The sequence below is a fragment of the Heptranchias perlo genome, chromosome 25, assembly GCF_035084215.1.
Source record: "Heptranchias perlo isolate sHepPer1 chromosome 25, sHepPer1.hap1, whole genome shotgun sequence".
Classification (NCBI taxonomy): Eukaryota; Metazoa; Chordata; class Chondrichthyes; order Hexanchiformes; family Hexanchidae; genus Heptranchias; species Heptranchias perlo.
This window is the reverse complement of record NC_090349.1, coordinates 15,597,103-16,173,818: the sequence shown is the minus strand read 5'-3', so window position 1 is coordinate 16,173,818 and position 576,716 is coordinate 15,597,103. Positions and strand designations below refer to the sequence as shown.

The following is a 576,716-nucleotide window of genomic DNA, read 5'->3' as shown; positions in this document are numbered from 1 at the left end:
GCAAGTGGAGAGCATTCCATCACACTCCTGACTTGTGCCTTGTAGATGGTGGAAAGGCTTTGGGGAGTCAGGAGGTGAGTTACTCACCGCAGAATACCCAGCCTCTGACCTGCTCTTTTAGCCACAGTATTTATATGGCTGGTCCAGTTAAGTTTCTGGTCAATGGTGACCCCCAGGATGTTGATGGTGGGGGATTCGGTGATGGTAATGCCGTTGAATGTCAAGGGGAGGTGGTTAGACTCTGTCTTGTTGGAGATGGTCATTGCCTGGCACTTGTTTGGCACGAATGTTACTTGCCACTTATGAGCCCAAGCCTGGATGTTGTCCAGGTCTTGCTGCATGCGGGCTCGGACTGCTTCATTATTTGAGGGGTTGCGAATGGAACTGAACACTGTGCAATCATCAGCGAACATCCCCATTTCTGACCTTATGATGGAGGGAAGGTCATTGATGAAGCAGCTGAAGATGGTTGGGCCTAGGACACTGCCATGAGGAACTGCTGCAGCAATGCCCTGGGGCTGAGATGAACTGGGGCCTCCAACAACCATTATCATCTTCCTTTGTGCTAGGTATGACTCCAGCCACTGGAGAGTTTTCCCCCTGATTCCCATTGACTTCAATTTCGCTAGGGCTCCTCGGTGCCACACTCGGTCAAATGCTGCCTTGATGTCAAGGGAAGTCACTCTTACCTCACCTCTGGAATTCAGCTCTGTGGTCCATGTTTGGACCAAGGCTGTAATGAGGTCTGGAGCCGAGTGTCCTGGCGGAACCCAAACTGAGCATCGGTGAGCAGGTTATTGGTGAGTAAGTGCCGCTTGATAGCACTGTCAACGACACCTTCCATCACTTTGCTGATGATCGAGAGTAGACAGATGGGGCGGTAATTGGCTGGATTGGATTTGTCCTGCTTTTTGTGGACAGGACATAACTGGGAAATTTTCCACATTGTCGGGTAGATGCCAGTGTTGTAGCTGGACTGGAACAGCTTGGCTAGAGGCGCAGCTAGTTCTGGCGCATAAGTCTTCAGTACTACAGCCAGGATGTTGTCGGGGCCCATAGCCTTTGTTGTATCCAGTGCACTCAGCCGTTTCTTGATATCACGTGGAGTGAATCGAATTGGCTGAAGACTGGCTTCCGTGATGGTGGGGATATCAGGAGGAGGCCGAGATGGATCATCCACTCGGCACTTCTGGCTGAAGATGGTTGCAAACACTTCAGCCTTGTCTTTTGCACTCACGTGCTGGACTCCGCCATCATTGAGGATGGGGATGTTTGCAGAGCCTCCTCCTCCCGTTAGTTGTTTAATTGTCCACCACCATTCACGACTGGATGTGGCAGGACTGCAGAGCTTTGATCTGGTCCGTTGGTTGTGGAATCGCTTAGCTCTGTCTCTACCATGTTGCTTCCGCTGTTTAGCATGCATGTAGTCCTGAATTGTAGCTTCACCAGGTTGGCACCTCATTTTTAGGTACGCCTGGTGCTGCTCCTGGCATGCTCTTCTACACTCCTCATTGAACCAGGGTTGATCCCCTGGCTTGTTGATAATAGGTAGAGTGAGGAATATGCCGGGCCATGAGGTTACAGATTGTGCTGCAATACAATTCTCCTGCTGATGGCCCACAGCACGTCTTGGATGCCCAGTTTTGAGCTGCTGGATCTCCTCTGAATCTATCCCATTTAGCACAGTGGTATGTGCCACACAACACGTTGGATGGTGTCCTCAGTGCAAAGACAGGACTTAGTCTCCACGAGGACTGTGTGGTGATCACTCCTACCAATACTGTCATGGACAGATGCATTTGCGGCAGGTAGATTGGTGAGGACGAGGTCAAGTAAGTTTTTCCCTCATGTTGGTTTGCTCACCACCTGCCCCAGGCCCAGTCTAGCAGCTATGTCAGTAGTGGTGTTACCAGAGCCACTCTTGGTGATGGATATTGAGGTCCCCCACCCAGAGTACATTTTGTGCCCTTGCTACCCTCAGTGCTTCCTCCAAGTGGTGTTCAACATGGAGGAGGACTGATTCATCAGCTGAGGGAGGGCGGTAGGTGGTAATCAGCAGGAGGTTTCCTTGCCCATGTTTGACCTGATGCCATGAGATTTCACAGGGTCCAGAGTCAATGTTGAGGACTCCCAGGGCCACTCCCTCCTGACTGTATATCACTGTACCGCCACCTCTGGTGGGTCTGTCCTGCCGGTGGGACAGGACATACCCAGGGATGGTGATGGAAGAGTCTGGGACGGTTGGCTGAAAGGTATGATTCTGTGAGTATGGCTATGTCAGGCTGTTGCTTGACTAGTCTGTGGGACAGCTCTCCCAATTTTGGCACGAGTCCCCAGATGTTAGTGATGGAGGACTTTGCAGGATCGGCTGGGCTTGTTTTGCCTTTGTCGTGTCCGGTGCTTACTGGTCCGTCCAGTTTTATTCCTATTATGACTTTTTTTAAGCGAGATTTTACAACTGAGTGGCTTGCTCGGCTATTTCAGAGGACAATTAAGAATCAACCACATTGCTGTGGGTCTGGAGTCACATATTGGCCAGACCGGGTAAGGACGGCAGGTTTCCTTCCCTAAAGGACATTAGTGAACCAGATGGGTTTTTACAACAATCCGGTAGTTTCATGGCCACCATTACTGATACTAGTATTTTAATTCCAGATTTTTTATTTAATTAATTGAACTTAATTAATTGAATTTAAATTCCCCATCTGCCATGGCAGGATTTGAACTTATGACTCTGGATTATTAATCCGGGCCTATTGGATTACTAGTCCAGTAACATAACCACTATGCTACCGTGCCCTTTGATCACCTTGCATTCTTCTAAACTCTGGAGAATACAGGTCTAGTCTACTCAATCTTCTCATACGACAATCCCGCCAGCCCAGGAATCAGTCTGGTGAACCTTCGTTGCACTCCCTCTGTGGCAACTTTATCCTTTCTTAGGTAAGGAGAGCAAAATTGTACACAATACTCCAGGTGTGATCTCACCAAGACCCTATATAATTGCAGTAAGACATCTTTACTCCTGTACTCAAATCCTCCAGTAATAAAGGCCAACATACCATTGTGGACTTGTGTGGTTTGTTTGGTTCAATGCCGGACCATGAGGTGCATTTATCCCCCGACCACTTAAAGGCATCTTAGGGTTTGGATTTTTATTTTGGTGAATTTTTGTCTTCATCAGGGCAATGGATATTAGGACCAGGGAATTAAACACTTTTCCATTTCAGCCATAGTCAGCTTCAAGCACTTCCAGGTTAGGTATAAGACAAGCAGATATATCGTAAAGCTCCCTCTGCCCTGCTCCAACAACATGCCTTAGCCCCATCCTAGGGAGAAGGCCCCCACTGAATCAGTATGAGTTTCCATTCTGAGACAAAGGAATTGTCACTGTCATCAGGTATTCAGGCCTCAGTGATTTTATAGCAGTTATGCTGTCAGTATTTGTTATGCATCAATCTAAACAGAAAGGCAGAGATAAAGGAATTGCTGGTTTCCTGAATTGTTAGTAACATGATATAACCTCTTAATACCCCTTTGCCTTATGTTGTTGCCTCCAATGGCACTTCCATAGTATAAAGGGGGATGGAGTTCAGAACAGAGCATCACCTGGAGAGATAGTTTTGCTCCCTACCTCCTGAGGCCTCTCAGCCTACCTGTAGAAGCCAGCAATGCATACACTGGTGTCCTGTACGGACTTTACCCTAGCATGGCCAGAGTCTTAAAAAACAGGATCACAGTTTTAAACAACAATGATGTGGAGATGCCGGTGATGGACTGGGGTTAACAATTGTAAACAATTTTACAACACCAAGTTATAGTCCAACGATTTTATTTTTTAATCCCACAAGCTTTCGGGGGCTTTCCCCTTCCTCAGGTGGTGTGGAAAAGCTTGTGGGATTAAAAATAAAATCGTTGGACTATAACTTGGTGTTGTAAAATTGTTTACAATTAAACAACAATGCAATCAGTTTAAACAAGGTGAATTGGGAGCACCACAAACCAACACATGTTACCGATCTATTGCGAGTCGAGACAGTTCTGCGGTATAAAGGGGGTATAAGGGATTCTGCTGAAGAACAAATTATACGCATTATTAGATTAGTTTCCTTAATCAATGTTAATATGTTTTGCTTCAGTGCTATATGTAGCTTTGCAGTTGTAAAGACCAGTGCTCACGGCACTCCGAACCCTCTTAGATCTACTGATTTATTTGTTTTATTTCTTTCTTCCTTCAGTAATAATGTCTTGTCAGCTCTGGGAACCATTGATTTATTGCACAGCTGCGTTTCTGATGTTTATTAAAAAGGAACTTTTATTTTCCCTGTCTGCTGCAATAGATAATGAAGCAATAGCATGAGAGGTTTGTCCATGATGAATTTAACTAATCTGAAACCTGGTATGACCCTCTGCTCCCTGTTCTGATTTTGTTCTTTAACTTAATGCACTTGCTGACTTGTATTAAGATGGGTTTAGGGAAAAAGTCCAGCGTATTGATGTTTTTCCCCTCGAAAAGAGCATCGATGAGATAATATACTTGTTTTATTCTATTTCATTTTATCTTTCTAATTTTCTTCACGTTTTCTCATCTCCTCTCCTGAAGCTGGAAGCGTGAGGGAGCAGGAGCATCTGCTGATGGCGCTGGAGAAGCAGGAACCTGCTGGCTGGGGGGCCAGCTCACAACCTCCTCTAGCTGTAGAGTGCTGGGATTTGGAACTTGTGAGCCTTGAAACATAAAAGAATGTTGCTATCTGTGCACAAGCATTATCTGCAGTCAATTTGGGTTTGTCCAAAACACATTGCAGGTTCAGCAGTGCCTGTGGAGAACTCATGGCCTGCATCTGTGCGGTTCTGGACCACAGGTTCTTGGAGCTGCATTCTACCATGCAGCATGTTGAAACTCCAGGTGCTTCTGCACTGGAGCCTGATGCAATGAAGACCTTTTCACGGTGCGAGTAACTCTCATGAAAGCTCATTCTGCTGATATGGAAACCTAGCATCAAATGTACATGCTGGGGGAGTGGAGGGAGAGAGGCACTGTGCAGGGCTGCAGCCACATCCAGTCTATCCAGCCCCTTCTCAAATGACAGAAGATGTACAAAAAAGCGGGCATGAGCTCCATAGTTGGACCCCCATGGATGGCAAAGCTGCATAACATGCAGACAGTGATGAACTTGGGAACTTGGTGGGTTTGTTCACCCAGACATAGAATCATTGAATCATACAGCACAGAAGGAGGACGTTAGCGCATCGTGCTTGTGCTGGCTCTGTGAAAGAGCTATCCAATTAGTCCCACTCCCCTGCTTTTTCCCCATAGCTCTGCAAATTTTTCTTCTTCGAGTATATATCAAATTCCCTTTCGAAAGTTACTGTTGAATCTGCTTCCACCCCCTTTCAGACAGTGCATTCCAGATCATAACAACTCGCTGTGTAAAAAAATGTTTTCCTCATCTCCCCTCTGGTTCTTTTGCCAATTATCTTAAAGATGTGACCTCTGGTTATCAGCCCCCTTGCCAATGGAAACAGATTCTCCTTATTTACTCTATCAATACCCTTCATAATTTTGAACACATCTGAAACACTGCTTCACGATCTCTATAGTATGCTTAATCATGACCATGGGGGTGACTGAATGAGCCTCATTATAACTGCATTGACCTACTGTTCCTGGCTGTCACAAGGGTATCAGAGCTCCCAGTCTACCTCCTCCTTCAAATAATCCAGGCATAGGGACTTAACATAAAATCAAGGGATAGTGACTGTGGTCTGGGGTGCAATAATTTTGCTGCGTGATCCTGTGTTGATGGTCGCTGATAGTGTGCATATTGATGGAGTTTTTGAAGGCCATGAGGTGGTGTGTAAAAACCTGATTAGCCATACATGGGTGCCATCCACAGTGACCTAGGCTTCGGAGAATTCTGAAATTTGGAGATATGCAGTACCCTCTCATTCTGTTATCAGTTTTTCCTGGGGAAAATGATGAAGGCAGTTGACCTAGTGAACAGTGCATCAGTGAGCGGCTTGATGCATTCATGCACTGCAGACTGACAGATGCTCTCTGAGGTAGCTTGGAATGAGCCTGAGACATAAAAGTTCAGGGCTGGGGTGATGCGGACTGTCACTGCCAGTGCTCTCCCTGTGACAAAGGTTATCTACAGGTCAGATTCCAGCAGATAGCACAACTCCATTAGTGCCTCAATGATGAAGCAAAGGTAGTGGTCCTCAGAAATTCCCAGGTAGGTGTGCCTGGATCTACAGTCATGCCTGTATGGGTGTGGGGAGGTGTAAGTAGCCTGCCTCTGGTGCAAGCAAACTTGCCGAGTATCCTTCCTTTCAACCTCTTCCCTTTGCAGCCATAAAAAACTCAAATGCAGAAAAGTACTCACTCCAATACCAATTTTAAGAATTTAGGTTGCAGCATTGAAAATCTAGCGAGTCAGCATTAAGTACTCGTTTCCTCAACAGCCCAGGACGTCGTCTATTTAATATGGGTGAGTTGAGCAGATGGTGCTTTCCCTGTGAGGACATCAATGAACTGTGCCCATCCTCATTTTAATAGTCACTACAGATTATAATATTCAAATAAAGCTTTCACATAGAATGAAGATTCAGTACTACTCAATTAGGAGGAGGATCCAGCAATGTGGATCTCAATGGGGCCCCCGTTCACCTTCTACACTGGCACCAACCATTCCACTAACTGGAAAACTTGCCTTTCAAAATGATGATTTACAATGTATGTTGTGCAAAAACTGGCATTACCAATCCTTGCATCACATGTGAATCATATGAAAATTGCATGTGGTTTGTACAGAAGACAAACACCATTTTACCACAGATGTGTGTCATTTATAGAGCTGCTGTGTGAGTTGCTAGACAATTGGATGTTACCTCCTCCTTGTACCATCGTAGCTTGTCCTGCCCTCAAGTATTGAATTACCCAGTGTGTGCTATGCACGGATCAGGGATCAAAGTCTTGGATTCACTCCACCAATTCATTTCTATTATCTCCCATTGCTTGCAAATCTGAATAATGGTGTTTTCCTTTTGTCCATGAAACAATAATTATACATGGGCTCTGGTATGATGGGCCGAATGGCCTTTTCTTGCTCCAGATCGTCTTATGTTCTTTTATAGCATTTACGATTATGGAACAATTTAATAAAATATACTTCTCCTTTAATGTGTTAATTTCACCCAGATGCTGCTACTTTCCATAGTATTAACAAATTAATAAGCTATCGGGAACAGCTGCCCCTGAGGAAATTATTCACCAACTATGGCTCGCATCACACAATCAGACCTTGAGAAGGTGACTCCAATTTGATCAACAAAAGTTCATTTGAAAGGCCACCTAAACCTGAACACACTTATGCTCAGCATAGCCATAATTGGCCACTGAACAACCCACCCCCACCAAGAGAGGTTGTAAATGGTTTCCAGCACTCACATTGATCTTTCAATGATTGTTTTCTCTTTAGAAGCTAATTTGAACAGTGAATCCTGGTAAAGTACATCTTTGTTTAGCTTATTATTCCATTGTCCCACCATTTTCGTTTTCTTGCAACAACAAAGGAAGATATCAATCTTTGAGTCCCTTAGGTCAAGAAGTACTGTGGAGGAAAGGGAAATGCAACCATTGGCATCTCTCCACAAAGGCAGCTCAGATGTTTCATAATCACCCTGATGCGAGCCTGGGGTGCTGAATAATTTCCTCAGAGGCAGCTGTTTCCAATAGCTTATTAATTTGTTAATGCTATGGAAAATAACAGTATCTGATTGAAATTAAAACATTAAAGGAAAAGCATATTTTAAATTGTTCCATAATCTTAAATGCTACATAAGAACATAGGATGATCTGGAGCAAGAAAAGGCCATTCGGCCCATCATACCAGAGCCCATGTATAATTATTGATTGATGGACTAAGCTCCCACATAATCTGTTGATCCCCGTGCATTAGGACAAATTAATTTCCTTGCCATAACTCCCATGGAAAAGAAACCTAACAGGGTTTTTAATATCTTAATCCCCGTTCTCAAGAGATAATGAAGCCAACTTCCTCTAAAGCTACCACGTCACCCTGAATCAATTACCTTCTCTGGGAATTACCACCACGGGAAAAGTGGAAGTTAAGGAGAGTATTAGATTGAAAGAAGAGGCCTATAATGTTGCCAAGAAGAGTAATAAGCCTGGGGATTGGGAGAGTTTTGGAAACCAACAAAAGGAAGACCAAAAAATTGATAAAAAGGGAGAAAATAGAATATGAAAGTAATCTAGCAAGAAATATAAAAGTGTAAGAGCTTCTACAAATATGTAAAAAGGAAGAGAATAGCAAAAGTAAACATTGGTCCCTTAGAGGCTGAGACAGGAGAAATTATAATGGGGAATCAGGAAATGGCAGATGCGTTAAACAAATATTTTGTATCTGTCTTCACAGTGGAAGATACAAAAAGCATACCAAAAATAGTGGGGAACCAAGGGGTAAATGAGAGTGAGGAACTTAAAACAATTAATATCACTAGAGAAAAAGTACTGGACAAACTAATGGGACTAAAAGCCCCTTTGCATCCTCCTCACAACTCACATTCCTGCCTAGTTTTGTGTCATCAGCAAACTTGGAAATATTACATTTGGTCCCCTCATCCAAATCATTGATATAGATTGTGACTAGCTGGGGCCCAAGCACCGATCCCTTGCGGTACCCCACTAATCACAGTCTGCCAACCTGAAAAAGACCCGTTTATTCCTACTCTCTGTTTTCTGTCTGTTAACCAATTCTCAATCCATGCCAGTATATTACCCTCAATTCCATGTGCTCTAACTTTGTTCACCAACCTCCTGTGCAGGACCTTATCGAAAGCCTTCTGAAAATCCAAATAAACCACATCCACTGGTTCCCCCTTATCTATTCTACTAGTCACATCCTCAAAGAACTCCAATAGGTTTGTCAAACATGATTTCCCTTTCATAAATCCATGTTGACTCTGCCAAATCCTATTATTATTTTCTAAGTGTCCTGTTATCATAGCCTTTATAATAGATTCTAACATTTTGCCTACTACTGATGTCAGGCTAACAGGTCTGTAGTTCCCTGTTTTCTCTCTCCCTCCTTTCTTAAATAGTGGGGTTAAATTTACTACCCTCCAATCTGCAGGAACCATTCCAGAATCTAAAGAATTTTGGAAGATGAGTCACACCCTTGATGGAATATAATGTTACACCCTTGTTCAAAAAAGGTTGTAAGGATAAACCCAGCAACTATAGGCCAGTCAGTATATCCTCGATGGTGGGGAAACTTTTAGAAACGATAATCCGGGACAGAATTAACAGCCACTTGGATGAGCAGATTGATTAGGGAAAGCCAGCACAGATTTGTTAAAGGCAAATCGTGTTTAACTAACTTGATAGAGTTTTTTGATGAGGTAACAGAGAGGGTAGATGAGGGCAATGTAATTAATGTGGTGTACATGGACTTTCAAAAGGCGCTTGATAAAGTGCTGCATGATAGGTTTGTCATCAAGATTGCGGCCCATGGAATAAAGGGGGCAGCAGCAACATGGATACAGAATTGGCTAAGTGATAGGAAACAGAGAGTAGTGGTGAATGGTTGTGTTTCGGACTGGAGGGAGGTGTACAGTGGTGTTCCCCAGGGGTCGGTGCTGGGACGCTGCTTTTCTTGATATATATTAATGACTTTGGACTTGGGTGTACAGGGCACAATTTCAAAATTTGCAGATGACATAAAACTTGGAAGGGTAGTGAACAGTGAGGAGGATAGTGATAGACTTCAAGAGGATATAGACAGGTTGGTGGCAGATGAAATTTAACGCAGAAAAATGCGAAGTGATACATTTCAGAGGATGAATGAGGAGAGGCAATTTAAATTAGAGGGCACAATTCTAAAAGGGGTACAGGAACAGAGAGATCTGGGGGTATATGTGCACAAATCATAGAAGGTGGCAGGGCAGGTTGAGAAAGTGGTTAAAAAAGCATGCAAGATCCAGGGCTTTATAAATAGAAGCATAGAGTGCAAAATTAAGGAAGTCATGATGAACCTTTATAAAACACTGGTTCGGCCACAACTGGAGTATTGTGTCCAGTTTTGGGCACCGCACTTCAGGAAAGATGTGAAGGCCTTAAAGAGGGTGCAGAAAAGATTTACTGGAATGATTCCAGGGATGAGGGACTTTAGTTACGTGGATAGACTGGAGAAGCTGGGGTTGTTCTCCTTGGAACAGCGACAGTTGCGAAGAGATTTGAGGGAGGTATTCAAAATCATGAAGGGTCTAGATAGAGTAGATAGAGAGAAACTGTTCCCATTTGTGGATGGGTCAAGAACCAGGGGGCATAGATTTAAGGTGATTGGCAAAAGAACCAAAGGTGACATGAGGGAAAACTTTTTTACACAGCAAGTGGTTAGGATCTGGAATGCACTGCCTGAGGGGGTGGTGAAGGCAGATTCAATCATGGCCTTCAAAAGGGAACTGGATAAGTACTTGAAAGGAAAAAATTTGTAGGGCTATGGGGATAGGGCAGGTGAGTGGGACTAGCTGGATTGCTCTTGCATAGAGCCGGCGTGGGCCTGATGGGCTGAATGGCCTCCTTCCGTGCTGTAACCTTTCTATGATTCTATGATTCTAGGGTATTGGAGCATGGAATGCTTTGCCATGGGAATGATTGAGGCAGACATCATTGTAGCTTTTAATAGAAAATTGGATAAATATTTGAAGCAGAGGAAGGCACAAAGCTATGGGAAGACAGCTGAGTAGTAGAATTGGTTTTGGATTGTCCTGGCAAATAGTCAGCGTAGGCAGAATGGGCCAAATGGCCTCCTTCTTTGCTGTAAATGTTTATGGTTCTGTGACAGATTTGCACTACAATTTTACCTTTCCTGACAGTGTAGTTCAGACTGTTCTGCAAGTACTCATTAGTAGCTCAAAGAAGACGTTGATTCCTTGCTGGGGCACTGATCTCTCCGGTACTTAACCCAAGTGGCATTCTTCATTGACTAAGTGTCGGAAGGATATTGAAGGATTCTGGTCATTCAGTAACGTCAGAGAGTGTGATGGACTGGTTGTATGCTCTGCGCAGAAGCTTTTATCAAAAGGTCATGGGAAACCACTGAGACATCAAAGCAAAATCAGTAAAAAAAAAAGTGTTAGATTCAAAAACAAAGATACAAAGGGCCATACGGTTTAGCTGTGTACAACAAGTAAACTGAGTCAACAAACCCAAGGTTGTGGTGAAGTAATGTCTTTAAATCGACATCACTTGAATAGATTGGACAATACAGATTTTAATCGATCCCTTTCATCCTGAAACACTGATTATGAAGGAACGGAAGAGGATGAATCAGGCCAGCTCCCAAGACTGAGGATCTGATCAACCCGAGGTCTTAAGTGCCACTTTCCAAGTTAAGATGCCCCTCCCTCATCATTTGGGCTGTGGGAGCCATAACCCCCCCCCCCCCCCGCCCCCCCCCCCGCCCCGCCATATAGGACAAACCATATAAAGATGGCCACGGCCACGGAAGGACTGTTCACATCATGGTCTGTCAGACTGTTAATCAGCCTACGAATCCTTCCACTACTTCACGTTATTCTCCAAGGGAAGAGTGTGAAGGCAAGAAAACAACAACATGGAACAAAATCCTTGACAGCAGGCCATAGGCATGGATTGTGGAGTGGTTGTTTACTATTATGGAAATATATGAATAGCTTCTCTTTAAAACAGTGACATTAAACCAGCAGAGATCACTTCTGTACATAAAAGTAAAAACTGCTGTCGGCACACGTACCAAATTTCTCTCTCCACTATTTTAACAGATGTGTGAATCCAAAAAGAATGGGCTGGTGCCTCTGTTAAAATAAAGGGGAGAGGTATTTGGTGTGAGTGTATTCATTATTTACACAGTAACAGCTCTGACAGCAATTTCAATCCTTCAATCCTTTCAACTACTTTTCATGCCTTAAAAACAAATCAAAATGTTCCTCTTGAAATAAATAGAATTGAAAAGATGAAATAAAATGTTCCTGAGTCATCTCCTTTTTCACCATTAGTTTTTCTATCTGTCATCAAAAGACCAACAAAACTCTACAAAAACAGAAGGTTTGCCTTTCTTCGGACTCCACTCATTAATTATTTGCAGCAGGGAATCTTCCTTTCTATAAATTAAAATACATTGTGGATGAAAACAACCAGTTCACCTCTGATTCCCAGTCAAGCATGTTCCCAAATGATAGAGGGTTCTACATGAGATGCTACTTCATGAAACTATTCAAATTCAATGTAAAACCCATTGGGCCCCATATGACCAAGGCAAGGAACTCACCGCCCCCCACCCCCATATTTAGATTGTGTTAAACCGAGTTACCAACAAATACAATGGAAATTAATAGCCCAGTTCAGACACAGACCTGAAAATCTCAATTGGACAATATATTATTCATACATTAATCTAAAATAGATCAACTTGGGTCACTTTTGGTTAAGAATTTAGTTTGGTGATTTCTGCTACGTGTCACCCTCCATTGCAAATCTACTGGGGTTGGATTTTTGCAGGATTCCCTTGATTGTCTGCTGTAAATTGGGTGGAAGATCCTTGGAAATCCCAAGGAGATGGCATAGATAATGTTTACACTGTTTCTCCAGGGTTTCCGCGGATCTTCCGCCAAAGGTATGGCAGTCAATCAGGAGAAGCCCCAAGCAAAGGGGTGAATCCGCTAGCCCACATTCCGAGCCACTGGTAGGGAGCACAACACAGTCGCTCCAATTCTGCGACCCATGCTCCCTGCAAGCGTAGCTTCCTACTGAACACGCAGGATCATGGAATCATCCATTTAGAAAAGTCCTTCTATCTGGGACAATAGTGTTTTATTCTCAAATTTCTTCCTTCCTCTCCTGAAGGAGGTGACCATTGTTGGCGTAATATTCCATGGAGGCTGGAAGCTCTCTGGCACCTCTCCCAAGCAATCATTCTCTGTCAATGAGCCTAGATAGTGAATGAGGAACCTCACAGCTGGAGCTGGAATAATTCTTCCTTAACTGGATTTGCTGGATAGAGGTCAAAAGCAGGAGCCTAATGTTTTTTGTTTTCTAGTCTATGGACACTGAGGCCATCTGTAGTGCCCTTTCATTGCCCTGGCTAAAGTCATCTAACACAACACAGGCCAAGGACCTAACCTATGGCTTTCTTCCTCTGTATAACTCTGTACCACAATGTGCATTTACTCACCGATCAGTTGGAGCCCAGTGATGTTTTCATAGAATGATACAGCACAGAAGGAGGCCATTCGGCCCATCATGTCTGTGCCGGCTCTTTGAATGAGCTATCCAATTAGTACCATTCCCCTACCCTATCCCCACAGCCCTGCAAATTTTTCCCCTTCAAGTATTTATCCAATTCCCTTTTGAAAGTTACTACTGAATCTGCTTCCACCACCCTTTCAGGCAGTGCATTCCAGATCATAACAACTCGCTGCGTAAAAAAAATTCTCCTCATCTCGCTTCTGCCGTTTTTAAGAAATGTACTTTTAAAATTAATTTTACGATGCGTGAATCATTACAAGAAAACCAGTACTCGCTCACCGTAAAACATTGCTGATAAATGCATCCCTTAACTATTTGCAAATTAAACATTTTGCAGGGAATGATTGAGAACGATTAAAAATAACAAAGATTAAAATGGGCCCCGCAGAATGTCTTGGTTATGTTGAGGTTTTATTTGACATTCTCTTTTATTTCAATAATTATGTCTCTGCCCTTTACTGTTTCCAGATAGATTCCTGTAAATTTCCACTCTGCTATTATTGAAACAAAAAAGGATAAAGCTGACATCTCTTCAAAATTAAATACTGCCTTCTGAATTATTGCATGAAGTCTATTCCTGCCACCTAAAAATAGAATTGATTATATAATACAAATTTAGTCAAATTTAGTCTGAATTAATTATTTGAAAAAACACATTTAGCTGGTGATTACGCTCTTACTCAACTGATAACTTTGTAACTCACATGTGCTTCAACGACAGTGGTCGTTGAGAGTAATTAAGTTGATTTTCCAATGTTCCTTGCCTGTTGCACTAGTGCAGATCGTGATGAGGGGGCTTGGGAAATCAGACAGCTAGGCCTAAGACCACTTCTCGCCCAATTCCTTCTCCCCCATGGTTTTTCAGACAGCTGCATTGTTGACTCGAGCAGTTTCACACATTTCATGTGAGAGCCTTGTTAAGGAAACCTTACTGATTAGAAATATTTAAATTGGTGCTTGGCATAATTTTGTGTTTCTTCACTAGGATCATGCTGTTCGCCTTCTAAGCCCATTTTGAATGAGTTTGAGGGAAGTAATATATATGAAGAACCTCTTAAAGGAGTGCTCGCTTTTTATGCCCCCCCCCAAAAAAAAATGTTTTCAATGGTTGAATATTACATTCTTGGACTTTATTGTACTCAGGCTCAGCATCCTATAATAGGACCTTATGTCCCCTACAACCCGAAGTTTGCCTTTATCTGCGTAATATCCAGGTAAATAATAGTGAGACCCAAGGAGCGAACAGAGAACCTTAGACACTGTATGCTAGTTTCCTGGAATGTACTGCATGACACTACATGATTCCCCTCATTTTCACAGGGAAGCAGGGACTGCAAGAAAGCAGAGAAGTCAGTATGGAGGTTTTGATGGTGGAGAGACAGACATTAGTTTCAAGCCTATGGATTGCTGCAGTGGCCAGCTTACTGACACTTGAAAACAATGTACCTTTCTACCACTGATATTAAATTAAGAAATGTAAATCTACGTGAATATTAATGCTCTTTTTTAAAAAAAAACATTCAGAAAGTAAATGCACATGAGTATATGAGTTCCCCTTCACTGTGCCATAGGTTAGATGACAATTCCTAATAAATATTTCATGAAATAGACTGCTATACAGCAACCACTTGATAGGAAGCAACTCTCCAACATCGAGGAAATTAAGTAGCTTTCTGCAACCCAGATCTGAACTGCGAGCCTTCGTACCACCTTCCTTGTGACTTGGTCAAGACTGCAACGCATCAATCACTCACTGCTAGCAAAATTATCCTTATGTGCTCACACATATACACAACATTTTCTAAATGGGTTTTAATATTCAATTAAAGTATTAGTGTTCAAGGTCGAGTGATTTATTACTGCATTTGAAGACAACCCAGAGGCTGGGTTGTATTAATTGATATTTAATAAGGCATGTATTCCATTTAGCTGTAAAATTCACCCTCTCCATTCAACACTAATGGTCTGCACACTCAGCTGTCAAATATTTTGATTGAAATTTATGGTGACAATCTGGATCAGTAAGTACGAGTAAGTATAGTTGTCATTTTCATTCCCTGTTCTGATTACCTTAGAATTATTGATTTGGTTAAAGGAGCTGTACTTGAGCTGGCTATTAGGACTGACTATGACCAATACCTCTGTTTGCCAATACTACAGAACCAGATAAACAAGGTACATTCTCAAATCGCCTATCCGATTTCCAGTTGGCAAACGGCCCTCAACAGCACTAAACCCAGTATTGGCATCTGCCATCTTATTCCTGAAGATGCAACCAAAAGGAGTGAGAAAATGGAAGTCTCGACCTGGTGCCTCCTAGTATTTCTATTGAGGATTGGATGAGCGTTGTCAGCTCATTTGGGAGCATAAAAAGGAGAGGAATGATAAAAGAAATGGCCTTTACCAAAAGGGCTGGACTGCATCTGTCTCACCTTCTTCCAGTAGCGGATTGTCTGAAGTGTTTAAAGAGCATAAACTTCTATCTGAAAACTCCACTGTTAAAACATCTTAAGAATGCAGCTATTGAAAAGATCACAGTGGCCTCATTCACTGTCATGTTGTATAGTGTAGGGCAGGGGCTTCCAACCTTTTGAATCCTAGTGATGCAACCAGTGTGTGGGCTGCACCTGATTATGGGTGCATTAATACTCTAACTTTCATGTGGGTGTAAAACTGAACGCTCTGAACCCTAGTCAACAACTATAAAGAAAACCATGCCATTCATTGCAGAAAACATCAGTGTACAGCAATAGAAATAACAAGCTCGCAAATGCGAAAAATACCAAACTGTAGTGATAGTTGGTTAGAAACCGGAAGACCCTGGAGGCCCCCTGGGGTCTGCACGCAAATCCCTGGAGACCCCTGTACTAAAACGTATGGGATGAGATTCCCCTCCTGTTGGCGGGATATCTGTAGAACAGGACTTCCACCTGTCACTTTGACCTTGCTGTAATCCCGGCCCATTTTCCTGCATTGGGGCTCATTTGGCATGCAGGGCTGGCTCCCAACAGGATTCCCGCCACCAACAGGCAGCCCGTTACTGCCATGGAGTAAAATTCTATGACACAGCCATGCCAGCACCTGAAGAGATGGTGAGCATTTGTAGGGTCGGAACAGCCCTGAGCAGGAGAGATTTTCCTTTAGACCTCGGCTAAGGCCAAAAAAGTACATTTTCAGTGCCTACTTAGAGATAAAGGAAGCCACTAGTAGGCCCACTCCCTCCGTCTTGTGACTTAGAGTGCTTACTGCTGCTACCCCAGCAACCACTGACATTTTCTCCAAACGTGGTCAATGGGATCAGTGAAGACAGCGACAGTAAGCAGGGAAAAGGGGTGGCCATGGGTGGGAGAGAGGGGAAGGTGTGGCCAGTGGCCATTATAATGGGGGAGGAGGGGAGGAAAAGTGAGGTCAGACGGGAAAGTGGTGGTAGGCCTCATCATCCAATTGTCCTGCCTGATTTTGTAAAATCCAACCCATGGTGTACGATTCTTGAATACGAAAGCTAGGATAATGCCTATTATAGAAGTGGGGCTGATACTGGTGAACAGAAGATACTGGTGGGGTTTTCTGCTTGAGCACTCCTGGCATATGCTGGGACTGCATATTGGGAAATTCCACAGCCCCTGCCTGTAATTTTCTAATCATTAAAATTAATGGGCAGAATATCAAGGGCGGGGGTCTAATGGAATTTGCAAATAGGCTGAGGGGTGGAATTTCCAGTTTGGAGCAAGGCAAGCCCTCCACTTCAACCATGTGACAGTGTTGCAACATGTGCAGGGCATCAGTGATTGAACTCATGTGGCCATATATGCCCTCAACGCAACTCCATTCATGAATAGAAAGAGCAATCCCTCCATGAATGTGCAAGTGGTCTGTAACCATAGGAACAGTATCATGCACATCAATACTGGTTGCCTGGTAGTTCTCATGATACCTTTATCTTGCGGCTGTCAACGGTGCCATTGTTGCTTGAAGGGCTAAGAAAACAATTGGTTCATGGCTTATGACACCAATGGTTTACCAAGGATGACAACAACCACAACTTGCATTTATATAGCGCCTATAATGTAGTAAAATGTAGACAAGAGCTGAGGAGGAGCATAATGTGGTACAATAGAGTCACGTCTTCAGCATCTTCAAGCAGCAATTCCAATTTCACACAGATCAGGGGGAGTTTTGAAGTGAAGCCCAATTAAGATTGGCGTTACCTTCTGTATCCTGCATAAGTTTGCCCTGCAGAGGGGCCTAACCATAGAGCAATCAAGAGAAAACAGAGAGCAACAAACAGAAGAATATGAGACCAAGCACAAGACCAAAGTTACACAACCACCAGTTCAGTCTGCAAGGATTATCAGACAAGTTCTAATCGACCAAACCTTTAAGTACCTTTTACCTCCAATGAAGAGCAGTCATCTCCACATGTGTCCAATACACTTGGCAAATCAAGCATCATGTCCACTGAGCCCAGCTGTACATCAAGACCCAGGAATACCACATCATTTCTCCCCAACAACCTGAATCTAGCTCATACCAAAAGAATTGTTAGGACTCATTCCAGCATCAGCCAACCCAACTTTTATTAACATTTCCAGTTCAAGGTGAAGGATTTTGAACTTTTCAATATAGATTTTTAATACCAGTTTTAAGGAAACCAAAAGGATGGGCTAGAAACCCTGGATTGCTCAAAGAGCAGAACTTGGTTAAAAGTATGGCCCCGATATTACCAGGGAGGCGGGTTGGCAGCGGGGGGGCGACTGGGCGTGGGGAACCCACCCAGTAAAATCCGTCCGTTCCCCGTGCGATCGCGGGTCAATTGGAGCCACTTAACGTGGCTTCCGGGTTTCCCGTTGGAAACCTGCGCAGTGGGCGGACTGCGCACCCGCATCACAGGCTGTCAGCTGGAGGAGCCCGATTTAAAGGGGCAGTCCTCCAATGACTGATCCTGCAGCAAACAACGACACAGGACCATGGAGCAGCCCAGCAGAAAGGCTGCCCCCAGGTTTAATGATGCCTCACTCCAGGTCTTACTGGATGGGGTGAGGAGGAGGAGAGAGATCTTCTACCCGGCGGACAGGAGGAAACGGCCTGCCTCTGCCACCAAGAAGGCCTGGCTCGAGGTGGCAGAGGAGGTCAGCAGCAGCAGCAATGTCTCCCACACCTGGATACAGTGCAGGAAGTGCTTCAATGACCTAACTAGGTCAGCCAAAGTGGATACACTTACTCATTCTTCTACACTCCGTCTTCCACATCACTGCCCCCACCCCAAACTCTTTCTGCACTGCCAATACTACTCTATCACATCACTCCTCACACCCACTCAAACCTCATCCTCAACTTACCTGCACTTACTCACCTCCCCAGTACTCATCCCACCACTACCACTCAACCCAATCCTCATACAATGTCATGGCTCTGTCTCATACTCACCCTCTGATGCATCTCTTTCACGGTCAGCCTCATCCAAACCAATGCATTCAGCGGTTGGTCACGTCACCATCCCTCACTCACGCCTCTCTACTATCTCCTCTTATAGGAGAAGAGGGCCCAGAATGCACGGGAGTGGGCGAAGACCGGAGAGGGCCCGCAACATCAGGTCGTCTTCACGAACACGGAGCAGGAAATTCTTGAACTAACCTGCACCCTCGAGTGCCTGTCCGTCAGGGACGCCGAGACTGCCACCCGACAAACGGCTGGTGACAGAACTTTAACATTCAGCACTCACAATAGCAATTGATGTTAACATGGCCTGCTATCTTCAGCACCTCAACATCTGTCATCATGCTTAATATTGCCTTCTGTTCTCTTACAAGGCATTCAGCGACCGCTGTGATGGCGGAGGGCGATTCCTCAGAGGACCTGCTGGCCTCTGAGGGGGCACCGTCACATCTGAGCGAGCCATCCACTAACGCAGATACACACACCTTGGTGGGTCCCCGTCCTCAGTTAGTTGGGGTTGCACATGGTGAGTCACCACATACGTGAGCACGAGCAGACACTGGTGGCAGTGGCAGCTGTGGAGAGTCTGCGTCAGTGGGAGCACTCTTCTCCAGGCTCCGCTCAACTGGACACAGATGCTGAACCCTTGGGGTCATCCTTTAAAAGGAGAATGATCGAGGGGCAGCAGCACATTTGCGAGGTGCTGGAACAGGTGCCATGCGCACTCTCCACAATCGTGCAGAGGATGGAGGAGTCCAACTCCTGCATGAGTGGAATGGTGGCACAGGTACGGGAGGGAATCTCAGATACTTTCACAGGGACGTAAAGGCATCTCTGAGATAGTGTCGCGGAATGTCTGCGATGGAGTGAAGGCTAGCCTCCATCGAGCTTCAAGCACGGCTCAACAATTAGTCCATTGAGGCCCTGACAACGGCCATTCGGACTCAGGGTGAGCAACTTTCTGCCACCTTAAACAGGCAGGCAGATACACTAGCACTGGCCTTACAAGACTTCACACATGTCCTCCAAACTGTCATCCAGCAGAGTAGTAGGAGTGATGTGGGCCTGGCCCAGGAGAGGGATGATGGCGAAAGGGGACATGGAAGTGGGGTCGTCACTCAAAACGCTCCCACGTCTTACCCGTTGCCCCCCTCTCAACCAGTACCCGCAATGCTGCCTCCTCTCCAGGTGGTCGAGTCTGCTCCTGCACGGTTGCAGATGGAGCAGTCTTTGGAGGGGCCCTCACGGGCACCGAAACCCAGAGGGCGTCCGCGCAAAGCATCTAATCGGTCAGGGCATGAACAAGAGCAACCTGCCACTACCTCTGCTGCAGCCACAGGGGATGCACCACATAGGAGTACTCGTAAGCGTAAGGCAAAGGTTTTGTGAGCACAAAGGAGATGCACAAGGGTGTTTGACGCTTTGTCATGTTTTTTATTTATATTTCATTTTTGTTCAACTCACATTAAATATTATATTGTCATCATTACTGCCACGCCTTGGCCATTCTTGACTGGCTTGTGTAATAAGTCCCTTTCATGAGGTTCACTGTGAACACCCACACTTGATGCCACCTATTGGGTCACCCTACAGTGGGTGTATGTGTAGTTGCACGACTATTTTGTGCAGGTGCCTGTGGCGCAGCACTGTGTTGTGGAGCTCCACGTGGTGGAGATGGACAGCGTGCCAGGCGAGGCTGGTGATGTTGCTCGTCCTCAGATGAAGTGATGAATGCAGCCATGGCGCCCTCCATCCTGATGGTATGAGTTTGAGGGGGTCCGTAAAGTAGGTAAATGTGTTTGCACAGCAGACTTTAGGGTATAACTTAATAATTTCCGGTGGAAAGACAAAGGTGTTGCAGCCAAAACTTTGTCTGAAGTGACAGAGTGCCCTGCTGCAATAAATGAGGTTTCCCCCCAACTGTCAAAAAATCCTTTGCATCTCCCACTGGCTGCTGGCTGAAACACATCTACTCCAACAGGGAGTGTTTCCCAAAGCATGGGAAACATACTGAGGATCCTTCAAAATTGCGCCCCTGCCAAAATCTCCTGTCAATGAGGCCTGTCAAGTACCTGAACTAGCTATATAAGTATCTAAATTATCATCCCGTCGGCTTTAATTGCCGGTGGGAGTCCCGCATGCGGGAGCTGCGTGCGCACCTGAACGCGTCATTGGGGAACTCAGAAGTGAACGGGTTGGAGCCAGGCTCCGAACCTGCTCCGGGATTCCGCCATTTTAGGAGCCCCAAGCGCACCCGCTTGGCCATCCGAAAATCGGCCCCTATGGGCCCGATTTTACCAGGGGTGCGGGATCTCGGCGGGTAGGCCAGCGGGCGCGTTAAAAACGCGCCCGGTGAAATTAGTGGGTTGCCCGCGCGATCGTAGCAGGCAACACACTAATTGGATCCACTTACCTGCTCCTCCGGGTTCCCCGATGCTGATCTGCGCTTCGGGCGGCCTGCGCATGCGCAGTAAGATCTGTCAGCTTGAGGCGCTCTATTTAAAGGGGCAGTCCTCCACTGACAGATGCTGCCACAAACAGCAAAAATTACAGCATGGAGCAGCCCAGGTGGAAGGCTGCTCCCAGTTTAATGATGCCTCACCCCAGGTATCATTAGATGGGGTGAGGAGGAGGGGGAGGGCAGAGATCTTCCCCCCAGCGGGCGGGAGGAAGCGGCCCACCTCTGCCACCAAGAAGGCCTGGCTCGAGGTGGCAGAGGGGGTCACCTGCACCACCAACATATCGCCCACCTGCATACAGTGCAGGAGGCGCTCCAATGACCTCAGTAGGTCAGCCACAGTGAGAACACGTAGTCTTTCCCCTACACTCCGTCTGCCACATCACTGCCCCCAACCCACATCTCCTTCGGCACTGCCAACACTACTCTGTCACATGACCCCTCATACCCACTGAAACCTCATCCTCAACTTACCTGCACCTACTCACCTCGCAAGTACTCATCCCGCCACTAACACGCAACCCAATCCTCATACAATCAAATGGCTCTATCCCATACTCACCCTCTCGTGCATCTCTCTCACGGCCAGCCTCACTCAACCTGCCACCACCTGTGCTGCAACCACAGGGCATGCATCACATATGTGCAGTAGGCAGCGTAAGGCAAACGTGTCGTGAGCATGAAGGGGATGCACAAGGGTGTTTGAGGGATTGTCATGGTTCTTACTTCTATTGAATAAAAGAACAACTCACATCACACATTATATTGGCACCACTACTGCCATGTCTTCGCGAATCCTGTCCGGTTTGTGCAATAATGGCCGCTCCTGGGTATCCCTATGAGGACCCACCACTGATGCCACCCAGTGTGTCACTGCAGAGTGGGTGTAGGTGTATTTGCAGGGCTCTTCTGCGCAGACGACTGAGAGACATCGGGGATGTCCCCGGTTGCAGCCTGGAAGGCTGTGGAGCAGAAGTTCGGGAGGGCAGTGGTGACTTTGACAGCGACAGGTAGGAAGATGGTGCATGGGCCAGCCAGGAGCAGCTCGGCATGAAAGAGGCTGCAGATGTCCACGGCTACATGTCGAGTGACTCTGAGCCTCCGTGTGCACTGCTGCTCAGAGAGGTCCAGGAGGCTGAGCCTCGGTCTGTGGAACGTGTGGCGAGGGTAGTGCCTTCTGCGACGCATCTCTCTCTGCGGTAGCCCTCCCTCCTGCTGTACAGGTGGATGTGTCACAGCACTCTGTTGTGGAGCTCCACGTGTCAGAGGTGGACGGCGTGGATGGCGAGGCTGGTGAGGCTGGTGATGCCGTTCGCCCTCTGAGGAGGTCATGACTGCAGCTACGGCGGCCCCCATCCGCAAGATGTACATCTGAGGGGGACCGCAAGGTAGGTACATGTCTCCGGACCCCTGGGTAAGTGTGCAGGTTGGTGATTTTGACCGTCAGGAGGAGGGTGGTGGAGGCCAAACTTTGTCCCAAGTGACAGAGCGGCCTCCTGCAATGGCCGAGGGTCTCCCTCTCCCCCCCCCCCCACCTGTCAAATTGACCTTTGCAGCTGCCACAGGCTGACGGCTGCAGCACGTCCATTTCAACTGGGACTGTTTCCCCCAGTATGTGAAACAGTCCCATGTTTATCCAAAATCACACACAGTCCCTTAATCAGGTCAGTTAATGACCTGAACAACCAAAGTAAATACACTCAAGTGGCATCCCGTTGGCTTTAATTGCCTGCGGGATTCCCACCAGCGGGGGCTGCGCACGCACCCCCGCACGTCAGCGCGGAACCCGGACGTGGGCGGGATCGAGGCGCGATCCGGTCCCGCTCCGGGATTTCGGGATTTTCGGGCCCCCCCCGCCGAGAACGCACCCGGTAGCGGGTGCTAAAATCGGGCCCTATGTGTCTGTAGCCTTAGTTCAAGATATGCCTTATTTTCGAAGGACGAGAAGAGATAAGGAAGTCATGAAAAAGACAGCTGCCTAGCTAGGCCTTGAGAGACTGTGGGAAATTGTCATCATACTGCTTTTGCATCAGAGAGAGAGAGAATGCAAAATTACCAGAAGCTGTTTTTGTAGCAGCAAGAAGGGCACAAAGACAGCCATTTTAATGAGTTTGATGAGACAGTCCATGAGACAATCCAGGCCACAGTCCAGGACACAGACCAGAAGGATGTCAATGGAGAATTAACCCCTTAATCTCCTGAAGCAGAAGCCTTTGACCATTCTGAGCTTCAAGTGTTACTTCCAACTAAGGCTATAAGCACCTCTATCGATAAAACCTGTGTTTTAATGTTCATTAAACCAATAGTTAGAAAAGTGATAAACCTTGGTTGATTCTTACCTCTGATTATCCAAAAGAGTAAAGAGAGAAGTAAAAATACTCTACAATGGTGTAGCTGTGTTCAATGCCTTTGGCTCGTGCATCTCCTCAGTGAAGTATATGACGTGTGCCTTCTACTTCCGAACCATGTGCTTATTCTAAGTGTTTATCCAGTTGGAAGAGGAAGTGAGGTTGATGGCTGCTGGATGTTGGTGCGTGCTTCAAGGAATGGAGCAAGCCCAGTATCTCCTTTTGCTGGGGCAGAAGATGGCCTTAAAACTGCAGGCACCATGGTGAGTGAGGTAGCAGCTGCCTGGGCCTGCATGTTTGGCAAGACATCTGTAGTCATTTGAGTGTGGTAGTAGGAAGGCTCAAATGTGCCCGCATGAGAGTCACAACCATTATCCATGCCAGCTTCTGTAATTCTCCTGATGCTGAGCCTTTCATCAGCAAAGCTACAGATCAGTGCGAGAACACTGAATAGCAATGAGATTGTTAAAGCCCTGCCTGATAGCTATCTCAATCTGATTCCCCAGCACGATCAATCCAAACAAGGCAAACTGTTGCAGATTGGAGACCAATACTTAAATAACTCCAGTCATAGCATTCGTCGTGGGCTAACCCTGTGCATGAGGTCAACTAATAGGGACAAGAACATAAGAACATAAGAAATAGGAGCAGGAGTAGGCCACCCGGCCCCTCGAGCCTGCTTTGCCATTCAACAAGATCATGGCTAATCTTCTATCTCAGCGCCATTTTCCTGCAGCATCCCTATATCCCTTGATGCCTTTAATATCTAGAAATCTATCGATCTCTGTTTTGAGCGTTTTCAATGGACGGAAAATCATGGGCAATGCACCTGCAATTTTCCGATAAGTTGCCCATTAAGTGCAGGGTAGCACGCGGTCTTGGAAAATTTTGCACTTCTTTATTGTGATGGGCTATCTCTTCCTCTCGGGCTACTAGAGGAACATAGGAACAGGAGGCGGCCATTCAGCCCCTCGAGCCTGTTCCGCCATTCAGTTAGATCATGGCTGATCTGTATTTTAACTCCATCTACCCGCCTTGGTTACGTAACCTTTAATACCCTTGCCTAACAAAATTCTATCAACCTCAGTTTTAAAATTGACCCCCAGCCTCAACAGCTTACTGTGGGCGAGAGTTCCAGAATTCCACTACCCTTTATGTGAAGAAGTGCTTCCTGACATCACCCCTGAATGGCCTAGCTCTAATTTTAAGGTCATGCTCCCTTGTTCTGGACTCCCCCACCTGAGGAAGTAGCTTCTCTCGACCCTATCAAAGTAGCTTCTCTCTATGCTATCAAATCATTTAATCATCTTAAACACCTCAATTAGATCACCCCTAGATCTACCATACTCAAGTGAGTACAAGTCTAGTCCATGCAACCAGTCCTCGTAATTTAGCCCTTTTAGCCCCAGTATCATTCTGCTGAATCTGTGTTGCACCCTCTCCAAGGCCAATATATCCTTCCTGAATTGCGGCGCCCAGAACTGAACACAGTGGGGGTGATTTTAAACCCTAAGAACGGGTGGGTTGGGGGCGAGTGGGAGTTGAAAATAGTTGTTTTTTTGGGTCGGTCCGCAACATTTTCGGACTTTGCATTCCCAATGGGAAGCCTGTACTTTTACGCGACGACGTTAAACCAGGAAATAAAGCCGGGTTGCGGTTGCGACCCAAAAAACAACTATTTTCAGCTCTCACCCGTCCCCAACCCATCCCCAGTATCTCCAGATGCAATCTAACCAGAGCTTCATACAACAGTGGCATAACTTCCACCCTTTTGTATTCCAGCCCCCTTAATGAAAAAGGCTAATATTCCATGAGCCTTTTTCATTAATTTTTGTACCTGTCCACTCGTTTTTAGTGATTTCTGTACCTGGGCCCCTAAATCTCTCTGCTCTGTCACAGTTCCTAGCAGCTCACCATTTGGAAAATACTCTGATCTTTCTTTCTTAGGTCCAAAGTGGATGACCTCACACTTCATCACACTGAACTTCATCTGCCACAGTTTTGCCCCCTCATTTAATCTATCACTGTCCCTTTGCAACTTTCTGCTCCCATCTACACTACTTACTGTGCCACCTAACTTAGTGTCATCAGCAAACTTGGCTTTTTATTCCTTCATCTAAGTCATTGATAAATATAGTGAAATGCTGAGCCCCCTGGACAGATTCCTGGTGGATACCACTCGTCACATTCTGCCAATTTGAGTACATATCCATTATCCCTACTCTCTGTCTCCTCCCTCTTAACCAGTTCCCTACCCATGTCAATAGGTTGCCTCCAATTCCTTGTGCTTTCATTTTTGCTAACACTCTCTTGTATGGAACGTTATCGAATGCCTTCTAGAAGTCCATATAAATAACATCCATAGACACAATGAGGTTAGTTAGACATGACTTACCCTTTACAAATCCATGCAGGCTTTCACTGATCAGTTCATACTTGTCCAAGTGCTCAGTCACTCTGTCCCTAATGACAGATTCTAGTAGTTTCCCCACAACAGATGTTAGACTAATCAGAAGAATGACATAGTCTGCAATGCTTACAGTAAGTCATCATTTGAAACATTACCATTGTAGCTTTACCTTGCTAAAGAGAAACTTTAATAATTGTAGTGATACCTTTCAGATATTTTGTTAACAGATGGCAGTGTGAAAAAGCACACAGATGGACATGAAGGGGGTGATTTTAAACCCCAAGAACGGGTGGGTTGGGGGCGGGTGGGAGTTGAAAATAGTTTTTTTTTGGATTGCAAACTCAAAACTTTCGGACTTTGCATTCCCGGTGGGAAGCCTGTACTTTTACACGCCGATGTTAAACCCGGATATAAAGCTGGCTTGCGATCGCGACCCAAAAAACAACTATTTTCAACTCTCAGCTGCCCCCAACTCACCCGTTCTTGGGGTTTAAAATCACCCCTGAAGTGTCAGTCGTGTTGTTTGGTGCTATTTTACTCATCGTCACACATCTGCTGTAGTTGGTAACAAGTGATTTATTTCTTGATTATGCAGTTGTTGAATGTTTCAAGGTCAGAGTCAGCTCCATTTCTTATCATGAACATTTTACCCCCCTGAGAATAATGTTTTCAAATGAGGTACAAAGGAAATGCGTTTAGTACAAATGAGAACAAGTCTAATGACCAAATAATAGTTCTTTTCACTATGTTCCAAATAAAGGCCTGGAATTCACTGTAAAGGTGATATTGCCGACCAACACTGTAAGTTGGGCCTTTATTCTCCCAGATCCGCCAGTGGCGAATTTACACCAAGATTTGCTGGAGAACTGATTAGAATTCGCCACAACAAGCATAGCGACGAGTTAGAAGTGGCGCGGCCAATGGATAGTCCCAGTAATTGAATTATGGTTAAAGGATTTAATAGCAGGGTTATTTGAGAACTGCAAGTAAACACGAAAGTAACCTCAGATGTCTGGCAAAGAAAAATCTAGCAGCAAAAGGCTTGAAAAACATTAAAGGAGCCTTATCAATTATAAGCTTCCTTTCCTCTACTGGCGCATATGAATTATTTTGTGCAACAGAACATATAACACTACAAACTAATCAATACATTCCCCCTCCCCTCCACTCTAGTTAAGATTTCACTATGCTTGTTGGTTTCTGCAGGAATTTCAAGTATTTGATTTTTAAAATTTATATCTGGCAGAAAATTGCTAAAAGATGTAAACAGGAATAAATATTGAATTATCTAAGCTGACAAATCTACTCTGACATAATGTGAGCTATTTATATCTTTACAATGAAGATGTACAGTAAAAAATATAGTTTCAGACATGTAATTAGCAATGGTATAAAAGGTTGAAGCCTGGGCAGCAGAATTCATCCTTTCTTTCCCTCTATTTCTATCTCTTTATTTCTTGTGCTAAAATCGATCTGCTGCCACTTGTCCTGGCTTGCTGCCTTGGTTCATGTATCTTGTGAAGCTTGGATGGGATCATTTGTTTCCGTTCCTATAGTGTGTAGTTCTACTATAGAAATAACAGGTTGGAATAATTACGAATTATCCACGACATCCCCTTTAAACCCACAAAACTGACATCCCCTTTAAACCCATAATGTTAATGTATTGTTTACCCCACCAAGCATTGAATTAAAATATAGCCAAATTAATGAATTAAGAAGAAATGATTAAGGCTTGTTGGTGCATTAGAATCATAGAACCATAGAAAGGTTACAGCACAGAAGGAGGCCATTCAGCCCATTGAGTCTGCGCCGGCTCTATGCAAGAGCAATTCAGCTAGTCCTACTCCCCCATCCTATCCCCGTGGCCTTGCACATTTTTTCCGTTCAAGTACTTATCCAGTTCCTTTTTGAAGGCCATGATTGAATCTGCCTCCACCACCTCCTCAGGCAGTACATTCCAGATCCTAATCACTCGCCGTGTAAAAAAGTTTTTCCTCTTGTCACCTTTAATTCTTTTGCCAATCACCTTAAATCTATGCCCTCTGACCCTTCTGCCAATGGGAACAGTTTCTCTCTATCTACTCTGTCCAGACCCTTCATGATTTTGAATGCCTCTATCAAATCTTCTCGCAACTGTCGCTGTTTCAAGGAGAACAACCCCAGCTTCTCCAGTCTATCCACATAACTAAAGTCCCTCATCCCTGGAATCATTCTAGTAAATCTCTTCTGCACCCTCTCTAAGGCCTTCACATCTTTCCTAAAGTGCAGTGCCCAGAACTGGACACAATACTCCAGTTATGGCCAAACCAATGTTTTATAAAGGTTCATCATGTCTTCCATACTTTTGTACTCTATGCCTCTATTTATAAAGCCCAGGATCCCGTATGCTTTTTTAACCGCTTTCTCAACCTGCCCTGCCACCTTCAACGATTTGTGCCCAAATACCCCCAGATCTCTCTGTTCCTGTACCCCTTTTAGTGTGTGCCCTCTAGTTTATATTGCCTCTCCTCGTTCATCCTACCGAAATGTATCACTTTGCATTTTCCTGCGTTAAATTTCATCTGCCACGTGTCTGCCCATACCACCAGCCTGTCTATTTCCTCTTGAAGTCTATCACTATCCTCTTCACTGTTTACTACCCTTCCAAGTTTTGTGTCATCTGCAAATTTTGAAATTGTGCCCTGTACACCCAAGTCCAAATCATTACTATATATCAAGAAAAGCAGTGGTCCCAGCACTGATTCCGGGGAACACCACTGTTCACCTCCCTCCAGTCCGAAAAACAACCGTTAACCACCAATCTCTGTTTCCTGTCCCTTAGCCAATTCTGTATCCATGTTGCTATTGCCCCCTTTACTCCATGGGCCACAATCTTGATTATAAGCCTACCATGCGGCACTTTATCAAACGCCTTTTGAAAGTCCATATACACCACATCAACTGCATTGCCCTCATCTACCCTCTCTGTTACCTCATCAAAAAACTCTATCAGGTTAGTTAAACACAATTTGCCTTTAACAAATCCGTCTTGGCTTTCCCTAATCAATCCACATTCGTCCAGGTGACTGTTAATTTTGGCCTGGATTATCATTTCCAGAAGTTTCCCCACCACTGAGGTTAAACTGACTGGCCTATAGTTGCTGGGTTTATCCTTACACCCTTTTTTGAACAGGGGTGTAACATTTGCAATTCTCCAGTCCTCTGGCACCCATATCTATGGATGTTTGGAAGATTATGGCCAGTACCTCTGCAATTTCCACCCTTACTTCCCTCAGCAATCTAGGATGCATCCCATCCGGACTGGGTGACCTATCTATTTTAAGTACAGCTAGCCTTTCAAGTACCTCTTCTTTATCAATTTTTAGCCCATCCAGTATCTCAACTATATCTTCCTTTACTGAGACTCTGGCAGCATCTTCTTCCTTGGTAAAGACCATGCAAAGTATTCATTTAGTACCTCGGCCATCCCCTCTGCCTCCATGAGTGGATCTCCTTTATGGTCCTTAATCGGCCTCACCCCTCCTCTTACTACCATACGGCATTGCCTCTGGTCTCTGGATCAAACAGAATTGCACCTTCTGCAGTGTTTCCATGTTTTAATTATATTGGGCCAGATTTTGCTGAAAAAATAATGGGTCTGAACAGCGCTCGCCATTATTAATGCGCAAATCAGCCAGCAACTTGTAGTGAGGAAGAGATACTCCGTGAGTTGCGAATCGCCACAAGTTGCTGGCCGATTTGCGCCGCTCCGCCGTTAGGTTTGCGAAAACGGCATCTCGGGCTTAACCCCCCAGTCATTTTCATGAAGTTGCTGCATTTGCCCATTAATTGCCTATTAAACTCGCCACAGAATGTTAAGCCTAGTAATTAACAGCGTAAGTACCCTTTTAACAAGATGATAATTTTTAATGACTGCCAATCAACCTCTCTTGCCCAGAAAGTAAACAATTATAAGTGTGGAATCTTATTCTTTCAGGTTGTGAATTGTTTTAGGAGATTTTAAAAATGTCAAATTTAAATTTTTAATTTGTTTCCTTACTTTTCCTTTCTGTCTCTTTTCTCTCTTAATCCAATCTTTCTTTCCCTCGCTTTGTTTCTCTTTCTGTACCTGATTTGAGATTGAATTCACCCTCTTTAACTCACCCTCCTTCTCAGTCCTTCCTCTGTTTATTTCCCAATCCTTTAATCTCATTAGTTAAGGAGATACACTGTTTGTCCTGTTGTTCACCAAGGTCTCGGATGCCCCGTTGCCCTTGCTGCGCTGTTATCAGGCTCGCACTTCCAGCGACTGTGTGGGCAAAAAATTTAAAACCTAAATGTACAATTGTAAGTCTAACTAATGGGGCATGCTCCCCTGCAGAGAGACCCAGCTGCGCAGGGGGGCAAAAGAAATGCAGTTGTTATAGGGGATTCGATAGTCAGGAGGATAGCAGGCTTTCTGCAATTGCTGATGTGAGTCCCGCATGATGTGTTGCTTCCCTGGTGCCAGGGTAAAGGACAGAGAGGGTGCAGAACATTTTGAGGGGAGAAGTCGTGGTCCATGTGGGAACCAATGACAGAGGAAGAAAAAGTGTTGAGGTCCTACAGTCACTTTCAGGATCTAGGAAGGAAGTTAAAAAGCAAGACCTCAATGGTAGTGATCTCTAGATTACTCCCAGTAAGTAAGTACAGGTATAGTAAGATAAGACTTGGAAATATATCACTGTTCCTTCATCGTCGCTGGGTCAAAATCCTGGAACTCCCTACCTAACAGCATTGTGGGAGAACCTTCACCATACGGACTGCAACGGTTCAAGAAGGCGGCTCACCACCACCTTCTCAAGGGCAATTATGGATGGGCAATAAATGCTGGCCTTGCCAGCGACGCCCACATCCCATGAACGAATAAAAGAAAAGATAGGTTTATGCGTGGCTGGAGCAAGGAGGGTGGGCTTCAGACTTCTGGGGCATTGGGACCTGTTCTGGGGCAGGAGGGATCTGTTCAAGATGGACGGGTTGTACCTCAACAGAGCTGGGACCAATGTCCTTGTACGGAGGTTGACTAGTGCTATGGGGGACGGTTTAAACTAATTTAGCAGGGGGGTAGGCACCAGGATGAAACATGAGAGAGGAAAAACAAGGTTAACAGAGGATGGGGAGGACAAGTAGCACTAAAGTAAAGAATAGTTCAGAAATAGGAGGGATCAGACAGGGGACAAATGCGAGGCAGTCTAAGATGAGTTCAGAGTCCTTGCGCGTAAATGCACATAGTGTGGTAAATAAGGTTGGTGAGCTGCAGGCTCAAGTCACCACATTGGACTGTGATATAGTGGCAATAACAGAGACCTTGCTCAAAGCAGGGGAAGATTGGGTACTCGATATTCCTAGTTATAAGGTATTCAGGAAGGATAGGGAAGAAAAGAAAGGAGGGAGGATGGCAGTGTTGATCAAATAAACTATTATAGCACTGGAAAGTGATGCTGTAGTTGTGGGGTCAAAGCCAGAATCTATTTGGTTAGAACTAAGGAACAATAGAGGAGATATTACACTACTGGGTGTATACTATAGGCCACCAAATAGTGGGAAGGGGATAGAGGAGAAAATTTGCAAGCAAATTACAGAAAGATGCAAAAACTATAGAGCAGTGATAATGGGGGACTTCAATTATACCAATAAAGACTGGGACAGTAACAGTGTAAAGGGCAAAGAGAGGGCGTTCTTTGATGAAGTAATAGAAAGGGCTGATGAGGGTAATGCGGCTGATGTTGTGTATATGGACGTTCAAAAGGCATTTGATAAAGTACCACATAATAGACTTGTTAGCAAAATTAAAGCCCATGGGATTAAAGGGACAGTGGCAGTGTGGATACAGCTAGGGGACAGAAAGCAGAGAGTAGTAGTGAACAGTTATTTTTCAGATTGGAAGGAAGTATACAGTGATGTTCCCCAGGACTCAGTATTAGGACCACTGCTCTCTCTGATATATTTTAATGACCTGTACTTGGGTTTAGAGGGTATAATTTCAAATTTTGCAGATGACACGAAACTCGGAAATGTAGTAAACAATGTGGAGAATAGTAACAGACTTCAGGAGGACATAGACAGACTGGTTAAATGGGCAGACACATGGCAGATGAAAGTTAATGCAGAGAAGTGTGAAGTGATACATTTTGGTAGGAAGAATGAGGAGACGGAATATAAACTAAATGGTACAATTTCAAATGGGGGCAGGAACAGAGAGACCTGGGGGTGCACATACACAAATCTTTAAGTTGGCAGGACATGTTGAGAAGGCTGTTAAAAAGCAAATGGGATCCTGGGCTTTATTAATAGAGGCATAGAGTACAAAAGCAAGGAAGTTATGCTAAACCTTTATAAAACACTGGTTAAGGCCTCAGCTGGAGTCTTGTGTTCAATTCTGGGCACCGCACTTTAGGAAGGATGTCAAGCCTTAGAGAGGGTACAGAAGAGATTTACTAGAATGGTGCCAGGGATGAGGGACTTCAGTTATGAGGAGAGACTGGAGAAACTGGGGTTGTTCTCCTTAGAGTAGAGCAGGTTAAGGGGAGATTTAGTAGATGTGTTCAAGATCATGAAGCATTTTGATAGAGTAAATAAGGGGACTCTGTTTCCAGTGACAGAAAGGCCGGTAATCAGAGGACGCAAATTTAAGGTGATTTGCAAAAGAGCCAGAGGCAACATGAGGAAACATTTTTTACACAGCGAGTTGTAATAATCTGGAATGCACTGCCTGAAAGGGTGGTGGCCAGTTTCAGAAGGGTCTGTAACCAGAGGACACAGATTTAAGTTGATCGGCAAAAGAGCAGGGGAATGGGACTAATTGGATAGCTCTTTCAAAGAGCCAGCACAGGCACAAAGGGCCAAATGGCCTCCTCCTTCCTACTTTGATAGTATGATTAAAAAAAAGGAAAAATAATTGATTCATTAGTTGATTCTAGGATGTGTTTATATGTAAATATTTAACTGATGTTAATCAGTCCTAGTCATAACAGCAGTTTCCCCAGCTTTTAAAAAAAAATAACTTTATTGCTGATTTTGAAACAGTGGACTGGATAACTTGAATGGCACTAAATGGTTAATACACACAACTCTGAAGGACAGAAATTTAACTTTATTTCCAGAAGAAGCTCAAGGTATCATAAAGTACAGAATATAGAGCAGACAACAGTTCCATTCACATAGTGTTGGAATGGCCCACAGCTCTATACACACTTGAGGGACACGTTGAACAAACAGAATTACGAATAGAGAACATGAGGATACTTTGAAATGGGGCAAGGATTTCAATTTCACCTACAGCTCATACATAAACAATTTGAAACAGGGCCATGTCATAAATAACTTCATGTATGTTGTCAGGAGTGAAGACGGTTCTCGCTCAGCACGGGTGCATCTGCAGGTGCTGTATACTAAGAATTTCAAAAGGATATCAATGGGCTGGTTCAATGGCCATAGCAATCAAATAATTGCAGTGGCCTCAATACTATCTTTGAGAATTAAATCAGTCATATTAGCATGGTCTAACATGGCAAGGTCGAAAGTATGCAGACAAGTTCCCGTTCCTTTATAATTTCACCTACATATATGTGGAGATATAGTGATTCTTCGCCCACGGCGAAGAATCACTAAAGAGACTACACGATAACATCAACAAGTTCCATCCCACCATCAAGCTCACCATGGACTACTCCTCAGAATCAGTTTCTTTCTTGGACACACGAATCACCATCAAAGACGGGCACCTCAGCACCTCACTCGACCGCAAGCCCACGGACAACCTCACGATGCTCCACTTTTCCAGCTTCTACCCTAATCACGTCAAAGAGGCCATCCCCTATGGACAGGCCCTGCGAATACACAGGGTCTGCTCAGACGAGGAGGAACGTGATGGACACCTACAGACGCTGAAAGACGCCCTAGTAAGAACGGGATATGACGCTCGACTCATCGATCGACAGTTCCGACGGGCCACAGCAAAAAATTGCATAGACCTCCTCAGAAGACTAACACGGGACGCAACCAACAGAGTACCCTTCGTCGTCCAGTACTTCCCCGGAGGGGAGAAACTACGCCATGTTCTCCGCAGCCTTCAACATGTCATCAATGACGACGAACACCTCGCTATGGCCATCCCCACGCCTCCACTACTCGCCTTTAAACAGCCACCCAACCTCAAACAGACCATCGTTTGCAGCAAATTACCCAGCTTTCAGGAGAACAGCGTCCACGACACCACACAACCCTGCCACGGTAACCTCTGCAAGTCATGCCAGATCATCGACACAGATACCACCATCACACGAGAGGACACCACCCACCAGGTGCATGGTTCATACTCCTGTGACTCGGCCAACGTTGTCTACCTCATACGTTGCAGGAAAGGATGCCCCAGAGCATGGTACATTGGCGAGACCATGCAGACGCTGCGACAACAGATGAACGGACACCGCGCAACAATCGCCAGACAGGAGGGTTCCCTCCCAGTCGGGGAACACTTCAGCAGTCAAGGACATTCAGCCACCGACCTTCGGGTAAGCGTACTCCAAGGCGGCCTTCGAGACACACGACAACGCAAAATCGTTGAGCAGAAATTGATAGCCAAGTTCCGCACCCATGAGGATGGCCTCAACCGGGATCTTGGGTTCATGTCACGCTACACGTAACCCCACCAGCGAACAAAAGTTATCTGTTTTTAATATAACGGGTAATTTGCTGTCTTTCTCTTCCTTCCGGATGTTTCTATGTTTCTGCCTCTCTCTCTCTCTGTGTTTTTTGGTTGTTTGTATATTCGGTGGCCCTGTAGGTAACACCTCTCTGTCTGAACACTTTGATTGCCTTGGCAACGGGCAGTTGGAAAGACTATCTGTAATCACCAGGTATTGTTCTGTGATTTATAAATGCGAAAGGTTCGAGGATTTCTTGACATTCACCTGAGGAAGGAGGAAGCCTCCGAAAGCTTGTGATTTTCAAATAAAATTGTTGGACTGTAACTTGGTGTTGTAAAATTGTTTACACCTACATATAGAGTAAATAAGGTTTTTGTATGGGTTTTATTTTGATAAATTTTGCATCTACCTAAAAATAAAGCCCAGGTGAATATTTGTCCCATTCTTAACCTCCCTTCCATAGTTCAATGTTAATTTACTGCTTACAGTATTGAAAATTCAGAATATAGTCAGGAGGATGAATTATATTTATAGTGTGCTATTTCTATTTGCCTTTCCTATTTTCTGTTTCAGATAGAGACTTCACCCCACGCCTCTTCATCTGGTGGCATTTGATTGCCCACAACCTATGCTTTCACAAATGAATCCTTGTTCTCTTATCCCTGGACAGCTCACCATCCCTAGCTATAAGAAGCAGGAAGTAAACTATTTCTAGCCCCTCGCCAAAGCTGCTCTGAAACCAGCTGCCATTGGCGCAAATGTAGTCTGCCTGATTTCCTCTCCCTCTGCGGAAGTTGCTGTCTTCCATTCATGATGCACTGCAGCAACTCCCCAGAGCTTCTTCGGCAATACTTCCCAAACCCGTAGCCTCCACTGCCTAGAAGGACAAGGGCAGCAGGTGCATGGAAACACCATCAACTCCAAGTTCCCCTCCAAGTCACAGGCCATTCTGACTTGGACATATACCACTGCTCATTCATCGTCGCTGGGTCAAAATCCTGGAACTCCCTTCTAATTATGGGAGCATCTTTACCACACGAACTGCAGCTGTTTAAGAAGATAGCCCACCACCAGCTTCTCAAGGGCAACTAGGATGGGCAATAAATGCTGGCCTTGCCACTGACACCCACATCCTGAGACTGAATAAAAAGAACATTTTAAAAAGAACATCCTCCTCACAGCAGCACTACTGAGATTAGGAATTCAGAGTGTGAGGGAATTTGTATCCCACATTATGTGAAGCAGCACATTGGGGCACAAAGCACTACCCATATCCACCACTCACCTTCACCTAATTCTAAGTTGTGTAATGTGACATTTTCAACTATAACATTAAGGATTTTTTTGTCTAAGCCCAACTCACCAAACATCTGGGCTCATAGATGCAAATATTAATTTTGAGTCAGAGATGGGGGCTCACGATAATTAATGTAAACAAATTAACAGTAATGCAAATAATGGCACTAAAGAGTGACAAATCCCCAGGACCAGATGGTTTCCATCCCAGGGTTAAAGGAAGTAGGTGAGAACATTGCAGCAGCTCTAACTATAATCTTCCAAAGTTCTCTCGATTCAGGAACCGTTCCTTTAAATTAGAAAATTGCACATGTCACTCCGCTATTTAAGAAAGGTGAGAGAGGGAAACCAGGGAATTATAGACCAGTTAGCTTAACATCTGTTGTTGGGAAATGATTAGAATTAAGGATAGAATGACTGAACACATTAAAATTTTCAGCTGATCAGAGAGAGCCAGTATGGATTTGTAAAGGGTAGGTCATGCCTGATGAACCTGATTGAATTTTTTGAAGAGGTGACCAAAGTAGTAGACAGGGGAATGTCTATGGATCTTGTTTATATGGACTTTCAGAAGGCATTTGATAAAGTCCCTCATAAGAAACTGTTAGCTAAGGTTGAAGTTCAGGGAATTGAGGGCAAATTATTGACCTGCTTAGGAAATTGGCTGAGCGGCAGGAGACAGAGAGTAGGGATAATGGGCAGGTACTCAAATTGGCAGGACGTGACTACTGGTGTCCCACAGTGATCTGTGTTGGGGGGTCTCATCTATTCACTGTATTTTATTAACGACTTAGATGACAGGATAGAGAGCCACTTATCCAAGTTTGCCGATAACACAAAGATAGGCAGCATCGTAAGCAGTGTAGATGGAAGCATAAAATTACAGAGAGATTAAGTGACTGGGCAAAACTGTGGCAAATGGATTTTAATGTGGGCAAGTGTGAGGTTATCTAATTTGGACCTAAAAAGGATAGAGCAGAGTACTTTCTAAATGGTGAAAGGCTCGAAACAATGGAGGTCCAAAGAGATTTAGGGGTCCATGTATATACATAATTAACATGTTGTGGACAGGTACAGCAAATAATCAAAAAGCCTAATGGAATTCTGGCCTTTATATCTAGAGGAATAGAATACAAGGGGGTAGAAGTTATGCTACAGCTATATAAAGCCCTGGTTAGACCACACCTAGATTACTGTGTTCGGTTCTGGGCACCGCACCTTAGGAAGTATATATAATCCTTGGAGGGAGTGCAGTGTAGATTTACTAGAATGATACCTGGGCTCCAAGGGTTAAATTACGAGGAGAGATTACACAAACTAGGGTTGTATTCCCTGGAATTTAGAAGATTAAGGGGTGATTTGATCGAAGTTTTCAAGATATTAAGGGGAATTGATAGCGTAGATAGAGAGAAACTATTTCCACTGGTTGGGCAGTCTAGGACTAGGGGACATAGCCTAAAATTTAGAGCCAGGAGTTTCATGAGTGAAGTTAGGAAAAACTTCTACACGCAAAGGATGTTACAAGTTTGGAACCCTCTTCTGCAAAAGGCAGTTGATGCTAGCTCAATTGTTAATTTTAAATCTGAGATTGATAGATCTTGGTTAACCAAAGGTATTAAGGGATATGGGGCTAAGGCAGGTATAGGTCACAGATCAGTCATTGAATGGCGGAACAGGCTTGAGGGGCTACTCCTGTTCCTATGTTCCTACCAATTGCCATTTGCCTGATCCTTTGATTATAAGAATTTGAAAACTCAGATATAATAATGCAATGTGGCTGATACTAGTTTGAATAACCTCTTTTACTTCTGAAGGTAAAATGTGACACTGCCGAGCCTTTCCCATGTCACACTGTCACAGCTGCAGCTTTACCTCCCTCAAGGAACCATTATTATAGAGGATTAGCCCATTTACAGGAGGCATTGGTGGCCTTAACTGATGCCCTATTGATTGAACACACATTTCAATCATATGGACTTTGCTGCTGCTCTGTGACTTTCCTAATGTGAAAATGGAGCTCTCAGTACAAGTGACAACCTGATGATTTGTACCATATAACATATCTGAATGTGAGAACAGAAGAAAGTGCAGACAGTATGATAGAATACAATAAACCAGAAATGACAGACTAAACAATTTTCTCCACACAAACGTTATTTCCGACATCAGTATTGTATCATATCATGGAAAGATAGTAGGTACAGCACAGGAGGAGGACATTTGGCCCATTGTGCCTGTGTCAGCTCTTTGAAAGAGCTATCCAATTAGTTCCATTCCCCTGCTCTTTCTCCATAGCCCTTTAAGTTTATCCCTTCAAGTATTTATCCAATTCCCTTTTGAAAGTTGCTACTGAATCTGCTTCCACCACCCTTTCAAGCAATGCATTCCAGATCATTACAACTCGCTGTGTAAAAAATGCTTGCTCATGTTGCCTCTGGCTCTTTTGCCGATCACCTTAAATCTGCGTCCTCTGATTACCGGCCTTTCTGCCACTGGAAACAGATTCTTCTTATTTACTGTATCAAAACCGTTCATGCTTTTGAACACCTCCATCAAGGAGGTGCTGTAAGGAGAACAACCCCAGCTTTTCCAGTCTCTCCACATAACTGAAGTCCCTCATCCCTGGTACCATTCTAGTAAATCTCTGCTGCACCCTCTCTAAGGCCTTGATGTCTTTCCTAAAGTGTGATGCCCAGAAGTGATCACTTCACACTTCATTTTAAATTTCATCTGCCATGTGTCTGCCCATTTCACCAGTCTATGTCCTCCTTTCCACCATCTACAAGGCACAAGTCAGGAGTGCGATGGAATACTCTCCACTTGCCTGGATGAGTGCAGCTCCAACAACACTCAAGGAGCTCGACACCATCCAGGACAAAGCAGCCTGCTTGATTGGCACCCCATCCACCACCCTAAACATCCACTCCCTTCACCACCGGCGCACCGTGGCTGCAGTGTGTACCATCTACAGGATGCACTGCATCAACTCACCAAGGCTTCTTCGACAGCACCTCCCAAATCCGCGACCTCTACCACCTCGAAGGACAAGGGATCAACACCACCTGCACGTTCCCCTCCAAGTCACACACCATCCCAACTTGGAAATATATCGTCGCTGGGTCAAAACCTGGAACTCCCTTCCTAACAGCACTGTGGGAGAACCTTCACCACATGAACTGCAGTGGTTCAAGAAGGCAGCTCACCACCACCTTCCCAAGGGCAATTAGGGATGGGCAATAAATGCTGGCTTTGTCAGCGCCGCGCACATCCCATAAATGAATAAAAAAAGTCTGTTATTATCCTCCACATTATTTACTACATTTCTGAGTTTCGTGTCATCTGCCAACTTTGAAATTATACCCTTTATACCCAAGTCTAGGTCGTTAATATATATCAAAAAGAGAAGTGGTCCTAATACTGACCCCTGGCCACTCTATACTTCCCTCCAGTCAGAATAACAAACGTTCACCACTAATCTCTGCTTTCTGTCCCCTAGCCAATTTTGTATCCACGTTGCCACTGTCCCTTTAATCCCATGGGCTTTAATTTTGCTAAGAACTCTATTATGTGGTACTTTATTAAATGCCTTTTGAAAGTCCATATACACATTTAACCGCACTCCCCTCATCAACCCTCTCCATTACTTCATCAAAGAACTCAATCAAGCTCGTCAAACATGATTTTCCTTTAACTAATCCATGCTGACTTTAATTTATTAGAACATACTTTTCCAAGTGCCAATTAATTTTGTTCTGGATTATTATCTCTAAAATTTACCCCACCACCGACATTAGACTGATTGGCCTGTAATTGTCAGGTTTATCCCTCTCCCCTTTTTTGAACAGGGGTGTAACATTTGCAATCACCAGTCCACTGGCACCATCCCCATATCTAAGGAGGATTGGAAGCTTGTGGCCAGAGCCTCCGCTATTTCCCCCTTACTTCTCTCAGTAACCTAGGATACATCCCATCTGGATCAGGTGACTTTTCTACTTTGAGTACTGCCAATCTTTTAAGTACCTCCTCTTTATTTTTGTCCTATCCAATATCGCCACTACCTCCTCCTTTACTGCTACAATGGCAGCATCCTCTTCTCTAGTGAAGGCAGATGCAAAGTATTCATTTAGTGCCTCAGCCATGCCCCCTGCCTCCATAAGAAGATCTCCTTTTTTGTCCCTAATCAATCCCACCCTTCCTTTGACTACCCTTTCACTATTTATATGTTTATAAAAGACTTTTGGGTTCCCATTTATGTTAGATGATAATCTATTCTTATACTCTCTTTGTCCCTCTTATTCCCTTTTTTAGATCCCCTCTGGATTTTTATGTTCAGCCTGGTTCTCTACTGTATTATGAACTTCATATTTATCATAAACCTCCTTTTTCTGTTTCATTTCAATCTCTATATTTTTAGTCATCCAGGGAGCTCTAGCTTTGGATGCTCTTCCTTTCCCCCTCATAGGGATGTGTCTACTCTGTACCTGAACCAAATCCTCTTTGAAAGCCTCCCATTGTTAAATTACTGTTTTGCAGACCAATTTTTGATTCCAATCCACCTAGGCAAGATCCCTTTTTAACTCACTGAAATCTGATCCCTCCTATTTCTGAACTATTCTTTACTTTAGTGCTACTTGTTCCTCCCAGTCCTCTGTTAACCTTGTTTCTCCACTTTAATGTTTCATCCTGGTGCCCACCCCCTGTCAAATTAGTTCAAACCCTCCCCCACAGCACTAGTTAACCTCCCCCCAAGGACATTGGGCCCAGCTTTTTTGAGGCGCAACCCGTCCATCTTGAACAGATCCCTCCTCCCCCAGAACAGGTCCCAATGCCCCAGGAATCTGAAACCCACCCTCCTTGTTCCAGCATTAACCGATCTTATCCTACTGTTTCTATATTCACCAGCACTTGGAACTGGGAGTAATCCAGAGATCACTACCTTTGAGGTTCTGCTTTTTAACTTTCTCCCTAGCTCCTGAAACTGAAACTCGACCCTTTTCTTTCCCCACATGTGGTTTTCCAGGACACACAAAATAGTTGTTTTTTTGGGTCGCAACTGCAAAATTTTCAGACTTTGCATTCCCGTTGGGAAGTCTGTAGTTTTACGCGCCCAATTTAAACTCGGAAATAAAGCCGGGTTGCAGTTGCGACCCAAAAAAACAACTATTTTCAACTCCCACCCGCCCCCAACTCACCCGTTCTTGGGGGTTAAAATCACCCCTGAAGTGTTCTGGAGTTCCCACATGGCACATGATGTGCATACAACTGGTCCCAGCTGTCCTGCCATGTTAGCTATAGCCATTGAAACTGTTTGTTTAGCTTTAAGGCAATTTACTGTTTATCTAACACTAAAACGCTAACCACTAAAAAACACTAGCCAACCACTGAAGACACTAACCACTAAGGACAATAACCACTAAAAACACTAACCAATGAATTAAATACTGACTGATTCCCCTCAACGCTTCTCCTTGTCTTGTCACTTTTTGACTTTTTCTTGATTTCTGATTCCTTAATGCTGCGCTCAGTCTTAGTCTATAGTTCTTTGGTCTTAAATCACTTAGTACTTCCTTCCCCCTCTGCACCTAATCCCCACTCTCACCAAATTCCCAGTTGAAAGTCCTCACACTGTTAGCGTTTCACTCCGTCAGATGTTCACTCTGTGTCTATCCCAACCTCTGTGCTCAAGTTCAGTGCAAAGGAAATCTATAAAAGCACGTTGATAGGGTGGATAGAGAGAAACTATTTCCTCTGGTGGGGGAATCCAGAATACGGGGTCATAACCTTAAAATTAGAGCTAGGCCGTTCTGGGGTGATGTCAGGAAGCACTTCTTCACACAAAGGGTAGTGGAAATCTGGAACTCGCTCCCCCAAAAAACTGTTGAAGCTAGGGGTCAATTGAAAATTTCAAAACCAAAATTGATAGGTTTTTATTAGGCAAGGGTTATGGAACCAAAGTGGGTTGATGAATGGTGGAACAGGCTCGAGGGGCTGAATCCAAGTCATTCATAAATATAGTGAAAATCTGAGGCCCCAGTACTGATCCCTGAGGGGGCATCACTAGACACCCTGTCTATTTGAGTACACAGACATAGAATGCTTAATTGGGCCGTGTAGCGCCCGTTGTTTCGGTGCTACGCGGCGCCCCCAAGTGCCAAGCTGGCATCTTGGATGCGCACGCACGTTTCCAGCGTGACGTGCACCGGACGCCAACTTGGTATAGGAGTTAACGCAGGCGCAGATAGCGAACACTGGAAGCATGTAAAGTAAGGTGAAAATGGATACAGTGTGCAATGTTGATTTAAAGTGATAGACACCATTTTGGGACTTAACGCTCAACTCAATGCACAGCTTTAACCCCGACCATCTGAATTTGTCTTAGAGTGCCTGGAGGGCCCCCACTGGTGCTATTTAAAGGGACCATGCAGGATTTACAGGTCAGTGGCTGGATTATTGCTTCTGGCTGCCGAGACATTTGTAACTATTTTTGGAGGTCTCCTATTCTTCCAATTCCATGCACTCTCATTTTTGTTAACAGTCTCTTATGTGGAACCTTGTCGAATGCCTTCAGGAAGTCCATATAAATAACATCCATAGACACTCCCTCATCTACCACATTTGTTACCTTCTCAAAAAATTCAACTAGGTTCATTAGACATAACTTACCCTTCACAAATCCATGCTGGCTCTCTCTAATCAGCTCTTATTTGTCCAAATATTCAGTCTCTCTGTCCCTAATAACAGATTCAAGTATTTTGAACAGAAAAACAGATTTTGAACACCTCTATTAAATCTCCCCTTAACCTTCTCTGCTTGAAGGAGAACAATCCCAGCTTCTCTCTAGTCTCTCCACATAACTGAAGTCCCTCATTCCTGGTACCGCTCTAGTAAATCTCCTCTGCATCCTCTCCAAGCCCTTGACATTCTTCCTAATATAAGATATATTCCTGTCATTAGCCTGTCATTTGAATTGTTGACCAGAGGTCACCAGTTACGATTATTGGCTTAGTACAAAGAGGAGAAGAGTCAATTCTCTCTTAACTCTCAATTTGCTTTATTTGTGTCGTTAGATCATATACATATAGCTTATACGTCTGGTTAGATATAGACATGCAGTTTGCACCAGGTTATACAGTTTTATACCCAAACTAAGATCTAAATGCACACCCACTAGGTTTCTCTGACACTCCCTGAGTGGTCACAGAATATAAAGGATAATACCCGAAAAGGAGAGCTGACGCTGGCCAGGCGTTCCGTTCTCTCTCTCTCTCTCGACGCCGTCTCTACGTCCCTGACGTAGGTTCTTCCACTTCCGCGATAGTTGGTCTCCAGAGTCTTCGCTCTGGCTCCACACCCCAGATTCTTCATTCTTATTCTGAATCTTATCTCTTCAAGCTGTGCTGTCTCTCTCTCCCTTTGGTTTAGGCTTGCTCGCCTAGTCTGTGTCTTCTCCTCATTGGCTCTGTCCCAAGGACTTAGGTAGCATTACCTCATTACTCCTTTTCTAAATAAGGACTTGTGTCTTATCACATCTCCTTTGTCTTTCACAAAACTTAACTAATTCAAACCAGTTCCAGCCAGCTCAGGCCAGCGACTGAACTCAGGTTACTTCAGTTCAAAAGTTGCTTTTGCCTGTGTGTCAGCAGCTTGGAATCTCAGGTTACTTTAGCCCCTGGCCAACAGAATAAGCCCACCCAAATATTTCCCACCACATTTGGCCGATATGGATGCAGAAAATTTATCCCAACCTGTTCCAAAGAAGAGTATACACCCAAAACATTAACTCTTTTCTTTTTTTTTACAGACACTGACTGGCCTGCTGTGTATTTCCAGCATTTTCTATTTTCATTTCAGATTACCAACATTTGCAGTTTTTCTTAATATATCACTTCATAATTCATTCTTGCAACTTGTGTTTCTAAATTTTGGCGTTATATTAATCCTGTGTCAGTGCTGTTCTCACACTCTGCTACCAGCAAAACTATAATGATGCACACATGGGAAAGTGGCAATCTGCTTTCTCTTCACGTTGTATAAATCTCCCGCCTTTTACTAAAGATTTTTGTTCCTAATGTGGATTCACTTATCACTCACTACTTCAGCTGTTAAAGACACCCGACTGACTCAGCTCACAGACCAAAGGACCACCGATAGAACAGATACTCAACCCTCTTCACCCTGGAAAGTAATGCTCATTTCTATCACTGCACAGATGAAAATACTTCAGTACAGATTTGCTCATCTAAAATGTAATAAACGAATAACATTCCACTGGTAGAGCTGTTTATTATAAACAAGATTTGTTGCTCATGAGAACTCATGACGTTCAGGAAGCAAGCTGAGTAACACAGAGTTAGCGGTGCAATGTCCTTCACTTCTTGCTGACTTTGACGCAGCTCATCATGAATCACATCTCAGTTTTCAGGCAGTTGGATCAATCCTTGATGAATGCTCCTGGGTCAACTTTCTTTTTACACTTAATGCGGTGTATAATGATAAAAAGAAAACAAAACAAATGCTGGGAATCTGAAACAAAAACAGAAAATGAGTACTGATGACGGATTAAACCTTTTTACAGATGCTAACTGACCTGCTGTGTAATTCTGGCATGCCCCGTTTCTGTATCAGTGTTTAAGCATTCAATGCAGAATATCTCTGACTGCACAACATTAACAGATTGCAATTTAAGTGCTGCAAAGAGATAAGGGGGGGTTAAATTGGTTAACCTCCAAGAACGGTCATGGGCATCGCATTATGCGATTAACCAGCGCCCGGTCGACCCGTTGCAGGTAGGACAAGACATTTGTGCTACCACAGAGCTTACCTCATGCATGCGAAAAATCCAGGCCTTGTCACTCCAATTCCATGACATTCGCTCTTTCCACCAGCCCGAATCTCATAAAGGCAGGCTGTCTCTCTCACGGCCTGCCAAAATCTCTAAAAGGTAGCTGGCACCTGTTATTTGCTAAAAATAACAATCTGCTGTCTGCACCGAGTCTGAACGGAGATCAGACATCGCACACGTAATACAGGTCCCATCCCTATGTTTACACACTGATCAGTTGTGTTAAAACATTGAATAAAGGTTGCACACTACTAAATCCCACATCCTCCAATCTGCACGCCAGACCGCACCAACCTGCTGGTCTGAGTTGGTACCAGGCCTGTGACAGTGTGTGCACCAAGCTTCTCTGATGATGCACTAGGGGCTTTGATGCAAGAGGTGGACAGAAGGAGGGACATCCTACATCCAAAGTGGGGGGGGGAGGGTGGGGGGGTGGGGAAGAGGCCCTCCAGACATATGCTCAAAAGGCAGTAGGGGACGCATTCAATGTTAGGCGCATAGCACCACGAACATGGATGCAGCGCAGGACTGAGGTCAACTGCCAAGTGGCATCACCTACCAACTAGACTACTAGCCGCATCCAAAGTTCCAAGCTCTACACCCCCATCACCCACATACCAACAAACTCCTTCAATCAGTACTTAACTCTTCCAATCATATGCTTCCTCTCACCCTTACAGATTACCACTTTTGCAAGCCGGACACCCACAACTCACAGGCCACACACACTGACAATGTGGAAAATTGCCCAGATATGTCCTGTCCACAAAAAGCAGGACAAATCCAATCTGGCCAATTACCGCCCCATCTACTCTCAATTATCAGCAAAGTGATGGAAGGTGCCTTCGACAGTGCTATCAAGCGGCACTTACTCACCAATAACCTGCTCACCGATGCTCAGTTTGGGTTCCGCCAGGACCACTCAGCTCCAGAACTCATTACAGCCTTGGTCCAAACATGGACAAAAGAGCTGAATTCCAGAGGTGAGGTGAGAGTGACTGCCCTTGACATCAAGGCAGCATTTGACAGAGTGTGGCACCAAGGAGCCCTAGTAAAATTGAAGTTAATGGGAATCAGGGGGAAAACTCTCCAGTGGCTGGAGTCATACCTAGCACAAAGGAAGATGATAGTGGTTGTTGGAGGCCAATCATCTCAGCCCCAGGACATTGCTGCAGGAGTTCCTCAGGGCAGTGTCCTAGGCCCAACTATCTTCAGCTGCTTCATCAATGACCTTCCCTCTAATATAAAGTCAGAAATGGGGATGTTCGCTGATTATTGCACAGTGTTCAGTTCCATTCGCAACCCCTCAAATAATGAAGCAGTCCGAGCCCGCATGCAGCAAGACCTGGACAACATCCATTCTTGGGCTGATAAGTGGCAAGTAATATTCGCGCCAGACAAGTGCCAGGCAATGACCATCTCCAACAAGAGAGAGTCTAACCACCGCCCCTTGACATTCAACGGCATTACCATCACCGAATCCCCCACCATCAATATCCTGGGGGTCACCATTGACCAGAAACTTAACTGGACCAGCCATATAAATACTATGGTTACAAGAGCATGTCAGAGGCTGGGTATTCTGCGGTGAGTGACTCACCTCCTGACTCCCCAAAGCCTTTCCACCATCTACAAGGCACAAGTCGGGAGTGTGATGGAATACTTTCCACTTGCCAGGATGAGTGCAGCTCCAACAACACTCAAGAAGCTCGACACCATCCAGGACAAAGCAGCCTGCTTGATTGGCACCCCATCCACCACCCTAAACATTCACTCCCTTCACCACAGGCGCACCGTAGCTGCAGTGTGTACCATCCACAGGATGCACTGTAGTAACTCGCCAAGGCTTCTTCGACAGCACCTCTCAAACCCGTGACCTCTACCACCTAGAAGGACAAAGGCAGCAGGCATATGGGAACAACACCACCTGCACGTTCCCCTCCAAGTCACACACTATCCCGACTTGCAAATATATCGTCGTTCCGTCATCGTCGCTGGGTCAAAATCCTGGAACTCCCTACCTAACAGCACTGTGGGAGAACCTTCACCACACGGACTGCAGCGGTTCAAGAAGGCGGCTCACCACCACCTTCTCAAGGGCAATTCGGGATGGGCAATGAATGCTGGCCTCGCCAGCGACGCCCACATCCCATGAACGAATAAAAAAAAAACCATGACAAGCACATCACCCAGGCACACGTCCTGCTTTCTTGCAGAAGATGGTGGCAAATAACAGGAGGCAGCAAGTGGCAGTGGCATTTAGTCCCTCGAGCCTATTCCGCCATTCAATGAGATCATGGTTGATCTGTGACCTAACTCCATATACCCATCTTAGCCCCATATCCCTTAATACCCTTGGTTCACAAAAATCTATCAATCTTAGATTTAAAATTCACAATTGAGTGAGCATTTACTGCCAGTTGCAGAAAAGCATTCCAAACTTCTCCCACCCTTTGCATGTAGAAGCGTTTCCGAACTTCACTCCTGCACGTCCTGGCTCTAAATGTTAGGCTATGTCCCTTAGTCCTAGTACCCAAGTATATGAGACCTCCAAAAACAGGTACAAATGCATCAGCAACCAGAAGCAATAGTCCAGCAATTAACCTGTAAATCCTGCATGGTCCCTTTAAATAGCACCTCCAGGCCCTCTAAGACATGTTCAGATGGTCGTAGTTAAGACAGTGTGTTGAGTGGAGCATTAAGTCCCAAAATGGTGTCTATCACTTTAAATCAGCGTTGCACACTGATTGTATCCTTTTTCTTCTTACTTTACGAGCTGCCAGTGTTCGTTATTTGCACATTTGCCAAACCCTTTACCAAGATGGCGTCCGGCACACCCAAGACGCCATCTTGGATATTCGGGAGTCTGCGTAGTGCCGAAAGAATGGGCGGTAGATGGCCCAATTTCTGGCCCAAGCTTCCCACAATGCAGAACAAAAAATCTGTATGTAGCTCTCCGTGGTTCTGAAAATGGTCCAAGTTTTCATTTGTTTTCCAATCTATTAAGTGTAGGAACTGAGCACTGAGCTCTCACGTTCCCATGTGAGGGCCCAGTGCTATGCAATGAATTACAGCAACTCCCCTTGGCTGTCGAGGTGAAAGACAGTGACTCATTCTATCAAATGATGTGAAGGAGTTGAAAATGCTTGATAGTACAGGTGTGAACTCCCCCAGGATAGCAGTGCAAATAGCCACATGTTTTCTTTCCCTGAATTTACCGTAGCAGAATATTGGCAGAAAGAGAGTAATAATTAACAATACCCAGAATTTAATTAAGTTCAGATACAAAACAGCTTGATGTGATCATGGTCTGGCATCACTTTACATGGTCATTTAAGTAATTTTCTATCTCACCTTTCAGAATGAAGTCATGGATAAAAATTAGAGAATGGTTCTGCTGCTGCCTCCGTCTCACATCAATCAGAGCTGCTGAAGCATCTAGAATGAGATTTTCAGCTTGCATGTACGTAAATCATATGGAGGCCTGCACTTGACTGCATAATAGAAAACTGACTTAACAGATAACGCTTTCTCAGGAGTAAATGGTTAATTGAGTGACAAAGCATTACTAACCAAATGGTTTCTGATTTATTAATAATAACCATAAAAGATTATGGTGCTCTTAGAATTCCATTTGCTTGGAGTTCAAGTGAATTGATCTGTTCTTTAACATATGGAGGACTGGTGTTCACCACACTCAAGTGCAATTGAGAAGGCCATAAGGATATTGCAAAGTTTCCTTTCAATATTGTGTTAAAAAGTTAACCTAGAGGTTACTGTTGGTGATTTTAGCAGACAAACTCATTCATATGACATTACAGGCATAAAAGGGGTGTTTAAGTATCCAATATGGCAGGTGGTACGCACATGTCCGACCCATGCTGGAAGTGCACTGCCCACCATATTAGATCAGTAAGTGTCAAGGGCAGATGCCAGAATATTTAAAACGCTCATTAAAATATTTAAATAAGGATCCTACTATTGTTGTACGACTCTTTTCTGAAATTGGGCTGCCCCAGTGCTTGACTTGCCATGTGATAAACCTGCTCAGCATCTCATGGTACTAGTAGGCATCAAGGACTCTTCAGCAGCACTAGTTAAAGAACTCATCCATTATATACAGGTTAGTTGTTAGTTTGTCCTTTTCGGTTGCTGGTTAACTTTTGGGAGGTGTTTTGATTATTTTCTAACTTCTATAACTTAATTCTGATTTCTGAGAAGAAGTTTTTACTGGTGCTGCACTGCTTTTGGCTGCTTTCAAAACTGTTTCAGTGCAGTCATGGGTGTCCGAGTAGAACTGCCTTTGGATCTGGAGGATGAGGGCGAGCAGCAAGAGAGAGCAGGAGCAGCTGGAAAATGAGGGAGGAGGAGGGCACAATGCAGGAGGCCATACCCACAGTAGGTCTTCAGAGAGCACTTCACCTTATCCCATACCTGTTCAATTATGGGCTTGACAAAAGGTAGAAACCCAACTTACAAAAGGCTTTTGTGATTCCATTTCTAGATGTGAGCCCGTTTCTACTGAAGAAGACACTGATTCGATTTGCTCAGGGTAGTAATTTTTGGTTTTGGTGATCAATCCTTAGATCTATTTTTAACAGTAGCATGCTGCAAAATAAAAATTGATAAGCTTAGGAGCAAGCTTTTCTGTTTTGACAGTCCCCAAGACTCTTTTCTCTGCTGTTAATATGAGAGATGGAGAGAAGGACATTTTGTTGCAGTTTGTGTTATTTATAAATAATATCACATTAAAAATAGAATTTCAGTTCCTGCACAGTCACAATTTCCAGTACTCAGAACTTAATTCAACCCAACATCTAAATTGTGGACATTTCTGAATTTACTCTTCATCTAGTTTAATAATGTAACTTTATATACAACCATTGATTGCCGTAATGGTATGTGGAAGATGGTCAATAACAAGGAGGTCGATTGCATATTTGTATTCTTTTGTTAAGCAAAATAATCTTGTGCAGCATTCTTCAGGAGTCATGTAATGATTGGTGACTAATATTCAAACAAGCAGGGCTAAAGATCTCCCAGGGCATTGCTCACAGTGAATCAGAAGTTTTATAAGAACAGAGACGTTACACCAAGTAGTATTATCTGGGAACTGACTTAGCGACAACAACTTGCGTTTATATAGTGCCCTTCACGTAGAGAAATGTCCCAAAGCACTTTACAAAGGCATAAATAAATGTATGCCGAGGCAAAGAAGGAGATATTAAGAGGGGTGAGAATGGTGGGTTTAAAGGAGGGTCTTAAAAGAGGAAAGGGAGGTGGAGAAGCAGAGGCATTTAGGGAGGGAATTCCAGAGCATGGGGCTTAGGCAGCTGAAGGCACAGCTGCCAATGATGGAGAAAAGAGAAGGATATACAAGAGGCCAGAGTGGAGAAATGAGAGTCCATAGGGGATTGTAGATCTAGAGAGGGTTTAAATGAAAGGATCTCCCCTTGCCCCGTGAACTTTGACAAGGAGAGCAGCAGAGGTCTCAGGTTGGTGCATCTCAGCACCTGCCAGGATATGGTCCTCCCCACTATGGTTTTTCTGGGCTAAAAACTTTAATGAAAGTATTAAAAGACTCAAAAAGCAATGAAGTGGGTAAATTTAATCATGTTATTGTAAAATATGCATTTTTTGAATTTTAAATTTTGTTTAAAACTTTACTTTAGACATTAGGGCATAATTTCAACATGGCGGCGGGGACTCAATGGGGTGAATAGTCCTGTGGGAAACCTGGAAAAATTTTCTGTGCGTCAGCTCGAGTGATCACGACTAAATTGAAGGCCCTTGATGTAACTTTCGGGTTTCGTCTCTCCAAGCTGCGCAGCGGGTGTACTGCACACATGAATGACATGCTGTGAACTGGAGTATTTAAAGGGCCATTGCAACCATGGATTTTGAGGGAGAAAAGAGCTACTGGCTGGTGTGAGGGTCGGGAGGGAGATACTGTACCCAGCTGATTGGAGGAAGCGCCTTGTCTCTGCCACCAAGAAGGCGGGGCAGCAGGTGGCAGAGTGGCTGAGCAACAGGAGCACTGTGGCAAGGACGTGGGCACAATGCAGGGAGCGCTTTAATGACCTAACCAGGTCAGGAAAAGTGAGTACAGTTACTGATTCACCTACACCCTGTGGTGTATATTACCATCCCCCCCCCACTCTGTCCTGCCAAGCCTGCTCCATCACATCACTCCTCACACCCACTTAAGTCTCATTATTAACTTACCTTCACTTTCTGTGCACTTCCTCACCTCCCCATTTGTGAACCCACCACTCCCACTCACCCCAATCTTGATGCAATGTGATGAATCTGTCCAATACTCACACTCTGATGCATCACTTTCATGGGCAGCCTCACCCAAAGTAATCCATTGGGTGACCCCGTCACCTTCACTCACTCACACGTCTGTTCTTTCTCCCCTTGTAGCAGAAGAGAGCTCAAAATGCACAGGAGAGGAGTAGGACTGGAGGGGGTTGGGGGGTGTGGCCAGCACTAATAGTGCCCCTGACAGAGGCAGAGGAGGAGGCATTCGAGCTCAGCTGCACGGTTGAAGCCTAGCCATCGGAGGTGGTGAAACTGGCAACCGCAAACGGCTGGTGACAGAACTTAAACATCCTTCACACACATCATGGATTGATGTAATCAATGATTGACCTGTTGCACACCTCAGGATGCTCATCGCAAACTAACTTCTGCAATGATTGTTAATATTGTTTTATATTCTCTTCCAGAGCCTTCAACGATTGATGAGGAGGCAGGCACCTTGGAAGAAGGTGATTCCTCAGAGGAGCTCCATTCCTCTGGGGGCACACCGTCAAAACATATCCAGCAATACACTAGCGCAGATACTCGCACTTTGGTGGGTCCAGTTAGGCAGATAGTTGGATTGTCCCCTGCTGATTCACCCACTCACAAGTGTGCACGAGCAGACACTGGTGCAGGAGCAGTTGTGGAGAGTCCGCGTCGGTGGTGGGCACAATCCTCTCCAAGCTCTGCCCAGCTGAACCCCAGGGGCCATCATTGAGAATGAGAATGATAAAGGTACAGATGCACCTTTGCGAGCTACTGGAAAATGTGCCACGCACACTCTCCACAATGGCGGAGAGGATGGAGGAGTCCACCTCTAGCATTAGTGGAATAGTGGCACAGGTAATTGCGGGAATGTCTGCGATGAAGAGAATGGCAGTATCTGTTGAGCTTCAAGCACGGCTCACAAATGAGTCCATTCAGGCCATAACAACAGCCATGCGGACTCATGATGCCAACATGTCTGCCACCTTAAACAGGCAGACGTATACTTTAGCTGTGGCCTTTGAACGCGTCATAGATCTGCTTCAAGCTGCATGGGATGATGTGGTCCTGGCCCAGGAGAGGGATGATGGCGAAAGGGGACATAGAAGTAGGAACTCCACTCAAAGTGCTCCCGCGTCTCACCTGTTGCCCCCCCCAGCCCCCCCCCAAACTGGTATCCACAATGCTGCTTCCTCTCCTGATGGCTGAGTCTGCAGGTGGAGCAGTCTTTGGTGGGGCTCTCACGGGCTCCAAAATCCAGAGGTCGTAAGCCCAGAGCATCTCAGCAGTCAGGACAGGGACCTGAGCAACCTGTCACCACTTCTGTTGAAGCCACAGGGGATGCACCACGTAGAAGGGCTAGGAAGAGGAAGGCGAAGGGTATCTGACGCCATGTCCTGTTTTTCATTTATATTTGTCTTTTCTTACATGCTCATTAAATGTTCTAATTGTCACCTCCACTGCCACGTCTTGTCCATTCTTGAGTCCCTTTTGTGAAAGTGCTCTGTCATGTGCTTTATCATGAATGTCAAAACTTGATGCCAATCATTAGCCGCGTGTGCAATGGGTGTATGTGTGGTTGCAGGACTGTTTTGTGAGAACGGAGAAGTGGGGGGGGGGGGTGGTGGTTGTTCCAGGTGGTCTGAGTAGTTCACTATCTTCAGTTTGCAGATCTCCTTACGAGAACCAGTTAGATATGAGTGACTCCCTGGCATCACGAGCAACCATCTGTGCCGCTGCTCTGATGATGTTTTGCCCATCGTCCACCTGCTCCTCCTCCTGCTCCTCCTGAATGTAGACAGCAGATGAGGATGCTTCATAAGTGCATTCGAGCTCCTTCACCTGTAACCCTCTCTGTTGAGCGATGTTGTGCAGGACGCAATACACGACTATTATTCTGCACACCCTCGCCGGTAACTACTGAAGGGCTCCCCCAGATTGATCCAGGCACCTGAAGCGCATCTTGAGCATTCTTATAGTTTGTTCAATGACAGACCTGGTGGTGATGTGACTGTCGTTGTGCTGCTGCTGTGCCTCGTTGGTGGGGTTTCTCTCAGATGTTATGAACCACGTCTGCAGGGGGTTTGCCTTGTCTCGAAGGAGCCCTAAACTCTGTCTCGTGCATGGAAGAGGGCCAGGATGTTGGACTTGTGCAAAAATGAAGGAATCATGGCAGTTTCCAGGGAATCTGGCACACACCAGCAGAAACGTCCTCCGGTGGTCGCAAACCAGCTGCGCATTGATGGAGTGATATCCCTTTCGGTTGATGAACAGTCCTGGCTCATGTGGAGGTCCTCGGATTGCTACGTGTGTGCAAACAATTGTGCCCTGTACCCGTGGGAAGCCAGCCAGAGAGTGGAAACCCACTGCCCTCTCAGTCTGGCTGATGTCATTAATGGGGAAGTTGACGTAGTCGGATGCCCTGGCAAACAAGCTATCCGTGACCTGACATATCCTCATATGTGCAGACGACTGAGATACCCTGGAGATGTCACCGGTGGTGCCCTGGAAGGATCCAGAGGTGAAGAAATTGAGGGCAGTGGTTACTTTGAGTGGGACAGGCAATGCGTGATCACCAGGCCCAGCCAGGAGCAGCTCTGCATGAAGGAATGTGGAGATGTCTGCGAAGACCTGATGACTCAATCTAAGCCTGCATAGACACTGCTCCTCAGAGAAGTCCAGGAAGCTCAGCCTCTGCCTGTAGACCCTCTCACTTGGGTAGTGCCTCCTGCGGCTTCGGCCCATCCATTGGTCCCCTCTCTGCTCTTCTGCAGGTCTTTGTGGTGCACCTCTGTCGTGTGGAGCTGCAACTCCCAGTACTGCAAACCTTGCCTGCCACGGATGGTGATGTGCCTCCTCCTCAGATGTACTGTTGAATAAATCCATTGCGTAACCCCTCCCCCCGCCCCCATCCTGATGTTGTCAGTTTGAGGGGGTCCAAAAAGTAGGTAAATATGTCAGAACACAAGAATCCTGAGCTTGAACAAAGAAATCTGAGTCTAACCACAAAGAACTCCCAGCCAAAGGCTTGTCTGAGAGAACTGATTGCCCTGCTGCAAAAACTCACCTTTTATTCACATGTGTCAATCACTGGTTTAAAGGTCCAAATGAGGGTCGGCTGCAACTCACCTCTGTTTCCATGCCGTATTTCAGAGGCCACGGGAGACATGTTTAAAAGGTTTGTGTAACTCAACACGCAAAAAATGAATTGCATTAAGTGGTTTAAATACCTAAATTGGTCATTTTAATATTGTCCCGCCGGCTTTAAGTGCTGACGGGACTTCCGGGTGTCAGAAACGTGTGCGCACCCAAACGCATCTGGGTCAAACCCGGAAGTTGGTATGTTGGAGCCGGGATACGGTCCTGCTCCGAAAATGGAGTATTTTCACTGACCTCCAACGCACCTGTTCTTGGGGGTTAAAATTTACCCTCAGAACTTTCAGTTACTGAAAAGAAAAATGGCGATTGAAATTTTTTTCAGAAATATTTTGATTGATTTTGGGGGAAAGATAATACAGCACCACCTTGTGGTGTGACAGCCAACTGTTACATGTCAGTGTTTTCCTTTAACATTTAAATTTCTAATAGAGCACTGCCTAATGGCATGACTGGTAATGGTTACCCGTAAGTATAACAGCGATACAAAATTTTTAATACATACTAGTAAATTGTCAAGGTGTTGCCCACAGTTAGTAGATGAACAGAAGTTTTTTTAAATTACAAGATGGCAACAGAGTTGGAAGACCTCATAAACTGGCTTCAAAGAGCTACCTAGTGGTCAAAGCTTGTCTTTGTATCATGACAGTTGACATTGCCAAATTGAATGGGATATTTTGTAAAGCAATTTGCAATGCTAAATGTTGACAGAAAAGCATGTCATCAGGAAATAAGGTTTATGGTGCAGAACTGTGCACCCTATTGAAAACTTACAACCAAATAGATAGATATTCAAATAAAAGAAAACAAAGTGCAGTGATAATTACACTTTGTCGGTTTGGGAAATTGCAATGTTGCCAACACTTACGACACACACTTAAATTCAGTTATTTGCAGAAAGATTTTTCACAGCTCTCACTTTACACGGGAATTTAAATGTGTAAAAAGCTAAAAGTCTGTGAGTAAATCATAAGTGTTGACTTTGCTAAAAGTGGGTTGGCAAACTGTCCTTCCACTTCTGGGATTTACATTCAAGGCCTCTTTCATCCTCTGCTGAATGTAAGGCTCCTCAATGAAATCAGTGTGGGAAGCTTCAACCCAGTTCCTACTGGGCAAAGACCCACAGCAAAAAAAAACCAAACTATGTGTATCTTGGCACAGACTAGTGATCGTCCTCAGTTCCAGTGTGAGGGGGTGCTGGTGTGCAATCGATTCATGCAGGCTCCTGGCGTGGGGGCGGGGTGTCACCTTCTGAACTTGGGATTAAGGCATATTGGTGGGCCAGGGCACAAGGAGCATTACTCTGCATTTGGCTGTGCTACGCTTGACTTAGGAGTGCTTAGCACTGATATTGGGTACCCAAAATAGGTAAAGTAACCCATTTCTCATCATCGCCATCGTTTAGCTTGATAATCACAAAAAAATAAGAAAAGCCACAAAGAACTTAAATTCTGAAATAAAACTGAAAGTAACGTTACATGACCAGAGGGAGGCCAATATAGAATAAAACTTAAGAAATGGGCTATTAGTTCGATGACAAGACTCATGTCAAACATAGTCACTGAAATCACATTTGAGATATATAATTGACATTTTTTTCAGTTTCCATCTCAGCAATTACCTTTTTATCTTGCTTCCTTCTCTATGTTCATCATTGTACGAAAGCAAGTTCTTTCTTTCTTTGTATCACCAGCCACAGACACAATATTACTAATTTGGAGAATATTCTGAGCATTCTGCCCCTTACTCTTGTCATCTTTTTCCCTGTGAGGCTTCTCATCAGCACATAACCTTATCCTTCAACTGGGGTCTGGCGAATTATTCCAGACTGTGAAGTTGCTGATGACCAACACCAATTTCTCCTGCGAACAGCAAGAATGCTTGTAGCAGGATAGTACTATTCAACATTGTTACATGAAATCTTGGGTTCAAACCCCTTTTCAGGGTTGTCCTATCATGGTTGACTGTAGGGTGCAAAGCACCTTAGATATCTTGCTTAGAGTTGTCTGGCACAAAATGAGAACGCAGCACAGAGTTCAGTTAATCTGAGGGACAGAGGTTACACTGAAAGTAATTTGGTCTCTTACTGAAGAATAGAATCTTTCATGTAAGTTCAATGAAACTGAAATAAATGGAATTTGCAGGGAAAATCAACCAAAATTAGAGTACGGGTGAGGTGAAAGGTTGTAAAATCGAAGTGGCAGTTTATCACATGCCAGTTCCAACACATGGTGCACTGAACATAGAGAATAAAAACGCTGAAAAATATCCAAGAAACACAAATCCACTGCATGTCGAAGGCAAAATATGGGATTATTCCAAAAAATCCTCTAGAAATAGCAGGATTCCAGAGTAAATCATAAGTTTTGGAATATACAAGTTCATCAACCTGACGAGGAAGTGTAAAATAATTATGCTTTGTTTTTTTATTAAATATGCAGACTACCCTGCAAAATGAACTAATGCATGGAGCAAAATGCAGCAAGACGTAATTGCAAACTTTAAAAGAATCTAAACTTTGAGCAACAACCGTGCAACAAATATCTCCCTTTTAGAAAGCTACCTGAGCAAGCTCGGTCATAGTGGTGTGCTTATTTCCTATGGGTGGCTCAGCACCCAGGGTGAAGTCCTCAGAAGAAACATAAGATGTGGCCAGATATTATTTTGAATAAGGTTTTATTGCAGTACAACCTCCCCCACAGCCGTCTTTCAGATGAGACACTAAACCAAGTTTCCATCTGCCATCTCAAGTGGTTGTAAAAGATCACATGGCATTATTTCGAAGAAGAGCTGGGGAGTTCTCCCCAGTGTCCTGGCTGATGTTTATCTCTCAACCAAAACCTAAAAAAGACTATCTGGTCATTATCACATTGCTGTTTGTGGGACCTTGCTGTGTGCAAATCGGCTGCAACATTTCTTACATTACAACAGTGACTACAATTTTAAAAAAGTACTTCATTGGCTGTAAAGTGCTTTGGATCATCCTGAGGTCATGAAAGGTACTATATAAATGCAAGTCTTTCTTTCTCTTTCTTTCTAAGGTCTTTGTCAAAATGTGCGGCACGCCGTGCTGATTTCACAAGAGGTACTGGCCCCAGGAGCCAGCCAGCCCCAGTGAGCCAGCTTAGACTTTCTTTTTCTTGAACTCATACAAGGTGGTTGTCAGCCTTGGCTCAGTGGTAGCACTTTTGTTTTGGAAGTCATGAAGGTTGTGGCTTTGAGTCCCACTTCAGAGACTTGAGCACATAACTTAGATTGACAATTCAATACAATACTGAGGGAGTACAGTGCTGTCTTCAGATGAGATGTTAAACTATGTGCTGATTTCACAAGAGATTCAGGCCCCAGGGGTCTCCACTCCTGGTGTAGAGCCTTGCAAATATGACTCTCCAGGATTTCACTGTGCTTATGTTTGTGTGTGCTCTGAATTGACCATTGAAGTAACATGGCACAATTATGACTCAATGGTCAACATTATAACGCAGGCTAAAGCTAAATCAACTAATTCAAGACATGAAATTAAATAATTAAAAAATGATGTTCAATTTGCACTTATCCATTAAAGTTTTTTTATAAATATCAAAAAACACTTAATTTTTCCCGGTATTACAGTAATATTTATTTGACTATGTTCAAGCCTTAGTAAGTACAACTCTAGCTGAGAGATTAAGCTGACCATCAGCTGTTTAAAGGATGAAATAAGTCCTTGTATTTTGAATAGATTCTATTAATTCAAGGCTATGCACCTACATTATTGGAAATTAGCTTCCCACCTATTTTAATGGTAGGATTACCTTATAATGGATTGTTAATTGAGCCTCTCAATTGCTTCCTACAGACTTGTGACCATTTGCTGAGAAATTATTTTTATGCCTGATCTACATAGGAGCCCTGATTTTCAGAGGATTTTAACATCCATCAGATCTGACAACATACTTTGACTAATTACAATACTTTCCATCTTTGCATAAATAGCCTGCTGTTCCACACCCTCCAACCACCCAGCAATGTGCCTCAACTGAAAAGCCAGATAATTCAAGTAGGTATTTGACAGGCAACTACCTCACACACACGCAGAGTCTTTTTTAATATAATTTTGACATATCCACCAGCTAAATCCCACGTGGTTGAATCGCAGACAGGTCCAAAGCTGAGAGCTTCCCCCATAATATGAACGGAGCTGTTCTGCAACGGCAGGCTGCCCTTTGCCATCACTGACACGGAGTATGGCAGTGGAGTGGTTATGGCACTGGACCAGCAACCAAAAGGTTCCATCCCACCATGTCAAGTTGTGCAATTCATTTCAATAAATCTAGTAATCTGTGGATGAATACCAGGAAAAAACACAATGAAAGTTGACAGATCGTTGTAAAAAAACAAAGACTTGAAATTATATAACGTCTTGCACAAACTCAGGACGTCCTGAAGCTCTTTACAGCTAATTAAATACTTTTGAAATGTAGTCACTGTTGTAATGCAACTGGTTCGCTAATGTCCTTCATAAGAAGGAACCAGTTACCTTGTACCTGGTCTGGTCTAAACATGATGCCAATCCCATACTCTGTGGTTGACCCATAATGCCCTCTGAAGTGGCCTACCAAGCCACTCAGTTGTTCAAGAATGCTCACCACCTTCTCAAGACTGGGTAATTAAATGTAGTATTTTCACCACTGTTCACACCCTGATAACAAACAAGAAATCATTGGAAGGAAGGAGACCCACTATAGTGAGACATTATCATAGTAATAAATTTGATTTTTAAAAAATGAATGTTTTTGTAATTATATATATTCTTACATAAAAATGGGGAAGTACATTAAACAATTGCTTCTCCTATAATACTTTCTTACTTATTTATTTAAAGCCAAATCCAGAGTAGGAAGCATCGAATAAGCTACAAGTTATCCCACAACCCATTCCATAACATATTGAATGTTTTTTCAAGCAAATGATTTAAAGAAAATATGCTGAAGGTTTCCTTGCACAGAGTTTAGAGCCTAGAAATTACCAGTGGTGATTTTAGCAGATGAACAGTTAACACATTTGTAAGGCTTTTATCTGACCACTATTTTAACGTAGGTGTTAATACCAGCAATTGAATAGCAGACAAAGAAATGTCCAACAAGGGTATTAAGCATTCGCCTGCTAAAACCAGCAACACTATTTCTAGGCTTAATGCTTAGTGATAATTATATCACTGGTGTATGTTTCAAATGACCGCCAAAGGAATAAACTGAGCGAGCTAAGACATCCTTTTTCTTGAAATCATGCCATGTATTTGTCAGTCTTGGCTCAGTGGTAGCACTCTTGCCTTAGAGTCAGAAGCTTGTGGATTCAAGTCCCACTCCACAGATTTGAGCACATAATCTAGGCTGAAAATTCAGTGCAGTACTGTCAGAGTGGAGTGCTGCACTGTCAGAGGTGCTGACTTTGGATAAGACATTAAACTCTGTCTGCCCTCTCAGTTGGACATAAAGGATTTCATGATACTATTTGAAGAAGGGAAGGAGCTGGTGTCCTGGCTAATATTAATCCCTCAATCAATATCATTAAAACAGATTATCTCATTATTGTTTGTGGGACCTAGCTGTGTGCAAATTGGCTGCTGCGTTTCCTACATCACAACAGTAACTACACTTTAAAAAGTACTTATTTGGCTGTAAAGTGCTTTGGGTCGTCCATGAAAGGCACTATATAAATGCAAGTCTTTCTTTCTAAGGCCTTGTCAAAACAAATGGCATGCTATGCTGATTTCACAAGAAATTCTGGCCCGAGGAAGCTCCACTCCTGGTGCAGAGCCTTGCAAATATGACTCTCCAGGATTTCACTGTGCTGTGGATCATTAAAGTAACATAGCACAGTTAAGACTCAATGGTTAACAATATAATGCAGACTAAAGCTAAATCAACTAATTCAAGACATGCAATTGAATAATTAAGAAATGATGTTCCATTTGCACTTATCCACTAAAGTTCTTTTATAAATATTAAAAAACATTTAATTTTTCCCAGTATTACAGTAATATTTATTTGACAATGTTCAAGCCTTAGTAAGTACAACTCTAGCTGAGAGATCAAGCTGACCATCAGGTGTTCAAAGGATGAAATAAGTCCTTGAATTTTGAATAGATCCTATTAATTCAAGGCTATGCCCCTGTATTATTGGAAATTAGCTTCCCACCTATTTTAATGGTAGGATTACCTTATAATGGATTGTTAATTGAGCCTCTCAATTGCTTCCTGCGGACTTGTGACCATTTGCTGAGAAATTATTTTATGCCTGATCTACATAGGAGCCCTAATTTTCAGAGGATTTTAACATCCTTCAGATCTGACAACATACTTTGATTAATTACAGTCCTTTCCATCTTTGCATAAATAGCCTGCTGTTCCACACCCTCCAACCACCCAACCGCCTCAACGGAAAAGCCAGATAATTCAAATAGGTATTTGACAGGCAACTACCTCACACACATGCTCAGTCTTTTTTTGTATAATTTTGACATATCCACCAGCTAAATCCCACGTGGTTGAATCGCAGACAGGTCCAAAGCTGAGAGCTTCCCCCATCACTGACACGGGGTATGGCAGTGGAGTGGTTATGGCACTGGACTAGCAACCAAAAGGTTCCATCCCAACATGCCAAGTTGTGCAGTTCATTTCAATAAATCTAGTAATCTATGGGTGAATACCAGGAAAAAACTCTGTGAAAGCTGTCAGATCATTGTTAAAAAGAAGAAAGGCTTGCAATTATTTCACGCCTTGCATAACCTCAGGACGTCCCAAAGCGCTTTACAGCCAATTAAGTACTTCTGAAGTGCAGTCACTGTTGTAATGCACCATTGCATTACAACAGTGACTGCACTTCAGAAGTACTTAATTGGCTGTAAAGCGCTTTGGGACGTCCTGAGGTTATGCAAGGCGTGAAATAATTGCAAGCCTTTCTTGGCTTGGTTACCTTGAATTGGTTTATGAATTGGTTACCTTGCACCTGGTCTGGCCTAAACATGAGTCCAGTCCCATACTCTGTGGTTGACTCTTAATGTCCTTGTTCACAAAGGCCCGCCACCTACTCAAAGCTGGGTAATTAAATGTAGCCTCCCCACCACTGTCCACACCCTGATAACAAACAAACAAAATAAAATCACTGGATGGAAGGAGACCCACTATGGTGAGACTTTATCATTGTAATAAATTTGATTTTTAAAAAATGATGAATGTTTTTGGAATTATATATATTCTTATATAAACATGGGGAAGTACATTAAACAATTGCTTCTCCTATAATACTTTCCTACTTCTTTATTTAAAGCCAAATTCAGAGTAGGAAGCATTGAATAAGCTACAAGTTATCCCACAACCCATTCCATAACATATTGAATGTTTATCAAGCAAATGTTTTAAAGAAAATATGCTGAAGGTTTCCTTGTACAGAGCTTAGAGCCTAGAAATTACCAGTGGTGATTTTAGCAGATGAACAGTTAACACATTTGTAAGGCTTTTATCTGACCACTATTTTAATGCAAGTGTTAATACCAACACCAGAATAGCAGGTCACGAAATGTCCGACAAAGGCATTACGCATTTGCCTGCGAAAACCAGCAACACTTTTCTAGGCTTAATGCTTAGTGATAATTATGTCACTGGTGTATGTTCCAAATGATCTACAACGGAATAAACTGGGCCAGCTAAGACTTTCTTTTCCTTGAATGCATAGCATGTGGTTATCAGCCTTGGTTCAGTGGTAGCACTCTTGCTTTAGAGTTATGAAGGTTGTGAGTTCAAGTCCCACTCCAGAAGACTGATTTTAACCCCCAAGAACGGGTGGTTTGGGGGCAAGGGGGAGGATTAAAAAAGCAGCTTTTTGGCGCACGACCGCACCCCAGCGCAAACGCGCCCTCTTCTGGGTTTAACTCAGGTGGATTAGGATGCGTGTGCAACAGCAACCCAGAAGTCCCTTCCTCACTTTAAGCCAGCGGGCTGATATTTAAAGGGGCAATTCAGGTAGTTGAAACACTTTAGGTACTTAACTTTTTGTGGATTTTGCAACAGAATTAAATTTAACTTCTCCTGAACGTGTCTGCCGTGGCTTCTGGAACACGCCATATAAACGGTGGCGAGTTGCAGCCGAAGCTCATTTGGCCTTTTAAACCAGTGATTGACACATCTCAATAAAAGGTGAGGGATTGCAGCTGGGCACTCAGTTCTCTCAGATAAACCTTCGGCTGGGAGTTCTTTATGTTTAGACTGAGAATTCTTTGTTGAGACTGAGAATTCTTGTGTTCACACAAATTTACCTACATTTTGGAGCCCCTCAAACTGATAAGATCAGGATGGGAGGCGCAATGGATCTATTCCATGGTACATCTGAGGAGGAGGAAAATGAAGATGGGGAACCCATCACCAGAGCAGCGCACGCATTGCTGCCAGGGATGCCAGGGATGCCCTCATCTCTAACAGGTTCTCATATTGAGATCTGCAAATTGAAGACTTAGAAATACTCAGGTCACCAGGAACAACCACCAATAGCAACGGCCCCACCCCCATCCCACCCCCTCCCCCCATTCTCTTTGCATAAAACAGTCGTTCAACCATTCATATACCCATGGCACACGTGTCCAATGGGTGGCATCATGTCATAGCGATCATGGGCAAATTCACAAAAGGGACTTAGTAATGGCCAAGATGTGGCGGTGCTGGTACCATAACAAAAAAAATATATAAATTAAAAACATGCCAGCTCGTCAGACACCCTTGTGCATACGTTTGGTGAATTACAATTGCTTAGCCTTCCTCTTCCTACCGCTTCTACCTGTTACATCCCCTGTGGCCTCAGCAGAGTTAGCGGCAGGTTGCTCAGATCCCTGCCCAGACAGCTTAGATGCTCTCGGCCTATGACCTCTGAGTTTTCCAGCCCGTGAGGACTCTGCCAAAGACTGCTCCACCTGCACCTTTGGAAGGGCAGACTTGACCATTTGGAGAGGGGGCAGCATTGTGGGTACTGGTTGAGGACGGTGGGGGGGGCAAACGGGTGTGATGTGGGAGCACTTTGAGTGGAGTCTCCACTTCCATGTCCCCTTTCGTCATCATCCCTCTCCTGGGCCAGGGCCACATCACTCCCACCTCTCTGCTGGCCAGCAGGTTGGTGAACAGATGTGCCATTACATTATCTTTCTGTACCTCTTGGCACCTGCACAACTCTTCTATTTACTTTATCTAATTTGGGTTCTGCTGGCCAGCAGGCTGGTGAGCAGATGTGCCGCGTTATAAGTCCATGGCTAATGTATCTGTCTGCCTGTTTAAGGCAGCAGACATGTTGGCATCCAGAGTTTGCACGGGCGTTGTCATGGCCTGCAGGGACTCATTAGACAGCTGTGCTTGAAGCTCAATGGAGGCTACCATCCTCTCCATCGCAGACATTCTCGCACTTACCTGTGCCGCCAATCCACTAGCGATGGAGTTGGACCACTCCACCCTCTCCTTTATTGTGGAGCGTGTGCTTGCCACTTTTTCCAGTACCTCGCAAAGTTGCTCCTGTGCCTCTATTGTTCTTGTTCTTAGCGATGGCCCCTGGGGTTCAGCATCTATGTCCAGCTGAGCAGAACTAGAACTTGGAGAGGAGTGTGCCCCCCGACGTGGACTCTCCACAGATGCCCCTGCCACCAGTGTCTGCTCGTGCTCACTTGTGAGTGGTCAATCACCAGGTGACCCAACTAACTGTCTAACAGGGCCCACCGAAGTGCGAATATCAGCACTAGTGCATGGCTCTATGTCCTGTGACGGTGGACCCTCAGGAGGAATGAGCTCCTCTGAGGAATCGCTTTCTTCCATTTCTGCTGATTCCTCGTGAAGGCATGAAGACCCTGGAAGACAACAGAAAGCGATATTAATGATTCATCGCAAAAGTGACAATTTTTCCAATGACCATACTGAGGTCTGGCACAGTTACATCATTGATAAAATCAATTCATGTGTGTGAAAGATGTTAAAGTTCTGTCACCAGTCATCTGCAGGTTCCCAGTCTCTCCATCTCCGATGGATAGGCATGCGATGGTCCGACTTATCTCCATGGCCTTTTCCTCCGCATCTGTCATCCCCACTATGTGGTGGGCCACCCACATGTCTGCTCCTCTCCTTTGCATTTTGCACTGTCTTCTCCTAAAAGGGGAGAAAGAACAGACCTGTGAGAGACTGAAGGTGACATATTCACCCTATGAATGCATTGCTTTGGGTGAGGTTGGCCATGAAAGAGATGCATTGGAGGGTGACTATTGGACAGATACATCACATTGCATCAAGGTGGGTATGAGTGGCAGTGGTGGGTGAATAAATGGGCAGTTGAGGAAGTGCATAGAAAGTGAAGGATAGTTGCTGCTGCCAACACTTAAGTGGGTATGAGGAGTTATATGATGGGGGAGGCATGCCAACACAGGATGTGGGTGAATCAGCAACTGTACTCACTTTTCCTGACTTGGTTAGGTCATTAAAATGCTTCCTGCACTGAACCCAAGGCCTGGGCATTGTGCTCCTGCTGCCCACCTCTTCTGCCACCTCCAGCCAAACATTTTTGGTTACAGAGCCAGGTTTCTTCCTGATGTGGAGATGCCGGTGATTCCAATGGATGACAGGTTTCTTCCTGTCATCCATTGGAATCGTTACCTCCCACCTGGCTCTCACTGCAGCCAGCAGTATATCCAGGGAGGCATCATTAAATCTCGGGACAGCTTTTGCTTTCCTGGACTCTATTTCTCCTCTCTCCTGCAAAATCCATTCTTGGAGTGGTCCTTTAAATAGTGGGCTTTAAATCATATCATTTGGTGCGCAGTAGGCCTGCTGCACAGCTTGGAGACACCAAACCCGGAATCAAAGGCAACTGACTGCAATCGAGATACGATCACAGATTTAAACGTGCTCACTTTGCCTCCGGGTTCCCCACGTGCAAATCCACCCACCCGCTGACTTCCCACTAAAATCATGTCCCAGGGATTTGAGCACATAATCTAGGCTGACACTTCGGTGCAGTACTGAGGGAGTGCTGCACTCTCAGAAGTGCCGTCTACCGGATGACACGTTAAACTCCGACTGCCCTCTCAGGTGGACATAAAGGATCCCATGGCACTATTTGAAGAAGGGAATGGGAGTTCTCTCCAGTGTCCTGGTCAATATTAATCCCTCAACCATCATCACTAAAACGGATTGTTCGGTCATTATCACATTGCTGTTTGTGGGATCTTGCTGTGTGCAATTGGCTGCCATGTTTCCTACATTACATCAGTGACTACATTTCAAAATTACTTCATTGGCTGTTAAGCACTTTGGGACGTACTGAGACCGTGAAAGGTGTTATATAAATGCAAGCTCTTTTCTTCATTCTCTCTTTTTGGATGGGAGTTGGACTGTCTTTTACTGCAGGGTTATAGTGGCACTGCTAAAAGGAACAACCTGCCTCCCTCCAAATGTTTGTATATATTTCAGTGTCATTGTTTGTGTGACACAACCTAATAGTAGAAACCAGGAATATAAGAACTGTAATATTTTCTAAGGGTTAGAATGAGTGAATCCTTATTGTTGCATTTGTCTCTGATAATGACATCTTATGTTTTTTGAAATTATTCCAGGCTCACATTAGTAATATTACTAACAGGAGCTGTGGGACTATATCATCAAATAACTCTCCAGCCCCCTTATTCAGGCAACAGACAGCACTTATGACCTACATAAGTACAGGCTATCATATCAGGTTGTCATTTTAATACTGGTGAGCTCTTTCGGCAGAAAATTCAGATTTATTGTGCCCAGCACTGGCAGTAAGAGAATTATGAACTGGAATGTTTTATTACCCTGTCACCAAGCTGGAGTGATGAAGCCCTATTTGTCATTTCTACTTCAACCCCAAGTATTTTCATTGCATGACTGTACAGTGTATCTTGAAAACATATTGGGCTCGATTTTAGCGTCGGGTTTCCTGCGGGTTTCCAGCGGGGGGGCCCCGAAAATCCCGATATCCAGTCACGTGACCGGATCGCGCCGAGATCCCGGCCACTTCCGGGTGCCGCGCTGACGTGCGGGGCTGCGTGCGCAGGCCCCGCTGGTGGGAATCCCGCAGGCAATTAAAGCCAGCGGGGTTCCACTTGAGTGTACTTACCTTGCTTGTCGAGGTCATTAAATGAGCTGAAGCAGCTGTCAAAACAGGAAGTGTGGGATTTTAGCTTCAAGGCAGTGAGTTTCCCACACTGGGGGAAACAGTCTCCCTTCAACCGGTCGTGTTCCAGCCAGCAGCCTGTGGCAGCTGCCAAGGTGCACTCCACAGCGGGTGGGAGAGCCCTCACCCACGCAGGAGGCCACCGCGTCACGTAGGGCAACCCCTGCCCTCCACCACCCCCCGCCAAGCCAGAGGACAGACCGACGTGAAACCGCAGCCCCAGTGCGAGGAACCAACTACCTACCCTGCACAACCCCTCAGACCAACACCTGCCAGATGGGTGGTGCGTTGACATCCTCGGAGGACGAACAGCATGACCAGCCCCAGCAGCCTCGCAGTCCACGCCGTCCGCCTCGGAGACGTGGAGCCCCCCAACACGGTCCTGTGGCACACCCACCTGCACAGCAGGAGGGAGGGCAACCGCAGAGAGAGACGCGTCGCAGAGGGCACTACCCTCCGCACAGGGTCCACAGACCGAGGCGCAGCTCCCCGGACCTCTCCGAGCAGCAGTGCACACGGAGGCGCAGATTCACTCGACATGTAGTCGTGGACATCTGCAGCCTCTTTCATGCCAAGCTGCTCCTAGCTGGCCCCAGCACCATCTGCTTACCTGTCACTGCCAAAGTCACCACTGCCCTCCACAACTTCTCCTCCGCATCCTTCCAGGGTGCAGCCGGGTACACCGCCGATGTCTCTCAGTCGTCTGCGCGGAAGAGCCCTGCAAATACACCTGCACCTACTCTGCAGTAACACAATGGGTGGCATCAGTGGTGGGTCCTCATAGTGATACCCAGGAGCGGGCATTATTGGACACAACAGACAGGATTCGGGGAGACATGGCAGTGGTGGTGCCAATATAATGTGTGATGTTTGTTGCTCCGAAATTCAATATAGGTAACACCCATGACAAACCCTCAAACACCCTTGTGTATCCCCTTCATGCTCACGACACGTTTGCCTTCCGCTGCCTACTGCACATATGTGATGCATGCCCTGTGGCTGCAGCACAGGTGGTGGCAGGTTGAGTGAGGCTGGCCGTGAGGGAGATGCACGAGAGGGTGAGTATGGGATAGAGCCATGAGATTGTATGAGGATTGGGTTGCGTGTTAGTGGCGGGGTGAGTACTGGCGAGGTGAGTAGGTGGAGGTAAGATGAGGATGAGGTTTGAGTGGGTATGAGGGGTGATGTGACAGAGTAGTGTTGGCGGTGCCGAAGGAGATGTGGGGTGGGGGCAGTGTTGTGGCAGACGGAGTGTAGGGGAAAGACTACGTGTTCTCACTGTGGCTGACCTACTGAGGTCATTGGAGCGCCTCCTGCACTGTATGCAGGTGGGCGATATGTTGGTGGTGCAGGTGACCCCCTCTGCCACCTCGAGCCAGTCCTTCTTGGTGGCAGAGGCAGGCCGCTTCCTCCCGCCCGCCGGGTGGAAGATCTCTGTCCTCCCCCTCCTCCTCACCCCATCTGATGATACCTGGGGTGAGGCATCATTAAACTGGGAGCAGCCTTCCCCCTGGGCTGCTCCATGCTGTAATTTGTTCCATTGGTTGCAGCATCTGTCAGTGGAGGACTGCCCCTTTAAGTAGAGAGCCTCCAGCTGACAGATCACGCTCTCGAAACCCAACCCGCCGGAAACCCGCAGGCCGGCTAAAATCAGGCCCATTGGCTCAGAATTTGATGAACAAATAACGGCGTGTGAACGACGCACGCCATTATTAATGTGAAAATCGGCCAGCAAGTTATGGTGAGGAAGTAATACCCCATGAATTGCGAATCACCACAAGTTGCTGAAGTTTGCTTCGCGAAAACAGCATCTTGCCCGTAATCTCCTGTTTTCATGAAGTTGCTGCATTTGCACATTAATTGCCCATTAAACTCGACACAGAAAGTTAAGTCTAGTAATTAATAGAGGAAGTACCCTTTTAACGATGTGGTAATTGGTAATGATTGCCAATCAACCTCTCTTGCCCAGAAAGTGAACAATTAAAAGTGTGGAGTTTCATTCCTTCAGGCTGTGAATTGTTGTTTGAAATTTTGAAAATGTCAAATTTTAAATGTTTACACTTTTTTTCCTTACTTTCCCTTTCTGTCTCTTTTTTCTCTCTCTCTTAATCCAATCTTTCTTTTCCTCTCTTTGTTTCTCTTTCTGTACCTGATTTGACATCGAATTCACCCACTCTAATTCACTCTCCTACTCACTCCTTCCTCTGTTTATTTCTCAATCCTTTAATCTCATTAATTAAGGAGATACACTGTTTGTCCTGCTGGTCACCAAGGTCCCAGATGCCCTGTTGCCTTTGCTGCACTGTTATCAGCTCGCACTTCCAGCTACTGCATGAACAAGTCTAACTCACGGGGATCGCTGCGAGATATCTCGCTCCAGCAAAATCTGAGCCAATAGTCGGAGTAGGAAAGAGGGTTACATGTTTGCAAATGCCTTCTGATGATAGTGCTAATCTATGGATCAACTCTGTGAAAAATGTAGGTGAAGCTCTAAGTCCCATTGTGCAGGGCATTATCGAGGTCGGAGAGAAAGTGATCTAAATGAAGCTTGGATTCTTAAAGACTCTAGTTTGGATCCACAAAGTATTACTGAGGGACTTAAGGAAGTCTGCCATTTTGAGGTCCTCAGAATTGATCTTCAGTCTTACAACATTCCTACCCTACCCATTACATCTTTCTGGCACATGCTATTATTGCACACAAGTCAATCCTTCTCATTGTTCAGTCTGAATCACTCTGCCCTCTCACTTGATACCCACCATCCACTTCATACACTGCATTCCAAAAGTATCCAGCCTCTCTTTCTATGCCCTTGTCATGATGCTCATCATTAAAAGGTAAAAATAAGCTGATGTGTCGTCTTACTTCAAATGCAACGTTAGCATTGTAGTGTGATTTCTGACGGTCAGCTGTCTAATAAAGCTTGGATACTTATTCTCTTGGATACTTATTCTCTTTTCATTACATTGCCATCTTTTGCAGATTGCTCTACTGAAATGTATGCAATTAAGACCATTTCTGGATCAATTAGTAACAGTAGGAAGGTGAAACATGGTAAGAATAATTTTGTTTGAGAGCAGGTTTTATGCTGGATGCATCACTTGATTTCTTTCTGTTCCTCCAATCTACAATCCTCTCCTTCTGAGGGCACAGGCTGTAGCTGGTGTTTGGTTCTATGGCTCTCACCAAGTGCTCATTTTTCATGTCTGATCCGAGGAGGTGACAGTTGTTCAGTTGTGAGGGGGTATAGCAGTCGAGTCCAACTCTGTCTTTACTTCTCTCTCTCGCCAAGTCATTAGATGTATTCAAGAAGGAGATAGATATATTTCTTAATGCTAAAGGGATCAAGTGATATGGGGAAAAAGCGGGAACAGGGTACTGAGTTAGACGATCATTTTGAATGGCGGAGCAGGCCCGAAGGGCCGAATGGCCTACTCTTGCTCCTATTTTCTATGTTTCTATGTTTCTCGCACAAAACCACACACACACACAAGATTTCCAGTAACGGTAACTGTACATTGATCAGGGGCGAGAACCTTGATTGATTTTCCTTTAACTAGTTCGGTGTACTGAGGCCAATTTTGTCTCCCCCTACTGCCATCCTAGCTGAGATCAGTAAACTCAGCCCAGACTAGCGAACAAATCTGGGACCTCCAGAGTCAGTAGTGTACCAGGTGGTTTAGTTACCCACTAAGCCGTGGGGAGGCCCCATCAACATTTTCTGAGGAGCACTTGATTATGTTTGGTTGGTAACGATGCACTCTGATTACTGCCCAGTCAAATGCTAAATCTATCAGGCCAATCAAGAATTCAACTAATTTGGCCGAAAGATATTTAATAATTATTGTGCTATTCCTCTAATCCTCCATTGTTGACACATGTGCCGCAACTGAAGTAATTGGATGTTTTTATTATTTTTTTAAGAAAACATAATTTTAGTTAATCCAGTATGGTCTGATTTGTCATTGTAATATGTTAAGGTTAATCACAATTTTGTCTTCTCTGACACCACTAACTAGCATAAGCCAAATATAGAATGATTTGGTAGTTAATGTGGATTTTCACATTATATTGGTAAATATCCATGTTTTTATTCTGTCTAGTGCCACATATTTCTTTTGTTGCAGATGTGAACTAATTAAAAACAGTTTTCCGCTCTGCACCCAACACTAACGTTGTGTTTACGCTGCTGTTGGTTGTTGGTATATGTACCACTATCTCTTGACTTGCAAATAGAATTTCTTGCATCGATAATACAAAGTCCTTCAAAGTTATTTGCCTGGTTTTTCGTTCAGATTTAAAACCTGCTGTGCATCAAGAGATCTGTATTGCATCATTCAAAATCACAGCAGATGGCAGCAATTTAGTAGCACTTAGTAAATGAATTTAATGGGGGTAGAGATGAATGGGGACCGAAGCATCTAGATTCAAACTTGATTTTGTTTCAAGTAATGGATGGTACAAGTGCCTCGCAATGCCAAACTCCACCTATGTTGTCTTGACAACATGGTTCAACTATAACCTTTGAGGAATCTATGCCAAGGTGACTTTTCTTTTTACTCGTGAAGCAAGATTGAAAAATTAATATCAGTTATTGCTGACTGAGGAAATTATATTTGGACTCATGGTTGTGGAATCAGAATGCCAGTCCCAGAAGTGATAAGGATAATTCATGCTATCTGGCGTTGTCCAACACTGACAATCAGTAAAGATATGAATGCATGAATGTTATGCAGTTCTGTAGACTAATGTAACCCTTTCCCACTCATGGAGCACTTAATTTCCAGTGAAAATAGTGGAAAGGTTTAAGGGTTTGCAACAAAATTTATGAAGTTCATTCAATTCTACTAAAGCCATTAGTTAAACTCAAATCTGTAAGGATTCAGTGTATAACTTGGAAATGGATAAGGAACTGGCTGAAAGGTTAAAAAAAAATGTGTACTTGGTAAAGGAATTATGTAAGGGTGGGACGAAATACTGAGTGGGGTGCTCCAGGGCTCAATGTTGGGAACAGTGGAATTGGAGAAGACAGCTTAGAAGTTATAGTGAATTGGATAAAATATGCGGAGAGAAGGGCAAAATAATGGCAGATGAAATTTAAAGCACGTTAACAGTACTGCACGTAGGAAGGAAAAATAAGTGACACATTTACTCCATGAACGGTGTTGAATTAGCCAATAATGAAGCCGAAAGAGATCTAGGATTGTTAGCAGACTCAACATATCGAACTAACGCAGAGCATCAATCAACAAGGACAATAGAATCTACTCTTCCCTCTTCCCTTAACTATCTTATAAACCTCTATAAGATCACATCTCAGATACATCATTTCCAAGCAGAAAAACTTAAGTTTCTTTAGCTTTTTCTCATAATTCAGACTTTTGAACTGGGGATTAGCCTCCTGATTCTTCTCTGCACTGCCTCCATATCCAAAACAGTAGAATATAAGTCAGAGAAAGTCACAATCAAACTGTACCGTGCTCTATCAGACTGCACCTTGAGTCCTGTGTCCAGTTCTGATTGCTGAGAAACAATGGAGACATTCAAACACTTGGAGGCAGTCTGGAGAAGAATCAGGAGGCTAATCTCCAGTTCAAAAGTCTGAGTTATGAGAAAAAGCTAAAGACACATAAGGTTTTCTGCTCGGAAATGAGGAGTCTGAGATGTGATCTTATAGAGGTTTAAAAGATAGTTAAAGGAAGGGGGAAGAGTAGATCCAGAATATTACTGTAAAATAAATTGCAAGAGTAGGACGAGGGGACACAGAGTCAAACTAATAAAAGGTGAAAATTAGGACTGATTTCAGAAATTCTTCTTCACACAAAGAGTGATCAACGTATGCAATGGATTTCTAGATCGAGTAGTGCAGGAGAGAGCCCTGGAATCTTTTAAGAAACAACTGAATGCTGAAATGGAGGGTGTTTGGGATTTCTCTGGATGAATTAAGATGGGCTGAATGGCTTTCCTCATCCGTAGTTATCTTGTGAAGGCAAGAGCAGAATATCAATTTAGGAATAAAATGAATACCACTGTTACCGTTATTGTATTGCATACCCCAGTATTGAAACTGAAAAGAGTAAATCTGAAAACTAATACTATATCATTTCTTATGCAGCATAAGAGACGTTCTTTACAGTAAAGTTCAATGGATTGGAAGCAGATCTTTCATTCACTTAAAACTGAAGTACATGTATGCATTTCTGGTTGACTTATATAAAAGTCATTTACAATCTCAATCCTACATCAATTTCATTTTTATATTTAAAAAACAGGTCAAAGCGTGACAATCCTAATGTACTTTGTAACAAATGTGATGGCTTTAATCAAGTAAAAGGGAGCAATGTTAGGAAAAATAGCAGAGCGCAGCAATTTAGCTCCTGCTATAAAGTTCTATTGAATAAACTGCTCATGTGTATATTGACTGATAACCCTATTTACTGGGAAAATACAAAAACTTTAGTCTAACCAATTGTTACATCCAACAAGAAACATCAGTTTTAACTCAATATTAATAGGGAGGGTAAAGATAGAAGTGAATTGATAGAATATTAATATGTGTGGAATAATAAGATATTTTTGAGTTACAAGGCTATAACATAATAGAATTGTTTTATAAATGGTATTTGAATCCTGAGATTAGGTTGAAGTCTTTAACTCATTCCCCAGTATCTGACATTTTATATATATGTGTATCGAATCGGGCCAGGACCTACTCCGTTAATGGTAGGGCGTTGGGGAGAGTTATAGAACAAAGAGATCTAGGAGTACAGGTTCATAGCTCCTTGAAAGTGGAGTCACAGGTGGATAGGGTGGTGAAGAAGGCATTCAGCATGCTTGGTTTCATTGGTCAGAACATTGAATACAGGAGTTGGGATGTCTTATTGAAGTTGTACAAGACATTAGTAAGGCCACACTTGGAATACTGTGTACAGTTCTGGTCACCCTATTATAGAAAGGATATTATTAAACTAGAAAGAGTGCAGAAAAGATTTACTAGGATGCTACCGGGACTTGATGGTTTGACTTATAGGGAGAGGTTGGATAGACTGAGACTTTTTTCCCTGGAGAGTAGGAGGTTTAGGGGTGATCTTATAGAAGTCTATAAAATAATGAGGGGCATAGATAAGGTAGATAGTCAAAATCTTTTCCCAAAGGTAGGGGAGTCTATAACGAGGGGACATAGATTTAAGGTGAGAGGGGAGAGATACAAAAGGGTCCAGAGGGGCAATTTTTTCACTCAAAGGGTGGTGAGTGTCTGGAACGAGCTGCCAGAGGCAGTAGTAGAGGCGGGTACAATTTTGTCTTTTAAAAAGCATTTAGACAGTTACATGGGTAAGATGGGTATAGAGGGATATGGGCCAAGTGCAGGCAACTGGGACTAGCTTAGTGGTATAAACTGGGCGACATGGACATGTTGGGCCGAAGGGCCTGTTTCCATGTTGTAAACTTTTATGATTCTATGATTCTATGATTCTATCATCGGTGGTGCTGTGAACGGTGAGCTGTTTTATGAAACATGCATGCTACAATGCATTGACCTCATTTTAAGGTGGAGGTTTGTGTAATTGTGCCTGCCCCTTTTAAGGCCGCAATGCTGTAAATAGGCACAGCATTAGTTCAATTAGAAGGCAAATTGTTTCTCTGTAAACTGTCAGTTGTTTGTAAAACTCGAGCTGCTCCCAAAGGTCAGAAGAACCACCAGCATATGACTGGCCTTCTTCATTCTTTTTTTAAAGATACTTTTAACACTGTGACATGACATCCGATCCACGATGAAAACATTTCAAAGCCTTGTATACAAGTTGACCTCTTGTGGCATTGCTCATGTAAATTGTAGGATATACTCTCTGTCCTATCTGTCAGTGTTGGCTTCATGTTGCTGTTTTTCTCGCTGTCCTTCTCTCTGTGTCTGCCTCTCCGTCTCTTTCTCTCTCTCTCACTTTTTCTGCATCTCTATCATTAATTACAAAGTTTAAATAGTCTAAATACCAATCAGACACAGATAACTAGAGCCTTTCTATTTGCCTGAGAAACTTTCAAAATTTATCTAATTTGATTTGAAAGAAAAAAGAACTCAGATTATGATGACAAAAACTCTTTCTCTGTCTCTTTCTGTTTCTCTCAGCCTGGTATCCTTTCTGAAGTTTAGAGAATGTGAGCTTGAACAAAATTTACAGCAGGAGTGCAATCGATAACTCCCCCAGAAAAATGCTTCAATACTGTTCATCCAAAACAAAGCATAAATTTGTTTTGATCTTTGAGGGTGCAGGTCCAATTGTGAACTGGTTTGTTTGGTCTCACAGGTACCAGCCACCATTCTTCTACCAGGCCAGCAACATGGAAGGTCCAGGCCTGGGAGCCTCTTCCCCCGATCAAGCCCCCTCTCAGCATGGGATCATGTTTTGGATGGGTGGAGGATTTACCCTCACCAAGGCTCCATGGAAACTGCCAGGGAAGGCTGGGACCTGGCATGTCCGGGTACCGGGCTAATTGGTGGCCTTTCCACCACTCTCCCACTAGACTTAGGTGAGAGTGCGGTGGAAGAGCTGTGGATTTTTGGTCCCATTAATTCCAAACCCAGGCTTTTCGGCAGATTGAGGCCTACACCAAAAACATTAATGAAGGTATTAAAAGACAATTAAATGGGAGTTATTTAACCATATTATTATGATATATCTATGAAGAGGGCCCTCTGATCTATATACCTATCATTTTCTAATTAAGATTCCAGTCCAGGATGTCTGCAACCCCTTGTTAGCCCCAAAAACCACCTTCTAGTGAAAGTTCTATTTTCTCTATGCTCTGCTAGTGCTGGTGCAGGTGGCTTTGCCTCCATGCTGGTGCCTAACACAGGAGGAGTAGCTGTGCGAGGTGTGTGATGCTGTTATTCTCTTGGGTCCGGATGCTCCGGGTTGTTCCATGGAGAGAGCACAAGTGCCCCAGTATAATGATTGTAGATACTTGACCTGGACGTGCTTGATGCTGACAGTAGGTGTAAAGAGTTACAATAATTTACTTTGCAGCAACATCATCCTTCACAAAATTTTCAAAACATTTCAAGGGCAAAAACTGTAATTGGGACACGATTAAATTTACATGCACAAGCTCAGATATAATAATGTATCTACTGAGCTAATGTTATGGTATCCCATCACAGACACTGCAATGATACTGACATGATGTCACTACACAGGAGAGGGGTAAAATGCTGGGCAGGAAGATTACCAAATATAATTGAAAAGGAAGATTAAATCAAGCTGTTAAATCAGATAAACATCAAACAAACCCTGTATGAGTTATGATAATCAGTCATACATAATTAATTTTTCAAAATATGAAATTATAAAGTGCGCAATATTGAAAATAATGATTATAACAGTAATAAAGTAGAATTCATCAGATGTTGCTGGTTGCCCCAGGGATAGTTTTCACATCCATCGCTTGGGCGGTTAATTGGTGGAGCAGGTCACTTGCCCTCTAAAGAACCTGCCCAATTTTCACTTACACTGATTTCAATGGAAATGAAAATGAGGCAGATTATATAAGAGGTGGGCAATTTGCTCTGTCAGTTTACCGGCCAAGTGGAGAGTGTGAAATTTACTCCAGACCGTTGTCTGTTTAAAGTTTTAAAACTTCCATTTCATAATCACTGCTCAATCGTTCCGTGAACAAAAGCGTAAACATTCTTTAAATATTAAAACTGCTGAATTATTAACTTAAGTATATTTTTATAATGCCACCCATTGATTACTTTCCAAAATGTATTTTAGAAATATTCTTATATTTTGCTTTATTTTCAAGGGCCGTACTCTGTTGGGGTTTGTTAGCTGTCTGCTCTTTACCTATTAGGTTTTAGCTCTACTACCAGGTCAGAAGACCATGAAAAAAGACAATAAGTCAACCTACGTGGAGAGATATCTTGTTTAGCCTAACAGAGTAACTCCTAATACCTCTGCTTCAAAACAGAGAACAACCATTGCACCCACTACCATCTCTCCAATGTATGGAGACTAATTAGCAATCAGCAATAAAGGGTACGATTCCTCAACATTCCTCAAAAGAAGAAAGAGCTTGCATTTATATAGCACCTTTCACGACCTCGGGGCGTCTCAAAGCGCTTTACAGCCAATGAAGTACTTTTGGTCGCTGTTGTACTGTAGGAAAGTGGCATAACAACGGTGATTGCACTACAAAAGTAATTAATTGACTGTAAAGCGCTTTGGAACATCGTGAGGACATGAAAGATGCTATATAAATGCAAGTCTTTCCATAGCCAGGGTATCTAGAGAGAGGGAGTAAAAAAATAGCTGAATGCACTGACCAAATATTTCCCTTATCCTCTTGCTGCCATTCATATGACACATTAGGCAATAACATCTGTATGTATGACTCTGTGTTTGGACCTTTTCTTCTTGGGAAACGTCAGTCCAGACTGGAGTTTGAACTCATGTCTCTTGCTCGATGCTCTGGGTCTAACTGACTGCCTGTGAAAAATTAACTGCAACTGGCAGATCTGCAGTGGGATAGCATATGGTGAGTTTAGGGTAAGACTGTTGCATGGAGGAGGGAGATAGGTTGGGGTGTAGATATGGGGGAGGAGTCCATATCCCTACAGAAGTCATTTGGAACAAAGTTTGAAAAATATCTCCTCAGAGACACGGAAGGGAGTCTTAATTAATTTTTGTAAAATCAAATTGTCTTTCCTTACCTACTGCAGGTAGGTAACTAAATAAATTTGCCCCTCTCAAATACCACAGTTACATAGTTAAATAAAACCACTGCATGTCTTGCATGCCACTGCAAGGGGTGGGGTGGGCACTTTATGCAAGATACTAAATGGGCATTCTCTTCCTTCTTTACCAAGTACCAGTTACTAAAAGGTTCTGCTCAAATAAACTCCCTTGCAAATTTGAATAATGTTACTTTCAGTACTTGGTACCTATATTAATAGAATTTTTATTGTTTTCATTTATCTCGCTTTCACACACAAATAAATGGAATGGAGCTGCAATATATTAGAAAATGTACATTAAAATGAAACCATGCCAAATTTCAAAGCGTGAAGTTTTACTTGTCACACACATAATATGCAGTATTTTCTAAAAAAAATTCCCGAATATAGTAACACATCTTATTTTGCAGCAAAGTTAGCCTCAGAAAAAGATGAAACAAACAACAAAAAAAAAAAATCAAATTTGGGTTACTTTCTTATAAATACTTTCCCTGGTGGTTTCTTGCTCAGCAATAGCAGTGGGAAGAGAAGGCAGGCTTTACCATCAGCAAATTCTGGTATTCTCTGTGACTGGTCAGCCTTGCTGTCATTAAACAAAAAACCTGGGAATTGTGGGCATAGATGCACTTTGGAGTTGCAGCCGGTCACTTTTTTGGCTCTCTTCCACCGACAGTGAGAGATAGCTCTGGAAAACCTCGTTAACTCAAGCCTTGGGTTTCTCTGGGAGGAACAGCCCTCAAATGGACAACATTAATGGATTGTAAACAATTTTACAACACCAAGTTATAGTCCAGCAATTTTATTTTAAATTCACAAGCTTTCGGAGATTTTCTCCTTCCTCAGGCAAATGTTTCAAGAGCTCCTTGAAGCCTACGCATTTATACATATTGAACAATACATGGTGTTTACAGACTGCCCCTGCAACTGCCCGTTGCCAAGGCAATCACCGTGTTCAGACAGAGAGGTGTCACCTGCAGAACCCCCGAATACACATTCAACAAAAAAACAAACAGGGAAAAAAAACAGAGAAAAAAAAACACAGAGAGAGGCAGAAACATCCGGAAGGCAGAGAGAGCCAGCAAATGACCCATTATATTAAAAACAGATAACATTTGTTCGCTGGTGGGGTAACGTGTAGCGTGACATGAACCCAAGATCCCGGTTGAGGCCGTCCTCATGGGTGCGGAACTTGGCTATCAATTTCTGCTCGACGATTTTGCGTTGTCGTGTGTCTCGAAGGCCGCCTTGGAGTACGCTTACCCGAAGGTCGGTGGATGAATGTCCATGACTGCTGAAGTGTTCCCCGACTGGGAGGGAACCCTCCTGTTTGGCGATTGTTGCGCGGTGTCCGTTCATCCGTTGTCGCAGCGTCTGCATGGTCTCGCCAATGTACCATGCTCTGGGGCATCCTTTCCTGCAACGTATGAGGTAGACAACGTTGGCCGAGTCACAGGAGTATGAACCATGCACCTGGTGGGTGGTGTCATCTCGTGTGATGGTGGTATCTGTGTCGATGATCTGGCATGTCTTGCAGAGGTTACCGTGGCAGGGTTGTGTGGCGTCGTGGACGCTGTTCTCTTGAAAGCTAGGTAGTTTGCTGCGAACGATGGTCTGTTTGAGGTTGGGTGGCTGTTTAAAGGCGAGTAGTGGAGGTGTGGGGATGGCCATAGCGAGGTGTTTGTCCTCATTGATGACATGTTGAAGGCTGCGGAGAACATGGCGTAGTTTCTCCGCTCCGGGGAAGTACTGGACGACAAAGGGTACTCTGTTGGTTGCGTCCCGTGTTAGTCTCCTGAGGAGGTCTATGCGATTTTTTGCTGTGGCCCGTCGGAACTGTCGATCGATGAGTCGAGCGTCATATCCCGTTCTTACTAGGGCGTCTTTCAGCGTCTGTAGGTGTCCATCGCGTTCCTCCTCGTCTGAGCAGACCCTGTGTATTCGCAGGGCCTGTCCATAGGGGATGGCCTCTTTGACGTGGTTAGGGTGGAAGCTGGAAAAGTGGAGCATCGTGAGGTTGTCCGTGGGCTTGCGGTAGAGTGAGGTGCTGAGGTGCCCGTCTTTGATGGAGATTCGTGTGTCCAAGAAAGAAACTGATTCTGAGGAGTAGTCCATGGTGAGCTTGATGGTGGGATGGAACTTGTTGATGTTATCGTGTAGTCTCTTTAGTGATTCCTTGCCGTGGGTCCATAGAAAGAAAATGTCGTCGATGTATCTGGTGTATAGTGTTGGTTGGAGGTCTTGTGCAGTGAAGAAGTCCTGCTCGAACTTGTGCATGAAAATGTTGGCGTATTGGGGTGCGAATTTGGTCCCCATGGCTGTTCCGTGTGTTTGGGTAAAGAACTGGTTATCTTGGGTAAAGAACTGGTACAGCAGACTCCACAACATTAATGGAGGCATTTTAAAGGCAGAAAATGCGACTGCACATGTAATTTTAATATTCTTTCTTTGTAAATTTTTTTATTGTCTTTATTATGTTCTGCTCCTTACTTCCATTAACATTCTCAGTTGAGTAAGAGTCCAAGATGGTGGGCAAAATGATTTTCATAAAATATTTAGATTGATTTCATTGGCTCCCAATCCCTCTTTTTACTGGATGCTTTTGCTAACTGCTAACTGTTAGTTGGTCATTTCATATATTCTTAATAGTTTTTCATTGGAAAGTTTATACATCCATTCTGTCCATATATTCCCTACCCATTCGATTATGATTTACCACAGTTTTATAACAATGAAATTTGAGTCAATCAGGTGCAAGTGTGACAAAAAAAATTATGGGCGTCATTTTAGCACCTGCTATTGGGTGCGTTCCTGGCGGGGGGGCTCCGAAAATCGGAGAATCCCGGCGCGGGACTGGAGCCCGCCTCGAACCCGCGCACTTCCAGGTTCCCCGCTGACGCGCCGGCGTGCGCGCGCAGCCCCCGCTGGTGGGAATCCCGCAGGCAATTAAAGCCATCGGGGTTCCACTTGACAGTATTTATTTAGGTAGTTCAGGTCATTAACTGACCTGATTAAGGGATTATGTGAGGAGGGGTGGGATTTTAGAACAAACTGGGACTGTTTCCCACACTGGGGGAAACACTCCCAGTTCAAATGGACGTGTTGCAGCTGTCTGCCTGTGGCAGCTGCAAAGGTCCATTTGACAGGTGTTGGGGGGGAGACCCTCACCCATTGCAGGAGGCCACTCTGTCACTTGGGACAAAGTTTGGCCTCCACCACCCTCCTCCTGACAGTCAAAGTCACCAATCTGCACACTTACCCCGGGGTCCGGAGACATGTACCTACCTTGCGGACCTACTCAGATGTACATCTTGCGGATGGGGGCCGCAGTAGCTGCAGTCATGACCTCCTCGGAGGGCGAACAGCATCACCAGCCTCACTACGCCGTCCACCTCTGACACGTGGAGCTCCACAACACAGTGCTGTGACACATCCACCTGTACAGCAGGAGGGAGGGCTACCGCAGAGACAGATGCGTCGCAGAGGGCACTACCCTTGCCACAGGGTCCACAGACCGAGGCTCAGCCTCCTGGACCTCTCTGAGCAGCAGTGCACACGGAGGCTCAGAGTCACTCGACATGTAGTCGTGGACATCTGCAGCCTCTTTCATGCCGAGCTGCTCCTGGCTGGCCCGAGCACCATCTTCTTACCTGTCGCTGTCAAAGTCACCACTGCCCTCAACAACTTCTCCTCCGCATCCTTCCAGGGTGCAACCGGGGACATTGCCGATGTTTCTCAGTTGTCTGCGCAGAAGAGCCTTGCAAATACACCTACACACACTCTGCAGTGACACAATGGGTGGCATCAGTTGTGGGTCCTCATAGTGATCCTCAGGAGCGGGCATTATTGCACAAACCAGACAGGATTCGCGAAGACATGGCAGTAATGGTGCCAATATAATATGTGATGTGAGTTGTTCAGAATTTCAATATAAGTAACACCCATGACAAATCCTCAAACACCCTTGTGCATCCCCTTCATGCTCACGACACGTTTGCCTTACGCTGCCAACTGCACATATGTGATGCATGCCCTGTGGCTGCAGCACAGGTAGTGGCAGGTTGAGTGAGGCTGGCCGTGAAAGAGATGCATGAGAGGGTGAGTATGAGAGAGAGCCATGAGATTGTATGAGGATTGGGTTGAGTGGTAGTGGCGGGATGAGTACTGGCGAGGTGAGTAGGTGCAGGTAAGATGAGGATGAGGTTTGAGTGGGTGTGAGGAGTGATGTGATAGAGTAGTGTTGGCAGTGCTGAAGGAGATGTGGGGTGGGGGCGGTGATGTGGCAGACGGAGTGTAGGGGAATGAGTAAGTGTACTCACTTTGGCTGACCTACTGAGGTCATTGGAGCGCCTCCTGCACTGTATGCAGGTGGGCGATATGTTGGTTGCACTGGTGACCTCCTCTGCCACCTCGAGCCAGGCCTTCCTGGTGGCAGAGGCAGGCCGCTTCCTCCCGCCCGCCGGGAGGAAGATCTCTGTCCTCCCCCTCCTCCTCACCCCATGTATTGATACCTGGAATGAGGCATCATTAAACTGGGAGCAGCCTTCCCCCAGGGCTGCTCCATGCTGTACTTTTCGCTATTTGTTGCAGCATCTGTCAGTGGAGGACTGCCCCTTTAAATAGAGCGCCTCCAGCTCACAGACCTTACTGCGCATGCGCAGCCCGCCCGACGCGCAGCTCAGCAGTGGGGAACCCGGAGGAGCAGGTAAGTGGATCCAATTAGTGGATTGTCTGCGACGATCGCGCGGGAAGCTGACTAATTTCACCGGGTGCGTTACCCACGCGCCCGATAGCCCCCCCGCCGAGAACCCACAGCCCTGCTAACATCGGGCCCTATCGGAAAGTGTGATGTTTAAGTGTGACACCTGAAGTGTGTCAGACAAAATGTGCACTGGATGCAAGACTTTAAAATAAATATTTAATGGGCCATAATTGGAGAGAGAAAAAAAGTCAGAAAAGAAAAGTAAAAAAACATTTTAAATTGAAAATTTTACATTTTTAAAACCTTCAACAATTAAAACCTGAAGGAATGAGACTCCACACTTGTAATAGTGAAATTTTAGTGTCAGACAGGTTGACGGCAGTAATTAACACTTGTCACATTGTTAAAAGGGTACTTGGACTGAAATGGACAAGACTTAACTTTCTGTGGTGAGTTTGGTTCGTGTCTACCCCACAAATACAGCAACTTCACACCATTCAATGCATTTCAATGGTGAGGCTCACAACGAGATGCAGTTTTCGCAAAGCTAACAGTGGAGTGGCGCATCTCGAACAGCAACTTTTGGATTTCCGCTTTTAACCACGTATCTGCTCCTCGCCTGAAATTGCTGTAGCATTTGCGCATAAATAACAGTGAGTACCATTAGCCTCACCATTATTTTGACAAATTCTGGCCCAATATATACACACAGTTCACATTGTGATTTTCCCAAGATTTGCTCATGGTTAGTCAGGTAAAAACCTATTTCATAAGGGCAGGAACATTAGACCATGTAATGCACAATGTAGTATTCTGTTGTTAAAGAGAAACTGTCACTTTAAGAACACAAAGTCTAATTGCTATGAACATTGGATGTCGCTATTCAGAGTTTAATTGCCTTCAGACCTTGGATAAGTTTGTCTTTTTTTACATGTAATTGGTAAGGTCAATTAAGAGACTGTTGACATTCTGACTCTGGTATTTTCTGCTCCTGAAGAGTTTCTCTGCATATTACATCTGTATTTTTTTGTTTAACTGTAACTTTTGATGAAGTGTGATAGACAGAAAATGGAGAAATGTGACAGTAAAAAATTATGCACTAGACATATTGGCTCCGAAAATCTGCAGGGTATGATCCCATAGTTATGCCAGGATCGCACCCGCCAGAGTTTGCAGTGTCTGTGCGAGGGCACCTAACTTGCATGGGGTAGGTAAGTGCACTGCCATTGCCCAACTGCATCATTCAGCTGGAAAATCTAGCACCTGGCTGCTTTTGGGGGAGGGGCAGGGGCAGGGGCAGGGGCTGTTGCCCAGACCCTATAGTGCATCCTGGCCAAAATTTATCCCTCAACCAACACCTAAAACAGATGATCTGGTCATTTATTTCATTGCTGTTTGTTGGAGCTTGCTGTGCGCAAATTGGCTGCCATGTTTCCTACGACAGTCACTACACTTCAAAAGTATTTAATTGGTTGTAAAAAGCTTTGGGACATCCTGAGGTCATGAAAGGTGCTATATAAATGCAAGTCTCTCTTCCATCGGTTCCTTGCATAAAGGGGCTAATCTTGATTTTTTTTTTGTTAAATCTTGGCATTCTTCAGTGGTCTGGACCATCCCCCACCCTAGCCCGCAGTGGGGCCCAATACCACCCATCTCGATGCCAGTAAGCCTCAGCTCACTTGGTGTGCCAACCTCCAGTACTATGCCCGGGTCCCGAACGAGCAGGGGAAGTGGGACCTTCTGGTGATCTCCACCCCTAAACAACATTTGCCTTGTGAGGGATGGGAAGGGGAGCGACCTGCCCTTGCGAGGCAAGACAGGAAATCCTGGAAAGGCCAGAGATACAGCTCAACTGGGTCTCTGCTGTTTTCTGATAGGTTCTGCTGGACTCTGGCTGGAGTTCCAGTGGGAGTTCAGTGGGACCCCTGCAGATTTTTGGGCCCACTGTTTTTATTATATTGTACATATAAACTGAGATAATTTTTCTCCCTCAACAAACCAGCAGGGATCAGATACATTTCCCTTCCCTCTCCACAGTGCAAGAATTAGACAAATATGTCCTCCCTGGACTATCAATTAACATGTGCGATGCAAATCAAAATCAAGAAAGCTGTCAACAAACCTTCACTACCAACAGTAATTAAACAAAACAAGTCAGATATGTCAAAACAACATTCCCTGAGCACCCAGTGTACACATAAAAAGCATAGAAAGTATGGAATGAGTAAAGGCTATTTGGGTCTTTTTACAGACCAAGTACTGTACAATATATCCTATCATTGAGCCTACACCAACCATTCAATCCCTTGAGGGAATGTTCTGCAGAATTCGTCAAATGTTCTGATGAAAACATTCAAAACTACAACATGGAGGTTTAAAGGGGTCGACGCATCCAAATTCAAACTTTGAATAGGTTTGAAGAAAAGTTTGGCGAGCCTGAATAGCGCTGTTCGACTTTTTTTTATTTGGGGGATGTAGGAGAAGGAATTCCGTGCTCCCTAAAACAGGGAGTCAACAGGTGATGGTGGGGTAGGGGATGACCATGATAGAATATTCACAAATGGGCTGGGATTCTCCTCCGTGATCCTGCCTGATATAGGAGGGGGATAGTGGTGTATAATGAAGGAAAATGCCGGTGGTGGGGCCTACTGATGTCTCACAGCATGACCTGCATATCGCTTCACTTGCCCTCAATGGGTCTGCTGCTGGCCTCTCCTTCCCCACCCGCCATATGTAAATGGTGGTGGGGGGGAGGGGGTGATCGAGACTTGGGGTCCCAGCAGATTTCCCTCCCACCTGCTCGTGTTACTGTCGCTTCCCGGGTCACCATGGGGAAGGGGGGGATAGGCCTTGGAAAATGGTGCTAACAGCCCTAAGGTCTCCCTGTGGAAGGAGAGGGCCTTATAGTAGCCTCCTTTCCCTCTATTCCAGTCTTCACTTACCTTGCTTTGTTGGTCTTGGTCTCTGCCGAGGCCTACTGGGCTTCCAATCTTCAGGGCAGTTCTGCCCCTTTAACTGCCCGACCACCTCTTTCGGGCACTGGTGACTCCTTCTTGGCGACAGGAATTCCTCCAGGAACCCTTCTTGCATATCAGATGAACCCTGACCAAGGAAATCGTTAAATGTTTCATTTTTAAACTTAGTCTTTCTTCTAACCTCTCTTTATCAATTGAACCCCAGCATTTGACGCACCCCATTTACTCCTGGTAGGAATGTATTTATCCTGTACATAATTTGTCTAATATTTAAACACCTCCCATTGTTGGTCCTCTACTTGATCTGATGTTTTTTCCAACCACTCAATCTGAGCTAGGTTCCCTTAGTCCCACTGAAATTAGCTAATTTCCAGTCCAACACCTTTAACTTGGAACCAAACTTTTTTTTCTTTACCTATTTTCAGTATGAACCTAATTAGAGTCCAGTCACTATTTCCCAAGTGTTCTCCTACCTTCAGGTTTCTTATTTGTCTATCTTGTTACTCAAAATCAAGTCTAGCACTGCATCTTTCCTTGTTGGCCATGTAATATGTTGATTAAGAAATCAGTCCGGATGCATTCTAGAACCACCTCCCCATTTTGACCACACACTAATCCCAGTCTACCTCAGGATAGTTAAAGTGCCCCATTATTACAGCTGCGTTGCTACTGCAAACCTCTCTGAATTGCTGGGTGGATCAAATTTCCTTTTCATACTCAGACAAAATAAACAGAGTGCTAAACTATACTGACAAATCAGTAGAGTAATAGTGTCAGGCCAGCATTCTAAATTTGTAAGGTTAGGCGGCTGTTTGGCTATTGAGTTGAGTTCTGGTTATTGAGGCATAATAGAAACATTCAAGTTCTGGAAACAATGCAGAGAAGGGCCTTGAGGCTGATTTTATATAAACATATAGTAGTGAATTAGAAAAGGTTAATCTGGAACGCTGCATCAATTTAAACCATGACCGCTGGACAAGGGATTATGGAAATGCCTCAATAACCAGAACTCAACTCAGTAGCCAAACAGCAGCCTAACCTTACAAATTTAGAATGCTGGCCTGACACTATTACTCTACTGATTTGTGTCCTAGGCCCAACCATCTTCAGCTGCTTCATCAATGACCTTCCCTCCATCATAAGGTCAGAAATGGGGATGTTCACTGATGATTGCACAGTGTTCAGTTCCATTCGTAACCCCTCAAATAATGAAGCAGTCTGAGCCCGCATGCAGCAAGACCTGGTCAACTTCCAGGCTTGGGCTCATAAGTGGCAATTAACATTCGTGCCAGACAAGTGCCAGGCAATGACCATCTCCAACAAGAGAGAGTCTAACCACCTCCTCTTGACATTCAACGGCATTACCATCGCCGAATCCCTCACCATCAACATCCTAGGGGTCACCATTGACCAGAAACTTAACTGGACCAGCCATATAAATACCGTGGCTACAAGAGCAGGTCAGAGGCTGGGTATTCTGCGGCGAGTGACTCACGTCCTGACTCCCCAAAGTCTTTCCACTATCTACAAGGCACAAGTCAGGAGTGTGATGGAATACTCTCCACTTGCTTGGATGAGTGCAGCTTCAACAACACTCAAGAAGCTCGACAACATCCAGGACAAAGCAGCCCGCTTGATTCGCACCCTATCCACCACCCTAAACGTTTACTCCCTTCACCACCGGCGCACAGTAGCTGCAGTGTGTATCATCCACAGGATGCACTGCAGCAACTCGCCAAGGCTCCTTCGACAGCACCTCCCAAACCTGTGACCTCTACCACCTAGAAGGACGAGAGCAGCAGGTACATGGGAACAACACCACCTGCACATTCCCCTCTAAGTCACACACCATCCCGACTTGGAAATATATCGCCGTTCCTTCATCGTCGCTGGATCAAAATCCTGGAACTCCCTTCCTAACAGCACTGTGGGAGAACCTTTACCACACGGACTGCAACGGTTCAAGAAGGCAGCTCACCACCACTTTCTCAAGGGCAATTAGGGATGGGCAATAAATGCCGGCCTCGCCAGTGACGCCCACATCCCATGAACAAATAAAAAAAATACAAACTGTTAAAAGGAAAGTTGAGGACCAATATCAGGAAGGAATACCTATAATGATCCTTGAGGTCAAATAGTGAAGGCAAAAGCTCTGGAATGATTCAGGAGACATTTAGATGCTGTGATGAGAGAAATACAGGTTTCTATAGAAAGATGGGCTGATTGGCCTCCTCATCTGCACTTATCTTTGATGATCAGACAGCATACATTTCATGCTATGTAACTAAGCACCAATTCATGCCTCAAGTCAAACATGCACACATTTACAGTGGGAGAAAAAGGCAATATCTAACAAGTATATAATTGCATTAGTGTCATTGTTAACTGTGTTCTCTCAAAGTACTGTGCACCGGGTCAATCATTTCTGTTAGAGCATAATGGGATTGTTTGATCACACAGTAACTCCCCCTCCCTCACACCTCTCCCCACCTCCCCCCCCTCAACCCCACCCCACGAGGTCTCTTGTGACCAAAACCTACCCTTAGAAATAGGAAACAAATGATTTGTAAAAGCTTGCCATAGAACTCACGTGAACAAGTACAATCAATCTAGTGTAGAACACAAACGCATCTGACAGGATAAAAATAAGATGCGAAGATGTGTGTCGATTGATGTGGCATTTCTCGGCCTCCCTATGGTGCATTTCTTCCCATCTCCCTCTGCAGCACTAAACCACACGAGCTGAAGAATTTATTCAGTTCAGTGATTTCTGGCTGCTGTTTAGAAACTGTGGGCTCACTGAACTGCAATTTGATTTCTCCGACAATACCCCCCCAAAGCGTGTCAGCTAACATTATAACTCAGAGCAGCCCAGTAGCCTGAGCAGTTACCAGAACAGGCTTCCAAGTCAAACGGCCAATACTTTGAGTCCCAATCCCTTCCTGGCACTCGAATCAACTTTCCGTAACCGGAATAGGTTTAGATCGTTCTTCCTGTAGCCCCTAAGTGGAGCACCGTGCATGAGTAAGAAGTAAGAGAAGAAAGAACTTGCATTTATGTAGCACTTTATCACATCTCCCAGACATGTCCCAAAGTACTTCACATAGAATGAATTACTTCGAAGTGTGGTTAGTGTTGTTACGTAGGTGAACGCAGCAGACATTTTGCTCACAGCAAGGTCCCACAAACAGCAATTTGAGAAATGGCCAATTAATCTGGTTTTACTGGTATTGGCTGAGGGAGGAATGTTGGCCGGGACACCAGGAGAGTTCCCTGCTCTTCTTCCAAAAGTGCCATCAGGCCTTTAACAGTCACCTGAGCTGGAACAGAAGTTGGGTTGGGGGGAGGTGGGGGTTATTTTCTCATCAGAAAAACAGCACCTCTGACAGTGCAGCACTCCCACAGTACTGCACTGGAGTGTAAGCCTGGATTATGTGTCCAAGGAGTGGAGCTTGAACCCACCACTTTTTGGCAATAAAGCCTTGAGGTGACTTTAAAAAAAAAGCATATCGATTTTGTGCAATCGCAGCATAGCTCCCCTGCCTTTACCATACAGTAGTTGTGGTTTGTGAACCTGGATGCAGCATAGACTGACTCACCCTCCTGGGTTAAAGAGGTAAAATGCATCTTATCATAGAATCATAAAAAGGTTACAGCAGGGAAGGAGGCCATTCAGCCCATCAAGTCCGCGCCGACTCTATGCAAGAGCAATCCAGCTAGTCCCACTCCCCCGCCCTATCCCATAGCCCTGCACATTTTTTCCTTTCAAGTACTTATCCAGTTCCCTTTTGAAGGCCATGATTGAATCTGCCTCCACCACCCCCTCGGGCAGTGCATTCCAGATCCTAACCACTCACTGTGTGAAGAAGTTTTTCCTCATTTCACCTTTGGTTCTTTAGTCAATCACCTTAAATGTATGTCCTCTGGTTCTTGACCCTTCTGCCAATGGGAACAGTTCCTCTCTATCTACTCTGTCTAGACCCTTCATGATTTTGAATGCCTCTATCAAATCTCCTCGCAACCGTCTCTGTTCCAAGGAGAACAACCCCAGCTTCTCCAATGTATCCACGTAACTAAAGTCCCTCATCCCTGGAATCATTCTAGTAAATCTCTTCTGCACCCTCTCTAAGGCTTTCACACATTTCCTAAAGTGCAGGGCCCAGAACTGGACACAATACTCCAGTTGTGGTCAAACCAGTGTTTTATAGAGGTTCACCATGACTTCCATACTTTTATACCTCTATTTATAAAGCCCAGAATTCTGTATACTTTGTTAACCGATTTCTCAACCTGCCCTGCCACCTTCAACGATTTGTGCACATATTCCCCCAGATCTCTCTGTCCTTGTACCCCTTTTAGAGTTATGCCCTCTAGTTTATTTGCCTCTCCTTGTTCTTCCTACCAAAATGTATCACTTTGCATTTTTCTTTGTTAAATCTCATCTGCTACGTGTCCGTCCATTCCACCAGCCTGTCTATATCCTCTTGAAGTCTATCACTATCCTCCTCGCTGTTTACTCCCTTCCAAGTTTTGTGTCATCTGCAAATTTTGAAATTGTGCCCTGTACACCCAAGTCCAAGTCATTAATATAGATCAAGAAAAGCAGTAGTCTCTGCACTGACCCTTGGGGAACACCACTGCACACCTCCCACCAGTCCGAAAAATAACTGTTCACCACTACTCTCTGTTTCCTGTCACTTAGCCAATTCTGTATCCATGTTGCTACTGCCCGCTTTATTCCATGGGCCGCAATCTTGATGATAAGCCCACCATGCAGCACTTTTGAGAGTCCATATATACCACATCAACTGCATTGCTCTCATCTACCCTCTCTGTTACTTCATCAAAAAACTCTATCAGCTTAATTAAACATGATTTGCCTTTAACAAATCCCTGCTGGCTTTCCCTAATCAATCTACACTTGTCCAAGTGACTGTTAATTCTGTCCCGGATTATCGTTTCCAAAAGTTTTCCCACCATTGAGGTTAAACTGACTGGCCTATAGTTGTTGGGTTTATCCTTACACCCTTTTTTGAACAAGAGTGTAACATTTGCAATTCTCCAGTCCTCTGGCACCATCTACGGATGTTTGGAAGATTGTGGCCAATGCCTCTGCAATTTCCACCCTTACTTCCCTCATCAACCTAGGAAGCATCCCATCCGGACCGGGTGACTTATCTACTTTAAGTACAGCTAGCCTTTCAAGTGCCTCTTCTTTATCAATTTTTAGCCCATCCAGTATCTCAACTATATCTTCCTTTACTGAGACTCTGGCAGCATCTTCTTCCTTGGTAAAGACAGATACAAAGTACTGATTTAGTACCTTGGCCATCCCCTCTGCCTCTATGAGTGGATCTCCTTTATGGTCCCTAATTGGCCCCACCTCTCCTCGTACTACCCGTTTACTGTTTACATGCCTGTAGAAGACTTTTGGATTCCCTTTTATGTTGGCCGCCAGTCTATTCTCATAATCTCTCTTTGCCCCTCTTATTTCCTTTTTCACTTCCCCTCTGAACTTTCTATATTCTGCCTGGTTCTCACTTGTGTTAACAATCTGCCATCTGTCATGAGCCCCTTTTTTCTGTTTCATCTTGCTCACTATCTCTTTTGTCATTCTAGGAGCTCTGGCTTTAGCTGCCTCGAGGGAATGTGCCTAGACTGTACCCGACCCATCTCCTCCTTAAAGACTGCCCACAGTTCAATTACAGTTTTGTCTGCCAATCTTTGATTCCAATTTACCCGGGCCAGATCTGTTCTCATCCCATAGAAATTGGCCCTCCTCCAATTGAGTATTTTTACTTTAGAGTGGTCCGTGTTCTTTTCCATAGCTATTCTAAACCTTATGATACTATGATCGCTGCTCCCTAAATGCTCCTCCACTGGCACCTTATTCCCGAGAACCATGTCCAGCAATGCCTCCTTCCTCGTTCGGCCGGAAACGTACTAGTTAAGAAAGTTATCCTGAACACATTTCAAAAATTCCTCCCCCTCTGTGCCCCTTATGTTATTATTATCCCAGTCTATATTAGGATAGTTGAAGTCTCCCATTATCACTACTCTATAGCTTTTGCATCTCTCAGTAATTTCCCTGCTAATTCGCTCCTCTATATCCTTCCCACTCGTTGGTGGCTGATAGAATACACCCAGTAGTGTAATGGCACCTCTTTTATTTTTTAACTCTAACCAAATATATTCTGTCCTTGACCACTTCAGGACATCCTCCCTCTTCAGTACAGAAATATTCTCCTCAATCAATACTGCCACCCCCCTCCTTTCTTTCCTTCCCTATCTTTCCTGAACACCTTGTATCCAGGAATATTTAATACCCAATCTGAGAGAGAAATATGGGGAAAAAGGCAGAAAAGTTCATATTACATGAGTGGAAAATTGCCCAAGTATGTCCTGTCCACAAAAAGCAGGACAAATCTAATCCGGCCAATTACCGCCCCATCAGTCTACTCTCAATCATCAGCAAAGTGATGGAAGATTTCGTCGACAGTGCTATCAAGCAGCACTTACTCACCAATAACCTGCTCACTGATGCTCAGTTTAGGTTCCGCCAGGACCACTCGACTCCAGACCTCATTACAGCCTTGGTCCAAACATGGACAGAAGATCTGAATTCCAGAAGTGAGGTGAGAGTGACTGCCCTTGACATCAAGGCAGCATTTGACCAAGTGTGGCACCAAGGAGCCCTAGTAAAATTGAAGTCAATAGGAATCAGGGGGAAAACTCTCCAGTGGCTGGAGTCATACCTAACACAAAGGAAGATGGTAGTGGTTGTTGGAGGCCAATCATCTCGGCCCCAGGACATTGCTGCAGGAGTTCCTCAAGGCAGTGTCCTAGGCCCAGCCATCTTCAGCTGCTTCATCAATGACCTTCCCTCCATCATAAGGTCAGAAATGGGGATATTCGCTGATGATTGCACAGTGTTCATTCCCATTCGCAACCCCTCAGATAATGAAGCAGTCTGTGCCCGCGTGCAGCAAGACCTGGACAACATCCAGGCTTGGGCTGATAAGTGGCAAGTAACATTCATGCCAGACAAATGCCAGACAATGACCATCTCCAAAAAGAGAGAGTCTAACAATCTCCCCTTGACATTCAATGACATTACCATTGCCGAATCCCTCTCCATCAACATCCTGGGGGTCACCATTGACCAGAAACTTAACTGGACCAGCAACATAAATACTGGAGCTACAACAGGTCAGAGGCTGGGTATTCTGCAGGAGTGACTCACCTCCTGACTCCACAAAGCCTTTCCACCATCTACAGGGCACAAGTCAGGAGTGTGATGGAAAGCTCTCCACTTGCCTGGATGAGTGCAGCTCCAACAATACTCAAGAAGCTCAACACCATCCAGGACAAAGCAGCCCGCTTGATTGGTACCCCATCCACCACCCTAAACATTCACTTCCTTCACCACCAGCACACTGTGGCTGCAGTGTGTACCATCCTTAGGATGCACTGTAGTAACTCGCCAAGGCTTCTTCGACAGCACCTCCCAAACCTGTGACCTCTACCACCTAGAAGGACAAAGGCAGCAGGCACATGGGAACAACACCACCTGCACGTTCCCCTCCAAGTCACACACCATCCCGACTTGGAAATATATCGCCGTTCCTTCATCGTCGCTGGGTCAAAATCCTGGAACTCCCTACCTAACAGCACTGTGGGAGAACTTTCACCACATGGACTGCAGCGGTTCAAGAAGGCGGCTCACCACCACCTTCTCAAGGGCAATTCTGAACCGCTCCTGCCCTTACCCAATGTTCATACATTTTGTGTTCTTCAGCAGGAGCCAGTCTTTTTGATCAAGAATGGGGATCTTGAATTAATTTTGTTCCCTCTCTGTCGCCCAAGATGCTGAGGTTAATTGCTGTGCCCCAACTTTTGCCCTTGCTAAAGCCAGCTAACTCAGCACAAGCAAGGGATTTCTGATTGATTTGGCTTAGTGCAAGGATAGGGACAAACCTTTAGAATGATAAATTTCAAACTTAGGACAACGAGAAAGGAAATAACATAGGTTGGAATGCATTTCAAGGATTCGCATATTTTGAGGTATTGGACTCAAATTTAAAGACTCTTCAATTGAGGTCTTCCGGTCTATAATCTGGCAAAAGAGGACCCAGCTTTTAGGCCTCCAGGGACGGAAGCCCATGAAGGGCATGATCCAAGCCCATGGAAGAAGGTGGCCTTGACAGCAATCCCTGTATGGCTACTCAATACCTAAAGAAGTTCACTGACCTCCCAAGGGCAGCCAAGGTAACATGAAGCAGTTGTATCTTCACAAGATCGCAATAATTACTGTTGAGGAAGCCTTTGGGCTCATCATGATTCATCCATCCAGAGAGATCCTAATGTAACCCCATTGTAGCATCTAATTGTTCCTTCAACGATTCCAAGGTTTTTCCTTCCACTACCCGAACTGGAAGTTCATTCCACTTATTGATCATTGCTTGTGTGAAGAAGAATTTTATGATATCTGTCCTAAAAGTATTCTTCTCTAGTTTGAACCCATGTCCCCTAGTTCTACTTCCATCAGTTTAATGTAAAGTAATATTCTGGGTTACCTTTTTCTAACAATCCCTTAACAATCTTAAATACCTCTGTAAGATCACCTCTCAGTCACCTCCTTACCGGGCTGAAAAAACCAACATTTCTCCAGTCTTTTCTCATGACTCAGACCCCTGACACTGAGGCTTTTCTCTGCACAGCCTCCAGCGTTTCTGATAAAGGGTCATAAGATCTGAAACGTTAACCATTTTTCCTTTCTCCACTGATGCTGCCTGACCTACTGAGTGTTTCCAGCATTTTCTGTTTTTATGTCAGTGCTTGAATGTCTCTCATGCTCCTTGGTGACCAGAACTTGACATATTGGGGGGGAGTTTTATCCCCCCCATGATGGGCGGGAGAGGGGAGTAAAATTGTTAAAAGTATGAAAGCCGGCCTCAACTCAAATGCGCCGGTTTTACCGTGGTGGGTTAGGGGGGCGGCCGAGTAACCCGCTCTGGAGAGGCCGGTCTGTGATTTTAATATTTAAATGAGGCTGCATTCCTCAGATTTTGGCAGCCATTTAAATTTAATGGCTGCAAGCCGGGTTTCCCAGGGCTCGGGAAACTCGGCAGCTGAATGGAGGCAGGAGCTTCCAGATCCAGCAGGTAAGTGGTTTTCCAGCACTGCTTGTGGGCCAGGAAGAGCAGGAGTGGTTCTCCATGGCCCCCCAAGTGTATCTTCTGCAGCAATCTGTCAGTCCCAGCAATTGGCCAACCCTACCTACCTCCCACTCCCCCCGCAATCTCTATCTCTCCCCCTCCCCTGCAATCTTTGTCTCCCCCACTCCCCCGCAATCTCTATCTCCCCCACTCTCCCGCAATCTCTATCTCCCCCACTCCCCCACGATCTCTATCTCCCCCACTCCCCCGCGATCTCTATCTCCCCCACTCCCCCGCAATCTCTATCTCCCCCACTCCCCCGCAATCTCTATCTCCCCATCTCCCCCGCGATCTCTATCTCCCCCCTCCCCTGCGATCTCTGCCCCCGATCTTTATCCCCAATCCCCACCGCGATCTCTCCCTCTCTCCTTGCTGCCACACCCCTCCCATGACCCCCAATCCGATTACCGGGGACCGTCCCCAGCGTTCCCCGGCTGCTACCTTCTACGATTGGCTTTCCTGCCCGCCTGTGACCAGCCTCTCAGACTGGCCGGCTGCCAGGTGAGAAACGGAGTACAAAAATTCTAAAGAGCCGTTAAATTCAGCAGGACCTCCGCCTTCCCAGCATTTCCGCGTTGTACGGCCGCTGACACGTGGCCCCGCTCCCGCCCGCCTCCCTGTAAATATCAGGGCCATTGTTCAAGGTTCAGTCTGACTCGAGTACTATAAAGTTGGATTATTACCTTGCCTGACTCATATTCTATTATACTGGCTGTGTACTTCAACATCCTATTGGCTTTGCTGATTGCTGTTCCCCATTGGCTAGACAAGTTTAGCATCGGCTCTACAAAGTCTCTTTCAACTTCATCCTTAGCTATTTTAACACCATTCACAGAGTATGTATGTTGTCTTCCTATCTACATGTAGCCCTTCATAATTTCTCTGCGTTACCTTTCATCTGCCATTGTTTTAGAAGGTTTACTGTTGGAGATCTAGCACTAGAATTGTAATTTTTAAAATTGCTATACAAATTATATGCACCCAGGCCACAATCATCCTATGTGTTTCCAATGAGAATGTTTGAAGGTTACTAAGACTCATCGACCACCCAAGCACTGCACCAAATTTTCCACTCTTTCATTTCTTGATTTCCTGTCAGCTGTATGTTAACCCATCTAATTGAGCATAGGGATGTAATCATGCAAATGAATCAGCTTAATAGGAAAAGAACCATTTGACCTTTAAAGAGTCAGATTTTAAGTACACTACATTACATACTTAAGTCACTGTAGCTGCTTTATAAGGCTCCTCTGTGAGTGAAACACATTGATAATGAATTCCAATAGTTCTATAAATCACAGTATGTCAATGTGTGGCAGAAGTGATATTGATTTGTGACCAAACATTGCTGTTACTGTGGGAAGGCATTAACTTCAAATGGGCCGTCATAGCATTTCCCAATGTAGATGAATTCAACAACTTCAGTGCAACATCTTCAAGGTGTTAATTCTTAAAGCGCACCTACTTTCCGAATCTCCTGGTGAACATATTGGAGTTTCACGTATTGGCGTACTTCGAATGCTTTCAGCACCTTTTGATTACATTCCATAGTATTTACAGCATAGAAATAGGCCATTCGGCCCAACTGGTCTATGCTGGTGTTTATACTCCACTTGAGCCACCTTACTTCATCTCATTCTAATCAACATATTCTTCTATTCCTTTCTCCCTCATGTAAGCTTTCCCTTAAATGCATATATGCTATTCGCCTCAACCATTCCATGTGGTAGCAAGTTCCACTCGCTAACTGCTCTGAGTAAAGACATTTCACCTGAATTCCTTATTGGATTTATTTAGTGACTATCATATATTTATGGCCCCTAGTTTTGGACTCCCCCCACAAGTAGGAACTGTGATTAGGAAGAAGACAGCTTGCCATGGTTCCCATTGTTGGTTGCTATCCAGTGATACTGCTGCAAGTGGGAATCTGGATGGCGGTGAAGACAGAATTGAGCTCTCCTGTAATGTCCCCCTATGATGGATTAGACTGTCAACATGCATTGTCAAGGCTTATGTATGAATGGCAACCACTCAGAGTACTGGAGAATGAGTGGTACACATGGAATTGTATCCCAGTAAGGAAACAATGTGTCAGAGAGGAGGGGTGAGGAGAAAACTGATGGGAGAAAAATTGGCAAGGAAATAGATTGGTAAAGATATCTCACTGTACTCTTTAAATGGTTAACTACTGTGCCACATCCACCACTCACACGCACCACATAAACAGGAAATGGATGCACGCCCAATGCTTCCCCGTGAAGATGTGGAGATGCCGGTGATGGACTGGGGTTGACAATTGTAAACAATTTTACAACACCAAGTTATAGTCCAGCAATTTTATTTTAAATTCACAAGCTTTCGGAGACTTCCTCCTTCCTCAGGTAAAAGAGACACAGCCTGCTTCCAAACAGCTTAAAATGGCCGCACAAAGGGTCATCGACCTGAAACGTTATCTCTGTTTCTTTCTCCACAGATGCTGCCTGACTTGCTGTGTATTTCCAGCATTCTCTGTTTTTATTTAAAATGGTCGCAGCCTTCCTAATGTCTCAATTCATTGGTTAGTTTCTGTGAGCCAATTGACAAGTCCGTTAACTTATTGGCCCCTAGGTTTTTATTATAAGCTATAAATTACTTAGACTCTGCTCTCAGAATGATCCTGTAATGCTCGTGTGATTTAATGATATGCAACACGTTGAGTGATCTTAATTACAGGATTGCCCATGGACCAGTGCCAGCCAATTGCTATGCTTCAAAAGCAAAGCTAAAGTGCCTTATGCAACATCATTCATTTACTACAACAAAAACAGAAAATGCTGGAAACACTCGGCAGGTCAGTCAGCATCTTTGGAGAAAGAGTGGTCAAGTTAATGTGTTGGGTGTCTACCTTTTGAAGGAGGGCATGGGCCCCACACCTTAACTTGTCCGTTCTCTCCACGGATACTGACTGACCAGCTGTATGTTTTCAGCATTTTCTGTTTTTGTTTTAGATTTCCAGCATCTGCGGCACTTTTTATTTGCATCATTTATTTACTGTCTTTCTCACTCTTGGGGTAGACCTTGACTTTGTACAATAGTGTAAAACGGGTGACAGCGAGTCGGCAGCCTGATTTCCATCTCTCCCCTTTTTCATTTCCATTGAAGTTCAAAGGCTCTAGGCTGCCATCTCATCTGCCTGCAGAAATCTGCAATGTCAGGAAAGGGCTTAGTTACAAACGGGTGAGTTAAACACCCACCCCCCACCCCAGTCTTTTAATTGCCCACCCTGCCGGTTACCACTGGTCGAGTAGGGTTAAAGTTAACCCCACTATCCATGAGGCACTTTTACCACTGAGCCAAGTTGACACAGGAAAAAGAAAATTATTACAGTAGGCTGCTCCAAGGTCAAGTTGGGTCTGAATTAAACACCCTGTCATTTGAAAAAGTCAATGGAGAGATAAAAATCAATGTCCACTTGGAAGAAAAAACTCGAATGCTTCAGCAGATTCTCTCACAATGGCCGATTGTTGCATTTGTCCTACAAAAAAAAATTGCAAATGATTTTTTTTGCCCTGTGTAAAACAAATTATCCTCTAAATATTGAACTACAAGTCTAATTCTTAGAAGAGTACAGGTTCTTCATTTTATTGTATCACCTATCAAAGTGGAGCCTACCTCCCTCATTAACTATTTTGAAATTAGCCTTGAGCCACTGTTCTATTGACCAACTTATTGCATTCAGTATAACCAATAGCTCCTGCTGTAAAACCGCTTTTAATTGTCAATATATCTCAGAGTATATTCTGTGAGACCTGCTGGAGATATGAGGTCTCACATTTATGATAACATTTATTCCCAAGTCTGCCTTGGTGTATGAAATGTTTACATTAACCAGGCTACATCTTCCTGCTGATCTGCACACTTCAGCCAAGGAATATTTAACAATAGTGTGGAAATGCACAACATGAGTGTAAAAAATTGTCGACTGTATTAACCCGTTTACAGTAGTGTTGAAAGGAATTTCATATGAATGTGTTAACGGTCTGTACAGTAATATTTTAGACAATTCTAAACTTATTTTTCACTTTCCATTGAAAAAGTTAAATATAAGTAAAATGTATTTATCAAGTCCTGTGCTCATAGTTCAAGTGAATCCTAAATCCAGAAGCTTATTAACACAACAGTTCGAAGCCAAGAAGGGCCTTGTATTCCAATTGCGCCACGATCAATACTTCAAAAGGCAAATACTAGCTGAGTAGTTTCCTGACTGTATGAATGGGAAACAAAGTGCTTAAAATAAATACATACTGTATACATTATGTACTTATTTTAGGCACTTTGACAAATATCTTGGCAAATGACTGCTTTGCTTAGTGAAGTTTATAGATGTCAGTGGAATAAATATCTGAATTCTTACATGAAGGGAGTACAAAGAACTCTAAATATAGTTGCTTGGTTTATAGTCATTGTGAAAAATTGCTCACCAAAAAAAAATCTTCCTTGATTACAAACGCACCAAATGGTGATGTACGTCATATCAATGTGTATCATGGTGTGTGGAATTATTGGCACAGAATGATACGTGGTCCTTTTCCTCCCCTAAGGAAGAAAATCAATGGTTGAAGGGAAGCATTCCACTAGGCACCAAAAGTTTTAAAAAAATATAGAATTTAATTTTCAATGGTTCACACAATTTGTGAAGACAATGGTGTAAAACTGGCATTGCTGGATAGGCACCAGCTATAGAAACTGCCAAGCTTTTCTTTTCATTGAAATCAATCAGCCAAATTGCACATAGCTGGACCCCAAAAACAGCAAATCAAATGAATGAATGACTAGATAATGGGCACGATTTTAACTTTGAAGTCCGGGTCCATTGGCGGGGGGGGGGGGGATAAAAAATCAGGCATTTCCGGAGCTGAAAGGAATCCCAGCTCCAACCCGCCGAAAAACACGCACGACCCTGACCCATCTGGGTGCACGTGCGGTTCATGAATCCGGAAGTCCCGTCAGCAATTAAAGCCGGCAGGACGATATTTAAACCAGGAATTAAACTACTTAAATACTTGAAATCTTCATTAATGTAGTTAATCATGCTGGGAAGCGATTTCAATGCTGCCTCAACGTGTTTCCCCTTGCTGTGTGAAGCACACCATGGGAAACTAGGCAGGTTGCAGCTGGCAGCAAATTGGCCATCCCTGTTTGACAGATGGGGATAAAAGGTGAGTTATTGCAGCAGGGCACTCAATTCTCTCAGACAAACCTTTGGCTGGGAGTTCTTTGTGTTTGGACTGAAAACTCTTGGTTTCCACTCAGAATTGTTCTGTTTACACATATTTACCTAGTTTTTGGATCCTCTCAAACTGACAACATCAGGATGGGTGGGAGCAATGGCTGCATTCACCAGTACATCCGAGGAGGAGGAACATCACCATCCTCGCCAGGCATGGCATGCACTTCCGCCACCTGCAGCTCCACAACACAGAGCTGCGCCACAGGGACCTGCACAAGAGCAGAGAGGGGAACAACAGAGGGACCAATGTTGCAGGAGGCACTACCCTCGTGAGAGGGTCTATAAACCAAGACTAAGCTTCCTGGACCTCTCTGAGGAGGCTCAGAGTGCCAGGTGGTCGCAGACATCTGCAGCTCCTTCATGCCAAGTTGCTCCCAGCTGGGCCTGGTGGCATCGCATTGCCCATGGCAGTTAAAGTGACCACTGCCCTCAACTTCTTTGTCTCTGAATCATACCAGGGCGCCACTGGTGACATCGCCAGGGTCTCTCAGTCATCTACCTACAAATGCATAAGACAGGTCAACGCTGGATTGTTTCGCAGGGCATCCCATTACGTCAACATACCCATGGACAACCTCAGCCAGACGGAGAGGGCAGTGGGTTTCTACTCTGTGGCTGGCTTCCCACAGGTACAGGGTGCAATTGATTGCACACATATAGCAATCCGAGCATCTCCACACGAGCCAGGACTGTTTATCAACAGAAAGGGATATCACTCCATCAACGCTTAGCTCGTTTGTGACCACTGGAAAAGGTTACTTCACGTGTGTGCCAGGTTCATTCATTCTGAGGGAATCCAACAACCCGCCCTCTTCCACGCACCAAACAGCCTTAAGGGATGGCCCCTTGGAGACAAGGGCTCATGTGCACACATGGCTCATGACACCTGTGAGAAACCCCTTCAGCGAGGCACAGCATCAGATAAAACGACAGTCACATAGCCAACAGGTCTGTAATTGAACATGCGATAGGACTGCTGAAGATGCGATTTCAGTGCCTCGATCGGTCTGGGGGAGCGATTCAATATGCACCAGCGAGAATGGGTGGAATTATAGTCGTCTGTTGTATCCTGCACAACATGGTGCAACAGAGAGGGGTACCAATTGATGAGGCCCCATGCCCTCATCCAGCATCCACATCTGCCATGAATATTGAGGAGGAGGAGGAGGAGGAACCCATGGGCAGAGCAACGGCTAACCTGGCTGCTTGTGAGGGCAGGGAGTTACTAATATTTGAATGATTCTTATAAGGACATCTGCAAAATGAGGATAGTCCAGTCCTCGGACCACCTGGAAAGAGTAGTACCAACATTGCCCCCCCACCACCCCTCCCTGCACAAAACAGTCCTACAACTACACATACACCCACTGTAAAGTGACCCACTAGATGGCATCAAGTCTTACCGTTCTTGAAGCACATGAAAGGGCGCTATCACAAAAGGCAGTCAAGAATGGGCAAGATGTGGCAGTAGTGGTGAGAATGATAATATTTAATGTGAATTTAACAAAAACCAAATATAAATGAAAAACATGACAGTCTGTCAGACCCCCTTGTGCTTACCCTTGGTGATCACAAATCCATTGCCTTTCTCTTCCTACCGCTTCTACGTGGATAATCCCCTGTGGCTGCAGCAAAGGTAGCAGCAGGTTGCTCATGTTCATGCCCTAACTGTTGAGATGCTTTTGGCTGACGCCCTTTGGGTTTTGGAGCCCGTGAAAGCCCCGCCAAAGACTGCTCCACCTGCACCTGTGCAGGGGCAGACTCGGCCGCCTGGAAAGGAGGCAGCATTGCGGGTACTGGTTGAGAGGGGGGCAACGGATAAGACATTGGAGTGCTTTGAGTGGCGTCCCCACTTCCATGTCCCCTTTCGCCATCATCCCTCTCCTGGACCAGGCACACATCACTCCTAATACCCTGCTGGACAACAGTTTGGAGGACATGTGTGATGCTTTGGAAGCCCAGTTGTAAAGTTTCTGTCTGCCTGTTTAAGGGGGCAGAATGTTGTTCATCCTGAGTCCGAACGGCCTGAATGGAGTCATTTGTGAGGTGTGCTTGAAGCTCAATGGAGGATAGCCTTCTCTCCATCGCAGACATCCCCGCACTTACCTGCGCTACTATCTCAGACATTCCCGCATGTACCCATGCCACCAGTTTACTAATGCAGGAGGTGAACTCCTCCATCCTCACCATTATTGAGGAGAGTGCGCGTGGCACCTGTTCCAGTACCTCGCAAATGTGCTGCTGTCCCTCGATCATTCTCCTTTTAAAGGATAGCCGCCGGGGTTCAGCATCTGCGTCCATCTGAGCAGAGCCTGGAGAGGAGCGCGCCCACCGCACGGACTCCATAGCTGCCCCTGCCACCAGGGTCTGCTCGTGCTCACTTGGCACTGTGGTGACTTATCAGGTGCCAACCCAACTAACAGACTACTAGGACCCACCGAGGTGTGAGTATCTGCGCTGGTGGATGGCTCACTAAGATGTGATGGTGCAGCCTCAGAGTCCAGGAGCTCCTCTGAGGGATCGCCCTCTCCCGTCGCTTCATTCAATGAAAGGCCTGGAATAGAATAGAAAGCAATATTAAGCATCATCACAGATGTGTCATGTTGCGATGAGCATACTGAAGTGTTCAACATGCCAATCATTGTTAACATCAATTCATGTTGTGTGTGATGAATGTTAAAGTTGTGTCACCAGCCATCTGTGGGGTGCCAGTCTCGGCGTCCCCGACGGACAGGCACTCGAGGGTGTGACTGATCTGCAGGGCCTCCTCCTCTGCCCCTTTGAGGACCACTATTTGTTGTGGCCCCCCTCCAATCTTCGCCCTCTCCTGTGCATTTTGCGCTCTCTTCTCCTACAAGGGGAGAAAGAACAGAAGTGTGAGTGAGTGATGGTGAAGTGGTCAGCCGATGAATGCATTGCTTTGGGTGAGGCTGACCATGAAAGAGGTGCATCAGAGGGTGAGTATCAGACATCACATTGGATCAGGATTGGGGTGAGTGGTAGTGGTGGGGTCACAAATGGGGGGGTGAGGAAGTGCTCAGGAAGTGAAGGTAAGTTGATGATGAGCCTTAAGTGGGTGTGAGGAGTGAGGTGATGGAGTAGTCTTGACAGCGCAGAATGAGTTGGGGGGTCGGGGGGGGGAGGGGTGATGTGCACCATGGAATGCTGGAGAATCAGTAAGTGTGCTCACTTTTGCTGACCTTGTTAGGTCATTGAAATGCTTCCTGCACTGGATCCATGTGTGGGAGATGTTGCTCCTGCTGGTGACCTCCTCTGCCACCTTGAGCCAGGCCTTCTTGGTGGCAGAGGCAGGGTACTTCCTCCTGTCGGCTGGGTAAAATAGTTCCCTCCTCCTCCTCACCCCGGCCAGCAGCACCTCAAGTGAGGCATTGCTGAATCTTGGAACTGGCTTGCCCCTCTGCTGCTCCATTCTGCGTGCTTGATCCTTACTCCAGCAAAAGGTATTGGTGCAATGGCCCTTTAAATCCAGACAGTCCAGCTGACAGCAGGTCATGCGGGTGCACAGTCTGCCTGCTGCGCAGCTTTCGGATGGTAAACCCGGAAACAATGTTAAGGGCCATCAATTAAGTGGCGATCGCGTGGGGAACGGTAATGTTTTTTTATTCGGGTTACCTGCACACCCATTGACCCCCTCCCACCCACCGCTGTCATCCCACCGAAATAGTGCCCGATATGTTTTCTTTGGTGGTGTTGGTTCAGGAATAAATGTTGGCCAAACACTCTCTTATACTGCATTGAAGTGTCAGTTTAGATTATATGCTCAATGGTAGACTTTCAACTTACTGCCTGTGTGTAAAACTGGTGTGGATCAATCATCTGTTAGAAAAGCTGCCTGACTTTCCTTTCTGTGAGTGGTCATTTGGAAACCTACCCCTCAAATCCTGGACTGAGATCTTGAACTCACAACCTTCTAACTCAGAGGCAAGTGTGGAATCAGCCGAGCCAAACTGACACTTAAGGCAGTAGAATCTAAACATTGCTGCCGGTGATGTCATCAAACCAACACTTCATACTCTGGCACCAAATTTCTCTCTCCATTGTTTAAAGAGAAGCACCGCCCTGTTTATTTTAAATGGATAAAGTCCAATAATAGTGGAGAGAGTAATTTAATACAAATGTGTTTAGCATTCATATGATCGAACACTGGCAGTTCCTGTCAGTGATGTTATCACCAATCCCTTAATTCTAATCCAAAATAAAATGCAGAAAAAGTAATTTGTGCATTTTGTTTTTCAAAAAATAGAATGTGAAGTGTGGACTAATGGGATGAATCAGCTGTAATGATTATATCACGGTTGAATGGGGTGGTTATTTATTATAGTGGGAGGTGTCATTGTGTAATAGAAGGAGAATGGCTGTGTCTTATAGTAAAGGGAGAATGAATGTATAATAGTAGGTGGGTGTATGATGGTATAATACTGGCTGTCTAATAGTAGGTGGATAGCAGGACGTGTGTACTAGTGGGAGGAATGACAGTGTATAATAAAAGGGGAGAAGTTATGTACAGTAGCAGGTGGGGGAATGGCTGTGTTTAATGGGTGATTGGTTGTAAAGATTAGCAGGAATGGGCTGGGAATTGATGTAGATGATAGCAGTACAAGGGAACATCTGTGTGCAACATAGTCCCTGAAGTTCTCATCTCTTTGGATGGACATCCCTTTCTGGCACATCATTATCAAATAGAGAGGACCAGAACATGGCGGTGTTAGAAGTCCATTCAGTTCATTGCACGACCATCAGCCACGACACAATGGGAGGTCATTGAAGTGAAGAACATTTTTCAACTTCAGCGCAAAAGCATCCATTAATAGTATCTCACTAGTGCCAGCCCAATTATAGAATTCTGGTTAATGGGCTTTAAAGATGGCTAAGATCCATCTATAAGACCTAGGGTTATGTTAAGTACATATGAGTCCCATTAATCTGAAGGAATCCATACAATGTTTTTTAGCTTGCCTCAGTGTCTGACCAAAGTTAAGATGATGGATGTGTTGCCTTGGCTAAGTATCATTTCTGCTTTGACTATTAACCCTTGGAGTACATGTTGTAACTACACTTAATCCTCACTGGTCTCTTCATCCTCCTCCAGCATGCTAGCTCAGTACTGAGCATGAAACTCCCTGAGGCCAAGTCAAAATAACTTCAGCAAACTCATAATAGTAAGGGAGATTATAAGGCTTGTTGATAATGTTTCATTTCCAGAGATGTTACAGGAACAAGCTTTAGCACTGGTCAAATACAGCCAAGCCATAGTCAGATCTGGCTTCCTGCAGCCAACATAGTTAAAGCTCCTTAAATGTTTTTTTTAATATATAGTAGAACATGCCCTACAATTGGGCTCACTGCCTTTGAGATAGAGTGCAGAAAAATCTGGGTTCCCCCTCCTGAATGCTGTCCAGAGACCCCCTGCTGGAAAGAGTGAGAGAGTTGGGGGAGGGAACCCAGTGAGAACATTTGGCTATGATGCCCCAATGATTAATAGTCCACTAACATTCACTGTCTAGGATCACATATGAAGAACAGCCATTGGGTGAGGTATCCATGGAACTGTACCCCAGCACTGGCCTCTGTCTTCAGGAGAGGAGGGGAGAACATTTGAGGAGGAGAAATGATCATTGGGGCAGAAATTGCTTGCGAAAGAACAGTGAGCTCAACAGCGCAGTCAAACGCGGAAATCCGGAACTTGCTCCTACTGGTTCGCTGGCGATATGACAGCTTCGAATTAAAGGGCCATCGAAGGCTGCAATCAGAGAAATCATTGAAAAAGTGCAAACGTGCTTATCTGAAATTAATTAATATCGCCACAAAACAGGTATGTTTAAAAATATCAGGTCTAAATTAAGTTTTAACAGGGCGGTAAGTCTTAATTTTTAGTTGTTTGGCAGCCTTTAACTTTTAAAAATCTGGAATCTCATTTCTCCTTATTTTAATAGTTTGTCATTAAAAACATTTTTTTTAAATTAAGATTTTTTTTTACTTTTCCCTTCTCTCCCTTTTATTTAATTCAATTATTTCTCACCCTTTCTTTTTTCGCTGTCTATAACTGTTTTTACAATGATTTTAATGTTGTATGTAGTTCTCTTCCTTCGTGTGATTCATTACACAGTCTAACAGTCATGTAGAGAAACATCAGCAGGGATGAAAGTTCTATCTCTACACGACGCTACAACGAGTAAAGTGACAGCACAAGTATTGATTTTGTTGGGCAAAGCAAAATCAATAATTGCAAAAATCAGTAATCAGTAATCACAAAAATTAACTGTTAATACCCCACAGTTGTGGGCTTTAACTACATCCACCCACAATACTGACAAGTACTGACCACAGTACGTTGCTCCCTGTGAGTTATCCAGTCTTCCTCGCACTCAGTTTTTGAATGTGGTGTCTGGAAATTTCGAGCACATAAACCAAATAGCAGGGGGGAGATCTTGAGGCCTCCTGCCCTGCAGAAACGGGTCTCCAACACTGGGAAACTGGTGGCGTATACATACCACCCCGATCCTGTTGATGGTATGGCTGACAGCTGGGCAGTCTTGCTGGGAGTGCCTGCCTGAGTCAGGCAGTAGATCTTCTTAATACGAAAACCAGGGCCCTATAACTTACATATGGCGGCGGGGGGGGTGAAATTCCAAAAGTCTCATTTTTTAATGTAATAGCTAATTTCCCCTATTTATCTCTGTGCTTTATGATGTGGAGATGTCATTTATTGAGGTTAGTGGGGTTTTCAATGAATTGCCACCTGCAGGAAAAGAAACCTGAAAACTCAAACAATGATCCCGTCCCAGTTCACCCTTATCCTGCACCCAGCTCAGTTTTTGGGTCTGGTAGAAGATGATGACCTTACTTATGGAAATAATGAGCGATCATGAGAGATCCTCAGTATAATTGAGTAGTGTAGGTGCAGTGAACATTGTTGGGAAGAGTGGCATTAAATTAGTGTTTCAAAGATTACAGGAGTGACCAGAAGCAAGGGAGGGAAAGTAAAGAGTATTTTCTTTTGCAGTCAGTGTCACGTCTACAATCTGAGTATAAATAAACAGTTACCACCACAACTTTTTCACATTTTCGATGTACTTTCTTACAACATACTGAGGGAGTGCTGCACTGTCGGAGGTGCCGTCTTCCGGATGAGACGTTAAACCGAGGTTCCGTCTGCCCTCTCAGGTGGACGCAAAAGATTCCACGGCACTGTTTCGAAGAAGAGCAGGGTAGTTCTCCACGGTGTCCTGGCCAATATTTATCCCTCAACCAACATTACTAAAACAGGTTATCTGATCATTATCACATTGCCGTTTGTGGGACCTTGCTGTGCACAAATTAGCTGCCGCATTTCCTACTTTACAATAGTAACAATACTGCAAAGTACTTAATTGGCTGTAAAGCACTTTGGGACATCCTGAGGTCGTGAAAGACGCTATATTAATGCAAGTCTTTCTTTCTTGAACATTGGCTTCCAGTCCCTTGTATATGTGTAAGGTAATGGCTGATCAATACTGTGAACTTGATAGTAGGCAATTAGCTGTGTGATATGAAAGACAATTGTCATTTGCTTTATTGCTTTCTAACATAGTTTACTGGTTAGTGTCACAACCCAGTTCATGTCTAGTCACACTGAGCTTTCAATCACATCTTTAAATATATATGGAGATGGCTGAACCCAATAAAGTTGGGCTTTATGCCTCTTTCCCTTTAACAATCTTTCAGTGTTTTCCGTGGAATATTCTGTTTATTTATTTAAGCTTTATCATTTTATTGCACAAATAAAAACTCAATTTATAATTTAAAAATTCTGAAAGGGAAATGGGAAAAAGCAAAGTCCTCCAGTGCATAAACTAGTGAGTTGTCATGGCAACTGGTCAAATATCGGCAAGCTCTGAAAAGGAAAGATCAGAATGCAGCTCACAACAATCACGACACCATTATTGGCAATAAATTGCCTTGGTTGGTGGGTGGAGTGCTGCAATTGGCCTTGGTATTCCTCAAATAGAAGGGAAAAGAAATTAGCCCAGGTTTCTACTCTTATCCAGTGGAAAAATAAAGGTGAGTGAGAGAGAGAGAGAGAGAGAGAGAGAATAACATGATCAATTTTCATATGTGATGCCTCCACATCTTCAATAGTCTGCTGAAACTCCTTGTCCAGGCTTTTTTTAAATTTGTTTTTGGAATGTGGGCATCGCTGGCGAGGCCGGCATTTATTGCCCATCCCTAATTGCCCTTGAGAAGGTGGTGGTGAGCCGCCTTCTTGAACCGCTGCAGTCCGTGTGGTGAAGGTTCTCCCACAGTGCTGTAAGGTAGGGAGTTCCAGGACTTTGACCCAGCAATGACGAAGGAACGGCGATATATTTCCAAGTCGGGATGGTGTGTGACTTGGAGGAGAACGTACAGGTGGTGTTGCTCCCATGTGCCTGCTGCCCTTGTCCTTCTAGGTGGTAGAGGTCGCGGGTTTCGGAGGTGCTGTCGAAGAAGCCTTGGCGAGTTCACACATGAAGAATGGCCAGTTAGCCAAAGTACTGGAAGGCTGGTGGAACTTGGGGTTGCCAGCGCTCCCAGATTGCCTGAGGGTCTCCCAGAATGGGGCATCAATTTCCTGGGCACTGCTGCTAGCATCCCGGAAGAACTTTGCTCTTTAAATTTCTCGCCACAGCAGCAGCCCTCATCCTCGAGACATCACGGGCTGCCACCGCAGAGAAGCATCTGGCCCGGTGAAGTCAGCCCCCTTCCCCATCTCAGAGATTTGGCTCCTCGATTAGGGGTAACTGGAAATGGAACCAGCTGGTGGAGAAACAACTGAGTGTTGGAACACCAGGGGGGCGGGGGGGGGTGGAGGTGGTTGTGGGGAGGAAAGGAAGACAGAAGGACGGAGAGATGCTATGGTGAACAAGGACTAGACGGTAGGGGATTGGGGCGGGGAGAGAGTGACAGCAGACTGGGGGCTCAGTAGGAGAGAGGGAGTCAGGAATGAGGATCAGGGAGGTCAGGGCATGGGAGTTCGGGGTGGGGGAAGAGAGAGACTGGGTGTTAGGAGATTGGGGTTCAGGTGGGGGAGTGAGAGGGAGAACAGGGTGGGGGTGAGCATAGGCTCAGGGCCCAGCATTCCCTGCAGAGTCGGGAACAACAGCACCAACGTGATGTGGGAGCGGCGCTGAGAGGGGAGCTGCCAGTAATGGTGTGAGTGAACCCTGGGGACTTTATAGTGGGTAAAGAGTGAGAGATTGTTTCCACTGGCTGGGCAAATGGGGAACAAGGGGACAGAGACTGAGGATTCTCACTGAAAGAACTAAGGAGGAAGGGGCAGGAAGGTTTTTGAATTGAGGCTATTAGACCATGGGATGCTTCACCACAAGTAGCTATTGAAGCAGAGAACATAAGTTAATTTAAACGGGAATGGAACGAGTATTCAAAATGGAGGAATGTTAAAGGATCTAGGGGGAATGGAGTTACAGGAGAGAGTGCAGTGGCACTGCACCAGGGGACAAATGGCCTCCTTCTGTGCTGTAATTTCAATCTATGCATTTATCTAATGTCATTTATTGAGTCCGAGCCCAGTGAGTGATTTAGAATTGTTGGTGCTGAGCTAAGGACGATATTACTTGTGAGAAATGCCCCAAGCACCAAGCCAGCTGCCCTTTGTGCGATCTCTCGATTTGGTTTAGTTCGGTCTGTACCAGCCGGTTTTGACCTGTGAAGTCCAAGTACAGATCGGCTCTGATTGAGGCTCTGACTTCAGAGTTGTCACCTTCACACATAACCCGAGTCCAAACCAGAGTCTAAGGCGACAGGGAGAGTGATGTGCCCTGTTAAAAGTGGCATCGACCGGGGAGCCAGACCGCACCTTGTGTAATGCAGGGGGATTCTGGCTGTAGTTACAGTGTGAATATCAACGGGTTATAGGGTTACTATTAGTTACAGGTAGGATATCGGGGCGTCACACCTACTACTACCAGTTACATATAGACTATCAGTGAGTTATTGTATTACTGATGGTTATAAGGGGAATCTGAGTGTCATCAGTATTACTATTAGTGACTGGTACAATTTCAGTGAGTTAATATTAGTTATTCATAGAATTAAAGATCCCCCCACCTTCCGTCCACCCCTCCCCCCACCTTCTGTCCCCCCACCCCCACCATCCGTCCCTCCCACCCCTTCTGTTCCCCCTCCCCCACCTTCTGTCTCCACCCTCCCCCGCACCTTCCGCCCCTGCCACCCCACCCCCGCTCAAGAGCGGCCTCCTGGTTCTTGTCGCACATCAGCTGCTGGCATGAGAAAAAAACAAGCAAAAATGTTCAACTGCAGGGGACCCAACCTTTATAAGGTAAATGCAATAACATTTGCAGACGTCACGTGATCAGATGTCACATGATCAAGCCTCCAGGAGTACCTCCGACCAGAGCTGGCAACCCTAAGTGGAACTATAACCGTGAAAAAGTGACTACATGAGTAACATCCGTCCCCACGACCTCTACCACCAAGATGGACAAGAGCAGCAATCTCATGGGAACATCAACATCTTCAAGTCACATACCATCCCGACTTGGACACTGTTCTTTTGTTGTCACTGGGCCTCCTGATATAATACCATTGTGGGACCACAAGAACTGCAGCAGTGCAAGAATAAAACCCACCACCACCTTCTCAGGGAGAGTTGGGATGGGCAATAAGTATGGCCTTAGCAATGTCACCTGCATCCTGAAAGGAAAAGATTGGAAGAAATAGATTGCAAGTTTCAGATAGAAAAATGAAGGGTTTTATGGTACTATTTTTCTAAGCGTTTTAATATTTTTCTCCCTTTCTTTCTTGGTCTCTCCTCTAGCTGCACTCCATTCCTAGTGTGATTAACTTGGATTATACGCAGTTGCCCATATCCAGCCTTCAATGCTGGTCAATAGCAAATCATTGGGAGCTGCACAAAAGCAGCCTGGGGTGAGTTGTCCTTCAGTTTGGCCTCCTTGCCTTTTGTACACAGCACTGAGAGATCTTGGACTTTCGATACTTGTTTTAAAGACAACCAAAATAATGGACTTGGATGAAAACCTCTCTTTCTGAGTAAAGAACACAGCTGTCAGCTTGACCAGAGCCAGGATGCATATTATCCAGAATGCTTAGAGAGAGAAACATATGTGTTAGCCAGACAATTTTTTTTTTATTATTCGTTCATGGGATGTGGGTGTCGCTGGCAAAGCCAGCATTTATTGCCCATCCTTAATTGCCCTCGAGAAGGTGGTGGTGAGCCGCCTTCTTGAACCGCTGCAGTCCGTGTGGTGAAGGTTCTCCCACAGTGCTGTTAGGAAGGGAGTTCCAGGATTTTGACCCAGTGACAATGAAGGAATGGCGATATACTTCCAAGTCGGGATGGTGTGTGACTTGGAGGGGAACGTGCAGGTGGTGTTGTTCCCATGTGCCTGCTGCTCTTGTCTTTCTAGGTGGTAGAGGTCGCGGGTTTGGGAGGTGCTGTCGAAGAAGCCTTAGCGAGTTGATGCAGTGCATCTTGTGGATGGTACACACTGCAGCCACAGTGCGCCGGTGGTGAAGGGAGTGAATGTTTAGGGTGGTGAATGGGGTGCCAATCAAGCGGGCTGCTTTGTCCTGGATGGTGTCAAGCTTCTTGAGTGTTGTTGGAGCTGTACTCATCCAGGCAAGTGGAGAGTATTCCATCACACTCCTGACTTGTGCTTTGTAGATGGTGGAAAGGCTTTGGGAGTCAGGAGATGAGTCACTCGCCACAGAATACCCAGCCTCTGACCTGCTCTTGTAGCCACAGTATTTATGTGGCTGGTTCAGTTAAGTTTCTGGTCAATGGTGACCCCCAGGATGTTGATGTTGGGGGATTCGGCGATGGTAATGCCATTGAATGTCAAGGGGAGGTGGTTTGACTCTTGTTGGAGATGGTCATTGTCTGGCACTTGTCTGGCGCAAATGTTATTTGCCACTTATCAGCCAAGCCTGGATATTGTCCAGGTCTTGCTGCATGCGGTCATGGACTGCTTCATTTTCTGAGGGGTTGTGAATGGAACTGAACACTCTGCAATCATCAGTGAACATCCCTATTTCTGACCTTATGATGGAGGGAAGATCATTGATGAAGCAGCTGAAGATGGTTGGGCTTAGGACACAGCCCTGAGGAACTCCTGCAGCAATGTCCTGGGGCTGAGATGACTGGCCTCCAACAGCCACTACCATCTTCCTTTGTGCTAGGTATGACTCCAGCCATTGGAAAATTTTCCCCCCAATTCCCATTGACTTCAATTTTACTCGGGTTCCTTGGTGCCACACTTGGTCAAATGCTGCCTTGATGTCAAGGGCAGTCACTCTCACCTCACCTCTGGAATTCAGCTCTTTTGACCATGTTTGGACCAAGGCTGTAATGAGGTCTGGAACCGAGCTGAGCATCGGCGAGCAGGTTATTGGTAAGTGCCGCTTGATAACACTGTCAATGACAACTTCCATCATTTTGCTGATGATTGAGAGTAGACTGATGGGGCGGTAATTGGCCGGATTGGATTTGTCCTGCTTTTTGTGGACAGGACATACTTGGGCAATTTTCCACATTGTCGGGTAGATGCCAGTGTTGTAGCTGTACTGGAACAGTTTGGCTAGAGGTGCGGCTAGTTCTGGAGCACAAGTCTTCAGCACTACAGCCGGGATTTTGTCAGGGCCCATAGCCGTTGCTGTATCCAGTGCACTCATCCACTCGACACTTCTGGCTGAAGATGTTGTAAACTCTTCAGCCTTGTCTTTTGCACTCACATGCTGGACTCTGTAAACATCCCCATCATTGAGGATGGGGATGTTTACAGAGCCTCCTCCTCCCGTTTGTTGTTTAACTGTCCACCACCATTCACGACTGGATGTGGCAGGACTGCAGAGCTTTGATCTGATCCATTGGTTGTGGAATCACATAGCTCTGTCTATAGCATGTTGCTTCCGCTGTTTAGCATGCATGTAGTCCTGTGTTGTAGCTTCACGAGGTTGGCACCTCATTTTTAGGTATATCTGGTGTAGATCCTGGCATACTCTTCTACACTCCTCATTGAACCAGGGCTGATCCCCTGGCTTGTTGGTGATGGTAGAGTGAGGAATATGCCAGGTCATGAGGTTACACATTGTGCTGGAATACAATTCTGCTGCTGCTGATGGCCCACAGCGCCTCATGGTTGCCCAGTTTTGAGCTGCTAGATCTGTTCTGAATCTATCCCATTTAGCACGGTGGTAGTGGCACACAACACAAGCGTTGGATGGTGTTCTCGGTGCGAAGATGGGACTTTGTCTCCACAAGGACTGTGCGGTGGTCACTCCTACCAATACTGTCATGGACAGATGCATCTTGAAATGGACCCTTGTAACATTATACCTGAAGTAACTGATAAGAAGAAACAATGCGGACAGTTGCAGAGATAAGGAAGCAAGCCTGCAAACTGATCAGAGAGTCTTTGATGTTTGATAATTAAACAGCAGATTTTGGAAAGGAAACCATATAAAACAGTTCATTCTACCAGGGCTTTCAGGAGAACCACGGACAATATCAGAACAAGACGCCCGAGGAAAGGAACCTTCGTTTTCTCCCCAAAACAAAGAATCTGATCAATTCTTGGTCCTGCACTCACCAGAAAGAAAAAGGTTGTATGAAAAATTACTACTTTCTTTCTGGTACAAACTGTCACGTTGTGTGTTAAATTAAACTCTTTAAAGTTGGAAAATAACTACAGTGTCTCGCTTGATCTCTTAGCCTTTTGTATTCTGAATGAGAGAAAAGTAATCTTTACAGCACCTTTCCAGAGTACTACAACTGAGATCAGAAACTGATTGTGCAGAGAACTGAATCCTACCACTCAATGGCACAGTATGTTAGATTTCCAACCAGCTGTGCTGCTATGTCATCCTCAAACACCACAAGACATACAAATGAAACGACTCTCAGGTGGCCACTAGTAATCAATGTCTAAGTAGGGGGTGAGGAAAACCATCATGTCAGGAACAGTTGGATGAGATGGTGGGCAGACTATAAGTCTTTTTCTGGAGGGACAAGTTAAGTGGCGGGGGCGGGGGGCCTAATGGTCTCTCTCGTCTCAAGTTCTCTTGTAGTATGGTAGATGAATCCCCTCCCATATTAAAATATCACAAAAATCCTTTAGTGTTAAGAATGCTCAGAGCACTCTATATGTGATTGCTCTGTGTCCACCAATAGACTTGCCCATCTTACTGATTGTAGACATTTTACGTTGACAATTTTTGCCTCATTTATTATGCAGGGAGCAGACTGCCTTGAGCAGATGGAGTAGGGATGCTTGAAATAAATTACCAATTGGCAGGTAAAAATCCTTATATCTAGCGCTTTATGAGTGGGAAATGTAGCAATCTTACCACTTACCGTAAATGTATTGGAAAAACCTTTTTTAAAGAGTGAAAATTAAAGGAGTGGTTCTTTTCCTTCACTTTTCTTGTTATGCTGGAGCACATCTTCATCTGTTCTTCAAAAACGAGACAGTGGCTCCCCTAGTGGCTCAGTTGCTAAGTGCATTCAAGTGAGATATTCAGCTATCCAGACCAGGAAGGTGTTCCTTTCCCCACCCATGCAGAATTATCTGATCTTATCGCAGTGACGTATTTACAGCAACGTGTCAGCTTGGTTCAGTTGGTAGTATTCTTGCCCCCTGCACCAGAAGGCTGTGAGTTCAGGCCCCAGTCCAGGACTTGAGCACATAATATAGGTTGACAATCCAGTGCAGTACTGAGGGGCTGTTCCACTATCAGAAGGTGCTCATCCTTTGGAGAAGGTATTAAAGTGAGGCATCATCTGACAGTTCCTGTGGTTCAGGTGGATATTAAAGATTCAGAGGCAGTATTTGAAGAAGAGCAGGGAGTTATTCTGGTTCCTCAGCCACCATTGCTCAAACAAACACCAATAGCAAATAATTGGTCATTCACTGCAATACTGTTTGCAATGATTAAAGTGGTGTTTGCCTGTATAACAGTTACTGCACTTCAAAGTAATTGCTGTAATGCTTTTGAAAGGTATCTAAGCAATGAGACAAGGCGCTATATAAATGTAAATCTTTCTTTTCAGTGGTCACTGGCTAGCAATCAGGAATGGAAACCTTGGCCAATTTCAATGTGCAATCCCAACAAATTTAATGCTTCAACGCCCTCCCCGCCCCCCCCAAATCTGGAGTCAGCTAGTTCACTGCAGGCCAGGTATTAAGCCAGGGACCTTTTGTTGTTCTCCCCCTTTCTAATGTATTAAATTGATGTGCCTAAAGAAAAAATCCTCATATCATAGAACAAATGGATTACGTGATCCAATTTATACAAAGGACGAATTAGTGACAAATCTACCAGTGATTAATCTGTTAGCTAATTATTTTTATAAGAGCTATCTAAATAGAGTGACTGGTTCAGTCCCCATTAAATTTATGCTTCTCTATACATGGTGTCGGCCAATGATAAAACAACATATTCACTGGAATACAGCGTTGTGATCAAAAGCCATGTGTTGGATGTCAGTCAGCCAGCTGTTTCCCTCTTTGTTGTACAATGTGTTCTTGAAGCTCTAAGTGATCAAGATTGACAGCCGGTAAGTAATCAGTGTCTTCTCCATTGGCATTTCCTAGTGTCACAATAAAAAAAAATCTGAGGAGGCTGCATTTCACTTTAATAAGAACAGAAAAAGCTAGAATTACACAATAAACCCATCGACACCTAAAAAGAGAAAAGCTGACTTATCTTTTGCATAGAGATTCTGCATCAGAATTTGAAGGCTCTACACTCAAAACATAAACCCGATTTTATTCTTTACAGATGCTGGTGGACTTGATTTGCCTTTCTAACATTTTCTGTCTTTATTTCAGATTTACCGCATTAGCATTTTTAAAACTTTTTTTCCTAAATCTCATCAGCAACAAACATCACTTTCATTTCTATAGTGCCTTTAACGTAGTAAAATGTCCCAGAGCGCTTCACAGGAGCGTTATCAAACAAAATTTGACACCGAGCCACATAAGGAGATTTTAGGACAGGTGACCGATAGCTTGGTCAAAGAGGTAGGTTTTAAGGAGCGCCTCGGAGGAGGAGATAGAGGTAGAGAGGCGGAGAGGTTCAGGGAGGGAATTCCAGAGCTTAGGGCCTAGGCAGCTGAAGGCACGGCCGCCGATGGAGTGATTAAAATCAGGGATGCACAAGAGGCCAGAATTGGAGGAATGCAGAGATCTTGGAGGGTTAGAATCATAGAATCACAGAAATTCATGGCAGAGAAGAGGCCATTCGGCCCATCGTGTCTGCGCCAGGCGAAAAAGAGCTATCCAGCTTAATCCCACTTTCGAGTTCTTGGTCTGTAACCTTGTAGGTTATAGCACTTCAAGTACACATCCAAGTACTTTTTAAATGTGATGAGGGTTTCTGCCTCCTTTTCAGCAGTGAGTTCCAGACCCCCACCAATTTGCCATTTTCCCTTGGATCCCATGGGATTTTACTTTTCTGACCAGTCTGCCATGTGGAACCTTGTCAAAAGCCTTGCTAAAAGCCATGTATACTACATCAAACACACTACTCTCATCGACCCTCCTTGTTGCCTCCTCAAACAATTCAATCGAGTTAGTCAGACACGACCTTCCCTTAACAAATCCATGCTGACTGTCCTTGATTAATCCCTGCCTTTATAAATGCTCCAACACTGATTTACCTTCAAGTAGCTGTTTCTAGTCCACTTTTGCTAAATCACATCTCAGCTTAGTAAAATTGACCTTTCCTCAATTGAGAACTTTTACTCCTGGTCTATCTTTGTCCTTTTCCATATCTACGCTAAATCTAACTGAATTATGATCACTACCACCAAAATGCTCTCCCATTGATACCCCTTCCACCTGCCCAGCTTCATTGCCTAAAACTAAGTCCAGAACTGCCCCCTCTCTTGTTGGGCTTGCTACGTACTGGCTAAAAATGTTCTCCTGAATGCATTTTAAGAATTCTGCGCCCTCTGTACCTTTTACACTGAATACATCCCAGTTAATGTTAGGGTGGTTGAAATCCCCTACTATTACTGTCCTATTGTTTTTGCACTTCTCAGAAATTGGCCTAAATATTTACTCTTCTATCTCCCTCTGACTGTTTGGGGGTCTATAGTACACTCCCAGCAGTGTGATTGCCCCTTTTGTTCTTCAGTTCCACCCATATGTCTTCATTTGATGATCCTTCTATCATATCATCCCTCCTCACAGCCGTAATTGTTTCTTTAACCAATATTGTGACCCCCCCCTCCTTTTTAATCCCCCTCTCTACCTTGTCTGAAAACCCTGTAACCAGGAATGTTGAGCTGCCATTCCTGCCCTTCTTTAAGCCATGTTTCAGTAATAGCTATGATATCTACTTCCACGTGTCTATCTTTGCCCTCAGCTCATCTGCCTTATTCACTATACTCCTTGCATTGAGGCATATACCATTAAGCACTGCCAAACTCCTTTGTTGTCTATTTTCTAGCCTTTATTTCCTCTGCCTTCCAAACTTGCTTACTAATTTTCTGCCTTCCATTTCCAGTTCTGCTTCTCTTCCACCTGAATTTACTCTCGGGTTCCCATCCCCCTGACAAGCTAGTTTAAACCCTCCCCAACAGCACTAGCAAACCTCCCTGCAATGATATTGGTCCCAGCCCTGTTGAGATGCAACCCGTCCAGCTTGTACAGGTCCCATCTCACCCATATGAAGAGAATCCCATTATTGGGAAATGCTGGGTTTCAATCTGCGCAGGTCTATACTGGTTCAGTGTGTGGCTGTCACAAAACTTGATGTCACCCATGTCCCAGTTGCACATATCAGTGTTTTTTTTAAATAAATGGTGAGAAGTAGGAGCTAAATTGTGAATACCTCAGGATCAAGGGCATATGTGACTTCATCCACAGGAGTTCAGACAACAAGCCAGGATTATTATCCTCTCCGAACACATTTTTCTTCTTTCTTTCCAATTTTCTCTTCTTCTGTTGTTTATGGTTCTACAGGCAGTGGTCACCTCCCATACCTTGCAACTAGTTTAATCTCCTGAGAAAAGGTGCCTCTGCTTAGGTCCGCGCTCTGTCCTGGGCCTTCGCTCAGGTCCGCGCTCTGTCCTGGGACTCTGTTCAGGTCCCCGTTCTGTTTGTAGGGCTGGAAGAGGTTACAGAGGTAGGGAGGGGCGAGGCTTTGGAGGGATTTGAAAACAAGGATGAGAATTTTAAAATCGAGGCGTTGCTGGACCGGGAGCCAATGTAGGTCATCAAGCACAGGGGTAATGGGTGAACAGGACTTGGTGCGAGTTAGGATATGGGCAGAGTTTTGGATGAGCTCAAGTTTACAGAGGGTGCAAGGTGGGAGGCTGGTCAGGAGAGCATTGGGATCGTGAGTCTAGAGGTAACAAAGATATGGATCTCTAGCTATGTGATCATTTGATAGTTATTTATGGCCTTAGTAATTGACTATACAATCGTCACCTTGATCTAGGGTGAATTTAGAATTAAGATATCTGGCTTTCTGTATTTCTGGATGCTGAAACATTCTCTAATTATCTGATAATCTTTGTGGCAAAATATTAATAAACTATAGAGCACACACAAATGGATTTAACATATAATTCAAACAAATCTGCCAGGATCGGTGTAGTCAACAATTTAAATAACACTCACATTGATGTTCATTGTGAACTAATTATCATATTGTTACAACTAATTGTTTTTGGCAAGAAAACAAGAATGGGTTAAAAATTCCGATGTGCCCATTTCTGGTGGTGCCTGGAGAACAATCCACCAAATTGAACTTTCTTCAGCCATTATGGACTTTCTAGTGGGTTGGGAGTGCACAGTGTGAAAATGTGAACTCCAGGCGGGCACCAGGAGTCAGCACACCGGAATTTGTACCCCAACGTAATCAATAGCAAAATAGCAACTAAATAAATCTCCTTTTTTAAAAAAATGCCAATTTTTCTTCCTTCCCCTTCTGAAGATGTTGACTGTTCCATAGGTATCTTCTGTTACCTCACCCAATGGTCACTATTCATGTGTGTTTGCTTTGAGAAGAATGCTGGAAAACTATTTAATCATGGGGAACATCACAGCTAAACATTGTCCTGCCCTCACCTGATATCTACACAAACGTTCAGCAGGAGTCATTGAATATCAATAAGGAAGCCTAATTGATAGTCCTTTCCCTATGTCAAGGGTCCAAATACTGCCATCCCAGCTCAGAGCAGCTAACTCAGCACATGCTGGGAATTGAACTCCCTGACAAAGCTCCTTCTTAAGAGCTAATCGACATTTTTTTAAGCAACTTGGCTTTGTTTTCCATTTTAATTGTTGGAATATCAAATACCGTTTAATACTGTCAAACACTGCCCACATCCTAAATTAAGTGCCCACTGACACGGCACCCTCTAGTGGGGTCAGTGCTTGGAGGGCACTGGTGGGCACGATCCTGGCATTGCCACCAGCTTCACGTCTGGAGGATTTTGACGCCAAGTTGTATCGTTCATGTTAAAATAGTGTGTTGTCGCACTCCACTGCTGGAGGGTACTAGAGCAGTTAAATAGCTCAGTGCTGCCTCTTGTGGTAGAAATTGAGTATTTCGGCAGCACAGTTTGCCTTGAGATCTGAATTTATACTGCACCAGTCCACAAAGGTGCCAAACGCCTAGGAATGTCATGGGATGGATATTCAACTTCCTGCCCGGGCGCAAAACTGCCAATGTGGGTCGGCTGCCCGTCATAGAAACTGCCGATTTTCAATGAAACAGAGAATCAGCGGCTAATCCACAACATCAGTTTTACACCCGGCAAGTTGAAAATCTACCCTTATATTGTAGCATGTTTACATTTCACATCAAGCTTATTTTCTAACTTCAAATTCGACTAACTCATAGGTCACGAAACACATTGTAAACCTGAGCTGATCTGAAGTTGGATCATTACGATACAAAGTGGGAAGCGATAAGGCAGCAGCATGCCATAGAACAGTAGGAAGTGGATTTGCACACAATATTCCCCACACAGTGGCTTTTTGGCCTTGGCTGTGGATAAGGGACATCCCACAGGGAGACAGAATATTAAAGCGCATCTCGGCCCAAACTTGTGTCAGGCACCTCCGAGCGTTTAAAAAAAAGACTTGCATCTTTCATCACCTCCCAATTTGCTTTACAGCCAATGAAGTACTTATGAAGTGGAATCACTGTTGTAATGTAGGAAAAGCAGCAGCCAATTTATGCACAGCAAGATCCCACAATCAGCATTGAGATAATGACCAGATAATCTGTTTTAATGATGTTGGTTGAGGGATAAATATTGGCCAGGGCACCGGGGGAACTCCCCTGCTCTTCTTCGAAATAGGGCAATGGGATTTTTTACATCCACCTGAGAGGGCAGAGGGGACCTCAGTTTAACTGCTAATCCAAAAGACAGCACCTCCAACAGTGCAGCACTCCCTCAGTACAGAGGGACTTGAACCCTTCGTGATTCAGAGGTAAGAGTGCTACCACTGAGCCAAGCTGGTAGATTTTAGTGGTGTTTCCTGCAGGAAGAGACTTGGATTCTGTGATGTGTTGATCATGTGACTTGAGGGTTGAGTTTCTTATGCGATCTGGACCCAAAATTTCAGTTTCCTAATTTTGACTGTAAAGTGGATGAAAACTACTTATTACCCTCGTGATTTGTAAAGAAGGCCAGCGGTAACTAAGCTCAGGGGAAAACGGAAAACTTCAAAAAATCAAATTGGCAAGAGTGTACATACATTAAAATAGATGGAAATAAATGGAAGGTTTGTAGAAGAGTCAAAAAAGGGATCATTAACTTTAAATGTCATGCTTAGATAGAATATTGATGGAAAATAACTGCGACAAGCTTTGAAAGAAATTTCTGTTGCATAATACTTCATCTAAAATGTGCAGTAATAAAACAGAATTATTACTGCATGTTATTGCACGCCAGGCACAGATTACAATGTATTAAAAAATAATGGGCACATAAAAACTCAGATAATAACAGACTCCTATCTCTGCTGGTTAGGTTACTCCTGGTAAGATAATGCCACTGCTTCCTTCATGAAATGTGATAATATAATTGGCCCTGTTTATTAAGAAAATACTGTATTACCTTATCTGACTGGACAAAATTAATCTTCTGTTTCTTAGCAAAAGATACAGATAAATACATTAAGGGAGGGAAGAATTAGCAACCAAAATGAGACGGTGACAATTTGCATTTATATAGCGCTTTTAATGTAGAAAAACATCCCAATCATAGGGGCATAATCAAAAAGATGGTCACCAAGCCAAAGAAGGAGATATTAGGAGGAGTGATCAAAAGCTTGGTCAAAGAGTTGGGGTTTAAGGAGGGTCCTAAAGGAGGAGAGGGAGGTGGAGAGGCAAAGGGGTTTATGGAGGGAATTCCAGAGTGTGAAGCCTAGGCAGCTGAAGGCACAGCCACCAATGGTAGGACGAAGGGAGGACAAATGCACAAGAAGTTGGAGTTAAAGGAATGGAACTTTGGGGGAGGAGGAGGTTACAGATATATAAGAGACTATGAAGAGATTTAAACACAAAGTAAGAATTTTAAATTTAAGCCTTTGGGGGACCAGGAGCCAACAGAGGTCAATAAGGACAGGGGTGATGGGTGAGTAGGAGTTGATGTGGACTAGGGTATAGACTTTGGTTGATCTGAAGTTTACATAGGATGGAGGAAGGGATGCCAGCCAGGGGAACATTAGAATAGTGAGTTGAGGGTAACAAAGGCTTAGGTGAGGGTTTACCAGCAGATGGGCTGATAGGGGTAGAGGAGAATCATGTTACGGAGGTGAAAGTAGGCAGTCTTTATGATAAAGAGTGTATGGGGTCGGAAGCTCAGCTCAGAGTTGAATAGGACACCGAAGTTGCAAACAGTCTGGTTCAGCTTGAGACAATGGCCGGGTAGGAGGTTGGAGTCGGTGGTAAGTGGATGGTGTTTATGGCAGGGACTGAAGGTGATGGCTGCAGTATTCCCATTGCTTAGAGAAAATTGTGGCTCATCCAAGACTGAATGTTGCACAAGCAGTCTGACAGCACAGAGACAGTGGAGGGGTTAAGAGAGGTAGAGCTGGGTATCATCAACGCACGTGTGGAAGTTGATCTCATGTCTGCGGAGATGTCACCAAGCGGCATGCAGATGAGGAAGAGGAGGGACCAAGGATAGATCCTTGGGGGATTCCAGACTTAACGATGCAGGGACAGGAAGAGAAACCATTGCTGGAGATGGCTACAATTGTATAGGTAAATCTACAACCAATTAAGAATAGAACTACTGGAACTCTCTCCCTCAAAAAGTTGTTGAGGCTAGGTCAATTGAAAATTTTAAAACTGAGATAGTTAGATTTTTGTTAGGCTAGGGTATTAAGGGATATGGAACCAAGGCGGTTGATGGAGTTAAGATACGGATCAGCCATGATCTAATTGAATAGCGGAACAGGCTCGAGGGGCTGAATGGCCTCCTCCTGTTCCTATGCTCCTACTGAGCTGGACAACAGAGAAGACAAATCAATTCATTGTAAGGGTTGAATGTAATGTTTTTTGTTGTGCGCTTTTGCTCACCATAATGTACTTCAAAACATAGTCTATGTATCTTGCCTCAAAGCACTGATTCTATTCAGTAGTGCAAAGGGCTAGTTTGCTCCAGTGGATTAATGAAGAACCGAAAACCCGATTTTAACCTAACCCACCTGGTGGAAATGGGTCATGTGCCTGTTATACACGCTGTCTGATTTTACTCTCCATTGAAGGCAATCAGGAGTAAAATCAGACAGTGTAAAACAGGCATCTGACCCGAACCCACCCCCTTCCTGCCGGGTAGGTTAGGTTAAAGTTGGGGCTCATGTCTTCCGCTTGCACTATCTTGAGATCAGTCTCACTGTCTCACTCTCCTTGTAACCAGCTGGCCTGCCCCTATCCCCATCCATTCTTACTTTGGCGAAGCTCCCCAATGACCACCTGTCACCGATTAGGTGCTCAGTGACAGCCGTGCATTGTATAACCAAAATACACAATGGGGTGACAAGTGAAATCTGGTAAGTGAACCACACAGCCCACACCATCACTTATAGGAACAGGAGTAGACCATTCAGCCTATTCCATCATTTAATTAGATCACTGCCGATCCTTATTGTAACTCCATTTACCCGCCTTGGTTCCATACCCCTTAATACCCTTACCTATCAATCTCAGACTTGAAAGCGCCAATTGTTCCCCAGCATCCACAGAATTTTGAGGGAGAGAATTCCAGATTTCTACAACATCTGGGTGAAAAAGTGCTTCCTGATTTCACCCCTGAATGGCCTGGCTCTGATTTTAAGATGGTGCTCCCTTTTTTCTGGAATCCCCCACCAGAGAAAATAATTTCTCTCTCTCTACTCTATCAAATCATTTTATCATTATAAACACTTCAATTACATCACCCCTCAACCTGTTTGACTCAAGGGAATACAACCCAAGTTTATGCAACCTGTCCTCATAATTTAATTCTTTTAGCACTGGTATCATTCTGGTGAATCTGTGCTGTACCCCCCTCTAGGGCCAATATATTGTTCCCAAAACTCAACGCATCACTCCAGGTGGGGTCTGACCAAGGTTCTGTACAACTGAAGCATAACTTCCTTCCCTTTGTATTCCAGCCACCTTGAGATAAAGGCTAACTGGTCCCTGCCGTACATTTGTAACATGTACCCAATACTTGTCAATGGTTTATTATCCATAATTCACTGATTCTGATGTGTATTCTTTAGTTATTAGCTTAAACTGATGACATCATTATCCAGTAAGTGCAGCATCAAATCCTGAACAAGAAATGTTGTATCCTTCCACCTCATGTAGTGCTGAACCATACAGATTAATTGCATGTTTGATTCCTTATCTGTGCTGGGATAACTGATCTCAGCTGGCAGTAGGCGTGTTGTAATTGATCACAATACACCTAGGAAAGGGAAGAGAACAATCAGGCAGGATTCCTATTTCAGACTGGTATCCGGTGGCCTCTGCTAGAAATTACACTTGCATGGATGTCGGGTAAAAGGACAAGATCAGACTAGGTGCCCTTTGTGGTTAAATACGATGTAGATCCTCACCGTCTAAGCTCACTCACCCAGAATGGCCACTTGGGAAAGGTACTAGACAGCAGTCAACAGCCATGGAACCGAGGCCCAGCAACAGCCAGTGTCTGTAGGAAAGAAGGGGGAATTATGTATTGCTCCCACTGTCTGTCTATTGTATGGCGTTCTGTTATCAGGTGCAATAGTTATTTTATAGGACTTACCGAGCATTCATTGATAGTTATAAAATCAGGATAGATCAGAAAGTGCTGCACTAAACCATACATTTACTTATATATGACTTGAGACTGAAGTTGGTTAGAAGCTCGGGAACAAACATTTCTATTTGTAAATCCATAGAAGATGCATTGCCTGATTTTGCGGAAGACCCATATCTTTTATGATGTCATAAACAATTAAAGAGGTATGTTTGCACATAAATCCATTCACACTTCAGTGCCAATGGCAATTTGACACCTGCCTAAAGCCATTCTGTCTCACAACCATCTGCTCACAACGGATCCATTATCAATCCTAGTTATGCAGCGAACCTTAAATTTTGATTTATTTTAGTCTGTTAGAGCCAGGCCTTGCTATTTTCATTATCTGAATTACTCAAAATATTTTTATTCAATGTGCTTTATGCAATAAATCTATTATTGCAGGGCACTGGCTGTTTTATGGCAGTGTGCTGAACATTTTATTTCGACAGGGAAAAAATATTTATGCTCTTTTGAGGTTATAATCGCACATATACTTCTTTTCTTACCAGGGGTGCTCTCCTTATGCACAGTAAGTAGTGCATTAAGAAAATGTAGTTCTACAAGGCAAGAATAGGGGAATGGGCAACGTCCCAAGGTGCACTGCATCAATGGAGCACATTTAATGTGCCAGTATAATCAGTGAAAGGAGCAATTATGCCAGGGACATGTCAGGGCCAGCAACGGAAAATGACAAGTATCACCATAAGTTAGGGTCATTCAGGAAGGATATATTTTACTTATGCATTCAACTGAAAAAGAAAATTAATCATCTGAGCACTGCAAATTATTTTACTCATCCAGGCACTATAGTTTTGGGTTTGTAGGGGCTGTCAACAGGTAAACTGCCCTTCTGGATTTTGGCCCATGCAAGTGGGTCAAGGATTGATCTGGTTACACCTTCAAGTACTTCTGGCTTCAAAATCACACCAACAAACCCTATGAAAAGTGAAGGATAATTCATGCAGTAAAGCAGTGCAAGACACCATTGTCTCCTCAAAGCGCACGAGATGCTTACTGGCTGGTAACCCGACAGCAAAGATGCATGTTGCTTAAGTAGACATTATTGCAAAATGCTAACTTGAAGTCAAATCTGAATCCAATAGAAGCTAGAAGGCTATGTTAAGTACAGCACGTTTCAATGGTTTAACAGCCCACCTTTTTCACAGTGGCTAGCTCTATAATAAAATCTTTTAAATGAAGTGACAACGAAACCAATCAACAAACACAACCTTTCAAACCCCAAAAATCATTACTGAAGTAGGATCCCTTTAGTTAGATTACGTAAAGAGCATTTTAAAAGGAAGGAAACATTAAATCACAACAGCGACCCCCTAACCAAATATTAAACAGAATAATGGATACCTGGGAGTGATTACAGAGCAATAACCCATTAAAAGGCTTAAGCTGATGTCATAAACTGCAGGAGCAAGGCGAAAGTAGTTTATAGCTGTCATCTAAGCTTCAGGATTACAATACAGCCTTGAAATCATTCACTCTAGCACTTGCTATTCTTTATACAATAGGCTGTATAAATTATACACTAGAACTTCTTTTTTGGGCCAGCATTTATGTCGACAATGCCAATCTCACTCTATGTGCTCCATTGCGTTGATATCTAATGACATTCAGATGAGAAGATTTTATTTTTTCCTCTTCTCCTTTCCTCCTTCTCTCTTCTGAAGTCACAGACACAAACTGGGCCATACTTTCACCACCGATTGCAGGCCCATGTGCCCCTGCTTCATGTACGAGCCTAAACAGGAGAGAAAGACATCTGCGCATCCAAAGAGACAAGGTCTTGCATTTATATACAGCCTTATATAGAGTCCTCCGGATGTCCCAAAGTGCTTCACAGCCGATGAATCACTTTTGATTTGTAGCCGCTATTGTTATGTGGGCAATTTGGCAGCCGATTTATGCAAGACGGTATCCCACAAACAGCAATGGGATAAATGACCAGTTTTTTTTTTGATAATGTAGGTTGAGGGATGAATGTTGGCCAGGACATGGGGAAAATGCCTCTGCTCTTCTTCAAAAGATGCTATGGAATCTTTTATGTCCACCTGAACAGACAAACGGGGTCTTGGTTTAATGTCTGTTCCGAAAGACGGCAGCTCTAACAATTCAGCGCTCTCACTACTGCACTGAGGCGTCAGCCTAGATTATGTGCTTAAGTCCTGGAGTGGGGCTTGAACCCACAACCTTCTGACTCAGCAAAAGTGCCACCACGAACCAAAGTTGATATTAAAATAAGTACCAGCCGAGCCCCAGCGAAATATGCGACCCCTGGTTTATAGAACAAGTGGTCTAACCCCAAAGGTATGGAGCCAATATAACAACAGCTACCTTATTTCAAAGAAATTTATTATACATGAAGTGCTTTGAGAGGTTTCTGAGAGACATGAAAAGGCACTAAATAAATGCAAGTCTTTCTATGTAATATTAGGCTATTTAACCAGAGAAGGCATCAAAGCAAAGCCAGTTCCAGCCTTTATCTGTTTCATATGTACGTACTTTCCAATAGCTATTACTGAAAGGTGGTCAGAAGTGGAATTCCATGGGTGATTATATATCCCTCCCCAAGTTGTCAGTTAACTTAGCACAGGCAGGGACTGAACCTGGGATCTTCCTGGTTCGCATGTCTCAGTACTACACCAGGCTGAAGTCAAGTTTCAATATATTGGGTGATGGAGGATAACAACAAATAGCAGGATTACTGTACTTCAATGTTGCATTTTGGAATAATTAAGGACATTTTGAGGTGAGAAAATGAATTATTTTGATGGACTCAATGTTAATATTGCATTGCCCTAAACAGTAATCATCCCCCGTGTTAGTATTTAGTGGGCTTGTCACATAGAATAACTTTATATAGCAGCTTTGACAGAGATAAGCATTCCAAGGTGCTTCACAGAGGCATATGGAAAATAAAAGCAAAACTCCTTTTAAAGCCTGCTGTTTTGCAGACCATGCAACAAGATAACTTTTGGCATGCACTGAACATTGTAAATGAGAGCACATCTGTCAGACACGAACATGCTGCTGATACAATGACTAATGTAACAAGGCAGCACTTGGATCATTTCAGTTCTCAGTGGCAACTTTCAAGTTTTAAAAATAAGCTTCACCCAGAATGAGCAATGACCTGCAGCGTTGTCCTGGGAATGAGGGCAATTGGGATGGGAACTGAGACAAGAGGGGTAATTTTCATCTAACTCACTGGGTGGGAAACCCACGGGATTGGGTTTTACACCCCCGCCCAATATTGCCTTCAATAGAGGGTAAAATCGGGCAGGGGGTGCAAAAGCAGCGTTGCACCCGATTCCGTCAGTTTCCCGATGGGCGGGTTAGGTTAAAATTGCCCCCAATATGATTATGGTGATCATAATAACTGCACACCCGGCTGAGATTAAGCTGAACGCTCACATATTTTGGAGGGGTTGCGAAGCTTTGGATGCCCTGGTAAAATCCTGCTGTTTGTGAAACTGCATAGAAGCCAAAGAATGGGCCGGTGTCTGATTCTTTCTAGATCTCCAGCTGTAGGTCAGAGCACCACTACATGAAGTTATGGCGGGGGTGGGGGGAGGTGGTGGAATGCAGGTTCGATCCTCCCACCCTCATCAGCTTTACTGGTATGGACAGGGACCAGGTGGAAGTTTGTCACTTCCCCTCAGGAGCAGTGAAATTGAAGGGAGACTCATCTATGGACCGTTCTCACCTCCCTCCTAGGACCAGCTGAGACTGACTTCACCAGACGCCTGCGAGCATCTGAGCCTGCTTGTTCTAGTGGGTGCACGATGTATATGGCCAAGGGAAAACTGAGGAACAGGAGAGAGACTGAGGTGAATATAATGGGGAGTGTACCCTTTCCCTCCTAACCAAATCAGTAAGTAGCAATGTCATTGATATGAATTTTGATGTAATTAACAACACTATTGCAAACAGTAGCTTCTGGATTCAATGGCTCTTAGGAGGTTATATCTACCTATATAGATTACTGACTGTACTTACTCTTCTTGGCAAGGCATTTTATTAATACAACACCAGTTTCATGCTCAACGAAGCATGTAGCACTATCTCTTTAAAGGACCGAAATGGAAGCATTTGCTTCTGTTTAAATAAATTGTAACAAAAATTGGAGAACACCAGTGAAGGTCTCTTCTAGTGCATAGCATTACTTCCGGGTTATTGCCTTTCTACTATACAATAGGGGTTTGGATAAAGCCTGTTCATAGAAACAATGTGCTTAACTCCAGGAGCTGCTTATATCAATGTACTCGGCATCAACAATACCTCCATTTAAATTAAAACTCCTGCTGTAACTTCTGCAAACAATAGATTGTAGGAATATTAGGGTAAGGTATGGATGTCTGCTAGTCTTGTACTTATTAAATGCTTTTGGAAATGATCTCACTGCCAGTGATTTCAATGCACCTGGGGAGGGTAATTCAGCAATAAATTGCTCAATAACTACAGAGCCAATAAAATAACAGGTGCCTATTGCATTCTCAGATACTACCCTCGAGTACTGTAACAAATGAAAATTAGGACAAACAGAAACCTGCAATTGTGCTCTTGCTTCCATCCATGTCAATAAGAAAGTCTGATGTTTTCTGGATAACAAGATGATGAAGGTAGTTAACTACTTTTGACTATTTGACGGCAGGATTTAACCCAAACCTCAACTGGAATAAAACATAAAAGAAAACTAAAGTTAAGAGCTTCCCCTTGCAGGCCATGGTGGGAATCCAATGTCTTGGTAGTCCTGAGAATTTGGGAGTCAGAAGTAACAGATAGAATTCCCTATGCAGAAGACATCTTAAGGAGACTTGGAAAGCAAGGAATTAGATAAAATCCCAATCCAACTTTTTGAACGGACTCTGAATTTCCAGGATTCTGTCCCCAGCTCGTGTTTAAAAACTGAGGCAGTAATGATTATCAGTGAACATTAATGTAAAAATAAAAGTCATGAAGCATTGGTTCAAAATTCTATACAAGAATAAAATAGGCTCCCTTATTAATATGTATAAGAGGCCACAGAAAGTGAAGCTTGTAAATCAGGCGACAAGTCAAATAAAAATATAGATTGCCCAATTTGTCTAAACAAAGGGACCTAAAAGGTGCGGGTTTCCTCACATGTTCATCTCACTTCTAGGTTCCCCTCCAAGTCACATACATGACTTGGGCATATATTGTCCGGCCTTCATTGTTGCCCCTCCCTATCGCTAACCTCCTCCAGCCCTACAACCCTCCCAGATCTCTGTGCTCCTCCAGTTCTGGCTTCTTGCGCATCTCTGATTTTCTTCACTCCACCATTGGCGGCCGTGCCTTTAGCTGCCTCGGCCCTAAGCTCTGGAATTCCTTCCCTAAACCTCTCTGTCTCTCTATCTCCTCCTCTGGACGCCCCTTAAAATCTACATCTTTGACCAAACTTTTGGTCACCTGTCCTAATATCTCCTTATGTGGCTCCATGACAAATTTTATTTGATAATCACTCCTGTGAAGCTCCTTGGGACGTTTTACTGCATTAAAAGGCACTATATAAATGCAAGTTGTTGTTGTTATTGTTGTTGTCATCATCCAGTCAAAATCCTGGAATTCCCAACCCAGCATCATGGTGGGAGCACCATCACCACAAGGACTACGGTAGTTCAAGAAGTAGGCCCATCAACACCTTTTCAGGACAGTTTTAATTTGCCTCACATCCTGAGAATGAATCAAAATGACCCAAAAATTGGAATCCTATTTAGTAAACATTGCTGACCTTAGTGTGAGATTTAATCCCCTGTAAGACCCGCATACACTACACACGTCACAGTTTCAGACCTGCCCATGCAAGAGACAAGTGGCATTTCCCATCATACAAATCGAGTTGGATTACAGCTGACCCCACCCAATTAATCTAAATTTTGGCTCAGTTGGTTGCCCTCTTGCCTCTGAGTCTTGGAGGTCGGTGGGTTCAAGTCCCACTCCAGAGACTTGAGCACAAAATCTAGGCTTGAAACTCTAATGCAGTACTGAGGGAGTCTTTCAGATAAGATGTTAAACCAAGGGCCCCATCTGTCCTCTTGGCTAAACATAAAAGATCCCATGGCACTATTTCAAAGAAGAGCAGGAGAGTTCTCTCTAGTATCCTGGCCAACGTTTATCCCTCAACCAACATCACTAAAATAGATTATCTCGTCCTTATCACTTTGCTGTTTGTGGGACCTTGCTGTGCACAAATTGGCTGCTGTGTTTCCTACATTACAACAGTGACTACACTTTAAAAAGTACTTAATTGGCTGTAAAATATTTTGGGACATTCTGCGGTCATGAAAGGTGCTTTTTAATTGCAAGTCTTTCTTTTTTCAAATTGTCCACACTACCAGTAAGCCATTAATGGTCCTAGGCATGCGCGTTATTCTTAGGCTAGTACAGTCACTGGAAAATCCGTTAGTAAGTAAAACGCTGGTTTGAAAAATCCCACTTATGGGACCTACTGGGAAATTATATTTCTTTTCTAAATCCCCGTTTTTAATCTTTTCCCAACTAAGAGGGCAAAAGTTTCACCCAAACTCATGTAGTGGTAATTGGAGGTGTGTGTGTGATAGAGGTCCAGTAGGACTCACTCACTAGTTTTCCCCCTCTCCCTGGCAGAGGGCAGGTAATAGTGACATATCTCCCCTTACCACTTGCCTCCCATTAATGTCATGGCTCAGGTTGGGAAATTTCCAAGTTAATCACAGACACAAACCTACATCCTGCTAACTCACGACAAGAGAATGGTTTTTGCTTCGGGCGTATGTCGGTCGGGAGGTGGACGAGGTATCCATTTTGTGCGCCCAATCAACATTCATGGTTGGGCCTCACTAACATTGTACTGGCAGCTCGCCGATTCAAGGTCACATGCCTTGCAGGAAACTTGTTGATTGGGAGGACGGGAAATTCAGCTGGGCGGCCGATCTAGAAAGGCCTACAGCAGCGCCTTAAAGGGGAGGAGTGGGAGCAACGGGTGTGAAAGGGTGCAGCAGCTTATAGTGGCAGGGAAATTTTGTAGAACAGCTACAGCCGCAAGGAAATCATATACTGGAAGCCTTTAAGACTCCAAACACATAAGTGACTGCAGTAAAAATAAGTGCCAGAGCTGCTTCCAGCTTTCCCTTACATTAGCTAAGGATCCCTTGGAAATGGCCGCTGCCCAATTTGCACCATGCATAGTTTGTGAGCTGATTGAGGAACTGGTAGTAACAATGCAGGTATAGATGAAAATGGTGTCGGGGACCTTAACTGTGGCATTTGACCCTGATTTGCATATGTTAATGAGGCCACCACCTGTTTCCAGTGGGAGCTCTGGTTTCTCAAATCAACTTGGAATGGGCGGACAACTCGCGGTAAGTCGATCGTCCACACGATTTTGGTCCTGCCGCTGCCCCGTTTTTAGCCATAAACGGTGCAGCAGCGAGATTAACATTGCCCCCAGAGTGTTTTAGAGAACCACCACCTCTCAGCACTGAGGGAAGTTTATCCATTGCTACATATGCAACTTACTTCACAGTATTCCAGGCACAGTGATACATGGACAGACAGCACAGGAAAATTATTAGTGAGGTTTTTTGAGCTTCATCAAAAGCGGACATGTTTGGAATTGAAATTTGTTTTTACCTTTATCCCCCAAGACTATTTGTGAAGAATTGTAGGTTTGAAGGTGACAGAATTTAAATACACCATATTCCACTCAATGAATAAAAGTAAAATATTCCTCCCACCATTGTTTGAATTAAATATTTATTATAATTGCTCTGGAGCATTAATATGGTAAGATGATGATGTTATCTCTACTAATTGGTTTTGATAATACAATTCAGCAGGTGCAAAAAGAACAAATGTCAGAAATGACATAAGACATGATGCCTATGCTATTAAAATGCCAATTAGTGATAATAGGGTTTTCTTTGACTTGCTTATGTCAGACCTACCATTTATTTCTCACTACTACATGCATTATATGTGTCATCCTGGTGTATTAAAGGAGTCAGTCTTTAAAGTAGGTTTGTTTCAAGCTGCAACAATTGGAATATTTATTAATAAGAAATAATAACCCCCACTCTTCACTGTCACCTCAAAAAACTTTCTTGTCAACTTCAGAAAGAACTGTTGGGCCTAATCCAGCAGTAGGTTTTATCATTGAGAATTCCAGGTGAAGGACCAGGGCACATAACCGAGGACAGGGTGTCCAATCTATGGCCCCAAGGCCACATGTGTCCCCTGAACCAGAGCAATCCAGCCCTTAAAACCCTCACAACTCAGCCCCATTTGGACTTGTATATCTTATTAGCAGATTTATCCAGTTTGAAATTTGCATGCTTGGACATTTGGAAAGGACTTTTGTAGTGCTATTGTCTCATTAACTAGAACACCAAGATCTGAAACTTGAAGGAAACACCAATTAATGGAAAATGGATTTCATCTTTATGAGACCAAGAGGGTCTATGGTACAACGCTGCCACCGAAGACAAAAGCTTGGATACCAATGAGGTTGAAAAACAAAAGGAGATAAATCAGGTAAGAAAGAAATAACGTGCATTTATACAGCAGCTTTCACATCCTCAGGACATTCCAAAACGCTTCACTGCCAACGAATTACTTTTGAAGTGTTGTCACTGTTATCTGGGCAAATGTGGCAGCCAATTTGCAGACAGCAAGGTCCCACAAACAACAAATGTGGTAAATCACCAGTTAATCTGTTTTGGTGATGTTGATTGAAGAATAAATGTTAGCCAGGATAACAGGAGAACATACAAAAATAACAGGCAGGAAAAGACCAACTGGTCCATCAAGCCTGCCCCTCACTCATAACGGCTGGAGCATCATGACACTTTCTCCCTGCCACCCCCCCCCCCCACCACCCTAACGTTGAAGGGTGTTAACGGGCTCAGTTACAGTTGGAGACAATGTGATGATTTTAAAATAGTAACACTACAGGAAAGAGAACAGCGCATCTGGAGTGTAGGAAGAACAGGAGATGAACTTTCATTTACTGGATGAGAGGTAACATTGTATAAAAATGCTTCGTTCCTTCAATCAGTGCAGAATATTGAAGAACCCCACAAGCTCTGAGTGCAGTACATTTCAGTAACTTTTTGTCAAAGGCCCCAATCCAAACAATGTTTTGCTCATCATTGCCCGTCTCTCAGTGCTCCCCCAACATGCCTCACCACAGAGTGATGTCATGGCGCTATGCCTGCAGTTCCCTATCCGATGGTTGAGTTTATTCTATGAATTGAAGTTAGTGCATTGTCCTTTATCTGATAGTCAGTTTTGGATTTGAGCAGACATTAACTTTTGCTCACCACACTTGCATATGGGTCATCTGCTACATATGTGGCTGAAGACACCTCCATGGAACTTCAGACTTCACAAGGGGCTACAATGATGCGCATTCATGAAGCAGAAATACAATAAAGAAGACATTTTGGTGAGCTAAAACAATGGGGGTAATTTTAACCTAACTCATTGAGCGGGAAAGCCACGGTATTGGGTGGAACACAGGTTTTACACCCGCCCAATATTACTCTCCCTTGACTTCAGTGGAAAGTAACATCGGGCAGGGTGTAAAACCAACAGTGCACCCGATCCGATCAGTTTCCCGACGGGCGGGTTAGGATAAAATTGCCCCAGTGTTTCTGATATTTGGATTATTCCGGTGGTGCCTTGCAGTATGAGCTGGACTAGGGTGCAAGAACAATGGTAGTATGATGCATGCTGTGCAATTTTGCCACTAAACAGGGCACATGGATTATAGCCAAGAACAGCTGCAATAAGGCAGCTCCAGGAAGAGGAGAAGAGGGAATATGAATTCCTTGCAGCACGCTAGTCAGTTTCTTTTCTTCCCAAGAATCAATGGTTTCTCTTCCCGCCCCAAAAATGTTGCCTCCAGAGTCTCCCATGGATCTATCCATGGCCCCCTCCTCTTCCTCATCTACAGGCTGCCCCTCAGCAACATCATCCACAGACATGGGGTCAGCTTCCTCATGTACGCTGATGACACCCAGATCTACCTTTCCACCACCTTTCTTGAACCCTCCAATGCCTCTATGCTGTCAGACTGTTTGTCCAATATCCAGTCTTGGCTAAGCCTCAATTTCCTCCAGCTAAACATTAAGATCAAAGCAATCATCTTCAGCCCCCGCCACAAACCGATTCCATGCCCCTCCCTGGCCACTGTCTCTGGCTGATCCAGTCTGCTCATGACGTTGATACCCTATACAATCCTGAGCTGAGCTTCTGACCCCATATCCTCTCCATCTCAAAGACTGCCTACTTCCACTTTCGTAACAAAGTGCTGGAAGGTGTCGTCGACAGTGCTATCAAGCGGTACTTACTCACCAATAACCTGCTCACTGCTCAGTTTGGGTTCCGCCAGGACCACTCGACTCCAGACCTCATTACAGCCTTGGTCCAAACATGGACAAAAGAGCTGAATTCCAGAGGTGAGGTGAGAGTGAATGCCCTTGACATCAAGGCAGCATTTGACCGAGTGTGGCACCAAGGAGCCCTAGTAAAATTGAAGTCAATGGGAATCAGGGGGAAAACTCTCCAGTGGCTGGAGTCACAGCACAAAGGAAGATGGTAGTGGTTGTTGGAGGCCAATCGTCTCGGCCCCAGGACATTGCTGAAGGAGTTCCTCAAGGCAGTGTCCTAGGCCCAGCCATCTTCAACTGCTTCATCAATGACCTTCCCTCCATTGTAAGGTCAGAAATGAGGATGTTCGCTGATGAATGCACAGTGTTCAGTTACATTCGCAACCCCTCAGGTAATGAAGCAGTCCGAGCCCGCATGCAGCAAGACCTGGACAACATCCAGGTTTGGGCTGATAAGTGGCAAGTAACAGTTGCACCAAGTGCCAGGCAATGACCATCTCCAACAAAAGAGAGTCTAACCACCTCCCCTTGACATTCAACGGCAGTACCTTTGCCGAATCCCCCACCATCAACATCCTGGGGGGTCACCATTGACCAGAAACTTAACTGGATCAGCCATATAAATACGGTGGCTACAAGAGCAGGCCAGAGGCTGGGTATTATGTGGCGAGTGACTCACCTCCTGACTCCCCAAAGCCTTTCCACCATCTACAAGGCACAAGTCAGGAGTGTGATGGAATACTCTCCACTTGCCTGGATGAGTGCAGCTCCAACAACACTCAAGAAGCTCGACACCATCCAGGACAAATCAGCCCGCTTGATTGGCACCCCATCCACTACCCTAAGCATTCACTCCCTTCACCACCGGCACACTTTGGCTGCAGTGTGTACCATCCACAGGATGCACTGCAGCAACTTGCCAAGGCTTCTTCGACAGCACCACCTAGAAGGACAAGGGCAGCAGGCACATGGGAACAACACCACCTGCATGTTCCCCTCCAAGTCACGCACCATCCCAACTTTGAAATATATCGCTGTTCCTTCATTGTCGCTGGGTCAAAATCCTGGAACTCCCTTCCTAACAGCACTGTGGGAGAACCTTCACCACACGGACTGCAGCGGTTCAAGAAGGCGGCTCACCACCACTTTCTCAAGGGCAATTAGGGATGGGCAATAAGTGCTGGCCTCGCCAGCGATGCCCACATCCCATGAACGAATAAAAAAAAAACATCGCCCGCTTCTGCTTCAGTCCATCTGTTGCTGAAATCCTCATCCATGCTGTTGTTACCACCAGGCTCGATGATTCCAGTCTCTCCTGGCTGGCGTCCCATCCTCATCCTTTGTAAACTTCAGCTCATCCAAAAAACTGTTGCCTGTATCCTATCCCACACCAAGTCCCATTAACTCGTCACCCCTGTCGTTGCTGACCAACATTGACTCCTGGTCCCCTAAAGCCTCAATTGAAAATTCTGATCCTCGTTTTAAGTCACTGTGCCCTCGTACTTCATATAGTTATCCACCTTGTTCTTACTCATGTTCTGTTTCCTAGAAGAAATAGATGTGGACGATCCTTAATTCTGCTTATCCTCATTAACTTCCCGTTGTGTTTTCCAGCAAGAGACCGGCAAATTCAGAGACCATATTGACCTCCTGTGAGACTATGTGCCACATAAGAACATAAGAAATAGGAGCAGGAGTAGGCCACATGGCCTCTCGAGCCTGCTCTGCCATTCAATCAGATCATGGCCGATCTTCGACCTCAACTCCACTTTCCCACCCGATCCCCATATCCCTTGATTCACCTAGAGTCCAAAAATCTATCTCTCACCCTTGAATATGTTCAACTACTCAGCATCCACAGACCTCTGGGGTAGAGAATTCCAAAGATTCACAATCCTCTGAGTGAAGAATTTCCTCCTCATCTCAGTCTTAATTGGCCGACCCCTTATTCTGCGACTATACCTCCTACTTCCAGACTCTCCAGCCATGGGAAACAACCTCTCAGCGTCTACCCTGTCAAGCCCCCTCAGAATCTTATATGTTTCAATGAGATCACCCCTCATTCTTCTAAACTCCAGAGAGTATAGGCCCATTCCACTCAACCTCGCCTCATATGGCAACCCTCTCATCCTAGGAATTACTCAAGTGAACCTTTGCTGTACCGCCTCTAAGTCAAGTATATCCTTCCATAGATAAGGAGACCAAAACTGTACATAGTACTCCAGGTGAGGTCTCACCAAAGCCCTGTACAATTGTAGTAAGATTTCCTTTCTTTTGTACTCCAACCCCCTTACAATAAATGCCAATGTTTCATTTGCTTTTCTAATTGCTTGCTGTACCTGCATGCTAACTTTTTGTGATTCTTGTACCAGGACATCCAAGTCTCTCTGAACACCAACATTTAATAGTTTCTCACCATTTAAAAAATATTCTGTTTTTCTATTCTTCCTACCAAAGTGAATAACTTCACATCTCCCCCATTATACTCCATCTGCCACCTTCTTGCAAACTCACTTAACCTGTCTATATCCCCTTGCAGACTCTTTGTGTCTTCCTCACACTGGTTGGATTCTCTGCTTAGTGTTGGGTTGTGGCTCCAACTCTTAAGAGGCCCTCTCTCTGTTCTCTCACACCATCCACAATAATCTGAAGCACCTCATCCATCTATCGGTGCTCCGATTTGTGACCCCCACAGCTGGATTGATGCACTGAAAGTTATTTATAGGGTTTGCCTGCCCATTAAGCTGGCTGGTGGGTGATTCAGCACCATTAACGCAGATTTTTTTTCTCACAGACTGCTTAGTTGTTAATGCATCTGAGCTCCAAGAACGTGCTCGGAATAAACGGTGTGTATTCCTGTTCGTGGGCTATCAAAAACAGGGGAAACACAATTAATTTTCATTTTAAATGTGAAATCAGTGCACGAACTGCAGATTAAACACCGTGGTGATTTCAAATGTGCCACTTTGAGCCGTTTCCAAGTTGAGGCCATGCATTTCCTTACAGGAAGGGAATAACCTGTAGGACAGATAGTTCCATTAAAAAATTGGGTCCCATCTTTTATTTTTTTAAACCGCTCCAGCTGATAATTTACTGGGAAGATTTCCTTTGTGCACTGTGTGTAATGAAATTGTAAACCTTTTATAAAGAACAGGTTTACAATTTTATTAAACTGCACACAGGGGAAATCTTCTCCCTTAATGCCTAAAATAGCTTCAAGCACATCTTCATTTTCGACACCTCTCCTCTATGTGACAAACTTTGTGTTCATTGCACTGTTTTTTTGAAGATACAAAAAGGTTCGCTATCAGGCTTCAACTGCAATGGACTTCTTACACAAGACATAATTTAAGTGCAGAATTCCTAGCATAGAGTAGATGAACCTTATTCACCCACTCTTCCAGCAGCTAAAGAAATGGTGCGTACAGTGGGTGCTTTGGTTTCCCCTGAAACATAGAGTACTGTAACTATCCAAGGATCACTGAAGTAACATTGTTTAATGTATCGCACTCGTGCCAGTCATTAAAAGAACAATGACATAAGCACTTGTACAAACTAGGGTCATCTTCTTGGAAGAACTATAGAGCGTGTCAGGCACCTGGCTGACAAAAAAAAATATATACAGTAATCGAGACCTTGCTGACCCTTTCAGTGACTTATAGACTGGGAATTTCTGCTCCCGCTCCACCACCATAACTTCATCGGAAGTGCGTCGGAAACCCTGTTTACACACTGAAAGGGTGGTGGAAGCAGATTCAAAAGTAACTTTCAAAAGGGAATTGGCTAATTACTTGAAAAGGAAAAAATTGAAGGGCTATGGGGAAAGTGTGGGGTGGAGGGGGGAGAGGTGGGACTAATTGGATAGCTCTTTCTAAGAGCCAGCACAGGCACGATGCACCGAATGGTCTCCTTCTGTGCTGTATAATTCTTAGTTACGGCAGCATCTCAGAGGAAATTCCCGCTATAGTCATGCTTCCTATTTCCTTTGATTAATTGGGGTCCACACCATATATGTGCCCACAATACCATTCAATAGGTCTAGTACATGCAAGGCATTGTTGGGCTGTGGAGCTTGCTGTTGAGCCATTTTGCACAATTTTAATGCACATGTACAACTGGATGAACGAACTTCTTGGCATGAGCACCAGTCAACAGGAACTCTAACTACTTGAGAAACATTGAGGGATCATTATTGCGAATGACTTGTGCTTGGCTGCTGGTTCTTCATCGGGGGAAAGACGCTGTTCTCTGCAGCCACGACTGGGAGTCCCGAAGGCTCTGTTGTCAGCCCGGTGCCAGGGTTAAGGACATCTCCTCGCAGCTGGAAAAGAACTTGGAGCATGAGGGGGAGGATCCAGTTGTCATGGTCCACGTAAGAACCAACGACATAGGTAGAAATAAGAACGAGGTTCTGAGGAGCTAGGGTCTAAATTAATAAGCAGACCCTCAAAGGTAATAATCTCTGGATTACTACCTGAGCCATGTGCAAATTGGCATTGGGACAAACAGATCAGAGAGTTAAATGCGTGGCTGAAAGAGTGGTGTGGGAGGAAGGGGTTTTGATTCATGGGGCACTGGCACCAATACTGGGGAAAGAGGGAGCTGTTCCATTGGGACAGGCTCCACTTCAATTGGGCTTGGACCAGTGTCCTGGCGAATTGAATAACTAGGGCTGTAGATAGGGATTTCAATTAAAAAAGGGTGGGGAGGAGTCAGGTGAGGGGAAATTTAGAAATCTAATGAGAAAAGTCAAGGCAACAGAGCAGTATAGTGATTTGGGTAAAAGATAAGCAGAGTCTGGCAGGAAGGGACAGAGAGTTTACTAATAATAGTTACTAATAATAATTTAAAATAAAATTGCTGGACTATAATTTGGTGTTGTAAAATTGTTTACAATTAATAATAGTGCATCAGTGAATAAGGTCAAAGCAGGAAAAAATGGTAAAAAGTCAAACTATATGCTCTTTATCTGAATGCATGGAGTATTCGTAACTAGATAAATGAATTAATTGCATAAATAGAGATAAATGGGTTTAATCTAATAGCCATTACAGAGACATGGGGCTCAATTTAGAAATGGTGGCATGATGGCAGCGGGGGGGGGGGCTCAAGGTGTCTGCGGCAAACCTAAATTAAAAAAATTTACCTTTCCCCACGTGATCGCGACTTAATTGATGCTCATTGATCTTGGTTCTGGGTTTTGTGCCCAGCAGCCAGTCTGATTGACAGGCTGCCGACAGGAGCTGCAATGCCGAGGGTGGGGGTGGGGGGGAGAAAGAGAGTGAGAGACGTCATCCGGCACTGCAGCAGAGAGTGGGGGGGGGAGCAAAGATCAGGGGGGGGGGGGCAAAGATTGAGGGGGGGGGACATCGGCCATCGCGAGGGGGGAGACATCGGGGGGGTGAGAGATCGGAGAAGAGACATTGGAGCGGGGCGGGGGGTGCAGGTGACATAGTTGGAAAGGAAGGTGTATTTAATTTTCGAGGTTCTGAAATGTAATTTTATTTAATTTATTTGGTTTATTTTTTTACTGATCCTGCTCTTCACGCCTGGTTCAAGCAAACGGGACCTCTGGGTTCGGGAATGCCGCACGCACCCAAGTGACTCTGATGCATCTGCACTTCCATTTGAAAATCGAGCCCATGGTTGCAAAGTGACCAAAGTTGGGAACTAAATATTCCAGGGAAGGCAGAATGGAAAAGAAAGGGGTGTAGCCCTAATAATAAAGGATGACATAAGGACGGTAATGTGAAAGGATCTTGGCTCAAAAGATCAGGAAGTATGGGTGGAAATAACAAATAACAAGGGGCAAAATAACTCTGGGGGGAGCAGTTTATAGGCCCCCTAATAGTAGCTATACCATTGGACAGAGTATTAATCATGAAATAATAGGAGCTTGTAACAAAGGTAATGCAGTAATCATGGGGAACTTTAATCTTCATAAAGACTGGGCAAATCAAATTGGCAAAGATAGTCTGGAGGACGAGTTCATGGAATGCATCTGAGACAGTTTCCTAGAATAATACATCCTGGAACCGACCAGTGAACAGGCTATTTTAGATCTTGTATTGTGTAATGAGACAGGGTTAATTAGTAATCTCACAGTAAAGGATCCTCTGGGGAAGAGTGATCATAATATGATAGAATTTCACATTGTGTTTGAGAGTGATGTACTTAAGTCAGAAACTAGAGTCTTAAACTTAAATAAAACCAATTATATAGATATGAGGGGTGAGTTGGCTAAAGTAGATTGGGAAATTAGATTAAAGCGTATGACGGTTGATAAACAATGGCAAATATTTAAAGAAATATTTCAATTTTCTCAACAAATACGTATTGCTTTGAGAAATAACGACTCTACAGGAAAAGTGATCCATCACTTTTGGCTAACTAAAGAAGTTAAGGATAGTAATTAATTAAAAGAAGATAATGTTGCCAAGAAGCATAGTAAGCCTAAGGATTAGGAGAGTTTTTTGAAACCAGCAAAGGACGACCAAAAAATTGATGAAAAAGGGAGATAATAGAATATGAAAGTAAACTAGCAAGAAATATAAAAACAGATTGTGAGAGCTTCTACAAGTATGTAAAAAGGAAGAGAGTAGCAAAAGTAAACATTGGCCCCTTAGAGGATGAGACAGGAGAAATTATAATGGAGAATCAGGAAATGGCAGATGTGTTAAACAAATATTTTGTATCTGTCTTCACAGTAAATGACATGAAAAGCATACCAAAAATAGTGGGGAATCAAGGAGCTAATGAGATTGCAGAACTTAAAGTAATTAATATCAATAGAGAAAAAGAACTTGAGAAACTCATGGGACTAAAAGCCGATAAATCCCCTGGACCTGATGGCCTACATCCGAGGGTTCTAAAAGAGGTGGCTGCAGACATAGTGGATGCATTGGTTATGATCTTCCAAAATTCCCTAGATTCTAGAATTGGAAGGTAGCAAATGTAACCCTGCTAGTCAAGAAAGGAGGAAGAGAGAAAACAGGGAGCTATAGGCCAGTTAGCCTGACATTATTACAGGAAAGTGATGGGGGTAATGATAAACAGAGTGTGTCAGGAAGGGACAGAACGTACAGACATAAGAGTGCACTAGCAAATGGGGCCGGGGTAGGAAAGAATGGTAAAAAGACAAAATTAAAGGTTCTTTATCTGAATGCGCGCAAAATTCGTAATAAGATAAATGAATTGACGGCACAAATAGAAACAAATGGGTATGATCTCGTGGCCATTACAGAGACGTGGTTGCAAGGTGACCAAAGTTCGGAGCTAAATATTCAGGGTTATTTAACATTTCGGAAGGATAGTAAAAAAGGTAAAGGTGGTGGGGTAGCTCTGTAATAAAGGAAGAAATTGGTATAATAGTGAGAAATGATCTTGGCTCAGAAGATCAAGATGTCGAATCAATTTGGGTGGAGGTAAGAAATAGCAATGGAAAGAAATCACTGGTGGGAGTAGTATATAAGCTCCCTAACGTAGCTACACTGAAGGGCAAAATATTAATCAGGAAATAAGGGGGCTTGTAAAAAAGGTAATGCAATAATCATGGGCGATTTTAACTTTCACATAGATTGGACAAATCAAATTGGCAAAAATAGCCCTGAGGGGGAGTTCATAGAATGTATTAGGGACTATTTCTTAGACCAATACATCAGGGAACCAATCAGGGAACAGGCCATTTTGGATCTGGTAATGGGTAACGAAACAGATTTTAACTTTCACATAGATTGGACAAATCAAATTGGCAAAAATAGCCCTGAGGAGGAGTTCATAGAGTGTATTAAGGACTGTTTCTTAGACCAATACGTCAGGGAACCAATCAGGAAACAGGCCATTTTGGATCTAGTAAGGGTTAATGAAACAGGATTAATTAATGATCTCAAAGTAAAGGATCCCTTGGGAAGCAGTGATCATAACATGATAGAATTTCACATCCAGTTTGAGAGTGAGGATCTTGGGTCTGAAACTACTGTATTAAACTTAAATAAGGGCAACTATAAAGGAATGAGGGCGGAATTGGCTAAAGTGGACTGGGTAAACAGATTAGATGGTATGATGGTGGATAAGCAGTGGCAAACATTTAAAAAGATATTTTATGACTCGCAACAAAAATATATCCCTGTGATGAGGAAAGACTCCACAAAAAGGGTGAACCAACCATGGCTAACTAAGGAAGCAAAGGATGGAATCAGGTTAAAAGAAAAAGCATACAACATGGCAAAAATTACTGGCAAGCCCGAAGATTGGGAAAAATTTAAAAACCAGCAAAGGATGACTAAAAGAACAATAAAGAGGGAGAAAATAAATTCTGAGAGTAAACTAGCAAGAAATATAAAAACTGACAGTAAAAGCTTCTACAAGTATATAAAAAGGAAGAGGGTAGCTAAAGTAAACATTGGTCCCTTAGAGGATGAGACTGGGGAAATAATAATGGAAAACAAGGAAATGGCAGAGGAATTGAACAGATATTTTGTATCTGTCTTCACAGTAGAAGACACTAATAACATACCAATAATAGTGGAAAATCAAGGGGCAAAGGGGAGGGAGGAACTAAAAACAATCACTATCATGAGAGAAAAAATACTGGGTAAACTAATAGGTCTAAAGGCTGACAAGTCCCCTGGACCTGATGGCTTGCATCCGAGGGTCTTAAAGAAAGTGGCTACAGAGATAGTGGATGCATTAGTTGTAATCTTCCAGAATTCACTAAATTCTGGAACGGTCCCAGCAGATTGGAAAACCGCAAGCATAACACCCCTATTCAAGAAGGGAGTGAAACAGAAAGCAGGTAACTATAGACCAGTTAGCCCAATATCTGTCAATGGGAAAATGCTAGAATCCATTATTAAGGAAGTAGTAGCAGGACATTTGGAGACTCATGATACAATCAAGGAGAGTCAACATGGTTTTATGAAAGGGAAATCGTGTCTGACAAATTTATTAAAGTTCTTTGAGGAAGTAACGGGCAGGGTGGATAAAGGGGAACCAATGGATGCAGTATATTTGGATTTCCAGAAGGCATTCAATAAGGTGCCACATAAAAGATTACTGCACAAGATAAGAGCTCATGGTGTTGGAGGTAATATACTGGTTTGGATAGAGGATTGGCTAACTAACAGGAAACAGAGAGTCGGGATAAAAGGGTCATTTTCAAAATGACAATCTGTAACTAGTGGGGTGCCGCGGGGATCAGTGCTGGGGTCTCAACTATTTACAATATATATCAATGACTTGGATGAAGGAACAGAGTGTCTTGTGACCAAATTTGCTGATGATACAAAGATAGGTGGAAAAGCAAGTTGCGATGAGGACACAAAGTGTCTGCAAAGAGATATTGACAGGTTAAGCGAATGGGCAAAAATTTGGCAGATGAATATAATGTGGGAAAATGTGAAGTCATCCATTTTGAGAGGAAAAATAAAAAAGCAAAATATTATTTGAATGGAGAAATACTACAAAATGCTGCGGTACAGAGGGATCTGGGTGTCCTCGTACATGAAACACAAAAAGTCAACGTGCAGGTGCAGCAGGTAATCCGGAAGTCAAATGGAATATTAGCCTTTATTTCTAGGGGGATGGAGTATAAAAGCAGGGAAGTCATGCTACAACTGTACAGGGTGCTGGTGAGACCACACCTGGAGTACTGCGTACAGTTCTGGTGCCCTTATTTAAGGAAGGACATACTTGCATTGGAGACAGTTCAGAGAAGGTTCACTCAGTTGATTCCTGGTATGGAAGGGTTGTCTTATGAGGAAAGATTGAACAGGTTGGTCTATACTCATTGGAGTTTAGAAGAATGAAAGGAGATCTTATTGAAACATACCAGATTCTGAGGGGACTCGATAGGGTAGATGCTGAGAGGGTGTCACCCCTCATGGGGGAATCTAAAACTAGGGGGCATAGTCTCAGATTAAGGAGTCGTCGCCCATTTAAGATGGAAATGAGGAGGAATTTCTTCTCCCAGAGGGTTGTGAATCTTTGGAATTCTTTACCCCAAAAAGCTGTGGAGGCTGAGTCATTGAATACATTCAAGGCTGAGTTAGACAAATTTTTGATCAGCAAGGGAGTCAAAGGATATGGGGAAAAGGCGGGAAAGTGGAGTTGAGGTAAAAATCAGATCAGCCATAATCTCATCGAATGGCGGAGCAGGCTCAAGGGGCTGAATGGTCTACTCCTGCTCCTAACTCTTATGGTCTTATGGTCTTATACATCAGTCATCGGAAAAATATGGAATCCATTATTAAGGAAGTGGTAACAGAGCACTTGGAACATCATAATATGATTAGGCAGAGTCAATATGGTTTTATGAAAGGGAAATCGTGTTTGACAAATTTATTAGAGTTTTTTGGCGGTATAATGAGCAGGGTAGATAAAGGGGAACCAGTGGAAGTAGTATATTTGGATTTTCAAAGGGCATTTGATAAGGTGCCACATAAAAGGTTGCTACACAAGATAAGGGTTCATGGGGTTGCAGGTAACATATTAGCATGGATAGAGGATTGGTTAACTGACTGAAAACAGAGAGTAGGGATAAACGGGTCATTTTCAGGTTGACAGGCTGTAACTAGTGGGATACCGCAAGGATCGGTGCTTGGGTCTCAGCTATTTACAATCTATATTAATGATTAGATGAAGGGACCAAGTTTGCTGACGATACAAAGCTAGGTTGGAAAGTAAGCAGTGAGGAGGACACAAAGTGTCTGCAGAGGGTTATAGACAGATTAGGTGAGTGGGCAAGAATGTGGCAGTTGGAATGTAATGTGGGGAAATGTGAGGTTATCCACTTTAGTAGGAAGAATAGAAAAACAGAATATTTTTAAATGGTGAGAAACTAATAAATGTTGGTGTTAAGAGAGACTTCTGTGTCCTCGTACAAGAAATACAAAAAGTTAGTATGCAAATACAGCAAGCAATTAGGAAAGCAAATGGCATGTTGGCCTTTATTGTAAGGGGGTTGGAGTACAAGAGTAAGGAATTCTTGCTACAATTGTACTGGGCTTTGGTGAAACCTCACCTGGAGTACTGCGTACAGTTTTGGTCTCCTTATCTAAGGAAGGTTATACTTACCTTAGAGGCGGTGCAAGGAAGCGTCACTAGATTAATTCCTGGGATGAGAGGGTTGTCCTATGAGGAGAGATTGAGTAGAATGGGCCTATACTCTCTGGAGTTTAGAAGAATGAGGGGTGATCTCATTGAAACATATGAGATTCTGAGGAGGCTTGACAGGGTAGATGCTGAGAGGTTGTTTCTCCTGGCTGGAGAGTCTAGAACCGGGGGTATAGTCGCAGGATAAGGGGTCGACCAATTAAGACTGAGATGAGGAGGAATTTCTTCACCCAGAGGTTGTGAATCTTTGGAATTCTCTACCCCAGAGGTCTGTGGATGCTGAGTCGTTGAGTATATTCAAGGCTGAGATAGGTAGATTTTTGGACTCTGGGGGAATCAAAGGTTAAGGGGATTGGGCAGGAAAGTGGAGTTGAGGTCGAAGATCAGCCATGATCTGATTGAATGACGGAGCAGGCTCAAGGGGCCCTATGGCCTACTCATGCTTCTATTTCTTAGGCTCTAATGTTCTTATCAACATCAATGAAAATACATTCTCACGATATTGCACCTTTCTAACTTGGTTCATTAATTATGATGAAAACTGGGCATTTCTCCCATTATTTAAATACAAAAAGGAAAGTCAAGACCCTATTTCTAAAGTGTGCTGAGTGAAATATTTCACATTCGTTGCAACTGGGAGGAATGAAATCAAATTTAAGGTGAATTTAAGATGAATCCCAATCAAATTAGGAACAAGTAAATGCAAGTTCTTACTCCAAATTTCCTTTCACAATTGGCACTCCACGATGTATCACATACCTCATTGACCTAAGTGATATGTGCAGTCAAGATGTAGGCCAGATATATACCTGCATGAATCAATTTCGATGTGTGCCAATGGATAAGGAATCATTATAGAGCAAGTTTAATTTGGATCAAGCAATTGTAAATTAGCTCTGTTTCCCTTCTGTAAAAATTCAATTTATATGCCAGAAGGTAATGTTTTTATAGACCAGCAACAAGGAAGACATCTCAATTTCTGCACTGCATTTCATTGTATTTGACTAAACTTATTTTAAAAAACATATACATTTTTAACAAGGTCATCATTAGGCAAGAATGCTTGGGTTTCTTCAGCATTGGGTTCCAGAAGGCCTTTGTAAAATTCAAAGCCCTAACTCTTTAAGACCTATCAGGAGGCCACCAATGATTAGACACAAAGGGCTAGAAATTTGGCCGAATAGCGCCCGTTTCAGGCACTACACAGCCTCCTGAGATCCCAAAATGGCGGCGGAATGCATGTGTACGATATGCACCGGATGCCATTTTGGTAAAGGGGTTCGTACATGTGCAGATAACGAACGCCGGCAACATGTAAAGTAGGGAGAATATTCGTTAGATCAGTGTGCAGCGCTGATTTAAAGGGATAGATACCATTTTGGTACTCAATGCTCCAGCCAAGGTATTATCTTAACCACGTCCAGCTGAACATATTGTAGATGGCCTGGAGGACCCCCCCCCTGCCTCACTACCAGCACTATTTAAAGGGACCATGCAGGATTTACAGATTAGTTGCTGGATTATTGCTTCTGGCTGCTGATGCATTTGTACCTGTTTTTGGATGTCTCCTATGCTTGAATACCAGGACGAGGGGACATAGCCTAACATTTAGAGCCAGGACTTGCAGGACCAAAGTTAGGAAATGCTTTTACACGCAAAGGGTGGTAGAAGTTTGGAACGCTCTTCTGCAAATGGCAGTTGATGCTAGCTCAACTGTTAATTTAAAATCTGAGATTGATAGATTTCTGTTAACCAAGGATATTAAGGGATTTGAGGTTAAGGTGGGTATATGGAGTTAGGTCACATCAACCTTTATCTCACTGAATGGTGGAACAGGCTCAAGGGGCTAAATGCCACTGCCACTTGCTGTCTCCTGTTATGCACCACCTTCTCCTGCAAGAAAGCGTGAATTGTGTTGGTGAATGTCCTGCAGGATGTCTGAGTGATGTGCCTGTCATGGTTGAACAGCCACCAGTGTGCGTGACCTGTGAGTTGTGCGGCTTGTAACACTGGTAATGTGTGAGGGTGAGAGGAAGCATCTGATTGGAAGACTTGAGTACTGATGGAAAGAGTTTGTTGATATGTGGGTGATGGGGAGTGTATTTCGTGGAGCAGTGGATGCGGCTAGTGGTGCAGTTGGTAGGAGACGCCACTTGACAGTTGACCTCACTCACCTTGACCACTCGTGTCAAAGCATTGAACTTCTTTCTGCACTGCATCCATGTTCGTGGTGCTATGCACCTGGCGTTGACTTCGTCCCCTACTGCCTCCCACTGCCTCTTGAGCATATGTCTGGAGGGGCTCTTGCTCCCCCCAGCGGATTTGGATGCCCCTCCTTCTGTCCACCTCTTGCTTGAAGGCCTCTAGTGCATAAGCATGAACCTTGGTACATGCTCTCTCGCAGGCCTGGTACAAACTCAGATCGGCAGATTGGGGAGGTCTGGCCTGCAGATTGGAGGATGTGGGATTTAGTAGCGCGCAACCTTTATTCAATGTTTTAAAATAACTCATCAGTTTGTAAACACAGGGACAGGACCTGCATTTTTTTTCCCACATGTACGATGTCTGATCTCCGTTCAGATTCCGTGCGGACCCGTATCTTATATTTTGCACATAAGAGGTGCAGGCTGCCTTTAAGAGGTGCAGGCTGCCTTTAAGAGGTGCAGGCTGCCTTTAAGAGGTGTGAGCAACTCATGCGATATCTGGGCCACCCTGCTGGTGAGAAGTGCGAAACTGGTGAGAGCATCGCAGCCAGGCCTGGCTGCTGCTCTCCAATCAGGTAAATGAGGAGGCAGCACGAATCTAATGTGCCGCCTGCATCGGAACCACCGGGCATGGGTTAATCGCCTACCACAATGCCCGTGCCCGGATTTGGGGGTTAACCAATTCAACCCCCATAATTTTTCCACTGACTGGCTGCAATGCCACACACCCCAATTTGAACTGTGCCACTCTACAACAACAACAACTTGCATTTACATAGCGCCTTTAACGTAGTAAAACATCCCAAGGCGCTTTACAGGAGCGATTATCAAACAAAATCTGACACTGAGCCACATAAGGAGATATTAGAACAGGTGACCAAAAGCTTGGTCAAAGAGGTAGGTTTTAAGGAATGACTTAAAGGAGGAGAGAGAGGTGGAGAGATTTAGGGAGGCAATTGCAGAGCTTAGGGCCTAGGCAGCTGAAGGCACAGCCATCAATGCTGTCAAGAATCGTTCATATGCCCACTAACAGAGCATCTACTACCACCCTCCCCATAAAATGCCAAGACCACCAGAGAGATGGAGATATATCTATTACTAGACCACCAAAAACCTTCCCCCACCTCTCAGATTTTTCTGATAACAAAATGTGTAATTGGACGATGACCAATCAATCATGCAGCCGTCATGGAAAAGTGCACTGCTAAGACTGTCTGTTTTCCCAGCCACAAACATAGAAGGATGGATGACAATGGGGGAACTAAAACAGGGCATGAAACAAAACTAATGGCTACCAAAGAGCCACTACCTTTCTCCTTTGGTAAGAGGGTAAATTTAGGTACAATGCACTCCTCGAGTGGAGTCTCCATAAATGAGCATGTGAGCCAGAGTTAGGGCAAACATTATCGCTGCCATTCCCCAACCTGCACTTCTGTATAGTGAGACTCCACTCCAGGGACCAGCCTTGCTAAATTTTCCCAAATAAAAGACCATTACAAGGTTATATAGGTTAAGTATAGCACCGTCTTTAAAAAAGACACTTCTCTTAGGTTGTTTTGTGACAAACTCCTCTGATAATGACGCAGTCTAAGCCATCTTACAGTAGGACCTGGATTACATCTAGGCTTGGATTGAAATATTAGCACCATGTAAGTGCCAGTTAATGATCATCTTCAACAAGAAAATGTCTAACCACCTCCTCCTGACCTTCAGCGGTACCACTATCATCAAGTCCCCCATCAATGACATCTTGGGGGGGGTTCTCATTGATCAGAACTGGAACACCATATCAACATCGCAGGTAAGACACCAAGGTAAGGCGTAACTCTCCACCATCTACAAGACAAAAGTCAGAAATATGATGGAATACTTAACATTTACCTAGATGGGTGCAGCTGCAACAACACTTAAGAAGCTCAACAGCATACAAGACATAGCAGTCTACTTGATTGGCACGCCTGCTATTGGACTCAATATCCACCCTCTCCACCACTGCTGCACTGTGGCTGCAGTGTCCATTATCTATAGGAAGCACTACAACAACTCAACAAACATACTTCAGCAGCACCTTCCAGCCCCACGGCCTCTACCACCAAGAAAAATGAAAGCAGCAATGTCATGGGAACGTAATCACCTTCAAGTCTCCCTCCAAGTCATATACCATCTTGTCCTGGACAATACACTGCCATTGCTTCATTGTTACTGGGTCAAGAACCTGAAATTCTCTACCTAACACCATCTTGAGAGCACCGTCACTGTAAGGACTGTAGCAGTTCAAGAAGGCGGCCCACCATCACCTTCTCAGGAGAACTAGAGATGGGCAATAAATGCAGCCTTGGCAGTGCCACCCACATCTTGAGAACACATTCTTAAAAAGGAATTGGAAGAAATAGATTGCCAGTTTGAGACAGTGAGTTGGGGATTTTGCACAGCTATTAAACTTGTAGTGTAAATGTAACCTTATACCTTGATGGCGGCTAAGAGCCACAAGACTGATCCCCAGCATTAGAAGACTGAATTATGAGGAAAGACTGGAGAAAATTGGCCTTTTCAAATTTAAAGGAAGTGACTGAGAAGTGAACTTCTGAAGGCATACATGTTAGTAAAATGGTATAGAGAAGCCAAAACATTACTTCAAACTAAACTGCAGGTCATGTTTTTAGTGTTTATGTTCGATATTTTCTCAGGTTCAGCATCACAGGTCACTCCCATAAGTGGCCCTCATGTCTCCTATGATCTGGAATGTGCCTTTTTTGGCTCAATAACTAGGAACATTGAAGCTTTACTCACTACATTGGCTACTGGAATGTATCATGTGATACTCTTTGATTGTCCTCTCTTTAAAAGCAGAATGCATGTGCACTCTTACCATGATGAGACTAGACTCCGAACCAACAAATGATTAGAGTGATCAGTATACAATACAACAGAGTGAAATGTACATTACTCTAACTGCCTCAATATTATTTTATGTAAAGTCACCACTTATGTTCTCCCTAAACCTAGACTTTAAAATATAGACTCACTTCTACTATTTGAAAATTAGCTCAGCTGTATCTGCTAGTTAGTTTAAAATGTTAAAACACAGCTGCTGGCTATAAGACTGAAAACTCACTGTAAACTGACTGCTGAACTTTCACAAGAAGCCCAATGTAACCTCTAATTGGAGATCTCTGACTAATAAGTTGTCTGTCAAAGAGGACAACGGCCATTAACCACCCTATCCCTTTCTCAAAGTTCTCAAGACACCTCGATTAATCAATCCCAGAAATCCAAGCTGTGCCCAATTCTTTGATCTGTGTCAAGGTGGCTTGGGACCACCTCTGGAGCTATACTGAAACAAAAGGCAGTAGATAATGTCATCTCAATTACATTGCTTCATTGTTACTGGGTCAAGATCCTGAAATTCCCTAAAGCCATTCATCAATATAGCTAACCTTTAGCAATGCCAAAGGTGTTTGTGATGAATAGGATGACTTCAGGTCAATTAAACAATTCTTTAAACAAGCAATTATGTTTGTCCAAGAAGCATGCGTGTTGTGGAGCCCTCTTCAACATTTTATATGGAGGGTGGTAGTAGATGGTCTGTCAGCAGGCATACGAATAACTCTTGGCAGTAGAATGGCATAGTATGAGTCTGATCTGAGCTGATGGTTTTTCTGTTGATAAATACTTTGTGTGAGTGTTAACTCCTTACATGCTGTTTCTACCAATACAAAAGACAACAGAAACAAAAACTGCCAATAGGACAAAGAAGTCCTAAAACGCAAACTTAGGGCTGGTGCCAAGAAGTTTTTCACAATAATGTGAAATGTTACATATATTAACGCATGGAATGGAGTTCTGGAGAGGGAGGGGAAACAAAAACAAAGTAACAGGAAAATCTGCCCCATAGAGAGAGCCAGGATGGGATTTAAATATTAGCAGTAAAGGGGCAATATCCTCTATTAGAGTATTTGCCTTTCATTAAGGTGGTTTCTAACTTCTGATTGACCCAGAAATATATCCTCTATGCACTCTGTTTATAAAAATTATGTTTATGATTGTGCTACACATAACACAGAAGAAATCTTCCTTCCATGCAGGTGCTCTTAATTTTTGCTGCCACAGACTGAAGGGACTTGCACATGATCACCCAGTTGTGAATTCTGTCCGACATAGCTCAGTAGAATTGGAAACAGTAATGCGAAATGTTACATTGATCAATCTCGCCGACAACTTTACTGAATCTTTGTGCTGAAAAACCCAACGGCGCAGTGGAGTCATGTGGTGATTTAACAGGAGCAGTAGCTCACTGGAAGTTTATTAATTCTTTCCTTTATAAACCCTCTGGGGTTTGGAAAATGATAGGCCCTACTCTTGTTAAGAGATTCAGATTAGGGTATGTCCTGTACTCTGAATAAAATAAGTGAAAGGATGCTGGCTGGCAGCCAGCAGAATGGTGCAATATCACTAAAGGCATGATGCGAGTATTAATGGCATCATGGTTAAACTTGGTCAGGTCCTTTAAAAGGTTGAGGAATAAGTTTAATAGCCCTGCACAAAAAGTCTCCACAACTCTGTGTGATGGACTTCAAAAACCAAACAACAATGGCAGTAAAAGAAACTGAAAGGGCAGGATTAGTCAATCCACCCATTCAATGTACTGTAGATGATTGAGAAATACCAAAAGTAGAAAAATTCAACCTTAAACTTAATAGGACATCTCCTTGCTACTCTTCCCAGACCCAATGACACCCCTGACATGCAGTGACTGTACTTCACAAAGGTTCCAGAAAAGGTCAGATCTAGGGTATGGAAATCTATTTTTCTCCGGAAGTAACATACCAGTGTTGAATTGTTGATAGAGGTAAGGCCATTCCTGCATGACAAGGAGAAGCTGTTTTGTTGCATCATGAGCAGTTATATTATGGGCGAATGCTGTGAGGGACTGGAGGACTTTTTCTCTGGAGGTAATTTGCCATGAGATCCCACCACAAGAAAAAGATGAAGAACGTCTGCTAAGCTGTGAAATCGGCAGAGACATTGAGGCTCCAGATTTTATCGAGGAATTGCTCATTATTGACTTGTTATCCCCACTTAGAGAATGAAATGGCCAAATTTAGGTAAGGTGTAAATGTAACTACAGGCTAAGTAATTATAAGGAAGGTGAAATATCCACAAACAAGTAGTCGAGAGTAGATATCACTATTATTAAGAATGTTTTTTGCACTAATATAAGTAGCTTGAGGATTCAGGTGTTGAAGGTAATACACAGAAGAAGGTAATCAGCTCAATAACGAGAATAGTCAAAACTTGAGAATAAACATGTGTTCCATATAAATATTTAGGAGGGACGAGGAAAATAGTTTGAACAGAGTTAACCTGTCAATAAGAGGTTCGGATCCTAATTAGGAGATTTCATTTCCAGGATGGAATCTATTTGGTTGGAAACCTGTGACAGCAAGGGATCGTGCTTAATATTTGGGAATTGTTCTAGTTTACCAGAGACAAAAGAAAAAATTGGTAGGATATAATTTAAGCAAATAAATGAACTCTAATATCTCTCTCTTACTGACAGTTGATTGCAGAAGCTGCATAATTATGAATATGCTGAGTGAGATAATTACATGAATCAATATCCTTCACCATAATTGAAAGAAAGAAAAAGAGAATTGCATTTATATAGCTCCTTTCACTACCACAGGACATCCCAAAGCGTTTTACAGCCAATTAAGTACTGTTGAAGGGTAGTCATTGTTGTAATGTAGGAAACGAAGCAGCCAATTTGCGCACAGCAAGGTCCCACAAACAGCAATGAGATAATGACCAGAAAATCTGTTTTAGTGATGTTGGTTGAGGGGTTTTTATTGACAAATGACCATCTCCAACAAAAGAGAGTCTAACCACCTCCCCATGACATTCAACGGCATTACCATCGCCGAATCCCCCACCATCAACATCTTGGGGGTCACCATTGACCAGAAACTTAACTGGACCAGCCATATAAATACTGTGGCTACAAGAGCAGGTCAGAGGCTGGGTATTCTGCGGCGAGTGACTCACCTCCTGACTCCCCAAAGCCTTTCCACCATCTACAAGGCACAAGTCAGGAGCGTGATGGAATATTCTCCACTTGCTTGGATGAGTGCAGCTCCAACAACACTCAAGAAGCTCGACACCATCCAGGACAAAGCAGCCCGCTTGATTGGCAACCCATTCACCACCCTAAACATTCACTCCCTTCACCACTGGCGCACTGTGGCTGCAGTGTGTACCATTTACAGGATGCACCGCAGTAACTCGCCAAGGCTTCTTTGACAGCACCTCCCAAACCCGCGACCTCTACCACCTAGAAGGACAAGGACAGCAGGCACATGGGAACAACACCACCTGCACTTTTCACTCCAAGTCACACAACATCCCGACTTGGAAATATATCGCCGTTCCTTCATCATCGCTGGGTCAAAATCCTGGAACTCCCTTGCTAACAGCACTGTGGGAGAAACTTCAACACACGGACTGCAGCAGTTCAAGAAGGCGGCTCACCACCACCTTCTCAAGGGCAATTAGGGATGGGCAATAAATGCTGGCCTTGCCAACGAAACCCACATCCCATGACGGAATAAAAAAAAATGTCCCATTCACCCATTCATCTCTGTGCTCGCTGATCTAACTTGGCTCCCGCATCGGCAATGCCTCGAATTTAAAATTCTCATCCTAGTTTTCAACTCCCTCCACAGTATCTCCATCTCTTCCTTTAAGAACTCACCTGCTCTTCTTCGGATCTTTTATGTCCACCCGAGAGAGCAGACGGGGCCTCGATTTAACAGCACCTCCAACAGTGCAGCACTCCCTTAGTACTGCACTGGTGTGTCAGCCTAGATTAAAGAGGCAACCTAGGCTAGATGTAACTGACTGCACTGGGTATTTCAGGTGTTAGATGCTGATGCTCAGTGTCTATGTCCCTCCTCTGGCCTTGATTCTGCATTGTCTCCTTCTCCATTGTTAAGCCTTTTTCTATAGCGGAGTTATGGACCATGCAGCCCATAATGATCTTGGAGACCCTGATGAGGGTGTACTGAAAGGTACCCCTGATTTTGCCAAACATCTAATGCGCTACTTCATGATATGCTCAGCAATGATCCCGCGCCTCATTGTATCTACCTTCCATCTCTGTCTGATGCAAGGGTGTCATTAACCAGGGCTGAAGAGAGTAGCCTTGATGTCCTTGAAGTCATCCTTGCAGTTCCTCTTCATCTTCAAATAAGCCCAGCGCTGATGACTGGCACAAAATGAAAGCATCGTGGGTACTGCCTGGAAGCAAGTATTGACTTGCAGGATTTGGTGTTGGTGATCATTGACTTGCAGGATCTGGTGTTGGTGATCATTGACTTGCAGGGTATGGTGTTAGTGGTCATTGACTTGCAGGATCTGGTGTTGGTGATCATTGACTTGCAGGATCTGGTGTTAGTGGTCATTGACTTGCAGGATATGGTGTTAGTGATCATTGATTTGCAGGATATGGTGTTGATGGTCATTGACTTGCAGGATATGGTGTTGGTGATCATTGACTTGCAGGATATGGTGTTAGTGATCATTGATTTGCAGGATATGGCGTTGATGGTCATTGACTTGCAGGATCTGGTGTTGGTGGTCATTGACTTGCAGGATCTGGTGTTGGTGATCATTGACTTGCAGGATCTGGTGTTGGTGATCATTGACTTGCAGGGTATGGTGTTAGTGATCATTGACTTGCAGGATCTGGTGTTGGTGATCATTGACTTGCAGGATCTGGTGTTAGTGGTCATTGACTTGCAGGATATGGTGTTAGTTGTCATTGACTTGCAAGATCTGGTGTTAGTGATCATTGACTTGCAGGATATGGTGTTAGTGATCATTGACTTGCAGGATATGGTGTTGGTGATCATTGACTTGCAGGATATGGTGTTGGTGATCATTGACTTGCAGGATCTGGTGTTGGTGATCATTGACTTGCAGGATATGGTGTTGGTGATCATTGACTTGCAGGATATGGTGTTAGTGGTCATTGACTTGCAGGATCTGGTGTTAGTGGTCATTGACTTGCAGGATATGGTGTTGATGGTCATTGACTTGCAGGATATGATGTTAGTAGTCATTGACTTGCAGGATATGGTGTTGATGGTCATTGACTTGCAGGATCTGGTGTTGGTGATCATCGACTTGCAGGATATGGTGTTAGTGGTCATTGACTTGCAGGATATGATGTTAGTGGTCATTGACTTGCAGGATCTGGTGTTGATGGTCATTGACTTGCAGGATATGATGTTAGTGGTCATTGACTTGCAGGATATGGTGTTGATGGTCATTGACTTGCAGGATCTGGTTTTGGTGGTCATTGACTTGCAGGATCTGGTGTTGGTGATCATCGACTTGCAGGATATGGTGTTGGTTGTCATTGACTTGCAGGATATGGTGTTGGTGATCATTGACTTGCAGGATATGGTGTTAGTGGTCATTGACTTGCAGGATCTGGTGTTAGTTGTCATTGACTTGCAGGATCTGGTGTTGGTGATCATCGACTTGCAGGATCTGGTGTTGGTGATCATCGACTTGCAGGATCTGGTGTTAGTGGTCATTGACTTGCAGGATATGGTGTTAGTGGTCATTGACTTGCAGGATCTGGTGTTAGTGGTCATTGACTTGCAGGATCTGGTGTTAGTGGTCATTGACTTGCAGGATCTGGTGTTAGTGGTCATTGACTTGCAGGATCTGGTGTTAGTGGTCATTGACTTACAGGATCTGGTGTTGGTGATCATTGACTTACAGGATCTCGTGTTAGTGGTCATTGACTTGCAGGATATGGTGTTGATGGTCATTGACTTGCAGGATCTGGTTTTGGTGGTCATTGACTTGCAGGATATGGTGTTGGTGATCATTGACTTGCAGGATATGGTGTTAGTGGTCATTGACTTGCAGGATCTGGTGTTGGTGGTCATTGACTTGCAGGATCTGGTGTTGGTGATCATTGACTTGCAGGATATGGTGTTAGTGGTCATTGACTTGCAGGATCTGGTATTGGTGGTCATTGACTTGCAGGATCTGGTGTTAGTGGTCATTGACTTGCAGGATCTGGTGTTAGTTGTCATTGACTTACAGGATCTCATGTTAGTGGTCATTGACTTGCAGGACATGGTGTTGGTGGTCATTGACTTACAGGATATGGTGTTGGTGGTCATTGAGCAGCTGCACACATCTGATGTTTGGAAAAATCAGGGGTGCCTTACGGTACACCCTTATCAGAGTTTCCAAGATCATTATGTGCTGCATGCTCCATAACTCTGCTGTACAAAGAGTAGTAGAACTTCCTCCTGTTCATGTAGATCACTGCATTATCACTAGGGGTCAGGGTGGCCACATGGGGTGCCACCAATCAGCCCTTGTTCTTTCTGCAAGTCAGCAGTCCATTGTGATTGGGAAGCCCTTTCATGCTGCTGTTTCTGGTCAGTGGGAAAGAAGGTGAAAATGTTGGCCCTTCTGAATAAAGTATCAGTCACCTGTTTGATACATAAGTGGACAGCAAATTGACTGATACTACTGATAACCCCGTCACTAGCTTGGAAAGAGCCAGAGGCATAAAATGGAGGCTGTGGTCACCTTGGTGGTCACTGGCATTATCGTCCCCATATTCGGGGGATGCCTGAAGGTTTTCCTCAAGCAGAAAGCACAAACCTTGTGACTGCCTCCCTCCTAATTTCGAGGATCCAGAAGCAGGGCTCATCATTCATTGCCAGGTAGCTGTGTCTGGGCCTGCAGATGTGATGGATGGCATAATGGCGGGTCCAGATGGTACGCCTCATGTGCTATCTGATGCCTCTGCTCCTATTCATCCCCCTCCACTAAATCAAGTGACAAGGAAGCACCGAAGCAATCTCCATTGTAATGAGGTATCTGTCTGCACAAATGGTGTAAACCACAGCAGCTCCCTACTGATTACTGACATACGAGAACCTGCCTCAGCGGTAATGCCCCTTTGGATGGATTTAGCACATCACATCTGCGGCGCGTGTAGAGTGGAGTTTTGTGGGCTCTCCCTTAACGAACAATAATCCAGGAATTAACGAGCAACACAATACTATGGAATAGTATGAGTAAAATAGCAGACGGCCAGTTATAGAAATTTTCTCTAGAGGCCCGACTGATGGGGTGAAACAACGGATCCCGACTTTGCTGGCAAGTAATTCTGAGTGGCGGCTGATGTTATGATTTACACTGACAGCGAGATCCAGGCTTTAATGTAATTGTGAGTAGCTCCAGCACAGACTGATAGCTAGAGAGCAGTCTCCCACAAGACATCTCTGAGCAGGAGACTAATTGGTTGGGTCAGTAAATACTCGTAGGATTTAATATGGTCACGTGACTCTTCAGCTTTGCATTCCAGCTATTAAATTAATAAGCACTTCACTCAAAACTCCACAAAATGAGTGCTGTCATCCTAACAGAACATTAGGGGTGTGCTTGTTACAGGAAAATTGAAGCTGCTGTGATGTGCTTGCAGGGCAGCGTGCAAGACAGTAAAAGCTGATGTTTGTTGAGGTATTTTATTAATAGGAACAGGAGTAGGCCATTCAGTGCCTCGAGTCTGCTCTGCCATTCAATTAGATCATGGCTGATCTGTACCTCCACCACATTTACCCGCCTTTGATCCATATCCCTTGATACCCTTACCCAACAAAAATCTATCGCCCTCAGTCTTGAAAGATGGTGACCCATCATCCACTGTCTTTTGGGGGACGGGGGGGGGGGGGGTGGAGGGAGGAAAAAGAGAGTTCCAGATTTCCACTACCTTTTGTGTGAAGAAGATTTTACTCCTGAATGTCCTGGCTCTGAATTCCCCAACCAGAGGAAATAGCTTCTGTTTGTCTACCCTGTCGAATCCTTTTAACATTTTAAACACCTCGATTAGATAACCCTTCAATCTTCTATACTCAAGGGAATACAAGCCAAGCAAACTAATAATAAAAAAAGTTAGAGTTCTGTACTTCTATTCCCCCTTTTTTCCTTTGACCTGCTGAAGCTCCTGGGGTGGAGTTCCAGGAGCTCCAGCACTTCTTTGGTAGCTCGTTCAAGTGGCCACTCTTCACGTGCGAGTCCCAGCCAGTGTGTATTGGGTCACTAGTTCATTATGGGCCATTATAACCAAGGCTGATCCCGTCCTCACCCAACATTTGCACAGATGAATTTTCCAGCAGGGGGCGCTGGATAGTGATTGAGGGTAGAAATCCTAGACTATTTCCTCTCCCGGTCAAGCAGCTGTTGCTGTCCCGGAGAGACAATTTAAATCAGTACAGATCGAGGATTGACCCTGGGATCTTCCGGATCTGTATGGCTCAGTTATCCACCATGTGCTTTTACCCACCTGTGGTGTACTTTGATCAAGGTTTTAAGATGTGGATGAAGTGCATGAGTATATTGCTACACCTTAATCATGGCTTTTGATTCATATTGTCCTCTCTCCTATTCTTTTCTTGGTGATGTCCAGTACTATAATAGGCCTTGGCCCTGCATTTAGTTTTCTCAGTAAAAGAAAATCCACCATTTTAACACTCTCCCACCTTTTAACATAACTGGTCAGCATAAACTATGGCACTTGGTTAACAATAAGAGCCATTACAACACTGCCTTATAAAATACAGATTACATTTATATATTAAATTGAACCAAAATTAAGGTTTACTGTATGATTGCACATCTTTTATTGCTGTTCCTTTACTATCTGATGTGCAAATATTAACATCAAAGTATTACATTGACAAGAAGTGGTTTTGAAGAATTAGTTTCACTCTCAATTCCTATTAAAAGATCAAACAAGTAAAAAAGTGCAATGATTAACCCTAATGTCCTTTCCTCTTTTTTTTGAGTATTTTTTTCATGTACAGGGAATGTTAATGACTTCATTAGGGATATTTATTAGGAGTTACTGAGTGCCCAGCAGTATGAGAAATCTGAATTTGTTATAATGATAAGATTGATGAAGAGCTCTGGATTAATGATCTAAATAAAAATCAATCCAGCTCCTTCACACAGTCAGCAACTGAGAAACTCAGTTTTCCTGAATTTAAGAGAAGTAGAAATTAAAAGGGGTTTAAAGTTAACTCATGAAGCTATCTGATCTTTTCATAGTAAAAAGAAAACTGCTCCTCTAATTAGCGTTACGACTGAAGTTGTTTTCAGGTATTTGTTCCACTGAATGAGGCAGCTCAGACTTTGCTCTCAAGCTCCACCCAGTGTCTGGTTCCAGAACTGCTTCCTGCTCTGGTGCTTTAAGGATGGTGTTGGGGAGAAAGACGCGAGAAAGTTTCTTTTTTTAAAAAAAGAGGCTAAAAAATAAATTGATAAAAAGAGTTTTAACAATACTCGTGGGTGTAAAATGCAGGTTCATCTTTTACTCTCAGTGTCTGAAGGTTTCATTATGCTCCCGGCCAGCACTAACTCTGAGAAATCGACTGCATGGTCTTATCACGTCACTCAGAAATGCTGTTTCACGTACGATGATTGTTTTGAATTGCAGTGACTGGTATGCAGGCAGTCATTTTGCACACAAACGGCTAGATCCCACAAACGGCAATGAAACAGCCAAATCATCTGTTTTTGGTGGTATGCACTCTTAAGTATCTAGTGGTAACCCATAACCAAACACAATATATATTCTTAAAGTTTCAGTGAGCATTTAGCCTGCACCAAGCATAATATTCCTTCAAACTCTCATTATTTATCTATCCACATTTAAGTATAATGGTCAACGATTAAATAATCTATATCCTGGAGTAATTTCAGGATTCTAGTTTATCTGCGGGTTCACAAGTCAGATATAAAGTATTCAATTTTTGCTCTTGCAGTTTACAATCATTGACTGAATCTTATGAAAATACAGTTTTGAAATCATTCCGGTCTATGATAATTCAAAATTTATGCTATGCAGGGCAATCAGGTATTTTAGTCAGATTCATTTTTTAAATAAAATCAGTAACACCCATCAAGATACATGATGACAATCAGTGTGCTTTGTGCTGCTGATGTATGGGGCCTGATTTTAGCAGGCCTGCGGGTTTCCGGCGGGTTGGGTTTCGGGTGCGTGGCCTCCGCGCCCGGTGAAATTAGTGGGTTGCCCGCGCGATCGTAGCAGGCAATCCACTAATTGGAATCACTTATCTGCTCCTCCGGGCTCCGCGCTGCTGGTCTGCGCGTCGGGCGGGCTGCGCATGCGCGGTACGATCTGTCAGCTGGAGGCTCTCTACTTAAAGGGGCAGTCCTCCACTGACAGATGCTGCAACCATTGGAACAAATTACAGCATGGAGCAGCCCAGGGGGAAGGCTGCTCCCAGTTTAATGATGCCTCACCCCAGGTATCATCAGATGGGGTGAGGAGGAGGGGGAGGACAGAGATCTACCACCCGGCGGGTGGGAGGAAGCGGCCTGCCTCTGCCACCAAGAAGGCCTGGCTCGAGGTGGCAGAGGGGGTCACCTGCACCACCAACATATCGCCCACCTGCATACAGTGCAGGAGGCGCTCCAATGACCTCAGTAGGTCAGCCACAATGAGAACACGTAGTCTTTCCCCTACACTCCGTCTGCCACAACACTGCCCCCACCCCACATCTCCTTCGGCACCGCCAACACTACTCTGTCACATCACCCCTCATACCCACTCAAACCCCATCCTCATCTTACCTGCACCTACTCACCTCGCCAGTACTCACCCGCCACTAACACGCAACCCAATCCTCATACAATCTCATGGCTCTATCCCATACTCACCCTCTCGTGCATCTCTCTCACTCAACCTGCCACCACCTGTGCTGCAGCCACAGGGCATGCATCGCATATGTGCAGCAGGCAGCGTACGGCAAACGTGTCATGAGCATGAAGGGGATGCACAAGGGTGTCTGAGGGTTTGCCATGGGTGTTACCTATATTGAATTTCAGAGCAACAAACATCACACATTATATTGGCACCACCACTGCCATGTCTCCGCGAATTCTGTCTGTTGTGTCCAATAATGCCCGCTCCTGGGCATCACTATGAGGACCCACCACTGATGCCACCCATTGTGTTACTGCAGAGTAGGTGCAGGTGTATTTGCAGGGCTCTTCCGCACAGACGACTGAGAGACATCGGCGGTGTACCCGGCTGCACCCTGGAAGGATGCGGAGGAGAAGTTGTGGAGGGCAGTGGTGACTTTGGCAGCGACAGGTAAGCAGATGGTGCTGGGGCCAGCCAGGAGCAGCTCGGCATGAAAGAGCCTGCAGATCTCCACGACTACATGTCGAGTGAATCTGTGCCTCCGTGTGCACTGCTGCTCAGAGAGGTCCGGGGAGCTGCGCCTCGGTCTGTGGACCCTGTGCGGAGGGTGGTGCCCTCTGCGACGCGTCTCTCTCTGCGGTAGCCCTCCCTCCTGCTGTACAGGTGGATGTGTCACAGCACTCTGTTGTGGAGCTCCACGTGTCAGAGGTGGACGGCGTGGACTGCGAGGCTGCTGGGGCTGGTCATGCTGTTCGTCCTCCGAGGATGTCAACGCACCACCCATCTGGCAGGTGTTGGTCTGAGGGGTTGTGCAGGGTAGGTAGGTGGTTCCTCGCACTGGGGCTGCGGTTTCACGTCGGTCTGTCCTCTGGCTTGGCGGGGGGTGGTGGAGGGCAGGGGTTGCCCTACGTGACGCGGTGGCCTCCTGCGTGGGTGAGGGCTCTCCCACCCGCTGTGGAGTGCACCTTGGCAGCTGCCACAGGCTGCTGGCTGGAACACGACCGGTTGAAGGGAGACTGTTTCCCCCAGTGTGGGAAACTCACTGCCTTGAAGCTAAAATCCCACACTTCCTGTTTTGACAGCTGCTTCAGCTCATTAACTGACCTCAACAAGCAAGGTAAGTACACTCAAGTGGAACCCCGCTGGCTTTAATTGCCTGCGGGATTCCCACCAGCAGAGCCTGCGCACGCAGCCCCGCACGTCAGCTCGGCACCCGGAAGTGGCCGGGATCTCGGCGCGATCCGGTCACGTGACTGGATATCGGCATTTTCGGGGCCACCCCGCTGGAAACCCGCAGGAAACCCGACGCTAAAATCGAGCCCATGATGCCATAACGAACATATGAAAATGTCAGACAGGAAAAGGCCCACTGGTCCATCTAGCCTGTTCCACGATACAGACACTCCCTGCCCACCCGGAGCCATGTAATCTCCTGGGAGAGGTGAAAAAAACAGATAAAAACCCAGGCCTGTTAGGGAAAAAAAAATCTGGGAAATTCCTCTCTGACCTGTTTAGGAGATCGAAACTAGTCTAGGAGGTCACATTGACGCTGATTTAAGTTACAGGGTACCTACCTCTTTATGAGATCACCCCAGCCAGAAACAGGTCCAGCTCTCGCTGTTCCACAGGTCCACTATTTTCTGGGAAAAGAGAAACCATCTAACATCCTACCTGGTTCTACCCGTACACTTTTCTGTAGCACACCAAGAATGACATTCCACCATCGACCACGTCATTTAGGTTGACACTTCAGTGCAGTACTGGAGGAGTGCTGCATTGTCAGAGATGCTGTTTTTCTGGTGAGATATTAAACTAAGGTCCTGTCTACCTATTCAGGTGGATGTCAAAGATCCCATGATCTTTGAAGAGTAGAAAGTTTTTCCCCTGTCCCGGCCACTGTGCCTCCCTCAACCAACACCATTGAAAAAAAAATAAGTGCCCATTCATCTCCGTGTTTGTGGAATTGTGCTCTGCACAGAATGGCAGCCGCACGCCTACATAACAACAGCAATTTGTACCTAAAGTGCTTTGGGACATTTTGAAACACTTAATAAGCCACTGTATTTGGCAATTTCTTTCTTTCATTGTTTACTAAGAAATAACACTCTAATTGTTTTTTTTTGTACAACATAATCTAAATTTCTTTGTGAAAATCTTATTCCCACATTTTATTTGTTCCCCCTTGAAATAATCATGTCATAGTTTTTGACCTTGGCTAGTTGTTCATTGACATACTGTAGCACTAATAATTTGACTCAATGCTTTTCTAATTGACATGCAAACTTTCTCTGGTGCGTCATTCGTAGAACTGATGGATTGCTGGAGAGCACCGAGTACAGCCGACAAGATAGCAACAATCTGCATTTATATAGCGCTTTTAATGTAGGAAAACGTCCCACAAGAGCATAATTAGAAAAAAATTGACAGTCAAAGACAGAGACATTAGGACAGGTCTTGAGGAGGGGGAGGTGAAGAGGCTTGGTTGGGGTGGGGAATTCCAGAGCTTAGGGCCTAGACGGCTAAAGGCATGGCCACCAAAGTTGGGGCAAAGGGAATGAGGGATACACAGGAGGCCAAAGTTGGAGGAACGTATAATTCTCGGAGGTTTGTGGGACTGGAGGAGGTGAGAGAGAAAGGGAGGAACGAGGTCATGGAGGGATTTGAACACGAAGATAAGAATTTTAAAAATCGAGGTATTGGTGGACCAGGAATCAAAGTAGATCAGCGAGCATAGGACTGATAGATAAGTGGGACTTGGTGCGAGTTAGAATATGAGCAACAGAATTTTGGATGAGCTCAAGTTTATGGAGGGTGAAAGATAGTCGGCCGGCCAGGAGAGCATTGGAATAGTTAAGTCTGGTGGTAAGAAAAACATGGATGAGGGTTTCAGCAGCAGATAAGCTGAAGCAGAGGAGGAGAAGGGCAATGCTACAGAGGTGGAAGTTGGCAGACCCAATAATCTGAAGAGTGAGGCACTCAGTTGTATCACATGAAAATTCATAGGAATATGAATAATCTCCATAATTTAAAAGAATACAAAAGACTCAATTTATAGATCATGGATGTATTGCATGACTACATTTAGCATCTAAGACAGACAATTAATTTCTGTTTTTCCAGATGGAGGGAACGTAATTAGTTTAACTAGTCATTCCCCTCATCTTTCAGGGCTTCCTGTTCATCATGAACCCGATATATCCTGTCCATAAATTAAACTGTGTTCCAAGGGTGCTGTTAGATAGTTCATGAGGGAATAGTTCATGGAAGAGCCAGAAGCAATAGTGTTCTCTGTAAACATCACTACTGTGTTGGATTCATCAGCAAGTTTGCACTGCAAACAAGAAAAAAATGGACCCTATCTGCTGCAGTGAGAACATTTACAAAGTGATTTTTGGATTTTTGTAACATTTTCACTTGAAATGTTGCTGACAGTATCAGAATGGCCTTATAAAATCAGCAAAGTTCCTTGCCAATACCACATCAACTAAAAAATGATGCGAGTCTGTTTTTCCTTCTTACCATTTTCTTCTCTTCCCTCCTGAAGGCATTTACCCTTTACTGGGGAAAAGTGGCATAGGTGATGGGCACCCTTTGGTCCCTCACTCAAGTGGTCATTGCTACAAGTTGCGAAGTTTGTGCTGGTTCATTTGTAATGTAAAAATCGGCAGCAGACTGTTTTTTTCCTACACTCCAGAAAGGGAAGGAGTCGGTGCATTTGCTCTTGTACATTAGATGCTTCAGTAGATTGAAAAGTACTATGTTTAAATGCCCAGTCCTGGATTAGGTCCGTGTGAAGGTGCTTTCGGCATTGGCTCCTGTTGCATGGGTTCTCATGCAGCTGGCAGCACCCTCAACATGAACCTACCCAATTTAAGGCTGAAGGCCCAAGAGGTCCATTTTTACTGGGTTTTCCCCAACTGCTGCCAATCTTTAGTGCATCACTGACAGATTGAGTGTCTGCGGCCCTGTGATGTCATGCCACTTCATAGCATCACAACATTAGCGCATAGATTCACGTGTTCAGCTCAGCACGTTCTGATGTCATGGCTTTCTGACCCACCCACCACTATGGACACCAACTCGCCTACAGTCCCCGTTTTACTTTTAAGACCTAAGTGTACCACTTTCCCACATTTACACTCTCAGTGCAGCCGCTCTAAGTGTAGACCTCGTGCTAACTTGATCCTGGTGTTGGTGTGCATGCACAACTGGCTTGTGATCATTTGGCCAGTGTACATGCACAAAGCACAAAGGCTGGCTGCACAGGAGAGCAAAACATGGATGAGTATTCCAAGGTACAAGAGCCTTTATAGGGCTGTTACTTTGTAACTTGGTCCTGTCATTTTATGCAGTCCGAAATGGATTACAGATGTTTCATTCATGGGTATTGTCTACATAAATGTGGTTTCATGCCGATAAAGCCTCCCCCATAGTCAAGAAAATGGCATGGAAGGGTGAAAGCAACTGACATTCCAGACAAGGTGGGTAAGAATCTCTGCAGGCATTCACCCAAACATTTGTTGTAATTTCGGTGCAAGATCTGCAGAAACCCCAGAGAAATGGTGTAAACGAGATTTGCATGGATGGTGTTTACACAATTTCTCTGCTGAACTTCCGCCAGAGTTACGTTGGACAGTCGAGAGAAGCCCATGTGGAAACTCAACCCAATGCATTTACCTTCTCAATGAAGTTCCAGGGAACATTCTCCATGATATTGCGATTTAATATTAAGAGAATCTGGGCTATTTTGTTTTGATCGAACACGGAAATCTTTTAGCAATCATCAATCAGTTCCAGCATAGTAGCCAATATCGATTTAGATGCAGGGAAGTCTGAACATTGGGAGTTCATATATTCCACATGTACCACTTCTGTCTGAAGGATCCACATCAAGTCTATTCTTTTTATCAAGAGATGAGAAGGATCATTGTTTTTCAACTTAAGAAACTATTCCATTCCAAGAAGTTGTGAGAAAAGTTGAAAGTTTTGCTGGATTGTTCACTTTTATCTGGAAAAGCTTGAATAGGTAAATTGCGCATCCCCGATTTCCGATGCTCCACCATTGGCGGCCGTGCCTTCAGCTGTCTAGGCCCTAAACATTGGAATTCCCTCCCTAAACCTCTCTGCCTCTCTACCTCCTTTAAGATGCTCCTTAAAACCTATCTCATCACCGGTCCTAATAACTCCTTATGTGGCTTGGTGTCAAATTTTGTTTGATAACCCTGTGAAGCGCCTTTGAACATTTTACTATGTTAAAGGCGCTACATAAATATAAGTTGTTGTTGTAAATTAACCCCTTGAAGACGGTTTCTAGATCTTTGTAGCTATTGTGCTGTGCATCGTATTTGCTACCCTAGTGATAAACTCTGTTAGCTGCTGTATAACAGAGTCACTTGCTAAAGGTGCCTGCTGCCTTTGCCCTTCTATTAATTTATGGTACTTGTCCATGTAGCAGCTTCATTTATTTTTTATTTCTTTATTTATATTTTTTTGAAGTCTTCTGACGCATTCCTGATCTTAAATGATTCCTAAATTTTTGGAAGCTTACCGCTACTTATTCCAACAAGTCTCATTAATTCCATTATCACGGGATATACGAACTAGTTAAACATTTCCAAACAGAACAGAAAAAAAAAACATTTGTGATACCAGTAATAGTTTAGATCCGATGTCACACTCTTTCCCAACCAGCTTTACAATGCATCTAATACAACCAGTTTGCACATATAATAAAATATGCAATTGAGTTAAAGGCTGTAATTTAATCAGAGGATTCAGATGGTCACAAAAGGACAAGCTTCGGTGATCTCATCCCATCAGTCGAATTGCACTCTTGTAACTTCCAGCCATCTGTTCTCCATATAGATTTTTACCAACTCTTTGCCCATTTTGGAAAGTTTATTGCAATGTGATCAGATTTGCTGAGTCTTTTGTATGACTGGACTAGTCTATTTTTGTTTTTGTTTCTGTAATTGATTATTTAAATTCAGAAATTAAGTTCAAACATATTTCACAATCTGGGATATGTGTCATTGATCTTATACAAGGATTATTCCTAAACATCAGCTTGGCTCAGTGGCAGTACTCTCACCTCTCGAGTCAGAAGGTCGTTGCTGTTTGTGGGACCTTCGTGTATGCAAATTGACTGCTGTATTTGCCTACTTTCCAACAGTGACCACACCTCAAAAAGTAATTCATTGGCCCGGAATTCGGGCTCTTAAAATAACGGTGATGCTAACAGGGCTCAGTGTCATTTCAGGGCACGTGGTAGAGCAACTTCCGGTGAGCACACATGCGCAGTCAAACGCAGAAATCCGGAAGTTGCTCTACCAGATGCCCTGCTCCTCTGAAAGCTGCACGGGAAGGGCAGCTCGCCGGTTGGAATGAATGGACCAGCGGGAAACTGCTTTCCTACCCAGCTTGAAACAAATTATTTGCGCCAAAAAAAAAGGTAGGTGCATTTTTTTTCATCTAACTAAAATTTTAACAGTGTGGTAAGTCTTAATGACTGCCAAACAACCACTGGCACTGAAAATTAACTTTTAAATATGTGGAGTCTCATTCCTTCTGATTTTAATTGTTGTTGGGCATTTAAAAAAAAGTAAGTTTTTTATTTTGTTACTTTATCTTTCTGTCTTAATTCAATATTTCTTACCCTCTATTTCACTTTCTGTAACTGATTTTACATTGAATTTACTGTTGTAGCTCACACTTCCTGGTTCTGTGTCTGTGTGGCTTGTTAATGATGCTTCAATCTGACTGGTTAAGGGGATACACAGTTCCTTGCTCTGCTCACAAAGCTCACAGATGCCCAAGAGAGGACCCTGAGCTTTTATCGGCTCTCCATTGCAGGAGGTTGGTGTCCAAAAGCCCGTGGGTAGTTTGTGGGCAAGTTTAAATCTAACAAGCAGCGAACATCGTTCGTTCGCCGCTCAGTGCAAAATCCAGGCCATTGTGTTTCTATGAAAGACAAACACACACTGACATTACAGATTCTAACAGTAAGACTATTATGATGCTGTTATACTGCCAGGAAAAGTACAGATTCTATTTTTCTTTAAAGTGATACCAAGCACATCTGAACACTGAAAATATTCAAACTGTGACCCAGTTCTGATGCAGGTTGATGCATTCCACCAAGTCAAAGTAATTACTCGAGGCTGATTAAATCTTTAACTCACAGGAAGGAGGTCCATTAGTGTGGTGGTTAAAATGCTTGCTGTCTTGTGTGCCTCAGTGGTGACTGATATTTATATCTGCTGATCGCTTGTGCAGTGAATTTTATCCCTTTTTTAAAAAAAAACAGCCTGATGAGTGATGTTGGAGAATTTCACCTTGGGGGAAAGTCCCTGTCGAAAGAGAAAGTGCAATAGAAAAATGAAAATAATAAGAACGATTGGAGTGCAAATTGAATCAAGCCCCAGGCCTTAATACAGAGCGCTGCTTTTGGTTAGCTTACCAATGGAAAGACAGTCCATTAAATGTCAGATCCTCTCAAGTTGTTGTTTTTATTCCCCATATACCTCATTGCATCATTCATATTCCCTCCCAAAGAAACAAATATTGGAACACATGCATGTATAATACAATAAAAGTCCTTGTATAAAATCACACTTCAGGCTTGGTTATATGAAATTAGAATAGTGGCATACAAACCAGATGGCCTGCCGGAAGCATTTGGAAAGCAGTATAACCTCTGAACGGGATCTCCTGCCTTCTCCAAAATTGTAGCTCTCCCATCTCCCCCTCAGATCTCCAGTTAATTCCTCTCAGTTTTGCTGCCTACTGCTTAATTTTCTCCCAGTTTTCTTGGTCCATGTAATCTCCCATTCCCTTTGGGTCACTTTTTAAATTTTAATTTTAAGTTTGCTTCTTTCTGGAAAATTTTCTTTAAATTCATCCCATTTCCCATGCTATGCATACACCCATACTGAGTGTTGCATTGTCAGAGGTGCCGTCTTTCGGATGAGACATTAAACCAAGGCCCTGTCTGCCCTTAGTTGGATGTAAAAGATCTCACGGTACTATTCGAAGCAGAGTGTGGGAGTTCTCCCCAAAGCACTTCACGTACAATTTTGCATACAGCAATATCCCATCATATTGATCAGAAGAGCGATCACAGTTAATCTATCTTTAGCACCAGTCACCCTCAGTGGCTACCTTAATAAAACTGATATAGGATATTCACCTACTTCAGTCAAGGTTTTGAAATTGCGACCAGATGCTGCTAGCCACCGCCCCCTCCCACTCCCGGACTTACCTTAGGCCCTAGGCCAGTGTCCCAGCCGGCCGATCTCGCTTGCTTCCCCCCACCCCCCACGCGACCGGTGAGCTGCCTCTAGAGTCATGATTAGCACCAGCAGCTTGCCGATGCTTATACTCACGAGGCTGGTGGACCAAATTGCCTTGGTCCTGCCGCCTGGTTCTTTAGGTGCATACAATGTGCGCTACTTCCAGATTTGGACAGAATCCAAATTCTAGGCCATAATGCTCATTGTGGTCCCATTCTGAGCCAAATGACAGATCACAGCTTGGAGGGGGGATATTGTTTGGGGGGGGGGTGGTGAAGGATGAGGAGAGGAACAGGTTAGTGATAAGTGAGTGCGAAGCGAGGACTGCAGAGTTTTAGAATTTAAATCACTGAACTTTTAAAGAAAAGAACAAATGAACTTGATTTAGTGTCTTCTGCTCTCAAGTCCCAAAATGATTTGCACCCCATAAATTATTTGTGAAGTGCAGTCACTATTGTTATGCGGGCAAATGCAGCAGCCAATTTGAGACAGGATCAGCTTCTAAATGCTCATTGATGACTTCTAACCTTGCCACCACTTCTGTTGACCCCTTGATGACCTTTGTGCTGGCAAACTGCCTATCTGATCTGACATCAATTTATGGGCAACATTGGAAAGATTGAAGCCATTGTTTTGAGCCCCGCCATAAATTCCGCTCCCTTGCCTTCGATGCCATCCCCCTCCCCAGCCACCTGCTCAGGCTTAACCAAACAGTGCAAAACCTCAGTTTCCTGTTTGACCCAGAACCGAGTTTCAAAGCCCACATTAAAACCATCGCCAAGGCAGCTTACTGCCACCTGTGCAAATATCACCTGCCTCCACCTCGACCTCACCAGACCAGGGACACCATCCAGTGGCCAAATCCAGCAACTGAGCTACCTAGAGAGAGCCCACTCCTTGTTTGGTAAAGCATCAACATTTTTGGATGGGATTCAGGATGGAAATGCTACCCATCTAAATATAGCCTAGGGTGACATTTTGCACATGACCCAAAGGAACAGGATTTGCTGTGTGAATCTAGTCTTACTAATCCTGGGAGGATTTAATTTCATTTTTGTGCACTTTTAAGCACAGCAAATCAACCCACGTGTTAAATTCCTATTGGTGCTTTTTATGCACTATCCAGCAACCGCAGATACATTGTGAGGAATTCCAATGATGGAAAACTGCACGACATCAAAGCAAACTGAAGACTCCATTCATAATCACCAGGGAGAGAGTATCATAGAGAAAAAACAAACTTATATGTGACCTCAAGACATCCCAAAGCGCATCACAGCCAATTAAGTACTTTCAGAGTGTAGTCACTGTTGTAACGTAGGGAAATGCGGTAGCAAATTTGCGCACAGCAGGATCCCACAAACAGCAATGAGATAAATGGACAGATGTTGTTTGAGGGATAAATATTGGCCAGGACACCAGGAAGAACTCCCCTACTCTTCTTCAAATAGTGGCATAGGATCTTTTACATCCACCCAAGAAGGCAGACAGGACCTCAGTTAAACATCTGATCTGAAAGGTGGCACCTCCAACAATGCATTACTCCCTCAGTACTGCACTGAAGTGTCAGCCTAGATTCTGTGCTCAAGTCTCTTGAGTGGATTTATAAACACAGAACACCAAAAATTCTGCTTTGCCAAAATCCAGTTGGATAGCTTAAAGCAGATTATTTGAGCTAACCAAACAAAAAAAGTTCCTTTTTAATAATAAATGATGTAGAGAAATGAATGTTCAGTATGGAAACTGCATCTCAGCTGAAGGTGGGAGCCAAGCCAGCAGAATCAAAGCCTTTATCATAACAATACGCCAGCACATCACTTCTCAGACTTCTGGCAAAGCTTTCAGCAACCAATAAAAATGCAGTTGAGTCTGAAAACGACAACAAGCAGCTCAGTCCAATCGACCTCCAGAGTCCTGCTGCTGAACTATTGATGCATGTACTTCTGCCATTGCTCAATATTGTCCTCATAAATGTTGTAAAGACAGAACAAATGAATGAATGAATTCCATCCTATGCTGAGACTGAAAAAAAATCCTTAAAGCGGCAGCTCCATTCCTTGCCTTATTTATACATCTCAGTGCATCTGCAGCAGGAATTTTTTGGTAGTTTCTTTTTGATTCTAGAATGAGGGATGTTGTGCACATCACTTGCAATTCCACACTTCATTTGCCTGAATCAAACTATACATATTAAAACTTAATTGCTTGTTTTATCTCCAAATTTCTCCTTCACTCCAATGCCGTGCTGAGGGAGCGCTGCACTGTCGGAGGAGTGCCGTTCTTTGGAGGAGACATTAAACCGAGGCCCCGTCTGCCCTCTCAGGTAGACGTAAAAGATCCCATGACACTATTTTGAAGAAGAGCTGGGAAGTTCTCCCTGGTGTCCTGACCAATATTTATCCCTCAACCAACAGCTAAAAACAGATTACCTGGTCATTATCATATTGCTGTTTGTGGGACCTTGCGACATTTCAATAGTGACTCCACTTCAAGAAATGGACTTCATTGGCTATAAAGGGCTTTGGGATGTCCCGAGGTCGTATAAATGCAAGTCTTTTTCTAATACAAGGTCTCTGTCGTCATTTACAGTAACATTGCCAAGGCTCCCTTCTTAGCAGGGATTCTGGAATTCACAGCTGAAGCACATCCAAGGGAAAATGGCAAAACTATCAAATCAGAGGTTCACCTCCTGTTCTTTCCTGCATAATTTCAAAATGGTGGCCCCATTTCCAGAGTCTAAAATGGCATCTTGATTGGCCACAGTGAGTAGGTTAGCATCATAGTAGAGTACATTTCACAGACCTGACTTTGGGAGATAATTAGACAGTATCTCCCAGCCCTGCGACATCTACCACCAAGAAGGACAAGAGCAGCAATGTTATGGACCGACTGAAAAGGAACTCCAAAGGCTGCTTTTTTCTACCAATTTTGTTTTGACAGCACCTCCCAGCCCCATGACCTCTAACATCCAGAAGGTCAAAAGCCACAGCGTTACGTGAACAGCATCACCTCCAGGTTCCAATCCAAGTCGCACACCATCCTGACTTGGACATGTATTGCTATTCCTTCATCGCTGCCCAGTAAAAATCTTGAAATTCGCTACCTATCATTGTGGGGGTATTACCACAACAACTGCAGCACTTCAAGAAAACAACCCTCCCATCACCTTCTCAGGGCAACTAGAGATGGACAATAAATGTTGTCTTGTCAGTGTCATGCCCATTGTGTGAACATATATTTTTTGAAAAGCCTAGAGCTCTGAATTGGTTTTGACTAGATCAATTTTTTCTCTAATTTTCACGTTATTTAGAACTCTGCCACTGTTCAACAAGTTATTTTATTGCCCGTTCTGGTGGTGGAATTGTTCCCCAATGATAAAACTAGTTGATGGTTAACAGGTTATGATGTTGGGACCTGAAGAATCCCAATTGCAAAAATTAGGAAAAAGACAGAGACCCAGCAATATGGACCTATTGGCCCCATAGTGAGGCCGAAGGGGGGGTCATCCCAGCCCTCCAGCCTTAATTTCCTGTGCTTGCAGATCCAGGTGCCCTAACAAACCAATGGTGGGGCTCAGATAAAAAAGGTCTGAGGGGGCTCGGTAGTCATTTGAAGGTAGGGTTAAAAGTGAATGGTCTATCTCTTCAACACAGGGAGATTTTCAGGCCGGAAGGCCTTGTGGTTGCTGTTCAACAGCAACTAGAAGGCCAGCAGGCAGGCCTGCTCCTCTTTCTGCTCCGTTTCTTAGGAGAAAGCCCAAAGCACCAAAACCAGTTGCACTTCAGCCTAGATGGGTGCAACACACCAGAAGCACGCTGCACTTTATGTTAAATAGAAATTATAAGATGGAAATAGGCCACTCGGCCAAAACAGTTCTTATTGGTGTTTATTCTCCGCGTAAGCAGTAGTCCCAATCCCCTGTAATTATCCTGTTCCCCTTTCCTTCAGCCCTTTATCTAATCTATTCTTATTGTCCAGTGTTAAGGGGAGGAGGGAAGAGAGACAAGGGGGAAAAGATCAGCCCCATTGTATTTTTCTTCACTCAACCAGGACAGTTTGGATCAAAACTTCACGGGTCACCTATATAAGAAATAATGTTTCCCGCTTTAACCTCGGTGGAAGATTAGCAGAATCTGCAGAGAAACGGCATAAATGGTTGTTTACGCCATCTCACTGGGATTTCCACCGCAGTTACAGTTACAGCACGAGAGCAGGAGAACTCCTGTGGAAATTTTACCCCTGGGTGCCGAAAATGGGAACATTTTCATTCCCAGCACCGACAGGTCCCACCTTGATTAAAAAAAATTACTTTACTAACGAATGTTTGTGGGAGAAGAGGAGTTTAGTTTTGAACATGCAAGATCTTCAGTTAACACAAAATTGAGTCCCGGCTTAATACAAAAACAATCCCTAAACCACGAGCTGATCAAAGGGACCATTGTCGAGCTTTGAAGGATAGCCCTTCAATGCACAACCACTGGCTCTTCTCATTCTCAGTCAGCTCTCTTGTTGAGTAGTTAGATTTCACTTCATTCAGTCTGGGCAGGTCTGATCAGTCATCTCAGCTTTCATTATTGTCAAACCTCACAGTTACAAAGCCAAGCCAACTTCCTTCCTCCCCATCCCTATGTTTTCCCAATAGATAATCATTTCAAAATGGTTCTGATACAGACACAAAATGAAACTTGGAGCCCATTTTGTTTCAAGCACAAACATAGCCTATATGGTCTTGCTCTTAACCTGGGTTTTTAAACTCACTTTCAAGTGGGGTGTGGAGTCTATGTATTGTGATGCACAAGGTATCGCAGTTGTCTGGGACAGGCTGGATGGACCAGTGGGTCTTTTCCTGTCAGTCATTGTTCGTATCAAGTCTTTCTCTCACTTGCACACTTCCTGTATATGTGCTGGACAGCTTAATGTACAGACATTTTCCATTGCACTAGAGCCTCACAGTAAACATTCTGGCTACTTCACACTGGTGCAAGCGAACAGGCCTAATTTACAGCCTTTGATAGACTTTTTTTTCCTGAGCAAAATTGAGGGTCATTGCTGAAAATGTGCCAAAAAAAATCAATTTGTCCCCCACCCCATTCTATTTTTCTTTACTGTAAGTTTTTAAAATACCACACAAAAATGAAAGTTACACATTCATCAAGAAGCCATCTTCAGACTCAAGAGACAAGATGTGCACAGTAACCCCCTTGAAGGAACAATATTCCAAAATTTTAATTGTAGGGTTATTAAGTATCCATGTCTCACTAGAACACTCCCTGATTACGGTTCAAATTATAAAATCATAGAATCATAGAAAGGTTACAGCACGGAAGGAGGCCATTCGGCCCATCGAGTCCACGACGGCTCTATGCAAGAGCAATCCAGCTAGTTCCACTTCCCCATCCTATCCCCGTAGCCCTGCAAATTTTTTTGTTTCAAGTACTTATCCAGTTCCCTTTTGAAGGCCATGATTGAATCTGCCTCCACCACTCCCTCGGGCAGTGCATTCCAGATCCTAACCACTCGCTGTGTAAAAAAGTTTTTCCTTATGTCACCTTTGGTTCTTTTGCCAATCACCTTAAATCCATGCCTTCTGGTTCTTGACCCTTCCATCAATGGGAACAGTTTCTCTCTACTCTGTCTGGACCCTTCATGATTTTGAATACCTCTATCAAATCTCCTCTCAACCTTCTCTGTTCCAAGGAGAACAATCCCAGCTTCTCCAGTCTATCCATGTAATTTAAGTCCCTCATCCCTGGAATTCTTCTAGCAAATTTCCTCTGCACCCTCTCTAAGGCCTTCACATCCTTCCTAAAGTGTGGTGCCCAGAACTGGACACAAAACTGGACACAAATGGATTGGTATCTGCTACAGACTGGGCCTGTTACCTCACTGACTGTTGTGTAATAGTGTATTTGCCCATCAGTTGCAAATTTTGTTGCAAATAACCTGAAAGGCAGTTGTTTTTAGAAGAAGGAATCCTGTGGATAAAAGTCACAAAACTGCCAACTTTAAATCAGTTCAGGTTTGGTCTGGCCTTGAAACACAGAGGCAGAACACAACCCCATTGTTATGAGCCTACTCACATTCTGCAAAGACTGTTTTGTTGCTTGCCAAGGAATCAGACTATTATCTCTCTCTAAAAAGCATTTGTGTTATCCCACACTGCAACAGAATTTTCAAAGGATCTCATCTGACTGGCTGGTCTTTTCAGCTCTTTGTGAACGGTATCCAAACTGCTGTATTTGAAATGATTCAACATCTTTGCAATACCGACCCTTTCCAAGGATTAGCCTATCTGATAGTTCAGCCCATTACAAAAAGTGTTTGGCATGGCTAATGTACATCTTCAGAAGCAACGAGACATACTAGAACTCCTACATAGTGCCCATTAGCAGTAAACAGATTCATTGTTCATTCGATGCACGCGAGCCCAGATAAGATCACGTTTTGGTTCATAGTGAGCAAAGACTTGGCTATGAAAGTGAACCTTTGCAGTGAAGGTGTAAAAACATCTGGAGAATGCTCAAATTATCAGCAGTTACTGCTGGTTATTATTCTGTCATCTCATGCACTACACTGATACAAGCCATTAATTTTTATGTGTTCCCATTCAGCTTATTGTATTTGTAGGTAACGAACTGAATACATTCTTAATTTGCAGTGTTTGTATATCGTGTATGTTGAAAACCAGCTTGGCAATGATCAGAGCCTGTCACAATAATATACTAAACCTCAAGTCAGAATACATATATTTCAGCAATTAAAATTGTATCCATTACTGTTGCAAATAAGAAAAAGGAGAAAAGTATTACTTCTAGACTATGAAGGAGCTGGGTTATAAAACCTAACCCACAGATGAATCTTACACCCAAAAGTAACCTAAAGAAAGTTAAATTAATAAAACATTCAAATGGAACAGACCAGGATAATTAGCAGTATATTTGTTGGTTATGTTGTCAGTTCCACACATTTGAAAAACTGTAGATTGAGAAGCTTGGCTGGATAATGAGCAGTTATCAATACTTCACACTTCTACTGAGAATCAGCATCCTCAAACAAATTTGGTGATAAACAATAAAATGGACTCATGCAGCTATCATCGGTACCCAAGAGAAGTCTGAGGGCTGGAAATTGGGCTGTGTACCCTTTATTTCGGCGCGATGTGGCCTCTTGAAGTGCTAAGATGGCATCTTGGCTGCGCACGCATGTTTCTAGTGTGACGTGCACCGAACGCCATATTGGTATAGATATTAGCGCATGCGCAAATACCGAACGCCGGCAGCATGTAAAGTAGGGAGAAAATGGATACAATCAGTGTGCGACTCTAATTTAAAGTGATAGGCACCATTTTGGAACTTAATGCTCAACTCAACGCACAAGTCTTAACCGCGACCATCCGAGCATGTCTTAGAGTGCCTGGAGGACCTCCCATCAGTGCTATTTAAAGGGACCATGCAGGATTTACAGGTTAGTTGCTGGATTATTGCTTCTGGCTGCTGATGCATTTGTAACTGTTTTTGGAGGTCTCCTAGACTTGAATACTAGAACTAGGGGACATATCCTAACATTTAGATCCAGGACGTGCAGGAGTGAAGTTAGTAAACGTTTCCACACACAAAGGATGGGAGAAGTTTGGAACGCTCTTCTGCAAACAGCAGTTGATGCTAGCGCAATTGTGAATTCTAAATCTGAGATTGATAGATTTCTGTGAACCAAGGGTATTAAGGAATATGGGGCTAAGGCGGGTATTTGGGGTTAGGTCACAGGTCCACCATGATCTCATTGAATGGCGGAACAGGCTCGAGGGGCTAAATGCCACTGTCACTTGCTGCCTCCTGATATGCGCCACCTTCTCCTGCAAGAAAGCGGGACGTGTGTCTGGGTGATGTGCCTGTCATGGTTGAATAGCTGCCAGTGTGTGTGGCCTGTGAGTTGTGGGTGAGCAGCCTGCAAGAGTGTTGATGTGTAAGGGTGAGGGGAAGCATCTGATTGGCAGACTTGAGTACTGATGGAAAGAGTTTGTTGGTATGTGGGTGATGGGGAGTGCATTGCGTGGAGCAGTGGATGCGGCTAGTGGTGCAGTTGGTAGGAGACGCCACTTGACAGTTGACCTCACTCACCTTGACCACTCATGTCAAAGCATTGAACTTCTTCCTGCACTGCATCCATGTTCGTGGTGCTATGCGCCTGGCATTGACTTCATCCCCTGCTGCCTCCCACTGCCTTTTGGGCGTATGTCTGGAGGGCCTCTTGCCCACCACGGATACAGGATGCCCCTCCTTCTGTCCACTCTTGCACCAAGGCCTCTAGTGCATCAGCAGAGAACCTTGGTGTATGCACTCTCACAGGCCTTGTACAAATTCAGATCAGCAGATTGGTGAGGTCTGGAATGCAGATTGGAAGATGTGGGATTTAGTAGTGTGCAACGTTTATTCAATGTTTTAACATAACTCAACAGTTTGTAAACATAGGGACGGGAGCTGCATCTGTGAGATATCTGATCTCCATTCAGACTCTGTGCAGACAGCAGACTTTTATTTTTAGCAAATAGCAGGTACTAGCTACTTTTAAGAGATTTTAAGAAGCATCCTCCCTTTAAGAGATTGGGGCTCCCCCTGCTGGTGGAAAGAGTGCATTTCTTTGAATCGTCATGTTAGGCTTAGTTTTAAACGCTGCACAGAAGTAAGTCCTCAGGACGGACGAATGTCTCGTCCTGCCTGCATAGGAAGCACTGGGCGCAGGTTAATCGCGGATCGCGATACCCGCGTCCGGTTTCCAGCCCTATCCAATTTAACCCCCTGAATGTCAAAACAAAAAGTTTAAAAGCTCTTCTTGGACAGGCATTTCCAGAAACTTCTTCCACATAAGCCTGGGCGCACAAACTCTTCCATAAATGTCGTCCATTTTTTTCCAGCCAATCGTGTTTGTTCACTTAATTTGTTGTTAAAGCATCAGATTATTGATCTCACCTGGTCCCTGACTGCCTGTGTCTTATGTTCACAGAGGTTTGTTAATCATGTAACTCTGGTTCACAATGTTTTGCTCTCTGTTAACTCTTTGTTTGCCAAAAGAAACACAAGCTTCAATATCCACCTTAATGCAACAAACTACTCTTAGTAATACACCCTGCACTGGATGCTATCTATTACATCTATATATGTCAGCCGTGACTCTGGTAGCACTCTCGCCTCTAAGTCAGAAATTCATAAATTCAAGTCCCACTCCAGAGACTTGAGTCCATAATCCAGGCTGACGCTCCAGTGCAGTGCTGACGGACTGCTGCACTGTCGGAGTTGCTGTCTTTCAGATGAGACATTAAACCGAGGCCCCATCTGCCCTCTTAGGTGAACGTAAAAGATCCCATGGCACTATCTCGAAGAAGAACAGGGGAGTTTTGCCTGATGTCCTCGTCAATATTTATCCCTCAACAAACATCAGTAAAACAGATTATCTGGTCATTATAACATTGCTGTTTGTTGGACCTAACTATGCGCAAAATTGGCTGTCACATTTCCTACATTACAACAGTGACTGCATTTCAAAATTACTTTTTTTGATGTAAAGCAATTTGGGACGTCCTGAGGTTGTGAAAGGTGCTATATAAATGCAAGTCTTTCTTTCTTTATAAAGCAACAATGCAGCATCTTGGTTCATGTGTCATGTTGGCAAACACTTAGATCATTATTATGGCACGTAAAACACAGTGAGCTACCAGTGCATTACAAATGTAAGATGTGGAAGTAATGCAGCATCCAAATCTATTAGACGGCAAAGAGCTAAATGGCATGATGACCTATTTTGAAATAAAATCCTGATGTGAATGCAGTTTAAAATATCATAGAAGGCAGATAACTATAAAATTTTATTTTTTGTGTAAGTCACTTCCTACCTTTAACTCAGGAAGACTGCTGGTGTCCTCGAATGAATCCCAGCATGAGTCAACATATTCAGGGGAGAAGATTAGTGGGGGGAAAAGAGCTAGGAGATAAAAACTATTTAAAATACATTAGCAAAATGTTTGTTCTCAGTTGAGGTGAAATCATACTGTGTGATGCTAATGCCTAACACGTTCATATCAAATGCCTTTTTCTGCTGTATTATTGGAGGTAACCAGTTTATTTTAAGTGGGTTACGTCTCAATTAAAATAGTGGGCAAAGGAATTTCATATAAAGGCATAATTGATTGTGTGCTAAGATTGCAGAGCACATTTTCAGCCCAAGAGCTCCTTATAAACATTAATTCACAATTAAAGTGAATTGAGCTGTATAGAAGAGTTGGACGTTCTTTACAAATTAATTAATTACAATCTGTTTGGGATTTTCCTAAACTGTCCAATTCAGATTAATTTGAACTTCAAGAACTGCCTTTGACTCCTCCAGGTGAATTAAACTATAGATGAGGTGGCAGATACATTACTTAAACTGTCCAGAATATCACCTTTGTTGTTAAAACACTTTGATTCAAATTTTGGCTTTAGAGTCCTCACAAGGTACCTGTTCAAGGCTGAAGCAAATAAATACAAATAAAAACTGTAGGCAATCCTTACCAATCCTCTTGTCTGCACCTTCCCTCCCTCAGTCTTTTCTTATCTCCTTCAATTTTATCAATATCACTATGGTTATTACTCCACTGAACTTCTCTCCCTTGAGAAGCTGCAAATATACCATTCTACGTGTCCTTCATTCTCCCTGCTTAATTCACTGTCATTGTACTATCTCCTGCTCCAATTGATTCCTTCCTCGGACCACAAAACTGGAAAAGACCTCATCTAGAGGACTAGAATACAAGTTATGCTACAGCTATACAAAGCCCTGTTTGACCACACCTGGAGTACTGTTTTCAGCTCAGTGGGAAAGATACATTGGTCTTGGAGGGAGTTTTTTTATTTGTTCATGGGATATGGGTGTCACTGGCAAGGTCAGCATTTATTGCCCATCCCTAATTGCCCTTGAGAAGGTGGTGGTGAGCTGCCTTTTTGAGATTGTGTAACTGAGTGGCTTGCTAGGCCATTTCAGAGGGTGATTAAGAATCAACCATTGTTGTGGGTCTGGAGTCACATATAGGCCAGACCGGGTAAGGACGGCAGGTTTCCTCCCCTAAAGGGGATTAGTGAACCAGATGATTTTTTTACAACAATCTAGTAGTTTTACAGCCACCATACTAGTTTTTTTTTATTCCAGATTTTATTTAATTAATTGAATTTAAATTCCCCAGCTGTCATGGCAGGATTTGAATTCATGACTCTGGATTATTAGTCTAGGCGTGCTGGATTACTAGTCTAGTAACATAACCAGTGTGCTATCTGCTATCGTACCTGTTCTAGTGCAGTGTAGATTTACTTGAATGATACCTGGATTCCACGGGTTAAATTACAAGGAGAGATTACACAAACTAAGGTTGTGTTCCCTGGAATTTACAAGATTAAGGGGTGATATGATCGAATTTTTCAAGGTATTAAGGGGAACTGATAGGGTAGATAGAGAGAAACTATTTCCACTGGTTGGGGAGTCTAGGACTAGGGGACATAGCCTAAAAGTTAGAGCTAGGACTTTCAGGAGTGAAGTTAGGAAACACTTCTACACGCAAAGAGCGGTAGAAGTTTGGAATTCTCTTCCACAAATGGCAGTTAATGCTAGCTCAATTGTCAATTTTAAATCTGAGATTGATAGATTTTTATTCATCAAAGGTATTAAGGGATGTGGGGCTAAGGCGGGTATAAGGAGTTAGGTCACAGATCAGCTATGATCCCACTGAATGGTGGAACAGGCTCAAGAGTCTAAATGGCCTACTCCTGTTCCTATGTCTCCCCAAGTTTTCCCTTTCACCTACAACTTGCAGGCTTTTCAAATTCAAAATTAGCACCTTCTAATCACATTGTTTTCTCTCCTTTTCTTTTAAACTCGAGCGTTGTCCAGGCCCGTGGGTTTCAGCTTTAATTCAACAAAACAAAGTAAGGGGGTATTTGCTCCAAACATTTACCTGATCTTAGACTTGCAAAAATACTCAAAAACTGCAGCTTGAATGTACGACCAGTTCCAGGAACATTGCATATTCTGCCGAGGTTATACTGCAGCTAGCAGATTCAGACCAGTATCTGTGGAGTTATGATGTGAAGTTGGCCATCCCAATTTATACGGTCAAGCTGAGGTCAGCCATAAAGGAGCTGTGTGCATTAATGCTCGGATGCATGCGGTGAGCCCTGCCTGCAGGCAACTCATTTTTTAATGTTGCAAGAATGTGTGTGAGACCATCAGCTCTGTTATTACATAAGTCTTTATTTGTTCTTGGGTTGTGGGCGGCACTGGCAAGGCAATATTCCTAGATGCCCTGAAGGCATTAAGAGTCAACCCTGTGGAACAACAACAACAACAACAACAACAACTTGCATTTATATAGCACCTTTGATGTAGTAAAATGTCCCAAGGTGCTTCACAGGAGCGCTATCAAACAAAATTTGACACTGAGCCGCATAAGGAGATATTAGGACAGGTGAAGTGGTAAGTTCTGAAGAGCATCTGAAAGGAGGAGAGAAAGGTAGGGAGGTGGAGAGGTTTAGGGAGGGAATTCCAGAGCTTAGGACCTAGGCAGCTGAAGGCACAGCCGCCAATGTTGGAGCAATTAAAATCAGGGATGCGCATCAGGCCAAACATGGAGTCACAGGTAGGCCAGACCAGGGAGGGGTGGCAGATTCCTTTCCCTGAAGGACATCAGTGAACCAGTTAGGTTTTGACGACAATCCAGTAGCTTTTCATGATCATTTCCTGGTGCTAGTCCTCAAAGTACCAGATCAATTGAATTCAATTTCACAAATCGCCACGGTGGGTTTGACCTCATGACCTCTGGGTGGCTAGTCCTCTACCATAACCTACCGTACCCATAAGATTGAAAAATAAATCTAAGAAGTCCCCAGAGGATTGAGTGGACCACAGTTCTATCCTCCACCTGATGCAAACTCAAATCGTTATGGGATGGCTTCCTGGAGGGCATCTCACCCACTACCTGGCTTTAATGCACTTGGAAGTCACAAAGGGACCTGAACCCCATGTTATATCATCACTTTTGAATTGATGCAAAAGTGCAGGTATAATGGAATTCTCAAATACCTTCTATGTACTGAGTTGTATTATATCATTTTTTATTTATTGTGGTAAAACATGGTGGCAGCAGTAGCAAAGAAATAACCCATACTTATACACTGACACTGCAGCACCAAGGTATTATATGTATTAATAAGGCTGTTTAAATAATATAGAGAATAATGGATAGATGGGAATGATTACAAACTAATAATTTCATTCAGAGGTTTAGATCGTATCATGAAACTGTGAGGTGTCACCCAAGCTCCTTGATAAAATTACAGTCCTGATTCCGGCCCTGCTTAGCTGTTATTTTTACACCATGGAGTATTTTTTCACAATGGAGTTTATCTTAACTCTCCATCTATTCTGTGCTTTGTCTGACTTTAGGGAGCTTGCTGCTGATAATGGCCGAAAAAAGTAGAAAGGTGTTCCATCACCATTCCTGAGGCTAGACATCCATTGCCTTGTTGGGAGGGCGGGGTGGGGGGGGTGGAGGTGTAGGGAATCACTTATAGACCAATGTGTAAGGGATAATGTGAAGCATTAATTGTAACTGGGTAACTGGAATTGCTTTGGCAGAGTCTGTATTTGGCACCAGAGTTCAGTGTGATTTAATGACCTCCATTAATAAAAAGTCCCACATCGGCACAATGCTACTTTCTGTCAGACTATAAGTGTTCTGTAGTGACAAATATAGCAGGTGGCTGTTGCCAGTAGAACCTGGTGTAAAGTTAGGGATTTTAAAAATATCCTTCAGTGCTAAATAATGTAATAAACTTCCTCAGCACCATATACAACAAGCCCAAGGGAAACCAGGAGCAAATGCAAAGGATGCAAGCTGAGACGACTGCCAAAATAGGTAAAGTGTTAGACCTATTAAAGGCACTGAGGCATGCATTGATAACTTGCATATGAAAATTGATGAGTTATGAGCTGAGTTGCAGGCAAAAGAAATAAATAAACTTGTAATTTTTTTTAAAAAGTGGAAACTTTGAAAGAAGTTGAAGCAAGAAATGCAGCTTATTCAAGGTGGAGTAAATTCCAACTACAGGATGGAGAATTTGAGCCAGGCTGGATAGTATCACCTTCCTATTACACCATGATCTGTTTTGTTAATCACCAAATGGAATTATTGGTTGACTGGCATGTGGCAAAATGTTGTATTTTGTCCATGTCAGAAAGGAATAATCCACATTTCATTACACCAGAGACACACCGGCTGGGATGAGACCATCTGGTTTTCATATATTAACACTGGTTAATTTGCAATGGAAAAATTTGCAGGGCTATAGGGAAAGAGCAGGGCTGTGAGACTAATTGGGAAGCTCTTTCAAAGAGCCGGCACAGGCACAATGGGCAGATTGGCCTCCTTCTGCACTGTATGATTCTATGAATTGCAAAGTCATTTGGGTTGATGTCATCAGAAGCACTTCCTGATAGCTGTGTGCTTTCTTCTGCGAATTGTCCATTAAGACAAGTGGATTCGGATCTGACACCTATCAGATGGATGCTACTGACACTCCAGGGGTAGTCCCTGGAATTGCAGACACTCCGAGTTTTTAAGTATATGTATGATTGGCAGCTTTATATGATTTTGAAAGATGCGTTTTTAATTTCCTTTATTCCTGGATGAACTTTAAAGGGTATCAGGAGCATGATCCAAGTTCAGCGGTTCTTCCGAGGTAATCAAGAGAAAGGTGGGAGGTTCCTTAGGGCAATAAGTAAATAACCTCTTGTAAAGTTATTGTTAAGGGATGCTATCTCAGGTCCTTATTAGCACAGAGTTGTGCTTGTCTATTAATTTCTGTATTCAATGAATAGATGTGTTCAGTAAACCATTCTATTCCACTGTATTGTCTTTGCTTATCTGTTATTATTAATAAACCCGTTTTGTATTTTATAACCTAAGCAATAGTCTGATTTCTGAAGTGTTGCCAATCATGAGCTGGCTCGTGTCAAATCAAGTAAGCAAAATACAGATTTGGTTCAATCCCTGGGTTTGCAACATTACTGGATATTCGGGTGTTTAAAAGGCACATTCTAGTTTGTAGGGAGCAAGGTCATAGGTGCTGAGAAGTATCTGAGTAAAAGCCTAAAAACATGGAGTACTTGACACCGTCTGGATAACAGCAGCTTCCTACCATATCGTGATAAACTGAAACTGGCCACCTAGGATTGAAACGTTTACCACAGCTTACATTGTTAGAATCAATTTTACTTTCAATTTTCTCCCTGAAACGACAGACTCCTGCTAGGATATGGCTCCACATTGCTGGTAGCTCGCTCACAGTGAGCTTGGCCATTCAATGTACGTAGGCTATTTGATGATGAGGGGCGCAACCTAGCACAAATCAATATTCACCCAACAAACCCACATATCATCTATCTTTCTAGTAGAGATGTCTGGATGGTAATCAGGAGCAGGAACACTGATGAGTCTTCTGCATGGACCTAGGAATGCTGAGGCCGATTGTAGCACTCCAACAGCTTCCCCAGCTGACATCAACTAACTTAGCACAAACCAAGTATCGAACCTGGGACCCTCTTTTCCTGGAGGGTTCATTCCCAAACCAGATGGTGTATTTATCCACCATGCCATCCGTGAAGCTTAATTATTCCATTCAATGGCGTTTTGAGTCTATTTGCCCTTTTAATCTAATCTATGCGTGTGCTTGAGAGGATTGATATGTTGAGAACTCTAGTGAGCTAGTTGGGAACTTACATCCAGTGCCTGGTATTGCAGTACAAGGTAAATATCCAAGTTTCTGAGGTTGAGTGACTACACAGTCAGATTTGGACTTGAGGATCTTGCAAATATGCATTTATCCATATTTTAGCCATAAAAATATAAGTGCAAAGTAATTAATGGAGAAAAATCAAAGGTTGATCATGACTGTTGTCCTTGACTAATTAAACATCTAGTTATTTGGTGATAGCCCTTGCCTCAATAAGTTAATAGTCACATTGTTAATTGGGACTACACTGCCAAGAAGGATTCTGTATTAATACCTTCAATAGTATTGGTTAATAGAGATGATTAGGCGAAAGGAATATTTTCCATGCTTTGTATGAAGAGCTTATACTGTATATTGTCATTTCTTTAATGAAAACTAATGCATTCCAAAGAATGACTGGGGCCTGACCTAATGCTGCAGTGCAGTAAGTTTGAATGTGCACACCGTGCATGCCTTGGGTATAGCATCATAAAGGGATTATATTTCAAGCCATGACAGCTGTGTCGTAGCTCAATGACCTTTAACCCCCCTCCCCAACAGTTCTGAATGACATGTATGCAAAGAATTATCCCTTGGGGAGAAGTAAAGGGACACAGATGCTTTCACTACGAGAACTGCAGTGAATACAGGTGCCAGTTTGTAATTACGAAGTATGAAGACCAAGGGTAATGTATTGGGGCTGTGCACTCTAAATAATGAGAAATGCGGACTCCATGTGCTAAGGGATCATGTAGATTGTGATATGCTTAGCTTTATTAAGCCCATTTATATGAGTTCCATTACAGGTCAGCTGGCCAATTTGTTCATTGCTGGAATAAACCTATATTTAGATCAATATACCTTTGTGAATCCATTACTTTCCATTTCAGTGGGCACCCTGCCAATGATAAACACATGAATCAGATGCAGGGACACTCTTACTAAAAACTACAGAATGACGATTATTGTTAACCAGTCACACAGCTAACGAAAGTGATCTGCAAACAAAACACAGAAAATATTTCAATTTCAGAGAAGAATCTAGTTACTGAGTATCCTGCTTTGAATTCATCCTCAGTAGACAGAAATCATTGGTTCGTTGCCTTGGAATTTATAAAATTTCCATTTGCATCTTTAAAACCAAATATTTCATGCATCAAAAATGTGTTAAATGATAATTCACTGCAGCCTAAATATTGAAATTTGCATTTTACTAATTATGACACCTTAATTGAGAAAAATCATGAGAGAAGTTATTTTCACCTATCAGTAACTAACTGTTCTTTGCTGTTTTATTCTTTTGAACAGTATTGTTATTAAATTTTCCTCAAACCATAGAAATGTGCCAGATTTTAAGCAAATCTTGACTTTCAGTTGGAATTGCAATGTCTGACACCTTAATCTATCAGACTTGGCAAGCAAGCAAATGGAGTTTTGTTTGTTCAATTCTATTCACAGATATTAGATTACAACCTATTGTATTGCAACCGTGTGCAGTGGAAAAGTTGCATTCTGAACACCAATGCTGTTTGAGTGGGGAAGAGATGTTCTGGGAACCGATCAATTCTTTCACATTTCACTGGAGTCTCTGACATTTCGGTCCAATTATGTGGTATTGTGACCTTTTCAGTTTTCCTTCTACATACTCACAAATTGTGTCTCAAGAACAAAGTAGGTTCGCACTTGCCGAGAGAGAGAGATCAGAGATGGTGACCAAACCGTAGTATTCCAGAGCAGCTCATTCCAACCAATGTGCTCAAATCAGATAGCTGTTATGCTGTTGAGAAAACAGCACAAAACCAAAGGCCGATAGTGCAGGACGCCACCAAGGTTGAGAAGACAAGACAAGACCGGAAGTACTGAATGCCAAGTTTAGGATTTAAACATGTGTTATTAGGAGTTTCCCCTGGAACTCTCCCTGCTGAGCTAACCAGGAAAGAAGCCATACTAGCATAAAACACTCAGGGCGCTAAATTGAGCCATGTAGTGCCTATTGTTTCAGTGCTACACGGCCTCTCTGACATCCAAGATGGTGTCTTGGATGCGCACGCACTTTTCCAGCATGACGTGCTGGAAAAGTGCGTGCGCCATCTTGGTATAGGAGTTAGTACATGCGCAAATACCGAACACTGGAAGCATGTACAGTAGGGAGAAAATGTGTGCAATCAGTGTGCAATGCTGATTTAAAGTGATAGACACCATTTTCGACCTTAATGCTCAATGCACAGTCTTAACCGCGACCATCCGAACATGTCGTACAGTGCCTGAAGGACCCCCTACCAGCGCTATTTAAGGGGGCCATTGCAGGTGTTGCAGGTTAGTTGCTGGATTATTGCTTCTGGCTGCTGGTGGAGTAGGAAGTGTTTTTTGAAGCTCCCTATTCTTACTGAGAGTTCCTAAAGTACATTTGAGAGTGGTTTGGCAGATACTGCCTTACGGGTCAGAAAGTTACAACCATGGTTGAACAACATTCCTGCCAACCATGGGCAGTGGGCAATCTGCTAGGGCTCCCACTGGGCATTGAGTACGACTGGGAGCATGCAGAAAGGCCACGCATAGCAGGTCAAGATGCGAGGAGAGGGAGGACGAGGAAGCGCAGGGCACTGAGCAGGAGGGCCTTCCAATGAGGGCCTTCCGGGACCAATTCTCTTACCTCAACATGAGCGAGGACGATTGCATCCGACACCTGAGGTTCACCAAGGAAGCCGTGTCCGAGATCTGTCAACTGGTGCAGCCACAATGCAGCCTCACAGCAGGGCCTGTGGCTTTGAAGGTCACCGTGGCTGAATTTCTACAGCTCAGGAGCATTTCAGGCCTCTGCTGGCGACATGTGCAACATCTCGCGGTATGCAGAGCACTGCTGCATAAGGGAGATCACAGACGCACTGTACCAGATGAGGAACAGGTTCATCACCTTCCCTCTCCACAGATAAGTAGAACGTGAGAGCACGGGGGTTCGCTCACATTGCTGGCTTCCCCTTGGTGCAGGGTGCCATTGACTGCCCACATATTGCCCTGCATGCCCCACACATCAACTCAGCCGTCTTTGTCAACCGAAAGGGCTTCCACTCCCTCAACGTGCAGCTGGTGTGCGACCACACACATCAAATCATGGAGGTCGATGCCTGCTACCCTGGGAGCAATCACGACCCCTTCGTTATGCGGCAGTCCAACATGCCAGCTATCTTTCACCTGACTCGGCAAGTGAAAGGCTGGCTACTGGGTGACAAGGGCTATCACCTCATGCCGTGGCTCATGACACCGGTCAGGAACCCACGCACAGGTGCACAGCAGGCGTATAATGAGAGCCATGCTGCCACACGCAACAATGTGGAGCACCCCGGGCCTCCTCAAACAACGCTTCTGCTGCCTGAACTGGTCTGGAGGAGCCCTGCAGTAGCCCCCTGTGCAGGTGAGCAGATTTATGGTGGTACGCTGCATGCTGCACAACCTCGCCATCATGAGGGACCAGCCTTTGCCACCAATGATTGCAGACGACCCGAAGCCAGAGGTGGGGGAGGAGGATGAGGAGAAGAAAGAGGAAGAGGCTGAGGAAGAGAAGGAGGAAAAGACTGAGGAGGAGGAGGAGGGGGTGGAGCCGGAAGAGGAAGTGGAGGAAGACACAAGGGTGCAACAGGAACCACACGCCTTGTCTGCAAGGGCTCTGCGTGCTCTCCTGATCCGTGCCCGCTATCAATAATTTGAACTACATCCCCCAACTCACCAACAGTCCTACACTCCCCACCTTTCTGCTCCCACAAGACAATCAAATCGCCCTCAATCTGATCACACATTGGTGTCCCTCTCAGCTCATTGCATAAATAAAAACCACCACCAAATGCAAAATCAAAGTCTCATTTATCAATGAATAAATGAAATTATGCAAACATAACAGAACTATTCACCCTTGTGCATTCCCTTAGTGCCTTTTGTTCGTGTGCCTTTACCTATCCTAGTGCCCCAGTGGCTGGAGCACTGGTGGTGGGAGGCTGCTGGCCTTCAATGGAGGAGCATGCACATGGCCTTGGAGGACGACCTCGAGCAGCCCTGGGCCGGGAGCACCCGGCTTCAGACTGCACCATCTCAGCATGGGTTGCAGCAGTCTGGCCTGGCTGGCGGAGTGGCAGGGGTGGGAGCAGGAAGGCTGTCATCCTGAGAGATGGCAGCAGGTCCGACTGCCATGGCATCACTGCCACTCTCCCGGGGCGGTGCCTCAGCAATCTTGGTGATCAGCTGGAGAACGGATTGCTGGAGTGCTGTGACACCCTGGAAGCCCCGTTCCACAGTGGTCCCTAGACCCCCATGGTAGCAGCAATCTGAGCTTCCAAGGCAGCAGTCTGAGCTCCAAAAGCAGAAGTCAGACCTTGGATGGCAGATGTTTGTACTGCAATGGAAGCTGTGACATCAGTCTTCAGACACTGCTCCACGGTGTGTTGCACAAGTGCGCTGATGGAGGTGACCACCCATTCCATGTTGGAAAGGATGGGCTCCAAGCTCTGCGCAAAGCCCTGTGCCAAGTTGGAGCTGGACTCCTCCATGCCCCTTCTCATTGTACACAGGCTTTCTGGCAGGTTTTCCAGTGCCCCAAGCATTTGGTGGTGTACGCCCATCAGCTGTCTTTTGTAGCCTGGCCCATCGAAGTCCTCATCTGACTCCTCTGCAGCAGAACTAGTGAACGACCTCACCCTCCGGTGAGCTGGCACCTATGGTATCCATTCCCCCCACCCCGGCTCCTGCACACTTGTGCCTGGTGTCTCACCACGTGCAGATCCCTCCTCTAACCTAACCTCTAAAGGACGTGCAGTGTCAGTCTCTGAGCTGGTGGAAGCGAGTGTCAGATTGAGTGATGGTGTGGCTTCAGTGTCCCCCTCCTCCTCCTCAGAGGGTGTCACCACGTATTCTTGAGTATCTGCAATGACAAAGGGAAACAGGTTAAGTTGTGAAGTGGGGAGAGGAGCAAGTAAGACGTGCGTGCTGACAGCATCTGCAGCACATGAGTCAGAAAAGATTATGGGAGGAGGGAGATGTGGAAAAGGAGAAGGAGCATCAGATATGCAGAACTCCCTTCAGATATCCCTTCATCAGGATCTCCAGCGCGGCATGTGGTCACAGCTGCAGCGATGGCCTGCCCAATGATCTGAAGCAGTGTCTCCTCTCGGGGGATGAGGATGTGTAAACATGCCCGTCCACCCTCCTGCTGCTGGCTGTTTTCATAGAATGAAAGAATCATAGAGAATTTATGACACAGAAGGAGGCCATTTGGCCCATTGTGTCCGCGCCGGCTGAGAAACGAGCCACCCAGCCTAATCCCACTTCCCAGCATTTGGTCCGTAACTCTGCAGGTGCTGCTCTTCAGGTGCACATCCAGATATTTTTTAAATGAGTTGAGGGTTTCTGCCTCTACAGCCCTCTCAAGCAGTGAGTTCCAGACCCCCACCACCCTCTGGGTGAAGTTTTTTTTCCTCATTTCCGCTCTAATCCTTCTACCAATCACTTTAAATCTATGCCCCCTGGTTATTGACCCCTCCGCTAAGGGAAATAGGTCCTTCCTATCCACTCTATCTCAGCCCCTCATGATTTTGTACACCTCAATCAAATCACCCCTCAGCCTCCTCTGTTCCAAGGAAATCAACCCCAGCCTATCCAATCTGACATCATAGCTAAAATTCTCCAGTCCTGGCAACATCCTCGTAAATCTCCTCTGCACCCTCTCTAGGGCAATTACATCCTTCCTGTAATGTGGTGAGCAGAACTGTGCGCAGTACTCAAGCTGTGGCCTAACTAGTGTTTTATACAGTTCCAGCATAACATCCCTTTTATATTCTATGCCTCGGCAATTAAAGGAAAGCATTCCATATGCCTTCTTAACCACCTTATCTACCCATCCTGCTACCTTCAGGGATCTGTGGACATGCACTCCAAGGTCCCTCACTTCCTCTACACCTCTCAGTATCCTCCCATTTATTGTATACTCCCTTGCCTTGTTTACTCTACCCAAATGCATTACCTCACACTTCTCCGGATTGAACTCCATTTGCCACTTTTCTGCCCATCTGACCAGTCCATTGATATCTTCCTGCAGTCTACAGCTTTCCTCCTCACTATCAACCACACGGCCTATCATTGTGTCATTTGCAAATTTCTTAATCATGCCCCCTACGTTTAAGTCCAAATTGTTAATGTATACCACAAAAAGCAAAGGACCTAGTACTGAGCCCTGCGGCACCCCACTGGAAACAGCCTTCCAGTCGCAAAAACACCCGTCGACCATTACCCTTTGCTTCCTGCCACTGAGCCAATTTTGGATCCAATTTGTCACTTTCCCTTGGATCCCATGGGTCTTTACTTTTTTGACCAATCTACCATGTGGGACCTTGTCATAAGCCTTGCTAAAATCCATGTAGACTACATCAATTGCGCTACCCTCTTTGATCCTCCTTGTCATCTCCTCGAAAAAGTCAATCAAGTTAGTCAGACATGACCTCCCTTTAACAAATCCATGCTGACTGTCCTTGATTAATCCGTGCCTTTCTAAGTGACAGTTTATCCTGTCCCTCAGAATTGATTCCAATAATTTTCCCACCACCGAGGCTGACTGGCCTGTAATTACTCGTTCTATCCTTCGCTCCCATTTTAAACAACGGTACGTTAGCAGTCCTCCAATCCTCCAGCACTACGCCTGTATCCAGTGAAGTTTGGAAAATGATTGTTAAAGCCTTCGCTATTTCCTCCGTTTCTTTTAACAGCCTGGGATCCATTTCAATGTGGTTGATTCTTAATTGCCCTCTTAGGGATGGGCAATAAATGCTGGCCTTGCCAGCGACGCCCACATCCCGTAAACGAATAAATAAAAAAAATAAAAAAATCCGGACCTGGTGACTTATCCACATTCAAAGATGCTAATTTCCTTAATACTTCCTCTCTCACTATGTTTATCCCATCAAATATTTCACACTCCTCCTCCTTAACTTCAATCCCTGTATCATCCCTGTCCTTTGAGAAGACAGATGCAAAGTATTCATTAAGCACCATGCCCACATCAATACTGCCTCCACACGTAGTTTACCTTTTTGGTCTCTGATAGGCCCTACTCTTTCCTTAGTTATCCTCTTGCTCTTTATGTGTTTGTAAAACATCTTTGGGTTTTCTTTGATTTTACCCGCTAATATTTTTTCATGCCCTCTCTTTGCTTTCCTAATTATCCTGTTATGCGCCACCTTCTCCTGCAAGACAGAGGACAGTGTGTCATTGAGTCTCCTGCAAGGTGTGTGGGTGATGTGCCTGTTGTGGTCGAATAGCTGCCAGTTTGTGTGACTTGTGAGTGTGGTTGTATGGCCTGCAAGTGTGGTACTATGTGTGGGTGAAGTGCAGCATGCCGAGTGCAGCATTGCGAATGGATGGGCAGTGTTTGTTGGTGGGTGGGTGATGGGGGCTGTGATGCGTGGAGCAGTGGTGCCACTTGACACTTGCGTTCACTCACCTTGACCACTCGTGTCAAATCATTGAACTTTTTTCAGCACTGCACCCACGTGCGTGGTGCAATGCTCCTGGCGTTTACTTTCTGCGTCACAGCCTGCCAATGCCTGCGGAGCTGCAGTTTGAAGGGTCTCCGGCCACCCTGCGGGTACATGTTGGCCATCTTTTCATCCACGCTTTCCACCAAGGCCTCCAAAGCATCATCAGAGAGCCCTCTCTTATGCCGGTCCTGCTATCCTGGTGGCCATCTTTCCCTCCTCCAAATAAGCTGTGTACCTGCCGTTTGAAATGTGCTCTGTGCACGCCCCATTTCCAACTTCCTCATTCACCGTGCAGCCTCTCAGCAGTGCAGGTAGAGCTAGCTGCATGAAGATTTCATGGTAATTGTCAGGCAGCAGGAAGTTCACATTACCTCGGCCAGAAAATGACCCTTAACAAATCCCACCCCCCCCAATCTCCTGTTTGGGATGGATTAACTCATTTTATTATCTCAACCTGATGTGGAATGCAAGAAATATAAGATAGCTACTAACAGATCAGATAGAGAATTTAGGGGAATATCTTTACCCAGAGAGTGGTGAGAATGTGGAACTTGCTGCCATATGGAGTGGTTGAAGCAGATGGCATTGGCACATTTAACGGGAGGCTTGATGCATTCATGAGGGAGAAGGGAACAGAGAGTTAGGAGGTCAGCTTTCACATGTATGCTGATGAAGTCCAGCTCAAGCTCTCCACCACCACCCTCAATTCAATGATTACTTCAGTTTTGCCAGACTGCCCATCTGATATCAAGTTCTGGTTGAGCCAGGACTTTCTCCAGTTGAACATTTGCAAAACCGAATCCATTTTATTTGTCTCTGCCAATATCTTGCCTGATTATCTCTCTCCCCAGTTGTTCACTCAGTTTGTACTAGATAATGCACAACCTCACTGTCCTGATTGATCCCAAGTTGAGTTAAGCTAAGCTCAGCTGCAATATCCTTTCCATCACTGAGCCAATTTACTTCTACCTCTGCAGCAATGCCAATCCCTGCTTCATACCCACTGCTACTGAGACCCTTATCCACACTTTAGTTACTTTAAAACTTATTTTTTTCCATTGTGCTCCTCACTGGGACCTCGAGCTCCATCTTACACAAACTCTAACTCTAAAGCTCTGATTTTAACTCAGTGAGACTGGGGGGAAGGCGACTAAGGCGGGCGACAAACAGCCCGACCTCGGCAGCCTGAGGCTCAGGAGATTTTAACTCCCGGGCTTCATCTTCCTAGCTTCAGTCAGTCTCTCACCCAGGACTGGTGGGAAGTGGCAGCTGGCCAGCAGGTGGGAGTGGAGCAGGAGACCGCCACCAGGGACTGAAGAAATGGTCCCTGGCACTCAGCGAAGAGGCTGGGAGTAGATTTGGGACGGCCTCACAGTCGGGGAAGGGAGGAGGAAGCCTGGGACAGGGGATGCCTCAACTTTCCTTGCGGAGCCTGGAGGAACCCTCCTGCTCCTCCTGACCTCATAAGGAAAGTGAAAATAAGTAAAAACACTCACCTTTTTGGGCTACTTCTGGCCCCAACTTCTCTTCCCACTAGGTTGGTTAAGAAAGCAGCTTGGCCTCCAATCACATCATCGGAGCCACAATTGCACATTTAAAGAAGGACCACTGCAGTTTCCAGAAGGTGTCCCTCTCACCTGCTCAGAAAAGCAGGCTAAAATTGCAACCTGCGGGAAGAGAGTGGGACCTTGGCGGGTTAGTCCCACGGGTGATTGAACTATTTTTGCGGGCGGTCAGAGTTAAAATTGTCCTTTAAAAGTTCCGCTCACCCCAACCCCCGATCTTGCCAACCCCCAGTGACTCCCGGTCTCCCAATACACTGAAGACAAATTCCTTGCCCTCCTCTTTAAATCCCTCCATGGCCTCAACCCTGCCTACCTTTGCAATCTCCTCCAATCCTTTGACCTAGACCCTACCCCTTGGTTCTCCAATTCCGGCCTTCTGTGCATTCTGTCCTGTTGCTCATCCATCAATGGCAGAGTCTTCAGCCACTTTGGTCTCATCTCTTGATCTCCCTCCCTAAACCTTCTACCTTGCTACTTCCCTCCTTGCTTTCAAATTAATCTATTTACTGCCTGGTGTCCTTTCTCTGCTCTATGTAACACTTTGGGATGTTTATTATGTTAAAGGCACTATATAAATGCAAGGGTTTTTTTGACAAAAACTACTGAGGGAAGCTGTTAAAAAGTAGAAATTGCAGAGCTGCGAAAACAGCAAACAAGTGAAATTGATCACAAGTTAAGCAAAAAATCTTAAGCCTTTGCTTAGATAACTCCAATTACAGGCAGTCTATTTGTATAAAATGACAGCATCAACGACTCCCAGGGCAGAGATGGGATAAAGAAGATGTAGCACATTCCCCAACAACATAGTTCAACCCAAATCTCATTAGAGCCACGTTAATCCCAAATTGAGATTACTTTTCTCATGCGGGCTCACGTTACCTGGACACTACAGTCAAGTAAAACATAAATGTGTTTCAAGCGCAAGAGTGTTTTACAAAGGATATTTTAAAAACTTTCAAACCCCGAATGATTTTGGGTTCTAGTATTAATAGTCAGTTAGGATCACTGTCAGGTAACTGGGTGAAAAAATAAACATGTATACAAGTTGTTCACAGTACATAAACGTCCAAACACATGGCTTTCGGAAGTAATTCTCATCCTCGTGTTCAAATTTCTCCATAGCCTCGCTCTTACCTATCTCTGTAACCTCCTCTTGCCCTACAACCATCTGAGAACTCTGCATCCCCCCAATTATGGTCTTGTGCGTTCCCCACTTCCTTCACCCCACCGTGCCTTCAGCTGTCTGAAGCCCTGAGCTTTGAAATTCCTTCCCTAAACCTTTCCGTCCCTCCACCCTCTCTCCTCATTGAAGATCCTCCTCAAAACCTACCTCTTTGATCAAGCTTTTGGTCACCTGTTCTAATGTCTCCCTCTTTGGCTCAGTGTCAATTTTTTTGTGTGATTACGCTCCTGTAAAGCGCCTTGGGACGTTTTACTACGTTAAAGGCTCTATATATAATGCAAGTTGTTGCTGCTGTAGTGGAAAACCTACAGCTAAACTGGAGCATTTTCAGGGTACTGGGCAGCAGTGTGAGCCTGCAAGACACTGTAGTGAGTCAGCTGGGGCCTGCAGCCCAAGTGAGCTCCTTTGTAAAGTTATGTGTGGTTGTACACTTTAACTTTTCTCCTGTGAAGAACAATCAACAAGTACCAGAGGGAATTTTTGTTTAATTCTGACAAGCAACGCAGATTCTGTGAGAAGGAAGAAAACAGCCAGTTGGTCTGAAGATTGTCTCTAATATCTCGTTTAGTCAGCTTGGATACATAAGCGTAGAATTGCAACGCACAAAACTATTTCCCGTTTTCTCCTATTGTGCTGCTTTCCTCATCCAAGGAATAATTCCACTTAATACAAAATCCATTGGTTTCTTTGATGCATGTTGTATTACATTTAGGTCAATCCACTGCCTTATTTCACCGAGACGCAGCAGCACATTTTACAAGCCAATGGCTTTTGTGGAAAATATATCTTTTGGTTAAGTGCTTTTAGTTGTCTTTGTTCATGCTAACTCATGAAATGAATGATTAAATGAATTCTGGTATAAAGATTTGAAAATTGGCTATTTATTAAAAGAAATCCCGCTCCAGCCATAAAATATCCCAGAAAACTAGTTGTGGGGTTATCGGAATTCAACTTATAAGCTGAAAGTCATTTATTAAGGACCCTACATTTAATCCTTCATTTCCCCCTTTTCAATGGGGAAGAAAGAGCTATATATTCAAACACAGGTCTCACAGAATACTGAGCCATCCCTGTTTCAAGATTGCGTAGTGATGCCCTTTAAATACCTATCCAATAAATCCACATTTTGAAAAGAATTGCTGTGATTTTTTTTTGTTATACTAAATTTCCTGTGGCATTGCCCATTTCAGTTAATGAATAAAAGTTTTTAATACAAGATGGCAATGAAGTTGGAAGAGAGACTTCAGAAATTTGCTCCACAGAGCCACCTAGTAGACAGGGCTTGCAACTACATAGTGATAGTTGACATAGCAAAATTGAATGGAAAAGGTTAACAGCAATTTACAATGGTAAATGTCGACAGAAAAGTGTGACCAAAAAATTAAAGTTTGTGGAGTGGAAAAGCATGCGCCATGCAAGATTCTTAACAGGTTAAAGGGCTTACGACCCTAGTTCAAGGCATCACCAAGCTTGAGAAGAATGACAAAGATGATATAAATAAAGTAATAATATTTAGGTGATGCCAAGCTTAGATTTTAAAAGTACACAGACTGTAGGAAAAAGGGAAGGATCAGAGAGATGAGTTCCAGTTTTGCGCTCTTGGAGAAGAACGAATAAGAGAAAAGAGGGAATTACAATGCGATTACAATGTTGATGTAGTACTGTAATTCCCAGCAAAGTTAATGAAATAATTCTAAATTTTCAAGTTCATATTTCCCTTGCCTCTACTGTAAGGCCACGGTGAAGTCTCTTCTACTACAAAACTGTACACAGGACTATCTGGGACAACCATCCAGGGCAATACACAGTCGATCTGGCATTAGTTCGGGGTTAGACCTCTCAGTTTTGCCAATCTTGATATTATTTTCAACTCTCACTTTGACAGAGTTGGAGTGATCCTCTGATTAATAATCAATAATAATTAATGCAGAAATCAGTTCATGCACCATTACGTTTGCAGCATGTCATTCTAACTGATGAAATGGCAAGAAGAACATAATGTCAAAAAGGAGCTCCAAATCAGGTTGTCAAGAACACTATTATCTGCGTTTTTGCCCATGTCCAGGGATTACCTTGGAACTGGTCCCGCTTTGCCGCCATAACTTTGCCTGAAGTGCGGTTAAAGCCCTGGTCCCGCTATACTTCCAGCGAAGCTATGTCGGCAGGGCAGGGGTAGTTAGGAGGAAGTGCTCGGCATATCGTCAAACAACTGGTGCTTTGCAGAACCAAATTCACACAATAATGGACAGCTGGACTGGGATTTGCTGCTGCACTTGTCACTAATCTGTAGGTATAGGGGTAAATTCACCAATCCCACACTTCCAGCTGGAAGCTCTGCTCGAATAAAGGGCAGATCAAAGATAAGGGCCCAGAATTTGCTGGGAAAATAATGGAGAGTTTAATGCACATGCATCAGTGTGTAAATAGCCCAGCAATTTGTGGTGAGGAAGAGATACCCTGTGAGTTACGAATCGCCACAAATTGCTAGATACTTTGCGCTGCTCTGCCATTAGCCTCGGTAAAACTGCATCTCACCATCAACCTCCCCGTGAGTTTCAAGACATTGATTCATTTTCGCATTAATTACCAATTAAACTCACCACAGAAAGTTAGGGCTGGTACCTAATGACGTAAGGATCTTTTTAATGATGAGGTATGTGTTCCTGCAATGCTACTCAACCTCTTCGGCCCAGAAGGGGATCAGTTGAAACTGTGGAGTCGCATTCCTGCCGGTAGTAAATGGTTCTTAGAGGTTTTCAAAATTTGAAATTTAAATTTGTTATTTTTTTTCCTTTCTCTCTTTTTTCTCGCTCCCTTAATCCAATCTTTCTTTCTCTCTCCATTTCTCTTTCCTTCTCTGTCATTCCTCTGCTTCTTTCTCTATTCTTAAATCTCATTGGCTCAGGAGATAGACCATTGGTCCCATCATTCACCAAGATCCCAGAGGCCCCATTGCTCGTTATCACCTAGCAACTCCAGCAATTTTCGGCACAAAAAATTTTCAAGATGAAGGGTGAGGAAAAATATCTAACAAACGGGGCATGCCACAAGATGCCCCACTCCAGCAAATTCTGGGCCAAGGTGACAATACTGTAGCTACAACACTAGCACCAATTCTCTAACGAGCACTCCACTTGTCTCCCCACTGTGAGGGGTGTGATAAGTGAGTCCGCCTCATTGTGTGATACTAATATTAACTAGTGGGAGGGGAACCGTTTTGTCAAACCTGTCACAGATAAATTTCATACACTCCGGAGTTTGATTGTATGAGGGACTGGCTTGCTGGCTGAATATTATTGTCAATTTGATGAAATGGAAAAATCAGCAAGTTCACACAGCATTCCCACGAGGGAAAAAGTTAGGGCAACTAAAGCCAGAGCTCCCTGGATGACAAAAGAGATAGTGAGTAAGATGAAGTGGAAAAGAGGGGCGTATGACAGATGTCAGGTTGATAACACAAGTGAGAACCAGGCTGAATATAGAAAGTTCAGAGGGGAAGTGAAAAAGGAAATAAGAGGGGCAAAGAGAGATTATGAGAATAGACTGATGGCCAACATAAAAGGGAATCCAAAAGTCTTCTATAGGCATGTAAATAGTAAACGGGTAGCAAGAGGAGGGGTGGGGCCTATTAGGGACTATAAAGGAGATTTACTCATGGAGGCAGAGGGCATGGCCGAGGTACTAAATGAGTACTTTGCATCTGTCTTTACCAAGGAAGAAGATGCTGCCAGAGTCTCAGCAAAGGAAGATATGGTTGAGATACTGGATGGGCTAAAAATTGATAAAGAAGAGGTACTAGAAAGGCTCGCTGCACTTAAAGTAAATAAGTCACCCGGTCTGGATGGGATGCGTGCTAGGTTGCTGAGGGAAGTAAGGATGGAAATTGCAGAGGTACTGGCCATAATCTTTCAAACATCCGTAGATACGGGAGTGGCGCCAGAGGACTGGAGAATTATAAATGTTACACCCTTGTTCAAAAATTATGTAAGGATAAACCTAGCAACTATAGGCCAATCAGTTTAATCTTGATGGTGGGGAAAATTTTAGAAATGATAATCCGGGACAGAATTAACTGTCACTTGGACGAGTGAGGATTGATTAGGGAAAGCCAGCATGGATTTGTTAAAGGCAAATTGTGTTTAACTGATCTGATAGAGTTTTTTGATGAAATAACAGAGCGGGCAGATGAGAGCAATGTAGTTGATGTGGTGTATATGGATTTTCAAAAGGCGTTTGATAAAGTGCCGCATGGTAGGCTTGTCATCAAGATTGTGACCCATGGAATAAAGGGGGCAGCGGCAGCTTGGATATGAAATTGGCTAAGTGACAGGAAACAGAGAGTAGTGGTGAATGGTTGTTTTTTGGACTCGAGGGAGATACACAATAGTGTTCCCCAGGGGTCGGTGCTGGGACCACTGCTTTTCTTGATATATATTAATAACTTGGACTTAGGTGTACAGGGCACAATTTCAAAATTTGCAGATGACTCAAAGCTTGGAAAGGTTAGTGAACAGTGAGGAGGATAGTGATAGACTCCAAGAGGACATAGACAGGCTGGTGGCATGGGCAGACATGTGGCAGATGAAATTTAACGCAGAAAAAAGCAAGTTGATGCATTTCAGTAGGAAAAATGAGGAGAGGCAATATAAACTAAAGGGCACAATTCTACAAGGGGTAAAGGAACAGAGAGATGTGGGTGTATGTGTACACAAATCGTTGAAGGTGGCAGGGCAGGTTGAGAATGAAGTTAAAAAAGCTTATGGGATCCTGGGCTTTATAAGTAGAGGCATAAAGTACAAAAGTAAGAAAGTCATGATGAACCTTTATAAAACACTGGTTCAGCCACAGCTGCAGTATTGTGTCCAGTTCTGGGCACCGCACTTTAGGAAAGATGTGAAAGCCTTAGAGTGGGTGCAGAAGAGATTTTCTAGAATGATCCCAGGGACGAGGGACTTTAGTTACGTGGATAGACTGGAGAAGCTGGGTTTTTTTTATATTCATTCATGGGATGTGGGCGTCGCTGGCGAGGCCGGCATTTATTGCCCATCCCTAATTGCCCTTGAGAAGGTGGTGGTGAGCCGCCTTCTTGAACCGCTGCAGTCCATGTGGTGAAGGTTCTCCCACTGTGCTGTTAGGAAGGGAGTTCCAGGATTTTGACCAAGTGACGATGAAGGAACGGCGATGTATTTCCAAGTCGGGATGGTGCGTGACTTGGAGGGAAACGTGCAGGTGGTGATGTTCCCATGTGCCTGCTGCTCTTGTCCTTCAAGGTGGTAGAGGTCGCGGGTTTGGGAGGTGCTGTCGAAGAAGCCTTGGCGAGTTGCTGCAGTGCATCCTGTGGATGGTACACACTGCAGCCACTGTGTGCCGGTGGTGAAGGGAGTGAATGTTGAGGGTGGTGGATGGGGTGCCAATCAAGCGGGCTGCTTTGTCCTGGACGGTGTCGAGCTTCTTGAGTGTTGTTGGAGCTGCACTCATCCAGACAAGTGGAGAGTATTCCATTACACTCCTGACTTGTGCCTTGTAGATGGTGGAAAGGCTTTGGTGAATCAGGAGGTGAGTCACTCGCCACAGAATACCCAGCCTCTGACCTGCTCTCGTAGCCACAGTATTTATATGGCTGGTCCAGTTAAGTTTCTGGTCAATGGTGACCCCCAGTATGTTGATGGTGGGGGATTTGGTGATGGTAATGCCGTTGAATGTCAAGGGAGGTGGTTAGACTCTCTCTTGTTGGAGATGGTCATTGCCTGGCACTTGTCTGGCGCGAATGTTACTTGCCGCTTATCAGCCCAAGCCTGGATGTTGTCCAAGTCTTGCTGCATGGGGGTTCAGACTGCTTCATTATTTGAGGGGTTGCAAATGGAACTGAACACTGTGCAATCATCAGCGAACATCCCCATTTCTGACCTTATGATGGAGGGAAGGTCATTGATGAAGCAGCTGAAGATGGTTGGGCCTAGGACACTGCCCTCTGGAACTCCTGCAGCAATGTCCTGGGGCTGAGATGATTGGCCTCCAACAACCATTGCCATCTTCCTTTGTGCTAGGTATGACTCCAGCCACTGGAGAGCTTTCCCCCTGATTCCCATTGACTTCAATTTTACTAGGGCTCCTTGGTGCCACACTCGGTCAAATGCTGCCTTGATGTCAAGGGCAGTCACTCTCACCTCACCTCTGGAATTCAGCTCTTATATCCATGTTTGGATCAAGGCTGTAATGAGGTCTGAAGCCGAGTGGTCCTGGCAGAACCCAAACTGAACATCGGTGAGCAGGTTATTGGTGAGTAAGTGCCGCTTGATAGCACTGTCGATGAAATCTTCCATCACTTTGCTGATGATTGAGAGTAGACTGATGGGGCGGTAATTGGCCGGATTGGATTTGTCTTGCTTTTGTGGACAAATACCTGGGCAATTTTCCACATTGTCGGGTAGATGCCAGTGTTGTAGCTGTACTGGAACAGCTTGGCTAGAGGCGTGGCTAGTTCTGGAGCAAAAATCTTCAGTACTAGGGTAAAAATGTACAGTTATTAAAAGCACATTTTGACCATTAATCTGCTTATTTTATGCTTGTGAAAATGTCGGGGCCCATCGACTTTGCTGTATCCAGTGCACTCAGCCGTTTCTTGATATCATGTGGAGTGAATCGAATTGTTCTCCTTGGAACAGAGAAGGTTGCGAGAAGATTTGAGGGAGGTATTCAAAATCATGAAGGGCCTAGACAGAGTAGATAGAGAGAAACTGTTCCCATTAGCGGAAGAGTCAAGAACCAGAGGGTACAGATTTAAGGTGATTGGCAAAAGAAGCAAAGGTGATATGAGGAAAAACTTTTTTACACAGCGAGTGGTTAGGATCTGGAATGCACTGCCTGAGGAGGTGGTGGAGGCAGATTCAATCATGGCCTTCAAAAGGGAACTGGTTAAGTACTTGAAAGGAAAAAATTTGCAGGGCTACGGGGCTAGGGTGGGAGAGTGGGAATGGCTGGATTACTCTTGCATAGATCCGGCGTGGACTCGATGGGCTGATTGACCTCCTTCCCTGCTGTAACCTTTCTATGATTCTATGATTCAGCTTCATTTACAGCATACTGTCAACTCAAATTGGCCTTCCTGACATTCATTCAGAGAGTGATTCCATTCTGGAGAATGTGCTGTGTTTGTTGCTTTATTGAGGTGTTGACTTGACTTTAAACTCACTGTGAACATAATAAAAAAGAACACTGTTTTTCTGAGGTCGACCTCTTTCCTGTGGTTGAAATGACAGCTTTTGACATTCAAAATCTAATATTTAATCACAGTTCACCTCCCTCCGCATCCTCAAGCATCCAGTCACACAGTAATGATTGTAATTCATTTTCCTCTGGATTACTTTCAACTTGTTTCTCTCCAGATCCATAGGTTTGGCTCTATTTCTCCCCCCAGCCACCACCCACAGAAAATCCACAGACATAATAGTTCCTGTGCTGAAGGAACCACGGAAATGCCATTGATGGAAATGAACCAGAAGGCTGAACGATGAAAATGTAAGGACAGATTGATAGTCTGGAATTTTGCCTGATTACCAAGGGTCTGAGACTTTAAACTGAGGTCCTGCCTGCCTGTTCCAGTTGTTTAGGTGGACAGGAAATATTCAATATCCACTGACAATAATTGTAGAGAAGGAAAATGTCTTGGTCAGCATTTTGCTTAACCAAAAACAGATTACCTGGTCATTGCTGTTTGTGGGATGTTATTATTAACTATTAATACAATTAATATAAAACTACAATTAACTATTTTAGAAAATTATGCATTACTTTCCTGCATAACATTCTAAAATATTTAATTGTATATGAAGCACTTTGGGATATTCCTCAGAGATGTGATTAGAGCCTGTATAAATAAAGTCTTCAAAAATTAAAGTGTTATAAAATTAAAATCTTCCTTTGCGTGGGAGGTAGAGTTCATGGTTAGGTAGGTTGTACATGGACTATGGAAAGAGGTGCCTTGGTGGACTTTTTCTCCCTCCATGCTTGCTTATATTCGAATATATAAATTTTCTTTGCAACTAAAAACCTCCCGCATCCCCCACTGCTGCCTCTAAATTGCAAGACTTCTTTCAAATGGAAGGGTGAGTGGTGAAAAAAACGTTTACATTTTCTTCAGGATATGGCTAGAAATGGGACATTCACATCTTAATAGAACAGAGCCATTTCCATTGTGAACTTCTAACCATTTTGTCCTTTGCACTTGCCAAGTTGAACTAAGTTGCATTCTCCTCAGCCCGATGCTCCTGATCTTTCCCTACGGCTTAATCTGGAGAATGGAAAATTGATAGCTTGCTATTATTAATCCCAGTTACTTAGTGTGGCACAGTTCTGCTTTGATTTCATCTGATGTGAATCGGTTGCTGTCTCCTGTGACAAATGTGGCTTTTATTCAGTGCTTAGGCAGGTTTACAATCTCGGTTATGCCATTAAAGAGAGGAGCCAGACAAAGGCCTTGCATCCTTGTCCATCTGTATCAGGAGTAAGACTGACAGAGATCTGGGAGTAGGTTCCACCTGCCCCATCTTTTAACTGGGAAATGGAGACATAAGGAAGGGGAGGGACTGAGGAGTATTTCAGGTCCAAGCTGATAAGAATATACAAAAAAAATGGAATGAGAAAAGGCAATTCTGCCATCAAATCCATTCTTTTCTCAAACATTGTCATAACTCCACCTTACCCATTTAATCTCTTGAGGGAACTGTCTTCATAATTATCCTCTAATCCACAAAGGTAATCATGCAGTACTCCAAAATATCCAGTCATATTTACATCAAATCTATCTTGGTTCAATAACCTCCAGACAGTGATCTGTCCGTGTCCCCCAGTCCAGCAGCACAGGAACCATTGTGTCCAAAGGAATATGCTGTAAGAGCTGGAGCTGTACAGTAATATTTATATTAATTTAGGATAGTGTGGTATTGAGTCTCTGATTAGGAACCAGTCACGTAAAATCGGAAGCAAACACACGCTCAAAGGAAGGCCAGACTGAATAATTCCAAGACTGTACTTGGCCTGAAAAATTACTTTGGTACTATCGCCATGCTACCAGTAGGCCTAGATTTCCAGACACATTATGTGTGATTTCGAGGCAGGGCAGGGGTACATTATGCCAGATACCCTGCCCACTTCAACACCCATCTGAATTTACGTCTTCATTTCTGGCGGATGACAGAAACACTCGCCCATTTATGGACAGGTGCATTCAAATGAAGCTACAGTGATGTGGTGACATCATCCTTCCCCATTGCCATCATTTGCACTGAGGAATAATTACCCTGGGTATAAAACAACACCGAGGGTTGACAGGCACTGGGGGAACGTCAGAAGCAAATTTAAAGAGCAAAGAACAGATCTTTTAAAGATTTGTGGAATCATTCGCATACGATTTAGATTGAACCTGGAAATTGCAGCAGGGTCCGCCCACTTCTAGTCGGGTGGTCGCAAATCGTTCGCTGCCATTTTCCCACTCACGGTTTAATCATATGTAAGCACTACTATACCACTAGGAAAAGGGAAATTGGATGGGTGCACAGTGGGGCCTAGATTTCCGCGGAAATCTAGGCCCCACTGTGCACCCATCCAATTTCCCTTTTCCTAGTGGTATAGTAGTGCTTACATATGATTTTTCTTTTTCTAATGACCTCAGGGGCCTTTGCATTGTTGATGTATTTTACTGCTGGCTATATATTTGGCACACTGCATGCTTCACTCACCCACTGTCCTTACTTATTCTGACATCCGAACTGAACCTTTTTTTAAACTCTGGATGGTCTGCGTCTGATTCTAAAGTCTGTATTATTTAAATATCTTGGCCTTAGTATGTTTAAGGAGTCCCTTCTCATTATTTTGCCTTGTCCCAAATGCTGCATGTGCTTCATTGTACATTGGAGCAGAGAATGGACACTAACTAGTTCCTTTAAGAATGTCCAGGCAGACTTGTTGCAGAACCACCTACCTCAGAAGAATATTTTTGTTTTTGACAGCTGACTCTTTGGCCTCCGTATTACCCCCCTCCCCCCACGATGGGAGGGAGAGGGTCGGGGGGGTGAGGGGTGCGGGGGAGTTAAAATGTGAAATCGGTGTAAACCAACCCCAAAACGTCCAATAGGGAGCTTGATTTGAAATGAACTGCTGCTGTGCAGGTTTGCGATGTGAGGGTGGGATGGTCAGGAAACTTGGCAGGCGGGAGCTACCGGTTCCCCAAGGTACGTGGCTCTTTCAGCACTCCTCGTAGGCCAGGAGGCCCCTCAAGGATGCCTCCGGCCTTCCCCAGCCCTGATCTCCAGCCTTCGCCCCGTCATCACCCTGTCCTCCCGACTGTGGGTATTCCCCGCCACCCCCAACTTCAGCCCTCCCGTCCACCGGTCAGGATGTCAATTTGACTGGCTGCCGGGCAGGAAGCCGACCTACAATGCAAATGAGACCCTGCTGTTAAGATCGTCAGGACCTCTGCGTCCCCGGCCTTGCCGGGTTCTTCGTCTGTTTTCAGCCTCTCCCGCACCCTCCCCGTAAATATCGGGGCCATGAAGTGTCTCCACAGAGGATAATGGGACTCCCAAGCATATGTCACAAGAAAAACGTGCAGGAGTTGGAAAGACTGATCTCATGAAGAATTTGAACATCTTTTTCAATCTATGATATTCCCCTTTCCCCTTTCAATGTATGTCACAGGTTGGGGTCCCCAAACAGATAGAGGAAAGACATGGCAACATGACGGATGTGAAGGAGCTACACATGAGCCATTCGATTAATAGGCTTCTTAACGACAGGGAGGTTTGGAGGTCAAAGGCTAAAGGGCATGCATAGTTTAAGAAACTGTTTGGTAAACAATGTAGAGGAATCACAGATTTACTGTAATTGTAAGATAAAATGTTTTACATTTACCTATTTCTCTGCATGAAACATTTTGCTGTTGGTTATTGTATTTAAATTGCTGCAAGTCATAAAAACAAAAAAATCAGCAGAAGATGGAGAGCATTTTCCTTCATCTGAAATTCCTCTCTGCTGTTTTAATGAAGTTGTTAACCAATTTAAAATAATTATATTTTCAGAGTCTTGGAGCGAGAAATTGTGCCGTGTAGCGCCCGTTGTTTCAGCGCTATGTGGCCTCCCGAAGTGCCACGAAGGCGTCTTGGCTGCGCACGCACATTTCCAACGTGATGCACGCCGGACGCCATCATGGTATACGTATTAGCACATGCGCAAATACCGAATGCCAGTAGCATGTAAAGTAAGGAGAAAATGGAGACAATCAGTATGCAGCGCTGATATAAAGTGATGGACATTGTTTTGGAACTTAACGCTCAACTCAACGCACAGTCTTAACCATGGCCATCTGAACATGTCTTAGAGTGCCTGGAGGACCTCCCACCAGCGCTATTTAAAGGGACCATGCAGGATTTACAGGTTAGTGGCTGGATTATTGCTTCTGGCTGCCGATACATTTGTACCTGTTTTTGGAGGTCTCCTATATTTGAATACTTGGACATGGGGACATAGCCTAACATTTAGAACCAGGACGTGCAGGAGTGCAGTTAGGAAAAGCTTCTACACGCAAAGGGTGGGAGAAGTTTGGAACGCTCTTCTGCAAATGGCAGTTGATGCTAGCTCAATTGTGAATTCTAAATCTGAGATTGATAGATTTCTGTGAACCAAGGGTATTAAGGGATATGGAGCTAACAAATGTATATGGAGTTAGGTCACAGGTTCGCCATCATCTCATTGAATGGTAGAACAGGCTCGAGGGGCTAAATGCCACTGCCACTTGCTGCATCTTGATATGCGCCACCTTCTCCTGCAAGAAAGCGGGACATGTGCCTGGGTGATGTGCCTGTCACGGTTGAATAGTTGCTAGTGTGTGTGGCCTGTGAGTTGTGGGTGGGAGGCTTGCAATGGTGGTAATGTGTAAGGGTGAGAGGAATCATCTGATTGGAAGAGTTGAGTCGTGATGGAAAGAATTTGCTTGTATGTGGGTGATGGGGGGTGTAGTGAGTGGAGCAGTGGATGCGGCTAATGGTGCAGTTGGTAGGAGACGTAACTTGACAGTTGACCTCGCTCACCTTGATCATTCATGTCAAAGCATTGCACTTCTTCCTACACTGCATCCATGTTCATGACGCTGTGCACCTGAATTGACTTTGTCTGCTGCCTCCCACTGCCTTTTAGGCAAATGTCTGGAGGGCCTCTTGTCCCCACCCCCCTGCTGATATAGGATGTCCATCCTTCTGTCCACCTCTTGCACCAAGGCGTCTAGTGCATCAGCAGAGAACCTTGGTGCTCACACTCTTGCAGGCCTGGTACAAACTCAGATCGGCAGATTGGTGAGATCTGGCATGCAGATTGGAGGATGTGGGATTTAGTAGTGCACAACCTTTATTCAATGTTTTAGCATAACTCATCAGTTTGTAAACATGGGGACGGGACCTGCATCTGTGTTTTACATGTGCGATGTCTGATCTCTGTTCAGACTCTGTGCAGACAGCAGACTTTTATTTTTAGTAAATAGCAGGTACCAGCTACCTTTAAGAGATTTTAAGAGCTATCCTCCCTTTAAGAGATTTGGGCTCCCCCTGCTGGTGGAAAGTGCAAATTGTATTGAATCCTCATGACAACCCTAAATTCCAATGCTGCTTGAAGGTGAGTACTGAGGCCGGACGAAAGTCTCGTTCAGCCTGCGCAGGGGCCATCAGGCACAGGTTAATAGCGGATTGCACTACCCGCGCCCGAAAATAGGTCTTATCCAATTTTTCTCCCTTGGTATCATTCCTCAGTTCGATCATAACAACATGGGGCTGATTTTAACCTTACAAGACCAGCGGAAACCAATCGGGTGGGTAGTTAATATCGCCCAAGTTAGTTACTTGCCCTGGAGACACCAGAGCTGACCATTCCCGATTTCAATCTGCTCAACTGAGTAGGCGGCAAGGACACCCGCCCAAAGCTGCTGAGGTCCTTTTTTAGATATACATGTTGGGTCCCAATGACTTCATCAGGAGCCGAATGCAATTTTAACTCGGCCAACTACACAGCGAGTTCCTGACCAGGTGAAGACAGCAGGAAAGAGGATTGTGGCCAGATGAGGTCCAAAAAGGTACCATTTTTAATACTTTTTTTACTTTTCTTGTGGGGCCAGGAGGGGCAGGATCACAAGACCTCCTTGGGAGAACCCCAGCAGCTGATCCCATCACCGACCTGGCCTCCGGGCCACACGTTTTCCGCCGCCCAGAAGTGGGAAGTGGGCTGGCGGGATTTAAATGAGGCCCAGGAGTCAAAATACCTCAAGCCTCATTCCTGGAGTAGCGAGCGATTTTCTAACTCACAACTCTAGTCACCCACCGAAAACCGGCCCGGAGTTAAAATCAGGCCTCGTGTATTAATAAAAATCGTCCATAAAATTTGTGGCAATCACGAGGGGCACATTTGCACCATAACTGCAGCATTGGTGCAGAGTGAAACTGCCTCACGCAGACACTGCAGTTTAAAATGCCTGAGTCTAGGCCTGACTTGGCACTGGAGTGAAGCTGAGTGAGACTCCCTGGAGTAGGGAGGACTCACACTGCTTTGCTTCAGAGTCAGCTCAGGCCTTAGCACCCAATTTATAATACACACTTTAGTGTCCGTGCAAAGCTGGAACTATTTCACACCAACACTTAAGTTGCAGTCTTAATGCCCCTAAAAGGTCGTTCAGAATAAAGGTGAATTAATTATACTGCAATTATTAGTCCTGCAGTGTGAATCTTATTGTGCATCGACAATTGTGTACAGTGGCGGTTGAGACCTACAGCCAGTGTCAACATAAAGTGAGTAAAAGTCTTCTACGAAATAAGATGCATTTTCTGCAGTTTGAACCCTTTCAGTAAATTACTGGTGCAAAAATACTACTTGTTTTTTTTAATATATAATATGTACTTGCAGACGCACAATAAATAGGCACCTCACGTTTTCAGCAGAGGGTGACCAGAGTCAGCATTTACAAACTGCACACAGCGTGAGATCTTCAATTATGTAACATCTTAATGCCAATATTTTCCTGCAGTAACGGTAGCTGGTTTGAAAACAAATCCATCGCCATCAATACCCCTTGGCTCAGTGGTAAAAGGAATGGCTACTGATACCAGTGTAGACACTGAGCAGCAAGTAATCAATCACTCTGCAAGGAATCAACTCACAGAAACCCGCTACCAAAACGATGTTCTGCTCAATCGTACTGTACAGGTAATGGGACATAAAGATTTACACGGCTTCAACATCTACTCTGTGCTAACAGACAAGCAACAGCATGAAATATTACAGGGGCTATCAGACTCTACCACAGCAAATAAAATAAATCCATCGACTTCAGCGACACATCCTGAAATACTGCTCTCAGCTTTCCTGGACAACACTGCTGTCTCTGGAAATATCTCTTGCACGCCCATCCTGCAGCAGAAAAAAGACTTCATGTGAGATTCTGGCTCCACCAACTGTAAAGTCCAATGTAGCAAAGTCTGAAGCAATCTCACTCATTTTATGATTTGCAATTAAAAATAGTCCACATTAGACTGTTGTAAAAAGCAAAGCGTTTTTTTCCTATATTCATAAGTGGTTTTGGAGTGCAACATACTTTTTTTACCTTTTTTTTAATTCGTTCATGGGATGTGGGCGTCGCTGGCGAGGCCAGCATTTATTGCCCATCCCTATTATTTACTAATATTACCATATTGTTGTGTATATAGGTTTGCACCCTGCATATAGGCCACACCCCAAACTTCCCTCAATGAAAAACATTGGGGGTAATTTTAACTTAACCTGCCAGGCGGGAAACTGACCAGATTTTGTCGAAGGCCAGTTTTATGCCCCGCCCGGTTTTGCTCTCCATTGACTTCAACCTAATTCGTTCAGTTTCCCACCGGGCGGGTTAAGTTAAAATTGACCCCATTATCATTAACTTGTACACAGACCGCACCTCCAACTTGTACTAATTTTCTTGCTTTTCAAAAATATGAGTTAAATACAGTGTCACAGAGCCCTACCGTTTTTTAACCTTCTTCATATGACAAGCGATGGTCCTTGACCAATTCGTACTTCAAAACACTTGTCTTTTAATTCACTCCACATAAAGTCACACCACTGTACCTTTGGCAATACCTAGCACATTTTCCCAGTCCCAGGCTCTTTCAGCTATCCGCAGCTGCCTTGCAACTGCCCTCAACTGCCTTGAAGCTCATCAGCTTCTTTACAGGTCTCAGCACCCAAGCCAGCCCCTGCTCCCTTTCAGCTTCCTCTTCAGGGGCTCCTCTTAAAGGGGTTCAAGGCCCTCAGTGACTCTGCTACACATCCTCCCCCCCCCCACCAGCATGGAGCCATTTGCTCTAGCGGCCTGAGCCGCGAGGCAGTACACTCTGGAGAGGGCGTACAGTATTCCCCTGAGCTGACCAGGCTCCATGCCCAGTAATTGGCTTCGCCATCATTTCACCAAGTTCTTGCCGCCTGTGTTCACACATCCCATGGACAGTCCCTTGGGCTACTTCAAAGTCCATTGACGCAGCGTCCGAGTTTCCCACCTTTCCTGTTTGTGCGGACTCCAGCATCTCCCTTTCACAGGAGCCCTCATGCCAGATTTTCATCGTGGAAATTTCCTGCTCCTGTCCGTCGCCTTTCTGGTGTAACCACCTTTTTGCGAAAGGACATGGTCGGACCTGACGATAGCTTCACCTTTCCAGCCTTCTTTTCAGTAAAGGGCTCTTCTTCATTCTTGCTCTCTCCAAGCTCAGTCCATGTGGTCTCCTTTTCCAATGCACTTTTGAAAGACTGCTGGCAGCCATATCCCCTCATAGAGCATAGTCCTCTCAGCAGGCTCATCCAATGGACTCCCAAAGATAGGTCCGAGGGAAAGAATATCCAATTGAACTGCTTCCTGGTCTGGAGCAGACGTCTTCTTTTACTCTTTCCACTGCTTAACAACATCTGTTGCTGTAATATCTTTGGGCTTGTTCCTCGAATCCTTTCCCCACCGACTCCCTTCGACTTCGGGGTCTGTAGATGTGGAACTCTCAACTACCCGCCCTGGCACTCAATCACAAACAAACGATCGCGAACAATCCCTGCTGGTGGCCAATGATCCCAATCCTTGGGTTTCTCAGAGATTGGAGCTTGTTTCTCGGGATTTCTCCTTAACTGCCCCAGCTCCAGCCGCTGCTCGACCACACTTCACAGGATGATGAGCAACTGCGTCACCTTTTCCAACCGTGAGCGGTTGGCTTTGTCCTCCATTTTGAAGCAACAATCCTCACTCCACTTGATTCCTGCGGTTTGCGCCTGCCCGTCGATTTGGTCCATCTGACCCTCCTGTGGGTTTTCCCCTTGCACTTTGTTCTTCTTCCCCCAGAGAAATCCTTCTTCCTCTGGTCCTTCTTTGACCTCTGGGGTGCTGATTCTACTTGGCATCCTTCAATTGACGATTTAATGGAGGCCCAATCTCCAGGAGACTCCAACCGGATTACAGGGTTATCGGTCACTCCATTGGCTACCTACATTTCATCCTCTTATGGTGCCTTTTCAGTGTGTTTACACTGTTAAAGTCCCGCCCCATCGGTCCCACCCCATCAGTCCCGTCCTCTGGGTCCCGCCCCATCAGTCCCGCCCCATCGGTCCCGCCCCATCAGTCCCGCCCTCTGGGTCCCGCCCTATCAGTCCCACCCTCTCAGTCCCGCCCCATCAGTCCCGCCCCATCAGTCCCACCCCATCGGTCCCACCCCATCAGTCCCGCCCTCTCAGTCCCGCCCTCTCAGTCCCGCCCCATCAGTCCCGCCCCATCAGTCCCACCCCATCGGTCCCACCCCATCGGTCCCGCCCCATCAGTCCCGCCCTCTCAGTCCCGCCCCATCAGTCCCGCCCCATCGGTCCCGCCCTATCAGTCCCACCCTCTCAGTCCCGCCCCATCGGTCCCGCCCTATCAGTCCCACCCTCTCAGTCCCGCCCTCTCAGTCCCGCCCCATCAGTCCCGCCCTCTCAGTCCCGCCCCATCGGTCCCGCCCTCTCAGTCCCGCCCCATCGGTCCCGCCCTATCAGTCCCGCCCTATCAGTCCCGCCCCATCAGTCCCGCCCTCTCAGTCCCACCCTCTCAGTCCCGCCCTCTCAGTCCCGCCCCATCAGTCCCACCCTCTCAGTCCCACCCTCTCAGTCCCGCCCTCTCAGTCCCGCCCCATCAGTCCCGCCCCATCAGTCCCGCCCTCTCAGTCCCGCCCCATCAGTCCCACCCCATCGGTCCCGCCCTCTCAGTCCCGCCCTCTCAGTCCCGCCCCATCAGTCCCACCCCATCGGTCCCGCCCTCTCAGTCCCGCCCCATCAGTCCCGCCCCATCAGTCCCGCCCTCTCAGTCCCGCCCCATCGGTCCCGCCCTCTCAGTCCCGCCCCATCGGTCCCGCCCTATCAGTCCCACCCTATCGGTCCCACCCTCTCAGTCCCGCCCCATCAGTCCTGCCCCATCAGTCCCGCCCCATCAGTCCCGCCCCATCAGTCCTGCCCCATCAGTCCCGCCCCATCGGTCCCGCCCTATCAGTCCCACCCTATCGGTCCCACCCTCTCAGTCCCGCCCCATCAGTCCTGCCCCATCAGTCCCGCCCCATCAGTCCCGCCCCATCAGTCCTGCCCCATCAGTCCTGCCCCATCAGTCCCGCCCCATCGGTCCCACCCCATCAGTCCCGCCCCATCAGTCCCACCCCATCAGTCCTGCCCTATCAGTCCCGCCCCATCAGTCCCGCCCTCTCAGTCCCGCCCCATCGGTCCCGCCCCATTGGTCCCGCCCTATCAGTCCCACCCTCTCAGTCCCGCCCCATCGGTCCCGCCTCATCGGTCCCGCCCTATCAGTCCCACCCTCTCAGTCCCGCCCCATCGGTCCCGCCTCATCGGTCCCGCCCTATCAGTCCCACCCTCTCAGTCCCGCCCCATCGGTCCCGCCCTATCAGTCCCACCCTATCAGTCCCGCCCCATCGGTCCCGCCTCATCGGTCCCGCCCCATCAGTCCCGCCCTCTCAGTCCCGCCCCATCAGTCCCACCCCATCAGTCCCGCCCTCTCAGTCCCGCCCCATCAGTCCCGCCCTCTCAGTCCCGCCCCATCGGTCCCGCCCCATCGGTCCCGCCTCATCGGTCCCGCCCCATCGGTCCCGCCCCATCGGTCCCGCCCCATCGGTCCCGCCTCATCGGTCCCGCCCCATCGGTCCCGCCCTATCAGTCCCACCCTCTCAGTCCCGCCCCATCGGTCCCGCCTCATCGGTCCCGCCCCATCAGTCCCGCCCCATCGGTCCCGCCCCATCGGTCCCGCCCTATCAGTCCCACCCTCTCAGTCCCGCCCCATCGGTCCCGCCCCATCAGTCCCGCCCTCTCAGTCCTGCCCCATCAGTCCCGCCCTCTCAGTCCCGCCCCATCGGTCCCGCCTCATCGGTCCCGCCCTCTCAGTCCCGCCCCATCGGTCCCGCCTCATCGGTCCCGCCCCATCGGTCCCGCCTCATCGGTCCCGCCCCATCAGTCCCGCCCTCTCGGTCCCATCCTATCAGTCCCATCCTATCAGTCCCACCCCATCAGTCCCGCCCTATCAGTCCCACCCTATCAGTCCCACCCTATCAGTCCCGCCCTCTCGGTCCCGCCCTCTCGGTCCCGCCCTCTCGGTCCTGCCCTCTCGGTCAAGCCCCATCGGTCCCGCCCTCTCGGTCCCGCCCTCTCGGTCCCGCCCTCTCGGTCCCGCCCTCTCGGTCCCGCCCTCTCGGTCCCGCCCTCTCGGTCAAGCCCCATCGGTCCCACCCCATCGGTCCCACCCTATCAGTCCCGCCCTCTCGGTCCCGCCCTCTCGGTCCCGCCCTCTCGGTCCCACCCCATCGGTCCCACCCTATCAGTCCCGCCCTCTCGGTCCCGCCCTCTCGGTCCCGCCCTCTCGGTCCCGCCTATCAGTCCCGCCCTCTCGGTCCCGCCCTATCAGTCCTGCCCTATCGATTTCTTGTCTTTTTTCTTATTCGTTCATGGGATGTGGGCGTCGCTGGCGAGGCCGGCATTTATTGCCCATCCCTAATTGCCCTTGAGAAGGTGGTGGTGAGCCGTCTTCTTGAACCGCTGCAGTCTGTGTGGTGAAGGTTCTCCCACAGTGCTGTTCGGAAGGGAGTTCCAGGATTTTGACCCAGCGACGATGAAGGAACGGCGATATATTTCCAAGTCAGGATGGTGTGTGACTTGGAGGGGAACGTGCAGGTGGTGTTGTTCCCATGCGCCTGCTGCTCTTGTCCTTCTAGGTGGTAGAGGTCACGGGTTTGGGAGGTGCTGTCGAAGAAGCCTTGGTGAGTTGCTGCAGTGCATCCTGTGGATGGTACACACTGCAGCCACAGTGCGCCGGTGGCGTAGGGAGTGAATGTTTAGGGTGGTGGATGGGGTGCCAATCAAGTGGGCTACTTTGTCCTGGATGGTGTCGAGCTTCTTGAGTGTTGTTGGAGCTGCACTCATCCAGGAAAGTGGAGAGTATTCCATCACACTCCTGACTTGTGCCTTGTGGATGGTGGAAAGGCTTTGGGGAGTCAAGAGGTGAGTCACTCGCTGCAGAATACCCAGACTCTGACCTGCTCTTGTAGCTCAGTATTTATGTGGCTGGTCGAGTTAAGTTTCTGGTCAATGGTGACCCCCAGGATGTTGATGGTGGGGGATTCGGTGATGGTAATGCCGTTGAATGTCAAGGGGAGGTGATTAGACCCTCTCTTGTTGGAGATGGTCATTGCCTAGCACTTGTCTGGTGTGAATGTTATTTGCCACTTATCAGCCCAAGCCTGAATATTGTCCAGGTCTTGCTGCATGCGGGCACGGACTGCTTCATTATCTGAGGGGTTGTGAATCGAACTGAACACTGTGCGATCATCAGCGAACATCCCCATTTCTGACCTTCTAATGAAGGGAAGGTCATTGATTAAGCAGCTGAAGATGGTTGACCCTGAAGAACTCCTGCAGCAATATCCTGGGGTTGAGATGATTGGCCTCCAACAACCACTACCATCTTCCTTTGTGCTAGGTATGACTCCAGCCACTTGAGAGTTTTCCACCTGATTCCCATTGACTTCAATTTTACTAGGGCTCCTTGGTGCCACACTCGGTCAAATGCTGCCTTGATGTCAGGGGCAGTCACTCACACCTCACCTCTGGAATTCAGCTCTTTTGTCCATGTTTGGACCAAGGCTGTAATGAGGTCTGGAGCCGAGTGGTCCTGGTGGAACCCAAACTGAGCATCAGTGAGCAGGTTATTGGTGAGTAAGTGCCGCTTGATAGCACTGTCGACGACACCTTCCGTCACTTTGCTGATGATTGAGAGTAGACTGATGGGGCGGTAATTGGCCGGATTGGATTTGTCCTGCTTTTTGTGGACAGGACATACCTAGGCAATTTTCCACATTGTCGGGTAGATGCCAGTGCTGTATCTGTACTGGAACAGTTTAGTTAGAGGAGTGGCTAGTTCTGGAGCTCAAGTCTTCAGCACTACAGCCCATAGCCTTTGCTGTATCCAGTGCACTCAGCCTTGATATCACGTGGAGAAATCGAATTGGCTGAAGACTGGCTTCTGTGATGGTGGGGATATCAGGAGGAGGCCGAGATGAATCATCCACTCAGCACTTCTGGCTGAAGATGGTTGAAAAAGGTTCAGCCTTGTGTTTTGTACTCACGTGCTGGACTCCGCCATCGTTGAGGATGGGGATGTTTACAGAGCCTCCTCCTCCCGTTAGTTATTTATTTATCCACCACCATTCACGACTGGGTGTGGCAGGACTGCAGAGCTTTGATCTGATCCGTTGGTTGTGGAATTGCTCAGCTCTCTATAGCATGTTGCTTCCGCTGTTTAGCATGCATGTAGTCCTGAGTTGTAGCTTCACCAGGTTGGCACCTTATTTTTAGGTACGCTTGGTGCTGCTCCTGGCATGCTCTTCTGCACTCCTCATTGAACCAGGGTTGATCCCCTGGCTTGTTGGTAATGGTAGAGTGAGGAATATACCGGGCCATGAGGTTACAGATTGTGCTGGAATACAATTCTGCTGCTGCTGATGGCCCACAGCGCCTCATGGATGCCCAGTTTTGAGCTGCTAGATCTGTTCTGAATCTATCCCATTTAGCACGGTGGTAGTGCCACACAACACATTGGATGGTGTTCTCAGTGTGAAGATGGGACTTTGTCTCCACAAGGACTGTGCGGTGGTCACTCCTACCAATACTGTCATGGACCAATGCATCTGCGCAGGTCCAGTCTGGCAGCTATGTCCTTCAGGACTCGGCCAGCTCGTTCAGTAGTGATGCTACCGAGCCACTCTTGGTGATGGACATTGAAGTCCCCCACCCAGAATACATTCTGTGCCCTTGCTACCCTCAGAGCTTCCTCCAAGTGGTGTTCAACATGGAGGAGGACTGATTCATCAGCTGAGGGAGGGCGGAGGTGGTAATCAGCAGGAGGTTTCCTTGCCCATGTTTGACCTGATGCCATGAGATTTCATGGGGTCCGGAGTCAATGTTGAGGATTCCCAGGACCACTCCCTCCTGACTGTATATCACTGTACCGCCACCTCTGATGGGTCGGTCCTGCCGGTGGGACAGGACATACCCAAAGATGATAATGGAAGAGTCTGGGACGTTGGCTCAAAGGTATGGTTCTGTGAGTATGGCTTTGTCAGGCTGTTACTTGACTAGTCTGTGGGACAGCTCTCCCAATTTTGGCACAATCCCCAGATGTTAGTGAGGAGGACTTTGAAGGGTTGACTGGGCTTGGTTTGCCTTTGTCGTGTCCGATGCCTAGTGGTCCAATGCCGTGTGGTCCGTCCGGTTTTATTTTCATTATGTCTGAGGTTTCTGCTTTGATTCTTTCCAGCTGCGCTGATCGAAGGACTATCGGTTTGTCATCCCTAACAGTCCCAATTATTTCTGTTCCCACCTTCTTTACCACTTCAATTAGGATGGTTTCCATGGTTTCCACTCTTGGGTCAACTACTTCAATACCTATTCCCAAAGACTCTAATTTCTGTTCACCAATTTCTTTGATTTTGCATTCAGCCAACCCACGTTCAAGCTGTTCTGCTCTGCAGCTCTTGCTCAGCAAGAGTAGAGCCGTTTAACGGACCACACTACGAGTGTCCAACAAGCCGCCAGCTATTGCTTCTATTGCAGCCTCTGTAATGGCAGCTGTGGTTTCCATCACTGGTCCTTGTACACCCCCAGCATCAGGCTTAGCGGGTTTAGAACCTGATCTACAGCACTTAATTATGGAATCTCTGTCTCCACAGATGCTACAGTCTCTGCAATAACTTGCTCGTTCAACTCATCATTCGTCCTTTCCCTCTGAACCTCTTTGTCGAGCAACCTCATGAGGCCTCTTCCGATCGTTTTCCAACCTTCCAATGGTCCCCTGCCGGAAGCAAATTGCTCCTGGAGGGTCTCATTATTCCAAGGACTCTCCTCGAGACTGGCCAACTTGTTCCTGGACACTTCCAAGTTGCCTCTAATCGTCTTGACCATTGTCAATGCATCGAAAAGATCACGCTGCAGTTTTGCAGATCTTTCCACCTGTTCATCGTTGGATTGCCTCCTTTGACCTTTCGTCACCGCTTGCTTCCTTTGAAGAGCCACAACCTCTTCAACCTGGGTTTCACAGGCAGACTGGAGGCTCTGGTTTTGAGAGGTAAGCTCCACAACCTCGGTGTCCAAATCTTGCACCTTCTGCACCAGCTCGTTCCTCTCTCGCCCTAGGTTTTTGAGGCCCATCTGATTACTTTCCAAAGCCTGAATCTGTTTAGTGAGCATTTCTAGTTCAGCTTCCTTCTAAACCTTCAATGTCTCGTGCTGCCTAACCACAGAAGCCTTCTCATTGCACATCCTTTCTGCCTCTCCCTTCAGCGCGGACAACGTACTCTCTCAGCTTCCAGCTCTCTGGCAAAACTGAGCATCATGTGCTCTTTAGCCCACAGGGCTTCCTCGAGAGTCTCGCACTTCCAGTGGAGATCAAGAACAACGTGCTGAACCCCGCCCGCTCTTTACTTTGCGAGTTTTCCACCAGCTGTTGCCTCGGTTTCTTCTCTTCCTCCAGTTCCACGTTCAATACATCGAGCTGCCCGGTCAATCTTTCCTCCTGAATCCACGCAGCTTGCTCGAGCAACTCCTTCTGATCAACCATCTCGTTGACTGACTGCTGGAGGCTGGCGATGGCTGAGGTTAGCTGGCTTTTCTCTTCCCTGTGAAATGCCTTCGTGGCCTGCAGGTTGACCTCCAGGTGGAGCTTAGCGTCCTCGATGACCTGTCGCTCGCTCCTTCAGCTGGGCACTGATCTCTGCCACCTTCTGTTCCAGCGCTCTCTTTGCCTTCTCCAGCTTGTGCATAGTCATGCTGATATCCTCCATGCCACCCAGCCCTCTCTGCCCAGTGTTGCTTGTTGAGTGCTTGAGCTCCTCGTGTAGCTCTTGGACCTGTCTAACCAGCGCCCGAATCTTCTCACTATATGCCAACTGAGCCTACAGGCAGACCACCTGTGGCTCCAGTTTCAGCTTCTTCTTCTCTTCCTGGAGCAAATCCTGGGTGTCCTTTAGGTGGGACTCCAAACTTGACCAGTTTGATGGCTTTGGACTTGGTCCTTCTGAGAGCTCCAGCCGTGCCTTTCAGCTCGGCCTGCAATTTGAGGACCTGATCCATGCCATTTTCCTCCTGACTGTTACCACATAAGCACACATCACTGATCTCTCCCTCATCCTGGGGAAAGCCTTCCACAGGACTGTTTTGGTTACAAACGGACTTCCCAGGCCTTCCTCTGCGACCCTTTCTGGACTTCGGCATCTCCTCAGGATGGGCAGAGGTTTCCTGAAAAATTCCCGTACGCTCCTTCCTCAGATCACGTCTAGAAGCCTCTGCTACAATCCCTCCGTGGAAGTGTAATTGTACTTATCCTCAAACTCCTTAACATCAGCCATCATCATTTCTTTACAGAGTTCCCAGAACTTGTCCCCATTATGATCCTGCTTTAGGATATTGGCTTCTTTATCCACAACACCTTGCTTATCGCACACTGATGTTGCTCCCTGTCACTCAGCCGCACATACCCTTTACCCCAGGATTCTTGCTGGGCGTCTCGGATGAGGAACCAATTGGACCTCTCTCGAGCGTGCATCAATTCCTCAAGTGTTTCCTCCATATTGGGTTGGTCACTTTCTTTTCCCTCTTAGAGACACGGCGTCACTCCTGACACCATAAGGTAAATTTTAACAGGGAGCCGGAAAGAGGGCGGGAGGTGGGGTACTCCTGACGGGAAACCCAGAAGTACGGTTTTCCAGGTCGTCCTTACGATTTTGACGTAAGGATAGTCTTTCATTTTTTTTTTTCTGTAGGTTTCCTGCCTGACAGGCCAGCCAGATTGACAGGCTGGCTGTCAGTTGGATGGGATAGCAGCCAGGGAGTGGATGCCATCAGGTAAGTGTTAGATCGGGGGTAGGGAGGGGTTGGTCAACGGAGGGGGAGTTGGGGTCGGGGGTCATTGTGGGGTGTAGGTCATCGGAGGGGGTTGGTCATCTGTGGGGGGGTAGTCATCGGGGGGGGGGCGGAGATCGTCGGCGGTGAGGGGGGGTCGGAGATCGTAGGGATGAGTTCTCGCCTCCCCTTACATGGCGTGAAGCAGAAGGCCCGGGAATTAAAATTAAAGAACCTATTAAAATGGAGGCCCGCAGCCTCCTGAAAAGATTTCAGTGACCGACCCACCTCCTGAGAGCGGGTTGGTCGCCCGCCCCCTGAACCCGCCTCCGTTAAAACCGGAAGTGAGCGGGTTAGGGTTGGGTTTTACTTTTTTATGATTTTTACCATCCCACCGTCCCCAACCCACCCATTCGTGGGGTTAAAATTTATGTCACAGAGTCCTATTATCTCGTATCCTTCTTCATATGACAAACGATAGTCCTTGACAAATTCGTACTTCAAAACACTTGTCTTTTAATTCACTCCACACAAAATCACACTACCATACCTTTGGCAATGCCGAGTACATTTTCCCAATCCCAGGTTCTTTCAGCTGTCTGCAGCTGCCTTGCAACTGCCCTCAACTGCCTTTCAGCTCACCAGCTTCTTTACGCCTCCCCCTCTCCTCCCTTCCCCCTCCCCCATTATCCTAGCTGTCATTTTCCAGTCAGTGTTCTTTAAGTTGGCATTGCCACTATGCTTTTAATTGCCTGCCCTAAAACAATTATAAAGCCATCAAAAGCACCACGGAGCATCCTCTGCAGATTATTAAGATACTACTTTTTCACCAAATAAAAGATTATAATACAAACCCAACCTTCCCATCATGTCCTCATTCCCAGCATCCCCCTTCACTGCATCGACCCACGGGCACCCACCAACTGAAGCTATCGCTAACACCATGACCACTTTTGCTGAGCATTCTGGGATGCTACGTCATGTTACTTCCTACAAGAAACATTGACTGCCATTTTTGGCCTCAACTCTCCCACTAAAGGGTAAGAGCTTAGTTCAACAAATTAGCAGATGACATAAATAGATTTCTGCACAGGAAACTGTTGAATACGATATTTACTCCACGAGTGAATGGAACCAGTGTGACTCACTCGTAGTTTTGTTCGTTACGCTGATGGAGTGCACTGACTCTGAAAGTAGAAGCAGTTGCCTGTGCCTGTGCTGACTTGATTGAACACATTTTAGTGTTTCTGACCTGAATATGTGCTGATAGGCCTGTTTGTGCGTGCACAAAGTATGTCTTAACAGCACGTCCGTAAACCATACCTTTGTTATACGTTTTTCAAAGGTCATAATTATTTGGCAGCCAGTTCCAAAAATCGGACTGTCTGGTTCCAGATGTATTGAGTGGCGACCGTACCAGCCAGTTGTGGGGTCTGCTTTACTCATGGAACAAATATTGGGGCCAATTTTCGTCTCTGTTTTCAGCAGTAAACGGGGTGGTAGCATTGTGAAAATTGCAGCGCAGAGCTTACCACCCCGCTCACGCTGCCCATCCACCCACCGCCATTTCCATCGGGGCCGAGGCATAGGCGGCCAGAGCAGCTGCCTGAAACAAGCAAGAGCCTCATTAAAGTATGTGAATCAGGATCCCATGATATCAATAGGACTCCATTGCCCATTTTCATGCAGTTTAGCATGGTGAGTACTCAGTGCTGGGCCCAGACAGTGCTACTGGGCAGCAAAGGTCAGAAATGGACACTTCCAATGGTAAAGGGACACTCACCTGCAAATGGACAGATCATTGGTATCTATCTGGAGAGTTGAACGATGTTTGCCGAGAGAATCTTCTGGCTGAAGTTGTGCTTTTTGCCATTTCAACCATTCTCTTAGCACAAAATCGTGCCTGCACCACTGGCAGTAGGAACGGCAAGAACAGGTGGGGGAACTTCAGTGCAAGGCCCAGAAAGGAGGAGGGCTGCTCTCAGGTGGCCTTACCACGATCATAGGAGCTACAGGCCCAGACTGAGCTACCTGAACCTCAGTGAGGAGCAGTGCAGGAAGAGATTGCACTTTTCACAATAGGCCATTGCAGCAAGGGCTGCAGCCCACTACCACAGCTAGCACTACACTGCTTGCGGCAGCTAAGGTCACCGCAGCCCTGAATTTCTATGCATTAGGATCATTTTGGGCTGCAGCTGTAGACATCTGTAACATCAATCAGGCTGAGTGCATTCCTCCATCAGGCAGGTCACAGGTGCGCCGTTTGCCAGAGCTTCATTGCATTCACCATAAACCCCAGGAGCTAGCAGGAAAGGGCCGTGGGGTTTGCAGCCATTGTCTGATTTCCACTAATGCAAGTTGCCATCGACTCCGCACGTGGCCATCAGGGGCTCCTGCCATCGAGCCTGGTACCTTCTTGAACCGCAAAGCGTTTCACTGCCTTAATATCCTGTGGTCTGTGACCACTGGCAGCGTTTCATGTAGGTATGTGCCTGCTTCTCAGGCAGCTCTCATGTTGCCTACATCCTGTAGCAGTCCAACATTCCCTTTTTGATATTATGGATTTCAGTTATGTGGAGAGACTGGAGAAGCTGGGGTTGTTCTCCTTAGAGCAGAGAAGGTTAAGGAGATATTTAATAGAGGTGTTCAAAATGATGAGGGGTTTTGATAGAGTTAATAAGGAGAAACTGTTTCCACTGGCAGGAGGGTCAGTAACCAGAGGATACAGATTTAAGGTAATTGGCATAAGAACCAGAGGGGAAATGAGGAGAAATTTTTTACGTAGCGAGCTGTAATGATCTGGAATGCACCGCTTGAAAGGGTGGTGGAAGCAGATTCAATAATAACTTTCAAAAGGGAATTGGACACATACTTGTAGGGGAAAAGTTTCCAGGGCTATGGGGAAAGAGAGGGGGAGTGGGACTAATTGGATAGCTCTCTCAAAGAGCTGGCACAGGCACGATGGGCTTCTGTCCTGTATGATTCTATGATTCTATGATTTCCCTTCCCTTTTGATGAGGAGTAACATGTCACAGGCTCTCAGCTAGGAGATGAGAGACATCCTCTGCAGACTTGGCTAATGACCTTGCTCCAAAATCCGAGGATGCCAGCGGAAATCAGATGCAACAGCGGTCACGGCTCAACCAGAGCAATCACCGAGCAGTCCATAGGGGCGCTGAAACAGCCATTCCGTTGCCTGGACCTGCCTGGGATTTTCTATAGTAAAGCCCCTGGGAGAGTGTTGACGATAGTGGCCGTGTGCTGCCTCCTGCAGAACTTTGTCCTGCAACGGGGAGAGTTACTTTTGGCTACAGATCAAGAGGACCATCTACCACATGACGAGGAGGAAGCTGATGCAGCATTTGCTCTGGTGGGGAATCTAGAACAAGGGGAGCATAATCTTAAAACTAGAGCCCAGCGTTTAGAAGTGAAATCAGGAAGCATTTCATCACACAAAGGGTAGTGAAAATCTGGAACTCTCCCCCCCCAGAATGCTGTCGACATTGGGTCAATTGAAATCTTCAAGACTGAGAGCGATAGATTTTTGTTGGGTAAGGTTACCAAGGGATCTGGACCAAAGGCGCTAAATGGAGTTGAAGTGCAGATCAGCCATGATCCAACTGAATGGCAGAATAGGCTCGAGGGGCTGACCGGCCTCCTCCTGTTCCTATGATATAGCAGCAGGAGGAATACAACATCAGCCTGAAGCCAAAGCTGTATGAGCATTTCGTTGGCCATCTCTCCTCCTAAATTACTCCTTTCCCCCACGCCACTGCCCATTTCCTGCCCAGATCATCATCTGAGCCAGTCCATCTCCCCACCAATAAAGAACTTCCAACCTACTGACCATCATTCATGTACAGGCCACCTGGCTTTGCTGGTTCCACAGCTACTACAGAAACACTCTGCAGACAACATCATCAAATAAAAGGGTTTCACAGTTTAATCGTGTTAATAAATGGCAAAGGAAAAAAAAATAAGCATCTAGGTGTCAGCCCAGAGTAGATTCTTTAGGTCGCTTCTCTCTTAATCTGCTACTACTATGAAGTGCTCCCTCAGTGGCTTCAGCATGGGACTTGGGAAGCTGCTGATACTGGGACGAGGCCTTTCGAGATGCTTGTGGTCTGCGACCTCTTGGAACTTGGGCCTGAAGGGCCCAGCTGCAGATTGCAGCATCTTGGCTGCAGCCGAGGTAGTCTGGTCCCGGCTGACTTCCTGGCACGTGGTGGGCAATTGGTTGAGGGGACGGCAGGCAACATCTATCACAGAAAGTTCCAAGAATCGCACTAGGTATTTTTCAAACTTAATGCACTCCTCACTTCATGAAGTGCAAGCCCACGTTAAATAGGCATTGAGCCCACTGGAAATCCCACCCTCTGAAACGGTGATCTGACAAATGAAATGCTACCAACCTGCGGGCAGCTCGCCTATGCGATTTAAGTGAGGCCCGACTATCAAAATGGTTCAGGCCTCTCGCTACTGACATCGGGCGTGCGTCCCGATTGCCCCGCCCGATTTGCACCTCTCATGAACATTGACCCCCCTGTTACAACGCCCTTTGCAATAGTCTCTGCTGCCGAGGAGCATGAGCAATACTTTGAGTAAGCCATGATGAAAATTGTTGTGCGTTCCGCATGTTATAGTTGACAGTAATTTACAGCAGTTACTACAAGATGATCCGATGGGTTTAGTCGTGCAATTCAATACCAGCAACATGTAAACATAAACTCCATGTCAATACCAGAGAGTTTTCATTGTGCAGATTGTGAGTTCTGGACAGAAAGCAACAGCAACTGGACAAAATTTTCTATCAAATCTAAAGGAACGCCTTTCGACAAAGGAGAACTCCTCCGCCACTTATTCCTTCTGCCAGTCTCTTTGGCCTGAAATGTTTTGGATTGCTTGTAAATGCAGCTGCAGGCCATTGTGTCAGGCACACGCAAGGCCTGCTCTCAGGAACCTGCAGCCTTTTGTTATGCAGATAAAGCAGGCAGCAGGCTTTGCTTTTTGTCGGAAGGAAAGAGAGAGAGAGAGAGGGGAGGGCGGGAGGGAGAAGGGGAAGAGACGTTGTACTCAGCTGACCATCCCCGCTCCAACGTCACAGATTAAATGAGACAAAACAAGGGAACAGCTTAGACGCTGCATGCACACTGCTGCTGCTTTTGTGTTCTCAAGAACCTCGTTGCCCATTTCTGACAGCAGTCAGTTTAGTTACAACTGCTAAGCCCTGGACAGCGTAGCAATGGCTCCAAGTCCACTGGTGATTACCTGGTAAAACAGCTTTCTCTTTGATTATAAATTGGTTTGATCCCTTTTATAGTAACTGCTGTAGATCGACATCGCATCTGGCTGAACCGTCTCGAAGGAGAGATAGAGGGAGACAGAGTGGGACACTCCAGCACCGAGGGCAAACTGTCTTTGTGCGACAGTTCCAATAGAACAGAGAGGTGGAAAGGTTCAGTAGCTGGACAGCTCCCTTTCCTCAGCTGCCTGAGAGCGTGCTTGTGTGTGTATATGTTTGTGTGCGAGCGACAGAGCTCCACACAAAGCTCCTATCTCTCCTCATTGCAAATCCTCTGGAAGATCAGCGCGTAAATCATGACCAGCGTGCAGCAAGGCGAGAAGCAGCTCTTCGAAAAGTTCTGGAAGGGAACCTTCAAGGCAGTGGCCACCCCGCGCCCGGAGAGCATCATCGTCGCCAGCATCACAGCCCGGAAGACTCTGAGCAAGTAAGTGTGCATTTTTCCTTTTGTGAAAAGAAAGGTCAGAATGTTGTAGGCCATGGGTACATCGGCAGGCTGTTGTAGATTTAATTGACCATCTGTTATAGTTAGCGCTAACCTAGGTACTGGAGCTGCTCATTCACTCTGCCTGTTGGAACTGTCTGTTGTTATCCTGATAAGCCTGCTTTCCCTGTCCATTGTACTGCTAGCGGGAAGGCTCAGACTAGACAAGCAATGACACTCAGGGAGTGACAATGAAAAGCATTAGTGAAGCCAGAGTGGAAGCTATCATCCTCATAGATAAGCACAAAGGATATCGAAAAAAAGGACAAGAATACTTCACAAGTTCAATTCACGTGGTCATATTTTTAGGAGAATAAAGTTCATCATATTTTCTTCTCGGACTGACCGTATTTTTAACGTGTAAAAGCTTTATTAGCCGAGGTCTATGATTTAAGTAAGAGCCTTATTGATAGTCACAGTAGGTCCGATTGTTTATCCTTGAAGGTTGAGCTGGAGTTTAACAAAAATAATGAATGAAATCCAATAATAGGAAGCATGACAGGAACATATGACAGAGTTATTCATAAACTGGATTTCATCAAAAGGTTTGAAGATTGAAGGCTTCGATGAATGGTTAAAAAAATATAGGAAGCTAAATTTCAACTGGTTATGATTAGTATATACTCATGGCCGTCCGCATGTTACAATAGAGATCAATTTAGACCGTGGAAAGATGGTAATCCTGTATGAACAGGGATTCTTCTGTGTGTTTAAACTATTGTATCATACCGGGCTAACCAGCCGAGATGCATCAAACTGTTTACAACGTGTCTCCAATGACAACAACATATAACCATTCATTTCAGATCAAACAACACATTGTATAAAGTAACAGCAGACACAGTCAAACGCACAGCTTTGAAAAATTGAGAAAGGTACACAATATCATAACGCAAGCTCGGGAAGGAACAAAATTTGCTTCCACTTGCCTTTCAGCTTTTTTGCACTATTATCTGAGTCGGGATTATAAGACAAACCTGATTACTGGCTGGTTTAATTCCCTTCTACTGCCCCACACTAAGGGTGGCAGGAGAAGCTTAGCAAGAAATAGCCTAATGTTGGAAGTAATTTTGCCAACAGATTCCCTTTTCCCATGGTTTGGGTTGAGTTATAGGGAAGGTTCAGCTCAGGAAAACAGAGTCTTGTGTGATTCAGTTTGAGGTGACCAGCGCAAAGTACTCATAATAGAGAAAGAATTAAAGTGAAAATGGGTCTGTGTTAAGATTCTTGAGGCGCAGTTGGAGTTTTCACAGAAATCTTTAACTTAAGAGGAAACATTGGCATCTGGTCCAGGGTATCTCTGGATTAATATTCCTAATTAATAAATGTAATAATTAACTCATGGAATATTACTTATCATTAAATCAATAGTATCAGAATTCTGAGAACAATTAAAGCAGGGTAAATAATAAATAAATTCCAATAACAGTCAGTAAGGATGCACACAGTGAACATCCTATGTTGTTCTTCCTTTCTAGTACTGTAATCAATGCATTTGTGTGTGTGTGTGTTTGTGTGTGTTCATGTTCATTGTGTTGCTATGTCACTGGAAGTTCATTTGAATCTGCTTGCAGACTCCCTGCAGCACGCAGTTTGGCAATTAGTGCTGGCTCTCCGACCCCCCACTTATATCGTGACTTAACAGTGACACTGTCTTCAGCACTGCTACAGCTGTAGGGTCTCTCCTGCCATTGTATCTACAAGCTGTTTCCTACCAGCCTGGCTTCATTAAAAATTCAGCTCATTTTGTGAGAGGAGGCCCAGGCATACAGCAGATGGCTTGCAGGCTGATACTAAGCTTGGCTTTTCTGCTCGCCCTCAACAGATGCTGCTTAACTTCGATTTTAAGGGACGCAGATTAAAAGAGACTTTCACAAAAGTTTTTTTAAATTGTAGCATGTCGTGAGGGGGGGAGTGGCTGGGGTGTGAGGGGGGGAGTTGACCTTATGCATTCATAGCACAAACTTGAACAAAAATGAAAGGAATTACAATTAGCTTTCCTACCGTAGGAACACAATGTTCTCACGCATGTACTGTACACTAAGTAATTGATGGATTTTAAAATAATGTTCTTTATTGAAATCTGCACATTTATTACATTTTCAATGGATGACAAGTTCTTAGTATTTGGCCCTTTGCTGAGGCATCCGTGAACAGCTGTGATTAGTAATATCCTCATCCCTCTACGCAGTGACTAAGAAATGACAGATAGGACATACTGTTTTTATAAGATATTAAAAGATCTTATAAAGACTTTTTTAAAGACAAACAGAGCAATGCTCGGTATAGAAGTTGATTCCCACTCCTGGGCGACGGGTTTAAGTTCTGCCACAATCTAAGATCTGAAGTAGGGATGGAGGGATCATTTAGGCTGGTTCCGCCCCAGAATATTTGCAGCCGCAGATTTAACTTTGAAGTGTGAACCTTTCCCGCCTGGATTATAACAAAACTCATCCTTCTGACCACCGGGTTTCATACCAATGATGCGGTGATGGGTTCTGGCTGAGGGTGACGCCGCAGTCCATCTTTAACAAGGTACTCGCTCTTCTCTGTGCAGATGGAGGCCCCCTGCGGTGTGGTGACCTGATGTCATTGTGCAGTTGGCCCATCCTGCATGTCTGCACAGCCGAACCCAGAGACTGACTTTGAACCTGTGCCTGAAGTGAGTCAGTCCCAAGTTGCTTCACGTACAAGTTCCTGAAATGATGCTAGCGTACAAGTACGTAACGTGCTTGTTCAAAGTTCCTGTCTCTCTGCTATTTCATTAACCCACTTATTTTAAATGAGTTAACGCATCTGCTAAAATAGTGAGGAGAGGAATTTCAAGCAGGCCCAGCAAGTGCCCATCCACTACTATCCCACAGTGCAATTGTAGGGCCCATGTGTACACCCAACTTTCATTTAGGGGTGGAAATGATTTCCTAATCCTTTACTGCTGGTAGAACACCTACTAGTCTCAAAAACAACAAACTTAGCCCTGCTTGATTGAACTCATAATACTGTCACATCACAAGATATTTAGTTGTATTTTACGATTATATTATAATCGAATGTAACTTCACCAGAATCAATTTGCAATCAACACAGCAGAATGCTTTTTATCTGTTTTTGACCGTCGTCTAATTTCCATTTAATTTTTCAGGCACCGTGTGGTGCAAACAGGAGATGCGGAGTTGTTAGATATGATTGATAACCCACTTATGGCATTAACCATTACTCACTCACAATTCCTTCACCTGAGAGCTGTCAGGCCACCTGCTTTTGCATATGAGTCAATCCCATGTCTCCTCATCCTGTATTTACTATGTAACTCTATGTATAATACTTGTGTGTTGAAATAGCAGTGAAACTAATCATTCCTGGCCAAGTACATCTGATGACAAATTAACACACTAACCAGCCTGAGATAATTTTCTTGGGCTGTAAAATTTTCAAAATTATTCATCTAAATTTGTTTCTTTTTTCATTGATAACACTGAAGTATATTAGAAGCAGAATAAGGCATTATATAAATGCAAGTTGATGTTGCATGTCCTTGGCAACAGTGAGACAAGATCAAGGGTTACATTCATTAGCCTGATGATAATCTAGTCAGGAGTCTGTCACTCGTGAGTTATTTATCATCATGGACAGCTGACCCCTCTATTTCAGTAAATACCTATACATATTGTCCTTGTTTTCCATGGTTCTGCTCTCAGTAACCTCTTGCAGCCCTTCTTTTGAATTCATACCCTTCATTCCGCTGCCTCTTCCAAAGCTACTTCTTCAAACTTCGGTTATCAGCTCAACTCTTCTACCAATTACTCTTCAGTGTTAAATCTTACTCCTCTTTATAATGCACCTTGGGACATTTTGGCTATGTTAAGTTGTTATGGTCATTTTTTCATGGAGGGACCTACAATTATTCAGTCATTACCATTAATTAATTCTTTACCTTCTTCTCAACTGAGTTACCTGTGTCACCCATCATCCTCAGCCGAGAGGGTAGCAGAGGAGCAAAGTGCTCCAAGGTCAAGGCCAGTGCCACTCCTGCTCCTATTAGGAGATAGGAGATCTCGTGAATCTCCGATCTCCTAATGTCCGAAAGGAGATTCAAGAGAGCAGAGTCTAGGTGATTGTCCCCCCTCCCTCCCTGCACTAAAATATACTCTATCATGAGGCCTGGTAACTAAGGAAGTGTTTTTCATATTTCCAGATTACTTCTGTGTCACAAACAAAAGAAGTTTATTAAAAAATTGTTCGAAACTCAAAAAAAACAGTGGGCTACATTTTAAGCCATAATCAATGGACTGAAAATGTAGTCCAGTGATAAGGCAAACAGAATACTCAGTGCCTCTCTGTGAAATAGGATTTCAATTTCTACAAGTGAGACAGATCGTAACTTACTCGTAACTTTATCATACACAAGAGTCAGCCTCCCTCACGTAAATAAAATGACTCCAACAGGAAGGCACTGAATAGCCTCTGGTATCTTAATGTAGATGTTACTCAATTCCCCTTATCCTGCACCATCGAGATCAATGGGATGAGCTGGGTTATGAACTTCATTACAACTCATATGAGTGCTGCTTTGTAATTGCCTGGCAGAGGCATGAATTAAGCAGATTGACTCAAAGGAAGCCTGTTCCTAACTGTCGTCAAGATGGAATGCCTCTTCACCTCATGGTGCTTCCTTTTAGCAGAGAAAAGGCCAAATTCTCCCATCCAAAGCACTCAAGACCTGTCGCATTCTGGTTGAAAACCAAACCCTTAGCTGTTGGAATAAAATAATGTAGTTAGGAGTCTGTCCCCAGATTTGGTGTAGACCTAAGCAGCACTTGTTTTACAAACATAGAAAGACATTTGTCATAATTAAAGGAGGCAGTTAGTCTGATACAATCTCTGGGTTTTAATGTGCAATTACTTCATTTACAGTGGATAAAAAGAGTTCTCGTGTGAAAAGAACAGCTTTTAAGTGTGTTTTCTTTGATGTTCAAAAAGGGAGCATTTTGCTTGCAGAAATCGTTTAAGCTTTCCCACCCACTGATTGATAATTTGTCCACTCCAACAGATATATTTGGTGAAAATGAAGAGCTTCATTGTTTTTCAGCCTAATCCACTGATTTTTATAGGAAATTGCTTTCTTGCATTTACGGCATTGGCAAGGAATGCTAGGAAAGTAATGTAAAATTCTGCCAAATGTGTTTTACATCCAAACTATGATGAGCAATTAGTTGTGTTTTTACACTTGTTAGGTTCCTTCCTGCTCCTATCCATCATTATGTCTTAAAGTGGCATCATCAATTAATGTTTTGCACTTTTTTCATTTACATACAAAAATGTGAGATAATGTAAATTGTAGCAAAACACGTATCACTTGCACATCATGTTATTATTATGAAGACAGTGATGTATCTTCACTATTCATTTTCCTCCCCAAATCAAAGGTTTGCCAAACACTTTCAGAGCACAAGAACAGCCAAAGACAAGATGAGACCGTTGGTCCCTCTAATACCCTAACACTCCCAGGCTACCATCCAACCGCAATTTGAACTATCCTAATGTTTTGGGTGGACTGGCCCAAAGATCAGCACTGTGACTGGTACTATCTCAAATTTATATCAATGACTCGTATTCAGAAACTCAATGCAAGGTATATAGAAGCTGCAACATCCCGGCTGTAGTGCTGAAGATTTTTGTTCCAGAACTAGCCACGCCTCTAGCCAAGCTGTTCCAGTACAGCTACAACACTGGTATCTACCCCACCATGTGGAAAATTGCTCAGATATGTCCTGTCCACAAAAAGCAGGACAAATCCAATCTGGCCAATTAGCGCCCCCTCAGTCTACTCTCAATCATCAGCAAAGTGATGGAAAGTGTATTCGACAGTGCTATCAAGCACCACTCACCAATAACCTGCTCATCGATGCTCAGTTTGGGTTCTGCCAGGACCACTCGGCTCCGGGCCTCATTACAGCTTTGGTCCAAACATGGACAAAAGAGCTGAATTCCAGAGGTGAGGTGAGAGTGACTGCCCTTGACATGAAGGCAGCATTTGACCGAGTGTGGCAGCAAGGAGCCCTAGTAAAATTGAAGTCAATGGGGACCAGGGGGAAAACTCTCCAGTGGCTGGAGTCATACCTAGCACAAAGGAAGATGGTAGTGGTTGTTGGAGGCCCCAGTTCATCTCAGCCCCAGGGCATTGCTGCAGGAGTTCCTCAGGGCAGTGTCCTAGGCCCAACCATCTTCAGCTGCTTCATCAATGACCTTCCCTCCATCATAAGGTCAGAAATGGGGATGTTCGCTGATGATTGCACAGTGTTCAGTTGCATTCGCAACTCCTCAGATAATAAAGCAGTCCGTGCCCGCATGCAGCAAGATCTGGACAACATCCAGGCATGGGCTGATAAGTGGCAAGTAACATTCACGCCAGACAAGTGCCAGGTAATGACCATCTCCATCAAGAGAGAGTCTAACCAACTCCCCTTGATTTTCAATGGCATTACCATCACCGAATCGCCTACCACCAGCATCGTGGGGGGTCACCATAGACCAGAAACTTAACTGGACCAGCCATATAAATACTGTGGCCACAACAGCAGGTCAGAGGCTGGGTATTTTGCGGTGAGTGACTCACCTTTTGACTCCCCAAAGCCTTTCCACCATCTACAAGGCACAAGTCAGGAGTGTGATGGAATACTCTCCACTTGCCTGGATGAGTGCAGCTCCAACAATACTCAAGAAGCTCAACACCATCCATGGCAAATCAGCCCGCTTGATTGGCACCCCATCCACCACCCTAAACATTCACTCCCTCCACCACCGACGCACCGTGGCTGCAGTGTGTACCATCCACAGGATGCACTGTAGCAACTCGTCAAGGCTTCTTCAACAGCACCTCCCAAACCCTCGACCTCTACCACCTAGAAGGACATGGGCAGCAGGCACATGGGAACAACACCACCTGCACGTTCCCCTCCAAGTCACACAACATCCCGACTTGGAAATATATTGCCGTTCCTTCATCGTCGCTGGGTCAAAATCCTGGAACTCCCTACCTAACAGCACTGTGGGAGAACCTTCACCACACGGACTGCAGCAGTTCAAGAAAGCGGCTCACCACCACCTTCTCAAGGGCAATTTGGGATGGGCAATAAATGCTGGCCTCGCCAGTGGCGCCCACATCCCATGAATGTATAAAAAAAAATATGGAAGCAGGCCATATGGCTCAGTCTGTGTCGGCTTATTACCTCCACATGAGGAAATAATCCTAATCACATTCACCTGTCCTGTTCTCATATCCCTTTATTCCCTTTTCCTTCATCCACCTATCCAATCCAATCTTGAATATTGATATAGTTTCTGCCTCAATCTCTAACCCTTGAAGTGAATTCCACAGCCTCATAACTCTGCGAAAACATTTCTCCTGTCCTCTGTTCTAAATCTCATACATTTATTCTTGAAATTATGTACCCTCGTTCTAGTCCCCTCAATGACCAGAAACAGTCTGCTTCTATCCACCCTGTCCCATCCTTTCAGAATTTTAAACATTTCTATCACACTGCACCATAATCTGTATTGTTCTAATGAAAAAAGCCCCAATTTTTCATGTCTTACTTTGTATTTGTTTTTCCTCATACCAGGCTGTATTTTAGTGACTCTGCATTGCAATCTCTCTAAAGCCTCAATATTCATCCTATGGTGTGGAGCTCAATACTGCACACAATACTCTAACTGAGGTTTTATTAAGCTTTTACATAGGCTCAGCATTTATATTCTCTATCTTTTCTGCTAAAAATTTAGAATCCCATTAGGTTTTTTAACAGCCTCATCATTCTGAGGTGCAGTCTTTAGTGCCCTATGAACCTGTACCACCAAATCCCTCTTTTGTTCCACAGCACCAAGCTTACTTCCATTCAGAGTATAATTACATAGGAACATAGGAACAGGAGTAGGCCATTCAGCCCCTCATGCCCGCTCCGCCATTTGGTAAGATCATGGCTGATCTGTGATCTAACTCCATATACCTGCCTTTGGCCCATATCCCTTAATACCTTTGGTTGCCAAAAAGCTATCTATCTCACATTTAAATTTAGCAATTGAGCTAGTATCAATTGCCGTTTGCGGAAGAGAGTTCCAAACTTCTACCACCCTTTGTGTGGAGAAATGTTTTCTAATCTCACTCCTGAAAGGTCTGGCTCTAATTTATAGACTGTACCCCCTGCTCCTAAAATCCCCAACCAGCGGAAATAGTTTCTCTCTATCCACCCTATCTGTTCCCCTTAATATCTTATAAACTTCGATCAGATCACCCCTTAACCTTCGAAACTCTCGAGAATTCAACCCCAATTTGTGTAATCTCTCCTCGTAACTTAACCCTTGAAGTCCGGGTATCATTCTAGTAAACCTACGCTGCACTCCCTCCAAGGCCAGTATGTCCTTCCGAAGGTGCAGTGCCCAGAACTGCTCACAGTACTCCAGGTGCAGTCTAACCAGGGTTTTGTATAGCTGCAGCATAACTTCTGCCCCCTTGTACTCCAGTCCTCTAGATATAAAGGCCAGCATTCCATTTGCCTTCTTGATTATTTTCTGCACCTGTTCATGACACTTCAATGATCTATGTACCTGAACCCCTAAGTCCCTTTGGACATCCACTGTTTTTAACTTTTTACCATTTAGAAAGTACCCTGTTCTATCCTTTTTTGATCCAATGTCTACATTGAATTCCATTTGCCACAGTTCTGCCCATTCACCTAATCTATCAATATCGCTTTGTAATTTTATGTTCTCATCTACACTGCTTACAATGCCACCAATCTTTGTGTCATCGGCAAACTTAGATATGAGACTTTCTATGCCTTCATCTAAGTTGTTAATAAATATTGTGAATAATTGAGGCCCCAAGACAGATCCCTGCGGGACTCCACTAGTCACATCCTGCCAATGTGAGTACCTTCCCATTATCCCTACTCTCTGTCGCCTTTCGCTCAGCCAACTTCCTAACCAAGTCTGTACTTTTCCCTCGATTCCATGGGCTTCTATCTTAGCTAACAGTCTCTAATGTGGGACCATATCAAATGCCTTCTGGAAGTCCATATAAATAACATCCATTGACATTGCCCTGTCCACTACTTTAGTCATCTCTTCAAAAAATTCAATCAGGTTTGTCAGGCACGACCTACCTTTCACAAATCCATGCTGGCTCTCTCTGATTAATTGAAAATTCTCGAGGTGTTCAGTCACCCTATCCTTAATTATAGACTCCAGCATTTTCCCCACAACAGATGTTAGGCTAACTGGTCTATAATTCCTCGGTTTCCCTCTCTCTCCTTTCTTAAAAAGCAGAGTGACATGTGCAATTTTCCAATCTAGAGGGACAGTTCCAGAATCTAGAGAAATTTGAAAGATTATAGTTAGGGCATCCACACTGTTGTTTGGTTTTACTAAAATGTATTACCTCACACCGACTGACATTGAATTCCACCCGTAACTTTTTAACCCATTCCCCCGTCTTATCAATATCCCTTCTCAGCTTCCTCTGTTCTTCTAAAGAATTCTATTTTGATATCATCTGCAAATTTCAACACCATTCCCTCTAGGCCTTAATCTAAAGCTTTGATACATACATTGAACAGAATTGGCCCTGGAACTCAACCCTGTGGGACACCATTACCCAGTTCCAACCACTCTGAACAACTGCCTAACCCTAACCCTAATAACCAATGTTTAATCCAGTTTGCTGTCCTCCCCCTAATTGCACGCCCCTTAATCTTCTCTAATAATCTCCCATGTGGTACCTTGCCAAAGTATTTGTTAAAGTCCATGTACACTATATCCACTACATTTCACTCGTCCACCATGTCTGCTACCTCCTCAAAGAGTTCAATGAGGTTTGCCAAGCATGATCGTCCCTTTTGAAATCCATGTGTGCTACGTTTAAATGTTTTCTCTTTATATAGATTTGATTCTTAATCAAAAACGCTAAAGTTTTCTCTACCACGGATGTTAAACTAACTGGCCTGTAATTACTCAGATTAGCCCTGTCTCTCTTTTTAAGAAATGGTGCTACATTGGCCACTCTCCAGTCCTCATGCACACATCCACACTAAATAGAGCCCTGAAACATAGGGGGATAATTTTAACTTAACCCGCCGGGCGGGTTAGGGTTGGCTGCCTGTTTTACAAACCGCTTGGTGGGTTGGGTTAAAATTGCCTCCATAATTTCTAGGGCCTCCACAAGGTGGTCAAGTTTGCACCAAACTGGAAGGTGGGGAACAGTGAATCAGAAACAGCAGCCGGGGACCTACAAAAGGTGCCAGATAAAACCTGTAAATAGACAGAACAGCAGCAGATGAAACACAATACAAGGTGTAAGTGTAAGGTGTTGCACGCTAGAAGAAATAATATTACAGGAATGATGTAGAAATAGTTAAATTGGAGGTCAAAGGAGATGTTTGGATATTAATAGGCTCAGCACTTAACATGTCACATCGTTGTGGGGCAGCGATCAATGAAACAAACAGAAGGCTGAACTGTTTTGAAATAATCAGTAGAGCATAAATCAGAAGATGTTTCGCACTCTCCAGATGAGTTGTAACTTCCTCTATCTCAATGTTGGTAGAACCAAAGCCATTCTTTCTGGCTCCTGCAACACTCTGTGCCATTGGTCTGGATTTATCCTGTACAAATGGGTCTACTTCCTCTATGTCCCAGGTGCCCCTGACATACCAAGCTATCCCACCTCCTTGCCCTACTGGTTTGAATCTGTTCTTTCCAGTTGTACATTTAAGCAAAACAAGTAGACTACAAATGTAACAAATAGATAGTACATAACAATTTCACACACTCACAAAACAACATTTACCATTACAGCACCAATTGAGACACATACCAGTCAAATAATGGGGAACAGGGAAATGGAAGAGCAATTAATCAAATACTTTGGTTCTGTCTTCACGGAAGAGGACACAAATAACTTCTCAGAAATGCTAGGGAACCAAGGGACGAGTAAGAAGGAGTAATTAAAGGAAATTAGTATTCGTAAAACAATAGTGCTGGAGAAATTAATGGGACTGAAAGCCAATAAATCCCCAGGGCCTGATAATCTGCATCTCAGAGTACTAAAAGAGGTAGCCATGGAAATAGTGGATGCATTAGTTGTCATCTTCCAAAATTCTATAGATTATGGAACAGTTCCTGCAGATTGGAGGGAGGCAAATGTAACCCAACTATTTAAAAAAGGAGGGAGAGAGAAAACAGGAAATTACAGACCTGTTAACCTAACATCAGTAGTCGGGAAAATGCTAGAGTCTATTATAAAGGATGTGATAACAGGACATTTAGAAAATATCAACGGGATTAGACAAAGTCAACATGGATTTATGAAAGGGAAATCATGTTTGACAAACCTACTGGAGTTTTTTGAGGATGTAACTGGTAGAATAGATAAGGGAGAACCAGTGGATGTGGTTTATTTGGATTTTTAGAAGGCCTTTGATAAAGTCCCGCATAAGAGGTTAGTGTGCAAAATTAAAGCACATGGGATTGGTGGTAATATACTGGCATGGATTGATAATTGGTTAACAGGCAGGAAACAGAGAGTAGGAATAAATGGATCTTTTTCGGTGTGGCAGGCAGTGACTAGTGGGGTACCACAGGGATTAGTGCTTGGGCCCCAGCTATTCACAATCTATATCAATGATTTGGATGAGGGAACCAAATGTAATATTTCCAAGTTTGCTGACGACACAAAACTAGGTGGGATTGTGAGTTGTGAGGAGGATGCAAAGAGGCTTCAAGGCGATTTAGACAAGTTGAGTGAGTGGGCAAATACATGGCAGATGCAGTATAACATGGATAAATGTGAAGTTATCCACTTCAGAAGGAAAAACGGAAAGGCAGAGTATTATTTAAATGGTGATAGATTGGGGAATGTTGATGTACAAAGGGACCTGGGTGTCTTGTACACCAGTCACAAAAAGCAAACATGCAGCTGCAGCAAGCAGTTAGGAAGGCAAATGGTATGTTGGCCTTCATGGCAAGAGGATTTACGTATAGGTGCAAGGATGTTTTACTGCAATTATACAGGGCCTTTTTGAGACCACATCTGGTGTATTGTGTGCAGTCTTGGTCTCCTTAGCTAAGACAGGATGTACTTGCCATAGAGGGAGTGCAGCGAAGGTTCACCAGACTGATCCCTGGGATGACAGGACTGTCGTATGAGGAGAGATTGGGTCGACTCGGCCTGTATTCACTCGAGTTTAGAAGAATGAGAGGGGATCTCTTTGAAACATATAAAATTCTGACAGGGCTAGACAGACTGGATGCAGGGAGGATGTTTCCCCTGGCTGGGGGGTCCAGAACGAGGGGTCACAGTCTCAGGATACGGGGTAGGACATTTAGGACTGAGATGAGGAGAAATTTCTTCACTCAGAGGGTGGTGAACCTGTGGAATTCTCTACTACAGAAGGCTGTGGAGGCCAAGTCACTGAATATATTTAAGATGGAGCTAGATAGATTTCTAGACACAAAAGGCACCAAGGGGTATGGGGAGAGAGTGGGAATATGGTATTGAGATAGAGGATCAGCCATGATCATATTGAATGCAGAGCAGGCTCGAAGGGCTGAATGGCCTATTCCTGCTTCTATTTTCTATGTTTCTATGTTTCTAAATTTGTTTGAATTTCTCCCATTCTACCCTCCTGTATACCCTCAATGTACCCAGTGTCACAGCTGCCCAATTGATAAACTTGAGGTTGAGTTCCCCCATTTTACCCATCGTATATCTTCAATGTACCATGTCCCATAGCTGCTCAATCCCATTTACTGTTGAAGTATTTCTGCACTGGACAGTTTTCTACTTTTTTGAGTCAATGTCAAGCATTCTCATTTCATGCATAACTTGAATCAGATGCAAAGTAAAGCTCCTCCATCCAGCCCTAACAATGTGCCTTATTTCACAACTCATCCCCACTGCATCAGTGTGTCATTTTCATTTCCCATATCAGCCTTTTGAGCAAAACTGGCAATTTGTACTAAATTATAGCGAATAGAAAATAAAGTGAGACTGGTCAATCACTTCATATGGGTGGCAGAGAGGAACCTTTCATCCTGTCTATCCAGGTTAGGTTCAAACTTAGCTCCCAGATGTAAAAGATCAGAATGCTAAGGTCTAAGCTACAAATGTTTAAATATTTTTAAAAACCTACATATTCTAAAGTTAAAAAAAATGAGGCCAAAATATTGTAGAAACCTTTTTTGTGAGCTGAATATTAAGGATGAAACTTAACCCAAAATATTGAAACAAAATGATTCTAGTTGTGCTGGTTCAGATTTCTTCAGCGAAACCTGAATCTGGCCAATTCGATTTGATTTGCTTGCCCTTTGCACAACCTATTATATTGGCAGAATGTGATGTCTGAGAATTGCTTAAAACTGAGGGCAATTTACAAAATATATATTCTTCTCAGTGGTTTAGGGACTTTTCATTTGCTTTCCTTAGTGTCATCTAGGAGTTCAATTCCTGACGATCTAATGGGTGGAGATAAATAAAGAGTTTGATCTTTGATAGTCTAGGGCAGGGCATGTGTTCAATGTTTGGCAGACTGGGATACAATATGCATCTGACTCCTTGGCGGTCTAGTGCCAATATATACTTTGCTGAGTTGTCTTGTGAGAGTTTGCCTCCAACTCCTTGATAGTCTACAACTAGTGTGTAACTGAGTCCTTGATACTTGACACCTAGTGGCAGCTTGTCTTTGAGTTCCTGGCAGTCTAGTGACAAAATATCTCTCTCCCTAGCAGCCTTGTGACAATATGTCTGTGGATTCTCTGCCAGTCTATTGGCAAAATGTGAGCGATTTCATGGCAGTAGGTTGCCTCTCCAATACTCTCAAGGCAGCATGCATCCAAGTGAGTGTAGAGGCAGCTTGTGCACCAGCTCCTAATAGTGTAGAGTAAGCTCTTTCTTTTTCAGCAACCAGTCTGTATCCCTGACGTGCATCATGTTAAAGCATTTGAGCTGCTGACCTTTTGGATATGAAGTTTGGAGGCATCCAAATTCTCAACCCTACTGGTTATCATCTATCCAAAAATTTAAGGTTTTATCCTCGAGATAAAATTAAACACCATTTTTTTCTAATTCCAATTAACTACTTAAATGTCGCAGATTCTGCATTACAGTATGGGCTGCTGCCACTACACTGGAACATTTTTCACAAAGGCTAAGTGCCAGATAGCCAGGGGCAGCCTCCTCTGAAAATGTATTATGGTTACATCAGCTGCCAGGGAAAGTCAACTTTCAGCACTTTTATTACACACACACACACACTAGCAGATGTCTCATAGCAATGGTCATGGTATGCTGGAGGATACTGTGCTTTATAACAATAAGGGTGTTATCAGTAAAGTGTGACGGGGAAAGTGTTACATAAAGTAACCCTACTTTCAGGAGGGTTTTAAGCTTTTGTCTTATATTGACTAAAAACTACCCCAAAAGTTTAAACGTTAAGTAAATGGAAGAATGTTTTCTCCCTAATTAATGACACACTAAGGAAATCGCGTTCTCAGAAACTGTACTTTTCAAATCCATGGGGTTTCTGTGACTCATTAGCTGATCATTAATTGCACAGGAGAACTTCCGTTTTCCATTAAAATAGGAGTTTCAGGCCCCAAGAGCGGCAAATATTATTGGTTACAAAATTATATCCTCCATTGTCGGTTATATTACATTCGAACATAAGACTTTTTATTGAACAAAGATCATTAGGAACAACAAACCCATCCTTTTTCATAGACCAACCCCACCTACCTGTCGTCTCACCACATCCCTCCAATCTTTCTTTATCCAGTGACCTAATTGTCGCCTGAATCCATCAAATCAATCACCTGAAGGATTCCATGGTAACGTACTCCACAAGGTGATTACTCCAAGGTGAAAGAATCCCTCATGACCCCTCCTTCTTACTCCAGTTTTCTAATCCTTAACGTGTGTCCCCTGCTATTTAAATTTTTTGAAGCGCGGAACAATTTGCCCAGGTCGCCTTTGTCAAACCCCTTCGTAATCTTGAAAGCTTCAACTGGATCATCTCAAAGACTCTCATCCAAAGAAAATTGAGCTGGGCTTCCTTAGCCTTTCCTCATCACTGCACATTATTCTCTGCACACCCATGATAATACGTATTTCGAGGACACTACCTCTGCAACAGTGTTCGAATGAGTCTGTAAATTAAATTGCAACGGCTCATGGAGCCCTTTTGAAGGACAGGCTACCTTTTATAAATATCCTGAATGAGATTTTCTATAATCACGTACAGGATGACTGGCAAACACTGTTAGTTTTCTAACCTGCATTCCAATCCACGCCAAGTTAGCACTGGAAATCATTGACAAGAATAGGCTATAATTACATTTAAAATTCAGGCAAGTAGAATGCTTTGGGAGATGTCCAATTTCATTGAGTTCTCAGCATTATAGTATATCACTTTTGCAAGTAGACTGCAGTTGCGTACCTGTTACTGGTGTAGATAAATGGGGATCAAGCTCTGAAGTTTTGTTTACAAGGTAATATGACAGAAAGTCAGACACCTACACTGATTATATTGGTCTTTGGCCACTATAAGCTCCTTCTGTTGTAAAAATATAAAACGTTTAAAAATAAATTCCAAGCAAAAGCTCTCCTGTGTTGGGAATACCGCAATATCCACGTAACATATTTTAAAATTAATTTCTTTATTATGCGATATCTAAATTATAGCGCTCGATTTTAAAATGGAACTGCGGGTGTGTTGGGGGCAGTGGAGTGGGGGCAGAAAATCGCGATTTCTAGGAGCGGGCAGAAATCCAGGCTCCAACACGCCCAGAGTCATCAGGGTGCTTGAAATGTACATAAATCTAATTAAGAGTGAAGGCAAGCGATTTCAACGCTGCCTCAGTGTGTTTCCCGTGCTGTGTGAAACACGCCATGGTGAAGGAGTCGTGTTTCAGCCGGCAGCCATTTGGACATTTAAATCCCTGTTTGACAGATGGGGATAAAAGGTGAGTTATTGCAGCAGGGCACTCAGTTCTCTCAGACTAACTTTTGGCTGGGAGATATTTGTGCTTAGACTGAAAATTCTTGGCTTCCACTCAGAATTGTTCTGTTTACACATTTTACCAACTTTTCAGACCTCCTCAAACTGACACCATCAGGATGGGGGGCACTATGGCTGCATTCACCAGTACATCATTGGACCAGCAACATCACCATCCTCGCCAGGCACGGCATGCACTTCTGCCACTTGTAGCTCTACAACACAGTGCTGCGCCACAGGCACCTGCACAAGAGCACAGAGGGGAACAACAGAGGGAGCGACGTCGCAGGAGGCACTACCCTCATCAGATGGTCTACAGACCGAGGCTCAGCTTCCTGGACCTCTCTGAGGAGCAGTGCATACGGAGGCTGAGAGTGAGTCGCCAGGTGGTCGCAGACATCTGCAGCCTCCTTCACGCCGAGCTGCTCCCAGCTGGGCCTGGCGGCATCTCATTACCTGTTGCAGTTAAAGTGACCACTGCCCTCAACTTCTTCGCCTCCGGATCATTCCAGGATGCCATCGGTGACATCGCCGGGGTCTCTCAGTCGTCTGCACACAAGTGCATAAAGCAGGTCACTGACGGCTTGTTTCGCAGGGCCTCGCAATATGTCAACTTCCCCATGGACGACCTCAGCCAGATGGAGAGGGCAGTGGGATTCCACTCTGTGGGTGGCTTCCCACGTGTACAGGGTGCAATCAATTGCACCCATATAGCAATCCGAGCACCTCCACATGAACCAGGACTATTCATCAACCGAAAGGGATATCACTCCATCAACGCTCAGCTCATTTGTGACCACCACAAAAGATTTCTTCTGTTGTGTGCACCAGATTCCCTGGCAGCTGCCGGGATTCATTCATTTTGAGGGAATCCAACATCCCAGGCCTCTTCCACGCACCGAACAACCTTAAGGGCTGGCTCCTCGGGAATAAGGGATTTACCCTGCACACGTGGCTCATGAAGCCAGTCAAGAATGGGCAAGACGTGGCAGTAGTAGTGAGAATGAGGAACCCCTTCAGCAAGCAACAGTGTCGCTACAATGACAGCCACTTCGCCACCAGGTCTATAATTGAACATGCGATAGGGCTGCCGAAGATGCGATTTCAGTGCCTCGATCGTTCTGGGGTATCATTTCATTACGCACCAGCGAGAGTGGGTCGCATTATAGTAGTGTGTTGTGTCCTGCACAACATGGCGCAAAAGAGGGAGGTGCTGCTTGAGGAGGCCCCATGCCCTCATCCACCATCCACATCTGTCATCCATATTGAGGAGGAGCAGGAGGAGGAGCAGGAGGAGGAGGATGAACCCATGGGCAGAGCAGCAGCTCACCTGGCTGCTCATGAGGCCAGGGAGTCACTCATATGTGAATGGTTCTCATAAGATCAGAAAGTGAGAAGAGTTCAGTCCTCACACCACCTGGAAAGAGCAGCGTCAACACCAGCCCCGCCCCCACCCCTGGAGAAACAGTCCTGCAACTACACATACACCCACGGTAAAGTGATCCACTGGATAGCCATTCATGATGAAGTGCATAAAAGGGCCCGATCACAAAAGCCAGTCAAGAATGGGCAAGACGTGGCAGTAGTGGTGAGAATGATAACATGTAATGTGAATATAACAAAAACCAAATATAAATGAAAAACATGACAGTCTGTCAGACCCCCTTGTGCATACCCTTCGTGTTCACAAATCCTTAACCTTTCTCTTCCTACCGCTTCTACGTGGTGCATCCCCTGTGGCTGCAGCAAGGGTAGTGGCAGGTGGATCATGTCCATGGTCGGACTGCTTCGATGCTTTCGGCCTACAACTTCTGGGTTTTGGAGCCCGCGAGGGCCCCTTCCAAAGACTGCTCCACCTGCACCTGTGCAGGGGCTGAGTCGGCCACCTGGAGAGGAGGCAGCACTGCAGGTACTGGTTGAGAGGTGGGCAATAGGTGAGATGTGGGAGCACTTGGAGAGGCGTCCCCACTTCCATGTCCCCTTTCGCCATCATCCATCTCCTGGGCCAGGCCCACATCACTCCTACCACCCTGCTGGAGAACAGTTTGGAGGACATATATGATGCCTTGGAAGCCCAGTTGCAAAGTTTCTGTCTACCTGTTTAAGGTGGCAGAATATTTTTCTCCGTGAGTCCGAACGGCCGTTGTCAGGGCCTGAATGGACTCATTTGTGAGCCAAGCTTGACGCTCAACGGAGGTTAGACTTCTCTTCATCGCAGACATTCCTGCACTTACCTGCGACACTATCTTAGACATTTCCACAGTTACCTGCGACACTGTCACAGACATTTCAGCAGTTACGTGCCAACCAGGACAAAGCAGCCCGTTTGATTGGCACCCCATCCACCACCCTAAACATTCACTCCCTTCGCCACCGGCGCACTGTGGCTGCAGTGTGTACCATCCACAGGATGCACTGCAGCAACTCGCCAAGGCTTCTTCGACAGCACCTCCCAAACCCGCGTCCTCTACCACCTAGAAGGACAAGAGCAGCAGGCACATGGGAACACCACCACATCACATTGGATCAGGATTGGGGTGAGTGGTAGTGGTGGGGTCACGAAGGGGGGGTGAGGAAGTGCTCAGGAAGTGAAGGTAAGTTGAGGATGAGCCTTAAGTGGGTGTGAGGAGTGATGTGATCGAGTAGTCTTGACAGTGCAGAATGAGTTGGGGGGTGGGGGCAATGATGTGGAAGACGGAATGCAGGAGAATCAGTAAGTGTACTCACTTTTGCTGACCTTGTTAGGTCATTGAAATGCTTCCTGCACTGGACGCAGGTGCGGGAGACATTGCTGCTGCTGGTGACCTCCTCTGCCACCTCGAGCCAGGCCTTCTTGGTGGCAAAGGCAGGGCACTTCTTCCTGTCGGCCGGGTAAAATAGTTCCCTCCTCCTCCTCACCTCAGCCAGCAGCAGCTGGAGTGAGGCATCGCTGAATCTTGGAGCTGCCTTGCCCCTGTGCTGCTCTATTGGGTCTTCTCGCTCTTTGCTCCAGCAAAATCCATTGGAGCAATGGCCCTTTAAATTTAGATGCTGCAGCTGACAGCCTGTCATGCGGGTATGCAGTCCGCCCACTGTGCAGCTTTCGGACGGCAAACCCGGAAACAAGGTTAAAAGGCACCAATTAAGTCGTGATCGTGTGGGGAATGGTAAGTTTTTATTATTCGGGTTAGCCGCGCGCCCAATGAAACACCCCCTCCCCCGCTGCCATCCCACCGCCCTTTTAAAATCGAGCCCATAAAGTCTATAATTCTAATTCAGTAAGTTTCACAGTGAAATATATTTACATATCCACTAGTCCATTGCTGTAACATTAGACTTTATTTGAACTGTTTAGGATTGAAAAAGAAATTTGTATTTTGCAACTATTCTCAGAAAAGGTCTGCGTTTGAGTATTGAATGGTACGAGTTTACTGTGGGTTAATCATCTGAATGTTTGATCAAATGGTTCTACCCAATCTGCTGATCTCTGCTCTGGCAGCAGTTAGAGCATTACCATCAGCCTGTATACTCTTGGGCTAGAAAGCCAGTGGGGTATAAACCCGTCTTGGATGGTAGCGCAAAATGGGCAATAGCGAATTGGCAGCCCATTTTACACTCCACCCAAATTTCTTTCCCAATTCACTATCGTCCGTTTTGCACCCAAGACAAATCTATACTCCAGAAAATCAGCCAGGCTTCCTACTGCTGGTCGCTTTCCAATAACCTGTACTGGAAAGTGTGTGTGTATGGACCTTAAGTGAGAGTAGGATTGGGTCCTGCTGTGATGCCCTCCATCCCTACTTAGACTCACAACTGGGTGAGTGACTCGAGGGCAGTCACATCCATGTAACCATACCCCCACAAATTCAACATCTTCAGGAGAGATGGGGAGAAAATTGGTTAAAGGATTTAAAAAATGATCCCAGATGATGGAGGTGGACATTAGGGTGCATGTATTCATACTTTCTCCTCATTGGTTTGCGCATCGATCCAAACAAGGTCAGCTTTCCTGACCTTGTCTCCTAACTCAGAACTCGGTGCTTAAACCCAGACTCTGGATGTGATATTCACAGTATACCTGCAATGTTATTGCTCTACTATCTGTAACGTTGTTCATTCATGCAGATTGGTTCTACTTACATTTCACCCCCCCCACCATTCCCCATTACTCTCCCCACTCCATCCTTAATCTTCCATAATTAGAATCTCCCAATTACCGTGTCATCCCTGAATTGTGCTGTTCAGTATTTGTCGTCCCAGATTGCTGAGTATTTGTCAATCATTCTGGGGCTATGGCTTGTCTGACTGATTCCCTACACTGGTGAGTATTTGTTCCGGTTACTATAAGCTGCTGATTACCATGGACTGTTCGGTCAGTGTGTTTCTCTGTCTCTCACCCTTTGTTTTTGTTCTCTACATTTTTGCTACTGCTGTTTATTTAAAAATCTTACATAAAAATTATCTCAGATTGTATGAGGAAAGTGAAGAAGCAGATATGTACACACAGGGGCTGCATCAGCAACGGGGCTTCTCGATACCTTGGAACCGAGTTGATTTTTCCCTCTTCAAATGTGCATTTTAATTAGATGGAGCCTTGACATTTTGTCAATCAGAAAATATTGCCTGATCACAAGTATTGGAAGTAATACCTTGTAAATTACACTTCATAAACTGCAAGAACACTCAAGAAGCTCGACACCATCCAGGACAAAGGTGTTTGTTTGATCTGCAGCCCTTTCACCACCTTAACCATTCACTCGCTCCACCACCGAGCTCTACTATCTAGAAGGGCAAGGAGAGCAGGCGCATGGGAACATCATCGCCAAGTTCCCCTCCAAGTCACATGACCATCCAGACTCGGGCATACATGGCCATTCCTTCATCGTTGACTCAAAATCCTGGAACTCCCTAATTAACAGCATTGTGGGAGAACCTTCACTGCACAGACTGCAGCGGTTCAAGAAGGTGGCTCACCACCACCTTCTTGAGGGCAACTAGGGATGGGTAATAAATGCCAGCCTTGCTAGCGCCACCCACATCCCATGCATGATTTTTAAAAAAATAAATGAATAAATAAAACGGGAACATTACAAACCATTATTTATATCAGCAGATGTCCTATGGCGTTGCTCACAGCAAGTTGGATGACACATTTTATAAGGACATAAATAGAATACCATGTAATGCATAAAGCAGTATTTTGCTAAGGTGGCCCTGTATCTAAGCTGGCTTTTCCTTTAAGGCCAGAAAATCTAATTGCTACAAGTAAACAAAAGCTGAAGTTACTCGGAGCCTAACAGTCACAGAACAAAGGAACATTGCAGATTGAAATGCACTTGTCAGGTTCAGGCTGCAGCTCAGAAGCGAACAGTATTTTAAGATTAAATTACATCTGGAATGAAGTGTGGCCTCTGCTGTGTAACATCTGTGCATTATGATGTACTGTTTTTAATATGTTAAACAGATAGTTTACCATTTGCAAAATAGAATCACCATTAACACTTGCTGTGAATATTCTCTCCTGATTTAAGCTTCTGTATTCCTTTGCTTGTGTGATCATCTATAGGATATATTTAGTAATCATGTGATAAGATGATTTAATCAGCTTTGTGAAAAAGGTTAAGAGAGTCAAGTCCTCGTGAAGTGTAAACATGAAAATGCTGCAGCCGTTCACTGATATGGATTAAGGAGTCTCGTATTTCACTGGAACAAAATGCAGCTCAGATTAAACAAGCAAGAGGTCCAGAAGAAAGCCTTCAGCTCTTTAATTCTCAGTAGAGAGTAGAAGAATATGCAGTCGTGTATTAATAACATGACCCAGTTTATGGAAGGAAAATCCTGCAGGAAAAGTTCAATTCCAGTCTTGTAGGAAGACAATTTTTTTTTATTCGTTCATGGGATGTGGGTGTCGCTGGCAAGGCCAGCATTTATTGCCCATCCCTAATTGCCCTTGAGAAGGTGGTGGTGAGCCTCCTTCTTGAACTGCTGCAGTCCGTGTGGTGAAGGTTCTCCCACAATGCTGTCAGGTAGAGAGTTCCAGGATTTTGACCCAGCGACGATGAAGGAACGGCGATATATTTCCAAGTGGGGATGGTGTGTGACTTGGAGGGGAACGTGCAGGTGGTGTTGTTCCCATGTGCCTGCTGCCCTTGTCCTTCTAGGTGGTAGAGGTCGCGGGTTTAGTAGGTGCTGTCGAAGAAGCCTTGGCAATTCCTTGGTTGTAATCTGAATGATCACAGAATATTTTAAATTGACCAATACTCTGAAAAATTAAAGTGTCTTTGTGGTACTTTATGTATTATCGGTATAATACTGATAAACATCAGCAAAATGGATAAATTCTTATTCAATTCGTGAAAGGTTTCTATATAGCCTTCAAAAGCAAGGCCAGAGATCAAAAGTAAATTGGTTGATAATGGAAATAACATTTAAAATGTGGTTATAACAATCATCAGAAAAACAGGCAAAAGCTACATCCCCTGTCTATGAGGACAAGAGTAGTATGCTGAATGTTTCAAAGACACATGGAGGGAAGATTTCCTCTGTGCAATATGTGTAATGAAATCTTTATAAATGGATTGCCAATTTTGTTACTCATACTGCATAAAAGAAATCTTCCTATGATTCCTGTTTCAGGAGAAATGCTCGCAATGTGATGGATGTGTGAACCTCACCCTTTTAAAAACAGCCCTTTAATCTAAGAGAGAGAGATAGTTGGGCGGCAGAAAAAGATATTTGTGTTGTCTGAAATGCAAAGGGCTGTTTGCTGTGCCTTGTGTTCCTTAATATAAGGTGAAAGCATCAGTTCACTTTCAGATCTGCAACTGCAGTATGGTCAGTTGGCAGAGAAGGCTGGGTGCTCTGCGCTGGGCAGTTGGCAGCGAGTGGGTTAAGGTGGCCAGAGGCAGAGCACAGTTTGCACAAGTGCGAGCTGATGATTGTTGACCTTCCTGCTCTTCGGATCGCTTGCCTGCTGCTCAGGCTTGGTATCGTCTTCACTGCAGTCATTCGCCAAGGAACAATCAGGCAGATGGCACATCCCAAACTACACAAGATGATACCCTGCATCCAGTCTGTGAGGACAAGCTAGTGCCATTCCATTTTAAAATCACTGGCCGTGCGTTACTTGCAGCTTTGAATTTTTTTGCAGCTAACTGTTATCTCTTTCACGGAAATGAACTTTAATGTTTGAACAAAACATCTCCAGATTGAAGGAGATGTAAATTTAGGGTTTCTGGGCTAACTTCCTTTTTTACTTAATCAGCCGTGTGCCCTATTGAGAAAATCAATGAAAGGAATGCAGATGAGAATGCAGCAATCTGTTCCCTTGATGGTGCTGTTGACAAGTATCCTGCTCAGTGTGGAACTAAATCAAGTTGACTATTTTGGTTCCCTGTCGAGTTGGCTGATTTCACCTGGAGTCGGAGTAGGGGTACTAACAGTTAGCGTCAACATCCTAGAGCAAGAAAGAAGAAGAGAAAATCAACCGGGTTTCCCATTCCCGATTGTTGTCCAGTGATTTCTGCTGCAAAATGCATGGGTGTGGAGGTTGAGCGAGAATAAGATTAGGCTAGGCTGTGATTCCCCCCCCCCCTCCCCCGCTACTTCTCGCCAATGGGCAGTGGCTACAAAATGGCCACTTGAGGGAGGGCTGTCGACAACTGCAAGATTGTGTCAATCATTGCTCAGTGGGTGGCACTCCAGGGACTTGAGCAAAAAAAATCTAAGCTGACGCTCTATTGCAGTACTGAGGGAGTGCTGCACTGTCGGAGGTGCCGTCTTTTGAATGAGACACTAAACCAAGGCCCGTCTGCCCTTTCAGGTGGACATAAAAGATCGCATGGTACTATTTGGAAGAAGAGCAGGGGAGTTCTCCCCAGTATCCTGGCCAATTATTTATCCCTCAACTAGCATCACTAAAAATCAGATTATCTGGTCATTATCACATTGCTGTTTGTGGGACCTTGCTGTGTGCAAATTGGCTGTGGCATTTCCTACATTACAACAGTGACTATACTTCAAAAGTACGTAATTGGCTGTAAAGTGCTTCAGGAAGTCCTGACGTCATGAAAGGCTCTATATAAATGCAAGTCATACTTTCTAAGATTATGTCCCAGCACGAGCCAGTACCTTCGGGAGAGATAGGAAGACATTTAGAGGAGGATAGAAGAGAAAAAGTTGCAATATGACAGCAATTAAAAAAATATAAAACAAATTGCATTTGTACAGGACTCCTCACATAAGAGAATGTTTCAAGGCACTTAAAATAAGGGTGTGGGACAAAATTATGGAGGGGGATGAAAAACACAGTTAAAGAGAAATGTCTTTAAGAGGCTTTTGAAGAAAGAAAGAGGTAGTGACATGGGGTAGTTTTTTTTTATTAGTTCATGGGATGTGGGCGTCACTGGCGAGGCCAGCATTTATTGCCCATCCCTAATTTCCCTTGAGAAGGTGGTGGTGAGCCGCCTTCTTGAACCGCTGCAGTCCGTGTGGTGAAGGTTCTCCCACAGTGCTGTTAGGAAGGGAGTTCCAGGATTTTGACCCAGCGACGATGAAGGAACGATGATGTATTTCCAAGTCAGGATGGTGCGTGACTTGGAGGGGAACGTGCAGGTGGTGTTGCGGGTTTGGGAAGTGCTGTCAAAGAAGCCTTGGCGAGTCGCTGCCGTGCATCCTGTGGATGGTAAACACTGCAGCCACAGTGCGCCGGTGGTGAAGAGAGTGAATGTTTAGGTTGGTGGATGGGGTGCCAATCAAGCAGGCTGCTTTGTCCTGGATGGTGTCGAGCTTCTTGAGTGTTGTTGGAGCTGCACTCATCCAAGCAAGTGGAGAGTATTCCATCACACTCCTGACTTGTGCCTTGTAGATGGTGGAAAGGCTTTGGAGAGTCAGGAGGTGAGTCACTCGCCGCAGAATACCCAGCCTCTGACCTGCTCTTGTAGCCACAGTATTCATATGGCTGGTCCAGTTAAGTTTCTGGTCAATGGTGATCCCCCCCAGGATGTTGATGGTGGGGGATTCAGCGATGGTAATGCCGTTGAATGTCAAGGGGAGGTGGTTAGACATTCTCTTGTTGGAGATAGTCATTGCCTGGCACTTGTCTGGCGCGAATGTTACTTGCCACTTATCAGCCCAAGCCTGGATGTTGTCCAGGTCTTGCTGCATGCGGGCACGGACTGCTTCATTATCTGAGGGATTGCGAATGGAACTGAACATTGTGCAATCATCAGCGAACATCCCCATTTCTGACCTTATGATGGAGGGAAGATCATTGATGAAGCAGCTAAAGATGGTTAGGCCTAGGACACTGCCCTGAGTAACTCCTGCAGCAATGTCCTGGGGCTGAAATGATTGGCCTCCAACAACCACTACCATCTTCCTTTGTACTAGGTATGACTCCAGCCACTGGAGAGTTTTCCCCCTGATTCCCATTGACTTCAATTTTACTAGGGCTCCTTGGTGCCACACTCAGTCAAATGCTGCATTGATGTCAAGGGCAGTTACTCTCACCTCACCTCTGGAATTCAGCTCTTTTGTCCATGTTTGGACCAAGGCTGTAATGAGGTCTGGAGCCGAGTGGTCCTGGCGGAACCCAAACTGAGCATCGGTGAGCAGGTTATTGGTGAGTAAGTGCCGCTTGATAGCACTGTCGACGACACCTTCCATCACTTTGCTGATGATTGAGAGTAGACTGATGGGGCGGTAATTGGCCAGATTGGATTTGTTTAGGGAGCTATTTCCTAAAAACAGGCCATAGTGATTGAAGGGTTCACCACTAATAGTGCAGAGGATGGGCTGGGGGACAAGCAGTCAGCCAGAGTCCGTGGAGCAGCGGGTGGTGATGTGGAAACATGAATTATCAAGGTTTTCCATTAATTTCATCTGCAGCAATGAAAAAATTTGAGAGGAAATTTCCCCACTTAGCCTTGCCCACTGAGGGCACATGTTAGAAACTGATGGGAAATGATTGGAAAACCTTGGGCAGTGCCCACCTGACATGCACTATTGGTGGGGTACCTTAGAAAATTAACCCTTAGAACTCAAGCCACTGACCCACCCATGGTCCTGTTCCAATCTTGTGTCCTGTTCAGTTCTCGACCCAGTAAAAGATGGCAACATTACATTTGAGCACTGCATGCAACACAACGCACCATTTTGGATTCTGAAACATGAAGTCGATGTTTTAGAAATGGACAAAAACACTGGAGCCTGGAACTCTGCTGATTCTGCAATTTGTTGTTTCCTTTCTCTGTCTGAGTTGGATATATTTTTCCTGTAAAATAGGAAGATTGCTGGGAAAAGCAGTTCATATGTATGAACTGTTATAATAGGCACTGTACAATGTACTTTCTCGCGTTCTGATACAGACAAAGCTATTGTGGCAGTCATGTGCTGTATGCCTACAGACCCAATGGCACTCTATTATGTGTTGATCTGCATCACTCAGGGAAGTTTCCACCTACATGTGTTCAATAACACTCATGATGTAGCTTCCCCCCAATAAATCGCTGCAAATACAAAATCTAAAATATTATAGATTTGAACAAGTATCTCCATAATACCTAGGATTTCGCCTTCCAGCCTCTATTCCTTTTTCAAGTAATCTGTTTTATGTCCCTTCTACATATTCTGTGATGGAAATACACATGAAAGGTAATTTCAGTACAAACGTCACTGTAATTTTATGGTTTAAACCCGCAAAAATAATTAGTAGAAGTGAGCTTCACTTGTCATTGCATTCAGAAAATGGTGCCCATACTTGAGGTCTTTAAGTAGAAAAATTCCTTTTGAGAATTTTGGCAAATTCATTTAATCTCCTTGCAGACGGCAAAAAGTGTGACTTTTTTTGTGTCAGAATGGGGACTCACTGTTAAATCCTTTTTCGACAAAATACGTTCATTTCACGTTATTTTGGCAGGAGTTGTGCTCAGTGAATGCTTCTTCTACATGGCAATGTTTGTGTCAAAAGTTACAATCGTCACCCACAGTACAAATGCAATGGTGTTCAAGGAACCGCAGTGCACTGATCTGGAGATTTCACTGACATCTAAGTATGTGGTTATGTGGCACAGTGACTAATAGATGGTCGAGAGGTTGAACTGAGCTTACAAGTTGTTTTGTGAGCCATTCTAATCAAGAGACTTGCATACCTCCGACTTCCAAGTTTCTATTTGTGGAAAATGTTGAGGTGCAATTTTGGGTGACACACAATTAGGTCTAAGATTCTGAAACAAGGAGCCCATTAAGAATATGGCTTTGAATTTTTCAGTAGTCTTACATGCTATGTGTGCTACAGGCAGATGGAGTAACCATTCCCTGTCCTGGATGTCCTTTGTGTGCTTAATAAAGGTGGCATATAACATTTGCAGGTGCAGAACATTAATATTGCCTCAGTTCTACTTTTTTTATGCTCAGGGGTACTCTGTTCCTTTCTATCTTGTCTGGTTGGAATATCAAACCCTTAGTTGGGTGATTGAGCCCAGGAATTACTATTGGCGATAACAGCGGAAGAACACGCGAGTTTACTTTAAGCGAGTTAATGCTGCTGCTAAAATAGCAGACAAAGGGATGTCATACAGAAGTGTTTATCGTTGGTTCACTAACATCGCTGACAGTGTCTTCTAGGCTTTGGACATCAAGTGCGAAGTCAGTGCACAGACAATGAGGCAATACTGGTAGTGAAATAGGATATCGTTACAAAATAAAATAAGTGCAAGATGTCCTGGGTGCAAAAGAACAATGGGCATCTAATGGGCAGAGGTCACAATTAATATAAAATGTATCCACATGTTATATATAGAAGTCACCAGTTATTATTTTCAGAATGTTTTATTTTTGCAGAGAACATTGAAGTTAAAAATTAATAACTGAACAGATATGTTGGTATATTGTATTTTTTTAAGTATCCAAATGCTACTTTGGGTGATGTTTCTTTCCTCCTTTTCCTTTCCTTGGGTCAAGCAGCACTGCCCAACTAATAGGATTAACAAGTGACCCACTCTCAGGCTTCTGCTAATACTGCTCTTGAAATGGTTCCCAGGGATTGTGCATGAGCAGTCTGGGGTTAAGAATCATCCCACTTTCCTTTACTCCCTGTGGGAAGTCTCTGCCCTCTGCTTGATGGAACGGCTAAACCATGGAACTTACAAGAGCAAATTCACATACTATGTGTCAGTCTAATGCCCCCTCTTGTCGTATTGCCCATTAATGGAGCTTCGAAAATGAGAACATGCTACTTAGTTAAAAAAAAGCTGAACTCTAAGATCACAAATCCTGACATTTAACACAATTCTCTTCTTATCAATTCCTATCCTGATAGAACGGCCAAATTAAGATTTGCTCAAATTACTGGCCTGAATTGGTATGCTTCCCAGTACATGTACTCAATTACACAGACAGTAATGGGCTGGAGAATTATATAATTTACAACCAGCAACCTCAAGTATCCCCTGATCAGATGTGGTATAGGATGAACGTAAGGCTAAGCACTTTTACAATGGCATTCCCAGTGGGCCTCAGCCTCAGACAGGACCTCTTACAACATTAGGGAAATATTTCTCTGACTCTCTCTCTTTGTAGCCTTTCCTTCCTATTAGATCAATTAATGGCAGTTAGAGGTACATGAGGTCAGTTTTTGTAACAGGTTCATATGTACTCTGGACTCAATCAAAATTGCTCAAGTTAATTTTAATGTATTTAGAATAAACAGAAATAGGAATTGTTATACCACCCTATCAATGAAGCCTAAAATTAGAGGTGTTGGTCTGAATTTTTAAAGATTTCCACTATTTTCCTTTGATACCCCTACCACTGCTTCATTAAAGGTCAAGTGTAAGAGAAAAGTTAATGGCATTTTTATGTTTGGGGACGTATGTGGTTTTTTTTGTGGGCGATGGCAGTATTTTTAATCTGAGAGTCGTAGACACAATAAGGAAAGACTGCGGCTTTCAGACTTTTGCTTCTGACTATAAATTAATGATGAGAATTTAAAAGCTTTTGGATCCTATGGATGTCTGCATTTACTGCAGTTCTGTCCAAATTAAGCTAACGCAGGGAACTGAAGGCATTTGCACAGTTGGTCATCTGTTGGGGAGATGGCGGTAATCTTGATGCACTGGAGCCAGTCTTGAAAATGCTTCGATCTCTTAGCTTTTCTACCAGTGCAAAAACAGAACCTCTTATTCTGTCAGATCAAATGGAATCAGTAATGAAGTCGAAGTATAAATCTGAGGTCTGGATAGAGATGAACTTCTGTCTTTGAACAATGGGCGGAAAAAATTGGATAGGGCCTATTATTGGGCGGGGGTAGCATGATCCGCTATTACCCCACACCCAATGGCCCCTGTGCAGGCAGGACGAGGCTTTTGTGAGGCCTGAGGACTTACCTTCAAGCAGCGTTTCAAATCAGCGTTGAACAAGGATTCAATGCAATTCGTACTTTCCACCAACAGGGGGCGCTCCAATCTCTTAAAGGCAGGCTGTCTCTTAAAAATCTCTTAAAGGTAGACGGTATGTGTTATTTGCTAAAAATAACAGTCTGCTGTCTGCACATACACACGTAAAACACAGATGCAGCTCCCGTCCCTATGTTTACACACTGATGAGTTATGTTAAAGCATTGACTAAAGGTTGCGCACTACTAAATCCCACATCCTCCAATCTGCATGCCAGACCTCACCAATCTGCCGATCTGAGTTTGTAACTGCGAGAGTGCATGCACCAAGGTTCTCTGCTGATGCACTAGAGGCCTTGGTGCAAGAGGTGGACAGGAGGAGGGACATCCTATATCCGTGGGTGGGGGGGGTGGGCGCAAGAGGCCCTCCAGACATATGCCCAAAAGGCAGTGGGAGGCAGTAGGGGACAAAGTCAATTCCAGGCAAATAGCATCACGAACATGGATGCAGTGCAGGAAGAAATTCAATGCTTTGACACGAGTGGTCAAGGTGAGTGAGGTCAACTGTCAAGTGGCGTCTCCTACCAACTGCACCACTAGCCGCATCCACTGCACCACGAAATACACACCCCCATCACCCACATACCAACAAACTCTTTCCATCAGTACGCAATTCTTCCAATCAGGTGCTTCCTCTCACCCTTACACATTTCCACTGTTGCAAGCCGCACACCCACAACTCACAGGCCACACACACTGGCAGCTATTCAACCACTGGCACATCACCCAGATCACATCCAGCTTTCTTGCAGGAGAAGGTGGCGCATATCAGGCGGCAACAACTGGCAGTGGCATTTAGCCCCTCGAACCTGTTCCACCATTCAATGAGATCATGGCGGACCTGTGATCTCACTACATACACCCGCCTTAGCCCCAAATCCCTTAATACCCTTGGTTCACAGAAATCTATCAATCTCAGAATTTGAATTCACAATTGAGCTCGCATCAACTGCCGTTTGCAGCAGAGCTTTCCAAACTTCTCCCACCCTTTGCGTGTAGAAGCGTTTCCTAAATTCACTCCTGCACGTCCTGGCTCTATTTTTTAGATTATGTCCCCGGGTCCAAGTATTCAAGTCTAGGAGACCTCAAAAAACAGTTACAAATGTCTTGGCTGCCAGAAGCAAAAATCCAGCCACTAACCTATAAATCCTGCATTGTCCCTTTAAATAGCGGTGGTAGGGGTCCTCCAGGCACTCTTAAGACACGCTCAGATGGTCGGGGTTAAGACTGTGCGTTGAGTTGAGCGTTAAGTCCCAAAATCTATCACTTTAAATCAGCGTTGCACACTGATTGTATCCATTTTCTACTTACTTCACACGCTTCCAGCATTCGGTATTTGCACATGTGCTAACTCCTATACCAAGCTGGCGTTCATCGCACGTCACGCTGTAACGTGCGTGCGCAACCAAGACGCCATCCTGGATGTTGGAGAGGCCGTGTAGCGCCGAAACAATGGGCGTTACACGGCCCAATTTAGTGCCCAAAGTGTTTATTGTTGTGCTTACATTGCTGGTTTACGGCAGATTACTTCATGTTGACTGTTCTTTTGCATAAAATTGCCAGCATGAATATTTCATAATGTTAACTTCTCTAGTACTGGTTTCTCTTTAGAGTAAAAACCTGTTTCCCCCCCCCCATTAACATCTTTACAATTACTACATATTAGGATGTTACAAATGCTAAACACTGCATTACATTAAGATACAAAATCTTACATTAATACTTAATTTTGAATGTCACCTTTTAGAAAAATTAAATATTTGCAAAGAATTATGATTTGCTCATATTTTTTCCTCCAATTTTCTCCCCTTCAGTTGTTGGTTTTATGGGTGTTGGTCGCCCTCTGGTACCTTGTCTAAGTAGCTATTATTCACATGTGAGCTTTGATAATGATTACTAACAGTGACCAGCAGGTGTTAATGCGCCTAACAGTGCGTGGGAAATGAATGAACATCGTCATTAGATGCCATCATTAACCCAGGGTGTTTCAACAAACCCATCAACTCGTCTGTGTGTATGTTAAATCAACTGTCTTACAAATCATAGAATTACCTAGAATTTACAGCACAGAAACAGCCATTCGACCCAACTGGCCTATGCTGGAGATTATGCCTCCTCCCACCCTACTTCATCTAACCCTATCAACATAACCTTTTTTCACTTTCCCCCTCATGTACTTATCTAGCTCAGTGATGCCTCCTGCCCATTCTCTCTGACCAGCTATTAAAACAATGTAGTTTTAATTATCCGCTAGCCTGGTTATAGAACTCTGTTTATTTATAGCGGTATGGAGAACTGTTAAATCAAAGTGCACTTTCCAGTTCCTGGTGCTGTACATTGTGTGCTGCTGTTATCTATTAAGTTTCAAATATCAACGATAGCAGCGTGCATTGCTGAAGCTGGACCAATTGACCAAGGCTAGTGTTATTTCCACATCACTCCCAGCCCCTTGGGTGCTTTTTATACCAGAGCCCAGTGTTGCAGTCCAACTGAAGAGAACCTTCCCATTGTCTTTGTAGTGCTTCTGAGTCCCCTCATTACCTGCACCACTTCCATCTTCCACATCCGTCCTCCTGTCCTAGGCAGCCAACAGGGTCTGAAGAAATAACCCGCATTTTGGTCTGATCCTGAAAAGGTCAATCTTCTTCTTCAGACTTAATAAGATTGAAGCCGTGGCAGGTATGATATCTACATTTTCTGTTTTTTTTGTTAGCTTCCATCTTTGTTCCTTTTCTGATCCCCTTTTTTATAGTAATTGGAAAACAAGTATATTGAATATAAATGTCTCAAATATTTTGACTAGAATTTTTCATCCGCAGCATAGTTATTCTTACAAAACCACACTCATTACCAGCATTGCTGCATATGGCGGCCCTGAAATTCCATGGGGGTTCTCCCCGATCTCCTGCTGTAGCATCAACAGGAGATCAGCAGAACTAGTGGAGAAATGGCCTGAAAATGGCCTTTTACTCCATTTCTTCAGGGGTCCCTCTGGTCTTCGTCCCAAGTCACAACAAGAGACTGGGAAGACTGGGAAGACCCCCACAGAATTTCCAGGCCAAAGTGTTTATTGTAGCAGAGTGAGACTTAGCACAGGGGGACTGATTGGCATTGTGGGGTTAGAACATTGCCCTCGCCTCTGGGACCTGGGTTTAAATCCACCACAGGCTGATGGGGTGAAACTCCCCTCTCTCTGCTAATTGTGAAGAGTGCAAGTGAAAGTAGCTTAGGCAGTCTCAGCCTAGTGCAGGCCCACAGCACAAAACTGCCCATAATTCAGCATAAATTCACTCACATATAGGCCACGGGGATGGCTGGAGTGGGGAACAGAATGTCACTCTACTTTAATAAAGGTTGTGGTGCCATTGATGCAGCAGAGTAGACAAATCTTTTAGTTGTAACCAATCATGCTACACCTGACCTGGGATGCAGACACTGGATGGCATAACAAAACATCCTCACCCTGGTGAGCACATTCACTCTAAAGATAGAAGGGTAATATTTTCCAATGGCACATTGCCAGAGCAGAGCGGAGCTCACTGGGAGTGTACATCAAGAAACCGTGTCTGTGCTGTCCATGATTTTCCATTCATTGCGTGGGCAATTTTCCAATATCTGCCCCTGGTGGGAAAGACTCCATGCCAAGAGTTCGCAAGTTATAACACTAATGTGGAACTAACATTGGCAAGTCAGCATAAAGGAGACTGCAGGTATGAGATAAGTTCTTGTCCGTCTGTGACAATTGCAAAAACTACATGTAATTATAAATTATTTTACATCTTTTTCTCCTGCAAAAACATAGAGCTGCAGAAACCTAAGTCAATGCAGTAAAAGATGTAATTTTCCCAGTGAAAAAATAATGGACTTCTACTAACCATTCATTAACCAGATCTAATTATATGACACATTTATGCTTAAAGTTATAATTATGGAATTGTGTTAAGATCTCAAATAAGGACTCTGGCTGTATATTAACTTATAATTTATCGTAATTCATATAAGTGCGGAACTTCATCAGCAGCTATCTCAATACACACATTTGCTGTCAGTTAACATCAGTCCTGATATCAGTTATAAATGTGCCTGGTGTTGGTTTGGATCTATAGCTCCCTGTCCTACTGTCACTGTAAAATTTAAAGTAATGTCAGGGTTTAATTTTTCTATATTGCTTACTGTCTTATATATTTCCTTTCTTCAGTCACCTCCTTTCAAGGTTTCTCCAGTCTTTTTACTTCATAACTCCACCCTCTAACACTAAAGATTGGCCTTGTGGTTTTTCCCTCAACCAACTCTATGGTTTGAACACTTCCCTGATGTCTTGATGACCAGAACTAGACACAGTTGTCAAGGTAGACTTGTTTTATTACTCCAGGACTGTTTGTATTTTGAATTACTCTGCTCCTCTACCTTTCCTCTAGGGTAGTTCACCAGAAATTCAACTCTGTCTTTGAGACAGCAGGTTTCCTGGAGGTATATAGCTTTCTATGCCCATAGATGTTATGCTGCTGCTGAGTGAAGGACAAACCCAATGGCAGAACTGCCTCGTGTAATTATGCCCACACAATGCAGAGTCAGAATGATTAACAGGATCAGCAAAACGCACTCATGTAAATTGTTTCAACATAAAAAAAATGTTAAGGAATCATTTTCCCCTGACTGAAGTTGAACAGAAACTATATTTGTAATTTTTAAATTAATTAACCATACTGCATCTTATACAATCTTCTGTGAACTCTGCGATCTTCCAACTCTGGCCTCTTGTGCATTCCCCTCCCTGCTGGACCCCGCTGGTGGCTTTCCCGTCAGCTGTCCAAGCCCTATGCTCTGGAATTCTTTCCGTAAACCCCTCCACCTCCCTCTTCTCCTTTAAGATCCTCCATCAAACTCATCTCTTTGACCAAGCTTTTAGTCACCCCTATCGAATATCTCCTTCTTTGGCTCAGCGTCAATTTTTGTCTGATTACACTTCTGCGAAGCAACTTGGGAGATGTTTGTCTACATTAAAAGGAATTGGATAAATACATGAAGGGAAAAAAAATTACAGGGCTATGGGGAAAGAGCAGGGGTGTGGGACTAAATGGATAGCTCTACCAAAGAGCCGGCACAGGCACGATGGGCCGAATGGCCTCCTTCTGTGCTGCATCATTCTATTATTCTATGATTCTATGATATAATTGCAAGGTGTTGCTACTGTTGTTGTAGTATCATTAGTCTGGATTGGCCACAAACCCAGATCCCAGAGATTAAAGGATCCCACTGCCCCCCACCCCCACCACTCAGACCCTTCTCTGAATCATCAACAAATTGTAACCTTGTTCTCAACTTTCCTATGGGGATGAAACATAAAGCTCATAGGTTTAACACAGCTGTTTGAAGCTTATGGGAATTAAAGAGTTGGACAGTGAAGTAATGAAATTCTTCTGAAGTTGTCAAGCTTGTGATTAATGACTTCCATAGTGAATGCAGCCATTGCATTTTTTAATGTGATATGTTAAACCCATACTGCTGGCTTTTTTGAGGATTAATAATATGCAAAGTGCAATTTGTTGAAGACAAACACAGTGTTGACATCAATTGGAGTCCAAACTAGTTTAGAAAGCACTTAGAGTTATCCATAATGCTTCTAACATTTGTTTTAAGCAATATATTCCAGTAATTAATCCTCTGGGACTTAACTGATCAGTTTTTGCATCCAAGCATTAAAAAGAACCAAAGCATGTAATTTTTAATTTTGGGACAGAATACTAATTATTAAATACAATATTCCCAGTGTAGCTGTATTCATCTAAATTGCAGTTTTGATATATGTATTACAGTGTAACTTTGTTGAAACAGCACATCCAACTAATCTGGTACAAACTGAGAGGAAAAACAGATTCAGTTTATAGATAACTTAAAAAGAGTAGGGCAAATTGGAAGAAAGGGGCAATTGGATACATCTAGAGGGAATATTTCCTCTGGTCCGTGTGCATTAACAATGTGCATTACGGCATCGTTAACACACAGAAAAACTTGGGCACTTCGCCTTGAAAGGGGAGAATCCGAGAAGGAACCTTATATTATTTCAAGTTATATCACGAGTACAGGACAAAGGGTTATAGGTACAAACTGGTAAAAGTCAAGTTCAGGACTGATGTCGGGGGGCATATCTTCACACAAAGGGTGATTAATACCAGGAATGATCTTCCAGGTCAGGTAATGGAAGCAAAATCTCTAGAGTCATACAAGAGGCAGTTTGACATGATGGGGGAGTGTTGCAGGTTTCTACGGAAGGGCAGTCTAGATGGGCTGAATGTCCTTCTTCCTCTCTTTTTATCTTGTGATTTTTGTGATATTAATCAGAGGAAACATTTCCCTTGGGCAAGGAGAGGCTAGATCCTTTGCAGGTTGTAAAGACCTCTGAGAGGAATAGGCCCCACCTGGTTCTGCTATTGAAGTAATATCCAAGGACAAGTTGTACAGGTCACAGTGTGTAGTAAATGCTTTCAGGAAGATTTCCTCTGGTTGGTATTTCTAATTCAAATCATAAGAGTGACATTTGGAATGTGTCATTTGGAATTTGGAATTTGAAAATGGATTTTGCTAATCTTCATGAAAGCATTTATAATATTGCAACACATTGGGGTAGAAATCGTTTGGAGCAGCGATCCAACACTGCTCGCCGCTCCATAGATTTATACTAACCCACAAACTTATCACGGTCTTTTCATCGGTCACTTCCTCGAATAGGAAGCAGAGAAGAGCCCAGGCAAAACTAGAACCCTGGGAGAAGCGAGAGGGTCGATCTCTCCCCTCGACCAATCAGATAACAGCATTTTTGACACGCTGCATTCACTGTCTCTGCAGGCTTGGAGCGTTAAACCAGGAAAGTGAAAGGTACAACATTTTAAATCAATGTAAAAACAGTTATGACAGCAAAGAAAAAGAGGGTAAGAAATAATTGAATTAAATAAAAGAGACAGAAGGGAAAAGTAAAAAAAGTTTTACTTTTTAATTTAAAAAAACATTTTTTTTAATGACCACAAACTATTAAAATAAGGAGTAATGAGAGTCCACATTTTTAAAAGTTAATATTTAGTTGTTTGGCGGTCATGAAAACTTACTGCGCTATCAAAACTTAGTTTAGGCCTGCATTTTTAAGTGTACCTGTTTGGTGACGTAATTAGTTACTTTCCAGCAGGGCAGATAAGCAAGTTTGCACTTTTTCAATGATTTCTCTGATTGCAGCGTGCGATGTCCCTTTAATTTGAAGCTGTCATATCACCGGTGAACCACTAGGAGCAAGTTCTGGATTTCCGCGTTTCACTGTGCATGTGCGAACGCCGGAACTTGCTCCTTCAATTCGCCACTAACAACGGTGAGCGCTATTGAGCTCTCCGTTATTTCGCGAGTGATTTCTGCCTCGTAGCAACCGGGAGAGTTCACCCTATCCAGAGTGTGGTATTTTAACCCAGCATTTAAAAAGAGCATATTTGGGCAGACTGTAGGTGCAAAGGAGCATAGAGCTGTTGACTGCTTACACTTTACACCTGCAGGCAAAATGACAGCCTTTACACCACTCCACTTTGCAATCTATTTTTTATTAACTATACACACAAATTCAGTGAAATATTTTGATTGGCCAATTGTTGAAGGGAGGAAGGTAAAATGACAGTAACACCGTTTTTACCACCAACAATACTGGACAAATACATACAGCTCATTTAAAACACATCAGTATTCATCAGCTTTGCCTCTAGGTAGCACACATGCACTGCATTATGTCTATATGATGTTGTGTACAAAGTAATTTTAAGGCAGTAATTGTTTTATGAACTAGCAGCAACACTCCCTCAAGCGTCTCAGGGTCAATAACATATTTTTATATGATTTTCAAGCCTAGAAAAAGTTGCTAATTTCATATGTTTGTGCCAGAGGAACAATTCTGTTCTTTGGGACTTCATTTTACTCTTCCTATTTCATTACTGCTTCCTGTACATTATATTTATTCATTACAAAATGCTGAAAACACAAAGCCCAAAAATACTTCTGCTTGGAGTAAATTATTATCTTAGGTGAGATCTAATTTAAAAGTAACACCTCCCAGGCCCAAAATGACTTGCAATAGATTCCTCATTCAAACTTCTAATACTCAAAGGTTTAAAATTCGATATATTTACACTGTTACATTCCTAGTCACGTTTATGCTTTTCCCGGGCTCTCAATGGACTGTTCCACTAACAATGCCATTGGATGACTTCCAGTTTATCTCGGGGGAATAGTTCATATGAAAGAAAGAGGAGCACCATCGTTTAAGACAATAAATAAATTCAGGAATATGATCTTTTAGACGTTGGCTTTCAAATGCAGACTGGAGCCCGAAATTTCCCCTCTAGCAAAAATTAGAGAAACCCTGTTTTTTCCCCCCACAATTAATGACCTACTAATAAAATCAGGGGAACATACAGCTTCAAAATGTGCAATTTCTGAGAATGCAATTTTGTTTCTGGATTATCGAGGAAAGAAACAAGCATTCTCCTGCTTTTCAATGAAAGAGGAATTTAATCCCCAGGATTTGTTGGAATTGAAAAAGGAATGCTTTAGGTTGTGGAATTACAAAACTTTAATTCTCACTCATTTAATTCCTTGTAAAAAAATATGGTGATAATTCTTGTACCGCTTCAAAATGAGATCATGATCCTCCCTTCACTCAGGAGAAAACGGCAGAGCCTAGTTTTCTTCATGATTGTTCCAAGGACTGTGTAAGGTCACAACATTATGATAACTTTACAATCTCAGGAACTCTCCTCCTCCTTTTCCACCCTTTTGTTGCACATTTGACATAATTTCTGTATTGATTGCATATTGATTGCATATTGGGGTAAATTTTCTGGATCAGAGCCCATGGTTTTCTGTTTGTGGTAGGAAAGGAACCTCATCACTGGCTCGACCTTGGAAAACTTAGACTGCTACCTATTCTTTCTTAGATACCATGTCCTTCCTACTTGACAGAAAGGAACAAGTTCTAATATATAATATTTGCATTTTTTAAACTGTGTTTTCCTTCTTACCCTCTCACAGAACACTTTTGTTCAGCTGGATGATTGAGTCTTGGCCATATATTCTCCATGACAACCATCATTGTTGCTCCACCATCATCCAGCAAAGGGTTTGCCTCTGGTGCCACACATTAATGATAATTTTCTCTATCCTCTGATGGAGTGGGCTATCCGCACTCCATTTGACAGACACCCAGTCAGATTCTGCACCCTTTTTTGTATATCAAGGGTTTGTTTTTTTAAGTTGCAACATGTAGCCAGTGCCATATCAGACACCCTCAGGCCAGGTGTAAGATGGGTTCCTGAGGACCCCCATCCTAACTTACCAAAGGCAGTGCAAATATCCAAAGGAAAACAGTGCTATCAACAACAACTTGCATTTATATACTGCCATTAATGTAATAAAACATCCCAAGACGCTTCACAGGAGTGTTATCAAACAAAATTTGATATCGAGCCAAATAAGGAGATATTAGGACGGGGTCAAAGAGAGAGATTTTAAGGAGCATCTTAAAGAAGGAGAGAGAGAAGTGGAGAGGTTTAGGGAGGGAATTCAGAGCTTCGGGCCGACCTGAAGGCACGGCTGACAATGGTGGAGTGATGAGGAGCAGAGGTAACATGCCAGTAAGTCAATAAATACAGAACAGTCTGGTGACCTCGCAGACCCCATAGACCCTGGGACCCAAATTTGAAACCCCATGGGTTAGATCCCAAGGTGAAGCTACTCCTCCCACTGTCCTAACAAATTGCTTCAAGTCCAACTTCAAAACAGCACACCACCTCCACCATGTCATGATGTGGAGATGCCGGTGATGGACTGGGGTTGACAATTGTAAACAATTTTACAACACCAAGTTATAGTCCAACAAATTTATTTTAAATTCCACAAGCTTTCGGAGGCTTCCTCCTTCCTCAGGTGAATAGTGAGGAACTATTCACCTGAGGAAGGAGGAAGCCTCCGAAAGCTTGTGGAATTTAAAATAAATTTGTTGGACTATAACTTGGTGTTGTAAAATTGTTTACAATTGTCCACCATGTCAGTGTGACATTTCCATTCAGAACATTATCCATCCTTCTGATCTCACTGAGTGAGACTGTCAGTTAGTATCAAATGATGTCCAATTTGCACAGATTCCATTTGTTTTACGAGGGGTCCTTTATTTCTTGTATCATACACAGCCTTCTGACATGTTTCAGTGCAACACTTGCCTGTTAGACGATGATTAGATTCATGCTCTTCAGGGTACTGGGAGGATTGAGCACTGAAAGGTTCTCACTCTGCTTCTATTTCCAATCTCCACAGGACAACCTGTCATTTTAGTGACATTATCACACTCGATAAATTTGTACACCAGGCTACCCCCATTCCTCTCAGTTGGAGTATCCCAGAAGAGTGAGACATTACATTTTCTGACCCCGTAGAGAATCGATGGGGCTCACCATGAAAGGTGACACAGCAGGTTCAAGCAGAAGGCACCCTACGGTCTCAAACGCATCTCCACCTCCATGGCAAGCTGGTGCCCTTGCTTGCTGTTACATGTCCATGACCCCAACTGTGTTTCCATGGTGCCCTGCTGCCTACGCTTGCAGACCGCCTGCAGAAAGTGTTCCACTGTCGTTCTGAAGCTGCTGAACACCGCAGGTCCCAGGTTTTAATTTGGATTCGCTCAGAGTTTACTAAATCCACCTGCTGGCATTGCCATTTTCTGATTCAAAGCAGTTGCACTTTGAATCTGATCCAAGAAAATCCCTCAGGATTCCTGTCATTTAAAAAACTTCTCGCTTGTAAAATGCTGACAATGTGATGGGATAAAATGGTGCAACTTTTGAAATAGCCCCATGTGAAGAACTCTAATTATATAACAGAGGGCCGTATTAAGCCAGTAACATATACATAGGATAATAGATGGCTCGCACTGAAGTACGTGCTAGTAATTAAATTGACTATTGGGGTCCTGATGAAGTCAAACCACAAGAGCGAAGCTTAAGGAGTTTTCAGTGTCATCAGAACTCCTCCATTTAATTGTTGCCTTGTATTTCTCCTAGACATGTTTTAAAATCGTTACTAGGTGGTGATTTCATTTATTACTACAGCTGTCTGGTGTCCTTAACAATATTCTGGTCAGCCACTGGGGACTGAAATTCTTGAATTGAGTCAACATCACATGGACAGAAACCACTTCAACACAGGGTAAGAATTCCTCCAGTTGCCATGGGGCTGATTATATAATCCCAACTGCGCAGCGCTGGGATTGTTGCCTGTGCTACGTCTTGCCCCGAGGGAATCTATCTAACCCCATAATCAGAGGTCAGCTCGTTAATGTAATTTTATGGCATTCATGGTGCGCTGGGAGCATATGGCCAGGAATACGTCAGCCCTGGCTCAGTGGGCAGCACTCTCGCCTCAGAGTCAGAAGGCTGTGGTTCATATCCCACTCCAAAGACTTGAGCACAGAATCCTAGGCTGGTATCACAGTGTAGTATTGAGGGAGTGGTACAATGTCAGAGGTGCCGTTTTTTGGATGAGACGTTAAACCGAGGCCCCGGCTGCTCTCTCAGGCGGACGTACACGACCCCATGGCACTATTCGACAAAGAGCAGGGGAGTTCACCCTGGACAATATTTATCCCACATCCAACTAATCACTAAAACAGATTATCTGGTCGTCATCACTTTGCTGTTTGTGAGGCCTTGCTGTGCGCAAATTGGCTGCCGCATTTCCTACATCACAACAGTGACTGCACTTCAAAAGTACTTTGTTGGCTGTGAAGCGCTTTGGGATATCCTGATGTTGTGAAAGGCACGATATAAATACAAGTCTTTCTTTTTTTTAATAGGCGCCAGCAGCCAGTCACGGTCAAGGTCAGGTGCATTTTTGGCATGGGGGGAGGGGGCACGCGGCAGCTGCATCGCGAAAGCACAGAGAATGCAAGGGCGGCACGGGTGGACACAGGTGACAGTGGGGTGGGGGGGGCATAGGGTTCGGCCAGACAGGTGTTTTTTAAAACATATTAGGGCCTCCCCTACAGTTGGGTCAAAATCCTGGAACTCCCTTCCTAACAGCACTGTGGGAGAACCCTCACCACACGGACTGCAGCGGTTCAAGAAGGCGGCTCACCACCACCTTCTCAAGGGCAATTAGGGATGGGCAATAAATGCTGGCATCGCCAGCCACGCCCACATCCCATGAACGAATAAAAAAAAAATCCATTTCAAGTGGGCGCTGTATGCCTGGAGCACTCCCGTCACCTTCTGGGGCGATCACCTAATTTGCACTTTTCTGCTGCCTGACTGAGCCTTGCGTAGAGTTTGTGCAACGGGCTGCCAGTGTCCTTCGAACTCAGTAACCACATTGGAGTGTGATTCCTCCCTCCATATTTCTGCCAAGAACACATTTACAATTCTTATGCCAGCTATGGCAGGGAAACGCTCAACAGTCTGAGTGCCATATGGCTGAGACTGTAGCTGGCACTGAGGCTGTAATCTTCAGCTACTGTTATCCAAACGTTTGAAGATATGCACTTCCAACTTCTTAACTAATCCAGAAGAAGGCTCACCACCACCTTCCCACGGGCAACTCGCTATGGGCAATAAATGAGCAATAAAGATGCTGGCCTTGCTAGCGATTCCCACATCCCAAGAATGAATTATTTTAAATTAACACTTTGTGTGATTTTTAGGACAGGTACATGGCTAGCATAAGTGATTAGTGCATCAAGTGTTACTTTGTCTGAATACTGGTCTGGTTCGTGCCTGTGTGATACTGCACAGTGTCTGTGACAGTCTGAGCCTCACTGAAGGATCTGGAATTCATGTGTATCACAGCTATTTAAATTGACTGTGATTTATACATTTTCTTTAACAACCCAAGCATTTTGCTTCATGTACTGGTCAATATAGACAAAGTAATCTCTTGAGAAAATCCAAATTAAAACCTGCAGCAGTATACTAATAACTACAATAGGCCCCCTTACATCTTAAGCAACACTGCAGAGCTAAACTGAACAGAAAACAAGAATCACAATGTTGTGTGAAGTTGAAAATTGGACTGAGCCTTTGAAACAGAGAATGCAGAAAATATATCCAAAGAATTATTGTCAGATTTTCATTGCCATTCATCGAGTGCAGTAATAAATACGGCAAACTAACAATGCTACTTAAAGATATGTATTCTCCAGTCTTTCACTTAACATGACATATTAGTTCAATATAACCCAGCTGCAATCAACACAAACATATCGTTTCAGAAGGAAAAATAATCCAGGAAATGCTGATAACGTAAAACAGGTCTATTAGCATCTGAAAAGAAGAAAGGTAGGTTAACATTTCAGGTGGAGACCCTCCATCAAAACTGAAAAGGCACAATAGCCGAGCCTCTCTATAGGAGTGACTAATCCAAGCGTGGGAGGGGAGAGTGACAGGTAAAGTTTGTTGACCAAATTTGCTAAACGCTGGTACAAAGATTAGCTGTTAATGGGTGTAGTAGCCATGGGTGTTTTTAAAAAGACTATTAAAAGGTGGCAAATTCAAGGATGACATACAAAGGTTGTCTCATTCACTCAGTGAAAAGACTAAGTTAAGTAAACAGCTCCAAAATGGAATGGAGCGAAATGAAATATTAATGGGAGAAAATGTTTGCAGAAAAGGTTTGAGCAATTATTGGTCTTCCAATAGATTGCTGGTAGATCCCTGTAGTAGGAAGACAATTATCACTCTTTTCTGCTTTGCTGTACTTTCTATCATATCTATATATATAAAAAAGTTAGAAGCCCAGGCAGCAAAACAAATTAGGCTCATCCATTCTGCAGCTTTGGTCTCTCTGGGTTGTTGCACACCAAGTGAACGAATGATAAAATATTCAGAAGTCCGAAGGGGATTTGCGGACGGCTAATCTGAGAAATTGAGCTGAGTTTTCACCTTTCTTCTGTAGTCATTGAGGGGAAATGCTCGAAGATCTGAGCACTTGTATTTAAAAATTAATCAATGATCCACAGCCTTCCTCCCAGGATTTGGTGGAAATCTCCCTCTTTTCTGTTTTCTGCTCTTTTCGAATGGTCTTTGCCTAGTCCAGACCTCCACTGATGTAGATGAACGTTTTCTTCAGAAAAGTCTTCCATGGTCGTTGCTTGTTGCACTTTTAATGAGTTAAATGACACTCTGGAAAATTAGACTTTCTACCACGCACCAATGGAAGTCAGGACCTTGTCTTTAAGGGATAATAGGATAGAAATTACAGTTAGCAAAGTTATTGTACAGATGCTTAATACACATATCAAATTCTTGTCTCCGCTATTTCATTGGAAGCATTAACCCATTTGTATTAAAGCTTCTGTTAAAACAGCCAAGGGGAATTCAATAAGAATGCATTAAACATCTGTGTGGCAACATCACCAATAATAATTTCTATCCATTGCGTGCAAGCTCTTTTTCTTCCAAGTTACCACATTTACAGGGGATGAAATTCCTCTTTAAACTAAAATGGGACAGTGCTGGTGATAAACGACCTGCAAATAAAATTGCATTTCTAGAAATTGAACGTTTCACAGAGTCCTACAATTGTGTTATTGGGTTTTTAATTAGGGAGAAAAATAATACAGACGTTCTCCCGTGTTTCATTAAAAGAGGAATTTCGAAGTCCTCAGTTGGTGGTGACCAAATCAATGGGCCAATGACCTGTGAGTCTAATTTTCCCCTTACTTCTAATACAATGGTAACTATCATCATCTAATTGAAAAAAAACCTTGCTAAAAATGTGTCCATCTGTTTGGCAGGTCCACACCTGCTAAATAGAATGAAAGCCTGATACACTCATTTGTGGGACAGCATATAAAGCAATATATGATCTACTGAGAGTCCTCCTTTGGGGCCCAAATCTTTTTTACATGATGCAGAATCATAGGGGGTGAAATTTATTTTGGGCGGTTACGCAAAATGGGTAATAGTGAGTCGGCAGCACACTCTGACAATATTTGTTTCCGTCGACTTCAGTGGCGACAGGCCCAGCTCCACACTCCCAGGGAAACCCAGGCAATCTGGAGCAATGTAAAAGGAGCAGAGACCTGGCAAAACAGGCCTTTGCCGCTTTTTCCTGACCTCTGTGTTCAGCAAAATGGGATCTCCTGGGGCAACGGTCAGAAAAATCTACCCCATGATATTTTACTAAATAACAGATGCATACTTGGTTAAGAATGGTGCACATCAGCAATCTACAAGTTGCAACTTCCGCAATGAACCTCATGCATTAAAAATCGCTCGTTTAATGATATCCATTAATACCTCGTTGGAGGATTCATATATCCTGCCCGTTGTATTTTATGCATCTTGTAATGTCGCATTTATAATCCTTAGACTATCAGGTGGTCCTCGGGCCTGGTTTAATGAGTTTCCAGCTTATGTGCTACGATGGTGAAACTAACACTGATATTACAGTAATAACACTACTCAAATGTCAGCAGCAGCTTTAGTATTGTAATCTTAAACTCAAATTATAAAGAAACTGGAGCAAGCCTTTAGCGTAGTGATAGGATTCCCACCTCTGAGTCAGAAGGTGCAAGGTTTGAACCCCGCTCCAGACAGTCCCAGTGAGTGGAGATCGAAGCTCTGGCTCTTAATTCTGGGTTGACATCCAGTGGGATACTCACGTCCAGTGGGTGTAGGTGACCCCCTACTCATTATATGGGTTGTGGGAATCCATAAAACCCTCCCACCATATGGGACTAACCATCCCATCGGCTGGTATAAAGATGGCCGTGGAAGGAGCGTTCACATCGCGGCCTGTCAGATTGTTAATCAGCCTGTCAATCCTTTCAATACTTCATACTATTCTCCAAAGGAAGAGTGTGAAGATAGAACAACAAGAAACATGCATCATTTTACTAAAAAATAACTTACTTTTATTTGGCTGTCATCCTTTCTTTCCCCTGATCTTTCTTATTTTCTTTCTTTCCTGTTTTTTTTACTGTAATCTTCATCTTTCATCAATTCTGACTTACCACTTCTCTACCTTAGGGGTGAAATTGGACCATCTAGCGCCCGTTTTTTAGGCACTACATGGCCAACTAAGCCTCGAAAATGGTGTCCGAGATGCGCACGCGCATTTCCGATGGGAAGTGCACATGACGCCATCTTGGTAAAGGAGTTTGCGTGCGCGCCTAAAGACCACTGGCAGCATGCAGAGTAGAGAGAATATGATGCTAATCAGCGTGCAACGCTGATTTAAAGGGACCACTACTATTTTGGAATGCCACACTCCATCCAATGCACTGTCTTAACCTCGCACAGCTGAACATGACCTAAAGGGCATGAAGGACTCTCCACCAGCAGTATTTAAAAGGATCATGCAGGGATTACAGGTTAGTTACTGGATTATTTCTTCTGACTGCTGGTGCATTTGTACGTGTTTTTGGAGTTTCCCTATACTTGGATAAAGTTTCAATGCTCTACTGGGAGTGAGCTGGCTGGTTGACAGGCAACAGCAAGGGCATTGGCGGAGTGGCAGGTGTGGGAGCACGAATGTTATCATCCTGAGAGAGGACAGCAGGTTTGTGTTCCATGGAGCCACTGCCACTTGCTGCCTCGTGTAATGTGCCACCTTCTCCTTCAAGAAAAAGGCAAGTGTGTATGTGAGTGTCCTGAAAGATGTTTGGGTGATGTGGCTGCCATGGTTGAATAGCTACCAGTGTGTGTGAACTGTGAGTTGTGGGTATGAGGCTTGCAACAGTGCTAAGTGTGTGAGGATGAGATAAAGCATATGATTTGAATGGTTGAATACTGACTGAAAGAGACTGTTGGTAAGTGGGTGATGGGAGTGTAGCGAATTGAGCAGTGGATGAGGCTAGTGGTGCAGTTGGTAGGATATGCCACTTGAAGCTTGAACTCACTCACCTTGACAACTTGTTTTAAATCACTGAACTTCTTCCTGCACTGCATTCATGCTCTGGAGCTATGCTCCTGGCATTTACCTCCTCCCCTACTTCCTCCCACTGCCTCTTGAGCAGATGTCTGGACGTCTTCCTGCGGATACAGGATGCCACCCCTTCTCTCCATCTCTTGCACTAAGGCCTCCAGTGCATCCTCGGAGAACCTTTGTGCACGCGCTCTCCCAGGCGCAGCCTTTCTTCCAAGTATCACAACTCAGATTCAGCTTTGAAACAACTCCCACCACTTCTTGCAGCCACAGTGCATCTCCCCTTTAAGAGGTGCAGGCTCCCTTTAAGAAGCACAAGCCACTCACGATATCGGGGCCCCCTGCTGATGCATGCAGCCAATCAAAAGTGGAGGTAGTGTTGACTGCACGCAGCAATCATTTAAAACAGCAGGCAGCATGAATGTATCTGCCTGCGCCCATTCCCTGCGCCTGTTTTCAGGGTGAACCAATTTAATCCTCTTAACTTCTCTCAAAAAAAATAGCTTTTAAACCCTTTATTTTTCAAAAATTTCTCCCAGCATCCAAAGAATAAAGTTTTGATAGGTTAAAAATTGGATCCTTAGCTAATTAAAAAGCCAGGAGTGAAGATTGACTTTGGCAACATCATGGATGTCACCAGCTCCATTTCTGATCTGTTTTTTAAGCATCAGGATAGCAAAGAGCCACCAATGGATGAATAACCTGGTTGATGACCCATGGTGGAAGAGTTAGCTACAGGGTCAAAAAAGTTGGGGAATGTTTAATTTACATTCAGAATGATAAAGAATCATGGATTAGCTTTAATAAAATGCTTTCTGGCTGTTTGCCTCGAGTGTCTTTGTAAATCATGGAAATGCATTTACGCAATACAACAAATATAACCATAAAAGTAGGCAGAAAAGCATTTTTCGGTAAGGAATACAATATGTGAGAGTCCAAGGTTTATGGATTCCAGGTTATTTATTTATCAAGGCATGTAATCAAAATGTAGGCTTTCACTGATATCAAGGGCTCAATTTTGAAATGGTGGCGGGTTGACAGCAGGCGGGGGGTGGGGCAGGGGTGCAGATGCGAGTGGCAAACCCGAATAACCAAACCGTACCATTTCTGACGAAATTGCATCGTAATTGATGGTGATTAACGTGCTCTCCGGGTTTCGCGCCTGGCAGCCAGCCTGATTGAAAGGAAAAGCCGCCCGAGTAAGTTAAAAATCATTCTAACTACCTGGTATGTCACAAGTAAAATGCCTTAAGTACCTCAATGAGTTACATTTGGCTCTTTAACTATCATCCCGCCGGCTTTAATTGCCGGCGGGACTTCCGGATTCGGGACGCCCACGCGCACAGATGCGTCCGTGGGGAACTCGGAAGTTGGCGGGTTGGAGCCGGCTTCCGAATCCGAACGGGATTTCCCCAATTTTCGGAGCCCACCACCCCCAATGCGTTCGCAATTTCCCGGGTAAATGGAGCCCCAAGAGTCAGAAATGGATGATGCAGGCTCATGGTGGAATTTCATTGATCCCACTTGAAGTCATTACATAGCATCAAACCTACTTTCAACCTGTTTAGCCACTAATTTTACTGCTCTAGTGACCACTTGGGTAGGCCTAGGTTGTTTTCGTGCAAATTTTCACCTCCTCCATTGTGCTGCTGAAACAAACAGTAATATTACAGAGATGGCAATGGTTGGTTTATTTGCTATTTAGTCAGCAAAATGGGGCAGAAATAGGCAACAAATGCTGACCCTTCAGATTTGCTGACAGAAAATCGCAACTTGTATAGGTCTTGACGTTGAAGTTCATAGATCTCTGATTATGACAGATAATAGTTGTTGGAGGTTCTCCTGCATATGCTGCACATCAGGGAATTTCAGCACTGGTCATTCATTCAAGTCTTTTTGCCAAGTGAACCACAGCATCTAGCTTCAAACTATCTGACAAAGAAATCGATATTGTTTATTTCATTCAGTCATTAAACATATCTCTTCAGTGCATTCTCTTTTCCCCTTTAGAAGTAAAGCCAAGCCCCAGTGTGAAAGTCTCAACCGTGATAGCTGTTGGAATTCTAAGATGTTCATGGGTGCTGTTACCATTATGCTATTTCTTACAAGACATTAGTGTATTTTGTTTAGGGAGGAGATATTGGGCATGATTTTAAATGGGAAAAGCAGGTGGGTTGGGGGCGGGAGTCGATCAAAATCATTGTTTTTTGGGAGCGAGCAGCCATCTCGGCTGCAACCCGCACATTTTTGAATGAGACTCAGGCAAATCCGTGTGCGTGCGCACATCAGTCACCAGGAAGTCCCGCCCCCACTTAAATCCGATAATTAAAGGGGCAAATGTACCTCATTGAGGTACTTAAGATAGTTTATTTTTTGTGTATTATTGGATAGTTAAAAAGATTTTAACATTGCCTGGGCGGCTTTCCTATGGCTTCCGATTCGCGCCAGATGAAACCAGACGGGAAGGGCCCGATCAGTGAAAAATAAACTAAATAGATTAAATAAAATTACATTTGCCGTTGCAAACAAATTAAATAAACGTACCTTAAAAAACAATGTTGCCTGGACCCCCATTCTGATCCCGCTATCCGATGTCTGCCCTCTGATCCCGATGTCCGATGTCTGCCCTCTGATCCCGATATCCGATGTCTGCCCTCTGATCCCGATGTCCGATGTCTGCCCTCTGATCCCGATGTCCAATGTCTGCCCTCTGATCCCGATGTCCAATGTCTGCCCTCTGATCCCGATGTCCGATGTCTGCCCTCTGATCCCGATGTCCAATGTCTGCCCTCTGATCCCGATGTCCAATGTCTGCCCTCTGATCCCGATATCCGATGTCTGCCCTCTGATCCCGATGTCCGATGTCTGCCCTCTGATCCCGATATCCGATGTCTGCCCTCTGATCCCGATATCCGATGTCTGCCCTCTGATCCCGATATCCGATGTCTGCCCTCTGATCCCGATATCCGATGTCTGCCCTCTGATCCCGATGTCCGATGTCTGCCCTCTGATCCCGATGTCCGATGTCTGCCCTCTGATCCCGATGTCCGACGTTTTCACTCTATTCTTTGTTCCCCCCCCCCCAGCCCATCTCTATCCTAACTGTCGATGAGGATTCTCTCTCTCTCTTTCTCCCCCCCCCACCCCGAGATGTGCAGCTCCTGTCGGCAGCCGGCCTGTCAATCAGGCTGGCTGCCAGGCGCGAAACCCGGAACAAGCTTTGATTGGCCTCATAGATCGCAAGCCGCCTACTTCCCTTTCGGGTTTGGCGCCCGCAAATCACCACCCCCCCCGGACTCTCCCCGCTGGCATATTAAAATTGTACCCATTAACACACAAAGGAGGCTGCAGTGGTGTGATCGGTGACACAATGAGGTTATCGGGTCACTGACTGCGTTTGCTATTAGGCATTAATAATTTTAGTTTTGATTGAATAAAATGGGGAATTGCATTGCAAAAGATAGCATTTATTGAACAGAAACCTTTCTCTGTGGCGGTGGGGGACAAAGTGGTGGCAGGTACATTCAGGAAGGTAGCAGTAGATAATGTATTAAGGTTCTATTCGAATACACCTCCTATCAGAGGCAGAATACTTGCAATCATTTATAATAATTTATCCAAGGTGCTTTTTCTTCTATTACAACTGATCTATAATCTCATATCAGACTTGGCTGACCTTGAAACCCCCTCTTTCTAAAAAATATTCCAATAAATGTTCTCTCTCAGAACTGCACCTAGATGTTCAGGCTCTGTCAAGATATGGATAAATCGTCTTAAATCTTGCCCTAGTACCTCACCATCCTATATCTCAGGATTCCAAAGTGGTCTCTCCTCCAGCTCCAGAGAGCTTTTGGCTTCTTTGTTTTGATTATCAATGTCGCCAAGATTGCTAACTTGAGGGTTTCTAGGTACCTCTTTTCCACTTTGGCAATGTGAATGAGGAATGCTGGGTTCTTCTCACAGAACTATTATGTGTTTGGATAACATTTAATTCAGGTGTTGAGATTTCTTGCAGCACTGTTTCCTTGATGTCATCCAGACTTAAGATAGCTTCACTTAGATCTGATAATTGCTTCACACTGTATATGAAATGATGGGGTAAATTCACTCATCCAACGCTGATTCTCTGACCCATGCTCCCTTTGAGTGTGGATCTGCTGGGAGTGAGGATCAGTGAAGTTACCCGTATAGTTTACCACCTAGTGCCAATACTACTCCTCCTTTTCCCTGCACTTGACTAAATATGACCACTGAGGAGCAAGGTTGGCTGGCAACATTGGCAAATTTATTTTCATCTGTGTTCTCATTAGCAATACGGCTGTACTATCACTGTTTGCCAGTTGGCGTAGCACAATATATTAAGAGAGCTAATTATGCATCTTTTGATTTCTTTCCTAGATCCTTTATAGTTTTCATCGCTCCCATTAATTCCCTGTTATTTAGGGTTGCCTATAAGGTTAGTAAAACAGTACCTATCGAACTTGACAAATTTTTCTGCTGAGAATGGTGTTTTTAACCACCACCACTTGTCCAGGTATTTCACTGGAGGCAAATATGCATATCAAATGTGTCAGCACTTTTGAGATGTAATTTTGGTTAATAGAGGGATTTCTGTATAGTGTGAGAAATAATCTACAGTCAGGAGATATCAATTCAAATAGATCATTCTTCACCTTCTGCCAAGGACAGTCTGGCAGAACAGAATGAATGATAGAGAAAACTTGGCTGAACCGCTCATCTGAATGCTTGCGACTGCTCCTGATGATTTGTTCAAGCTGTTTGCTCCAGCCTCACCACTATGTACTTTGCTTAGCTTCTTCTCTGCATTTTCAAGTTTCTAGATGTCCTGCATGTAGTCTGTCCAACTTCTCACTGCATATTGATGTAGGCATTATCAGGCAAGTATCTTTTAATAGTAGTCCATCTTGAACCATCAATTCCCCTGCCATAGATATCTGTTCGCTATCTAGCTTCATGCTCCTAGCTATCCCTGTATATATCGCTCAGCTTACAGATCTCATATTTTTTCTGGTACATGAGAAATCATATACAAGAATCTTATAAGCTAAAAGAAAAACCTTTGTTCTCTTGGAGGCCATTCACCCCTATATTTATGGTCCATTAAAGGCATCAATGGCTTACGGTACATAGGAACATAGGACGAGGAATCAGCCATTCAGCCCCTCGAACCTCTTCCACCATTCAATGAGATCATGGCTGATGTGTATCCTAACTCCATTCACCCGCCTTGGCTCCATATCCCTTAATAGCTTTGGCTAGCAAAAATCTATCAATCTCAGATTTAAAATTATTAATTGCTTTTTGTCAGAGTTCCACACTTCTACCACCCTTTGTGTGAAGAAGTGTTTCTTAACTTCTCTCCTGAATGACCTGGCTCTGATTTTATGGTTATGTCCCCTTGTCCTAGACTCCCCCACCAGCGAAAAAAGTTTCTCTCTATTGACCCTATAAATTCCTTTCAAAATCCTAAAAACTTCAATTAAATCACCTCTTAACCTTCTACATTCCAGGAAATATACAAGCCTAGTTTATGTAATCTCTCCTCATAATTTAACCCATGGACCCCTAGGAACATTCTGGTGAATCTGCGCTACACTCCTTCTAAGGCCAGTATATCCTACCTAAAGTGTGGTGCCCAGAACAGCACACAGTACTCCAGATGTGGTCTAACCAGGGCTTTGAATAGCTGTAGCAAACTTCCCCCCCCCCTTTATATTCTAGTCCTCTAGATATAAAAGCTAACATTCCATTAGCCTTTATGATTACTTTTTGTACCTGACCACTACATTTTAATGATTTGTGTACATGGACCCCTAAATCTCTTTGGACCTCCATTGTTCCTAACTTTTCACCATTTAAAAAATAATTGGACCTATCCTCTTTTGGTCCAAAATGTATGACCTCGCACTAACCTGCATTAAAATACATCTGCCACAGTTTTGCTCACTCACTTAACCAATCAAGTCTCTGTGATTTTATGCTCCCATCTACACTACTTACTATGCCACCAATCTTTGTATCATTGGCAAATTTAGAAATATGGCTCTCTATTGCTAAGTCTCAATATGGAAAGATTTTCCACTAAGGCACTTGTAAAATCTCTAATATGCCAATTAATAATGAGCTTCTTTCTCTATTTGTGCATATCTCCCTTACATAGTACTTTTTGATCATGAGGCATGTACAACTGGTAGCCATTGTCCTTGCTAGGATGTCTGTAGTGGGATTGCTCCTAATCCATACCAGGATTCATCCACAGAGATACAGGTTTAACTTTCAGGAAAGTACAGGTGAAAAATGTAATCCTTTCTTTATTTCTTAGACTCTCTTGAAGAAAATGCAAAATACCAACCTGTATTGGTAACTACTCCATATCCATATTTTGATTTTGCTTAGGAGGTCCTCCGAAGGTTTACTTTTCTCCACTGTGTGGAGAAAACTTGCATAACTGATTTGCCATTCCCAGGAAACAATGAACCTCACTCATTGCCATGGATAAAAGATTCTTGAATATAGCTTGTGATTGGGATCTACTATAACTCTTGTGGAATCTATTATATATACCAGAAGCTGATCATTTACACTTATCCATCAACATAACTCCTTCCTTTTGCATTTTCTTCAAGATAGTACGAGAAGATGTCTGTAAAGCTCTGACGGGGTCTATGCATAAACTTCTATCATGTAAACTCTTGTCAGCCTTCCAGGAGCATTGACATGCACCTCAGAAATGTAGGCAGGGATGCCAAATGGAAGGTGATTGAAATGACTAAACCCGATGGGTATGATGATGGCTGTAAACAGCACAGATTATTTTGGCAGAGAGATTTGCTAGGATCTAGAATTAATATCTAATTTTTAAAAAACCTTGTCCTTTCCAGCTGAATTAGAGTCTGATGAACTGAGCATATCAGGTGCTTTTCCAACTACACTCTTGTTTAAATTGATCAAGTTCACATGAATTCTAACTTGGCTGCTTGGCTTTAAGACTCCAACTATTCATATGCTCCTGTCCATAAGTTCCTCCATTTTTGATATCGCACCAATCATGTTCTTGGTTAGCTGTTGTTTCATTTTCAGTTGCAGTGGAATAGAATTATCATCCAGGATTTGATATGGAAAAGGTCTTTCCATCACTAGAGAACACACTCAGGCTTTTGAAAAACTTAGGAAACTTTGCCTTGAGGTCCACTTTTATTTCTGATGGATATTGCATAGCAGGACACCCTAGTAGTGCCTGTCTGAGCTCTCATGTGGTATATATTTATTGTCACAGTTTTTTCACTATCTATAGATTCCCTCTTCTTTATTTGAATTTAGCTCTTTCAAAAATTGGGTTTCTATACAGCACAAAGTGCTTTTCCAACCTATCCACTATTGTTTTATAATTTTGCTGGTCATTTCTCTGACAGTTGAAAAGAGCATTAAATATCCTTATATTCCTCATCCATCAATGTGTGAATCTGATTCAGTTCATCTTTCTTATCTAAGCCTAAAGAAATTCTAACTCTTTCAAATCACTTTATCCATCTTGGTCATTCTTCTGGCTTACTGAAATTGAATTTACCTAGTGAGTTAAAGTGGAAAGAAGCCATCTCTCGTTGCTTTCAAACTGCGCCTCTGCTCTGACCAATTTATCGGCCAGTTTTTTTCCTTTCTCTCATCTAGTCCACAGCAAACCCTATCTTTTAGTTTCCCATGATTTCAGGATTATTTTTAAGCAAAGAATCATTACCATTGCCACTATGTTGTGTTAAGGCTTCCATTAGAATAGATTCAGACATTGGATACTTGTAAAAATGCTTTATTCTGAGGTTTTTCTCTTACAATTTCTGCCTGTCTCCCCATATTGGTGTGTTCTTCCTGTCATCAGTCCTATTGGCCTGCACTGACTCCTTGTCTATTTATACACACTCAACACTCTCCCTCAGGGCTTTCCTTGCATTCCACGTAACTGGTTTATAACCTTATATCATAACTAGACAACCCTAGCAAGTTGGCCTAGGAAAGGGTTGCAGCCGTATTGGGGAGAGAAGTGGTGACCTCAGAAAGAATACTTGATAGAAGGAATGTGCTAGAAGCTACAGTAGTTTGATCCAATCCAGGTCTGCCATTTCATGAGCTTTGTATACAAGTAAGCTGTTTTAACCTTTGGAAAGTCAGCTGATTAAAAGGTGGCTATATCATATTTACTGTGAATATATTTCTAATAAGATTAAAAATCATAGCAGTCATTAAAGTAACCACTGCACTGTAGTTTAAGCATCTTGTAAATATAGAATGGTTGCAAATTTCAGTTAATTCTCATAGCTGATCCTTGACTCTGGTGAATGCCACCAAAATGTAACTACACACTCTTTCTACATCATTTAATATATTTTAATCCATTGTTAGCCATCTTATACATTACCGTCTGTTAATAAATAGCCACATAGGTGGAAATACATTTCACCTTGAGGATTGAAACACTTGCCTTATTCTCCATATTACATATATTTGTGTGTTTGTGTTTCTCTGTGATTAGAGACTCCCATGGTGATAAGTCCAGCTCTTCAAATCCAATACCTGCCCTAATGAAGTTAAATTATTTCAAGCGTGCCTTCCCTTTCCTCTCCTGCCATTATAATATTTAAGCATTTCATAAACGAACGCTGCTACTGAATCAAACGCTTCAATTTACTTGACTTGTCAGTGCGCTGTGTGTCTGGTGGGATAGGCCAGTGGGTAATCAGCAGAGTGAGTGATTTATTTTCTTAAGATATGCATCCTCAGTAATTCCTATGGAAACATGATCTTCAAATCTTGCTGAACAACAGAGCTTTTAGCATATGTCAAAGGCCTGTTTGGGGAGACTGGATGTCATCAACAACTCCTGAAATCGATCAACTACTTCATCTGTGATACTTAAATACATCAAAATATTGATATTGACAGTAGGCCCGAAAGGCATTTTTAGTTTGCTTGTTCATGCTATAATCAGGGCCTTTAAAAATCTTTCTTCCTTCCTAACTTTGTCTATTCCCAATTGGCAATCTTGTGACTATCATGTACGTGAATTGCAAGTAGCAGGCAGATAGATAAATGGGCCAACGGGGGCTGCACTGGGGAGCTGTGACAAAGAACATTACCTGAGAACCTGCTGTGAGGGAAAATGTATTTTAACAAACAAACAGGTGGCTAAATCAAGCTAACTCATGGGTATTTCTTACAGTTTGGGATTATGAGGAATGCAGCAAAACATCTCACTGTTCATATCTAGCCTAGAATTTTAAATGGTAAGGCTTCACTTTGAACATAGCAAAGAATTGGTTTCTGGAATCCAATTACTGAGTTGTGTTTAGTAAGTGTCGGTAGAAGAGGAACATAGGAACATAGGGGAAAAGTCCCCGAGCCTATTCTGCCATTCAATTAGATCATGGCTGAACTGTATCTTAACTACATTTACCTGCCTTGGTTCGTAGCCCTTAATACCCTTGCCGAGCAAATATCTATCAATATCAGTTTTGAAATTTTCAATTGACCCCCAGCATCCACAGCCTTTAGGGGGAGAGAATTCCACATTTCCACTACCTTTTGTGTGAAGAAATGCTTCCTGACACAACCCCTGAATGGCCTAGTTCTCATTTTAAGGTTATGCCCCCTTGGGGGCAAAATTTTCCATCACAATCTTCCTTGGCGTGGCACACATCTACTTTGTGTGCACCAACACTCGAATGTTGCTGCATCAACCACGCTTGTAAAACGTCTTCCCCCAGTCGATGCAAAGTGTGGTGCTCAGTCATGCAGACCAGGGAGATCCCAAGTTTGATCCCTGATCTGCGAAGTTAGTTAATCTCAGCCAGGGTTTCAGCAGAAGTGCCATGGGGTGGCGTTCCTGAGTGCTGTGCAGTTTTCCCGTTGCAAGATTAGTGAGTGTGGATGTCAGTAAAGGGCAGGATCAGGCTTAGCTCTGATGCTCCTCATGATAAAACAGCCTGCCAACACTCAATGTCTAGAGTTATACACGAAAATTTGGGTGAGATACTATTAAAGGACTGTTATGGGATTATACGGCAGTGAGCCACTGCCTTAAGGAGGTTAGGGAACAAATTGTTTATTAGAAAATTACCAGTGGTTCTGTTGTACATCTCCCACTCCCCTTGTGCATCCCCCGCTCTCCTTGTGCATCTCCCGCTCCCCTTGTGCATCCCCCGCTCCCCTTGTGCATCTCCCGCTCTCCTTGTGCATCTCCCGCTCCCCTTGTGCATCCCCCGCTCCCCTTGTGCATCTCCCGCTCCCCTTGTGCATCTCCCGCTCCCCTTGTGCATCTCCCGCTCCCCTTGTGCATCTCCCGCTCCCCTTGTGCATCCCCCGCTCCCCTTGTGCATCTCCCGCTCCCCTTGTGCATCCCCCGCTCCCCTTGTGCATCCCCCGCTCCCCTTGTGCATCCCCCATTCCCACTGGCGGCTGTGTCTTCAGCTGTGTCAGCCCAACACTCTGGAAATCTCTCCGTAAACCTCTCCGCCTCTCCATTTCCTTATCCTTTAAGACCCTCCTTAAAACACATCTCGGTGGCCAAGCTTTTGGTCATCCCTCCTAATGGCTCCTTCTTTGGTTCGGCATCTATTTTTATCTGATTACACCTCTGTGAATTGAATTGGGACATTAAAGGTGCTGAATAAATGCAAATTGTTGTTCTCCTGACCAAGCAGGAAGTGTGAATTCTAAACCTCAACAACACACTTAATGATAGAAGGCGTGCCTGGAATATATTTTTTGTAGATTCAGTACCATTGAACCTCACATTAACATTTGAAACCAATTTATTTAAATTTTACAAGGGCACTTGAGGGCATCGTAGTATTGATGATGTCCTCACACAGATACCTTCTGTTTACTAGAACCTGCACTTCTACCTAAGGCACTCTCCGAAGACTGTCATAAAACTACATACTGAGGTGGAAATCTGTTGTAAAATGCTTTCTGACAATTGGCTCACAAGAACCTGCGGTTTCTGCCACCGCCCTCCCCCATAAAACTGGGAATTGACTAGGAATTCATAGATTTCATATCTACCCTTCATGTGTAGGAGCTGACCCGTAATATGCTGAGGCTCAAGGTGCTGTGGAATCTGTCTGATTTACATTATATGGGAATTGCACGGTGCAGTTAGCAGCAGACAAATGATTGCACAATACAACCCGATGGCGTGGAGGGAAAAATTGGCTGTGATAAAGAGAAGATAGGAAGTGCAGTAAAAGAAATGGTAAAGTTAGCTCAGCAATATAACCCAACAAAAGTCGAAGAGTTATGAAGCATTAAAAATATCTGGGATTGTTTTTTAGTCTCCCACATACCCCTGGCATTCGTAAACTTCTGCTCTTATGCTTCATGATGACTCAGAGGGAACGGGGTGTAAAACTGCCGTCCGACTTGAACTCGACCCGTTCCCGCTGGGTGGGTTAGGTTAAAATTACCCTCTATAGATTCATAAGAATATGACACATAGGAACAAGAGTAGGCCATTCAGCCCCTCGAGCCCGCTCCGCCATTTGATAAGATCATGGCTGATCTGTGATCTAACTCCATATACCTGCCTTTGGCCCATATCCCTTAATACCTTTGGTTGGCAAAAAGCTTTCTATCTCAGATTTAATATTAGCAATTGAGCTAGCATCAATTGCCATTTGCGGAAGAGAGTTCCAAACTTCTACCACCCTTTGTGTGTAGAAGTGTTTTCTAATCTCACTCCTGAAAGGTCTGGCTCTAATTTTTAGACTGTGCCCCCTACTCCTAAAATCCCCAACCGGCGGAAATAGTTTCTCTCTATCTACCCTATCTGTTCCCCTTAATATCTTATAAACTTCGATCAGATCACCCCTTAACCTTCCAAACTCCAGAGAATACAACCCCAATTTGTGTAATCTCTCCTCGTAACTTAACCCTTGAAGTCCGGGTATCATTCTAATAAACCTACGCTGCACTCCCTCCAAGGCCAATATGTCCTTCCGAAGGAGCGGTGCCCAGAACTGCTCACAGTACTCCAGGTGCGGTCTAACCAGGGTTTTGTATAGCTGCAGCATAACTTCTGCCCCCTTGTACTCTAGTCCTCTAGATATAAAGGCCAGCATTCCATTTGCCTTCTTGATTATTTTCTGCACCTGTTCATGACACTTCAATGATCTATGTACCTGAGCCCTTAGGTCCCTTTGGACATCCACTGTTTTTAACTTTTTACCATTTAGAAAGTACCCTGTTCTATCCTTTTTTGTTCCAAAGTGGATGACCTCACATTTGCCAACACTGAATTCCATTTGCCACAGTTTTGCCCATTCACCTAATCTATCAATATCCCTTTGTAATTTTATGTTTTTATCTACACTGCTTACAATGCCACCAATCTTTGTGTCACTGGCAAATTGAGATATGAGACTTTCTATGCCTTCATCTAAGTCGTTAATAAATAGTGTGAATAATTGAGGCCCCAAGACAGATCCCAGCGGGACTCCACTAGTCACATCCTGCCAATGTGAGTACCTACCCATTATCCCTACTCTATGTTGCCTTTCGCTCAGCCAACTTCCTAACCAAGTCTGTACTTTTCCCTCAATTCCATGGGCTTCTATCTTAGCTAACGGTCTCTTATGTGGGACTTTATCAAATGCCTTCTGGAAGTAACTATAAATAACATCCATTGACATTCCCCTGTCCACTATTTTAGTCACCTCTTCAAAAAATTCAATCAGGTTTGTCAGGCACTACCTACCTTTCACAAATCCATGCTGGCTCTCTCTGATTAACTGAAAATTCTCGAGGTATTCAGTCATCCTATCCTTAATTATAGACTCCAGCATTTTCCCCACAACAGATGTTAGGCTAACTGGTCTATAATTCCCTGGTTTCCCTCTCTCTCCTTTCCTAAAAAGCAAAGTGACATGTACCATTTTCCAATCCAGAGGGACAGTTCCTGAATCTAGAGAACTTTGAAAGATTATAGTTAGGGCATCTGCAAATGTGCTCACCTACTTCCTTTAAAACCCTGGGATGGAAACCATCTGGTCCTGGGGATTTGTCACTCTTTAGTGCTATTATTTTCTTCATTACTGTTGTTTTACTTATGTTAATTTTATTGAGTCCCTGTCCCCGATTCAATATTAGTTTTCTTGGGATTTCCGGCATGCTATCCTCTTTTTCTACTGTAAATACTGACGCAAAGTAATCGTTCAACATGTCCGCCATTTCCCCATTGTCAATGACAATATCCCCACTTTCAGTTTTTAAGGGGCCAACACTGCTCCTGACCACCCTCTTTTTCCTAATATAACTATAGAAGTTCTTCATATTGATTTTGATATCCCTTGCAAGTTTCTATTCATACTCTCTTTTTGTAGCTCTATCTGTTTTGTGACCCTTTGTCGATCTTTGTATCTTTCCCATTTGCTCGGATCTGTGCCATTTTTTGCCTTTTTGTATGCCCTTTCCTAATGTCTTATACTGTCTGTTACCTCTTTAGTTGTCCATGGCTGTTTTTTTGGCAAGTAGAGTTCTTGCCCCTCAGAGGTATAAACCGATTCTGTATCATGTTAAATGTTTCTTTAAACATTTCCCACTGATCATCAGTCATTTTACCCATTAACAGATTTGCCCAGTTTACTGTGGACAGTCTCTGTCTCATCGCATTGAAGTCAGCTTAGCAGCTGATTCACTTTTTTCCTTCTCAAACACTATCTTGAACTCGATCATGTTATGATCACTATTGGATAGATGTTCATGCACAGTTAATCTGTTAACTAAATCTGGTTCATTACTCATTACTAAATCTAGTATGGCTTGCCCCCTTGTTGCCTCTAGGACATACTGCTGCAGAAAACTATCCCGGACACACTCAAGAAATTCACTACCTTTCTGACAGTTGCTAATCTGCTTTTCCCAATCTTTGTGAAGGTTAAAGTCCCCCCATTAAGACCACTATGCCTTTGTCACACGCTTGTCTAATCTCTGCATTTATACAGTCTAGCACTTCAGAGCTGCTGCCAGGGGTCCTATACACAATTCCCACTATAGTCTTAGATCCTTTCCTATTTCTCAATTCAACCCATAAGGTCTCTGTTGGCTGCTTACCACTCGTAATATCCTCCTTTATCATTGAAGTGATTTAATCTCTAATCATTAAGGCTACTCCTCCCCCTCTTCCATTTTCCCTATCTCTCCTGTAGACCTTATAACCCGGTATATTTAGTTCCCAATCCTGACCATCCTGCAGCCATGTCTCAGTAATATCTATCATGTCATTCCCTCCGATTTGAATTTGAACCTGTAGTTCATTTAATTTATTCCTTATACTCCGTGCATTTGTATATAGAACTTTTAGTTGGGCCACACACCCTAGCCTGTCCTTCAGCTTTGATGCTGGGTTAATCGCTTTACACCTTCTAGTTTTCACTTTATCTGCAGTGCCTAAAGTACACTTTCTTTCTGCTGCTCTATGCTTTTCCCTTTCTCTTGTTCTTGAACAACTGTTTGTACTATTTGTATTGTAAATTTCCCCTGGGTCCTCCCCTCTCTTGCTGCTTTCAACTTTACTCTCTTCTGACTCCCCGCTCAGCTTCCCATCCCCCTGCCACTCTAGTTTAAACCCTCCCCAACAGCAGTAGCAAACCCCTCTGCGAGGATATTAGTCCCGGATCTGTTGAGGTGCAACCCATCTGGCTTGTACAGGTCTCACCTGCCCCAGAATCGGTCCCAATTCCTCAGGAATCTAAATCCCTCCCTCCTGCACCAACCCTCCAGCCACGCATTCATCTGGTCTCTTCTCCTATTCCTTTACTCACTAGCACGTGGCACTGGGAGTAATCCTGAGATTGAGGTCCTGCTTTTTAACTTATTTCCTAACTCCTTATATTCTGCTTGCAGGACCTCATCCCTCTTTTTACCTATGTCGTTGGTACCGATATGTACCACGACCTCTGGCTGTTCACCCTCCCCCTTCAGAATGTCCTGCAGCCGCTCAGTGACATCCATGACCCTGGCACCAGGGAGGCAACATACCATCCTGGAATCACGTTTGTGGCTGCAGAAACGCCTGTCTGCTCCCCTAACTGTAGAATCCCCTATCACAATTGTTCTCCCGACCTTTCTCCTCCCCCCCCCTGTACAGCTGAGCCTCCCATGGTGCTCTGGTCTTGGCTCTGGCTGCACTCCCCAGAGGAACTCTCTCCCCCACCAGTACCCAGAACTGAATACAGGTTGGAGAGTGAGATGCCCTCAGGGGACTCCTGCACTACCTGCCTGGTCCTCCTTGCTGTCTGGCAGTCACCCAGTCCCTCTCTGCCAGCACTTTCTTAATCTGCGGGGTGACCACCTCCAGAAACGTGTTATCCATGAAACTCTCAGCCTTGCGGATGCAATGTAGTGACTCCAGCTGCTGCTCAAGGTCCGAAACCCAGAGTTCGAGCTCCACCAGCTGACGACACTTCCTGCACGTGGTTGTCCAGGACACGGGAAGCGTCCTGGAGTTCCCACATGGCACAGGTCGTGCATTCCACGGGACTGAGCTGCCCTGCCAAGCCTTAATTTATTAGATTAACTTAAACCAAGCAAAAAACAAATAAAGCCTTAAATACGGTTATTTTTGGTTTTGTTACTCTAATTAAGTAGTTTAAGTTTTTAGTTTTAATGAGCTACCAGCAGTTTTACACTTCTAGTTTTTAATTCAATTTTACCCAATTCCCTAACTCAGAGAAAAAAAAAACTGTAATACTCACTGTAATACACAAACTTTTTATTTTACTAACATTTTTAACTTAACTTAACATAATAGTGATTGCTGAGCATTACTTTTGGACTCCTGAGCTGCATCAACATTCAATCGGTTGGAAACTATTAGTAACTGAGTCACTTTCACAGAAAAAAGGCTCACCTATCTGATCCAGTAACACTTCAGATTGCATCAATAATAAGGTTATTATAAAGTAATAGTCTTATAATTGCAATACTAACTCATTCTAATAGGTTTGCGAATGTATCATTTCACTGTTGTTTTATAATTAAGAATGTGCTGCAAAAGAATAACTTATTCATTTATCGTTTAAGTGAAGCCAGGGAAGTAGACAAAGCAAGGAAAGAAAACAACTGGGGGTGTTATCTTGGGTGAGAAACTAATCTCCCTCTGTGTGGGGAGAGGAGGTGGGGGAATCTCCCTATAAAAACATATTCAAACACGGGACATCAAAATCTTCATTTCCAATCATTTCTGCCTCAGTGCTTGAGGAAGGAGCTCAGTGCAATTCCAGAATAAAACTGGGAAGAATCCAATAGTTAAATTGCAGGTGGATTTTCGAAGTCCAGTACGTACAAACTTCCCAGCTTGTCACATTTCAGGGTGTTTCTCACCTTTGTAAAGGGATTCACACAAGTGTAGAGCATTTTACATAGAATCATAAAATCATAGAAAGGTTACAGCATGGAAGGAGGCCATTCTGCCCATCGAGTCCGTGCCGGATCTATGCAAGAGCAATCCAGCTAGTCCCCCGACCTATCCCTGTAGCCCTGCATTTTTTTCCTTTCAAGTACTTATCCAGTTCCCTTTTGAAAGCCACGATTGAATCTACCTCAACCACCCCCTCTGGCAGTACATTCCAGATCCTAACCATTCGCTGTGTAAAAAAGTTTTTCCTCATGTCACCTTTGGTTCTTTTGCTGATCACCTTAAATCTATATCCTCTGATTCTTGACCCTTCTGCCAGTGGGAACAGTTTCTGTCTATCTATTCTGTCCAGACCCTTCATGATTATGAATACCTCTATCAAATCTCCTCTCAATCTTCTCTGTTCCAAGGAGAACAACCCCAGCTTCTCCAGTCTATCCACATAACTAAAGCCCTCATCCCTGATTCTAGTAAATCTTTTCTGCACCCTCTCTAAGGCCTTCACATAATTCCTAAAGTGCGGTGCCCAGAACTGGACACAATACTCCAGTTGTCGTCGAACCAGTGTTTTATAAAGGTTCATCATGACTTCCTTGCTTTTGTACTCTATGCTTCTATTTATAAAGCCCAGGATCCCGTATGCTTTTTTAACCGCTTTCTCAACCTGCCCTGCCACCTTCAACGATTTGTGCACATATACCCCTAGATCTCTCTGTTCCTGTACCCCTTTTAGAATTGTGCCCTCTAGTTTATATTGCCTCTCCCCATTCTTCCTATCAAAATGTATCACTTCGCATTTTTCTGCATTAAATTTCATCTGCCACGTGTCTGCCCACTTCACCAGCCTGTCTATATCCTCTTGAAGTCTATCACTATCCTCCTCACTATTCAATACACTTCCAAGTTTTGTGTCATCTGCAAATTTGGAAATTGTGCCCTGTTTACCCAAGTCCAAATATATATCAAGAAAATCAGTGGCCCTAGTACCGACCCCTGGGGAACACCTCTGTACACCTCCCTCCAGTCCAAAAAACAACCGTTCACCACTACTCTCTGCTTCTTGTTACTTACTCAGTTTTGTATCCATGCTGATACTGCCCCCTTTATTCCATCTTGATGACAAGCCTATTATGCGGCACTTTATCAAACGCCTTTTGAAAGTCCATATACGCCACATCAACCGTATTGCCCTCATCTACCCTCTCTGTTACCTCATCAAAAAATTCTATCAAGTTAGTTAAACACGATTTACCTTTAACAATTCCGTGCTGGCTTTCCCTAATCAATCCATACTTGTCCAAGTGACTGCTAATTCTGTCCCGAATTATCGTTTCTAAAAGTTTCCCCGCCACCGAGGTTAAACTGACTGGCCTGTAATTGCTAGGTTTATCCTTACACCCTTTTTTGAATAAGGGTGTAACATTTGCAATTCTCCAGTCCTCTGGCACCACCCCAGTATCTATGGATGTTTGGAAGATTATGGCCAGTACCTCCACAATTTCCACCCTAGGATAAATCCCATCCGGACCGGGTGACTTATCTACTTTAAGTACAGCTAGCCTTTCTAGTACCTCCTCTTTATCAATTTTTAGCTCACCCAGTACTTCAACTACATCTTCCTTTACTGAGACTCTGGCAGCATCATCTTCTGCCTGAAGTACCAGGGATAAAATTGAATTGGCTTGAGAATTAAGAACAATGAGGAGAGAAAACTAACAAACTGCAGAAGCTGATAATAGATCCTTCTGGGCTTTCCACCGTAGAAAGGATGGTACAGCTATTTAAAGGGTAGAGCAAAGGTTTGCAAGAATCGTAGCAGGAATGAGAGATTAGTTAGGAAGAAAGGTGTGAAAAAAATGGGGCTTCTTTCACCAGAACAAAGAAGATTAAGGGGGAATCTAACAGAGGTGGTGAAAGATTGTTTCCACTGGTTCAAATGGGTAATAAAGGGACATAGACCCAGGATTATTAATAGAAAAAGCAAATGGGGATATTAAGAGAGGGTTGGTAAAAGATGGAATTCTTTACCGCTAGTAGCTACTGAGGCAACATTACTTAAAAGGGAATTGAATAAATATTTGATAAGCTAAAATATAAAAAAAATGGGTAAAAGGCAGGGTGATGAGATTAGATATCTCATTGAAGAGCTAACATCTAACAACAGGTGTTGCCTATTGACTTCCCTCTGTGCAATCATTTCGATGATTCCATGTTAAAAAAAATGCATCTTCCACTGCAGCATAACAGGACTATTGTGAAAGACTTGTATCATGCTCCTTGCTGGGAACCAAACACATACCCTGGGCTCCCTCATAAATTGCCATTATTTCATCCTTAGAAACAACCCTAAACAAATATCTCCATAACAAATCATTTGGAGGATAGTAACTATCGAATTCATTTTTTAAAATTTGCATAATATATTCAACATCAGGGACTGGGACTACTTTTCTACCTTACTCTCAGTCCCCAGCACCAGCTCAGTCAAACCTGTAAAAAGTTTTTTTTAAATAATTTTTCACAGAGTTACTTTGAATTTCCAATCGCTGTGCCTCATTTGCATTGAGAACATTACAATATAAACACACTTTAACTGCAGCTTCAGAAAACAACTGAAGTTCTGGTGGCATGTCCCATTTCCTTGGTGGTGAGGCCATACACCAGCATGATTGAAAATGTATTTACATTTTTATAGCGCTAATAGATGGCAATTTTAGCAAGCTCCGTAACAATTCATTCAAACCTGCAGTTGTCAGGGCTGTTGTTATCTGTCGTCTCTGACTTTATAATTGCCCGCTCATTAGCTTTTCAAGATGATGAACAAAATCCAAGTGATTCCTTGTAAAGAAATGGGAGGCATTAATGTATCCGCCAAGGTAAAATCAAATAGAATTTTCTTTGAAGGTGATATTTGAAACCACTCTTACGCTGGGCGGGATATCGGTTGGCAAAGCACCAAATATGGAATTTATCCAAAAGGTGAGTGGTCACAATTCACAGGATAAATTCTATACTCAGTGGGTCACTATTTTTTTTAGGTATAATGGGCAATAAACCTCCTTTAGCATGAGTCCCACCATTTTTTGATTTCAATTTCAGCCAATAAATTTGATGCTTAGTAATCTAAAACAGCTCCAAAATTAATAAATGATCAAACTGAAGAGTCTACATACAAAATAAGATTACAAAGTAAGAAAAATATGAGTACAACTTGATCATTTACCTATGCTTCATCCATCATAATGAGGTACGGTATTTCCCCTGAGTTTATCAATCGAGTTATACAAGACCAAAGAAAGTGCCGTTTTAAGACATTTTCATAAAATACACGGCAATAAAATGTACAATTTGTTAATTTAATGCTGCGTACAGAATGAGGCAATAAGTATCCTCTATTTATTATCATTTTTGTTTGCTGTTGTTGAGAAACACTCAATTAGGACCAAGGTCCATTGTGTAGTTGAAATGAATAGGACAAAAATGAGGTAAATCAACAAGGAGGAATTAGGTGATACCAAACTTGGGTTTCAAAGCCCTGTAGATTGTAACGGAAAAGGAGGACTGTAAGGGGTGAAGAGTTGCATTGTTCACAGAGCCTAGGAAAGATTGACTTAGAGTAAGGAAGTCTAGGACAAGCAGACATAAATAGAAGATTAAATGTAAGACGTTTAGGACAGAGAGCAGGGGAAACTTCTTTTTCCAAGGAAGGTTGTGAAACTGTGGACTGCAATACCAGATTTAACGATTGAAGCAGAGACCAGGTCAACATTTAAGAGGTTCGATAGGTGATTGAAGGAAAAGGGAATAAAGGGATATGGGAACAGAGCGGGCACATGGGATTAGAAATACTGTTTATGTGGAGGATAATCATATGAACTGCTTTGACCATTTCTATGCAATTATGTGTAACGATGCACACAGGTGAAACAGTGACGCAGCATGCGCATAGATCAAACGGTGGGAGGAGGAGGCTCTGTAAACATGCCCATCCTCAATGATGGCAGTGCCCAGCACATGGGTGCAAAAGACAATGCTGAAGAGTTTGCAACCATCTTCAGCCAGAAGTGCCGAGTGGATGATCCATCTTGGCCTCCTCCTGATATCCCTACCATCACAGAAGCCAGTCTTCAGTCAATTTGATTCACTCCACATGATATCAAGAAATGGTTGAGTGCCCTGGATACAGCAAAGGCTATGGGCCCCAACAACATCCCGGCTGTAGTGCTGAAGACTTGCGCCCCAGAACTAGCCACGCCTCTAGCCAAGCTGTTCCAGTACAGCTACAACACTGGCATCTACCCAACAATGTGGAAGATTGCCCAGGTGTGTCCTGTCCACAAAAAGCAGGACAAATCCAATCCGGCCAATTACCGCCCCATCAGTCTACTCTCAATCATCAGCAAAGTGATGGAAGGTGTCGTCGACAGTGCTATCAAGCAGCACTTACCAATAACCTGCTCACCGATGCTCAGTTTGGGTTCCGCCAGGACCACGCGGCTCCAGACCTCATTACAGCCTTGGTCCAAACATGGACAAAAGAGCTGAATTCCAGAGATGAGGTGAGAGTGACTGCCCTTGACATCAAGGCAGCATTTGACCGAGTGTGGCACCAAGGAGCCCTAGTAAAATTGAAGTCAATGGGAATCAGGGGGAAAACTTTCCAGTGGCTGGAGTCATACCTAGCACAAAGGAAGATGGTAGTGGTTGTTGGAGGCCAATCATCTCAGCCCCAGGACATTGCTGCAGGAGTTACTCAGGGCAGTGTCCTCGGCCCAACCATCTTCAGCTGCTTCATCAATGACATTCCCTCCATCATAAGGTCAGAAATGGGGATGTTCACTGATGATTGCACAGTGTTCAGTTCCATTCGCACCCCCTCAGATAATGAAGCAGTCCGAGCCTGCACGCAGCATGACCTGGACAACATCCAGGCTTGGGCTGATATGTGGCAAGTAACATTCGTGCCAGACAAGTGCCAGGCAATGACCATCTCCAACAAGAGAGGGTCTAACCACCTCCCCTTGACATTCAACGGCATTACCATCGCTGAATCCCCCACCATCAACATCCTGGGGGTCACCATTGACCGGAAACTTAACTGGACCAGCCATATAAATACTGTGGCTACAAGAGCAGGTCAGAGACTGGTATTCTGCGGTGAGTGACTCATGTCCTGACTCCCCAAAGCCTTTCCACCATCTACAAGGCACAAGTCAGGAGTTTGATGGAATACTCTCCACTTGCCTGGATGAGTGCAGCTCCAACAACACTCAAGAAGCTCGACACCATCCAGGACAAAGCAGCCCGCTTGATTGGCACCCCATCCACCACCCTAAACATTCACTCCCTTCACCACCGGCGCACTGTGGCTGCAGTGTGTACCATCCACAGGATGCACTGCAGCAACTCGCCAAGGCTTCTTCGACAGCATCTCCCAAACCCACGACCTCTACCACCTAGAAGGACAAGAGCAGCAGGCACATGGGAACAACACCACCTGCACGTTCCCCTCCAAGTCACACACCATCCTGAATAGGAAATATATCGCCGTTCCTTCATCATCGCTGGGTCAAAATCCTGGAACTCCCTTCCTAACAGCACTGTGGGAGAACCTTCACCACACGGACTGCAGCGGTTCAAGAAGGTGGCTCACCACCACCTTCTCAAGGGCAATTAGGGATGGGCAATAAATGCTGGCCTTGCCAGCGATGCCCACATCCCAACGAATCAAAAAAATGATGAATTAATGTACGTATAAATGAAATGATGAATTAACATGCAGATAGATCAAATGATGAACTAATGTAATAGAGATGAAATGACGACTTAATATGCACATAGGTGATATGATGAATTCACATACACATAGTGAAATTATGTTTAGCAGTACACAAAGGATTAGTGACACTTTTAGTTCTCTCAAATCATCAGGCTTAGAAACTCCTTCATTTCAATCACCCCAGAAATCATTTAAATAATACAAAAAAGTCCTTAATCATCGAGTCTACAGCACAGAAATAGGCCATTCAGCTCAACTGGTCTATGCCAGCGTTTATGCTCCACATGAGCATCCTCCCTCCTTACTTCATCTAACCCTATCAGTATATCCTTTTATTCCTTTCTCCCTCATGTGTTTATCCAGCTTCCATTTAAATGCATCAACATTATTTGCCTCAACTACTCCTTGTGGTAGTGAGTTCCACATTGTTACCACTCTTTGGGTAAAGAAGTTTCTCCTGAATTCCCTATTGGATTTATTAGTGACTATCTTATATTTATGATCTCTAGTTTTGGTCTCCCCCACAAGTGGAAACATTTTCTCTATGTCTACCCTATCAAACCCTTTCATTATCTTGAAGACCTCTATCAGGACACCCCTCAGCCTTCTCTATTCTAGAGAAAAGAACCCCAGCCTGTTCAGCCTTTCCTGAGAAGTATATCCTCTCAGTTCTGGTATCATCCTTGTGAATCTTTTTTGCACCTTCTCCAATGCCTCTATATCCTGGTTCTATACAAGTTTAACTTCACTGCTTTTCAATTCTATCCCTCTAGAAATGAACCCCAGTGCTTGGTTTGCTTTTTTATGGCCTTATTAACCTGCATTGCTACTTTTAGTGACTTGTTTATCTGTACCCCCAAAATCCTTCTGCTCCTCTACCCCATTTAGACTGTTATTATCCTTTTGTTATCATAGTTCCCCTTGAAAAATTAAATAATTAAAAGATTTCCGTTTTAAACCTATCAACTTAATCATCTTTTTAAAAGGGTACTGATGGTGAAATTAACTGCTGAACTCTTAGGTAATGAAGCTACTTATGAACTTGAAAAATCATAATTTCACATCTAATTCATTATCTTTACCTACCTTCAGATATATATTCATCTGTTACAGTTGAAGCAGTTGTTGCTATTTTGATTAGCTAATTAAAAAGGAGAAGCATAAATATCTGGTTAGGAATGGGATCAGTAGTTATAGCAATCGGTCATTATAGGGATCAGTATAAACTGAGATTATCAGCTATCCATAGGACTTAATAGTTCCTGTGCTGTAAGACCAGGCTGGGAGTGGGGAAAATATTGTCTATTGTGGAACGCAGGCCAAGTTAATGAGTGGGATGAATGAGTCTTTGGGGGATCAAAGATATTTAGGCAGAACATTTTCCTCCGGAGATTAAATGGATGGGGGTAGAGTCCACGATAGGGTAGATTATATATGGCCTGTAAAAGGAGCTGGCTTGATTAGGCAAACGGGGGTAGAAATTCATTTGTGCTGCTAGGCCAGCATAAACTGGGAGCAGTGAACAATCATAGAATAGAATCATAGAATGGTTACAGCACAGAAGGAGGCTATTCGACCCATCGAGCCCATGGCTGCTCTTTGTAAGAGCAATCGAGTTACTTCCATTCCCCTGCTCTTTCCCTGTATCCCTGCAAATTTTTTCCCTTCAAGTATTTATCCAATTCCTTTTTGAAAGCCACGATTGAATCTGCTTCCACCACCCTTTCAGGCAGCGCATTCCAGATCATAACTACTCGCTGCATAAAAAAGTTTTTCCTCATGTCGCCTTTGGTTCTTTTGCCAATCACCTTAAATCTGTGTCCTTTGGTTCTCGATCCTTCCACCAATGGGAATAGTTTCTCATTATTTACTTTATCTAAACCCTTCATGATTTTTAACACCTCTATCAAATCTCCTCTTAGCCTTCTCTGCTCTAAGGAGAACAACCCCAGCTTCTCCTGACTACCCACGTAACTGAAGTCCCTCATTCCTGGAACCATTCTAGTAAATTTTTCTTGCAATCTCTCTAAGGCCTTCACATCCTTCCTAAAGTGCGGTGCCCAGAATTGTACACAATGCTCCAGCTGTGGCCAAACCAGTGTTTTTTAAAGGTTCGATATAACTTTCTTGCTTTTGTACTCTATGCCTCTATTTATAAAGCCCGTATGCTTTTTTAACCGCTTTCTCAACCTGTCCTGCCACCTTCAAGGATTTGTACACATATACCCTCAGGTCTCTCTGTTCCTGCACCCCCTTTAGAATTCTGCCATTCAGTTTTATTGCCTCTCGTTCTTCCTGCCAAAATGTATCACTTCGCACTTCTCTGCATTAAATTTCATCGGCCATCTGTCCGCCCATTCCACCGGCCTCTCTATGTCCTCCTGAAGTCTATTACTATCCACTCGCTGTTTACTGCACTTCCAAGTTTTGTGTCATCTGCAAATTTTGAAATTGCGCCCTGTACACCCCAGTCCAAGTCATTAATATGTATCTAAAAAAGCAGTGGTCCTAGTACCGATCCCTGGGGAACACCACTGTACACCTTCCACCAGTCCGAAAATCAACCATTCACAACTACTTTCTGTTTCCTGCCACTTAGCCAATTTCATATCCGTGCTGCCACTTCCACTTTTGTTCCATGGGCTTCAATTTTGCTGACAAGCCTATTATGTGGCACTTTATCAAATGCCTTTTGAAAGTCCATATGCATAACATCAACCGCATTGCCCTCATCAACCCTCTCTGTTAACTCATCAAAAAAACTCAATCAAGTTAGTTGAACACGATTTAACAAATCCTTGCCGGCTTTCGCTAATCAATCCACATTTGTCCAAATGATTATTAATTTTGTCCCGTATTATCGTTTCTAAAAGCTTCCCCACCACTGAGATTAAATTGACTGGCCTATAGTTGCTGGGTTTATCCTTACACCCTTTTTTGAACAAGGGTGTAACATTTGCAATTCTCCAGTCCTCTGGCACCATCCCCACCCTTACTTCCCTCAGCAACCTAGGATGCATCCCATCCAGACTGGGTGACTTTTCTACTTTAAGTACAGCCAGCCTTTCTAGTACCTCCTTTTTATCAATTTTTAGGCCTTCCAGTATCTCAACTACCTCCTCTTGTACTGTGATTTTGGCAGCATCTTCTTCCTTGATAAAGACAGATGCAAAGTACTTATTTAGTACCTCAGCCATGCCCTGCATCTGAACAGGTAGGCCTAAGGCCAATCGAAACTGGACCTCAGGCCTCATCGGAATAATTGGGGCAAGCTGCCAGTGCCTATTGTGCCTCCAGAGACAGCTCTCCAATGCCCACTCCTGCTTCTCCTGGCTCCACATATAATTAGGCTGCATCCATGCCACGAAAACCTGAGAATAGGTCCGCTGCCGGCTCTGCTGAGGGCAGCCCAATTTCAGCAAGGGGTCCTAAACAGGCATAGGCTGCTCATTGATGTATGCAAGGGGCCCAACACCTGTTTTAGACGGCCACCAGGGACGCCTGAAAAATCACCCAACTCAATATTATATAGCCATGCAAAATTGGTCCTTTTTGCCTCTGTTTTCCAGCCAGAAAATGGGTGCAGCAAGGTCCAAAAGACCCCATGGTCTTTTCTCATTCAAGATTTCTAATGTTCTTAAATATCTCGGTCATTGAACGATTTGGGTAGAGTCAGCATATCTATATGCTGTGAAGAGGCAGCACGGACTAAAGCAATTTAAGTGATAACCATTACAGAAGCTACAACAATTAACAGACACTTCCGAATGCTGATTACCAACATTTAACTAACAGATTTTCTGTCCAATTCTGTCCTGATGTCTGACCAAAAAGCATTAGTAGCATTTTAATTGGTGCCTTTCCTTCTAACTACTTAAGCGAGTACAGGACAGACTTTTTTATGGAATGACTCCACTGACCTGACTACTTTATACAGTCTCCTGATTATTTTTGATAGGAATTCATCTAAAAATAATGCCAACTTTTGCATAAGAAGCTATGAAATTGTTAAGAAAGCCAGCTTAAGTTAATTATATCTTTCTTTCTCTCTTCCCCACCTCCCATGTGGCACCTTCAATTTGGAGGTGGGGAACCTAGCCATTCCTTACAATCCAAATAAAAAGAACAATATGCAAATGTTGTAAATATGAAGCAAAACAGATAATGCTGGAAACACACAGATAATGCTGGAAACACACAGCAGACCACACAGACAAAGAACAGGTTGATGTTTTGAGTAGAATCCTTCCTCAGAATGTGTTTGAATAGAACTCTTCCTTAGAACAGGTTTGATTAGAATCCTTCCTCAGAACCCATTCTCAAAACATTAACTCGTCTCTTCTTTTTAGGAATATAGGAACAGGAGTAGGCCATTCAGCCCCTCAAGCCCGCTCCTCCATATGATAAAATCATGGCTGATCTGTGATCTAACTCCATATACCTGCCTTTGGCCCATATCCCTTAATACCTTTGGTTGGCAAAAAGCTATCTATCTCAGATTTAAAATTAGCAATTGAGTTCTTTGCAGTTACTGAGTGAGCTGAAGTGTATTTCCAACATTTACTTTCCTGCTCCATACTTTTTTTTCTCATTAAAATATACTTTATTCATAAAATTTGCAGCAATACATACAATACAGTTGTCATATCACATTCCAAACGTACACAATACAAATTATACAATTTGCAAGTTACATCAAGTACAGTTCAATGAACACATTGTACATAATTACAGTTCATGACACTCTAGGGTGCCTCATTGCATTACACTCAATACAGATTATTGATTACAGATTTATTACAGGTACATTACAGATTCATTACATCAATTTGAATTTTACATTCTGCCCGAGGGTGTTTTTCCCTGATTGCAGCCCCTCAGTATACAATGGCGGGAAGGCTTAAATGGCTGTCATTGCCCACAGAGCCTTTGCGGCGGCCGCACCCAGCTTCAGTGCGTCCCTGAGCACGTAGTCCTGGACCTTGGAATGTGCCAGTCTGCAACACTCGGTAGCTCCATGCTTTCCAGTCTGTGCACTGGTGGATTGTACCAGCCTGCCAATTCCAAAACATCATCCATCCACATTCCCCTTTGCCTGCCTCTTGATCTGTTACCGTCGTTTCTTCCAGATTAGTAATGACCCCAACAACTTTCCTACTTCTAAAACAAAACTGTTGCTCACTTAAGAGCTGAAATTCCTCTGTGTGCTATTTTCAGCATATTGGCTAATGTACTCGCATCAAATTCCTGTGTGTACTATTTTAATGAAGTAATTAACCTATTTAAAATAAATGAGCTAACAGCTTTTCTAAAATAATACACATAGGAAATTAACTTGAACATGTTAACCAGTGAGCTAAAAATAGGTCACAGAGGAATCTAAAGTTCTTAATTCCCAATCCAGTTTCCCTTTTTATTCTCTCTAGTGTGACTTTAGCAGTACTTTCACAACGTGCCTCATGAGATTGATGATCCCATGCTGTCCACATTCTGTGGCATTTAAGTCTTTGGTGAGTATTAGGAATCTCGAGTGAACTGTGTGTAAACTGAGTGTATCTTTAAATTTTATGAAAAAGGAATATAGATCTGGCAAAGTCCATGGGTAGGATTTGTGAGTAATTGATTATATCGCAGAATCTGGTCTTTTCTGTAAACCAACCTTTCCCATCTTTAGTGTGTCAACTGAGTGGTAGCACTCTTGCCTCTGAGTCAGAAGGTTGTGGGTTCAAGTCCCACTCCAGGGACTTGAGTGCAAAATCTAGGCTGACACTCCAGTGCAGTACTGAGGGAGTGTCTTTCAGATGAAATGTTAAACTGCCCTCTCAGATGGAAGTAAAAGATCTCATGGCACTATGTCAAACAAGAGCAGTTCTCCCTGGTGACCTGGCCAATATTTATACCTCCACCCACACATAAACACAGATTATCTGGTGATTATCACATTGCCGTTTGTGGGACTTTGCTGTGCGCAAATTGGCTGCCGCGTTTCCTACATTACAACAGAGACTACACTTCAATAAAGTACTTCATTGACTGTAAAATACTATGGGACATCCTGAGATCATGAAAGGTGCCATATAAATGCAAGTTCTTTTCTTCTTTCATATTTTACAGAACCTTTGTCACCCTACCATCTTCTCTGCTTAGCTGACAAGTCTCAGTTGGTAGCACACTTGCATCTGAGTCATAAGTTTGTGAGTTCAAGCCCCAGTGCAGACTTGAGCATATAGTGTAGGCTGACACTACAATGCAATATTTTCAAATGAGGCATTAAACTAAGGCCTAGGTGGACATGAAAGAGCCTGTGGTATTGGTCAAGGAAGAGTACAACATTCTCCTATTACCCCTGCCCAACATTTCTCCCTCAACCAGCATCACCAAAAAACAGATTCATAGGAACAGCAGTAGGCCATTTAACTCCTTGAGCCTGTTCTGCCATTCAATGAGATCATGGCTGATCTGTGATCCAACTCCATGTACAAAGGCACTTATTTTCAATGACATGCTTGCCCCCTAATGCAGTGATCTGTCATTTTTACACCTCACACATTGCACCCACTTTTCTTTTGATCTTAGTTAACAAAGAATTCTAAATAATCTGCCCATCTAGCTTCAATGTCTTTCACATCACGTAAAACAATTCATTGTTTGTTCTTAATATAACCATTCATTGCATTTTTCCTCACTTTGGTTATTAGCTGTTTGATTTTTTTTTCTGTAGCATTTTGTGCTCTTGTGTCTTCAGTTACCATTGATAACTAAGTACTAAGTTGCTTTTTCTATTTGCCTGTATATCGCTGAGTCTCCACAGTGCCCAGGAGCAGCTCCAGTATCACATTTGCATTGATATATCGACTGAAACAAAAAGCCAAGTTCAAATTTCAGTTAATTATTTCAGCAACAGCCAAAACATTATCATCAGAAATGTGCATTGGTTTTTAATTCCATTAGATTCCATCAGCACAATAGTGAAAATTAATTTAAAAAATGATAAGGGGAGAACAGTTGCTCTTATCCCTGCAGAAATTCTATTAAGAATGGGGGTGCAGTGAGCAGATTGCAGGCCCTCTCCTCCAGGTGATGGTTTGTAAAGTGGCAGCTGCAATACTGCCTTGTTCATCATCATAGGCGATCTGGAGGGAGCAGGGTTGGTTGAATTTGGCCAAATATTAACAAATAAAGGTTAGGAGTTAAAGCTACACTTTTATGGATTCATAATAAGGCTTCTTTAAATAGTGATGTCATAGGAATGATCGCGTCACATACTCAAGTAAAAGGGCCATCCCCCACCCACAAGTTTAAAACCTTTAATTAACAATTAACTAACAAAAGTTTTGGTCTGTACAATGATGATTGTCCCTTCTGGCAGAGGATTTATTATCAAATTGCACTTTTCTTGGGGGGGTGCAAGGGATGGAGCATGAAGAGTCATTAAATTGAGCCTCATCAAAATATCTTCCCCGATTAACATGTCTGTATAAAATTCCTTTGCACGCTATATTATTTTTAACAGGGTAATGACTGCTTTAGAATAGTGAGCAAACAAATTTTATACAGACTCCCCCTAGAGTCCTGCCCTGTCATGAATCTTGTAGCATGGGCCTCCGCTGATGCAAGAATTGAATAGATTGCGTTGTGTCACCAGTTGTCAGCTGTAATAAAACAGTCGCCCAGAACAATCATTTTTATGACTGTATTATAGACTTTAAGGATTTATCCTTTAGTTTTAGTTGTAGATTCACTTAAAAACAAAAGCACAGCTCTGACAGAGTTTCAGAATAGAAGCTTTCTGTCTAGAACTGACACCTTCTGCTTTCAACACTTCCTTATAAACCTATCCAAGACTTGAACACCACATACTCCTATTAATTGAAAGTTGCTTAATTCAAATTATCTCATAGTTCCATTTTCTTAGCTTTAAATTCTGATTTTGCTGTGTTATTTATTTTGCTTAATTCAAATTGTTGGATGATAATTTTGAATTATTAGTAGACTATGCTGTTTCAATATTTGGGAAGGCTCTTCTCACATAAAATACAAGAAAAAAACAGCCAATCTTTTTCTTATGTCTAGCCTCCAACCTCTCTCTTCCTATCACAATCTTTCTCAACACCCTCTATTTAATCAATTTTGCTTCATAGCTCCTCTGAGATTTCCTCACTTGCTCCTCCAAAGTTCCAAACACGGTTCTCTGCCACCTGCATTCTCAATGTGTTGAAGTCATGATTCATCACTCAGTCTCCTATTCAAACTCAATTATTTTCCAACGAACTCAAACCTGTGGAACTCCATACTTCTCTCGGTCATCCCTTCCTCCTGGAATCGACAATGCCTTTAAAACCTAAACTTGGTGTCATACAACCACTACTTCTTGACTGAGGTCATCACCTCTTCTACTCTTTTCAGCTGTGGCTCAGTTGGTAGCACTCTTACCTCTAAGTCATAAGGTTGAAAGTTCAAGTCCCACTACCAGAGATTGACTGCAAAGTGCTTTGGGACATCCTGAAGTCATGAAAAGCAAGTCTTTCTTTCTTATTGGCCTCCTGCTCTGTGGGCCTGGGTTTCTCAATGTTAAGACATGTATTATTAATTCTAAACTGTGGGTTGTGGAACAGTAGAATTCCAGCAAACACTTCAGCATTGATGGGAAGGGGTCGTCAGTGCTGAAGATCTTTTTTCAATCCATCACTCTAGGCCATGTATTGTATAGATCGCTGTCGAGTAAAATTACCTCCACATTGCCCCAAAATTAGGTCTTATCTCCAACTTCAGAAGCCCAACCCTTACTGCACCAAATGATATTTTCCATTACCCACGTTAGCTGATCCTTGGGGCCTTTCGGAATCAATTGCCAATTCAGAGGTTGTTTTATATTTTAAGGTGCTAGGAACTGTTGTGAAAACACCCAAACTCATTTCACATAGAATCCTTACAGACAGAAGGGAAAAGGCTTTTGTCCCAACAGCCTCAGCTGCATTCAACTTATAGCCCAAAAAGGTTAAAAGGACTGTTGTAACCTACTGGACCACTTCAAATTTCCTTTAATGCTGATCTTTACACGTTTTGCGGACAATATACAAAAGAATGGTACATATTTTTAGTTTAATGGCAGACAAAAGGTTATGAAATCAGGGCACCAAAATTTGAAATTACCATTGTTTCTACCCATCTACCCAGCAAAACTCACATGTGTGTCAAATAACCAGGAAGCCATGGAATTTTCCATGCATTTAGCCTAAGTTGAGAGAAGGCTTATAATGTGCCAGGAATGGTGTTTCTGAGTGCACAGTTTGCTTCTATGTCAGTCCACTGGGAAGGAAGGGGATATAGAAATCTTTGGCATTTGATATCTGAACATTTCCAATGAGCTGCTGCTGTTCAACATGTTCTCTGTTTTTCAGATAAACTGTTTTAGATTATCTTTCCTATTGCCTGAACAAAGAAACTGCACACTTCTGATTAGCTGCAGAGCTTGCTGTCATTCTACCCAATTGCCCATGTTATCAATCAGCAAGAACTTGGGTTTCCTGATAGTACAAAATAATACAATGCAATTCCCCAATAAGGAGGGCTCTTATTGGGGAAGAATTTATTTTTTCCTCCCTTCCTGACTCATGCTGGGAGATAGTTCCACGGGTGTTGGCCCAACTCTAGCACCTTGACCAGGTGCTCATTTTACATATATGAACATATTCCTACTTTCCCCTGACATCCAGATGCATATACTTTCCAGCCAGGGTCATTGGGCAGTCGTCAGAAGTGAGAACCCTAGCTGATTTTATCCTTCCCTTGCCCATGGCTATTGAAGTCAATTGTAAGACCCCTACTGTCATCAGCTAACTCGGTACATGTTCAGTCTTGAACCTGATACCTTCCTGGTCTGTATAACTTCAGTTGCACACTGTACAGTCATCAGGGGAGCAGGGAACGAATGTTAGCTTTTGATAGATTCAAAATATGGATCTTAACTACAGAAAATGAATGCCACTAGCTGCACAGAACATTGGAGGAGCAACAACTCATTTGGCCACAAATACACAGACAGCAGGGGACAGATTTGTTGACCGTGTTGATACTTTGGGACTGAGAAGTAGATTGCGAACATAAAGGTTTAGAAATATCTGGGGCTTCGCTTCGCTGGCGAAAGCGCGGCAGAGTGGAACCGCCACCCACCCTCGTGCAAAGCCAGTGATCCAGTCGCGGAATCCGGGGATGGGGTCATCTGCATAGCTGGGGTGGGCTGCCAGTGCCCGCGAGGGGACGTCAGCAGTCCCCACCTTGGCTCGAGCCAACCTGCCCTTCTAAGATGGAGCAGAGTCCTCCGAAGGCCCAAATGGACCGAATAAAAAATATTTTTAAACTCTTCAGCTCCTATTGAAGCCACTTCAACCAGAGAAGATAATTGGTCCCCTCTGGGATCCTGACATGTCTCCAGGGCATTTTCAATTTCTTTCACTCGTGGCTTATTATCATCCTCTTAAAACTGAAATACTTCTTGTGACCAAAGTCTATCAAAAATCAAATGTCACATCTATGATTTTTATGTGGAGTGCGTCTGATGGGTCACTGGATAAATGCAGTGTGGTGCCAAACTGTTATTGAGCAGTAAGGGCCCAGGTTCGTTCCCTGGTCTATGTTAATTTAGCTGTCTCAGCTAGCGCAGTCGTGTAGGCACATAAATCAGCCTTAGTGGGGAGTGGGGGAAATATCAGCTGCATGCCTGATTGCTTTCCACTGACCCTGGAATTTAGGAGATTGGGGGTTGATCAAAGTTGCCAAGATATTAAGGGGAACTGATAGTTTCTCTATGTCTACCCTATTTCTGCTGGTTGGGGAGTCTAGGACATAAACTAAAAATTAGAGCCAGGACTTTCAGGAATGAAGTTAGGAAACACTTGTACATGCAAAGGGTGGTAGAAGTTTGGAATTCTCTTACGCAAAAAGCAGTTGATGCTAGCTCAATTGTTAATTTTAAATCTGAAATTGATAGATTTTTTTTAACCAAAGGTAATAAGGGATATGGGGCTAAGGTGGGTATATGGAGTTAGGTCACAGATCAGCCATTATATCATTGAATAGCGGAACAGGCTTGAGGGGCTAAATGGCCTACTCCTGTTCCTATGTTCCTATGACTGCCCCCACCTCCCCTCCTCTGCTTTAGTATGGATACCAGATAAAGACAGTATCAAACTCATCTGTAATGGGGCAAGTCTTCCTTTCTCTGAGCTTGGGGCTATTGACTTGCCAATAAAGGAAAATCAGATGTAGAAGCATGCATCTGTATTGGAGCTCGTTCGATTTTCTATTAATCTAAATGGACAAAAATTCAGGCAGACGCCATTACAAGCATGCAATCCTCACCGCCCGACTTCCCTGTATTCCAATAGCCTCGGGCACAGGAACAGGGAACTCTGCCCAATTATCAAAGCTCATGTGTAATAAATGGCCCCTTGGGTGAATAACTGGAGAATTGCCGGGACCCATGCTGCTTGCAGAAGAGGAGGAGAGAAAACTGAATTTAAAAAAAGGAAAACGGAAGCATACATTTTCAGAGCTGAAGTTTTACTTCAGTTAATTTGGTCTCCAACACGAATTATCCATTTGTGGATTTTAACAACAATGGGATGAGGAGCAGACATAGGGCCATATGGAAATGAGACGCCACCTTGCCTTCACACTGCCTTTCAGCGACTGGACACGGTTGGATTAATGACAGGAATGAGCAGTCTTTGGTGAAATAGCTGTGAACTTGCCAAATAGATCTGGACAAAGGCACCTCATGACACTGGTTAAATGAGATTATACAGATAATTTGCCCAGCCCAACAAAAGAGAAGCAATATTTTTTTGCAGTTTGATTAGACATTTTTTTTGCTCTATTGATTTTTATTTGCTTACAAATGCTTTTTCAAATTGATATTGATTGAAGAACATTTTTTTTCTCTGTACTACTGCCTAAACCTTGAAATCTTGTTTCTCAGAAATAATGCAGGCACTGTATGCAGACTGTAAATGATGTCTCCTCAGCCAAAGTCCGCAGTAGCAACGGTACAGAGGAAGCAATAATAAGAGCCAAGAACGATGTAATGAAGCCAAAACACATGAGGCCCCTTGTGAGTTGTGCTTTGTGATCTCTTGTCACCCTAAACCATCAAAGTACGAAAGCTTGTGTCAAACCAGTCAGACGCTGAAAAATGAGCTGTCTACGGCTGTAACTAGCTCAGGACTTGATTTCTCTGACAGGAGTGAGGACCTTGTGAAATTAGTGGTTTTTTTATAATATAAACACACAGCCCCCGCATGCTTCCCACAAAAGCTTGCCACAACTTCTTTTTCGTGATGAGTTAGTATCAAGGGATAGCTCATACGCCCACCAAATGTACCAAAAATACCAATGTGGGTGCAGTACGTAGTATTATTGTGATAATACTTGGTGCTAAGGAGCACTCAGTTCCCGATCTGAGCTGCATTAAGCAGAGGAGGTATTATTTTCCCAGTAAGGGAGGAAGGGAAAAAAAAAATCAGCGGAGAGGTGAGTGTTGAATGTCTCTGGTGCCTCCAGGCTACAGAAAGCATTGAGAGCAGCCTGGAAAGAGCCGTACGCTTGGCTCCAGAATCATCAGGCCAAGCAGGTGAAGGATGATAAGTGTAAAAATACTCATAATGCAACATAAAAATAAAGGGAAAATAGGTTCATCTCAATGCACGACAGTAAAGGGCCGATTTTAACCCCCGACATCCCCTGTGCCGGGTGAGAACGAGATGCGTGTCAGGGGGTTAAAATAGAGGAAATGTCCTGCCCTCCAGTTGACGTCACAATCATGTTGGCCGCAATTTATACTCCTGGGTTTCGGGAGTCGAGCGAGGCCTTCGCTTCAGGCAGACGAGGGACTCAATAAAGTCAGGGTCGTAATGATGTAATTCAGACCCCGACTCCATTTTAATGCTCGGTCGTGTGTTTGGCATCCGGTGCAGGCCCCAGGAAACACCAGGGGCCGAGAAGCAGCAGGCCCTGGAGAGGGCTGAAAAGGGAAGCTTTTTTTTAAACAAAGGTTTCCATGTGAGCCGGGGGGAGGATTGTTCCTCTACCCCAGGCTTCCATCACTCCTGTCTCCCACGATTGCCCTCGAAACACCTCCCCTTCACCCCCCCCCCCACAAACCCCCTCCATGGACTTAACTTTGCTCGAACTCGTTCCCGCGGATCCCCCGGCAGCGGCTGTTTGCCTCACTCGCCCAACTGGGAAGTGGCTGCCGGCCGTTTAAAACATGTCACTCGGAGCCCATCGGCAGCGACCCTGCGGGAACGGTCCCCAGCACAAGGTAAGTGGCTGCGAGGGTAACCCCAGTCGGGGAGTGGGGACGGGGAGAGTCCGGGTTAGGGGAGTCCCAAGGTACTCCTGCTCCTCCTGGCCCACAAGGAAACGGACAACAAAAAAAAACTTACCTCGCTCGGCCCCTTCTGGCCCTGGTTGCTGTTCCCGGCAGGTTTTCCCCGGTGGGGAAGCCACCAGTGCTCCCCTGCTTGGGCCTCAGGTTAAAATAACAGAACTGTATCTTTATAGAGGACCCCGCTGGCTTGGGGTGCGCGTCCTTGACACCGGCAATTTAAAATTGCAGTCAGTCAGATCGGGGCAGATCCCCAACTCCATTGTAACTGCCCCCCTCTTCAGTTTCTGCTGGGCCAGTGGGGGGAGGGGCGGGGTGTAAAATTCTCCCCAACGACTCATATAATGAGATATTATGAGATATTTGCCTTGGTTTACTGAGATACTCTTTGTCTTTGCACTTTTGCTGTGGCGATGAGATTTTATGGTGAGCCCTTTCAGTTCTTTAATATCTGACCTGCACGTGGGCCACTATTGTATTATTTTTCTGCTTGGCTTTGCGATATTATTTGAAATGACTGAGGGAAAATAAAATTGAATTAATTGCACTAATCAGCAAAAGCTTCCAACTACCTGTCTGGTCCCGTTCATGCTACAGTGTCTCATTTCCAATTAGATCAGTTCCATTGATTCAAAATCAAAATAGTCCTTGGTTGCAGTTGCATTGCCACTATTGTGTTGATGTGTGATGGGATTTGGATCCTTATCGATGTGAAAGTGGCAGTGTGGGTCAAGAGGTGGTTGTGGACTCGACTTTCCAGCCCACCATTGTGAGAGATAAGTGGTCCCTCACGGGACTCCTCCCTGTGCAGCAAATAATCTCACACTGCTCAGAAGTTCACACTGACTGTACAACAACACAACACCTTGCATTTATATAGCGTCTTTAACGTAGTTAAACGTCCCAAGGAGCTTCACAGGAGCGTTATCAAACAAAATTTGACCCCTGAGCCACTTAAGGAGATATTAGGACAGGTGACCAAAAGCTTGGTCAAAGAGGTAGAACACCTTAAAGGAGGAGAGAGAGAGGTAGAGAAGCGGAAAGGTTTAGGGAGGGAATTCGAGAGCTTAGGGCCTAAGCTGCTGAAGGCACATCCGCCAATGGTGGAACGATGAAATTACTGTAGTATAACTCCAGATGGATTTTAGGCCCGCTGGGTCCCCTAAGAACTTTAGAAACTTAAATTTCCATTTTTTTTAATGTTAGGAGAAAGCTGGCAACTCCTGTCAGCTCACTGCATTAAAATTAACATTAAATCCTGGGCACCCGGTGGGCAGAGTTCTGCTCATGTGTCTAAATACAATTATGATACAGTGCAATTTCATTCCAAGGGTCCCAATACTATAATTTGGGCAAAGAATGGCAATTTTGGAAGCTATATTGAGTGGAGCTGACTTGTTTTCAGCGGGCACCCATTTTGCGTACATCCATGTGGCTGTAGGGAAGAATTCTCCCTCAATAAGCCTCTCATTTTTCCTTTTTGTCTGTATATGGCCTCTGCATATGAAAACTACTAACGAAAGAAAGAACTTTTATTTATATAGTGCCTTTCATGTGCTCAGGAATTCCCAAAGGGCTTCACAGTCAATGGATTACTTTTGAAGTGTAGTCACTGTTATTATGTAGGCAAATGCAGCAGCCAGTTTGCGCACAGCAAGGTCCCACAAACCGCAATAAGATAAAGGACTAGTTTATCTGTTCTTGTTGGTGTTATATGAGGGATAAATATTGGCCAGGACACTGGAAGAATTTCCCTGCTCTTCTTTGAATAGTGCCATGGGATTTTCAATGTCCACCTGAAAATGCAGATGGGCCTAGTTCTAATGTCTCATCTGAAAGATGGCACCTCCGGCAGTGCAGCACTCCCTCAGTATTACACTGAACTGTCAGCCTAGTTTATGTGCTCAAGTCCTGCAGTGGGGCTTGAATTATACATTGTGGGTTTATTTATTCTGGGACCCATTCAAAATTTGTTCAGTGTATATTGTCCTTTTAGAGGATGGATTTATGTGGTCACTTGATTTGCCCAACCTCCCTTCGAAAATGTAAACAGAGCATTAGAGCAGCAAGAAATGCAGAGCATCTCGTTATCACCCTCTCCACGGCCATTCCTCGGTATAATGTACACATTGAGGGAATGGCCCTGCATAACTCAAATAGGATGGATATCAAAGGATTGGATAGTTGGAGTAGACAGGATAGTGAGGAATTATCACAGGTAATGCTAAATTGAAATGTGATGGCAAATGAAAAGTCATTTGAGGCTGGCATCATTAGTTCATACATATGCAGATAAATTCAGTTTCATCAATAGAACTTCAAACATTCTTACTTGTCATTGTATGATAATTTTGGCAGATTTGAGCACCTATGAACTGTAATCCACCCCCATCTCTCGCCCGAGTTTAAAGATATTTTGTCAAGCTTCTCTCTGAGATTTCAACTCCCTCTTGAAAGGGGATTTGACCCAGGCAGATTGCAATCAAAGATCGGTACCTTTGACTTCATAAACATAGGCATAGGGGGGAGCTTTAGCCCCCTGAAAGGGCAGGAGACAGGCTGTGTGGGAGGAGGGAAGTTAGAATTTTAATAATTGGAAACCCGACCCCAACCTGCCTCCAACGCGCCCACATCCGGTTTTAGTAGAGATGGGTTGGAGGGGGGCAGGCGACTATTCTGCTCTCCAGAGGTGGGTCCATCATTTCATTATTTTAATGAGGCTGCATGCCTCAGATTTTTACAAACTTTCAGGTTTAACTGCTCCGGGCCCAGTTTCCCAGGGCTCGGGAAAACCGGCAGCTGAAAGGAAGCCAGATAGACCGATCCATCAGGTAAGTGTCTTTCCAGCACTGCTTGTAGGCCAGGAGGAGCAGGAGTGCTCACCCCCGACCCTCCGAGCAAACCTGCTTCCCTCCCCGCGATCCACCGACGCCCCCATAATTGGACCCCACCCCCTACACGATTGGACCCCCGCCCCACGTCCCACAATCGGACCCGCCTCCGTGATTGGACCACCCCCCCACTTTGTGTGATCAGACACCCCCCTACCCCGATCGGACCTTCCCCACCCCCCCCTCGATCGGACTCCCCCCACATGCTCGGACCCCCCCCCCCCCCGCATGATCGAACATGCCCCCTCGCCGATCAGAACCTCCTGCGCAATTGGACCACCCCACAGGTGATTAGAAGCCCCCCGCGATAGGAACCCCCTGCTCCACGATCGGATCCCCCTCGTGCGATCAGATCCCCTTCGATCTTGTCTGCACCCCCCCCCCCCACTAATGTCCCTCACAGCTCGCAATCTTCTCCGCACCCCCCCCCACCCAACCCTGATGCCCCTCACGGCCCGCAATCTTCTTCGGCCCCTCCATGATATAGCCTCAACCCACAATCTCTCCGTCCCTCCCTCCTCTCCACTCCCCAGCTGTGGCCTGGTACCACAGACCATCCCACCCAACAGCCAGCCAGCCTCTCAATCCAGCTGGCTGGCTGCCGGGAAACGGAATCGAAAAATTTTAATGAGTTCCTGCCCTTAAATTCGGCAGAACTTCCAGGAAATCTGTATTTCCGGCTTTCCAGGACACCTCCATACCCCCTCCACCGCCCCCACTCCCTCCCTGCCTCCCCAGAAATATCAGGGCCATAGAGTACAAAAGCAAAAAAGTTAAACCTTTATAAATCACTTGTTAGACCCCAGCTGGTGTATTGTGTCCAATTCTGGGCACCACACTTTAGGAAGGATGTCAAGGCCTTAGGGAGATTTACCAGAATGGTACCAGAGATCAGGGACTTCAGTTATGTGGAGAGACTGGAGAAGCTGGGGTTGTCCTCCTTAGAGCAGGGAAGGTTAAAGGGAGATTTGATAGAAGTGTTCAAAATCATGAAGGGTTTTGATAGAATAAATAAGGAGAAACCGTTTCCAGTGGCAGAAGGGTCGGTAACCAGTGGACACTAATTGGCAAAAGAACCAGAGGCTACATGAGGAAACATTTTTTTACGCAGCGAGTTGTTATGATCTGGAATACACTGCCTGAAAGGGTGGTGGAAGCACATTCAATAATGACTTTCAAAGGGAAGGGGAAAAATTTACAGGGCTATGGGGAAAGAGCAGGGGAATGGGACTAATTGGATAGCTCTTTCAAAGAGCCGGCACAGGCACGATGGGCCGAATGACCTCCTTCTATGTGATATCATTCTATGATTCTATAATTTCCTATAAGATTGCCCTGGATTGTTGCATTTTACCTCTCATGTAAATATAGATTAGTATTTAAACTTTCTTTAAGTATCAATGGGGGGTAGGTAAAGAATCCAATAAGAAGTAAGTTGGCACAAAGGAATAAATGTAGATAACTAGTTGTAATTTCCCTTAGGTGTTTCTGAGGAAATGACACTCATTGTGAAGGTTGCTATCTTTTACTCTATGTTTTCTACACTCACTGAGCAACTGCTTTCAACCCATTCTCACAGGTTATGTCATTAAGCAAAGAATGTCAATTAGTAGATAACAGTTAGACAGCATGCAACAATCCCAGAACATTTTGTAAAATTGCACTGGGATTTGTGAATTGATTAACTTCAATGTTTGCTTACAAAAGCTCTAGAAATATCTGTAAGAGTTTATTAGCCCTTTGTGATGCGTGACCATTAAGAAAATTCATCAGTTAATTTGTTAATGAACTTAGAGACCTTGAAATTACACTGCACAATATTAGTGCATGAAAACTTAATGGGGGAAAAAATTGGATAGGGGCCATTTTCGGGCGGGGGTAGCATGATGCCTGATTACCCTGCGCCCGATGGCCCCAACAGAGGCAATGAGTTTCGAGCTGCCTGCTATTTACCATGATATCCGCACTGCTGAGAGGCTGCACGGAGAATGAGGAAGTCGGAAATGGGGCGTGCACAGCGCACGTCATCAGCAGCCTGCACCTCTTAAAGGTGCAGGTGCACATTTTAAATGGAACATGCACAGTCCACTAGGAGGAGAGAAAGATGGCCACAAGGATGGCAGGAACGGCGCAAGAGAAGGCCCCATGCTTCTCGGATGATGAACTGGAGGCCCTAGTGGAAGGGGTGGACGAAAGGAGGGTCAACATGTACCCGCAGGGTGGCAGGATACCCTCCAGGCTGCAGCTCCGCAGGCATTGGCAGGCTGTGGCCCAGGAAGTGAATGCCAGGAGCGTGTCACCACGCACGAGGGTGCAGTGCTGAAAGAAGTTCAAAGATTTGACACGAGTGGTCAAGGTGAGTGAATGCAAGTGTCAAGTGGCACATCCTGCCAACTGCACCACTGCTCCCACCAGCGCAGAGACTGACACTGCGCGTCCTTTAGAGCTCGGTTAGAGGAGGGATCTGCACGTGGCGAGACTTCGGGCACAAGTGCGCATCACACTCCCTGTCACCCACCCACCAACAAACACAGCCCATCCGTACGCAATGCTGCACTCGGCATGCTGAATCTCACCCGCACATAGTACCACACTTGCAAGCCACACAACCACCACTCACAGGTCGCTATTCGACCACGACAGGCACATCACCCACACACCTTGCAGGATACTCACTGACACACTGTCCTCTCTCTTGCAGGAGAAGGTGGCGCATAACAGCCGGCAGCAGGAGAGATCTGAGGATGGACGGGGACGCCTACACGTCCTCAGGCCCCTAGAGGAGACAGTGCTTCGGATCATTGGGCGGGCCGTCCCTGCAGCCGTGACCACTGGAGGTCCTGATGAAGGGGGTCTCTGCATATCTAATGCTCCGTCTCCTTTTCCACATCTCCCTCCTCCCGTAACCTTTTCTGACTCACGTGCTGCAGATACTGTCAGCACGCACGTCTTACTTGCTCATCTCCCCACTCTACAACTCAACCTGTTTCCCTTTGTCATTGCAGATACCCAAGAACACGTGGTGGCACCGTCCGAGGAGGAGGACACTGAAGCCACACTGTCACTCAATCTGACACTCGCTTCCACCATCTCAGAGACTGACACTGCACGTCCTTTAAAGGCTAGTTTAGAGGAGGGATCTGCATGTGGTGAAACACCAGGCACAAGTGTGCAGGAGCCAGGGTGGGGGGAATGGATACCATAGGTGCCAGCTCGCCAGAGAGCGAGGTCGCTCACTAGTTCTGCTGTAGAGGAGTCAGATGAGGACTTCAATGGGCCAGGCTACAGAAGACGGCTGATGGGCGTACACCACCAAATGCTTGGGGCACTGGAAAACCTGCCAGAAAGCCTGCGTACAATGACAAAGGGCATAGAGGAGTCCAGCTCCAACTTGGCACAGGGCTTCGCGCAGAGCTTGGAGCCCATCCTTTCCAACATGGAATGGGTGGTCACCTCCATCTGCACACCTGTGGATCCCACCATGATGCAGCATCTGATGACTAATGTCGCAGTTTCCATTGCAGCACAAACCAATGTCATCAAAGGCCTGCAAGCTACTGTTGCTGCTCAGACTGCTGCAATGGTGTGGGAAGCACTGTGGAACGGGGCTTCCCGGGCATCACAGCACTCCAGCAATCCATTCTCCAGCTGATCACCAGGATTGCTGAGGCGCCGCCCCGGGAGAGTGGCAATGGCGCCATGGCAGTCAGATCTGCTCTCCTCTCTCAGGACGACAGCATTCCTGCTCCCACCCCTGCCACTCCAACAGTGCCCTTGCTGTTGTGTATCAGCCAGCCAGTCCAGACTGCTGCAGCCTATGCTGAGATGGTGCAGTCTGAAGCCGGGCCCTCCCAGCTCAGAGCTGCTCGAGGTCGTCCTCCAAGGACATCTGCACGCTCCTCCATTGAAGGCCAGCAGCCTCCCACCACCCATGCTCCAGCCACTGGGGAAGCACCTCGTCGGAGCACTAGGATAGGTAAAGGCACACGAACAACAGGCACTAAGGGAATGCACAAAGGTGACTAGTTCTGTTCCGTTTCCATAATTTCATTTATTCATTGAGAAACGTGGCTTTGAATTTGCATTTGGTGGTGGTTTTTATTTGTGCGATGAGCTGAGGGGGAATCCAATGTGCAATCAGATGGAGGGCGATTTGATTGTCTTGTGGGAGCTGAAAGGTGGGGAGTGTAGGACTGTTGGTGAGTTGGGGGATGTAGTTCAAATTATTGATAGCGGGCACGGATCAGGCGAGCACGCAGAGCCCTTGCAGACAAGGCATGTGGTCCCTGTTGCACCCTTGTGTCTTCCTCCACTTCCTCTTCCAGCTCCACCCCCTCCTCCTCAGTCTTTTCCTCCTCCTCCCCCTCTTCCTCTTCAGCCTCCTCCTCCTCCACCTCTGGCTCAGGGTCTTCTCTCCGATCATTGGTGGCAAGGGCTGGTCCCTCATGATGGCCAGGTTGTGCAGCATGCAGCGTACCACCACAGATCTGCCCATCCGCTCAGCGGTGTACTGCAGGGCTCCTCCAGAACGGTTCAGGCAGCGGAAGCGTTGTTTGAGGAGGCCCATGGTGTGCTCCATGATGTTGCGTGTGGCAGCATGACTCTCATTATGGGCCTGCTGTGCACATGTGCGTAGGTTCCTGACCGGTGTCATGAGCCACGGCATGAGAGGATAGCCCTTGTCGCCCAGTAGCCAGCCTTTGACTTGCCGAGTCGGGTGAAAGATAGCTGGCACGTTGGACTTCCGCACTACGAAGGCGTTGTGACTGCTTCCAGGGTAGCGGGCATTGACCTCCATGATTCGATGCGTGTGGTCGCACACCAGCTGCACATTGAGGGAGTGGAAGCCCTTTTGGCTGATGAAGATGGCCGAGTTGATATGGGGGGCACGCAGGGCAATATGCGTGCAGTCAATGGCACCCTGCACCAGCAATGCGGGCGAACTCCCGTGCTCGCTCGCTCTACTTGTCTCTTTCAAGAGAGAAAGTGATGACCCTGTTCCTCATCTGATACAGTGCGTCTGCATACCACAAGATGTTGCACATGTCACCAGCAGAGGCCTGAAATGATCCTGAGCCGTAGACATTCAGCACCATGGTGACCTTCACAGCCACAGGCAATGCTGTCCTCGTCCTGCTCTGAGACTGCAGTTGTGGCCACACCAGTTGACAGATCTTCGTCATGGCTTCCATGGTGAACCTCAGGTGTCGGATGCAATCCTCCTCGGTCATGTTGAGGTAAAAGAATTGGTCCCGGAAGGCAATCATTGAATATGGCCTCCTGTTCAGTGCCCTGCGCCTCCTCTTCCTCCTCCCTCTCCTTACAGCTTGACCTGCTGTGCGTGACCTCTCTGCATGCTCCCAGTCGTGCTCGATGCCCAGCGGGAGCCCTAGCAGATCACCCATTGTTGCCAGGAATGTTGTTCAGCCACGGTTGTAAGTTTCCGACCCGTAAGGCAGTACCTGCCAAACCGCTCTCAAATGTACTCCAGGGACCCTCAATAAGAATAGGGAGCTTCAAAAACACTTCCTATTCCACCAGCGGCCAGAAGCAATAATTCAGCAACTAACATGCAACACCTGCATGGTCCCTTTAAATAGCGCTGGTAGGGGGTCCTCCAGGCACTCTAAGACATATTGAGATAGTCGGGGTTAAGCCTGTGGGTTGAGTTGAGCATTAAGGTCCAAAATGGTGTCTATCACTTTAAATCAGCATTACACACTGATTGCACGCATTTTCTCCCTACTTTGCATGCTTCCACCGTTCGTTACCTGCACTCGCGCTAACCCCATACCAAGATGGTGTCCGGCGCACGTCATGCTGGAAAAGTGCATGCACAGCCAAGACGCCATCTTGGATGCTGGAGAGGCCGCATAGCGCCAAAACAAAATAACGGGTGCTACGCGGCCCAATTTAGTTTGTATTAAATTCCTTTGTCTGCTATTTTAACAGAGGTAATTTCAAAGACATTATTTTAAATTTAAATCTATTTTCATCTACTACCTTGATCTCTCTAGGCACCAGCGAAATGCAGCTGAGGGCGGTGCCTTGCTCATTGGCCTCTGCCAGTGCCAGATTTTTACTGACTGGTTGGATGTGTGTAAGTGCTGCCCCCATTTGGCTGAGCAAGGCGAAGGAGCAGAACTCTCTGTTATGGTCCTTTTTTTGGTGCCCAGTTGTTTCCTTCCTGCCTCAGGACAGTCAACGTGTTTATTTTTAAGTCGTCAGCCAATGTGAAATGGGAAAACCCTTGCATTTACTTCACTGAAATTGGCTCCCTAATCCAACTGCACCATTTATAGCTCCACATTCCCATCGGCCTATGACGCCTTCAGTTCCCCGAGAGTGGGTGCTTCTGCCAGAGAACGCAGCCAATGAAGGAAGACTGCACATCGCCATTGGCTACACTTTTAAAAATATAATAATGCCTTTAGATTTTCCCTGGTTTCCTGTTGGGAAATTTTTGATTTTCATTGGTAGCAAAATGGAGAAGAGGAGCTTGCCAGATAACCCACATCCAACCGTTATAGACTCAACATCCTGGTGCTCCAACACACAGCGCCATCATGGCATCTGGTCTTTCAACATAACAGGTATTGATGGCAGTAGAATAATTATGTACACTTGGGTACCCCTAAGCTTTGACCCTTGCCAACATATGTCTATGTTTTCCAGCCTTAGTTAAGTAGGGTAAGTCCCAATGGTGAGAGAGCAGATATGAGAAAAATTGAAGTTTTTCTTTACGATTTAGTATGGTATTGACTTTTCTAATTCTGCCATGGTGCATAAGGGGTTTAAAAGTAGCTCCACTCACTAAATTATGACCCTGATATTTGCCAAATTTGACGGCAGGACCTCATTAGAATTTTTTTTACTCCATTTCCCACCCAGCAGCCGGCCAGATTGAGAGGCTGTCCACTGCCTGGCGGAAAAGCCAATGGTAGAAGGCCACAGCTGGGGAGCGCTGAGGATGGTCTACGGTAATCGAGAAGATCGGGGGTTAGTGGGGAGGGGGTTGGGAACGCAGCAACGAGGATGGAGTGAAAATACTTGCTTTTATATAGCACCTTTCACGACCTCATTACATCCAATGAAGTATTTTTGACGTGTAATGTAGGAAACGCGGCAGCAAATTTGCACACAGCAAGGTCCCACAAACAGCAATGTGATAATAACCAAATAATGTTAGTGGTGTTAGTTGAGGGATAAATATTGGCCAGGAAACTGGGGAGAACTCTCCTGCTCGTCTTCGAAATAGTGCCATGGGATCTTTAACATCCGCCCGAGAGAGCAGACAACACTGGAGGACCCCAGCAATTCATACGAAACCTCGGTTTAATCTTTCTGCTGAAATATAAATATATACACTTCTAAATGAAATAGGAATCTCAGTTCCCCCTTTGGGTTTGGATTTAGGTTATTATCAAGAGTTTAGAGAGAGTACTGGCTTCTACTTGTTTCCTGCATTTTTTTTAAATTAATAATATTCCAGATGGGTTTATGACCCATTTGTTTTCGAAGCAATAATTATTATATACCACTCAGCGAGAAGCATCAGCAAATGCTAGTGTGTTTAAAGGATTCTTTAGGTGTATTTTAAATTCTTCAAGATTAAATATTTACGTAAATACACAAAATATAGCAATGTGCTTGAAGAACATTGTATTTTGTTTACATTTGCTCCCACATATTTCAATGAATAAGATTATCTTTTCAAATGAAAACATGTTAACACTTTATTCACTATTATGGTTGTTCTGCTCCCCCGATTTCTAGTGTTGGTGCTGTATTGAAAAGAATAATCATCAGGTACACTATCTTCCAACATTACAACAACTTGCATTTATATAGCGCCTTTAACGTAGTAAAACGTCCCAAGTCACTTCACAGGGAGATATTAGGACAGGTGACCAAAAGCGATAGGATTTAAGGAGCGTCTTAAAGGAAGAGAGAGAGAGAGTTGGAGGCGGAGAGGTTTAGGGAGGGAATAAGGTATAATTTCCCCCCTTGCTCCCTCCCTTCCACTTTCCTCTGATCTCAGCTCCATGTTGTGGGGAAGCACCAAGAAGAGGCAGATATTTTCCCACAGGCAAAAAACATGGTTGTCACCATGCAACTCTCACAGGTTTCCCTGTAGCAGACCTTCCAACCTGTGAACCTTTATATGAGATTGGAGACTCAGCCAAGTGCTGAAGGTCTGAGACACGGCCAAACTGACCTTGGGATTCAGGCTCCCAGAAGCTTTGCTTTGTCACAAAGCTTTCATTTATTTAGTTTGATACAAAATATACCAGTAAACTAAGTAATAAGTGTGGGTATATATTTTAAAAAGTCAGGAATAACTTAGAAATGAGGGTAAACAGAAAATGCTACAAATACCCAAGTATGATTCTATTGGGCCAAGTGCAGGCAATTGGGACTAGCTTAGTGGTATAAACTGGGCGACATGGACATGTTGGGCCGAAGGGCCTGTTTCCATGTTGTAACTTCTATGATTCTATGATTCTATGTGTATATGTGTGGGAGTACGCTCTGTTCCTTTCTAAATGCTGCTCATCTATTTTTTTTCTATTCTGATGAAGGATTACACTTGAGACATTAACTTGTCTGGTCTCCCCATAGATGCTGACTGACCTGCTGTGTGTCTCCAGCAATTTCTATTTTTGTTTCAGATTTCCAGCACCTGCTGTTTTTTTTTTGCTTTTGTTTAGAAAATGAGGGCATTGCCCTTGAAATTGAGTTGGTAGGTCTGTAGGAGCTTGGTGATGCGTGATATTAGCCGAGCCCCGTAATCAGTTCATCCCTCCTTCAAAACGTGTATCGACCACCCCACCCACCAAGACCAAAGGTGGGTGGGGTGGTCGATACATTTACACTAGTCTGTCTAATAACCTAATGTGGAAAGCTTGTGATTTTCAAATAAAACAGTTGGACTATAACCTGGTGTTGTAAGATTCCTTACATTAATAACCTAATGGGTAAATGCACTGGTACTGAGCCCATATAGATCCAGGAAGCCTCTCAACTTCAATCCCTGTTGCCTGTTCTCAACCCAGATGGTGCTGCGATTGGTTTCAGTGACACTGGGCTGGGAATAGCCATAGTTCCTACTCTAGATCACCATCCAGTGATCACTGATGGATAGCGTGCATGTATAGGTGTCTAGATCAGGCTCAGCTGCGATATATCTTACTGTCAAATAGCCCGTCGGCACTCACTATTTAGCCATACAGATGAATAGTCAATTGGCTGAGATACTGGAGGGCTGTCAGCACCAAAGGAACTAATACACCTCCATGGGTCAGTGCCTTCAGGAGAGGGGGGGGGGGGGGGGGGATTAAATCAAAGAGCACAGCGTTAAGAGGGGTAATATTCTGAACTTTACATACCTAGCAGACAGTCTCGCACGCCAGTGGTGTGAGATTGGAAAATTTCCCCTAGGATACCATCCTATACATTATAAAGATTCATGGACCATTTTCCCCAAACATACGTAGCAGTTAGTTTGAACTACTTGCTGGGTCTTTATGGAGATTAATGCACTGTGACGCATGAAAATTCAAGAACTTTTCATGGTCATGTGGGAATTATCCATAACCCATTCATCCAGGGCAACCTCCAAGCATTTCTAAGCACTGCAAGCACCACCAGATTATTCATAATTTCACAAAGGCACCAAACATAAATTTCAAATATGAATTTAGAGTGCGAAAAGTTTATTTTTGAAAAAAATGTGATTTTATACAGATGGGGCTGAAATGATTCTGGAAAATTCATGAATATCCATGGCAGATGCACATGAACATGCAAACTGGTGCAGCAAGTAGTTCATGGGTATTTCTCTATTCATGAATAGTAAAAGGTCAGAGATCAACCGTATTGCGTTCATAATCAAAGGTAATGTATGCAGATAATCAAATATTCTGAAACCTTGATCGAAATCAAACTAATTTATTACGCATTTCAAGTAAAACAACCCGTAAAAAGATGCAAATTGACATGAGCTATAGCATGATAACCTGCTGCACCTTTGTATTCCTGTCAGCACCTCAAAGGACCTTGAAATCCTCCTCTCTACAGTCTCTAGTTATGTTTCTGAAAGAAAGAAAGACTTGCATTTATGGAGCGCCTTTCATAACCTCAGAGCGTCCCAAAGCGCTTTACAGCCAATGAAGTACTTTTGAAGTGTAGTCCCTGTTGTAATGTAGGGAAACGCGGCAGTTAATTTGCGCACAGCAAGATCCCACAAACAGCAATGTGATAATGACCAGATAATCTGATTTTTTTTTAAAGTGATGTTGGTTGAGGGATAAATATTGGCCAGGACACCGGGGAGAACTCCCCTGTGCTTCTTCAAAATAGTGCCATGGGATCTTTTTCATCCACTTGAGAGGGCAGACTGCCATTATTTGAACCAATGTGCCAAAGAAATTAATGCACAGAATATCTGTATTAACAACTCTTGGACACACTGACCCTGATATTTACAGGAAGGCGGGGAGGGAGTGGGGTGGGGGAGGGGAGATGTAGATGGGAGCATGGGTTTCCCGGAGGTCCTGCTGGATTTAACTGCAGGACCTGATTTTAATTTTTCAGACTCCGTTTCCGGCCGCAGCCAACCAGATTGAGAGGCTGGCTGGCTGGCTGTCGAGGGGGAAAGGCCTGCAGTGCCAGGCCACAGCCTGGGAGTGGAGAGGAGCGATGGAGGGAGGGAGAGATTGTGGGACAGGGGGGACATGGGGGTGGCCAGAGACATCGGGAGGGCCGGAGATATCCGTGGGGCGTGGAGAGATCGGAGGGGTCTGATTGTGGGAGTCCGATCATTGCGAGGAGGGGCGTGGAAATCGGCCGATTGCAGGAGTCTGATTGCGGGCAGGTTAACAGGTTTGCTTGGTTAACCGGGGGAAGCATTCCAGCTCCTCCTGGCCCACAAACAGTGCTGGAAAGGTACCTACCTGTTGGATCCGGCCGTTCTCACCTCCCTTCAGCTGACGGATTTCCCGAGCCCTGGGAAACCCAGCCGGCCAGCGTTAAATCTAAAACACAGCTAAAATTTGAGTCAAACATCCTCATTAAAATATTTAAAATGGGACCCACCTCCGGAGAGCAGGTTAATCGCGCGCCCACTAACCCACCTCTGTTAAAACCAGAAGTTGGAGGCAGGTTGGGGTCATTTGAAATTTTAACCCTCCCTCCGCCTGCCCTGGGGGGTTAAAATTATCCCCATTAAACAGTAGTAAAAAGAACATAAAACGGATTCTGATCATGCTTTTCTAATTTCTCAAATGCTTGAGTGGATTTTAGTTACAGATTAATTCAATGTGGATCATGGAAAAAACAAAAGTGCTAAAACATGTACTTCATACTGATATTCGAGTGGTATCTTCAACCATTTCCCCCCCTCCCCAGTTTTATCCTCAAGGCACCGACTCCTGCTGCAGTACAGTTCCATCTTCCCTGCATTACAACATTGTGTGTAAAGCACTTTGGGATGTCCTGAGATCATGAAAGGCGCTACATCAATGCAAGTTCTTTCTTTCTCTTTCTATGAGGGCTAGCTGCTACCCAAGTAGCCCTTCTTCATGTGTGAGCCTTGACAGTGAGTGCCAGCAGCCTATGTGACTACGGGGGACAGTTCCATCCGACCCCGCTCCTGTCTTCAACTCACATCCACAAGCATGTGTCTCCGAGTAGAAATTTGAAGCAGGGCCGACATGCCACATTTTGCCCTCCCTATCTCAATTGCAATGAAGCCAATTGTAGTCGCCCTGTTGCCACCCCTAAATCAGCAGAGCAGGAATCGAAGCTGAGGTATTCTTGGCCTGTGCGACTCAGTGCAATGCCAGATGGTGCATTTATCAACTGAGCCACTAGGGGAGCTCATTATCTAAAATGAACTGCATCACTACACTGTCTATACTATTTATTAAAATAAAACATTATTACACAAAGAAAAATGACTTATGTGTAAACAGTGTGCATTTTCCCTACTTCATAACATCACCCGATGAGGAATCATTGTTGCTTTTATTCATACAGCAATAAAATATTAGTACAAACACTTAAGAGATTTTGTGTATTAATTAACTGTCAAACAGTCCAGCTGCAGTACCATTTGGAATTATCAGTTGCACTGTATCAGCAACCTATGTTGCCTAGCAACTTGACAGGATTAATATATCAACTTTATCCTAAGGTTGGGTTCCTATGCTGGAACCTTGCCAGGAAGCAAAATTTGGCAAGTTTATGTTGTTCACTTAGTGCTGACATCAGACATTCCCGAATCCATGGGCAGTATCTTACACAAAATACAGATTTTTAAACAAACACCTCAAAACTCCACAGAACTCAAAATAAAATCAGAACCCTGCTACAAATTACCAATATGGCCTGACAGTTACGTTGAGAAGCGTCTATGTCTTTTCCTCACGAATAGTGCAGCACTTAATGTCTGCACCCTCTAGTGGACTAGAAGCAACAACTATTTCCCATATTCTGGAATTAAACCGGTCAGGGACAATAGGCTAAGAAAAAGAATCACTGTTGGTGATCAGAGCAGATAAATACTTAACAGGTTCTACAACATTCCTCTGTTCACTATTTTAACAAATGTAAGGACTTACACAACACCAGGTCACCTGACGAAGGAGGTAAGCTCCGAAAGCTTGTGATTTAAAATAAAACTGTTGGACTATAACCTGGTGTTGTGCAAGTCCTTACATTTGTCCACCCCAGTCCATCACCGGCATCTCCACATCATCACTAGTTTAACAGAGGTGTTAACCTTTATATTTAAATGGATCAACACCTTCCTCATCTCCTTTAAGACCCTCCTTAAAATTCACCTCTTCAACCAAGCTTTTGGTCACCCTCCTAATCTCTCTTTCTTGGCAGCCGTTATTTTGATTATGCCTCTGTGAAGCACTTTGGGATGTTTTTCTATATCGCAGCACTATATAAATGCAAGTTGTTATTGCTGTTGTTAAAATGGTGGACAAAGGAACATGTTATGTGTTTATCTGCTATTATTACCGGCAGTGATGTCTAGGCAAATATCTTAAAAATGGAATTACAGTCAAATAGGAGTTTTGTAAATTTAACTTCCAGTATACAATTATATTTAAAAAACAATCCTCATATTCCTTTTGTCATACACTTCAAAACAAGATTTTAATATTAAACTGTTAAACAATTTGACCGATTTTCTCTCAGAATTGGAATGTTCATCATCTGTTCTTCATCCAGAGCAATCTTGTGTTCAGACTAGCAACAGGCAAAAACTTAGGACTGATGTTAATTAGTTGCTCTTCACACAGAGAGTGATTAAACATGTGGATTGGAATTCTAGGCAGTAGAATATTCATCTGGGTACGTTTCTGGAATTATTTCAGAAACAGCTATATTGTGATGGGAAGGCTGTATGTTATTTAATGAGCTAGGATGGTCACCCACATCCACCTTGTGATCTTCTGAACATCTTGTAGATTCAGTTTTTCATTTTGAAGTAAGACTCAAGTGCAATCGCACTGCCACTTTCACACCGATGCAGAGTGGTTTGGGGTGTGCATTAATACAAACTTGGCAGTATAACTCAGGAGGCTACGGAGTGTACTAAACCTGTGGGATATGAGACCTCCTCCAGTAAGCCATTTGCCACCAGCTTGAGTTGCATCAGGGTGCGGCATAACTCCAGGCTTATAGACGGTTGGGAGTATGGCTGACTTAGAATGTACCGCACTCGCAGATGTCATTTTAAATCAATCCAATTACCTTGTTATTTCAACTGTAACCATGAACTGTATCTTTTCATGGTGATGGGTCGTAGAGTGAGTAAAGAATAATTGGCTATTGCTGCTCAGCCATGAATTTCAGGGCACTTATTGAATCAGATAAATACAAGAATCTCACTGTTTAGCTGCTGAATACAGAATTTGTCCCACAAGTTGGAGGTTGAGGGTGGGGGGTGCGAGGTAAGGAAATGTAATCTTAGCAATGATAGAACCACGGATAGGTAAATCCCTGCAATAAATTCTGTATTCAATAATCAACCCAACAGTAATAATGCATTATTGTTTACGTAAATTGTATTTTGGGGCAAAAATGCCTCACTTGTGCATGCAGCTGGGCAGTGAAGCAGGAGATGTGCATCAGATGATGTGAAACCAGAAACTCAGTGCGCAAGACAAGGTGGTAATTGAACACTGTCCAAGGTCTGAACAGAGTGTGATTATTCCCCAGTAAAAATAACCCTGGGAAGATTGCCTTTGCGATCAGCAAGGCAGCCGTGCTCCAATTGGATACCTCATTTTCATCTGGCTGGTTAAATCTTAGCAACATGTCATGCCATTGCCCTGCCTCCCCCATGCATTTCCATGGGTATAAAAGGCTGTGTAATAGGACTGTGTCTCTTGTGCATCATTCTGTCTGGCCATCACTTGAGAAGCATTTTGACATGCGTACCCTTCACAGTTTGCGCCTAGATCACCTGAAACGAATTTGATCTTGTGTGTGCATGCAGTACATACAGGCGATTCATTCCTGTTTAAAAGACGGGAAGGGACAATAATGGCACGAATAAACAATCGTTTAGTGCTGTTTTGAACAAATGCAATTGCAATCACACTTCAAACTCTATATGAGGGATATTAATGTCTGGCTGAAACCACCAAGCTTGTAAAACGTGTGCTTACCGTATCAGCTGCTCTCAGAAGCAAAGTATAATCAGTGTGCATCTTCTTATTGGATGTGCTATCCTTTGCAGCTCCTGTGGATATACCTCATTGTACTCTGTGCTATTTAGCCATCAGCTTTCAATGTTGTGCCTGACAATACTCTATGAGATTTAGTGAGGTGATAAGCTTGGAAGAAAGAACTCAAGGTTCTCCCAGAACAGGGTGAAGTCATCCTGTTCAGTAATGCGACTGAGAGCTTCATGAAGCAACATCACTAACACAAGTGAATTTTAATGTAGGCGAATGCAGGCAACTTCCTTTTCCACCTTCGGTTGTATCACATTGTACAAACAACAATTGTATTGTGATGCACGAAACCCTTGATAATGTTAATCAGCATTAGCAAGGTTCTCGAGAACATGAAGTCTTATATGGTCAAAGAAAGTTACATTTACAGGACAAAACAATGACAGGATTAATAGACTCCTGTGGGAACTTTATAAATGGAACCTTATAATTAACTTGGCTGTAATGTATGAATATAAAGGCTAGTGGACTAAAAGAACAGATCACTGATTAAAACATGGCTTTATACAACTGGGCACTTCACTTAATATGAAGTGCCCCCTATGAAAGAGTAGACCTTGCCTTTTCTGTGCCAATAGAATATAATTCCATGCACAATCCCTTTAAAGAACTATGGGTATAATCTCACTTTTTACAGTTTTAATTAAGCTGTTACAACGAGGATCTTAATTGGGGATTAAATGTCATTACAGAGCACCTCACCTCGAAAGGGCACCATTTACCAGTCTTAGCCACAGGTTTCAAATCAGAGCCACATTCTGCATGAAATGTAGAATGCAATCCATTCCATTATTTAAACGATAGCAGGTCAGGCTGGGGCGATACTTTTCAAATTGACGGGGTCTTAAATTAGATGGGGACTGTGGTGGCTCGGGGGGTCTACAATTTTCTCTTTGAACCAATTTTCAGTTTAGGTTATAAAGTTGGTAAAAGAGAGTTCTCAGTTTTGGAGACCACCTTATCTACCCATCCTGCTACCTTCAAGGATCTGTGGACATGCACACCAAGGTTCCTTACTTCCTCTACACCTTTCAGTATCCTCCCATTTATTGTGTGCTCCCTTGCCTTGTTTGCCCTCCCCAAATGCATGACCTCACACTTGTGTGGATTGAATTCCAATTGCCACTTTTCTGCCCACCTGACCAGTCCATTGATATCTTCCTGAAGTCTACAGCTTTCCTCCTCACTATCAACCACACAGCCAATTTTTGTATCATCGGCAAACTTCTTAATCATGCTCCCTACATTAAAGTCCAAATCATTAATATATACCACAAAAGGCAAGTGACTAGTACTGAGCCCTGCAGACCCCCACTGGAAACAACCTTCCAGTCACAAAAACACCCTTCGAACACTTTGTTTCCTGCCACTGAGCTAATTTTGGATCCAAGTAGCCACTCTCCCTTGGATCGCATGGGCTTGTACTTTTCTGACCAGTCTGCCATGTGGGACCTTGTCAAAAGCCCTGCTAAAATCCATGTAGACTACATCAAATGCACTGCCCTCATTAACCCTCCTTGTTACCTCCTCAAAAAATTTAATCAAGTTAGTCAGACACGACCTTCCCTTAACAAATCCATGCTGACTGTTTTTGATTACTCCATGTCTTTCTAAGTGACGGTTTATCCTGTCCCTCAGAATTTATTCCAATAATTTGCCTATCATCAAGGTTAGACTGACTGGCTTTTAATTACTCTGTCTATCCCTCACTCCCTTTTTAAACAATGGTACAACATTAGCAGTCCTCCAATCCTCCGGCACCATGCCTGTATCCAGTGAGGGTTGGAAAATGATGGTCAGAGCCTCCGCTATTTCCTCTCTTGCTTCTTTTAACAGCCAGGGATGCACTACAAATGGGCCAGGTGATTTATCTACTTTCAAAGATGCTAATCCACTTATACTTCCTCTCTCACTAAGTTTATCCCATCCATTATTTCACACTCCTCCTCCTTAACTACAATGTTTGCATCGTCCCTCTCTTTTGTGAAGACAGACGCAAATTATTCATTAAGAACCATACCAACATCTTTCGCCTCCACATGTAGTTTACCTTTTTGGTCTCTAACAGGCCCTACTCTTTCCTTAGTTATCCTCTTGATCTTAATGTATTTATAAAACATCTTTGGGTTTTCCTCGATTTTATTTGCCAATATTTTTCATGCCCTCTCTTTGCTTTCCTAATTTCCTTTTTAATTTCACCCCTGCACTTTTTTACACTCCTCTAGGCTTTCTGTAGTATTGAGTTCTCGGTATCTGACATAAGCTTCCCTTTTTTGCCTTATCTTGCTCTGTATGCTCCGACATCCAGGGGGCACTAGATTTGGCAGCACCGCCCTTTTTCTTTGTGGGAACATGTTCAGAGAAGCTGAACCCCTTGAATCTTCCCCTTGAATGCCTCCCACTGCTCTGACATTGATTTGACATTGAGAAACAGTCTCAGGACTCCCTGACTCAGTATGGAACTGCCTGGTGACAGGATGCAGTATCACTGCTATTAGTGAGTGAAGCCTAGACTGTGCTCGAGTGAAATAGTTCTCTCATTGACATTGCAACCGAGTGTCACATGCCCGCCATTTAGACATCGTCAATAATCTACCTACAAACGATCATTTCAAACTCGATGGTTAATATTCAGAAGCTTAATGAACACTTAACATGCTCATACTACAATCCTTTGTGTGCAATTTTTACATAGGCATTAACCTATTTGTTTTAAACGAGTTAGTATCTTCGTAAAAAATATCAGACACTGAAAATAGAATGAGTGTGCTAAGCTTTTGTATATGAGTTCCAGGCCTAATCTCAGAACTTCCCTGGTATGGTCACTGTGATCACTACTGTTAAAACTTTAGATAGTGTATGTATCTGATTAAAGAACCAATTCTAAATAATGTAATTGGGCGCACAGAATTAGGTAAACATTCTATTTTGGGTGTAGGGCCAAAATATACCAGCACACTGCCAAAACTGGTTTTGGTAACAAAGAAGTGAAAAATATACCAACATGCCACCAGTATAGCCTAAATCTGAACCTCAAATCTCAATGATGTAATATGTAGCCATGATGCACGCAACCATTAGATGGAGCCAGCGTGTTACATTTTTAATGGCTTTTATAATAATTATTATAATTAAATCTGTTCAACATATGTAAAGGACACACACTGGGTTGCTGATGGTGCCACTTATGATGGCTGGCCTATAACTCACACTTGTGGTGCATGTGTATTGTACCCGATATTAAGCTATGCTGGTTTGTCTATTGTTATGCCCAGTATGTATCCTCCATACACCTAAATTTTCTCAATGCAAGTGCAATATTTCCCATGGCCATTTTACTTGAAGGCAGATCAGAATTAAGAGCTAAATAGCTCTTGCCTCTTTTACTAATGATGTGTTGATTTAGTTCTTCATAAAAATCACAGATCCACCAACTCCACAAAGCAGCTAACTTGCATCAGATTTCATTATCATTCATTTCTTAATGAAAAGCACATGGAGCTCAGTTGGTGCTGAGCATTAAAGAATTTTCAAAGGCAGCCGTTTTTCTTTAATGTATTTCATTGCAGCCGTTCAGATGCGATTACCGAGATAAAAGAAGAAAAAGTTGCAAATAGGACTCGTGGTGGTGACAAGAAGCTGTCTCTGCCGATAGAGACCTTGAGAAGAAGCCGGGACTGCTTTGAGGGCTTAAGCCTTCAAAATAGTGTAAATTTAGGACTGAAATGACATGTTTTGAGGCTAAAACTGTTTTGATTCTGAAATGTCATTCAGTACAATTACCAAGCAGCACCAGGAGAGAAAATTGCTTTCTGTGTCTCATTGTCATGAACGAGCAGCTGGTAAACAAGATGACTTTCAATGACAAGAGGCCTCGCTCTGCCTGTGCGTTCCCGTTTGTGCAAGTGTCATTTTTAATACAAAGCGGCTCAGAGATTTCCAGTCATACTACTCTTTGAAGCCTATCATTCTAGCATGCTGGATGACATCTACACGGTCATTACTGGGAGTATCCAGGTCACCTTGCAAGCCATGTCTAGAAGCAAGCATGCCAGAGCCCAAAGGTGCTGAAATATTGGTTTGTGACCTGTGAACATTGGCTAAGAGTTCTTTAGTCCTTCACAATACTGCAGAGGCTGTTCAATGTCAGTTGGTGAATTTTTACTTGCACAACTGAGTTAACAGTCAATTCCATCACTGTTTAAAAAAAAGCCATACTTATCCCACTTGTTGCATTTATGTGTTACAGAACTTATAAAGAAAGCATCCATGGCTTTTCCTTGTTTCTTAGAGCCAAGAAAGCAGAGAAAACATTGTGCATTGTCATTAAATCATCGCAACGTAGCAATTATGGAAAGATGGAGAATATTTCCAGAGTTGCTAGCCCACATGATGTGATTTAATTTTAAAAATACATTTTGCAAAACAGTTGACACAAATTTTTCACTGAATGAATGAGATTGTTTTTTATTTGTTGTTGGGATGTAAGTGACACAGGCAAGTCAGCATTTATTGCCCAATGCTAGTTATCCTGAGGGCATTAAGAGTCAACCACATAATGTGGAACTGGAGTCTCACGTAGGCCAGACCAGGTAGAGGGAGCAGTTTGCCTTCCCTGAAGGATATTAGGAAAGCAGTTGGGTTTTTACACTAATCCAGAAGCTTTCATGGTCATTTTTTGTTTCTGATGCCAGCCCATAATTTACTAGATTTATTGGATTCAATTTCACAACTCACTATGGTGAGATTATGAACTCACAGCCTCTGGGTTGCTAGTCCATAACCACTAGGCTACCATACCCGTGATAAGGGTAGGGTTATTGTGGTTACTCTTGGAGCGACTTGACAAACATTTGGGTTTAACTGGGCTTCCAGGCCTCTGGTAGATTTCAATCATGTGGTTCTAGTCGCATTAACATAGCTGGTTAACAACCCCAAAGAGAAATAGAAACATCAAAGCTAACAGAATTGTATTAACAGTGATTCAATGGTCATGGATACTTAAAGAAAATCAGGTCAGGGTTATTTTAAGGAATGTTTAACAATAAATTATTTTTACTCAAAATGACTTACAAGATGTGTTCAAAAAGTGTTAGTCCTTTGAAATTCAAAGAAATATATGCATCTCCTGATGGATCTCAGGTGGTGTTGCTCCTGGTGAGTCAGAGGATAATGATAGATCTGGTGAGACAGTGAAATAAGTGGATATTAGGAAAGTGTTTTTAGTTGGCTCAAATTTCCCAGGAGCCAATCAGGATAAATGGATAATGGTAAATACATTGGTTCCTGGGAGCCAATTAGAAAAGTGTGTGTTTTTCTTCTGCTACGGTGACATTTTGAGTATAACATGTGTTATATGCAGGACTTATAATACAGTATGTTTGACATCCAAAGTGTGACTCTTGAAGTATGACTACAAAACACATAGTAGGCTCAAGATTTGTATGTAGATAGACACAGACAGACAGACACCATCCCTTCTAGGATACATTGAACACTTATTGATCTGATTTAAACTCTATTGGCATTTCCCTGGTCAAAGTGCATATTGAAATATTAGTGGAATAGGTTAACCTGTGTTGATGTATCAGCAAATCAAATCAAGGGCAGTTTGCGTTAATCCATTTCTTTAATAGACATCTATTTTGACAGAGGATATTGCTGTGCGAATATGTTTGTAACCCTAACCATAGAACAGTAACGTCCTGCCCCGCCCCTCAAGCACCAGCACAATATTTCCATTCCTCACACCAATCATCATTATAGCTTCTTTGAATGAAATTGACCAATTAGTGCCATTTAGTGCTGAATTATGGGCAGTGTTGTGCTGTGGAATCTACAGCAAGCTGGATTCAAATGTTAGAAACTCATTTGCATTTTGATGATTATTTACCAGTCAGTGAATAAAAGACTAAATAATTTACTAGTGTGAAATTGTCTTCAGATTTGATTGTGCTCCAGTGGATATTCCGTTTATATTCACAACTCAAATAAAACATTAAAAGGGCCTTTGGTAAAATAAATAACTTAACTGAAGTCATAAAAAAAATATTTGGAGTATCTGCTAAATCATAAGTCTTAAAGGTCGCAACTCAATCATGACAATGTATCATTGAGATTCTCTGCACAATGCTCTAGGAATTTGAGAACAACCAGGGTAATATTAAGATTTCTCTGACTCTCTAGACAGTCATGTTGTTACGGAATGTGCGCCCACGTTCATGGCCCGTTACATCGCCAATTACATTCATTCAATACATCCTTACTGGAAGGAGCGAAAGGATGTCCGTGAATCACCCTAGACCAGAGAGAGCAAGGAAGTATCAGGGGATAAGAAACCCAATCCCCTCTCACAAAACCTGATAGAGGGTCTTTAAGATTATGAAAGTGTTTGATAGGATAGAAGATGTCGAGAAGATGTTTCCACTTGCAGGGGAGACCAGAACTAAGGGTCATATATATAAGATAGTCACTAATAAATCCAATAGGGAATTCAGGAGAAACTTCTTTACCCAGAGAGTGGTCAGAATGTGGAACTCGCTTCCACAAGGAGTAGTTGAGGCAAATAGCATAGATGCATTTAAGGGGAAGCTCGATAAATACATGAGGGAGAAAGGAATAGAAGGATATGTTGATGGGGATAGATGAAGAAGGGTGGGAGGAGGCTCATGTGGAGCATAAACACCAGCATGGAACTGTTGGCCTGAATGGCCTGTTTCTGTGCTACACGTTCTATGTAATTTTATGCAAAACAGAAGAGGCCAGGGAACAGCTTTCCCTGCTGATTGCAGAATATGCCAGAGAAAATATAAGGATTTAAAAGAAAGCAATTCCAAACTAATTTCAGTTTGTCTGCTGTTAAAACATTGCTAATTTCTTTGAAATATATTTCATGTATGGCAGACAAATGCAATATGAATACATTATGCACCCTACTGGAGAAGTGGTCATTATTTGCTATAGCTGGAAGGAAATAGCCAAAGTTATAAGAAAGATTAATACTTGTATTTATATTAGTGTCTTTTATGTCAAAATGTCTAAGTGTTTCACAATTAATCACATTTTGAAGCACAATGACCGTTGTTATATAGGCAAACATGGCAGTCATTTTGTGCAGGCAAACTTCCCACAAACAGCAGTGAAATGAATTGTTTTTTATTCGTTCATGGGATGTGGGTGTCGCTGGCGAGGCCAGCATTTATTGCCCATTCCTAATTGCCCTTGAGAAGGTGGTGGTGAGCTGCCTTCTTGAACCGCTGCAGTCAGTGTGGTGAAGGTTCTCCCACAGTGCTGTTAGGAAGGGAGTTCCAGGATTTTGACCCAGCGACGATGAAGGAACGATATATTTCCAAGTGAATGACTAGCCATTCTGGTTTTGGTGCTATTGCCCGAAACTATCCTGATATATAATGGTAATGCTGGGTTACTTATTAGACCTTTTTGAAAATGGGCTGGCATTGAATCATTTCTCTCAATGCTGCCACTAGGAGTAAAAAGTAGATTTATTGTTATGGGCAGAAAAGTGAGATAGTAAATACCTCTGTAAAACGGGAAAATTCACAAGAGATGAAGCCACCAGTGGATTATGGCCAGTCTGATAAGTGGAGACATTCATCATACACATTGCAGGCCATATCATATTCTAGTGCTCACCTGATGAAAGGCCCAGAGAAGTCCTTAAAAATAATTCTACTCGTATAGTAGGAGTGAGCCTGAATAAAAAAAGATATGACAGAAACCACTATACAGATCAAAAAAAAGAGAATTGAAAGTGCTAGAATCTGAAATAAAAACAGAAAATGCTGTAAATATGAGCAGGTTTGTCAGCATCAGAGAAAAGACGGAACCTAATTTCTGTGTTTTCAGATGCTGATGTCTGCCCTCCCCCCAGAGTACATTTCTAGCATTTTCTGTTTTTAAACCAATGTATTGCTTTAGAATATGTGAAGTATGTTAGAAACTGATAATAAGAGTATGAATAACTTATTTGTCTGCTTTTGGGCTATAGGAAAATACAGAACCAGAAAAGAGTCTGCAATTATCTGACTGACTGGTTCTGAAAACTAATAACCTATATCACCCACTCCCTCAAACACATAGGAAAGTAAAAGCTCAAATCTTTTTTGGGCTAAGAAAGTCAGTTGAGACTGTTCGGAGATATCACTTTGTCATTTAAATGACCATTGTTCCCATGATCATTCCTTTCATGTTCCTCTCCCTTTTTCTTTGACCCTACACCCTCACAATGTTGAAACCAAGACTCATTTTACTGACTCAAAATCTAACTCATTCTTTCCAAGAAATTCTAAAGTGCAAAACTCCTTACCTTTCCTTATTTCTACAACCTATGGATTTTCCAAGCCTAGGCTGGGTGTCACCTAATCAATACTCTGATCTATTTTGTCTTCTCGCTTAATCTTTACTACTTTGATATCCTGCATTTTGGCTCTCGGCCTTTCACTTGTGGAAACTTGATTTTTTATTTGACTGCACAAGCTGGAGGGATTTATTTGAATTCTCCTGCACCATCATAAGCAATGACATAATAAAAAAACTTGATTTGTGGATTTTTTTTTCTTCTCAGGATGTGGACAATAGTGAAGGGCTAAATTTATTGGCCTTCCCTAATTGCCCTGAAAAGATGGTGAATGGCCTTCTTCTTGAAGCAATTCTTTGTACAATTGAATGGCTTGCTAGACCACTTCCAAAGGCATTAAGAGTCAACCACATAGTGTGGACTGGAGTCACATGTAGGCCAGACTGGGTAGGGGTGGCAAATGCCTATAAGACCACAGAACACTTGTTCCAAGGCCATGAATTGATGCTCAATTCTTTTGATGCTACACTCTTACAAAAGATCTTATATTTGTGCCTTGAAATTACACCCAGGGACATTAATATACAAATACTTAATGCATTAATCTGAAATTTTAGTGGAGGCATTATCCAAGTTTCAGTGGTTTAGTACCTCCACTATGATAGCGGAGAAATTTCAGATAAATGCATTAAGCATTCATACTTTAGTGTACCACAGCTAAATTTCAGGCCTTCATATGTTGAAACTAATAGCAGCTCTTGTGGCACTGCTAACAGTGATCCAAATTCTGTGGAGGTTGTAGCTTTTTTTCTCCAGTAGAAGGAATGCAGGGTGGTGGGGGTCAGAAATGAAATAGGAGGGAGTCTTGAAAACTTGCAAATTTATGCGTCTGGAAGATGTTTAGAGTGTAATGTGTGTAAGATGGATGCCATTTATACATTAAATAAGCAGATATGAACTGATTAATCATATACTACTGTTTCCCAATTAGCAGCTATTAATATGCATCTTCTGAAAATTTGAATTCATAACATTTTAGCAAATCTTTTGAGACGAGAATTTTTGAAATGGCTACTCTATCATATTGCAAACAACATGCAGTTTGCCAATTAGGGTTCAATTCAGTCTAATGGCTTACCGACACAAGTCTAAACATACAGATCGATACTCAATTGCCTACATGATAAGAAAAAGCAATCCCTACGTGATTGCTGACATTGCAATGCTTTTCACATCACAAACTCTGCCTGATTACCGGTTATTTTGAACATGGCATTTGTGACATTGGAAAAGAGCTGATTTCAGAGGTCTTACTGCAGAAAGCCGAACAAGATCTGTTCTTTTTGCTGTCCATCATGTGAACAGAGAATTTCCTCCAACATTTGGTTGAAATCAAGGACAGTGAGGAGAATATTGTAGAACAATGACACTTTTAATAGACATACAAACGGATCAATAGCTAAGAATTCTGGAGCGGTGTCTGCATATAATTCATTCATTTCATTTTCGGTGCCGTGTCCTTTTCCGCATACCAGGGATCATTGTCTCTTTAAATGATCTTTTTCTGGTTTTGTCGCCTTTGAAGTTTCTCAACCCTGGATTCCAGCTGAGAGGGTGAGTTGGTTACTGTGGACATTAAGCCCCCCCCCCAAAAAAAAAACATTTGCCAATGTCATTCTATGATTCAGTAGAGGTAGAACCCTCTCCCTTCAATTGGCACCTGTGCTGTTTTTGGCATCTCTGATGGGACTAACAGCAGATGGAAGCTTGACTAAAAATATCAGGTGAAGCTGCAATCCAAGCCTGAGATTATGTGATACAGCACATTAATTACTCTATTATACCACTGGGTTCTCCCTGCAGACAAAAATTGGTAACTTCACCATTGCACAGAAATTATCTTTTTTTTGTGGGGTGTGGAGGAGGGGGGGGGATAAGTGTGAGAAGAGTAAGAACTTTTATGAAAAATGCCCCATATTTGCTTTCTCCTGTATAATCCAAGCAATACTTGAATAATACATTAGTCAGTCAGTCAGTGTGAACTCGTGCCTCCTTAGAATATTTTAGAATCATAACAAATTACGGAAGTAAATGGAAATGATTTTTTAAAGTTCAGTTGGGGAATGGAAAATAAACACACTAAATGAAGTGGAAAAATATACTGAGAAGTAGTTATCATCTCTCAAAAATCCAGGAACCTGTATCTCCACCATATCTTTCTCTAAATAGTGTAGCAGTTAGGTCTGAAGACATTCTTAATTCACATCATACCCATACTTTGTGAGCTGTTGGCGGAAGCGATATATAACAAGCCATTTACACTTCTCCATAATATTAAATGGCATAGATCCCTTCTGTATTATGTGTTCCATTTATTGCCACTTTACCAGAGATCCCTCTCTATATTACTACACTGCACATCCTTTTTAATGTTGCACCAGTGTATTATTGAGTGCATTCATTGTCACTTTGCTATAAATTCCTTTCAATACTGAAGCGTGAACTGCAAACCATTAACGCCTTGTGCTGATGCATGGAGTAATCTAATAGTGGTGCACAGACTGTAATCTATTCGTTCGGTCAATCAATGCTTGGGCTAAAATATATGAACCTCCTCACATGAGCTGCCTGAACTGCTCGTTCGATATCTCTTGCAAAGTTAATACATCGATTGCAAACTAAAAAATTGCTTTCAGCTGAAGTATGGAAGGTATTTCTGTAGAGGTGCCTGGACTGTACATTCATTAATACATCACTCGATGGGCTTCACCTGAACAGTCCTCACTGCCTCATTGTATTTTGATGGGTTTCTCAGTTTAGCTTCTTCCTTGAACTCATCGTAAGGGTTCTGCCTGTCTGGATAGTGAGGCAGTGCCTGTTCCAGATTACCTGCCATATACCTGGCCCAGGTAATAAGTTCAGCAACAAAGCACCTTTTCACATGTTTTCTTTGGATGAAGTGTGCCTTTGCCAGTGCTGTGCGGTTTTATAGTGCTAACACTTCCAACTCAAATTGGAACTACAGGGCCACAGAGCTTTTTTTACCTAGAATCTGTATAATATATACAGAGAGCTGCATTTTGAATGTTCCTTATGTTTTTGTCTCTGTGACCCCCACCTAGCAGATCATTCCAAACATTTATCATTCTTTGAGCAAAGAGGTTCTTCCTAATATCCGTTTTAAAGTTGTATTTCACCAATTTAAATTGGTGTCCTCTGTTTCTACTTCATGGAGTTAATTTGAAGTAATATGTTCTGGGTTAACCTCATCTGTGCCATTTAATAGTTTGTACATTTCTTTAAGGTCCTCCCTTAACCGCCTTCTTGCCAGACTATTGAACTTGAGCTTGCTAATCCTTCCTTGTTGGTCCTCTCCTTTACACTTAGCATCCACCTTGTTACTCTTCTCTGCAGCCTCTCCAATGCATGTATATATTATACAGATTCTAGGTAAAAAAAAGCTCTGTGGCCCTGTAGTTCCAATTTGAGTTGGAAGTGTTAGCACTATAAAACCGCACAGCACTGGCAAAGACACACTTCATCCAAAGAAAACATGTGAAAAGGTGCTTTGTTGCTGAACTTATTACCTGGGCCACGTATATGGCAGGTAATGCTTTCTGAAGCATGCTGACCAAAACTTAGCACGATACTCCAAATGTGGTGCATGTGGTCTCAGCATAAACTCTGGTGACTTGTACTCTCCTAGTCTGGTGACAAAATCCCAGCATTTTAATTGCTTTTTTAATTACGTTGCCTATTGTTCAGACATTGATAGTCACTTATTTCCAAGTTCCTTGCCAAGTCTCCCTCTGCTAGTTCAGTTCATAGAATCATAGTTCATAGAAGCAGGCCATATGGCCCATTGCGTCTTTGTCGGCTCTTTGAAACAGCTATCCACTTGGTCCCACTACCCTGCCCTTTTCCCATAGCCCAGCAAATGTCTCCCTTTTAAGTATTTATCCAATTCCCTTTTGAAAGTTACTAATGAATCTGCTTCAACCTCCCTTCCACGTAGTGTATTCCAGATCGTAACAACTCGCTCCGTAAAAAAAAATTCTCCTAATTTCCCCCTGTATTTTCTGCTAATTATCTTAAATCTGTGTTCTCTGGTTACTGACCCATCTGCCAGTGGAAACTATTTCTCCGTATCTACTCTACCAACACCCCTCATAAGTTCCATTCATTGTACATTTACGATGCGCTTATGATCTAAGATACAATATTTTACATTTATCAGTTAATGTAATTTGACATTTATTTGTCCAACAGCATAGCTGATTTGTTTGCTCAGTTGTATAGCTGATCTAGTATCTTCTACAAATCTTCTGCAGCATCCGCTATCTCCACTGCTATCCCTGTTTTACTGTTGTCTGCAAATTTGACAAGCCTACATTTGGTTTTGCTGTCCAGGTCATTAATGTAGATTAGAAACTACAGCGATCCGAGTACTGACTCCAATAGGACACCACCTTTCCCCAGTCTGGCATTACACTTTTCATAAGTAATCTCTGTTTTATACTTCTTAAACCAATTTAATTAAAAGTCTTTCATGTGCAATTTTGTCAAAAGCTATCTGAAAAATATTGGTGTGACTGGTCATTGGACTTCTGTCTGATAGAAGTGTCTGAGTTTGTATATTTTTGATTATGTTCCACAGAATTGTCAGTTCATGGACCTTCTATTGTCGCTTCTTTACTATACCATCACACAGATTGCATGCTGTCAACACTTGGTCTATAGACCTTTTGCTTCCGTGTGTACTGTTAGCAAGAAGCCTCTCACAATGCATCTTGGAGAATATTCTCACAGCACATTGCCAATTGTATATTCCCCTGTGAGATGGAATATGAGCTGTCATACAGAGCTCAGTCTATATACTCATGCAGTCCTGACAGCTGATGGTAGTTGGGTGCAATTCACCGCAAGCTATATACTGTTAACCATGTGCAATACATGTGTATTAGCAGGAGCCCATCCAAGAGTCTCGCAGAACTCAAAGGGAGAGGCAGTAATTGACAGACTCCTAGCTATAACAGCAAACACAGATAATATGGCTCTAAAGGAACCTTAGAATAATTGGGTATAAAATCCCAAACTGCTGCAAACAATAATCCCACCAGAACTGAAAATATCTAAATGATCCATTACACCATTGCTGCCTTCAAGACATGCTACACTTTGGGACATTTTAAAAACCTATCAATAAACCACAAGGCCATTAAAAGAGTGCAAAGACTTCAACACAAATCAGCAGAAGATTTCAGCTCATTTGTTGATACCACGAATATGCTAAATTAAGTATAATTCCCAGTTTTCATTCTGCATTCGGTCATATACACCGTTAAACATGATTGAGTGCAATCAGGCCCGATAGAGTCTACTTTCATGAGGCACTCCAACATGTGATATGGACTAATTAGGCCTCTTAGCATCAATGGAGTGTACTCTGCTTCTCACTAGGCAACTCACAAGAATTTCAAAAGGAACCCATCACATCTCTCATTAGAGAGTCTCACTCTAGAAAAACTCTGTACAGTAGATACCAACAGGTGATTACAAGACTGGAATCTGATTGAAGAATTCAGATGACATAAACCACAAGAACAAAGCTGAAGTGGTTTATAATGGTTGCCAGATAGCATAAGCTGTGAATTTAGTGGGGTTGTTTAATATAGTTCGGGCTCAGTCTTTCACTGGCACTGATTATCAGTGCCGATACTCAATGATGACCTGTCTGAAGCATTAGTAATTGTGACATAATCATTGTCAATTTATCAAGCAATAATTCCCAGTTGTTTACAATAACTTTGTGATAAGCTCGCATAATATTGATTTTTATTAAAAATATATTCCAAACATGTTTCAGTTTTTAATTCTGGGTGTATCAGTAAGTTGGAGCTCTGACTTTCCACCTCTGGACTCTAGATTCAAACCTAGTCTAGTTCAATGGATCAGAAGTGTCTTCTCTGCTAGCTGTAAGGCTCCTAAATGGCCTGAATTTGGACAGTCACAACCCATTGCCTAACGGCTATGAATCCATAGCATAAAACTGCTCACAGTTTGGGTAGCGAACTCAGAAAGGTGTAGGAAATGCCACATAGTTCTTGCTCATTCAAAGATCGCTGTTGCAGGAAAGAGGGCTGTCACCAAATTACAGTAGGGATGCTCTAAGATTGGGGCAAAGGAATATTGATGGGACAGTACAAAGGGAGGTTTACTATGTATCTGATCCATGTTACACCTGGTGTAGGAGTGCTAAATTATGACAAAGGGTGAGCATATGTTCCATTTCCCAAATACTTTACCAAAAATAAGTTTCGAGGTTTAAAGTCATGTTGCAATGAAAAATTATTACAAATGTTAAATACAGTACCTAAAAATTTCAGAAGAGCTATATAATTCCCTCGTATCTCCTATTACCCCCCATCCCCTGCCAAACTTCTACAAATCTTTTTCCTCACCTTCCCATATGATTGACCACTGGATCTTGCAGATTAGCATTGATTTATTCCAAAAATAAAATCACAGCTTACCTGCTTGACCACCTTCTATATTAGGCTCCAAGTATTGTATGCCTTCATGCATTCTTTCTTCTCGGGAAAAATATATTACACGGTACAATTTCAGCATTTAATTATGACTGAAGAGCGGCAATGAACTGCATGTACTATAATGGAATAATTGGACATAAACTATCTGAGTAATTTAATCGGATCACGCCACCCTTCATTTGAACCTGGGAAGTGTCTAAGTTTAGGATACCTCAGCTACAGCTCAGCCAGGCAATAAAGTTGCTTACACAGGCTACCTATAGTCAAACACAGGCCTGATTGTAACTTACGATTCAGTGTACTAAATCATTTCCAACTTGTTCCCATTATACAGAGTTCCAGATCCATTCATTACACCTTTAGTAAAATATCCTTAATCAAGCAGAAAACTTTCCCTGATTAGCTTGCAACAGGCTAAATATTATCAATCCACTGCCATGTTTCATTGGGAAACAGCAACAAACTTTAGAAATCTAATCACTTCACTTCTGTGTAACGAACATATTCGTGAGAAGGCTTTGCTTGTACAGATCGAATTGATGAACGAATAGTTGAATGGGCTGAGGGGCAAATGTCTATCAACTGACCAAGCATAACACTTCTTGGCAAACTAGTTAGGATTTGACCGTATTTTGGCAAACCTCCCTTCAGGCTGAAACCACGTGCATCTGAAATTTTCAAAGTTCAAAGGGGAAGGTAACGCTGCTATAAAAAAAAAGCAAATCCCCGTAACATTGTTAACAGTAAGTCCGATGAGTTGGTTTTATAACAATTGGAGCATTGCGCCTTGTAATGCACAATGTACTATTTTTCTTCAAAGGTGAAGCTGTGTTTAAGCTGGCCTGACCTTTTGCAGCGTTTGGACTTTGTGGCCTCAAATAGGCACACTCTTGAGGTCAATTGATGTTGGTGAAGGAGGTTTGCAGACTGTCTGATGCCTGTAAATTTCCCAGCTCCAGGTCAGAAGAAACCAACATGAAATGACTGCCATTCTTTCTTTTTTTTCTTCTATAATTTGACAATTAAGTGTGACATCTGAAATGTGACAGACTACATGCAAGAATTTTACATATAGGAACCTGGGAACAGGAGTAGGCCATTTAGACCCTGGGGACTGTTCTACCATTCAATGACATCATGGCTGATCTATGATCTAACTCCATATACCCGCCTTAACCAAAGGTATTAAAGAATACGGGGCTAACAAAAATCTATCAATCTCAGATTTAAAATTAACAATTGAACTAGCATCAACTGCCATTTGCGGAAGAGAGTTCCAAACTTCTAACATACTCTGCATGTAGAAGTGTTTCCTAACTTCACTCCTGAGAGTCCTGGCTCTAATTTTTAGGCTATGTCCCCTAGTCCTAGACTCCCCAACCAGCAGAAATAGTCTCTCTCTCTCTACCCTATTAGTTCCCCTTAATATCTTGAAAACTTCGATCAAATCACCCCTTAACCTTCTAAATTCCAGGGAATACAACCCTAGTTTGTGTAATCTCGCCTTGTAATTTAACCCTTGGAGTCCAGGTATCATTCTAGTGAATCTATGCTGCACTCCCTCCAAGGCCAATATATCCTTCCTAAGGTGCGGTGCCCAGAACTGAACACAGTACTCCAGGTGTGGTCTAAACAATGCTTTGTATAGCTGTATCATAACTTCTACCCCCTTGTATTATAGCCCTCTAGATATAAAGGCCAGCATTCCATTAGCCTTTTTGATTATTTTCTATAGATGTCCATGACATTTTAATGATCTATCTACATGGACCCCTAAGTCTCTTTGGACCTCCACTGTTTCGAGCTTTTCACCATTTAGAAAGTACTCTGATCTATCCTTTTTAGGTCCAAAATGGATGACCTCACACTTGCCTACATTGAAATCCATTTGCCACATTTTTGCCGATTCACTTAATCTATTAATATCTCTCTGTAATTTTATGCTTCCATCTACACTGCTTACAATGTTGCCTATCTTCGTGTCATCAGCAAACTTGGATATGTGGCTCTCTCTTCCGTCATCTAAGTAGTTAATAAATACAGTGAATATATGAGGGCCCATCACAGATCCCTATGGGAAAGCACTAGTCACGTCCTGCCAATTTGAGTACCTGCCCATTATCCCTACTCTCTGTCTCCTGCCACTCAGCCAATTTCCTAACCAGGTCAATAACTAGCCCTCAATTCCATGGGCTTCTATCTTAGCTAACAGTCTCTTATTTGGGACCTTATCAAATGCCTTCTGTAAGTCCATATAAACAACATCCATAGACATTCCCCTGTCCACTACTTCAGTCACCTCTTCAAAAAATTCAATCAGGTTTGTCAGGCAAGACCAACCCTTTACAAATCCACAAATCCATGCTGGCTCTCTCTGATCAGCTGAAAATTTTCCAAGGTGTTCAGTCACTCTATCCTTAATTATAGATTCTAGTAATTTACCAACAACAGATGTTAGGCTAACTGGACTATAAATCCTTGGTTTCCCTCTCTCAAGTAAAGGAGTGACATGTGCATTTTTCCAATCTAAAGGAATGGTTCCTGAATCGAGAGAACTTTAGAAGATTATAGTTAGAGCTTCTGCAATGTTCTCATCTACTTCCTTTAAAACCCTGGGATGGAAACCATCTGGTCCTGAGGATTAGTCACTCTTTAATGCCATTATTTTCTTCATTACTTTTAATTTGCTTACGCTAATTATGGTGAGTCCCCGTCCCTGATTCCAAATTAGTTTCCTTGGGGCGTCCGGCATGCTATTCTCTTCCTCTACTTTAAATATTGATGCAAAGTAATTATTTAACATGTCCGCCATTTTCATTTACAATATCACCATTATCAGTTTTTAAGGGGTTCACATTGACCACCCTCTTTTTCCTAATATAATTGTAAAAAAGTGTTGATTTTGATATCCCTTACAAATTTCCTTTCATACTTCCTTTTTGTAGCTCTTTCTGTTTTGTCACCCTTTGCTGTTCTTTGTACTTCTCCCAGTCACCAGGATTTGTGCTATTTTTTGCATTTTTTAATGCTTTTTCTTTTAATTTTATGTTGTCCCTTACCTCTTTTGTCATCCGTGGCTTTTTTTTTGGCAAATGGAGTGCTTGCTCCTTAGGGGTATAAACTGGTGCTGCCACCCCTTGTGACATTGCTTACAAGACAGAACATGCTAGTGTTATATCTAAAGTGTGAAGGCCAAAGTGTGACAGGAAGTAAGTGTGATACCAATAGAAAGTGCACACTTTGTGCAAGACTTAATTTTTTTTATTGTTATCTAGACATTAGGTGACAGTGGATTAGAACACTTTCTCTCTGGGACTCAGTTTCAAATGTATTTCGGAATGATGGGATGAAAGTCTTCTCTTTCTATTGGCTGCAAGTGTCTAATTCTAAATTCAGTTTGCTGAAAGTCAGTTCAGTTCTGAATCCAAAGGACAAAATTGTTCATAATTTAGCAATCTTCCTCAAAGAGGAAACCAGTGAGCAAAATGAATGTATCACATTGGGAGCATTAGAATCTGCTCTTCTGCAGTTGGAGTTAAGGCACATTTGGAGGAATATCTTCTCTGTAGATTATTTACACACGTGGTGCTGATTATGTTACAATGAACACATTTATGATTTTGCCCCGAATAGCCAACAGAGGAACTCTTTCCCCATTTTGGGTTAGAATGGAAAAAGCTTTAGTCTACATCTAGTTATGATATATTATGCTGTGTCTGACTTGAAAGTGCATAATGCTGGCATAGAGTCAGGGTTGCCTGGATTGAAGCCCCATTCCAGAAACTTGAGCAAATAATCTAGGCTGACACTTCAATACAGTACTGAGGAAGTATTGCACTGTTGGAGGTGTCGTCTTTCGGTTGAGACGTTAAACAGAGACCCTGTTTGGTCTAAAAGATTCCATGATACTTTTTGAAGAGGAGCAGAGAGTTCTCTTGGAATCCTGGCCAATATTTATCCCTCAACCAAAATAGGTTATCTGGTCTCTGATGTTTGTGGGACCTTGAAATGCATAAATTGGCTGCCGTGTTTCCCCACTTTACAACAGTGACTACATTCCAAAAGTACATCATTGGCTGTAAAGTGCTTTGGGGACATCCTGAGGCTGGGAAAGGGGCTATATAAATGCAAGTTCTTTCATTCTTCAATGTGGAAAACAAGCTCCATTTTTTCTGCACTGGCACCTCTCATCTTGACCAGTTTTAAAACTCAAGCAAAAAGATATTTTAAAATGATTCACATTTCAATAGCTCATTGAAGAATGACTATTGCGATCAATTTAGAAGCAGAAAAAATTCAAATGGCCCCAATTTAAATTCAAATAATCACAGTTCAAGGCTGGTGAAGAGATTTTTCTCCACACTGCAATGCGAAATGAACACTTCATATACATAGACCTGCTAGACCATGGAAATGGATACTTCAGACAGACAGTTAGAAAAAATTGACATACTGCAATCCTTGGCAAGAAAATCAGATTTAGTTTACATGAAAATCTGCCTAGTGTGACTTCCTTGATGGAAAAAAAATGCTAAATTTTGGATTTTATCAATAAACTCCCCAACTAAAAATTCCACAATTTAGTTGGGGAATTGGTCCATGAATTCTAAAACTTAGCATTTTGTTCCATCAAGGAAGTTGTATTGGCAATACTACAAGGAATCATTGTGGAAATTGTGCTGACGGTGTTCAATTAAATAAAATCTCAATGACAAGGATGCAACTAGCTTGAAAATAAAGTCATTAAAAGTCTCATCTCTCAGAGTAGTCATCATTAATTTCGTTAGTAAAAACACAGCTTGCCGGAGGCTGGTTATATGAAGCCTCAAATCCAGAAGGGACCGCAGAGATCGTTTTCCTACAGGTGTGTCTCAATTCAGGCATTATCTGGAGGAATAAAGTTCGCATTCCAAATGCCAATCTTGGCTTATTAACAAGTCAGGGTTTGATTTCATTCAAAACACTGTAAAGCTATATTTTTACTAATTTAGTAGATGTAAATATTCCCAATAACTTTTTTTGTACTAATCCTTCAAAGTCCTTCTCCCCTTCCCAAAGTATTCCCTCACCACAAGAAAACCCACCGTATAATATTCAACCCCTGTTAGTTGATTAAGACATGCGATTTGTTGCTCAGATACACCGGCTTTTTTTTTGCAGCCTCCAGGATCTTTATGCAAAAATTGCTGCACTCGAGCAGCAACGGTACAGCTGGCGAGTGTAGAGATCTGTGGGGGTGTCACGCCAACAGAAACAAACCGAAAGGATTGGGATTCCTTCTTTAAGATATGTGCAGAGGATTAATACTGTGGCATGAACGAAGGGAAGCTCACTTGATTGTTCTAGTGTTGCATTACCTCTCCGTAGGGTTACTCAAGCTGATTATTTTCAGTCCCGGGGAAGATGATAACTAGTAATTTAATCCAAAGTGTTTCAGGGAATTTGCAGGCAGCTGCAGTGACAAAGATATCTTATTTATCAACTCCACAGCTAGATAAGAGACCAGTGAGGTCAGCATCGCTTTTCAAGTGAGTAAACAATGATCATAAACCTTCTAGGCAGCTGCCTTGGTGTACAGGAGATGATGTACTTACTAATATAGTTTTTTTTAGTCTTTGTCCTTCTTTAGAATTATCCTTGAGCCTCACTGGTCATACAGCCTTTTTGCTGAATGCACCAATCTCATCAATGCTGCAAGCTCAGATAGTTTTAGACTAGACTACCGACCTGTTAAGATATCCTTAGATCGGTACAAACTTCTCATAGTTATTGGTTATACATGGAGAGGGGATGAAAATGAATCCCTTTAATTCTGCATCCAGAGTCTGATCTCTGGAGAAAAAAAGTCCATTGGCCGAAATAATTGTATCAATTAACGTCCTTAAGGTTACTTGGTGCAAAGGACATATGTTATTTTAAGGGACACTTTTTAATTACAGCCACATTGCCATGATTTGCGAGCTGGTTAAATGAAGCAGAGTGGAAGTGACCATTTTACTGTTAAAATTTATTCAAGAGACAACACAGTCTGCAATGTAACCTGTGGATATTTCACAGCTGAGAAAGGCTGAACATTTTAGGGCAAAGTTATACTGCAGCTGCCAGTCTCAGAACCAGTATCTATATAATGCAATGCAGAGTTAGCAGATCCAGATTATCTTATGCCTCACTGAGTCCAGTAACAGAGGAAAGTATCCAAACATACACCCTGGGTGACTCATTTTTAATGTTTGGAGAGTTCAAGGAGAAGCACCACTTTCTCATAACATTATAAAGATTGAAAAATAAATCTATTCAATCTCAGTGGTCCAAAGGGCTGATTGGGTACTTCTAAAAATAGCTTTGCATTAGGCTGGAGTTATACTGCAGCCAGTGCGACAGCCAAGAGGTACAAGATTGCCCACTGGAACCAAATTCACCACTGTTATTTTAGTGCGTTTAGCTGTCAGATTGCCAACCAGACTCTGAAATTATACTGTCATTTGCGCATCAATGCACACCCAAAACTGCTTTACATCAAAGCATGAGTGGCAGTATAACTGTTCCCCCGCCCCCCCCCCTCACAAGAACCGCAGGTGCAAGTGAACTTTACTGGTCTTTCATATGAATTCTGGCTTTAATTCTCATTATGTACACGATACTGTTAACAGTAACCAGCAACAACTCCATAAACAATCTGCCCTGATGTGAAGATATTATTCAGCTCCATCACCCTGCAGAAAACGACCCACTGTAACTTCTCTCGGCTGGCTCGCATCAGCCTTTTAAAACTCAAATGAGAAAATAGAGATAAACACATGATTTTAATAGGGCCAGACCAGATTATGGGAGTTCTCTATAATTCTGAGAAAGTCAAACAAAGTGACTCCAGGATGATAAAGTTGCAATACAGATTAATTGAAAGATTATAATTTTTGCTTGGATCTCCAGGTGCTTTTCCTTGTAAAAATGTCCTCAATAAAATCAATAGGTTTATGGCAAAACAAGAAACACTCAAGTTGTTAAATGGCTGAATGATCCATGCCCAGAACGTCCTGTACAAAGAGAGTAGATTGCTAGAGTGGGAGAGGGAAATAGCTCCAATGGGGGAGCTAGTACCTGCACAGCAAGTTGGGCTCAATGGCCTCCTTCCAATATCAATACTTTGATGATTTTGTGGATGCTAGTTTAATTTCTAATGAAGCTTGTATTAGATCCTTCGGTGTAAATCTAATCTTTTTTAAAATGAAAAAGTGGAATTTTCACCCCTCCCCCTCCCAATAAATCCACTTTGGGCCTATTAAAATAAATTAGATCTTGGTCCTACTACAGTGGATAAAAGTGCCTTGAGAAGAATCTTAAGAGTATCATAACGCGTCAGGCCATCTGTAAGAAGAAAATATGTCAATAAATATGTTGCAGGCATATATAAATAGGAAAATACACACTCAGTGCTTCTGCCTTTTATTTCACTTATAAAAGGAGGCCAGATATCACAGTAAAGTTACCTCAAGCATTTATTAGCCATCATGTACTGAACTGATCCACTATAAAGCAGCAAAACCTACATGACTGAAGCCTGTGACTATAATACAAATAATTAGAACATTTTAGTAATTTGTCAGCTTGATGACAACACCTATGCACATTTTGCTTTTGTGTCTTGTGCTCGAATGAAACTTAATCAACATCACTTCTTGGAGTCCATTAAAAGAAACATTATTTCATTTCAAAATATGAATACAGTATCTCAAAAAACCTGCATGTACAGAAACTCTCCTGTCCCAGAGTTTAGTGTCACTGTTGGTTTGAGACATGGTGAAGTTCATTGCCTGCCCACACTTAAAATTAGTCCGAGTGAAATGTCAAACAACTATTTTGTAGAAGGGCCCATTGACATTATAATTATCAATTATTGGTAATCAGTTGATTAGACCATTGTCCATTTATGTTTGGTAAACTCCGATCATCTCGTTAATGAAAGAAAGCATTTTATTGTTGGGGGGGTGGGGGCGGGAAGGAGATGTGTTCTTCTGCCTTCGGAATGGCCCAAAGGGTGGCCTGGTTCTGTGCTGGAACTGCTTTGAGGCTGTCTTGCAAATCCTGATACTTCCAATGAAAGCCTAATCTGATAAAACACACCAGGAATTTTCAGCCCGAGCTGAAGGTTTCAATTAACATATGAAGTGAAGTCTCACACTCACTAGCTATCATTTTGCTTTGTCAGGATTATGACAGAAATGAGACCATTTTGTTATAAAATGGAAAATATTGAGATCTCTATTTTTCAGCTGCTTTCAAGTCTTCCATTCAACAGCCCACCTCGAGGGAAATCTTGTCCAAATGACAATCAGGGCCAGGATTGAATTTTAACCTTTGCAATGCAAGTGTAAAATCTTACAAGTTGAGCTGTTGAACCATGTTCCAGCAAATGATTTTGAATAATTCATGCAATCCTTTGCAATACATGCTTAAAAGAAGTTAAGTATCGATTTTCAGATCAGCACTGTGACCTACGACACCGCTGCTCTTAAGTTCTATCTGGAGGGCAATTTCTTTGTTGTTGTGAAACCAAAGGAAAGGGTCAAGGCTTGTAGTGCAGGACTTGCCAAGGTTGAAAAGAGTGAAAGAGAAGATGATACAAGTCAGGATGTAGTGATTAAGTTCAACCAAGTTTGTATTTTAAAAGCCTGGAGTGTAGGAGGAAATAAAGTCTGAGAGGATTTTGAGGTCCTGGGAAAGAATGAGTTAGGATAGAAGACTGTGTAATAAGTCTTGATTTCAACAGAGTGTGATTATAAGGAAAAGGAAGAGCATTTAAGATGGCAGAATTGTAGTTTAGGAAAACAGGTACAAAACGCAATCAAAAAGGCTAAAGAAATATTGGCCTTATATCAAGGGGGCTGGAATATAAAGGGGTGGAAGTTATGCTTCAGTTGCATAGAGCCTTGATCAGACCCCATCTGGAGTACTGCGTTCAGTTCTAGGCACCATATCAGGAAGGATATATTGGCCTTGGTGCAGCGCAGATTCACCAGAATGATATTGGGATTAAAGGGTTAAATTATGAGGACAGGTTGCATAAACTTGGCTTGTATTCCCTTGAGTACAGAAGAGTGAGGGGTGATTTAAATCGAGGTGTTTAAAATGATAAAAGGATTCAATAGGGTAGATTAAAAGAAACTATTTCCTCTGGTGGGAGAATCCAGAACCAAAGGGTATAATCTTAAATTAGAACCAGGCAATTCAGGAGCTAAATCAGGAAGCTCTTGTTCACACAAAGGGTACTAGAAATCTGGAAATCTCTCCCCTAAAAGGCTGTGGATGCTAGATCAATTGAAGCTTTAAGACTGAAATCGATAGATGTTTGTTAGGTAAGGGTATCGAGGGATATGGATCAAAGGTGAGTAAATGGAGTTGAGATGCAGATCAACCATGATCTAATTGAATGGCAGAATAGGCACGAGGGGCTGAGTGGCCTACTCCTGTTCCTATATTCAAGAGAGAAAAATTCAAACTGTGCAATAATCATAGCGGTACCACTAGAGGAAGAGAAAAAATTTGGGATGAAGAGAGTTTGGAGGCTAGAGGTCAGCAAGGGATCATCTAACAGACAACAAGGTTTTTCTCCTATCCTGGCCAGGATTGCGAGAGGAGCACTAGAACGCCTCACCAGTTACGGGAACAGCAGGCAAGTATTGGAAAGACTCAGGGTCATTTCAACTTTCAGCGATTGCTTTCCATTAAAGTCAATGAAAAGTAAAATCGGGCAGGATGCATAAAGATCTGATATCACCCGTTTTACGCCATCGTTGAAAGTTAAATGACCCCCTTAGGCTTTATAGACAATTAAAAGGTGTTGAGGGGTATAATGGTGTTTGGCACCATAGATGAATATGAGCTTCCAATAGGCAGTTTTAACAATGGAAAAACTCCATTTCAAGTCAGAGAAAATATCGATGAGGACCCTATTAATGAGTGTGGAGCAATAAAGAGCAAGAGATAACAGCTGGAAGTTAGTTTTGCAAGAAACATGAAGAACCCATTTCAATGAAGAACTAAAAGAAATAAGATTTGCATTGTCCCACTGACGGTCGTGGAAGAGATCAAAAATTAATGATTCAGCCATTGCCCTGCAAGAGGACTGGGGATTGTGAACACCATGCCACTTGAAATCCATCACCCACCCCAATAATAGGAGCAGGGCAAGAACCTTCTCGTCAAAGCAACACAAACCCATAAATACAGAACAAACACTGAAACCTTTTTTGGTGCAGCAAATGGAATTGACGCATTAATCTTTTGAATTTTAATTTAAAGCTTATGACATTGCCTCAGATTGCAGTTTCTAAGGTATATTCCAAGCAGTGTTTCATACCACTAACCCATCTCTTAGTAGCAGCAGGATGTGATTCGTCCAGCAGCAGTCTGCCCTGAATGACTCGCATAACTGGTATCTTTCTGCAGAGCCGAGAGGTGCTTGGTGATGGGTTGTTTTGCTGGGATTATGGTGAGATGCTGAGATTGCCTTCCAAAGAAATAGAAAATCAAGGGAGATCTCTCAATTCCTCTGCCGATTTTAAGTCTTCAATTTAACAGGCCACTTGAGAGCTCATGAAACTCATAACTATTTCACATCATCTTGAGGAAAATCTACATATGTCAGTGAAGGTGATAGTTATATACATGCAAACCACAACACTCGTTAGAAAGAAGAAGCATCTACTTCAATGGTAATGGGGCAGAACTTGTTCTATACAATGGCGTTTATGAAACGAGATATTAGATTGCACAACGATGAGGACCCTATTAACGAGAGCATTGAATCAAAAGGAGCATTGTCAATAGGATGGAGGGGTTTTGCAAACAGGGTGAGGCTCTAGATTTTGTCATAAAAGCCAGCACTGGGGGCAGTCCAGAGCACAGCAGTTGCTCTCTGCTTTGGTGTGAGCATTCTCCCAGTCCTTTCACAATAACATTGGTTCATATTTCTAACTTTGTATGCAGAATGACACGTTATCATGCCCATGGCGATAATCACATACAGGATGATGGCGATGCACTTCAGTGTGACATTGGTGCCCCTTAAAGTATGGAGCCATTACCCATAGTTTATAATGGGGAAAAATATTTTTATTAGAACTATTTAGGTTGGGGGAGCTGCTTTGGAGGCCCAGTTCTTATCCAGTGCAGCAGCTGATTGATTATACAGCAACGCTTGTATCATTTGAATGTGGTTTAGTGTCATGGTCCGTGTGATACATGCTGTTTGAGGTTTCTGATAAGCAGGTGATGTTTAACAGAAAATATTGTTTGAGTAGATTTGCATAACCATCTGTTGTGACACAGTGGTACAACAAAACACTTATTAAAATGAATGAGTCAAATAATTCTGTTCTGTATTTCTGCTTCATACTTTAAATAATGATTTGTCTTTACAGCTAAAAACTGCGGTGTTACATGTTCAAATTGTCAGGAGGTAAATAGCCTTTTTTGGATTGTAGTTCAAACACTGAAATTCTTTAGGGGGATTTAAAGTTGCATTGCCATCCCATGGGAAAAGAGGATTGCGCACATTGATTATGGTCAAAGTTGGCACGGTTAACAATGACTTCAAAAATACAGTCATTGGAAGGGTCACAACTGGCTTGCAGTGTGTCAGCATGTTAGATACTGCTGTGATATCTTTACACCCTTAATATCTATAAACCAAGGATTCATATTGGAAAAAATGTTCACTAATTTAAAGAGCAACTTTGTTGAAAAGCCTTGGCAACTTTTTTTCAAACTTTTTGCAAACTGCTATGACACAACAACTTGTACTTATATAGGGCCTTTAACGTAAAGAACATCCCAAGATGCTTCAATGATAGCTGTAAGGAAAATGGACACCAATTCAGCAAAGGAGAGTTGGGAGGAGTGAATGAAGACTTAGTTGAAGGGATGGGCTTTGAGAAGTTTTTTTTAAAGGAGCAAAGAAAGGTAAAGAGAGCTTAGGGAAGGAATTCTAGAGAGTAGAATCCAGATGGCTGAAGCTCCATCACCAAGGATGGGGCGAAGAGATCAGGGGTGGGGGTGGTGGGGTGGATATAGGGCTTGAGGAGATTGAAGAGATAGGATGGGATGAGGCTAAAGAGGGATTTAAAGATGAGGACAAGAATTTTAAATTTAATGCAACACACCAATCGCACTACAATGTTACTTCACTTGAATGTGACATCACCACAATAAAGATAACACAAAGCAGGTGGTGGATAATTGCTACATAATGTTATTATAAACAACAGCCCTTTGCATTTATATGGCGCTCCTCACATGTAGAAGTCATCTCAGGGCTCTTTACAATAAGGAAGACAGTGGACACATTCTTTTTGAACACATTTCTAAGGTCACTACATATAACAACAAAATTACATTTTCCCTACATGTTTTCCTTTCCTAGTGATTGGGATGGCAGCTTTTTAAAGACAAAGCCTTTTTAGGTACTTTTAAGACAACAGTCACTATTTCTACAGATGCTCTCTGAGCCATCTTTATTCATTCCAGATCAACACTGTTTTGCTGCAGTCACCTTGTAGTACGGTCATCGGCAGCAGCCCTACCCTCAGTATTACATGGAATTACATAGAATTTACAGCACAGAAACAAGCCATTTGGCCCAACAGGTCTATGCCAGTGTTTATGCTCCACAAGAGCCTCCTCCTACTTTAATTCACCTCACCCTATCTATCTATCCTTCTATTCCTTTCTCTGTCATAGACTTATCTAGCTTCCCCTTAAAAGCATTGGTATAAAGTGAATGAGGCCATTGGTGGCACAGAGAATCATCACCGATGCTGTCGATTCCCCCCCACCCCACCTCCCAAAAGCTAGGACAAACACTCAGTCTGTATAGGCCAGCAACATGGTTTTGCACTAGCCTCCTTCCATGGATCTTCCTTGATCGGCAGCCAGAAAACAAAAGTTAGAGTTGTAACTTCAGTTGCGTGTGCAGTCTACCAGAAATAGTACTGGAAGCAGAATCCATAAGACATTTGAAAGAGAAGTGGGTATTTTATAGAGAAAAAAAGACATAGAAGAACAGGACTAAGTGGATAGCTCCTTCAGAAGCCAGCAAAGGCACATTGGGCCGAGGGATCTCTTTCTGTACTGTAACAATCTATGAAACCTGCAATTGTTCTCCACCGACAGCCATGCTCTAAAATTCATTGCACAGTGGGTAAATGGGGCAAAATTCAAGAACTAGAAGCCAATAAAAACAGGCCCTATTGTACTTGAAGGGGTTCAGAATAGAACTTTTAAAAAAATTACATATTCTAATTTCTGAATAAAGAGCAACATCTTGGAAACTTTGATTATAATCACAAAGAAGTGGTGAATTTAATGTCGGAGACAGACCAACCTTGATAGATGGGAATCAGGTTATATAAAAAATACTCAGTGCAGAATGTGTTGATATATATCTCAACCCTTGTAGAGGGCAGATGTCAGTGCAGTAAGTGTGATCGTGAGTGCATGCTGTGCACTTCCTGTGACAACCAACAGTCCTGCCAGCAGCTCAGATAAGGCTTTGTTTACAGTGTGTATAATCTCCCAGAAAAATTCAGCAACCCAGCACTTCATTAAGACAGTTAAAAAAAGACCGCTGCGTGACAGATAGACAAAGAAAAAATAGAAGAGAGTGAGAAACGAATCAGCGGCTGTGCAAGCTAAAGATAACCAGCTGAAGGTGTTGTGGCCGCCCCCCGCCCCCAGCCCCCAGCACATCAATCTCAGGGGGGGCGACAAAGACCAGTAGCTGGATGGAGAGATACGTGACAACCCGTGAGTTGTGTCAGGCAGGTGAGAGTGACTGTGGGTTTTATTTCTAACACAAAAGGGACATAAAGTACAGCAGGTAAACAAGGAGCAGCTCGCCTGCTGTGTACACAAATAAAGGGCAAGGAATGCGAATGAGCCTTTTGAGAAGGAAAGGAGCAGGGTTTGCTTTATGGTGTCGCTGCTACAGTGACCCTCATGTGTTTGACATTGAGAATGACGTCCAATGTGATCTCCCACCTGTTCTACATGAACTGCTGATGGAAAAGATCAATAAAAACAAGTACAGATTTTGGAGAATGTTGTCAAAAATAAAACAAAACACATTGTTTTTTTTTATCATTTACTTACACTTGCTATTGCTGCCTCTTCCTCACAGGCATAGTGAGATGACTAATCAATTCAGTGTGGGAAGCTTTAACACCATTTCCTTAGCAACAGGAGACAGGCCATCATCAGTTTAGCAACCAGCCCCCATTCTAGTTTGAAACAGCCTGTAGCGACATCATCAGTTTAACAACAGGCTTCACTCCAATTTGCTAGTTTAATCCTGTCTGGTTAGTTAACTGACGACAAGTGGAGTATGATGGGACACCACTGACTAATTAGCTCAGTAGCATCAGGAAACCATTTCCACAAACCCACAGAACAAAAATAGGTTCCAAATTTCCGTTTTTTTGTAAATTAAGAAACGTGTCAGTTTGAACTGTTGATGATTGGCATGTATGATCCTTGAGGGAAGAGGAAGAATATCTGGGTGGACATGTTCAGAGCTTAGAAGGATAAAGAGAGAGAACATTTCAAAGGAACAATGACTATTTCATTCTTCAAATCACAAACTGATTTATTTTGTAGTATTGCATTTATATCCTGCATGGAAACATGAGATACCACATTTTTGTGAAAGAGAACTCTACGTCCTAATATCTAGTATTAGCCAAAATGATATGGAATTAGTTTTGAGATGATTGGAAAGCCTGTGTGGTTTCAAAGCTGAACATGAAATCAATCGTAGGCAGGGCTTTATATTTTAATTTTAGAATGACGGCTATGTTTTTATGGGTGTCAGTAGTATTGTGAATGCAAACTCTGATGGCCTTAGTAGAGATGGAGCCCATCTTCCCTTCCTGGAACCTAGTGAAATGAGTAGCAGCTTCCAAGTGGCTGTATAAGAAATAAGCTCTGAGTGGGGAGAGAATGTATGGAAAGATCATTTGAAGTTGCTATTTTAATTTGCCAGATTTGACATGGACATCATCGCATTACACATCGAGTAAAGTATGTGATGTGCAGAACTACAGAATCTGAGTGAATGTTTTATTTTAGGCTATGTGCCCTTTCATGTTTTCCAATTTGCATTCTGAATCTCAGTACCAGACAAAACCTCTGCCTAATCAGGTGCCTTCATTCAAATCTAACCTATTAATAGCAGCAGAGTTTTTCTTTGACAAATAATTTCAACACCAATAAAATATTTGTTTACTTAAATCATTTATGCTGGGTACAATATTGTACATCAAGGCCAAAGGAAATCAGTGTTAGAATATTTATTAAAATTAAAAACAGAAAATCCTGGAAACACTCAGCAGGTCAGGCAGCATCTGTGGAGAGAGAAACAGAGTTATTGGACCCGATATTAAGAGGGCGGTGGGTTCGCAGCGGGGGGGTCGACTGGGCACGTGGGTAACGCGCCCAGTGAATTCGGGGTGCTCCGCATGCAATTGCACTATGCTTCCGGGTTTCGTGCTGGAAAGCTGTGCAGCGGGCAGACTGCGCATGTGCAGCATAGGCTCTCAGCTGGAGGAGCCCTATTTAAAGGGGCAGTCCTCCACTGACTGATGCTGCAGAAAATAGGCAAATTTGCAGCATGGAGCAGCCCAGGGGGAAGGCTGCTCCCAGGTTTAATGATGCCTCACTCCAGGTCTTATTGGATGGGGTGAGGAGGAGGGGGAGGACAGAGATCTTCACCCCGGCGGGCGGGAGGAAGTGGCCTGCCTCTGCCACTAAGAAGGCCTGGCTCGAGGTGGCAGAGGAGCTCACCAGCACCACCAACATATCGCCCACCTGCATACAGTGCAGGAGGCGCTGCAATGATCTAATTAGTTCAGCCGAAATGAGTACACTTACTCATTCCCCTACACTCCGTCTGCCACATCACCGCCCCCACTACACATCTCCTTCTGCACTGCCAACACTACTCTATCACATCACTCCTCACACCCACTCAAACCTCATCCTCATCTTACCTGCACTTACTCACCTCGCCAGTACTCATCCCACCACTACCACTCAACCCAATCCTCATACAATCTCATGGCTCTATCTCATACTCACCCTCTCATGCATCTCTTTCATGGTCAGCCTCACTCAACCTGCCACTACCTGTGCTGCAGCCACAGGGCATGCATCACATATGTGCAGTAGGAAGCGTAAGGCAAACGTGTCGTGAGCATGAAGGGGATGCACAAGGGTGTTTGAGGGTTTGTCATGGTTTTTACTTATATTTAATTTCTGAGCAACTCACATCACATATTATATTGGCACCACTACTGCCACGTCTTTGCAAATCTTGTCTGCTTTGTGCAATAATGCCCTTTCCTGAGGATCACTATGAAAACCCACAACTGTTGCCACCCATTGTGTCACTGCAGAGTGGGTGTACGTGTATTTGCAGGGCTCTTTTGTGCAGACGACTGAGAGACGTCGGCGATGTCCCCGGTGGCACCCTGGAAGGATGCGAAGGAGAAGTTGTTGAGGGCAGTGGTGACTTTGACAGCGACAGGTAAGAAGATGGTGCTCGGGCCAGCCGGGAGCAGCTTGGCATGAAGGAGGCTGCAGATGTCCATGACTACATGTCGAGTGACTCTGAGCCTCCGTGTGAACTGCTGCTCAGAGAGGTCCAGGAAGCTGAGCCTCGGTCTGTAGACCCTGTGGCGAGGGTACTGCCTTCTGCGACACATCTCTCTCTGTGCAGGTGGATGTGTCACAGCACTGTGTTGTGGAGCTCCACGTGTCAGAGGTGGACGGCGTGGCCGGCGAGGCTGGTGATGCTGTTCGTCCTCCGAGGAGGTCATGACTGCAGCTACAGCTGACCCCATCCGGAAGACGTACGTTTGAGGGGGTCCGCAAGGTAGGTAAATGTGTCTGGACACCGGGGTAAGTGTGCAAGTTTGTGAATTTTATTGTTAGGAGGAGGGTGGTGGAGGCCAAACTTTGTCCAAAGTGACAGAGTGGCCTCCTGCAATGAGTGAGGGTCTCCCCCCCGACCTGTCAAATGGACCTTTGCAGCTGCCACAGGCTGATGGCTGCAACACGTCCATATTTCCCCCAGTACGGGAAACAGTCCCAGTTGACTTGAAAATCCCACCCCTCCTAAAATATCAGGTCAATCAGGTCTGTAAACGACCTGAAGTACGTAGTTAATTATTTTAAGTGGCACCCCGCCGGCTTTAATTGCCGGCGGGAGTCCCACATGCGGGGGCTACGCGCGCATCTAAGCGCGTCACTGGGGAACCCAGAAGTGGGCGGGTTGGAGCCGGGCTCCAGATCCGCCCCGGGAATCCTTGATTTTCGGAGCCCCCCCGCCACGAACGCATCTGCTCGGGGGTGCGAAAATCGAGCCTAGTGTTTCAGGTCGATGACCTTTCATCGGAACTGAACTGGAAGGTCATCTGATAAAACTTTATCAGATGAGTCATCCTTCTCTCACCTCTAGGTTCCAACATCTTTTATAAAGTCCATTAAGATGCTTATCACCCTATAAATGAGGTAACAGATCATTTACTAGAACATTTGCACCTTAAGACTATTATTCCTGATGAAACCAAGCCTATACCCTTCTCTCCAACAATTCTGAGTAATCTTTATGGACCATTTGTGTAGGTGTTCTGTGGGCAGGTATGCCCAGTGGACTATTTTGAATTAGCCTTTTGTTAGGCGGTTGCTGGCGGGCAGGCGGTGGTGGGGGGAGCTCTTTAGCAGCAAAATATCCTTCTAATCCCCATTGCCATCCATCATGTTTAGGTTTGCCCTCAGGCCTCCCAAACCAAACTGAAACTCATTGGGTGCAAAAGAGGTTAGAGTAAAAGATTAAGGTACATATTCCATCTGCCCATTTTGCATTTTAAATCCCAAAGGCTGTTAAAATGCTGGTTTCAGAATAACCCTGAGCAATAACAAAGCACCTGGTCTATCTATAAAGGATTTAACTTAGAGCAAATGTGGTCTGGTAGCTTTTAACATTGATTAGAGTAAAATATGAATGAAATACTATGTAGATAAACAGGGAGACACAGTGAGGAAGTTACAACATGAGATGACAGGAGCTCCAATGATTCTGTTAGCCACTTGACTGTACATACAATTCATATGGATACAACACCGAGAAGAGGAACAGTAAGACTGATCGAGGGAGCGGGAGAAGTAAAAAATGGGACATTTTGTTAAACAGAAGTTACTGAGACAAGAGAGAAATAAAGGCACGGCAGATACGCCGAGGGGCGAGTGTAAATGGGAGAAAAATAAGACAGCGAGAGTGAAAAATGATTTAAATAGAAAACAGAAGACATACTTCAAGCAATCAAGGAAACCCAAACAGAGAAGCAGTGAAAAAAAATCAAGCTGACACAAAGTGATAGAATCAGCAATTTTCATTTGCAATGCAGCACATTATTGTCACTTTCAATTTGTCCAGCAAAATAAAATCTCCTCTGGAAGCAAGAACAGGGTTACATTCGAATACAAGTGTTTCTGAGGGAAACCATCACGAAAATGGTCATATTGAAAGAATGCAGCCTTTATTCTGTGCTCTCCAGGAGGTGCTGATTCTTAGAGAGGTGAATATACACTTTTACTGGTTATGGAAGATCATTGAACATCATAAAGATTTTATTTTACTTGTTCTTGAGATGTAGGTGGCACTGGCAAGATTGCAATTATTGCCCATCCTTGGTTGCCCTAAGAAGGCGGTGGTGGGCCACCTTCTTGAACCACTGCAGTCCTTGTGGGGATGGTGCCTTCATGATAGTGTTATGTAAGAAATTCCAGGATTTTGACAGTGATAATAAAGGAATGGTGACATATGTCCAAGTCAGGAAGGTGTGTGATATTCTGACTGTTAGGTACACTACTGAAAAGCTCCCAGCTTTACTCGTGATATCAAAGCTGCTTAATTGAATGACTTGTCATTCAATGCAATTTCCTTTCCATTTATTTTTCAAAATATATGTTAGTAATTTGGTTGCATGTTATTAATAATGTCACAAGTCCCAAGCCAACATTCGTCTCTGATAATCTGTAAATAATGATCACATTATTACGAAAACCTCACGGATCAGGATCTGTTAGTCGTCCTTGATCTTTGGTCATGCAAAGAAAATGCCATTGAGGTGTCTGTACATCTACACATGAGGAAGTTGTGATAACAACAATTTGACGTAGAGTGATGAGGTGAGAAGATCAAAAACAAGTGAACTTTTAATGAACAAAAAGATCTGAAAGTAAGTCCAGTGAGTGGCTGAGCCATATCGCCCGGGAAGGTGTCGGGTATTATCCTTGATCTGTGCTGAGGTGCACAGGTGGCAACTAGGTGGCAGTACAGATGGTGTAACCGGCCCTAGTGATCCTAACTTGGGGAAGGGCAACTTAGCAAGTGCTCCTGCTCCTGGTCGCTATCCAGTGACCCCCTGCTGGAAGTTGCTCAGGTGAGGATAGGATTGGTCTCAGCTATGTTGTCCCCCACAATCCAATAGTCTGTCGACATCAGCGGTTGAGGCTGACAAGTGAATAAATGTCACTGGGCAAGGTACCAGAGAGTGACTGACTCCCATGGAATCATATCCTCATGAAAGGAGGGAAAAATGGCAAGAGGAAATAAAAACCTGAAGTGATGGTTTCACAGCACAGTTTGCTGCAGACTAAAATAAACTCTCCCACTCACTCCGTTGGCCATTTCCTGGATCGTGTCATCACTCTTGGCTTGGTCACTTTTACGGTTTCGACCGCTAACAAGGCCACATCTCTAATTACTATAGCGTTTTCCTCACTGTCCACATCTCTCTCAATACCTCTCACCCTCAGCCCATGGAAAAATACTTCTGCCCAGCTATGTCACTAACACTCTCGAAATATCAACTCCCCCAGCTCTGACTGAATGCTTAGATTACATTAGATTTATTATTTACTTGTTTTAAAAACATAGAAGAGGCAAGCTTGAGAAACTTCAAGAAGAAAACAGATTAGGTAATCTGCAAACAGTAGCTATTTGGTTAGAGAACATATTTGCTTAATTCTAGATCTGGACATGTTTGAATGGAAAAATTACTTCTTTAGAGAAACCGTTTAGACACAGGAAGGAGAAAGGGCATTGTTTCATTGACAAGATCCTTAAGCATGTTGCAGCTGATTCATTATTGGGTACAGCAGATATAAGCACTTTAAACAGAGTCAATAGTTAGAGTTTCATTCGGATGTAGTTACAACCCTGTGAAAGAAGCTGGCTTTGGCCTTCAGCAGAAACAACCTTAAAGACCCAATAAGGATTCTGGTCTCTTATTATCTAAAGACAAGCATGCTGCTAGAGATATATTAGCTGGTTAGTAAGGCTGGTCTTCAGCACTTACAGACCACATTCTTACCAGCTGGAAGAACTTGTTTAGTGGAAACATTCATATAATGGTTTATATGAACTTTGCTTGCCTTGGAAATGGTGCTCTAATGCAGAGGTTTCTTTATGGAACAGGTTGTAGGAGATATCAAGTTCAGCAATGAAGCATTAAAATGTTGGCAACTGGAAGATTACAATAAAAAATGTATTTCAACATCAGATTTGTCAATTATAGAATCTCTGCCAAGTATTCAGGTGTTGCTGGTGTCAGACTAGACACAGACATAAGGAGTATTTCTGAGGATTCCCTTAATCAAATGAATGTCTTAGAAAAATTATGGATGTACTTTGTCAGTTATTTCTCTTTCCGAATCAAGCTGCACAAAAGGTCATTGGGTGCTTGATGCAAAGCTTACAAAATGAAGTTGAAATTGGCAATTTGAAATTAACAGACATTGACAAAGAGATTCTATATTTTCTACTATAAAATGTTAATATTTCCTTCTTCACACAATCTTCAGGCCTTTAAATCCCAAGCTTGGCATCACCTATCCCCCCACTTCTTGATTTACCTCATCTTCCCCTACTTTTTTCAACCTTGGCAGTGTCCTGCATTATGAGCCTTGGTGCTTCATCTTGATTTCTCAATTTAAAAAATAACCAACTTCATTTTGTTCACCTCTAAACTCTGCAAATCCATGTGAAGCCTCGCAATGTCACTATTGATTACAGCAAAGACAGAAACTGATTGAATCTTAGTATTGGCCTGATATTCTTCAGTGGCTGAAACTTGCAATCTTTCTTCTAGTGAGTGAGTTGTAGGTTAAGGATTGCCATTTATAAGGCTGCTTTAAAGACTGCTTGTTTTCTTGAGTGCTAATCAGTGAGCAGCAGCAGCAATTAATTATAGACAGTGTTTATGCCAAGAGCTGTTGCTTCCTTGTGTTACATGACTCATGTTTATAGAGTATAGCACTTAATGAAAAACTGGTTGACCATTTATAATTGGCTCTGTCGGGTACTTTAGACCTCTGGCAGAGAGGCTGATTGCAATGGATGTCAAGGCAAGAGCCATGTGTCCACATCTCAATGACCCCTTTCTGTATAATTAGAGACCTTTTCTGCTGTGTGCAGATAGATTCAGCACAATTAAGACATGTACTAGTTCTGACTGTAACTATCCATTTAGAAGATTGTGTATCACATCACACAGCCAGAGGCAGAAGACCAGCTTGAAAGTAAAGAAAACTATGAGTCAGATCCATCAGCTGCCAGGGGTAGTAAGACATGCATTCACAATTAAATTAAACTTAATTTTTTTTTGGAGAGGGCTTTGCTGTTGACAATTTCAGTGACTGCACAAGCAGAGAAAAACTACTTCTAAAAACAAGAAATGAGGAGAGGAGAGTTACCTGCTAGTCTCTCATTTAACATGTTCTGTGCAAGACAGCTTAAGTCACTTTGGAGCTATGCTTTAAAGTGTTTCGTCTAGGGTACATGTTCAACAAAGACGTAAAGTAACGAGCCATAGGCCTTCCTATTGGCCGTGGCTCAATTGCTAGCGCAATCGCCTCTGAGTTAGAAGGTTGTGGGATTGAGTCCCATTCCAGAGACTTGAGCACAAAATCTAGGGTGACACTCCAGTGCAGTGCTGAGGGAGTGCTGCACTGTCAGAGGTGCCTACTTTTGGATGAGACTTTAAACCAAGGTCCCGTCTGCCCTCTCAGGTGGACGTAAAAGATCCCATGGCACCATTTTGAAGAAGAGCAATAGAGTTCTGACCAATATTTATCCCTCAACCAACACCAATAAAACAGATTATCTAGTCATTATCTCATTGCATTTTGTGGGACCTTGCTGTGCCCAAATTGGCTGCCGCGTTTCCTACATTACAACAGTTACTACACTTCAAAAAAGTACATTGGGCATCATTTTAGCACCCGCTATCAGGTGCGTTCCTGGCGGGGGGGCTCCAAAAATCGGAGAATCCCGGTGCGGGACCGGAGCCCGGCTCCAACCCGCCCACTTCCGGGTTCCCCACTGACGCGCCGGCATGCGCGCGCAGCCCCCGCTGGTGGGAATCCCGCAGGCAATTAAAGCCAGTGGAGTTCCACTTGAAAGTATTTATTTTGCTTGTTCAGGTCATTAACTGACCTGATTAAGGGATAATGTGAGGAGGGGTGTGATTTTGGAGCAAACTGGGACTGTTTCCCACACTGGGGGAAACACTCCCAGTTCAAATGGACCTGTTGCAGCTGTCAGCCTGTGGCAGCTGCAAAGGTCCATTTGACAGGTGGGGGGGGGAGACTCTCACTCATTGCAGGAGGCCACTCTGTCACTTGGGACAAAGTTTGGCCTCCACCACCCTCCTCCTGACAATCAAAGTCACCAACTTGCACACTTACCCCGGGGTCCAGAGACATGTACCTACCTTGCGGACCCCCTCAGATGTACATCTTCCGGATGGGGGCCGCCATAGCTGCAGTCATGACCTCCTCGGAGGGTGAACAGCATCACCACGCTCACCAGCCTCGCCATCCACGCTGTCCACCTCTGACACGTGGAGCTCCACAACAGAGTGCTGTGACACATCCACCTGTACAGCAGGAGGGAGGGCTACCGCAGAGAGAGATGCGTCGCAGAGGGCATTACCCTCGCCACAGGGTCCACAGACCGAGGCTCAGCTTCCTGGACCTCTCTGAGCAGCAGTTCACACGGAGGCTCAGAGTCACTCGACATGTAGTCGTGGACATTTGCAGCCTCCTTCATGCCAAGCTGCTCCCGGCTGGCCCGAGCACCATCTTCTTACCTGTTGCTGTCAAAGTCACCACTGCCCTCAACAACTTCTCCTCCGCATCCTTCCAGGGTGCCACCGGGGACATCGCCGACGTCTCTCAGTCATCTGCACAAAAGAGCCCTGCAAATACACCTACACCCACTCTGCAGTGACACAATGGGTGGCATCAGTTGTGAGTCCTCATAGTGATCCTCAGGAAAGGGCATTATTGCACAAACCAGACAAGATTCGCAAAGACACGGCAGTAGTGGTGCCAATATAATATGTAATGTGAGTTGCTCAGAAATTCAATATAAGTAACAACCATGACAAACCCTCAAACACCCTTGTGTATCCCCTTCATGCTCACGACACGTTTGCCTTATGCTGCCGACTGCACATATGTGATGCATGCCCTGTGGCTGCAGCACAGGTAGTGGCAGGTTGAGTGAGGCTGACTGTGAAAGAGATGTACGAGAGGGTGAGTACAAGATAGAGCCATGAGATTGTATGAGGATTGGGTTGAGTGGTAGTGGTGGGATGAGTACTGGCGAGGTGAGTAAGTGCAGGTAAGATGAGGATGAGGTTTGAGTGGGTGTGAGGAGTGATGTGATAGAGTAGTGTTGGCAGTGCGGAAGGAGATGTGGGGTGGGGGCGGTGATGTGGCAGACGGAGTGTAGGGGAATGAGTAAGTGTACTCACTTTGGCTGACCTACTGAGGCCATTGGAGCGCCTCCTGCATTGTATGCAGGTGGGCGATATGTTGGTGGTGCAGGTGACCTCCTCTGCCACCTCGAGCCAAGCCTTCCTGTTGGCAGAGGCAGGCCGCTTCCTCCGGCCCGCCGGGAGGAAGAACTCTGTCCTCCCCCTCCTCCTCACCCCATGTATTGATACCTGGAGTGAGGCATCGTTAAACTGGGAGCAGCCTTCCCCCTGGGCTGCTCCATGCTGTATTTTTTCCTATTTGTTGCAGCATCAGTCAGTGGAGGACTGCCTCTTTAAATAGAGCTCCTCCAGCTGACAGATCTTACTGCGCATGCGCAGCCCGCCCGACGCGCAGATCAGCAGTGGGGAACCCGGAAGACCAGGTAAGTGGATCCAATTGGGCTGGCGGGTGGCAGAATAATTTCACTGGGCACGTTACCCACGCGCCCAATAGCCCCCCCCGCCGCGAACCCGCAGCCCTGGTAACATCGAGCCCATTGTTGGCTGTCCTGGTTTTGGGATGTCCTGAGATTGTGAAAGGCACTAGATAAATGCAAGTTTTCTCTTTCTATATATAATTGGCTTTAACAGGGACATAGCAGCATAAACCAGCAACTGAATCTCCATTTGTGTAAAACAACTTAACTTAACTCATTCTTCCCAGGATCTGAAATCTGTGGGACTCCTTTCCTACATTACAACAGTGACCACACTTCAAAAGTGCTCTGTTGGATGAAAAAAACCCTTTGGGATGTCCTGAGGTTGTGAAAGGTGCTATATAAATGCAAATTCTTTCTTTCCTGCCATACCAGTGGTGGGAATGAGGGTTTCAGCCTTTTTACATTGATATGTGATGTCCTGTACCTGACTGCACCCTCCCCTGGAAGATTAATGTGATAATCACAAAATATTGACTATCTGATTTTCATATTACGTATGTAACAGTTGCGAAGTCTAAGAATTGTAGCTGATGTTCCAGTCCTGGCATGAAGCAATGGGACAGGTAGCCTGAGAAGTTTGTGCTCGCCAAAGTGGTGCTGGGCCAACCACGCTGGATTGTGTGAGCAGGGCTTCATTAACATTGCTGAATGAGCTTCTGGTCAGGGATAGGGCTTGCTCGCAGCCAGTAGGGTTAAGGAAATATCACGTAACTACAGTTCCTTAGTTCTTGTTATCACAAATCTGGGAGTGGCTGTTCAAGGATACAGAGGACTTCTGTTTCCTGATGCTGCTTTGGAGATGCTTCCGCAGCAAGTGCAGCAAAGGAGGGTTGCCTGGTTATGATTCTATACAGCAATCTGGAAGTATCCTGGAAACTGCATCCCTATAAAACAAGTGACTGAGCAAGAGGTTCCGTGGAAATCAGCTGGGTTACTGAGCTGAAAGTACGATTTAGGACCGAACTGTGTCTGGGCTATTACGACGGGGTATTTTTCATGTAGGGAAGTCCACAGAAGAGCTTCTTTGTTTGTGAATTTATTTTAAATGAGGTGTGCATTGAAGTGTTTCTGTAACACAGTAGTGATGGTTATGAACTGAATTTTATGTCCGATTTGGACAAATCAGAATTTATTTTAATAAATTCATATTTTGCTACAATTTGAATTCAGATGGGAATGCCCCTTTAATAAAATAGTGATCTATTTTAGAATTTTCTCCTGTTCTGTACATATTGGAAATTATGCACCAAAGAATTGTGCATCTCTGTGTTTCATTTGCTTCTGCTGATCTGGATCTCACAATTGAAACCGTTCAATAATGTTAAAACAAAAATTATGGAAGTCTTCATGATCATTGCACCTTGAATTTCCTTCCCCTTTATTGAGCCCCTCTATCTTTTGATTTTGCACTTTCAATGAACAAGCTTACAAACATTTGGAGACTGTTCTTTCCCCTTCGTGGGTTCAAGTACTGTGCATGAAACCTAGATTTGGTCAGATTCTGCAGGACAGAATGAAATTCATCGTGATTTTTGGTAAGAGGATATAATTAACTCTTCTTTGCCCATGAAAATGCCTCTAGCTAATGACCAGCAAACTTGCAGCACAGTAGATAGAATGGTGGCACAATGGAAACTATTTAACCCTGTGCCAGTTATTGTATGTGCTGCTAAAATTGTTTCAATTTCTGTTTCATTGGCAATAATAGCAATGAATGAACACATAAGAATGTTCCATTCATAAATAAGAATATCCTGCCACAGTACCAATCTATCTCTTGCCTTAGTGGGCCCCAGTTTCTCACGTCCTTGGACTGTCCCTCTCAACTACATGCATAATTTGGTTCACTGAGAACAAAATGTAGGTGGGATTTTGGGTGATGTACCTCATGGTCATTGTTATGTCCTGGAACTTGCTTTTGATTGCCTTTGAGGAGGCGGAAAGGAATTTCCCAGAATTTATTTTCTCTGAGTTGGCCAAAGTTTCTTTTAAATCTGTTTATTTTTGCCTCTTCCAGGAAATTACTTGACTGATGGTGGGTGGGGAATACTGGGGATCATATTACCTATCAGCAACATGGCTGATTTGGACAGATACAATGGACCGGCTGGCCTTGTTCTGTCTGCCTTTCTTGTATGTTCATATATAACAGCCGTCGCTGCTTTGCATACACTAATATAGTGCTACTTAATAAGCCAGTCAAACTACGCAGTTTGCATTGAAGTAAAGTGGTTTTGGCTAGACATCGATGCAAACTCTGTATGGTAGTGTAATTTGAGTGTGATTTCACCCAAATCCTATTTAGGCAACTTCCTTGATCGCCTTCGAACTTTATACGTTTAACATGTTTTTAGTCTTAGCAGTCAACTCTTTGCTAACATTCAGATTGAATCTGCATTTGGATGCTGGTGAACAGAACTCTGCAGGCACAAAGTTTTGTTTTCCCTGACCAGAGAATGGTGTACAGCTGGCAGTATAGCTTGAAGCTGTCACATTTGTATTGTTCTCAGTAAATAGCAGTCCCACATGGAGCCTGCAATATAATGATTCCCCAAGATTTTTTTTTTATTGAGACCAAGGAGAAAGGCCAAGTTGCATACTTCATGTCACCAATAAAGTTAAACAGAATAAAACAGATGAGTTAAATTAAGAATTAGTGATTAAGTGGTACATTTTTGGGTTTTAAAATCCTGGCGAATATTGGAAGGAAAGAAAGACTTGCATTTATATAGCGCCTTTCACGACCACAGGACGTCCCAGAGCGCTTTACAGCCAATGAAGTACTTTTGAAGTGAAGGCACTGTTGTAATGGAGGAAAGGAGGAAAGGAATCCCACAGATTTCAGGTCCTGGGAAGAATGAGTTAAGTTAAGTGCAATGAGTCGTAAACTCAATGCAGTGAGAATGTGGGAAGTTGGGAAAATGTGCAAGGTGGCATATTCGCAGCTTAGAAAGAACAATAAAAAAAAAGTAGTTCTGATAAATTTGAGAGAAATAAGTAAGATTGGAATGGAGACAGAGAAATTGATTACTTATCATGGTTTTCCTTGAGTCCTGCCTAGGAGTGTTTGAGAGGTGTTAGACGGGTCTCTCCGGATATGGCAGCAGTATTCATCTCGAACAGACTTGGCCCTTATAGAGAGGAAACTAAGTGGTTAGCACTAAAGAGGAAACTGAGCTTCTAGTAGGCAGCTTGAGCAATCGGAGAAATCAGTGGAGGTATTGAGGCAGAGATCATTAATTGATGAAGAAGGACTAAGGTTGAAGCTATGAAAGGTAAGAGGTAATAGGACTTGAGAGAGACATGAAGAAGCTGTACGTGAAAAATAGAAAGAAATTGGATTTTCACTGTCCCCTACTGAAATCAAGGAGGAAATCAAGGTGTAGAGATTCAGCAATTGACACTGCATCACTGGAGATTATGTGCACTGAAAGTGTGTGATTTGAAGAACTTTGAATATGAGTGAAATTATTTTTTAAAAACAGTGGATAGGGTAGGATGATGAGTAGAGAATTTAATTGATTTAAAGAAAAAGCAAGTTGAAGAGAGGAATGAGCCTTGAGGAACCTCTTGCTTACTCAATAAAGAGTCAAAAGATGAGCCATTGATTACAGATAGACATGAACATAGCTTTGGTGGGAGGTCATATAATAGTAACTTATTTAGAACTGCCAGATCCTATCAAAGGGTTTCAAGATGTCCAGGGCAATGAAAGATGATTTAATTTTAAAGTGATCAAGAACACATTTCCAGAGGTATATAACATTGGCAAGAATTTGAAATCATCTCTTATTTTAACTATGGCAGAGACCCATTAAAATCAATTGCACAATTTGATCTTTTTATTGCTTACGCTGAGGTAAGTTTTAAATCAACTTTTCAGTTAAGACAGATGTCATGTGAAACTATTAAACATATGGTGATACACAGGCAGCCAGGCAAGGGCAGCTAATTAGCTGGTTCCTGAAGGCTTTAGATGAAAGTGCACACTCTCTACACAAAGACAAAGTTTGGCATTTATCTACCATCACACGGCAGTGACAAACAGGACTGCATCTACCCCGTTACGATGAGAAATCACGTATCATATTGGTACATTGCTGTCAACTACAAACACTAATGCTAGATTTTAGTAGGTTTGCACTTTCCATGTAGCAGTTTCGGATCATTCTAGAAGCAAGGAGTAATTTGTGTTGTAATAAGCTTCCTGAAGTAATCCAGCTGTCATGTAAATACTCTTCAGCTAGCAAACAGCAGGCCCGTACAGTCCACCTCTGTCACAGTTAGTTCTGCGTATACGAATATGCTTTATCTTAATGGATGGGCCTGTGGTTAATTAAACCATCTTGCTGTTAAAAATTATTTAATTGTGTGAGTACTGTATTCCCAAATGATAGCACAGAACTATAGTCTCTTCACATCCCAGTGCATTTTTAATTGGGGCTTGGGTCAGAGCTGACAGTCATGTTAGCTGGTATTGATATTAATATCAATATTTAATACATCGTTGGAAATGAACTTTTGTCTATTGTAAAATTGCTTTGTATTTTGGAGAATAATTGGCATCTAAGCAACAGGAACACCATTTGGATGAAAAGAATTGCCAAGTAAATCAATTGAATTCAATCCGAAGTGCAATATGGGCTTATCCAGAATCCACGGTGTAACAATAAAAATTAATGAATGATTCTTTTATTCCAGTGTTCAGCATTTGACATTTAAATTAGTTTTATTGTAATTTTGTTGAGTTCTGAAAACAGCCGGGACTGCACCAGAACTCCCAACGCAACAGCACAATGACAACTTGAGCAAACTTGTACAGCTTGAACTATGCTCAAAGGATAGTTTTAGAATTTTTGATCTAATGTTCTCCTTTCCCATCTGTGGGCCACTGTCTCTTACTGGAGTGGGGTTCCATGAGTGATGGCAGTTCTCCAGTACTTCGCCCAAGTAGCCATTCTTCATGCCTGAGCCAAGCGAGTGAGTATCGTTTGGTTAATCGATCCTGGAGGGCGCCACAGTCTGGCCTGATCCTAATCCCACCCAACCCCTACATAAATGCACCTTCCAGCACTGGTCATGAGATAGTAATCAGGACAGGGAATCCTGTAGCTGAAACCTCCTTAACCCAGGAATGGTGAGGACCGCAGCAGCATCCTAACTGCTGCCCCAGCTGAAATCAGCCAAGTGTGTATCCAAAGTGACAAAGTGTTCCATTCCAGAGCACTTGCATATCTAACCCTCCCATAACTTAAAAAGCAAAGACTGCACTGAAACTCCCACGTGTTGAGCACAGAGAGACGTTTTAACAAAAATTACTTTTTCAAAACTTAACAAGCATAAATTGCAATTCCAATTTCAAGCTATGAGCTGCCCTTGCTAGGTTTTCCTTTGTGATGAAACAGCTTATTTAAATGAACCTATGATAAACCTAGCTAGAGACAATTATTGTGATCAATAACCATGTCCCTTCTGAAATTGTCCACTCCCCCATAGAAAACCCCTGCCATGCATTAAATTGGACACGGAGGAAGAGAACATCATGATAAGAACACAATTTTCCGTGGTGCATGTAAAGGAATTATTGGCTCGTTCATGGTGTTATTATCTCGGTCATTTCACACGTACTGCTTTCCATACCGTGTGACCTTTACCATTTACTGAAATATCAATAAGCTAAATGTTCCATTAGTTTTGGTCTGTCATGTTTAAATGTAGGCCGAACTCTGTTCCATGGAATAGCCTCACTGCTGCAGCAGTATATGTTTATTAAGCAGTTCTGTACGTGTCATTTGAGACCGCACACGCAATAGAACTCTGCTAAGCAGCCGAATTAGAGAATATCATATGAGTCAAAGGTGAGTGAGATATGCCAGTTAAACAATGACTGGACCAGACTGTAAAACAAACAAATCACAAGTGTGTTGTGTCCATTCAGGATAACGAGTTGTCCATGTCACATTCTAACAAAATCATATGGTTATGCTGTTTGTACAATAGCAAAGTAACACTAGTTGTGAACATTCCAACAACATTGGCATAATTTAAGATAATTTAATAAATGAAAGAGTTACTTTATATTTCTATGAATGTTGTGAAAGAATACCATAGTTGCACTAATTGAATTGGTCTGTATAGTGGTGATCGGAGTCAAGTTCTCATGGGGTTGTTACAGTTGCTTTGAAGAAATATTAATTTCTAAGAATAATTTTAGAGTATTTCCACCAGTGGAGTAAACGGAGGGGGAGATGCTCAAGAGGCCAAAGGAACGGAGATTTCATCGGGTGTTGCAGCACTGGAGGAGATTACAGAGATAGGGAGCGGTGAAGCCATGGAGGGATTAAAACATAAAGATGTGAATTTTAAATTTGAGGCGTTAGGGAATTGGGAGCCAACATAGGTCAGCGAGGACAAGGGTGAGAAGGAGCAGGACTTGGTGCGGGATAGGATATGGGCAGTAGAGGTTTGGGTGAGCTGAAGCTTATGGAGGGTAGAGGACGGGAGGCCAGCCAGGAGAGCATCAGAAGAATCAAGACTGGAGGTGGCAAATACCTGAATGAAGGTTTCAGTGGCAAATAGACTGAGGTAGGAGCAGAGGCAGGCAATGTTACAGAGGTGGAATAAAGTGGTCCTTGTGATGGAGATGATATGAGGTTGGAATCTCAGCTCATGGTCAACTAGAGTGCTGAGGCTGCAAAGTCTGGTTCTGCCTGAGTCAGTAGCCAGGGAGGTAGAATGGCATTGTTGTCAAGGGCATAGAGTTTGTGTTGGGGGCCGAAGATTATGGTTTCAGTTTTCCCAAGGTTTAGCTGGAGGAAATTGTACCTCATCCAAGACTAAAGGTTGGACAAGCAGTTTGACAGAACGGAGGCAGTGGATGGGTCAAGAGAGATGGTGGCGAGATAGAGCTGAGTGACATCAGCACAACATATGGAACCTGTCTTCAGATGATGCCGCCAAGAGCAGCACATAGATGAGGAAGAGGAGGGGTCCAAATATGGATGCTTGTGGGATTCCCATGGTGATGGTGTGAGGATGGGAGGAGAAACCAGCAGTGCACTCAGATAGGTAAGAGCAGAACCAAACAGCGGCAGTCTCACCAAATGGACAACGTCGTCTGATGTCTCAAAGCTTTTCATGCAATGAATTACTCTCAGAGTGCAGTGACTGGTATGATAGTTGCTAAGTTGACGTCACTTGTGCTGAAGTCAACCAGAGCTCAATCTATGATTATAGGTCTCACTGGTTACATCAGGAAGCTTTGTAAAAACTGTGGTGAAAAGCAGCAGGGAGGGAAAAAAGCTAGGATCAGTGAATCAAGCAGAAGGAAAGAGAGGATAAACTCTAGGAATAAGATCTCCTGCTGAGTGAGTGGGAGGAGGAGAATTCATGTGCAATAATGCAGCAACACAATTCCAGCACTGGCCCATAAAACCCATTGATCAGTGAATATAAATTACTACTAATATTGTAGTGGTTAATACCACCAACGTTAAACAGGTGGAAATACAACATATAGAAAGAAAAATCATTTGACATTTGTTCTAGTCCACTTTGATCCAATATGATTACCATTGCATCTGTGGTTCATCATTTAGGATCCTATCAGGTTTTTCATCAGGACATTCTGTGAGAGGTTTAATGAAATCCATCATCATTACTCAGTTGACAATTGTCTTTATCTAATGAAAAATGATTAGCCTGCTAGCTCCACCAATTACTGACTGAATAAATGATTATGTTGCTGAGCCCTGGAGGCCAGGAAGATCACAGATTCAGTCCCTAGTCTTCTCTGTATTATTTCATCTGAGCTGGAAGGCCAATGCAAAGGAGAGAGGTGCTACAGTTGACCTTAGCATCCCTGGCTAAGGAGAAAAAACACAGGAAGGGGTCTTACTGTTAGAAGTTCACATCTGTGGATGCTGTCATTCACTCCCACCACCTCCACTTTTCACAGTCAAATAGCCCACCGATAATCACTAATCACCATTTGAGCAACAAAGCCACTGGTAGCTATGAAACCCCTTCCCCACGCATGTCTTTACCTTCAGAAGATGATTGATAAAGTGTGTAAAAAAAATCAGTTGCAAAATTAGAGGAGAAAACCAAGGAAAAGTTAGCCTAAAATTTATTAGTGGTACAATTCAGCTCAAGCTATCTTGAGGCAAAGTTCGACCAAAATCTCTTATGCTTCTCCAGCAAGACTTCTCATACTGTTGATACAGCAGATATACATGCCAGGGAAATAATTGTTGCTTTTGTGATTCCTTCATTGATGGGTATACTTGGCACATCTATTATTATTATTCTAGGATGTCACAATAAGCAGCGATGCAAAAAATACTTTTTTTTAAAAAATGAAATCACCTCCATGATGGGTAAGCATCTTGTTTCCACAGCCTAATCATATTGCAAAAAGCTGTAAAATTGTTCCTTCTTGTTGCACAGACAATAATACCACCCACCCCCGTTCCCTAATGTGATTTAGTCATTCTCATTTCCTTTACACATTTTCAATCCAGACTACTGAGAGTTTTGTGGAGAAGAAATTAGATTCCTCTGACTGGAATCATTCCTAGCCTGTCTTGTGTTTTGAGAATTTGCTTTAAGTAGGAGGAGATAGCTTTCAACGGAATTGTAGCTGACAGAGGGAATAGTCAGGATTACTGCTGATAATACAAGAGATTTGTAGTCCATCATGTATTGCATTGCAGCATTACTACTAGCTAAAGATAGAATGGAATGGGTTTGTCGAATGTCAGAATGCTTAATGTTTCAATAATACGGAAACTGGTTTGAGGTGCTTTGATCATCATAGAATCATGGGATCATACAGTACAGAAAGAGGCCATTCGGCCAAACGTGTCTGTACCGGCTCTTTGAAATAGCTATTGAATTAGTCCCACTCCCTCTACTCTTTGCCCATAACCCTGCAAATTTGTCCTTTTCAAGTGTATATCTAATTCCCTTTTGACAGATGGTCTGAGAAGACTAGATTAAACTGCATTTATTTCAATGCAAGAAGTCTGATGGGCAAGGCAGATGAACTCAGGGCATGGATGGGTACATGGGACTGGGATGTTATAGCTATTACTGAAACATGGCTAAGGGAGGGGCAGGACTGGCAGCTCAATGTTCCAGGGTACAGATGCTATAGGAAAGATAGAGCAGGAGGTAAGAGAGGAGGGGGAGTTGCGTTCTTGATTAGGGAGAACATCACGGCAGTAGTGAGAGGGGATATATCCGAGGGTTCGCCCACTGAGTCCATATGGGTAGAACTGAAAAATAAGAAGGGAGAGATCACTTTGATAGGATTGTACTACAGACCCCCAAATAGTCAACGGGAAATTGAGGAGCAAATATGTAAGGAGATTACAGACAGCTGCAAGAAAAATAGGGTGGTAATAGTAGGGGACTTTAACTTTCCCAACATTGACTGGGACAGCCATAGCATTAGGGGCTTGGATGGAGAGAAATTTGTTGAGTGTATTCAGGAGGAATTTCTCATTCAGTATGTGGATGGCCCGACTAGAGAGGGGGCAAAACTTGACCTCCTCTTGGGAAATAAGGAAGGGCAGGTGACAGAAGTGTTAGTGAGGGATCACTTTGGGACCAGTGATCATAATTCCATTAGTTTTAAGATAGCTATGGAGAAGGATAGGTCTGGCCCAAAAGTTAAAATTCTAAATTGGGGAAAGGCCAATTTTGATGGTATTAGACAGGAACTTTCAGAAGTTGATTGGGAGAGTCTGTTGGCAGGCAAAGGGACGTCTGGTAAGTGGGAGGCTTTCAAAAGTGTGTTAACCAGGGTTCAGTGTAAGCACATTCCTTATAAAGTGAAGGGCAAGGCTGGTAGAAGTAGGGAACCTTGGATGACTCGGGAGATTGAGGCACTAGTCAAAAATAAGAAGGAGGCATATGACATGCATAGGCAGCTGGGATCAAGTGGATCCCTTGAAGAGTATAGAGATTGCCGGAGTAGAGTTAAGAGAGAAATCAGGAGGGCAAAAAGGGGATATGAGATTGCTTTGGCAGATCAGGCAAAGGTGAATCCAAAGAGCTTCTACAAATACATAAAGGGCAAAAGGGTAACAAGGGAGAGAGTAGGGCCTCTTAAGGATCAACAAGGTCATCTATGTGCGGAACCACAAGAGATGGGTGAGATCCTGAATGAATATTTCACATCGGTATTTACGGTTGAGAAAGGCATGGATGTTAGGGAACTTGGGGAAATAAATAGTGATGTCTTGAGGAGTGTACATATTACAGAGAGGGAGGTGCTGGAAGTCTTAACGCGCATCAAGGTAGATAAATCTCCGGGACCCTATGAAATGTATCCCAGGATGTTATGGGAGGTGAGGGAGGAAATTGCGGGTCCCCTAGCAGAGATATTTGAATCATCCACCGCTACAGGTGAGGTGCCTGAAGATTGGAGGGTAGCAAATGTTGTGCCTTTGTTTAAGAAGGGCGGCAGGGAAAAGCCTGGGAACTACAGACCAGTGAGCCTGACATCTGTAGTGGGTAAGTTGTTAGAGGGTATTCTGAGGGACAGAATCTACAGGCATTTGGAGAGGCAGGGACTAATTAGGAACAGTCAGCATGGTTTTGTGAGAGGAAAATCATGTCTCACGAATTTGATTGAGTTTTTTGAAGGGGTAACCAAGAAGATAGATGAGGGCTGTGCAGTAGACGTGGTCTACATGGACTTCAGCAAAGCATTTGACAAGGTACCGCATGGTAGGTTGTTACATAAGGTTAAATCTCATGGGATCCAAGGTGAGGTAGCCAATTGGATACAAAATTGGCTTGACGACAGAAGACAGAGGGTGGTTGTCGAGGGTTGTTTTTCAAACTGGATGCCTGTGTCCAGCGGTGTGCCTCAGGGATCGGTGCTGGGTCCGCTGTTATTTGTTATTTATATTAATGATTTGGATGAGAATTTAGGAGGCATGGTTAGTAAGTTTGCAGATGACACCAAGATTGGTGGCATTGTGGACAGTGAAGAAGGTTATCTAGGATTGCAACGGGATCTTGATAAATTGGGCCAGTGGGCCGATGAATGGCAGATGGAGTTTAATTTAGATAAATGTGAGGTGATGCATTTTGGTAGATCGAATCGGGCCAGGACCTACTCCGTTAATGGTAGGGCGTTGGGGAGAGTTATAGAACAAAGAGATCTAGGAGTACAGATTCATAGCTCCTTGAAAGTGGAGTCACAGGTGGATAGGGTGGTGAAGAAGGCATTCAGCATGCTTGGTTTCATTGGTCAGAACATTGAATGCAGGAGTTGGGATGTCTTGTTGAAGTTGTACAGGGCATTGGTGAGGCCACACTTGGAGTACTGTGTACAGTTCTGGTCACCCTATTATAGAAAGGATATTATTAAACTAGAAAGAGTGCAGAAAAGATTTACTAGGATGCTACCGGGACTTGATGGTTTGACTTACAGGGAGAGGTTAGACAGACTGGGACTTTATTCCCTGGAGAGTAGGAGGTTAAGGGGTGATCTTATAGAAGTCTATAAAATAATGAGGGGCATAGATAAGGTCGATAGTCAAAATCTTTTCCCAAAGGTAGGGGAGTCTATAACGAGGGGGCACAGATTTAAGGTGAGAGGGGAGAGATACAAAAGGATCCAGAGGGGCAATTTTTTCACTCAAAGGGTGGTGAGTGTCTGGAACGAGCTGCCAGAGGCAGTAGTAGAGGCGGGTACAATTTTGTCTTTTAAAAAGCATTTGGACAGTTACATGGGGAAGATGGGTATCGAGGGATATGGGCCAAGTGCAGGCAATTGGGACTAGCTTAGTGGTATAAACTGGGCGACATGGACATGTTGGGCCGAAGGGCCTGTTTCCATGTTGTAACTTCTATGATTCTATGATTCTATACTGTTGAATCTGCTTCCACCACCCTTTCAGGTAGCACATTCCAGATCATTACAGCTCACAGCCATTTGTCAACTGCAGAATTTAAAAATATGATATTTCTTCCAACTTTTGCAATCTATCCATCAGTTGTATAAACTGCGCCAACCTGCTACAGCTGTGTGATACCCTTCCACTGGTACCACTGCCCATGCCACCCTACAATATATTTGAAGGATTACGGTGTACATACACGTGTTTCATTTTTAATGTCACATCAATTGCTCTGATATGACAACTATTTTTTCACCTTCAAGAAGATTATGGGGGAAAACTTGGATAGGGGCCGTTTTTGGGTGCAGGTAGCGTGATGTGCTATTACCCCGCGCCCAATGACCCCTGCACAGGCAGGGCGCAAGTTTCGGCCCACCCCAGGACTCACCTGCAATCAGCGTTCCATTCCGGGCCTTGCACATGGAATCAATGCAATTCGCACTTTCCACCACCAGGGGAGCTCAATCTCTTAAAGGGAGGATGTTTCTTAGAAATCTCTTAAAGGTAGCTGGTACCTGTTATTTGCTGAAAATAACAATCTACTGTCTGCACGGAGTCTGAACGGAGATCAGACATCGCACATGTAAAACACAGATGCAGGTCCCAACCCTATGTTTACACACTGATGAGTTACGTTAAAACATTGAATAAAGGTTGCACACTACTAAATCCCACATCCTCCAATCTGTACGCCAGACCTCACCAATCTGCCGATCTGAGTTGGTACCAGGCCTGCGAGAGTGTCTGCACCACTAGAGACCTTGGTGCAAGAGGTGGACAGGAGGAGGGATATCCTATATCCACGGGGGGTGGGGGGACAAGAGGCCCTCCAGACATATATCCAAAAGGCAGTGAGAGGCAGCGGAGGATGAAGTCAATGCCAGGCCCACAGCATCATGAACATGGATGCAGAGCGGAAAGAAGTTCAATGCTTTGACATGATTGGTCAAGGTGAGTGAGGTCAACTGCCAAGTGGCGTCTCATACTAACTGCACCACGCACTACACCCCCATCACCCACATACCAACAAACTCTTTCCATCAGTACTCAACTCTTCCAACTAGATGCTTCCTCTCACCCTTATACATTACCACTGTTTCAAGCCGCCCACCCAGAACTCACAGGCCACACACACTGGCAGCTATTCAACCATGACAGGCACATCACCCAGGCACACGTCCCGCTTTCTTGCAGGAGAAGGTGGTGCATATCAGGAGGCAGCAAGTGGCAGTGGCATTTAGCCCCTCAAACTTGTTCCACCATTCAATGAGATCATGGTGGACCTGTGACCGAACTCCATATACCTGGCTTAGCCCCATATCCCTTACTACCCTTGGTTCACAGAAATCTATCAATCTTAGATTTAATATTCACAAGTGAGCTAGCATTAACTACCAGAGAAGGTTCCAAACTTCTCTCACCCTTTGTGTGTAGAAGCATTTTCTAACTTCACTCCTGCACGTCCTGGCTCTAAATGTTAGGCTATGCCCCCTAGTCCTAGTATTCAAGTCTAGGAGACCTCCAAAAACAGTTATAAATGTCTCGGCAGCCAGAAGCAATAATCCAGCCACTAACCTGTAAATCCTGCATGGTCCCTTTAAATAGCACTGGGTGGGGTCCTCCAGGCGTGTTCAGATGGTCGGGATTAAGACTGTGCATTGAGTTGAGCGTTAAGTGCCAAAATGGTGTATATCACTTTAAATCAGCATTGCACACTGATTGAAGCCATTTTCTCCCTACTTTACATGATTCCAGCATTCATTATCTGCGCCCGCGCTAACTCCTATACCAAAATGGCGTCTGGCGCATGTCACGCCGGAAACATGCGTGTGCATCTAAGTCGCCATCTTGGATGTCGGAGAGGACGTATAGCATTACACGGCCCAATCTAGCACCCTATATGTCTCCAGGACATTATTGCTCCAACACACTCTCAAATTTTTAATAAATGTACAAGTATTTTAGATACCAAAGATCTGGAAACATTTAATGCATCCATATCAAATTTCTTTTCATGTTCTTTTAATTGAGGCTTTGACTGGTTTATTTTAAACAGGTTAACATCTCTGTTAAAACAGCAGACAAAGGAATTTGATACAAATGTGTGAAGCTTTCATACAATATCGCAAGTAACATTTGCGCCAGGCAATGACCATTTCCAACAAGAGAGAGTCTAACCACCTCCCCTTGACATTCAACGGCATTACCATCACTGAATCCCCCACCATCAACATCGTGGGGGGTCACCATTGACCAGAAACTTAACTGGACCAGCCATATAAATACTGTGGCTACAAGAGCAGGTCAGAGGCTCGGTATTCTGTAGCGAGTGACTCACCTCCTGACTCCCCAAAGCCTTTCCACCATCTACAGGGCACAAGTCAGGAGTGTGATGGAATACTCTTCACTTGCCTGGATGAGTGCAGCTCCAACAACAGTCAAGAAGCTCGACACCATCCAGGACAAAGCAGCCCGCTTGATTGGCACCCCATCCACCACCCTAAACAGTCACTCCCTTCACCACCGGCGCACCATGGCTGCAGTGTGTACCATCTACAGGATGCACCGCAGCAACTCGCCAAGGCTTCTTCAACAGCACCTCCCAAACCTGCAGTCCATTTTATTCCCTTTATGAGGAAGATATTTATAGCTGTTACTTGTAAGGTATGAGGTCTATCTCAATTGTGAAATTGGATATCCATAGTTCCCCACTGCAAGGCCTCCACAAAATGCATAATGGTAGTCGTGCTTATTAAGTGTCAATGAGCAGGAAGAATACACTTCATTCAGGTATTTTGTTTTATTTAACTTGGATTGCCACTTCAGATTTGATTGATTTTGATTATCTTCCCACATAAATATGGAAACAAATACAAGACAGTATTCAGCAAGGTTCAAATCATCATTTTCACAAGGATTCTTTATGAGAATTAGCCCATTGTAGCAATCATGTTAGCAACTGCAGACTCCAGCCCAGTTCTTGACAATCAGATGTGAATAATGGGAGCCAGCAATCTGCTTATGCAATTCTCGTCAACTTTTGGCCAAAATAACACTATCTGATTGAGTCAAGACCACTTAACTCATCTCGACATTGAGAAACCACGCTTGCAATGTCTGGCAGTGAAGAATTGGTGGCTACAGAGCTCTTTACCGTATCATCTGACTTAATGCTGCTCTATTGTTTGTGTACAGGTTTCCAAATTCTGGTCCTTTTTTTACTGATGCATAGCACTCTGTAGCACATATAACTAACATTTATAACTTTACCCCTGCATATAAAGGCATTTCTAATGATGTGGCTACATTTTGAGTGTAATGCCTGTGGATTCAAGTCCCAGGATGTAGCTGTCATCAATCCAATCCAATCCAATCCAATCCGATGCAGAACTTTCCTATCTACAAAAATTCCTGTTTTGCAAAGAAAACATGTCTGAATTGGGACAGAGAGAGGAAAATCCTAAAACCGTCAATGGGCTCTTGTTTTCTACCTGAATCCAAAATGGATGCACCAGTTAAATCATAGGTTAATTAGATGTTTGGGATATTCTGACTGGATTGCATTTTCATTATTATTTAGTATCGTTTTCATGCTTTTCTTCTTACGGAAGTACACAAGAAAACATTTGGAACAGCACTGAAGGATGCAGGAATAAGCACAGTGGACAGGCAACTCCTAATTGTGACCTAGGACCACCAGATATGTAATAGGCTCCTCAGTTCTTGGTTGATCCAGTAGTGGAGGTGTCCCAGCCTGTTATATGCAGCAGCTGCTAATTCAATATTAGGAGGATTAAGAAATGATAAATATCTTTAATTTGGTGTCAGTTGTGTTATCTTGCACAAACATATTATATATTGCAATGGGGGTGCCCCACCACTAAAGGGGAATGCAAGCACGGATCATTCTACACCCTCTTATATTTGCCAGTGTTCTGTGTTAAGCACGTAAAACATTTCAAATGGTCTAGACCAACAATGTCCAACCTGTAGCCTTAGGGCCACAAACCGCTTCTGAGCCCTGTCATTCTGCGCTAGTTGTGGTATTTGCATCATGACTGGAACAGTCCTGGCTTTTTTTCCAAAAGCAGCATTGAAAGGAAGGAAGAAAAAAAAGAACGTCTTATATTTATATACTTCCTTATTACATCCTTCAGAAATACCTCAAAATGCTTCACATGCAATGCCATTTTTGACATCGCCCTGCAGCTTCATTGCTGCAAAGCAAATGGCACACAAGGTGAATAAAGTGATGACATCGCCCCCTAGTGGCATCGTTAACACATTGGCCTGCCCGCTATTAGTCGTTTTTATTATATCTGCTTTCGCGCAAGTGCGAATAATTATTGCAGTAGCACCTTAGAAATAGGCCAAAGTAAAAGAAGATGATGACTCACCACTGACAAATTAATAAATGAATCCTTACATATTCTCCCTGGCAAAGAAAATAGACAAAACAGTATCTTGGAAAAACCTATAAGCCATAAATGCAGCTTGTGGTCATTCTAACCTGCTTACTCGTAGTCATTTCCTGGGTCTTCAGAAGTTTCAATTTTTTTTTGAAAGAAAATCATAAGTTACCATAGTTCTGAACCAAATGTATGATAGGGCAGCTTAGCTGTCCAGAGGTCTGAGTCCAAAATTACATGGAATTACCTAGTACAGAAACAGGCCATTTGGCCCATCTGGTTCGTATTGGTGTTTATATTCCCCAAGAGCCTCCTCCCACTCTAATTACTTCTTCCCGCCTTGCCCCCATGTCCCTCTAGTCCCTTCTCCCTCATGTATGCATCTAGCCTCCTTTCAAATATGTCAATGCTATCTGTTTCTACCAGTGGTGAAGCCAGTGGGGGTTGGGGGGGGTCATGACCCCATCGCCATTTAAGGTCGACCAATGCAGTTTTGGAGAACTGCCTCTATTTCGCTCCTAGGAACCTCTGTCACCCGTCTTCAGCCTCCAGCTCCGCCTGCAAGTCTGTGTGTCCTGGCCAATATTTATCCCTCAACCAACATCACTAAAAAACAGATTATCTGGTCTTGTTTCTCATTGCTGTTTGAGGGGCCTTGCTGTGCACAAATTGGCTGCAGTGTTTTCCTACTTTTTTAAGAGTGACTACACTTCAAAAAGTATTTCATTGGCTGTAAAGTGCTTTGGGATGTCCTGAGGTCGTGAAAGGCGCTATATAAATGCAAGTTCTTTTGTGTGATTCCTGGATTGAACTTTGGCCTAGGTAAATTGGCATTCCTCAGTTCCCATCTCCGACCCCCTTCTTGCTCAGTCGGCCAAATCTTGAGTTTTACTCCTTCAGTCGGCCAAGCCTAGCTCCTTCACTGGAAGCATTAAATCTCCCCTCTGATGTCCAGAAGTGTACCTTTTCTAGTGGGGTCACTAGATAGCAATTAAAAACTGGAAATCTGACTAATTCTTCCGCTTTTAGCCCAAAGATCATTGAAATAAATTATAATACACCAGTGTTGCCTCAGGTGAAAGCAACTACATTACAACAGTGAATTCACTTTAAGAGTACTTCATTGGCCGCAAAGCGTTTTGGGACATCCTGAGGTTATGAAAGGCGCTATATAAATGCGCCTATATATATAAATTTCTAATTACCAGGCACCAGGAATCAAACCTGGAACCATCTTGATTCATTTGGCTTAGGACCAAGTGGTGTATCTATATATGGGGGAGTGCTAAACATTAACATTTCTGCCTTTAATCTGCCCTTTTTGTTCATCATGTCAAAAATAGCTTGATCGGAATTAATCGGATATCAACATACTTAAAATAAACTTTTTATCCTCCAACAAATAAAAATTGATTGTAAAAGAACCATTGTACATCCTGCTGATGGGGTTTAAGGTTAACAGTGCGATTGGTCACAAACACTCATGATTCTGAACATCAACCATGTGATTATCCCAATTTACACAGTGAAACTTTCACATGAAATGTTCTGAGTGTAGGCACTCGGTACAAAGTAATTAATGAAAGGCAAATGAAATCCACTGCAGCATTTGTTTCAGTGACAGGCCAGCATTTATTCAACAAACACATTATATATATATTGTTTTTGGACACCAATGGTTGTTCTGTGTTAATTTACACCTCATTTTGTGAAATAATTTGATTTTATTCCAGAGTCCAGAGATTGAGGAGCAGATATTATATCCTAATGCCATCAGGTACCAATTAAATTGAAAGCATGGGCTTAGTAAGTTGTGACAAATGTGGAAAAAGAGGACCAAAAATTTAATTTTGCGTATAATTAGGTAACGAAGCTGGAACTTGCTCAGAGTGGCGTGGCAACGTTTGCAGCAGCTCCTGCGAATTCATTGTACGAACTTACTTACTGCGGGCTCTGTGGTGTAGACTTGTGTGATTTGGAAGTTTTAAAAAAATGCGCCACATCAACCCAGCCTCTGAAGAGCGTGGGTTGATTCGCATGGGAAATGTCTGTGACACGCCCACAAAAACAGTCAGCAAGAGAAGTCAGGTCCACAAGTAGGCAAGCAAAGTTCATTCATTTAAAGTAATATTCTGCAAGTCATTGTAAATTAAAAAACATTTTTATAAAAAGCCAAAGAAGTAAATTAAAGAGACAGAAGTGAAAAGTAAAAACAAATTAACCTTTTTTTAATTTTTAAAAAATGTTTTATTGACCAAAAAATATTACAATAAGGAGTAATGTGAGGCTCCACATTTTTAAAATGTAATTTTTAGTTGTTTGGCAATTATTAAGAGTTATCGCGCTTTTAAAAGGTAGTGTAGACCTGGTATTTTTCAGCGTACCTTTTGGTGACGTAAGTAGTTACGTTCCAGCTGGGCAAGTTTACGAATTTTCTGCGATTTCAATGATTATGGCATGCAATTCCCCTTTAATTCGCAGCTGTCAAATTGCCGGCGAACCAGTAGGAGCAAGTTCACAATTTCCAGGTTTTAGTGCGCATGCGTTAGTGGGTGAACTTGCTCCTTCGATTCGCCGGTGGTGACAGAGGACGCCACTGAGGTACAGCGTTCACAGGTGAGTAATTTCTGCCCCATTGTGATATGATTGGCTGAATGCTGCACAATCAAAATAAATTGAAGACAATCAGGCCTGGTTATTTTCTCGGGTAATTTTTTCTTATTGAGAAATCTAGGTGAAAGGCCAAGGGTCGTAGTGCAGAACACCACAGACACTGAAAAGCATAGCAAAGAGGAGAGGATAACAACAACTGGCATTTATATAGTGCCTTTAACATAGAAAAATGTCCCAAAGTGCTTCAATCAAAAATATGGATGCCGAGGCAATGAAGAAAATATTAGAAAGGCTGGCGATAAATATGGCCTAAGAGATGGTTTTTAAGGAGGGTTTTAAAGGAGGAGGGCGAGGTGGACAAGTTGATAAGTTTAGGAAGGGAATTTCTTAGATTGGGACCTCGGCTGCTGAAGGCACGGATGCCAATAATGGGGAGAAGAGAAGGAGGAATGCAAAAGAAGCTCGAGACAGAGGAATGGAGAGCTCCAGTGGGGGAGGGTGCGGGGGCATTGTAGCACCAGAGAAGGTTACAGAGATAGGGAGGGGCAGGTCCATGGAGGGATTTAAACATGAGGGTGAGAATTTTAAATTTGGTGCATTAACGGACCGAGAGGCGATGTAGGTTAGCAAGGAGAGGGGTCATGGGCATGTAGGACAGAATAAGAAGGAGAGTTTCGGATGAGCTGAGGTTTACAGTGGGTGGAGAAATATTCATATCTGGGGGAAACAAAGGCATGGATGCAGGTTTCAGTGGCAGATGGGTTGAGGCTGGGGCAGAGATGGGCAATATTACAGAGGTGAAAGTAGGTAGTCTTTGTGATGGAGAGATATGGGGTCTGAGGCTCAGCTTGGGGTCGAATTGGACGCCGAGGCTGCAAACAATCTGGTTCAGCCTGAGACAGTAACCGGGGAGGGGACTGGAGTCAGTGGTGAGAGTACGGAGTTTGTGACAGGAGCTGAAGATAATGGCTTTGGTCTTCCCAATGTTTAGCTGGAGGAAATTGCAACTCAGCCAAGACTGGATGTTGGACAAGTAGTCTGACAGCACAGAGGCAGTGGAGGAGTCGAGAGAGATGGTGGCGAGGTAGAGCTTTGTGTTGTCAGCGTACATGTAGAAGTTGACCACGTGTCTGTGGATGATGTTGTCAAGGGGCAGCATGTAGATGAGGAAGAGGAGTGGCCCAAGGATAGATCCTTGAGGGACTCAAATCAAAAAGTAGGGATTAAGTGGTGCCAAGTTTGGGTTTTAAAAGCCTTTAGGTTGCAAAAGGAGAGGAATTTTATACGAGTTAAGGAATTCTACAGTTTATAGATCCTGGGAAAAAATGAGTTAGAGTAGGAAAGTCTTTATTTGACATAGAGGTATGAAAAGAAAACATTTTGGATGGTGTTTTTGGAGTTTGGGTGGACACAAGAGAAAAATTCAAAAGTGCAATGACTATAGTCGTATCACTAAAACAGAGAAAGGCAAAACAAAGTTTTGATGGAGAGGAATTGTAGGTTAAATGTGAGAGGAGGATAACTCTGTAAAGATAAAAAGAAAAAAACTGCAAATGTTGGAAATAAACAGCATTTGTAAATGGAAAAGATAGATTAATATTTTTAGTGTAGCCCTTTCATCAGAACTCTTTTTCCAGCATTTTCTGTTTTTATTTAAGTTTTATCTTGTATCCCATCCAAAAGTACTTGAGAGTTCCTCACTATTGTTTAAGCTTTGGCAGGGGTTTTTAAAAGCCACAAAAGACTAAACTTATTGGCTCAAACGAGAACTGAATAATTGAATAATGATATTTGGAATTGGGGATTGTTGATTAATTAAGGGACATGGACTATAAATGTAGCCTTGAGATTATCCAGCGTACTGAAACTCTATTCCCTGTCATTCATTAGTCCTTAATATACGAAGGACTGGACAAGCTGTGGCCTGGTTAAAGGATGAGAAATTATGTTCTCCAAGAAGCCAGGGGTCAGCTACTTTCTAGCTTCAATGAAATGATAAATTAGAAAAAAAATATCAGCTTTTAAATAATATCAGTGCATTTGACCCTTCACCTCTGATCCTTTGCAACACTTTGTAATCTGTAGTAGTTCTTCCCTACCTCACTTACTGGTCCCTCATCTGTACCAAAAGTGCATTTTAATAATAAAAGTGTATGTACTCCAGGTGTGGTCGAACCAAGATTCTATACAAGTTTAACATAATTTCTCTGCTTTTCAATTCTATCCCTCCAGAAATGAACCCCAATGCTTGGTTTGCTTTTTTATGGCCTTTTTAACCTGCATCACTACTTTTAGTGATTTGTGTATCTGTACCCCCAGATCCCTCTGCTCCTCTACCCCATTTAAACTCTTATTTTCCAAGGAGCATGTGGCTTCCTCATTCTTTCTACCAAAATGTACCACCTCACACTTATCTATATTGAAATTCATTTGCCAATTATACGCCCATTCTGCAAGTTTATTGATATCTTCCTGTATTTTGTTGCAGTCCTCCTCAGTATTATACCCCCCAATTTGGTGTCGTACGCAAATTTTGAAATTGTACTTCCGATTCTCGAGTCCAAATCATTTCTGTAAATAGTGAACAACGGTGGTCCCAGCACCGATCCTTGTGGAGCACCACTTCCTACCCTTTGCCATTCTGAGTAACTAACTTTAACCCCTACTCTCTGTTTTCTCTTTTGTAGCCAGCTTGCTCTCCATTCTACTACTTGTCCCCTGACTCCACATGCTCTGACATTAGTCATGAGTCTACTATATGGTACCTTATGGAAGGCCCTTTGAAAATCCAAATATATTACATCTACTGCATTACCCTTGTCTACTCTTTCTGTTACTTGTTCAAAGAATTCAATAAGGTTGGTCAAGCATGACTTTCCCTTTGAAATCCGTGCTGACTATTCTTTGTTATATTTTCGGTTTCTGATAATTAAAATTATTAGAATGAAATTTACAATACAAATAGTATAAACAGTTGTTCAAGAACAAGTGAAAGGGAAAAGCGTAGAGCAGCAGAAAGAAAGTGTACTTCAGACACTACAGATAAAGTGAAAACTAGAAGGCATAAGGCGATTAACCCAGCATCAAGGCTGAAGGTCAGTCTAGGGTGTGTGGCCCAACTAAGAGATCTATATACAAATGCACGGAGTATAAGGAATAAATTAAATGAACTACAGGTTCAAATTCAAATTAGAGAGCATGACATGATAGCTATTACTGAGACATGGCTGCAGGATGGTCAGGATTGGGAACTAAATATACCGGGTTATAAGGTCTACAAGAGAGACAGGGAAAATGGAAGAGGGGGAGGAGTAGCCTTAATGATTAGAGATTAAATCACTTCAATGATAAAGGAGGATATAACGAGAGGTAAGCAGCCAACAGAGACCTTATGGGTTGAATTGAGAAATAGGAAAGGAGCTAAGACTATAGTGGGAATTGTGTATAGGACCCCTGGCAGCAACTCTGAGGTGCTAGATTGTATAAATGCAGAGATTAGACAAATGTGTAGGAAAGGCATAGTGGTCTTAATGGGGGACTTTAACCTTCACATAGATTGGGAAAAGCAGACTAGCAACTGTCAGAAAGGTAGTGAATTTCTTGCGTGTGTCCGGGATAGTTTTCTACAGCAGTATGTCCTAGAGGCAACAAGGTGGCAAGCCATACTAGATTTAGTAATGAGAAATGAACCAGATTTAGTTAACGGCTTAACTGTACACGAACGTCTATCCAATAGTGATCATAACATGATCGAGTTCAATGTAGTGTTTGAAAGGGAAAAAAGTGAATCAGCTGCTAAGATTCTAGACTTGGGTAAGGCCGACTTCAATGGGATGAGACAGAGACTGTCCACAGTAAACTGGGCAAATCTGTTAATGGGTAAAACGACTGATGATCAGTGGGAAATGTTTAAAGAAACAATTAACGTGATACAGAATCAGTTTATACCCCTGAGGGGCAAGAACTCTACTTGCCAAAAAAACAGCCATGGACAACTAAAGAGGTAAGGGACAGTATAAGACATAAGGAAAGGGCATACAAAAAGGCAAAAAATGGCACAGATCCTGGCGAATGGGGAAGATACAAAGATCAACAAAACAGATAGTAAGAGCTACAAAAAGAGAGTATGAAAAGAAACTTGCAAGGGATATCAAAACCAATACGAAGAACTTTTATAGTTACATTAGGAAAAAGAGGGTGGTCAGGAGCAGTGTTGGCCCCTTAAAAACTGAAAATGGGGATATTGTCATTGACAATGGGGAAATGGCAGACATGTTGAACAATTACTTTGCGTCAGTATTTACAGTAGAAAAAGAGGATAGCATGCCGGAAATCTCAAGAAAACTAATATTGAATCGGGGACAGGGACTCGATAAAATTAACATAAGTAAAGCAACAGTAATGAAGAAAATAATAGCACTAAAGAGTGACAAATCCCCAGGACCAGATGGTTTCCATCCCAGGGTTTTAAAGGAAGTAGGTGAGCAGATTGCAGATGCCCTAACTATAATCTTTCAAAGTTCTCTAGATTCAGGAACTGTCCCTCTGGATTGGAAAATTGCACATGTCACTCCGCTTTTTAAGAAAGGAGAGAGATGGAAACCAGGGAATTATAGATCAGTTAGCCTAACATCTGTTGTGGGGAAAATACTGGAGTCTATAATTAAGGATAGGGTGACTGAATACCTCAAGAATTTTCAGTTAATCAGAGAGAGCCAGCATGGATTTGTGAAAGGTAGGTCGTGCCTGACAAACCTGATTGAATTTTTTGAAGAGGTGACTAAAGTAGTGGTCAGGGGAATGTCAATGGATGTCATTTATATGGACTTCCAGAAGGCATTTGATAAGGTCCCACATAAGAGACTGTTAGCTAAGATAGAAGCCCATGGAATCAAGGGAAAAGTACGGACTTGGTTAGGAGGTTGGCTGAGCGAAAGGCGACAGAGAGTAGGGATAATGGGTAGGTACTCACATTGGCAGGATGTGACTAGTGGAGTCCCGCAGGGATCTGTCTTTGGGACTCAATTATTCACAATATTTATTAATGACTTAGATGAAGGCATAGAAAGTCTTATATCTAAGTTTGCTGATGACACAAAGATTGGTGGCATTGTTAGCAGTGTAGATAAAAACATAAAATTACAAAGCGATATTGATAGATTAGGTGAATGGGCAAAACTGTGGCAAATGGAATTCAATGTAGACAAATGTGAGGTCATCCACTTTGGAACAAAAAAGGATGGAACAGGGTACTTTCTAAATGGTAAAAAGTTAAAAACAGTGGATATCCAAAGGGACCTCGGGGTCCATGTACATAGATCATTGAAGTGTCATGAACAGGTGCAGAAAATAATCAATAAGTCTAATGGAATGCTGGCCTTTATATCTAGAGGACTAGAGTACAAGGGGGCAGAAGATATGCTGCAGCTATACAAAACTCTGGTTAGACCGCACCTGGAGTACTGTGAGCAGTTCTGGGCACCGCACCTTCGGAAGGACATATTGGCCTTGGAGGGAGTGCAGCGTGGGTTTACTAGAATGATACCCGGACTTCAAGGGTTAAGTTACGAGGAGAGATTACACAAATTGGGGTTGTATTCTCTGGAGTTTAGAAGGTTAAGGGGTGATCTGATCGAAGTTTATAAGATATTAAGGGGAACAGATAGGGTGGATAGAGAGAAACTATTTCCGCTGGTTGGGGATTCTAGGAGTAGGGGGCACAGTCTAAAAATTAGAGCCAGACCTTTCAGGAGCGAGATTAGAAAACATTTCTACACACAAAGGATGGTAGAAGTTTGGAACTCTCTTCCGCAAACGGCAATTGATACTAGCTCAATTGCTAAATTTAAATGTGAGATAGATAGCTTTTTGCCAACCAAAGGTATTAAGGGATATGGGCCAAAGGCAGGTATATGGCGTTAGATCACAGATCAGCCATGATCTTATCAAATGGCGGAGCAGGCACGAGGGGCTGAATGGCCTACTCCTGTTCCTATGTTCCTGTGTTCCCTTTGCCATGTTATTTATATTGCCTAAATTCAAATTAGCACAAAAAACAAAACTGTATGATTAGGGTTGGACTGTACAGATGCAAAGCTGTTTTCCTTTGTTTTTTTCCTTGTCAGTTTTGCCTACCAATCTTCTCCAGGGCCCCTCCCTTCCTGAAAGCAAGAACTCTTTTGCAAGCGATTGAGGCCATGGAGGGATTTAAAAACAGATGTGAAGTTCTTAAAATCAATTTGTTGGGAGCTTGTAGAACTGGAAAAAAGACAAGGGTAGTGGGTGTGCAGAACTCTGTGCCTTGTAACTCTGCTTTGCCTATGTGTCATCCTCTATATAGTAGTGCTTCTGATCAATCCTTTTTAGCCTCCTGAAAACCTTTTCACTGAATGGAGAAGTGTCTAGAACATAGTCTAGTCTGTAAACGAAGAGTGTCAATACCTATAGTATTTCTCTATCGTATTCTTTGGCGTGATTTGTAAGGACATTTATAATATTCAAAGGTATCGATGTTTTGCAGTTCCAAAATGTGGAGACACATAATTGGTCACGAGAGCCAGCAGAGCATCATAAGATAATATATTGTTGATTATAATTTCAAGATGTGACAGTTAACTTGTCTTTGATGCAAATGATAGAACCAGTCAATTTGTGTGCAGTCCAGTTCAATGCCAACTCAAGAGCACAGACACCTCTATCTGTTCCCCCTCCTCCATCTCCAAGTCGTCCTTTAGCCCAAGGCACTACAGAGCCTAGTATGTGCTCAATGCAACGTAACAAAGGGTAAGTTGTTTTTTTTCATCACTGACGATCCTCCTCATGCCACGATCACACAGTGCCTGCGAAACATATAATTTATTTTGTTTGCACTGAATTGATTTCACGGTGCAGTCTGCTGTAATTTGATTGATGGGCTACTTAGGATCCATGTACTTTGTTGTAATTACAGTACGAGGATTACGTGATAGGGAGATAAATCAAACCATTATGCAATGGTATTCTCTCATGAAACAGTAGTAATTTAATCAACTGGCCGACCTTCTCCTGGGCAGTCCAGCATGAACTATTGAACCAAGTAGCCAGGAATTCTGCTGCTCTTAACCTCTCCTTCGTGCCCAATGGTAATATTAGGTCTGGAACACTCCTCATGGTATTTATTTAAATTCAAGCTCATTAACATTAGTCCTGATGAGATTAATTTTTGGAGAAAGAATTTTTTTTTTCTTTGTTCCAAACCAGTTACGTCATCAGCAACTTAATGGAGTGATACTTATCAGAGAGACTGCACAATCGGTAAAAACAAAAGGGGGGTTTTACTGTCAAGGTAAAAAGTGACTTTTTTTTAATTGTTTTTATAAAAATAATTTTTTGCACTCCTGGACAGTAGCTGACCTCTGGTACCTCACTTGAGATTTTTTTTTACCTCCCCCCAGATCACGGTCCTGAGGCCAATTTAGCTTCCCTGACGGATGAAATCGGCTGACCCAGCTCAAACAAGGGATTGATCTTTTGTCCTTCCTTGTCTGTATGGTTTAATTACTGTCAATTCTGCGCTGTGCACAGGAAATGTACAGCAAATTGAGTTTCTTTCACCTCTATGCCATTTGTCTTGGCTCCATGATAGAGCCTAACAAAAGCCACCCAACAGTGAAGGCGAGTCTGAACATTAGATGATCTGGGACCTTCCAGTCGGAAGTTAAAAACTCAACTGGAGCTCAAGTGCCTCTTAGCAGAAAACAAAACAGCTAAATGCAAAGAAGAACAGCCTTTTTTTCCCCCACTACCTTCTCCATCTTGGATCCATTTCTGGAGAAGAGGGAAGGCTGGTTGTCCACTCAATCTCCTACTCTAGCCATCACTCCCTGGTTCCTTTCTGTCTCCCTCTGCCACTCCAATCTAAATCATTGTTCATTTTTTTAATCAATGTGCCTCATTTACATTTATTAGTATTTGATTTAATTTGTCGCTTAGCTATCCAATTATAGAACTTTAACCCTTTTGTAGACCCATTTTCTGCCTCCTCTGTCTCTACTGCTCCCTATTTTAGCATCTCTTTACTCAGCGATGTTGTAAGTGGCACAGGAGCCCACACTTTCTTACAGAGAATAGTGTGTGGTGCAACTGATTGTGAAATCAGATATATATTTGAATTCAAATAGCATCAAAAAGGTCAACCAGAACAATCAAAAACCTATTTAGATTTATTACATTACAAACCATATTTATATTGCAGGCACTCATCTGAGATCAGTTCCCCGATGTTGAGATATTTAGGGCGAGATGTAGAATGCTGCTTTCGCGAATGGATTTGTATTCTAGACGACATCTCGCACAACTAAACCAGACTATCAATCGACAGTCATATTTTTATGATGTTTTTCAGGTATCGTGCACTGTTTTAAAAAGCATTTTAGGTTTCTAATTTGGGAGCGAAATGCACAGACCAAGAGAATCACGCTCTCCAGCCAGAATTCATCTAATCAAAAATGTAGACTGCACTGTCCCAGATCCATCTTTCTAATTTACTTTACTCAATTGAATATAAATCTACTTTTTTTGAAAGCTGCCCTTAGGGCTTAGCAAAGAGAAAAATCAAAAAGCAAAGTGTAGTGATGGAGAATCTTCTACTCTCGTGTAACATGAGGCAGGCAGGCCATGGGATCATCGTTGCTGTCCTGTTCTATCAGCCAACGGCCCCTCACCCTATGCTGCTGTGCACACTGAGAGCAGTGTCTACTGCAGCTGCCAGATGCCATCAGAATCACCGAGTCTGGAGAGTCTGCTTATTAATATTTCAGTGGAGCATTTTAGTCTACGTTTTGGGTTTTGACCTCAAAGCAGACAAGAGGTGGGCACAGAATCAATTCAGGGGATCAAGCCTTGATGAGCAGAGTCAGCAGAAATAATAAGGCCAAAGGACAAAGCTAAGGCTATGGCTGAATAATGAATTTAGAACATATATTAGTGTAACAAAAGAAAAAAATGTCAGCTTTGAGGACTCGTATTATAGAATCATAGAAGTTTGCAACATGGAAACAGGCCCAACATGTCCATGTCGCCCAGTTTATACCACTAAGCTAGTCCCAATTGCCTGCACTTGGCCCATATCCCTCTATACCCATCTTACCCATGTAACTGTCCAAATGCTTTTTAAAAGACAAAATTGTACCCGCCTCTACTACTGCCTCTGGCAGCTCGTTCCAGACACTCACCACCCTTTGAGTGAAAAAATTGCCCCTCTGGACCCTTTTGTATCTCTCCCCTCTCACCTTAAATCTATGCCCCCTCGTTATAGACTCCCCTACCTTTGGGAAAAGATTTTGACTATCTACCTTATCTATGCCCCTCATTATTTTATAGACTTCTATAAGATCACCCCTAAACCTCCTACTCTCCAGGGAAAAAAGTCTCAGTCTATCCAACGTCTCCCTATAAGTCAAGTCATCAAGTCCCGGTAGCATCCTAGTAAATCTTTTCTGCACTCTTTCTAGTTTAATAATATCCTTTCTATAATAGGGTGACCAGAACTGTACACAGTATTCCAAGTGTGGCCTAACTAATGTCTTGTACAACTTCAACAAGACATCCCGACTCCTGTATTCAATGTTCTGACCAATGAAACCAAACATGCTGAATGCCTTCTTCACCACCCTATCCACCTGTGACTCCACTTTCAAGAAGCTATGAACCTGTACTCCTGGATCTCTTTGTTCTATAACTTTCCCCAATGCCCTACCATTAACGGAGTAGGTCCTGGCCCGATTTGATCTACCAAAATGCATCACCTCACATTTATCTAAATTAAACTCCATCTGCCATTCATCGGCCCACTGGCCCAATTTATCAAGATCCTGTTGCAATCCTAGATAACCTTCTTCACTGTCCACAATGCCACCAATCTTGGTGTCATCTGCAAACTTACTAACCATGCCTCCTAAATTCTCATCCAAATCATTAATATAAATAACAAATAACAGCGGACCCAGCACCGATCCCTGAGGCACACCGCTGGTCACAGACCTCCAGTTTGAAAAATAACCCTCTACAACCACCCTCTGTCTTCTGCCGTCAATCCAATTTTGTATCCAATTAGCTACCTCACCTTGGATCCCGTGAGATCTAACCTTATGTAACAACCTACCATGCGGTACCTTGTCAAAGACTTTGCTAAAGTCCATGTAGACCACGTCTACTGCACAGCCCTCATCTATCTTCTTGGTTACCCCTTCAAAAAACTCAATCAAATTTGTGAGACATGATTTTCCACTCACAAAACCATGCTGACTGTTCCTAATCAGTCCTTGCCTCTCCAAATGCCCGTAGATCCTGTCTCTCAGAATACCCTCTAACAACTTACCTACTACAGATGTCAGGCTCACCGGTCTGTAGTTCCCAGGCTTTTCCCTGCCGCCCTTCTTAAACAAAGGCACAACATTTGCTACCCTCCAATCTTCAGGCACCTCACCTGTTGCTGTCGATGATTCAAATATCTCTGCTAGGGGACCCGCTATTTCCTCCCTAACCTCCCATAACGTCCTGGGATACATTTCATCAGGTCCCGGAGATTTATCTACCTTGATGACTTCCAGCACCTCCCTCTCTGTAATATGTACACTCCTCAAGACATCACTATTTATTTCCCCAAGTTCCCTAACATCCATGCCTTTCTCAACCGTAAATACCGATGCGAAATATTCATTTAGGATCTCACCCATCTCTTGTGGTTCTGCACATAGATGACCTTATTATGTGTGCAGCGGTCAGGTTTCAATTTATATTATCACATCTACATGTGAAACTTGCACTGTCTCACGACCATATTAGTTAGTTAAAAATATGTATTTGAATATTGGATATTGAGCCTCTCTGATGACTCACCCAGTGTAGATACTGAGCCATATAGATCAGGAAGATCCCAGGTTCAATCAGAATTAGATGATCTCATCCAGGATAGCACTAGAGGCACTCCAATTGGTCTCAGCAGTCCCAAGTTAGGGAGGGTTAAAAAAACATTGCTATCCAGTGACCCCCCCCCACCCCACTTTGCTGGAAAGTACATGAATGGGCATCAGATGGGTACAGGATTGGGCTCAGCTGTGGTATCTCCAAGGTTGAAGTAACCTGCCAATACTCACTATCTGGGCTGAAACATGAAGAATGAGTGAGGCACCTTAGGAACAGGAGTAGGCCATTCAGCCCCTTCAGCCTGTTCCACCATTCAGTGAGATCATGGCTGATCTGTATCTTAACTCCATTTACCCGCCTTGGCTCCGTATCCCTTAATACCCTTGGCTAGCAAAAATCTATCGATCTCAGATTTAAAATTATTAATTGAGCTAGCATCTACTGCTTTTTGGTAGCCTGGTGTGAATCATTGCCTTCGATAGAGGAGGGAGAAAGTTGGAGGAACAAAGTATTTGATGACAGAAATTCATGTTCGACTCAGTAACTGAGTGATATTAGAAACAGTGAGAAGGCTTAAGTGGTTTTCTAAATTTATCTGAATCCCAGGATGGAATTATTGCTTTGAAACACAATCTAACATATTTGTTAATTATTAAGATACAATATTGAATATACTTATTGGACAGGAGGCTGCTGTCTTTCATCATATGTTCACATCCTGCCTTGACAGATCAGACCAGATCAAAGAAATTGTTCTGGCTGTAATAGTTCTAAGTGAAACTAATTTGTTCAGCCTCAATCCCAGCTCCTAATGGGTGTGAGTCCAGAGCATAAAACTCCACATGACTTGGTACTAAATGGCAATTTCATTCAAAGAAGCCAGAAGGATAGGTAAGGAACTGAATGTCACACACTGATACAGTAGAGAGCACTTTCTCCAAGGTTTGCGTTAGGGCATCTTCTTCGAATGGAATATACAGCAAGCTTTACAGTACACCTGGTGCCTTTGTTAATATTATTTTTTGTGTTACATTCATGCCTATTACAGCACAAACTCAGTATGAAAATTGGAATATTGAACAGTTGACTCTCACTCCAGTTGGGGTTTCATCCAAGAGGTGATTGGATGGTGTCGTGTTGTTTCAGTTAGATACAATGCTGGAAGTGAAACAATATCCCAAACCTTAATGGGACTTATGCCATTATGGCAGACATTGAAATCGCCCTGTAATTACCCCTAACTCCAACCAGTAGTTTTAACCTGTAGGCTGGTTGGAGAAAACTTGAGCTCTGCTATGTTCAAGGGGTCTTTCTGCCCAGTGGGAGTGAACCACTGTAATTGAACTTGTGTCAGCAAAGTGAGCATCATAGAAAACATGTGCACCACCTGATAGGAAAGTTCTCCATGGCGACAATGGCTGCCTAAAGTGGACAATGTTTCATTTCCTCACCTCAATTATTACAAAATACACCAAAAAATCAAAGTAAGATAAGGAATTAAAAAAGAATAGTGTCCCAAGATATTTCTTCCTTGAAGAGAAAATTTGGATACAAGAGAGCTTTGAGGCAAGGAACAGAGTAGTAATTCATAGGCACATCCTGTGACTCAGCTCAAAGCAATATGAAGTTTCCTTTCAGTCTGAGGCTGGAAAGTACACCACTTTGCACACAGCACACCTCACTCACTCATTCAAAACTCCGGTCGAAACAAACCCCAGAGGGATCTTCATTTTCAGTCGGTAGATTGAGATTTCCGACACACACAAAACCCTCACACATCCATTCTGCAATATTACTTCTGGACAGTCATAAAGTTGGGAGTTAATGAAGCAGATTGTATGTGCTTAAGGGGCCTCAGGCTTTTTATCCAGAATGAGCATGTCTGCAAAATGTATTGCATTTCAAATCCCTTGTTTTGGTAGCTTACATAGCTCAATGACAAACGTTAAAACCTATGAATTACATCGTGTCCCATTTAAGAACATAAGAACATAAGAAATAGGCCATACGGCCCCTCGAGCCTGCTCGGAGCATTCAATAAGATCAAGGCTGATCTTCGACCTCAACTTTCCAGCAGGGTGCCGCAGGGCTCGGTACTAGGTCCTTTGCTTTTTCTGGAATACATTAACGATTTGGAGTTAAACGTAGGGGGCATGATTAAGAAATTAGGGGATGACACAAAGATAGGCCATGTGGTTGATAGTGAGAAGGAAAGCCTGTAGACTGCAGGAAGATATCAATGGACTGGTCAGATGGGCAGAGAAGTGGCAAATGGAGTTCAATCCAGAGAAGTTTGAGGTAATGCATTTGGGGAGAGCAAACAAGGCAAGGGAATACACAAGTGGGAGGATACTGAGACATGTAGAAGAAGTGAAGGACCTTGGAGTGCATGTCCACAGATTCCTGAAGGTAGCAGGACAGGTAGATAAGGTGGTTAAGAAGGCATATGGAATGCTTTCCTTCATTAGCAGAGGCATAGAATATAAAAGCAGGGATGTAATGCTGGAACTGTATACAGCTTGAGTACTGTGCACAGTTCTGGTCACCACATTATAGGAAGGATGTAATTGCACTAGAGAGGGTGCAGAAGAGATTTACGAGGATGTTGCCAGAACTGGAGAATTTTAGCTATGATGACAGATTGAATAGGCTGGGGTTGTTTTCCTTGGAACAGAGGAGGCTGAGGGGTGATTTGATTGAGGTGTACAAATTATGAGTGGCCTAGATAGAGTGGATTGGAGGGACCTATTTCCCTTGGCGGAGGGGTCAATAACCAGGGGGCATAGATTTAAAGTGATTGGTAGAAGGATTAGAGCGGAAATGAGGAAATCATTTTTCACCCAGACGGTGGTGGGGGTCTGGAACTCACTGCCTGAGAGGGTGGTAGAGGCAGAAACCCTCAACTCATTTTAAAAATACCTGGATGTGCACCTGAAGAGCCGTGACCTACAGGGAAAATGGAATTAGGCTGGGTGGCTCGTTTCTCAGCCGGCGCGGATACAATGGGCCGAATAGCCTCCTTCTGTGCCGTAAATTTTCTACGATTCTATGGTTCTATGATACTATGATTCTAACTCTACTTTCCTGCCTGATCCCCATATCCCTTGATTCCCTTAAAGTCGAAAAATCTATCTATCTCAGCCTTGAACATATTCAACGACTCAGCATCCGCAGCCCTCTGGGGTAGAGAATTCCAAAGAAGACCCTCTGAGTGAAGAAATTCCTCCACATCTCAGTCTTAAATGGCCGACCCCTTATCCTGAGACTATGCCCCCTAGTTCTAGACTCTCCAGACATGGGAAACAACCTCTCAGCATCTACCCTGTCAAGCCCCCTCAGAATCTTGTATGTTTCAATGAGATCACCTCTCATATTTCTAAACTCCAGGATTTAGCTTTGCTTTCCCACATCACTGCATTTTCCACATTGGATTGTAATAGCAATTGACTATGTTTCTTGATCACTGATATTAGCACTGTCCAGCCCTTGATCTACCTCATTCTGTACCTCAGGAACCTCATCAAAAAAATCATTAACATCTGAGGCACAAGGTGCTTCATTTACTTCTATCAACTGCTCAGAGTCCAAGATTTTATAATTAATTCCAATTAATCACGAGGAATGAACCTTAACAGTTTGATTGACATGTTGGACAAGTACTATCTTACCATCATGACCTATTACCTTACCAGGGCCTTTCCATTCCCTAAGAACTTCTCTTTTATAGTATACCAAATCTCCTGAATTGAACACTGTCTCAGATGGTCTAATATGATGCCTCAGTGCTCTACAAATTTTCTCTGATACCTCAGCCTTGATAAAAGCCTGTCTCTCTGCATGCATAACATTTAAATGTTCAGAAAAAATGGCACTAATTGTAGTATCTTCTCGAGCAGGAGAATTATCACAAAGAACAGAAGGTAATTTGGGATTGTGCCCATAGACTTGTTGGTAGAGAATTCTTTGCATGAACTGCCCATGCTAGGGCAGTTGACAATTTACACTCTGTTCAATCAGCAAAAATTTTATGCACCATTCTGTCACTCACGGCATGACTCCTTTCTCAAAGACTATTGCTGAAAGGGCTCTCAGCTGCTGTATTCATGACAATTATATTCATATTCTCACACACCTCTGAACTCCGCGTTAGCGAATTAACCTCCATTATCGGTCAAAAACTTTATATTAGTGTAGAAATACTAAATCTCGTAGCCAGGTCAATAAAATATAAGATGAAAACATTTCTGTCTTTGTCCCATAGCTTTAGATCCATGGCAACTACCTAATTAAAGTCACTTGCTAATGGAACACTTACAATAGGACATGGGGATGTCCGTCTACACTTCTTACAGATTTCACAGTTCTCACTAATCTCTTCTATGAGCCTTGTATATTCCTCATCTACTACACCTGCATCTTTTAGCAAGATCTTTAAACATTGACAAGTAGGGAGGGCAAATTGTCTATGTAACTTTAAGACAATTTTTTTTTTTTACCTCTTATCCTTATCGCCTGATGCCATTAATACTTGTCTAACACGCTGATGAGAAACATCAGGTTTTATTAAGGGGATACAATAATGTCCTGACTGGGTAAACTGCAAATCAACCGATTTCCCAAAAATGATTGCCTCATCGTGTTCCATGTCAAGTTTCATTTTTGCCTTTATCATGTACGATTTACCCAAAAGCATAGGTATCTCACTAGAGACTACATCCGCACTTATAAAATGGCTTACTCCAGCTATCTTACACAGAATTACTGTTCTCTTGAGTGACCTCAAGGTGTTGTCATCTCCAAAACCTAAAACATGTAGAACTTTTATATTCCTTAACCTTGCGTTGATCCTCACTACTTAGTGAATCAAGATAACATTTTAACCAACCAACCCTGCATACAGTTGAAGTACATGCACTATCTAACACTGCACAATTAAAGGAATCCGCAACTAATACATTCATCGCAGGATTAAAACTCCTTGTGATCAGTATAATCTGTTCATTTTCATCATTATCTTCATCCTCTTCATCTTTATTTTTATCCTCTTCATCAGAACTACTTTCTTCATGTGTCATTTCAAAGACCCTGCATCTTCGCTCTAGGCAATTCGCCTCATAATGATACTTAGCGTCACATCTAAAGCATCTACTGATTTTTCCTTGGGCATTCCTGGGATTCATTCGCCCGTTATTACTGTCCCAATTTTACCTACTGTTGATATAACTGGATTTGCTGTACCTGCTTTCATCATCAATCTGGCTGTCTTTAATCCTTCCGTCATATTGACGCCTGCGTCCGGTCTCTTGAAAGTTTTGAAACCTGGTCTGGCGCCTGCGTTTAGTATCTGGAACATTTCAAAACCTGGTGACCATTGAATCTTCTATTCTTTGTGTCACAGCAGAAGGCCTCAATTGTTCCATGAAGGCTGAAGGGAATGACTGTTTCCCCAGGAATGTTTTAAGGCAACAGACATTTGATCCAATAGAGTCTCCTTTTCCAAGAACTGGACACCAGTTAGAACCAGTTGCCTGTCCATATGAGACACTTTAGCACAATCTTGTAATTTAACGCTAGTACCAATCCAGGGATTCCCAATTTGAACTCTGTCAACCTTTTGTACAATTTGTTAAAGTCCATGATATACTCTTCCATTGAATGACCGTCCGTTTTCTGAAATCTATCAAATGCTGGTCGGGCCTCATAGGCACTTAACGGGTCATCTTTCTTGTAGATTTGATCCAGAAATTCTATTAGAAAGGTAAAACCTTCATCATTATCCAAAAGATCTGCATCCCTCTCAGAAAATACCTTATTTCTGATTTTACTTCGTTCAGGAAGCGACAATGCCAAGGCCATGCCTTGTTTTCTCTTTGGTAGAGTAGTAACCTGTGTCCACATATCAACCTCATTCTTCCACTGGTTCATACGTCTCAAACTCCGAGAACATCAGAGGGAAATCGTACCTCGACAATTTAAACTTGCTTTCTACCATTTTCCACAATGGCCACTAGGCTTTCGAAGTTTTGTTTTCTTTGTCCAAAAAAGAACTCTGTAGTTTCCAAACTCCACCTTTAGGCAACCATCCTTTGCTACCATTTAATAAATTGGATAGCCAGGTGATGAAGGATAGATTACTAGAGCCTGATCTTCAGTTGCTTCCAAACCTTTATTCACAGAGATTCCCCCTTACACACACACCGCACCCTAGATAAGCTCTCATATAAAAAGGATATAAGAAAGTCCCCAATTGACACACTCCACCTGAATACAATTAACACTAATTGATATAAATCACATGATACAATTAACAATCTTACATCTCTGTCCCCTTATTCTAGACCCCTAATCACTGGAAACAGTCTGTTTCTATCTACTATGTCCCATCCCTTCATAATTTTAAACACCTATATCAAATCACCCCTTAATCTCCTCTGTTCTAAAGAATACAATTCAACAATTCAATCCTAAATAGGACTGGCTGACTACAGCCATGTAACAATATAAAACAGTTATGGACAGTGCTGGTTGTGCTGTCCCTTCTTACACTGCAGGTTGACCACAGTCTAACCACCATGGAGGTGCAGTGAAAGCAAGCTCAGTGCATCGGTGGCTTCAACACATGCACTGAACTCCACTCCTCTGGCAGCTTATCTTTAATCTAAGGAAATAAGTAAAGAAGAACAAAGAAAGAAAGACTTGCATTTATATAGTGCCTGTCAAGACCTCAGGATGTCCCAAAGTACTTTTGAAGTAGTCACTGTTGTAATGTAGGAAACCCAGCAGCCAATTTGCAGACAACAAGCTCCCACAAACAGCAATGTGATAATGACCAGATAATTTGATTTTTTTTAGGTGTTGGTTGAGCGATGAACATTGGCCAAGACACCGGGGAGAACTCCCCTACCTGTTCTTCGAAATAGTGCCGTGGGATTTTTTTACGTCCACCTGACAAGGCAGAAGGGGCCTCGGTTTAACGCCTCATCCAAAAGATGGCACCTCCGACAGTGCAGCATTACCTCAGTACTGCACTGGAGTGTCAGCCTAGATTATGTGTTCAAGTCTCTGGAGTGGGAATTGAACCTACAACCTTCAGACTCAGTGGTAAGAGTGCTACCACTGAGCCATGGCTAACAACTACCATTAAATAGGTTCTGTATGAAATGCTTAAAATTCCCAGGCAGTCCAGTGAAGTACCTAGGCAGTTTTAAAATGCAGGCTTACAATGGAGTGGAGTGTTATACCACAACTAGGTGTGAATGTGAAGCAGCCCGAGAGAAGAGTCTTCACACCACTTGGCTTCAGTACACTCAAGTGTCAGATTGGGGAAATTTTAAACGCCGAGGTAAGCTTTCTAGGAGGGACGGCTTCCACCTTAATTTTCTAGGTGCACAGGTGTTGGCTGAGAATTTTGAGATAGCTGTAGAATCATAGAATCATCAAAATTTACGGCATAGAAATTTCGCATCTGCGCCGAAAAAGAGCTATCCAGCCTAATCCTACTTTCCAACTCTTGATCCGTAGCCTTGTAGGTTACGGCACTTCAAGTGCCTTTGGGAAGCATTTAAACTAGTGGATTGAAATAGATACATCAGTCTGTAGTTACACTGGGATTCTTGGCTTAATAAAACACCCAGGTATTCTAAGGTCAAAGGTAATGGATCCAAAGGGACCTGACTCCTGAGTTACAGTACCGCTTTTTGTAGGGGTGTGACTGCACCCTCGGTTGACCATCAGCGATATGAGCGGCAGAAGGAGCAGGATTAAGCGCCACGACTCCTCATGTAATTCATGAGTGATGCAATGGCCCAAAGTTAGACTGAAGTATTAAATCAAATCTAATTGTTTTTGCAGTTGTTCTGAAATGTGTGTTCTTGCGTTACCAAACAAAAAGCTTGTGGCAACAGCCTACGTGATGCATGAGCAATAATTTCTTGTAGTAGTAAGATTCATTTGTCTTTCTCAATCAGGATGCTAAATTTGTGGTGGTTTGCCGAGGGAAGAATTGTGTTTTCTTGCTGAGCCTTTTTTTTAAAAAAGAAAAAAATGAAACATAACCACAAAATCTAATTCCGAATACAGAATCAAAATATATAAATAAAAAGGCAGAATCAATTTTCCAAAATGGCATGATGGAGCAAACAGGACGAAATTGCTTTTCCCTTAAGTTAATATTACACTTGAGGCAAGAGGTGACCTTGCCGTATCACCTGATTGTTTACCGTTTTGAACTAAAAGGGCTGTAAGGTATTACAGAAATGCTTACATCTGTGCAAGGCCGATAGAGAGAGGAGAGGAGACAGATGTTCAGTGGAATATGTAGTTCAATGCTGTTTTGACACTTCAAAGATGTACAAAGATTTGCATACAAACACTTAACACATTTGTGTTAGAATTCCCCTCTACTCTATTAAAATAAAATTATTAAATGTCTGTTAAAATAATGGACAAAATAATTTAGTGTGTTAATCTTCAGGTAGTGCAATTTCAATGAATAGACTCACGGAATGATAATATTTTGCAGCCTAGAAGAAGGCCATGCAGTCCATCATGTCCATGCCAGCTCTCTTGCCGAGCTAGCCAAATTTTTCTTTTTCAAATATTTATGCACTTCCTTTTTTAAGTCTTTATGAATTTTGCTTCTACACTGCTTCTGATAGAGAATTCCATGTCCTAACAACCCTCTGCGTAAAAAGAATTCTCTAAACCTCTTCCTTAATTCTTTCTTTATTTAAGATTTAGAACAACCTTCTTTTTTATCTTAAATTTAACTAAGGTAAATCAGTCATTTATCGTTAGCTGCAATATAGTAAGGACCTGGTTTCCACTTAAATATTACATTTTAGATATCAGCCTCGGTGGTAGCATTCTCACCTCTGAGAGAGAAGGTTCAAGTCCCACTCAAGAAACTTGAGCACATAATCTAGACTGCCCTCTCAGGTGGGTGTAAAAGATCCAATGGCACTATTCAAAGAAGAGCAGGGAAGTTCTTCCAGTGTCATTGTCAATATTAATCTCTCAACCAACATCATTAAGGCAGATTATCTGGTTCTTAATCTCATTGCACTTTGTGGGACCTTGTTGTGCACGAATTGGCTGCCGTGGTTTCTCTACATTACAATGGTAACCATGCTTCAAAACTACTTAATTAGCTGTGAAGAACTTGGGGACGTCCTACGGTCATGAAAGGCGCTATATAAATGCAAGTTCTTTCGTTTATATGCAGTATAAATAAACATTGCTCTCAGATCCAGCAATAACATTGTAATATTAAGACCACACTGTTCCAAATATTTGCTACTCAGCTTCGTGAATTCAGAACTGTCCAACCAGTGATTTCCCTAATCCCAGGATAGATTGTTAGAATGTAGATTATGATAATATTTTGTTCAAAGACTACATGATTAGAGTGCAGAAATTCAAAATAGAGACAATTCAATTTTTGAGACTTCAATAAGGATGGGTAAAGGACTGATCTCTTAAACATGTAGCATTTCCCATGAATTAATGATCATTTCAAGTAGTTCAGATAAGCAAAACCATTCTTAAACTGCTACCATGTTGCAGTAGTAAATTAACTCAGTGATGAAACTACAGCAAAGAAAGGTTTCCACAGAATGAATTATTAAGGTAAAAAAAAAGATATAAACTAGATTGAAACCATAAAGTAGGGTCCTTTCCACCCCCTTCTCTTGGTAGGAAAGGATCAGGATGCAGCCATTATTACCTGGAGGCTGCTGTGTTTCTGTGATACCTGATAAAGACAACACCCATCAGGAATGATAAGTGACTGGTTTTCTTCAGCGTTATCGGTCCCTATAGCAGCATTTAGTGGAAAGCTGGTCAATACCCATGGTTGGCACAGCGTATTCAGCAGACCAGCTCCTAATAGATTATCAGGCAACTGTGTAGAATTGGCACATTTCAATGCAATTGGTTCTTCAGGAGAAAACAAGCACACATTGAAATTGGTTAACACTTATTTTCTAGGTTTTAATAGAAGACTACTTATAGTCTTTGACTGAACATTTCTCTTCTGAATCTCCTGCCCCCCCACCTCAAGATTGCCCAACTGTGATGCCCCTGTGTACGAATAGCCATCAGCAATGAAGTTCATACAACAATAACAACTTGCATTTATATAGTGTCTTTAATGTAGTAAAATATCCCAAGGAGCTTCACAGGAGTGATTATCAAACAAAATTTGACACTGAGTCACATAAGGAGATATTAGGATGGGTGACCAAAAGCTTGGCTAAAGAGGTAGGTTTTAAGGAGCATCTTAAAGGAGGAGAGAGAGGTAGAGAGGCGGAGAGGTTTAGGAAGGGAATTCCAGAGCTTGGGGCCTAGGCAAATTAAAAATAATCACTTTGGTACAATAGCAGAGGGCAGCAAACATCTATAGAATCATACAACATGGACCTTTGGGGGAGGTAAGTGAACTGACCAAAGTTCAGCTCAACTGAGCACCTCAAGATCATCTCAACCGGAAATAATACTAAAATATTTCAGTGTAGCTGCATTTGACAACCATTAAAAAATTCACAATTTTACTGTGGTTTTATAGATGTGAATATTTATTCTGAGTGTTAAAGTGTATTATCTGTGATTTGTGATTACATGATTATAATTTTAAAACAGATCATATTTCAAAAATCCAAATTGAACTGCCAATGGTTTGCATTCTGATCAAACCCTTGAAATTTGTGAGACTAGATTTTAAATTTGGCTCAATGGATATCACTGCCAGGATGATGAGTAGTCCTGAACCCCTTCCTCCACCTCATGTGGTCACTCTGGCTTCTGAACTGCCCTGTCTTGCCATGCTTCAGAGGGCAGAAGAGAGATTGAGTAGAATGGGCCTATACTCTCTGGAGTTTAGAAGAATGAGAGGTGATCTCATTGAAACATATAAGATTATGAGGGGGCTTGACAGGGTAGATGCTGAGAGATTGTTTCCCCTGGCTAGAGAGTCTAGAACTAGGGGGTATAGTCTCAGGATAAGAGGTCGGCCATTCAAAACTGAGATAAGCAGGAATTTCTTCACACAGAGGGTTGTGAATCTTTGGAATTCTCTACCCCAGAGGGCTGTGGAAGCTGAGTCATTGAATATATTCAAGGCTGAGATAGTCAGATTTCTGGACTCTAGGGGGATCAAGGGATATGGGGATCGGGCAGGAAAATGGAGTTGAGGCCGAAGATCAGCCATGATCTTATTGAATGGTGGAGCAGGCTCGAGGGGCCGTATGACCCTACTCCTGCTCCTATTTCTTATGTTCTTATGTTCTTGGCAGTGGACATTGTGCCCAGGTTCGCAGGATTCAGTGGTAGCACAGAGGAGATATGGATGCAGAAATGCTCATTTGTTCTCAGTGCTGCACTGTCACCCAGTGAGTATGATGCTATAATGAAGAAAATGACATGGCAGCAAATCCATTCCAGCAATATTTTTGGCAGTGTATGAGTCTGACTTAGTAGGAGGTGATATAATGAGGTCCCTGATTACACAATCATTTCATCGTTAACATAAGCAGCTCCATCAGCAACACACCTTGTATTATGATAAACATCATTTCTTTGTTTTGCTTATCCATCCGTTTCCAATGCAGAACAAGCCAACATTGACTGCGTTTGAGATCAGCCAGTGTCAGAGCGGCTGCTTAGCAACATGTTCAACCACAATTGAAATACAATGACCAGTGATAAACAACATTAATTAACTGGAGTGTACAAAATATACAGTTTATAAATGGGATTAAATACAGACAATTAGTGCAATGAATGCCAATTGTTTTTATAGCAGCTTAGCGGAGTCAATGCCAATCCATGGATTTGGAAAGAGAAAAGGTGATTAGGAGGTGATTGAGCAAACTGCAGGCCCGAACGTTGAGAATCTATACTTGAGTCAGCAATAGAGCTGGGAAGGGAGTTCCCCAATGGAACTGAAAAAGCAAAATTTTATTTTCAACCTGTTTATATTTCTTTCCTGAGCCTGCAGAGTACAACTGACACCATTTGGGTAATGGTGTAAAACCAGCAATATCGAATTGAACCCCAATTATACACTACGCCCGACTTCAATGGAAAATAAAATCAAGCATGGTACATTTTGGCGGCTAATTCGACCTCGCCTGTTGTATACTATGGCCTAGATAGAAACTTAGGAACAGGAGTAGACCACTCAGTACCTCGAGCCTGTCCCGCCATTCAATTAAATCAAGGTTGATCTGCATCTTAACTGCATTTACCCGCTTTGGTTCCATCTCCCTTAATACCCTTATCTCACAAAAATATATCAATCTCAGTTTTAACATTTTCAATTGACCTAGCCTCAACAGATTTTTGAGGAGAGAATTCTAGATTTCCACTACCTTTTGTGTTAAAAATATTCACCAGTTCTGCAGAATCTGCTTCATATCTCAAACATTGTCATTTGGAAACTGGATTGGACAAGATATAGAAAGCATTGCAGTTATCAAATGATAGAATAAAAGAGGTATATGAGACTGCTCCTGGGCGAGGGAGATGAAAGAAATTAGGAGAAGCACATCCATAGATTCTTTAAAAATTCCAGTGTATCAAAGCCACAGACAGGGAGGAGAGATCTACTCTGAAGATTACAGTCCCATTTGGGAAGAATGATTCTTCTGCAAATTTCAAAAGTGACTACTTTCTGGGATTTTTTCTGCTTGATATGGCGACAGAAAACAAGTTGTATTTCATCATAGCTACATACAAGAGGTTTGTAAAACAGGACTGAAGCATTTACATGATTTATCACACATATCTGAGCTACTGTCATTTTGTTATTGTGATGTGGCCACACTAACCATAAGAATCCCATCTTCCCAACACCTTGAATCTGTAAGCTCTCTCAAGGCCGTGCTTTCAGTCGTCTAGGCCGTAAGCTCTGGAATTCCCTCCCCAAATCTCTTAGTCTCTCCACCTGTCTCTCCTTTAAGCCGTTCCTTAAAAGCTGCCTCTTTGACCAAGCGTTTGGTTAGCTGTTCTAATGTCTCATTTGGCTCGGTGTTAATTTTAGTCTGATTATGCTCCTGTGAAGTGCCTTGGGACGTTTCATTACGTTAAAGGCGCTACATAAATGCAAGTTGTTGCAACATAAACTATTATATCTTAAAATGAGACTTCTGATTATAGGGCTTTGCTTAAAATAATTTAAAAAGCTTTTTGTAAAAAAGCGCCACAATGCCCAAGAGTTCCCATTTTAGTTAAAAAAAAATCCCTGTAGGTTTGAAAAGGTTCCCATCCGTTTAAACTGGCAGGAAATACTTGGTAGGTGTCATCAGTATCGATGTAGGGTTTAAGAACGAGATTGAGATCTGTATCTGCTGTAACAGGGTGAAGGTGAACGTTTTGTGGTATGTCTGCCCATGTAAATTACTGGAGTTGGAGTGTGGGGTCGTTTTGTAATGGAATAATCTACCCTAATGCATCGACCATCAGGTTCCATCCCATTAGCACATTCCTTTGCTTCTTTAGAGTCTTCAACATTTTCAAAGTAGGCAAAAGCAAATCCTCTTGATCTTCCTGTCCGCTGATCGTAGATGACATTGATTCCTGCAAGTGGTCTGTATTGGGAAAACACATCAAGCAGGTCCCTTTCGGTGGTATACAAGCTCAGGCCAAACACTCCTAGGCAACTATTAGAGTTTGGGTTGGCCCTGTTTCCAAGATGATGTTGTCTGCTTGACATGGGAGAGCAGCTGTGGCTTCTCTGATGCCTATACCCAGGCGAGTAAGACCGGCTCCTGGATCTATTAATTATTTAAAAAATGCTTAAAACTAAGGGAAAGGGTAAATTTATTAGAGATCAGCATATACATTGTGTTTTCTTAAATTAGTTGCAACAAGAATACTTGTGTTCATATCGTCAAAAGTCTCAAAGGACTTCCCAATTAATTACTTTTGGATTGCAATGGGTGCTATATGGGCAAACAAGACCGCCATTCTTCACCTGCAATGTCTCACTCACAGCAGAGCAATGAATGAATGAATGGGCAATCTGTTTATTTGGGCAATCTGTTTATTTGGTAGAATTGGTTGAGGGAAGAATGTTGGCCAGGAGACTAGGAGAGGTTATTTTCCAGATGAGACATGATTTGGGTATGAGAGCTATGGTGTGAAGAAATGTTTAAAAGAGAAGCTGCAATTTTTCCTAATTTGATTAATAAGAGGCTGTAAGAGAACATGCCAAGGGTCTCAGATAAATGAAAAGTGACAATGTCAGTAATGGTTCTGTTGTCAAGAAGAGTCATGCAAAATTGAAGTCCATGGGATTAAAGAGACAGTGGCAGCATGGATACACAATTGGCTAAGGGACAGAAAGCAGAAAGTAGTGGTGAACGGTTGTTTTTCAGACTGGTGGAAAGTATAAAGTGGTGTTCCCCAGGGGTCGGTATTAGGATCACTGTTCTTTTTGATATAAATTACAGACCTGGACTTGAGTACACAGGGTATAATTTCAAAGTTTGGAGATGACACAAAACTCAGAAATCTAATAATGTGGAGGATAGTAACATACTTCAGGAGAACGTAGACAGACTGGTGAAATGGGCAGACACATGGCAATTGAAATTTAACGCCGAAAAGTGTGAAGTGATACATTTTGGTAGAAAGAATGAGGAGACGCAATATAAACTTAATGGTGCAATTTTGAAGTGAGAACTGGGGGTGTATGTACACAAATCTTTGGAAGTTGACAAGTTGAGAAGGCTGTTAAAAAAACATATGGGATACTTGGTTTTATTAACAGAGGCATTGAGTACAAAAGCAAGGAAGTTATGCTAATTTTTTATAAAACACTGGTTAGGCCTCAGCTGCTGTATTGTGTTCAATTCTGGGCACCACACTTAAGGAAGGGTGTCAGTGCCTTAGAGAGGGTGCAGAAGAGATTTACTAGAATGGTACTTGGGTTGAGGGATTTCAGTTATGTGGAGAAAGTGGATAAGCTGGGGTTGTTCTCATTAGAGCAGAGAGGTCAAGAGGCGATTTGACAGAGGTGTTCAAAATCATGAACCGTTTTGATAGAGTGAATAAGGAAAAACTGTTTCCAGTGGCAGAGGGGTCGGTAACCAGAGGACACAGATTTAAGGTGATTGGCAAAAGAACCAGAGGTGACGTGAGGAAACATTTTTTAACGCAGCGATTTGTTATGATCTGGAATGCACTCCCTGAAAAGGTGGTGGAAACAGATTCAATAGTAACTTTCAAAAGGGAATTCGATAAATACTTGTAAGGAAAAAATTTACAGCGCCACGGGGAAAGAGCAGGGGAGTGTGATTAATTGGATAGCACTTTCAATGTGCCAGCACAGGCACAATGGGCCGAATGGCATCCTTCTGTGCTGTACCATACTATGATACTATGCCAGGATAAAGAACTGGCAATAAAGGCATCCCGGGTTATGCAGTTTGGAAGAAAACCAAAGTGATTTAGAAAGAGGATCGATCTTCTCTGAAAATGGGAGAGAATAGTATAACTCCAAATCTTCAGGAGTGATCGGTTGGGGATACAGGATAATAGTTCCCAAACTCGCAACCTTCACCATCTACAAGCCAAGCATAGCAGATGCACGGAAACACCTTCACCTCCAAGTTCCCCTCCAAATCACACATCATCCCCACTTGGACGTATATCACTGTTCCTTCATCGTCGCTGGGGCAAAATTCTGGAACTCCCTACCTAATAGCACTGTGGGAGAACCTTCACCATATGGACTGCAGGGGTTCAGAAAGAAGGCTCACCACCACCTTCTCAAGGGCAACTAAGGATGGTTAATAAATGCTGGTCTTGCATATCCCAAGAATGAATTTTAAAATGTTGAATACAGATGGATGGACCACATTTTTAGATAGGAACATTCCATCCATTCTTCTCTCTTTCTGAGATGCAAATCCATTTATATATTACAGAGCCAGTCTTGCCATTGGAAGCAGCCCTGTAAATTAGATACGGTATCAGCCTTTTGGGGCAATTAGTTTCAATGCAGTGACATGGGATCTTTACTGATCAATAAAAACATTCAAACTATTTTCCAGAGAAACAGAAAATGCATTTCCTCTGCTATCCTTTACCTACCAAACCACCTTTAGTTGCTCCATGGTATCTCCAGAAGGAAACAGCTGAGCATCCTTTGGATGATTTTCTTGTACATAGACATTTCTCAGCATCTACAGGATGGCCGTTTTTATCGAGCACCGAGGATACAACTTATGGCAAAGTTTCAAGCTTGTATAGAAACCTCACTTCGGGCTCTGGATAGTATGGCTGACTACCACACAGTGTGATGCATTCACCTATTGAAACATTAGGGATTTGATTTTAATTTTCTAATCTTCTCACAACAACTCTGTGGAAATATTCTGCCCATGCTGGTTCAACCACGTATCATTGCAGAATTGAAGTCAGTTTGATTTACCCTATGGTTATAAATTTCAATCCATTCTGTGGTCAGATTATTACAGGTTAATTAACCATTGTCACAATATGTTTATAATGCAGGGTTCTGGCTCAGATGACAATAATCAGCAAAAAGATATGGGAGTGTCTGTGTTTACTTGCTTAGTGCCAAAATAAATTAGCGTTGCACTGCATACACACATTGCTGTTCAATTCAAGACTGCTTTTGTCTATTACTGTGCTCACAGCATGTTAGAATTCTGAAACATTCAATTGAATTTGATTTGTTTCATGTGTGCTTTATTCTCAGAATTCTAATGATGTGAGACGTTTGATTGATTTGATGGCAAGATGACAGTGATGAGCACAAATATGCACTTTGACACTCCAGATTGACCAAGCTTTACTGCTTTCGAACTAATTTATTTATTGCTTTTCTGCTTTCAAACTAATTTATTTATTGCTTTTCTGCTTTCGAACTAATTTATTTATTTTATACCTCCTGTCTTTTCAGAATTGTACAATGTTCGCATTCTGATAATATGGAATATGCAGTAGATTACAATAATACAATCACCTGTTAGCGTAGTTGTACATCCTGGTGTAGTATTTGCTGTACACTTTATGGATCAGAGTCTTTTGTTGGCAATGGCTGGGATGTGGGAGGGAAGCAAGCTAGGGTACACAGAAGTAACGCTGCCTAGTCCATGCATATCTTTGGGTGGGTCGCTATTCTTGAACAAAAGCAAAATACTGCGGATGCTGGAAATCTGAAATTAAAACAGAAAATGCTGCAAAACACTCAGCAGGTCAGGCAGCATCTGTGGAGAGAGAAACAGAGATAATGTTTCAAGTCGATGACCTTTCATCAGAAGCCAGTAAGGTCTGAAGTTGTTACCTCTATAGGGCTGTACTGTGGAGTTGGAGGTTGTGCCTTGTATGTGCCTCCAGGAAGGGGGTCTGGACTTTCTTTAAAAAAGTGTTGTGAGTCAGGCTGTAAGTTCTGCCTGATGTGAAGTTTGCTTCTCATTTAATGCAATATTTTCACCCTTATTGAATTGCAAAGACCGTTCTTTATAAAATACAAAGGTGTAGCATTTTACCCATTACTCGTAGTGGGAAAACAGTCAAATGAGAAGCATGGACTTAGAAGAATAGGCTAGTGAAATAGTTGATAAATTGTTACTGAAACACTTTATAAAGCTGCCTATGGCTCTGTGCCTCATCTGAGCCCACATTCCACACTCAGGTCAGAAGCAGTCAAACTGAATCTCACAATGGGAGAGTGTTGATTAATAATCAACCTGCTGATGCATGGATGGAGTATCATAGAATCCTATCATAGGAGGCCATTCAGTCCATCGTGCCTGTACCATCACTTAGAAAGAGCTATCCAATTAGTCCCACTCCCCTGCTCTTTCCCCATAGCCTTGCAAATTTTTCCTTTTCAAGGATATATCCAATTCTCTTTTGAAAGTTACTATTGAATCTGCTTCCTCCACCCTTTCAGGCAGTGTATTCCAGATCATTACAACTCATGCATATAAAAAAAACTCCTCAGCTCCCCCCTGCTTCTTTTGCCAATTATCTTAAATCTGTGCCCTCTGGTTACTGACTCTTCTAACAGTGAAAACAGTTTATCCTTATTTACTCTATCAAAACCCTTCATAAAACACCTCTATTAAATCTCCCCTTAACCTTCGCTGCTGTAAGGAGACGAATAGGGTGATCCCTGCCCTGTCCAATAAATGCTCAGATGCTTCCTGCATGTCTTTAGAGGAAAAGAAGCCCACCCTCAGGCAAGGGGTAAAAAGTCATCTACTTCAAAATAACTATGTGATAGAGCTAAAAAAAAATCCAGCATTCCTGGAATTTTAGTGTGATGATTGCCCTTTATACTAGCAGATAAAATCACTGCCCCAGAAACTTTTGCCAAATCAGCACCTCATTCAAAATCGATTGGTTACCATTTCACAGAGTACCGTACAATAAACATGCCCGTGTCTGTTTTCAGCTACAAGATACAATTGATTCTCAAGCAAAATAGTCTCCCGTCTTTTCAAGATATTCTTTCTGTTGTGAGTAGCACAGATCAAATCTAATTAACAGGTATTTCAGACCTTTGTCTCGTAAAGTTGAGAGTCCCAGGACAGCAACTACATAGACAATACTTTTTAATGGATACAGTTTGTTCCACTTTAATGCATGTCTTTGAAGTTGTATAAAGCCTTAGTCAGGCCCCATCTGGAGCACTGCGTTCAGTTTTGGGCACTGCACCTCAGGAAGGTGCAGAGTCATCAGAATGATACTGGGGCTAAAAGAGTTAAATTATGAGGACAGGGTGCATAAACGTGGCTTGTATTCCCTTGAGTATAGGAGATTGAGGGAATGATCTAATCGAGGTGTTTAAAATGTTAAAAGGTTTCTATAATTTTTGGTAGGCAAGGGTATATGGAGTTAAGGCAGGTAAATGGATTTGAGGTACAGATCAGCCATGATCTAATGGAATGGTTGAGCAGGCTCACAGGGCTGAATGACCTACTCCTGTTCCTATGTAAATCTTAAAAGACAAAATTCCTTCCCCTCCCCACTATTTTATTGCCATGGAAACCTGTTTGGTAATGTATAATACCCTATTTCTCCAATGTTTTTCCGTATGCATTGAAGGCACTGACTCTTGCCAGAATATGATTCCAAAGTGGCCAGCTGCCCTCTATACCTTACATAACTGGGGGCCACCACGTAGCAACCAGGAGAGAAAACCTTGGCTGGTTTCTTTCTGCTCCATAACTCAGGGACATTGAATCCAATTGTAGACTTCCTACCACCTGAGATCAGCTAACTCAGCACGGGTCAAGAATCAAACATGAGACCTTCCTGGTCTGTATGGTTCAGTATTACAGTCCCCACCGCTTATAGTGGGCGCACTGGTGTCAACGCGATTGGCCCGCTATAAGCGTGGATGGAGTGTCGTCTTTTAGAGACACCGAAAGAGAACGGGAACAGGAAATGTCTGAGGCCGCGATTGAAACAACCGTCACTGAAATGGAGGACTGAGAGCAGTGAACAGAAGGTGAAATTCTCTCCGAGGTGAACTCGTATTGCCCTGTGTTTGACTACTTCTCTCCGAACTGATCACTCTGGTCATCTCCAACATCGGGGGGAATTGCCCCCCTCCTACATCTACCAGCTGATAAGTGAACTCTACAACCCTGACGACCACCAAATCTAACTTAACAAAACCCGCTGAGATCCGAAAAAACAAACAGACACAGAATGATCCATGGAGGGATTTGAATGCAAATATAATAACGAGGCAGGAAAAGCTTATTGAATTGCCTGAAATAGCTGGTCCACTTAATATGTTATAAGCAGCACCTTTGTAATCGACTTCAGTGGAAATGGCAAATGGTTAGCGCCATTTGCCTGATATAGGCAGTTTGCCATGGATGGTGTAAGTGGTGGGGACTGTACAGCAAATAACCCTAACCCGAACCCTAGTGCAGTGCATTTATCCACTGAGCTTTGGAGCAGCATTATAATAGCTTTCTTCAGTTGTGTCACTGTAGTTCTCGAATGCAGCAAGTTTAAGATGCAGATTTGTGGCTCCCATTCTCACCTTTACAAATGTGAAAGGATTAATTATCCATTAGAATGATTTAATTTAACAACCCAGTGAAAAAGTATCAAGGCTGTCCTCTTCTGCCCTTTATTTTAAATATAAAGCAGATTTATTTCTATTGAAATAGAATCTGTATGGAGGGAAGTAGTGAGTATTACAGGTCATAAATGGCTTACTTTGTGTAATTGTTTTCTGACCTGGGTTCTGCCTCTATGTGTGCCGTATGTTCTAAGTAATTGATATTTAAAACCTAGGTATGATTCCAAGTTAAGTAGGTGGTTAAGTGAAATATTCGTTGCACAGAGGTTTGAGCTCCCAGCTCATTAAGCAAGAGGAGAATAGTTACAAAGTGACCAACATCACTGAGAAGTACGTTGTTATTTTTTCTCTTGCTACTTTCTCCTATCTTGCTCTGAAGGTGCTGAAACCTGGTGGAATACAGCACTATGAGTCTCATCTTCCCTCCAGTACCATCTGGTCATTCTTCCTCTGTGAATCTGAGTCTAGCTAATTAGCATCTAGCTAATGTGTCAGCCTTGGCTTAGTGGTAGCACTCTCGTCTCTGACTCAGAAGGTTGTATGTTCAAATCCTATTCCAGAGACTTGAGCGCATAATCAACGCTGATGCTTCAGTGCAGTACTGAGGGAACGCTGCACTATCAGAGGTGCCGTCTTCCAGATGAAACATTAAACCAAGGCCATGTCTGCCCTCTCAGGTGGACATAGGAACAGGAGTAGGCCATTCAACCCCTCGTGCGTGCTCCGCCATTTGATAAGATCGTGGCTGATCTCTGATCTAACCCCATATACCTGCCTTTGGCCCATATCCCTTAATACCTTTGGTTGCCAAAAAGCTATCTATCTCACATTTAAATTGAGCTAGTATCAATTGCTGTTTGCGGAAGAGAGTTCCAAACTTCTACCACCCTTTGTGTGTAGAAATGTTTTCTAATCTCACTCCTAAAAGGCCTGGTTCTAATTTTTAGACTGTGCCCCCTACTCCTAGAATCCCCAACCAGCAGAAATAGTTTCTCTCTATCCACCCTATCTGTTCCCCTTAATATCTTATAAACTTCAATCAGATCACCCCTTAACCTTCTAAACTCGAGAGAATACAACCCCAATTTGTGTAATCTCTCCTCGTAACTTAACCCTTGAAGTCCGGGTATCATTCTAGTAAACCTACGCTGCACTCCCTCCAAGGCCAATATGTCCTTCCGAAAGTGTGGTGCCCAGAACTGCTCACAGTACTCCAGGTGCGGTCTAACCAGGGTTTTGTATAGCTGCAGCATAACTTCTGCCCCCTTGTACTCTAGTCCTCTAGATATAAAGGCCAGCATTCCATTAGCCTTCTTGATTATTTTCTGCACCTGTTCATGACACTTCAATGATCTATGTACCTGAACCCCTAAGTCCCTTTGGACATCCCACAGCACTACTTGAAGAACAGCTGGGGAGTTCTCCTGGTGTCCTGCCCAATATTTATCCCTCAACCAACATCACTAAAACAAATTATCTGGTCATTATCATATAGCTGTTTGTGGAACCTTGCTAGGCACAAATTGGCCGCCATTGGCTACGTTACAACAGTGAGTATGCTTCAAAATGTGGGATTGGCTGCAAAACACTTAAGGACACCTTGAGGTCATGAAAGACGCTATATAAGTGCAAGTTCTTTCTTTCTTTCTTTTTCTTTCTGCAGAAGACATGACCTTTCTTTCCTCCTCTGCTATCCCAACCAACCCAGAGGAAATCACTCAGCACAAAATGGCTGCTGAACCCAGGACCCACCTAGTTTATGTGCTCTTTCAAAACCAGCAGTGTGTTTATTCATTGGGCCATTAGCGGAGCTGGGATGCTGGATTATTAAGACATTTGTTTCAAGGCTTTAGATACAGGGAGATGGTAAAGCCTTTTTGTACTAAGAGTTGATTTATGGAATAGATGCCCACCTAGCACAATAGATGATGGCTCAGTTCCATCCATTCAGAAGGAATTTAGATCAACTCCTGATCATCAAAGTGTACAGGGATATGAGATTGAAACATGGAAGTGCTAAAAATGAGCATAGCTGGCCCTGGATGATGGTGTGCACTGTACTGTATTTCTTTTGGTTCTATATTCTTATGAATGAATTATTTAACCTTTAGCTGTGACAAAATGAAGATGTTATATGGTCAGCAGGGTTAGCGCTGACCAACCACAAGACTTTGACTTGATTGTACAGTTTAAACCTTTCTAGTTTTCTCCTGCTGTAATTTTCTCTGGCTTCTAAGCCATTCTGGCTAAGAATTGTATACTCTTGCTAAGTAAGTCGTTTTTAAAGCCACAATTGTGCCCTATTCACTTCTACGAAAGATTGCTTCTATCGCCTGCTTATAATAAGGGTCATTTTCTATTAAGATATAGTTGACAGTTACAGCTGCCGACTCTTCCTATTGTGACTGGTAATGTGATAATTACTTGTCTTCCTATTAGAGTCTAACCAGTATAAGTGTCATTAACTATTTCTGGAAGCACTTCAGAACCAATCGTTTATACAAATATATAACGCAGCAGTTTCCAAATAAATTAGTTTTTGTTCTACAGCACAATTCACTTCTACTTTTCTGAAGTATGTGCTGATGTGCAAATTGATTGTATGAGATTGCTCCGTGTAACTGAGAAATGCTGCATGAACTCTTAATGATTTATGTTAATCTCTCATTTACGTGAAATTGAAGAGAAAATTGGATTATGGGACTAAGTAACGAATAAGGGTAGATTTATATTATTCTGTACTTTTTGCCCCTACAGTACAGTAAGGACCTGTTGAAACTCTCGCTCACACCTTCATAACCTCATGAATTGATTTCTTGAAAGCTCCCTTTGCTGGCCTCCAGCCACTTAAAACTGGCCCTGAGGCCTGAGTCCTCTCTCTCTCACAGAATCCCAGACACCAATCCATGCCAACAGCTTAAAACAGGTTATCTGGTCATTGTATCATTGATGTTTGTGGGAGCTTGCTGTACACAAATTGGCTGCCTTGCTTCCTACAATACACTTCAAAAGTACTTAATTGGCTGTAAAGAGCTTTGGGACGTCCTGAGGTCATGAAAAGTGCGATATAAATGCAAGTTCTTTCTTTCTTATAGAATTATTTTTTTATTGTAGTTTTTTTCTCATCTCCTGAAGCCTCGAAGGGGTAGAGATCCACCAAAATCAATCACCCTCTGTACCTCACCCAAGTGCCCATTGTTCAGATGTGAATTTTGGTAGTGATTATCAGCAAGACATTCAGTTGCGGCATTTATCAGCACCAAGCCTGATCCTTACCATAAATACAAAAAAATCGGCCATGGTTCTAGTTCCAGGTACGGTAGCGTAGTGGTTATGTTACTGGGCTAGTAATCCAGAGGCCTGGACTAAAATCCAGAGTCACAAGTTCAAATCCCGCCACGGCAGCTGGCGAATTTAAATTCAATTAATTAAATAAAAAAATCTGGAATTAAAATACTAGTATCAGTAATGATGGCCATGAAACTACCGGATTGTCGTAAAAACCCATCTGGTTCACTAATGTCCTTTAGGGAAGGAAACCTGCCGTCCTTACCCGGTCTGGCCTATATGTGACTCCAGACCCACAGCAATGTGGTTGATTCTTAATTGCCCTCTGAAATGGCCTAGCAAGCCACTCAGTTGTAAAAATCTCGCTAGGGATGGGCAATAAATGCCGGCCTTGCCAGCGACGCCCACATCCTGTGAACGAATAAAAAAAAAGGTCTCAATCCAGGAAACCTGCAATTTGACCATGGCCAACTTTGTTCCTCCTCCCCCCACCCCCACCCATAGTCTACAGGTGCTGAGAACATTTGCAACATCCATATCACTGCCCTGACTGAGATCAGTTACCTCAGTACAGACCAGGGACTGAACCTGAGAACATTTCGAGTACTGAAAACTTTAATTGTGTTGGAACGCTGCTTTCAAAATTGTTGTTAATCATCAGCCCCTCCATTAATGATTTTACCCTGTACACACACCTTGAATCAAAATATCCTAAGCAACCTGAAATAAAAACAGAAAATGCCAGAAACCATCAGCAGGTCAGACGGCATCTGTAGAGAGAGAAACAGAGTTAACGTTTCAGGTCGATGAACTTTCAACAGAACTGGAAGATGTTAGAAATTTAACAGTTTATGAGATAGTACAGAGCCTGGGAAAAAGAGAGGGGGGAGGAAAAGAGCAAAGGGAAAGGTCTGTGATTGGGTGGAGGGTAGGTGTGATTAATTGTCAAAAAGGTGTGCCCCACCTTTGTTTGTGTCTGCAGATATTCGCGTGGGGAACCCAGAAACGAATTGAGTGCGTTGCAATCTGCGATCACAACTCAATTGAAGGTGAGTATTTCAGCTTTCGGGTTTCCCATGCATCAGGCAGCCAGACTGACAGGCTGGCTGCCGATCAGCAGTGAAAGGAGCTGCAAATTAGAGAGGGGGGCGGGAGGGAGAGAGAGATCATCAGGCTTGGAAAAAATCAGAGGCAGTGAGGGGAAGGTGGTAGATGACATTGTAGGGGGGGGTCAGCCAACAACGGAGATCAGGGGGGTCGGCATGTGACGACATCAGGGGGTCCAGCCAGCAATGAAGATCGGGTGGGGGTGGGGAGCGGGATCCAGCATTGATTGTGGGGTGGGGGGGTCGGCCGATCGCAGGGTTCCTGTTGGCCAGGTGAGCTTGTTGGGTCTGGATGAAGTCCTCCTGCTCCTCCGGGCCAACAAGCAGTGCTATAAAGGCACTGGCCTCATGGATCTTCCCGCCTGCTTTCACCTGATGTGAATGGGAAACGACGGGAAACCCAAGCAGGTAAGGTTAAATTAATTTTAAGTGTCCAATGCACAAAATATTAAGTGCCTCAATGTATCTCAATGAGGTACATTGCCCTTTTAAGTATTTGCCCCGCTGGCTTTACGTGGGGGGCGGGACTTCCTGGTGTCTGCTGTGCACATGCATAGAAATCTGCCTGGGCTAAACCCAGAAGTGGGCGAGTTGGAGCTGGGATATGGTCCAGCTCCAAAAAGCTGTTATTTTAACCTCCCACCCCTCCACCCCCAACAAACCCATTCCTGGGGGTTAAAATTTAGCCCATTGTGTCTGTAACAAGAAATACAAAGAAATATCAAATTTAAAAAAACAGGAAAAAATATGCTGTAGACCTTTGATAGTGATTCTTGCTGTTTAGCCCTGACTTTATTAATCCTGAGTTCGGAGGTTTTAGACCCTCTTGGGATAAGCTACTACTCTCAGGTGGACGTAAAAGATCCCATGACACTATTTCGAAGAAGAGCAGAGGAGTCCAAATAACTACTAAAGACTTTGATGCTATCCCAACAGTGTTTATAATTTAGTTTAAGTATTAAACTAATCCACAATGAAAAATGGGAAATTCTGCATTTCTGTGTTAAATACAGTAATTCTGCATTTATTTTAACGCATTCTATAATACATTCTGTTCTGCAATGTGAATCAGCCACAGTATGTACAAAACCCTACCCTTTGCTGCAAGATGAAGTCCTTCATAATTCAGTTTGCTAATAAGCCTTCAAAAGCTTTATTTTTTTTGAGGGTGGAAAAAAATGCATGACTTTTAAACCCTTCTCTGAATGTAATCATGGACATGGGTTGGCTGTGACAGATGCATTGCTCCATATGGTAGAATGTAGTAATGGTTTCGAGATAAATAAATAATCCCCCAACACTCCACGTCACACCATTAAACGTGGTCAATATTTATCCCTCGACCAACACCCCCAACAAAACAGATTTCCAGGTCATTATCAGATTGTCATTTGTGGGATCTTGCTGTGAGCAAATTGGCTGCTGCATTTCCTACATTACAACAGTGATTACACTTCAATAGTACTTACTTGGCTGTAAAGCTCTTTGGGACGTCCTGAGGTTGTGAAAGGCGCGATATAAATGCAAGTTCTTTCTTCTATCTCAACTGTATGCCCTTTAAATATGTTTTGTTGCATCTTGAAGGCACTTCCTTCTAACTGTTAAATGGGATTAAGCTCTATTAGTTTGTTTGGAAAATACACACATACTGCCTCTCTAATAGGAAACAAAAACCCCATTGCTCCTGCGGAATCTGTCAGCCATGAAAAAGAAAGTGCTGAATGTAATTTTCAATATGCAACAAACAGCTTTGGTTTTTAATGGTGTGACGTGGAGTGCTGGGATTATTTATTTATCTCGAAAGCATTACTAAATCCTATCAAATGGAGCAATGCATCTGTCACAGCCAGCCCATGTCCATGATTACATTCATAGAAGGGTTTAAAAGTCAAGCACTTTTTTCCACCCTCAAAAAAATAAAGCTTTTGAAGGCTTGTTAGCAAACTGAGTTATCAAGGACTTCACCTTGCAGCAGAGGGTAGGATTTTGTACATATTGTGGCCGAGCCACATTGCACAACAGAATGTATTATAGACTCCGTTAAAATAAATGCAGAATTACTGTATTTAACACAGAAATGCAGAATTTCCCATTTTTCTTTATAGATTAGTTTAATACTTAAACTAAATTATAAACACTGTTGGGATAGTATCAAAGTCTTTAGAAGTTATTTGATTTTCCTAGATTCTAATCTTGAGTTTAATTATGCATTAAATGATTTGAAGCCTACAAGGCTGAGAACAACCTCATTTTGAAACAAATGAATGAGACTGCAGGTAGAACTTTCATGTAATCTCTTTTAAAACTGGAATTTATATTAAATACTGTAATTAAACTGCTTAAAACTTAAAATTCATGACCATCTGGCAGAATTATTAAGGCGTTTATTTACAAATGTGCTGTAAATGAGTAGGTAATACAGTTGTATTTGTAATAGGCACAGTGGAGCATTGCAGTTGACTTTTGTCAACTGGCAAGTTCACAAATTCCAAGATCCAGCTATGTCAGTCTTGGGGAAACAGCTGGATCTATTTTTTTAAAAAGACTCTCATTTGTGCTGTACTGGAGTGTTGTGAAAAGTCAAATCCAGTCAGATTAACAGAGGGCTGTTGGTTTACTTGTAACAGCTGCCATTCCAGCTTTAGAAGAAAATGAACACGCTTTTTGAGAGACAAAGGGAACTTGGAGGAGAGGCTAATTTAACAAAGGAAGCATTTTACAAAGCAGCCTATCATTACCGTCTGGTTTCTTCCTTTCTTGAGTGAATCCAGTGGAATCGCAATGGGTGACGGTAGCGATATCAAAGACCTTAAGATACCCTGGGCCTTCATGTAAAGCCGTTAAAAAACAATAGAAATACAAAGAGTGAAAACAATATAAAATAGAATCAATGAGAGCTTTGTTTAAAAATAAATTTAGAATCAGAAAATAGTTTGGCGTGATCATTAAATACCCTGCAATTGGAAAAGGCATTGCAAACGTTAATTGATGTTCCCATGACACATGCCATACTCATTGACATAAATCAATTTTATTGGATTCTCTACAGGAATAGTTAGAGAGATTTCCACATCCGCACCGTAAGTTTTGCTCCAACCAGCCTGTTATATGTAGCTAAATATGAACTTCAGCTGAAGTGACCTGCTCCAGCCCTACAACCCTCCAAGATCTCTGCGCTCTTCCAATTCTGGCCTCTTGCACATCACCGATTTTAATCACTCCACCATTGGCGGCCGTGCCTTCAATTGCCTGGGCCCTAAGCTCTGAAATTCCCCCTCTAAACCTCTCAGCCTCTCTACCCCTCTCTCCCCCTTTAAGACGTTCCTTAAAACCTACATCTTTGACCAACCTGTCCTAATATCTCCTTATGTGGCTCGGTGTCAAATTTTGTTTGATAACACTCCTGTGAAGCGCCTTGGGACGTTTTTCTATGTTAAAGGTGCTATAGAAATGCAAGTTGTTGTTGTATAACTATAGCCCAACCAGCATCAGTTTGGCCCTTGCCACTAGGTGTGAGGTCACTTTAAAGGAATAGTCTCACACGGTAACTTGGCACCAGTTGCACCTATATTAAAATTTAAAATGAGCCCTAGTGGTCTGCTGGACTGTGTTTAAGTTTCTCATGTTGGCAAAGATCTGATAGGAATGTTGACTCGTTTAAATTTTACTGACTTTCCCTGACTTGAGAGTAAGGCTTGTGGTCAGTATAACTGTTAAAATTATATTGCTGCGAAATGGGCAGGAGCAATACAACTACACTACCGAATAACAATGACTACACGTCAAACGTAATTAATTAGAACATCCTGAGGATATGAATGGCACTCAATAAGTGCAAGTTCTTTCTCTCTTTACACGTAAGACAATGAAACATAACGTGTTAATTATGAAGGATGAATAATTAGAAAAGCTACAGCAGCAATATGCTGAGAAAAAGATCCATTTTTTCTACTGCCACAAAACTTATAGTTTGGTTATTAATGACTGGTTCCTTTTCCAGATTACTGAAGCAATATAAAGTTAAAACATTATTTTCTGTGTCTGTTCTTTGCTTGCTGCGACAAGCTGTATGGATTATGTTTGAAGATTAGCATGTTATGGTAATGGTGCTCATGTGCTGTGAGCTCAAAGTATTATATTGCCTAAAGAATTTGCCTTCAGGGACAAGTAATATCTTAACAACAAGGTGCTTTGACAAGGTGAAATGAGTAGATTAGAAATATTGCATATATTAATAGATAAATCCATACTCTGACAAGTCAGAAAGTTTCCCTGTAGTTCTTGAGAGAGAGAGAAATAAAATCAATTTATAAAAATGCCTAAAAGCTACCCTTTCATAATTGAAGTTAATGCTTCATGGTGTGTTTAAATGAATCAGATCTACTGCAGGTTCTCTTAACTGAATTATCTTTACTTGAAGATGGCATTTTTTCTGGTGTTTTCTGGGCTGGCACCCATGATATGAATGCCAATGTCTGTCTCCGTCACCATCTGCAGACAGAGATAAGTGGAAACATTTTGAAAAGCAAAAGAAAAATTCCTCAATTAAGGTTATGCTTGCTGACATTGTAGACGATTTTTCTCTCTGTCTGTGCAATCAATGTGATTTACTGCATGACCCCATGATTAATGTAGTTTAAGTATTCCCTTTAAAAATTATTCTCACTGCAGATACATCTTGAGCACAACATTTAGCACTAACATTGCATATAGAGAGAGTGTAAAGTGACCAATTTGAAGCACAATAGAAAATGTAAAAATTAAAGATAGTGGGCTCAAAGTAAAAAAAGGGGGGGTTGGGGATGGGGAGCATTGAAAATTGCTGCCATTTCAGACCCGCCCCCAACCTGCCCATTTCCAGTTTTCACCGGGGTGGGAAGAGGGGTGGGTGACCAACCCGGTCCCAGGAGGCGGGTTGGGCCTTAAAACCTTTCAAGTAGGTTTCAGACCTCCATTTTCCTGAATTCCTGATTTCAACCCCGGGGGGCAGGGATTCCCAGGCCTTCTGTTTTAGACCACGTGAAAGGAGGTGAGAAGGCCCAAGACTAACAGGTAGGTGCCTAGAAAGGCACAGCTTGTGGGCACAGAGGAGCAGGAGTGCTTCCCCCAGGCCCAACAAGCCTACTTGCATCAAACCCCGCTCCCCCCGCCCCGATCGTGGACCCCCGACCCCAGATTGCGGACACCTCCCAATCGCAGAAACAGAACCCCCCCCCCCCGGTCGCAGACCTTCCCCCCCGATCATGGATCCCCCGACCCCGATACTCTCCCCCCGACCCCCAACTCTGATCGGCCAGGTTCCACCCCCGATCTTCCCCGCACTCCGATCCTCCAACCCCCGACCACCAATCCACTCCCTCAACAATCACGGACCCCCACGTGACTGACCCCCCATCCCATCCTCCATGACTCATGACCCCGGTGCCCACCCATGCCCCCCATGCCCACCCATGCCCCCCTATACCCCACCCATTCATACAAACAAAGACTTATCTGCAGACTTACCTGAAGACATCCTCTCCCTGGTTGGTCTCCCTTCCAACTGAGACCAGCCTGTCAATCAGGCCAGTCAGTCGGACCAGAAACCGACAAAAAAAAATAAAAGACGTCCTTACATCAAAATCGTAAGGACGTCCAGGAAACCCGTACTAATGGGTTTCCTGACCTCAATTTGACCCCTCCGCCCCCTTCCCGATTCTGTTTTAAAATTGAGCCCAGTGTTTTGACAGTCCCTGTTACTTGCGATGCTGAAAAATTACATTTTATTTGGGTGAACAAGTCAGCACAGTACATTAAAATATGATTAATGTTTCGCTGTCCTTTGAATCATTATCAAGATGAGAGTAAAAGCAAGAGGGTGAGATCAGAGAAAATTTGAGGGTGACAGCAGTTTTAGCAAGAGTTTCCAATGGAATTGGCCATTAATTCAGCATTTCCTAACAATAGGTAATTGGAGCGATGCTACCTATTTCCAATTGGAGTAATGCCCTGGTATCAGAGCTCGTCCCATTCAGACTTCAGTCACAGATAGGCAACTTTCATAACTTGATATGATTATCAACAGAGAAAAAAGCCAAGATTGGTGATTGAAATCCTAACCATTTCATGATGTGAAATGGGAGCTGCGTAGGCTAGTGAGGTACCAGTAATATATCATCCTGCTGCCTCATTCTTTTATGTAAAAGTTATTATTTCTGTTACTATTTCTTTGGAGATACATCAATGGAGGTAAGAACTATATTTCCACTAGCATGACATTGATGTGACAAAATGGCATTGCCAGTTAGTTTGCTTTAGGCCTTAAAAATCTACAACATTCTTCATTAATTTTTTTTCAGTTCCAAAGATCTGGACCAGCCCCACCACAAACCCCACTCCTTTGCCACTGACTCCATCTCCATCCTGGCCCCTCTCTCACGGAAAACAAGACTCTGAAAATCTTGGCACCCTCTTCACCTCAGAGCTGAGCTTCAAATCCTGCAACCTACCCATCAGCAAAGCCACATTTCCACCGCCACAACACTGCCCATCTCTGCTCCTATCTCATCTCCTCCACTCCTGTAGCTCTATTCATGCTTAAGTCTTCTCTAGACTCAATTCCAATGCCCTCTTGCATGGCCTCCTATCATCTATAAAGTCCAACATGTTCAAAATTCAGCTGCCCGTATCCAGTCCTGCACAAAATCCTGCTGCCCATCAGTCCTATGCACATGAACCATTTATGCTCCCTGGCCCCTAAGCATTAAATTTAAAATCCTCATCTTTGACTTAAAATTCAACCTTATGTCCCTTTGTTCAGCCTTTAGTCCTCTGACTCTGGCTTTTTGTGCATCCGCTCCTCCATTCACCGTACAATTAGTGGCAAACCCTTTAGCTGCCTCAGCCCAACTCGCTCGACCTCCCTCCTTAAACTACTCTGCTTCTCTCCACCCGCCCACCCCCCTCAGCTTTAAAAGTCTTCTCAAAATGTGTTTTATTCCATCATCATTCCTAATCTCTTCACCCATACCTCAGCGTCCATTCCCTTATCTATTTCTATCTAAAGTGCCTTGGGATTTTTTTTTAAAATTAAAGGTGCTAGGTAAATGCAATTTGTTTTTATTATTTCTCTGAACAAAGACAGCAATTTTCGAATGAGCCAGCCTGGACATTATTCCAACTTAGATTTGGTTTCAGTGGGCCAGCTGAAGACAGGGTAAGCAAGCAGTATTTGAAAGAGAGGCACCCTAGAGATTTTGTGCTTTGATGTGATTTTCTGTCCATTAAAATTAATGTATGGGCAATCTCAGGCCAAGGCTGCACAATTTCCTGATATGTGTTTCCAGCGTGTGTCAAGTGCACCAAAGTGGAAAATCTCCCACCAAAGATTTACTTGGACCTTGGGGGATCATTGGCTTGTTTGACCTGGAAGTACTTGATACTGTAGTCAAGTACAAAGTGGGAAATGCGCCATTCTCCAGGACTGCCATCCTTTACATTTGTCAGCAGGAAGTCAGAGAAATATTTTATTTCTTCCTGATTTAACAAACACATAAATGTGGTTCACAGACAGATAAGGCTCTTTTGACAAGATTTCATGCAGGTTCTCAGCCCACAGACTTAAGCAATTTGATCTTCTGTCCCCATGCCTAACAGTAAGGCACTTACAAAATATACAGTGAGCTCTTTGATGTTTTGTGTGGTAAATCAGTCCTGTGGGATTTCAATTATTTGTCTGTAATACCTTAAAGACTCCTCAGTTGAGGAAGAGAAGAATAAGATAAAACTCAGGATGAGTACGGTATTGAATTTAATGGTAATATTTCTTCTCTGAAGCTGGGACTGGACATGGGGATCAGTAAATGAGGGACTATTAGCCCTGTGGTTTTTTTAATTGCCAGTTTTATTCGACTGAGGTTGCTTATAATTCAGACCTTGACTGAAGTGTAATTAATTAGGTATTTCATGCTGCAGTCTTTCAATTCTCATTTGTTTGATAATTAAAACAAGATCAAAACAGACAGAAAGGAAACAGGATAACAAAGTTGTGAGTGAATCTGGTCAAGAAAGTTATTATCCTCACTATGTTGCAATGGTTTTCAAACTTCTCTATGGGGGTGACCTGCTTCAAACATTGGTACAGATCCAGGATCCTTATTCTACCTTCCAAAAGACAACATCAGTGTTGAAGGAAAACATGCTATTATTCAGAAAACACTTTTCATCAGTGTGCAGCAAAAGAAATAATGACTAAATACAAAAAAATTCAGGGATCTGATGACATCTGGCCCCTTCCAAGGACACCAATTTGAAAACCTATGGCATATTTACATAATATTAAAAATATGGAGAGGGCATTTACTTTTTGTTCACAAACCCTACTTCCTGTTGCTACTGTTTTTGGCCACTCTTTACTGCAAACATTTCCCATTGTAAATTCTTATGTCAACATTTCCTGTTGGACTTTACTATGTCAACTGTAATGATGTAGTTGCAGCCTCCGGCTATGAGGTGGGGTGAGTTTCTGAAGTCTCTCTCTGTGCTTCCCAATTTGACTGCCATCTTGTATATAAAATGCATTGTATTTATCAACTATATCATGGCCGACTCACTTTTAATTTCAAAATATAATAGAGCTCTTGCTCCTGATTTTCCTAGCTATGTGCTATTTTTTTCAACTAACAGTTCTGAAGGGCCAGGGCCAACAATGAGGACACCACCAAGGGTGAAATAGAGTAGGGAGAAGATAAGATAAATTAAGAAGTACAGAAAATGGTTGCATTTATATAGCACCTTTTACATCCTCTGGATGCCCCAAAGCTCTTTACAGCAAATGAATTATTTTGAAGTGTAATCTCTGTTGTTTTATAGCTAAACGCAGCAGTTAATTTGCATGCAGAAAGATCCAACAAACAGCAATGAGATGAATGACCAGTTAATCTGTTTTGGCAGTGGTTGAGGGGTGTCCATTTTCTAGGACAATGAGAGAACTCCCTGCTCTTCATCAAAATAGTACCATAATATCTTTTACATCAACATGAACAGGTAGACGGAGCCTTGGTTTAACAAGTCATCCAAAATACAGCACTTCTGATGATGCAGCACTCCCTCAGTGCTCCATTGAATATCAGCCTAGGTTGCATGCTCAAGTTTTGGAATGGGGCTTGAACCCACAATCTAAGGCAAGAGTACTACCAACTGAGCCAAGTTGATGCAAGTAGTGATTAGGTGAGGCCAAACTTGAGTTTTAAAGTTGATAGATTGCAGAAAGAAAAGGAATCTCTTTTTCTGATTTCCTTGTTAGGCCAGGAGAAGCAGGAGTGCACCTCTGGGCCCCACAAGGAAAGTTTTGGCTTCCCCTGCCCTGGGCTCCGCCCGCCTTCCCGATCGACTTACCTGGGTGCTGGGAATCATTCCTTAGGTCTCCTACCACCCGACATTGGGTTCCCGCCCGCCTGCTGGACAGCTGCCCTTTCCCGCCAGTTTAGGGTAGAAACCCGACTGGCCCTATGCAGATGAGGCACAGGATTTTAAATCTCCTGGGTGCCGAGATCAGGGCAGTTTGCCAACCACCTCGGCCCTCGCCTGCATGACTCCCACCTTGAGTTTAAATTGATTATCAGCACAGTAAGGATGCAAGGAGGTGCAAGAATGTGCAGCATGCAATACTTGTAGCTTGGGAACAAGACAAAAACATTCTGAAGGGCAGTTTCCTATCAAAACTTTATCCTAGACTTTTCAGTATAGAATTACGTCTGAAATGGCAATCGCACTATAACATTGTGTGGGTGATGGTGCTATTGTTTTTTTTTAACCTTTTCTTAACATTAATGATCATTATTGCCCTGAGCCTGCTCTACTGTGAGTGGAATTATAGTACATGGTACTAATCGAAAGCCCCATTTGACCCATTGTTCGTGTTTGGCAACAGAAATCTAGTCAAATATTCCCTTTGCACGCTTCAGTGAATATCTGCCAATCCTAAGTAAAGACGAAGCAATACATGAAGCTATTAACAAAAGCCTGTTAATTTACCATCTGTTACCTCGTGTACAAATATGACCCTTTCTGGACTCGGTCCAAAACATCAATCCCATTTTTTTCTTTCTGGGACATGTGTTCCATTGCAATGTCAGCTCAATAAAAGGAACTTTCGCTTCAGGCAAACATTATTGATGTTTCTATTGCATTTTAGAACACAAGCATGCCATTTCCTTTTATTGCTTGCTTTTTCTTATCCTCTGACAAGTGTCCCTCAGTCAGTGTTTTGACAGAAGTGAAATCAAGCATGATGGGAACAAGCCTTAGTACAGGTCCAGTACCAAGAGCCAACTTCAAGGTGCTCTGAACTGGGGCTTTTGCTCACAGCATGTTCCCAAAGGTTAGCACTTAGCAGAAGTACTCCAGCTCACTGGCTAATTTAGGAACATGTTTTTGCTACGTTTTGGTAAGCTTAAATGTGCTTTATTTAATAGCATGGGCATTGCTAGTAGCCGTATTCCATAAATCCTATTTTATATATTTATATTTATATCTTGAAAAAACAATTTTTTCTCCATTTATTGAAAATGTAACAAGTATATTCTCCCATTTCTCCCTTTATCAAGACCATCAGCTCGGAAACCCCTCTGAATATCATCTGCGGTGACACAAATTAAATGGTACTCCAATCGTCTGAACCAACCCCCTCACCTCCCCCACCCCCAACTCAATCCCAGAGATTATGACTGGTTGGGTTTGGCAATTATATGTCTATCAATAATACAATAACATGGGACACTGGTACCAGTACTGGGACAAAAAGGAACTGTACCGCTGGGACGGGCTCTACCCGAACCGGAATGGGACCAGAGTTCGAGCAGAAAGGATAAATAGGACGGTGCATCAGGCTTTAAACTAGCAAGATGGGGGGCGGGATTCAGTAGCATCAACAAAAGCTTGAAGATAAAAGAAACAGGAGATGAGTGTAAAGGTCAGACCAGGGTAAGGAATAAAGATAACATAAATGGTCAAGGAACGAATACAGTTATAAAAGAGAACTATAAAAGGACTGTTAAAAATCAAGTAAAAAGGAAAAACTATTAAAGATGAATTAAACTGACTCTACAGCAATGTGCACAGATTCCAAAATAAAATGGGGAACTGGAGGCAATAATCCGTAGTGAGGAACCAGATGTAGCAGGAATAACTGAAACATGGCTACATAAAGAACAGGACTGGCAACTAAATATTGTAAGTTCTATCAATCAGAAAGGATAGGGAAGGAAGAAGGGGGGGCGTGGAGTAGCTGTACTAATTAGAGATAACATAGTAGTAGTAGAAAAAAGGAACATTACTAACAGAAGGATAGAAACAGAATCCATATGGATTGAAAGAAAAGGTAAGAAGGGATCAATCACGCTAATAGGGGTATACTACAGACCACCTAATAGTGGAAAGGAAGAAATATGTAAACAAATATGCGAAACGACTAAAGGCCGTAGAATAATAATCATGGGAGATTTTAACTATCCCCAAATAAACTGGCAAGAAGAGGTAGGTAAAGGGATACAGGAAATGGAGTTTTTACAATGTGTGCAGGACTCCTTTCTTATCCAGTATGTAAAAAGCCCAATAAGAGAGGAAGCATTGCTGGATCTAGTAATGGGAAATGAACTAGGACAGATAAGATAAGTAAGCATAGGGGAACATCTAGGCAATAGCGATCACAACCTAATAAGTTTTAAGATAACGATAGAGAAGGACATAAGTAAGACAAAGACCAAAATAATAAATTGGAAAAAAAGCTGATTTACATAGGATGAGAATGGAACTAGGGAAAATAAACTGGAAAAAATTTACTGATAAACAAAGAAATAGAACAGCAGTGGGAAACATTTAAAATGGTGATCAATAGAGGCTAGGAGAAATATATTCCATAAAAAGCAAGAACAAACTAACCAATAATGATACACCATGGATGAATAAAGAAATAAGGGCAAAATTGAAACTAAAGAAAAAGGCAAACACTAAGTACATAGACAACAAAAGAGAGGATGACAAAAGAGAAAACAAAAAGGTTAGGAATGAAGTCAAAAAACAATTAGAAAAGCAAAGAGAAACTATGAAATTAAATTATCAAGGAATATAAAAAGAAATAGTAAACTATTCTAAGACACATAAATAACAAATGAAAAATCAGGATAGGGATACAAGATAAATTCACAGGTAATGACAGTGAAATGGCAGAAATATTAAATAATTACTTTGCCTCAATATTTACCAGGGAGACTAACATAATGGGCATGACTTTAGAAGAAGAGATCAAAAAAGATATAAAGACATTTAAGATAGAAAGGAGGGAGATAATTGATAAACTAATCAAACTTAGAGAGGATAAAACCCCTGGTCCGGATGGATTGCATCCACGCATATTAAAAGAAGTCAGAACAGGGACTAGTGCCAGAGGACTGGCGGACAACTAATGCGATTCCTACATTTAAAAAGGGAGATAGAACAAGTCCAGGGAACTGTAGACCAGTTAGCTTAACGTCAGTGGTAGGAAAGATAATGGAATCCTTATTGAAAGATGTAATAGAAAAACGTCTAGAAAGCGAAAATATAATAAAGAATAGTCAGCATGGATTTCAAAAGGGAAGGTCATGCTTGACCAACCTTATTGAATTCTTTGAAGAAGTAACAGAAAGGGTAGACAAGAGTAATGCAGTAGACATAATATATTTAGATTTTCAAAAAGCCTTTGATAAGGTACTGCATAGTAGGCTCGTGATCAAAGGTCAGAGCATGTAGAGTCAGGGGAGAAGTAGCAGAATGGGTAGCAAGCTGGCTACTAAATAGACAACAGAGAGTAGGGGTTAAAAGTAGTTACTTAGACTGGCAAAAGTCGGGAAGTAGTGTTCCACAAGGACGGTTCTAGGATCACTGTTGTTCACCATTTACATAAACGATTTGGACTCAGGAATCGGAAGTAAAATTTCAAAATTTGCAGACAACACCAATTTGGGGGGTATAAAAATACACTGGAGAATTATCGCTACAAAGCCTCTGACCCGGTAGGAGGCCCATCACCCATGGAGCTTCCTTTAAACCCATTCCAGAAGGGTGAGAAGAGCCACACAGTACAATCTCATCCTAAGTGGGTAAAAAATCATGCTAGGCTTCATTTAAGTACATTGTACTATTTAGACAAAGATAAGGCTAATTTTTGGCGAAACTGCATTAGGCCTGTCTGAAAGCTCTGCTGAAAGATCACACTTGGCGCTGCAGTGGTACAGATCTGTCCATGTGGATAGAAGCCAGATTTTCCCATCCCACAGTGCTGATTCTACTCCTGTGTCATCAACCCCAGCAGATGGAAAATATTCCTTAAAGGGGAAATTTTGCAAGACTCTGCTTAAGTCCCTATGGTGTGGAGATGCCGGTGATGGACTGGGGTTGACAATTGTAAACAAGTCCCTATGGTGTTTTAGCTATATCTCCCTATAGTGTTTTAGCCCTATAATGTTATAAGCCTATCTCACCATACTGTTACAGCCCTTTTGTTTAACACCTTTCTCCCTTTAGTGTTATATCCCATCTCCCAAACGTGTTATAGCCCTATGTTCCTATAGTGTTACCTTTCTATAGTGTTATAGCTTTATTTCCCTATAATGATTTAGCCCTGTAGTATTACACTCCATATTTGACACACTGGCACCAGAATCTGGCAAAATGATCTCTTAAGTGATATCAATATCTTAGAGCCCATTTGCACTGCAGCTACCAGTCTCAGACCAGTAGCTGCAGTCTGGGTTCCAAGTTGACACATCCATTGCCTGACTCTTACCTGGCTGGAGCTGCAGCAGTATTGCCCATGAGAGAGCTGTGCACATGCCTGTGTACAGATGTGGGCAGAGTTCTCTCCCAAGAGTTAACTGAGGGGAGAATTATTGTGTTCTAAACAATTAAGTTGAGCTTAGGTGGATTCACTAAATGCCTGGGTGTAGGGTGTCCACTGGAGCACATTGTCAACCAGGTTTGAAAAGCAGATGTGGTTGGGGAAATACCTGTTCTTCACTGGATTTACATTCCAAGTGGTGCCAAACTGAAGCAGCATGAGACTAACCCCCTTCAGATAGTCCTGCTTTACTCTAGTCAGCTCAAGCCCTGACTCCAGATTTACGCAGCCGGTTTTGTGTCAGTAAAAGCCAAAATCACTTTGTACTAATGCTAAACTAAGTAAATGCAGCCTAACATTGATTCTGGTATGTTACCATTAGTGCTAGTACAACACTTAGAGGGCAGTTACTGCTACTGCAAGTCATTCACAAAATATTAAATGCAGCTTTGAAAGAACAGCACAAGTTGACTAAAAGACCAATTAAGACAAATATTAAGTGACAGATCTCATTTGAATTAGCCAGGCTGGCATTTTCCTAGATTTTTGGAGGGAATATAAAAATGTATTATCTAAGTCAAATTGGAAATAATATTTAATACCTCCTGCTGTCTTACACTCATACTTGTTCACATGTTTTTGCTTAAATACAAATCTGCTGTGAATCATACAACCATAAACCCTCATTGCCCTTCATTTTAATGGTATGCTTGAAACATTTTAAGTACTTTCAGCAATGGACAACCTTTGAAAAATAGCAATTTTAATCATAATAAATACCATATAATTGGTGTAGTAGAACCCATAACATTAACATAATTTCACTTTCACACAATGCGACATTTTCAAGCAAATTAATTGGCACTAGGCAAGTCATCTTCTGCAAGAACATATTAAGAAAAATCAAGCACAGAGGATAAAATGGTGTAGCGTGTGCCAGAACGTTCCAGAGAATGAGATGCTGAAGAGAGTGGGAGGATTGTCTTATGTGAGGTATGTTATGGTAATGGTTCAGCTGCATCAAGGAAAGTGCAACTGGAGGGAAAGGAAGTGAAATGCAAATTTTTGGCATGTATTTCGATAAAAAGTGTGGAACTTGATTATTCGTAATCATTTTGGTGGAAGTCATAGAATCATAGAATCATAGGAAGGTTACAGCACGAAAGGAGGCCATTCGGCCCATTGTGTCCGTACCTGCTCTATGCAAGAGATCCAGCTAGTCCTACTCACCCACCCTATCCCCGTAGCCCTGCAAATTTTTTCCTTTCAAGTACTTATCCAGTTCCCTTTTGAAAGCCACAATCGAATCTGCCTCCACCACCCCCTCTGGCAGTGCATTCCAGATCCTAACCACTCGCTGAGTAAAAAAGTTTCCTCTTGTCACCTTTGGTTCTTTTGCCAATCACCTTAAATCTGTGTCCTCTGGTTCTTGACCCTTCCGCCAATGGGAAAAGTTTCTCTCTATCTATTCTGTCTAGACCATTTATGATTTTAAATACCTCTATCAAATCTCCTTTCAAACTTCTCTGTTCCAAGGAGAACAACCCCAGCTTCTCCAGTCTATCCAAGTAACTAAAGTCCCTCATTCCTGGAATCATTCTAGGAAATCTTTTCTGCACCCTCTCCAAGGCCTTCACATCTTTCCTAAAGTGCGGTGCCCAGAAATGGACACAATACTCCAGTTGTGGTTGAACCAGTGTTTTATAAAGGTTCATCATGACTTCTTTGTTTTTGTACTCTATGCCTCTATTTATAAAGCCCTGGATCCAGTATGCTTTTTTAACTGCTTTTTCAACCTGCCCTGCCATTTTCAATGATCTGTGCATATATACCTCCGGATCGCTCTGTTCCTGAACCCCTTTTAGAATTGTGCCCTTTAGTTTATAATGCCTTTCCTCGTTCTTCCTACCAAATGCATCACTCTGCATTTTTCTGCGTTAAATTTCATCTGCCACATGTCCATCCATTCCACCAGCCTGTCTATATCCTTTTGAAGTCTATTACTATCTTCCTCACTGTTCACTACACTTCCAAGTTTTGTGTCATCTGCAAGTTTTGAAATTGTGCCCTGTACACCCAAGTCCAAATCATTAATATATATCAAGAAAAGCAGTGGTCCCAATACCGACCCCTGGGGAACACCACTGCACACCTCCCTCCAATCCGTAAAACAACCGTTCACCACTACTCTCTGCTTTCTGTCACTTAGCCAATTTTGTATCCATGCTGCTACTGCCCCCTTTATTCCATGGGCTTCAATCTTGATGACAAGCCTATTATGCAGCACTTTATGAAACGCCTTTTGAAAGTCCATATACACCACATCAACCACAATGTCCTCATTGACCCTGTCCGTTACCTCATCAAAAAGCTCTATCAAGTTAGTTAAACATGATTTGCCTTTAACAAATCTGTGCTGGCTTTCCCTAATCAATCCACACTTGTCCAAGTGACATAGAAACATAGAAACATAGAAAATAGGAGCAAGAGTAGGCCATTCGGCCCTTTGGGCATGCTCTGCCATTCAAAATGATCATGGCTGATCGTCTAACTCAGTACCCTGTTCCCACTTTTTCCCCATATCCCTTGATCCCTTTAGCATTAAGAAATATATCTATCTCCTTATTGAATACATCGAATGACTTGGCCTCCACTGCCTTCTGTGGTAGAGAATTCCACAGGTTCACCACCCTCAGAGAAGAAATTTCTCCTCATCTCGGTTCTAAATGACATACCCCATATCCTGAGACTGTGACCCCTGGTTCTGGACTCCCCAACCATCGGGAACATCCTCCCTGCATCTAGTCTGTCTAGTCCTGTTAGAATTTTATATGTTTCGATGAGATCATCTCTCATTCTTCTAAACTCTAGTGAATATAGGCCTAGTCGACCCAATCTCTCCTCATACGTCAGTCCTGCCATCCCAGGAATCAGTCTGGTAAACCTTTGTTGCACTTACTCCATGGCAAGGACATCCTTCCTCAGATAAGGAGACCATAACTGCACACAATACTCCAGATGTGTTCTCACCAAGGCCCTGTATAACTGCAGTAAGACATCTCTGCTCCTGTACTCAAATCCTCTTGCAATGAAGGCCAACATACTATTCCCTTCCTAACTGCTTGCTGCACCTGAATGCTCGCTTTCAGCGACTGGTGTACAAGGACACCCAGGTCTCGTTTCACCTCCCCTTTTCCCAATCTATCACCATTCAGATAATAATCTGCCTTTCTGTTTTTACAACCAAAGTGGATAACCTCACATTTATCCACGTTATACTGCATCTGCCATGTTCTTGCCCACTCACCCAACTTGTCTAAATCACATTGGAGCCTCTTTGCATCCTCCTCACAGCTCACATTCCACCCCAGCTTTGTGTCGTCTGCAAACTTGGAAATGTTACATTTAGTTGCCTCATCCAAATCATTGATATATATTGTGAATAGCTGGGGCCCAAGCACTGATCCCTGCGGTACCCCACTAGTCACTGCCTGCCACCCGGAAAAAGACCCGTTTATTCCTACTCTCTATTTCCTGTCTGTCAACCAATTCTCAATCCATACCAGTATATTCCCCCAATCCCATGTGCTTTAATTTTGCACACTAATCTCTTGTGTGGGGCCTTATCAAAAGCCTTCTGAAAATCCAAATACACCTCATCCACTGGTTCTCCCCTATCTATTCTACTAGTTACATCCTCAAAAAACTCCAGCAGATTTGTTAAGCATGATTTCCCTTTCATAAACCCATGCTGACTTTGTCCAATCCCATTAATGCCCTCCAAGTGTTCTGTTATCACATCTTTTATAATAGACTCTAGCATTTTCCCCACTACTGATGTTAGGCTAATTGGCCTGTAATTCCCTGTTTTTTCTCTCCCTCCAATCAGTAGGAACTGTTCCAGAGTCTATAGAATTTTGGAAGATGATCACCAATGCATCCATTATTTCCAGGGCCACTTCCTTTAGTACTCTGGGATGTAGATTATCAGGCCCTGGGGATTTGTCAGCCTTTAGCACCATTAATTTCCCTAGCACTATTTTTTTTACTAATACTGGTTTCCTTCAGTTCCTCCCTCTCACTAGACCCTTGGTGCCCTAACATTTCTGGCAGGTTATTTGTGTCCTCCTTTGTGACTGCTAATTCTGTCCCGGATTATCGTTTCTAAAAGTTTCCCCACCATCGAGGTTAAACTGTAGTTGCTGGGTTTATTCTTAGTCGGGCTTTGTTTTTGTATAAAGCAGCCAGAGTGCATTCGGAGAGTTTTTAATTGGTTTTTCACAGACTTTGGGGCAGATTACTCTCACATAAAGGAAACTTGATCAGAGAGGATTGCACGCCTGTAACAGAGCCCACCCAATTTTCCATCTATTATCAACCCCACACTGTCAGGGAAATATTGATTATTTGCCAATTTGTATTAAATGGGTGGGGCAGTCCCTGCCATTATGGCTGACAATTGGGCTTTCATTCATCGTATCATAGTAGGGACAGCACAGGAGGAGGCCATTCAGCCCATCATGCCTGTGCCAGCTCTTCGAAAGAACTATCCAATTAGTCCCATTCCCCGGCTCTTTCCCCATAGCCCTGTAAGATTTTTCCCTTCAAGTATTTATCTAATTCCCTTTTGAAAGTTACTATTGAATCTGCATCCACCACCCTTTCAGGCAGTACATTCCAGACCATAACAACTCGCTGCGTAAAAAAATGTTTCCTCACGTCACCTCTGGCTCTTTTGCTGATCACCTTAAATTTGTGTCCTCTGGTTACCGACCCTTCTGCCACTGGAAACAGTTTCTTCTTATTTACTCTGTCAAAACCATTCGTGATTTTGAACATCTCTATCAAAACTCCCCTGAACCTTCTCTCTTCTGAGGAGAACAATCCCAGCTTCTCCAATCTCTCCACATAACTGAAGTCCCTCATCCCTGGTACCATTCTAGTAAATCTCTTCTGCACCCTCTCTAAGTCCTTGACATCCTTCCTAAAGTGTGGTGCCCAGAATTGAACACAATACTCCAGCTGAGGCCTAACCAGTGTTTTATAAAGGTTTAGCATAACTTCCTTACTATTGTACTTTATGCCTCTATTAATAAAGCCCAGGATCACATATGCTTTTTTAACAGCCTTCTCAACTTGTCCTGCCACATTCAAAGATTGGTGTATATATACCCCCAGGTCTCTCTGTTCCTGCACCCACTTTAAAATTGTACCATTTAGTTTATATTGCCTCTCCTCATTCTTCCTACCAAAATGCATCACTGCACAGTTCTCTGCATTAAATTTCATCTGCCATGTGCCTGCCTATTTCACTAGTCTGGCTATGTCTTCCAGAAGTCTGTTACTATCCTCCACCTTGTTTACTACATTTCCGAGTTTAGTGTCATCTGCAAACTTTAAAATTATACCCTCTATACCCAAGTCCAGGTCATTAATATATATCAAAAAGAACAGTGGTCCTGATACTGACCCCTGGGGAATATCACTGCATACTTCCCTCCAGTCTGAAAAACAACCATTCACCACTACTCTCTGCTTTCTGTCCTCTAGCTAATTTTTTATCCAAGCTGCCACTGTCCCTTTCATCCCATGGGCTTTAATTTTGCTTACAAGTCTATTATATGGTACTTTATCAAATACCTTTTGAAAGTCCACATACACAACATCAACTGCACTTCCCTCATCAACCCTCTCCGTTACTTCATCATAAAACTCAATCAAGTTAGTCAGACACAATTTTCCTTTAACAAATCCATGCTGACTTTCATTTATTAGCCCATACTTTTCCAAGTGTCCTGGATTATTGTCTCTAAAAGTTTCCCCACCATCAACATTAGGCGGATTGGCCTGTAATTGTCGGGTTTATCCCTTTCCCCTTTTTTGATCGGGGATGTAACATTTATAATCCTCCAATCCTCTGGCACCATCCCTATATCTAAGGAGGTTTGGAAGGTTGTGGCCAGAGCCTCCGCAATTTCCACTCTTACTTTCCTCAGTAACCTAGGATGCATCCCATCTGGACAAGGTGACTTTTCTACTTTGAATATTGTCAAATTTTAAGAACCTTCTCTTTATCTATTTTTATCCTATCCAATATCACTACTACCTCCTCCTTTGCTGCTACAATGGCAGCATCCTCTTCTCTAATGAAAACAGATGTGAAGTATTCACTTAGTACTTCAGTCATGCCCTCTGCCTCCACAAGAAGATCTCCTTTTTTGTCCCTAATCGGTCCCATGCTTCCTTTGAGTACGCTTTTACTATTTATATGTCGATAAAAGACTTTTGGGTTCCCTTTTATGTTAGCTGCTGTTTAACATTCTACTGTTAAAAAAATGTCACTACCAAAATTAACTTTGCTGCCAAATGGTATTTTAAATAAACAAACTAAACAATACAAAAAAGATAATCATAAACTCTAGGAAGAGCTTCCACTGAGTCAGCTTTGGAGAGATATGACCATTAGCCACAATGGTACAGTACTTGAGCCTTGTCACTTCAATCGCAACAGATTGTGCCTCAGATGATACCAAGGATCTCTGTGCAGTTGCATCTCTGGATGAAGGATGGTTCGTTATGCACATGGTAAGTTGACAGGTTGATTATTGAGTCAGTCTGTTCGGTTTGTTGCATATTGCAACACTCTCATTGTGGAGCTTATGTGGTTCAGCTTTCAGAGTAGCAATTTCAGCGAGGCATTCTCTGTGACCAACTGTTTCAGGCTGTATGATGAGATGCTTCAGGTTCAAACTCCATAACCAATGTATCCAACACGGCCCCACCTCTCTTTCAGCTCAGCCTCCAGGTACCCTGCATCTTTTTAATGGTTGCCCTAAACTGGTTACTATCTTTGCAGTGTCTTCCTCTTTGTGTGTCATCTGTACTTTTTTGTGCCCCTTGAATGTTGATTTGGGTGAACTTTCCAATTCTATCCCCTTCTCCTCTTCAGAGTCATCTAACAGAACATTCACTCACCTGGTTTAGAATCGGGGCAAAGTGTTTCAGCTTCACGCTGACACTAAACTTGTGTAGTGCAACTTGGGTGTTCAGGCCCGAACTGACTCCAAAATGAAACGGAGTGAGATTACCTTTCTCGTTGCATTGTCAGTTCAGGCACTGACTCCAGATTCAGGCTGCAATCATACTGTAATCCATTGGTTGGAATATAGTGGAAATGTAGCCTGAAGATTCCAAAAGTAATCCATTAGGTTATAAAGCATTTTGGCTTGTCCTGAGGATGTGATTAGGCTCCCATATAAATGCAAGTTATTTCTTTCTTTAATAGCTGTAACATCAGTGCAAGGCATAACCACTTCACACTGATGCTACAGTTATAGTGTGAACGCACACTGAATCTTCTTTCTCAACCCCTTATGATGAATTCATGACACTGTTACTTGGTATTTGGAGGAATGATCGATGAATATGTGAATGTAAATGTTATGCCCTTTAACAGATGATTATTTGTGCCAAAAGTGCACAGAGTTTACTGCACATCATTTTACAGGGTCAGGTGATTTGGATAATTAGCAGGTCATCTGAATAATTTGGTTGTGGGTTCATGCCCCAATCTAGGCTGACACTTCAGTGCAATACCGAGGGAATGCTACATCTTTTGGATGAAACGCTAAACTGTCTGCTTGTTCAGGCGGATGTAAAAAGATCCCATGGCACTATTCAAAGAAGAGCAGGGCGTTCTCACAGTGGCCTGGTGAAAATTCCTCCCTAAATTAACACCACCAAAAACAGCGTAACAGATTAATCTAATTTATTGTTTGTGGGATCGTGCTGAGTGCATATTGGCTGCTGCATTTGCTTATATAAAAGCAGTAGCTGCACTGACTGAGAAGCACTTTGGCACATCCTGAGGACATTAAAGAGGTGCTATAAAAATGCATGTTCTTGCTTTCTCTGATAAGCTTTCAGCTTGCGTCAGCAGCTAGCCTAATGAGAGATGTGGAAAATCTGACTAGCAGCTCAAATTTAAAGTGATAAGCACACTTAAATGTAAGTGGCTGCATACGAGGGTAAATATTGTTTCAGCCTTCATAAAGGTTCAAAATATTTGTCAGCTTTTACCAAGGCTTGGAGGGAGGAGGGAGACAAAAAGATAAGCAGAAAAGTGAAGTGCAAGGAAACCCAATAAGGAAGCATGTAATGAAGTCTGAGTGTACGATTAGAGCAGCCCAGCATCTGGCCCCCTGTTTAATATCTGGCAAAGAGAATGTGCTGCTGTATTTGATATAAATTAGTTTCTTTCTGCCTGCCTGTGTAAAAGACACAATGTATATCGAGTGTACTGGGACGTGCTGTTCTCCGTGACTGGCCTGTTTGAATAACAACGACACCTTTTGATTGGTGTGATGCTGTCCCAACATCGTATAAGATATGCGATTTGAGAACCTTTTCATTCAATCATCTGACGAAGGAGATAATCTCCGAAAGCTTGTGATTTTAAAATAAATTTGTTGGACTATAACCTGGTGTTGTAAGATTCCTTGTATTTGATAAATGCAAGGATGGTTTAAGGAAATGGAAAAGAAAATCCAAAAAAATGGGTGGCTGATTCGCTATCACCTATTTTTCTCCCAGCGAATTAAAGTTAAAATGATCCCTGCCCTCCTTCCCAGGAGTGGAGACCACAGCTGATTTCTTCTCTCTAGCACAAGGGCATTGTGTTCAATTGTGGCTTCACAATTGCCATCTCAATCAGATCAGCCAACTCAGAGTGATGAAACCTGGGACATTCTTGATGTTTATGGCTCAGTTCCACGTTAGGTAGTGCACTTAACAACTGAGATTTTCAAGAGCAAATTGCTGACCTTTCTTATGTAATAGTGCAATTGTTATTTGGTGAGCTTAATTGAGTGACTTCATTTTGAATATGGTTGCTAAGCAGCGTGCAAGGCTTCAAGATGCAATCACATCTACGCTGCTCTTTCATTGAGCTTCCTTTGTAACTAGTCAAGCAACAAGAATAGAAACACAAAGTCTGTATGAGCCAAATATTGTTTTGTAAAGTTTACCATTCTTTTTTAGTCTTCAGAGCAATTGTATGTCAGGGGGACATTACACAAGACTGACAGATATGAACTGTACCAGCCTCAAATGAAGGTAGTTATTGCCTTCAAAGCTGTCCATAAATTCTTAGTATGATCAGAGAAAAGTGTGTTGCTGATGGAAGAATCGATTTCATTTAGAAGGATCATCAACAGAGCTTTTCGAGCTGCTATCTGCTGACAGTCAATTGCAATGTCCAATAAAGCTCAGCAATGAATGCTTTGTGTGTCTTGAATGGTCTCGAGATTGGAAAAAGAACACAATAAGGAGAAAAAGGAGGTGCCATTGTTGTAGATCTTTGTGTTGGGCAGAACAGTATTAGCTGTCAGGTTGAAAACAGTCACAAAAACACACAGGGAAGATTGGAATTGTCATTACATAAAAGACTAATTAATTAAGGCTTATCTGTGCTTTTATGTTGGTTTGCTGCATGCCATGATTAATAAAAGACAAGTAATAGGGTGTAATCAAAATGGATTAGGTGGAAAATTGCTAGAACAAGGAATTAGATAACATGTGTGCTGGAGAGCCTTTCCCGACCTTGAACTGATTGGAGTCCTTTTAAACACTGAAACACGGCGACATTTATCAAAGTAATCTATCTGCCACAATCTATGCCCTGCGGAGTCTCTCTCAGCCCATCCCGCAGTGTCTTTCCAACTGCGTTTTCTATGGTAAAATGCAATTGCCTTTATCAATACAGAGGGACGTACATGTTGAAAAAGCGTAAGATAAATGTCCTTTATATTACCATTTCAATACACTTCAGGTCATGAATCTAGGAATTGAATTGATTTGAACAAGACGTTCGGGATTATAAAAGCTCATTAAAATTTCAACTCAAAGATGACCTGATAAGACGATAGGTAAGGCATAAACACCCTAAAATATTGAAACTAAACCTTTTGAAAGATGTGTTACTTTAAGACTAGTGTTCAGTTTCCTTTAGGGACATCTTGAGTTTCAACAACGGGGAATTTAGTGTTTTTCATGTAACAACAACAGTGTCGTCAGTGCTTTGTCAATATTCAGTATGCATGAATTACCAAATCAATATTCATTGCATTGCTAAGCCAACCCGGATATTTGAATTCTTACCATTCATTGAGACTACTGCCTTGTAATCACCCATGGGCAACCTTTTTTCTCAATGTAAACAGGTAGGCTGTAAATAGGGATGTGACAGAAGACACTTCATCGTGCCTCAAACACAGACATTTATGTATTATAAATTTTTTATAGACATACAAATCAGTGTGATTTAAAGACTGACTTTGGGTAGCTGCATTCTTAAAAGAGCTCTTTTGTATTTGTGGAGGTGTAAAAAAAATACAAAACTATTTATGGACATTTCTAGGTATGCCATTTTGCCTAGCTAGTTCTGCGCAGTGATATCATGTCTTGGCATGTTAACATATGTGAGTTTGCAATGGAGGTCATTTCAAAGGAAGACACTTGTCTCAATTTTAACCACAATAACTGTGAGGAATCTTCAGAAGAAGCCTACCATTTGAAATCCCATCAATTACGATTAAAATCACGAAGGAATTGGTACTCAGTAAATTAATGGGACTCAAGGCGGATAAATCCCCTGGACCTGATGGCTTACATCCTAGGGTCTTGAGGGAAGTGGCAGTAGGGATTGTGGATGCTTTGGTAATAATTTTCCAAAATTCTCTGGACTCGGCAAAGGTCCCGGCAGATTGGAAAACTGCTAATGTAACACCCTTATTTAAAAAGGGTAGTAGGCAGAAGGCTGGAAATTAGAGACCAGTTAGCCTAACATCTGTGGTGGGTAAAATTTTGGAGTCTATTATTAAGGAGACAGTAGCGGAACATTTGGATAAACATAATTTAATAGGACAAAGTCAGCATGGCTTTACGAAGGGGAAGTCATGTCTGACAAATTTGCTTGAGTTCTTTGAGGACATAACATGCAGGGTGGATAAAGGGGAACCAGTGGACGTAGTGTATTTAGACTTCCAGAAGGCATTCGACAAGGTGCCACATAAAAGATTATTGCTCAAGATAAAGAATCACTGGATTGGGGGTAATATTCTGGCATGGGTGGAGGATTGGTTATCTAACAGGAAGCAGAGAGTTGGGATAAATGGTTCATTCTCGGACTGGCAACCAGTAGCCAGTGGTGTTCCGCAGGGGTCGGTGCTGGGTCCCCAACTCTTTACAATCTATATTAACGATTTGGAGGAGGGGACCGAGTGTAACATATCAAAGTTTGCAGATGATACAAAGATGGGAGGGAAAGTGGAGAGTGAGGAGGACATAAAAAATCTACAAGGGGATATAGACAGGCTGGGTGAGTGGAAGGAGATTTGGCAGATGCAATACGATATTGGAAAATGTGAGGTTATGCACTTTGGCAGGAAAAATCGGAGAGCAAGTTATTATCTTAATGGCGAGAAACTGGAAAGTACTGCAGTACAAAGGGATCTGGGGGTCCTAGTGCAAGAAAATCAAAAAGTTAGTATGCAGGTGTAGCAGGTGATCAAGAAGGCCAACGGAATGTTGACTTTTATTGCTAGGCGGATAGAATATAAAAACAGGGAGGTATTGCTGCAGTTATATAAGGTATTGGTGAGACCGCACCTGGAATACTGCATACAGTTTTGGTGTCCATACTTAAGAAAAGACATACTTGCTCTCGAGGCAGTACAAAGAAGGTTCACTCGGTTAATCCTGGGGATGAGGGGACGGACATATGAGGAGAGGTTGAGTAGATTGGGACTCTACTCATTGGAGTTCAGAAGAATGAGAGGCAATCATATTGAAACATATAAGATTGTGAAAGGGCTTGATCGGGTGGATGCGGTAAGGATGTTCCCAAGGATGGGTGAAACTAGAACTAGGGGGCATAATCTTAGAATAAGGGGCTGCTCTTTCAAAACTGAGATGAGGAGAAACTTCTTCACTCAGAGGGTAGTAGGTCTGTGGAATTTGCTGCCCCAGGAAGCTGTGGAAGCTACATCATTAGATAAATTTAAAACAGAAATAGACAGTTTCCTAGAAGTAAAGGGAATTAGGGGTTACGGGGAGCGGGCAGGAAATTGGACATGAATTTAAATTTGAGGTTAGGATCAGATCAGCCATGATCTTATTGAATGGCGGAGCAGGCTCGAGGGGCCGATTGGCCTACTCCTGCTCCTATTTCTTATGTTCTTATGTTCTAATTGTAGAAGAGTTCAATGTCTTTTCCTCCACGGAACTCAGTTACCTGTTTTGACTGCATGTTTCCAGTGGAAGCAAGTTAAAGGGGCTCTGTGGAGATCTTTGTCATGTAACAATTCGGCATAGACTTGATTTAAATATTTTGGAAAGAATTACAATGATTTTTGCTGCTTTTTTTGGGAATAGTTTAAGTACAGTATTACGTAAGTCATATATTGTGCTACTAGTTATTTGCTGTAACAGTGACTACACTTCAAAAGTACTTAATTGGCTGTAAAGCGCTTTGAAACATACTTGTTCTGAGGTCACGAAAAGCACTACATCATCGAATCGTACAGCACAGAAGGAGGCCATTCGGCCCATCATGCCCGTGCTGGCAATATAAATGCAAGTTCTTTCTTTCCATGTGTTTTCAGAAAGCATTTTGAGAGAATTGTGGGAAACCAGTGGCCAGATTGTGCAATCAGAGCAACAAGTTTACCTAGGCAAAACCCATTATAAACGTGGACAGAGGACTTTATAATGGGGAAAAAGTTGACACAAAAGGTGTGACAAAAATATGACAATAGGAAGTCAAGTTGTGCAAATAGGAAGTGCACACAGACTAAGTTTTTTGGTGTATTATAAGATAAAAGTTTTCAATAAATTTTTATCAGCAACAAACCAAAATTAAGAACTCAAGCCATGATCCTCACCCTTGCCCTGATCTGTTAAGACCTCTGTTCTATGTTGGACTTGAAAAAAAGGGGGCAGCCTCAGTAAAGAAGCTCATTGGTGGGTGAAGCATCGAGCAGAATCCAAGCACCTGCTGTGAGGAGAGAGGAAAATGGTGGTGAGCTGCGCAGGCTCATCCTCGCCCAACTCTCAGGTTAGAGCAGCATTGGCAGAAGTCCATGAGCAGGTTCCCTTTCGGGCAGGCAGTGGTATGTGGTCAGGGCAGTGTGATGAAAGCAGAGTTTTTGTCCTGTGACAAATGGTGAACTGTATGATTTATTTTACAGTTTTCAAAACGGTTAGAGTGAAAATGGCAGTTGTCTTCCCTTGCCAAAATCCAACAAGCGGGACGACAGCCCCAATAGCCTTTAAAGCCAAGTTAATCAAATTATTGGTCCTTTGAAGGACAACGGCTAAATTAGATATGTTAACTCCAGCTCCTGTCAATCAGATGAACTTGTGGTTTCAATTACTGTCAGATATCAAAAGCAGCCTTTTTAAAATGTGAATGCGTGCAGACTGATAGACTGTGGAATAGACACATGTATTTTTTCTGATTTCTGAAGCATTAAAAGGAAATGTTTGCAGGAACATAGTCACATCTGGACATTAAAACACTGAGGTCATTTTTCATGCTTCAGTGCTGCTGGCATGTGAAGCTCTGCGTCAGGAACATGTAAGATGGACATTTACCCCCTATTCACAAGATGTGACAGCTGTTGTCGAAGAAATGGCTGTAACATGAAAGGATTCCTGCATCATAAGTCACAGCAAAGGATGCATACATCTTTCCTTCTGACTAATGATCTGCAAACATGAAGGTCCTCAAAAGGCTGTTTCATCCATAGTCCTGTTCGTGTAAGAAATACATTGTAAGAAAGTTATTTTAATCTTTTATGGACAGATTCTCGCTAGGAATTTCCGTGAGATTCTCCCAATCGTCCACAGCAATGTGGTTGATTCTTAATCGCCCTCTGAAATTGTCGAGCAAGCCATTCAGTTGTACAATCTCACGACAGAAAGTCAGAATAAGAATAAAACCGGATGGACCAAATGGCATCGGACCACTAGGCACAGGACACAACAAATGCAAACCAAGCCCAATTGACCCTGCAAAGTCCTCCTCACTAACATCTGGGGACTTATGCCAAAGTTGGGAGAGATGTCCCACAGACTAGTCAAGCAACAGCCTGACATAGCCATACTCACAGAATCATACCTTTCAGCCAACGTGCCAGACTCTTCCATCACCATCCCTGCCACCGGCAGGACAGACCCACCAGAGGTGGCGGTACAGCAGTGTACAGTCAGGAGGGAATGGCCCTGGGAGTCCTCAACATTGACTCCGGACCCCATGAAATCTCATGGCACAGGTCAAACACGGGCAAGGAAAACTTCTGCTGATTACCACCTACCGCTCTCCCTCAGCTGATGAATCAGTCCTCCTCCATGTTGAGCATCACTTGGAGGAAGCATTGAGGGTAGCAAGGGCACAAAATGTTCCCTGGGTGGGGGACTTCAATGACCATCACCAAGAGTGGCTCGGTAGTACCACTACTGGCCAAGTCCTGAAGGACATAGCTGCCAGACTGGGCCTGCGGCAAGTGGTGAGCGAAAAACCTACTTGACCTCGTCCTCACCAATCTACCTGTTGCAGATGCATCTATCCATGACAGTATTGGTAGGAGTGACCACCACACAGTCCTCGTGGAGACGAAGTCCCCTCTTTACACTGAGGACACCATCCAACGTGTTCTGAAGCACTACCACCGTGTTAAATGGGATAGATTCAGAACAGTCTAGCAGTTCAAAACTGGGCATCCATGAGGCGCTGTGGGCCATCAGCAGCAGCAGAATTGTATTCCAGCACAATCTGTAACCTCATGGCCCGGCATACTTCTCACTCCACCATTACCAACAAGCCAGGGGATCAACCCTGGTTCAATGAGGAGTGTGGACGAGCATGCCAGGTACAGCACCAGGCGTACCTAAAAATGAGGTGCCAACCTGGTAAAGCTACAGCAAAGGACTACATGCTTGCTAAACAGCAGAAGCAACATACTATAGACAGAGCTAAGCGATTCCACAACCAACAGATCAGATCAAAGCTCTGCAGTCCTGCCACATCTAGTCGTGAATAGTGGTGGACAATTAAACAACTAACAGGAGGAGGAGACTCCGTGAACATCCCTATCCTCAATGATGGCAGAATCCAGCACGTGAGTGCAAAAGACAAGGCTGAAGCACTTGCAACCATCTTCAGCCAGATGTGCCGAGTGGATAATCTATCTCGGCCTCCTCCCGATATCCCCACCATCACAGAAGCCAGTCTTCAGCCAATTCGATTCACTCCACGTGATATCAAGAAACGGCTGAGTGCACTGGATACAGCAAAGGCTATGGGCCCCGACAACATCCCGGCTGTAGTGCTGCAGACTTGTGCTCCAGAACTAGCTGCACCTCTAGCCAAGCTGTTCCAGTACAGCTACAACACTGGCATCTACCCAACAACGTGGAAAATTGCCCAGGTATGTCCTGTCCACAAAAAGCAGGACAAATCCAATCCGGCCAATTACCGTCCCATCAGTCTACTCTCAATCATCAGCAAAGTGATGGAAGGTGTCGTCGACAGTGCTATCAAGCGGCACTTACTCACCAATAACCTGCTCACCGATGCTCAGTTTGGGTTCTGCCAGGACCACTCGGCTCCAGATTTCACTACAGCCTTGGTCCAAACATGGACAAAGGAGCTGAATTCCAGAGGTGAGGTGAGAGTGACTGCCCTTAACATCAAGGCAGCATTTGACCGAGTGTGACACCAAGGAGCCCTAGTAAAATTGAAGTCAATGGGAATGGGGGGGAAACTCTCCAGTGGCTGGAGTCATACCTAGCACAAAGGAAGATGGTAATGGTTGTTGGAGGCCAATCATCTCAGCCCCAGGACATTGCTGCAGGAGTTCCTCAGGGCAGTGTCCTTATCTGAACCATCTTCAGCTGCTTCATCAACGATCTTCCCTCCATTATAAGGTCAGAAATGGGGACGTTCGCTGATGATTGCATAGTGTTCAGTTCCATTCACAACCCCTCAGATAATGAAGCAGTCCGTGCCCGCTTGCAGCAAGACCAGGCTTCGGCTGATAAGTAGCAAGTAACATTCGCGCCAGACAAGTGCCAGGCAATGACCATCTCCAACAAGAGAGAGTCTAACCACCTCCCCATGACATTCAACGGCATTACCATCGCCGAATCCCCCATCATCAACATCTTGGGGGTCACCATTGACCAGAAACTTGACTGGACCAGCCACATAAATACTGTGGCTACAAGAGCAGGTCAGAGGTTAGGTATTCTGCGGTGAGTTTATCACCTCCTGACTCCCCAAAGCCTTTCCACCATCTACAAGGCACAAGTCAGGAGTGTGATGGAATACTCTCCATTTGCCTGGATGAGTACAGTTCCAACAACACTCAAGAAGCTCAACACCATCCAGGGCAAAGCAGCCCACTTGATTGGCACCCCATCCACCACCCTAAACATTCACTCCCTTCACCACCGGCGCACTGTGGCTGCAGTGTGTACCATCCACAGGATGCACTGCAGCAACTTTTCAAGGCTTCTTCGACAGCACCTCCCAACCCCGCAACCTCTACCACCTAGAAGGACAAGGGCAGCAGGCACATGGGAACAACACCACCTGCACGTTCCCCTCCAAGTTACACACCATCCCGACTTGGAAATAAATCGCCGTTCCTTCATCGTTGCTGGGTCAAAATCCTGGAACTCCCTACCTAACAGCACTGTGGGAGAACCTTCACCACACCTGCAGCGGTTCAAGAAGGCAGCTCACCACCACCTTCTCAAGGGCAATTAGGGATGGGCAATAAATGCTGGCCTTGCCAGCGATGCCCACATCCCATGAATGAATAAAAAAAAACACATTACTACTGCCCCCAGCCTCCAAATCCCCCATTTCCCTCTCTGTACCATTGTAAGACTCACACGTAGCGATGATCTCACTATTTACATCGAAAAGAGGATGCCCACAAATGATTACAAGACAGCAGTATTACGAAGGGTTTTGAATGAATCCTGGGAAAGGATTTCATCCTTGAAATCACTTCCAGAACCGTTATTTTATAAAAATTTACAGTATGATTTAAGGGGATGATTGCATTCCATGGTGGGGCTCTTTTTGTCAGCAAGAGGTGAATATCAGTGTCCAGTCTGATTCATGTCGCTGAAGCTTTGACAATTGTGACATAGTTATAGTAAGTTTATCAAGTAATAAACTACCATTGATTACCAGGAGAAAACTACTGTCACTGTCGAGTAAAGCTCCACACTATTTCTTTCTGCAGTCTGATGCTTTGTACTCTTAATCTTTTGTGTCCACATCATTCCACAGCCATGCTTCAAACTCCAGCTTTCAATTTCTAATAGATTTCAATCCTTCCATGACTATAGGCACCTCACTGTGACCCTTTCACATTGTGCACATTGTTTGAGTGAACAATGTGTTCGTGCAATATCTAGCAAGCTATTGAGATGACGAATAGTTTTTAACACCTTTGCTGAACTGTTTTGAACAGATAAAGACTGTGTATGTCATTCATCACCATGCAATAAGAAATGCGTGGGATAATTCTTGCACTGTATATGGCTCAGACGTATGACAGCAGTATTGAACATTTGCTTAGAAATGGGGCTAGTAATTACAATGCCATTGAAGCAATCATTTTTGTCCCCCTTGTTTTCATGCAATCACAATGAACCATTACAGTGCAGTCAAAATAGAGATGCAGGGGTCATTTTCACCTTCCTTGCCTGGGCAGTAATCAATGGAATGAAAATCGGACGGGTTCTACAACAGGTGGCCAATCCACTCTGTCATATTACTGTCCGGGCGGGGATGGTGAATGATACCCCACAGCTCTGAGTTTGACTTGTTGCATTTTGCGTCAAGGTAACAAATAGGTTGGACTTGGATTCATCAAACTGACTGAAATTCTCTGCTTCTTGTGCTTTTATCACAGTGGTACATCGAGCTACCAGTCATACAGGAACGATGAAAGGAGAATTGAGACTTCGAGCGCAGGTACAATGGTGCAGGCCTCGGGTACAAACGGATGCAGCAAGGCCAAGGAAAGTAAGCAGCAAAATCACCACAGACTGCGCAGGTATGAGGTTTACCTTTTAGGTTCAATATTAATATTTCCTCATTCATCATCATTATTATTATAATACACCGACTCCCCTCCTCCTGCCCATTAGCAACCAGGAAGACCATCATCTTGGATTAGCATGACACATAGACCATTGCAAATTCTGGACCCTGGATCAGCAGTTACCTTTTGGTGATGAAACAAACCACAATATTATATTGATAAGATTAAAAAACCTTATAAGTCAGGTAACTACCAAAGTAAACACCAAAAATTCTTCAGCTTGTTCTGCCTTCTCTTTTTCCCTTATTTTCTTTTCTTTGCAATTATGTCTCTCTATTTTCATTTTTCCAACAACTTTTGTCTTTCTATGACTGCCGTTCCTACATGTTTGCATCCTTTGAATTTTTAAAAAAATTTTTAAATTCATTATTTACCTTTTCCACAGTCATGCCATCAATTTTTTTTTTACTTTCTAATTTTTTACTCAGCTATTTGGAAGGTATTAACCGTGGGCCCCTTCCGTCAGCAATTACTCATGTGAGCCCCGACAGTCAGTGTCAGTGGGGTATTTGACTGTAGGGTCCATCACAGCTGAGCCCAATCCTGTTCTAATGATCATCCAACATTCAGACAGGTGCAATTCCACTGCTGAAAGTAGTGATCAGAAGGAGGATTCCCTCCTGAATTCCCCCTCCAAAATTTGGGGTCCTAAACCCAGTTAGAGCACCGCAACAGTATAGTTCTGATGAAGGGTTATCGACCTGAAACATTAACTCTGTTTCTTTCTCCGCAAATGCTGCCTGACTTGCTGAGTATTTCCAGCATTTTCTGCTTTTATTTCAGATTTCTAGCATCTGCAGTATTTTGCTTTTAATAGAGCACGGTCTTGTTTAAGATTAGTTAACTAAGCACATCGAGGAGACCGAACCTGGACATTTCTGGTCTGTGTGATTCAACTACTTACTAGATAAACTTACTAAGCCATTGGGGGAGCCATCTTGTTCCTCCTGAAAGTGGGATCCCTGTCATTCAAGGTTGGCTCTGATTGGATGAAAATGAGATCCAAAGGCTGGTTTTCCAAGCAATGAATGATCAGAACTGTAAGAAAAAAGATCAAGTTGGTTGTGATGTTCACTACCATGAAATAACTTACAGACACTTACTGTTCAAGATTAAACGTGAAGGATAGCCACCTGAACTTGTAGGCAGGCCAGCATCAGTCAATGCCTCAGGAGAGGAAGGCTGAAAATTGGGAATAGCCAGAACAAAAACAGTCTGATTTGCATAATATCCCAAACCCAACAGAATTCATATTTTATTTTTACTTCATGCATTTTTTATGTAGCAGGCCTTTTCAAATTTTCATATCCAACGTGAGCAAATTTTAAAACCTAAATCTATTAAATTTCACATAGATCTTATTAAATTAAGTAGGATATTATTTCTAATAATATACTTCGTGCATTTTGGAGTAACCATCTCAAACAGCAATACTTAAAAACGCAGTTCTCTCATTGTAATTTTGGACCACTTTCATAAATTAAGTTCAATCTGCCGAATGCTGACTGTGTACGCCATGTGATTTATTTAGCTTATTTGTCTACAAATAGATTACTGCGAGCAATTGTAAATATATGTTCAAATAAAATAAATAGGTAGGGAGATAAATTCAGGGAATGATACAGCAGCTAATGAGCCTTTAATGACCTGTAATTTCCAATATCGGCTTAAAGAAGGCACAGTAGGATAAATTAATGACAGACACCATCCACACCAAAACTGCATGGGTAGAATATACTGAATAGAAAAGCATTGGTTAAATTTGGGATCCTTTCCATGTGTGGCCTAGATGGGCAACCGGAGAGGATATCACTTTAATTTGACTATGTTTTGAATGTATAATGTGACAAGACAGTAAGAATTAAATTAGTGGCTCAGTCGTCAAGTCTTGGCTACGTCAATGAACCAATTAAGTAGAAAGGTGATGTTTAACAAAAAAAACCTTTGTTGCACAGCACTGTGTGCTTTTGGACCCTCATTAGAGATACGGAAAAAGATAAGATATAAGATTTTAATGAATCACACAGAATATTAAAGGGCATTCCAATCTGTGATCTTTCAGCTTTTATTAGCTAATACTGCAACTATAATATGATATATTATGATTAGTTGCCTGAGGTGCACGGAGAAGGCACTGACAAAAATCCCATTAAAATTCTCATTGGGAACATCTGTTCATAACAGTGTTCCTAGGAGTTACGATCACTCTGCATGTAAAAATTTCATTACTGCTTGCATATTTAGAACCTCTACAACAAGAGGCCACAACATACAGCAGGTTCGGATGTAACAGAGAGTAAAAATGTGTGTGAAAGAATTGCCTGGTTTCTTGTAATAACACCCAAGTACTCTAATGAACATAAACCCTAGAAAGAGGTCAGTGAATTAAATTCAGTGCGGTTAGACTAAGGAAAGAGTAGGGCCTATTAGAGACCAAAAAGGTAACCTATGTGTGGAGGCAGAAGATTTGGTATGGTTCTTAATGAATACTTTGCGTCTGTCTTCACAAAAGAGGGGAACGATGCAGAGATTGTATTTAAGAGGAGGAGTGTGAAATATTGGATAGGATAAACATATTGTGGAGATGCCGGTGATGGACTGGGGTTGACAATTGTAAACAATTTTACAACACCAAGTTATAGTCCAACAATTTTATTTTAAAATCCACAAGCTTTCGGAGGCTTCCTCCTTCCTCGGGTGAATGTGGAACATTCACCTGAGGAAGGAGGAAGCCTCCGAAAGCTTGTGGATTTTAAAATAAAATTGTTGGACTATAACTTGGTGTTGTAAAATTGTTTACAAAGGATAAACATAGTGAGAGAGGAAGTATTAAGGGGTTTAGCATCTTTGAAAGTAGATAAGTCGCCAGGCCCAAATGAAATGATGAAATGTATCCCAGGCTGCTAAGAGAAGCAAGGGAGGAAATAACGGAGGCTCTGACCATCATTTTTCAATTCTCCCTGGTGACAGGCATGGTGCCGAAGGATCGGAGGACTGCTAACGTTGTACCGTTGTTTAAAAAGGAAGAAAGAGATAGACCGAGTAATTCTAGACCAATCAGTCTAACCTCGGTGGTGGGCAAATTATTGGAATCGATTCTGAGGGACAGCATAAATCGTCATTTGGAAAGGCACAGGTTAATCAAGGACAGTCAGCATGGATTTGTTAAGGGAAGGTCGTGTCTGACTAACTTGATTGAATTTTTTGAGCAGGTAACAAGGAGGGTCGATGAGTGTAACGCGTTTGATATACTGTACATGGATTTTAGCAAGGCTTTTGACAAGGTCCCACATGGCAGACTGGTCAAAAAAGTAAAAGCCCATGGGACCCAAGGGAAAGTAGCTAGTTGGATCCAAAATTGGCTCCATGGCAGGAAGCAAAGGATAATGGTCGACGGGTGTTTTTGTGACTGGAAGGCTGTTTCCAGTGGGGTCCCGCAAGGCTCAGTACTAGGTCCCTTGCTTTTTGTGGTATATATTAATGATTTGGACTTGAATGTGGGGGGCTTGATCAAGAAGTTTGCAGATGATACAAAAATTGGCTGTGTGGTTGATAGTGAGGAGGAAAGCTGTAACCTGCAGGAAGATATCAATGGACTGGTCAGGTGGGCAGAAAAGTGGCAAATAGAATTCAATTCAGAGAAGTGTGAGGTAATGCAGTTGGGGAAGGCAAACAAGGCAAGGGAGTACACAATAAAAGGGAGCATACTGAGAGGTGTGGAGGAACAAAGGGACTTTGGCGTGCATGTCCACAGATCCCTGAAGGTAGCAGGACAGGTAGATAAGGTGGTTAAAAAAACATAAGGGATACTTTCCTTTATTAGCCGAGGCATAGACTATAAGAGCAGGGAGATTATGCTAGAACTGTATAAAACATTTATTAAGCCATAGCTTGAGTACCGAGTACAGTTCTGGTCACCACATTACAGGAAAGGTTTGATTGCACTGGAGAGGATACAGAGGCGATTTACGAGGATGTTGCCAGGGCTGGAGAATTTTAGCTGTAAGAAAAGATTGGATAGGCTGGGGTGTTTTCTTTGGAACAAAGGAAGCTGAGGGGAGATTTAATTGAGATATATAAAATTATGATGGGACTGGATAGAGTGGATAGGCAGGATCTATTTCCCTTAGCGGGGGTGGGGGGGTGGGGGTGTCAGTGACCAGGGGGCATAGATTTAAAGTAATTGGTAAAAGGATTAGACGGAAGCTGAGGAGAAATTTTTTCACCCAGAGGGTGGTGGGGGTCTGGAACTCACTGCCTGAAAGGGTGGTAGAAGCAGAATCCCTCAACTCATTTAAAAAGTACTTGGATGTGCACTTGAAGTGCCGTAACCTACAGGACTACGGACCAAGTGCTGGAAAGTGGGATTAAGCTGGATAGCTCTTTTTTGGCTGGCACAGACACGATGGGCCGAATGGCCTCCTTCTGTGCCGTAACTTTCGATGATTCTATATTCTGTTTAGCCGAGCACATAATGGTTCTATGTGAGTTTGGCCAGTCTCAATCTAGTTCCTAGTGGGCATGGACCTACATCAAAAAATCTGCCCCTAATTCGACATTAATTGGCACTAATTTAACAATCAGAGATGGTTTGAGTGGGAAGTGGGAAGGGATGGCATTGGTTCAGTAGGAGATGCTCTTCTTTGAGTTTGGGGTCAAAGCACTTTGGTGTAAATGTTTGTTTGTACCACCTGGACAATAGTCTGGCAGAGTGGTTCACCTGCCCATTGTAGAACCCCACATGGCACACTTTTCGTGAAAGTGGAGGTGGCTGCCATGGAACGGCAAACAAATGCTGAGGCTTCCTGGTCAAAGTGCTCCCCTGCTGTTAGGAGGTTTATCCGGAGCCATGGATTCGAAGGATAGCCCCGTTCTCCTAAGAACCATCCACACAGTGTTTCTTCTTCTTCAAATATTGCAGCCACTGTGGAGTGCCACAAAATGAAGTGATCCTGGCTGCTTCCTCGATAACAGCCACTGACATTCATCATGATGTTTACCACCTGACTAGTGATTGCGTGCAAATCCTTTTTGTTCATGAAGGCTGTTGGGCTGACATAAAGAGCCCTGATGCCGACATGGTGTTACACCAGTGATGTCTCGCACTCAGAGGAACTTTGGCACCTAGTGTAAGTTGTGTGTCCTGTCCAGTTGATGCCTCCTTTCCACTGGAAAAGTGATGCAGGTATTGCTCCTTGCAAACATAGTATTTGTCACTTGCTTCACACATGTGTCCATGGCAGGCTACCTGGTGTGGCAGTTGTCTCCAAGGTGGATTGGAAGGATCTGGTAGTGTTGAAGATTCACGTGTCTCTGATTTAAATGTTGTCTGCTGATCACTGTATAGCAGGCAACACAACTCTGTGGTCTTGTGAAGTGAAGATAAGTCTCCTCTGACATGTCCAAGTACATGTGCATGGCTCTATTAACACAAGGCCTGGGATAGTCACAAGTGTAGCCAAAAAGACTCAGTGGTCATTGTACCTCATTTGTTGCGCCTTCACAAAGTCCTCTTCCTCATCTCAATTATGCAGCACATTCAGAGCCCCCAAAGGAATAACCTTCCTCAGTTTTTTACATGATGCGATTTGAAGCTAAGTATTGGCATGGAAAGAGAAACAAAAATGGAAGTGTACAGCACAGATTCACCAGAATGATACCAGGACTTAAAGGATTAAATTATGAGGACAGTTTGCATAAACTTGGCTTGTATTCCTTTGAGTTTAAAGGGTTGAGGGATGATCTAATTGTGATGTTTCAAATGATAAAAACATTTGATACAGTAGATAGAGAAGCTATTTCCTCTGGTTGGTGAATAAGAATAAGAAGGCATAAAATTAGAGCTAGGTCATTTAGGGGTGAAACCGGGAAGCATTTTTTCTCACAAAGGTTAATGGAAATCTAACACTTGCTCCACCAAAAAGCTGTGGGTTCTGGGTCAAATGAAATTTTCAAGATTGAGATCGCTAGAGTTTTGTTAGGTAAAAGTATCAAGGGCAATGGAGCAAAGGTGGGTAAATGGAGTTGAGGTACAGATCAACCATGATCTAATTGAATGGCAAAACAGACTTGAGGGACTGTTGTTTCTATGTTCCTATACGCGTAACACCCATAGTGAGCAAATGCTGGAGCCTCAGTTCCTTATGTTGAACAAGGACAAAAAGACCAAAAACACCAATAGTTGACCTATTTGTCTGTTTCCCCTGCAATGTTTTAAGTTTTTAAATCACATTTAATTATCGTCCTCTTAATGGCTAAAGTTCCTTCAGAGAGACAGGACTTCTTTTGAAAAAAATCCTCATTTATAAGATACATATTTTAGGGATGTTGTCCCAGCTCATTCCCCCCGATTTTCCCGGACATACGGCAATCGACATAAAAACCTCAAATTATTAAGTCCCAGTTTTGAGCACATTACTATGACATAGCCTCCCAAAACTAAACCATAATCTGTTTTCATAGCTCAATAAATTAAATTACAGTTGACCAATATACAGCCATGTAAACACGCTTTCAATGATTGCTCCAAGGTCGTTATATGAGGGCATAACTAAAATTCCCTTGGAATCAGCAACTGTAAATGTATTACAGTGTATTAAATAGACATCCATTAATCTAGGTTTTCTTTAGATTAAAAAAAAGGCTCCTGCAGATATAATAACTTGCAGTGTATCTGAACTTTAAGTGATAAGAGTAGTTTCTAGCACACTGTAATTGTAATGGACTGCATCGTCTATTTATTAAAATGCAATTAAATGACCTTTTGATCCATTAGCTCCATTATTATGGTCTAAGAGAATACTGTTCAAATTCTGGCATCAAAGTGCATAATCTTGAGTTTACACTTTAAATTGCATTGCCAAAAAAGTGATGTTCCTGCCCTCTTTTCATATGAACTAGTCCACTGGATGATGTCATGAGTTGCATACACAATCCACGGCAGCATTCAAACCATGTCATCATTCTATGGAACAGTCCATTGAAAGCAAGGTTGGGGGGTGGGGTTGTAGAGCAATATAAATTTTGCAGTGAAACTAAAAGAATATATTGGGCTTGTATATTTAATATAAGGGAACCATTATGTGGGTGATACATTGGCGTCATTGCATTGTAGCTTTAATGCATTGTTCCATGGAGTGGTAGGATTTGAGTTCATTGCTATAATTCCCCACATAGTCAATAAATGATCTTAACCATTCCACCCTAGGGAGTCAGGTTGAATGCAAATCAAATGGTGAGTCTCTCCAGTGCACCTCTTAATGGCACGCCCTATTACATAGAATCACATAGCATTTACAGCACAAGAACAGGCCACTCGGCCCAACTGATGTGTACGCTCCACATGAGCCTCTTCCCACCTCGCTTCATCTTACCCTACAGACCACTGACAGAGGCCACACCGCCTGTTGTATTGACCAGGATTTGTGCATGGACATCACGGAAAGAAAAGGGCACAGAATAATAAATACCTCACAGAAGAAGAAAGAATCCATTCTTATGCAGAAATTAAATTACTGTTCATAATTTAAAGAAGTAGCATCAAATTCCCATCTGATCCTAAATGTTATAAAGGAAGATGCTTCTAGAAGTATCAATGCCTGTCACTTTTCCTTTGTTTCAATGCTTTTTATGCTGGTCAGAGAGAGTATGAAGCAGATGATTTGTGTGGAAGCCCCTCTTCATTGACATCTTGCAGTTACTGTCCAGTCGAGAGTTGGGAGCACTGCTCATAGCCCATTGCCCCTGTTCATGATGTCACTCTGTCTCTCAACGATGCTGGATTCTACACAAAATATCCACTCCCAGACTGCTTATGATCGAGGTTTAGGAATTATAACAAAGGAGGACTGAGAGGCACTAATAAATGTACAGTTGAATTCTTCCACAATGTTTAGGATTATGAAACATTTTAATGCAATACTCTTCCAAAAATCTCTTTTGGAAAGTGCGCACGTTTAGATATTGGGCCAGGGCAGGATAACATTTGGTTATGACAACCCCCACCTCCTCCATCACTGCGGAATGACCTGCCACTACTCACTATTGAGAATTGTACATTAAGAATGACCAGTGGAATGAAGTATGGAACATGCATAATCACCCTCATGAGAGGAGGGGAGAAAACTGAGGGAAAAAAATGAAAACGAACCAGTATTCTCTGTTACATATCTGTAACAACTGATACAAAACCAAGACCTATCAATATAATATTACCTGGAGTTTATACAAAATGACTTATACTGTTCTGGTAAAATGGGAAGAACTTCAATGTCCACACTCCTTTGTCTCAACTCTTGATCAATAAATAGCCCAAAATAAGCTGTAGTGTCCCTGTATGTTCGTCAGTTGTAAATTCACAAATAATTGCTGCATTAATAAAACATTTGCTGGAACCTTGCCCTGCAGGGTCAATACATTGCCTGAAGTCAGAAGTGATTTCCATTTTGAGTCCATTATACGTCTAGGAAGCAAACCTAATAATATCGTCAGAAGAAAATGTAATTGCTTTATCTTGTTTTACATACTGCAATCTACAGAATGCACTCAGGCTTTATTGTAACACGTTCCAGCCACCAGCATTGACTTCCTTTATTAGAGATAATGTCAGATGTAAATAAAGCAAATTCACAGGAGAGAAGGCAATGGCCACAGTCCAGTCACATATCACAGTTTATAGCCTATCGTTATACTTCGAGATATAAAGAAAATAATGCAAATCTGAAAGAAATACAGGAAATACACAGCAGACCCATCAGCGAATTTAAAGAGAAGCTTTCATAAATGGTCTACACCAAATATTCTCTCTTTGGAATCTGATGGACCTGCTGTGTCCTTCCAATATTTTCTGTACTAATTCCATTGTACTGTTATTTTCTTATACAATTTAAACCAAAAGTTTTGAATATGTGTAAGTTATACTGCCTTTCTTCACAGAAAAGGGTACACAATGAAAGTTGAAATTACATAGAATTTACAGCACAGAAACAGGCCATTCGGTCCAACTGGTCTGTGTTGGTGTTTATACTCCACATGAGCCTCCATTTCATCTCATCCTATGTGAATATCCTTCTACTCCTTTCTCCCTCATGTATTTATCTTGCTTCCCCTTAAATGCATCTATGCTGTTCGCCTCAACTACTCCATGTGGTAGCAGGTTCCACATTCTAACCACTCTATGGTAAATACGTTTCCGCTGAATTCCTTATTGGATTTATTAGTGACTTATCTTATGTTTATGACTCATAGTTTTGGATTTCCACCAAGTTATTCAAACTTCTAAAGGTGGCTATACAGTCAAACTGAAAGCGCAAAATGCTGTCTGAAAGGATTTCCCTTATAAACCTGTTCTGAGTTTTTAAAAATTGTCACTAGTTAACACTGCTGAACTGTTGTTTTTAATATTATATTCTAAAGGCTTTCTCTGCACAATATATATTTTTTTAAAATAGACACCAAATTGCCAGTTAAAACTATTAGAGACAATTTCAAAACCCAAGATGGACCAATGTAAAGTGGCAACACTAATTCTGACGAGCCTTAGTCTCCATGTGACTGCTTATTCAGTTAGTGATAGCATCCTTCCCATGTAACTGGTTCCTTGACATTGCCATTGGCCAGTCTGTCGTGAAATCAACTGTTTTTACAAACTGAGCACTTTAATATGAGTATAAACCATAGCCTACATTGTTATGTTCTATGCACAACAAAAAATAACATCATTATTTCTTTTAAAATGCATTAGCACATGACCTTTCAACTTAACGTCAAAAGGACATAAAAAGTGTCCTGCAGCAGTTTTCATGACAGCCGCCAGATATCTACTACAACAATCAAATGTTTATTGATCTAAACCAAACCAAACTAAATCAAGGGAAGTGAAAGATTGGGAATAAATATTGAATAGGGAGATTAGTGGGTAGGGGAATAAGATATGGAGAGGAAACAGTGGGAAGAAGAGGCAATATATGGTTTAAAGAAGTGCAGGGAGATGTTGGAGAGCTGTGGTTGATAGAAAAATAGGAGTGGAAAGTGAGACAACTTTGGAATAATGTAAAAGATGGGGAAATAGTCAAGTGAAAGCGATTTGGGAAAATATATTGTGTGTGAGAAACAAAGAAGGCAAAATAAAAATTACAGGCAGTGTCAAAGGTCTTACAGTGCTGGGGCTGAGTATCCCTTCTCAACAAATTCAGCATTAACAGATGAATGAGGGTGAATCTTTGAGTCTAAACTGGGCCATGTGGAGGAATGTGTAGGAAACAAGCTAAGATATAGTTCAAGCAGGCTTCCTGAAAGCTGATCAACAAATGGGATTGAAAGTATCAATGGAGTTATGTAATGGATCTTGGATCTATGTGTATAAGTCTGTCTTCTCCAATCCATTGGTTTTACCTGTTTCTGTAATTGATCAGTTCTCCTTTGAAATAAAGTTAGACACTTCCTGTTGTGATAAAGGGTGGAATCAATCTGTGTAGGTGGGTCACAGAAACCTGGAAACCTTACAGGTTAGATTAACAGTATGCAATAGCAATAGATATAATGTCTAAAGAAAATGTGGCATGAGTTGGGTTGATAGGGTCCATATAGACATCAGTAGGGCATGGAGTGGATTGACTGTATTGATGATGAAAGTGTCCTTGGAGATCAAACCTGCAACCATCCTATTGTATGGCGTTTACCACCCCACTAAGTGGTGCAATTACCTCCTAAGACATTGGGGCAAGTCTAGGGTGGGCTGTTCCACTAAGATGCCACCTAATCCTAACCGTTATAGAGGGAGATATCCATACATTCCCCAGTGTTTCTTAGCCATCCGCCGTTACACTTTCAAACTGTTAGTCAGAAGGTGGAGATAGCTGAGGGAGATGAACTGGACCATCACAGTATCATAACCAGAAAACTGAGAATGAATGGGGAATGAAGGAGAGGGGAGTGTTGGTGTTCACTGAATGGAGAAACTAAAGGAGAAAAATCTAATTAAAACCGAGTAAAAAATGGAATTGTGTAGTCACACATGCTCTATTCTCTCTGGAGTTAAGAACATAAGAACATAAGAAATAGGAGCAGGAGTAGGCCAATCGGCCCCTCGAGCCTGCTCCGCCATTCAATAAGATCATGGCTGATCTGGTCCTAACCTCAAATCTAAAATCATGTCCAATTTCCTGCCCGCTCCCCGTAACCCCTAATTCCCTTTACTTCTAGGAAACTGTCGATTTCTGTTTTAAATTTATTTAATGATGTAGCTGCCACAGCTTCCTGGGGCAGCAAATTCCACAAACCTACCACCCTCTGAGTGAAGAAGTTTCTCCTCATCTCAGTTTTGAAAGAGCAGCCCCTTATTCTAAGATTATGCCCCCTCGTTCTAGTTTCACCCATCCTTGGGAACATCCTTACCGCATCCACCCGATCAAGCCCCTTCACAATCTTATATGTTTCAATAAGATCGCCTCTCATTCTTCTGAACTCCAATGAGTAGAGTCCCAACCTACTCAACCTCTCCTCATATGTCCGCCCCCTCATCCCCAGGATTAACCGAGTGAACCTTCTTTGTACTGCCTCGAGAGCAAGTATGTCTTTTCTTAAGGATGGACACCAAAACTGTATGCAGTATTCCAGGTGCGGTCTCACTAATACCTTATATAACTGCAGCAATGCCTCCCTGTTTTTATATTCTATCCCCCTAGCAATAAAAGCCAACATTCCGTTGGCCTTCTTGATCACCTGCTGCACCTGCATACTAACCTTTTGATTTTCTTGCACTAGGACCCCCAGATCCCTTTGTACTGCAGTACTTTCCAGTTTCTCGCCATTGAGATAATAACTTGCTCTCCGATTTTTCCTGCCAAAGTGCATAACCTCACATTTTCCAACATTGTATTGCATCTGCCAAATCTCCGCCCACTCACCCAGCCTGTCTATATCCCCTTGTAGGTTTTTTATGTCCTCCTCACTCTCTACTTTCCCTCCCATCTTTGTATCATCTGCAAACTTTGATATGTTACACTCGGTCCCCTCCTCCAAATCGTTAATATAGATTGTAAAGAGTTGGGGACCCAGCACCGACCCCTGCGGAACACCACTGGCTACTGGTTGCCAGTCCGAGAATGTACCATTTATCCCAACTCTCTGCTTCCTGTTAGATAACCAATCCTCCACCCATGCCAGAATATTACCCCCAATCCAGTGATTCTTTATCTTGAGCAATAATCTTTTATGTGGCACCTTGTCGAATGCCTTCTGGAAGTCTAAATACACTACGTCCACTGGTTCCCCTTTATCCACTCTGTACGTTATATCCTCAAAGAACTCAAGCAAATTTGTCAGACATGACTTCCCCTTCGTAAAGCCATGCTGACTTTGTCCTATTAAATTATGTTTATCCTTTTTAAATAAGGGTGTTACATTAGCAGTTTTCCAATCTGCCGGGACCTTTGCCGAGTCCAGAGAATTTTGGAAAATTATTACCAAAGCATCCACAATCCCTACTGCCACTTCCCTCAAGACCCTAGGATGTAAGCCATCAGGTCCAGGGGATTTATCCGCCTTGAGTCCCATTAATTTACTGAGTACCAATTCCTTAGTGATTTTAATCGTATTTAGCTCCTCCCCCCCTAGAGCCCCCTGTTTGTCCACTGTTGGGATATTCTTAGTGTCCTCTACCGTAAAGACTGAAACAAAATATTTGTTCAGCATTTTTGCCATCTCCATGTTTCCCACCATTAATTTCCCTGTCTCATCCTCTAAGGGACCTACGTTTGCCTTAGCCACCCTTTTTCTTTTTATATAACTGTAGAAACTCTTGCTATCTGTTTTTATATTTTTTGCTAATTTATTTTCATAATCTATCTTCCCTTTCTTAATCAATCCTTTCGTTACTTTTTGCTGTCTTTTGAAGACTTCCCAATCTTCTATCCTCCCACTAAGTTTGGCTACCTTATATGTCCTTGTTTTTAGTCGGATACTATCCTTAATTTCTTTACTTAGCCACGGATGGCTGTCATTTCTTTTACACCCTTTTTTCCTCAGTGGAATATATTTTTTTTGAACGTTGTAGAATAACTCCTTAAATGAACACCACTGTTCATGTATCGTCTTACCCTTTAAACTATTTTCCCAGTCCACTTTAATCAATTCCCCTCTAATACCATCATAGTCTCCTTTATTCAAGCTCAGTACGCTTGTTTGAGAACCAACCTTCTCACCCTCTAATTGGATATGGAATGTAACCATGTTATGGTCACTCATTCCAAGGGGATCCTTAACTAGGACATTATTAATTAATCCTGGCTCATTACACAGGACCAGGTCCAAGGTTGCTTGCCCCCTTGTCGGATCAGTTACATACTGCTTAAGAAATCCATCCCAAATACACTCAATAAACTCTTCCTCAAGGCTGCCCTGCCCAATTTGATTTGTCCAGTTAATATGATAGTTAAAATCCCCCATAATTATAGCTGTTCCCTTATTACACGCCCCGACTATTTCCTGATTAATACTTCTTCCAGCAGAGTTGCAACTATTAGGAGGCCTATATACTACGCCCACGAGTGTTTTTTCCCCTTATTATTCCTTATCTCTACCCAAACTGTTTCATTATCCTGATCCTTTGTCCCAATATCTTTTCTCTGTATTACAATGATTCCTTCCCTTATTAACATAGCCACCCCACCTCCCCTTCCTTCCTGCCTGTCCTTCCTGATTGTTAAATACCCTGGCATATTTAATTCCCAGTCGTTGTCACCCTGCAGCCATGTTTCTGTAATGGCCACAAGATCATACCCATACGTCATTATTTGTGCCGTTAACTTGTCCATTTTGTTACGAATGCTACGTGCATTCAGATAAAGAACTTTCAAATATGTTTTGTGACACTTAGTTCCTGCTTTTTCCTTTTTTAACACTTTACCTTTTTCTCCATACCTTCTGTCCCTTCCTGACACGCTTTCCTCTGTCTCCCTGCTCAGGTTCCCAACCCCCTGCCACAGCTTTGATGCTGGGTTAATCGCCTTGCACCTTCTAGTTTTTATTTTATCTCTCGTGCCTAAAGTACACTTTCTTTCCGCTGCTCTACACTTTTCCCTTTCACTTGTTCTTGAACAACTGTTTGTACTATTTGTATTGTAGATTTCCCCTGGGTCTTCCCCTCTCTTGCTGCTCTCAACTTTATTCCCTTCTGACTCCCCGCTCAGGTTCCCATCCCCCTGCCACTCTAGTTTAAACCTTCCCCAACAGCACTAGCAAACACCCCCGCGAGGACATTGGTCCCGGTCCTGCTCGGGTGTAACCCGTCCCCCTTGTACAGGTCCCACCTTCCCCAGAACCGGTCCCAATGCCCCAGGAATCTAAATCCCTCCCTCCTACACCATCCCTGCAGCCACGCATTCATCCTGTCTATTCTCCTGTTCCTATAGAAGAATAAGAGGTGATCTCATTGAAACATAAGATTATGAGGGGGCTTGACAGGGTAGATGCTGAGAGATTGTTTCCCCTGGCTAGAGAGTCTAGAACTAGGGGGCATAGTCGCAGGATAAAGGGTCGGCCATTTAAGACTGAGATGAGGAGGAATTTCTTCACTCAGAGGGTTGTGAATCTTTGGAATTCTCTACCCCAGAGGGCTGTGGCTGCTGAGTCATTGAATATATTCAAGGCTGAGATACATAGATTTTTGGACTCTAGGGGAATCAAGGGATATGGGGATCGGGCGAGTTGAGATTGAAATCAGCTATGATTTGATTGAATGGTGGAGCAGGCTTGAGAGGCTTTATGACCTACTCCTGCTCCTATTTCTAATGTTCTTATGCCGGAAACCAGAACTTATTTTAATTTGAATGCATTGTATCTCAAGGGCGAATACCTAACATTGTCAGCAAAAAATGTAGTTGCTTTGTGCTTTGTAATAGTATTTTTTTACATACAGTTATCTACACAATGTACCAAGGCTTTCTGTAACATGTGCTCGCCACCAGTGTTGATTGCCTTTATTAAAGTGTTAGAAGTAAGGCAAACAAATTCACTTGTATTCTTTGGAAAGAAGGTAATGGCCATACTCAGCAGCATATTACAAACCTTTGTACAGCCAGTGGTGGAGCATTGTGCTGAGAGTCCGGCTGAGGCCATTTTCCACTCTGAGCTTTCCAAAACACACATCACTTGTGAGCCTTCTGCTCACTGGTGCTCTCAACCAGCCACTGAGACATGCACAGTTATCACAGACTGCAGCCACCCATCTGCCAGTCTGAGTGGGTGGTTCCAATCAACATTGAAACAAGTTGCTGATACTGTCGGCTGTTAATAAATGGTGCGAGTCTTGAGAAGATGAGGGCAGAGAAAAACTTGGACTGTAGGACCCCCTGAAAATCAATACAGCTGTTCATGGAGGAAATGCTACGTCCTGTTCAACAAACTAAAACTTACAGTATGAGCAGAAGCTGGAAAGCACATGTCCCCTATAGGCATCCATAACACACTGGATGCTGGTGCAGCCATTCTGACTTGAAGTTGCCAGGTACTAAAGTTTCCTACTTTTGCTTTAGATGTATTCAAAATGCAATCATTTGGAACTGGTACTGCAATATTTTCATATGTTGGCTGGGTTAATGTAAATAAAAGTGGTTGATGATTATAATGTGGAGATGCCGGTGATGGACTGGGATGGACAAATGTAAGGAGTCTTACAACACCAGGTTATAGTCCAACAGCTTTATTTGAAATCACAAGCTTTCGGAGCTTTCCTCCTTCGTCAGGTGAGTGTAGGGTTCCATAAAGGCACAGCATATATAGTCAAAGAACAATGCCTGGTGATTACAGATAATCTTTCCAACTGCCCGTTATCACACCTCGGCAGAGATATAATCACAGCAATCAAAGGAGTGGATGGTGTTCAGACAGAGAAACATTACATCCCAGACTACTGAATACACAAGTGGTCAGAACACAAAGACAGAGAGGGAGAGAGAGAGAGACACCCGAAAGGCAGAGAGAGAGAGAATGACCAGTTGTATTAAAAACAGATAATTTTTTTCGCTGGTGGGGTTACATGTAGCGTGACACGAACCCAAGATCCCGGTTGAGGCCGTCCTCATGGGTGCGGAACTTGGCTATCAATTTCTGCTCGACGATTTTGCGTTGTCGTGTGTCTCAAAGGCCGCCTTGGAGAACGCTTACCTGAAGATCGGAGGCTGAATGTCCTTGACCGCTGAAGTGTTCCCCGACTGGGAGGGAACCCTCCTGTCTGGCGATTGTTGCGCGGTGTCCGTTCATCCGTTGTCGCAGTGTCATGGTAAAGGGGTTGTGTCACTGCTTTGTGACTACAGTCTGGATATCTGATTTGTTTGCCCAGCTACATCACCCATAGTTATGTGTACTCAACCACTATCTGCATAAATTCACACTGCAAACCAGTTTAAAACCCCTGCTGGTATTGTATCTTTAATTAACCCTTAATCAAAACAATCCTCCTGTATTCTCTCAGTTTGCCAACAGTTAGGCCAGCCATTTTATCATAGAATCACAGTGCAGCAGCAATTTTGACTGGCTAAATCAGAGTTTAAAAACATCACAGTAGTGATGCATTCGCATACTGTACTGTCCCCTTAATTCAGAAAGGGATTTTTTGTGTGACTCACTTTGAGATATTAGTCTAGAAATTACCATTGTTGAAATTAGCAGATATAAGTTATAAATATGCCTAGATGGAGATCTTAATCAGCTTCTCATTATATTAACAGTCTTATTTTTTATTTCCTTACAATTCAGCTGTTTACAACTATTTACTTTAATCCTTAATTTAAACCATTTGTTAGCTTATCGTGGCAGCATCACTTACTGTAAATACTAATGTTCACAATAAAGCTTTTGCTTGCTGTCTCATTATCACCTAATAGTACTTTTCAGATTAATTGCTATAAGTGCGATCGCAGCCATTCCCTATTCTGAAATGAATCTATTGTCACTGTTGGGCAACAGCTTCGGATTTTCAAGTCGCTTCATGAGTTCGAATGGAGCCGACTTTTTAGTCGCAGGATCTGGTGGAACAGATGGGTCCTGACAGCAGAACATCATGATTATTGGCAAAGTTAAATTTATAAAACAAAACGATCATAATAGCGTATAGCACTCTGAACTGCTGGATGGGGAGGAACAGTCCACAGGGACATGTCCTATTTCTACTCTGAGCTGCTGCATTACTGAGAGCAGCTGGTCCCATAGCTCGTTCTCTTCTTCGATGCGGATTGTGATCTGTAGTCTTATGAAGAATGTCCTATAAAGAGATCACAGTTCGACTGTAATTGATGTACATTAGTGTGCTCATATTTAATTTTCCAAATATTAATTCAAGTTGTTTTTGGATTAGAAAACAGCGGTAAAATAATTCATGGCTGAAACATTCGACTAAAGTAATTGTCAATTGAAATATTTGCCAATTCTCAATTGAAATATGTGACTCGGTTAATTCTCAGTGGAAAAATTTGACTACCATCTACATCAGTCTGATACATCTTATAGCCAGAGATTTCAGCACTGGGAACATGTCAGTAGTGAGATTTATCAGATCAAAAAGAGTGAGCATTACAAGTCTACTCTAAATAATATTTTCGACTCAGTCTCACTGGTCAGTCTCTCCCATAAGCAGATTCCATGGGCTCGATTTTAAAAATAAAAAACGGGTGGGTTGGGGGCGGGGGGGCATTGAAAATTGCCGCCATTTCAGACACGCCCCCAACCCGCCCATTTCCAGTTTTCACGGGGGGCGGGCGGCCAACCCGCTCCCAGGAGGCAGGTCGGGCCTTAAAACCTCTCAAGGAGGCTTCAGGCCTCCATTTTTCACTAATTCCAAATTTCAACCCCGGGGAGCCAGGATTCCTGGGCCTTCTGTTTTACACCTTGTGAAAGGAAGCGAGAAGGCCTGAGACTAGCAGGTAAGTGCCTAGAAAGGCACAGTTTGTGGGGCCTGGAGGAGCAGGAGTGCTTCCTCCAGGTCCAACAAGCCTACCTGCACCGACCCCTCCGCCCCCGCCATCGCAGACTCCGGACCCCGATCCCTGACCCCGATCCTCCGACCCCGACCCTGATCCCGATCATTCGAACCCGACCCCGATCATCCGACCCCGATCCGCGACCCCCCGATCCTCCGACCCTGACCCTGATCCTCCGATCCCGACCCCAAGCCCGATCCTTCGAACCCGATCCTCCGATCCCGATCCTCCGATCCCGATCCTCCGACCCCGATCCTCCGACCCCGATCCTCCGACCCCGACCCTCCGACCCCAAGCCCGATCCTTCAAGCCCGATCCTCCGATCCCAATCCTCCGACCCCGATTCTCCGACCCTGATCCCGACCCCCCCGACCCCGATCTTCCGCCCTCGACCCCAATCCTCTGACCCTGGCCCCCTAACCCCAACCCTCCGACCCCCTGACCCCGATCCTCCAACCCCGACCCTCCGACCCAATCCTCCGACCCCGACCCCAATCCTATAACCCCGATCCTCCCCCTCAATGATCACGGACACCCATGATGACCCCCGATCCCGCCCCTCCCCCCTGTGAGTGACCCCCGATCCCATCCTCCATGACTTATGTCCCCCGTGCCCATCTATGTCCATCTATGCCCACCCATGCCCCTTGCCCACCCATGCCTCTGTGCCCACCCATGCCCCCCCAACAGGCCCCCCCCCCTCCCGAAGACGTTCTGTCCCTGAAGATGTTCTCTCCCTGGCTGGTCTCCCGTCTGACTGAGACCAGCCTGTCAATCAGCCGGTCAGCCAGACGGGAAACCGTAAAAAAAAAAGACGTCCTTACGTCAAAATCATAAGGACGTCCGGGAAACCCGGACTAATGGGTTCCCTGACCTCAAATTGAGCCCTCCCCCCTTTCCCAGCTCCATTTTAAAATTGAGCCCCATGTCCCTTATTTGTTTACCTTTACTGCCCAATAAGAATGCCAGACACGCATTTATATAGTGCCTTTCACAACCCCAGGACGTCCCAAAGCACTTTACAGCCAATTAAGTACTTTTTGAAGTATAGTCATTATTGTAATGTCGGATATCTCATTATACAATAGCGTGACCTAGGACCATAACAATAAAACCCCATGCTAAATGAGCTGGATACTGTCCTCTCACACATGCTTCCACGTGCATTGCCCCTGTCTTCGGAACGGTGGACTAATTCACACTTTTGTAAGCCAAGGTCAAATGTAAAAGACAAACTCATTTATTTTACAGTTGTTACATGAACTTCCAGGGAAACATTTATGGTAAATCTCACCTCACCTTTACTTAATGTTAGTGAATCTCTTCATAGTAGATAAACTAGCAAAACGCATTGTTATTGGGCTAAATAATCACTTTTTCTGGTCAACCCTTTCTCTGAATCTGACCAGCTCTATTAAAACGAAAAAGATCTTGGTCCCTGTCTGTCTCTCAGCAGATCTTCTGGAATTCTTAGACCATGGGGTAAATTTTAACCCCCAAGAACGGGTGGGTTGGGGGCGGGTGGGAAGTAAAAATGCTCGGTTTTCAGAGCAGGATTGCATCCTGGCTCCAACACGCTTGCTTCTGGGTTTAACCCAGGCGGGTTTGTTTGCGTGTGGAGAGTAGATACCAGGAAGTCCCGCCCTCAATTAAATCTAGCGGGCCGATACTTAAAAAGGCAATGTACCTCATCGAGATATTTGAGGTACTTAATATTTTATGTATTGGAATAATAAAATTAATTTAACCATCTGTTCGGGTTTCCCATCATTTCCCATTCACGTCAGGTGAATGCGGGTGAGAAGGGCTGGATCCGTGAGGTGAGTGCCTTTATTGCACTGCTTGTGGGCCTGGAGGAGCAGGAGTGCTTCATCCAGGCCCAACAAGCTCACCTGGCCAACAGGACCTCCCCACCCCTCCCCCCGTTGGTGGAACCCACCTACCTCCGGCTCTTCACCCAACCTCCAGTGACCTCCGACCTCTTCATCAGCAAACTCCACCCCCAATCTTTTCCCTGCCGCCCACCCCACCCCGATCTTCTCCCCGGCCTGTGATCCCTCCCTCCCTCCCTCCCTCTGATTCCCAGCTCCTGGCTGACAGCCAGCCAGCCTGTCAATCAGGCTGATTGCCGAGCGCGAAACACCGAAGTGAAATTGTTGGGCCTCACCGCCCACTTACCTTCCGGGTTTCGCACCTGGAAATCCTCCCCCCCTCTGTTCCCTTTCCAACTCTCAGTTAAAATTTACCCCCATGTGTTTCTTCATCCCTAGCTGGACAGGAAGCCAGCAGTTTGACCTCTGACTCTCTCCCTTTCTGGGATTGACCAGTAGGGCTGCTAATCAAACATGCTAGCCCCCACCCCTCCCCCGGGAGTCCCAGCCTGACAACCTCAAGCTGCATATACATGAACTCAGTCATTCTGAACATCTCATGTGAATTCTTACTTTATATTCAGTGTGTGATAACAATCCACCTATTGTCCCAGACCATTGAGGATAACAGTTTTGATGGCTGGCTCATTAACTTCTGGGAGAGTTCATTAACGTAGCTATCCCCCTTTGTTCCAATGGTACCCGGTTTCTCTTGGCGGAATGATCAGAAATCTCAAAAGGCGAGATTTAAGTGCAGACCCATTTAAATCCAAATAACTGCATTTAGCCTTAACAGTGAGATATGTCAAAATAAGTAATGTTCAAAGAAAAAATAAGTGAGTTGCCAAGCTTGGCTTGGTAGGTTTTAAGGAGCGTCTTAAAGGAGGAGAGAGAGGCGGAGAGGTTTAGGAAGGGAATTCCAGAGCTTAGGACCTAAATGGCTGAAGGCACGGCCGCCAACGGTGGGGCGAAGGAAGTGGGGGATGCACAAGAGATCAGACATGGAGGAACACAGAGTTCTCAGAGGGTTGTAGGGCTGGAGGAGGTTACAGAGATACCTGCCAAGTGCCAGACAATCACAGTGACAATCAATCATTTTGGCTAAAAATGATGTAGCCTATTCCTGATCCGTACTGAGTTAACTGATCTCAGGCTAGGGTAGTGGTCAAGGGTGCTACAATTGAAGTCATTGCCCCTGGATTAAGAAGGGGGAAAAATCAGCCAGGGTTCCTGCTCCTGATCACTAACCAGTAACCCCTGCTGAAGGTACGTGCATGTAGGTATTGGGTGGGGAAAGGACTGAGCTCAGCTGTGATGCCCACCACAATCTGTTACCTTCCAACACTCACTGCCAAGGCTCACACATGAATAATGGCCAATTGGGTGGCAAAGCAGAGGGTGACCTGTGCCTGTGGAACTGATCTCCAGCAAGGAGTTATTTCATTCAGCAGTGGACGGGAGGGAAGAAACTGCTGGAGAAATATTACAAAAAAACATAGCCTGTTTTGCACACGTAAGTTTTCTTATCCCTCACAAATTATAGTGAGTATCATCTAAATTCATGTTTTCAGTTGAAAACCTGCTTGAACAATTAGAAGTATAAGAGAACAGATAATGCGATGTAAAGCATCTGAAGTGCCACGGCACTTCGGACACTGGAACCCTGTCCTATCAGGAATGGAAGCCTGAGGCTACTCTGCATCTGGTATACACTGCATGTGACTACATGATGGGGCAGTTATGCGCAAGGCTTATTAAAGGCCCAGATTTTATGTTAATTAAAGGCCTACCCCCCTCATGCAGCCGGTGCAGCTGAGCAGTGCAAATTGATGCTTCAGGGGAAGCCTCAAAGAAAATGGAATATTTTCCTCCTGGGTGGCCCTCACCTTCTAATGGGGCCAACCTTCATTCACTTTTCTTTGCTTGGCCTCCAAAAGCCAATCCTTCAAAGATGGTGAAATTGGTCCTGGGCGGTCAAGCAAAGCAGGCAATAGTGAATCACCAGCCCACTTTATAATCTGCCTGATTTTCTTTTGGAAAAGGAAATCGGGGCGGGGTATCAAATGGGATGCTGGTTTGCTATTGCCCATTTTTTACACCTTCCAGGAGTCCATTTACAATTTGTAATCCTGCAGGGATATAACTTTATGAGCCAGAGTCTAAATCTATTCTTAGGATTATCCTGACGACATGCAGATGGGTGGAGTGAACACATCTACATTCCCTTGATTATCCAGACACCATTTCGTTTTTCTGATCAGTTAAATTTGAAAAAGTGAGGAGTGCGTCTCTGAGCACAACCGTGCCTCCAGCTCCCTATTGTCTCTCCGTCTTCTACATGTTTGTCGCCTAATATTTTGTGTCGATTGTCTAATGCTTTCTGAATACTGAAACTCATCGATGTTCATTGGGCACAGAGCAAGCACTTCAGCAATTTGCTACAAAAGGTGATTCGAGTTGCTGGAGAGAATGCCGTACTTCAAATGTGTTGCTACGTCTGAGCCTCTGAAGCTTAGGACCACTGAAATATACATGACTGAAAAAGACCCTTATAGTTCCTCTGCTCAGTCCCCAAAGGGAAAACCAGCCATATTGTGCTCCATCTCTGATACCCCTCTTTGGGTCTTTGTCTCTACTTATGGACAAGCATTGAAATGATTATTAAAATTTCAGTAGACTTTAGGGTTATTTCTTACTGATTTCTCTTTCTTATTTCAGCAGATCCTGCGACTCAGCTCACTCTCCGCCACCTCCATCTAAAAGGAAGAAAAAGAAGAAGAAGTCAGAGCACAAGCGAAGACGGTGTGTGTTTTTATTTCAGGCGATGCGCTGTTTTCTGTTACAAGCTACGTCGGTAAATGTTCAGATTCTGTGTACAGTCGATACAATCGCTATACATCATATGCAATGTAGCAGGATGGAATATACTGAGTAGAGACACCATGCACATCACTGCCTTCCTGCAGCCCACCTGCATTATGCACTCCCTATACCCTGTATACACCCTGTACATACACTGTCTGTACCCTGTACATCACACACTGTATATACCCTTTACATCACAGTCCCCTATATATCACACTGTCTATACATCACACACTGCCTGTACATCACACTGTCTATACCATGTATATCACACACTGCCTGTACATCACACTGTCTATACCATGTATATCACACACTGCCTGTACATCACACTGTCTATACCATGTATATCACAAACTGCCTGTACGCTGTACATCACACACTATATATACCCTGCACATCATACTGCCTATATCCTGTACATCACATTGTATATACCCTGTACATCACACACTGTATATACCCTGTACATCATGACAAAATGAGGAGTAAGAGTATATAAGGTAGTATTTCTGCAGTTTAGGAGGAACAAGAGAGGAAAGTTCAAAGGGAAGGGCCACTGATCATTGTAGTATTAATAAAATAGAGATAACAATTATTAATTTAGAAGGGCAAGATGCCTGCGATTTTTCGATTTGCCCACTGGATCCATTGGAGGAGCCCACTCCTTCAGCTGAATTTAACAATACATTTTTCTCCTCTAAATAGAGGATGACATTCTTCAGATGAAGAATCCTTCTTAACTTCTGACCCAGCAGGACTTGTTCTCATCAAGGCAACGTGTCTTGTAACCCAATGACGCATACAGATATAGCACATACCTTCTAACTCATGCCTGCTGAAAGCTAAGTGAAGACCACAAGTTAATAAAAGTGTCAGGAAAAAGGGAATTTGGAATGTGCTTAATTTGTGTTTTCCTCAATCAGTCAGATTGATATCTCATTGGAATTTAGTAGTATGCAATGTAAGATAGTTTCATTCTGGAATGTGATTAATTTGTTTTTTTCCCCTCTGTCAGATGGATTAATACTTTATTGAAATTTGATTGTGTGTGGTGGAAGGGAGTTTTGTTCTGAAATGGGCTTGATTTGGGTTTGAGTTTGAAGCATCACGTTCCTCATGTTTATGGCACTTATTTCTGCTGTGTTATTCCAGGTCCCGTTCCTACAGTCCAGCTCCAGTGAGAAAGAAGAAAAAGAAAAGCTCCAAGAAGCACAAAAGAAATAGGTAAAAATCTGAATACTCCTCACATAAAAAAAATATCAATGAGCTAGTCGCTGGACATTCTTCCCAAACTAGTTGGTTGCAACAGTGCAATTTGAAGTAAATGTTGACGGGGCTCTAAGTTACCTCAAGAGTCTGGACTAGGGCCAATCATTCGCATATGATGTCCTATGGCAAATCCTGCACATTTCTGTTGACCATTTGCTGGTTTGCATTAAAAAAACAGAAAGTTGGTGAATATGGCAATTTATGAGTGGTAACAAAGAGCTTGCCCTGGATTAGACACATTCCTAATACAATTAAGGTATATTATGCTTAAAACAAGGTGGTGGCATTGGGCACTAAATTCCATCTCTGAGTCTGACAGCAGTTCTACACTGCACAGTTGTCACTATCCCCACAAGCTAGGATTTTTTTTAGTGTAGTTATTTTGTATTTTTTGCCCCATTTTCCTCCCCTTTCATCCCCTTGGACTATGCACCATTTGGCACTAAGCAATTGATTGAGGCCCCACTACTAGACTCTATACCGCTTTACACTAGTAGCTAGAAGTCCTAAGGGGGAGGACTCTGGCTTTTGCTCAGCACCTACCCGTGGTGGCAGGACTGAGATAGGGAACTCATCAGAGCGAAGGACTGGACTTGTGTTCCATCACTCTATACATTACATTTACCACACAAAATAATTTCAGTCAGTGCTATAGGCATAACACTGAAAAGGTTGTTTTTTGTTTGGGATAGGGAATAGATTCATCAGTCAGATATTATTTCTTATATATTGGCAAAACGCATTTTTTGTTAACTTTATGAGAGCATAGACTGGTTAACTTTCTGAATATTAGCTGACAGTGGAGAACCTCATCCATTGCTAGCGCATATTGCAAAATTCCCCTTTTATACTAATGGTGAGTAGTGGGAGCTACACCTTCTAACTGCTTCAAAACTAGAGGGATTTAGAGGTATCTAAGATACTAAAGGAAATGGAAAAGGTAAAATTTTGATACAAATCTAACTATTTTAAGTTACCTCATGACTGCAGGACGTGGGTGCAAACTGATAAAAGACAACTCAGGACTGATACCAGGAAGCAATTAGAAACAATTCTTCATATAAAGAGTGATATATCCAAGGAGGGTAGTGGAGGTAAAAACTCTGGAGTCAGTCAAGAAGTAGTTGGATGCTGTGATGAGGGGAGCATCATCTAGATGGGCTGAATGGCCTCTTTCATCTGTACTTATCTTTGTGAAAAATATATTGAAAATAACTCCTGAGAAACTACAAAGCAAATAAGGGGGATTAGCCCCTGATTTACCCAAGTCTTTGAGGCTTAGTCTTTGTTGGATTCACTAACTTCTCAAATCCATTATCCCTGTTATCAGCGCCTCCGACGTAAACGAAAAACACCCACAAAAACAATCAACAGAAAGTGAGAAGAATCTAATTAGAGGTTAAAGTTCATCAGAATTTGCTGGAACTGTTTGATTTTCTTTTGACAGGAGTTCAGCGATATACCCTGGTTTAAAACATCGTTCACAACAGTCATCTTTATTAAAGCTCCTCTTTTAATTAATTTTAAATCAAAGAAAATCTTTGTGTCTAACCCACTGAGTGAAGCTCCCTTTCATTAACTTTATTGCTAATTGGATATAATTGCCTCATTTACTTGTATCTCAAGAGGAAAATTCGGAAACTTAATATGTAAAAATGCAAAGTGCCTGCGTTCTCTCACATCCTAAACCAACCCTGTGTTATCTGCAGGTCAGAACCAGCCTTTGCAAAGAAACGACGGCACAGGTAAGGAGCTTTGTTAAGCCAAATTAATAACAATAGCTGCTGCCTTTTATTTTTTTCATGTCCACCAGCTGATTGACAAAAAGAAATATAACAAGCTATTCTTTCCTTCAGTTCAACAAGCCCAAAAAGGAAAAGAAAAGAAGAGAAAAGGCATCGGAGAAGGTAAATGATGTCTCATTGGCAGCCAGCTGTTTGTCACATGTATGTTGCTCACACATCTGTCTGAGGCTGGATGTCAATATCAAATGTAGGTTGCATTGTTCAGTCCCTATTTCAGCCATTTTGAGTGGAGTCTGGTTCATTGCTGATCTGATACAGTTTAATCTTTTCCACTATTTTCTACTAAAATGCCAAACCATCTGCACAATCCTCCTAGTATTATACCTTCTGTATAGTGAATTATTGTTACTGTGTTGTGACTGCAAAATAGTGAGGCTAATGTAATTTTGTTTAGACAAGTCATGAGAGAGCGAATTGAAATCTTGTGCAATGAACCAGAATTGAGTCTTTCTGAGGTTGTCATTGATGTGCATTAAGGTTGAGCAATGAAGGGAAAGTCTCTCCAGGGGTGGAGAGTAAGATTTCCTTTGGTCTTGAAGTGCAGTCATTGTCATTACATAGGCAAACGTGACAGCCATTTTGTGCTCTGCAAAAGTTCTACAAACCATTTTTATTTGTTCGTATTGATTGAAGGATGAATGTTGGTCAGGACACCAGGAGAACTCCCTGCTCTTCTTCAAGTAGTGTCATGGGATCAGATGCAAGAGTGCTACCAACTGAACCAAACTGATACATAATCAATGTCTCCCCGTGAAACAGGATATTTATTTCCATAATGATTGACTTCCACTAACGAGTGAGGCAAAACCATAGATAAGGCAGTCAGCCACACAAATGATAATATTTTTTACATGTCCCCAGGAGAGATTGGTGAGGCTGTTTATCGTGCTCGCTGTGCTTTTTCCAGTTTCAGAAATTAAGCTTTGTAAAAGTTGATTGTGGGAAACAATGCAAACCAATGTCATGTCACAAAGCTATTGTCATGTAGCAACTGAAAAAATATAAGCCCAGAAATTGTGCAATATTAGTGTGCAAATGGTTAACGCATCTTCATGATGTATCTCAGTTGGTAAGTTTTACTGTAGTGTTGTTCTGTTTAGGTCTAACATCGCCATTAAAGTAGCAAGCAAAGCAACATCATTCGAACACATTAAATGTTTGTACACTATATTTATTAATGACTTAGATAACACAATAGAGAGCATTATATCCAAGTTTGCCAATGACACAAAGATAGGTGGCATAGTAAGTAGTGTAGACGGGAGCATAAAATTACAAAGAGATATTGATGGATTAAGTGGGCGGACAAAACTGTGGCAGATGGATTTCAATGTAGAACGGGCAACTGGTAGAGTGAGGTCATCCATTTTGGACCAAAAAAGGATATATCTGAGTATTTTTGAAATGGTGAAAAGCTACGAACAGTGGAGGTCCTAAGAGATTTAGGGGTCCATGTATACAGATCACTAAATGTAATAGTCGGGTACAAAAAAAAATCAAAAAGGCTAATGCAATGTTAGCCTTTATATCTGGAGGGCTAGAATATAAAGGGGTGGAAGTTTTGCTACAGCTATACAAACCTCTGGTTCGACCACATCTGTGTACAGTTCTGGGCACCGCACCTTAGAAAGGATATACTGGCCTTGGAAGAAATGCATCGCAGATTCACCAGAATATTACCAGGGCTCCAAGGGTTAAATTATGAGGTGAGATTACATAGACTAGGCTTGTTTTCTCTGGAATATAGAAGTTTAGGAGGTGATTTGATTGAGGTTTTTAGGATTTCGAAAGGAATTGATAGAGTAGATGGAGAGAAACTTTTTCCGCTGGTTGTGGAGTCTAGGACAAGGGGACATAACCTTAAAATCAGAGCCAGGCCATTCAGGAGAGAAGTTAGGAAACACTTCTTCATGCAAAGAAGTGTGAAAGTCTCTCCCATAAAAAGCAGTAGATGCTAGCTCAATTAATAATTTTACATCTGAGATGGCTCGATTTTTGCTAGCCAAGGGTATTATGGGATATGGAGCCAAGGAGGGTAAATGGAGTTAGGGTTCAGATCAGCCGTGATCTAATCGAATGGCAGAACAGGCTAGAGGGACTGTTCCTATGTTCCTAATATCGAACACAATAATTTCTAAGCTGCAGAGAATGCTCCTGCAGTTACCAGCCAGCCAATTGTGACAAATTATTGGGTCAGTTCAGCAACGTATCACTTGGCATACATTGTACATGGTGCTCAGCAAAGAGCTATAACACTATCAAGGTGCGACAGAATAATGGATAGGTTGGCTAGTCTCAAGATATTAACATAAACAAGGGACTCAAATTATGCAGTAAATCACTAGACTGAAGTTTGAACAATTTGTAAAGATTATCCTAACCTCAAGATTTTTTAAAAATTTCCTACCACCATTAACTCTCTCCTGCCTGCTTATTGCTTTCTGTCAGAATATGAATATCCTGCGGGAGACTTTCAGCTGCCGACTGCCCATTTCCCACCTGCAAAACGGGTGACCGGCAGTTTGAAAATCCGGTGGGAACCTTGTGCGCCCATTTGCCCGCCTGATTCAATTTCAGGCAGGCTTTAAAATGGACGCCCAGCACTCACGCCCAAAACAGGTGGGAGGCTGTTTAAATATGCAAATTGGGGTCCTATGTCTGCTGTACGACAGTAATTGCAATTTTCAAGGAGAAATGGACAAAGCATGCGCGGTGCGTGCCAATCCCACGTCCTCCAGGTGTTGAGAGCCATAACCAGAGGTCCTTACAGGGACCGCTGCAGGCCTCTCCATCGGAACATAGGAACAGGAGGACGCCATTCAGCGCCTTGAACCTGTTCTGCCATTCAATTAGATCATGGCTGATCTGTATCTTAACTCCATCTACCCACCCTGGTTCCATAACCCTTAATACCCTTGCCTAACAAAAATCTATCAATCCCTCTCCAAGGAGGTAAGTTTTCTGTTTTTTAAGTTTATGTGAGGCCAGGAGGAGTTGAAGCGTACAGAACCATTCCTGATGTCCTGCCACAGCAGCAGCCATGCACAGAGATAGCGGACGTGCATTCGAAGTTTCACTGTCCCATCATCAGTTTTCCGCCATCCGTAGGTGCCAACTTAAGAACAACCTATGACCTTTGAAAACAAGTCGCCACATGGGCCTGTAACTTAAGGTGCAGGTATACTCAACATTCCTTCACTTGCATTTGGAGGAAAAATACATAATGCCTGAAAGGAGAAACAAGAATTGAAGGCAGTAGATTTATTGTCCAGGGGCATGCTCCTAGAAAATTTTGATTTTTGACTCTTGATTTGTTATATTTTGCAATATTTTGGAATCTACAATGAACATTACACTTTTTTTCATCTAAAAATAAATTTGCTTGTCACGGTCCATAAATCGTTCTCCCCTGCATATTTCATATCAATCTCTGCTGCATAATCCCAGTGGAACGCTTGGGGATAGAATTTTCCAGGTTCACACTGACAACAAGGTATTCCGCCCACCTCCCACGTGTATCGGAAATTGCAATCAGCGCGGCTGTGATGTCTCGAAGCACATTGGCAGCGGGCGAGGTGGTATCTCATCACAGACCCGGATATCTCAGGCTTTAATGTCTTCCGCCCCTAAGATCTATGTGAAGCTACCGCGTGGCCTTTGTCCCTACATCAAACCTGAGTGTAAATCTAAAGAGAAATGCTTACTGTTAGCATGAGATGCTGACGGTTGCCATGGACGGCCATTAACCACAGCAGAAAAGGAGAAGGCAATGCACCAGTGTTTTAACGTGGTGCAGGGTGGAAGGGCATGTAAGTCTGGGGTGAACTAGTGTTAAGTGTAAGTCTGACCCCTACTGGTCAAGTGGCAGTGTTGCTTTAGCTTCAAACTATAACAAACTAAGCGTTGCCCCTTCTGAAGCCCCAGATGTTAAGTGTTATTATTGTCAGTTATTGTGATGTGTTTTTTTTCAGAGTGTAATAGAATTATTTACCGCTACCTTGTATACGCTTTAAAGGCTATCATTATTTTGCAGTTGTAAACCAGTCCATAGACATAAACAAAAAAGCCTTCAGATCAAGGCCCAAAAGTACTTTATTTTGTCAAATACATAAATTACCACAAATTTAATCATTTTAGTGGCAAAATTTAATATTTTATATTGGCTTTTCCAAGAATTTTCCTTTTTTTTATTGATTTGCCCCCATTTATTCCACAATTACAAAATTCCTGCCTTGATTTCAAACTGAATTTCTGACTTGTACCAAGAAGATTTTGCCCATAATTTTACAACCATTATGATTACTTATTGGTATAAACCAATGCGACAGCTCAAAGACACCTGAGATAAACATCCTTGTGAAGTGAAGAAGTGCTGGGAAACTGCATAAAATGTAATGTAAATGAGATCAGTTGTGGACAGGGGTGGGGGAGGTGCACTGGGTTTGCTTTACTGTCTTTTGACATCTGGGACAAGGGTTCAAACTGATAAGTTGTTTCCCCTATTTTCGCTGTAAAGGAACACAGAGACAGCTCCGCAATGGGTAAATGTACCGTGTGATGCGGTACTGGGCTATATATTTACCTGATCTGGCTGAATTAGGAACCCAATGGAGTACTATAACTGGCCTAAGCAATTCCAGGCTAGAGGGAAAATAGATCTGGGCTCCCATTCCTGATTGCTGGAAAGTTCAGCTGCATTACAGGGTGAGGACAGAATCAGGGTCTGCTCTGATGCCTCCCACAACCAAATACTCTGACAACAAGATTGACTGGGTCGACATGCAAAGAATGGCCATTTGCACAAGGTACCATAAGGCTGCCGATGGAATTATACCATGGAATGGGGAGAGATATGAATCAAAGCAATCTGAACGCAATCCCTAATGGGCATAAATACCTGGCACAAAACTGCCCATAATTCATTCTTAACTGGACTAAAAGTGGCACTCGCTAAGAGAGGGCAGAAGGATAACTCGTGTTAAAAATGGCCTGGATAGATCCCAGATAGCCAGGCACTGATCATCTCTCTTTCGTCTTCCTGTTAAGGTCTCAGGGTGCGTCACATTCACGTAAAGGCCACAGATGCAGGCATTCTAGTTCACAGAGCTCAGCCTCCAGGTCTTCCAGCTGCTCCAGCAGGTAAATCTGTTTTTTTTTCCCCATGCACATAGATACATCACACTGGATGTCATTACTGCACATTAAGAGCCATTTATCAACCCCACCCCCCCACAAGCCAGTCACTCGACAATGATTTCATCTTCAAATGTTGGTTAGAGAAACCAAACCAAAAGTTCACTGAGTTCTAGAAGTGTGAAAATTGTAGATTTTTATCTCATGCTGTGAAATACCGTTAATATCATTTTAAGCTCCACAATGTAATCTAATTGTACCCCAGTTCCTTATTCAGCTGTCCAGTGCTTGAATCTAACAGCTGTCGGAAAATCGCAGTAAACCGTGTCACCATCTCCAAAAGACTTTCATCAAAATGCTTAGAACCCTTCAGAAACTCAACGTCTGCTCTGCTTTCGTATGGTCCCTGTACTACAGCAAGTGCAAAAGGAAAGACTTCCATTTATATAGTGAACTTTATCACTTCTCAAAGCACTGCACAACCAATGAATTCTTTTTGAAGTACAGTCATTATTCTTATGCAGTCCACGGCAGTAGCCAATTAACAGATTGCAAGATCCCTCCAATAGCAGCTGAGATGAATGACTAGTTGATCTGATTTTTAAGGCTAATTGGTTGAGAGAAAAATGTTCAGCAGATGAATGTGTTGCTGGTAGTGGTTGTTGAAGGAACTATGTTGGTCAGGACATTGGGAGAACTCCTCTGCTCATCTTCAAATAGTACCATCGGCTTTTTTACACCCACCTGAACAGGCAGACAGAGCCTTGGTTTGACACCTTTTTGAAAAACATTACCTCCAACAATGCAGCTCTCCCTCACAATTACACTAGAGCATCAACCAAGATTAAGTGCTCAAGGCCGAGATTGGGACTTGAAGCCCTAACTTTCTGATGTCGTGGCCCTGATATTTACGGGGAGGAAGCGGAGGCATGTGTCAGCCGCCAGATTGAGAGGCCGGCCGCTGCTGGGGAAGAAAGCCTGTTGTAGAAGGCCGCAGCCGAGGATTGGAGAGGATGGAAGGAGAGATCACGGGTGGGAGAGAGAACAGATCGTGGGGGAGAGATCGGATTGCGGGGGGAGAGATTGGATCGCAGGGGGAGAGATTGGATCCGCGGGGGGAGAGATTGGATCGTGGGGGGTCGAGAGATTAGATCGCGGGGGAAGAGATCGGATCACAGATGGGGAGAGATCAGATCGCGGAGGGGATCGGATCACGGATGGGGAGAGATCGGATCGCAGGGGGGAGAGTTCGGATCGCGGGGGAAGAGATCGGATCATGGATGGGGAGAGATTGGATCGCGGAGGGGATCGGATCACGGATGGGGAGAGTTCGGATCGCGGGGGGGGGGGGGAAGAGTTCGGATCGCGGGGGGAGATCAGATCATGGGGGAGGGGTCAGCCGATCACGGGGAGGATCTGGAGATCACGGCGGGGTCGGCCAGTCGCAGGAGTGAGTCGGCAGGTTTGCTCGAGGGGCCAAGGGGAGGCACTGCTGCTCCTCCTGGCCCACAAGCAGTGCTTGAAAAGCACTTGCCTGCTGGATCCAGCAGTTCTCACCTCCCTTTAGCTTCCAGGTTTCCCAAGCCCCAGAGAACCCATGTCTTAAAGACATTAAATCCAAATTGCTGACAATACCTGAGGCACGGAGCTTCATTAACATATTATAATTACAGACCCACCTCTCGAGAGTGGGTTACTCGGCCGACCCCCAACCCGCCCCGGTTAAACCGGAAGTAGGCGCCTTCGCGGCGGGTTGGGGTCATGTTTCCCATTTTTAACAATTTAACCCCCCCCCCCCACTCCACTGTCCCGCCCATCCGGGGGGGCGGGGTTTAAAATTCCCCCCAGTATGTCACCAACTGAGCCAAACTGACACTTCAGATGAGTTTCTTCGAATAATAAAATTCATAAACTGGAACTGGAACTCCATCTTTTTCTCCTAACCAAAGTCAAATACCACTCTTGACAGGGCTCATCGATGCCCTGAATGTGTATTCCTGCAGTGGCCGGTTTCCATGGCAACTCTTGGAACTGATTGTTCAGCATTGAATTCCAGCTTGTAAATCGTCATTATTTTAATTTTCTTTTCCCAACCCTTGGAAACATTATGATGGTACACAGAAGTACTGCCCTCTGTGTTGAGTGCCTTCTCTGGAGCCCCCAATAGCTACGTAGATACTCCACTGAGTGCACGAAACTGCCAGGTCCAATCTTGTAACAGTGTTGAGTTAACTGATCTCAGCAAGGGAGAAGTAGGGATGTTATTTGGTCTCAGCAGACCAGATGGGGTAAAAGACAGCAAAGGGTGTCAGTCTTGGCTCAGTTGGTAGCACGCTTGCCTTTGTGTTAGAAAGTTGTGAGTTCAAATCCCACTCCAGAGACTTGAGCACATAGTCTAGGCTGACGCTTCAGTGCAATAGTGAGGGAATGCCGTCTTTTGGGTGAAATGTTAAACCGAGCCCCCATCTGCCTTCTCAGGTGGACGTAAAAGATCCCATGACGCTATTTGAAGAAGAACAGTGTCCTGGCCAATATTTATCCCTCAGCCAACATGACGAAGAAATTAGATTATCTGGTCATTATCACGTTGCTGTTTGTGGGACCTTGCTGTACGCAATTTGGCTGCTGCATTTCCTACATTCCTACAGTGACTACGCTTGAAAATTACTTAATTGGCAGTGAAGCGGTTTGGGACATCCTGATGTTGTGAAAGGCGCTATATAAATCCAAGTCTTTCTTTCTTGATCACTATCGAGTGCCCCATGCTGAAAAATGGACTTACTGGACATTGGGTAAAGAAAGAAAGAACTTGTACTGATATGGCACCTTTCACAACCTCAGGACATGCCAAAGCGCTTTACAGCCAAAGAATTACTTTGTTTTTTAAATGTAGTCACTGTTGTAATGTAGGAAACGTGGCAACCAATTTGCGCACAGCAAGGTCCCACAAACAGCAATGTGATAATGACCAGGTCATCTGTTTTATTGATGTTGGTTGAGGGATAAATATTGGCCAGGACACCGTGGAGAACTCCCCAGCTCTTCTTTGAAATAGTGCCATGGGATCTTTTACGTCCACCTGAGAGGGCAGTCAGGGCCTCAGTTTAACATCTCATCTGAAAGGCAGGACTGGGTCTTGATGTGATGCCACTGTGATAAATTTGCCTACTGATGCTCACTGTCAAAACTCACTCGTGAAGGAAGGTGACCTGGGTAAGTTATTAGAGAGCAGGCAGTACGAATCAGCACTTCCAAGGAAGGAGGAGAGAAAATTACAGAGGGAAAATAATTGTGTCTTCTCTCTCGACTTGCTCACACATCCTCAGCGAGCACTGCGCAGAAAGTCTGGAGGGGCTGTCAAGCAAGCAAAAAAATACCTCTGTACCCCTGTAAAAATTACATTAGAGAAATGCATAAGATCACGTAGAAGAGGCTCAATTTGCATTATTCACTAAATAAACTAAATCTTGACAATCATATTTTGTTTTCATTTTGATTGTGCTTCAGTACACAAGGGATTATAATATACCAGCGGGTTCTGCTGAAGGACAATTGAGTGCCATTTCCACACTGAAATATATCCTTATTGAAAGCATGTCGTTTCTCATTAAAAATGGGTGATTTAGAGTAGGGAATTGTGCTCATTTATTGCATATTTTGAGGGGGTTTTGCTGGTTAAAACCTTGGTTTTAAAACAAGATGGACGATGTTATTTCTGTGGAAGAGAGCAACACATTTGAAAAATGGGTTATGTAGGTCAGCAGATCCTTAAGAATCTATTGAGGTCTGTCGTTATTAAGGATAAGCATTGAAGTGTAACTGGAGAACACTGTCTATTGTAGGAACTGCTGTATAATTAAAGATTAGCAATGTAATATAATGACTCTGTAACAATGCAAGTGAAATTGTGTCTCAACACAAATAGGTTTCCATTCCTTACTTTCTGCAGCCAATATCAATTGGCTGGTATCAATGGACTCTAATTGTTGACATTTAAAGGTGACTGCCGATTTGGAATTGGAAAGTTGTCCTCGGGCAGAATGTTTTCAAAGCCTGAAACACACACAGTCTAAACATACTGATAGGAACAAAAGAATGTTTCAGAATTATTGCTGTCGTTCAAAAGTATTTTCTTCCTTCAAATTCTCGATGAGTTTTTGCTTGATGAGGTTGGGAAGGAAATTAAAGGGTTTTGTGCTTGTGGTGCCTGCTGTCAATTCACACACACTCAAACCAGGTGCAGTACAGAGCAGGTGCAGAATAAGGCTCCCTCAACTCAATGGGGCATTTGTTTAATGTGGCAGATATCGGGCAGAGAGCTGCGCCTTTCCTGCAGAGGTCCATGGCATCAGTAGCAGCATCTCTCAGGGAGGGAGGGAGGGAAGGAAGGAAGGAAGGACAGAAGAAAGGAAAATAAACTTTTATTTATACAGCTGTAATGTAGGAATTGCAGCAGCCAATTTGTGCACAGCAAGGTCCCACAAACAGCAATAATGTAATGACCAAATCAGATCATCTTTTTTAGTGATGTTGGTTGAGGGATAAATATTGGCCAGGTCACTGGGAAGAAATCCCCTGTTCTTCATTGAATAGTGCCATGGGATCTTTTACGTCCACCTGAGAGGGCAGGTTTAACATCTCATCCGAAAGATGATCTGGGCTCCACCACCTCCTCGATTTGGATACAATGATGTGGAGATGCCGGTGATGGACTGGGGTTAACAATTGTAAACAATTTTACAACACCAAGTTATAGTCCAACGATTTTATTTTTAATCCCACAAGCTTTCGGGGGCTTTCCCCTTCCTCAGGCGGTGTGGATACTTTGGATACTTACTTTGGATACAGCTGGGAGACTGAACGGATGGCTTCAGTCGGATCACGAATCTCCTACAGTCTGCTCTCCCTCAGGCCAGTGGGAGTGCTGAGCTGCAGCCCTATAACAGGGACAATCATGTAGTGGGAGTGGAACCTGATTCCATCGCACATGATGGCAACACGTCTGGACCTTCACGATGCCCACCCTGGTGCCAGAAAACCAGCTGGGCCAGACCGTCCGGGCAGCCGCTGAGTTGCTGTAGTCTGCAGCTGGGCCTTCTCGGACCCAAACTCCTGGAGGTCGCCATCCAGGACATTTCAAGAGCCCTTAACTGAGCCACAGCTGCAGTCCACCTCCTATGCTGCAGCCATCGGGGGAACACCTTGCAGGAGCACTAGACTAGCTAAGAGCGCTCTTAAGACAGGTACTAGGGGCTTACACCAGAGTGATGATTTGCGTGCAGTTATTTGTTCAAGGCAGTAAAATGATAATCCTTCTTGAAATCTTTGTGTGCAGAGAGTGCATGTAGTAGTTGGTGACCCTGCAATGTTTGTTGACATGAATATTAATATTGGTCTTTGGGTATGTTGACCGGAGGTCACCGGTTACGATTATTGGCTTAGTACAAAGAGGAGAAGAGTCAATTCTCTCTTAACTCTCAATTCGCTTTATTCGCGTCGTTAGATCATATACATATAGCTTATACGTCTGGTTAGATATAGACATGCAATTTGCACCAGGTTATACAGTTTTATACCCAAACTAGGATCTAAACGCACACCCACTATGTTTCTCTGAAACTCTCTGAGTGGTCACAGAATATAAAGGATAATACCCGAAAAGGAGAGCTGACACTGGCCGGGCGTTCCATTCTCTCTCTCTCTCAACGTCGTCTCTACGTCCCTGACGTAGGTTCTTCCACTTCCGCGATGGTTGGTCTCCGGAGTCTTTGCTCTGGCTCCACGCCCCAGATTCCTCATTCTTATTCCGAATCTTATCTCTTCAAGCTGTGTTGTCTCTCTCTCCCGTTGGTTTAGGCTTGCTCGCCTAGTCTGTGTCTTCTCCTCATTGGCTCTGTCCCAAGGACTTAGGTAGCATTACCTCATTACTTCTTTTCTAAATAAGGACTTGTGTCTTATCACATCTCCTTTGCCTTTCACAAAACTTAGCTAATTCAAACCGGTTCCAGCCAGCTCAGGCCAGCGACTGAACTCAGGTTACATCAGTACAAAAGTTGCTTTTGCCTGTGTGTCAGCAGCTGGGAATCTCAGGTTACTTCAGCCCCTGGCCAACAGGTAGATGCAATTTATTTGAGAGTGGAAGGACTGGGAGAGATGTTAGACAAGACAGTTAGTGCAGGGGAGAAGGGATTGTTCAGTTGAAGTGCTCTTCAATGAGCTGCTGCTGGAGAGCGCTGACTGCAGCCAAATGTTGGACCCCTTCCATGCTTTCATGATATGATATCAGTGTCATCCAGCTTTTTATTTATTCGTTCATGGGATGTGGGCATCACTGGCGAGGCCGGCATTTATTGCCCATCCATAATTGCCCTTGAGAAGGTGGTGGTGAGCTGCCTTCTTGAACTGCTGCAGTCTGTGAGGTGAAGGTTCTCCCACAGTGCTGTTATGAAGGGAGTTCCAGGATTTTGACCCAGCAACGATGAAGGAACGGCGATATATTTCCAAGTCGGGATGGTGTGTGACTTGGTGGGGAACGTGAAGGTGGAGTTGTTCCCATGTGCCTGCTGCTCTTGTCCTTCTAGGTGGTTGAGGTTGCGGGTTTGGGAGTTGCTGTCGAAGAAGCCTTGGCGAGTTGCTGCAGTGTATCCTGTGGATGGTACACACTGCAGCCACAGTGCGCCGGTGGTGAAGGGAGTGATTGTTTGGGGTGGTGGATGGGGTGCCAATCAAGCAGGCTGCTTTGTTCTGGATGGTGTCGAGCTTCTTGAGTGTTGTTGCAGCTGCACTCATCCAGGCAAGTGGAGAGTATTCCATCACACTCTTGACTTGTGCCTTGTAGATGGTGGAAAGGCTTTAGAGAGTCAGGAGGTGAGTCACTCACCGCAGAATATCCAGCCTCTGACCTGCTCTTGTAGCCACAGTATTTATATGGCTGGTCCAGTTAAGTTTCTGGTCAATGGTGACCCCCAGGATGTTGATGGTGGGGGATTCGGCGATGGTAATGCCGTTGAATGTCAAGGGGAGGTTGTTAGGCTCCCTCTTGTTGGAGATGGTCATTGCCTGGCACTTATCTGGCGTGAATGTTACTTGCCACTTATGAGCCCAAGCCTGGATGTTGTCCAGATCTTGCTGCATGCGGGCTCGGACTGCTTCATTATTTGAGGAGTTGCGAATGGAACTGAACACTGTGCAACCATCAGCGAACATCCCCATTTCTGACCTTATGATGGAGGGAAGGTCATTGATGAAGCAGCTGAAGATGGTTGGGCCTAGGACACTGCCCTGAGGAACTCCTGCAGCAATGTCCTGGGGCTGAGATGATTGGCCTCCAACAACCACTACCATCTTCCTTTGTGCTATGTATGACTCCAGCCACTGGAGAGTTTTCCCCCTGATTCCCATTGACTTCAATTTTACTAGGGCCTCTTGGTGCCACACTCGGTCAAATGCTGCCTTGATGTCAAGGGCAGTCACTCTCACCTCACCTCTGGAATTCAGCTCTATTATCCATGTTTGGACCAAGGCTGTAATGAGGTCTGGAGCCGAGTGGTCCTGGCGGAACCTAAACTGAGCATCGGTGAGCAGGTTATTGGTGAGTAAGTGCCGCTTGATAGCACTGTCGACGACACCTTCCATCACTTTGCTGATGATTGAGAGTAGACTGATGGGGCGGTAATTGGCCAGATTGGATTTGTCCTGCTTGTTGTGGACAGGACATACCCGGGCAATTTTCCACATTGTCGGGTAGATGCCAGTGTTGTCGCTGTACTGGAACAGCTTGGCTAGAGGCGCAGCTAGTTCTGGAGCACAAGACTTCAGCACTACAGCCAGGATGTTGTCGGGGCCCATAGCTTTTGCTGTATCCAGTGCACTCAGCCGTTTCTTGATATCACATGGCGTGAATCGAATTGGCTGAAAACTGGCTTCTGTGATGGTGGGGATATCGGGAGGAGGCCGAGATGTATCATCCACTTGGCACTTCTGGCTGAAGATGGTTGCAAACGCTTCAGCCTTGTCTTTTGCACTCACGTGCTGGACTCCGCCATCATTGAGGATGGGGATGTTTGCAGAGCCTCCTCCTCCCGTTAGTTGTTTAATGCACCCTAATGCCCCATTCAGTCTGGATGTGGCAGGACTGCAGAGCTTTGATCTGATCCGTTGGTTGTGGAATCGCTTAGCTCTGTCTGTATCATGTTGCTTCCGCTGTTTAGTATGCATGTAGTCCTGAGTTGTAGCTTCACCAGGTTGGGACCTCATTTTTCGGTACGCCTGGTGCTGCTCCTGGCATGCTCTTCTACACTCCTCATTGAACCAGGGTTGATCCCCTGGCTTGTTGGTAATGGTAGAGTGAGGAATATGCCGGGCCATGAGGTTACAGATTGTGCTGGAATACAATTCTGCTGCTGATGGCCCACAGTGCCTCATGGATGCCCAGTTTTGAGCTGCTAGGTCTGTTCTGAATCTATCCCATTTAGCACGGTGGTCGTGCCACACAACAGGTTGGATGGTGTCCTCAGTGCGAAGACTGGACTTCGTCTCCACGAGGACTGTGTGGTGATCACTCCTACCAATACTGTCATGGACAGATGCATCTGCGACAGGTAGATTGGTGAGGACGATGTCAAGTAGGTTTTTCCCTCATGTTGGTTCGCTCACCACCTCCCGCAGGCCCGGTCTGGCAGCTATGTCCTTCAGGACTCGGCCAGCTCAGTCAGTAGTGGTGCTACCAAGCCACTCTTGGTGATGGACATTGAAGTCCCCCACCCAGAGTACATTCTGTGGCCCCGCTACCCTCAGTGCTTCCAACAAGTGGTGCTCAACATGGAGGAGGACAGTAGTTGGTGATCAGCAGGAAGTTTCCTTGCCTATGTTTGACCTGATGCCATGAAATTTCATGGGGTCCAGAGTCAATGTTGAGGACTCCCAGGGCCACTCCCACCTGACTGTATATCACTGTACCGCCACCTCTGGTCGGTCTGTCATAGAATCATAGAATCATAGAAGTTTACAACATGGAAACAGGCCCTTCGGCCCAACATGTCCATGTCGCCCAGTTTATACCACTAAGCTAGTCCCAATTGCCTGCACTTGGCCCATATCCCTCGATACCCATCTTACCCATGTAACTGTCCAAATGCTTTTTAAAAGACAAAATTGTACCCGCCTCTACTACTGCCTCTGGCAGCTCGTTCCAGACACTCACCACCCTTTGAGTGAAAAAATTGCCCCTCTGGACCCTTTTGTATCTCTCCCCTCTCACCTTAAATCTATGTCCCCTCGTTATAGACTCCCCTACCTTTGGGAAAAGATTTTGACTATCTACCTTATCTATGCCCCTCATTATTTTATAGACTTGTATAAGATCACCCCTCAACCTCCTACTCTCCAGGGAAAAAAGTCCCAGTCTATCTAACCTCTCCCTATAAGTCAAACCATCAAGTCCTGGCAGCATCCTAGTAAATCTTTTCTGCACTCTTTCTAGTTTAATAATATCCTTTCTATAGTAGGGTGACCAGAACTGTACACAGTATTCCAAGTGTGGCCTTACTAATGTCTTGTACAACTTCAACAAGACATCCCAACTCCTGTATTCAATGTTCTGACCAATGAAACCAAGCAAGCTTCTTCACCACCCTATCCACCTGTGACTCCACTTTCAAGGAGCTATGAACCTGTACTCCTAGATCTCTTTGTTCTATAACTCTCCCCAACGCCCTACCATTAACGGAGTAGGTCCTGGCCCGATTCGATCTCCCAAAATGCATCACCTCACATTTATCTAAATTAAACTCCATCTGCCATTCATCGGCCCACTGGCCCAATTTATCAAGATCCTGTTGCAATCCTTGATAACCTTCTTCACTGTCCACGATGCCACCAATCTTGGTGTCATCTGCAAACTTACTAACCATCTGCAAACTTACTAACCATCCCTGGGTATGTCCTGTCCTGCCGGTGGGACAGGACATACCCAGGGATGGTGATGGAAGAGTCTGGGACGTTGGCTGAAAGGTATGATTCTGTGAGTATGGCTATGTCAGGCTGTTGGCTTGACTAGTCTGTGGGATAGCTCTCCCAATTTTGGCACAAGTCCCCAGATGTTCGTGAGGAGGACTTTGCAGGGTCGACTGGGCTTGGTTTGCCTTCAGTCGTGTCCGGTGCCTAGTGGTCCGTCCGGTTTTATTCTTATTATGACTTCTTTTAGTGAGATTTTGCAACTGAGTGGCTTGCTGGGCCATTTCAGAGGGCAATTAAGAATCAACCACATTGCTGTGGGTCTGGAGTCACATATAGGCCAGACCAGGTAAGGATGGCAGGTTTCTTTCCCTAAAGGACATTAGTAAACCAGATGGGTTTTTACAACAATCCGGTAGTTTCATGGCCACCATTACTGATACTAGTATTTTAATTCCAGATTCTATTTAAATTAATTGAATTTAAATTCCCCAGCTGCCGTAGTAGGATTTGAACTCATAATTCCGGATTACTCGTCCAATAACATAACCACTATGCTACTATGAAGACCTTCATTTAACGGTGGCTCCATGTGTTGTTCCTCTTGCACAGCAAAGTTATGCAGCACACAGCAAAGCATTGTCATGCGGGACACTCTTTGTGGGCCGTATTGGAGGAAGTCACCAGACCTGTCCTGGCAGCATAATCATTGCTTGAGGACTCCGATGGTTGCTTGGTGAGAGCTCTAGTTGAGCCATGGATCTGATTGTAGTGCAGTTCAGCCACCAAGTGTGGGTTCCTGAGAGTAGTCATGAGCTAAGTGTGCAGGGGATAGCCCTTGTCCCCAAGCAGCCGGCCTCTCATTTGTTGTGCAGGGGCGAAGAGTGGGGGAGGCATGGAGGATTGCCATAATACAAAAGCGTCAGGACAGATATCAGGAGAGCGTGCATACATCTGCAAGATGCACTGCTGGTTTACAGTAATGAAGTGGAAGTCCTTGCAATTCATGATGGCTGTGGGGTCGTCTGAAGGAGCCCGTAGGGTGATGTGGGTGCAGTCAATGAGACCCTGGACTTGGGGAAAGAATGCAATCTGTACGAACCCCAAAGCTCCACCGTACTGCTTCTTGGTTGTCCACACTGATTGGAATTGTTTGCTCTAGGAAGTCTGGCATCAGTCACCTGCTTAATGCAAGCATGGACTGCAGATTAACTGATGTTGCTGATATCCTCTGTGGCTGCCTGGAAAGAGCTGGAGTCAAAGAATTTCAGGGCTGCAGTGACCTAGACTGCAGCAGGCAATGTTGTGCTATTGTGGCAGTGGGTTGCAGGTCTTGTTATAGGAGGCGACACAACTCTGTGACAGCCTTCCTGGAGAAACTCAGCTTCCTTAGCCACTGCTCCTCAGAGACCTGCAGGTATGTTGTCCCGGGCCTATACACTCTGTTGAGAGGGCAAGGATTCCTGAGAGCTCACCTCCTTCTATTTACTCTCCCTGCAGCTACAGTTTACTCCTGCAGCCTGCTGCTTCACCTCCTCCTCCTCTTGCCAGAGTGGAAATGCCAGAAGTATTCTCATAGGAACAGGAGTAGGCCATTCAGCCCCTCGAGCCTGTTCCACCATTCAATTAGATCAAGGCTGATGTGTACCTCAACCCCATTTACCTGCCTTTGACCCATAAGCCTTGATAACCTTACCTAATAAAAATCTGTCGATCTCAGTCTTGAAAGCTCCAATTGACTCAGTATCGACAGCCTTTTTGGGGGAGAGCATTCCAGATTTCTACTACCCTTTGTGTGAAGAAGTACTTCCTGATTTCACTCCTGAATGGCCTGGCTCTAATTTTAAGATTATGCCCTCTTGTTCTGGATTCCCCACCAGAGGAAATAGTTTCTCTTTATCTACCCTGTTGACTCACTTTATTTTAAACATCACGATTAGATCACCCCTCAAGCGTCCATATTCAAGGGAATACAAGCCAAATTTATGCCAAGTCCGCATAATTTAAACTTTTCCTCACGAAGAAAAAAGTACATTGCCCGAAGCCCATTAAGAGTTCAGAACATTTTACAGCCACGACAAGCATTTTGAAATTGTTGAAGTAGCAAAAAAAACAGCACTTAATACAAGCAAAATGTCTCCTAAATCTTTCCAGCGTTTCACACGAGCTGCTAAAGATCCCTTTAAATATCGTCGGGAAAGCTTTCCGACTTGTACCAACCATGGTTCGAGGGTAGGGATCAGGAACTGGCGGTAGCAATGTGGCGGAGACAAAAATGCATCAGGTGTCCTGTCTACATCATTTGACCCCAATTATCATATATTAATAAGACCCCCAACTGTTTCCAGCGCGGACTCTTGCCGTCTAAAAATCAGAATGAGCAGACAATCAGCGGTAAGCCGCTGGTCCAGTGTCCCGCAATTTTTGACCCACTTCCGCCTCATTTTTAAGGACAAAATCATCCCCAATGTGCCTTAACCTCAATATCAGAAAAACATCCCACCTTGCATCAGTGCGAATTTTCCCATTTCCCATGATAGCCATTCTTGTGTTTTCTCCAAGTGAGACACTTAATTTAGAGACAATCAATTCCAATTTTAGGCAGTTTGATGGGTTGTGGACTCACACTCACTAGGGACTCTTGGATAAAACTTCCACCGGGATTCTCCCAATCTCCCACCGTAACTTCAGTGGAAACCCCAGATAAAGAGCGGAAATGGACTGTTACCCCATTTCTCTGTGGTTTCCGCTGTGCGTCTGCCGTAGTTAAGGCTGAAGATCAGGGGAACCCCCATGGAAATTACATTGCTGACTGGTAGGACCAGGAATGTGGCTAGCAATTTGAAATTTGAGCACACACGTTTCTAGGCCATCTGCCCTCCTCCCCTTGGCTTTAGGTTCTGGGGCTCTCTCCATATCTCTCTCCATATCTGGGGCTCTCTCCCTTATCGTCCAAGTTTCTGTATAGATACAAACCTTGTAGACTTCGCTGTGATTCCTTCCTTGCTTTGCCGAGTCAATGCTGAAATAAATTTGCATACAATTGCGAATGTCTTCCTACGCCCTTGAGCAAGTCATAGGGTCATGTCTGCAGTTCTCAGTCTCAGTCTCAGTCTCGACGTTGTGGAGAGGTGCCAATCTGAGGCTTATCGCTTCACCATGGGAAGGACGGGAATAAAAAGGGGAGTCACTCGGAACTCCTTTCACATATCACCCAGCAAGCAGCTTCAGAGCAGTTTAGGTGCAGTTCTGGGTGCACCTCACTGGAGATGAGTCCTTAAAGATTGAGAAAGAAAAAGGGGAGAAAATGCCATTTTTTAAAAATGTCGCAAAGTTGTTTTAATGTTTATTCTTGGACTGCTCTTTCCACAGTAACGAAGGCCGTTCAGGAGCAGCACGAAACCTACGAGGCAGATCGAGAAGCAGCAGTCCCAGAGCTTATTCAAAGACCAGCATAAAGCAGAGTGTCCCCGTCAACAGCCACTCCCAGTCTGGCAAGTCACCATGTAAAAGTCCCCAGAATAAAAACATCAAATCAAATGACAAAATAGTAAGTATTGAGACCAATTTTATCTTTCACACTAAAACAATTCATGAAATTCTAATATTAAACTTTGCTTGCGGCCATGTAAAATAAAGTGTATTTTAAACAAGAGAAGGGTTTAAGTAGACATGATTAGTCCACTCAGCCATTAATCATCCCCCCCCCCGCCACTGTGATTAATATGAGTTGGCCAGATTCTGTATTTTTTTGGTTCTTATCGATTTCTCAATGACATTTTTCGCATTTCTTCAGACATATCTCCTATTGCCAAAATATTTTATCTCTAAGCCAAGGATCCAGCTGTACCTTAGACTCTGGATGCCCAAAAGGTTCAAATCTGGGTCTGGGCTTGATAATTGGTGATAAATTCACATTAATCCCCGCCCATTCCCCATAAGAAGTCTAGAGCAAAGCTGGGTTTGCTGATCCCAGCCTTGTGACCACTAATCGTATACTGTACAAAGTGCAGGCACCAGGGGATTTTGAAAGTTGCAATTCTGTTCATTGCAGCACTGTTCAAACACTGACACTGGAATCTTCAACTTCAGCGGGCACACCAAACGGGCGATATTGGATCGGCCCACCCATTATACAACCCGTTCAAGGTCCATATAGTCAATGGGAAGGACAATCGGGCGGGGTGTATAATGGGCGGCCGATCTGTTACGCCCGTGCTAAGCCCCCACCGACGTTGAGCGTTCCACCCTGACTTTCTTATTACTTACACGTAATTCAAAATATTTGAAATAATGTTATGTCGTTACACAGTCATTTTCATGGCCTAAATTATTCAGCAAACGATTTCACCAAACCATTTTATATTTTTAAGATCCTGCTTTATTTTTTAAAATGCCAGAATGCGGCTACATGCAATCCTCAGAGGAAAATAATTAAACCTGTAGCCTGAAACCTATGACAGTTGATACATATTTTTTGTAATGTGGTCTGCATTGCCTATTTAATAGAATGATTTTCAAACATAACAAGGTTGAACGTCCTCTGTGTGCTATTTTTAGTGCACTGGCTAATACATTTTCCTCAAATTCCTGCAAAAATGTAAATAAGTTGTTAACTCCAAACTGCATGCACTTTAACTTGGCATGTACTGTTAACTAGTGCACTAAAGCAATACACAGTTTCAAAGGGGCTCCATCTTTGGGGAAAAGGGTATAACTTTTTTTTTCTGGAGAGAGAGAAGAGGAACTCGTGATTTTCATTACGATGACGTGACCTGCAAATGACACAATGCTGCTTCTCAACATGATTTACTTCATCATTTCATCTGTTTGCAAAAATAAAGTTTGCCAAATAATTTCTGTAAAGGTGGTGCCCTTGAAAGCATGGAGGAGATGTGAGAAAAGTAACAAGGAGAAGGCAGGAAAGGTCACATGGACAATTTGTATGTGGGGTATGCTTCTGGAATCTAGGGACTGATTTAATGACAGGGGACTTGACTGAGAGGAGGCAAGGGACAAACTTTCATTGTGAACTTCTATTGAGACACGCAGACTGGACGATCAGATCAAGTTCAAATCTAATCTCAAACTTTCCATTTGTCCAAATCAACCACTGGAGATCTTTAATCTCAGTTTTGGAAACAGGGCTGAACAATGGTAATCTATCATTAGCAGTCATCAAGGTTCAGAAGTACTTTGACAGCCTTGGCGTACATCCCAGTGGATAACAGTCCACTCTATGCATTTGTCCTTTTTTTAAATGTGGGAAACAGCAGCACTGTGTGGAGTATTGTGCATACTAGTTTAGTCTCTGTTGATGCTGATATGCTGTTCATTGGCATAATTCAACAATGCAGAGGAAGTGTAATGAACCAAAGGCAAATGCGAAAGGTACAATTCCATTCTTGGCAAGTGTTTTCCTTCTATTTCACCAGCATAGAGCCACAGAGATTGAGGCAAATTCTATCTCAGAGAGTACCAGATGGGAAATGATGCCGCTGAATGGACAATGCCCACTGCAAGAAGTTAGTCGAATCATAAAAATACTGAATGGACCTAAAGTACAGTTAAAATAATATTCAAGTACCTATTTAGCAGAGGAACAGTTAAATAATTCCCTTGTACCTGGTCCTTTGCAACATTACAACTGCACCCCAAACACCTGCATCCAATCTTTTCATTATATGGACATTCCGCAGAGTACCTGCACAGAAGTTATCCATCTGTAAACCATCAGGGCCTAGAAATTCGATGGCGCACGCTTTTAACCCACGTTTTTAAGGCCTAAGCCTCCAATATGGCTTCAAGTTTACTTTGAACTTAGGCTTTATAAAGACTTGACACCATCTGTCCTAATGGATGGAAGAAAAAAAACATGGTGCCTTAGGTCAGAAGATGATCATTAGTGGCAGAAATGGCCTACTTATACCCTCAGCATATCTCGGCCCTAGAGGTTTACAAATGATGCAATGTAAAGGAAATTTGGACTAAGCAAAACAATAGTGTAGTGAATGACTGAAAACGCACTAGATGGTTCGAACATGTAAGAAATATGTTATGACAGTAGACTGATGATGACTGTTGTGAGGCTCCTAGTAGCAGATTATTGAGTAGCATTGATGGTGTCCATGTAAAGTGTTCTTAAACCGTCCCAATTGAAGAGGATTATGTAGATGTAGAGACTGTAATTCTGGAATCGAAAGAAAATGGGACAATTTCTTTCTTAATGGGGCACCTTCATCATGAAAAAGTGTTTGGCAAACCTATCTTTCTACGCAATTATGTAAATGATGTTGAAATTTATCATTGCGCCTTTTATGTGTCACATCATAGTGATAAAAAAATTACACACACATGTTCTGAAGCTTCTCCCGGCTTCAGAATAAAGATTTGGCCAAAGACTTTCATGAAGACAAAGGCATGCAGACTCTCTGTGAAATCCAGGGTCAGAGATCACTAAAGCTACGTACTTTCCTATGGTGCAGCTGGTGAATTCAGTGAATAGCTAAACCATGCAGACCGTGAAGGTCCCACGTTCGGTCGCCAGCCCGTGCTGAGTGAGCTGACTTCAGCTGGGTTGCCAGTAAGATTTTACGGGGATAGAGGAGCGAAACGGAACTAGAGGAGATAGCTCTGATGCGGAACTGGCATTAGTACCGACACAAGGGGCGAAATGGCCCCCATTCTGTGCTGCAAAAATTTCTGCTAAGGCTTTAAAGTGTGACAAACGTTATGCCTTCATGAAATAGCCCTTTCATTAATCACTTTGCACAGCTCATTAAATATGCATCACTATTCAGGAGGTTAATCTAACATTAACATGTAAAACCGGTGTTTAACTGCTTATGACTGTGTATGATGATTGCATCTAACTGAAGCTAGCAGTGTTATTTTATTTCTTTCCATTCCTTCATTTTAGTGTTTAATGCAAGTCTAATTTAAGTGAATTGCTTGTGTTGCTGTAGCTTTTGAAATATGGGGTCTAAGCACAGCTGGTTGTAAAAGTGAATGGAGTAGAAAACTTGTTCATTCCCATTATGTTGCCTCTATGAGCTCTTAGGATTCCAGGTTCTCTGCCCCATCAAAATATCGATAACTAGCGTTATTGCTCAGCATGTTGTCAGCTTTTTAATTATGTACAGAATATTAATGATCATTTGAATTCATAAAATTGCTTCACACAAGAGCAGTACTTCAGCTGCAGGCTCTTTTCAGTCAAATAAAAACTAATCTGTAAGGTCCAAGGTTTTCTCTAAATGCTCCACCTATCGGAATGAAATGACTACTTTTGATAATTTGACTTAAAAAGTTGGCATGAGTATGAGTGAGGAAAGCCCATTTTGTATTCATGTTTTTATTTCATAAATTAATGAACAGGAGGATTTTCACTCCCATAACTCTCCAGTTCTTTTTCTGTTTCCTGTGATCGAGTGCAAAGCATTACCTCAAGAGGGCAGGCAGTCTTTATCAAAATGCTATTAGCTATATATTGGTTTATTAGAAGTGCTGAGGACTCTGTACAAAGCTGAAGACAAGCCCAAAAGGACACCAGTGTATGTATAGTCTCTGGTTTTTAAATACAGTGTCTGTGATATCATGAAAAGGACACTGCCTCTTTAAAGAGGTGGCATAGGCAATGTGTGGTGGACACTGGCCTTTCATCTCCGGGTTGTAGGTTCAAATCCAACCCTGACTGATGGTGGCTGTAAGGGTCCTGTTTGGACAGTCTCAGTGCACTTCCAGGTGGGCACGGACCCACTGCTGGTAATCTCACTCGGAAAGACCACTGGGTGTTTACTGCGGGAGGTGGAAGTGTCACACTGGTGTGGTTGGGTGCTCCTCTGAGGTGGAAAGGGCTTTAGTCTACGTCTAACAGCGCTGTACCCGTGCTTGATGCTGATGCCAGGTTCTATTTCCCAGTACTTACATCCTTCACCTCAATCAGCACAAGTTTACGCAAAAAAAGGTGATATTGCTGTTGTCAGGCAAGCCTGTCTCTAAAGGGGTTAACGTCACACACCAGAACCATGGGCAAAGTTAACATTAATACTGCCCAAGGTGGTTCTTAGAGAGTGAGCAGAAATATGAAAAATAATTGTGTTAATCTTTACTAAACAATGGAGAATTATGTTTAAATGTGTTTTGCATTGTATATGTTTTTGTTCCATTAATTATTTATGATTTCCTCCTATAACACATATTTGAATCTAAACAAATATTTTAAGTTGCTACAATTGTTCACAACTGTCCAAAAAATTTCTTGCAGCCATTAAAAGTGATACCAATTTCAAATGTATCTTTTTGATTTAAAAAAAGGCTTCATACCTTTGGTCTGTTGTAGCCTGTTACCTTGGCAAGGCATCATGTGTGTGTGTGTGTGTGTGTGTGTTTTAATATCTAGTCACCTATTTGGATCTGAATATTCAGTGAAATAATTCCAACCAGCTATCTGACTGGAGGTTACCAACCCATGCTCTAGGTTCTCTATGATATTATTTAGTGCTCTGTCCGTGTTCCAGAAACCACAACCAGTTTTCTAGCCAGTGTAATCGATTATTAATGTCCAACTACACAAACCAGTGCACTGAAACTGCCTAACTCTTCTAAGGGGTCTAGAATGCCCTGGAACGTCTCTCCTTCACTTAAAGCCAGCAACGGGTAATCTCCAGATTGTGTTTTAGAATTCCAAGGTTGTGCACAACGGCGCCTGGGTGACTGGGAAGAACAGCTGGGAAGAGCAGCTTTATTCATCGCAGTTGCTGCTTCCCCACACAGAAGCAGCTGAATGAATGAGCTATCACATTACAGAGGCTAGACAGGATTAGAAATCAAATGTGGTCAGCATCCTCTTATACTTCTTGTCACATCCCAAAGTTTGGATAACCACAGCCATTTTAAATATATTTCATGACAACAGTTTAAATGAATTGGCCATGGCATATAACCTGATCGTTGCAGAGATTAGCCAACATGGATGATTACAGATGAACTATGTGTTAGAAATGAAACATACTTCAATGGGGTATGGAGGAGCTATAAATGTGATCGTTTTGAATTGCAGGGTGTGCACAACAGGAAAATGAATAATGTCTGTGAACCCTGCCGATTCCCATGAGTGAAAAAATAGCTGGGAAACATTCATTAGTATGAACATTGAATAAAACACTCCATACATTTGGAATATTTTAGATTAAACCACTCAGAGATTTAGGTTGATGGTATGCACCTACTTGTCATACAATTCATTGTCAATGTCCTGTACATTTAAAGAACCAGCCTTCATAATGGTTTCCACCATTTCCTTATTGTGACGACAGGTAGATTTAATTTTGTTAAATGGTGGACAGATGTGCGACCACTCTGAATTAGAGTTTCAGGATTTTAAGGTGTTGCAACTTTTTTTTTACTTACTTCCCGCTGTCTGAAATTCAGAATCTCCATTCAAAAACGAAGTGGTGTAACCTTGCCTTTAATGCTCTGCAGCGTGGCCACATCCTAACCAGATGGTCAGTGGCAGCTCCGAGTCCCAGGGCTGCCGGTCACTTAAGTTTACCTATGGCAATTCGGGGCGGAGCACCATCAGTTCTTAAATTAGACGTTAGATGGAGTGCTTCACTGGAGTAAACTCAGCTGTAAGGGTGGGGGAAGGGAAGACTAACATCCAATTATGTCATAGGCAACAAAGTTTACTAGTAAAACTGAGTGTTGAACAATGATTTGGGTGGAGGGGCTTTTATTTCAAGAGATTTCATTTTGCTGAGGTTTGTTTGCTAACTGCATTGCAAAATTTTTTAGCAGCAGCATAAAATAGCAAAGAAAGTTCTCAGATGCAATCACAGATCTGCGTTTTCCAATTATATTTACATAATGTGAACAACACGTTAGAGGTTCACATCTTGCCATGCTACAGGTGAATATTTAGTGTGACATGTTGTTATTGTGCAATATAAGCTTTTGAGCTGCAAATACTGCTGGCTGTGAATCTTTTTTCTAATGAAACAAAGAGAATATAAAGAGCAGGTCACCAGGTGCAATAAAGCCAATGCCCCAACCACAGCTGTTAGGGTCATTTTAACAGGATCAAAATGGCTGTGTAAAATGTATGTTTAAATCCTCTGATGTTTATACAGCAACTGACAGCAAACAATACCTTGGCACCATTTGACAGGTTTTATGTGGTACTGTACACTGGCACAGCAATGTGGCGCACTGTGGAATAGTAGGATATAAGCTCTTGCCCCCAATTCCCCGCAGAAGGGGGGCATTGTCCATCTCAGGCCAGCTGTCCAGGGGAGGAGGAGGTACTGACTGAAGGCTGGCCCTTCCCACCCTCATGTAGATTAGGACATCAGAAGGTTACCTACTTGGTCTCTCTGTGCATGCCCACTCTTGCTTGACTGCAAGTACTCGACCCTCTCATCTGCAGAGTGGCACATGGTACAAGGGACCTAAACAGGGTGAGAAAAGAGTCTTCACAAAAAGGGGTTAATGTATGGCTTTCCCTCCGTGGATTTGCCCAATGTAGTACAGAATCATACAGACCAGGAAGATTTCAGGTTGCCCCTGGTCTGAGCTGAGCTAGTCTTAACTGGAGTAACAATGGGTACTACCATTGGCCCATGTGCTTCCCAGGATAGGGAGAGAGCACTTCAGCCAGGATTCCTGTTCAGGGCCACTGTTCAGTAGTCTTTGCTGGAAAATACATGTGTGAGCACAGGTGGGCTTCAGATCAGGACAGAATTGAGCTTGACTGGGATGCCAACCATGGTAAGATGACTGGCTGATATTCATTGTCTAGGCTCACACATGAAGAATTGCCACTCACGTAAGGGGCTGCCAGATCCATACTGCAACACAAGGCACCTTCTCCACTGCAGGTCAAATATTTACAGAATTGTACTTCCACAGACAATAATGGTTAACAGTGTAAATGGCCATATTACTGAAGATCTTTTATGTTCTAACAAAGCGCAGGGACAGTACTCATGAATTAGACTGCCATTCACTCGCTCCTCTATGTTAAAACCAGCTTTGCTTTGTTCCCCATCCAACCCTCGTATCTTGATTTGGTTCTCGAACAATGAGTGTTTGTCTCTGTCAATCAGTTCAGCATATTGAGTTCGGTATTGGTGTTAAGAAAATGTAGCTACCTGTAAAATAAAAGTCATTGTGCGTAAAAAGCGTTCCATATAAAATGTAGTGAACAGTACTTAAACAATCATTGTGCTTTCCTCGTGTTGCACGCCAATCTAGAAATTTTGTTTACATTTTCTTTCTAATACTGCACTCGAAATGAATAAGGGAAAGGTGGGTATTGTCACTAAATTTACAATTAAAGGCATACAGGAATAGACAATGTAATTTTAAAAATGTTGTTTAAAAGCAAGGCGGAAGTACATTGCAGTATGAATATGTGTGAGAGATTGGCTGATGTAAATTATAATATGGATCCCTGTCGATTTTATATAAAGTGTTTCCTTTCTAGAACCTGAGGCCATATCATATTCTATGTCAGCCAGGTTTGCTCTTTTTTTTTACACATCTATAGTGCAAACACTTTAGGAGTCGTAGTTCATCAATATGCTTGATTTGTATCAAGTAGCATGATATTTAACAAAAACAGCATTGTTTTACATTAGGGCCTTTCCAAAACATACCTAGTAGTTCACATATACCAGCTTCATATCTAATTTGAGTTATAGGTTTAACAATTAATATTGCAGTCTGATTGAAAACCAAAGTATGGGCTGCTGGGAGATCTGTGGAGAATCCCACCCATCCCCAGCCACCTGTCATCCTGTGCACATAACAGCGCACATTACGTGATGTACATCGCACATTAAAAACTGGATTGGTTCGCAAATACAGAAATGCTAGTTCTTAACTGCTAACATCCCTTGTTTTTTTTGGACTCCCACTTAGATAGTAACAGTTTTAGGAAATCCAGAATTAAGAGTATGGAGAATTGAATTGCCAATTTGACAATGTTAGGGGGAAGGGGTGCTTAGGAATAGGACTAGTCCATTCAGCTCATCAATTTGCTCTTCCATTTCATTAGCCATGGCAGTTGTAACTTTTTCCAATTTCCCACTTTCTTTCAATATCTCTTAATATCCTTACTTCCAAAGTAGATATACATAGAAATACATAGAAGTTACAACACAGAAACAGGCCATGTGGCCCAACCAGCCTGTATCGGCGTTTACACTCCACACAAGCAAATAGTCCTAACCACATTTACCCACTCTGTTCCCATGTCCCTTCAACCCCTTTTCCTTCATCCACATATCCAATCTAATCTTGAATGTTGACATAGTTTATGCCTCTACAAATAACCCTGGAAATGAATTCCACAACCTCACAACACTCCGTGTAAAGATGTTTCTCCTGCCCTCTGTTCTAAATCTCTTTCATTTGATCTGTTTCCAGTGGGGTTCCGCAAGGCTCAGTACTAGGTCACTTGCTTTTTGTGGTATATATTAATGATTTGGATTTGAATATGGGGGGCTTGATCAAGACGTTTGCAGATTATACAAAAATTGGGCCATGTGTTTGATAGTGAGGAGGAAAAGCTGTAGACTGCAGGAAGATATCAATGGACTGGTCAGGTGGGCAGAAAAGTGGCAAATGGAGCTCAATCCAGAGAAGTGTGAGGTAAGCATTTGGGGAGGACAAAGGCAAGGGAGTACACAATAAATTGGAGGATACGGAGAGGTGTAGATGAACAAAGGGACCTTGGAGTGCATGTCCACAGAACCCTGAAGGTAGCAGGACAGGTATATAAGGTGGCTAAAAGGACATACTGGATACTTTCCTTTATTAGCCGAGGCATAGAATATAAGAGCAGGGAGGTTATGCTAGAACTGTATAAAACATTGGTTAGGCCACAACTTGAGTACTGCATATGTTCTGGTCACCACAATACAAGAAACTGTGATTGCACTAGAGAGAGTACAGAGGAGATTTACGAGGATGTTGCCAGGGCTGGAGAATTGTAACTACGAGAAAAGATTGGATAGGCTCAAGTTGTTTTCTTTGGAACAAAGGAGGCTGAGGGGAGATTTAATTGAAGTGTATAAAATTATGATGGGACTCGATAGGGTGGATAGGGAGGACCTATTTCCCTTAGAAGAGGGGTCAGTGACCAGGGGGCATAGATTCAAAGTAATTGGTAGAAGGATTAGAGGGGAGCTGAGGAGAATTTTTTTCACCCAGAGGGTGGTGGGGGTCTGGAACACTGTCTGAAAGGGTGGTAGAGGCAGAAACCCTCAACTCATTTAAAAAGTACTTGGATGTGCACTTGAAGTGCTGTAACCTACAGGGCTACCAGCCAAGTGCTGGAAAGTGAGATTAAGCTGGATAGTTCTTTTTCGGCCTGCACAGACATGATGGGCTGAATGGCCTCCTGTGCCACAACTTTCTATGATTCTATGATCTTATATCTATGGCCCCTTATTCTAGACTGCTCAACTACTGCAAACAGTTTGTTTCTCTTTACCCTATCCCAGCCTTGCATAATTTTAAACACTTCTATCATATCGTCCTGTAATCTGCATTGATCTAACAAAAAAACCCAAATTCTTCAAGTCTTTCTTCCTTTTAAACATCTCAATTGATTCTGGATCTAAAGCCTTCTGAAGCAGTGCATTCCTCACTGTCACAGCCTTTTGTTTGAAGAAATATCTCCTGAATTTATTTTTAACTGGCTTAGTTTTAATTTTTAAGATTGTGTTCACCTTTTCTGGATTCTCATGCTGGAACAAAGAGTCTTTCTCCATCTACCCTGTCAATTCTCCACAATATTTTAAACACCTCAGTCACCGCTCCTCATTTCTAGGAAATATAACCCAAGTTTACTCAGTCTCACATCATAGCAAAGTAACCGCTACACCTCGATTATCCAGGCTTATCAGCATTTTAAAGACCTAGCTCAGCTCCCCTTTCAATTTCCTTTTCTCTAAATGAAAATAAATTCAGCTCTGTGAGTCTCTTTTCATAACCTAGAGCCTAAGTCCTTCAATCATCCTTGTGATTCTTTCTGAACCCTGTCTGATGCATCAATAACCCTTTGAAGGTAGGATGCAAAAAACTGCATGTATTTCAAATTTAGTCTCACCAGTCATTTAGTCACAGTTAGAATTAATTACATTGACTTATAATCAAATGACCTCAGGGTGCATCTCAGTACCTGATTAGCCTTAATGTTAACAGTTTCACAGTGACTATTATTTTCAATGAATGGGCACTGGTCATACTCAAAACCTCTTTTCCTTTTCCACCTCTGCGAGTGAAGATCCCTTCGCTGTGTGCCTGGTTGTCAGTATGTCCTAAGGCACCAGGCTCAAGGAATGTAATCCTTACCCTAATTACTGGTGGATTTTGGGGGTGTTTTTTTGGGGGCATTTATTGCCCAGCCCTGGTTGTCAGTTTTGATACAACTGAGTGGCTTGCTAGGACAGTTAAGAGTCAACCACGTTCAGGCAGGATTGGAGTCATATATAGGAGAGCAGGTTTCCATCCCTAAAGGACAATAATGAACCAGTTGGGTTTTTATGATAATCTGACAGCTTCATGGTCACTTTTACTGAAACCGCCTTTTTATTTCCAGGTTTTAAAATCTGAATTCAAACTTCTCAAACTGCCATAGTGGGATTTGAACTCATGTACTTTGGATTACTAGTCCAGTAACATAACCACTACATTACCATACCTGATAATGTGGAACTTTATATCAAATGTCTTCTGAAAACCTAAATAAATTATAAGAACCAGATATTCCCCCAGCAACTGATTCAGTTACCTCAGCAAATTGCTGTAGATTCATAAGGCATTACTTATTGCTTTTAAATCCATGTTGACTGCTGCTTATGGCCTCTGTGATCTCTGGATGGACATTGATACTATCCTCTTAATTATTTTCTCCACTACCCGTAATACCTATGTCTCACTCCTTTTCTGAATGTGGGGATAGCATTCACTGTTGCCCAGACCTGCAATGTTCTAATCAGCATTCCTCCCCCAACCATAAACCAGATTAATTACCCCATTGCTGTTCATGGAATCTTTTCTTTCAACAGCCCTTAAAATGGTCTTAAATTGATTTTTCTTCCTCCTTTATTTTATTTCTTATTTTTGCTTCCTCCTTGGAGCTCTTCTCAAAACGCCAAAGTTTGCTCTTTTAGGGGTTTAATTCCCTCAGGCAGCAAACTGATCACCTCATGTGCAAAACTGTATTTATTGTAAAAAGATTATTGACTTAAAATATCTCAAAGTATCATAGTAGGTACAGCACAGGAGGAGGCCATTTGGCCCATCATGTCTGTGCCAGCTCTTCGAAAGAGCTATCCAATTAGTCCCATTCCCCAGCTCTTTCCCCATTTCCCTGTAAATTTTTTCCTTTCAAGTATTTATCTAATTCCCTTTTGAAAGTTACTATTGAATCTGCTTCCACCACCCTTTCAGGCAGTGCATTCCAGATCATAACAACTCACTGCGTAAAAAAATGTTTCCTCATGTCGCCTCTGGCTCTTTTGCCAAGCACCTTAAATCTGTGTCCTCTGGTTACCGAGCCTTCTGCCACTGGAAATGGTTTCTCCTTATTTACTCTATCAAAACCATTCATGATTTTGAACACCTCTATCAAATCTCCCCTTAACCTTCTCTGTTCTAAGGAAAACAACCCCAGCTTTTTCAATCTCTCCACATAAAGTCCCTCAACCCAAGTACCATTTTAGTAAATCTCATCTGCACCCTCTCTAAGGCCTTGACATCCTTTCTAAAGTGTGGTGCTCAGAATTGAACACAATACTTCAGCTGAGGCCTAACTAGTGTTTTATAAAGGAGTAGCATAACTTCCTTGCTTTTGTACTCTATACCTCTATTAATAAAGCCCAGGATCCCATATGCTTTTTTAAACAGCCTTCTCAACTTGTCCTGCCACTTTCAAAGATTTGTTTATGTGCACCCCCAGGTCTCTCTGTTCCTGCACCCCCTTTAAAATTGTACCATTTAGTTTATGTTGCCTCTCCTCATTCTTCCTTACAAAATGTATCACTTCACACTTCTCTGCATTAAATTTCATCTGCCATGTGTCTGCCCATTTCACCAATCTGTCTATGTCCTCTTGAAGTCTGTCACTATCCTCCACATTGTTTACTACATTTCCGAGTTTTGTGTCATCTGCAAACTTTGAAATTATACTCTCTATACCCAAGTCCAGGTCATTAATATATATCAAAAAGAGCAGTGGTCCTAATACTGACCCCTGGGGAATACCACTGTATATTTCCCTCTAGTCTGAAAAACAACCGTTTACCACTACTCTCTGCTTTCTGTCCCTTAGCCAATTTTGTATCCACGCTGCCACTGGACACTTTAATCCCATGGGTTTTAATTTTGCTAACAAGTCTATTATTACTTGTTTTGCTAACAAGTCTAAATAACTTTTTTGTGTGAATGTGTTAATCAGTGTGCTACCAGAAGAGAGTAAACTCCCTCATATCTTTTAAGTCCATATTGTTACATGTGATTTTAGACCTTATTACATAGAATTACATATAATTTACAGCACAGAAACAGGCCATTCGGCCCAAATGGTCCATGCCAGTGTTTATGCTCCACATGAGCCTCCTCCCACCCTATTTCATCTAACCCTATCAGCATATCCTTGTATTTCTTTCTTCCTCATGTGATTATCTAGCATCCCCTTAAATGCATCAGTGTTATTCACCTCAACTACTCCATGTGGTAGCACGTTCCACATTCTATGGATAGAGAAGTTTCTCCTGAATTCCTTATTGGATTTATTACTGACTATCTTATATTTATGAGAAACATCTTCTCTACGTCTACCCCATCAAACTCCACGTAATGTTAAAGACCTCTATTACGTCACCCCTCAGCCTTCTCTTTTCTAGAGAAGAAAAATGATTACAATATCAAATTGAACTGTACAGTAATCAATGTTCACACACTTCCAGGTTACCAATCAATTCTGGTGGACTCCAAAATACTAAATCAAATTTGCCTTAGTATCCTGCATCCCATGGGTTGTGTTAAGAAGCAATTATTGATTACATCTATAAAACTGTGTCGTTTGCACAGAACAGAGAGAGTGGCATAACTACAGCTCCTAAAATGACACATGACTCACACATATTCTGCATAAGATGTATATTAGTTAATCACCGAGTTTTTTTTTAAATCTCTTGATTAAAAGAATTTGAGTTCATACAAATCCTAAATTTATACGGGTAGAAATGAAACTGGCAACATATTGTTTCCTTCCTGAGTTCTGACAATAACAGTGAATGGATTGTTAAATTCTGTTTTTTAAAAAGAAACTACAAAAATCCCACACATAACTTAACTGGGTTGCTCGGTTGCCAAAATCAACCTATTGCTGTTTCTCTATTGAGCTTATTGAAATGTGCTTAACAAATGGCGTTGTTAATCTAATCCTAAACCACGTTGGGGGAACGCGGGAGGCCTGTGAACCGCTCCCAGAGCAAACGTGTTCCTTTGAAATCTGTTGCTTGAAAACTCCACTATTCATTATTAACGTTTTAACAACAAGACGATTAAAAATTGTGAAATATGGCTGACGAACCTAGTTTAGATTTTTTTAAGTTAATACTCCCCACGAACAATTGAAATAGATTTAAAGCAATAAAAAAAATCAATAATAAGAAAAAAAATGGAGGGATTTGGACAGGGTTTTGTGTCTTTTTTTCTTGTCATTTGAGACTCTAATGATGCACTTATGTTGCCCGCTCTTCCCTTTTTCTTACACCTTACCTACTTAAGGAGGAATTCTTGATTGGTAAGTCGATGCTACCCGCAGACTAGGGATTTATTATAGGTCGCTGGAGAGAATAGATTTCTTCTGCAGGAAACACAACAAAGCTGTACCTTTCAGAGGGGCTTTTTTAGTTAAAGTGATGGACTATTTGTTTTGCGACTTTATTTTGTACATAATTCTCATTTTGTGATGTTCGTTCATTGTCCTTTTTAATGCCACGCTTACTGGGGCCTATTGATTTCCTCTTTTTAATGCAGTATGTAGTCCTGTACGCACATTTTATTTTTCTTCCTTCACATACCATTTTGTTTGATTATTTTCTTTTCTTTTAATTTAAAAAAAACAAAGCTTATTTCTTTTCTATTCTCCTACATTTCTTCTTTTGTTACTACATCGTCCGCATGCTTTTTTAAAAAAAAAACAAAGAGAAAAAAATGCATGATGTCTAAATCTACGAGTTTTCATGTTGGAAAGATTTTTTTCTGTGTTTGGGGGTTAGGTGCCTTTAACAGTAGACAGTGCATCATACAGGCAGAAGACTATCCCAGCAACACTATGCCACATAACAGCAGCAATGTTTCTGTTCGCAGATATGCAAGTCAGGGTCTTCCGGGCACACGTTTGTGAAGGAAAAATGCCGCAAGCCTGATATTGCACCCAGCCAAAATGGAGGCTACCAAGATTATGACTCGGGCAATGATACAGCTTCGCCCCCCTCGACCAAAGCCACCTCATCCAGATCACAAACCGAGGAAGAGAAAGGGCAGCCCCTCAACCACCGTGCAGAGTTAGACCACCAGACGCTTTCCCCAAGCAAACTGAAGTTTAGTGACGCGGAGCCCAGCTCAGATTCAGGGAATTCAGTGACGAGCTGCTCGTCCCCGAGCAAAGCCGCACCCTCGTCCCCAAGTGCATCTCCTGATTATCAACTGGATAAAGCGGCCAGAAGGTAAGTGTTCTCACTTTTGAGAAAGGTTTGCCTTAAAAAGCCTTCAAAGTCCTTCAAACACCAGGCAGTATTGTTAATGGTTGGGATCTGCAAGTCTACTAGCTCCTTGGTCACCTGATAGCAGGGTGCTCGCCCACCCTCAAGAATAGGCAGTTGTGCATATAAGGAAAAGTATGATCATGGAAGTCGCTGTATTGCCACCCCTACTGAGACTCCAGTCCCACACTAGGTGGTTAACCCTTAACGCTTTCTGAAGCAACCTTCTATAGTGGCCTACTGACTCACTCAGTTATAAAAGCAATTGCTTTAAGAAGAAGGCCCACCACTGCCAGAGGGTTAATTTTCCTTTGGTGCTCCTGGCCAAGGTGGTTAATTTACTTTTGCACAATATTTCCTAAGAGGATTAAATAATGATGAGATTGTAGTGGTCTGTGGAAGAAATGAGCTTGATGAGCCGAATTGGTCTTTTTTCCCTTCCATGCTGTCTCATGTTTTTATGTGCCATGATCTTTGCCAGTTGTTAGCGGTGTGAGGGACAATAAACGACACATCCACCGAGCATCTGATCCTTGTCCAGCCAAGTTTACATGGGGTTCTTTCCCCTTTCATTTCAGAGAATTACCTTCTACACATGATTGGCCGACAACCACTGAAAGAAAGAGAAGTCCTTCTCCTTCACCTGTCAGGAAGTCTCCTGAGAGACATCGTTCCAGAAGTGACTCCCGCAGCACCAGAGGGCGAGGCAGGAGCTCCCGCAGCTACAGCTGTTCTTCTCGTTCCCGCTCTTCTGAGTACAAGTCAACTGCAAAATATTCAAGAAGCAGATCCCACTCTTCAGGGAAAAGGTTTGTCTGAGTAGCCAGTGAAAGAGATGGAAATGAATAGATGAGACCTTCCCGTCGGTTTAAGTTGGTAAAATGCACCACACATCGTGGAACTGAGCCTTACAGAGCAGAAACGTCTCAAATTCGATCCACAATCTATGGTAAGGTGTCAGCCTTTACTCAGTAGGTAGCACTCCCACCTGAGCCAGGAGGTCATGGGTTCATGTCCCACTCCAAAGACTTGAGCACATACTCTAGACTGACACTTCTGTGCAGTACTGAGGGAATGCGGCACAGTCAGAGATACAGCAGAAGGAGACTTAAACTGAGTTCACATCTGCCCTGTCAGGTGGACATAAAAGATCCCATGGCACTATTCGAAGAAGAGCAGGTAAGTTCTCCCAGTGTCCTGTCCAACACTTAACCCTCAACCTTCAAATAAATCATTATCTACAAATATCCCAGGATGTGCAATCCAATAGGAAGCTGCTACTTAAATATCTTAAACGGGATCCTTGTCAAAAATTCTTTTAAAAAAAAACATTCTTAGGAGTATTCAGGTCATATTCTACAAGTTCAATGAGAAAAAGTGTAAAATCCTACAAGGCTTCTTAAAGATCTAACTAGTATTCCATAAAAGGCAGAGGATGCTTTAATTATTGATCTTCATTCTGCTGTTGGGGACCTAGTAATGAAAAAGTGATAACAAATGTATGAAAGGAAGATCTGCATTCATATAGCACCTCATCAACTCGACAGAACATCTCAAATCACTTGGCATACCATGAACTAATTTGAAGTACAGTCCAATGTCAGCACTTAAAGAAAAATTAGTTTAATAGTTGAGCCGCTAAACCTGTACACAAACGTTTCCTTTGTTAGCAGATATATAGCAGTCCTGGGGGTCTCTATTAACTTTGGTACAAAAAAGTCAGTAATAGCTCAGTGGTAATTCTTATTCTTAATGCATCTAAAAGCATTTTATTCTCTAAAAGGTCCTGGGGGAGCAGTGCTTCGAAACCTGCAATCTCAGAACAAAGCTCTCCCCTTTACTTCCCATCCTGCTGGTGCTCCAAATCAAGACTGGGGACCCACGATTCCCATTGCTTAAAGTGACGGAATTTGGCTGCTGGCTTTTAGGTTTAACTAGTGACCAGACCCATGAAAATGCGGGACCCTTGAGGTCAAATCATTGACAGTAAAGAGTGCCATCAGTAGCATTCCATCAAAGTAAAACTGCCTTCAGTATTGGAAATGTGTAAGAATATAAAGCAGGAAATGAGAAAAGCCCCCCTACCTCTACATATCTGTTATTCTGGTGCTCTGGAATATGCCCCGTAATATGAAAGGGGCAGATTCCACAACACTGGCAGGTTTGAGCTATATAGCAGAACCATTTCAAGGAGCAATTCTGCATCTGTTTCAGTTGTCAAGCATGAATGCTGTAAAATGGAATCATTTCATCAACTTAAATTTCAAGTGGGTTGCTGCAGTACATTTGCTACTCAAGCCACACCAAAGGTGGATAACTTTACAGTTGGATATAAAGACAGATGGATGAAGAGTCAAGGGTTGTTCCTTTGTGCTTGGCCAGGTCTTCTTCACGCTCTCGGAGCTATTCACCGAAGTCTAGGAGGAGAAGCCCAGGAAGCAGGAGCTCCCGATCACGACGCAGCCCAAGCTATTCAAGATACAGCCCACAGAGGTACTGAATTTAAGGGGTCATTTTACAGGTCTCAGCTCCCGGTGCACAGTTTTGCACAACGAAAGCACATTGGGAATCCGGACATGGAGGACAATGCATTTACGGACTGAGTGATTTTAAATGGGTGGAAAATCATTCGGCCCACGAAATGTGTGCACTGATTCTCTCCCCGAATTCCTGATATGCGCCCGATCGTGTGAAGCTCTGTACAAACTCGAAAAACAATCCCTTTAGATGTCAGTCTTCCCAAATTATCTGAGCTTATGCAGAAACTGAATAGATGAATAGGAGGAGCCCCAAATTTCATAGGTTATGCAGTGGTGCTAAATTGATTTTGTGACAGAAATTCACTTTCACTTAACACAAAATAAATGTAAATGATTATTCTGCCTGCGTCAGTAAATGAAGGCCGTTTGTTTGAGAGGACAAATAGTATGGTTGATTGGCACTGCCATATTTTGCTACAAACTCTTTATCAGTCTATAGACAATTTCTGCCCCAATTGTAAAATTAAAATAAATACCGGGAGAATAGTCTACGAGCCCTATCTCACAGGTAGTACAGTTGGCCATCTCTCCCCAACATCATTAAGTAAAATTAACCCCTCAGTGACATCTAGCACTCGATGGAACATCCTTGCTTCAGTGTTAGCTGCAATCTACTATTATTTTTTTCAGGCTTTCAAGGATTTCAAAAGGGATTAGTCAGGCGCAAAGATGAATGAACCGATATCATCTTGGCTGGATATCTTTACGATCATTGTGGACTTTTATACTTCACATCCCAACCACAGTTCTATTTGAGGCTGTAAAGTGTCATTCTTACTGCTGGACTTTTAACATTTGTCATTGTGCCTATCAGTAATAAACAATAACAAGTGCGAATTAAATGTGCACTTTGCTATGCAGGCATTTTAATTCTACATTGCATGAGGCAATTTATCCTCTTTAGCACTTAGATTTAAACCATTGTATCAGTGGAGCACACATAACGCAGCCCACCCAATTTTCATATATGCACTTTACCTGTCCGATGCTCTACATCCAAGTGCTAAAGAAAAAAAATCTTCCCTCACCTGTTAATCATTAACATAGCAACATTAGAATTACTAGACGAGAAAAGACCAAGGCCCATCTTGTTCGCCTTCTACCATCCTGGTAGTCATATGATATGACGATAATGGAGTTGTTGACTAACCTTAGCAATCAATCTCTATCAATTAGTCTACAACAGACCCAGACATGATGCGAGGAAAACCCCTAGTGGTGGAGAGCTTTGGGAACCATAGGTCCTAAGCATGTCATGTCTCAAATACTGTATCCCAAGATGTTATTTTCTGAAGGAATAATTGAAGTTATCTGAGTTAAGGAACTTCTAGGTCAGAGGGAGCAGTTCGGTTCCCTCTCGTAACTCAGCACAGATATAAGGATTCGATTATACAAGGTTTTAATGCAATATCAATAGAGGATTGATCCTTAGGCTCTCCCTCCTTTCTTTATATTCTCGTCTCCCTCCTTTTTTTTATTTTACTTTTAGTTTTTTTCTAACTTGGTTCTACCTTTTCTAAATTCTTTCCACTTTATTTTAAGTTTAAGATCTTTATCTTACCTTTTTTCTTCAGCCTTCCCATTCTCACTGTCACTTCAGCCTTCCCATTCTCACTGTCACTTCAGCCTTCCCATTCTCACTATCACTTCAGCCTTCCCATTCTCACTGTCACTTCAGCCTTCCCATTCTTACTATCACTTCAGCCTTCCCATTCTCACTATCACTTCAGCCTTCCCATTCTCACTGTCATTTCAGCCTTCCCATTCTCACTATCACTTCAGCCTTCCCATTCTCACTGTCATTTCAGCCTTCCCATTCTCACTATCACTTCAGCCTTCCCATTCTCACTGTCATTTCAGCCTTCCCATTCTCACTATCACTTCAGTCTTCCCATTCTCACTATCACTTCAGCCTTCCCATTCTCACTGTCATTTCAGCCTTCCCATTCTCACTGTCACTTCAGCCTTCCCATTCTCACTATCATTTCAGCCTTCCCATTCTCACTGTCACTTCAGTCTTCCCATTCTCACTATCACTTCAGCCTTCCCATTCACATTATCACTTCAGCCTTCCCATTCTCACTGTCATTTCAGCCTTCCCATTCTCACTGTCATTTCAGCCTTCCCATTCTCACTGTCACTTCAGTCTTCCCATTCTCATTATCACTTCAGCCTTCCCATTCTCACTGTCATTTCAGTCTTCCCATGCGAGTAGCTGACATCTGGCTCCAAAGGATTTCAATTCTGATGGAGTTAACCTATCTTTTCTTCAGCCACTGATCAATTGTGGACTATTTCCAGCATTTTCTACACTGTCTAAAATGTCTACAATGCAACTTCCATTACCCACCTTAATGCTAGGGATCCCCCTGCTTCCCCTCCGGTGGAAAATGGAAACTGGCAGATAATTGAGAGTCCCAAATTTTAACATTACATGTGTGGTCCAGCAATACTCAACTCACGGGAATGAAGTCACGCACAGTTCAAATAACAAAAGAAATATTTATTTTATTCACCAAGAAAAGGAAATTAAATACGAATAACAAGAAGACCTATGAGGCAATGTGTCACGCAAGGCTTTGTCCTCTGAAAATTCTGGCAGAAGATTGGGGCGGTGGATAATATAAATGTGGATAATATAAATGTTGGGGTTGTTTTCCTTAGAGCAGAGAAGGTTGAGAGGAGATTTGATAGAGGTGTTCAAAATCATGAAGGGTCTAGACAGAGTAGAGAGAGAGAAACTGTTCCCATTAGCGGAAGGGTCAAGAACGAGAGGACACAGGTTTAAGGTGATTGGCAAAAAAACCAAAGGCGACATGAGGAAAAACATTTTTACGCAGCAAGTGGTTATGATCTGCAATGCACTGCCTGAGGGGGTGATGGAGGCGGATTCAATCACGGCCTTCAAAAGGGAACTGGATAAGTACTTGAAGGGAAAAAATTTGCAGGGCTACGGGGGAAGGGCGGGGAAGCGGGACTAGCTGGATTGCTCTTGCAGAGAACCGGCATGGGCTCGACGGGCCAAATGGTCTCCTTCTGTGCTGTAACCATTCTATGATTCTCTGATGACAGAGGTTCTGCTGCATTTACTGTTAAATAGAAAAATGGTTTCATTGCTCTTGTGCTTCAGTTTTTAAAAGTTATTGCTGTAAATTGTAATTGGATAGGGACCATGACCAAGACCGGGATCGTAAGAAGTATAGCTCCCGAGACAGAGAGTCCAGGCGTCGCAGGTCTCGCTCCTACTCCCCAATGAGGAAACGGAGACGAGATTCACCAAGTCATCTGGAACCTCGACGGATCACCAGGTCTGTAAAACATTGTTCTGTAATTGAGGGGCAATTATTTTCACCTCATACATTTGTTCAATATTAATGAGTCGGAGTTTCAGCCGTGGTATATGCTTTGTTTATCACCAGATAGATTTGGCTGAAGAAGGCATTCGATAAGCTCCCATATAAAAGGTTGTTACAAAAGGTTAGGGCTCATGGGGTTGGGGATAATATACTAGCATGGATAGAGGATTGGTTAATGGACAGAAAACAGAGAGTAGGGATAAACGGGTCACTTTCAGGCTGGCAGGCTGTAAATAGTTGAGTGCCACAAGGATCAGTGCTTGGGCCTCAGCTATTTACAATCTATATTAATGACTTGGATGAAGGGATTGAGTGTAATGTATCCAAGTTTGCTGATGTGTACAAAGCTATGTGGGAAAGTAAACTGTGAGGAGGACGCAAAGAGTCTGCAAAGGGATATGGATAGGTTAAGTGAGTGGGCAAGAAGGTGGAAAATGGAGTATAATGTGAGGAAATGTGAGGTTATTCACTTTTGTAGGGAGAATAGAAAAACAGAATATTTTTTAAATGGTGAGAAACTATTAAATGTTGTGTCCAGAGAGATTTGGGTGTCCTCGTACAAGAATCACAAAAAGTTAGCATGCAGGTACAGCAAGCAATTAGGAAGGCAAATGACATGTTGGCCTTTATTGCAAGGGGGTTGGAGTACAAGGGTAAGGAAGTCTTACTACAATTGTACAGGGCTTTGGTGAGACCGCACCTGGAGTACTGCGTACAGTTTTGGTCTGCTTTGCTAAGGAAGGATATACTTGCCTTCGAGGCGGTGCAACGAGGGTTCAGTAGATTGATTCCCAGGAAGAGAGAGTTGTCCAATGAGGAGCAACTGAGTAGAATGGGCTTATACTCTCTGGAGTTTAGAAAAATGAGAGGTGATTTCATTGAAACATACATGATTCTGAGGGGGCTTGACAGGGGAGATGCTGAGAGGTTGTTTCCCCTGGCTGGAGAGTCTAGAACTAGGGGGCATAGTCTCAGGATAAGGGGTTGGCTATTTAAGACTGAGATGAGGAGGAATTTCTTCACTTAGAGGGTTGTGAATTTTTGGAATTCTCAACGCCAGAGGGCTGAGGATGCTGAGTCATTGAATATGTTCAAGGCTGAGATAGATAGATTTTTGGTCTCTAGGGGAATCAAGAGATATGGGGATCGGGCGGGAATGGGTGAGGTAGAAGATCAGCCATGATCATTGAATGGCGGAGCAGGCTCGAGGGGCCTCACGGCCTACTCCTGCTCCTATTTCTTATGTTCTTATGTCCTTTAAGCCATTTAATCTCGCCCCTCCAGTATGCCCACTCTACCATCTTCCCATTACAGCTTTCGGCTGCTTCATAAGTGACTCCAGTGCCCTGACCTTACTCGTCCTACCTGGAAAAACTGTTCCACCTGCTGATCATGCTTTGTGCAAAGAAATATTTCTGAGCACAGCATCGTTCCTAACCTTGCCCTTGACAGCTCTTAACCTGTGCTGTCGTTTCCTGCTGCCTAATGTATAGATATGCCGCTTTAAACATATTGTCGAGAGGATGGCATGGTGATGCTATAATGGTACTTAAACATGCTGCCCAACTGAGTGGTAGGATGCAGGTTTTGCACTTACTGGGGGTAACTTTGACTTGGGGCGATAGTGTAAAATGGGCCATATCGGATCAGCTGCCCGTTATACATCTCTCCTATATTTATTTCTATTGAAGTCAAAATTACCCTCATTGTCCCATATGCCAATTTTCCAATCCCAACAGCTGTATTGGGTGGAATTCAGGCAAAAAGCCCCACAGGGAAGCAAAGAAATTCAGCAGTCAAATTGCCCAGGCTGCTTTCATAGATCATTGTGAATTGAGGTTGAAATTATAGTAACTGTATAATAAGATTTAAATAGTATTACAAATCTTGATTCTTGGCTAGTCCTACCCCGCCACCATTTCATCAAGTTCAACAATCTCAACACATCATTCATCGCAAATTTAAAAACGAGCGGCCATCACTTAACAACGAGAAAAGTGGATGGGAGTAAACGGGGAATTGAGGCACAACTTTCACACAAAGAGTAATAGAAATATGGAGTAAGTCAGCAGGGAAGGCCATTGCATTAAATTGTATAGATGGGTTCAAGAGACAACTAGATACGTTTCTAGAGAAAAAGTAGATTGAGGGACATGATGAGAAAACAGAAAGTTAACACTGATATTAACCAAAAGGAAGAGATTGGCGAAATGGTGTTTTATCTATTTCTAAAATCTCCTATGTTCCTACAAAAATGAAGAAGCAGCTCTCAAGCTGGGCTAGTGAGCAAAGGCACTGCCTGATGTAGCACTCGGCCACATAGACGCAAGTCCCAGATTCGACTCCCAGTCTTGCATAGAAATTACAGCATGGAAACAGGCTGTTGGGCCTAATCAATCCATGTTGATGTTTATCCTCTATATGAGCACTAGTTCTAATCCCATATTCCTGCCCTGTTCCCATATCTATGCCAAGCTAGATGATTTCAGCTGTGGCAGTAATCGCAAGACTACAATGGCCTCAGTACCCCAGAGCTTGCGAAAGGAAACCTCAGCCAGGGTTCCTAACGCTGATCACCATCCTGCTGGGAAGTGTGTGTTGATGCAGTGCTCAGCTATAATGTGACCGTGGTTGAATGACTTGCCATTGCTCGCTGTCTAGGCTTATGTATGAAGGATGGACATGGCAAGGTAGTGGTGGGCTGTTGGGGCCCATGGAACCATAACCCAACAAAGAGCTGATGCTTGGGTTGGAGGGGAGGAGGGACAAATCAGCAAATAATGGAAAACAACCCAAAGAAGTGCTTTGCGAATGTGAAATGGGGCAAATATACCCTTATACCAGGTATACTGTGTTTCAAATACCATGTATTTGAAAATGGAGGGTTCCAGGAATTGAACCTGGCTGAAAGTCCCCAAGTGAGGCGATAAGCAGCGGTAAAAATGGATGGCTTAGAAGGTTCTCAGATACTGGGGACGAAATTGGACAAGGGCGGGGACACAAAACAGGCGGAATCGCATTTGCTGATCGTAATAGGACACGCCTGATATTCAGTTCTATTGAAGTCAATGGGACCGAATAGCGAGCGGAGCATATCACAGGCGACCAATGCGATACCATATGATTTGCGTCCCCACTCATGTCCAATTTCACCCCCAGTACATGCTAAAAAAGAAACGTCCATCTTTGAAAGCTACCAACGTATCGATTACCGGCAAGCATTAGGAACGCAGCCTCTTACTTACCTTTTTATTTATCAGTGCTCGAAAACGGCCCATCCCATACTACAGGCCCAGTCCTTCGTCCTCCAGCAGCGTCAGCAGCTACTCCTCCTGGTACAGCAGCAGGAGCCGCAGCCGGACTCGCAGCCACAGCCGGAGCAGGAGCCGGAACAGGAGCCGGAGCAGCAGCCGCAGCCGGAGCAGAAGTTACTCCAGCCGGAGCCGCAGCCGCAGCCGGAGTCGCAGTCTCAGCAGGAGCCGCAGCCGGACCCGGAGCTCGCCCGGCCGGAGCAGGAGCAGCAGCCGCAGCAGGGGCAAGAGTTACGATTCCGAGGGCAGCTACGAGAGCCTGAGACGCTGAGGCCCACCCCTCCCTCCCACCCACCCTTTTCCTGCCGCCTACTTGCAGATTGACCTCTGTGTTATTTTGGTTTCCCACTGTTTAAGTGACGTGTGGAATCTGGTGCGTGTGAATGTGTCGCAGCGCACTCTAGACAGACAGACAGACTCAAGTTTCTCCATGCTCATCTCTTACTTTAAAGATGAAATGAAATCCTCGGGCACTTTCATTTTTTCGAAACATTAACCCACGCCAAGTCTGGACCAAAAAAAAAAGACGCAACTTGGAACGATTCACTGACTTCTCAATCATGCTTTGATCTGATTTTTACGAAGGGGTATTCTGAGGTTGTGTAAGTCCTGGCCACCACACTACAAAGACTCAGCGTACAGTTAGAACAGCAGCATTTCAAACTGAAAGCTGCGGCAACCCAGCAGGTGCACTGTGGCTATTTTCAGAGGACATTTAGACTTTGGCTCACTGAGATGCAAGCACAGCTGACACCCACCCACCCCTCCCCCAACCTCTCCCTCACCCGTAGAAATGCCATGTGCACACATTTATACTGGATGAAGTCTACCAGATTGACCACAGACATGAATGAGCTCACCATTGTGGGTGCAGTGTACACAATGCCAGATTTCAGGCTGGATTTGGCAACATTTAAAATTTGGCTGGCGACAGTCCCTGCCCCAGCAGAAAACAGCCTCAATTGTTAATTAACAGATACAATTTCAGATCCACTCATAGGATGTGGCATGATTCCAACAGACCACAAGCCTGTGGAGTACCAGTTTGATCTGCTGCGCTTGTTTAAAAAATGAGTGTTTGCCACCCATTAACAAATGCTGCATAGCCACTTGTTTTAAAAATCAATCATAACGAATCTGGGCATATAGTCCACGTGCAGAGTAATGGAATAAGATGCACAATCACCAAGCACATGGGTCACAGTATATTTGCAATGCACGGACAGATAGAGATATATATCATATATCCTATGTAATTTGTGAGAGGTGAGGTACATCTAGTGCCTTTCTCCTTGGCGTTCCCCAGACAGCCTGAAAAGTCCTTACTAGAAAATTCTGACATGTTCCTTCTGTAAACTTGAATTTTCCATCCTACTTTTTTTTATTATTGAGAAATCTATACTGACGGACCAAGACCAAGGCCCATAGCGCAGGGCACTGCCAAGATTTAAAAGAATGGGAGGGAAGGCGAGGAAGTAATGAGTTGGTGACACCAAGCTTGGGTTTTAAAAGTCTGTAGATGGAAGAGAAGGCTGAGGAGATAAGGAGTGCCGCAGTTTTGGGGTCCTGAGAAAGACTGAGTTAGAGTAGAAGATGGACCTTGATTTGAACAAAGTGAAAGGAGGAAGAAGAGTGTGCAGGACAGCATACTCAGTACATAGTTAATATAACTTTCTTGATTTTTTTTGTACGATTAAGTTAATTTGATTTGGAATCTAAAGCTATTATGAAGAAACTAATTTCATTTCATCTTTAATATGTATATATGTATTAAGAAAAAAATAAAGTGAACTGCAGCTCCAAAGCTGACTGGGTTTGGCACAGGATCCACTCTAAACAAAAAGGGTAAAATGAGCTTGGGCAGTCTCAATCCAGGTCCTCCTGGACATAGACCCACAGCAAAAAAAAAAGTGCCCTAATCGGACACTAATTGGCACTAAGTTGGCGATCTCGCTCAGAGGCCACTGACAGCTGCTGTAGGACATAGAAACAAAATGTCGCACTGGAGCAGGTATTCTTCAAAGATACGGGCTCTCGCAAAGTGTTGGGGCAGAGTGAAGGGATGTGCATCTAACCATGCTGTACCTGACCTGGAAGTCTTTGATGCTCATTCCGAATGCCTGAAACGGGGAAGTGTTTTGTTCTCCAGCACAAACATCCCTCGCCCCGATGAGCTCGAAGTTCACAAAAAAGGAACAACAGTTGCATCATGCCGACAAGTGAAAATAATATTATCCTGCAGATAAGTATATAAGAGTATGCCCAGATGACCTTTAGTAAATTATTGATAGACTTTTAATATTGCTTCTTATTTTGCACTCCTATGATATTTATTTCAAATTTGTCACATCTAATTAGCAAATATACCAAAATCTTGTCTGCTAATTCTTGATCAATTGTATTTTCACTATGCACTGTAAATATATTGATAAAGGTCAATACTGTACCCTTTTATTTAATATTTATTTGCCCTATTTATTGAACGTATTTATATAGAGTAGGCAGCGTAGCCTGTACTTATGGAACTGCCGTATGTAGTGTGAAAAATCCCATTGTTTTCCCTTTTCTTTTGTAAGCAGTTACATACAAGACTTCGTGAAACTGTGTTTGTGAACAAGGGCCTGTAATCGGAAGATTAAAAAAAATCTGAATTATATGAACCTCCCAATGATAAATTATAATAGCCAAAAATGCATTGGTTAATGTTCAGTATTATCAATTGTAACTAGAATTATCAGTCACGTATAACAACTATAGGTGTGTTTGTATTCGTCAGAACGCTTTCAACCCAAATAGTTTATGAATGTCTTAGAACAAATGAAATAGGAAGAGCAAGGTTGAACAGGGAGCATACTTGTTCAGTAATGTCAGTTGGTATCTAATTCTGCTATCTCCTCTTGCACTGGAGTTGGAGGTGTCTGTTAATATTACTGTACCAGCTCTTTTAATCTTTCTGTGAAAATAAGATATATCCTTCATGACATTAGTCTTCCTGATGCATTTAATTTGTGAGCTTGTAAAACAAAACTGTTAAAAAATAAATAAACATCCTGACTCGAATTTGAGCTTGTTTCGTATTGGTGGTATCCTGAAGTTCGCACAAATCCTACACCTGTCATGAATCCCTATCCGCCAGTGGTTGGCATAGTGACCATACCATTTAAGGTAGGCGACACCAGGGGTGTTTCCGTGGGCTGCTGGTGTCAGCCAGTGGTAGCACTTTCGCCTCTGAGTCAGAAGGCTGTGAGTTCAAAGTCCCATTCCAGACACACAAGCTCAAAAATCTAAGCTGACACTCCAATGCAGTATTGAGGGAGTGCTGCTCTGGGCCCACAGCATGATCCTGCCCTCTAAATCAGGGGCAAATCTCACTCAGACAGGCCATAAAGATAGTTGTTTGGGATTTCTGCCATTTTCGCTTTTTCCCTTAGCATTCCACCAATTTTCCACTGAAGTTCATACGCTTTGACTGGAGGATCATTAGAAACGATAAGACTCTGAAGTACTGCTTCACTTGTAGCAGTTAGAACATTCACTTCACTTGAGGGTGAAGCACTTTTTAAAATTCATTCTCGAGATCTGGGCGTCGCTGGCAAGGCCTAGCATTTATTGCCCGTCCCTAGCTGACCTGAGAAGGTGGTGGGCCGCCTTCTAGTACCGCTGAGTGGCGGGTTGATACAACTGAGTGCCTTGCTGGGCCACTTCAGGGGGCAGTTAAGAGTCAACCACGTTGGGGTGGGACTGGAGTCACATGTAGGCCAGACGGGTGAGGACGGCAGGTTTAGAACAACTTATCCAGGACTTCCTGTCACTGTTTGAACTACCAATCACGGTGAACTCTCCCACGATGTACTGCGGGGGCTCCCCCTAAGCTCGTTCATGTGCCAGGAGAGATTAACTTACCTGACACAAGCACTGTTAAATTTATTGTGACACAAGCACTGTGAATTTATTCCCTTACTTAGCAAGAGAAATACAGCAAGTAGCTGTGGACATGTTTACTGCAACATTTATGCTGATCCAATTGAGTGCTGTCAGTTTGCAGTGTAGTTTCACTCACTTGATTTTGAGAAGCGGTAAGGTTGTAAGGAGTTTTATGCAGAAGGCAAGTGATCAACTTCAAGATGTGTAGACCGAATAAGTTACATCATCTGACTTGACCTGCTCAAACTGGACCTCCAAGCTTCCCCCTTTAATGGCTTGGTCTATAACTGAAACGCCTGTGGTAGAGCCGTATGGAGCAGGAAGTTTTCAGGTTCAATTCGTAGCCTTCATCATATTAGTAAATCTCAAGCAGCTTGGCTGTGTGGATATTAGAGTTCATCTTAATACCTTTGGGCTAGGAAAGGGAAAAGGCAACTAATGTTTTTTCTCCTGATCTCTATCCAGTGATCCCTATTCAAAAGCGCATGTATATGGTCAATGGGTGGCCACACTGGATTCAACTGCGATACTTTCTCCACATTGGTCAAACAGGCAGAGGATACTCACTGTTGAGGCTCGCAAATGAAAAATGGTCACATGGGTGAGGTGCCACAGAGCTGCTGGTATCTGCCAAACTGTCCCACCGAACAGGAGCAAGATTGGACGTTCCATCACCTGTGAGGGGAAAAACGAGCCTCATTAGCCGTGCACAGACAGGCACTACGATCAACCATTCATCTGGGTGATATATTTTGCCGCTCAGGCAGGCTGTCAAGAGCCTTATTAGGGGCACTGTCAGATGACCTGAATGCCATTTTTTATATACTTTATGTTTTATTGGGATTTTTGCACATTCTACCCTTCTTTTATTTAATGTCCTTTGTTATTAGGCCTGACTTGATGCCTTTACAGCCAAGAAGGTGTATGCACCCAGGCGGCTGCCAGGAGGCACCAGGGATCTTCAAGGCATAACAGTGTTTGCTGATTTCCCCTGCACTCAATGCCCCCCTGTTCAATGGCTCAGAACAAGAACTGAAAGGAGCGGTACTTGTACCAATGCTCTGAGACACTGAGCATTGCTGCTAACTCTCAGCATCATCAGTCACTGTATTATTGTCAACTTATCAGGTTTGCAAATAAGAGGTGTAGAATTAGAAACACAACAAAACAATCAACAACTATATTTTGGGCAAAATTAAATATATTTATTAAAAGAATCTTGCAAAAAAAACAATGACATCAGCATAAACACAATAGTTTGCATAGCAACAGATACGGGGGAAGAATTGCTCTGAGTTAAAATAGCACAGAGAGGAATTTGGCATCAGGACATTAAGTATTCCTATGGGAGAAGCGCCAATCGGAATTTCCACCATTATCAGGTGGCTCTGATATGGAATTTCCCGGTTAAACTAATCCAAGATCCACGCCTGCCTGAAAATCATGAAAATATCCCTTTGAGGCAGCAGATGGTTCACTTGGTAAGTTCAACATCTGACTGGAAAAATTCTAAAATGGATGTGGACAAAGACAATATGAACTTCAAGTTCAACTCTATTTGAACAATAGTAAATAGCCACAGAGCACTCACAGACACAACCCTGTGCCCAGTGTACTGGGCCTCTGTGTGCTTGAGAAATAGCCTTTGTAATTTTGCTGCTCAGTCATCCACAGAATAATCTGTTTTCACATTTTACTCACTTAACTGGAATTCACAGTAATGTTAGGGATGATTTGTTTTGTTGCTCGGTTCCTTGTATACTTTAATTATTATGGCAGAATCTCACCATTGTGAAGTGTTTCAAACAATTATTTCCAGACCTTGCTGAAATCTGGTGGGCAGGTGCAATATCAGAGCTCATGTAACAGGTAATGATTAATAAAAGACACAATTTGAATGCTGGCAACCTAAAATAAAAACAGAAAATTCTGGAAATAGGAATATAGGAATTTCTCGACGAAAAAAGACCACGGTCCATCTAGTTCACCTTCTACTATCCAGGTAGTCGCATTATACAACGATAATGGACTTGTTGACTAATCATAGCAATCAATCTCTATCAATTAGTCTACAACAAACCCAGAAATGACACAAGAAAAAAAAACAGTGGTGGAGAGCTTTGGGAACCATAGTTCCAAAGTCACCTTTTTCCTCCCAAGCATGCTACACTTACCACATGTCATGTCTCAATTTACTCATATATTGTATCCCAAAATGTTATTTTCTGAAAATACACAGCAGGTCAGTCATCATCAGACAGAGGTTAAAGTTTTGAGATTTCCCCTTCATGTGAACTGGTTTTGATGAACAGTCATACCTGAAGTGTTGACCTCTCTTTCTCTTTGAGCTGCTATCTGACCTGCTGTGCTTTCCAAGTGGTCTCTGAAACAGGTCGCTATGTGCAGTTTAGAGTATAATTTTGGTAAGACATGTAATTTGAGGGAAATTATTCAATTGCAGGATTGGACAGAACAATTATTCAATTTTTTTTGTGTGTTTTTTACTCTTGAGTGCCAGAGTTTAAGTTACTTTCGCCTTCCCCTCTCTTGGGTTCCTCTCTATCACATACTGTCCCTACTTGATAAAGCAAACAGACCTCAACCGATGCCGATATGAAACTGGTCCCTAGAAGCTGTGCAACAGCAATTGAGAGTCAAGCACCTGAGTTTTTCCCTTCTCCGTAAGTAAGTGCCCAGCTTTGCTTAGCAGTCCCCGCAATGGAATGGTTGAGGTTAGTAAATTGGTGTTTAGACTGTTAAGGACATGGCAAGTAATTTAATGTGGTTGTACCAATACTGTGAGTTAGCTACATTTATAGTGTGAAGAGCAAGTTGCTGCTTGAGTACAACAATTTTGCATAAAACCTCTCGAGGCTGTGAAAATGCTTTTTTTCTGAGTGGATCTGAGCCATAATCACAGGCAAAAGCCCATGTCCTATCTCTCCCAGTGCACCATGTTGGCTTTCGAGTGCATAGTGCCCTTGCACCTCTTCTCCAACTGCAATTTTCAATTTGTATTTACCACTATGAGGTATTTACAAAGTGGTGTCAACTATCTTCCAAGGTCAATTATCACTTAGGAATCAGTTGGAGAATTGAAGCATCAGTAGTGAAGAGTTAGACTTGATTCCCAGTCAACCAAATGATTTGAATTTGAAAATGTAAAAAGCTTCCCTGCTGTTTTTTTCTCTGGTGTTGTTGGACAGCAGGGCCCCCAAGAGTGAAATGAAGTGGCCATAAAAACATTTTGCAAAATCATTTCTACTTGATTGTGTTGGCAAAGTGACATTGTTAAATAGAATTATATAAATATAGATTAAGAGAAACAAGACTGCAAGCTGAATTAAGCTGCAGTGGTGTTGGAAGATAAAAAGTGCATGAAAGCTGAGTCATTCTGTGTAGGATGTCTCTGCATCACACTGAAATAATGTAGCCAAGTGGGCAGGGCTAGTGAGGTCAAAATAAAAAGATGCCTTTAGTCTGACAACAAAGAAAGAGAAAGAGAAAGAGAGATTCTAGTGTTTACAGAATGTAAATAATATTATCTCCCTATTATGGTAAAATTGAATCATAAACCTTGGACTATGAGTCATTTCAGTCACTCGTGCTCAGCTGCTCAGAATGTCAATCAGAGGAAGTTCAAAATTTCAGTCTATTGATTTTTTAAATCAATTTCTATGTGTTTATACAAGAGCTACTGCTACTCTATGAAGCAATACTCTGGTTACAATTTTCCCTACATATTATAACCTCATAAAGCAATCAGTTGACAGCATTCTGATCAGAAGCTTCTCATCCTCACCTTAATCTGGTTTAAATATGATGCTCAAGTGCATAGAGCTCGCAATGCAATGTGTTCTTGGAATGTGCAGTATTTGGAGGGAGAGGTGACCCATTTTTCTCACCAGTCTTTTTCAGTCCATACCATTTCTTACTCTCTCTTTAACTTTTCCCTCCTACGTTCTCTACCAACTGCTCCCTACTCCCCATTCTCTCTCTCACTCTTTCTCTCATCTGCCCTATATAATTTCTGTTGCGTCTAATATACTCCCTCATCCCCCATCACACACTCCTACTCTTTATTTCCCATTTGTTCTTTGTATCCTTTACTGCCTTTCACTCTACTTTCGGGACAACCAGCAACAGGAAATTGAGGTATGACTGCTTCACTCAACATTAGGAAGTTAAACTAACAGCTCTGGTGTTCCCCCCTGACCCCGCTGTGAGAATTTGTCAGCACATCAATCCATTTTATTCTTAGCCACCACACTGGGGAGATGAACTTTAAGTACAGACGAGAACTTTCTATTCCAGCGACTGTGATATAGTTTACATGAATTTTCTGATGCATCTGAAACAATCATCAGTGGTGCCAAAAGATGCTGAAATGGTGTCACATCTTTTTGAGGAAACCAATTTTTACAGCTTGAGAATCTTCTTCCAAATCAGCCATATAGGCAGAATATATATTACAGCAGTGATTTCAAAATGGAGTTGAAGTTTGACAACTAGATGAATAGGGATAACAAGGTAACTAACTAGCCCCGTCACGACCACCGTCCTTGGCTCATTTGAGTGTTGCTGTAATATATTGATGAAGTACTATAATACAAATGACATATTCATACATACTGCTCATATTTGTGATCAAAAATTACATAACAATCCCATTAAATATTTTTTAATTGCAATTCATTTTCAGACAAAAATATTCACTAACATCATTCCAGGTGACACAATGTGAATAAGCGGGTGTAAGTATTCAAAGGCACACTTTCCCATAAATTAAAAACAATATAATGCATTTAATTCTGTGAAGTAAATTGTTGTTACTTAACAAACAAGAAAGTACGGTTCAATTTTATTTTTTGAAAATTATTTTAATTATCGCCTAAATTATTTTAAATGGAACAATTCGGCAACACCAGCCAGCAGATCAGCTGTTGAAATGGATGCTTTTGTGAACGGTGATATGGCAGGCTGAAAACAACAGAGGTGGGTGCAGCAGAGCGTTTGTGAGTATCAGCTTGGCTCAGTTGCTAGCACTCTTGCCTCTGTGCTAGAAGCCTGTGTGTTCAAGCCCCATACCAATACCATAGTACATAATCTCGGCTGATATTCTACTGAAGCAAAGATGGATTGCTGCATTGTTCATGTTGTTGCCCTTCGGGTGAGACATTAAATTGAGGTTCAGGTGGTTAAAGCAGACACTGAGGATCCCAACAAAAACTGGTTGGTGAGACATTGCTAATGCAGAATTGTTGCATATTTGCCTACATAAAAAGTCACTGCACTCCAAAATTAATTCACTGCATGAAGTCCTGTGAGATGTTTTGATGATGTGATAAGGCGCTGGTACTATATAAATGCAAGAAATTTTTAAATCTCTTTTTTGTAGGCTATTGTAGGCATCCTCACAGTTGTGGGCTTCCTCTGGGGACATCGTGCTGAATACATAGAAATTACAATGCAAAAATAGACCTTTTGGCCCAATCAGTCCATGTTAATGTTTATGTAAAAATAGGTTAGAGAGGTGGTTGAAGGAAAGGAACTGCAGTTATATGGGAACATATCCCATTAGGACTAAACATATCCCATTAGGACATATCCCATATGGAGACTAAACACCAACATGGGCTGCTTAGGCCAAATGGCCTGTTTCCACGTTATAATTTCTATACAATTATTGACTAACATTCCTCCCTCAACCATCATCCTCAAAAACAGGTGAACTGATGGTTCTTCTCACTGCTGTTGTGGTACCATCCTGTACGCAAAAAAAACTATGTTTAACGACAAAACAATCGCTGATTTCAAAATAATTAATTGTATGTGAAGTACTTTGAGACATTTCTGAGCAATTGATAAAACGCTAGTAAATGGAAATCTCTCACCCATCTATTGTCAACAGGAAATGGGACCTGTTCCGCATTGAGTATTAATTGCCCTATAGAGGGACTTTTCTCGTGATCATAAGGTAAGCCTGTTAGCATTAAAACGTGGTTTGAATGAGTACAGTAATTTCTGACATTACTGTCACTTGTGCCTAAACCTTCTCTGGAATTTAACAGAAAACAGGCATCAGGACGACCAAGGGGCGCAGCACTATCCTTCAGGATGTAATGTTCTGCTATTATTTATTGGTAATGAAGGGTTGACTGAAATGTGCATGAAAGTACTTAGCCACTTAAAGAAATGTTTGTTATTGTACAGTCTGAGATGTGGGTGGGGGGGACAATGTAGTGACTATGAATCGAATATTTTCTTCCCCCACCCCCCCCCCCCCTCCCCCCACACCACTACCAGGACAGGAGCTGGTAAACAAGGATGACTCGGGTTGCTTTAAATAGCCTGAAGGGAGGCAGGGCTAAGCTCCTCGGATAGTCAGGCATGGCTAAACTTGGTCAGTACACGTAAGAGGGACTGATTCTCCTGTGGGGCACGTCGGATTCCTTTCAATTGCTCATAGATCAGATTATACAGATGACAACTGGCGCTTGCCTCACCTCCAGCAAACTATAAAGACCGGGGCACAGAACTAAAGGGGGTGGGAAAAAAAACTTCTTGTGAAACAAGTGTGTGTGTGTGTGGGGGAATCTAGAAGCGGCTGAGAAGAAGCATGGCCGAGAGTCAAGTCCCATTCTCCTGCCAGATCCCCGGGAGGCACAGGAGCAGCAGGGACCCTTTCCGAGAGCCCGGGTTGTCTTCTCGATTCTTGGACGATGAGTTCGGGATGTCTGCTTTCCCCGATCACTTCACGGCCGATTGGCCCGACTGGGCTAAACCCAGACTGACCTCCACCTGGCCCGGACCTTTGAGATCGTCCTTTAACGGATCGGGTCGGGAAGCTCAGGCCGCTTACAGCCCAGCGCCACCCCAGTACACGGCTCGGTACACGGGTTACCCCGAGCCCAAGAACCCGCCCAGTCTCAACCCGGGCGAGCCCTGGAAGGTCTGTGTCAACGTGCAGAGCTTCGCGCCCGAGGAGCTCACGGTCAAAACCAAGGATGGATTCGTGGAGATATCAGGTAGGTGGGGGAGCGGGAAGAGATAGACGGGGCCACATCGAATGGGTGTCAGGGTGAGCGAAGCCTGGTACTTGTCTGACTCAACCAATGTATTTGGTGGGGTAAAGCACAACTGGAAGAGATTCAATGAGTTCAGATGAAGGGGTTACCCTTGAAACGTTAACTTCTCACAGTCTCAGATGCTGTTCCTAACTTGCTAAGTGTTTCCAGCATCTTTCTGGGGGTTTTTTTTGTTTCTATTAATGGTTGTATTCATTATTGGTTCTGCATTTTATAAAAGTCAATGGCCCCAAAAATACAAATTATAAAGCAAGATTTGATGATTATTTTTAATTGGGATATTTTTCAGTTTGAATAAATTTAAACCAGGAGAGTGGCCAAAGCAAGAAATCAGTGACACTTGGCACATCCGAGGGCTGAGTTTATATAATTGACCCAGGAAACACAGCAAACATGTAAAGAACATTATAACAGATATAGTTGATCTTAGAGGCGTGCGTACTGTGATATTAGAAGGGTGCTCTGTGCATTTAAGAAGGAGTGGCTGATATTTTCTAAGTTGAAATGTGGCTGGGATGTATCAGAACGGAGGTGTAGATCCTGGTTCCAGTAACCAGGGGTTCAAGGGCTACAGATAAGGACAGGCCTAGACCCCCTGAGACACTGTAGTGATAGCGGAATAGGTTGAAAGTTGACCAAGCGACAGCAAAATGCACTCAGAGTACGGCCCAGGCACTGAAAGAAGGTAATAAATATAGAACTGATCTTGAACAGGATCCAGTGTGTGTAGTGAATCAGACTTAAAGATCAGATATCATTTTTCATTCCTGACAACTTTTCTCTGCATCGTTTAAAGGAAAACACGAAGAAAAACAAGAAGGAGGAGGAATAGTCTCAAAAAACTTCACCAAAAAAATCCAGTAAGTAGTAATAGCCATGATTCATCGCCAAGAAAGAAAAAAACTGAGTGTACATTTAAAAGGAACGATTTAATGGGCATATATAGGTGTTAGTATTTTTAAAGTGTGAAACTTTCCTTTCTATTGTCGGGTTACATGGTCCAAAATGGGCCCTGGGTAGGAAACGCCGAGAGAGTTGATGAACTTGTGCGAGATTCCTCGCCTGCTGCAGAAACGCCGAGTGCCTTCCTTATTTGGTGATGGAGCCGCCCCGAGTGTCAACGATGAAAATCGTGTGGGTTTTAACAAATGGCGGTCGTTCCTGTGCCCACACTGGAAGCTAAAGTTAGTATCACAACATGGGGCCATCAGGCCTTTCACTGCACTCGTCCCATCTACTTGACCGTCCTCCTAAAATGCCGCTGGATGCAAGACTGAGGGAGCTGGGGTACTGGGGGTGTCAGCTTTCATAAAGGTCCTTTTACTGATGCTTAACTCTTCTTAACGTTGACATTGTTAATGTTTTCCATGTTGGCAATTAGGGATGGGTTTCAAATAGGACTAGGGTTGCCATCTCTGGTTGGAGGTATTCCTGGAGGTTATCATGTGACCTCCCATCTCCAACTGCCCTGCATAGTCAAACAGCCTTTCTTCCCATTTCCAATATTTCTGTAACTAATAAACATAAGTATTCAAAGAATATGAAACAAACATTTTTTTAATGCCCCTGTGATTTTCCTCCTGGGTTGCCAGCAGCAGTGTCTAGGAGATTAATCTTCAATTTCTGAAGACTCCAGGGCAATCCTGGAGGATTGGCAACCCCAAAGTTAACTTGTATGTAATTCCATATTTAATGAAAATGTTAATCAGGTTATTTTAAATGTACTGATTGCTTTATTAAAATGGCAACAGAGGAAGTTCATATGAACACAATAATGCAGTCATTGTCGCACAGCAGTTTCAACCCAGAAGTATTTAGAGAATAATTTTTTTAATACAAAAAACTTTTTTGAAATATTTATACATGTAGGACATCTGAGTTGGTTTAATAAACAATTTACTTTTATAGCTTTGAAACTAATACCCCTTTTTTTTCAGTTAAACCCCATCAGATGTTAGGGATGCATCATCTGTTGACAGAACTCTAAAGATTAGTGAAGCATTAATCAGGCAAATTACAAACCCATTTAAACACATGGGGAACATTTCCTCTCCTCATTTTGTATTGTTTATACTTACATTTATGATTTCACTATAAATAATGAACAGAGCAAACATTCTCCCATGTAGTTGCATGCATAAAAATGGGTGACTTCTTAAAGTCAGAATGAGTAATTGGTCACTCCTAAAGACTGAGACTGGCACACAGTTGAGGTAGTCATCCAGAATCTTTGTCCCTGCTATCTTGGGCAGGACAACTTGTACATATCATGTATATTAAATAGACATGGGATATGATCTAATAACTCACCACATTGATTTATTATTACCGCCTTGGGCCTGAAATCCTGAAATCATATAATATACATATATATATAGAGAGAGAGAGTGAGATCATAATTCAAGACTCATTGTGTGTTGTGCTTATTTCATACATTAGATCACTAATTAAAAGAATACATTTTAATTTTAAACGAGCACTAAATTGACGTGTGTATCCTGACTGATTCTGGACGTCACAATAACACCATGCCCATTAAATGCATTGATGCATAGCAGCGCAACTTATATCTTCATGTTATATGTAAACAAAAAAGGTTTGTCAAACTCTTCTTCACTAAGACAATGTCCCTTTAACAAAAAATGTTGATTTTCTCTATTTCAGCAGTTAAATAATGAAATGCCATTATATTGTAAACCCCATTTTACTAGAGCAGTTTCAATATATAAAATAAAACATTTGGCAGACTCCATACAAATAATTGGCTGCCATCAAGACGCTTAAACAATTGCTTCCATTTTCAACCTTTACTTTCTAGTTAATGTACCTGTTAATCTTTGGAGAACAATATTTGTTAAAGGGATGCTGACTTCAAGAAAAAGCATTTGACAAACTGTTTTTGTTCGGGAAAAGAGAGAGTCAGAAGAACCGTATGTCAATTTTGTAAAATTGACTCTGCATCCAAGTGATGTGAAGGTGATTGTCAACAAGATTTCGGTCACCATATTGTATATCTCTCAACAAAAAAAGGTTCAAATTGTTTTTCACTCTGTGACAGTGCCTTTTTAACAAGGATTGTTGACTCCATTCTTGATGCCCTTGACCTATTGCTTGAGGTAAAGTCAATAGAGGAACAGTTACTCAACCCAAAGACTGTAAATGTGTGCTGTTGACTTGGGTGCTTATTGAAGGTTTAATGTTTTACCGCGTTAAATGTCAGTTGGGTATAGATGGCTACACTTTACAAACAACTCTCTCTATTCATCATCTTGGGAAAATTGTTTGGTAAAAGCAGCATTTGTGGAGCACTTTCATGTACTCTGTTAAAGCCGCAGTGCCACATAGTTAACGTAGGAGAGCGTGGAACAAGAAAAGTTCATTCAGCCCACAAAACTTGTATAATCTATTCTGTCGTGGGACTCTACCCCAACCATTTATAATCTCTTAAGGAAAATTTCTGCAAAGTTGCTTGCTAACTGTCAAAGGTGACTCAAGCAAAGAACCAGTCTAGTTATCTAATCCTACATGCCTCAAGCATTTACATCCATTTCATGCATCCTTGGCATGACACTTCCACGGTCCCAGAGACTCAGCAGTATCGCAACACACTGTTTTATCATTGTAAACCTCAATCTATTGATTAACCAAATACTTATCCAGCTTTTCTGAAGGATTTACTCAACACAACATGAATTTCTGAAGCCAAATTCAGTACTGGAAATTCCATGCTCTTATATCCCTGATCTTTGCACTTTATCCCTGAGGGCAACCATTGGGATTGCAGACTGATCAGACTTTTTTTGTTGATTTCACTCATTTTTGTTTTTCCTGTGCATGCACAAATGAAAATACACCAAGGGGAAAAAGGCCAATAACAATGAAACTGTTTCCACATTATGGGTGGAACTGGCAACTTCAGAAGAGTGTAAAACAGGCATTATTGGATCGACTGCCTGTTATACACCTGACCCAATTTTCCTTTCAGTTGAAGTCCATGGAAAATCGGGTAGGGTGGGTACTGGTCGACCAATCCGATACCACCCGTTTTATACCCACACCAAAATTAAAAGTTCACTCAAGTACATAGAAGATTTTATTCGTACGGTTGCTATATGAAAATGTACTGTTCACCTTCATGTTGCTTTTTTTCTCAGTCCTTTGCATTTTCTTGCTCTTTTTCTTCCTGACTGTGTTTTATTTGTCTGTTGTTTGTGTTTTGTTTTTCTTCTTTCTCGTCTTCTGTTTACCTGGTCCCACTGTGCCATTTTTTTTGTTCTTACTTTTCATCTTCATTGTGCCGCTTGTCTCCCGCTTTCTCCAGACATCTCAGATTCCACTGCCCTACCTTCTAGGGCAGTACTATAGAAATTTACCTAACAGAAGGCGGCCATCATATCTGTGCTGGCTCTCCACTAGAGCGGTTCAAAACGAATCCATCTGCCCTGCTTTCTCCCTGTACTCCTGTATCTCCTTCTGCCTCAAATGACTATCTACTCTTAAAAGATGCATGGTCTCTGCTGTAACTACGCCCTGTGACAAAGCATTCCATTCTCCAGTAGCTCTCTGTGCAAAGATATTTCTCCTAACTCTCGTAGTGACAATTTTAAAATTATGACCGCTCGTTACTGACTCTTCAAACAGAGGAAATAGTCATTCCCTATTCATCCTATCTTCATAATCTTGAAAACCTCTGTTAAGACTCCTCTTGGTTATCTGTGCTCCAGTATAAATTGTCCCTGTATCACAAGTTGCTCCTCATAACTATAGTTTCTCTACACTGCTATCATCCAGGTGAATCTTGGGATTACTTACTCGGAGTGTATTCCACATATCTACTTCCTCCTTTCCTCCATTTCTCATGCCCAATATCTGATTCCCCTCATGGCTCAAAGGAAGAGGCGTGTGGATAAGTATTGACTTCTAGATATATCACATATTGTTTTATATATCCATTTTAAAAAAAAATTCCCCTTTAACTTCCTGTACATCCTCCAGCTATGAAATTTTGCAAGGGTTCTCCCAATCTCTGCATTTTTGAGGGGTTCTGTCAGTTGCAGAAGACCAGGAAAACCTCCACAGAATTTCAGAGCTTCTATTTCAACAACTAAACAGTGAATTGGATCCAGTGACATGCTATGAGCAAAGTATATCCCTTTGAGACATTTCTGCTTCCTAACAGGGACATCAGCGTAATCACTCTCACAATCAAAATGGACCAACTGATTGATCGTACTGAGACTCGTATGAAGGTGTGAACAGATTAAAGGCATTATAACTATAGTTTATGTCACTCAAACAAACCTATCTTCCTGTTCAGCTGCTAAAATAATAGACATATGGGTCTCCACAAAAGACTTATGTAAATGCAGAAAACACTGCTTTGAAGACACTAAGTGATAGCAACGTGCAATTCTTTGGGTTTCTGTTTAATGGGTTCTTTCACAGAATGTATTAATTTGTTAAAGTTCCAGATGTGAGGCTGTTATACAAGATTGAGCTTCATGAAATAAATGGAAATTTAGCTGGCTCAGCAATAGTTAGCGGAAGGTGATGAAAAATGGAGAGAGTTCCACGGAATTTTATTGTGGGTCCCCTGTACTCACAAAGTTCATTAATAATATGGAGGAGGGTACTTCTGGCAATGTTATAAAATTTGCTTATGACACCAAGCGGACAAGTATAATGGAGATTAATGACATTCAAACAGATTTTGACTATCTGGTCATTTATCTCATTGCCGTTTATGGGACCTTGCTATGCGTTTCCTACTTTAGAACAGTGACCACACCTCAAAAAGTACTTACTTGGCTGTGAAGCACTTTGGGATGTCCAGAGGTCATGAAAGGTGCTGTATAAATGCAATTTTTTTCTTTCATTTGGATCAATTAAGCATGCAGTCTAAAGAATGGTAGATGGATTTTAATGTGGGTCTAAGCATGAAATGTATTGAGCAAGATGAAAGGGTTTGTACAAACGAAAGTTGAATGGATTTGGATGTGACACTGACCACTCACTCAAAGTATCCAGTGAATGTGAAGCTGTTGTCACTGAGGTTAATCAAGGACTGGGATGTGCCTTGAGAAGATTTGATTATAAGTGAGAGTTCGAGCTTTTATTGTTCAGGCTACAGTTGGCATATTGTGTGTCATTCTGGGCACAACACTCTCAAAAAAAACATTAGAATTGGTTCACAGGATGATTCTAGAACCAAAACCTCCTCAGCTCCTCCTGTACTTTGAGTAGCTTTGTTACTGTAATGTGAGTACTTGATGTGTGAGCTTTAAAATAAACTTTATAAAAAAGACTAGCTCAGGAAGACTGGAATTTCCCTGGGACTGCCAGCAGTTAAAGGGCTAACCCACTGGTTGTTCTCACTGGGTTGCTATGGATAACATTGCTGGCTTGCTTTCCTTGCTTGCATCAAATCACTAATTTATTTTGATTTCTTAGTGAATACCTACACTGGAATTCTTTACAAAGAATAGCCTGAAAATTCCATGTGGGCTCTCCTGGTATCATACAGCAACTCTGGCAGGACACAGTCGGAAACAACCTCCCCCCACAAAAAAAAGGGCAGAAACCAGGAGACCCCCCACAGAATTTCAGGGCCAAGGTATTGGTGATTTTTTAAAGCAGAGAATATATCAGTTTACCAGTAACTTTGAGTGAAACCATTTAGTCTTGTTACATTGTCACTTCAATGTGTTAGCCATTTGAAAGCAAGTGCCATTGTTTCTAATTGCAGTGTATCACTCAGTGTCCTCTCACTGCTGGCTGCTGTTACATGGCCAATTCACTAGACAGCCTTGTCTGTCCGTCTCGTATTTTAACTTTACTAAAGACATTTTTCCACTAGGAATAAAAGGTTCTCATTACAGTTTTTAAGTTTAATCTGCTATCTCTCAGACATGCCTAGACTATTTTACAGGACATTTCACAAAATGACATTGAAACACTAGACTGTACACCAGTATTATATTACGAATGCATTAAACATAAAACTGTGAAGTACTGAACCTGCAATTGGGTCAGGGTTGCAGGATTTGGTATGAAAGCCTTGCTCAATATTGTGTCAATCTGTGCTTCTCTAGGTTGCCCATCGAAGTCGACCCTGTGACAGTTTTTGCGTCCTTGTCTCCTGAAGGAGTCTTAATCATTGAAGCCCCCCCTGTAAGACCACCGTGTTATTTCTACGGGGATGACAGCATGAGCATTGATGCAGAAGAAAATGGATTGAGAGGCCAGGAACAGACTGTTTCTTAATCTTGACCTACTATGAAATTACCTGTCAAATACAAAACCTGCCAAAAAAACAGGGTTATTACTTTTATAAGAGGCAACAAGGACTGTATATAAATCATTGTTTGTTTACTTTGATACTTCTAGATAGTCTTACGGAAGATATTGATCTGTTTTGGTCTATTTTGTATATGAGAAGAAGGCTGTATATTGATTGTTGGTTTTTTTGCACAATAGCATGTATTTTATATGCTAGATATAGCAGAGTGGTTCAATATTGATCCGTCTGTAAAGTGCCTTTAATTGTTGATTTCAAATAAAATCTAGGTTGGAAAACCTTGTTTATTTTCCTGTGACAAAATTCTGTGATTTCTTTGCACTTATGGTCATAAAAAAATCGGGGAACAGGTACTGCACTGGGTCAGACACTGGACTTCCACAGGTTGAGACATAGGGTGATTGATATCTCACCCTGGACTCCAAATCCAGACTGATGGAATGAAAGCCTCCTCTGTTTGTCGCTGTAAAGGCCCTACATGAAATGAGTTTGAACAGTTTCAATTTAGATCCTAGTAAGCAGGGGCCCAGAGAAAAATCAACTCTTAATTCAGCACTAATTAGCACCAAATTGGCCACAGGATGGTTGTCTTATGATACGGAAAAATGTCACACTGGTGCAGTATGGGATCTCTATTAGGGTTGGGGTGCATTTATATAGCGCCTTTAATGTAGAAAAATGTCCCAAGATACTTCACAGACCTTGCAGTGTAATCATACACAAATGGACCCTGAGCCAAAAAGAGATAATAGGAGGGGAGTGACTAAAGGCTTGGTCGAAGAGGTGGGTCTTAAAGGGGGTGAGTGAGGTGGAGAGGTGTAGGGAGGGAATTCCAGAGTGCGGGGCCTAGATGCCTGCAGGATCAATCAAAGTATTTTAAATTTCAGATATTGCTGTATTGGATTTTGTGGTCTGAGCACTGCCTCTTTTGTTTCCCCCTCCCCTGTGCTGGTCGGCACTTTGGTGGCCCATTCTTGCCCAATACCGCATTTCCAAAGCTCGATAGTCTCCCATCCCTACTGCTATATATTAAAAAAAAGAGCAAGTAGAAGATTGAGATAGAGGCAGACAGCCTGCTCTTTATGAGTTGGAATAATGTAGGGGCAACCTCCCTCAAGAGATTCACTAATGGCCAAACAGGTGATTGTTGTTAGGTTTAAAGGAGATGGTGTCAAGGTGGTTAGGTGAGGTTGGTCTATTAAAAAAAGAATGATTTGTTGAGCCCAATGGCCTTTTTCTGTTCCTAAAGGTTCTTATGTCATGAGAGAATCATTTTTTTTGTTCTTGGGATGTGCACAACACCAGAAAGGCAGCATTTATTGGCCATTACTATCTGCCTTGAGGGTATTAAGATTCAACCATGTAGCTTGAGACTGGAATCATAGGTTGGCCAGACAGGAGTGGCAGCTTCTTTATTTGTGAGTAATTGGGCTTTCATTATCAATCCAGAAGCTTTCATGGTTATTTCCTGGATTACAAATTACAAATTTAATTTTATAACTTGCTATAGTTGGATGTGAACTCACAACCATGGGTTGTTAATCTAGTACCATAACCACTACACCACCATACCCTTCATAATGTGCAGTGCAATATTAGTAATTTCTTTGGCCACTATTTTAAGGTATAACCCATTTTGGGTTGAAATCTTGTCAAAAAGCAGACAAAGGTATTTCAAGTGAATGTGTTGACACTTTTATTCCTAATATTTCACAGCGTGATTTTGACCCATTTATCTGAAATGTGTAAAGTGAAGCTCGAAGAAGCTCAACATTTTTGTGACAATGAGAAAAATATCACTGAATAGGAAAAAAAGGATTTGCACAAGTTTTCTATCCAGTGATTGTTTCTGGAAAGCGTACGTTTGTGGGACACTGGGTGAGGACTGGATTGGGCTTGGCTATGATACTATCATAGGCGGAGAGCCTGCTCTCAGTCACTACGCGAGCTTGGGAAAGAAAAGTGGTGACTTTGATAAGGTAGTGGACGTCTACTGTTGCCCACAAAAACACCACAACTGGATGAAATGGAGGGAAAGAAATAGATACTACATTTCAAGGCCTGGACATACAATGCAGATTGGGTCTGGTTAAGAGATTTTCTCTTCAGAGAGAATAACAGCAAAGGATTTTTTTTAAATATGCAGTATAAAAGGTCAAACTGACAGCTGGGGACTTTGCTCCGACAGTAAACAAAGATGAGTGACAGTCAGTGTAACAATGCATTCTACGCATTGCTGAATACTTAACAAAATCAAGACAAGGAGAAAGTTAAATAAGGAAGAATGGATTTCTGCCAGGATTATAAAGCAGCAACCTAATTGAAGGGGTTTAAGCTCTACAGTCTAAAAAGAAAGTAGTTAAGGGAGAACCCTTATTGAAGTACCTAAAATGTTAAGTGATATAAATAAGGTAACTCTAGAATATTACTTCAAAATAAGCCGGGAAAGTAGGGCCAGAGGAGATAAATTTAAATCAATGAAAAGTAAATTTAAATCCAATATCAGCAAGAACTCCTTTACTCAATCAAAGAGTAAGATAAATGCTTGGAATAATCAGTCAGGCAGGGAAGTAGACACAAAAACACTAGGGACTTTCAAAAAGCAGATGAATGTTAAAATGGGCGAGCTGGAGTATCGGAGGGACGATCCTCAACGGGGTGAATGGCATGTCCTTGTCCATGACTTTTCTTGTCTTTTAAACAGTCAGAGTGAAGATCAGGCAGGTTATAACTGTCATCTAAACTCCAAGGTCAGTTTGCTGACTTGGAATCAGTCCAAGATATCAATTTTTTTCAACAAATCAGCATTGTGAATTTTATGTGAGACTTTATTTGGTTTTGGGGTCTGTTCCCATGCCAGTACTAAGACCCAAAGGCCTGCCTGTCATTAATGGGAGCTGACATTGCTTCGAAAAATCTGCAATGGATTACTGCAATATTTATCAGCACTCTATGTTATAACTTAATATACAATAAAATGTACTGATTTAAAAACTTAATTTTATTTGAGGATTAGTTGCCTGCATTTTTATCTATTTATATTTGCGTTAACTCTTTGTCACTCAGTCAGATCTGAACAGTCTGGGCTGCCAACTCCTGCACAGACTCCATGGACGTTATTCCCTGGTCGGGCAATGGGACCGACAATTAAAAGAAGGACAAGAGAACAAGATATATATTTTGAGGCCTCCCGCTCTGCTTACTATCCAGCCAGCTGTCCAGTCGAAGAGGAGCCCACAGGTAAATTTTACCGTCCTGCTCCTCCTGGCCCCACAATATCAGCCTGGGCCGCTGCCACTCCTGGTCCTCTCGCCTCCCCCAAGATCGGAAACCCCCACCTCCCGCAATGGACCTACCTGTCGGTCGACTGGGCTCCCCGATATCACGGCCCGGAGTCAGCGGGCTGCCCCAGGGCACTCTATCTCCTCCCACAGCCCGTCAGCCTGATCTAATGAGGCTTGCCCCTCAAAATGGCCCTAGGCCTGCCATCGGCAGGTGCCGGTTGGCCGCCCGACAGTTAAAATCTATCCCCATGTTTCCCTTTTTCTCTCTCCTGCTAATACAGAACACGTCATGGCTCACTGCTTCATTTAATACAACAGCTCAAAATAACAATAACAAATGAAAACCAAAAAAAAACAGAATAAGCCAGCTATGTTCAGGTAATTTATGGCCTTTTAGTTAGATGCCAGCTGGTCAACTGGTTTGAGCCCTGGGTCCACCCACCATCATTCATATCTTTGGCACCTTCACAATACTTTAACCTCATGCCCTTAAAATTACATTAAGAGGTCGTGTGGTACCAGTTCTTAGTGCATAATATTTTTCCCACGCTATTTTAAACTATTTATTTAAAAACATTCAGGTAATGCCTCTGCTAAAATAGCAGAGGAAAGGATTTATTATGAACATGTTACGGATTCAAATGATAATATCTTGCAGCATAATCTCAGGTCCTATAATATTCATATTGTCCCAGTCGAAGTAGGTGTGATGCAGTCTTATATTGCAGAAGATTGTACCTGGGGACGAGACTTGAATTCGCAGAGAGGCGAGAGGCAGGAGTGATTGGAAAATGGAAGCTTATGGGAACTCCTGTGATTTTCATAGAATCATAGAAAGGTTACAGCACGGAAGGAGGCCATTCAGCCCATCGAGCCTGCGCTGGCATTATGCAAGAGCAATCCAGTTAGTCCCACTCCCCAACCCTAACCCCATAGCCTTGAATTTTTTTTCCTTTCAAGTACTTATCCAGTTCCCCTTTTGAAGGCCATGATTGAATCTGCCTTCACCACCCCCTCGGATTGTGCATTCCAGATCCTAACCACACGCTGTGTAAAAAAGTTTTTCCTCATGTCACCTTTGGTTCTTTTGCCAATCACCTTAAATCTATGTCCTCTGGTTCTTGACCCTTCCGCCAATGGGAATAGTTTCCCTCTATCTACTCTGTCTAGACCCTTCATGATTTTGAATACCTCTGTCAAATCTCCTCTCAACCTTCTCTGTTCCAAGGAGAACAACTCCAGCTTCTCCAGTCTACCCACATGACTGAAGTCCCTCGTCCCTGGAATCATTCTAGTAAATCTCTTCCGCATCCTCTCTAAGGCCTTCACATCTTTCCTAAAGTGTGGTGCCCAGAACTGGACACAATACTCCAGTTGTGGCCAAACCAATGTTTTATCATGACTTCCATACATTTGTACTCCATGCCTCTATTTATAAAGCCCAGGATCTCGTATGCTTTTTTAACCATTTTCTGAACCTGCCCTGCCACCATCAACGATTTGTGCACATATACCCCCAGATCTCTCTGTTCCTGTACCCCTTTTAGAGTTGTGCCCTCTAGTTTATATTGCCTCTCCTCGCTCTTCCTACCGAAATGTATCACTTCGCACTTTTCTGCTTTAAATTTCATCTGCCACGTGTCCGCCCATGCCACCAGCCTGTCTATATCCTCTTGAAGTCTATCACTAAGCTCCTCACTGTTCACTAACCTTCCAAGTTTTGTTTCATCTGCAAATTTTGAAATTGTGCCCTGTACACCCAAGTCCAAGTCATTAATATATATCAAGAAAAGCAATGGTCCCAGTACCGACCCCTGGGGAACACCACTGTACACCTCCCTTCAGTCCGAAAAACAACTGTTCACCATTATTCTCTGTTTCCTGTCAATTAGCCAATTCTGTATCCATGTTGTTACTGCCCCCTTTAATCCAGAGGCTGCAATCTTGATGATCAGCCTACCATGCGGCACTTTATCAAACACCTTTTGAAAGTCCATATACACCACATCAACTGCATTGCCCTCATCTACCCTCTCTGTTACCTCATCAAAAAACTCTATCAAGTTAGTTAAACACAATTTGCCTTTAACAAATCCCTGCTGGCTTTCCCTAATCAATCCACACTCGTCCAAGTGACTGTTAATTCTGTCCCGGATTATCGTTTCTAAAAGTTTCCCCACCACTGAGGTTAAACTGACTGGCCTATAGTTGTTGGGTTTATCCTTACACCCTTTTTTGAACAAGGGTGTAACATTTGCAATTCTCCAGTCCTCTGGCACCACCCCCGTATCTACAAATGTTTGGAAGATTATGGCCAGTACCTCCACAATTTCCACCCTTCCTTTGTGAAGCATTACTGAATATTTAATGTGTTTGTTCTGTTCTCATTGTCACTTTTGGTGGCACATAATGCGATGGACAAGGAACTGTCATGGCCATTGTATCATGGATTACATTTTGATGATCTAGTAAGAATGGGAGCTAAGAGGCGGCTGTGATTTTGAGGCACCGGTCCTGACGTTTCTTTTGCTAGAATTTGATTGTGCGTTTTTGTTACTGAACCAACTTGAATTGCCCTACAGCGAATGTAATTCATTGCTGATCCTCGGATCCGATTGGTCGAAAGAACAGGTTGAAACGGTCTCAGGGAAATGACTGGTTGGCGGTATCGTGATCTCTAGTTCTATGACATGATTGGTCAAAAGGGCTATAACACTGCAGTACTGTGATGCATTCATACGGACACAAACTTTAATATTATAGATGGATTAAACATAAGTTATGGCAAATTCAACACTGTTGTTCCTAAGCTTCAAATACAGACCTAGGCTTCCCATCTCACCCACACCAACGTTTTGAGAGATCTTGAGCAGATCGAGGCAGAGAGGTGCTTGGGGAGTGCAATGCCACCTTGGTGCCTCTCCCTGCTGATTTCCATGGGCCAATTAGACTAATATACACCAAGGAGCACAAATGTTTGGATACACGCTTCTCAATATAAAGGATCTTTTAAGATAGTCAGTGAATTAAAAGACAATAATCCAATCGGCAGGATTTCAGATAAACTTTTGCTATGCTGCCTGAGTGCCTGCCTGACAACAAGTCGTAGATGAGTCAAAACCTTCTCCAGCTCCATATTGGCAAGACAGAATCATCATAAACTCCATTCCCCAGCTCCCAATTCCATTCCCTTTCACTGAACCTAACATTGTGCAACCTTGGTATCCTGCTTGTCTCTAAACTAAACTTCAAACCTGACCTACCACCAAGACCACTTACTTTCACCTCTGCAATATTGCCCTCCTACACCCCGAACTCTGAAACCCTAATCCACAACTTGTCACCTTCAGGTTCGACAACTCGTAACGATCTCCTAGCCAGTTTCCCAAGCTTCATCCTATCCAGCTGATCCAGAATTTCATCACCCACATCTTGCCCCTCACTGAGTCCCACTCACCTATCACTCCTATCCTTGATGACCTCCACTGGCCCACCATCTCACAGTATATTGATTTCAAAATTCTTGTCCTTGTCTATAAATCCCTCCATGGCCTTGCTCCATCTTACCTTTTCAATCTTCCCCAACTCCTGACTCACCTTGCAGCCCCCTTTTCAACTCAAGCCTACTTTACATCCCCATCTCCATTCCACCACTGTTGGTACAGCCTTCCACTGTCTGTTACAGCACTCTGGAACTCCTTCCCAATCCCCTCTGCCTTGTCACATCTCTCCATATTCAAAACCCACCTCTTCAATCTCCTCAAAACCAACCTCATCAACTGTACTTTCGGCCACCTCCCTAACATTCCTCTCCAAATCCTGCTCACAGTATTGTTTCCTCTTTAGAAAAAGGGCTTGTGATATTTTGCTATGTTAATGGCACTATATAAGTGCAGTTGCTGTTGTAACTATGTGTTCTAGTGTCCTCAGCTGAACTTTGAGATTGGGCGCACGATGCCATAAATTCCTCAACAGTTTGGTTTATACGGTCAGATTTTCCTGATCCTGCATCTGGGGCTGTTGGATTGCCTGGGTGCAGTAAATAGAGGACAATCAGGCAGTTTGGAGCACATGCCCGTAAGGCAGCATATCTGACTTTCCATCCAATAATTTAAATGGATAGATAATCAGGGAGGGCTCCCTTACAGACATGTGCTCCTCTCTGCTCGATGCTCCTGTATTCTCTGCGTCCAGGAGTCCAATTAGGGTTGCCAACCCTCCAGGATTGTCTTGAAGTCCCCAGCAATTAAAGAATAATCTCCTAGACACTGTTGCGAGTAACTCAGGAGAAAAGTTATAAGGGCATTAAAATAAACTGTGTTTGTTTTTTTGATGTTCATTGAACACTTTTGTTTGTCAGTTATAAAAATATTGATGATGGGTTAAAAGACTGTTTGACCAAGTGGGGCAGTTGGAGGCCGGACATCTTGTGATGAAACCTCCAGGAATATGTCCAAGCAGTGTTAGCAACCCTAAGTCCAATGGCGCCAGGTGCAGGAACAGGAAAATATAGCCCATAATATTTAGAGAATACTGGATTTTTGACCGTTTTAACAAAGCCCTTTTATATCAGCTAGTCAGTTTTCACGAGTGTCTTTGTTAAAGTTGTGCAACTCCAAAAGCTTGTATAATTACCAATAGTTTGATACCCTATTATAAAGTGTACATCTGATATTAATCCCAATTGAAAGTAAATGTTTTGGAAGTTGTATAGCTGTCTGTTATCACAAGGCTGCCCTTCAAAATACAGAGTATTGTACAATACCTGCACATTATATAAATGTTGTTTTGCTGCAGTTTAAAACTCCAGGTTGTTTTTCTTGCTCAGTGCGCTTGTAGTTTCACTGGAGGCCACAGAGATCAAATTGCATAGTCATGGTTAACATGCAAAATGTATTTGCTCCGCCATTACATGTTAAAGTTATTTTTAGCAGATGTTTTCAGCCCTGGATGCTTTTTACATTAAAAATAGCCTTGTGCTTCTTGGATGATGTTTGACAAGCGACTAGAATTAGAGATGGAAATGGCTCGAATGAGTGCAGCCGTTAATGTTTTCTAAGCTCCTGATATCTTAAGATCATATGGGGGGGGGGGCTAATTTTGACTTTGCGCGAGTGTGATAGCGAGTCAGCAGCCCGTTTTACATCTCTCTCCATTCATTTTAACGGGAATGAAAATCGGGGGAGATGTAAAATGGGGTGCCGATTCGCTATTTCCCATTTACACAAAGTCAAAATTACCCCCCTCCCCCTTCATATGCTGCCAATTGGGATGAATTCCTCCTGCTCCAGAAGTGTGGGCAGGGTTTCCACTGCACTTCCGCTGAAGTTACGGCAGCTGAGCAGAAGAAGCTGTGAGGAAGCTTGCCCCCAGCTGTGTTTCTTTCACTAAAATCTCCATTAAATATGAACAATATTCTGTGATTCACTGGCTATGCTAACCTCAGACAGATCAGCAATAGGAAACATACTATCCATTGGCTGAAGGGGCATTAAAGTCAGGCAGGATTCCTGCTTCTAATTGCAGTATAGAACAGTGTGAGCGCTTTTAAACAGTAAGAGTTGTTTAAATCTTACTCCTCCACTCGCTATTGCTTAAATAAATAGTCTGGGCCACTGAGCTTGAAAGAGATTGTTTTATTTAACCTACTGAAATATAAACGCAACTACAATTTACTCGCAATGATATAATACACACATAGGTTTAAAACAATAAAAGCAATGATATAATACACACATAGGTTTAAAACAATAAAAGCAATGATATAATACACACATAGGTTTAAAACAATAAAAGCAATGATATAATACACACATAGATTTAAAACAATCAAAGCAATGATATAAGACATACATAGATTTGCCTAAACATACAACCTTAATAGCTGTGCCAGGAGATGGTGATCAGTCTTCCTCCTGTCACCACCCATGCCACGGAGTTTTGAGAATTCTAACTAACTGGGGTCTTTGGCTGCTCTTATGTTGGGTTTATACGCCATCCCCACCAACCCCTCTCCTTTCATCCTATCTAGTGCACTTGTGTGACACCATCATTCTTACATAGAGATGTTGATTTTAACTCTTTGGGCAGCATTTTAGCACCCGCTATCGGGTGCGTTCCTGGCGGGAGGCGGCCTCGAAAATCGTGAAATCCCGGAGCGGGACCGGAGCCCGCCTCGAACCCGCGCACTTCCGGGTTCCCCGCTGAAGCACCGGCGTGCGCGCGCAGCCCCCGCTGGTGGGAATCCCGCAGGCAATTAAAGCCAGCGGGATGCCACTTGGAGGTATTTATTTGTCTTGTTCAGGTCATTAACTGACCTGATTAAGGGATTATGTGAGGAGGGGTGGGATTTTGGAGCAAACTGGGACTGTTTCCCACACTGGGGGAAACACTCCCAGTTCAAATGAACCTGTTGCAGCCATCAGCCTGTGGCAGCTGCAAAGGTCCATTTGACAGGTGTGGGGGGGGGGGAGACCCTCACTCATTGCAGGAGGCCACTCTGTCACTTGGGACAAAGTTTGGCCTCCACCACCCTCCTCCTGACAATCAAAGTCACCAAATTGCACACTTACCCCGGTGTCCAGACACATGTACCTACCTTGCGGACCCCCTCAGATGTACATCTTGCGGATGGGGGCTGCCATAGCTGCAGTCATGACCTCCTCGGAGGGCAAACAGCATCACCAGCCTCACCAGCCTCGCCATCCACGCCGTCCACCTCTGACACGTGGAGCTCCACAGAGTGCTGTGACACATCCACCTGCACAGCAGGAGGGAGGGCTACCGCAGAGAGAGATGCGTCGCAAAGGGCACTACCCTCGCCACAGGGTCCACAGACCGAGGCTCAGCTTCCTGGACCTCTCTGAGCAGCAGTGCACACGGAGGCTCAGAGTCACTCGACATGTAGTCGTGGACATCTGCAGGCTCTTTCATGCTGTTGACCGGAAGTCACCGGTTAACGGTTTTGGCTTAGTACACAGAGAAAGAGTCAATTCTCTCTTAATTCTCAATTCGCTTTATTAATGTTATTAGATTGTGTACATACCGCTTATACGTCTAGTTAGATATAGGCATGCAGTTTACAGCAGGTTATTCAGTTTTATACTCAAACTAGGATTTAAACGCACACCCACTAGGTTTCTCTGATAACCATGACAAACCCTCAAACATCCTTGTGCATCCCCTTCATGCTCTCAACATGTTTGCCTTACGCTTCCTACTGCACATATGTGATGCATGCCCTGTGACTGCAGCACAGGTAGTGGCAGGTTGAGTGAGGCTGGCCGTGAGAGAGATGCACGAGAGGGTGAGTATGAGATAGAGCCATGAGATTGTATGAGGATTGGGTTGAGTGGTAGTGGCGGGATGAGTACTGGCGAGGTGAGTAGGTGCAGGTACGATGAGGATGAGGTTTGAGTGGGTATGAGGGGTGATGTGACAGAGTAGTGTTGGCAGTGCAGAAGGAGATGTGGGGTGGGGGCGGTGATGTGGCAGACGGAGTGTAGGGGAAAGAGTAAGTGTACTCACTTTGGCTGACCTACTGAGGTCATTGGAGCGCCTCCTGCACTGTATGCAGGTGGGCGATATGTTGGTGGTGCTGGTGACCTCCTCTGCCACCTCGAGCCAGGCCTTCCTGGTGGCAGAGGCAGGCCGCTTCCTCCCGCCCGCCGGGAGGAAGATCTCTGTCCTCCCCCTCCTCCTCACCCCATGTATTGATACCTGGAGTGAGGCATCATTAAACTGGGAGCAGCCTTCCCACTGGGCTGCTCCATGCTGTGATTTTTTCTGTTTGTTGCAGCATCTGTCAGTGGAGGACTGCCCCTTTAAATAGAGCTCCTCCAGCTGACAGATCTCACTGCGCATGCGCAGCCCGCCCGACGCGCAGATCAGCAGTGGGAAACCCAGAGGACCAGGTAAGTGCATCCAATTAGTGGATTGTATGCTACAATCGTGCGGGGAGCTGACTGATTTCGCCGGGCGCGTTACCCACGCGCCCGATAGCCCCCCTGCTGAGAACCCACAGCCCTGCTAACATCGGGCCCTTTATCTTGGACATGTACTGGGTGTAGAGGTGTGATCTCATTCCCCAGACAATGGATATTCACAACACACACAATGTTGACTTTTAGCAGACCACAAAGCTTGAAACTGATAACATATCCCTTGGGAACTCCAAGTTTGCAGTTTTACAAAAGCTGTTCTTGAAGCTTTAAGTAATAAACACACCCATGAGCCTTTGCCGCCCTGAGTTGGCCTATTTCCCAAAGCATGCTGGATAACCGGATTCCTCTCTCACAAACAGTGACGGTAGGAGAAAGGGGACATGTTCAAACTGGCAAATCCAATTTTAGGATTGATGTCAGGAAACTCTTTGTAGCAGAAAGTGACAACAACAGGTGATTGGACTCCATGGGTAGGGTAGTGAAGGCAAAAATCACAGAATCATTTACAGTTGAGTTTGCACTGCAGATTTAGTATTGGTGCAAAGTGATTTTGGCCTCACGCTGACGCTAAACTTCAGTGTAAATCTGGAGTTAGGGCCCGACCTGACTTTGGAGTGAAGCAGAGTGAAACTCTGCTGGTGAATCTCCCCTCTCCTCTTTCTAATGCTTAACTGTTGGGAGGAAACTCAGCCCACTGCCCATGGGCAGGTGATGGGCAATGGAAACATGGTTCTGCCTGGCTGGAACCTGAATCTCAGACCGGTAGCCACAGTGTAAATGCAACCATAGAAACAGCTGGATTCTGTGCTGTAGCTTTATTCTGGACAGTGAATTAGAATGGGGTGAATGGCCTCCCCTCATCTGTTTCTATCTAGTGAACTTGTGATTGTTGTTCAAGAATTCCTGCTGAAAAGTAGACATATAAGGGCTGATTTTAACTTTTGGCAGTGGTGGAAAGCTGGGGGTAGCGGATCGTCCGCCTGATAATCGGGCAGCGTGTGTAACAGGCGGCCATTCCTCTACCTCCTGTTTTCTGCCACTGCCGAAAGTTAAAATGAGTGCTCTAGGGCCAAGTGAGGTCAGAATTGCATTCAATTGTGATGGTCACCAAAGTCAAATAGCCTGCTGACTCTCATTACCTAGGCTGACAGTGAAGAATGGCCACTTGGGAGAAATACCAGAGAGGTGCAGATGCTTATTGAACTGGAGAGGTACTTTATTTTCTGCAAAGTTCATGGGCTCTCCCCTTCCCTGGCATCTCCTAGTCACTCAATCCCACCCAGAGAGGCAGCAGAAAATAATCCAGAATGTATTCCATTTAAAACAAAAAGATGGATGTTAGCTTTTATTTGTAGCGATTATATGACTGAAGGAGGAGGTGGGGGAGAGGGGAGGAAGGAGCACAGGAATAAAAAGCAATTGGGTTCAGTTTAATTCAGCATTAGATTTAAATTGTACTTTTTGAAAGAGCTACTTATTTAATTTGAACAAAAGTTTTAGTTAATAGTAAGATTACACTAGGCACACTCAGTGAAATGAGGTAACGTATAAGGCAGTTAACAGCATAGGAACAGGACTAGGCCATTCATCCCCTCAAGCCCCTCAATTATATCATGTCTGATCTGTATCTTAACTCCATTTACCTGCCTTGTTTCCATATCCCTTAATAACCTTAACTTCAAGGTCACGAGGTCAGGGACATCCACGAAATACCATCCTTATACATTTTTAACCTCTTATGTGTTTGGGAAAAGGATTGAAGGATTATTGGCTGTCATCCTAAAATTCCATTATGCTGGTATGTTATAAAATGAGGTATGTTGCCTGTTACAAAACTCACACATCAGGTGCATTCTTTGAAGCTGATGTGTTGAACCTCAGTGAGACACTTGAGCACTAGGAACAGGGCTTGTTCTGCTTGGGCTACTCATTTTAATCGAGAGCCTTGATTTTTCCCTCCCACCCCACTCATTCCTAAAAGTTGACATTCAAAACTAGTCCTCCCTCGGTCCCTTATCTCCACATGCTGAGTTATACACTGGAGAAGGCTTGCCAGGTCGAACAACTTTAAACCTAATGCCTAAAATGCTTCCATGTAACTGCAGGGATAGATTGTTGTCTCTGATGATAGAGCTACAATGTCTCATGGACAACTAAAAGAGGATCGCCAAACTGATCAGTATTCGATGTGTGAATAAGAATGCAGGAATCATGACTGACCCTATATTGGTTTACTTTCTTCATGGCACTTGATGGATGGTGTCAATTGAAGAAATTTTTGTCTGCAATGAAGAAATAGAACACTTTGGGATCCAACATTAATCATAATGTAATCCCTGATAATACACACAAATGACCATACAGCAGAGATGTTCAGACCAATAAGGAAAACAGTTTGGTTGAACAAATGCATCTGCGTTCAAATTAAAATTCTTATCAAAAGCAAAATACTGCAGATGCTGGAAATCTGAAATAAAAACAGAAAATGCTGGAGAAGCATTGGGTTCTGACGAAAGATCTTCGACCTGAAACGTTACCTCTTTCTTTCTCCACAGATGCTGCCTGACTTGCTGAGCTTCTCCAGCATTTTCTGTTTTTATTTAAAATTCTTATCCTTGTTTTCAAACCCCTCCGTGGCCACACTCCTCCCTATCTCTGTAACCTCCTTCAGCACCACAATGTGCCCCCAAACTCTCTGTTCCTCTGATTCCGGCCTTTTATGCCTCTCCCTTCCCACTATTGGCGGCCTTGACTTTAGCTGCCTAGGTCCCACGTTCTGGAATTTCCTGCCTGAACCCCTACACCTCTCCACTTCCCTCTCCTCCTCAAAGCCCACTTCGGTGGCCAAGCTTTTAGTCACCCCTCCTAATATCTCCCTTGGCTCAGTATCCATTTTTCCTTATGCCTCTGTGAAGTATTCTGGGATGTTTTACTACATTAAGATGCTATATAAGTTGTTGTAAAGAGTTCAAAGTGGTACAAAGAATTATCGTTAATATATTTTAATTTTCTATTTCAATTGATTGATTTTGAATATATTTAGTTGAATGCAGGCATTATCATGGAAGCTGGGGGAGGGGGGGGGGAGATACCGAGTCCCAAAGCGAGAAGGAAGTGAGTAAAATATGAGCAGATATATGGCGGGAATTTCTTTGGGAGGTTCTGCCGATCGGTCGCTCATGTTCGGCAGGAGACCTGGTTTCTGCCGATCTTCTGCCAAAGTTACGGCGACCGATCAGGAGACTCCTCAAGGAAATTCCAGCGATAATCTCCACAGTCCCAGGGTGCTGCAGTTGATCGGGGCATTTCAACTGTATGCCCGTTAGTTCAGTTGTCTCGCGCTGCCATGCACCCTAGCTTCTCTTCAATTATATTATTTGCATTCACTGTCTAAACAAAAGATTTACGTATTACCAGCAGAACTCCCTTAGTGTTGCTCACTGTAAGTTGAATGATAAGCTTAACAGCCCGCATCGTATTATTCTGCTGCTCAGGTGGAGTTATGTTTAACCTTACCTATTCATAAGAACATAAGAAATAGGAGCAGGAGTTGGCCATACGTCCCCTCGAGCCTGCTGTGCCATTCAATCAGATCATGGCTGATCTTCGACTTCAACTCCACTTTCCCGCCCAATCCCCATCTCCTTTGATTCCCCTAGAATCCAAAAATCTATCTCAGCCTTGAATATATTCAAGGACTCAGCATCCACAGCCCTTTAAAATCCCAATGCCTAATTGTTGTAAATAGGAACCTACTGGGTCAATTAGTGCTTAATTACAGTTGGTGAGGGAAGTTTGCAGATTAGCAGGTGCTTGTAAATTTCCAGTTGAAGCTTACAAGGAAACAGCATGAAATGACTGCCATTTTAACTGCTTTTTAAATATAATTTATATACATTAAGGTGTGACATCTGAAGTGTGATGAACATGTACTGCACACAAGAATTACATAGGATTACATAAAATGTACAGCACAGAAACAGGCCATTCGGCCCAACTGGTCTATTCCGGTGCCATACTCCACAGGAGCCTTCTCCCACCGTTCATCTAACCCTATCAGCATAACCTTCTATTCCTTTCTCCCTCATGTGTTTATCTAGCTTCCTCTTAAAGGTAGATAGATTGAAAGACAGACAGACTGGCTAATTATGATTTTGCTTATTCTTTGGCTTGTTGTCAATTTTTGTCTGTGAAGCACCTTGGGATGTTTTCCTATGTTAAAGGTACTGTATAAATACTAGTGGTTGTTATCTGTTTGAATTTTAAAAGAGATCCTTGGTGGTGAGACTGTGTCTTTAAACACAATGGGGCAACTTCCAGAACAAGTGCATGGGCGGGGTTACTGCTTTTGGGCTTTCACAGCCTTCCTTTGTGTGCAGGTATTGGATATAGACATTATGTTGTTCTAATACCGTTCTGTCATCTGCAAACAAATGAGGCAAACATGAACAGACTTTCCAGAATCATTGCAAGGGCACAGAAAATAACAGTTTCAAGAATGAGCACAAGACAGGCATGGCACATACCCAACTGCACTAGTGTAATGCCAACCTTCACAAATTGGGTCAATCGTCTCCAGGGCTTTGGCATTCTCTGTGCCATTCTTTGTTTGCTCTATGGTCCACAGCCTCGGACCTCTCACAATCTTATCTTCCAAAGGATTAGATATTTTCCAAAACAGGTGTCTGATAACTCTCATGGGGTCTGATCCCAGATGAAAAGTGAAGATCGAATGGAAAAGTATGACATTCACCAATCGAGACAGCTATTTCCAGATGCATGCTAAAGCAGCTGTGGCTTTTGGGATAAATAGCTGATGATAGTGTCCTTGTAATCAAACAGTGCCAATCAGTCTTAAGACCATTTGCATTGATGGAGATAGGAACTGATGACTGAATTATGTAAATACAGTGTGGGTCACTTCAGTTCGCATTAATATTAGGTGTAATTTTTTTTTCCATTTCCCCCCATGCATCCCTCTACATGGCTCCCTATACAGATTGTTTTACATGGAGTGCGGGACCTCAGTTCATGCTGCCCATATCCTCTCCATCACCAAGACTGCCTACTTCCACCCCATAACATTGCCCATCTCGGCACCTGCCTCAGCTCATCTGCTGCTGAAACCCTCATCCATGCCTTTGTATCCTGTAGACTCGATTATTCCAAAGCTCTCCTGGTCGGCCTCCCATCTTGCACTCTCTGTAAACTTAAGCTTATCCAAAACTCTGCTGCCCGTACCATAACTCGCACCGTCTCATTCACCCATCACCCCTTAGCTCGCTGACTTACATTGGTTCCCGATCCGGGAACTCCTCAGTTTTAAAATTCTCATCCTTGTTTTCAAATCCCTCCATGGTCTCGCCGCTCCCTATCTCTGTAACCTCCTCCAGCCCTACAACCCTCCGAGATCTCTGCGCTCCACCAATTCTGGCCACTTGTGCATCTCCGATTTTCTTTGCTCCACCATTGGCGGCCGTGTCTTCAGCATCTAGGCCCTAAACTCTGGAATTACCTCCCTAAATCCCTCTGCCTCTCTATCTCTCTCTCCTCCTTTAAGATGCTTCTTAAAACCTACCTCTTTGGTCAAGCTTTTGGTCACCTGTCCTAATATCTGCTTACATGGCTCAGTGTCAAATTTTGAAAACGCTCCTGTGAAGCGCCTTGGGATGTTTTACTATGTTAAAGGTGCTAAATAAATGCAAGTTATTGTTGTTGTTGCTCCTACGAGGTGTGTGGCCAGAGGTAACACCAAATAATAGGTGGGGCTAAAAAAACAGGGTTAAATTCTGGTGCAACCTGGTTCTGCCCCATTTCCTGATCCATTAATAGGAGATCTGCCCCATCTGCACCTTGGTCTGAGCCAGAATTTTAGGCTGAGAGGTTGCCCTGACAACATGACTGAAATTGGAAATTTATTAGATAAATAATCATGCATATAACCCCACCTCCTGACACGCTTATGTATGTTGAATTCTGAGACCAGACCATAATAATAAATACACGTGATAAAAGGTGCATCAATGCTATCTGTAAATTCAACTTTTTTTTATTCATTCTCGGGATGTGGGTGTTACTGGCAAGGCTGGCATTTATTGCCCAAACCTAGTTACCCTGAGAAGGTGATGGTGGGCCTTCTTCTTGAACCATTGCAGTCCATGTTTGTAGCAGATAGAAACAATTGAGTGGCTTGCTAGGCCACTTCAGGGGACAGTTAAGAGTCAACCACGTTGGTGTGGGACTGGAGTCACATATAGGCCAGACTGGGTAAGGACGGCAGTTTTCCTTCCATAAAGGACATCTCAAGATTTATTTTGCCAGACTCTGTGACAAAAATAAATTGAACAGTTAGTCTTAAACAGTGAAAGATCACTTTCAGCATCGATATGCATTGCAATTTACATTGGAAAAAGCATCTGAACTATTTTAATATCTCAGAGGGACAGCATAATGATAGTATTCATTCAGATGGAAAATACTGCACTCTCTCCTCATCTGGTATTTTATTCTGCTAAAAGGGAAAGGCTAGACAGTGCACCAGACAGTGTCTAACAGATAATATGAGTAAATCTCAATTTGCATTCACTGTTGGCTTTTGTGGGGCTCAGTGAATACAGGTTAAAATGTTTATAAAGCAGCCAAAGGTGAAAGAGACAAAAATAATACTGGTACACAATGTCATTCAGAATAACTTCATCAAATCAACTCTTTGTTTGCTCTATAAATATAGGAAAATCAATGGGACAGTCTGGTATAAAATTTGTCACAATTATTTAACAAGTTTGTTAATGAACATTACGATTAGGTATTCTAGAAACTTCTAATAAAAAAAGGCAGTTTTTAATATTTTTGTGTTAAAGCTTTTGCTCAAGGATGTTAGTACCAGAGAGTGGAATACATCCCATTTTTAAATTTATTTTTGAAATGTGGGCAATGCTGGTAAGACCATATTTATTGTGGTTGTCTTGAGAAAGTAGTGGGCTTTCTCTTTGAACTACTTGTGGTGACAGTCCTTGTGGTGATAATGTCCCCACGATGTTGCTCGGTAGGAAATTCTAGGATATTGATCCAGTGGCGATGAAGGAACAGGGATGTTATATCCAAGAGAGGATGATGCGTGACCTGGAGGGGAACTTGGAGGTGATGGTGTTGCCACAACATTACTGCCCTTTTCCCTCTCTGTGGTAGAGGCCACAAGGGAGGGAGGTGCTGCTCTAAGTAATCTTGGTGAGTTGCTGCAGTGCACCCTGCAGATCATACATTCTGCAGCCACAGTCTTCCAGTAATATAGCTGGTGGATATCGAGTCCAGTGGCAGAGGCACTGATTAAGCACACTATTCTGTCCTGGATGGTGTCGAGCTTCTTGAGTGTTGTTGCAGCTCCACCCATCCGGGCAAGTGGTGAGTATTCCATCACACGCCTGAATTGTGGCTTGTAGATGGTGGAAAAGCTTTGAGGGTTCAGAACATGAGCTACTCAGCATTTGTCCTGCTCTTGTAGTGACGGTGTTGATATGGTTGGTCCAATTAAGCTTCTGGTCAGTGGTGACCCCCAAGATGTTGATGCTGGGGGAATTAGCAATGGTGGTGCCGTTCATGTCAATTTTTGTCAAATTAGGGGCAGTTTTGTGCTGTCGCCCATACCCTCTAGGAACTAGATTGAGACTACCCAAACATTAATATGTTAGTTGTATGTTAATCCAGTTTTATTACTTTTTCCCTTCACTAATATCTGTGTCTAGGTTGGGGGGATAGGAAGGCAATCTTATCCCAGGCCTCCAGCACTGACTCTAAATATCTGATTGAAGTTCAGCCCAAGGTGCGTCACCCTCACCTGGTTATTATTCGGCACTCATCGTGGAACAATATCTGAGACTGGTAATACACGCTGTGGAGAATTAAGATGTCCACACTATGACATACTGCTTTCATGCTCTAATGCACTACATCCCCATCTTGCCCTTCACGAATGATTTTATATGGATTTGCGCCAAGGCGTTTTGTGATGCCAAAACAATATTTACATTCATGTACAAAGCTACTTGCACCGCACTTCCTTGCCAAAGGGAAGAAAATGAGATAGCATACAAAAAACGATGGCTGACATGTTTATTGGATCATCAGATTGTACTCATTCAAGCAGATCATGGCAGTGATGCACTTGGGTTCCTCATACATTTATATACTATAATATTTTACTGTCATATTTATGGTGATGGAAAGAGGAGGCTGTTTCTAACCTTAGACTAGACATAGATGAGATCTTGCCCTTATCTAATCCATACACAACATGGAGACAAGAAAACCACCAGTAATCTCATGTTTTTTTGCAGTTTAACAGATTATGATACTATGATCTGGTCATAAAATGTAATGGTGCTTAACTGTAAATGATTTATTGATAAACTTAGAGTAAAGACTAATACTTCAGCACAAAGGTCATTGTGCATCATGAAACAACATGCCCACACAACACATCTGCAATCCCTACAGAAACAGACCAACAAAATGGAACCCAGCCATCCATAAAATGAACAGCATATAATTATAAAACTAAATTACAGACAATCTAACCTTGGGCTTTAGACTACAATTATAAACCACAAAAGCTTTGCTCTTTCAGCTTCTCTGAATTTGTTGATTATATTATTGTCTTGTAATCACTCTCAGAAATCCATTATTTTCTACGACATATTGAAGGTAGAAATACTCATTATGGTTTCAGTACAAAATGTAATATTCCTAAACTTGGCTGTGTTATTTCATTAAGTCAAATGTTTAAGACACTTCCTACATAATATATTCTACTAGTGCAAATATTTTATCCAATTTCTGAAATATACTTTATTTATCTTATAGCAAAATGTGAATTATTCCAAGTTATATCAAAACACTTTGTTTAATGTTTTCACCATTTACTAACTTTAACAAAATCATCTCTTGCTTCAAATAAATTGATTGAAATTTCATTTGAAAAATTCTTTAACGGGTGTAGCTGTTATCTTTTCTTGTACCAATTCTTGTTTCACTTGGGCTTCTTCCTTCTCTTGCTCTTGCAGTACCACTTTCTCTTGCTGTGCCTCCTCTTTCTCCGGCTCCCTCTCTTGCTGTATTTCCTTCTGTTGCTGTATTTCCTTCTCTTTGCCCTGCTCCTGTGGTACCTCCTTCTCTTCCTCTGGCTCCTTCTCTTGCTGCACCTCCTTCTCTTCCTCTGGCTCCTTCTCTTGCTGCACTTCCTTCTCTTCCTCTGGCTCCTTCTCCTTTTCCACTTCTTTCTCAGCTTCAGCCTTCTTCTCAGTTTGAACAGGGATCACTATTTCTACAGGAGCTTGGACAGCAGGATTGGGGAGTGGAGCTTCCACAATTAGAATCCCATCAGAGGTCAAGGATGAGGTCACAGACAGTGTGTCCACATCTGAAGGAAGCCTGTGATCACATTTTATAAAGAAGAATCAGAATGAATTCAGTTCATGGAATCCTCAACAAACATGCTGTGCAAACAGGAAACATGGCATGAATTTTGTGACATGGTGCATCCTCAAGTTTGGTATCTGCTTCATGTGCAGTCTTATATATATCATAGGATTCTGTTTCTCTTTGATATCTATAATATAATTAAATTTGGTAATTGAGGTGCTCATTTCATTGAAAATTCATTATAAGTACCTGTTACTTTTGTAGGTGGTGCTGTGATAATATTTTGATTAAACACCCAATGTACTCACTTGTACTTTCTGGTAAAACTTCTAGAAATAAATCCATGTTGATCTTGTCTTTCTTCGTGGTTTCCTGGAAACAAGAGCATTTTCATCTATGAATTTGCCATAGTTCACAGCCATATTATGAAGGCAAAATGACAAAATAAATACATCATCGTGTACCACCTATGTACTACAATAGCATTGTGGTGCCATTATATACTGTAATATATAATTTGGAATGACATAATTTGGAATGACAAAAGTAAATAAATGTGGATTTCCATGGAGTTTACTGCTGTTGATTCTAATGAGAATTAATTATATTGACATTAAGCATCTAGATGTTACAACTTGTGATCTGATAAAAGGAACAGTGCAGTTTCTGAACAACAAACAATTGCAAAAGCTCAAAGGTTATAGAGACCAGAGGGGTTATTTTAACCCTCAAGGATGGAACATAGGAGCAGGAGTAGGCCATTTAGTCCCTCGAGCCTGTTCCGCCATCCAATGAGATCATGGCTGATCTGTGAACTAACTCCATATACCTGCCATAGCCTCATATCCCTTAATACCTTTGGCTTCCTGCCCATTATCCCTACTCTCTGTCTCCTGCCGCTCAGCCAATTTCCTAACCAGTTCAATAATTTGCCCTCAATTCCATGAGTTTCAACTTTAGCTAACCATCTCTTATGAGGGATTTTATCGAATACCTTCTGGAAGTCCATATAAACAACGTCCATAGACATTCCCCTGTCCACTACTTTAGTCACCTCTTCAAAGAATTCAATCAGGTTCATCAGGCATGAGCTACCCTTTACAAATCCATGCTGACACTCTCTGATCAGCTGAAAATTTTCAAGGTATTCAGTCACTCTATTCTTAATTATAGACTCTAGTAATTTCCCGACTAAAGATGTTAGACTAACTGGTCTATAATTCCCTGGTTTCCCTCTCTCACCTTTCTTAAATAATGGAGTGACGTGCAATTTTCCAACGGGTGGGTTGGGGGTAGGTGGGAGGTTAAAGTCGTAGCTTTTTGGAGCGGGACCGCATCCCGGCTCCAACGCGCCTACTTCCGGGTTTGACCTGCGCACGCTCAACAGACACCCGGAAGTCCTACCGGCATTTAAAGGGCTAATTTAGGTACTTGAAAGACTTAAGGTGATTAACTTTTTGTGGATTCTGCAACAGAATCGAATTTAACTTCTCCTGAACGTGTCTCCCGTGGCTTCTGAAACACGCCATAGAAATGGTGGCGAGTTGCAGCCGAAGCTCATTTGGCCCTTTAAACCAGTGATTGACACATCTCAATAAAAGATGAGGTATTGCAGCTGGGCACTCAGCTCTCTCAGACAAACCTTCGGCTGGGAGTTCTTTGTGTTTAGATTGAGAATTCTTTGTTGAGACTCAGAATTCTTGTGTTCACACAAATTTACCTACATCTTGGAGCCCTTCAAACTGACAACACCAGGACAGGGCTCGCAATGGATCTATTCCACGGTACATCTGAGGAGGAGGTACATCACCATCCGTGGCAGGCATGGCAGTTCTGGGATTTGCAGGTGTACAAGACAGAGGTGCACAACAAGGATCTGGAGAAGAGCAGAGGGGCCAAGGTCACAAGAAGCACTACCAACATGAAAGGCTCTACAGGCAGAGGCGGAGCTTCCTGGACCTCTCTGAGGAGCAGTGCCTACGCAGGCTCAGATTGAGTCGGCAGGTGGTTGCAGACATCTGCAGGCTCCTTCATGTAGAGCTGAGCCAGGTGGCCAAGCATTGCCCATCGCAGTTAAAGTCACCACTGCCCTCAATTTCTTCACCTTAAGCATCTTCTAGGGCGCCACCAGTGACATCTCGAGGGTGCCTCAGTCATCTGCACATAAACGTATCTGACAGGTGATGGATGGCTTGTTTGCCAGGGCATCTGGCTATGTCAACTTCTCCTGCGACGACATCAGCCAGACTGAGAGGGCAGTGGATTTCAGTGGCTGGCTTCCCACGGGTGCAGGGCACAATTGATTGCACGCATGTAGCAATCCAAGGACCTCCACGTGAGCCAGGACTGTTCATCAACCAAAAACCAAGTGATATCACTCCATCAATGCACAGCTGGTGTGCGACCACCGGAAGAGGTTTCTGCAGGTGTGTGCCAAATTCTCAGGCAGCTGCCGTGATTCCTTCATTTTTGCGCGAGTCCAACATCCCAGCCCTCTTCCACGCATAAAACAGATTTGAGGGCTGGGTCCTTGGAGACAAGGGATCCCCCCTGCAGATGTGGCTCACGACACCTGTGAGAAACCCCACCAACAGCAGCAGAACAACGACAGCCACATCACCACCAGGTCTGTCATTGAGCAAGCCATAGGAATGCTGAAGATGCGCTTCAGTTGCCTGCATAGATCTAGGGGAGCCCTTCAGTACTCGCTAGCGAGGGTGTGCAGAATAGTCATTGTGTGCTGTGACCTGCACAACATAGATCAGCAGTGAGGGTTACAAGTGGAGGAGCTCGAATGCAGTCATGAAGCATCCTCATCTGCCGGCAACATTAAAGAAGAGGATGATTATGAGGAGGAGGAGGACGAGAACAAGGATGAGGAGGAGGAAAATGAAGATGGGAAACCCATCGCCAGAGCCACAGCGCACACAGCTGCCCGTGATACCAGGGATGCCCTCATCTCTAATAGGTTCTCATAATGAGATCTGCAAATTGAAGACTTTGAAATACTCAGGCCACCTGGATCAACTACCACCAGCAACCCCCCACCCCCCCACCCCGAAACCCCCCCCACCTCCATTTGCACAAATCAGTCCTTCAACCACGCATACACCCATTGCACACGTGCCCAATGGTTGGCATCATGTCTTGGCATTCAAGATGAAGCACATGAAAGGGTGAATTCACAAAAGGGATTCAATAATGGGCAAGAAGTGGCAGTGGTGGTGAGAATTATAACATTTAATATGACATAAAGAAAAAAATATATAAATTAACAACATGACATTTTGTCAAACACCCTCGTGCATACTCTTGGTGAATCACAATGCCTTCGCCTTCCTCTTCCTACCACTTCTACGTGGAGCATCCCCTATGGCTTTCAGCAGAGGTAGTGGCAGGTTGCTCAGATTCATGCCTCGACCTCTGGGTTGTGGGCCCCGCCAAAGACTGCTCCACCTGCACCTGCGCAGGGGCAGACTTGGTCATCGGGAGAGGAGGCAGCATTGTGGGTACTGGTTGAGGGGGTTGGGGGGGGGCAACGGGTGAGACGAGGGAGCACTTTGAGTGGAGTTCCCATTTCCATGCCCCTTTTGCCATCATCCCTCTCCTGGGCCAGCGCAACATCCTGCCCAGCAGGCTGGTGAGCAGATGTGCCACTTTGTAAGGCCACGGCTAATGTAGCTTTCTGCCTGTTTAAGGCGGCAGACGTGTTGGCATCCAGAGTCCGCACGGCCGTTGCCATGGCCTGCATGGACTCATTAGAAAGCCGTGCTTGAAGCTCAATATAGGATATTATTTTCTCCATTGCAGACATTCTCACACTTACCTGCGCCACCAGTGATGGAGTTGGACTCCTCCATCCTCTCAGCTATTGTGCAAAGTGTGCATGCCGCGTTTTCCAGTACCTTGCTAAGGTGCAACTGTACCTCTTTTGTTCTCAATCTCAACGATGGCCACAGGGGTTCAGCATTTGTATCCAGCTGAGCAGAGATTGGAGAGGAGTGTGCCCCCCTACACGGACTCTCCACTGCTGCCTCTGCTACCAGTGTGTGCTCGTGTTCACTTGTGAGTGGTGAATCACCAGGTAACAACCCAACTATCTGGCTAAAAGGACCCACTGAAGTGCGAGTATCTGCGCTGATGCATGGCTGGATTTCGTGTGATGGTGCAGCCTCAGAAGGATTGAGCACCTCTGAGGAATTGCCTTCTTCCATAGTGCTGACTCTTCTTCAATCTGTAAAGGCCCTGGAAGACAACATAAACCAATATTAATTATTCATCGGAGAAGTGACAATCTTTCTAATGACCATACTGAGGAGTGGAACAGTTCAATCATTGATAACATCAATTCATTATGCGTGTGAAGGATGTTAAATTTCTGTCACCAGCCACCTGTGGGTTGCCAGTCTCTCCAACTCAAATGGCCAGGCATGCACCCATCCGACTGATGTCCATCACTGTCTACTCCGCATCTGTCAACTGGACTATTTGTGGTGGCCCGCCTCCAGTTCTACTCCTTGCATTTTGCACTCTCTTCTCCTACAAGGGGAGAAAGACCAGACATGTGAGTGACTGAAAGTGACGTCTTCACCCGAAGGATGCATTGATTTGGGTGAGGCTGACAATGAAACAGATGCATCAAAGGGTGACTATTAGACAAATGCACCACATTGCATCAGAATTGGGGTGAGTGGCATTGGTAGGTGCACAAATGGGGAGGTGAGAAAGTGCATAGAAAGTGAAGGTAAGATGATGATGAAACTTAAGTGGGTGTGAGGAGTGATGTGATGGCGTAGGCTTGCCAACACAGAGTGAGGGGGTGGAGGTGGGGGGAGATAATGTATACAAAAGGATATGGGTGAATCAGCAAATATACTCACTTTTCCTGACCTGGTTAGGTCATTAAACCGCTTCCTGCATTGAACCCATGACCTGGACACCGTGTTCCTGCTGCTCGGCTCCTCTGCCAAATCCAGCCATGCCTTCTTGGTGGCAGAAGCAGGATGTTTCCTCCTGTCAGCTGGGTACAGGATGTCCTTCCTGCTTCTCACACCAGCCAGTGTAACCTCTAGGGAAGCATTGCTGAACCGGGGTGCTGCCTTGGCTCTGAGCTGCTCCATGTTCCTTGCTCGTCCTTTCTCCTTCAAAATCCATTTTTGCACCAGCCCTTTAAATACTCCTGTATACAGCATGTTATGAGGGTGCGCAGTACGCTCTCTGCACAGCTTGGAGACGCAAAACCCGGAAGTAAAATTAAGTGCCTTCGATTCAATTGCGATCTCTCAAACTGGCACGCAAAAATTATTTCCAGGTTTCCCACGTGACTAATTACCCACCCACTGAACTCCCGCTGCCATGCTAAAATCATGCCCCAGGACATTCCTCCTTGGGCACAACCCGAATGTTATACCCGAAAATGCGCCCGATGTTACGCCCATTTTGCCAATGTCAAGTTATGCCCAAGTATCCTCCCAATCTCATTAGAATACGCCTAAACTTAAAATGGACGTAAATGGGCATAAATCAGCGTAAATAATCAGGGCCTAATAAAATATCAAACCCACACCAGTATATTTCTTCTTTAAGTTTGAAAATTCAAGTTTCAACTCATTTCACCATCACTGATGCACATCAGGCGCAACATGCTTAAGGATCTGCTATCAGGCAAGCTTTTCAATTTTTAATGTTACTTAAACTTATGCAATAAAAATGGATTCAAAGAAACAGAAACAGAGCAGGTCTCAGTGAGAATAGATTTTTTTAAAACATTCAAAAAATTGCAAGTAAAAGACCAGAAAAATGACGTTGTTTCCTGCTGTGCTTAAAAATCTGGACGCAAAGTTGGGAAACCCATGAACAAGCACAACTGGAGGATACTCGCCTTTGCGAGTCGGGGGCGTGGCCAGTTTTGTGGGCGGAGATTTGTTCAGATGGAGGGTTTGATGGACCGACATAAAAGATCGGGTGTATTGTAGTTACACAAGTAACCCACTTACGCCCAAAGTTACATTATCTTTTAAACCACGTAATTGGTTTGCGTCCAGATTACATGTGTGTACCTGGGCGCAAATGCAGAGGAAATTCCAAGCCAGAGTCTTCAGAAACGCAAAATACCTGTAGGGTAGAAGTCACTGTTCGTAATATTAGTGCAAATTTGTATGATGTTCTTTATGTCCGTGTTGTTAATTACAACAACAATAACAACTTGCATTTATATAGTGCCTTTAACATTGTAAAAGGTCCTAAGGGGCTTCACAGGAGCGATTATCAAACAAAATTTGACAGCGAGCCACATAGGGAGATATTAAAGTGTTAACGGCTCTGTTGAAATAGCAGACAGAGGAATGTCATATGGACATGTTTGTGTATTAATATCGCCAAAATTAGTTTGATAAACTAATATATACAAGATGCTCAATTATCCTGGTAATGGCACCATCTAGTGTTTTAGAAATGCAAGACATCATCAGGCAAGACACCTTGGTCAGAATTTTCCATTTTTGCACAATCCTGGCACATATTCAGTCAGGACTTCCCCCCGTCACTAAAATGCAAATAGCACAAAATACATAATTATAATATATCCACCTGTATTATATGCACGACATCGCTTTCAGCGGAAAATGCCGGAAGTAGGTTGGGGGTGGAGTCAACTCCAGCAGAGAATCTAAGGTTTCGTTTTTCTGAAGCCCATGAGCCATGATTATGGCAATCTTTATAATTAAAATATTTATTGATTTAAGCCCCGCTGTGCTTCAAACATTCAGTGCAACCAATTGCTTTTGTTTAAATGGAAATGTATCAGCATGTTGTGCACTGCCATTCAACGGATCTTACATGATATTTTAAAATCAAAAGCATAAAATTTCTAATGCTGATGCAGTGTGATGTCCAGCAATTTTTGTTTTAACTTAGGTAATATTTTATTGCTAATGGTAACATCCTGTGACACATTGATATAGAGTGTAATCGCAAAGGCTACTGCCTGATGCAGTTTTCACCATATTCGCTGTTCTTATGTTATCCATGTGGGTCTTCTACAGACCAAAATAATTGCACTGTAAACCATTATTAAATAGTGAGGAGGAGAGGTTTTCAAAACTGCTACTGGTTGTTGACGAGTAATTGGGGAAAGTGTGTGTCAACTATTAAGGCTTGTAAATGCCATTAACACATTCACAGTGTCATAAGCTAACATTCTGACCTGTTGTAGTAGATGAACAAACGAGTTTGTAGGAATGCTTCTTTTCTAATAAATCTGATTTGTTTTCTCCTCCTCTCCTGATGGCATTGACTCGAGCTGGAGTGCGGTTCCCAAGGCAACAATGATAGCTTTACCCAAGTGGACATTCTTCATTTAGGAATCTAGACAGAGAGGGGGGCGATTTTTAACTGTCGGCTGCCCGTTGCCCGTCTGAAAAACAGGCGGCCGGCAATTGACAATCGGGGGGCAGGGCACCTCGGTCCCCTCATTAATGGTCACCGCCCGCCTGATGCAATTTTAGGTGGGCCTGTAAATGGGCGAGCAGCCCACCCGCCTAAAACACCTGCTAAATATGCAAGTCATGGTCCTACTCCGGTTGTAGCATCCTGATTGCAATTTTCAGGGACAAATGGATGGAGCGCGCACCACAAAACGTTTACTTTTTTTTTGGTGGGCCCAGGCTCCTCCTGAGCCCACAACAAAAGCAGCAGTTTGTTGCTGGCCTGTGTGTAGCCCCCGGGGGTTGGCTGCCCCCCAGACCCGACCAACTGCCCAGCTAAGTGTGGGAGCTGGTCCGTTTCTCCACCCTCCCACAGCTGGCGAGCCGCAGCAGGGTTGCCTGGTTGGGCCCTGCAGCATTTAAATGGAGCCCGGGACTCACACCAGCAAAAAAATGGGCACTCCATCAACTTCACACATGCTTCTCATCATTGTGTTCAAATCCCTCCATGGCCTCGCCCCTCCCTGTCTCTGTAACCTCCTCCAGCTCTATAACCCGCCGAGTTCTCTGCACTCCTCCAATTCTGGCCTCTTGCGCATTCCCGATTTCCGTCGCCCCACCACTGGCGGCCGTGCCTTCAGCTGCCTAGGCCCTAAGCTCTGGAATTCCCTCCCTAAACCTCTCCACCTCTCTCTCCTCCTTTAAGCCACTCCTTAAAACTTACCTATTTGACCAAGCTTTTGGTCATCTGTCCTAATATCTCTTTTATGTGGCTCGGTATCAAATTTTGTTTGCTAATGCTCCTGTGAAGCGCTTTGGGACATTTTACTATGTTATTCGAGCATGGTGGGTATAACAACTGAATCTGATTCGTTCATCAATCGATGTCCATACACATACACTTTTCAGCAAGGGTCACTGGATAGTGACCAGGTGCAAGAACCCAGGCCCTGGAATACTATAGCCAACTACAGCACCCCTACCATCACCCTGACTGAGATCAGATGACATAGCACAAATTGGAGATTGAACCTGGGATATTCTGGGCTGTCTGGTTCTGTATCACCCGGGTAGTGCATTTACTCACTGAGATATACCAGGGAATTTGTGACAGGTTTTCCAATTGCCTTCCCTTCTGAGTGCAACCATTATGAATAGCGCGTTAGTAAATCTTATTGCAGACACGAACCTGGAGCCATTTAACTGTTCTTTCTCTTTTATTTGATTCTTTATTGTATGTGTCGATTCCAATTTGCAACTGAATTGTTTCAATGCAAACAGTCCTGTGTCACAATCAGCATTTCTGGATTGGAGAACATTTCATAAGATTCCAAGATACATACCGATGAGGAAGGCCAATCTGCCCATCCTGGATCGTCCATCTGGAAAAACTTACAGTCCACCCATCACGGCATCCAATTATTTCTTAAACGATTCTGGGATTTTTACCATTATGACCCTCGCCCACAATCCATTCCACACGTTGAACACTTTGTGTGAAGAAAAACTTGCTAATATCAGTCCTGAGTTTGTCTTTCACCAGTTTGAACGTGTTTCCCCTTGTCCCACTGTCACTGTTTAGCTTAAAGTAATGTTCTGGATTTTACTTTTCTTTATCATTTGATATCTTATATACCTCAATGAGCTTTCCCGTGCCTCTCAGTTACTGTCTTTCAAGGTCGAATAGCCCAAAATCTCTTCAGTTTTCCCTGATAACTCAGCCCTTTTTTACACCAGAGAGTAGAAATTCCAATCAGCGAAGTTCATGTCCAAATATTTTTCCGACCTCATACTTATTCCTGTTTGCTCTGTTTTTACACAGGTGTTAACTGGGACTTGTGTAAAAATAGCACACACAGGAAGGTAGTGCGGTGGTGTGAAGCGTTTGTATGTGATCTTCGCCGATCGGAATTCTACCCTCAGGGATCAGCTTTGTGAATCTTTCCTGCACTGCTTCCAGGGCTCGAATGTCTCCCCAGTGTCCTGGTGAGGAGAACTGGACACAGTACTCAGGGTGCGGTCTGACCATTTTCAGTTAAACATTCAAGGGAACGAGGAGCTGAAATTTAAATTTTTATCTGTAAATGAATGCCAGTCTAGAGATACATCTGATATAAATATAAAGAAAGTACTATGTGGGAGAAAGAAATGCGACTTAAAAGCAATTCATATTTTTTTTTAAAGAAACAGAAAATTTTGACATTTCTATATTTTCATAACTAGCAATTTGCTCCTTTGTCAAACATATTTACTTTAATCTCAGTGTTGCTGAATTTTGGAAACTGTGTTTTGACACATTATCAAAAGGATGTGGCAATGATATTCTTCAGAATTGCATTAGATGTATTTAGACATTAAGCAGGTATATCAGGACCGACTGTAATATTATTCTTATTGAATAGGCTTTTATGGAGGGGATGCAGAGCAGATTCACCAGAATGACACCGGGACTAAAAGGGTTGAATTATGAAGGTAGTTTGCATAACTTGTATTCCTTTGGATATAAAAGTTTAAGAGGTGACCTAATTGAGGTGCCTAAGATGATTAAAGGGTTTGATAGGGTAGAGAGAAACTATTTCCTCTGGTGAGAGAGTCCAGAATAAGAGGGCATAACCTTAAAATTAGAGCTAGGCCGTTCAGGGGTGATGCCAGGGAGCATTTCTTCACACAAAGGGTAGTGGAAACCTGGAACTCTCTTCCCCCTAAAAACTGCTGAGGCTAGATCAATTGAAAATTTCAAAACTGAGATTGATAGATTTTTGTTAAGCAGGGTATTAAGGGTTATGGAACCAAGGTGGCTAGATGGAGTAAAGCTACAGATCAACCATTATCTAATTGAATGATGGAATTGGTCGAGGAAGTGAATGGCCTCCTCCTGTTCCTATGTAACTATGTTTCTATGTTCCTAGAAGAAGCAGAGTGATACGGTAGTGCAGTGAGTTCCATTTGCCATGCCGTACCATTGGCTGGTATGATGCAGGCTTGGGTTTGCCCTATAAGGCTCACACATGAAAAATGGTTACTTAGGTGAGGCCAGTACATGCGGACAATACCAATCAAAGAGTCAGTGCTCTCAGGAGACGAAGGAAGAAAATTGGAGGAAAAAGAAGGAAAGTGGACAAAATACAATATATAAAAATTCTCTCATTAAATCGCTAATAATTTGCTGATCATTATTGAGGTGCTTTTAGCGGTCATTGACATACCTGAAATCTCTAAGTAACCCTCATGTGTCTTCACCTGGAGCTCCTCAGGGGTGAAATGTTTCACATCAAGGCTGATTTTCCAATTGTCCATGGTCTGCTGGATCTGGGACATTCCCCCTTTGAGCTGCTGCTGCAGGGTTGGAGGGCATCGGCTGGGGGTTGCGCTGTCAGCCTGGGTTGAGCGTGACTGCCCGGGCCAGCTCGAGCTGAGCCGATTCTCCACCCACTCCATCCAGTCCCTCATCGGCTCTTCAGGGAAAGGGGGAAGTCCAAAGTCCTGATCAAACAGGCGGCTTGGGAAGCGACAGCTCCTGAAGGGATCCCAGCGACTTCTGAAAAAGGGATGCGAGAAAGACATTTTCTGAGGGAGGGGAAGAGGAAATACTTCAAATTGAAAAAGGGTACTAAGAAAAAACAAGTTAGCTCAAGGTGAAGCAGGGTCCTTGTACTGGGATGTTATCGCATCTGACAGCATTTATACACCAGCCCTGCACCCCCTACATTACTTCATCACAAATAGATGCTCTTCTGATTTGACACAGGGGGCAAGTTTGGAACTTTCTGGTAGTCGGCACAATACAGCCACATTGCATCACGTCAGAGGTTATATATAGAGACTTGACAAAGGGAAACTAATGATTTTATTTATAGCATGCATTCCACAGCAAGGATCACAGTGATCTGTCATGCTGATGTTGCTCTTTTAGTGTGAATATTTTTTTCTAACTTCTACTGCTGACCCATACTGTTACAGGCTCCTCATTTGCTCCAGTTCACTATTTTCTCATAATTGGTATTGATGTTGCAGGGTTTTTTTGCATTCTATTTGTCATATAATGTTTTTGAACAATTCTCCCGAATTTCAAACCCAATGAACCTGCTGGTGATTTTGTTTTTGTGGGGGGGGGGGGGGGGGGGAAGTGGGGTCCTTTCCTGAGGACTCTGATTCATGCTGGGATACAGCCTCGTGAATACCAGTCACCCTCTATCACCATCCTTTCAGGGCAACTAGGGGTGGGCAATAAATGTAGTTTTGCCAACATCGCCCACATCCCGAGAATAAATATTTTTTTAAAGAACCAAACCCAACTGGACACTTTTGATTTGTGAGCCCAGACCATGAACATTGGCAGATGATTCAAGAAAGGAGCCATCGGGAGCGGCTTTCAACTTTGGAGCATATCAGGCGGGCAGTGGGCCTCATCTACACCTGCTCGGTGGCACCATAGGGAGGTCCAAACAATTTTCATGGTCGGGCCTCATCTCCATAATATCAGAGAGCTCAACGAGCGCTGATGGGCACCTCGCCAATCAGGAGGATGAGGAATCCAACGGCTTCTTCCCCATAGCTGAACCGGAAGTGCTTGCTTAAACGGGGGGTGGGGGGAGGCAATCCTGGGGGAGGGGGCCACGGAAAGAGCGGCAGCGGGTCGCAAGATTTTTGCGGGGCCAGAAGGAGCATTCATGTTTCTCCTGGCCCGACAAAAATCAGTTAGAAAACTTGCCCCTGCTGTTTCTGAAGCAGCCTCCAACGGTCCCTTTAAGGACTGCTGGGTTAGGCCGGTCAACATCAGTAGCAATGGGCGGAACATGCATGGCACACACTCCACCCATTAGTACCTGAAAATTGCGTCAGGGTCCTACAACTGGCGTAGGACCCCAATTCAGATATTGTAACAAGGGTCCTGCCTGTTTCAGGTGGGAGCTCTGGCTGAGACCCACTTGAAAATTGAGTTGGGCAGGCCTCTTGCTGCCAGTGAGTGGGGGATTAACTTGAATAATTTTTGTCTGCCTACCGCCCCGTTTTTCAGCATGGACAGGGCTGTAAGGAGATGAAAATTACCTCCATCATGTCACACTTGATCATCTCCTCACCTGACATCCACACATGGACAATATCTTTTTATATATTCATTCTTGGGATGTGGGCAACACTGGCAAAGTAATATTTATTGCCCATCCCCAGTTGCCCTGTGAGCATTAAGAGCCAACTACTTAGAGTGGGGCTGGAATCACTTGTAGGCCAGATCTAACAGGGTTTGCTGATCCCTTCTGTGAAGGACATTAATGAACCAATTGGGTTTCTACAACAATCTGGCAGTTCTCATACGAACATATGAATTAAGAGCAGGAGTAGGCCATTCGGCCCCTCGAGCCTGCTCTGCCTTTTGATAAGATAATGGCTGATCTGATTGTGACCTCAACCCTACTCTCCCGTCCACCTACTATACCCTTTGACTCCCTTGTTAATCAGGAATCTATCCAACTCAGCCTTAAAAATATTCAATGACCCTGCCTCCACCACTCTCTGGGGAAGGGAGTTCCACAGACTCACGAACCTCTGAGAGAAAAAATTTCTCCTCATCTCCGTCTCAAATGGGAGACCCCTTATTCTTAAACTGTGGCTCCTAGTTCTAGTCTCTCCCACAAGGGGAAACATCCTCTCAACATCTACCCCTTCTAGTCCCCTCAGGATCTTATATGTTTCAATAAGATCACCTCTCATTCTTCTAAACTCCAGTGTATACAGGCCCAACTTGTCCAATCTTTCCTCATAAGATAACCTCCTCATCCCAGGAATCAGTCGAGTGAACCTTCTCTGAACCGTCTCCAAAGCGATTATGTCCTTTCTTAGATAAGGAGACCAAAACTGCATACAGTATTCTAGATGTGGTCTCTCCAATGCCCTATACAACTGTAGCAAAACATCTCTACTTTTATATTCCATTCCCCTTGCAATAAATGACAACATTCCATTTGCCTTCCTAATCACTTGCTGTACCTGCCTACTAACTTTTTGTGATTCATGTACTAGGTCACCCAGATCCCTCTGTACCTCATCCTTTCTTGGTACCATAAATTCCTAAAAGAAAGCCTTGTATTTATATTGCATCGTTCACGACCTCAGGGCGACCCAAAGCACTTTACAGCCAATAAAGTGTAGTCACTGTTGTAATGTAGGAATTATTTAATTCTAGATTTATCTGAGCTTAATTTCACAACTTGCTACAATGGGACTTGAACTCATGATCTACTCCATTGCTAGTCTGGTAACACAACCACTAAGCCACCATACCCTCCATGGGCTTACCAATCAGGAGTGGGAATCCTGGATGATTTTTCTTTTCCCTAGCCCAGAGACACTAAGAACTATTGTAACACCTTCACTGCTGCCCTGACCCACAACAGCTAACTCAGCACAGACAGCGAATCAAACCTGGGACTTTGTTATGTTCTTATTAGATTTTTGGACTCTAGGGGAATCAAGGGATATGGGGATCGGGTGGGAAAGTGGAGTTGAGGTCGAAGATCAGCCATGATCTTATTGAATGGCGGAGCAGGCTCGAGGGGCCGCCTGGCCTACTCCTGCCCCTATTTCCTATGTTCTTATGTTCTTTATGGCTCTGTTCTGCGCTGGGCAGTCTCTGAACCAACTGGGCCATTTGGTGAAATGGTTAAAATATATTTGATGTTATGATATGATATCTAAAATAAAGCCTCGTGTCACGTTTACACATGAGGGAGGTTGCCTTTGCCTAATGGCAAATCATTTGGCACAAATTGCTGCCAATGTGAGTCACCTTCAAGGGAAGGGATGTTGGAGTCAGTTGCACTAAACATGAATTACTGGGTAATGAGAAGTGTTGTAGTGTAATGAATGTGGATGTGGGAGTTTGCTGATTTAAATCCCATTAACAGCAGGTGTAAGCTCACTGTGTCAGAGAACAGTAATTACAGACATATGACCAAAGTTAACATTAGCCCTCCAGCAAAGAACAATTGGGACATCACCCAACATAACTGAATAAGAGATAATTCTCACATTCTCATTCTGTGTGGCATCTTCCCAACTTCGCCTTCTGTTTTTTCAGAAAATCGAACTCGTCACAGGAGTCTTGGGAACAGACACCTGTCTTCCTCATGATATTTTGGTTGAGCGTTGCTATGGGAACTGTGGTACTGAGGTCAATTAGGCTAGTAGTAGGAGGAATTTGCCCACTCGTTTGCTACTTGTCACCCTTCTAGGCACAGCATGGACTGTAGCTACCACACACCATCAGGAATGGAGGTGACAGAGTCTGTGGGTTATGCAACACCACCACCCCAACTGTGGTGGCATAGGTCCCAACGGAGGACATGATGAACCAAGTGTTTAAATCGTGAAGGAAAAGAGCTCCTCTGATGGCTTAGTGGATGAATGTTTCACACCGTAATGATCCACAGAGACCAGAAAGGTCCCAGGTTTGCTCAGTAATGCAGCAGAGCCACCTGCAGCCTGGAGCGGCTCCATTCAATCCAATGGGGTCAGTGCTAGTCCGGGAGCTGATCCCAAGCTCCTTGACCCTGGAAACCCCTCTACCAGTTGAATATGTAACCACCCAGCAGTGTTAGCATATTGTGGTAGCTGTTGCCTATTACTTCCCTGGCTTCCCACGCTCTTTGCTCCCTCTCCCTTCCCTCAATAGAGAAATAATTCTGTGGGGTTCTTTGGTTCAGGTTGTAGTGCTCATGCCTCCCCTTAAGAATGGAACTGAAATTCATACCTAATAATACCCAGTTGCTATTGGGAGTCCTGAAAACAGGATATATTACCCTGCGGTGCTCTCTGCCAGTACCAGCAATGGTAATGATAATTCTATTGGAATCGTGTTAACCCCCAAAGCATATTATACTCATGTTGTCCTATCATTGTGTTTTATGCTGCTTACAGACTATGATTTCATGTACTCAGTTCTTTCATGGGGGAACCCAGTTGTCTTGACTGGGATTTGGGGAGGAGCTCCACGGCTCTATGCTTTAATGTACATCCGTGAGCAATGCAGTGTACAAAATCTTGGCATTATGACACTCAGGCAAGATTCAGCGAGTGATTTATTTACAGAAAGATAGCTGCACATTTTTAGAACTTCAACAATGTTTGAGTAAGTAAGTTTATTATGCCATCTAAATGCAAATTATGGGTCGCACAAGTTCTGCAAGAAGAAAAATCATGGCTGTCTCTTGGAAGTAATCTTGTTTTCAAGTATTGGCACACATCTGGCGGGGGTGGGGGGGTGGTGGTCAGAGATATACAATGTTTCTGAAGTGATTTTACCATCAAGGAACATTACACCACAAGGTGCAGCATAACAGAGAATGTCACACATTTTTTCTGGGGGGGTGGGACAGTAGGTGGAGCTTGTTGCTGCTTCTGACTCTAAGGAGGTGATTTTGACCCAACCCAGCCGGCGGAAACCAGGCGGGCGGGCAGGTAAATTCCCTCAGGTCACTTAACTACCCTGGAGCCGCCAGGAGCTGACCTGCCGGGATTTTCACCTACTCAATTGAGCGGGCAGCAATCACAGCCACCCATAGCCAGCGCATATTCATTTTGGGTCCAGATGACTGCATTATGGACCAGGAGGCCTGAGTAAAAAACAGCAGTCAGTTTCCAGCCAGGCCAACCCAGCACTGGAGTAGATCCAGGCCAGAAGAGGTTCATATAGGTAAGTTTTTTTAAATATATTTCCTTGTGGGGCCAGGAATAGCCTCCCCTGCCACGATCTCATCCCTCCCTCCGATCACGAGACCCCTGTGGGATGGCCCGGCAGCCGATCTTGTGAACTTACCTGCCTGGCAGGCAGCCTGTAGGCCTTGTGAATTTGCACCATTTCCCACCTACTGCACGCCTGGAATAGCTGGAAAGTCAACCGGCAGCATTCAAATGAAGCTTGAGAGTTAAAATACCTTCGGCCACATTAACTGGAGCGGGTGTGTTTTGAACTGACATCAAAACTCACCCGACAAAAAAATGACACAAACTACGTACACTGTCTCAGGATAAATCAGACTATTCGCAACCTCGGCATCCTATTTATCCCTGAGCTGAGGTTGAACCCCATATTCTCTTCACCACAAAGACTGCCTACTTCCATCTCCGTAACATCGCCCACCTCCGCCCATCTGCTGCTGAAACCCTCATCCATGCTTTTGATACCTCCAGACACAATTATTCCAATGCTCTCCTGAATGGTCCCATCTTCCACCCTCCATAAACATGAGCTCATCCAAAACTCTGCTGTCTGTATCCTAACTCACAGCAAGCCTTGTTAACCCATCAACCACCTGCTCGCTGACCTACATTAGCTCCCAGTCCACCAACACCACGATTTTAAAATTCTCATCCTTGTGTTCAAATCCCTTAATGGCCTCGCCTCTCCCTATCTCAGTAACCTCCTCCAGCCTCCAAAAACTCTGTGTTCCCCCAACTGTGGCCTCTTATGCATCCCCTACTTCCTTCACCCCACCGTTGGCGGCCATGCCTTCAGCCATCTAGGTCGTAAGCTCTGGAATTCCCTCCCTAAACCTCTCTGCCTCTCCACCTCTCTCTCCTCCTTAAAGATGCTCCTTGAAACCTATGTCTTTGACCAAGCTTTTAGTCACCCCATCTAATATCTCTTTCTTTGGCTCATTGTAAATTCTTGTCTAATTATACTCCTGTGCAGCACCTTAGGACATTTTCCCATGTTGTCATTGTTGAATCAAGACCAAATAAAGTCTTCAGGTGAACTGGATTAGAAATTGGACCTGGGTGCACACCCTCAATTCAGTCCCCATTTTGAAGTTATACATTCTGTCCTTTTTTATATAGTATTCTGGTCTTATATTATTAATTATATTTAAGTAGCCAAACTAAGGGCAATTTGGGAAGCTGAGAAGTAGAGTTGGTTGGAGCTTTAGGAGTTTCTCTGTGGTAGAGGCTGAGGAGCAAAACTGCAATACTTTAGTGCTATCACTGGCAGGAGGGTGTAGTTATAATATACACAGGCAATTTTTATTATAAAATGGGGTTGGGGTCAAGCCAGAAATGCACACTTAAAGGGGATAGGCAATCCCTGGGGTGGGGGGTTGGGGGAATGGGGAGGGGGAGGAGTGGCAGTGCTCTCATACAAATCAGTTACAAAACTTACCTTCAATATTTCCGGAGTGGCCGCTGATGGGTTCGGCTGCTCTCCGTACATTACCAAGCGTGACGCACACTCTGCCCATTGGTACCTGAAAATTACTTCAGGCCCTACAACTGGCGTAGGAACCCAATTTAAATATTTTAATTAAGTTCCCACCTGTTTCGGACAGGAGCACTGGCCAACCATTTCAAGGTCTTGTTGAAAGTCGAGTCAGGCGCACTTTGGGCAGCCTGTGGGCAGTAGGTTTAAAAAATATATTTGCCCTGTTTTTCAGTGTGGATAGCGCAATAGTCAAAAATCACCAGCAGGAATTTATAATGGAAAAGTTGACACAAAAGTGTGACAACAATGTGACAACAAGAAGTAAGATTTTGTAAA

At 43.4% G+C, this 576,716-nt stretch overlaps 3 protein-coding genes across 3 annotated transcripts; 2 read left to right on the top strand and 1 right to left on the bottom strand.

Moving 5' to 3' along the window:
- The first annotated feature begins 225,540 nt into the window (after window positions 1-225,540).
- Window positions 225,541-520,079, top strand: srrm4 (serine/arginine repetitive matrix 4). Its single transcript, XM_068006294.1, has 13 exons — window positions 225,541-225,671; window positions 450,750-450,893; window positions 473,506-473,589; window positions 474,808-474,879; window positions 476,634-476,669; window positions 476,781-476,831; window positions 481,776-481,868; window positions 495,189-495,366; window positions 510,207-510,565; window positions 511,180-511,410; window positions 512,984-513,094; window positions 516,309-516,449; window positions 519,758-520,079. The coding sequence occupies exons 1-13, from the start codon at window positions 225,541-225,543 to the stop codon at window positions 520,077-520,079; spliced, it is 1,953 nt and encodes a 650-aa protein (XP_067862395.1).
- A 10,059-nt stretch (window positions 520,080-530,138) lies between these two features.
- On the top strand, window positions 530,139-538,420 carry hspb8 (heat shock protein b8). Its single transcript, XM_068005686.1, has 3 exons — window positions 530,139-530,760; window positions 531,617-531,680; window positions 537,912-538,420. The coding sequence occupies exons 1-3, from the start codon at window positions 530,352-530,354 to the stop codon at window positions 538,081-538,083; spliced, it is 645 nt and encodes a 214-aa protein (XP_067861787.1). The 5' UTR covers window positions 530,139-530,351; the 3' UTR covers window positions 538,084-538,420.
- A 19,722-nt stretch (window positions 538,421-558,142) lies between these two features.
- On the bottom strand, window positions 558,143-569,908 carry si:dkey-1k23.3 (heat shock protein beta-1). The gene is made up of 3 exons (XM_068006293.1): window positions 569,392-569,908; window positions 559,070-559,133; window positions 558,143-558,770 (listed from the first exon to the last, which is right to left on the bottom strand). The coding sequence occupies exons 1-3, from the start codon at window positions 569,747-569,749 to the stop codon at window positions 558,311-558,313; spliced, it is 882 nt and encodes a 293-aa protein (XP_067862394.1). The 5' UTR covers window positions 569,750-569,908; the 3' UTR covers window positions 558,143-558,310.
- Window positions 569,909-576,716: the final 6,808 nt, after the last annotated feature.

What these genes read in the sequence shown, in the direction of transcription:
- srrm4 (XM_068006294.1), top strand. Translation starts at nt 225,541, where the DNA reads ATGACCAGCGTGCAGCAAGGCGAGAAGCAGCTCTTCGAAAAGTTCTGG. An exon ending in TCAAGATACAGCCCACAGAG is followed by an intron (nt 513,095 to 516,308) that starts GTACTGAATTTA and finishes GTAATTGGATAG; the next exon opens with GGACCATGACCAAGACCGGG. An exon ending in GAACCTCGACGGATCACCAG is followed by an intron (nt 516,450 to 519,757) that starts GTCTGTAAAACA and finishes TTTATTTATCAG; the next exon opens with TGCTCGAAAACGGCCCATCC.
- hspb8 (XM_068005686.1), top strand. Translation starts at nt 530,352, where the DNA reads ATGGCCGAGAGTCAAGTCCCATTCTCCTGCCAGATCCCCGGGAGGCAC. An exon ending in TGGATTCGTGGAGATATCAG is followed by an intron (nt 530,761 to 531,616) that starts GTAGGTGGGGGA and finishes CATCGTTTAAAG; the next exon opens with GAAAACACGAAGAAAAACAA. An exon ending in AACTTCACCAAAAAAATCCA is followed by an intron (nt 531,681 to 537,911) that starts GTAAGTAGTAAT and finishes GTGCTTCTCTAG; the next exon opens with GTTGCCCATCGAAGTCGACC.
- si:dkey-1k23.3 (XM_068006293.1), bottom strand. Translation starts at nt 569,749, where the DNA reads ATGTCTTTCTCGCATCCCTTTTTCAGAAGTCGCTGGGATCCCTTCAGG. An exon ending in GGGTTACTTAGAGATTTCAG is followed by an intron (nt 559,134 to 569,391) that starts GTATGTCAATGA and finishes TCTTGTTTCCAG; the next exon opens with GAAACCACGAAGAAAGACAA. An exon ending in AGTTTTACCAGAAAGTACAA is followed by an intron (nt 558,771 to 559,069) that starts GTGAGTACATTG and finishes ATGTGATCACAG; the next exon opens with GCTTCCTTCAGATGTGGACA.